This window comes from Drosophila yakuba, chromosome 3R (genome assembly GCF_016746365.2).
Source record: "Drosophila yakuba strain Tai18E2 chromosome 3R, Prin_Dyak_Tai18E2_2.1, whole genome shotgun sequence".
In the NCBI taxonomy this organism is placed as follows: Eukaryota; Metazoa; Arthropoda; class Insecta; order Diptera; family Drosophilidae; genus Drosophila; species Drosophila yakuba.
Genome location: NC_052530.2, coordinates 1036188 through 1609503, shown reverse-complemented (window position 1 = coordinate 1609503; position 573316 = coordinate 1036188). Strand labels below are relative to the sequence as shown.

General features: G+C 40.6%; 4 protein-coding genes, 5 long non-coding RNA genes and 1 pseudogene across 28 annotated transcripts; 1 reads left to right on the top strand and 9 right to left on the bottom strand.

The window, feature by feature from the left end:
* Positions 1–105688: 105688 nt before the first annotated feature.
* On the bottom strand, positions 105689–107021 carry LOC120321820 (phenoloxidase-activating factor 2-like). Its single transcript, XM_039375773.2, has one exon. The coding sequence runs from the start codon at positions 107004–107006 to the stop codon at positions 105741–105743; it is 1266 nt and encodes a 421-aa protein (XP_039231707.1). The 5' UTR covers positions 107007–107021; the 3' UTR covers positions 105689–105740.
* A 2160-nt stretch (positions 107022–109181) lies between these two features.
* Positions 109182–110514, bottom strand: LOC120321818 (annotated as a pseudogene).
* A 3636-nt stretch (positions 110515–114150) lies between these two features.
* LOC26535504 (phenoloxidase-activating factor 2) lies at positions 114151–159096 on the bottom strand. Of its 10 annotated transcripts, none has more exons than XM_039375224.2 (3): positions 138468–138614; positions 138192–138403; positions 114151–115500 (listed from the first exon to the last, which is right to left on the bottom strand). In XM_039375224.2, the coding sequence occupies exons 2-3, from the start codon at positions 138240–138242 to the stop codon at positions 114235–114237; spliced, it is 1317 nt and encodes a 438-aa protein (XP_039231158.1). In that variant the 5' UTR covers positions 138243–138403; positions 138468–138614; the 3' UTR covers positions 114151–114234. The 10 variants fall into 10 exon arrangements, with proteins under 10 accessions (XP_039231158.1, XP_039231167.1, XP_039231165.1 ...); XM_039375233.2 differs by lacking the exons at positions 138192–138403; positions 138468–138614 and adding exons at positions 157680–157748; positions 159034–159096 and having other exon boundaries at positions 114183–115500; XM_039375226.2 differs by lacking the exons at positions 114151–115500; positions 138192–138403; positions 138468–138614 and adding exons at positions 144999–149106; positions 149559–152090; positions 157680–157745.
* A 1887-nt stretch (positions 159097–160983) lies between these two features.
* On the top strand, positions 160984–547790 carry LOC26535787 (dnaJ homolog subfamily C member 16). 10 transcript variants are annotated; one of them, XM_039375899.2, is made up of 11 exons: positions 160985–161147; positions 217617–217800; positions 240168–240562; positions 240612–240758; positions 265622–265802; positions 307400–307614; positions 383974–384134; positions 409856–410098; positions 410155–410380; positions 477950–478332; positions 546397–546705. In XM_039375899.2, exons 2-11 carry the CDS (start codon positions 217631–217633, stop codon positions 546613–546615), a joined length of 2340 nt encoding a protein of 779 aa, XP_039231833.1. In that variant the 5' UTR covers positions 160985–161147; positions 217617–217630; the 3' UTR covers positions 546616–546705. The 10 variants fall into 10 exon arrangements, with proteins under 10 accessions (XP_039231838.1, XP_039231839.1, XP_039231833.1 ...); XM_039375900.2 differs by lacking the exon at positions 546397–546705 and adding an exon at positions 490062–490130; XM_039375901.1 differs by lacking the exon at positions 546397–546705 and adding an exon at positions 547531–547790 and having other exon boundaries at positions 160986–161147.
* On the bottom strand, positions 249661–250777 carry LOC120321869. 2 transcript variants are annotated; one of them, XR_005561596.2, is made up of 3 exons: positions 250491–250777; positions 250232–250421; positions 249661–250164 (listed from the first exon to the last, which is right to left on the bottom strand). It is a non-coding gene; the product is annotated as an uncharacterized LOC120321869 (long non-coding RNA). The 2 variants fall into 2 exon arrangements; XR_005561595.1 differs by having other exon boundaries at positions 250622–250776.
* LOC120321870 lies at positions 282245–283025 on the bottom strand. The gene is made up of 2 exons (XR_005561597.2): positions 282645–283025; positions 282245–282579 (listed from the first exon to the last, which is right to left on the bottom strand). It is a non-coding gene; the product is annotated as an uncharacterized LOC120321870 (long non-coding RNA).
* Positions 324195–326748, bottom strand: LOC120321866. Its single transcript, XM_039375908.2, has 2 exons — positions 326533–326748; positions 324195–326477 (listed from the first exon to the last, which is right to left on the bottom strand). The coding sequence occupies exon 2, from the start codon at positions 326316–326318 to the stop codon at positions 324291–324293; it is 2028 nt and encodes a 675-aa protein (XP_039231842.1). The 5' UTR covers positions 326319–326477; positions 326533–326748; the 3' UTR covers positions 324195–324290.
* LOC120321872 lies at positions 460667–461615 on the bottom strand. Its single transcript, XR_005561599.2, has 2 exons — positions 460909–461615; positions 460667–460845 (listed from the first exon to the last, which is right to left on the bottom strand). It is a non-coding gene; the product is annotated as an uncharacterized LOC120321872 (long non-coding RNA).
* Positions 542740–543061, bottom strand: LOC120321871. The gene is made up of 2 exons (XR_005561598.2): positions 542912–543061; positions 542740–542832 (listed from the first exon to the last, which is right to left on the bottom strand). It is a non-coding gene; the product is annotated as an uncharacterized LOC120321871 (long non-coding RNA).
* LOC120321873 lies at positions 547326–549265 on the bottom strand. The gene is made up of 2 exons (XR_005561600.1): positions 547829–549265; positions 547326–547764 (listed from the first exon to the last, which is right to left on the bottom strand). It is a non-coding gene; the product is annotated as an uncharacterized LOC120321873 (long non-coding RNA).
* Positions 549266–573316: the final 24051 nt, after the last annotated feature.

Sequence of the window (573316 nt, the reverse complement as noted above, 5' to 3'; positions counted from 1 at the left end):
TTTTAATAAACAACGTAGATTGCCATTTGAGCTCAAGAATGCCCCAAGCATTTTTCAAAATGCTATGGACTATGTTTTTCGAGATTGAATTTTGAAGATATGCTACGTTTATGTCGATGACTTAATAATGTTCTCCAAAACATATGAACATACGATAAGGACGTGGATTGGTTTTAAAAAAAACTCTTAGAGAGAAGAAAAATCTAAGTTCTTAATAAAGAGCGTTGAGTATTTGGGGTTCATAGTGTCACAACGTCATCTAAAAAGATGAATTTCCTCCACCTTAAACTCTTTTCGAACACAGAGCCTTTCTGAGGTTAGCAAGTTACTATAGGTGCTAGGGATCTTTAACGAGCATCCTAAAGAGAGTAAATGGAAAATGAAAAAAAAACATAACCAAGAAACAGAGAGAAACATTCTTCTTGGCATCAGAAGACGTTTGGTTTTCATACCCATACTTTCAGAGACCATTTGATTTGACAACGGACTCGTTATGATTTAGTCTAGGAGTGGTACAATCTTAAGATGATCACATTAATATCACGCGACCTGCGGGAGTACAAAATCTCTGATACTACAATACGGAGTAAGAGGCTTGCAGATCTTTACTGTCCTAACAAGAAACTGAAGCGCTAAAAGGAATTAATCAATGATCACGACGCAGAATTGGTCTGCAAGCCAGGGAAAGAAAATCTTGTTGCAGATGCATTGTTTCCCCAAAATTTAAACGTTTTAGAAGATTTAAGGAAAGATAGCTAAATTCCGAAACCATTATAACAATTCCGCTAAATCATTTCAATGTGACTATTTCCGACGCCCTGCCCCTACCTCAACTGGTCAAGTAAAAAGGTTTCATAGCATCCTGTCAGAAATAGCCTGAAACAAAAACGACACCATATATATAATATTCGCAAGTTGGTAGCCACCTTAAAATTCGACCATAGGACTGCTAGGAGTATTAACTTAATCGGGAAAGCACTAAGAGTTATTGCCGGTACTCCCGACTTTTACGCAAGGGAGCATATAAAATTCGATCAGGAACAGTATTGGGTCATGCAGCCGCCAAAACTGTGCAGTAGACTAATTTATACTCTTAATATTGTAAGCCGAAATAGTAATTAATAGCAGTTGTGATGCCCATAGTGCATCACACTCTCTCTCTCTCTCTCTTTGGTTATCTTTAATTATGCTCGGGCGCTGCATTTCGGCTGTCTTTCCCGCCAATTGTCACTTCTTCGTTTTTCGGCAAAGACTCAACTTGTGATTTCGATAGAGCTCTTGGTCGACCCTAGCTGCCAGTATAATAAACGAAATTAACAGCATCGGAAAATAATCGGCTATTTGTTATTCGCAACAGCTATTGAAAATGCTCAATGAGAACAGAAGACGGACAAACAGAACTAAATATCAAAATCCAGAAACGCCTAATCGAACTTGCAGCTGCGACGAATTAAATCCGAAAATTCGAAACAGACAAGGAAACCCACCTTTTAGAAATCATTCTGGCAAAGGAAAGAATTTTAGTCACGAGCCTAGAAAACATTTTAATGGACTTGACCCTATTGTAAATCCAGCGATTCTGGACAACTCGTATATTGGCGAATTCAGGGACTACTCGCAGTTTGATAGAATTATTAAAGGTATATAAGTTAAATAAAATATAATTAAATTATTTCAAATGAATGTTACTCGGACCAGAGTGTCGGACTTACTTGCTCATAAATTGGAACTAAATCTGAATTACAAGTTTTGATGATATCTATGATATCATCCTTGCGTCGGAGCTATTTCAACGTTGAAAAAAAGTCATTGTCATATTCGTCATAAGGCCAGAGCCGTTTCAGCGGTTGATCTTATATGATGTGCAACGGGCCTTGCATTTCGTCCAGGCCGGGTATTATTCAGATTTTTATTTTATTTATTTATTTATTTTTATTTTTCATTTATGCAACAAATTTACATAAAACATAATTGAAAAAAGTCTGTCGTCGATATGCCTAAAATTGCGTGCGCCACGGTTCTAGGAGGGCCGCATTGTTAATTGAGAGATTGCTACCTAAAAATTTAATTTTCTCGAAAAGTCCCAAATAAAACTGTTGAAAATACAAAAGTCTCACTTATGCAAATCTGTGTGTATGCGATAGTGATGGGAGATCTTGGAGAGAACGCGCTCTATTATCGCTCTCTTTGTTCTCTCTCGTTGTTGCCTCTTACATGCTCATTATAAAGTTATCGTTCTATTCGCTTGCAGACTACTAATGAGTGCGGTTCGGTGGCTTAATAAAGGAAGTATCAAACAAGAATAAATTAATTGTGTTTTCACTGATTGGCTGAAGGGCTGGATTATAGTAAACATAAACGTGAACTATAATCATAACTTTAATAGGTTATGGGCCCAGTCACACTTTCGGCCTAACAGTGAAATTAATTAATTGTGAAAATAAAAACGAACAACGAATAAAATCGAAAACCAATGCATACGAATTCTACGAAATACATACATGTGTATGTATGACAATACGAAGAAACGGTGAACAATTCTGGTTAAGTATTAAAAGCGGTGCAGCATCGAAAAAGTGATTCTAAGAAGCGCAAAGCAATCAGAAAATAAAAAAAAAAAAAAAAGGAGGAGGAACAGTTAGTTTTAGTCAAGAAAAGGAAAGGAAAGACATGGATAAAGGAAAAAGGAACATAAAACCGTTCAATGGTGAAAAATATTCTATATGGAAGTTCCGAATAAGGGCACTGTTAGAGGAAAACGATTTGCTAGATGTAATAGATAAAGAACAAACAGAAATAAGCGAGGAAGTAAAATGGGCAGAAAGAAACGCAAAGGGGATCATAATAGAATATCTGAGTGACTCTTTTTTAAAATTTGCCAACAATGACAATACGGCAAAGCAGATTTTTGAAAAATTGGATTCTATTTATGAGCGTAAAAGCTTGGCATCTCAACTGTCACTACGCAAGCAATTATTCTCTTTAAAATTAAAGGGTGATACTCAGTTAGTGAACCATTTTCATTTATTTGATGATTTAATAACGGAGTTAGTTGCGGCCGGAGCAAAGTTGGACGAAATGGACAAAGTTGCTCATCTGCTTAATACCCTTTCGACCAACTATGAAGGGGTAATAACAGCTATAGAAACTCTTACTGAGAGCAATTTAACATTAGACTTCGTAAAGACACGCCTGCTCGATCATGAAATAAAATTAAGAGGAATTAACAAAGACACAAGTGCTAAAGTGCTGCAAGCTATAAGCAATCGAGAGCATAGGGAAAATACATTCAAAAATAAAGCTATGAAATTTATGAAGAAACCTTTTAAGAATAAGCCGAAACTAAAATGTTTTCATTGCAAGAAATTGGGACACATAAAAAAAAGATTGTTTTCTATTGAAAAGGCAGGCAGGAAACCAGAATATTCCCGATGGAAATAGTGTTAGAGAGAGACAGGCTCAGATGGCGGCAGAAACACGCACACAGCCAGAACGTGCGTTTGCTTTTCTGATGAATTCAGAACAGCGAAAATGCGCAGTTGCATTTATGGTGAAATTAGCAAATTACATGGAAAAGCCATATGAAGTCAATTTTATATTAGATTCGGGGGCATCAGACCACCTAGTGAATGATATTAATTTATTTTCGGAGTATGAGAATTTAAATGTAAACGTGGCTATTGAGATTGCAAAGCGTGGAGAATTTGTATATGCTACTGCGAAAGGACAAGTTAAACTTAACAATTCTGGAAGCAACATTACATTACACAACGTGCTGTATTGTAAGGAAATCCCGCACAATTTGCTATCCGTAAAAAAGATGATAGATGCTGGAATGTCCGTTGAGTTTAATACGGATGGTATTAAAGTAATCAAAAACGGTAACTTGGTATTCAAAGGAATATGTGAGTATAATATACCGACTGTTAAATTTAATTTAAATAGTAAATTATACACATCTGTAATATCAAATGATGTAGAGTATCGCTTGTGGCATGAAAGATTGGGACATATAAGTGTAGGAAAATTCTTAGAAATTAAGCGAGATGGCTTGTTTGAAGATAGTGAACTTATAAAAAACGTAATAGTAAATAGTAGTAAATTATGTGAGGCGTGTATTAACGGAAAGCAATCAAGACTAAAATTTGAAAAATGCAAAAATAAAGAAAATATTCAACGCCCACTATTTGTAATTCATTCGGATGTATGTGGCCCGATTACGCCCTCAACTATTGACAATAAAAATTACTATGTAGTATTTATTGATCAATATACACATTATACTGTGACGTATTTAATAACTTATAAATCGGACGTGTTTTTTGTATTTAAAGATTTCGTAGCGAAGAGTGAGGCTCATTTCAATCTAAAAATGGTTAACCTATATATTGATAATGGAAGGGAATATCTCTCTAATGAAATGCGTGAATTTTGTGTAGAAAAAGGTATCAGCTATCATTTGACGGTTCCTCATACCCCACAACTAAATGGTGTTGCAGAGCGGATGATTAGAACAATCACTGAAAAAGCTCGTTCTATGATTAACTGTACTAAACTAAATAAAAGTTTTTGGGGTGAAGCTGTTTTGACAGCAACATATTTAATTAACAGGTCCCCAAGTAGAGCTTTAGAAAATATGAGAAAAACACCATTTGAGATGTGGCATAAAAAGAAGCCGGTTTTAAAATATTTAAAGATATTTGGCTCGACAGTGTATGCACTAAATAAAGTGCGAAAGCGAAAATTTGACGAGAAATCGATCAAAACTATACTTGTCGGATATGAGCCAAATGGCTATAAGTTGTGGAATGAGAACTCGAGAAAATTTATGACAGCTAGAGATGTAGTGGTGGATGAAATGAACATGAAATATGTGACTTCAAATGAAAATGACTCTGTGAAAGAACATGATTGTGATTCTCCAATTGAGGAGAATGAAGAGTTGAATTTTCCATTGCAGGAAAATTGTGAATCTAGGGATTCGAAGTCAAATGAAAATGACTCTGTGAAAGAACATGATTGTGATTCTCCAATTGAGGAGAATGAAGAGTTGAATTTTCCATTGCAGGAAAATTGTGAATCTAGGGATTCGAAGTCAAATGAAAATGACTCTGTGAAAGAACATGATTGTGATTCTCCAATTGAGGAGAATGAAGAGTTAAATTTTCCATTGCAGGAAAATTGTGAATCTACGGATTCGAAGTCTGTTGAAAATCTAAACGAAAATTCCACTTGTCTCGAGAATACCGATCCAGTGGCTGAAACTGGTGATGAAATAAAAGAAAATATAAATCAAGAAGAAATTAGACGCAGTGAGAGAATTAAAGGCAAACCAAAGTTATCATATAGATTTTTAGAAAAGTGTCTGATGAATACTCAAATGTGTTCAAATGATATTCCAAATACATATGAAGAGATTAAAACTCGTGATGACAGAATCTTGTGGGAGGATGCCATTAAAGATGAATTGAATTCTCATTTTGCAAATAATACATGGAGCTTAGTGCAAATGCCTAAGGAGAAAAATATAGTAGATTGCAAATGGGTATTTAGTATAAAACAAGATGAAAATGGTAATTTACTTAAATATAAGGCAAGATTGGTAGCCAGGGGATTCACTCAAGAATATATGATGGATTATGATGAAACTTTTGCACCAGTTGCACGAATTTCTAGTTTTAGATATCTTTTAGCTTTTTCAAATCAATATAATTTACTGATCCATCAGATGGATGTCAAAACAGCTTTTTTAAATGGAACACTGAAAGATGAAATTTATATGAAGATTCCAAAAGGTTTAAACCAGTATGATGGAAATAAAGTATGTAAACTTAATAAAGCCATTTATGGTCTAAAACAAGCTGCCAGATGCTGGTTTGAGATATTTGAAAGTGCATTAAAAAGTTTTGGATTTCGGAGCCTAGAAGTAGACAGATGTATATATATTTTAGATGAAGGAGATATACATAAAAATATATATGTACTCTTATATGTTGACGATATAATAATTTCTACTAGTGATTCTGAAAGAATGTCTAAATTTAAAACATATCTTTTAAATAAGTTTCAAATGACTGATCTAAATGAAATACGATATTTTATTGGCATAAAAATTGAAAGAGAGAGTGATCAAATTTGTCTTAGTCAATCTGCATATATTTAAAATGTTTTAAAGAAATTCAATATGGAAGATTGTAATCCAGTTGGAACTCCTCTTCCAAGCAAAATAAATTATGAGGCTTTGCAAGTGGAGGAGTCTTATGATGCACCATGTAGGAATCTGATTGGTTGTTTAATGTACATAATGTTATGTACACGACCGGATTTAAGTACATCGATAAGCATCTTAAGTCGATATACGAACTACAATAATAGAGAATTATGGCAATGCCTTAAAAGAATTTTAAGATACCTAAAGGGAACTGTAAATTTAAAGATATCATTTAAAAGGAATTTAAATGTAAATAAAATTCTTATTGGGTATGTTGATTCTGATTGGGCCGGGGATGAGACTGATAGAAGAAGTACTACAGGGTATATATTTAAAATGTTTGAAAATTGTTCAATTTGCTGGAGTACTATGAAACAAAAATCTGTTGCTGCGTCATCTACCGAAGCTGAATATATGGCCTTATTCGAAGGAGTAAGGGAAGCATTATGGTTAAAATCATTAACAAATGAAATGAAATTAGAATTAAATAGTCCAATAGTTATTTTCGAGGATAACCAAGGTTGTATAAGCATAGCCAATAATCCTACTTGCCACAAGAGAACTAAGCACATAGATATCAAATACCATTTTATTCGAGAACAAATTGAAAACAAACTAATTTTCGTTGAGTATCTTTCCACAGATTCCCAATTGGCTGATATTCTGACAAAGCCACTACCAACTGCCAGATTCACTGCACTGCGAGACCAACTGGGGTTAACTGAATGATGAAATTAATCAGAATGAGAAAAATTAATTTTTATATGAAGTTTGAATATATTATTTATTTTATATATGTATATATATATATTTTATAACCATAATCAAATCAAAACAATTACTAGTCTAATCATTACTTTGTTTATCTAACTGAATCTTGAATGATGAAATTAATCAGAATGAGAAAAATGAATTTTTATATGAAGTTTGAATATATTATTTATTTTATATATGTATATATATATATTTTATAACCATAATCAAATCAAAACAATTACTAGTCTAATCATTACTTCTTGAATGATGAAAATAATCTGAAGGAGCAAAATTATTTTTTTTATGAAGTTTAAATCTTTTATATATATGTATATATTCATAACCAAACCAAAACTATTGTTAGACTAACTATTACTATGTTTATTTAATTGAAACTTGTAAGATTTTAAAAGTGTAAATTATTTGATTGAACTGATTGGGTTTTACTGGGTTTCCCCAATTCTTTGCAGCAAATGCTGGTTCAATAAAAGTAGCCCCAGAGAAAAAAGAAAAGAATAAGAATACAGCCATTAGAAACGCACTCGTCTGAAAGTAATTTTTTTATTTCATTTAATTTTAAATCAGTTTGTATCAGTGTGATTTTTGAGGTGGCGTGTTGAAAATACAAAAGTCACACTTATGCAAATCTGTGTGTATGCGATAGTGATGGGAGATCTTGGAGAGAACGCGCTCTATTATCGCTCTCTTTGTTCTCTCTCGTTGTTGCCTCTTACATGCTCATTATAAAGTTATCGTTCTATTCGCTTGCAGACTACTAATGAGTGCGGTTCGGTGGCTTAATAAAGGAAGTATCAAACAAGAATAAATTAATTGTGTTTTCACTGATTGGCTGAAGGGCTGGATTATAGTAAACATAAACGTGAACTATAATCATAACTTTAATAAAAACCTATATGTTCTAAATAGGGAATTAATCACTATACAAAATAAACTAACACACTTACTGAACAAATTTCAACAATTTTTTAAAACTGTGTTCAACGTTGAAATTTTATTTTTAAAGTTTGAAAGGACGAAAACATCAAATTGTTAAGTTTACACGCACAAAATAAGCAACATATTAGTAGAAACACATGGTACACACCTTAAAATTTATTATTAATTTCAAATTTTATGGGTTTGAATTTTAGTAAGCTCTTAGAAAAAGTATCTCTCCGATGGCACGAGCTCTATGTTAGTAACATCTGATTTTACAGCTGCTAATATTAACATTGGACGTTTATTTTAAATTTGCGTTACATAATATAAATCATTAACCAATTCTTACCATATTTGTATATGCTACTGCGAAAGGACAAGTTAAACTTAACAATTCTGGAAGCAACATTACATTACACAACGTGCTGTATTGTAAGGAAATCCCGCACAATTTGCTATCCGTAAAAAAGATGATAGATGCTGGAATGTCCGTTGAGTTTAATACGGATGGTATTAAAGTAATCAAAAACGGTAACTTGGTATTCAAAGGAATATGTGAGTATAATATACCGACTGTTAAATTTAATTTAAATAGTAAATTATACACATCTGTAATATCAAATGATGTAGAGTATCGCTTGTGGCATGAAAGATTGGGACATATAAGTGTAGGAAAATTCTTAGAAATTAAGCGAGATGGCTTGTTTGAAGATAGTGAACTTATAAAAAACGTAATAGTAAATAGTAGTAAATTATGTGAGGCGTGTATTAACGGAAAGCAATCAAGACTAAAATTTGAAAAATGCAAAAATAAAGAAAATATTCAACGCCCACTATTTGTAATTCATTCGGATGTATGTGGCCCGATTACGCCCTCAACTATTGACAATAAAAATTACTATGTAGTATTTATTGATCAATATACACATTATACTGTGACGTATTTAATAACTTATAAATCGGACGTGTTTTTTGTATTTAAAGATTTCGTAGCGAAGAGTGAGGCTCATTTCAATCTAAAAATGGTTAACCTATATATTGATAATGGAAGGGAATATCTCTCTAATGAAATGCGTGAATTTTGTGTAGAAAAAGGTATCAGCTATCATTTGACGGTTCCTCATACCCCACAACTAAATGGTGTTGCAGAGCGGATGATTAGAACAATCACTGAAAAAGCTCGTTCTATGATTAACTGTACTAAACTAAATAAAAGTTTTTGGGGTGAAGCTGTTTTGACAGCAACATATTTAATTAACAGGTCCCCAAGTAGAGCTTTAGAAAATATGAGAAAAACACCATTTGAGATGTGGCATAAAAAGAAGCCGGTTTTAAAATATTTAAAGATATTTGGCTCGACAGTGTATGCACTAAATAAAGTGCGAAAGCGAAAATTTGACGAGAAATCGATCAAAACTATACTTGTCGGATATGAGCCAAATGGCTATAAGTTGTGGAATGAGAACTCGAGAAAATTTATGACAGCTAGAGATGTAGTGGTGGATGAAATGAACATGAAATATGTGACTTCAAATGAAAATGACTCTGTGAAAGAACATGATTGTGATTCTCCAATTGAGGAGAATGAAGAGTTGAATTTTCCATTGCAGGAAAATTGTGAATCTAGGGATTCGAAGTCAAATGAAAATGACTCTGTGAAAGAACATGATTGTGATTCTCCAATTGAGGAGAATGAAGAGTTGAATTTTCCATTGCAGGAAAATTGTGAATCTAGGGATTCGAAGTCAAATGAAAATGACTCTGTGAAAGAACATGATTGTGATTCTCCAATTGAGGAGAATGAAGAGTTAAATTTTCCATTGCAGGAAAATTGTGAATCTACGGATTCGAAGTCTGTTGAAAATCTAAACGAAAATTCCACTTGTCTCGAGAATACCGATCCAGTGGCTGAAACTGGTGATGAAATAAAAGAAAATATAAATCAAGAAGAAATTAGACGCAGTGAGAGAATTAAAGGCAAACCAAAGTTATCATATAGATTTTTAGAAAAGTGTCTGATGAATACTCAAATGTGTTCAAATGATATTCCAAATACATATGAAGAGATTAAAACTCGTGATGACAGAATCTTGTGGGAGGATGCCATTAAAGATGAATTGAATTCTCATTTTGCAAATAATACATGGAGCTTAGTGCAAATGCCTAAGGAGAAAAATATAGTAGATTGCAAATGGGTATTTAGTATAAAACAAGATGAAAATGGTAATTTACTTAAATATAAGGCAAGATTGGTAGCCAGGGGATTCACTCAAGAATATATGATGGATTATGATGAAACTTTTGCACCAGTTGCACGAATTTCTAGTTTTAGATATCTTTTAGCTTTTTCAAATCAATATAATTTACTGATCCATCAGATGGATGTCAAAACAGCTTTTTTAAATGGAACACTGAAAGATGAAATTTATATGAAGATTCCAAAAGGTTTAAACCAGTATGATGGAAATAAAGTATGTAAACTTAATAAAGCCATTTATGGTCTAAAACAAGCTGCCAGATGCTGGTTTGAGATATTTGAAAGTGCATTAAAAAGTTTTGGATTTCGGAGCCTAGAAGTAGACAGATGTATATATATTTTAGATGAAGGAGATATACATAAAAATATATATGTACTCTTATATGTTGACGATATAATAATTTCTACTAGTGATTCTGAAAGAATGTCTAAATTTAAAACATATCTTTTAAATAAGTTTCAAATGACTGATCTAAATGAAATACGATATTTTATTGGCATAAAAATTGAAAGAGAGAGTGATCAAATTTGTCTTAGTCAATCTGCATATATTTAAAATGTTTTAAAGAAATTCAATATGGAAGATTGTAATCCAGTTGGAACTCCTCTTCCAAGCAAAATAAATTATGAGGCTTTGCAAGTGGAGGAGTCTTATGATGCACCATGTAGGAATCTGATTGGTTGTTTAATGTACATAATGTTATGTACACGACCGGATTTAAGTACATCGATAAGCATCTTAAGTCGATATACGAACTACAATAATAGAGAATTATGGCAATGCCTTAAAAGAATTTTAAGATACCTAAAGGGAACTGTAAATTTAAAGATATCATTTAAAAGGAATTTAAATGTAAATAAAATTCTTATTGGGTATGTTGATTCTGATTGGGCCGGGGATGAGACTGATAGAAGAAGTACTACAGGGTATATATTTAAAATGTTTGAAAATTGTTCAATTTGCTGGAGTACTATGAAACAAAAATCTGTTGCTGCGTCATCTACCGAAGCTGAATATATGGCCTTATTCGAAGGAGTAAGGGAAGCATTATGGTTAAAATCATTAACAAATGAAATGAAATTAGAATTAAATAGTCCAATAGTTATTTTCGAGGATAACCAAGGTTGTATAAGCATAGCCAATAATCCTACTTGCCACAAGAGAACTAAGCACATAGATATCAAATACCATTTTATTCGAGAACAAATTGAAAACAAACTAATTTTCGTTGAGTATCTTTCCACAGATTCCCAATTGGCTGATATTCTGACAAAGCCACTACCAACTGCCAGATTCACTGCACTGCGAGACCAACTGGGGTTAACTGAATGATGAAATTAATCAGAATGAGAAAAATTAATTTTTATATGAAGTTTGAATATATTATTTATTTTATATATGTATATATATATATTTTATAACCATAATCAAATCAAAACAATTACTAGTCTAATCATTACTTTGTTTATCTAACTGAATCTTGAATGATGAAATTAATCAGAATGAGAAAAATGAATTTTTATATGAAGTTTGAATATATTATTTATTTTATATATGTATATATATATATTTTATAACCATAATCAAATCAAAACAATTACTAGTCTAATCATTACTTCTTGAATGATGAAAATAATCTGAAGGAGCAAAATTATTTTTTTTATGAAGTTTAAATCTTTTATATATATGTATATATTCATAACCAAACCAAAACTATTGTTAGACTAACTATTACTATGTTTATTTAATTGAAACTTGTAAGATTTGAAAAGTGTAAATTATTTGATTGAACTGATTGGGTTTTACTGGGTTTCCCCAATTCTTTGCAGCAAATGCTGGTTCAATAAAAGTAGCCCCAGAGAAAAAAGAAAAGAATAAGAATACAGCCATTAGAAACGCACTCGTCTGAAAGTAATTTTTTTATTTCATTTAATTTTAAATCAGTTTGTATCAGTGTGATTTTTGAGGTGGCGTGTTGAAAATACAAAAGTCACACTTATGCAAATCTGTGTGTATGCGATAGTGATGGGAGATCTTGGAGAGAACGCGCTCTATTATCGCTCTCTTTGTTCTCTCTCGTTGTTGCCTCTTACATGCTCATTATAAAGTTATCGTTCTATTCGCTTGCAGACTACTAATGAGTGCGGTTCGGTGGCTTAATAAAGGAAGTATCAAACAAGAATAAATTAATTGTGTTTTCACTGATTGGCTGAAGGGCTGGATTATAGTAAACATAAACGTGAACTATAATCATAACTTTAATAAAAACCTATATGTTCTAAATAGGGAATTAATCACTATACAAAATAAACTAACACACTTACTGAACAAATTTCAACAATTTTTTAAAACTGTGTTCAACGTTGAAATTTTATTTTTAAAGTTTGAAAGGACGAAAACATCAAATTGTTAAGTTTACACGCACAAAATAAGCAACATATTAGTAGAAACACATGGTACACACCTTAAAATTTATTATTAATTTCAAATTTTATGGGTTTGAATTTTAGTAAGCTCTTAGAAAAAGTATCTCTCCGATGGCACGAGCTCTATGTTAGTAACATCTGATTTTACAGCTGCTAATATTAACATTGGACGTTTATTTTAAATTTGCGTTACATAATATAAATCATTAACCAATTCTTACCATATTTGTATATGCTACTGCGAAAGGACAAGTTAAACTTAACAATTCTGGAAGCAACATTACATTACACAACGTGCTGTATTGTAAGGAAATCCCGCACAATTTGCTATCCGTAAAAAAGATGATAGATGCTGGAATGTCCGTTGAGTTTAATACGGATGGTATTAAAGTAATCAAAAACGGTAACTTGGTATTCAAAGGAATATGTGAGTATAATATACCGACTGTTAAATTTAATTTAAATAGTAAATTATACACATCTGTAATATCAAATGATGTAGAGTATCGCTTGTGGCATGAAAGATTGGGACATATAAGTGTAGGAAAATTCTTAGAAATTAAGCGAGATGGCTTGTTTGAAGATAGTGAACTTATAAAAAACGTAATAGTAAATAGTAGTAAATTATGTGAGGCGTGTATTAACGGAAAGCAATCAAGACTAAAATTTGAAAAATGCAAAAATAAAGAAAATATTCAACGCCCACTATTTGTAATTCATTCGGATGTATGTGGCCCGATTACGCCCTCAACTATTGACAATAAAAATTACTATGTAGTATTTATTGATCAATATACACATTATACTGTGACGTATTTAATAACTTATAAATCGGACGTGTTTTTTGTATTTAAAGATTTCGTAGCGAAGAGTGAGGCTCATTTCAATCTAAAAATGGTTAACCTATATATTGATAATGGAAGGGAATATCTCTCTAATGAAATGCGTGAATTTTGTGTAGAAAAAGGTATCAGCTATCATTTGACGGTTCCTCATACCCCACAACTAAATGGTGTTGCAGAGCGGATGATTAGAACAATCACTGAAAAAGCTCGTTCTATGATTAACTGTACTAAACTAAATAAAAGTTTTTGGGGTGAAGCTGTTTTGACAGCAACATATTTAATTAACAGGTCCCCAAGTAGAGCTTTAGAAAATATGAGAAAAACACCATTTGAGATGTGGCATAAAAAGAAGCTGGTTTTAAAATATTTAAAGATATTTGGCTCGACAGTGTATGCACTAAATAAAGTGCGAAAGCGAAAATTTGACGAGAAATCGATCAAAACTATACTTGTCGGATATGAGCCAAATGGCTATAAGTTGTGGAATGAGAACTCGAGAAAATTTATGACAGCTAGAGATGTAGTGGTGGATGAAATGAACATGAAATATGTGACTTCAAATGAAAATGACTCTGTGAAAGAACATGATTGTGATTCTCCAATTGAGGAGAATGAAGAGTTGAATTTTCCATTGCAGGAAAATTGTGAATCTAGGGATTCGAAGTCAAATGAAAATGACTCTGTGAAAGAACATGATTGTGATTCTCCAATTGAGGAGAATGAAGAGTTGAATTTTCCATTGCAGGAAAATTGTGAATCTAGGGATTCGAAGTCAAATGAAAATGACTCTGTGAAAGAACATGATTGTGATTCTCCAATTGAGGAGAATGAAGAGTTAAATTTTCCATTGCAGGAAAATTGTGAATCTACGGATTCGAAGTCTGTTGAAAATCTAAACGAAAATTCCACTTGTCTCGAGAATACCGATCCAGTGGCTGAAACTGGTGATGAAATAAAAGAAAATATAAATCAAGAAGAAATTAGACGCAGTGAGAGAATTAAAGGCAAACCAAAGTTATCATATAGATTTTTAGAAAAGTGTCTGATGAATACTCAAATGTGTTCAAATGATATTCCAAATACATATGAAGAGATTAAAACTCGTGATGACAGAATCTTGTGGGAGGATGCCATTAAAGATGAATTGAATTCTCATTTTGCAAATAATACATGGAGCTTAGTGCAAATGCCTAAGGAGAAAAATATAGTAGATTGCAAATGGGTATTTAGTATAAAACAAGATGAAAATGGTAATTTACTTAAATATAAGGCAAGATTGGTAGCCAGGGGATTCACTCAAGAATATATGATGGATTATGATGAAACTTTTGCACCAGTTGCACGAATTTCTAGTTTTAGATATCTTTTAGCTTTTTCAAATCAATATAATTTACTGATCCATCAGATGGATGTCAAAACAGCTTTTTTAAATGGAACACTGAAAGATGAAATTTATATGAAGATTCCAAAAGGTTTAAACCAGTATGATGGAAATAAAGTATGTAAACTTAATAAAGCCATTTATGGTCTAAAACAAGCTGCCAGATGCTGGTTTGAGATATTTGAAAGTGCATTAAAAAGTTTTGGATTTCGGAGCCTAGAAGTAGACAGATGTATATATATTTTAGATGAAGGAGATATACATAAAAATATATATGTACTCTTATATGTTGACGATATAATAATTTCTACTAGTGATTCTGAAAGAATGTCTAAATTTAAAACATATCTTTTAAATAAGTTTCAAATGACTGATCTAAATGAAATACGATATTTTATTGGCATAAAAATTGAAAGAGAGAGTGATCAAATTTGTCTTAGTCAATCTGCATATATTTAAAATGTTTTAAAGAAATTCAATATGGAAGATTGTAATCCAGTTGGAACTCCTCTTCCAAGCAAAATAAATTATGAGGCTTTGCAAGTGGAGGAGTCTTATGATGCACCATGTAGGAATCTGATTGGTTGTTTAATGTACATAATGTTATGTACACGACCGGATTTAAGTACATCGATAAGCATCTTAAGTCGATATACGAACTACAATAATAGAGAATTATGGCAATGCCTTAAAAGAATTTTAAGATACCTAAAGGGAACTGTAAATTTAAAGATATCATTTAAAAGGAATTTAAATGTAAATAAAATTCTTATTGGGTATGTTGATTCTGATTGGGCCGGGGATGAGACTGATAGAAGAAGTACTACAGGGTATATATTTAAAATGTTTGAAAATTGTTCAATTTGCTGGAGTACTATGAAACAAAAATCTGTTGCTGCGTCATCTACCGAAGCTGAATATATGGCCTTATTCGAAGGAGTAAGGGAAGCATTATGGTTAAAATCATTAACAAATGAAATGAAATTAGAATTAAATAGTCCAATAGTTATTTTCGAGGATAACCAAGGTTGTATAAGCATAGCCAATAATCCTACTTGCCACAAGAGAACTAAGCACATAGATATCAAATACCATTTTATTCGAGAACAAATTGAAAACAAACTAATTTTCGTTGAGTATCTTTCCACAGATTCCCAATTGGCTGATATTCTGACAAAGCCACTACCAACTGCCAGATTCACTGCACTGCGAGACCAACTGGGGTTAACTGAATGATGAAATTAATCAGAATGAGAAAAATTAATTTTTATATGAAGTTTGAATATATTATTTATTTTATATATGTATATATATATATTTTATAACCATAATCAAATCAAAACAATTACTAGTCTAATCATTACTTTGTTTATCTAACTGAATCTTGAATGATGAAATTAATCAGAATGAGAAAAATGAATTTTTATATGAAGTTTGAATATATTATTTATTTTATATATGTATATATATATATTTTATAACCATAATCAAATCAAAACAATTACTAGTCTAATCATTACTTCTTGAATGATGAAAATAATCTGAAGGAGCAAAATTATTTTTTTTATGAAGTTTAAATCTTTTATATATATGTATATATTCATAACCAAACCAAAACTATTGTTAGACTAACTATTACTATGTTTATTTAATTGAAACTTGTAAGATTTGAAAAGTGTAAATTATTTGATTGAACTGATTGGGTTTTACTGGGTTTCCCCAATTCTTTGCAGCAAATGCTGGTTCAATAAAAGTAGCCCCAGAGAAAAAAGAAAAGAATAAGAATACAGCCATTAGAAACGCACTCGTCTGAAAGTAATTTTTTTATTTCATTTAATTTTAAATCAGTTTGTATCAGTGTGATTTTTGAGGTGGCGTGTTGAAAATACAAAAGTCACACTTATGCAAATCTGTGTGTATGCGATAGTGATGGGAGATCTTGGAGAGAACGCGCTCTATTATCGCTCTCTTTGTTCTCTCTCGTTGTTGCCTCTTACATGCTCATTATAAAGTTATCGTTCTATTCGCTTGCAGACTACTAATGAGTGCGGTTCGGTGGCTTAATAAAGGAAGTATCAAACAAGAATAAATTAATTGTGTTTTCACTGATTGGCTGAAGGGCTGGATTATAGTAAACATAAACGTGAACTATAATCATAACTTTAATAAAAACCTATATGTTCTAAATAGGGAATTAATCACTATACAAAATAAACTAACACACTTACTGAACAAATTTCAACAATTTTTTAAAACTGTGTTCAACGTTGAAATTTTATTTTTAAAGTTTGAAAGGACGAAAACATCAAATTGTTAAGTTTACACGCACAAAATAAGCAACATATTAGTAGAAACACATGGTACACACCTTAAAATTTATTATTAATTTCAAATTTTATGGGTTTGAATTTTAGTAAGCTCTTAGAAAAAGTATCTCTCCGATGGCACGAGCTCTATGTTAGTAACATCTGATTTTACAGCTGCTAATATTAACATTGGACGTTTATTTTAAATTTGCGTTACATAATATAAATCATTAACCAATTCTTACCATATTCAAAGAAAAATTGTTTAATTTGCAAAACTTTTAAAAATACATTTATGCCAAAAAACAGGTCAAATTCCTCATAGTGCACTGGAAGCGCTCCAGACGCTGATCTTGCATTTTTCGGTTATTGCAGCTGCACGGCCGGATGCGCGTGCAACTCCTCCGCCTTTAAAATCTAGTGTTCCCTTTCGTTGCGGTCGTGGAATTTTTTAACCTTCCTAACCAAGATGCGGATCGTTATTACGACGATTCCGGTGATTATGACGCAGCCCATCAGAATATCGGCTGGGTGGGAGGTTGTCTTGAACATCTCCAAGGTTTTAACATTATTGGCATTAAGTTCCTTGACCCATTTTAGTGATAGTTTCTCTTCTCAATTGTTAATTGATGGTTAAATAAAAATTTCTTCGCATAGCATGATATCGGTTACAGGGATGTTTACAATGTTGATTAACATTGGTCCGTTATTTGCTATGTTTAGTTCTGCTACGTGCATGGCTTCCTCAAAATTTGTGTCAGGTATTTGATTCTGATTTAATACTCGTATTAACTTCATTGATCTCCTGGTCTTCTAGTATTTAGGGGTTGCTCATGTCTGCTTTTGCCAATTGTTTGGCCTGATTAAGATTAAGAATATCCTCCTTTAAATCCCTGACATTTTAGGCTGTATATTAAATTTCTATTGGCCTGAGTGACCCGTTACTCGTAGAGTAAAAGGGTATACTAGATTCGTTGAAAAGTATGTAACAGGCAGAAGGAAGCGTTTCCGACCATATAAAGTATATAAATTCTTGATCAGGATCAATAGCCGAGTCGATTTGGCCATGTCCGTCTGTCTGTCCGTATGAGCGTCGAGATCTCAGGAACTACAAAAGCTAGAAAGTTTAGACTAAGCATACAGACATAGACGCAGCGCAAGTTTGTCGAATCATGCTGCCACGCCCACAAACCGCCCAAAACTGCCACGCCCACACTTTTGAAAAATGTTTTAATATTTTTTCATTTTTGTATTCGTGTTGTAAATTTGTATGGATTTGTCAAAAAACTTTTTGCCACGCCCACTCTAACGCCCACAAACAGCCAAAAACTGTCAGTGTTGAAGACCTCCTTCGCACTTCCACTAGCTGAGTAACGGGTATCAGATAGTCGGGGAACTCGACTATAGCGTTCTCTCTTGGTTTACTTTGTCTATGATAAGCCTATTAAAAATAACGTGCTAATTGTTGTTATTTTTTCTTGACTTATTTCAAAATCTTTGCTAACTGGGGATCCACCCAGCCATTTCCAACACTACCTATTATACCCTATCGTAAGTTTTTAATTTCATTAGGGCTGTGTGGTTAATTTTATCAATGGTATTTTCATATTCCTTTATATCATTAATATGGATCAATCTAAAGATCCCTGTTTGAACCTTGGCTAGTTTTTTAGTCAGTGTCACAATGTCCGAATTAGTGTACTCCGTTTTTTGTACGTCCGCAGCTCAGACATTGAGAAGGGCTCTGTAAATGGGGATGATTAATTTCAAATGGGTTTTTTAAAAAAATTCTCCCGCTTTCTGCTAGTACTATAGTATATTTCTGTTTTCCTTGAGAATTTCTTTTTGTAGCTGGCTTAATCTTTTATTGTTATCTCTAGTCAAGGATACTATTTTTTTATCTTCTTTTATTATGGTGAGCTAAATCTTTTTTAAGCGTGAGCTTTCCTGTCTTACTGTCTTAGGCAGTTAATGGTCAAGCAGATAAGCAGTTCTGCCAAAGAATAAATAGAACAGTTTCCTGTTTGTGGTTGAGTGTATTAAATAATTACATATGTCGGACATAGATTTTCATTAGCGTCGTTCATGTTTGATAATTTGTTTCACTGTCGCAATGGTTACTTCTGTTCTTTTCGGACGCCAATTCGAACTGACTTTTCTCTTCTTGTTTCTTCTTCCTCCTCACCTCGCATTGCGCCACGCTCAGCAGGGATTTTCATTCTCCATCCCCACAGCGCTCTTATACAGAAACTCTCATACACGCGCTCTCTCTCTTTCAATCTTTTTTATACTTATTTATTTCCATAGCGAATACACAGAGAGACTTATAATTAACATTAAATCTTATAAACCAAGTATACTAGCGACACATATATTTGACAACTAATCTCTCTTTAAGGTCGTTAAATGAACTGTGTAACAACTGAGCTGTTGTAGGGTGGTGTTTTATTGATTATATATATTTTTATATTGAACTGGTCTTGCAGCATTCGCAATATGGGACCTGATCCAAGGGATTTTTCGTTATCTATTATAACTATTTCTGGAATTCCGAAGTTTATTTACGTTTCTTTCAGGGGTCTTGTGTTGCTCGTGAAGGAACTATTTTAGCCTGTGCGAATTAAAAAAATTTATCCATTGCTGTGAGGACTACTTTATGATTTTAGACCTCATTTGTGAAAAATATACTTTTTCTAACAGCTTCTGTCTGGTTTCGTCGCTACTGCGGTGTGCTCTCCTCTGTTCCGATATAATTGCGATTTCTTGGTAATTTTCGTCTGTCAGGTCCGTACCTATTTTGTCAGAGAATCTCGGTTTTTAATAATTTAAAAGTGGATTGATTTCTTGAAGTTTTCTTTGGTATAGATTCCATTTATGACGGATGGATTTAACCTTTCTTTTAAAATTTTTATCAAATTTTCTGAATTGAATATTGGTTCTGTAATAATATGTCTGTGAAATGTTGGAAAAACTATTTCAAATTTGTAGGAATTTTCTCCCACAGATAGCAGTATTTGAATTTTGAAAACATTTATTGGATCTTCTGCTATAGGTATAAGTTTTTCGGCGGAGCTGAAACTATTGTGCACAGTTTCTCTCATAGCATTTAGTTCTCCATGCGTTTGCAAGGGAATTCTACTCAATGTTTGATTTAGCTTATTGAATGCTCCCCTAGCGTTTTCGTCGATGTAAATTACCGTTCTGCCTGAGACATTTTTTGAAAAAAGGCGTCGGCCCTCTTAAAGGGTGTAAGGCGCTTTGCGAGTTTCGCATAATCTTTGATGAAGCGACGGTAAAATCCTGTCCGTCTTAAAAGGGAACGAAGATCCATGAGGGTTTTTGGCTCTACGATGGCCCTGACTTTTTGGAGATTCTTTTTTATTCCAGTATCGGCCACTAAAAACCCTAAGAATTTAACTTAATTTTTGATGAATTCGCATTTGTCAAGCTGAATTTGCATATTTGCTTCTTCCAGAATATTAAATATTAACTTGATGTCTTTTAAATGATTTCCCTCATTTTTGCCAAAGATGATGATGTCATTGACGTATACAAAATCGAAAGTCTTTAAGAAGGGTAGTAGATAAAATTTGATAAGAGTATCTTTTAGGTCGAAAAGATTGGCGATTGTATGGTGCATTATAAGAGCTTGCCCGCCCACAGAGTTAACGAAACGTGGTTGGTTGTTTTTAAATGGTTTCTTAGCAAATATTGGTTGGATATCATGTTTGCTGGATCAGGTGTCTATCAGAATTATCTGTCTATTACCTGCATTACATTGGAAGTAGGGTAACGAAAAGGGTTCTACTCTAATGGTGATGGTCTCTTTTTCTGCTGTCCAAATTTGTGTTTTTTCATATAGTCAATCTGTTTTGTCTGCATACTTCATCTATGTCCATAGAGTCTGGCCTAGGTTTTGGCTTTGGGGATGATGATCTTGGTGGCTGTGTGGGCAGGTTAACAGCCTCTAATGAAGGTGTCAAGTGTCTCGTCTCTGTAGGATTTGGTAACGAGATCTACTGATTCTTTTCCCATTTCCATGCAAGTAATTTTGTTCAGAATAAGGAATATGTGGTAGAATTGTTTGTAGAAATCTGCTGTGGTTTGATTTTCTTGCACCAGCGAGATCATTTGGTATTCTAGTGTTGTCACATCGCGCTTATCCGCGTAGTGTGCTGTCAAAAAAATGCCTTAAACACTTTACTATATCTGGGATTCGGTCTAATTCAATCATATTACCTTTGTTGATATTGACTGCCTGATTAAGTAGTGGTACAGCGTCTGAGTTTAATATTTGGCTCAGAATTCTCTCTACTATTTCCTGAATTTGTCCCTGCCAATGGGCCCTGCATAAGGGGCTGGTTTACTTCGGAGTCTGTGTTAGTATTAATTAGGGCAGTCCCAATTGGGTTGTTTGCGTTTTATAAAATATTTTTTTCTTGGTATTTTTTTGTTGAGGGGAAAAAAATTTTAATTTTCTCAAAGTATGTTGTATGTATAGTACAGTGTTTTCAGAGTAGTAGTGTTTTCCGAATAACATTTTTTATACCCGTTACTCGTAGAGTAAGAGGGTATACTAGATTCGTTGAAAAGTATGTAACAGGCAGAAGGAAGCGTGTCCGACCATATAAAGTATATATATTCTTGATCAGGATCAATAGCCGAGTCGATCTGGCCATGTCCGTCTGTCCGTCCGTCTGTCCGTCCGTATGAACGCTGAGATTTCAGGAACTACAAAAGCTAGAAGGTTGAGATTAAACACACAGACTCTAGAGACATTGACGCAGCTCAAGTTTGTCGATTCATGTTGCCACGCCAACAAACCGCCCAAAACTGCCACGCCCACACTTTTGAAAAATGTTTTGATATATTTTTATTTTCGTATTGGTCTTGTAGATTTCTATCGATTTGCCAAAAAACTTTTTGCCACGCCCACAAACCGCCGAAAACTGTCAGTGTTGAAGACTCTCCTTCGCACTTCCACTAGCTGAGTAACGGGTATCAGATAGTCGGGGAATTCGATTATAGCGTTCTCTCTTGTTTGGTTTAATTTCATATAAGCTCATAATTTTCATATAATGAATTCATATAATTTGTTATACCCGTTACTCGCAGAATAAAAGGGTATACTAGATTCGTTGAAAAGTATGTAACAGGCAGAAGGAAGCGATTCCGACCATATAAAGTATATATATTCTTGATCAGGATCAATAGCCGAGTCGATCTGGCCATGTCCGTCTGTCCGTCCGTCTGTCTGTCCGTCCGTATGAACGCTGAGATCTCAGGAACTACAGAAGATAGAAGGTTGAGATTAAACACACAGACTCCAGAGACATTGACGCAGCTCAAGTTTGTCGATTCATGTTGCCCCGCCCACAAACCGCCCAAAACTGCCACGCCCACACTTTTGAAAAATGTTTTGATATTTTTTCATTTTTGTATTAGTCTTGTAAATTTCTATCGATTTGCCAAAAAACTTTCTGCCACGCCCACTATAACGCCTACAAACCGCCAAGAGAGAACGCTATAATCCAGTTCCCGACTATCTGATACCCCTTACTAAGCTATTAGATGTGCGAAGGAGAGTCTTCAACACTGACAGTTTTTTGCGGCTTGGAGTGGGCGTGACAAAAAGTTTTTTGGAAAATTGATAGAAATTTACAAGACTAATACATAAATGAAAAAATATAAAAGCATTTTTCAAAGAAGTATTGTCAATTTCGTCGGTAAACTGATTGGCTATTTTTCCTTTTTAAGAAATGTTAGCCATTTTTGCTTTGACTACGTCTGATGATTCAGAGACAAGTCGTCTGCAGTTCATTAATAATAACGTCGATTGACGTATCATATTGGACTTTATGTAGTTTGGATCCAATGATTTTTGATTTATTTACCTCCACAGCAATATTTTCATATGGTCCTTTTGTTAAGTTGACCAATCTGAGTCCTTTTAGAAATCGTTGAATCTTAAAACTCTGGGATCGATGCGGAGATTTCTTTCATATATGCGCTAAGGCAATTGATGGATATGCCATATCTTCCTTTTTTTCTGATATTTCCTGCAGATATCCGTGAGAAAAATCGTTTTCTTCTTGGTCAAATTTCTCAGCCAATTCTATGACATCAGGAATAGTTAAATTCAGAATATTCGATCCTTCTATTTTTGTCTCGAATTCGTTTTCCGAGTCGAGATCCTCTATTTTCGAGGGGGTATTTAGGATACTTGGGATGGTTAAATTCAAACCATGCCTTTCTTTGACTGTTTGTAAGTTTTGTAGTAACTTACGAAAGACTTTAGATAATTGTAAACAATTTTTATCCGTCAACTTTTTTCTATTGTCGAAACCAATCAGTCGTGCTTTATTGAATTGTTTCGACCAGAATTGTTACGTGCTTATCTATTGTGATCTGTTGAACCGTTCGATTTTGCGTAAGACATTTTTAAGATGTGTCAAAGTTAGATCTTATATTTTTTTCTACTTTACAACCTGTTGCCACTTCACCTAGATCGTCTGCTGCGTGCTCTAGAGAGTTTTATAAGGGGTTGAGTTTAAGTTAGCTTTTTTAAGCTCACTCTCCCTATTTATTTTTTGGCAGGTGAACTCGCAATCTGGCTCATACAGTGGACCTTTACAGTCCTTTCTGCACACGGGGTTAATATAATTATAATCATTATTTTTATAGGGCCGCAGTTTTTTATGCGTCTCTTCTCTTTGCTGTTTTAACTTAACATTCTCTTCCCATGGAAAAACGTGTTATTCTTATACACTTCTTTATTTAACTTTTATTAAGGAAATTTTTCTGACCACCTCTTTTTCTCAGGCATTGCTTACTAGATGAATGTTACTATCCATTTTAATGCCTTAACCTCAACATAAGTATAATATTATAGCAGTTGTTTTAATTTTATATATATGTAGATATATGCTTATAGTTTATTGATAATGAATAGGTATTTGTGTAGGTATACAAGGAATAGTTGAAGTTCTTAGCTCAACTTTAGGTTACTGCTTCTACTACGGCTCTCTACAACTCTCGACTACGGCTTGTCTCCTTTAGTTCAGCTCGGCTTCTTTGTAGCAACCTCTTTACATGTTCTTATTCTCCGCTGGCTCTCGATTGACTCTTGACTTTTAGTGCTGCCAACTCTTGTCTCTCCAACCAATGCTGCCAACTGCTCGATATATGCTGCTTACATATATGTATCTATATATATAAAATGCTTTGTCCTCACTGACTGCCTGATATATCACAGCCAAGTCTTAGAGACTTGAAGTTTTTTTTTAAAAAATCAAACAAAAATTCCAGATTCGTATGGGTATTTTAATTTTCTAATTCCACCTGCAACCTATACTAAAAAATAAAAAACATAAATTTAAATTGCATTAAATGCAAGCTCGCTTAGCAAGCATTGAAAACGTTCAATGCGTGTGTACGCATACATGCACAATTTTAGCGTGGGCAACTGAAAGAGAGCCAGAAAAAACAGTTCGACTCGACTGCAAAGAGAGCCATGGCATTTATATTTGTGTTTGCTCCCGTGCGAGCAAAGTCGCGAATGTTGTTGTTGTTTTGTTCCCGTGAACGAAGCAACTCCGTCAACTCATATTTGTGTTGATACTGAATTGAATGTGTCGGCAACGCGCACATCTGTGCATAAGAGATCTGAATAGAAACCCTTTTGTAAATTTTCATCTGCAATTTATTTTTGAAAATAATAAATATTAATTTAAAAAATTTAGTGTTGTAAACTGTATATAAATGTAAATACTAAATAACACCAATATCGATAGAATTAATAGTATAGCCGTAAAACAACCGATAGTGCTATCGATATATCGAATGTACATATATGATCGAAGAATAATAAAAGAGGACTTTGGATCGAGAGCTGAGAGAAAAAACATCGTCAATAGAAAAACTAAAGATATTGTTACAGTGTAAACTTTATTATTGTTTTTCCAATTTAAAATTAATAAAATAAACGAAAACAACTTTTGATCGTCTTATAAAATAAATATATTCTTGAGGGGCCGTCCATAAATCTCGTGACGCTAATTTTGGGCCATTTTGACCCCCTCCCCCCACTATATGACATACCGTGACTCTCACCGCAACCACTACTGTGACATTACGTGACTCTTCGGCGCACCCCCTCCCCACCCTCGGAGCGTCACGAGGTTTATGGACGGCCCCTGATCGGTATCAAGAGCCGAGTCGATCTGGCCATGTCCGTCCGTCTGTCCGTATGAACGTCGATATCTCAGGAACTATAAAAGCTAGAAAGTGAGATTAAACATACAGACTCCAGGGACATAGACGCAGCGCACGTTTGTTGACCCATGTTTCCACGCCCACAAACCGCCCAAAACTACCACTACCACACTTTTGAAAACGCCCACAAACAGCAGTCAAACCGTCATTGTTTAAGTCTCTCCTTCGCACTTCCAATAGCTAAGTAGCGGGTATCAGATGGGGAACTCGACTATAGCGTTCTCTCTTGTATACTATATTTTTTCAAATACCCTATCGCAGACCCAGATCTTGTCAAGATCGTTGGCTCTGCTAAGTTACCTTTTTTCTTATTATGTTTACATAACAACAGCGATCTCTAGCTATAGGATCCACAACGGTCTTACAGTCAATTATTTTTACATTATTAATCACATTTGCAGTGTTTTCTTTTGCTTGGGAATCTTCGCTGCTGAACCAGCCATCCATTTTTATTAAAATTCTGGAATCCTTTCTATTGAATTCCTTTTTTTTTTTTGTTTTTTGAAATTTAATCCCACAAGAAGATTTTGAAGCAATTAAGCTTTCTGGCCATTAATTGGAATTTATTACGCCGAAGGGCGGATAGACGTGTTTTTTATATATATATTCATATTCATATTTTTCTGGTCATAAATTGAAATTGAAATATTAACGCCAAAGGGCGGATATGAATATTGGCGTTCTATAAAACGCCGTCGTTCATCTATGGTCTGGTCCTCTGAATTACTGATGAGGGGGGCCGGTGCAGGGCCACAGACTTGAATTACTGATGGTAGGCCGGTGCAGGGTCACAGGCATCTGAATTCCTATTGTGGGTCTGCATCGGCTTACAGCCATCTGAATAGCGCTATGCCGCGCAACTGCGCTGTCAGCGAGACCGGCAGTGGAGCGGCTTTGTTATATATTTATCCTATGTACTTGATCGCTGAGAGTAGTTTTTAAGCGGGAGAATCGGAGTCCATACAGAGTATCCCTTTAATAAAGCTAACGTAAATCTAAAACCTGTCATCTTTTTGGTCGGGAAATCCCGCAAATCATAAATTTAGTGCAACGAATACACAAACTCTCTGATCTAGCCGCTGCAACGTAGCGAGCAAAACGTGAAGACAAACAGTTCGTTACATTGTTTTAAACTATTGGTTTAATACCGATCTCTTGGTATTATTATACCCGATACTCGTAGAGTAAAAGGGTATACTAGATTCGCTGAAAAGTATGTGTTTAGCTATTGAGCTTTTTCAATAGCTGTTGCTAATAATAATAAATCGAAGAAAGTTTGTTTATTTTCCGATACTGTTTATTTTGCGATGTGTTTACGGCAGCTAGGGCCGACAAAGAGCTATATCGAATGCACAAGTTGAGTCTTTGCCGAAAAACGAAGAAGTGTCAATTGGCGGGACAGACAGCCGAAATGCAGCGCCCAAGCTTAACGTAGGTAGATAACAAAGAGAACAAGGAATGAGCGCCGTACAGATAAATGCGTGCGAGAACAGCGGTTTGCACTATGGGCATCGCAACTGCTACCATTGACTACTTCGGTTTACAATATTAAAGAGTAGGAGATTAGTCTACTGCACAGTTTTGGCGGCTGCGTGACCCAACATCCTCCCCCCTCTTACTCTACAAGTAACGGGTATAAAAATATAAAAACATTTATTAAGCTTTGTTCCTATTTCGTTTTTTTTCATCTGTTTGCTCTATATGGCATGAATTTGAATATTTATAAGATGATCACGAGGTAGATGAGACTTTTGCATCGTAACATCTAATATTGTGCAGGCAGTTCGAAATGGTATCCGTTGTCAGACATGAAATGGTAGATACACGCAATATGGTAAAGAGTTCATACCAAGATCAGATAGGCAAGTTTTGACAGGACTTAATAAAAAAGTTTAAGATAAAGAGCAGGACCGAAGCTCATGCATGGAGTTTTTTAATGGATATCAGAGTTTGTGCATGGTATCTACAGAGCAAACAACAAGCAAGCTTGACGTAGAGTTGTCGCATTGGCCATATTCGCAACGAGAGGTTGTAGAACGTATAATAGGAGAGTACAAACCGAAAAGAATCGTTCATGATTCGAGATGTAGATTTTGCTTACAGACGAAACATCAGAGTTTCAGCATCGTCGAGCATGCTTATTGCTTATACAGAGAATAAGGTAGTTGACGAGCAGCTTCAGGAGTGGCTTGACCAAAAGATAACTAAGCCCAGTACTTCAGAGTACGCTTCACCTATTGTTCATGTATCGAAAAAGAATGCACAAAAACTGGGACTTGTTCTGGGACTACTACAAGTGGAACGAGAAAATTTTAAAGGACAACTTTCCAATGGTACAGATGGACAGCGTGATTGGGAAATTACGAGAAGGAAGGATAGTTTTTTGGTCCTTACGAAGTATTAAAAGCTCACAAGCATGGCAGGTATGCTGTTGAGGAAATGGGAGATTGCAAGCGTCCTTCGATAACATCTGCTGTATATCAGTTGGTTGAATTAGAAAATGATGAATCACAAGAGCTGGTGGAAGCGGAAGCGTTTGCCAAACAGATTTCTTTTGTTCGGCTTGACAGCTCGGCGCGTAAATTACGCCGAGGTTTATTATGTACATTTTTTCTCGATTTGCCAAAAATCTTTTTGCCACGCCCACAAACCGGCAAAAACGGTCAGTGTTGAAATTTCTCTTCGTACTTCCACTAGCTGATTAACAGTTATCAGTAGTCGGGAAACTATAGCGATCTCTCGTTTTAATTTTTAAACCTGCCGCCGACCGAACTAAAACAAATCTGGACCGGACTAACAACAATCTGGCCACAAATCATGAGCCACCTTCAATTGAATAGGCTAGTGGTTGGGCAAGTAAATAACGCGACCCACCTTTTTACCAATCGATGTCCGCTCGCCATTTGCAACAGTGAAAGTAGTCAATGCCGGCGTACTTAACATTCCGAAAGAACCTTCCCAAATTTGATTTTTAATAATTCGTGTTCAGTTCGCTGCTTGTCCCAATAGACGGGAGAGCGGTCATCAGCTCATCGCTCGCTCGTTTCTGGGCAGTGCATACGACGGGGAGAAGAAGAACGGAGGAGAGCCCAAATATCAGTCTGACTTTGCACACGACGCTGAACGCCCGCCGCCGGTCTAACTATATATTTTACGTATACACACACACATACGCCTGCACATATTCATAGCTTAAACTAAATCAGTGAATAATTGTTTACTCTTGTCGGGGAACCCCTTTTACAATGACCCCTTGTTAGCCAAATACAAGGGGACACAACTTTACATGGTGGCCCATGAGGGTAAAAATTTAAATTCGAAAAGTTTTGTGTGTAAATAGATCACGTCAGATCGCGGCCGCGGTATGATTGCCTGAAAATAAAACTGCGATTCATAGACGCAGCAACGGCTGTTTTGGAATTCAGCTTCTTCTTCTACGCCTATTCCCGGCTTGGCGAAGGACGGGAGAGGAAGTAGGCCCCGCAGGTCGCACAGGTCGTGGAACTTTGTGACGCTGGCTTCTATTGTTTTGGAGGACACAACCGGAGTAAGTGGACAAGTTGTGTGCGGGACAAGAATTTATCGAATTTTCTCATTACATGATTATTTGGTGTGGTGAGTTGCGCTAAGTTTGGTTTTTTACACTCGTCATCATGAAATCGGATTCTGAGGCTCCGACATTGGAGCAATTAGTAAATTTGCAGGCAAATCGGTACCAGTTCCTTAAATCGACGTTGAAAAAGTTTAAGAAGGATCGCAGTCGAGGAAAACGAGGATTTATTTAAAGAAGCGTCTAGAGCAAGTGGGAGAGCTGCGGAACGCGTTTCGGGACACGGATTACGTGATCGTGAACATAGAAGGGTTCGCGGGATCGAGCTATGCCGCGAAGAATTTCGAGTCGGAATTCGGTGAGCGTTATATGAACGCCTATTGCGCAGTCCCAGAGAAATTGGATAAACTTCCATCTGAGACTCCTCCGCCGACTCAGTTCCCTAATTTTCCGGTGAATGTGTGGACTGGCCAGGCTACTATGACGCCTTTACAAGCCTCATACACAACAAAAAGTCTGAGTAATGTGCAATGGTTGCACTTTCTCAAAGAGTGGTTCCCAGTAGGGCGCGATAATGACATCCGACAAATTCCGCTCACGGAGACAAAGTACGTTGTGGCTTGGGGACTGATGATTAAAATGTACAATAATCCTCGTCTCTTTTTTTCGCTTCACATGAACGCTATCTATCCGGTTGGCACATTACGTAGCATCGAGGTTGCCCAAGGAGACTCACCATGTTATAAGGATTTAGAATCATTTTTCAATGATCGGCTGGTCATAGTGGATACGATTGAAAACCGACTCTAATTATGGCTCAGGATCTACCGACCCGAGCAAACGAGCGTGAGTGTATAATGCACAGAAGCGGTCATGACGCCCGGAGAGCGCCTGTTAGCACTGCGGCGGCGACCACATACTGCGTCGTTGCGCAAACTTTCTAGCCTTGGATTGTAACATGAGGAAGGACAAAATGATGCATTATTTGTTGAGCAAATCACATGCACTTTAGGGGTTGATTCAGCATACGTTCTCAATTCAGTTACTTCCTGCCTGCCAAGTCTGAGCTTCACGCCACAAAATTGCGGTCATATTCGAGTGGACATGTTGGCGCAAATCATGTTGCCCGACACCAGGATCGGTTTGCCAGGCGAGCACATAGCTCAGAATACGCACTTTGGGTGGATCCTCTGTAGACGTGATGAAGGAGTCAGGCAATCAACCTAGTTCTACGGTCATCGAGTGCCTTTGGACACCGAGGCATTGCTGAAGCGTTTCTGTGAGGTCAAGTCGGTTCCAGACCGCCCTACAACAACAGACGAGAACCTGTGGTCCGAGTCCTTTTTCCAGAAGACTCTTGTACATCAATCGTATGGCCGCTACGTAGTGCGGTTGCCCTTTAAAACCTATCGAGATCCATCCATGGGTCTGGGAAGATCTCATCCAATGGCACTTAATCTGTTCCTGCAGTTGGAAAGTCGTCTGTCTAGCAGCCCAGAACGGTGGAGCAAATATGTGGAGGAGATCGAGGAATACTTCGCGCTAGTTACCAACCGTGGTTTAGAGGGTAACAATATTTTAATTAGAGAGATATCTTGTCTGCGAAACTATTAAGTGAAAACACGTCTACTCTCGATGAACATCACAATAAGAATAAGAATTTATTCGCATATGTATATGCTTCATTATATGTATGTAAGCTGTTCGCAGACATCTCTGACTTCCAGTCAAGGTATTACTTCGGTGAGCAGGATGTGGTGCCAGATCGCAACCCCTCTCTTGTTGCGTTGCTGCGAAACGCTCCTTTGCTAACTCTTTAGTCGCCTTTTACGACAAGCCGAGCCCGTGACACTCCTCCAGATGGGGGCAGCGTATAGAAGCGAAGATTTCGCGACCGCCATGAGCAGCCTTCTGGCTGGCATCCTGGGTCCACCTATATTTGGCATGAGTCTTGCCAATGCTGCTGCTGTCATCGCTGCCTTCCTGCTGGCGTATCTCGCATGCTCCTTGAATGACAGTCTGTGGTCTATAAGAACTCCCAGGTACTTAAGGAATCCAGCTGACTCTATTTGGGCGTCTTTGACCGAGACCCATATACTCTCGACGGCCTTAACAGCCAGCTAATAGGCTAATCGCTGCATTGCTCCTGTCTTGTAACTCCGGTATTGTTTTGGCAACTGCTGCTACTGCCACGACGTCTGCAAAGCAGAGTAGAGTAGACAAAATCCCGTTGTACATTATGTTCCACAGGATTAGTCCAAAAACCGACCCTTGTGGTACACCTGCGGAGACGTGGTGATTTCTTGGCCCGGCGTCAGTATCGTACCAAAGTATACGGTCCCTAAAGTAGCTGCCAATAATGATCCTGAGGTAACGAGGTATACCCATGTTGCGCATGGCCCCGAGGATTTTTAAACGCATTTTTTAAGTCAAGCGTGATGATGGCGCAATACTCCTTGGAGCCACCTAGCCAATGGTCTCCATCAAGAGCGGTCTTGGCCAGATCTCTTATGGCAGTGAGAGCGTCGAGAGTGCTTTTACCTTTCCGGAAACCATACTGGTGCCTTTGTACGCCATCGGTGCTCTCAGTGATCACTTCAATACGTGCGTATATGATGCGTTCGAAAAGCTTTCCCACGATGTCTAGCAGACAAAGTGGGCGGAAACTGCCTGCATCGTTGGTTGGACACTTTCCCTTCGGCAGCAGTACCAGCTTCATCTTCTTCCAGCGGTATGGGAAGACACCATCTATCAGGCACTGTTGGAAGGTGTTCCTGAAGATTTCTGGCTTAGCATTTGCGGCAGCCATAACTACGGCACCTGGGATGTCATCGAGACCAGGGGCTTTGTAGGGCTTTATTCTTTTTGCCGCTGCGATGACCTCACTTGCAGTGACACACGGGAAATCTGAAGCAGGGACTTCTTGCGCGGGTTGCCATAGAGTATCCTGATTTGAGAATAGCTCTTTCACGATGGTTGACAGTAGGACTGGGTCCTGTGGAGTACCACCTTCAGCGGCTTTAAGTTTGTTGCTAACCATTTTATAGGCGATACCCCAGGGGTCTTCGTCGACACTTGCAGGAATTCTTTAAAAGCACCTGCTTTCGCAGCAGCTATGCCGTTTATAAGATCTGCACGTTTCGATCTATAAGCCTTGTGAAGTTCTGCGTGCTGAGGAAGTGCTCTGGCTCGTTGCGCCTGTCTCCTTGCCCTGAAGCATTTCGAGCGTAGCTGGTTGAGGAAGCCGTTCCACCAGTAGACCGGAGGTTTGCAATTTTTCTTCTTTCACGGCATTGCTGCATCGCATGCAGCTTCCAGCATCTTCGTGAGCGCCGCCACCATGGATTCTGCCTGCCCGTTTGTTGACTCTATTTGCTCGATGCTAAAGGCCAGCATGTCCTTGTCCAGCTTTCTGATGTCCCATGCTTGCCCAAGGGTACTCCTTGCCTGTCGTTGTGTGATGCACGACGAGCAGGCGCTGAATGTGATTAGGGCATGATCGCTCAGAGTTACGTCCTCCTAAACCATCCAATTTGCAGTGGAGGCTAGACTTCGGTTAACAAAGGTGACGTCAATGAATGATGTACCTCTTTCGTTGTTAAAAGTGGGCTTGCCACCATCGCTCAGCAGCACCAGATCCAGCTGGTTCATGGCATCGATAACGGCCCTTCCTCGGAGGTTAGATGTCCGGCTTCCCCATTCTATTGCCCAGGCGTTGAAGTCACCTGCAATAACTACCGGCTTGCGCCCTCTAGCGTGGTGTATTAGGTTGTCTAAAAAGTCCTCGAAAAGGTCCGGACTGTCACTAGGCGGGGCATAGCAGCTAATTAGGTGGACACCCTTCACTTTAGCGTACGCAATGCCGCGCATTGGCACACTTTCCTGGTCCCCTATGTAGAGGTTTCTGCAGCATATGACTGCCGCCTGCATTTTTCACACCAGGGGCGTACGGTTCCGAGCGATCAGGCTCCTTGTAGTTGAGTGCCCTGTGACCGTAGCCCAGGCACTTATAGCATCTTATGGGGCGTGTGTCCTGGATGATGCTACAGCGAGACCAGCCAACATTTACTGACCCATTGTTCAGGACGCCAATTGCGTCGTTAACGCTGAGCGCAACCCACGCACATCTTCTGGTTTCAGCTGGATCCCTACGAATTGAGAGGCCATGCAGCTATAAAGCTGCAGGTTAGCGCCATTCTCCGCGCATCCATTTCTCGAAAGGATTCTTCGATAGCTCCCCTGTATTCGGGCATGCTTCCAGCAGCTTTCCCCTCCACTTCGAGCAACAACTCTCCCTGTTGGATCCTCCTGATTTTTTTGACGTGGCTGCCTAGTTCTGACAGACTCGGGTCTGATTTGAGTTTACGGAGCATGTCCGTGTACGAGGCTTCTCAAGTCTTCTTAATTATGATGGCCTCCTGTTTTTTTCGTAATCGCTTAGATGCCACCTTAGTCCACTCCGAATTTTTGTTACCCTCTTTGGCAACGAACGCAAAGCTGGGCGGAACAGGCTCGTTCACCTTATGCGTCTGCAAAGTCACGTCCTTGATAACCGGAAGCTTCTTCTGGGGAGGCTTCGCAGGGGCGCTCCTTTTGCTGGCTGCCGGGGCGCTCGCTGGTTTGGGTTGCGCTTCCCTGGGTTGCCGTACTCTTTGCGGGGGCCTCCTTGACTTTGGCCTCCTGCAGCTGCATAGCTCTGGCATTTAGAGCTGCCAACTCCGAGATCATACCCTTGGTTTTCGGGTAACGTGGCGCTGCGTCTCAAAAGCTATTTTCGAGCTCATAATGCCCAGGATGCTGCTCAAATCCTCGTTTTTGTAGGCCGACAGATCTAGTGACCTAGTTGGCGAAACAGGCAGGGTTTTTGCTGGTGCATATTGGGACGGCACGCTGATAAGGTCGGAAATCTTCTTCCTATTCATCAGGGATGTTGAGGGGGCCAAGTTCACTGCTGCAGTAGCTCCACCGATGCTGGGTATTGACGTCTAAGCGTCTGAGAGACGGCTTGCGCTACGCTCACAGCCGCTGGAACTGCCATTACAGCTCGCTCCGTTATCTCCTTGATTCCCACTCCTTTGGTGGGGGACCTGGACATTCTGGTGCTTCGTTTGAAATGGGTCCACCACGTCGTCGGGGGCAGTGCCCCCCGCTGGACCGTCCATTAATTGACAGGTATCGACCCTAGTTTCACTATGCGAACGTGGAGCACCAAATTTAGCAGGGGTCCCACATATGCCACGGATTTCTTCTAGGCGCTGGCTGATGGAGGTTATTCCGCCTCTCCTCGGACACCAGAGCCTGTACTTGGGCACCGAGATGGTGAGAAGTTGATGATTGGTCTGACCGCGACCTTTATGCCGACTCCCTTGCTAAATATTGGTCAACTTCACACAAATTTATATATAAATATATATTTTGTTGGTTTTTCGCAATATTTAGCAATTGTCCACTTCAAAAATAAATTCAAATTAATTATTGTTTGAATATTATTATTTAGGTACACGATTCAGCTGTTGGAGTAGCCCTGGCAGTGCCGTTGGTCTGGCAACGCCACTAAGCTCCGATAACTTGCCGACGTGAGTTGGCAGCGCTGTCAGCTGTTGTTCTCAGCTGCACCGAATTGCAAAGTCATAAAAATTAGGCAATTTATCAATCGCTTGCGTTTATTCACTTTTAATCGCGCCAAAATGATGGACATTAGCACTGAGTGGCTTTGGGCAGTTATTCCGCCAAACTCGCCAAGCCGTCTTCGTGATAAAGGATTTTTCCGCGCAGCGTATCAAAAACACGTCCGATTTTAGCAAAGTGCAAAACTTCGACGTTATATATATATGTAAGGTAACTAAAGTTAACCGGGCGACGGCTACGACCGATCGTCCGAAGACTCGCTCCGGCCAAACTGCTGACACAGCGTCTGCAAGTTAACTAAAGTTAACCGGGCGACGGCTACGACCGATCGTCCGAAGACTCGCTCCGGCCAAACTGCTGACACAGCGTCTGGCCGGAAGCCCGTGCATAGCCGGCAAACACTACCCGTTGGAGTGGCCGCTATGAGTTTCATATTTTGTTAGCCTTAAGTTCAGTTCGTTTTGGACATTCATAAAATAACGAGCCATCGCTCGTGAACCAACAACTCCGGCATTCTGTCGTTAATTTTATATATTGATCATAGCAATCTGAGTCCCTAGGCCAGTTGCATTAAGGAAGACAGTCATCTTCCCAACGTAATCGTCATAATTCTCCAAGTGGATTTATCACCCTCTTCCCCTGTGCGAGGGACACCATCAGCCAATCGGCACATCATCGGAGACTGCAGCGAGGGATCCCCCTGTGGGCACCCGAATATTAATTAATTGGCGCTCAACTAGCGGGAAACACGCACCCGCCCATATCATAATTACAAAACATGTAAGTGGGCCCGCTGGTCAAACCCTTTACGTCTTCGATACATATTCCATAGTTCAGACCAGTATTAAAATATTAAAATAAACCAGTCTGAAGAGTGTTTTTCAAAAATCTCAATATTGAATGTGACTACTAATAGGTGTTTGGTGTTTAATTCCAATTTTTTATCCGGTGGAGGAGATTTACCCGAAACCCCATTGTTTAATAAATAAATATTATAATATTATCACATATTTTCACTGCGAAAAAAATTTAATTATCATCATAATCCGTTGCAAATACGGCGTATAAAAAATTAATTTAATTTAATTCGCTCACAGTTTGTGTTACGGCGCATTGCTATTTCACCGAGCAGTTAAATTTTTTTCGCATTGTGCACCCAACAGACATTATATGCTGTTACACTGCAAATATTTTTGGTGAGACAATTAAAATATTGCGGGGGCTATCAGAGCCAAGGCTCTCACAATTTAATATACCAGATTTGAATTTTTATTGGACATTTAATTCGGTTTTGTATATCACATCGCTCGAGTAGAAATTCTTGGTATTAGCTTCGCAGTCCACTTTGTATCTTTTATTGTCCCCACTCCACCGCCGCGCATGCATTTGTATTTCAATTCTTCGCTTCTTTGTTTATAGTGGCGGAAGCTCAGCTCCCGCATACCCCCTTACCTTGCCGCTGCTCCGCGAGGCGACGGCTTGGTTCGAACAGCTTCATACATAGTTGTTAAGGCGGCGGCCCCGTCCCCGCGTACTTCTTGCATTGCCAGCTGCCTTCATGGGCAAAATAGCTGAGCGGGCATTGCATACCAGTGCAGTTTAACTTAAGCACATATGAGCTCCCCGTTTACACAATATAGAGAAAATAAACGGTACGCTAGCGGCTCAGATTCCGACAGTGAAGGGCCCCCGCGCACTTCCACCCCAATACGGGCACCCGCTGACCCCCCTTCAGTTAGAACCATGGACCCAGATCAGCTTAAGGCTGTGATTCAGGCCGCCGTTAATCATGCCTTGGCAGAAGCGGCCGGTGAAGCCATGCGCAGAGAAGAAGAAATGCGCCAAACTATACGACAGTTGGCTACCCAAATTGCTGCGGTGCAAATCGCACCCACACAAGCGGCAGCCCCTATAATCAAGGTATACCAACCCATTGATATCACGGGCAACGTCGAGTGCAACGAGCCTCTGGATGCCGTAAAATGCTTGCCCGAATTTACGGGAGCACAAGAGACATATGTCTCTTGGCGACAGGCGGCGGTAGCCGCATATTACATATTTAGAAATTATGTAAATAGCTCACGCCACTACCAGGCGGTTGTTATAATCAGAAGTAAAATAAGAGGCCCTGCCGATGCGGTGCTATCTTCGTTCGGCACTGTATTGAATTTCGATGCGGTCATAGATCGCCTAGATTTCACATATAGTGACAAACGCGCCATTCACGTCATCGAGCAGGAGATGGGCACCCTCAGACAGGGGAGCCTGACTATATTACAATACTACGACGAGGTCGAGAAAAAGCTCACCTTGCTTACCAATAAAGCCACCATGTCGTATGAAACGGCGGCGGCAAAAATCTTATGCGACAAGTTTCGGGATGATGCGCTCCGTATATTTATTTCGGGACTCAAGCGCAGTCTTTCCGATGTCCTCTTCTCGGCGAAGCCGAAGGACATGCCAACTGCGTTGGCATTAGCTCAGGAAGTGGAATCAAACCACGAAAGGTACACCTTCGCAACATCGTTTGCAAAAAGCCTGGAGGGTAGGGATAGGAAGCAATACCCAATGGCGCAAGAACGCCAACAAACGCCCTACCAAGCGCACTCCCAAGTAAGCGGGGGAAAAAACCCACACTTTACTAAACAGGTTAAGGCTCAGGTACACTCGGCTCCGCATAACGACAGGCGTCGTGAAAACACACCAGAACCCATGGAGGTTGACCCATCTATGTCCAAGTTGAGACAACCTACTCAGACACAGGCCTACCAAAACGGGAAGCCCGCCCACTCCGGTCCCTCACAAGAAACAGAGGGTTAATCACATCGCTGAGAGCGTAGATCAGGCCGAGGGCACGTACGCAACCACAGCCTCCAGCGCGGCGGACAAAGTCGACGACGACACCATTTCTGAATATGATTTAGAAGTGATTAATTTTTTAGGGGAAAATCCCTGCTGCCCGTCATCAGACGAAGAGTAGCGGGGAAAGAGATGAAGTTCCTCATCGACACGGGTGCGTCAAAAAATTTTATCCGGCCTCACAAAGGCTTAAAAGGCGTTCGCCCCGTCGATTCCCCATTCACCATCCATTCACTCCATGGCGTTACCAAGATCACGAAAAAATGCTTCGTGTCACTTTTTGATTTGAAGGCCACGTTCTTCATTTTACCTGATTTGTCTTCCTTCGACGCGATCATTGGCCTCGACTTACTTAAACAGGCAGGGGCATCGCTTTGTCTGGCCTCCGGCCACCTCAGATGGCGCAATGGAGAAGAGAAAATTGAATTCCACCCATGCCCCGACGTCAATTTTACCGAAGTGGACTGCTCAGATGCGCCACCCTTAGTCAGAAACGCGTTCTTAGAAATGCTGAAGACTAGGAAGAAGGCTTTTGCAAACCCTAACGAGGCTATGCCCTATAACACATCGGTGGTAGCTACCATCCGAACAGTTAGTGAGGAGCCCATATACGCTAAATTATACCCGTACCCAATGGGGGCGGCGGACTTCGTCAACAAAGGGATTGAAGATCTGCTTAAAAACGGGATAATTCAGAAGTCGGTATCCCCTTACAACAACCCGATATGGGTTGTAGATAAAAAAGGGACCGATGACCATGGCAACCGGAAAATGAGACTAGTTATCGACTTCCGCAAGCTAAACGAAAGAACAGTGCCCGATAAATACCCCATGCCAAATATTAACATGATATTGAGCAACCTAGGCAATGCGAAGTATTTCTCCACGCTGGACCTCAAGTCTGGCTACCACCAAATCATTCTTGCAGAACGCGACAGGGAAAAAACCTCTTTCTCTGTGAATGGGGGAAAATACGAATTTCGCAGACTACCGTTTGGCCTCAAAAATGCAGGCAGCATTTTTCAGAGGACAATCGACGACATCCTACGGGAACAAATCGGCAAGTTCTGCTATGTTTACGTTGACGACGTAATTATCTACTCCGAAGACGAAAACTCTCACATCAAGCACGTAGATTGGGTTCTAAAGAGCCTGCACGATGCGAGCATGAGGGTATCGGTAGAAAAGTCCAGCTTTTTTAAGAAAAGTGTGAGCTTCTTTGGGTTTATAGTCACTTGTAACGGTGCTACAACAGACCCAGAAAAGGTTAAGGCTATAAAAGAATTTCCGGAACCCAAAAGTGTTTTTGAGGTACGGTCATTTCTAGGCCTAGCCAGCTACTACAGATGTTTTATTAAGGACTTCGCGGCAATAGCAAGGCCTGTATCAGACATCCTAAAAGGGGAAAACGGAACAGTTAGTAGACACAGGTCACGAAACATTCCGGTTCAGTTCTAGGAGACGCAGCAACAAGCGTTCCAGAAACTACGAAACATCTTGGCATCCGACGACGTGATGCTAAGGTACCCCGACTACAAAAAGGCATTTGATCTAACGACAGATGCCTCGGCCCATGGCATTGGCGCAGTATTGTCCCAAGAGGGACGCCCAATAACAATGATCTCAAGGACATTGAAAGACAGGGAGGTTAACTACGCCACCAACGAGAGGGAACTCTTAGCCATAGTCTGGGCTTTGGCCAAGCTACGGCATTACCTGTATGCGGTTAAAGATATCAACATCTTTACCGACCACCAGCCGCTAACCTTTGCAGTATCGGAATCCAATCCGAATGCAAAGATTAAAAGATGGAAAGCGCGCATTGATGAATCAGGGGCGCGTATTTTCTACAAACCCGGCAAAGAAAACTTGGTCGCCGATGCATTGTCATGGCAACAAATTAACGTCATTAAGGAGCAAGAAGCTCAATCGTGCGTGGCCACTATTCACAGCGAGCTCTCCTTGACGCACACTATCGAATCGACGGATAAGCCCCTGAACTGCTTTCAGAACCAGATAACTCTGGAGGAGGCACGCTTTCCGTTAAAGCGCAGCTTCGTCCTCTTTGGAAACAAGAGACGGCATGCGATTAACTTCCCCTGCAAAGAGTCATTGATTGATGAACTCGCAGATGTAATCGTAATAAAGGGCGTAAACGCCATTTATTGTGACCTGCACACGCTGGCACTAATACAGGACGAATTGGTTCGGAGATTTCCAGCCACCAAACTTTGGCACTGCAAAAACCGTGTAACGGATATTTTTGCAGTCCCTGAGAGACGGGAAATTCTTACCGTAGAACACAATAGGGCCCACAGGTCGGCCCAAGAAAACGTTAAGCAGGTACTCTCCGAGTACTACTTTCCGAAGATGACCAAGTTGGCTACCGAAATCGTAGCAAACTGCAAAACATGCGCGAAAGCCAAATACAATAGGCACCCAAAAAAAACATGAGCTAGGCGAGACTCCGATCCCCTCTCATGTGGGAGAACTACTGCACATCGACATTTTTTCTACGGATAAAAAATATTTTCTCACTTGCATTGACAAGTTTTCGAAGTTCGCAATTGTGCAACATGTCCACTCTAGGACAATCGAAGACCTTAAACCGGCCATACTACAGATTATGATTTTTTTCCCTAGGGCTAGAGTAGTTTACTGCGATAATGAACCTTCATTAAATTCGCATACTATCTCAACCATGCTTGACAATCACTTTGGCGTTAGCATTGCCAATGCACCGCCACTCCATAGCGTGTCAAATGGGCAAGTGGAGCGCTTTCATAGCACCCTTTTGGAGCTTGCTCGTTGCCTAAAAATCGACAAGGGCATAACCGATACTGTGGAAGTTATTTTGTTGGCAACCGCCAAATATAATAAGTCAATTCACTCTGTCGTTGACAAACGACCAGTTGACATCGTGCAGGAGCACCCAGATGACCCACAGACGGAAGTTCGGAACAAAATCATTAAGGCACAAAACACGCTCAGGACCAGGGAAAACGCCTCCCGACAACACAGAGTATTCGAAGTCGGCGAGAAGGTATTGGTTAAATCCAATAGAAGGCTGGGAAATAAACTCACACCCTTGTGCGAGGAGAGAGCCGTAGAAGCGGACCTGGGGACCACGGTCCTCATTAAGGGGAGGGTGGTCCACAAGGACAATCTTAAATGATATAACCGACAATGTCCTTTATGGTTTTTTTTATTATTCATTTTTTATATTCATTTTTTATATTATATTTTTTATCACACCTTCAAGCCGTCTGGCGCACTTTATTTTCTATATTCATTAGTTATTACACCTTCAAGCCGCTTGGCGCACTTTGTTTTTTACTATAGGTTCATAGCCACTGGCATAGTTGTTTTAGGTTCATTTTATCGGTGGTGGGAAAACCCTCTATAAGCATAAAAATAGCTAAAGTTTAATTTCACAGGATCGGATCAACATTTTGCATACTCCTGTCCTTGGCGTCGGCCCACGTTACCGATTATTCACAGGCCAGGTACATCCCCGTTGTAGATGGCGAAATCCTAGTATGGGAGGAGTTTGCTTACGTCACGCACACAGCAAACCTCTCAGAATATGGGCGCGTAATAGAGGAGACAACCAACATGATAGACAGGTTTCCGCTATCCCATATGAAGAAGCTTCTGAGCGTGGATACCGCCCACCTCCAGGACTTGTTAGAGTCGTTGGGCGTTCATCACAAAGTAGCTAGGAGCTTGGATTTCTTAGGATCTATGCTAAAGGTTGTAGCAGGGACACCAGATGCCAGCGACTTAGAAAAAATCAGGTTTTCCGAAATGAAATTAGTCGAGTCTAGCAATAGACAGATCCAAATTAACACCAAAACCCAAAATCAAATTAATCAATTTACCTCTACCGTCAATTCAATTTTGAGATCAGCCAAAACCTCACAAATAGACACTGGACACCTATATGAAACACTGCTTGCTAGAAACCGCATGTTGATGGCGGAATTACAAAATTTAATGCTTGCAATAACCCTAGCCAGGATTAACATTGTTAGTCCGAACATTTTAGATCACGAAGACTTAAAAACAGTTTGGCTTGAGGAACCCACCGATACACCTATAGGAGATCTTTTGTCCGTCTCGTCTGTAAAGATTTTACAGTCCCGTAACATTTTACACTTTATCATTAAATTCCCCAAAATTAAATTAGCCTGCAAGAAGATCACTATTTTCCCAGTTGCCCATGGTGGAACGATGTTGCAGATCATAGACAACGTCTTAGCCGAATGCAGCGGAGAAGTTTACGCCATCAAAAACTGCTCCGAATCAACGAGAGCCACATTCTGCCGCCTAGCTTCAGAGAGTTCGTGCGCCAAAGAACTGCACGCCGGTGGGGTAGCACACTGCCGAGTACAAGAAAGTAACCTGCATCCGGTAACCTACGTAGATGAAGGAATCATTATCATCAACGATAGGTCTGCCAAAGTGCGAGTGGACAACGGCACAGAAATCTGGACTCATGGCACACACCTCATAACCTTTGACAAACAGGCCACTATAAATGACACACTCTTTATCAACCACAATAACACCCAGAAGAGAGCTCCAGGGACAGCAAGTCTTCCCTTATTGAACATCACCGCCACCCAAGATGTCCTCAGCCTCCCGTATCTTCACCGTCTGAGTGAACGAAACTTGGAGTTCATCAAGGAGTTCAGGGAAGAGATTGACAACCATCGAACACGTCTCGTAGCAACTATTGCAGGAGCAATATGCTGCGCACTCATCTGCATCGGGCTCATTTTTAGGCGTTTCACCGAGGCAAGAAAATCTTCAGGCCAAATTAGGCAGATTATCGCTGAACTACAGACGGCCGAGGGCGGCCTTAATTCCGAGGGGGGAGTAGTTAACTAAAGTTAACCGGGCGACGGCTACGACCGATCGTCCGAAGACTCGCTCCGGCCAAACTGCTGACACAGCGTCTGGCCGGAAGCCCGTGCAAGTTAACTAAAGTTAACCGGGCGACGGCTACGACCGATCGTCCGAAGACTCGCTCCGGCCAAACTGCTGACACAGCGTCTGGCCGGAAGCCCGTGCATAGCCGGCAAACACTACCCGTTGGAGTGGCCGCTATGAGTTTCATATTTTGTTAGCCTTAAGTTCAGTTCGTTTTGGACATTCATAAAATAAAGAGCCATCGCTCGTGAACCAACAACTCCGGCATTCTGTCGTTAATTTTATATATTGATCATAGCAATCTGAGTCCCTAGGCCAGTTGCATTAAGGAAGACAGTCATCTTCCCAACGTAATCGTCATAATTCTCCAAGTGGATTTATCACCCTCTTCCCCTGTGCGAGGGACACCATCAGCCAATCGGCACATCATCGGAGACTGCAGCGAGGGATCCCCCTGTGGCCACCCGAATATTAATTAATTTGTATATGTTTGTGTGTTTTTTTTTATATTATTTTTTTATTAAATATACGGCAGGAAAATGAAATCTTCTAAAGATACCGTCTACCGACCGTAGATGGCATGCACGATTCATAACCCTCCAAGTAGAGTTATGCCTACGTACTAAACAAAAACCTCCGCTCTATCTCCTGTCCTTGACATGCTCACCGGGACTGCCAGTCAAAGTATTTCATCGGTGAGCAGGATGTGATGCTGAATCGGTCTCCCTCTACTTGTGCGCTGAGCTGTTGCATGGCGCTCCTTCTTTGACTCTTTAGTCGCCTCTTACGACAAGCTGAGCGAACTGTGGTAGAATTCTTACCCCGCCACCACACGGGAGTACTCCTTGCGGACACGCTTCATCATGCGGACTATGATTTCGTGAGCGACTCCAGTTTGACCTTCTCCAAAGCAAACCAGGAGCAGTGCGGGAGGATGTGCTCTGCTGTTTCCACCGCGTTTATGCAAAAGAAGCATTGCGCTGTATCCACATGGTGGAACCTAAACAGGTACCCTCGGAAACAACCATGGTCCGTTACGAACTGGGTCATGTGGTAGTCCACCACTTTGTGCTCACACTCTGCCCATTCCTTTAGGTCAGGGATAAGCTGGTACGTCCATCGTCCACGTTGCGACCCTTGCCACCTAGTCTGCCAGACAACACGAATCCACTCGCGGATCTCCGTTTGGTCAACACCTTCACGCACTAGATATTGGCGCTTTATCTGCATGCGCTGCGTCATCCGAAACGGGTGAAAAGCCCCTGATTAGTCTTAGTGCCATTGTCCGAGATACTGCCCGCGCACTAGCCAAGTAGGTTACTTTGCTTGTAACACAGCTCCAGATAGGGGCAGCGTAAAGCAGAGTTGCATTAGTAACCGCCGCAAGCAGAGTCCTTGCCGGCAATCTGGGTCCTCCCACGTTGGGCATAATTCTTGCCAGTGCTGCAGCTGTCATTGCCGCTTTTTTGCTGGCATACGCTGCGGGGGCCTCAAAGGAGAACCTACGGTCTATTAGGACTCCCAAGTACTTCAACGTACCTGCTGAAGTGATTATTTATCCCTTCACTTCGACCTGCATGCTTTCGATTCTCTTTCTGCTGCTCAACAGGACTAATTCCGTCTTATGTGTCGCAATTCCTAGGCCGACTTTCTCAAGCCAATCGGTAATCGCCCATTACTGTTGTCCTGGAGCTCCGGTATTGTCTTTGCCACCGTTGTTACCGCAACGTCGTCGGAGAAGCAGTGTAGCTCCACGCCTCTCGGCTTGCTAATCTTCAGGATCCCATCATACATGATGTTCCATAAGATCGGTCCCAGTACCGACCCCTGTGGAACCCCTGCAGAGACTTGGTGGCATCTTCGACCAGCTTCAGTTACATACCACAGCGTGCGTTCCCTGAAGTAGTTTCCAACTAAGCTTCGTAGATAGCCGGGTATGCCCATGTTATGCATTGCGCCGAGGATAATGGGCCATCTCGCTGAATTAAACGCGTTCTTCACGTCGAGTGTGATAATGGCACAGTACTGTTTACTGCCGCCTAACCATCGGTCGCCATCAAGTGCGTTCTTCGCCACTTCAGTTACGGCTGTGAGAGCATCGATCGTGCTCTTCCCTTAACGGAAGCCATACTGTTGGCAATGAAGGCCTGTGGGGCTCTCGGTGATGGCTTCTATGCGAGTGTATAGAATGCGCTCAAACAGTTTGCCCACAATGTCCAGCAGGCATAGGGGGCGATAGCTGCCTGCTGCGTTTTCAGGCCCCTTGCCTTTTGGCAGAAGGACAAGTTTCATTGTCTTCCACCGCTTGGGGAAGACTCCTTCCAGAAGACATTGTTGGAAGGCCTCCCTGAAGACCTCGGGTCTTGCGGTGGCAGCGGCCTTGACGATTAACCCAGGAATACCATCAATGCCGGGTGCTTTGTTCGGCTTGATCCCCTTCGCTGCTTCGACGACTTCGCATGCTGTGATACACGGAAAATCGGAGGCGGGGGGTTTTAGAGCGGGTTGCCATAACGTGTCTTGGCTTGGGAATAGCTCCGACACGATGCTGGCCAGTGCGGCTGGGTCCTGAGGGGTTCCTCCACCAGTGACGTTAAGTTTTTTCCTGACTTTTTTGTAGGCAATACCCCAGGGGTCGTCGTCAACGCTTGCAAGCAAGTCCTTAAATGCATTTGCCTTTGCTGCAGATATGCTGTTTTTGAGCTCGGCTCGCTTCGCTTTGTATGCCGCCGTGCATTGGGCGTGGTGCGATTGTCCTCTGGATCGCTGTGCTTGTCTTCTCGCCCTTAGGCATTCCGTGCGGACCTGGTGTAAGGAGGCGCTCCACCAGTGAACAGGGGGCTTGCGTTTCGCATTTGTTTTCCTGGGCATCACTGCGTCGCATGTTGCTTTGAGCATGTTCATAAGCGATGTCACCTTGGTCTCCGCATGTCCATTTGTTGTCTCCATGGATTCAAACTGGTAGGCCAGCATATCCTCATCCAGCTTTTTGATGTCCCATACTGGCCCTAGTGCACATCTCTGCCGTCTGGGCATCGGCCTCCTTGTACGTACCCGGAACGAGATCAGCTTATGGTCGCTCAGGGTTATGTCTTCTTGCACCATCCAGTTTGCGTTGGCCGCTAAGACACTGCTGACGAAGGTGACATCGATGTGAGACGAACCTCTGTCGTTATTAAAGGTCGGCTTGAGGCCGTCGTTTAGCAAAACGAGGTCTATCAGGCCTCAATCACTGCACGTCCTCTTGTGTTGGAAGTCCGGCTGCCCCATTCTGTGGGGCATTGAGATCACCTCCTATGACTGTTGGTCTGCGCCCTCTTGCATGGTCAAAAAGCTTTCTAAGCATGTCCTCGAATTGCTCCGGGCTGTCGCTAGGTGGAGCGTAGCAGCTGTAGAAGTGCACTCCTTGTATCTTGGCGTATGGGATGCCGCGCATTGGTATGTTTTCGCACTCTTCCACAGGTAGGCTGGTGTGACACTTCATAGCCGCCTTGCCTAGTTCATCGAGCACCACGGAGTTACCCACACCCGGAAGGTATGGTTCACTCAGGAGCAGTACGTCCGCATTGCGCTCCCTCGCTGTCTGCGCCAAAAGGTTCTGCGCAGCTGCGCAATGGTTGACGCTGAGCTGGATGATGTTAATAGTGATTAACATCATTTTGGCGGCTATTGGCTTCTTTTTTGGTGCTGGCTTTGAAACCACCTGTCGCATGGTTCTTATCCACGTCGTTGCTGCAGATAAGGCATCTTGGTGGCGCTGCGCAGCCCTTTGCCTTATGACCATGCTCGCCGCATCGAAGGCAGCAGTCCGAGCGATCGGCTGAGTTGCAGGTGTAAGACCGATGGCCAAATTCTAGGCACCTGAAGCATCTTAATGGGCGAGCGTCCTGGGCGATGCGACACCGTGACCATTCTACGGTTACAGATCCCCGATTGAGAACCGTTATTGCATCGTTCGTGCATAACGTCACCGTTGCTGACTGGGTTCCATCCCTCATTTTGCGCCACCCGCTAACATCCTCTGGCGTTAAATGTATGCCTTGGAATTGGAAGGCGAGACTACTTTGGAGTTCCACCGCTGTTGTTGCCTCATCCATCATTGTTGCTGGTAAGGAGGCCTCCTCCTTACCAGCACCCTCCTGAATCTGGATCGCTCTAGTGTTTATTGCAGCCAGCTCTGCGATTACACCTTTGGACTCTTTCGTTACGTGACGATGCGTTTCAAATGCAGTCAGTAGCGTGTTTATCCTAACGTTCATCAAGCCCAGTAAGCTCCGCAGATCTTCGTTTTTAAAATCCGATTGGTCTGCAGGACGGATTGGCGAACCAGTCGGGGATTTTACCGCTATTTTTTACGTCGGTACGCTGATTAGGTCAGCAATTTTCTTTTGGCATGGTTTTGGAGAGGCCAAAGTGTCCTCCACAACAGCTCCGCCTACTTGCCCTCCTAACGCCGTCGCCTGCTCGGTTTCAACTTCTTGCACCGCTATGCCTATTTTAGTTGGAGACCTCGACATTCGAGAGCTCCTCCTGAATGGGTCATCACCGTTGGGGGCGGTGTCCCCTGTTGGATTGTCCATTTGGGTCCAACAGCACCCGTTTTTCAGATAGCAACACGCGGATCAGCTTTTTGAAAAGTGAGCTCCCACGTAGGCCACAGATTTCCCCTAGGGGTTGACTGCTGGAGGTTATTCCGCCTCTTCTCGGACACCAGAGCCTCTACTTAGGCACCGCAAGGGTGAGAGGTTGATTTTCGGTCTGTCCGCGACCTTTGTGCCGACTCCCTTTTCAGAAAGCTCCGCTCTAAAAAACAGATTCGAATTTGAATTTGAATTTACCTGATTGCGCGCCCTAACCGATCTCCAGTGCAGGTCTGGTAGCGTCGTTTGTCTGGCAACGCCGCTCGGACCAGATCGCCAACTGCGATAGATTGGCATGTGTGTATGTGTGTTCGTATGTGTAACGTTGCTGTTCTGCACCGAGTTTCCGCGAAAGAACCCTTTTTTGTGGCGTTGAATGTCGATCCCATTGTAATCAGTGTTGCTGCTGTCCAGAGTGCAATGGGGTACACCCGAAGTGGTATCTCCTCCCCTCCTAGAATGAAATGACAGCCAGAGAGATGAAACGCATGGCGGAACGAATTGCGGTGTAGCTAGTGTACTTATAATAAGGTAATCGTACTAAAAATAATTATTATTATTAACATTAGTATAGTAGTCCTTATATACTAGTCCTTATATACATAAATGTATTATACTCGTGTTCTGTGTTCTGTTTTCGTGTAATTTATGGAAATTTAGTACAATAAGGGTGTGACTTATAGCTATTTGTTCATGTTCATTTGTTTGTACTTATTATTATCTTTTTGTTTCTACTTACTAATCTGTTTGCCTATCTCTAATTTTTCTTTTTATTTTTTCTTTATGTAATTTTTGTCTTTTCTTTGATTCAAAAGTTATTCCGTGATCTGCTCTAACTACGTGTTTTGAAAATCTTGGTGTTATCTTATTTCTTCGGTTATCTTTTCTAAATACTATGTCTTCTGCTGTTAACGGTATTGGGTCTGTTCTTGTTCCATTCCGTTTCTGTATTCTTTCTTTCCTTTGCTGTCACTTCTGTCTGTACTTGGGTGTATAATTTTGTTTTAAATTCGTTAAGTTTTTGTAAATAATCATGTTGGTCTGAATATTCGATCGTTCTATTAAAATGTGTGTCTTTCCTCTGAATAATGTCGCGGAATGTATGGCATTTTCGTCATGTTCGCATTCTAACTTCTGGTCTTTCCTGACTTTGTAAATAATCCTATAGGTTTCTGTAAGCGTTGAGTGAGTGTAACCGTTCTACTGTTGAATTGCTACTCAATTGTTGGAATGATGTGAAATGTAAGTCGATGCTAAATCGCTTACAGAGTCCTTAAGGAGAATAGAGTTAAACTCCGCACCTTGGTCGCAGATAATTTTCCGAAATTACAAATAAAAGTTTTGATCGGTTTTGTGATATTGATCGAATCTCTACTTAAAATAGTAAATGCGGCAACAAATTTGGAAAATTTTTATATTATCGTTAGCATGGATTTATTATTGATGAAATACTGGGATTTCTGGTAACTGAAATTTCAATTTTTTGGGTTGCGATCATATTTCATTGTGTGACATATGTCGCAATCATTTATTATTCTGGATATAGTTTGTTTCATGCATGGGAAGTACCTTCAATACCACTTGAGTTTTAAAATCATTCATAGGTTTCTCCGTGGTTTGTATGTTGCTTGCGTCCTTTGCACTTTGTGCTGTTTCTCCATTTGTTTCTCTTGTCGTTTCTGTACCTGCCATAAATTTTCCGGTTGCATTCTACTTAATGCGTCAGCATTCGTGTTAAGCTTTCCTTCGTCGTACTCATACTCGGCTAAGTGTAATCGTCATCTTATTAATTTTGGGTTATCTGTGCTGTTGTTAATGTAGATGAGTGGCTGATGATCTGAGTATACCGTAAACCTTGTCCCGTATAAAAATTGCCTAAAGTGTTTACCTGCCCATACTATTGCTGGCATTTCCTTTTCTGACGCTGAATAGTTAGTTTCCGAATCGTTCAATGTTCTACTAGCGTAAGCTACTGGTCTGTCCTTTCCCACTTGCCCTTGTGATAATACTGCACCAAGTGTATAATTGCTTGCATCTGTAGTTAGAATGAATGGTTGTTCATAATTCGGATAAGTTAAGATTGGGTCGTTGCAAAGTAATGTTTTTGCATGTTCGAATGCATTTTTATAGTCTTCAGATATCTCGACGGTTTTCTTTCCTTTAGGTGCTTTGTCAGTAGTTTTGTTATTTTAGCTAAATCCCTAATAAATTTTCTATAGTAGCTTAGGAGTCCGATAAAAGATTTTATGTGTGTTCTTGTCGTGGGTAATGGGGATTTCTTTACGGCTTCGATATTTTTGGGGTTCGGTTTTATGCCTTCTGGCGTAACGATATGTCCCAAAAAGTCTATCCCTTTTCTTAAAAACTCTGTACTTGTCTTGCTTTAAATTAGACATTTTGAGTTTTTTGAATACAACCTTTAGATCTTGAATGTGTTGTTGGAGCGACCCCGAGTATATTATGATGTCGTCCATATACACAAACAATATTTTCCTACTATATCTCCTAACAAGTTGTTAATGAACTTTTGGAATGTTGCGAGGGCATTTGTCAACCCAAATGGCATTCTCAAGAATTCAAAATGCCCTCCTACTGCCGTGAAAGCTGTTTTCTCTATGTCTTTTGGGTTCATTTCGATTTGATGGTACCCGCTTTTTAAGTCCAACGTAGAGAAATATTTTGCTTTTCCTAGCGAATCCAGTACTTCGTTAATTAATGGTATGGGTATTTGTCCTTAATTGTTTTTTCATTCAATTTTCTGAAATCTACGACTAACCTCCATTTTCTTTGTCCAGAGGCGTCGCTTTTCTTGGGTACCAACCAAACGGGCGCACTCCATGGTGAGCGACTATTTCTGATTATACCTTGATCTAATAATTCGGAAACTTGTTCTTGATCTCTGCGTTTTCCTTTATAGAGTACCTAAAGGGTCTTACGAATATGGGTTGTTCGTCTGATAGTCTAATATCATGCTTTGCTCCTTTTCTTACTGACAATTTGTCCCCGTCGTTATAAAATAAGGTTCTATATTGTTTACAAAGTTCTAAAATTGTATTTTTTTTCTTTGTTAAGGTGTTCTATTCTTATGTTGAGTCTAACTATATTGTTGTTCTTCTCACTATTTGTATGTTTTGCCGTGTATATTTCTGTAAAACTCTCTGTATTATATAGTTCTACCTGTATCGGATAATTAGCATTTATCTTTCTGTCTTGATCGGTTTCGTTAATTATTTCTACTTTGGCTGTGTAATTATTTGTTCTGTAAATGCCCTCGTTAATATATATTCCCTCTTGTATTACTATTTCGTTTATATATATTTCTCCTTTCCCTTCTTTGTTGTAGTTTCCGTTGTTGGTTCGTTCTCCCCGGTTACTGTTCCCTTGTTCTTATCGGTTCGTGTTGTGGTTGTTATTGTAATTTGTGTTAGTTGGTTGTTGTGTGTTTGTGTTATAATTGTTGTCGTTTTGCTGTCTTGCATCGTAAGTTGGTCCATTACTGTTATGGTTATAGATGTAACTTACCCGTTTTTGGTTTTGTCTCTCATAGTCTTGCCTAGCTCTATTTCTCATATATTCATCTCTGAACTCTTTTGCTATTTCATTTGCCTGTCATAATGTTTTTGGATTTTAACGTCCATTTTAACGGGTTTTTCAGTCCGGCTATGAACTTCTGTACGCAAGTCTTTCAATATGAATTTTCTTTTATTTTGCGTATTTCATCGTCTAGTTATTCTCTTTCTAAAATATCTAGTATCGCTGCTCTTATGCGTGACATTTCTTGGTATAGCAATTTGAAAGATAACCCTTTATATGGGATTTCACGAAGGTCGTCCAATAAATATTCTTCGCTTCTCGACTCCCCGAAATTATCAAATAATGCTTGCTTAATATTAACCCACTCTCCCTAACTATTTACTCTCTCCCTATTTAATGTCCTGTCTGCTTGGCCAACTATTTTGTCTCTAATTACTCCTAATAGTAATTCTTCGTATTCTGTCTTTTCTACGTTGGTGACCAACTTCATTACTCGCTCTACGCTTGTTTGTTAGTAATTCTTTGTTTCCATCATACGTGGGTAATAGTTTAATTGCATCGGGTATTACGTCTCTATTGGTTCTTTGCGTCATGGTGGTCTGTTCAGCTCGTATAAGAATGTTTTCTTCTACTTCTATTTCTAGAGGCTGCAAAACTCTAATCGCCCTTGAACTTTCCGCTGCTTGTAAGGTAGCTTGTCGTTGATCTCGGCCTAAAAGTAGGCACTTAATTAGGTCGTTCTTAAGGTCGGGAAAAATGTTAATTAGGCTGTCATGTAGAACATTTCTCCAACTGCATTTTTGAAGTTCAGACTCGGGGTCCCTACCCGAAGCGGTAGCCACTGGGCATTAATTGAGTTTAACCAGCGAGCAACCAGCGAGCAAGAAAGTGCGTCCGAGCTATCCAAAAATAAAATATAGTGATCTCTCAAAATTACAAAAAAAAAAAAAAGGAGAAATTTACAATTCAACCAAAACTCACAAATTTCGATCGAGAAGAAAACCCAGTGAATCGGAAAATATATATTTCGTTAACTTTAGTGCCAACCCCTAGAGGGTAAGTTTTGTGCGAGTGTTGTGGTTTAGAATTTTTTTGTTAAGTGCATAAAATTACAGGTGGCACCTAGAAGAATATTATATTTAAAAAAAAAAAAAAACCATTGAGGCCAGTGAGGGAAGCATAAATTGCCGACCAGGAGGTCGGGTAAGAGAAATAGTATTCATTTAGCGCAATTCCTTTCTTTTCTTCCTTCTCCCTTTATCCCATTTTCCTTCCTCTTCCCACATAAACTGGCGTGAGTACAAGAATGAAGTAAAAAGAAGAGAGAGAGTACCGCAGTAGGAGAGCAGCTCAAAAGAGCAGATCGAAAATAAATAGCTCTCTTAGGATTAAAAGGCGGTGTAAGCTGATTTCTCTTTCACAGGTAACCAATTGAAGCGCTTCATCGTGGGAAATCCCAAGTGAGTTTTTCATAAATGAGAAAGCAGCCGCCGCAAAAGAAAATCAAATAATTAGCTACTGCGGCGCTACTTGTTTCCAAGTCCATTGTTTACTAATAATAAATTTAAAAAAAAGAAATTTTAAATGGAAATGAAAATTGCTCATGTTTAAAATTTACCCTTGCCCCAATATTCGCTTTTTTAAAATCTTAAAAGAATAAAAACATGAAAAATTTACACATCCCTATATGCCCTACTTTCCCTATTCTTAATGCCCTGCCGAGGGTAAATATTCCTTTTTTTTAAGCAAACAAAAAACTTTACATTTTTACCCAGTTATTGGCAAGTGAGGAAGAGTTCTTGGGATACATTGTCTCGGCGGAGGGCATTAAAGCCGACAGTAAGAAATTAGAAGCCATTAACAAAGTGGAACCACCTACCAACGTTGGGGAATTAAAAAGATTCTTGGGTATGACTTCCTACTACAAGAAGTTTATTCAGGATTACGCCAAGGTGGCGAAACCCTTAACTAATCTTACTAGAGGGAAATATGCTAGAATCAAGGCATCTCAATCAACAAAGGTTCTAATTGAGTTGGATGAAGAAGCCTTACAAGCCTTTAAAAATTTGAAAACCATTCTGTCTTCATCAGACGTACTAGCTTTCCCCAATTTTAACATACCTTTTCACCTGACAACAGACGCGTCCAATTACGCTATTGGGGCGGTTTTGTCACAAAACGACCAAGGGAAAGACAGACCCATCGCTTATATATCACGCGCCTTAAATAAAACTGAAGAAAATTACGCTACAATAGAAAAGGAAATGCTCGCGATAGTCTGGGCATTAAACAATCTACGATCATATTTGTACGGCGCTACAACACTCAGAGTGTATACAGATCATCAACCTCTTACAACCTCGCTAAACTGAAGCGTTGGAAATCTCGCATAGAGGAATACAACTGTGAATTGATTTACAAACCAGGGAAGTCAAATGTAGTCGCCGACGCACTTTCTCGTATTGTTTCTCACGTTAATTATTTAGGATAATTCCGTACAAACCATTCATAGCGTTCTCCACGACGTTTCGCACTACGTGCCCCACGTAGAAGTGCCCATCAACGTTTTTAGAAACCAATTAATTTTTCAACTGGACTTACCCGAATACTCTTGCGAGCATCCTCATTCGGGATTTGTTCGTCATTTTATACCTATTAACGGTGGTATCCAATCCAGCCTAACCATTTTATTACGAAAATATTTAAAACCATCCGTTATTAATGGAGTTAAAATTCCAGATTCATATTTGCACCTCTTCCAGACACAAAACCTCAATAACTTCAAAATGTTTAAGATACGTATTACACAAAGATTAGTTACAGACTTATCTGATGAGGAAGAAATCTGTAGGGTAATTGACAAAGAACATCGGAGGGCTCATCGGGCACCCAAGGAGGTTCGTCTTCAATTTCTTGGAAAGTTTTATTTCCAAAAATGGCTAGTACGATCCGTGTTCAGCTGTCTTTATGCGAATGTTGTGAGTTGTCTAAATACGACAGGCACCCGAATAAGCCACTCTTGCACCCAACACCAATACCAGATTATCCCTGCGAAATCCTTCACATTGATATCTTTACTTTACAAAAGAAAATATATCTGAGCTGCATAGATAAGTCTACGAAATTCGCGAAACTGTTCCCGTTGGAGTCAAAATCTTCGGTTCATCTGCGGGAAAAGTTTATGGAAGTACTTCACTATTTTTCAGTCCCTAAAACTATTGTGTCAAACAATGAGAGGGGATTGCTATGTCCAACTGTACTCAATTATTTACAAACGCTGGGAATCAAGTTGTACAACACCCCAACCCAGAAGAGCGAAGTCAATGGTCAGGTAGAAAGATTCCACTCCACCTTTTTAGAAATCTATAGGTGTCTAAAAACGGAATATCCGACGTTTAAGGACACAGAATTGGTACCCATAACAGTGGACAGATACAACAACTCTGTTCACTCAGTCACTAATAGGAAACCAGTTGACATTTTTTTTCAACAGAACATCTCGTATAAATTACCAGTCACTAATAGGAAACCAGTTGACATTTTTTTCAACAGAACATCTCGTATAAATTACCAGGGGTTGGTTGATTTCAAACAACAAACCTTGGAAGATGTTAAAGGTCTAATCGCATTCAATCAGGAGTCAACTAATTTCTATAAAAATAAGATTAGAACAAAACCCCTTTCCTACAACCAGGGAGACAAGATTTTCGTAGCCAATAGGCAAATCAAAACAAAAGAAAAACAACGCTACAAGCCAGAGGTAGTAGAAGAAGATAGAAGAGTAACTGTCAAGACTAGATCCGGTAAAACTTTTCACAAATCAGATCTTAGGAATTAATAACAAAAAGAGAGAGAGCGTGTCACTTTTAATCATACACTTATAAATTCAGAATACTAGAATTCCACTTCTAACTGTCATAATGTCCACACACAAATTGTTAAGTTAAAATTTTAATTAAAAATACACCATTTATTCACCCTGCGACGGGAGGTTAACGTAAAATCTGAAGCTAAACGTAAAAAAAAAAGAAAAAAAACCTTCTTGTATCATACCACAATATCTTAATAATTCGAAAACTAAGTTTGCTCCACATCCACACGGTGGGAGCACTCCACATAATCAAGTACGATTCACCTGTCGTCCCACTACAAAGAGGCAACGTATGGAGAGTAACCGGACTCTTCAAGTTGGTGCATTTCATCGATTTGGAAGGGATGCGACGAATCGTCGGGGCCACTCAAGGAGAAGCGGCTATGATCAACGACCAACGAATAACCACCATAACGACTCACTATCTGCAGGAAGCAACAGAGGGTCTCGTCCGGCTGACCGGATCATCGCATCGGAACCGTCGGGCCATCAATTGGTTGGGCTCCGCCTGAATATGCAGCAAACTGGGACGCTATTTTGAACTCTCAGGACAATCTAGTCAGGAACAACGATCAGCAAATACGGATCAACACTAGTGAAAACTCGTCTTTCCCGCTTCTTGTTTCTTTGAAGACCTCGGGACCTGCGTGATCACTTGCACTTTCCAGATTAGGACGAGCCCCCAAATGTGAGCTGAGCTATTTGCTTAACTCGATTTATTATTATAAAGTATAAGTATTAATATATTGTTGGAAATGTAATAAGATTGTTCGGCTATTTCTGCTTTCTTCACTTTTTCTGCTTCGACGTCACTTCCCTGTCTCTGCTGATTTCTCCTTCTGGTGATATTATGGTTCCTCTTGCTTCCGCGTTGGCACCCCTTTTTTCCCCTAATGTCATAGCGCGTCATGTCCTCTTCAGCTGCTGCTGTAATGTTAATGTTAAACTGCTTAATCCTCTGCTGATATTCTGGTGATTTTTCTGCTGACTTTCTGCTGCTTTTCTGCTGACTTTCTGCTGCTTTTCTGCTGACTCCCCGCTGCTTCACCATCTTACATATATATACTTCATATGGCCCGAAACGCTTCCTTTGCCGGTTACATACTTTTCAACGAATCTAGTATACCCTTTTACTCTACGAGTAACGGGTATAACAAGACAGAACGCTATAGTCGAGTTCCCCGACTATCTGATACCCGTTACTCAGCTATGGGAAGTGCAAAGGAGAGACTTCAACATTGACAGTTTTTGCGGCTTGTGGGTGTTAGAGTGGGCGTGGCAAAAAGATTGTTGGCAAATCGATAAAAATTTACAAGACTAATACAAAAACAAGAAGGACGCTATAGTTGAGTTCCCGACTATCTGATACGCATTACTTAGCTAGTGGAAGTGCGAAGGAGAGTCTTTAACACTCACAGTTTTTGGCGTCTTGTGGGCGTTTTTTGGCAAATCGATGGTCTCAACTTTCTAGCTTTTATAGTTCTAAGATCTTCTAATCGGCAATTTTACTTCTCCGCGGCACTTTTATGTTAGATTCAAAATTAGTTTTAATTCGAACAACGAAATATAATAAAGTGAAGTGCATCAACAACTCGATGAATTCTTTTTTGGGATAATAACAACAGCGAATCGACGACGACCACAGGATGTATTGATTGAAATTATCCGCACCCTCTAACTCACTTTGAGTCGGTGAAAGGCTTCAGAACGCAAACGTGGACTACGATACGAGGCATCCGAAAGGCATACCAAACGATCTTCCAGTTACCAATACACTTATTGTTTATAATCATAAGAAATATTTGCATGCAGTACCGCAGACGTTGCTTGCCACATTACGGAAAAGCTTCTGGCTAATTTGTTGCTAGTGTCATCAATAAATGCGTCCGATGTCGAAAAGTGAAGCCAGTGATTTAAGAGCACCTAATGGGGAGCTTGCCAGCAAATCGACTGCAGCCTATTCTAGTATTTCATACTAAAGGAGTTGACTATTGTAGGCCATTCTATCATAAGGCAGAAATCAGCATGAGAGATAAAAAACGGAGCACCCCATAAGTACTATATCTCCGTATTTGGAAGTTGTCTAGGATCTCAGGACGAATTTTTTCAACGCAGTGCTAAGAAGAAAATTCTGAATCTCTTGAGGTGCTAACTCCGATGCTTTTTTTAAGGTTTCCAGCTTCACTGATCATTCATATCCGCGAAAGCCGCCTCAGCAGATGGCAATGAAAGACACAGGCGCAACGTCACTTCTGGAAAGATGGAACTGCGAGTATTTGTCCCTACTACAAGAATGGGCGCATTGATACGTCTAACATCAAGGTTGGAAATATAGTTTTCTGGTGGAGAAGAACAATGCACCTGAGATGGCAGCTTGGGTGCATGCGGAAAGTGATAATCGGCGAGAACAGAGTAGCTATGGTCCGTACAGCTACGGGTCTTATCAAGAGAGCCGTCGTGAAACTAGCAGTGCTGCTCATCGGTTCCAATATAGTTGGAACCGTACCTTTTCCAACAGGAACAAGCGCTCTTCAAGTCTCTCTTTTAGTCCTGCTTTCTTCTCTCGCTAAGCCTGTTCCGTTATCTATTCATCTAAACTATTTCATACATATATAACCCAGAATTATAAGGCTACGTCTAGAACACACCAGACTGACCCATTAACACCGATTCTTACACCTGAAAATATCCAACACTTACTTAAATTTCTAAAAAAAAAAAGCCAACAAAAAGCCAGAAAAGAAAATTCCAAATTCCCAGAAGAGACAATTTCCAATATAATTCCCGATAATTTTGTTGTATGCATTAGCCATCTCGTTCTCATTAGCATATCAGTTTGGCTTTCGCATATGTCGATATATCCATGTATAAAATTGTATACTTTATGTATATATGGATTGGTTAAATTTCAAATTTACAAAAGTTCTTATTTGATGAGTTTGTGCGTTCTGGGGCAAATAAAATTTTATGATCCAGCATCTTCTGCAATGGATTAGGGAAACCCAGTAAAACCTAATCAGATCTATACAGATTAGTAAGATTTAAAGGTAATGCTCACATAAAGTATTAAAGAACTTCAGTGTGTAATTGAAATATACTTCAGAAAAATTTGTTTCTTTTCAATTTGTTGTCTGGTAAAGTGATACTTAATGTCTATATGATTGGTTCGTTTGTGACAGGCTGGATTATTGGTTTTGCTAATACAACATTGGTTGTCTTCATAAATGTCTGCTGGTTTATTAAACTCTATCTTAATTCCATTCATTAATGATTTCAATCATATTGCTTAACGTACACTTTTAAACAATGACATATATTCTGCTTCTGTTGATGAAGTAACAACTAATTCCGAAAACAAAAAAAAATTTAAAACCTTTTCAAACAATTATTTATTAATTAACGCGAAATTTGTAAAAGTTGTTTAAGCTTTTTGGTTTTTTTCTGGTATTTTTGGCGGCTTTCTCTCCAAATTGGTGTTAAATATTTTGTCCGACTCCTAAAGATAAAATCTAACCAACATAAATAATTTCCTTTTAAAGCGATTTGTTTCAAATTCCGATTTATATTCGAATTTCGACGGGTCTTTTGTCCATCCAGAGCCGGGTTTTTTGGTCTTTCTTTTTCCCTGCACTTTTTTTTGCGGCGTAAAGGCGCATAGTCATACTTCATACTCAGTTTTAAAATGCCCATAGAGGGAGACAAAAAGAGACATTTGCGTCAAAGTCCACTAGTCCAAAAGGCAGAACCGCGATATCCACTCCGAAAGGTAGGACCATCGAACAGTTCGAATTCCTGCACCAGGAATTGTCATTTTCCGACCATTGACGAAAGCGTCAAGCGAGTCTTAACCAACAAGAAACCCCGAAAATCCCTCTGCAGTTGGGACTGAATTTCTAAGGGTAACTCGATCTAGCACCAAAATGATGAAATCCTCAGAACATCCATCGGCTGCAGTCGCAGCGTTGCACAAATTCATTGCGTAAGGAATCGCTCGATACTTTGCCTCTTATCCAGGTCAAATATGACTACTGCTACTCAGTTTACGAGTAATGCGCAGCACAAATTGGCGAAACTATTGACAGAGCAACGCTCCAAGTCGCGCAAGCACCCCCCCAGCCACTTATTTCGTCTAGTTTTCGCTTGCCCCCTTGCGATACGAAAGTCTTCGATGGCGACTACCTCCGATGGCTCACTTTCCGAAACCTATTTACGGCAGTTTATATTAACAACCCCAGGCTGACACTGGTCGAAAAGCTGTTTCAGCTCCTCACAAAAACAAGCGGCAAGGCAAAAGCAATCGTATCCAAATCCCCTCTTACGAATGAGTGATTCGCTTCGGAGTGGAAAGCGCTTCAAGATCGTTTCCAAAACAAACGACTTTTATTCAACAGCCAACGCAAGCTCCTTTTCAATATCCCAAGAATCTCTCTGCGCGACCAAAGCTGAACCCAAATCTGATATCCCAGCTTGGGATGAAATGAACACCTACCTGAGCGAAAGGTATCGGACATTGGAGGCCATTAAGAATATAAAACCAACTCAGGTCGTTATCGCCCTTCGAGATAAAGGTCAGTACGACTCAGAAAGGATATGACTAATTCTTTAAGGAGAACCATTCGGTAAGATTGTGCCCGCGTTTTCTTCAAATGTCAGTTGACGCGTGTTTCGGCTACATCAAAAAGAAGCAGCTCTGCCTAAATTGTTTCGAGAGAGGCCATCAGCTTCCAGACTGCACAACCACACACAATTTTTTTTAACTGTAACGAGACGTTGCTGAATCGCAGCCCCCCAAATGCGAGCCCCCTAACCTCCTCGCCCTCTGCACAGCAATCTCGTCCGTCGCGACCCTTTAGCAGAAATGCATCGGCAAGCTCTTTAGCGGTGCAGACCTATTTCGCTTTCGGCACTTCAGCCGTTCTACTGAGCACGGCAATCATTGACGTGTGTCATTTGGGGACGAACTACCGAGCACGAGCGTTAATTGACTCGGGTTACGAGTTCTTTCGCAAATGCCAGCCGCCAGCTCAGATATCCACTGCTGGAAAGATTCCAAAATTGTGTTAGCCTGCTTGCAACTGGACCACGTTTGTGGCCAACATCGCGCCGGCGACACCAGTCGACTGGTGGGCACACGTTCGATCTGAACAATACTCCGCCGATCTAGCCAGTCGAGGCATGAATTGGCAGGTAATCATCTTTTGGTGGCACGGACCAGATTGACTTCAAGGGCCACGAGAGCTATGGCCAGCGCAAAGCGACTCTCATCCAGTGACAGTTAGAGCAGCGCGCGGTCAAAGTGCTTTTTGTCGACATATTGACTTCCACGAACGGTTTTCCAAAACGGATAAGGCGTTTCGAGTTTTGGCATTTGTTCGACGTTTTCTTAAGCGTTGCCGAAAGGGCTCGATCCCGCCCAATTTACAGCCCACTAAACGGCCCTTCCAGTGTCCAGTCTGAATCTGTTTCCATTCATGGACCATGAACCAAACGGCTTTTAAGGTCATGCGAACGCCATCCGATAATTCTCCCCTACGACTGAAGGTTGTCTCGCCTTGATCGTACGCCTGATCCTATCAAAGTATTGGATTCCTAAGTTTTGGCAGTTGGTCGGTTTGTGGGCGTAAAGGTGGGCATGGCAATAGATTTTCTGCAGAGCGATAGAAATTTACAATACTAATAAGAACATGAAAAAATATCAAAACATTTTACATAAGAGAGAACGCTATAGTCGAGTTCCGCGACTATGTGATACCCGTTACTCAGCTGGTGGAAGTGCGAAGGAGAGTCTTTAATACTGACAGTTTTTGGCGGTTTGTGGGCGTGGCAAAAAGTTTTTTTGGCAAATCGATAGAAATTTACAAAACAAATACAAAAATGAAAAAATATTACATTTTTCAAAAGTGTGGGCGTGGCAGTTTTGGGCGGTTTGTGGGTGTTAGAGTGGGCGTGGCAACATGAATCGATAAACTTGAGCTGCGTCTATGTCTCTGGAGTCTGTATGCTTAGTCTCAACTATCTAGCTTTTATAGTTCTGAGATCTTCTAGCCAGCAATTTTACTTCTCCGCGGCACTTTTATGTTAGATTCAAAATTAGTTTTAATTCGAACAACGAAATATAATAAAGTGAAGTGCATCAACAACTCGATGAATTCTTTTTTGGGATAATAGCAACAGCGAATCGACGACGACCACAGGCTGTATTAATTGAAATTATCCGCACCCTCTAACTCATTTTGAGCCGGTGGAAGGCTTCAGAACGCAAACGTGGACTACGATACGAGGCATCCGAAAGGCATACCAAATGATCTTCCAGTCACCAATACACTTATTGTTTATAATCATAAGAAATATATTTATTTTAATTGGGGGCCGCAAGTTTGTTGCTAGTGTCATCAATAAATGCGTCCGATGCTGAAAAGTCAGTGATTTAAGAGCACCTAATGGGGAGCTTGCCAAATCGACTGCAGCCTTTTCTAGTATTTCATACTAAAGGAGTTGACTATTGTAGGCCATTCTATCATAAGGCAGAGATCAGAATGAGATATAAAAAACGGAGCACCCCATAAGTACTATATCTCCGTATTTGGAAGTTGTCTAGGATCTCAGGACGGATTTTTTCAACGCAGTGCTAAGAAGAAAATGCTGAATCTCTTGAGGTGCTAACTCCGATGCTTTTTTTAAGGTTTCCAGCTTCAGTGATTATTCATATCCGCGAAAGCCGCCTCAGCAGATGGCAATGAAAGACACAGGTGCAACGTCACTTCTGGAAAGATGGAACTGCGAGTATTTGTCCCTACTACAAGAATGGGCGCATCGATACGTCTAACATCATGGTTGGAAATATACTCGTAGTTTTCTGATGGAGAAGAACAATGCACCTGAGATGGCAGCTTGGGTGCATGCGGAAAGTGATACTCGGCGAGAACAGAGTAGCTTTGGTCCGTACAGCTACGGGTCTTATCAAGAGAGCAGTTCTGCTCATCGGTTCCAATATAGTTGGAACCGTACCTTTTCCAACAGGAACAAGCGCTCTTCGAGTCTCTCTTTTAGTCCTGCTTTCTTCTCTCGCTAAGCCTGTTCCGTTATCTATTCATCTAAACTACTTCATACATATATAACCCAGAATTATAAGGCTACGTCTAGGACACACCAGACTGACCCATTAACACCGATTCTTACACCTGAAAATATCCAACACTTACTTAAATTATTAAAAAAAAAAAGCCAACATAATCCATCTGCTGTAAACAGGCAGAAAAGAAAATTCCCAATTCCCAGAAGAGACAATTTCCAATATAATTCCCGATAATTTTGTTGTATACATTAGCCATCTCTCATTAGCATATCAGTGTGGCATTTGCATATGTCGATATAACCATGTATAAAATTATATGCATAAACATATGGATTGGTTAAATTTCAAATTTACAAAAGTTCTTATTTGATGAGTTTGTGCGTTCTGGGGCAAATAAAATTTTATGATCCAGCATCTTCTGCAATGGATTAGGGAAACCCAGTAAAACCTAATCAGATCTATACAGATTAGTAAGATTTAAAGGTAATGCTCTCAAAAAGTATTAAAGAACTTCAATGTGTAATTGAAATATACTACAGAAAAAATTTGTTTCTTTTCAATTTGTTCTCTGGTAAAGTGATACTTAATGTCTATATGATTGGTTCGTTTGTGACAGGGTGGATTATTGGTTTTGCTAATACAACTTTGGTTGTCTTCATAAATGTCTGTTGGTTTATTAAACTCTATCTTAATTCCATTCATTAATGATTTCAATCATATTGCTTAACGTACACTTTTAAACAATGACATATATTCTGCTTCTGTTGATGAAGTAGCAACTAATTTCTGTTTCAAGGTACTCCAACATATCAAGCAATATTCGAATACTGAAGAATTTAATTAGTTTATTAAAAATATTGAACTTTGGTGGCAAGAAGAATTAGGTTTAATTTCGGAACTACGACAACGAAAAAATGCGTGTGCTCGTGTTGAATTCAATTTTTCGACTCCATCTCTATTTAACATATGTGTTCTTAGGCCTAGCTTAACAGAGGTTGGCGAAGACGAGGCGAATTCGCAAAGAGCGAGAGAGAACTTTATTATGCTGCCGCCTTCGCCCTAAACTAACTTACACTAGACTTCAAATTTTTTCTACTTCACATGCCAACAATAAACAACAAACAATAAACAATGACCGACAATATGAGTTCCGCCAACACCGGCCCCGTTGAACGCCTCCACGGCTTCTACAAATCGGCAGCGGCGCCAGCTTGTGGATCGCCCTCCGGAAGATGGCTCCATCACTCCTCCTAAGGTCGACGACCCTGACCTTGCCGTCCTCTCCTGCGCGCGTCGCGACGATCCTTCCCAGGAGCCACTGTTGAGGCAGCAGGTTGTCCTCTGCCACGACGACGAGTTGGCCCTACTCGACGTTGGCCTTCTCCTCGTGCCACTTGCCCCGAACCTGAAGGCCCAGGACATATTCCCGGGACCATCGCCGACAAAACGTTTGCCTGACTGACGACACAAGCCGCCATCGCCGCAAGCAACTGAGACCCGCCTGGTCCGGGGTACGGAGTGCTGGTGCTGCGATGAGCGGCCCAACTGTCAGCAGGTGCCCAGGAGTTAGCGCCTCTCTGTCGCTTGGGTCCTGGCTGAGCGCTCCGAGGGGCCGCGAGTTCATCGACTGTTGCCAGCTCTTCGGCGTTGAGAAGTGCGCTGCCCACCGCTCGTAGGAGTAGGTGCTTCGCAGTTTTCACACCTGCCTCCCATAGTCCGCCCATGTGCGGGGCCCGAGGGGGTGTGAACGCAAATCTTTGAAAAGCCAATAGAAAAGAATCAGTACTTAGATCTGAGACAATCTCTAAGTGAACCGCCTTGGACGCAAAACAAACAAATAAAGCAACGTAGGACTTATACGGGGGCCTTCCTCGAATTTTTAATGTCGTATAGACAGGGCCACAAAAATCAAAGCCATATATCGCAAATGGGCGGAGAGCACGGAGTCTATCTGCGGGTAGATTTCCCATAATTTGTGTCATCAGTCGAGGCTTGCATTTGAAGCAGCGCACACATGATTGAACTGTCTGACTGCAGAGTTCCTGAGCGTTTACGGTCGTATAATGCTCACAAGTGCTCGAGGGCCGACATGAAAATTGTAATGGTGCAAATGCCGGACGTAGCTCTGCACAAACTACGAGCGTTTCGTCAGCAGCAAGGGAAACTTGGCATCATATGATATAGGAGCGTTAGCTAGTCGCCCCCCAACTCGCAACAACGAAAAATTGCACCAAGTGCCTGTATCCTCATGGATGAATGGGTTCAATCGCTGAAGACTTGGGCCGTCCTTGGAGCCTTTACGAACCTTTTCAATTTCTACTTGATACTCGTGCTTTTGTACTATTTCGATAATCTTATGAAACGCTTCATTATATTCAGTCGGTGACAGAGTTTCTTCGAAAACTATACTCTTGTCTTTGCATTTTCTTATAAAGCGGAACATATAAGCGAACACTCTAAGCAGTTTGAGGTGTGACGAAAACCCTTCGATGACATCCAGCAAATCGGAAGTTTGCACAGCAGCGGTCAGCCCGACCACCTAGCTTCTTCCTAGCTTCCTGACGCAAGATTTCCTTATCCGGCTCGAACTGCGCATTTTTGGGCCAGTTTTCTTTTCCGTCCTTTAGAAATGGTGGGCCAGTGAATCAGATCGACTGTCCTATCTCGTCGACGTCACAACCTCTCGAAACGATATCTGCTGGGTTTTGCTTTGCGGGAACATGCCAACATGTAGCTTCTCCTGACTATTCTTGAATCTCCGCTACCCTGTTCGTAACGAATGTCGACAACGAAGATGGATGAGATCGAATCCAGTGAAGAGTAACTTCAGAGTCCGACCAGTATACAATTCGTTCGATAGGGACTTTTAATAAGGGTTTGATTCTATAGCAGAGATCTGCGAGAAGGTGAGCGGCACATAACTCAAGCCTTGGGAGCGTTTTGGTCTTGAGCGGCGCAACTTTTGACTTTGAAGTCAACAACGATAGTTTAAAACCTTCGGCAGTTTTGCTACGAATATAGACCCAAGCTCCATAAGCTCTCATGGAGGCGTCGGCAAAGGCATGTAGCTGTACCGGTTACAATGCGTCGGTATGCACGAACCGAGGAATCGATATCTCATCCAGTTGAGACAGAGTGCTTATTAGCATATCCCAAGCTGATTCCAAATGCATCGGAATTGACTCATCACAATCTAACTTATTAAGCCAGAGTTCCTGAAATAGGATCTTTCCTTTAATCACAATGGGACTTAACAAGCCGAGGGGGTCAAACAGCTTCGATGTCACCGATAGTATGTTCCGTTTTGTCGCTCGGAGACCCATGACAGAAGTGTCAATTTCGAACTTGAAGGCATCTTCGCTAGGCAACCACGGTATTCCTAACGCCTTAGTTGACTCTGAATCCGAGATCGGTATCGACTTAACTGTGCTCTCAGATGCAGTGACCTAAGGTGAGTTTGAAAACCACTTTGTCAATTGAAAACCTGCTGTTTGAAGAACCTGAGACACTTCAGACTTAATTGTCTTTAGCTCCTCTACGCATGCAGCACCAGTTAACATGTCATCGATGTAAAAATCGGATCCAATCACGTCGGCACCTCTAGGGAATGAACATTAGCAGATTCACTCAACCTCTTTAAACACCGAATAGTCAGAAATGGCGCTGGTCCAGTACTATATGTTGCGGTGTTGAGCTTGTATAATCTCAAGGATTCAGAGGGGTCTCTCCTCCACACAATGAGTTGAAACTTCCTATCCGCTTCATGAACCATCTCCTGACATCTTTACATATTTTTTACATCGGCAGTCAGAGCATATCTGTGCAGCCGGAAGCGGAGTAGAGTGGAGTACAACTCTTCTTGAATTGTCGGCCCCACCATCAGGATGTCGTTTAAGGCCACCTGAGAGGATGTTTTGCAGGACGCATCGAACACGACGCGCAACTTTGTTGACGTACTCTGTGGCCTTAACACGCATTGATGGGGAATGACATAATGTGGAGTGGAAGGAATTTTGTTGTCTGTAGGCGTCATATGACCTAGGGCGAGATATTCTTTCATGATTTCCAGGTACATGGTCTTCAAGTTTGGATCTCGAGACAACCCTCGCTCAAGCGACAAAAACCGCCGTTTTGCAACCTCGAAGTGTTGCCTAATCCATTTGGATCAGATTTAAACGGCAGCCTAACTTTAAACCGACCTGATGGCCATACCTGAGTGGTCTTACTATAATGGTCTTCACATAACTTGTGCTCAGGCGACAGAATTTTTTTTAGATTTGGCATTTCCTCCAGCGACCAAAATTTCTGTAGTGTGCTGTCAATCGATACTAAAGGTTCTTCACTACATCTGAAACTATTCACAACTTGTTTCGGGACTGCAGACTTGTATCTGCCCGAAACAACCCAACCAAGAAGGGTCTTTTGTAGAGTTGTATAGTTAGGACCTTGTCTAATTTGACCAACAGCTAGCAATTCGAAAAATGATTCTGCTTCTATCAACATATCAATTTTTGTGACTTGTAGAAATATGGGTCTGCTAATGGTAGGTTCTTCGGGATCTTCCAATCGCTGACGTTCACCGACTGATTAGGATGCTAACCGGAGATCGACTTTAAGATCCAGAAATCGAACGAGAACTCACTACCATTTATTCGCGACTTCACCACTGTGTGTACCTTTTTTTTGACTCGCCAATACCAAGTAAGTTGATACACGACTCCTCTCTACGAATTTGTAAGCGGTTCGCCAGTTCTTCTGTTATAAAATTCGTTTGAGACCCAGAGTCCAGCAGAGCTCGTGCCAAAACGTATTCTCGGTTTTTCGTACGAACGCTTACGATTGACGTATCCAAAATCACCCTGTCCAAGGACGTGGCATGCATAACATGTGACGTGGAAGGCTGATCTTGGTTAAAAGTAGGAGACATGGTCTCTGGCGGGGGTGGCAACGCTAAACTGTTCTCAGGCACTGTATATCTGTGAAGCAGAATATGGTGTGAGCGGTCACAAACTCGACACTTTTTGCCTTTGCATTTCGAAACAGTACGGCCTTTTCGCAGACAATTAATACATAAGGAGGCAGACTTAACAAACTCGAACCTTTGCATTATAGAGAGACGCCCAAGCGGGCTACAATTCTGTAGCAAATGATCTGCTGCATTGCAATAGCTACAAGTTTGCTGAGGCTTGCTGTTGGAGAAGGAACACGAGAATGAGCTACGATTATGTGGCTTGCTCGACACACTTTTATCTTGCTTCGGCTTTGTCGATTCTTCAGCTGATAAATTCTGATATCGGCGATTTAACATTATTTCAAAGCGGCAAAGTCTCATAATCGAGCTGTTCCTCCCATTTTTGTTTGGTCACTGGGTCGACTCTATTCAATACCAAATATATCAACATTGCATTCGAAATTTTTGTATCATCTCCTATCGATAACAGAGAACCATAAATCGAAGAAACAGTATCGATAAGGTTTCTCAAGGAGGAAGCGGACTCATGCGATATTTTAGGCAGAATAAACAATGTTGATATATTACTCATAAAGATGAGGCATTCGTTATCGTAAACCTCTTTATACCCGTTACTCGTAAAGTAAAAGAGTATACTAGATTCGTTGAAAAGTATGTAAAAGGCAGAAGGAAGCGTTTCCGACCATATAAAGTATATATATTCTTGATCAGGATCAATAACCGAGTCGATCTGGCCATGTCCGTCCGTCTGTCTGTCCGTATGAACGTCGAGATCTCAGGAACTATAAAAGCTAGAAAGTTGAGAATAGGCATACACACTCCAGAGACATAGACGCAGTGCAAGTTTGTCGTTGCCACGCCCACTCTAACGCCCAAAAACCCCCCAAATCTGCCACGCCTACACTTTTGAAAAATAATTTAATATTTTTCCATTTCTGAATTGGTCTTGTAAATTTCTATCGATTTGCCAAAAAACTTTTTGCTACGCCCACTCTAACGCCCACAAACCGCCCAAATCTGCCACGCCCACACTTTTGAAAAATCTTTTAATATTTTTTCATTTTTGTATTAGTCTTGTAAATTTCTATCGATTAGCAAAAAAAACTTTTTGCCACGCCCACTCTAACGCCCACAAACAGCCAAAAACTGCCAGTGTTGAAGACACTGAGTAACGGGTATCAGATAGTCGGGAAACTCTACTATAGCGTTCTTTCTTGTTTAAACTGGCTAGTGCCTTTTCGTAATTGGTTTCGGTGACTTGGTAAGCTTTAACTGTTCCTAAAGCTTCACCAGAGAGACATGATATTAAATGGTTAAATTTTTCGATAACTGGAATGCTGGCGTCTTTATGAACCAATGTTTCGAAAAGGCTGATGAAATTTTTGAACTCTGAATAATCTCCACTGAATTTTGGCAATGCCAAATTCGGAAGTCGCGCACGAGTTGGAGCTACAGCAGCTGATCCAGGAGCTTCGCTGACGCTTGCTACCTTCAAGGCAGACAACAGGGACATTATTTTTGCCTTGGTCACTATACAAAGCTCTTTCAACTCGTCGCCAAATTCATCGCTACAATCTATGTCTTCTATCTGTTCTTGTAATTTATTTGCCTTATTAATTGAAGCATTTAAATTTTCTAGTCGACATTTCAATTCTTTCTCTAATAGCGGAATCGATTCCGTTTCTAGTCGCTCATTTAATCGGCGAATTGTTCTGACCCGACTGTGGAGCTTGATTTTCAGCTCTTCCAGAATCGATTTATTTTTGGTTTCTAGGCTCATTTTAAATTTAATATTTATGTTCACGCCAGAAGGGCGCAAACAACTGAGCGGCAGTGTAAGCAGTGTAAAGCTCCTCCACGGCTCGCAAGCACCGCTGCTCGCGCTCTCCTTCTCTCCTCGCGCTCTCCTTCTCTCCTCGCGCTCTCCCTCTCTCCTCTCGATCTATTCACCACTCCGCGGTCCCGCGGTACTCAAAATGTTAGTTTTAAGTTAGTTTTAAGTTAGTCTTAATTTACAAGTGCGATAATAAAGTGCAAAACTGAAGTCGAGCCCGTGACTTTTTCATTTCTGGAGGGACTGATCAGCAGCAGCCACCACAACAACAACAACCATTCAGAAGTCAACTTATCTTGGACGTCAAATCCGCCCACTCCTTTTCATGGTCCTTCGAGTCCGCGACACATCGTGATCCTGCCAGCGCTCCTTGCGAAAAAAAAAATCAAGATAAGTACGGCTTTATATCCTATTCCGTCCGTGGTCGCCATTTTCGTTTTTTCCAACGGCGTTATTCTTTCCGTTCATCCGAATCAAGTGAAAAGTGAAAATTAAGTGAAAATATATAAGTACATGCGCCCAGCCACCGTGATTACTTCTTTTTTAAGTGCATAAAAAAGCACTTTGCCAATACCGGCCCCCTACTTCGTCTCACGGTGATCCGCTGGTATCCAAGCGCATATACATATACATATATATATACATTTTTTTAAAACACTGTCCAAAATTCACTATTATCGTCCGCTGCTAAACTGCTGTTTTTTTTGCCTCAATATAAAATACAAACCACAAATTCAAATAAATTAAATCAAATATACATATACGTATTAAGCAAAATTTTACATACACATAAAATTATACATACCCATAAATACATATCCATACATATATATCCATCCACATATAAATATACATATCCATATAAATATACATATACATATTCCAATAAAATTTACATCTACATACATATATAAAATCACTCCATATATTTAACCAGTTTAATACACAAATAAAACATATTTCCAAAAAATAATAAATAATATCGAATCCGAACTGAGAACAAATTTTATTTCTTGGCTCAAAATAAAACACAAATTTCGACATACAGAATAAAATAAAATCTGACTTTTTCTTCCGTTATTACATTGCATATATATGTTTAAACTCCAAATAATACATACATACATACACACAGTCGCGACTTACATAGGCTTGCCAAGTGCAAGTTCTTTCGTCTCCTCTTTGTTCTTTATTGCCCTGACAAAAACCGGCGCATAGCGACGAAAGAATACCCTATAATCGAAACATAAAATAAAATAAATAAGTCCGACGACAAAATTTAAGAAAAAACTGACCCGATTATTTAATAATTATTTAAGCCAAATAATAATTTTTTACAAGCTATTTCTGGCTCCTATTTCTGGTTCCTAAATTAAAATAATTATTTATCAGTTCCACCCAAATTTATCAGCCTCCCTACTTGGCTTTTTGGCGTGTTTGTTGGTTTTTTTGGTGTTTATGTTTCGCATCCGTTTGTCGCGATTTTTTCGTTGTGGTCCTAAATCCGGTAGCTATTTTTATAAATTATTAGCTATCATCCGAACTCTATTCGGTAGCTATTATTTAGCTATTTTTCCACAAATTCGAATTTATAGCTATTTTCTATATATTAGCTATTTTCTTTCGGGATTTCAAGTCGGTAGCGATTTTTAATAAATTATTGGCTATTACCCAGACTCCATCTGTTAGCTATTTTTTAGCTATTTTTTTTCCATAAATTCAAATTTATAGCTATTTTCTATATATTAGCTATTTTTTTCGGGATCTCAAGTCAGTAGCGATTTTTTATAAATTATTGGCTATTACCCAGACTGCATCTGGTAGCTATTATTTAGCTATTTTTTCCATAAATTCCAATTTATAGCTATTTTCTATATATTAGCTATTTTGTTTTTTTTCGGGATTTCCAGTCGGTAGCGATTTTTTATAAATCATTGGCTATTATCCAGACTCCAGCTGGTAGCTTTTTAGCTATTTTTTCTAGAAATTGCAATTCATAGTTTTTTTTATAAATTTGAGCTATTGTTTCCAGATCCCAATTGCTACTTTCTCCCGAATTCCGACGGGATTCTTTGTCCATCCAGATTTGGGTGCTCTCTGTGTCTGGTTCTTTTTCGATTCCACATTTTTTGCGGCGGGCAGGCCTTCTTGACTTTCTTCTCCTAGGGCACAGCTGAGCATGCCCCTAGAGGGAGACAAGAAAAAGACACCCGCACCTGGAAAAGAACAAAAGTTCAACCCGCAATCTCCGCTATCCACTCGCGGTAAGCAAGCACCCAAGTCCGTTAGTCCCAGGGTCAAAACCGCGACTCCCACTCCGAAAGCAAAGGTTTTGCCATCGACTAGTTCGAAGACAACTCCTAGGATTGTCATATTCCGACCAGTGCCGCGAACGTCTAGTGAGTCTTCTCTATCGAGAAAATCCGAGAGTCCCTCCGCTGTCGGGACTGATTTCCTCCGCGTCACACGCTCTACCACAAAGAAAATGGCATCCTCTGAGCAGCCAACGCCCGCAACCGCAGCGTTGCATAAATTCATCGCCTTCAGCGATCGCGTAAGCCTTTTCGAAGCGAAGATCAACACTCCTGATCAAGCCTCTCTGTCCCTACACACGTTACAAGTCCGTCTGCAACAGGTGCGAGCCTTATGGGACAAAGTGGAAAGAGAGTACGAAACATGCTCTGACCTAATGGCCGAAGAAGGATCCCTCGACACAGTGTCTATTCTCCAGGCCAAATATGACTACTGCTACTCAGTATACGAGTCATGTGCAGCACAAATTGGCGAAACAATCGACAGAGCAACGCCTCAAGTCGCGCAAGCACCCTCTCAGCCGCTAATTTCGTCCGGCTGCCGCTTACCTCCATGCGACACGGAAGTCTTCGATGGCGACTACCTCCGATGGCCCACTTTCCGGGACCTATTCACGGCAATTTACGTAAACAACCCCAGGCTGACTCCGGTCGAGAAGCTATTCCATCTCCTAACGAAAACAAGTGGCGAAGCAAAAGCCATCGTGGCGAAATCTCCTCTCACGAATGATGGTTTTGCTTCAGCGTGGGAGGCGCTTCGAGATCGGTTCCAAAACAAGCGACTTTTAGTCAACAGCCAGCTCAAGCTCCTTTTTAACTTGAGTTCAATTTCGCAAGAATCTGGTCATGCTCTGAAAGAGCTACAATCCACGATTCAGGGGTGTTTAACAGCACTAGCGCATTCCCAGGTATCCACAGAAAACTGGGATTGTCTCTTGGTTTTCCTTTGCGCGAGCAAACTGCCCAAGCAGACCCTGTCCTTATGGGAACAGTCGCTAACTGCCAAATCCGAGATCCCAGCTTGGGAAGAATTGAAAGGTATCGGACATTGGAAGCCATCGAAGATATGAAACCGACTCAGGCAGTTCCAAAGGGGCTTCAATCCTTCGAGACAAAGGTCAGCACGAAACAGAAAGGGTGTGACTTATGTTCTAAGGAGAACCATCCGGTCAGATTGTGCCCGCGTTTTCTTCAAATGTCTGTTGACTCACGCTCCGGCTATATAAAAAAGAAGCAGCTATGTCTGAATTGTTTTGCCAGAGGTCACCAGCTACGCGACTGCACAAGCACACACAGCTGCTTTACATGTAAGGGCAGGCACCATACGCTGCTGCATCGCAGCCCCCCAAATTCCGAAAATGCGAGTTCCTCAACCTCGCCCCCTACACAGCAACCTCCGAGACCCTCCAGCAAAAAATGCATCGGCAAGCACCTCAGCGGTGCAAACTTTTTTCGCGTCCGGCACTTCAGCCGTCCTACTGAGCACAGCGATCATTGACGTGTGCCATTTGGGGACGAACTACCGAGCCCGAGCCTTAATCGACTCGGGATCCGAGGCGACGTTCATTTCAGAGCGCCTGTTCAACCTCATCAAGTTGCCATTCCGCAACACCCAGACCCAAGTCTCCGGGTTAAATCATTCGGTCTCCGCGAAATCCTCGAAGCTGTGTCACTTCGGGATTCGCTCTCCTACTAAGCCAGGTCTACAGTTAGACACTGAAGCGTACGTCCTTCTGGAGCTCTCAGGCAAACCGCCCTCCTATCCGATCCCTCGGAATTCTTTGAAGGACCTGCCCGCACTCCGCTGGGCAGATCCTACCTTTTTTGAGAGCTCTAAAATTGATGTACTGATCGGGGCTGACATTCTACCATCCATAATGATGGATGGCACCCGACAAAATATTTGCGGTTCGCTCCTGGGCCAAGAAACTATTTTCGGGTGGGTGCTAACGGGGCCGATTTCCAAGGGTAAGCCGAAACGGGTCGCATCCTTCACGACCCAGGTGCACCAAATAGGCGACCCTGATTCGCTCGACACGCTTCTCAGCAAGTTCTGGGAGGTGGAGGATCTACCAGTAAAGATGGTAAAAGAGTCGGACTCCTATTGTGAAAGGAACTTCCTCCAAACAACAACAAAAGACGCAAGCGGGAGGTACGTGGTGACGCTCCCGTTCCGGGACCCCGAGAATACCGGTTCCGATTTAGGATATTCAAGGTCCATTGCGTTAGCTCAGTTTCTTAGAAACGAAAATCGTTAAAAAAGAGACTTTCCCTTAAAAGAGCAATATGACAGCGTGATCCAGGAGTACCTGGATCTGGGTCATATGAAAGAAGTTCCGCCGACCCACAATTCTCCCTCGTATCATCTTCCTCATCACGCGGTAGTTTAGCCCGAAAGCACCACTACAAAGCTTCGCGTTGTATTCAACGCTTCAAGTCCGTCGGCAAATGGGACCAGCTTAAATGATATCCTTCATGCTGGTCCAGTCTTACAATCCGATCTAACGATCCAGGTCCTGAAATGGCGTTATTTTCAATACGTCTTCAGTGCAGACATTACGAACTATCTGACTATCGTCAGATCTGGGTCGATCCAAAACATACCCCGTTTCAAAGAATTCTGTTCCGAAACAAGGAAGGAGATATCCGAGACTTTGAACTAAAAACAGTTACCTTCGGGGTCAACTGCGCCCCCTTCCTCGCCATTCGAGTCTTGCAACAGCTGGCAGAGGATATCCAAGCGCCATTTCCAAATGCCAGCCGCATCATCCAGCAGCACATGTACGTCGACGACGTTCTGGCAGGGGCGAATTCCGTAAACGAAGCCCAAAGTTCGATTCGAGAGTTGCAAGCAGCCCTAAGTGCCTCCGGGTTTCCGCTAAGAAAGTGGACCTCGAACAACAAAAGCGTCCTTAAAGACGTCCCGGCCGAACACCTCCTTCATAGCGAGTTCCTCGACATCGATGCCGAAAGCACGGCCAAGACGCTCGGTATTCGGTGGAGGGCAAAGTCCGACGAATTCTATTTCGTTCCCCCCGAAATAGTTGTGGAACCCTCCTATACAAAGCGAGAAGTTTTGTCCCAAATCGCTAGGTTGTTCGATCCTGCCGGGTGGCTCGCGCCGTTCATAATCCGTTCAAAAATGTTCATGCAGGAGATTTGGTTGCAGAACTTAGGCTGGGACGATAAGCTTCCCCTTGAAATGAGTCAGCGGTGGCAATCGTTTTTAGACGAGTATTCCGACCTCAACCAGATCCGCGTTTCGAGATGGATCTGGTACCAGCCTGAGGTAATCATAGAGCACCACGGTTTCTGTGACGCGTCTCAGAGAGCCTATGGAGCGGCTATATACATCCGCGTCGAGATGGGGCAAAAGATCCTGACTCGCCTGCTTACAGCCAAAACACGAGTGGCCCCGGTAAAAACCGTCTCCCTTCCTCGGCTAGAGCTCTGTGGTGCCGTGCTGTTAACCGAAATGGTGACAGCAATCCTTCCGCACATGCCCTCCGCCAGTTCAGATATCCGCTGCTGGACAGATTCCACAATCGTCTTAGCCTGCCTACGAAAGCCTGCGTGCAACTGGACCACATTTTTGGCCAACAGAGTTGCCAAGATCACGCAGGCGACGCCAGTCGACTGTTGGGCACACGTTCGCTCAGAACAAAACTCCGCCGATCTAGCCAGTCGAGGCGTATCCCTACATGAATTGGCAGAAAACCATCTCTGGTGGCACGGACCAGAGTGGCTGCAAGGGCCACGAGAGCTATGGCCAGCACAAAGCGACACTCTTCCAGTGACAGAGCTAGAACAGCGCGCGGTCAAAGTGCATTTTGTCAAGGCCCCGTTTATCGACTTTCTCGAACGTTTCTCCAAATTGGACAAGGCCCTGCTAGTTCTGGTCTATGTTCAACGCTTCCTTAAACGCTGCCGCAAAGGTTCGTTCTTGCCCAATTCACGCCCTACAAGTGAAGAGATCCGGGAGGCAGAACGAACCATTGCGCAGCGCAGAGCATATGGCCAAGAGCTTCAGCATTTGATCGAGAAAAGGCCTCTTCCAGTGTCAAGTCCTTTGGTGAATTTGTTCCCGTTCATTGACCAACACGGCCTTTTAAGGGCGTGCGGCCGTCTCACTGCCTCCAAAACCCTGCAATATGATGAACGTCATCCGATTATTCTCCCCTATGACTGTAGACTGTCGCGCCTCATCGTCCAATTTACCCACCAGATTACTCTCCATGGCGGTAGTCAATTGATCGTACGCCTGATCCGATCGAAGTATTGGATTCCTAAAATCAAGAATCTGGTGAAGGCTGTGGTCAATCCGTGTAAGATTTGCACGATTTACAAGAAGAGACTCCAAACACAGCTGATGGGCGATTTCCCGACAAATAGAGTCTCCTTCTCGAGGGCGTTCACCTACACGGGGGTCGACTATGCCGGCCCTTTCGAAATAAAAAATTATACAGGGAGAGCGTGTCTCATAACGAAGGGATATGTTTGTGTGTTTGTGTGCTTTTCCACGAAGGCTATCCATTTGGAACCCACTTCCGATCTAACAACCGAGAAATTTCTAGCGGCCTTTGCTCGTTTCGTAGCAAGGCGCGGTTGTCCTCAGCGGGTCCATTCGGATAATGGTAAGACCTTTGTGGGGGCGGCAACTTTGATTTCCAGGGACTTTCTCCAAGCAACCAAAGAGTCCGTGACTGATGCATATAGCCATCAGGGACTCGTATGGCGGTTCATCCCACCAGGGGCTCCACATATGGGGGGTTTGTGGGAAGCAGGGGTGAAAAGCTTCAAAACCCTGTTCCTTAAATCGACGTCAGCCCGCAAATAGACATTTGAGGAGCTGGCGACGCTTCTCGCTAAGATTGAGGCTTGCCTCAACTCTAGACCCCTCTCCCCTATGTCCGAAGATCCCTCAGATTTGCTGACCCTCACACCAGGCCATTTCCTCATTGGAGGGCCGTTGCTTTCCACGGCGGAACCCGAGATAAAGGGCGAAGCCAAGTCGATAATAAATCGATGGCAACACCTCAAGGCACAACATCAGCAGTTTAGTGCACGGTGGAAAGAGGAGTATCTTAAAGAACTCCATAAACGAAACAAATGGCAATTTCCGACCAGGAACCTCCAAGCCGACGATATGATAGTTGTCAAGGAGGACAATCTACCACCGAACGAATGGCGGCTCGGCAGAATCGTTTCTGCCTTTCCAGGAGCCGACGACCGCATTCGAGTCGTTGAGATCCGTACGTCTCGCGGCACCATAAAACGCCCTATCCACAAGGTTATTCTTCTACCGATGGAGGACAAAGAGTCCTCCGTTCCTAGGGACTAGGGCACTTCCCCCATTCCGGGGCCCAAATAGTAGTCGGCTCATACTAAGCTTTTTATTTCTTTTATTGGCAGACTTACTATTCACTTCCTACAATAATGGCTCCTCGTCCTCGTGCCACCCAGTCGTTGGAGAGCAGAAGTACTCGAGGTATTAAATCCTACCGCTGCCGAGTCTGCTCTGGAATCCATCCTCTTCGGAAGTGCAAGAGGTTCCACAAACTGAGCACCACACACTACTCCACATGCACGAGGTCCTCCCCGCTCCGACCCCGGCTACCAGCTCCGACGCGCAGAGAGCGCCATCCCGCTGCACCTCGTCCGGTCCGGATTTCCCGCACTCCGCCACCAGCCCCAGTCGCCAACAATCGCCCACGTCCGAAGGTCTCCGTCGCGTCTCCGTCGGTGGCAACGGGGCAGCAGAAGGCTGTCCCCATCCTGCCTACAGCCGTCGTCGTGCTGGACACGGGCTCGAAGACTTTCGAGACCGGCGCCATGATCGACCCATGCATGCCGGTGAGCAGCATCGACCGGTCGTTGGCGGCTGCGTTCCGGCTGCCCATCACCCGGCTGGGAGACGACGAGGTCTGCTCGGTGACACTCCGGTCCCGAACAAGCACCTTCCGACTCAACGTCGTCCTGAAGATCGAACCCAGTCTAAGGATCCGGACACCCATCCGAGCTTTGAGCGACGCCGCAAGGGCTCGCGGACGAGCGCTTCCACCGGCCGGCCACCATCTCCCTCGTATTGGGATCAGATGTATATGCCAATCTGATCCAACCGGGGTTCCTAAAGATTGAGAATGGGTTGCCCGTCGCGCAGAACACGGTGTTCGGATGGACCGTTTCTGGAGCGTGCACGGAATGAAGAGGCCGATCCTGCTGTCTAGCCGGCCAGGGATACCTTTGCCTACGCAAGGGGGGGGGGGGGGGAGAATGTTCACGCCAGAAGGGCGCAAACAACTGAGCGGCAGTGTAAGCAGTGTAAAGCTCCTCCACGGCTCGCAAGCACCGCTGCTCGCGCTCTCCTTCTCTCCTCGCGCTCTCCTTCTCTCCTCGCGCTCTCCCTCTCTCCTCTCGATCTATTCACCACTCCGCGGTCCCGCGGTACTCAAAATGTTAGTTTTAAGTTAGTCTTAATTTACAAGTGCGATAATAAAGTGCAAAACTGAAGTCGAGCCCGTGACTTTTTCATTTCTGGAGGGACTGATCAGCAGCAGCCACCACAACAACAACAACCATTCAGAAGTCAACTTATCTTGGACGTCATATCCGCCCACTCCTTTTCAATTTAAATTAATTAAATATTATTTCAGAATTAAATAAATAAATGGCCGAAACAAATTATCTCAATCAGGCCGACAATATAATTTAATAACCTTCGAATCAATAATAAGAAATTTATTAAACCAAAAAAATTGGTTATTATACCCGTTACTCGTAGAGTAAAAGGGTATACTAGATTCGTTGAAAAGTATGTAACAGGCAGAAGGAAGCGTTTCCGACCATATAAAGTATATATATTCTTGATCAGGATCAATAGCCGAGTCGATCTGGCCATGTCCGTCTGTCCGTCCGTCTGTCCGTCCGTCTGTCCGTCCGTCTGTCCGTCCGTCTGTCCGTCCGTATGAACGTCGAGATCTCAGGAACTACTAAAGCTAGAAAGTTGAGATTAAGCATACAAACTCCAGGGACATAGAAGCAGCGCAAGTTTGTCGATTCATGTTGCCACGCCCACAAACCGCCCAAAACTGCCACGCCCACACTTTTGAAAAATGTTTTGAAATTTTTTCACTTTTGTATGTCTTGTAATTTTCTATCGATTTACCAAAAAACTTTTTGCCACGCCCACTCTAACGCCCTCAAACCGCCCAAAGCTGATACGCCCACACTTTTGAAAAATGTTTTGATATTTTTTCATTTTTATATTGGTCTTGTGAATTTCTATCGATTTGCCAAGAAACGTTCTGCCACGCCCACTATAACGCCTACAAACCGCCAAAAACTGTGTTTAAGACTCTCCTTTTCCCTTCCACTAGCTGAGTAACGGGTATCAGATAGTCGGGGAACTCGACTATAGCGTTCTCTCTTGTTTTTAATTTCATAAATTATTAATTCGAAATGTATATTAAATTTATTTTTCTGATGAGAACAACGAAAACAAATTATTTAAATTGAAATTCAAGTCACGCAGTATCAATTAATAGTGGGAGCGAAATGACACCGAAAAGGGTATACCCTCAGAATACATGGTAGAGCGTCACTTGACGGCGCGCTAATCTAAGCGCGCCAACGAAAAAGGTCCAAGCAACAACAACGCAGGTAGCTGTGCAAGACCGAAGCGAAAACGAAAAGTTCACCGCTGCAGCTGCTTGTATATAGGGCTGTCTGTGTATTAGTGCGCAAGCTTGGATTAACTTCCAAACAATTAATGCGAGTTTTAACGAACGAGCGGGCGAAGGGGGGGGGCGACAGTAATTGCAATAATACATTAGAAAATAATAAATAAATTTTGCGTCCAAAGCGGTTCAATATATGTATGTGTATTTATTTTATCAACCAATAAATTGAATAATTTGAATGCAATCTAGCTCTACTATATTGATACGTACATATGTGCCAAGAACTGAAAGCGAGGTGCAATATTCCACCACAAGACAATAAACATTAAATTTGTCTATAACTCTAGCTTTCAATTTTTTGCACAAATACCTGTGATTTCCGAATGCTAATTTTAGCGGCCACTTTCCTTAAAAGTTCCCTCGGTGGTGGCGGCAATTCCGGAAGCAGGGTATTTCGCGACCGACACGGAATATGTTTCAGAAATATTTATTGTTTACACAATAGCGCGTCGCGGGCAACAATATATTTATTTATTTGCACTCACAAAAAAGAACAATTTTTTATGTTGCACTTTTATATATTATATTATATATTATATATGTGTCACTGTCACTTTAATTATATGTTGCCTTTTGTTTAACTAATTATCTTGGCCACCCGGGGGCAAGAAGAATTAGTTTTAATTTCGGAACTGCGACAACGAAAAAATGCGTGTGCTCGTGTTGAATTCAATTTTTCGACTCCATCTCTATTTAACATATGTGTTCTTAGGCCTAGCTTAACAGAGGTTGGCGAAGACGGGGCGAATTCGCAAAGAGCGAGAGGGAACTTTATTATGCTCCCGCCTTCGCCCTAAACTAACTTACACTAGACTTCAAATTTTTTCTACTTCACATGCCAACAATAAACCACAAACAATAAACAATGACAGACAATATGAGTTCCGCCAACAAATACTATAAAAAGAAAACCGGTAGTACTTCGTCTGTCTGTCTCACATTCAGCCCAATCATTCTACAGAACTAATAACAATATTTTCATAATTCATATTGACAAAAGTCAACTGTAAATTACCAGTACCTTTTAAATATCTCAGACCTAACCTAACCTAAGGCATTGCAAAAGTTCTTTATTATTATTATTAGTGTACTGACTTAATATGCTTATTGATACACTTAAGTCTGGCCGTCTACACAATATTATATACATCTGGCAGTCCATTAAACATGGTGCGTCGTATATTTCCTTTGACTGTAATGTTGTATAATCGAGTTTACTTGAAAGAGGCGTACTGACCGGCTTACAATCGTCCATATTAAACTTTATTTAAACATTATTTATATATGCTTATTGATTCAGATTAATTTTTCTTCACATCTGTCTATTTAAATTTTAATAAAATATCGGAAATTCTTTAAATCCGTCATTTTCATCACCCCAAAAGATTTTATTAAATTTTGCTTCCGTATGCATTGCACGAGCTTTCTCAGTTATCGTACGAGCGTTCTCAGTAATCATACGCTTTGAAACACCACATAATTGTGGAGTATAAGAAATTGTTAAGTGATAGTTGATGTCTGAAATTCTCGCATTTCCTTTCATAATTATTCTCTATCTTTATCTATGTAAAGATTTTGAACTTTTACTTTGATGTAAGCTTCGCCTTTGGCAAAAAAATCTTTAAACACTGAAGAGACATCTGACTTTTGGGATATTCATTACGTTACACAGTAATGTGTATATTGGTCAATGAAAACCACAGAGTAGTTACACCCGTTACACGTAAAGTAAAAGGGTATACTGGATTTCTTGAAAAGTACGAAAAGTACAGGCAGAACGAAGCGTTTCCGACCATATAGCGCAAGTTTGTCGCAAGTTTGTCGATTCATGGTGCCACTCTAACGCCCACAAACCGCCCAAATCTGCCACGCCCACTTTTGAAAAATGTTTTTGATATTTTTTCATTTTTGTATTAGTCTTGTAAATTTCTATCGATTTGCCAAAAAACTGTTTGCCACGCCCACTCTAACAGTGGGTCAGTGTTAAAGACTCCCCTTCGCACTTCCACTAGCTGAGTAACGGGTATCAGATAGTCGGGGAACTCGACTTTGACGTTCTCTCTTGTTTTATTGTCAATTGTTGATAGTATAATTGGACCACAGATCTCAATGAACTACAAATAACGTTCTTTTAATATAGTCTTTAATTTTAGATTTTTCAAATTTAAGGTTGGATTGCTTGCCATTTACACACGTTTCACATATTTCTGCTCTATATTACTTAACAGATTAATATCATCAAACTTTTGGTTTAAATAAATAATTTATATACAAAACAGAAACAATACATGTATGTATATATTCAGCACCAATTAAACACAACATTTTTATACCCGTTACTCGTAGAGTAAAAGGGTATACTAGATTCGTTGAAAAGTATGTAACAGGCAGAAGGAAGCGTTTCCGACCATATAAAGTATATATATTCTTGATCAGGATCAGTAGCCGAGTCGATCTGGCCATGTCCGTCTGTCCGTCCGTCTGTCTGTCCGTCTGTCCGTATGAACGTCGAGATCTCAGGAACTACAAAAGCTAGAAAGTTGAGATTAAGTATACAGACTCCAGGGACATAGACGCAGCGCAAGTTTGTCGATTCAGGTTGCCACGCCCACTCTAACGCCCACAAACCGCCCAAAACTGCCACGCCCACATTTTTGAAAAATGTTTTAATATTTTTTCAATTTTGTATTGGTCTTGTAAATTTCTATCGATTTGCAAAAAAACTTTTTGCCACGCCCACTCTAACGCCCACAAACCGCCCAAAGCTGCCACGCCCACACTTTTGAAAAATGTTTCGATATTTTTTCATATTTGTATTAGTCTTGTAAATTTCTATCTATTAGCAAAAACACTTTTGGCCACGCCCACTCTAACGCCCACAAACCGCCCAAAGCTGCCACGCCCACACTTTTGAAAAATGTTTCGATATTTTTTCATATTTGTATTAGTCTTGTAAATTTCTATCTATTTGCTAAAAAACTTTTGGCCACGCCCACTCTAACGCCCACAAACCGCCCAAAGCTGCCACGCCCACACTTTTGAAAAATGTTTTGATATTTTTTCATTTTTGTATTAGTCTTGTAAATTTCTATCTATTTGACAAAAAACTTTTGGCCACGCCCACTCTAACGCCCACAAACCGCCCAAAGCTGCCACGCCCACACTTTTGAAAAATGTTTTGATATTTTTTCATTTTTGTATTAGTCTTGTAAATTTCTATCTATTTGACAAAAAACTTTTTGCCACGCCCACTCTAACGCCCACAAACCGCCCAAAGCTGCCACGCCCACACTTTTGAAAAATGTTTCGATATTTTTTCATATTTGTATTAGTCTTGTAAATTTCTATCTATTTGCTAAAAAACTTTTGGCCACGCCCACTCTAACGCCCACAAACCGCCCAAAGCTGCCACGCCCACACTTTTGAAAAATGTTTTGAAATTTTTTCATATTTGTATTAGTCTTGTAAATTTCTATCTATTTGCTAAAAAACTTTTGGCCACGCCCACTCTAACGCCCACAAACCGCCAAAAGCTGCCACGCCCACACTTTTGAAAAATGTTTCGATATTTTTTCATATTTGTATTAGTCTTGTAAATTTCTATCTATTTGCTAAAAAACTTTTGGCCACGCCCACTCTAACGCCCACAAACCGCCCAAAGCTGCCACGCCCACACTTTTGAAAAATGTTTTGATATTTTTTCATTTTTGTATTAGTCTTGTAAATTTCTATCTATTTGACAAAAAACTTTTGGCCACGCCCACTCTAACGCCCACAAACCGCCAAAAACTGTCCTTCGCACTTACACTAGCTGAGTAACGGGTATCAGATAGTCGGGGAACTCGACTATATCGTTCTCTCTTGTTTGAATATTATGTTTGTTTTTAATGTGCACACATTCGTCGTCTAATTTCGACTGGCGAACGCAGGCAGAAAAGACATTTCCCAAATCCCATAAGAGGCAATTCCCAATCTAATTCCCGCTAACCTTGTTGTATGCATTAGCCATCTCGTTATATCATCAATGTGGCTTTTGCATATGTCATATATCCATTATTATGTATACAATTATACATATAAATATATGGACATTCACAACAGTAAGCTTATGCCTACAAGATTATATTTTGAAGCCGAGCTTTCGCTTATTCAGTCCGAATAAACCAGAGCACAAATAAACAAGGCATATTTAATTTAACCTATTATTTATTCCTTCCCAATAAACAGTCCAAACATACTACTCTGTAGTGGTCTTGCAACTCATAGTTAGATCTACAATGATTTACAATGAGGGGTACGTAATTTCTGGTAAATCTGCTTGGAATAGAGAAGCTTAGCCGACTAACCAAGTTGAGACTTACTTTACCACGAATAAGATAACAAATTAAGCCCTGTTATTTTGGCCAAAGAGCACCCACGTACAGTGTAAGTCGCGTGTCTTGGTTTGACACGACAAAAGGTCATTACTCTACACTTGGAGCCATTTAAGCTTCGAGGATATCACCGCACCTTTTTTGAAAGCTATTTAGATCAAATTGTAATGTCCTTACACTACAGGCATTTAACATTGTCTGCGTACATAAGTATTTAAGTTTACAAGACAAAGAATAAAGAGGACCCTATGCGCCCTGCTATTTAAATGACTTAAACTCAATTTTTATACATCAGATGATGTTTGATCAGGGGAAAGCCGAGAAACAGAAATTTGTTTCTTTAGTGGAACCACCGAGAGGAGTTTTGGCACTGCAGGTTGTATTTCTGAAGTTCCCACTTGTGCCGGTAGTCCGGACTCAATATTCCTTTGTAGTGGTTGATCACTCGCCGAAGGTTGCGGGGCATTCCCCTTAGGCAGCCTACCACCAGCGGCTTTCTTGCGCTTTGGAGATTCTTCTTATAGTTTGAGGCTATTAAATTGTGAATCAAGCGCAGAAAGAAGATCATCAGCTCGACGAAAACTATCTCTAGCCAACCCCAAACTGCTGATCAGTCCTTTCAAGCCACCTTTAGTTTGGCGCATAAAGAGTTGCATTTCATTCGCAACTCCTAGGAAAGTATCACAACAGTATTTAAGATTAGGGCCTTTAGCTAGGTCATCACTTGTTCGGCCGTTAAAACCAACGCACTTAGTGTGCACCATTCTATCACATAGCCAACAGGTCATTTTTGACTGATCAGGCTTTTTTACCTGACGGCATTTGTTATGGAAGCAGACAACATTGGTTTCCATGTTTAATTGGGTTTTGACCACTGTACCAAAAGAAAAAATCAGAAAATGTACCGCAAGAGCGCAGTGTGCACTTTAAGATTTTGTGTGGGAGAGCGAGAGAGCGGGTGCACCGTGCAGTTAAGTACAAAAACAACACCAAACAGCACTACGGACAACGAACGAAAAAGAGAGTTAAACAAAACGCAAAGACAGAAAGAGAACAGATTGAATTAATTGATTAAAATAATGCACATATCACAAAAGGTTCACTCGCGAAACGAACGGCACTTTAACTAGTACAGATTATGAAATTGAATTATTAAATAATTTGTTAAATTCCACCGCTGGATTTAGCAAAAAAAAATAAATTCGGAGCGCAGAAAAAAAACACGACCGTTCGCTTTGAAGCTCTCCTTGGACAACCAATATAAAAATCAACAATCAGCTCCGAATTCGAGTTCCCATATGACCAATAAAGCATTTAAAAGAGCGTTGCCTACCAGCAATATATTCCCTATAACCGTTTATACTTTCCAATTTACGACCATTCGGCCCATTTTTATAACCGTTACTCGTAGAGTAACAGGGTATACTAGATTCTTTGAAAAGTATGTAACAGGCAGAAGGAAGCGTTTCCGACCATATAAAGTATATATATTCTTGATCAGGATCAATAGCCGAGTCGATCTGGCCATGTAGGTCTGTCCGTCCGCCTGTCCGTCCGTCTGTCCGTCCGTCTGTCAGTCTGTCCGTCCGTATGAACGTCGAGATCTCAGGAACTACAAAAGCTAGAAAGTTGAGATTAAGCATACAGACTCCAGAGACATAAAAGCAGCGCAAGTTTGTAGATTTATGTTGCCACGCCAACTCTAACCCCCACAAACCGCACAAAACTGCCACGCCCACACTTTTAAAAAATGTTTTGATTTTTTTCACATTTTTGTATTGATCTTGTAAATTTCTATCTATTTGCCAAAAAAACTTTTTGCCACGCCCACTCTAACGACCACAAACCGCCCAAAGCTGCTATGCCCACACTTTTAAAAAATGTTTTGATATTTTTTCATTTTTGTATTGGCCTTGTAAATTTCTATCGATTTGCGGAAAAACTTTTTGCCACGCCCACAAACCGCCCAAAGCTGCCACGCCCACACTTTTAAAAAATGTTTTGTTATTATACCCGTAACTCGTAGAGTAAAAGGGTATACTAGATTCGTTGAAAAGTATGTAACAGGCAGAAGGAAGCGTTTCCGACCATATAAAGTATATATATTCTTGATCAGGATCAATAGCCGAATCGATCTGGCCATGTCCGTCTGTCCGTCCGTCTGTCCGTCCGTATGAACGTCGAGATCTCAGGAACTACTAAAGCTAAAAAGTTGAGATTAAGCATACAAACTCCAGGGACATAGAAGCAGCGCAAGTTTGTCGATTCATGTTGCCACGCCCACTCTAACGCCCACAAACCGCCCAAAACTGCAACGCCCACTTTTTTGAAAAATGTTTTGAAATTTTTTCATTTTTGTATTAGTCTTGTAATTTTCTATCTATTTACCAAAAAACTTTTTGCCACGCCCACTCTAACGCCCACAAACCGCCCAAAACTGCCACGCCCACACTTTTGAAAAATGTTTTGAAATTTTTTCATTTTTGTATTAGTCTTGTAATTTTCTATCGATTTACCAAAAAACTCTTTGCCACGCCCACTCTAACGCCCTCAAACCGCCTAAAGCTGATACGCCCACACTTTTGAAAAATGTTTTGATATTTTTTCATTTTTATATTGGTCTTGTGAATTTCTATCGATTTGCCAAGAAACGTTCTGCCACGCCCACTATAACGCCTACAAACCGCCAAAAACTGTGTTTAAGACTCTCCTTTTCCCTTCCACTAGCTGAGTAACGGGTATCAGATAGTCGGGGAACTCGACTATAGCGTTCCCTCTTGTTTTTGTATTAGTCTTGTAAATTTCTATCAATTTGGCAAAAAACTTTTTGCCACGCCCACTCTTACGCCCACAAACCGCCCAAAGCTGCCACGCCCACACTTTTAAGAAATGTTTTGATATTATTTCATTTTTGTATTGGCCTTGTAAATTTCTATCGATTTGCGGAAAAACCTTTTTGCCACTCCCACTCTAACGCCCACAAACCGCCCAAAGCTGCCACGCCCACACTTTTGAAAAATGTTTTGATATATTTTAATTTTTGTATTAGTCTTGTAAATTTCTATTAATTTGCCAAAAAACTTTTAGCCATGCCCACTCTAACGCCCACAAACCGCCAAAAACTGTCAGTGTTGAAGACTCTCCTTCGCACTTCCTCTAGCTGAGTAACGGGTATCAGATAGTCGGGGAACTCGACTATAGCGTTCTCTGTTGTTTTGATTAGCCCCGGTCTTTTTTTTTTTGCATTTAGACAAAGATCTTTTATTTCTGGTTTGGTTGTCTTCAAGTAAAATCCCAAAGCTTAAAGACGCAGCCTTTGAACCAATTCCCTTCTGTATTAAAATACTTTTGTTTAAGAGGTGAAAAACCCCTTAAAGTATATATAAGTTAACACGAGCAAGTCGGAGGGGTGCAACGACCCGCCGAAATGACATCCAAGACCGGATGCGCCAACAATAACATCGACAACGCTGAGCCAGCCCAGTAACGCATTTACTTTACTTTAGCGAAAGCGATGTGCAAGATGTGCGCGCTGCACAACAACTGTGAAAGGCAACACACAAACAACAAGAGAAAACGCTATAGTCGAGTTCCTCGACTATCTAATACCCGTTACTCAGCTAGTGGCAGTGCAAAGGAGTGAAGACTCTCTGACCCGCACTGACAGTTTTTGGCGCACTGATAGAAATTTTCAGGACTAATACAAAAATATCAAAACATTTTTCAAAAGTGTGGGCGTTAGAGTGGGCGTGGCCACATGAATCGACAAACTTGCGCTGCGCCTATTACTCTGGAGTCTGTATGCTTATCTCAACTTTCTAGATTTTGTAGTTCTTGAGATCTCAGCGTTCATACGGACGGACAGACAGACGGACAGACAGACGGACAGATAGACGGACGGACAGACGGACATGGCCAGATTGACTTGGCTATTGATCCTGATCAAGAATATATATACTTTATATGGTCGGAAACGCTTCCTTCTGCCTGTTACATACTTTTAACGAATCTAGTATACCCATTTTCTATACGAGTACCGGGTATAATTACTCTACGAATAACGGGTATAAAAATATCTTATACAAAAGCAAAACAACGCTGCCCAAGGAACAGTGAAAACCGCTGCAAATCAACTGTAAACAGCTAAACCAACCACAGCCAGAGGATAAACGGATCAACCAGCTACCGTCTTCGCTGCATTTTAAAAACCAATATACCAATATCACATGTAAGTGAGATCTTTATTTTCAATCTACCTCTTTTAACGTCCAGCAGGCATGTGTGCCATTTTTTGAAAAAAAAAATTCACATAACAAATAACGAAACAAGAGAGAACGCTATAGTCGAGTTCCCCAACTATCTGATACCCGTTACTCAGCCAGTGTAAGTGCGAAGGACAGTTTTTGGCGGTTTGTGGGCGTTAGAATGGGCGTGGCCAAAAGTTTTTTGGCAAATAGATAGAAATTTACAAGACTAATACAAAAATGAAAAAATATCAAAACATTTTTCAAAAGTGTGGGCGTGGCAGCTTTGGTCGGTTTGTGGACGTTAGAGTGGGCGTGGCAAAAAGTTTTTTTGCAAATCGTTAGAAATTTTCAAGACCAATACAAAAATGAAAAAATATTAAAACCTTTTTCAAAAGTGTGGGCGGTGCAGTTTTGGGCGGTTTGTGGGCGTTAGAGTGGGCGTGGCAAAAAGTTTTTTTGCAAATCGATAGAAATTTACAAGACCAATACAAAAATGAAAATATATTAAAACATTTTTCAAAAGTGTGGGCGTCGCAGTTTTGGGCGGTTTGTGGGCGTTAGAGTGGGCGTGGCAGCATGATTCGACAAACTTGCGCTGCGTCTATGTCCCTGGAGTCTGTATACTTTCTCAACTTTCTAGCTTTTGTAGTTCCTGAGATCTCGACGTTCATACGGACAGACAGACGGACAGACGGACGGACAGACGGACATGGCCAAATCGACTCGGCTATTGATCCTGATCAAGAATATATATACTTTATATGGTCGGAAACGCTTCCTTCTGCCTGTTACATACTTTTCAACGAATCTAGTATACCCTTTTACTCTACGAGTAACGGGTATAAAAAAGAGTGATTACAAATTAAAGTTCAGGTATAGTGATTTTCATTTACAAATTGCTTAAAAAAATTAAGAAGGAAAATAAAGTCTTTCCTAAAAGTTAATTCTTTCTCATACAAATTATAAAATAAACAAGAGAGAACGCTATAGTCGAGTTCCCCGACTATCTGATACCCGTTACTCAGCTAGTGGAAGGGAAAAGGAGAGTCTTAAACACAGTTTTTGGCGGTTTGTAGGCGTTATAGTGGGCGTGGCAGAACGTTTCTTGGCATATCGATAGAAATTCACAAGACCAATATAAAAATGAAAAAATATCAAAACATTTTTCAAAAGTGTGGGCGTATCAGCTTTGGGCGGTTTGAAGGCGTTAGAGTGGGCGTGGCAAAGAGTTTTTTGGTAAATCGATAGAAAATTATAAGACTAATACAAAAGTGAAAAAATTTCAAAACATTTTTCAAAAGTGTGGGCGTGGCAGTTTTGGGCGGTTTGTGGGCGTTAAAGTGGGCGTGGCAAAAAGTTTTTTGGTAAATAGATAGAAAATTACAAGACTAATACAAAAATGAAAAAATTTCAAAACATTTTTCAAAAATGTGGGCGTGGCAGTTTTGGGCGGTTTGTGGGCGTTAGAGTGGGCGTGGCAACATGAATCAAAGAACTTGCGCTGCTTCTATGTCCCTGGAGTTTGTATGCCTAATCTCAACTTTCTAGCTTTAGTAGTTCCTGAGATCTCGACGTTCATACGGACGGACAGACGGACGGACAGACGGACAGACGGACGGAAAGACGGACATGGCCAGATCGACTCGGCTATTGATCCTGATCAAGAATATATATAATTTATATGGTCGAAGCCGCTTCCTTCTGCCTGTTACATACTTTTCAACGAATCTAGTATACCCTTTTACTCTACGAGTAACGGGTATGAAAATCACAAACGTATCATTGTCCGATGTATAGAAACAGTGACGAAAACAACGACATAACAAAGACATAACAAATAACAACCAGCAAGGGGGTTACATTGACGGTACTGAGACCGAAGAAGATATAGAATTAAAAAACTTAATGGACGGCCTTACATACAAAGTAAAAATGGTTAACGATCAAGAATTTCAAAATCGACATCACGAACAGGCGAAAACCTTAGGTACCATTAGTAATAAAGATGTAATTAGACTCATGGAAGCGGCCGCGGCAAAAACTATTCTCAGACAAGCTTAAAGAGGTTGAGAATAGGCAGAGAATAAATGATGGTGGACTCTTAGTGGTATACGAGCAAATACCACATAACGCAGATATTCGTTTTAATGAACCACTAGACTTGGTAAAGTCTGTACCAAGTTTTAACGGAAAGCAAGATGAGTATGTGGCATGGCGAACCGCAACAGTTAACGCCTACGAAATCTACAAACCGTATTCGGGTAGCTCTAGAACCTACCAGGCCGTAGGAATCATTCGTAACAAGGTAATAGGCCCCGCGGGAGTAATGCTTACGTCACATAATACAGTACTAAATTTCGATGCTATAATAGCTAGAATGGACGCATATGCAGAACAAAATCCAATTGAGGTAACGCAGCAACAAATGGTTACTATGCGAACTATGAGAACTTCCCTAATGAGTTTTTATAATGAGATTGAGAGAAAGCTAACTCGTATTATTAGTAAGACTTTGTTGTCTTATGACCCAAAAACTGCCGCTATTTTAAATAATAGATAGAATAGAACGGCAGGACGCTTTGACCGCTTTTGTGACCTGGTTAAAAAAATCAGTCCGACATGTAGTTCTCTCAGCTGCGCCCAAAGATTTGCCATCAGCATTGGCCGAGGCTCAACGGGCAGAGTCTTGCAATGAACGAGCCTGGTTCGTTGCAAGCTTTAATAAAAATGTAGAAGAAAAATCTTACAATTCGGAAAACCGTCGCCAGGGTAACCGTTTTCATAACACCCCACAAGGTAATAACCACAATAACTCCCAGGAAGCTTTCCAGAGAAACCAAAACAATAATGCACCGGGCACTAGTAATCAAGTTAAAGGCTCTCAATTTTTTTAAAAACCAGGGACATAAAAGCCAAATGTAACAGAACTGTCCACTCTTTAAAAAATAAAAAGCCTCATGAAATAGTTAACGATATTCCACCAGATCTTGTGGGCACAATAAGAGACAAGATCAATGAGGCTCAAGAGAAAACACTTAGGTATTCAAATGCACACAAAGGCAATAAGCAGTACCAAGTAGGTGAAAAAGTCTGTTTAAAAACCAACAGACGCCTGGGTACCAAATTAACGCCACTCTGCTCAGAAGAGGCTGATCTGGGCACGACAGTGCTTATTAAAGGGAGGGTGGTCCAAAAGGACAACCTTCGGTAGGAGAGTTCCCAATATTATATTTTGTATAACATTTTTTATAATTTCATCTTTAGTGTTTGTTACTCTCTATATTTTATATTCTTCGCACTTAGGGTAGGAAACTTTAAAAATCGAGACCTATTGTACTTTTTAATAAAATTTCCGAAGCCTTTGTAAACTTGTAGAAAAATAAGAGTATTCCCGGTACAGCATAAAAATAGAATCTTAGATTTCGAAGACGGTAGCACGGTCGCCGTCAAAGACTGCAATGTATCAACGATAAATATCACCGACGAAAAGGGAATAAGCCGGATAATATCTGGAACTTACCTGGTAACATATACCGAAAAAATTAAAATAAACGTAAATAAATAAATTTACGTCAACAATATAGGAACATTAAAGAAGAAAGCCGCAGTTTCAGCCATGGCTAAGTAAACGTTCTGACACATCTAGAGCGCTTTAGTCTGTCATCAACTCACGGAATGAGCGTTAAAAGTCTGCACCACATCAACCACCTTCAATCCCGACTGCCATCAGGCAACACCTGGTGAACTGGAGTGGGCGGAGTTGTTGTCCAAGATAATTTGGTTTCTGACGTCGTTGTTGTTGCTGTTGCGGCTGCTGCTGATGAGTTCCTCCAGAAATGAAATGTCACGGGATCGACTTCAATTTCGCACTTTATTACAACACTTGTAAATTAAGACTAACTTAAAACTAACATTGGGAATGCCGCGGGACCGCGGAGTGGTGAATACCTTGCGGGAAGGAGGGAGAGCGAGAGGAGAGAAGGAGAGCGCGAGGAGAGAAGGAGAGCGCGAGCAGCGGTGCTTGCGAGCCGTGGAGGAGCTTGGAGTACAAGCATTGGCCGCTTACACTGCCGCTCAACTGTTTGCGCCCTTCTGGCGTGAACATTCTCCCCCCCCCTTGCGTAGGCAAAGGTATCCCTGGCCGGCTAGACAGCAGGATCGGCCTCTTCATTCCGTGCACGCTCCAGAAACGGTCCATCCGAACACCGTGTTCTGCGCGACGGGCAACCCATCCTCAATCTTTAGGAACCCCGGTTGGATCAGATTGGCATATACATCTGATCCCAACACGAGGGAGATGGTGGCCTGCCGGTGGAAGCGCTCGTCCGCGAGACGAACACCGTCAAACTTGGCCCTTGCGGCGTCGCTCAGAGCTCGGATGGGTGTCCGGATCCTTAGGCTGGGTTCGATCTTCAGGACGACGTTGAGTCGGAAGGTGCTTGTTCGGGACCGGAGTGTCACCGAGCAGACCTCGTCGTCTCCAAGCCGTGTGATGGGCAGCCGCCAACGACCGGTCGATGCTGCTCCCCGGCATGCATGGGTCGATCATGGCCCCGGTCTCGAAAGTCTTCGAGCCCGTGTCCAGCACGACGACGGCTGTAGGCAGGATGGGGACAGCCTTCTGCTGCCCTGTTGCCACCGACGGAGACGCGACGGAGACCTTCGGACGCGGGCGATTGTTGGCGACTGGGGCTGGTGGCGGAGTGCGGGAAATCCGGACCGGACGAGGTGCAGCGGGATGGCGCTCTCTGCGCGTCGGAGCTGGTAGCCGGGGTCGGAGCGGGGAGGACCTCGTGCATGTGGAGTAGTGTGTGGTGGTCTCCTCCACACTTCTTGCATCCGTCTTGGCTGCGGCAGTCTCCTCCTGAGTGCTGATGGGCGAGGCAGTTCGAGCATTACTTATTAATAAGTACTGCCCGAAGGCGCTTTTCAGCGCTCAGTTTGTGGAACCTCTTGCACTTCCGAAGAGGATGGATTCCAGAGCAGACTCGGCAGCGGTAGGATTTAATACCTCGAGTACTTCTGCTCTCCAACGACTGGGTGGCACGAGGACGAGGAGCCATTATTGTAGGAAGTGAATAGTAAGTCTGCCAATAAAAGAAATAAAAAGCTTAGTATGAGCCGACTACTATTTGGGCCCCGGAATGGGGGAAGTGCCCTAATCCCTAGGAACGGAGGACTCTTTGTCCTCCATCGGTAGAAGAATAACCTTGTGGATAGGGCGTTTTATGGTGCCGCGAGACGTACGGATCTCAACGACTCGAATGCGGTCGTCGGCTCCTGGAAAGGCAGAAACGATTCTGCCGAGCCGCCATTCGTTCGGTGGTAGATTGTCCTCCTTGACAACTACCATATCGTCGGCTTGGAGGTTCCTGGTCGGAAATTGCCATTTGTTTCGTTTATGGAGTTCTTTAAGATACTCCTCTTTCCACCGTGCACTAAACTGCTGATGTTGTGCCTTGAGGTGTTGCCATCGATTTATTATCGACTTGGCTTCGCCCTTTATCTCGGGTTCCGCCGTGGAAAGCAACGGCCCTCCAATGAGGAAATGGCCTGGTGTGAGGGCCAGCAAATCTGAGGGATCTTCGGACATAGGGGAGAGGGGTCTAGAGTTGAGGCAAGCCTCAATCTTAGCGAGAAGCGTCGCCAGCTCCTCAAATGTGTATTTGCGGGCTGACGTCGATTTAAGGAACAGGGTTTTGAAGCTTTTCACCCCTACTTCCCACAAACCCCCCATATGTGGAGCCCCTGGTGGGATGAACCGCCATACGAGTCCCTGATGGCTATATGCATCAGTCACGGACTCTTTGGTAGCTTGGAGAAAGTCCCTGGAAATCAAAGTTGCCGCCCCCACAAAGGTCTTACCATTATCCGAATGGACCCGCTGAGGACAACCGCGCCTTGCTACGAAACGAGCAAAGGCCGCTAGAAATTTCTCGGTTGTTAGATCGGAAGTAAGTTCCAAATGGATAGCCTTCGTGGAAAAGCACACAAACACACAAACATATCCCTTCGTTATGAGACACGCTCTCCCTGTATAATTTTTTATTTCGAAAGGGCCGGCATAGTCGACCCCCGTGTAGGTGAACGCCCTCGAGAAGGAGACTCTATTTGTCGGGAAATCGCCCATCAGCTGTGTTTGGAGTCTCTTCTTGTAAATCGTGCAAATCTTACACGGATTGACCACAGCCTTTACCAGATTCTTGATTTTAGGAATCCAATACTTCGATCGGATCAGGCGTACGATCAATTGACTACCGCCATGGAGAGTAATCTGGTGGGTAAATTGGACGATGAGGCGCGACAGTCTACAGTCATAGGGGAGAATAATCGGATGACGTTCAACATATTGCAGGGTTTTAAAGGCAGTGAGACGGCCGCACGCCCTTAAAAGGCCGTGTTGGTCAATGAACGGGAACAAATTCACCAAAGGACTTGACACTGGAAGAGGCCTTTTCTCGATCAAATGCTGAAGCTCTTGGCCATATGCTCTGCGCTGCGCAATGGAGGTCAGAGTTCGTTCCGCCTCCCGGATCTCTTCACTTGTAGGGCGTGAATTGGGCAAGAACGAACCTTTGCGGCAGCGTTTAAGGAAGCGTTGAACATAGACCAGAACTAGCAGGGCCTTGTCCAATTTGGAGAAACGTTCGAGAAAGTCGATAAACGGGGCCTTGACAAAATGCACTTTGACCGCGCGCTGTTCTAGCTCTGTCACTGGAAGAGTGTCGCTTTGTGCTAGCCATAGCTCTCGTGGCCCTTGCAGCCACTCTGGTCCGTGCCACCAGAGATGGTTTTCTGCCAATTCATGTAGGGATACGCCTCGACTGGCTAGATCGGCGGAGTTTTGTTCTGAGCGAACGTGTGCCCAACAGTCGACTGGCGTCGCCTGCGTGATCTTGGCAACTCTGTTGGCCACAAATGTGGTCCAGTTGCACGCAGGCTTTCGTAGCCAGGCTAAGACGATTGTGGAATCTGTCCAGCAGCGGATATCTGAACTGGCGCTGGGCATGTGCGGAAGGATTGCTGTCACGATTTCGGTTAACAGCACGGCACCACAGAGCTCTAGCCGAGGAAGGGAGACGGTTTTTACCGGGGCCACTCGTGTTTTGGCTGTAAGCAGGCGAGTCAGGATCTTTTGCCCCATCTCGACGCGGATGTATATAGCCGCTCCATAGGCTCTCTGAGACGCGTCACAGAAACCGTGGTGCTCTATGATTACCTCAGGCTGGTACCAGATCCATCTCGAAACGCGGATCTGGTTGAGGTCGGAATACTCGTCTAAAAACGATTGCCACCGCTGACTCATTTCAAGGGGAAGCTTATCGTCCCAGCCTAAGTTCTGCAACCAAATCTCCTGCATGAACATTTTTGAACGGATTATGAACGGCGCGAGCCACCCGGCAGGATCGAACAACCTAGCGATTTGGGACAAAACTTCTCGCTTTGTATAGGAGGGTTCCACAACTATTTCGGGGGGAACGAAATAGAATTCGTCGGACTGTGCCCTCCACCGAATACCGAGCGTCTTGGCCGTGCTTTCGGCATCGATGTCAAGGAACTCGCTATGAAGGAGGTGTTCGGCCGGGACGTCTTTAAGGACGCTTTTGTTGTTTGAGGTCCACTTTCTTAGCGGAAACCCGGAGGCACTTAGGGCTGCTTGCAACTCTCGAATCGAACTTTGGGCTTCGTTTACGGAATTCGCCCCTGCCAGAACGTCGTCGACGTACATGTGCTGCTGGATGATGCGGCTGGCATTTGGAAATGGCGCTTGGATATCCTCTGCCAGCTGTTGCAAGACTCGAATGGCGAGGAAGGGGGCGCAGTTGACCCCGAAGGTAACTGTTTTTAGTTCAAAGTCTCGGATATCTCCTTCCTTGTTTCGGAACAGAATTCTTTGAAACGGGGTATGTTTTGGATCGACCCAGATCTGACGATACATTTTCGTAATGTCTGCACTGAAGACGTATTGAAAATAACGCCATTTCAGGACCTGGATCGTTAGATCGGATTGTAAGACTGGACCAGCATGAAGGATATCATTTAAGCTGGTCCCATTTGCCGACGGACTTGAAGCGTTGAATACAACGCGAAGCTTTGTAGTGGTGCTTTCGGGCTTAACTACCGCGTGATGAGGAAGATGATACGAGGGAGAATTGTGAGTCGGCGGAACTTCTTTCATATGACCCAGATCCAGGTACTCCTGGATCACGCTGTCATATTGCTCTTTTAAGGGAAAGTCTCTTTTTAAACGATTTTCGTTTCTAAGAAACTGAGCTAACGCAATGGACCTTGAATATCCTAAATCGGAACCGGTATTCTCGGGGTCCCGGAACGGGAGCGTCACCACGTACCTCCCGCTTGCGTCTTTTGTTGTTGTTTGGAGGAAGTTCCTTTCACAATAGGAGTCCGACTCTTTTACCATCTTTACTGGTAGATCCTCCACCTCCCAGAACTTGCTGAGAAGCGTGTCGAGCGAATCAGGGTCGCCTATTTGGTGCACCTGGGTCGTGAAGGATGCGACCCGTTTCGGCTTACCCTTGGAAATCGGCCCCGTTAGCACCCACCCGAAAATAGTTTCTTGGCCCAGGAGCGAACCGCAAATATTTTGTCGGGTGCCATCCATCATTATGGATGGTAGAATGTCAGCCCCGATCAGTACATCAATTTTAGAGCTCTCAAAAAAGGTAGGATCTGCCCAGCGGAGTGCGGGCAGGTCCTTCAAAGAATTCCGAGGGATCGGATAGGAGGGCGGTTTGCCTGAGAGCTCCAGAAGGACGTACGCTTCAGTGTCTAACTGTAGACCTGGCTTAGTAGGAGAGCGAATCCCGAAGTGACACAGCTTCGAGGATTTCGCGGAGACCGAATGATTTAACCCGGAGACTTGGGTCTGGGTGTTGCGGAATGGCAACTTGATGAGGTTGAACAGGCGCTCTGAAATGAACGTCGCCTCGGATCCCGAGTCGATTAAGGCTCGGGCTCGGTAGTTCGTCCCCAAATGGCACACGTCAATGATCGCTGTGCTCAGTAGGACGGCTGAAGTGCCGGACGCGAAAAAAGTTTGCACCGCTGAGGTGCTTGCCGATGCATTTTTTGCTGGAGGGTCTCGGAGGTTGCTGTGTAGGGGGCGAGGTTGAGGAACTCGCATTTTCGGAATTTGGGGGGCTGCGATGCAGCAGCGTATGGTGCCTGCCCTTACATGTAAAGCAGCTGTGTGTGCTTGTGCAGTCGCGTAGCTGGTGACCTCTGGCAAAACAATTCAGACATAGCTGCTTCTTTTTTATTTAGCCGGAGCGTGAGTCAACAGACATTTGAAGAAAACGCGGGCACAATCTGACCGGATGGTTCTCCTTAGAACATAAGTCACACCCTTTCTGTTTCGTGCTGACCTTTGTCTCGAAGGATTGAAGCCTTTTTGGAACTGCCTGAGTCGGTTTCATATCTTCGATGGCTTCCAATGTCCGATACCTTTCAATTCTTCCCAAGCTGGGATCTCGGATTTGGCAGTTAGCGACTGTTCCCATAAGGACAGGGTCTGCTTGGGCAGTTTGCTCGCGCAAAGGAAAACCAAGAGACAATCCCAGTTTTCTGTGGATACCTGGGAATGCGCTAGTGCTGTTAAACACCCCTGAATCGTGGATTGTAGCTCTTTCAAAGCATGACCAGATTCTTGCGAAATTGAACTCAAGTTAAAAAGGAGCTTGAGCTGGCTGTTGACTAAAAGTCGCTTGTTTTGGAACCGATCTCGAAGCGCCTCCCACGCTGAAGCAAAACCATCATTCGTGAGAGGAGATTTCGCCACGATGGCTTTTGCTTCGCCACTTGTTTTCGTTAGGAGATGGAATAGCTTCTCGACCGGAGTTAGCCTGGGGTTGTTTACGTAAATTGCCGTGAATAGGTCCCGGAAAGTGGGCCATCGAAGACTTCCGTGTCGCATGGGGGTAAGCGGCAGCCGGACGAAATTAGCGGCTGAGAGGGTGCTTGCGCGACTTGAGGCGTTGCTCTGTCGATTGTTTCGCCAATTTGTGCTGCACATGACTCGTATACTGAATAGCAGTAGTCATATTTGGCCTGGAGAATAGACACTGTGTCGAGGGATCCTTCTTGGGCCATTAGGTCAGAGCATGTTTCGTACTCTCTTTCCACTTTGTCCCATAAGGCTCGCACCTGTTGCAGACGGACTTGTAACGTGTGTAGGGACGGAGAGGCTTGATCAGGAGTGTTGATCTTCGCTTCGAAAAGGCTTACGCGATCGCTGACGGCGATTGCTCAAATTTATAAAAAAAAACTATGAATTGCAATTTCTAGAGAAATAGCTAAAAAAAAGCTACCAGCTGGAGTCTGGATAATAGCCAATGATTTATAAAAAATCGCTACCGATTGGAAATCCCGAAAAAAATAGCTAATATATAGAAAATAGCTATAAATTGGAATTTATGGAAAAATAGCTAAATAATAGCTTCCAGATGCAGTCTGGGTAATAGCCAATAATTTATAAAAAATCGCTACCGACTTGAGATCCCGAAAAAAACAATAGCTAATATATAGAAAATAGCTATAAATTTGAATTTATGGAAAAAAATAGCTAAAAAATAGCTAACGAATAGAGTTCGGATGATAGCTAATAATTTATAAAAATACCGGATTTAGGACCACAACGAAAAATCGCGACAAACGGATGCGAAACATAAACACCAACAAAAAAACCAACAAACACGCCAAAAAGCCAAGTTGGGAGGCTGATAACTTTGGGTGGAACTGATAAATAATTATTTTAATTTAGGAACCAGAAATAGCTTGTAAAAAATTATTATTTGGCTTAAATAATTATTAAATAATCGGGTCCGTTTTTTTTTTTAAATTTTGTCGTCGGACTTATTTATTTTATTTTATGTTTCGATTATAGGGTATTCTTTTGTCGCTATGCGCCGGTTTTTGTCAGGGCAATAAAGAACAAAGAGGAGACGAAAGAACTTGCACTTGGCAAGCCTATGTAAGTCGCGACTGTGTATATGTATGTATGTATTATTTGGAGTTTAAACATATATATGCAATGTAATAACGGAAGAAACAAGTCAGGTTTTATTTTATTCTGTATGTCGAGATTTGTGTTTTATTTTGAGCCAAGAGATAAAAATTGTTCTCAGTTCGCATTCGATGTTATTTATTATTTTTGGTAATATATTTATTTTGTGTATTAAACTGGCTAAATCTATGGAGTGATTTTTATATATGTAAGTTATCCAACCCGTAAACATAGCACTCTATCCCAGTTTATAAACAAATTTTAAATCTCAATCTAGGCGGCATTTCCTTTGTCTTTGTTTTTGTCATTGCCTTTGCCAGCGCTTAGCTCCCCGCTAAGATAAACAATCAAACTCCAAAAAAACACAGCTTCCGCTTGGAGACCAAACCATGGTCAACTTATTGCGCTTCAATCAAACTGCATCGGTCAGCATAATTGAATTTCACAATGCAGAGAAATAATTTCAGCATCAAGCTTTTATTCTAAACATAATTGAAAGTTCAAGAAGTTTCCAAAGAAAAGCTTCTGGCCGAGGTTGAATGGATCAGGATTTAGAATCTAACAGTCAGTCTGTTTCGGGATCGGATCGAGAACGATCTAAGATAAAATCAGATAATAGTGTCTTGTAATATTGTTTATGTGGAAAAGTTTATCACCAATAAATTTATTAAAATATAAAAATAAAATATTTTTTTAAATAATTTTTTAACATCAATTTTAATTGGCGCCCAACGTGGGGCCGTGTCATTTAAAAGTTCTAAATAAATATTAACGATAATAAGTTAAATATAAAACGGAACTCGCGCCGCCAACAACCCATATTTTTAGAGGAAAAATTAAAACATCCTCATTAATCCAACGACATTTAACTACTGTGACAGTGATCGTGGAAAAACTTAATTGGAAATTAATTAATGCAATAATCCAATTAAGAAGTTAAAACAAGAGAGACCCGTTACTCAGCTAGTGGAAGGGAGAAGGAGAGTCTTAAACACAGTTTTTGGCGGTTTGTAGGCGTTATAGTGGGCGTGGCAGAAAGTTTTTTGGCAAATCGATAGAAATTTACAAGACTAATACAAAAATGAAAAAATTTCAAAACATTTTTCAAAAGTGTGGGCGTAGCAGCTTTGGGCGGTTTGTGGGCGTTAGAGTGGGCGTGGCAAAAAGTTTTTTTTTCAAATCCATAGAAATTTACAAGACCAATACAAAAATGAAAAAATTTCAAAACATTTTTCAAAAGTGTGGGCGTGGCAGTTTTGGGCGGTTTGTGGGCGTTAGAGTGGGCGTGGCAGCATGATTCGACAAACTTGCGCTGCGTCTATGTCCCTGGAGTCTGTATACTTAATCTCAACTTTCTAGCTTTTGTAGTTCCTGAGATCTCGACGTTCATACGGACAGACGGACAGACAGACGGACGGACAGACGGACATGGCCAGATCGACTCGGCTACTGATCCTGATCAAGAATATATATACTTTATATGGTCGGAAACGCTTCCTTCTGCCTGTTACATACTTTTCAACGAATCTAGTATACCCTTTTACTCTACGAGTAACGGGTATAAAAAAAAAGGTGGACTGAATACTTAATACGAATTACAAGAACACGATACTAAACAGAACTCAACAAAAACCGAACTCTACCAAACCAGAACTCAACAAGAAAAAGAAATGAAACCAAACCAAAAACTATAACCAAAATATTCAAAAAAATATATAATAAACAAGAGAGAACGCTGTAGTCGAGTTCCCCGACTATCTGATACCCGTTACTCAGCTAGTGTAAGTGCGAAGGACAGTTTTTGGCGGTTTGTGGGCGTTAGAGTGGGCGTGGCAAAAAGTTCTTTTGCAAATCGTTAGAAATTTTCAAGACCAATACAAAAATGAAAAAATATTAAAACATTTTTCAAAAGTGTGGGCGTCGCAGTTTTGGGCGGTTTGTGGGCGTTAGAGTGGGCGTGGCAGCATGATTCGACAAACTTGCGCTGCGTCTATGTCCCTGGAGTCTGTATACTTAATCTCAACTTTCTAGCTTTTGTAGTTCCTGAGATCTCGACGTTCATACGGACAGACGGACAGACAGACGGACGGACAGACGGACATGGCCAGATCGACTCGGCTACTGATCCTGATCAAGAATATATATACTTTATATGGTCGGATACGCTTCCTTCTGCCTGTTACATACTTTTCAACGAATCTAGTATACCCTTTTACTCTACGAGTAACGGGTATAAAAATCAACACCAAGAAGGAAGGAAGAGCAAAGGGCCATCCCCCGCCACAGCTGAATACAAAAAATTTTTTTGAAGGAAGACCCCAACAGATCTGAAGGAAGAATACAACGGAAAGTATCGTGAGCAGAATAAAATAATTTTAAGTCTTTAAACAATTTAATAAAACAAGATCAGGATATACAAAATACTATAAAGTATAAAAAAGAAAAAAATTTAAAATCTATTTAAACCATTAATATAAGAAAACAATCTGCAAAATTTAATAAAAAGTTTTGAAGATTTAAATTTAACAATGGCAACCGGAGGTTCAGCACCAATACTCTCTGCGGGCGGGATATCCAACGCCAGCAATCTGACGATGGAGTTAATTAACCGATTAATAAGTGTACAATTGAGTGAAGTAACCAGAAAAATTGAAGGGATAGAAGGGCATATAATCGCTAGCAAAAATGTAGTGGAAGATTATAAAATCCAAACAGTCGACCCAACTATAAATTGTGAAACTACCCTAGAGGTTGTTAAATCTTTACCAAAATTCACAGGAGAAATAACCCAATATGTAGGCTGGAGAGAAGCGGCAGAAACTGCCATGAGTCTATACAAAATTCAAAGCGAACAATATTTTATCGCTTTAACAATTCTACGTAATAAAATCATGGGAGCAGCACATGATGCTCTAACTAACCATGGTACAGTTTTAAACTTTCAAGCAATTCTTTCCAGATTGGATTTTATTTATAACGATAAAAGACCAATCCATATTCTCGAATCAGAATTAAGCATCCTTAGGCAGGGACGTATGACCATTACAGAATTCTACAACGAGGTAAACAAGAAAATGACATTACTGATAAATAAAACCATAATGACATATGGAAAAGACAGCGAAATAACCAAAGAAACAAATAAAACAATTAGGAGCAACGCTCTTAGAATTTTTATTTCTGGATTGAACGGTTCAATCTCAGAAACACTATTTTCTCTAAACCCACCAGACTTGCCAAATGCTTTGGCAAAGTGTCAAGAATTAGAGTCTAACATCTTTCGAGCCCAATTTGCAAATAGGTATTATGGATTTAGGAATGAAAATAAAGGTCAGGGAAACAACTTAAGATTTAATACAGTTAATTCCAGACAGAATAATAATAATAACAACAATAATAATATTAATTATAATAATAATAATAACAGAATGAATAATAACTGGAATAACAACCTGAATAATAATTGGCCGCAAAACGGGAACTTTGGGCAAAATAATAATTGGAATTCAAATAACAATTCTAAGGTACAACCCCCACCAGAACCAATGGAAGTCGAAAGTTTCATAAAGTATCAAAATCGTCCGAATAATAATTACTATCGTCCGAGTAATAATTACAATAGGGGGTATAATAATAACAGACAGAATTATAATAATTTTGCACAAAGATATAATTATAATCATAACCAAGCTCAAAAAATTGAACCACAAATCCCATTAAAAAGGGAAGCAACTGGGACAGTAAGTCAACCAGCCCAGAAAGGTATGAGAATAAATAACATTGATGAGGATCATTTTTTAAATCAAGGTCCTACAGAGGAATGCCTCATATAACAAGAATAGACAGAAATACAAAAAAACAACTAAAAATATTAATTGACACAGGAGCCTCTTCTTGCTATATCAAAAAAGGAATTTATAAAAATAAAAAAGAATTACCAATTTACAAGAGAGTATCAACAGTTCATGGATACTCAATTATAAAATATTACCATATACTAACAATATTTGAAGCGAAACATATATTTTATGAAATAGAAGGTTTGGAATCCGACTTATTAATTGGGTACAATCTATTAAGGAAAATTGGAGCTAAAATAGATGTAGAAAAAGGTATTCTTGAATATAATGGAAAAAAGGAAAAACTAGAATGTTATGACAATGAAGAGAAAAACGATTTGTGTTTAATTGGAGAAAATAATACTCTTCCATTAAAAGAATATATTATAAAGAAATACTTTTGCAATCAAATAGAATATAAAACTGAATCAGTTATTGCAGAAAGAAGTAGTTATAGCTGGAGATCTTATAATCTCGAGCACGCAGACGATGTTAATTCTGTCAAATTACAATTGAAAAGTTTTGGATTAAAAAATCCTGAACACGCCGACGATGTTATTTCCGTCAAATTACAAAGCTTAGGATCAAAAAATCCTGATCACTCCGACGTTGAATTATCCGTCAACAATAAAACTAATAGTTTGGGATCCACAAATCCTGAACACGCCGTCGTTGAATTTTCCGACAAAGAAAAAATTCATAATCTAATAATAAATTGAAATCAACTGAAAAATTTCGAAAATAAAATTATGAATAAAATTGAAAAGGAGCACTCTAAAATAAATATGCAAATCCCTTTTCGAACCGATATTCGAGGAGAAATAAATACTGTCAATGACAGGCCAATTTATAGCAAACAATATCCTTATGCTATGTCAGTCTCAGATTTCGTTAATAATGAAATCGATAGAATGTTAAAAGAACAAATAATAAGACCTAGTAGAAGCCCCTATAATTCACCAGTCTTAGTAGTACCCAAAAAAGGTCAAAACGAAGATGGAACTCTAAAACACCGACTAGTTATCGACTATAAAAAATTAAACGAAAGCACAATACCGGACAGATACCCGATGCAAGACCCGTCTGTAATACTATCTAACTTAGGAAAGTCAAAATATTTCTCAACAATTGATTTGGAATCAGGATTCCACCAAATTTTAATGAAAGAGTCAGATATTGAAAAAACAGCCTTTTCTATTAATAACGGGAAATTTGAATTCTTACGTATGCCATTTGGGTTAACAAACGCCCCCAGAATATTTCAAAGAGCAATGGAACAAGTCGGAAAAACTTGTCATGTTTATATGGATGACATAATAATCTTTTCAAATACAATTGAACAACATTATACTGATCTAATTCAAATAATTAATATTTTACAACAAGCTAATATGAAAATTTCTCTTGAAAAATCGAAATTCTTTAAATTAGAAACAGCATTTCTTGGTTATATCGTTTTCCACAATGTAATTAAAACGGATCCTGAAAAAATTTCTACAATTATGAAGTATCCGATTCCAAAAAACATTAGAGAACTTCGAAGTTTCCTGGGACTCACTGGATATTACCGAAAATTTGTCCGAAACTATGCAAAAATTGCCAAACCCCTAACCAAATACTTAGGAGGAGATAATGGTAAAATTTCTAGAAGAATGTCTACAAAAATTACAATACAGTTAGATGATCCAGCTGTAAAAGCTTTTAACGAACTAAAAGATAATTTAATAGCACAAGTGGAATTAGTCCAACCAGATTACAACAAAAAATTCACTTTGACAACAGACGCATCAGATGTAGCTATCGGAGCGGTATTATCACAGGATAGTAAACCAATTACTTTCATATCCAAAACTTTAAATAAACCGAACAACTTTACGCCACTAATAAAAAAGAATTGTTAGCCATAGTTTGGGCTCTTAAAAATCTCAGAAATTATTTATATGGAGTAATCGGTATAGAAATACAAACAGACCATCAATCTTTATCTTTTACAATCTCGGATAAAAACCCGAACATAGAAATGAAAAGATGGTATTCTTTTATAGAAAGTTTCACCCCAAAAATAATATATAAGCCCGGAACAACAAATGTCGTCGCTGACGCATTATCTCGAATAAAATTAAATAACCTTACAGACAGCGATATAGATCAATCAAGCTCAGATCAAAATACACAGCATTCTGCCGAAAGTAGTTTTGAAAATGTAATACAAGAAACCCGTAAACCGTTAAATCAGTTTCAACAACAACTGTTATTAACAACGGGAAGGTATACAATACATGAGTCATTGAAAGTTTTTGACAAGACACGACATATAATCGAATATGATACGCCAGAAAATTTAATAACAATATTAAGGGAATATCTACCACCAAACATAACGGTAGGAATTCATTGCACCTTAGAAGATCTTTATCATATTCAATTACCTTTAAAAAATAACTTTACTAACAAATTTCTTTTTACTAAAATATTTCTACAAGACGTGGAAAAAAATGAAGATAGGGCGATTATAATAGAAGAAACACATTGTCGAGCTCATAGAGGACTAGACGAAAACTACAAACAAATCAATAGATTATATTATTGGCCAAATTTACTTACCAAATTAAGGGAATACATAAAAAATTGTACAATTTGCAACGAAAATAAATATAACAGGCATCCAATTAAAATTCCTATTGGGGAAGCTCCTATCCCAACTAAAGAGGGAGAAAATTTACACATCGATATTTATTACGCGCAGAATCTTATTTTCTTAACTTGTATTGACGCATATTCAAAATTCCTAGTAGTAAATGAAATTCAAAATAAACTAAACATCGAGAATAAAGTAATGGAATTACTTCAACAATTTCCACACGCCAAAGTAATTATGACCGATAATGAACCGAGCTTTACCTCTGCTCAATTTAAATCCTTTGCACAAAGATGTGGTTTAACTCTACATTTCTCAGACCCCAGACATAGTACCTCGAACGGACAAATTGAAAGGGCACATTCAACATTAACAGAATTAGCTCGTTGCATAAAAGAAGAATTTAATCTCATTGACTGTTCTGAAATAATTATTAGAGCCGCAAAAGAATTCAATCAGAGTATTCATTCTACAACAAACCAAAAACCTTTTGATATTCTCTATAATAAAATTGAACACAAAAACATTCCAAACATTCTGAAGAACACTCAGGAAAAAATGTTAGAAACACATAATGAAGGCCGTAAAGAAAAAGAATATCATGTAGGACAGGTTATTTATGAAAAGAAACATGGGGAAAGAAATAAGCTTAAAACAAGATATAAAAAACAGATTGTTAAGGAAAACCTACCTAATAAAATAGTAATCAATAGTAGAAACAGAACTATTCACAAAGACAATATTAAGTTTTAACAAATATTATATTTCTTTTAAATTTACAGACAATGCATATGTTGTTACTTCTAATACCATTCGTAATGATAGCCACTTCAGAAATAATTGATTACTCCAATCACGAATTTTTTCCCGTTCAAAGACAAAAAAGATATTCTTACTTACGAATCCTATAGCGATTTATTCCACGTAACCAATTTAAGTTTAAAGAAATAATCAATGTTGAAACAGAAAACATAAAGAGAGACACAAAAAAACTCGGCCTTTTTTAAACGTACAAAATGCAACCGATAATGACACAGTAAGTATTCAATAAAGTCCATGGCGAGTAGTTCTGGCAAAACAAGTTAATAAACTATTTTGTCTTAGTGCCCCTATACCTATTCTTTCCTTCTTCTGCATTAACATAAACAGTAATGATTATTGAACTCTTATTAAAATGCAAGTGGGCAATAATTAAATTTAAACTTTTATTATAAAATATTGCATTTAAATGAAATACATTTTGAGTTTTATTGTTCTGTAACTGTTAGATGCGTGTCAAGCTGTGTACACTGCCGTTCCGAAGCCATTGGCTAACATTTGCTGGTCAATCCAACTTCGGGCCAAGGCTACGTTGGCATAAGCTGCTGGAACTTCCTCATTACATCCTATTCCCCAAGCAACTATACCAGCCTGCTGATATCGGGATTCACTTGTACTTCCAATAGGACAAGCTAGTGGAGCTCCGCCATCCCCTTGACAAGTATCAATGCCACGCTGTCCACCTGCGCATATGAATGACCTATCCAATGCAAACTTTGGTCCAAGTCTAGTGCCTCTAAGTCGTGTTTGACAATTGTTAAACTCGACAATGGGCAATGGAACACGTTTCATTATGGCGCTATATTTGCCCATAGAACCAAAATCATCTTTTCCCCAGCCGGTAGAAAAACATGTGTTACCGGGTTCCGGAATATCATCTTGTTGTGGTAAACATATAACATTAATGTGATCATCCAAAGCAACTGGTTGACTTAGAATTACAAGTGCGAAATCATAAGCTATGTTTCTGCTTTTATATTCTGGATGCCATATAACAGTTTGAACCGATCTTTCTTGATACGGTAGGCGCTCTTTCGTTGTTTGTGTGTCCCACTCTCCAGCTCGGACAATAAATGATCCTGTTTTAACCGTCTCAACACAGTGCACAGCGGTCAAAACCACCTGTTTATGTATAAGTGATCCAGCACAGAAATAGCTTGAATTTTCTGAATGCAATAATGCTACCGTCCATGGAAACTCGCCAAAGCCCGCTTCATTTTGGGATACCCCGGAAAGAGTAAAATCTAATCCACCTGTGTTGCGAACACCGCAGCCCCTTGGTTGGTTTGGTCTTTGATCCAAGGGCGTCGGATTCAACGTCCTATTGAGCGTCCTATTATCATCACAACATACGTCTACAGATGCCGGGCATATTGGATCATCGGCGTTAAAACGAATGTCTATAACACCAAATCCGTCAAAAGAGCCATCTTCAGTGACACTATTCGTTGATGGATCACATTTATAATAAGGTACGCAATTACAAGTGGCAGTTTTGCCACTAGTTGAACTGAAATTTGAATGTTGTCTTATGGTTTCTATGGGATCGGGTGTAACCACTAATCCGATTCCGCTATGCAGTTGCGCTGGACGATTACTATTAGTATTAAATATTTCATCAATGTTCTTTTGTGCGTTTATATTCTGCTGAGGAGCAGGTGACGATAGGCCTAATAATGTAATTGCACATATTGATATAAAAGTACTTTTACAGCCAGTCATCTGTAATGTAAAATAAGAAATTATTTCAACATTAAGCTTGGACCAAATAAATGTTCAATGTTATTTAACTAAAAGTTTAATTCACTTTGACAACAGACGCATCAGATGTAGCTATCGGAGCGGTATTATCACAGGATAGTAAACCAATTACTTTCATATCCAAAACTTTAAATAAACCGAACAACTTTACGCCACTAATAAAAAAGAATTGTTAGCCATAGTTTGGGCTCTTAAAAATCTCAGAAATTATTTATATGGAGTAATCGGTATAGAAATACAAACAGACCATCAATCTTTATCTTTTACAATCTCGGATAAAAACCCGAACATAGAAATGAAAAGATGGTATTCTTTTATAGAAAGTTTCACCCCAAAAATAATATATAAGCCCGGAACAACAAATGTCGTCGCTGACGCATTATCTCGAATAAAATTAAATAACCTTACAGACAGCGATATAGATCAATCAAGCTCAGATCAAAATACACAGCATTCTGCCGAAAGTAGTTTTGAAAATGTAATACAAGAAACCCGTAAACCGTTAAATCAGTTTCAACAACAACTGTTATTAACAACGGGAAGGTATACAATACATGAGTCATTGAAAGTTTTTGACAAGACACGACATATAATCGAATATGATACGCCAGAAAATTTAATAACAATATTAAGGGAATATCTACCACCAAACATAACGGTAGGAATTCATTGCACCTTAGAAGATCTTTATCATATTCAATTACCTTTAAAAAATAACTTTACTAACAAATTTCTTTTTACTAAAATATTTCTACAAGACGTGGAAAAAAATGAAGATAGGGCGATTATAATAGAAGAAACACATTGTCGAGCTCATAGAGGACTAGACGAAAACTACAAACAAATCAATAGATTATATTATTGGCCAAATTTACTTACCAAATTAAGGGAATACATAAAAAATTGTACAATTTGCAACGAAAATAAATATAACAGGCATCCAATTAAAATTCCTATTGGGGAAGCTCCTATCCCAACTAAAGAGGGAGAAAATTTACACATCGATATTTATTACGCGCAGAATCTTATTTTCTTAACTTGTATTGACGCATATTCAAAATTCCTAGTAGTAAATGAAATTCAAAATAAACTAAACATCGAGAATAAAGTAATGGAATTACTTCAACAATTTCCACACGCCAAAGTAATTATGACCGATAATGAACCGAGCTTTACCTCTGCTCAATTTAAATCCTTTGCACAAAGATGTGGTTTAACTCTACATTTCTCAGACCCCAGACATAGTACCTCGAACGGACAAATTGAAAGGGCACATTCAACATTAACAGAATTAGCTCGTTGCATAAAAGAAGAATTTAATCTCATTGACTGTTCTGAAATAATTATTAGAGCCGCAAAAGAATTCAATCAGAGTATTCATTCTACAACAAACCAAAAACCTTTTGATATTCTCTATAATAAAATTGAACACAAAAACATTCCAAACATTCTGAAGAACACTCAGGAAAAAATGTTAGAAACACATAATGAAGGCCGTAAAGAAAAAGAATATCATGTAGGACAGGTTATTTATGAAAAGAAACATGGGGAAAGAAATAAGCTTAAAACAAGATATAAAAAACAGATTGTTAAGGAAAACCTACCTAATAAAATAGTAATCAATAGTAGAAACAGAACTATTCACAAAGACAATATTAAGTTTTAACAAATATTATATTTCTTTTAAATTTACAGACAATGCATATCTTGTTACTTCTAATACCATTCGTAATGATAGCCACTTCAGAAATAATTGATTACTCCAATCACGAATTTTTTCCCGTTCAAAGACAAAAAAGATGTTCTTACTTACGAATCCTATAGCGATTTATTCCACGTAACCAATTTAAGTTTAAAGAAATAATCAATGTTGAAACAGAAAACATAAAGAGAGACACAAAAAAACTCGGCCTTTTTTAAACGTACAAAATGCAACCGATAATGACACAGTAAGTATTCAATAAAGTCCATGGCGAGTAGTTCTGGCAAAACAAGTTAATAAACTATTTTGTCTTAGTGCCCCTATACCTATTCTTTCCTTCTTCTGCATTAACATAAACAGTAATGATTATTGAACTCTTATTAAAATGCAAGTGGGCAATAATTAAATTTAAACTTTTATTATAAAATATTGCATTTAAATGAAATACATTTTGAGTTTTATTGTTCTGTAACTGTTAGATGCGTGTCAAGCTGTGTACACTGCCGTTCCGAAGCCATTGGCTAACATTTGCTGGTCAATCCAACTTCGGGCCAAGGCTACGTTGGCATAAGCTGCTGGAACTTCCTCATTACATCCTATTCCCCAAGCAACTATACCAGCCTGCTGATATCGGGATTCACTTGTACTTCCAATAGGACAAGCTAGTGGAGCTCCGCCATCCCCTTGACAAGTATCAATGCCACGCTGTCCACCTGCGCATATGAATGACCTATCCAATGCAAACTTTGGTCCAAGTCTAGTGCCTCTAAGTCGTGTTTGACAATTGTTAAACTCGACAATGGGCAATGGAACACGTTTCATTATGGCGCTATATTTGCCCATAGAACCAAAATCATCTTTTCCCCAGCCGGTAGAAAAACATGTGTTACCGGGTTCCGGAATATCATCTTGTTGTGGTAAACATATAACATTAATGTGATCATCCAAAGCAACTGGTTGACTTAGAATTACAAGTGCGAAATCATAAGCTATGTTTCTGCTTTTATATTCTGGATGCCATATAACAGTTTGAACCGATCTTTCTTGATACGGTAGGCGCTCTTTCGTTGTTTGTGTGTCCCACTCTCCAGCTCGGACAATAAATGATCCTGTTTTAACCGTCTCAACACAGTGCACAGCGGTCAAAACCACCTGTTTATGTATAAGTGATCCAGCACAGAAATAGCTTGAATTTTCTGAATGCAATAATGCTACCGTCCATGGAAACTCGCCAAAGCCCGCTTCATTTTGGGATACCCCGGAAAGAGTAAAATCTAATCCACCTGTGTTGCGAACACCGCAGCCCCTTGGTTGGTTTGGTCTTTGATCCAAGGGCGTCGGATTCAACGTCCTATTGAGCGTCCTATTATCATCACAACATACGTCTACAGATGCCGGGCATATTGGATCATCGGCGTTAAAACGAATGTCTATAACACCAAATCCGTCAAAAGAGCCATCTTCAGTGACACTATTCGTTGATGGATCACATTTATAATAAGGTACGCAATTACAAGTGGCAGTTTTGCCACTAGTTGAACTGAAATTTTAATGTTGTCTTATGGTTTCTATGGGATCGGGTGTAACCACTAATCCGATTCCGCTATGCAGTTGCGCTGGACGATTACTATTAGTATTAAATATTTCATCAATGTTCTTTTGTGCGTTTATATTCTGCTGAGGAGCAGGTGACGATAGGCCTAATAATGTAATTGCACATATTGATATAAAAGTACTTTTACAGCCAGTCATCTGTAATGTAAAATAAGAAATTATTTCAACATTAAGCTTGGACCAAATAAATGTTCAATGTTATTTAACTAAAAGTTTAATAGTCTCAAGGTCTACAAGCGCTAAAATGGAAAAAACAATTACAATACATAATATAACATGGTTTTAAGAACAATTTCTTCGTTTAAAATTATATATACATTTTTAAAACTTTACTCAAACTACATACATATATGATATAAACCATATCAGGCAAAGTCTAAAACCAGCATAATAAAAACAAAAAGAGAACGGTATAGTCGATTATATATATATATTTTATATGGTTAGAAAAGCTTCCTCCTGCCTATTACATCACATCCCATAGGCATGGATGGAAACAAAAAATTATTACTCTCACCAACTTAAAAGTAGCAACAAAGGCTTAGAAGCTGCTCATAAATGCTCATAGTGTATAACCTGCTGTAATTCCCTCTGAAATCACAGACGCTTTAAAGAAAAACCAGAAACCAAAACTTTCTGTCTAGAAGCTTAAAAGTCGAATCCAACTTGTGGGGCGTGTCCAGAACTCACAGAAAAGCAGCCAGGTAATCATTAGGACTTTCATTGGTCCCCAACGGCTTATCCCTGCAGAGCCAAGAGCGGATAGCAGTCAGCAGCCAGTGGGAAAGCCACATAGAGAAATGGAAGTATACAGATGCTGGCTTTACAGCACCTCAAAAAATAATGTTCTCTTCAAGAACGAATCATTCTATTGACAGAAAACATTAAACACGACTTTTAGCAAACGTTTGCAACTAATTATCTGCAAGCAACATCTATATCTGATTTTATTTTATCTGATCGTATCTAATTGTAATCAGATACCATTGCATCTGTGTACTGCCATTCCGCATTACAATCTGCGAAGATCGTAACCATTTGGCCGTGGCCAAACATGAATCGACAAACTTGCGCTGCGTCAATGTCACTGGAGTCTGGATGCTGAATCTGAACTATATAGCTGTTATATCGACGTCGACGTTCATACGGACGGACAGAGAGACGGACATGGCCAGATCGACTCGGCTATTGATCCTAATGAAGAATATATATATTTTATATGGACGGAAACGCTTCCTTCTACCTGTTACTACTTTGCAACCAATCTAGAATACCCTTTTACTCTACGAGTAACGGGTATAAAAAAATGTCCTATCGATGGTCAGCTGGATAACAGAACCATAAAACACCTTTCCTCCAGGGCAGTGGTTTTTATAGTTCTCATTATCAATGAGCTGTGGAAATCGGCCCGTATAAGTATGATTCCCAAGCCAGACAAGCAGCGCACTTAATTTAAAAACTTTAGGTCAATCAGTTTACTTTCGGCATTAGGGAAAATGGTCGAAAGAGTCATCTTAAGCCCGAATATCGGTTTGCACAACGTGGCATGGTCGATTCCTAAGTGGCAGTTTGGATTTCCAAAAAGACACGGGACAACTACATCGTGTAGTAAATTTTACACTGGAGGCCAAGGAAGAAAGGCAATACTTTGTGGCAGTTTTCATGGAAATTCAGCAAGCCTTTGACAGGTGGTACATACATATGTTAACAATGTAAGCTTGCGCCTTTGCTTACCCCGCAACTACATCGGCTAGTAACCACCTTTCTAGGGGATAATTCGTTCTGTGAAACTGTAAATAGAATCAAATCATCGAAAAGACCGAGTTCCCCAAGACAGCGTCCTCGGCCTTACATTTTATTGTCTGTACACTGCTGAAATGCCAACTACAAGATCAGTCCAAACTATGGACACTGATGACGTTCTTATTCCAACATATGCTGATGATACCGCAGATGTAGTTAGAAACCGCCTAGTCATTGCTGCAGAAGCCTTAAAGGAGTAGTTTTGTTCCATTGAAAAATGGGCCAGGATTGGAACATAGGAATAGACTGTAGTAAATGCGCAAATGTCACATATTCGACATGACCGGTTAGCTACAGTAATATAACGCTTCTTGGGTCCGTGCTGGAGCATAGGTCTCAATATAAATACCTTGGTATGCTTCATTGGTAAAGCATACATAAATTCCATAAACTGGAAGGCCATACCTCTAAAGGGGACATTAGCCACGACATTCATGGCTTAATTGGTGAAGCATACTATGTTTTCAAAAGTTGCGAAAATGTCGTAACTCATATCCGCTTTGGAGGTATGGCCTTCCAGATTATGGAATTTATGCTAAATCGCACATAAACGAAATCCGTAAAGCTCAGAGGAAAATCCTCAGAACAATGTGCATGCGTACATGCGTACTAGGGACATAGATCCAGCAATGGAGAAGGTTGGTGACGTTATCCAAACACTAGCTCAGAAGTACGAAGACAGGCTGAACTGGCATACCATTGTTCTCGTTAGACGCCTGTATCGGCAGAATGTATGGAGAAGACTCAACCCATAGTAACTATCCTTTAGAACCCGTGGAGTTTTGGGCGGTTTGTGGGCGTTAGAGTGGGCGTGGCAACATGAATCGACAAACTTTCGCTGCGTCTATGTCTCTGGACTCTGTATGCTTAATCTCAACCTTCTAGCTTTAGTTGTTCCTGAGATCTCAGCGTTCATACGGACGGACAGACAGACATGGCCATATCGACTCGACTATTGATCCTGATCAAGAATAAATATACTTTATATGGTCGAAAACGCTTCCTTCTGCCTGTTACATACTTTGCAACGAATCTAGTATACCCTTTTACTCTACGAGTAACGGGAATAAAAATTGGTATCTGTCAAAACCCTATTTCCCAGACTCATTGTCTCAACAGCAACATGCTTATTTGTTTACATCCGTATTGAATTATAAAAAGTCCTGGGGCTGATATGTTATCATACCCTATGCTTCAAAACGTGGAGATTCTAAAAGTGGAGATTCTGGAACATACCCACAGACATGGATATCATGACTTATCCCAACACCAAATGCCCACATCTGAAATGATTAGTCATATTCATGGAAATGGGAAAAATAAGAATTAAATGAAATAAAACAAAAGAATATGCTATAGACGAGTTCCCCGACTATATTATTTGAAATCAAACTTGCACAGCCATGGAACACTAAAATTCCATTGCTAAATCCCAAATTGCTACCGATTAGAATTCCCGAGATATCGATGTTCTTTCGGACAGGGAATTGAAAGGCCTCAGAAAACAATAGGTTACCTGGATATGAATTGCACACGATTCTTTGGGTGTTTGTGTTGAACTTAGTATCAACCATATAGCTTTCGAGTTATCTACGTTAATCTGGTCGGACAACAGACGTCTGCATGAATACAGTCAAAGCAGCATATGGTACTCTCACTCAAAGTTCTGACTGAATGAGTGAGACATTGAGTAAAACGGATTTGGCAAATGTGGTAAAGGCATGAGTAATAAATTTACTATAACCGAACGGCGAGGCAATGCACGAATGAGTACTCGCGACCGAGTACTCGGAATAACCGAAACGGTTAACTGTGCGCCGCATTGGCGACACAAGACAGAAAAATAGAAAGACATGTATTAATCAATTACTGAATGCAGAATCATAATTTTGTTTATAGTATCAAAATTGTTAAATTAATTAATAGTAATTTAGTAATAGTAATTTATAGTATCATTTATAGTATTAAAATGCAAGTGGGCAATAATTAAATTTAAACTTTTATTATAAAATATTGCATTTAAATGAAATACATTTTGAGTTTTATTGTTCTGTAACTGTTAGATGCGTGTCAAGCTGTGTACACTGCCGTTCCGAAGCCATTGGCTAACATTTGCTGGTCAATCCAACTTCGGGCCAAGGCTACGTTGGCATAAGCTGCTGGAACTTCCTCATTACATCCTATTCCCCAAGCAACTATACCAGCCTGCTGATATCGGGATTCACTTGTACTTCCAATAGGACAAGCTAGTGGAGCTCCGCCATCCCCTTGACAAGTATCAATGCCACGCTGTCCACCTGCGCATATGAATGACCTATCCAATGCAAACTTTGGTCCAAGTCTAGTGCCTCTAAGTCGTGTTTGACAATTGTTAAACTCGACAATGGGCAATGGAACACGTTTCATTATGGCGCTATATTTGCCCATAGAACCAAAATCATCTTTTCCCCAGCCGGTAGAAAAACATGTGTTACCGGGTTCCGGAATATCATCTTGTTGTGGTAAACATATAACATTAATGTGATCATCCAAAGCAACTGGTTGACTTAGAATTACAAGTGCGAAATCATAAGCTATGTTTCTGCTTTTATATTCTGGATGCCATATAACAGTTTGAACCGATCTTTCTTGATACGGTAGGCGCTCTTTCGTTGTTTGTGTGTCCCACTCTCCAGCTCGGACAATAAATGATCCTGTTTTAACCGTCTCAACACAGTGCACAGCGGTCAAAACCACCTGTTTATGTATAAGTGATCCAGCACAGAAATAGCTTGAATTTTCTGAATGCAATAATGCTACCGTCCATGGAAACTCGCCAAAGCCCGCTTCATTTTGGGATACCCCGGAAAGAGTAAAATCTAATCCACCTGTGTTGCGAACACCGCAGCCCCTTGGTTGGTTTGGTCTTTGATCCAAGGGCGTCGGATTCAACGTCCTATTGAGCGTCCTATTATCATCACAACATACGTCTACAGATGCCGGGCATATTGGATCATCGGCGTTAAAACGAATGTCTATAACACCAAATCCGTCAAAAGAGCCATCTTCAGTGACACTATTCGTTGATGGATCACATTTATAATAAGGTACGCAATTACAAGTGGCAGTTTTGCCACTAGTTGAACTGAAATTTGAATGTTGTCTTATGGTTTCTATGGGATCGGGTGTAACCACTAATCCGATTCCGCTATGCAGTTGCGCTGGACGATTACTATTAGTATTAAATATTTCATCAATGTTCTTTTGTGCGTTTATATTCTGCTGAGGAGCAGGTGACGATAGGCCTAATAATGTAATTGCACATATTGATATAAAAGTACTTTTACAGCCAGTCATCTGTAATGTAAAATAAGAAATTATTTCAACATTAAGCTTGGACCAAATAAATGTTCAATGTTATTTAACTAAAAGTTTAATAGTCTCAAGGTCTACAAGCGCTAAAATGGAAAAAACAATTACAATACATAATATAACATGGTTTTAAGAACAATTTCTTCGTTTAAAATTATATATACATTTTTAAAACTTTACTCAAACTACATACATATATGATATAAACCATATCAGGCAAAGTCTAAAACCAGCATAATAAAAACAAAAAGAGAACGGTATAGTCGATTATATATATATATTTTATATGGTTAGAAAAGCTTCCTCCTGCCTATTACATCACATCCCATAGGCATGGATGGAAACAAAAAATTATTACTCTCACCAACTTAAAAGTAGCAACAAAGGCTTAGAAGCTGCTCATAAATGCTCATAGTGTATAACCTGCTGTAATTCCCTCTGAAATCACAGACGCTTTAAAGAAAAACCAGAAACCAAAACTTTCAGTCTAGAAGCTTAAAAGTCGAATCCAACTTGTGGCGCGTGTCCAGAACTCACAGAAAAGCAGCCAGGTAATCATTAGGACTTTCATTGGTCCCCAACGGCTTATCCCTGCAGAGCCAAGAGCGGATAGCAATCAGCAGCCAGTGGGAAAGCCACATAGAGAAATGGAAGTATACAGATGCTGGCTTTACAGCACCTCAAAAAATAATGTTCTCTTCAAGAACGAATCATTCTATTGACAGAAAACATTAAACACGACTTTTAGCAAACGTTTGCAACTAATTATCTGCAAGCAACATCTATATCTGATTTTATTTTATCTGATCGTATCTAATTGTAATCAGATACCATTGCATCTGTGTACTGCCATTCCGCATTACAATCTGCGAAGATCGTAACCATTTGGCCGTGGCCAAACATGAATCGACAAACTTGCGCTGCGTCAATGTCACTGGAGTCTGGATGCTGAATCTGAACTATATAGCTGTTATATCGACGTCGACGTTCATACGGACGGACAGAGAGACGGACATGGCCAGATCGACTCGGCTATTGATCCTAATGAAGAATATATATATTTTATATGGACGGAAACGCTTCCTTCTACCTGTTACTACTTTGCAACCAATCTAGAATACCCTTTTACTCTACGAGTAACGGGTATAAAAAAATGTCCCATCGATGGTCAGCTGGATAACAGAACCATAAAACACCTTTCCTCCAGGGCAGTGGTTTTTATAGTTCTCATTATCAATGAGCTGTGGAAATCGGCCCGTATAAGTATGATTCCCAAGCCAGACAAGCAGCGCACTTAATTTAAAAACTTTAGGTCAATCAGTTTACTTCCGGCATTAGGGAAAATGGTCGAAAGAGTCATCTTAAGCCCGAATATCGGTTTGCACAACGTGGCATGGTCGATTCCTAAGTGGCAGTTTGGATTTCCAAAAAGACACGGGACAACTACATCGTGTAGTAAATTTTACACTGGAGGCCAAGGAAGAAAGGCAATACTTTGTGGCAGTTTTCATGGAAATTCAGCAAGCCTTTGACAGGTGGTACATACATATGTTAACAATGTAAGCTTGCGCCTTTGCTTACCCCGCAACTACATCGGCTAGTAACCACCTTTCTAGGGGATAATTCGTTCTGTGAAACTGTAAATAGAATCAAATCATCGAAAAGACCGAGTTCCCCAAGACAGCGTCCTCGGCCTTACATTTTATTGTCTGTACACTGCTGAAATGCCAACTACAAGATCAGTCCAAACTATGGACACTGATGACGTTCTTATTCCAACATATGCTGATGATACCGCAGATGTAGTTAGAAACCGCCTAGTCATTGCTGCAGAAGCCTTAAAGGAGTAGTTTTGTTCCATTGAAAAATGGGCCAGGATTGGAACATAGGAATAGACTGTAGTAAATGCGCAAATGTCACATATTCGACATGACCGGTTAGCTACAGTAATATAACGCTTCTTGGGTCCGTGCTGGAGCATAGGTCTCAATATAAATACCTTGGTATGCTTCATTGGTAAAGCATACATAAATTCCATAAACTGGAAGGCCATACCTCTAAAGGGGACATTAGCCACGACATTCATGGCTTAATTGGTGAAGCATACTATGTTTTCAAAAGTTGCGAAAATGTCGTAACTCATATCCGCTTTGGAGGTATGGCCTTCCAGATTATGGAATTTATGCTAAATCGCACATAAACGAAATCCGTAAAGCTCAGAGGAAAATCCTCAGAACAATGTGCATGCGTACATGCGTACTAGGGACATAGATCCAGCAATGGAGAAGGTTGGTGACGTTATCCAAACACTAGCTCAGAAGTACGAAGACAGGCTGAACTGGCATACCATTGTTCTCGTTAGACGCCTGTATCGGCAGAATGTATGGAGAAGACTCAACCCATAGTAACTATCCTTTAGAACCCGTGGAGTTTTGGGCGGTTTGTGGGCGTTAGAGTGGGCGTGGCAACATGAATCGACAAACTTTCGCTGCGTCTATGTCTCTGGACTCTGTATGCTTAATCTCAACCTTCTAGCTTTAGTTGTTCCTGAGATCTCAGCGTTCATACGGACGGACAGACAGACATGGCCATATCGACTCGACTATTGATCCTGATCAAGAATAAATATACTTTATATGGTCGAAAACGCTTCCTTCTGCCTGTTACATACTTTGCAACGAATCTAGTATACCCTTTTACTCTACGAGTAACGGGAATAAAAATTGGTATCTGTCAAAACCCTATTTCCCAGACTCATTGTCTCAACAGCAACATGCTTATTTGTTTACATCCGTATTGAATTATAAAAAGTCCTGGGGCTGATATGTTATCATACCCTATGCTTCAAAACGTGGAGATTCTAAAAGTGGAGATTCTGGAACATACCCACAGACATGGATATCATGACTTATCCCAACACCAAATGCCCACATCTGAAATGATTAGTCATATTCATGGAAATGGGAAAAATAAGAATTAAATGAAATAAAACAAAAGAATATGCTATAGACGAGTTCCCCGACTATATTATTTGAAATCAAACTTGCACAGCCATGGAACACTAAAATTCCATTGCTAAATCCCAAATTGCTACCGATTAGAATTCCCGAGATATCGATGTTCTTTCGGACAGGGAATTGAAAGGCCTCAGAAAACAATAGGTTACCTGGATATGAATTGCACACGATTCTTTGGGTGTTTGTGTTGAACTTAGTATCAACCATATAGCTTTCGAGTTATCTACGTTAATCTGGTCGGACAACAGACGTCTGCATGAATACAGTCAAAGCAGCATATGGTACTCTCACTCAAAGTTCTGACTGAATGAGTGAGACATTGAGTAAAACGGATTTGGCAAATGTGGTAAAGGCATGAGTAATAAATTTACTATAACCGAACGGCGAGGCAATGCACGAATGAGTACTCGCGACCGAGTACTCGGAATAACCGAAACGGTTAACTGTGCGCCGCATTGGCGACACAAGACAGAAAAATAGAAAGACATGTATTAATCAATTACTGAATGCAGAATCATAATTTTGTTTATAGTATCAAAATTGTTAAATTAATTAATAGTAATTTAGTAATAGTAATTTATAGTATCAGAATTGTTAAATTAATTAAATTTCTAGCATCTGAATATGTGTTATTCTATTTACACATATATTAGGTATCTACATATATTATGTTGTACATATGTACGCAATTTACTAAGAACTTAGGCTTTCGTTCCAGCTCTGCATTCTCATGCAAGCCATTTCCAAAAATTTTATCCGAGTACTCTAAACATTTACTCTGCATAAACTCATTCTATCCATTCTGCTTTGGATTGAATTTCACTCATTTCGCATACAACGAAAACAACGCTATACAATGCGCAATTTACTCATTTGAAACCGTTTCAGCACACCGAGTTGCGAGTTAGGCTTGTGAGTACTCAAATAATCGAAAATTTTGAGAGCATTCGTGCAGACGTCTGTCGGACAATCGCACATGACGACTGAGCTAGTAATTTAGGACTACAATCGAAATTATACATATATATAAATATAAATACAAAAAAATTATATACATAAATTGTATACATATGCATTTTATGGTGTCGAGAACGTGTTTAACGGGCTTAACAATACTGGCTTTGTTGTTTTTCATACAACTCGTGCAAATATATAGCTTGTTATTACACTTTGCAATCAATCTTTTTATATAACATTAATTTTGTTCTTTGGAAAAACTGTATGTAATTTTCTTAATTTGTATTTTTAAATTGTTATTGGTTCTTCTTTTCACACTGTGACTTCTATACTTAATTTGTATCATTTATTTGTTGTCAAAATAGTTAAGTTATTAAAATAATATTAATAATTTTATAGCTACTATTATTTTATAGCTCAATAAAAACACACAAATAACAAGAAAAGAATATAATGGAAAGCAAAAATTAAAATTACTCTGATGTATCCAACATATTTATGATTTAAGAGTTATAAAATTATTGCAAATATAGTTAAAACTACATTTATCATAAATCAGATAAATAATCAAAAAATCACATAAAAAGCGAAATATTTATTATAGAATGATTATATGAAAACATTTTTAACTGCACATGTATGTTTTAATCTTTTAAATTATACTTCCTTTATGGTAAATACTTATTCTAATATTTTAAGTTACCACAACAAGTAATATTAAAACTGTGCTATGAAATACACAAAAATAATTTTATCACCGCGTTTCACCTAAATTTTAAGAAGTCAACTCACACAAATTTCAGTCAAGTTTTAATTGTTGTTGGTTAGTTTATACATTTGTTAACTTAAACATTATAACTATAATTTCTTATATTTTTTAAATATTATTATTAAGTATATTATTAAGTATAAACCATATTTATATGTGGTATAAATATGTGTATTACTTTATAAATGTGGATCGCTTTGTTTTGTTGCTCTGATCGCGGGACAAACGTCTTGACTACTGGTGTCGAGAGCCTAACCGGATGAAATATGTAAGTTTTCTGAAAGTATATATTTATGTATATATGTACATATGTGTAAGCGTATATATAGATTACCTTAAAGCAACACAAACGTCACTAGGTTAAAAAGTAAATATAAGTGATAAGAACTGAAAACTATACTCAGTGCAAAATTAATTTTAAATTTGTATTAAAACAATATTTGTATAAAGCGAACCGAATAATGAAAATTAAGATATTGTGATTTCTTTGTTGAAAATAGGATCCTATAAACTCTACAAAAGGGGCGAAATTCTTTTGGCGTATTATTTCGACAAGTAATACAATTTAAAAAAAAAACCTGTGTTATGTGTGTGGGAGTGGCAGTGTTGGGGGGGTTGCGGGGGTTTTGGGCTTCACAGTGTGCAGTGCTAGAGTGGCAGAGTGGACGTGGGTAAAATATAGATTGAAATTGGCAAGGCAAATGATATAAAAAATAGTTTCTTATATCGAGCTGTTTTACAGACAAAAAAGGATTTTGAGATTTTAAAATAATGTTCACCATAATCCATTTTTAATATTTTTATTTTTATACTTTAGCTCGTTATGATCGTGCTTTTCGAAATTACGTGAAATGTCGTACATAGTGTTGAATCAATTGACAAACAGGTTTTATATTAGAGGTGCAAAAACCCTGCTTACGGCAAAGCAAATAAACAACACACATCAATAAATACACAAATACATAGACGCGAATTTTCTGCATTAAAACAAATGAAATTAATGTAGATAGAAATTGAAACTAAGAAATATTAATATGCGTTAAAAACCTTATATGTGAGCAAATAATTCTTTGGGATATTCAAAAGAATGAGCAAGACATTTATGGTAACGTTCCATGCGTTTACGTCTCTAGAATCTGCTTGATTAATCTAAACATTATTAATCGCTCTTTAAAAAATTATCGACTTCTTGCCAAATCAAAATTTCTTGTTGCCGACGGCAAAATTTTGTTTGTCAAATTTGTGGTGGGGGGGGTCAGATATACATTTTTTATAAAAAAACTAAGGGGTAGAATGAACTTGTGGTTGTGTGAAATAAACATCAATGGACCACTTAGGAAACTATTTTTTCCCTTAGTAATAAGATCTTATTTTATATAAAACAAGAGAGAACGCGATAGTCGAGTTCCCCGCCTATCTGATACCCGTTACTCAGCTAGTGGAAGTGCGAAGGGGAGTCTTCAACACTGACAGTTTTTGGCCGTTTGTGGGCGTTAGATTGGGCGTGGCAAAAAGTTTTTTGGCAAATCGATAGAAATTTACAAAACCAATACAAAAATGAAAAAATGTCAAAACATTTTTCAAAAGTATGGGCGTGGCAGCTTTGGGCGGCTTGTGAGCTCTAGAGTGGGCGTGGCAACATGAATCGACAAACTTGCGCTGCGTCTATGTCTCTGGAGTCTGTATGCTTAGTCTGAACTTTCAAGTTTTTGTAGTTCCTGAGATCCCGACGTTCATACGGACGGACAGACGGACATGGCCAGATCGACTCGGCTATTAATCCTGATTAAGAATATATATACTTTATATGGTCGGAAATGCTTCCTTCTGCCTGTTACATACCTTTCAGCGAATCTAATATACCCTTTTACTCTACGAGTAACGGGTATAATAAGGCATTTACTTCTCATTTCGGCCAGACAAAGGTGCCAGTTTTAAAATCGCAAAAAGTTTACGAATTCGAAAACCGCAGCACCAGTTTTGCGATTTCAAAATCCAAATCGTAAAATTTTTACGAATTCGATTACCGGCACATGCCTGAATAACTCTTTGAGGCACGCTTTATTACATTACTTGTGTGCCCTCTTTTATAGTTTCTATTGAAGAATACCTATTTACCTATTATGATCAGACCACTACAGCAGAGTTTCATATAGTAGTCTTCTTTCGCATACTATCCTGGTGCGCAACGTCACTGCGGTTTCTGCCGCCCACAGTAATAAACGGGTTTCGTGGTATCGCGTTTTTCTCTTCTAATTCAATCGTTAATTGATTCAGCCTCAAAAACCGGACAAAACACTTCAATATTTTCTGATTTGTTTCATATAGCTTCAAAAACCAGCAATCTTGTTTGAATTTAATATTCGACAGTCAACGATTATTCCTCTTCGAGTGCGTGCGTATGTGCCTATCCATTTTTCAGTTATTTGTTTATCGTCTTGTTTATCCCTTCTGCCAATAGCCAATTTTTTTTCAAAAAATCACCCCCTATTAAAAATGGACCTGAAAGAGAGTGGCAGAAGGCAAAAAGTTGTGGATGCTGAGTTGTTGCTTACCCATTAACCCCACAATGATCGCTTGCTACACCCAAGGCTGGCGATCCCTTATAAAGTTACCTTATGTTTCGGACATCCTTTAGGAATTGTATGGCTTCCAATAAAAAACAAGAGAGAACGCTATAGTCGAGTTCCCCGACTATCTGATACCCGTTACTCAGCTAGTGTAAGTGCGAAGGACAGTTTTTGGCGGTTTGTGGGCGTTAGAGTGGGCGTGGCCAAAAGTTTTTTGGCAAATAGATAGAAATTTACAAGACCAATGCAAAAATGGAAAAATATTAAAACATTTTTCAAAAATGTGGGCGTGGCAGTTTTGGGCGGTTTGTGGGCGTTAGAGTGGGCGTGGCAACCTGAATCGACAAACTTGCGCTGCGTCTATGTCCCTGGAGTCTGTATACTTAATCTCAACTTTCTAGCTTTTGTAGTTCCTGAGATCTCGACGTTCATACGGACGGACAGACGGACAGACGGACGGACAGACGGACAGACGGACGGACAGACGGACATGGCCAGATCGACTCGGCTACTGATCCTGATCAAGAATATATATACTTTTTATGGTCGGAAACGCTTCCTTCTGCCTGTTACATACTTTTCAACGAATCTAGTATACCCTTTTACTCTACGAGTAACGGGTATAACAAGAGAGAACGCTATAGTCGAGTTCCCCGACTATCTGATACCCGTTACTCAGCTAGTGTAAGTGCGAAGGAGAGTCTTTAACACTGTCAGTTTTTGGCGGTTTGTGGGCGTTAGAGTGGGCGTGGCCAAAAGTATTTTAACAAATAGATAGAAATTTACAAGACTAATAAAAAAAAGAGAAAAATTCACAACATTTTTCAAAAGTGTGGGCGTGGCAGCTTTGATCGGCTTGTGGGCGTTAGAGTGGGCGTGGCCACTCGTCGGAAATCGATAGAAATTTACAAGACTAATACATAAATGAAAAAATATCAAAACATTTTACAAACATCAATATCAACATTTTTGGACTCGCGTCGGGGTAAGACGTATTTTCATCGAGCTCTGTATGAAATCAATTTACTTAAGTGAAGTGAATAAATAAAACAGCGAAAAGACGCTATTAGCAATGTTAAATTGCAAATCTATAATATTTGTTGTGTGTGGAAACATTAAATTAAAACAAAAGCTAATTTAAATAGACAACAAACAAATCCAAAATGAGCCAACGCGATTTGCGCGCTCAGCGGCAAAAAGAGCAAGACGAGCGCCGGCTCTCTCTCTAACGAAACAATGCATACTTCACCGTCGTGTCTGACGCCCGCGAGTGCCAAACAATCCATCGGGCCAATGACCTAGCACCTGCAGAAAGCAAACGAACGCGGTCTTGCTCACCAATGCTTATGACTGCACGATGTGAACCCGAACGCATTGAGAGCGTCTCTCCCGCGCTCTCCTCATTGCAAACGGTGTCAAGCTCTGTAGCTACCAGCACAGTAACTGCGATATCTACTGCAACTGCACCTATAGCAACAAGAACAACAACAACAACAACACTATGCTCAGTACCAAAAGCTGTGTACATTTCTGCTGAATCAACAACAACTAAAGCAAGTGCACTCTCTCCGACTCTGGAAAACAAAAGCGGACAAGAACCAAAACAAAACACAAAACTGTTTCAAGCAGGGCTGGATCGCTTAATTCAAATAAAGCGAAAGCTAAGCCCACAACACAAACAGGCTGGCAATCAGCCGAAAATAAATCGCACCAACGTTGACAACTCAACTTCAAATAGGTTTGCACTACTGGATGACTGCGAAGTGCATCCAATCAAAGAACAGGAGCAGAAGAAGATTAAGCCGCCACCAATATTTATACGAGAGAAAACCTCAAGTGCATTGGTTAACAAACTAGCTACGATCATCGGAGAAAACAAGTTCCACGTTATACCTCTTGCCAAGGGAAACATACATGAAACGAAAGTGCAGACTCCGGATGAGTCTAGCCATCGATCAGTGACCAAGTACCTGGATGAAGCTGGAAAGAGTTACTATACCTACCAGCTTAAAAGTGCCAAAGGATTGCAGATTGTCATTAAAGGAATTGAATCATCAGTGACCCCATCCGAAATTATCGAGGCACTAAAGGAGAAAAACTTTAAGGCAAAAACGGTGATCAACATTCTTAACAGGAAGAAAGAGCCGCAGCCACTCTTCAAAGTCGAACTGGATCCATCGAGTCAAAGAATCAGCAAAAATGAAGTACATCCTATTTATAAACTACAGTTTCTACTGCACCGGAAAATAACCGTCGAAGAGCCACACAAGCGCAAGCAGCCTGTGCACTGCACTAACTGCCAAGAATATGGCCACACCAAAGCGTACTGCACCCTAAAATCTATCTGCGTCGTTTGCAGCGATGCTCACAGTACCGCAAACTGTCCTAAGAACAAGGACGACAGCTCAATTAAATTATGCAGAAACTGTGGCGAAAACCACACAGCCAACTGGCGAGGATGCATTGTTTACAAGGAACTTAAGAGTCGCCTAAACAAACGAGTGCCTTAAGTTCGTGATCGTACCACACCAACAATTCACAAAGCAATGGAACCGAGTACAACTAACATCCCTTTGTCTACCAGCTACCCAACAGCGCCAAATATTTCCTTTGCAAGTGCACTAAAATCAGGGATCCAAACACCAGCAGCGGACACCTCCATTCATCAAACAAACACTCACGATAACATGCAACAGCAGCCAATTGGCGTTGAAGCGATTATGCTTTCGATGCAGCAAAGCATGAAAGACTTCATGGCCTTCATGCAAACAACTACGCAAGCGCTTATGAGGAACCAAAACATCCTTATTCAAATGCTCATTTCTTCTAAAACAGTTTAATGACTCCCCTAATAATAGCAACCTGGAACGCTAATGGCGTTTCGCGGCACAAGCTAGAACTTGCTCAGTTCTTAGCCGACAGAAACATTGTTAATATGCTACTCTCAGAGACTCACCTTACTGAAAAGTACAATTTTCAAATACCAGGATACAAATTTTACTTTACGATTCATGGCAAGGCCCATGGAGGCACTGGCATACTAGTACGATCGCGAATCAAACACCACTTTGTTAGTAATTGGCAAGAAGACGGTCTACAATCTACCTCTATAAGCCTCCAATGCTATAACGGTGCTCTCACTCTGGCTGCTGTCTATTGCCCACCCCGCTTCACAATATCAGAGGACAAATTCACAACACTCTTCGACTCGCTCGGTGAAAGGTTTGTTGCAGCTGGTGATTGGAATGCCAAGCACATGTACTGGGGATCTCGGATATCGACCCCTAAAGGAAAACAGCTATACAACGCAATTATTAAACCGCAAAACAAGCTTAATTATGTTTCTCCGGGTACGCCTACATACTGGCCAGCAGATCCTAAAAAGCTTCCAGACTTGATTGACTTTTCCATCACCAAAAGGATATCCCAATAAATGATTACAGCTGAGGCACTTTCAGAACTTTCATCTGATCACTGCCCGGTGCTCTTTAACCTTTTGTATCAACTGCAACACATCGAGCGGCCGTATAGACTCACAAGCAACAGGACCAACTGGGAGAGGTACAAAAAATATGTTTGTTCACATACCGACTTCTCTAGCTCATTGAAAACCGAGCAAGACATCGATCAGTTTGCTGGTAGCCTAAAATCAACACTAGTTGCAGCAGCAAAAGCGTCAACTCCACAAGATACCCACGGATGCAGAAAAAAGTTCAACATCACAAGTCGAGATACCGAACTTCTTGTGCTTGAAAAACGACGACTTCGAAGGGAGTGGCAGGAGCACAGATCACCTGGCGCAAAGAGTAGACTAAAAGCAGCCTCTCGCAGACTTACTAAAACGCTTAAGAAAAAAGAAGCGGACCCACAACTGCGTTACATCGAGAATCTCATGCCCACCAGCACAAAAAACTCATTGTGGAAAGCCCACAGGAATCTGCAGGCACCAGCAGAAACTGTCGTACCCCTCCGTAACTCTACCGGAAACTGGTCTCGTAGTGACATGGACAGAGCACGAGTCTTCGCTGATCATCTCAAAAAGGTATTCCAACCAAATCCAGCCACTAACTCATTTACTCTACCACCCTTAACTGCATCTGACTTAGCAGAAGAATTCCGGCCAAGCGAAATAACGAAAGTCATTAGAGAGCAACTGAAGACTGGAAAATCGCCTGGCTTCGATTTAATAACACCGAAAATGATCATCGAGCTTCCAATGTGTGCAGTTCTACAAATCTGCCTACTCTTCAACGCTATCACCAAAATTGGATACTTTCCTCAAAAGTGCAAGAAATCAGTTATAGTTATGATCCCTAAGCCTGGGAAAGACAAAGCACAGCCATCATCATACAGGCCAATAAGCCTACTTACTTGTCTCTCCAAGTTATTTGAAAAAGTACTGCTGCTACGAATCAGTCCCCACCTTAAAACACAGGACACACTCCCATCGCACCAATTTGGTTTTCGGGCCAAACAGGGAACTATTGAGCAGGCTAACCGCATCACAACGGAAATTCGCACTGCTTTTGAGCATCGGGAATATTGTACAGCTTTATTCTTAGACGTTGCACAAGCTTTCGATAGAGTATGGTTGGATGGACTTATGTTTAAAATAACCAAACTGCTGCCTCAAAACATACATAAGCTTCTAAAGTCTTACTTATACAAAAGAGTGTTCGCGGTTAGATGTAGTTCAAGCACTTCAAACGATTGTACTATTGAAGCTGGAGTGCCCCAAGGAAGTGTATTAGGTCCAATTCTATACACCCTATACACGGCGGACATCCCAACAGACTACCAGTTAACAATATCCACATTAGAGGGCTGCATAACACCATTCAAACCGGCAAATGAGACATTCGTGTTGAAACGAACGAAGTGAATTCGGCGCGTTTGCAAATGAACGAAGTGAAGTCGGAAACGCGCGCCGACTTCAATTCATTCAATTCAAACGGCACATTCTGAAACGAATGAAGTGAAGACCGAGTAAAGTGAATGGGTGATTCGAATGTCTTGTCTGCGTATGTGTGTGTGTGTGTGTGAGTTTCAATACAAGATGCTAAATTCATGTTTTAATATTATTGTTTATTATTACTTAACTGATAATACATTATATTCTTATCTTATAAATATATATATATTTTTTCTTTAATTTTCAATGTTATTGTGTAAAAACATAATTTTATTAATATTTTCCGAGTTAAGCGAAATGGCAGAACGTTTATCTGTTATTTATATATTCGTATTAGACAAATGCTACAATATTATTAAATAAGACGCACACGCACATAATAATACACAAACACAGAAAACTTAGACTTACCTCCGCGCTGTCCGAACTCATTTTACACAATGACAACATAAAGTATTCAGAGTACTCTGAATTTCTATTGAAAATTCATTGGCATCATTTAGTTTTCACGCGCATTCATTGACTTCATTTCGCTCGGGTGCCAAAAACTCCGAACGCATACGAAGTGAACGCAAAGAGATCGCGACAACTGAATGGTATGTATTCTAAATACATACTAAAACGAATGAGTACTCTAAATGCAAACAAATAGAATGGTGTTATGCAGCCCTCTAATCCACATTCGCTGATGACACTGCAATACTGAGTCGATCCAGATGCCCAGTAAAAGCTACGATGCAACTAGGACGCTATTTAACATGTGTAGAGAATTGGCTTGCAAATTGGCGCATACGAGTAAACGAACAAAAATGCAAACAAGTTACGTTTACCCTTAACAAACAAAGCTGCCCGCCCTTGGTTATGAAACACACGCGCATCCCACAAGCCGATGACGTAACATACTTAGGTGTTCATCCTTTTGTATAACTCCGTTCTTAAACCCATATGGACCTATGGCTCCGAGCTATGGGGCAATGCATCGAGAAGCAACATCGACATCATACAGCGAGCACAGTCTAGGACTCTGAGAATCATAACTGGAGCTCCATGGTATCTTCGGAACGAGAATATACACAAAGACCTAGAAATAAAACTTGTCATTGAGACAATAACAGAGAGAAAAGTAAAATACAAGGAAAAACAAGGCTCACATCCAAATCCCCTTGCAAGAAAACTTCTTCGAGTATGCAGCCAAAGTCGACTGCACCGCAACGATCAACCAGCCCAGCGTTAAATTTGTTAGGCCACATAGCTTAAATCATCTCATAAAATTATAATTAGCTAGCTTAGAATAAGATTTGAAAACTTATTGTTAATCTCTTAAGTAAAAGGGAAGTTTCAATAAATAAGAAGATTTACAAAAAAAAAAAAATTCAAAAGTGTGGGCGTAGCAGCTTTGGGCGGTTTGTGGGCGTTAGAGTGGGCGTGGCAAAAAGGTTTTTGGCAAATCGATAGAAATTTACAAGCCCAATACAAAAATGAAAAAATATCAAAACATTTTTTTTTAAAGTGTGGGCGTGGCAGTTTTGGACGGTTTGTGGGCGTGGCAATATGAATCGACAAACTTGCGCTGCGTCTATGTCTCTGGAGTCTGTATGCTTAATCTCAACTTTCTGGCTTTTGTAGTTCCTGAGATCTAGACGTTTATACGGACGGACAGACAGACATGGCCATATCGACTCGACTATTGATCCTGATCAAGAATATATATTTATATGGTCGAAAAAGCTTCCTTCTGCCTGTTACATACTTTTCAACGAATCTAGTATACCCTTTTACTCTACGAGTAACGGGTATAATTAGGGTTTTCTTCACTGGGCGCAACGTAAGCCTCTCTAGGCAATTATTTAAGCTCTCGGACGAGAATAAATGTTATATTAATTCTTGTTGGAACCACACTTGCACTTGCTGGGGTTATGGCCGACTCTGAGACCGTGAAATAAAAACTAAAATTTAACGATGCGATACTGCTCCTGCTGCTACTGCTGCTGATGTTGCTGTGCCGTAAAAATCGCCCTGACTCGAAGAGCCCGATACTTTGGGTATGGCGGCGCCCCAAGCACGTGTCTCGGTTTCTTTAGGCCAAAAAAAATTACAAAATAGACCGTCGAGTTGTTTTTGGAAAAGTAAATTATAAAACTTGGTGCCAATCCTAAAAGAAGGATTTTTACTTGTTTACGGCCAGGGTGCCGAAGCCCAAAATAAATAATTACCTTGGCACTTACATTTTTTGGCTCTCCAGAGCACGTCCGTTTCAGTTGCTGGTCGGATCGAAAAGACTGGACCAAGCTTTGGACGGATATAGCTCAAGTCGGTGCGGTAAGCGAGTTTAAGAACGGCATATCTGAAGGAAATGCGAATGCATTTAGGGAACTGCTTGCAAGCGTAGGCGATGACCCCTATTGTCTCGCTAGCAGTAAGAAAAATACCTTATGCCGCTAGTGCAGGAAGTCCACAGGATCCAGCCGCCCCGGCTAGCATCGTGTCGGAGCTATTACCAAGACACCATACGTTATGGCAACTCGCGCTAAAACCCGCTGCCTCCGACTTTCCGCGTATTACAGCATGCGAAGTCGTTCAATCAACAAAGAGGATCAAGCCAAACAAAGCTCCTGGCATTGACCGTATCCCGGGTGTAATCGCTGCCAACGCAAGGCAGAGTCCTCCCCAAGCGTTGGAAATCAATAAGCTTGTCTTACTGCCGAAAGGCAAGGGGCCAGCAAATATAGCAGGCATACCCGCCCCTTATGTCTGCTGGACGTTGTGGGCACACACTTTAAGCGGCTACTGTATGTGCGTATAAAGCGAGAGTCCCACAGACCTTCAAAGCCAACAGTATGGCGTCCGGAAGGGGAAAATAACACTCGACGCTCTCACAACCGTAGCAGACGGAGCCGAGAATACACTCGACGGTGACCGAGGCCTAGATGGCAGTAAGAAGTTCTGTGCCATCATCTCGCTTGTCGCCAAGAACGCATTAAACAAAGCAAGATGGCCCAACATCCTCTGCGCAATGCGCCAGGTCTCTTGAGGTGTTCCTCAAGGGTTGGTACATGGACCGATCTCGTGGAACATGTTGAATGCTGGTATATTAGGCATCAGCAATACCAGGGGCGTAGAGCTGGCCTTCAACTTAACTTCTACAATTCAAACATTTTGCATATACCAGGATATTTTTTTTACAATGATGACCAAATGAATAATTAATTATATTTCGAAAACACAAAAACATTTTACGATATACTCCATTGTTTTTGTAAAAATCAATAATAATTATTTACACACATACAAGGGGCATTTCCACGCTGATAAATCACTAATATATGTATGAGTGACTTGAACATATTCCCTCTACACTACTTTTCAAATATAAGCCGCTGCTATACCACCCAAAATCATAAACTTCATTGAACGACAATTACTTGACCGGACTACGACCATTTCTGCTGCGGAACTAATAATACAACAAATCTTTAAAAATATGAAAAAAATCACATGACATATTTCGACCTTTCGAACAAGATCTCATACAACGTACTAACATCGCATAGCAGAATACAACAGTGACTGAAACAAGTTATCAGATTCTGAGATTACCTAGAAAATAAAAAAACCCCTAAGTAAGTAGAGTAACCCCTAAACAAAAAGCAAGGAAGCAAAGAAATATATTATAATAATAATAAGGCACCGTGACTGATATTTTTGAGTGCACCTCCATCACGCTGCAGCTTAACGCATAATAAGAGGGAGAGCGTTTTGGCTCACATCCAGCTAACAAATGAAATACCTTGACTAGCAGTCCTGGTGAGCTTCACAAGGACTGGAGTGAGAGCGAAAACTTTGTTACATCTGGAGCCCAAAACGTGATTATCCTGACAGTATACGAAAAAAATGGGGTGTGGGTTGGGTCTACCGCATATATCGCAAAAAGGCTGCACATAGTGTTCGATAAACACATATATTTGCTAAACTTGCAGACAAGGCAAATCCAATATCAAAACCATTTAAGGACTACATGTTTGAGATGCAGACCCTAATAAGGCCTCTGGGATACGGAAAAAAGGAAACGCTAGAGATGTTTAAGGAGAACTGCACACCAGACCTAGGATTAGCGTTGAGATGCTACCACCTGGACAACCCGGAGGCGCTCATGTGGATGAAATAAAAGAGCAGCAGTTATCCGCAGCGGTGACGATTGGTGGGGACGCATACAGGACAACGACCGAGACCCGGGAAAGAGCAAGATTCGTTAGCGAAGAACTGGCGGACGAACGATTACAAGGGCACGACGGCAAGTTAGGTTGGTGTCGAGGAAAAGTTGTCGGTCGCAATGATACAAGAAGACTGCGAAGAAGACGACGTGGATGAAGATTCACGGTTCCAGGAAAGGGATATTTCAATGGCGAGTGATGCCTTCGGAATACACTCCACATTAGCCACACTTTAACGGGCACTGAACCGGGTGTTTCCACCGGAATTGTCGCCACATACCTTTGCGTACCAAGCTGATATCATCGTAATTGGGCACCCTCGATGAACATAAAAGAAACCTCAGAGAGGTTCCACCGCTTAAAGAATACATTCCTAAGGGGAAAACCAAAGCATTACGTTTGTTACCTAGATCATCGCGTCAAATGCCAAGGAATAGGTACGGACCCAGACAAGGTAGCAGCCAAAGCCCAGTTAAAACCACCTCGTCAGTCCGTGAGCTAAGACCATTTAAATTGGAGTTGCATCATAGTACTGGCCATGACCAAATGGACGTCGTCACAGGACCACCAGCAAGCCTTCTAGGAGATGGAAGCAGGACTGATTGCAGACCCAGTCCTGGCGTTCCCCGACTTCGTAAAGATGTTTATCCTTTAAACGGACGCCGGCGACTACGGGATAGGCGCGATTCCCACACAGGATGTCGAGGAGGGCAAAAGCTGTCTTATACTGGAGACGGACTCTAAACGGTGCCCAAAAAACCTACCCAACAACAAAGGAGTGGTTGGCAATTACTGCCATACCTTGAGGGCACCATTTGAAGGTGGTGATACTGAAGTGATTTAACACCCTTCGGGAACCAGCCCTATGGGAAGAATTTCCAAGTAACCACAAAAGCTAGAGTAATATAACTTTGCGATTGCGTACAGGAATGGCCTGTTGATCTTAATCCACTACCCGAATTCACCAGCCACAATACCAGAGACAATACGCAGAGCGCTGCAGATTAAGGCCAAAGCAGAATGCAGCTGTGTCACAGAAATTCGTGGGAAAATTAAGGACCATCCTCAAAAGTTCCCAGACTACGCATACAGCAGGGAACGAACGTGACCTGGAAGCTGTGCGTTCCGTGGCAACTAAGGGAAATCGTCCTTCGAGAGAGTTATGACTCCCCATCAACAGACGTCTTGCTACAGGGACTACGACGTAAGCCGGGCAATTGCACGAAGCGTTATTAAAAACTGAATAGCCGTCTGGCGGGACCGGCCGAGAAAGAGCAAGGGACAGGAGGCTAGCGCGGCGTTCTCCTAGAGCTCAGCACCTCCACCCCACGAAAATAAAATTAAATAGTAGAACAAAGCAAATAAATATTAAGGAAACAAGAACGCTATGTGTTGTTACTGGCAACCTGGTTATACGTTTAATATGTACTTGGTGGGACGAACACACGAAATCTTCTGAGCTAGCCGCACGTATCTCATTGTGAACAGACCAATAAAAATAAGTTCGTTACTCTGTAATCTATTGCAACTACAATACATTGACAAAGAAATAATTTATGCAATAAATTAATTCATAAAAAATTAGAAAGTCACAAAAATGATGATGAAGCTTTACAATAACACCGATCCCGCAGGCAAACACAGCATCTGGGACGAGACCGACTAATTATTACGAATCTCTTTGCGTGCGTGATTAATTTTACTTCGATGCAAAAGCTCAAAGACTTCTACGAATTTTTCAGAACAGCTACACATAATCAAAGGAAGCCATGCAAAAAATAAATTAATTGCTTAAACTGACTCCCAAAACAGACCAACGGTAATGTCCATCAAATGGGAGCCACATACGCCAACGTAATGTCCATCAAATGGGAGCCACATACGCCAACGTTGCAGCTCAGACGACAAAAAATATTTAACCATCAAATAAAAAATACAATTACATACAAAAATCAAAACTCTCACATCGCATCTACATCCCGATGTAAAGCCTTCAACATGAAAATCATCAACCAAGTTATCACGACAAAATAGAGTATGGACACACTGCACACTGTACTCATCAAAATGTACTAAAGAAAATAACAATCGTTCTTATAGATAGTCTGTTGCACAAGGCGCCTATTTTCAACTCTCGAAGTGAATACCATAATATACTTTAAAAAAATCTTCTACTATATAGAATCAAAATACAAGCCTCTAACACCAACGTAAAACCTAAATACAAAGGAGCGAACCGCCCAAAGTGGACGTCTACTTGATCTACGTCTGTGCTACAGTGACCGCAAAACGCCTCCGCAAAAGACAAAGACCGATAGGCAGCTCCTGTGCGCTGATAAGATGGCGGAAGTCGGTCTGGTCCTGGACCACCTATATTCCACCTAGATGCCAGCATAGAAAAGAGAAAGCTGTAGATAAGACACAGCAAGCCACCGCCATCCCAAAGAGAGACAGCTACGCGCAAAAGGTCGCTGCTTACCCCGATAGTGATCGGAAGCTGGACACAAACAACTTAGGCGCATGACAAGCAACGCAGAGAAAGAAGTCGTGAGAGAAGACAGCAAGCTCTTTGAAACGACGAAGTGGTCCTGGCCAAGGGCAAGCTAAGGGTGCGCGTCAAAGAGGCTGCTGTTTAAAAAGGAGCAACCCGGACATACTTACGATAGCAAGGTGCTTACAAGGTCCCAAATCCTTCCTATAAATTAGCGCCAAAAGATCCAAAGCTAAACACATTGCGGGCAGTAGAATATATCGTATGCGTACACGGCTTCCTGCCGGAGGAAATTCTCAAGGTCGCCAGGGATATGCCGTCGGTTGGTATCAGTGACACCGCAGTTAATCTAGCAATAAGCGAGCATTTAATGCATTTAATCATGGAAGGCGTCCATGGCATTGGAAATTCAGAAGCTAGTACTGCTTCCCAAGCCGAACAAGCCACCCTAGAATCCATCAATATATAGACAGATATGCCTTAATACCCACGTATGCTTACACTGGGGATCGGAGATGCCTTTAAGTCGACAAAATGGGACTTCTTTATAGGAACATTACAGCCCGTACTGGTGGGCATAGTCAAGTCCTACTTCAGCTACTGTATGACACAGATACAGCGACACTTAAGCACAGAGTAACCTTCGTAGTACCCCAAGGCTAAGTCACTGCTGTGAAACGCCATGTACGACGAGGTGCCGATGCTGGCGAAAACAAACATGAGGGCTGCGTGCGAAGGTAGTGCATTATCGCGAATACAGGGGCGCAGTCATTTCCTCTATGCCGTCTGCAGGGCGATAGTACTATACGTAGCCCAGATCCGGGCCTGGAATCGACGCTCAGATTATGTGCTCTTAGCGTTTGTTCTGGGTTTCGAACAATATCGGACGACGCAGCAAGTCTTTTCGCTTGCAGTGCTGGACAGTGGCATAGTAGATTCTCTATTGTTTCTTCCATTTCTTCGTCCCTACAGCTACGGCAGAAATCATTATACGGGGCATTTAGTCTTCTGGCATGGGTGCCTATCAACCAATTCCCTGTGATGACTCTCATTGCAGTGCTGAAGTTTGCTCTGGTCAATCTTAAAAGTTTTGACGTTCTCTTTGAGCTTATTTTTGGCCATATTTGGCGTGTTAGGCGACAGTGTGTGGTGTTTTATTGTCTGTTTGTTACGGTTTAGGTTTTCCCTAAGTAGTAGTTTACAAGTGGCTAAAGGCATACTCATGCCCTCTATCTCTTGTATGAGTGGCGCGGTAGTGCTCTCTCGAGCTAGTTCATCTGCGATGCAGTTGCCTTCTAAGTCCCTGAGTCCGGGTACCCATATAATGCTGATTACGAATTGTTGTGTCATCTCGTGTAAAGATCGGTAATTCGATACTGTTTTCGAGTGACTAGAGATTGAGCCAATCGATTTGATAGCTGCTTGGCTGTCACTGAAAATATTTACATGTGAGCCTTTCGGCTTTAGTGATTTTAAGTGTTTTAGGGCCTCCCTTATTGCTGCCACTTCAGCCTGGAAGACGCTGCAATGATCGGGGAGTCGGTGTGTAAAGCACTGCTGATGCACAAGGCCGCAACTCTTTGCATTTTTGCTAGCATTTTTATGCTGGATTTCTTTTTCAAAGCCGGCCACCATACCACGACGCCGTACAGTAGTATTGGTCTGACAATGGCCATATATATCCAGTTTACTATATAGGGTGTCATGCCCTATTTGAGCCCTATTGCTTTCTTGCACGTGAAAAGTGCTATTGAAGCTTTTTATACCCGTTACTCGTAGAGTAAAAGGGTATACTAGATTCGTTGAAAAGTATGTAACAGGCAGAAGGAAGCGTATCCGACCATATAAAGTATATATATTCTTGATCAGGATCAGTAGCCGAGTCGATCTGGCCATGTCCGTCTGTCCGTCCGTCTGTCTGTCCGTCTGTCCGTATGAACGTCGAGATCTCAGGAACTACAAAAGCTAGAAAGTTGAGATTAAGTATACAGACTCCAGGGACATAGACGCAGCGCAAGTTTGTCGATTCATGTTGCCACGCCCACTCTAACGCCCACAAACCGCCCAAAACTGCCACGCCCACATTTTTGAAAAATGTTTTGATATTTTTTCATTTTTGTATTGGTCTTGTAAATTTCTATCGATTTGCAAAAAAACTTTTTGCCACGCCCACTCTAACGCCCACAAACCGCCCAAAGCTGCTACGCCCACACTTTTGAAAAATGTTTTGAAATTTTTTCATTTTTGTATTGGTTTTGTAAATTTCTATCGATTTGCCAAAAAACTTTTTGCCACGCCCACTCTAACGCCCACAAACCGCCCAAAGCTGCTACTCCCACACTTTTGAAAAATGTTTTGATATTTTTTCATTATACCCGTTACTCGTAGAGTAAAAGGGTATACTAGATTCGTTGAAAAGTATGTAACAGGCAGAAGGAAGCGTTTCCGACATATAAAGTATATATATTCTTGATCAGGATCAATAGCCGAGTCGATTTGGCCATGTCCGTCTGTCCGTCTGTCCGTCTGTCCGTCCGTCCGTCTGTCCGTCTGTCCGTCTGTCTGTCCGTATGAACGTCGAGATCTCAGGAACTACAAAAGCTAGAAAGTTGAGATTAAGTATACAGACTCCAGGGACATAGACGCAGCGCAAGTTTGTCGAATCATGCTGCCACGCCCACTCTAACGCCCACAAACCGCCCAAAACTGCGACGCCCACACTTTTGAAAAATGTTTTAATATTTTTTCATTTTTGTATTGGTCTTGAAAATTTCTAACGATTTGCAAAAAAACTTTTTGCCACGCCCACTCTAACGTCCACAAACCGCCCAAAGCTGCCACGCCCACACTTTTGAAAAATGTTTTGATATTTTTTCATTTTTGTATTAGTCTTGTAAATTTCTATCTATTTGCCAAAAAACTTTTGGCCACGCCCACTCTAACGCCCACAAACCGCCAAAAACTGTCCTTCGCACTTACACTAGCTGAGTAACGGGTATCAGATAGTCGGGGAACTCGACTATAGCGTTCTCTCTTGTTTATATTTGTCTTTGAGGTTCAAATTCCAGTTTAGTTTCCTGTCAAGTATTACGCCCAGGTATCTTGCGCTGTTACTGAAGGAAAGTCTTTGATTGTTGAGGATGGGTGGGAATAGGTCTGGTATGTTAAGAGAAGAGAACCAGGGTTGAGGTTGACTAGGGTTGAGAGTTGATCTTAGATGCATGCCGATGATTCTTTCAAGGGTCTTTAGTAGGAAGGATGACAGACTGATTGGTCTGAAGTCCTTGGGGGTCGTGTGTGATGGTTTCCCAGCTTTGGGGATGAAGACTATACGGGACTCTATCCACGATTGTGGTAGGTGTCCAAGAAGTAGGGACCGTTTAAAAATGTCAAGAAGCCAGTTTATGGCTATATTTCCCGCCTTTTTAGTTCATAGTTGCAGGTTTCTGTGAAGATTGAAACTAGTTCGTTTAGACTAGAGATTGTTTGGGGGTATGGAGGGGGATCCGTTGGGATTTTTTCCCTTAAAATATTTTAGTATTTTTGCCAGTCTGTTTTCCTTGGCTTTTTGAAAACTGCTGGTTTTGAGGGATTGATTGTAAGGGTCGTTTCTATGTACCTGTGGTCCGAGAAAGAGTGCTTATCTATCACCCTCCAGTGAGTTACTGTCTTTAATAGTGGTTTAGAGACGAGAGTTAGGTCTATTACTTCTTTTTGGTTCTAGATGATAAAGTTAAAAAGAGACTCACCGCGGTCGTTTGTGTCTGTACTTTCCCATTGTGTATGGTGGGCGTTAGCATCACAGCCTATTAGTAGGCCTATGTTTTGCTTTTCGCTGCCTTCTACCAGTCTCCTAACCAGTTCATCTGGCGGTTCTTGCCTTTCGTAGGCCATGTATGATGACAGCACTCGGAACGGAGATGGCTGACTCTCCACGGTGGCTGCCGCGTTGTCTGCATCGCTGTAATTATGGAGCAGAAAAATGCTAAGGTGCTTTTTGGCTACAATGCAGGCTCTTAATTTACCTTCGCTGGGAGCTGTTAGAAGCTTATATTCCTTAGTCCCTAATCCTGAAACCTTTCCTCCCACTATCCCTGGTTCCTGGATTAGGACTATGTCGACTCCATCTTCAGCCTGATGGAGTTGAAGAGCAGCGGAAGCTGCCTTACTGTGGTGGAGGTTTATCTGCAGAAGCCTCACGGACATCTGCTGTGGGCCTCTCCACCACGGTTTTATCGGCTCCCTCCTCGTCCGATGTGTCCAGGTCTTTCAATTGACCCATGTTCGCAAGGCTGCGGAGGATTAAGGCATCGGTCGAGTAGCCGTCCTCGGTTTCCGATGCCTCGATCTCGGAGGCGATCTCCTCGATCACTTATCCAGATCCTTGCCCGGGGTCGGCAAGGAACGTCCGACCAGCTCAGCGCAACAACTCCAGCGCCCTCATACACCTCCCCCAACTCTTCTACTGCGGCTTTGTATAGCTCCGCAGAGCGTTCATCGTCACAGGCGATTACCTTGACGCCGCCTTGGAACCATCCCACGTCTTTGCAGACTGGAGGGGGGCCAGGTTCCTTGGCCAGAATCTCAAAGCATTTTATGGCTAGGGCTGCCTCTACCCACTTCCACTTATTACGTGGAATTCTGCCACTCGGGTCGTTTCTGTCGCTTTGCCGAGGGGTCGGAGGTTTAGTGGCTTCCTTGCCGAACTTGGGCAAAACGGATTTAGCCCATTCCACCTTCTTCATCCACTCAGCCGAAGGAGCCGTTTTTGATCTCTCCTGGCTGCGTAGGATTTGAGCTGCAGATCGTTTCTCTGCGTAGGTATGTTTGTCTTTACCGGTTGCCACTGGGTGCTTGCCGTCCATGGCTGCGCCTGAAGGGGGCATCATGGCACTAGGGCCTGGAGATGTTCCATTGGCGACGGCTTTGGAGGGCTTGCACTCAGTAGCCTCAGATTTGAGGCGGGGTTCACCCGAACCCGATCCTGCGGTGTTGGCCAGACAGGTGGGCTCACTCGCCAACTTTGCTACCTTGAAGTTTATACGGCCAGACTCAGTCGTCACTGCCGTTTGGGTAGGTTTTTTGGGAGATCCTGACTCCTGACTATTTATTTTAAACTTAACTTCTGCTTAAATTTAGTAGTAGGGTGAACAGGTTATGGGCCTGTCCTACGGATGGTCACCGCTCCGACTGCAGACTGGAATGTACCGCTACAAAAACAATAAAGAGAAAACTTAACTCGTATAATTCTAATTTAGAAAATAAGTCGAGAACTACACGAGAGGACTCGCCACTGAGACCTGTTGTAAATGAAATAAAAAATATTAGGCCTCCAATATACATCCGTATGAAAAGCCCAACCGGTCTGGTAAATACACTGATTGGCCTCATTGAAAAGAAAAGCCTTACTAAAATTAAAAACGGAAGATAACTCCAGAAAGGTTACAAAGAACCTTGCCGAAAACAAAATATTTCGTCTATACCTACCAACTTCAAAGCAGCAAGGGTTTACAAGTATAAAGGAAGAGTATTAAGCCCGACAAGATATCGTTATAAAACTAAAACCAAAACCAGGCGACCGAAGCAAAAAATAAACCTCTCAAAACAGACTATATGCACCCAATTAATAATCTCCAGCTTCTTCCCCATCATAGGATTACAGCAGAAGAGTCGCAAAAACGTAAAGCTCCTGTATAATTTATGAACTTCTAAGACTATGGCCACACGTAGTCGTATTGTACACTTCTTTCCTATCCTATCACTCAGCAAACTACACAGTCTGCCCAATTTACAAGGCCCACAGCATGGTCTATACCCAGCAATAACAAAGTAAGATTTGTAAGCGCCCTTAAATCAGAAATGATGTTTCCTGAACAAAATAGGGCTTCAAAAACAATCTTCAAACAAATGTCATCTGGGCTTACTTTAGAAAAGCATTTGACTCTGTTAATCATTCTCTTCTAGTAAGGAAAGTTGATATATTAGGTTTCCCTGTTGATCTTCTAAATTGGATTTTAAGATATCTGAATGGCAGAACGCAACGGGACTTTTAAAAAATTCTCTTTCTTGTATTCTCCGAGTAACATCCGGGTCCCTCAGGGGGCCACCTTGCTCCGTTTACTTTATTTATTAACGACCTTCCCTTAGTATTAAATCATTCGCGTGTACTCATGTTCGCAGACGATGTAGTGTTATGTCTCCAGCTTAAGCACATTTCATGTCATTTGGACTTACAATCCGATTTAGATAGCTTTCAAATATGGTGCCGTACTAGACTTAAATGGCTCGAGGTGTAAATTTATGACCTTTTGTCGTATTAACCCAAGACATGCGACTTACACTCTAAATGGGTGCTCTTAGTACAGAATAACACGGGTTTATGATCTTGGTGTTCTTCTGGACCCTAAACTAAAATTTTCAGACCGTATTGCGTCTATAGTCAATATGGCCAAGTGTGCTAGGTTTTATAAAAAGGTAGTCAATGTAATTTTATGATCCTTACATGACCAAAACCTTATTCAATTCTCTCGTCCGTCCGATTCTTGAGCATGGATAACCTGTTTGGAATCAAAAATACATAGTTATAACTTACATTACCTGCATATTCCAGTAGACTGTAGATGTTAATTAATTAACCCTCCCTAGATAACCGTAGAATAATGCTTGGTGAAGTTGATAGTCCCGACTTGGCCAATATTCTCTGTTCCAAGCAGATACACTAGAAACTACGTACCCCTTATCCTGAATCATTGTAGATCTAACTATGAGTAATGTGTTTTGACGATAATAGACTTTAAAAAGTTTGTGCGCACGTCTTTGCTTCGAAAACGGGATTGACTGCTGAGATGCGTCTGACTTTTTGCTAGGTTGGGGTGCGATGTAGTATTTCCTCTTGGTTTCGGCTATTGCATTTTTGACTGGCATTTCAAGTCTTTTTGAATGTTTTCGTTTCGGACACACCACGCTGCTGCCCCCGGTGATAGTTCTTAGGATCTTTGATTGAGTTCGTTGGACGATGTCCATACTGCTATTGCAGGCTGTAGAGACGTCGGGAGGCGGAAAAGCTGGTGTCGCAAATATTCCCAGAGTTTAATGAAACAAAAGGTGTTGGAGTTCGTCCTTCTCGTTTGGGGTTTTATTTTCAAGTAATTTCCACTTCCGAAACATTCCGCCAACAGCGATGCTCTGCTGGCGGGATACCGGACTCAGCTGTTCGGCATGAACATTCTCCCCCCCTTGCAAGAGGAATACTTGCAAATTTAGGACAGAGAACAGCGTCCCGAAAGAATCCATCCCAGCTTGGAATTTTGTGCCATGGGCAGGCCGTCCTGGCTCGCGATGATACCCGGCAGCATCAGGTCGGCGTAAACGTCTGCTCCAAGGACAGCCGAGACAAGCGCTGGGTGGATCCACCGGTCATCCGCTAGCGTCATGTTGTGGAACATGTCCTGCACCTTCGGATCCAGGGGCTGTGCCGGCGTCCGGCTCTGCATCTGCTCGTCCACCAGCATCAGCAGCTGTTTGCTCATCCGGGACGTTTTTGAGCGAATCTCGGTGGTGCACAGCCGTTCGTTGCCCACGCCCGTGACGGCCAAGTTGAGGGCCTTCACCAGCCAGACGTGGATGCGACTCACGGGGCAGCACGGATCCACCAAGACTCGCACATCGAATCTCTTCTGCTCGGACCCAATGAGCACGGCAGCGGTCGGAAGGATGCTGACGCTCGTCCGCACCAAGCTAGGCGCGCCCGTCGGCGTTGACAATGAGCTGCGGGGCGGGGAACTATCCATCGGCGAGGCTGAGCGTCGTGACCCGGTCGAACCCACCTCCTGACGCCGTTGAGGCTGAGGCGCTGCTTGTGGCTCACGCTTCCGTTGAGGCCTCGAAGAGCCTGGCTGTTCACCGTGGATGTGCAGCAGAGTGTGGTGGGCCTCTCGGCAGATGCGGCACCTCGCTTTGCTGCGACACGACCGGCCCGAATGCTCGTGGGCCAGACAGTTAGCGCAGTACTTGTTAATCAAGACTGCCCGGAGCCGCTTCACAGCCGGCAGTTGCAGGAATCTCTGGCAGCTCCTCAATGGATGAACCCCCCTGCACACTCGACAGCGGTATACATCGTGGCGGATCGCTGGAGCCATTGTATATGCGGCTACATAAGAAATGGGCAAAATAAAAAATTAGATGAGATAGATGCGGATGATCATGACACATGGACGACGTAGGACGACACAACTTAGGACTCGTCAGTAGCAGGTTTTCAAATACTTAAAGTATGGAGGAGTCTTTCGACTCATTCGGGCTGTCCATTGGAAGGCGGATCATTTTTGCCACTGGTCTTCGGACGACCCCCCGTGCTGTGAGAGCGTTTGCCACTCTGACCTTGCCGTCCACGCCGGGACAGACCACTTGGGGGCCTCTTTAACCTCAGGTTCTGCTACCGCAAGTAATGGTCCACCGATTAGAAAATGCCCAGGGCTCAGAGCGATAAGGTCCGTGGGATCATCGGACATTGGCGAGATGGGCCTGGAGTTCAAACAGGCCTCAATCTTCGCCAGGAGGGTAGTCAGTTCCTCTGCCACTCTGACCTTGCCGTCCACGCCGGGACAGACCACTTGGATACGCCCAAGTCGCCACTCGTTGGATGGCAAGTTCTCCTCTTTGATCACCACCATGTCTCCAGTCTGGAGATCTCGCGTTGGGACATTGGCGTGATGGGCCTGGAGTTCAAACAGGCCTCAATCTTCGCCAGGAGGGTAGTCAGTTCCTCGAACGTGTATTTCCCAGCGGCTGTGTACTTGTAAAAATGCGACTTGAAGCTCTTCACACCTGCCTCCCAAAGCCCTCCCATATGAGGTGCGCCAGGAGGGTTGAAATGCCAGGACACATTCTGAAGACTGTGCTGCGATAAAACCGATGTTCTGGTAGCTTCAATGAAATCCTTTGATAAGGACGGAGCGAAAAAACGGGAGAATGCGGCCAGGAACTTCTCTGTAGTCAAGTCCGAGGTCGCTTCGAGGTGGATAGCCCGGGTAGTAAAACACACAAAAACGTACACGTACCCCTTTGTGATTTTGCAGGCTCGACCGACATAACTCTTGACGTCAAATGGTCCTGCGAAGTCCACTCCCGTATGGGTGAACGGTCTGGAAAACGTGGACCTCGCACGGGGCAAATTCCCCATCAACTGCGTCTGCAGTCTCTTCTTGTGAATAACACACACTCGGCACGAATGTATTGTTCGTTTCACCAACATTTTAAGCTTGGGAATCCAGAATTTGGAACGGATCAGTCGGATCATTAATTGATTCCCCCCATGCAAGGATATGCGATGGACAAACAAGACTTGAAGTTCGGCGAACCTACACCGTGCAGGAAGGATGATCGGATGTTTTTCATCATAACTATGCATTTCAGATGCTTGTAACCTGCCGCTTGCTCTCAAAACCCCATTCCCGTCAAGAAAGGCGTTTAGGTTCGAAATTGCGCTTGCGGGTGGAACTGGTTGCTTGTTGCTCAAAACCTTATATTCGGCGGGAAACTCATTCTTCTGAGTGAGCACAATTAGCCGCTCCTGCACCTCCGACAACTCCGCCGCAGTGAGTTCTGCCGATGAGGCTACACCTTCCCTCCGGCAACTTTTCACAAAACGAAACACATAAGCAAGAACTCGCAGAGCTCGGTCAAAAGCTGAGAACCTCTCTAGGATTTCAACTGCTGAGGGCACTGCGACCGTGTGACATTTGACGGGGCGCTGCTCAAGCTCAGTCTCCGGATGGACCAACAACTCACTCGGCCACTGCTCCTGTTTGAGGTGCAACCAGCTGGCCCACGCCACCACAGTGCGCTGTCCTTCAGCTCTTGGGGTGAGACGCCCCGGCTTGCCAGATCAGCTGGATTGTCTTCGGATCGTACATGTTCCCACTTGCTTCCGTCGGTACACTGTTCGATTTTTGCGACCCTGTTGGCAACGAATGTTGTCCAGGTGCACTCTGGCTTACTCAGCCATGCAAGAACGATCGTGGAGTCGGTCCAGTAAAAAGTCTCATAAACGTGAGGAGGCATTTCAGAAATTACTAGAGCTGCCAGCTCCGTGAGCAGCACTGCTCCGCACAATTCCAAGCGTGGTATGGAGATGGATCTGACAGGAGCGACTCGGGTTTTGGATGTAAGTAGATGGGTACAACAGCCTTCCTTCGTTTCGATTCGGACGAAAATAGCAGCCCCATAGGCGTCCTGTGACGCGTCGCAAAACGCATGGAACTGAAGTTTCGCAGCTGGATGGAAACGTACCCTTCTAGGAACTCCCGCCACTGGGTCGCGAGATCCCTGGGGAGTGGCTGATCCCAGCCCAGCTCCCGTAGCCAAATTTTCTGCATAAAAATCTTGGCTCGGACTACGAAAGGTGATAGCCATCCTGCTGGGTCGAACAGTTAGGCTATCTGAGATAAAACCTTTCGTTTTGTGTAAGCAGTTTGGAGGTGGATCACCATTGGAATAAAAAAGAAACTATCGGATGTAGCTTGCCAACGGATCCCAAGAGTTTTTGCCGTACTAGCCTCTTCAAGCTCCAGAAAGTCTGCACTAATCAAGTGCTCCTTTGGAACCTCTTGTAGGAGTTTTCTTTCGTTCGAGGTCCACTTCCGTAATGGAAAACCAGCACTCTCAAGAGCCAGCCGAAGCTCCTCGATGGCTAAAACTGCCGACTGCTTAGTGTGAGTGCCTGCGAGCACATCGTCAACGTACATGAAGTTCGAGATGATGTCACTTGCCAAAGGATATTGGCCTCGGATATCCTGAGCCAACTGTTGTAGTACGCGGATGGCTAGGAAAGGCGCACAGTTTACGCCGAAGGTGACTGTATCGAGTTCATAGTCACAGAGCTCTCCATCCTTATTGCGAAAGAGGATTCTCTGAAAGCGCGTATGGGTTGAATTTACCCGAATTTGCCTGTACAATTTTGTGATGTCCGCATTGAACACATACTTGAAGAAACGCCATTTTAGAATCTGGATAGTAAGATCGGACTGCAGTACGGGCAGTTATATCATTGAGGCTGTTCCCGTTTGATGAAGGATTGGAAGCATTAAACACAACGCGAACCTTCGTTGTGGTGCTGTCTGGTTTAAAGACAGCATGATGGGGCAAATAAAAATTATTAGAGTCGTCCGGAGAGACTTGGTGCATATGACCTAAATTTAAATACTCTTGAATGACTGAGTCGTACTGCTTTTTTGACGCAACGTCTTTATTCAGTCGAATCTCGTTTCAGAGGAACTGAGCCAGTGCGATCGACCTGGAGTGCCCAAGGTTGATATTGTTAGGCTCTTTAAAGGGCAACGAAACCACATACCTCCCATCCTCGTTCCTTTTGGTAGATTGGACAAAGTTTTCCTCGCAAATCGAGGTGGATTCCCTAACCCGCTTCACTGGAACATCCTCCACCTCCCAAAATTTTGTGAGAATGTTGTCCAGTCTGGACTCGGTGACAGCTAGTCGGGACGAAAATGAGCATATTCTGCTTGTGGGATTCGTTGCGATCGGACCGCAAAGGATCCATCCGAATATGGTCTCCTGGCCAAGAAGCGTGCCACAGATATTGGGATGGGAGCCGCTGAGAATGATCGATGGCAGGATATCGGCACCGATCAGAACGTCGATCTGCGAACTCCGGTAGAAATTTGGGTCTGCTAGTTGCAAAGGCGGCAGATGCTTTAAAGAGTCCTCAGGTAAAGTAAAGGATGGGAGACTCCCGGCCAGTTGTGGTAGTACATATGCAGAAGACTTAATTTGGATGTGGGGCTTGACCGGAGAACCTATGCTGAGTTGACAGCGCTTAGGGGGCTGAGCCGCAACAGTGAGGTTGAGCCCTGAAACTTGAGCATGGATGGATTCATAAGGCAACTTAATCAAGTTGAACAAGCGTTCTGAAATAAAGGTTACCTCAGAACCCGAGTCAATAAGTGCCCGTGCTGAGTATTTGATGCCTAAATGGCAAATCTCTATTAAAGCTGTACTCAGGAGGACCCCTTGAGTGTTTACAGCCAGAAACGTTTGCACATTCGGTTGATTCGTTAATGGAGTGGACTGTATATCTTGCTGGTGGTTAAATGTGGATACGTGGGCCTGGTGGTCAGGATTGACCGCTGACTGGACTGGTGGAGTGCCGCTTCGGTGCAGGAGAGTGTTGTGGCGCCCTTTACAAGTATTGCAATTATGCGTGCTAGTGCAATCCCTAAGCAGATGCGTTCTAGCAAAACAGTTTAAGCACAACTTCTGCTGTTTTATATATTTCTCCCGCTCTCCGACTGGCATTCGTAAGAATAACGGACATACTCGGATAGGATGGTTCTCTTGCGAACAAAGTTTACAGGATTGTGGAGTTACCGTCACTCTATTCTCAAAGGTCTGGATCGCCCGCGGGCTATTGTCAGTCCGCAGTGCTCTGGATTGAGCGTTTGGCTTAAAATCTTCGATCGCCTCGAGCGTTCGATGACGATCTTGTAAGAAAGCCTGGAATTCAGCCCACAGTGGAATATCTGTCTTACTCATAAGGGATTGTTCCCATAGAGACAGCGTTAGCTTTGGCAACTTGGCAGAACACAGAAAAACGAGCAGGCAATCCCAGTTAGAGGTGTCGATTTTTGCTATTTTCAAAGCTGTTAAACAACCTTGAATTGTGCTCTCTAACTGTTTCAAGGAATTGCCGCATTCAAGGCCAACAGAAGGTAAATTAAACAAAATCTTAAGCTGACTGTTGACCAGTAGCCTCTTGTGTTAGAAACGATTCTGCAAGTTTCTCCAGGCTGATTCGAATCCATCATTGGTTAAGGGTGATAAGGCCACAATGGATTTAGCCTCACCACTAGTTTTAGCATTGAGATGGAACAACTTTTCAACTTCTGAAAGCCGAGGGTTGTGTATGTAGATGGCTGAGAAAAGATCCCGAAACGTGGGCCAGTGAACATAGTCCCCACTGAAACTGTCGCACTCGACTGGGGGTAAGCGACACCCTCCCTGAGGAGGCGCCGGAATGGAGGCCTGAACGGCCTGTTGCGAGCGTGAACCTTCTTCAATGATCTCGTTGAGGCTCGCTGCGCACCGCTCGTAAACGGCATAACAGTAGTCATACTTGGACTGCATGACTGTTATTGTGTCTGTGGATCCCAGACCGGACAGAGCTTCGGAGCACGCCTCGTATTCCTTCTCCACCTTGTCCCATAGGGCCCTGATCTGCTCGAGTCGCACCGTACTTGTGTGGATCGACGGACTTGTGACTGCTGGGGTGTTGACTCTGGCCTCGAACTGACATACTCTATCGGTTATGGTCACGAATTTCATCAAGGCCCTGTCTGCCTCAGCTTGCGCCATTTTTGCGGTTGCTCTAGTAATTTGGGGTGAGAAGTCTGAATTCGGTTTCGTGTTCGGTGATGACCGTGGAACTTGGAGCGACGTGCTCGTGGATTTTCGTGGAGTTGTCGATGGGCCTCGCTCTTGGCTCTAACTCGTTGAGACGTTTTGGAAACAGTCAAACGGGTTTTTACCTCCTCACCGTGGCCAATTGGCATATTAAGCTCTCGGAGGAGCCGAAAACCGTGTGGGGGCGAAACAGTCTGTCCACTTGGACAAATACGGGGACGCTGGATAAAGCGTGCAACCAAGCTCGAAACAACTTATATATTGGGACGCTGGATAAAGCGTGCAACCAAGATCGAAATAACTTATATATTGGGACGCTGGATTAAGCGTGCGACCAGTTGGATCGATCGGAATGTTCCGTATTTGGAAACAAATAACTGGAGTCGCTAGATAAAGCGGACACCCAAAATAATCGAAAGCTAAGGATTGTTGATTTGGAGTTATACTGGGTCGCTCGATAAAGCGCACAAAAGTAATTTAAGAACCAAATAATCGCATCAATTTAGACAGGGTGTGGGGGCGCAGGACAACGCGTGAAAAAAGATGTGACAATCGGAACAAAAAAAAACACCGGGGTCGCTGTATTGAGCGAGAGACAAAATCAAAAGAAAAATGAATAATCGGAATTAATCGATTTAGACAAAGGTAAGGGGGCGCCGGATTGCGCTTGAAAAACAAATGGTTATCGTTACAAATTATGTTATCGTTTTATATAAAACCTGGGGTCGCTGGATTAAGCGCGGAATACACAATAATCGGAATAGATGTTGCTATCGATTGAGAAAAAAAACAGATATGAGGGCGCTGGATCACGCTGGACTATAATTGTTGATGTGGGACGGCGTGGATGTTCGGCCAATTTTTCGAGACGATATATGCGAATCGGATATGCGAATAAATCAAGAACGGAGTTAAAAAAAAGTATTAAAGAAACAAAAATAAACACACATTGACACTTTCTATGGGAAACTAGAAAAAAGTAGTGTCAGTGTGAACGGTCCCTTATTGGAATAGGCCCTAGAGTGGCTACCTTGACACATACGTACATATGCTGGTACACACATATATATATGCAATATGTAAATGTTAGCGCCGATGGTTGTTTTTAAAATTTGTTTTTTTGTTATTCTTTTTTTTCTCACTGCGCTGGAGGTTGTGTTCGTGGATGTGTTCGTCGCTAGTGTTGGCTGCAGCCGGTTCTTATCTGCCGGTCCAACAAATCGTCTGTGCTTGTCGTGTGTGTGGAAGCTTTCGTGTATGTGAAAATAAACAATAACATTAATATATGTATGTACATATGTTGGATGATATTAATGTCTGTTTGAATGGCTTGAATGTTTTGGCAATTAATGAAACACCCTATGACCATGCAGATGTACGACATTGCGTATGTGCCATGTACGCAATGTATGCAGATGCAATGGACATATGTATGTACATCGATCGGCCAACATACATGGAATGTCTGTATGTTTTTGTGTATGTGAAAGTTTGGGTGGCGAATTTTATTTTTTATTTGGTGTTTTTATTGGAAAGTTGATGATTGGTTGATAACATAAAAGGGAAAGGATGCATACAGAATATACACACGAACATATATTATTGCGCAGGTGGCCACTAGTTGATAGTGAGCGGATTTTGATCGCAGCAATATATATGCGTATGTATATACATATATGGTGGGGATTTTGGCACCGTACTTATCTCGGCAAAGCGCTGGATGATCCGGATCGAAGGACCAAAATGTAGAGACGTCGGGGGCCGGAAAAGCAGGTGTCGCAAATATTCCCAGAGTTTAATGAAACAAAAGGTGTTGGAGTTCGTCCTTCTCGTTTGGGGTTTTATTTTCAAGTAATTTCTTCACATAAAATAACGGCTTCGTGTCCCACTTCCGAAACATTCCGCCAACAGCGATGCTCTGCTGGCGGGATAACGGACTCAGCTGTTCGGCATGAACACAGGCATTTCCCCATAGCTGAGAGCCATAGGTCCAAAATGGTTTCAGTACAGAGTTGTAAAAGGAAACTTTGCGGTCCAGGCTTAGCGGGGAGTGTGGGTTGATCAGCCTGGGCAGGGTGTTGGCTTTGAGTTTTATGTTGTGTTTTTGGCTTCAATGTGCGTGCGCCAAGTAAGACGTCTGTAGAGGTGTACTCCCAGGTCTGTTACCTCTTATGCTTTCGGTATCCGAAAGTGATGGGCAATCCTTCTTGTCAGAAGTAAAGGTGACGTGCTTGCTATTTTGGTCATTTACTTTTATCACACTTCCGCTTGTTGGTATGACTTGAGTAGATTGTGCGTGTATTTGGGTAGTTTTCGCTTGATCTTGTGCATAATTTTGTCTAGTTAAACTCTGTCGAATGCTTTGGATACGTCCACAAAAAATGCTGTGCAGTATTGTTGGTTCTTGAATGCGGTTCTTATTTCTGTTGTTAAGTCTGTTAGCCAGTATGTTAGACTTCTAGGAGAAACATGGTCAAGTTAGTTGGCGGCTTTTATTTTAGTGTTGTATAGGTGCTTTCCTTATGAGTTTACGAGGGGCGATCCCCAGATAGGAAATGGTCCTGACTTGAACGACTTCGCAGTTACGAAAAATATTCCTCGTTGTTTGATGAGAGTTGAGTGTCTGTTATTACTGTTATCTAATCATTCTCTTGTTCTATGTAATAGTCTCTTATATAAAAATTGTATTTGTTAGTAAGACCGCATTTCGTCGATGTGCTTCTCGTATAGGAATTGAGCCAGCTCAAGTTTACGATGAGAAACGCCATCGGCGTACCACGTATCTATGAGTAAGGATGCCATAATTTATTTGGATCGGTGAGATACAAGCATTTGTATCAAAAGAATTTGATCATGCATCACGGGCTGCAATACGGTCCATCATGCTCTGCTGCAAATTTTGCATCTAAGCTTAAGTTTTTGTTTCGGCAGTCTCTGTACTTTGCTGTGTGATTACACCCGGTATGCAGCAAACGTAGACTTAAACGTCAAAAAATTATCATTAGGCTGTTACTTTGTATAGTTCACTACATCTCCCAACTATTCAAGGCCATCACCAAATTTGTTTACTTTTTACGACGATGAAAAAAATCAAGCAATATATTGATTCCAAATCCCGCTAGGTGTTCCATCTTTATACAGACCAATAAGTCTTCTCTCCTTTATTTAAAACTCTGCGAAAAATGCCTTTCTATTCGACTCTTACTCTCCGGCTGGCATCTTTGTCGAGTCTTTTAGAACGGATGAACCTTCCCAGAATTCCATAGACGTTTCCATCTTCTTTCTGAGTTCCACAGTGTACTTTCTTTAATTTCTCTCTTATTGTTTCGTTTACATTTATTTTTAAACTTCGCGCCTCCCGTTTTATCTCTGCGAATACATTTCTCCTTTCACCGCCGATCTTTTCTTTTCTTTAAAATCAATCTACTATCGTTCAATCAACCGCCTTGCAATAGAGGCGCCCCTTTCCTTAAGAAATGGCAGGTACGTTTTTCCTTTAAATGTTCTCCATTTCCCCTTTTTTAACACATTCTCTAGGCAGCTTGCCGCCCCTGTCTCGCCCTTGAAGGGATGCCCGGGACCATTGGAGAGATGCCTCTTTACGTCGCTCTTGGTACTCGAGCCCCGCTTAACGGTCAACCAGGCGTCCTAATACTCCTTGTGGCCTACCAACTAGTCTGACTGTATGGCCTTGATCGTTTCCAGGCGATCGTCTCCCCGCCCTCTTTAGATTTCATTCTGCCTTCCCGAAATTTCCTCTGCTCTGGGTCAACGCCTCGAAGCTCGGATGGTCCATCGAATAGGCAACCGCCTAACCTCCGTCCCAGACCCAGTCTCAGCTTCCTTTACTGGAGCCCCGTGACGCGTATACGTCGCATGTGCAGTTTTATTAAGTGTACTCCGGCTTCCCGGCGGACCCAAGTGCCAAGCGAGGCTTTCATTGGCGAAGCAATTTTCTGTTTCCTCGTTCTTGGCCTGATTAATAATGTCCCGTTGTCTGAGTAAAGAACCGTGGGTTTCGATCGGCGAGCAAAAAATCGATGAAAAGCTGCGATGAAGGCTTTGGTAGTTAGGTCGCTAACTACCTCAATGTAAATTGCGAGCCAGGCCATTTCGATCCATGGGCTTCTTCCCGTGTCCTGGATAAGGACTTGGACGACAAAGAGCCATTCGATGTTCAGGCACCAGCTTGCCAGCGTATTCCGATAGGGAGATCTGGGTAAGCCTTTCACCTTTTTTAACATATCGAAAAATAAGTCAGAAAAAATAAGACAATTGGTTTAGCGGAGAGTATTAAATTCACCACCGGGAAACGGTGTACACGTTAACAAAAGTGGTTGGCTATTTACGACTACAAACGTCGCTCTTTGTGGATCGAAAAGAAGGCTGATATTCGCCGCTGAATAATTATATTTATTTATACAAATATTTAACGTTAAACATTTAATTTTTTTCAATGAAGTGCATTGCCTGGAGAAGGTTTACAATAAAATATCTTTTTTACTAATACTAATTCAAAAACAAGAGAGAGCGGACAATTTACAATACTAATAAAAAAATGAAAAATTATTAAAACATTATTCAAAAGTGTGGGGGTGACAGTTTTGGGCGGTTTGTGGGCGTTAGAGTGGAAAGATAAATCGACAAACTTGCCCTGCGTCTAAGTCTCTGGAGTGGGCATGCTTAATCTCTTTCTAGCTTTTATAGTTCCTGAGAACTCGGCGTTCATACGGACAAACGGACAAGGCCAGATCGACTCGGCTATTGATCCTGAATATATAAGTTAGCACAGGCGGTTCTCACGGAGAAAAACTGCCGAATTGCTGGCTACCATATCCGGTGGCTTGTACGCGCAGTGAAAGAACTGCCGATCGCGTACTTCTCACACCAGAAAAAAGCAGCAGCTACTTGTGAGTAGGCCTTTTGTCTAAAGTCTTTCGCCAATAGAAAATAGCTAATAAATAAATTCTGCCGATATTTAAAATCAAATTTAAAAAAAATAGATGTGAATATTTTTATTCACTAAGACCCACTGAAAAGAAATATACCCAACGATCTTTTTTCATGTATAGAGGGAATGACAACGCCTCGTCAGACGAGGAAATGTTAGAAGAGTATAAGAAACTTTTAGAAACAAAAGTACAAAAACAAGCCAATAGGGCTGCACACATTCGGGACAGCATTCCCGACGATAAGAATTCAGGAAGGCAGCAAGTGTTAGGAATGCAAGCAGAGCAGATTGCAAATATGGAGGCCGCCATAGCAGGTGCGCTCCAAAGGCAGGGAGAGATATTCGAAGAAAAATTAGCCGCAATTGCGAGGGAGTTAAATTTGCTTAAAGGCAAAACTCCAAAAGTCCAGATATATCGCGAAATTGAAATTAGACCAGGAAGCGAGTGCAACGAACCTCTCGACATGATAAAATCCGTCCAGGAATTCGACGGGAAACGAAAAAATTACGTCTCCTGGAGACAAGCCGCAACTGCGGCATACAAAATATTTGAACCTTACGAAGGCAGCAGCCGACACTACCAAGCTGTCGGAATTCTAAAAAAATAAAGTTAGAGGCCCAGCGGCAGCCGTGATAGCCTCATTTAACACTGTGTTCAATTTCCGTGCGATAATAATCTTCTAACAAATAAAAAAGTTATGACACATGACGCGGCCACAGCAGCCGTCCTCAACAACACAGAATTGACGCTTTACATGCGTTCGTATCTGGCCTAAAGAAATCAATGAGAATAGCCGTTTTTCCGACACAACCACAGGACTTGTATTCGGCATTGGCATTAGCTCAAGAAGCCGAATCGAGTAACGATAGAAGTGTTTTCGCGGCAAACTTTTCCCAGCATAATGAGGAAAAAAATTATAAACCGCACAATCAGCGGAATCAATCAGCGGAAACAGCAAAATTCATATAACTATATTGAACAGGCTCAGAATCTAGGGGCAATTAGGAAAAATCCCTATTTCATAAAAACCAAAAGGGGAGGAAATCATCAAACAAGCTCGTTTAGACAGCAGTCTCGTCCGTATTTGGGAAACACCAGCAGCCAGCCAGCTGCCCCCAGCCGAACCAATGGAGGTCGATAACTCATCTCGGTCCAGACAGCCTGCTACTTGGCAAAGGGGCCAATCTACATGGACTCAACAAAGAATTAACTATATGCCAGAACAGGGGTCAGGAGAGGAAGATTATAATCAGGTGGCACATGAGAGGGTTGAACAAATAGAAGACGACCTCGACACAAACTACGTCTGCAATTTTTTAGGGTAAAATCCTGCTCTCGTATATCATTCGTACGTTAGCAGGGAGGGAAATCAAATTACTTATTGATACTGGCATTCAAAAAATTACATAGCACCATGCACAGGGCTTAAAGGCATTGCGGCAGTAGAAAAACCATTTAGCGTGAGGTCAATTCATGACCATACAAGAAGAGAACAAAAGTGCCTATTTCTCTGTTTAATGTACGGTCACATTTTTTTATACTTAAAGTTCTTAAAGACTTTGATGGAATCATCCGGCTTGACTTACTTAAACAAGTGAATGCAAAACTCGACCTTACCAAAAATATACTAAAAACTAGTAACGGGGTAGAAATTCAATTCTCCAAAACCGAAAACGTTAACTTCATCCAAATAGACGACAAAGACGTCCCACCGGCAATAAAAGCCGCTTTTGATAATATGATAGTAAAAAATTGTAGTGCCTTCGCCGACACAGATGAAGCCCTACCATACAACATAAATAGGTTGGCAACCATAAACCAAACCTCACCTGAAAAGGTGAAAGTCATAAAGAAGTTCCCCGTGCCAAAAACTTTTTTTGATCTCAGATCTTTTCTGGGCTTAGCAATTTACTACAGGTATTTTATCAAAAACTTCGCGTCAATCGCAGGACCCCTAATGGGAATCCTTAAAGGCGAAAACGGGAAAAGAAGCCAGTATATGTCAAAAAAAAAATTATATAAAGACTCCTACGAGTCATGCCAAAGCAAAAGGGTGTGTAAAGACACGTAAAGTCAGTCTCTTTAAAAACAAAATTAGGCACGTAACAAGATTTTCCGACCGGGAAAACCTTATAAACACAATTAAAGATGTGGTGAATGCGGGAGTCACGGTACAGTTCACGGTACACTTGCGGAAATAACCCGGTGCCTGAAAATAGAAAAAATGGGATAAACGACATGACAGAGCTAATTCTATTAGCAACTGCCTGGTATAATAGAACCATACATTCGGTAACGGACAAAAAACCAATAGAAATAATACACTCAGCACCAGTGAAATTCGAGAAAAAAAAATCAGCGAGATAATTCAACAAGCACAGCATAAGAGCTTGGAAATAAGAGAGGACAGATAAAAATTCCCAAGTAGGCGATAAAGTTTTCCTAAAGTCAAAAAAGCGCTTGGGGAACAAACTTTCGCCGCTTTGCTCTGAACAAACCATCAAAGCAGACCTTGGGAGCACCGTTCTTATTAAGGGGAGGGTGGTCCATAAGAACAATCTACGCTAAACACTCCAGCGAAATTATTGACCTTTTTCCATATTCTTTTTAGGCTACGAAATTATCTTTTAGTCCTCGTACTTACGACCGCTGGAACGAACGCGACAAGAACAATCCATGACTACACGAACGCGGACAACATCCCAATAGTTATCTTAACTAAAAAAAGGATTATAATTACAGATCTTGAGAATATTTTAATGGGCCTAACCCTAGCTAAACTTAACGTTGCAAGTACAGCAATACTGGACGACTCCGATATTGGCGAATTGAAAGACTACTGACATTGGCGTAATAGTATTATTAGAAGTATCTAGCATTAATGTTTTCCAAAATTCTGAAATTTTACATTTCTTCTCTAGTCCTAACCTTAGGTGTAAAAAGATAACTGTCTTCCCAGTTCAGCGCCATAAAAAGATCCTAGACTTCGAAAAAGGAAACCTGGTAGCTGAATGCTCGAAACGAAACATCAACATCGGCCAATGCAGGACGACAGTCGTTGCGATCTTCTGCAGGGAGCTCCAAAACGCCACCTACTCTTAGCAAATAATTTCCGGAGCTATTGCGCACTGCTGCACGCTTCCGGGTCACATGGATCCAATTACCATAGTTGACCACGGCACCCTGATCATAAACGACGCCAATATGACCGGACATTTGAGTACTCACAAGCCTTAATTGCAACTCGGCGTGCCGAAACGGTTTCAACGGAGTGAATTACGCATTGGCTAGCGTTGTTTTCGATGTATGTGAAATGAGTGAAATTCCAACCAAGGCGGAGTACTCGGGTAAAATTTTGGCCTTCTCGTCGTTCATGGCATGCATAGGCAGCAGAGCAGCAAATTTAATGATGAATATGGAGAGCTCGGACGAAAGCGTAAGCTTTAGTAAATTGAGTACATATGTACCATACAACATAATATATGTATATACACAATAAAAACACATTAATTAAAAAGCATATTCAGATGCTAGAAATTTAATTTCAGAAGAACGATATATTATTACTAACAATTCTGATACTATAAACAAAATCAAGTTTCTACATTCAGTAATTGAATGCGTCGAAGTTCACTGGAATTCATGCCCGAAACTACTCGAAGCACGGCGCCAGACTTCTTACAGGCATGTCGCACCTAAGCTACGCAAGACAGCAACAACTTTTAGCTCAGGCATCGAAAGGACACAAGACAAATTCTAGAGAATTTGGAAAATTCTGCGAATTGCTTCACATTTCATCATTTATTTAAATTAACATTAACAGCGACTTTTAATATAAAGCGGCGATAAATGTGTTATAATAATCCATGTCTTTCAATTTTTCTATTTTCTTTGTCTTGTACTAAAAAGCACAACAAAAACGAAAAAACAAACACGCAATAAATTTAAAGTCGCCAATTCGGCGCACAGTTAACCGTCTTGGTTATTTCAAGTACTCGGTCGCGAGTACTCATTCAGTCGTGAGTACTCATTGACGTTCGAGTATAGTAAATTTATTACTCATGCCTTTACCACATTTGCCAAATCCGTTTTACCCAATGTCTCAGTCAGTCAGAACTTTGAGTGAGAGTACGAAATGGTGCTTTGACTGTATTCATGCAGACCTCTAGTCAGCAACGCTAAGGCAACGTTTCAAGCTCGTGAGTACAAAAAAAAGAGCGCGAGAGAGGCGAGTTTAAATGCTCTCGCAGCTTCTCTGCATAAATAACCAAACATTTTTGCACAGCTGAGGTGCCGAAAAGCTTAATTGTATCTCCAAATTTGGCAATAAATATATTTAGGTGGCCGTTAGATCTGACAACGATATTAAATTTGGCTTTTTCAATCTAATCTTACATATACAGTCGGCGTTGCCGACTTCACTTCGTTCATTTGCAAACGCGCCGAATTCACTTCGTTAGTTTCAACACGAATGTCTCATTTGCCGGTTTGAATGGTGTTATGCAGCCCTCTACTTTGAAGCCAAGAAAAGGCAGAAATTGGAGGGCTTTAGAATATCTAGGGCTGCCACCTTTTTCACTGTTTTTATTCCGATGTTCGCAATTACTTTTTTACTGCACTTTGACCATTTAAGTAATTAAATCATCAACGTCTGTTGATGAGTAAACTATTTTTTTGCCTTAGTAAATAAGATCTGATTTAATATAAAAAAGGCATACTTTTCATTTCGGGAAGATAATAGTGCCCGTTTTACAAACCGAAAAATTCTTACGATTTCGAGAACTAAAGCAGCAATTTTCGATTGCGAATCGAAATGGTTACTGGAGCATTCCTGATTAGTACTTGTTCATAAGGTAATTTCTTACTCACAAATTCGATTACCAAAGCATGCCTGATTATTACTTGTTCATCAGGTAATTTCTTACTGCGCACAATTACGAGGGTCGTTTGATAAGTCCGTGACTTTTTGTATTTGCCGCGCACCTGCTCTAAATACAACACTGCTCCTGTCAGCAGTTATCGATTAACAGCTGACTGTAAAATTTTGAGAAAGCTGCGTTTTTTGGTTTGCGTTTTATAGGCATTGAAAGCAGACGATCTCGTGAATTTTAACGAAAATGGAAAAAAGTGAATTTCGTGTGCTAATTAAGCATTATTTTTTGCGTAAAAAATCCATCACCGAAACCAAGGAAAGACTTGATAAATATTATGGGGACTCTGCACCATCAATTTCAATGGTTAAGAAATGGTTTACTGAGTTCCGTTGTGGTCGTACCAGTACAAGTGATGCCGAACGTTCAGGTCGCCCAAAAGAGGTCGTCATGCCAGAAATCGTCGACAAAATCCATGGAATGATATTGGATGATCGGAGAATGAAAGTGCGTGAGGTAGCTGAGGCTGTAGGCAACTGAACGGGTACATCACATTTTACATGAATATTTGGACATGAAAAAGCTTTCCGCGCGATGGGTGCCGCGATTGCTCACACACGACCATAAGCGCAACCGTGTGACCATTTCAAAGGAGTGTTTGGCGATGTTCAACCGCAATCCAAACGAATTTTTGCGCCGTTTCGTTACCGTAGACGAAACATGGATCCACCACACCACACCAGAGACCAAAGAACAATCAAGACAGTGGGTTTCTCCGGGTGAACGTGCACCAAAGAAGGTCAAGGTGGGTCTGTCGGCCAACAAGGTCATGGCCACAGTTTTTTGGGATGCACAAGGTATCATTCACATCGATTACCTTGAAAAGGGTAAAACGATCACCGGCGAATATTATTCAGAGCTTTTGGACAGATTCGATATTGATTTGAAGCAGAAACGACCGCATTTGGCGAAAAAAAAGTGCTGTTCCATCAGGACAATGCACGGGTGCACACGTGTGTAGTCAGCATGGCAAAATTTCATAAATTGGGCTACGAACTGCTACCCCATCCAGCATATTCTCCAGATTTAGCCCCCTGTGACTATTTTTTGTTTCCAAACATGAAGAAATGGCTCGGCGGTAAGAGATTCGGGTCAAATGAAGAGGTCATCACAGAAACAAACGACTATTTTGAGGGCCTTGAGAAAACCTATTATTTGGAAGGAATAAAAAAATTGGAAAAACGCTGGACTAAATGTATAGAGCTAAAAGGAGTTTATGTTGAGAAATAAAACGCTTCTTTGACGAAAAAAATATATTTTATTCAAAAAGTCACGGACTTATCAAACGACCCTCGTATGAGTATGCAGAATGCTTTGCTGGTGATAACGACTTTATTATCGTTGATGTAAGTGTATCGTCAGTCGGTGCAGTCTATAAGAGTCTGTATACACTGCCCCAGCCTTTGTCCCGATTCAAAATTTGGGCTTGATGTGTTGTTTACACTTTAGTTGCGTAGTATTTTCACTTTTTTTTTTAGCATTTGACACTGGACACCGTAGACTTCAAACAAATAAATTTAATTAATTAATTAAATGAAAAAAAATTGCATACATATGTTGGTAAAACTAATGTTTCTCAAAAAACCTGAAATTTAAGGAACTAGAATTTTTTTGTAATAAATATATTTATGTTTCACACCAATTGTTTATCGTCATCCTCGAATTAAAGCTTTAAAATATTGAAAAATAGGATCCTTTTTACATTACTCGTCGTCTCTGTTTTCCATTTCTCGAACAATTCGCTTTTTTCACTTTGCGGTTAGACCCTTTAAAGTTAAATTTTGGAGAAAGTGTGCTTTTATACCAATAGCATATACCATGAACTGATAACTCTTCAACATATAATAGGTTTTAGAGAAATGGACTGCATGTTATAAGTTACACTTTTAATAATTGTTTATACACTTTTTGTCACTTTAAACTTGCAAGATTTTTCAGCGATTTACAAAAAATCGGTTATCGCTGTGGTAGCGCAAACGAAACAGCTGACTAAACAGCTGCAACTAAACAGTGGCGCCCTCTGTTAAAATTTCAAATCCGTATCATGATAGATTGATGTTTTTTGAATACATTCCTAATAAAAAAAATTTGTTTAACGAGTTTTAAAAAATGTGGTTTGGCCACAAATGGTGGTTGTTGGCCCCATAGTGCATTCCTTAAGCACAATCCGTTTGAAAATATTGATCACAGCACCTCAAAGGCATAATAATCGCGCCTTATTATACCCGTTACTCGTAGAGTAAAAGGATATACTAGATTCGTTGAAAAGTATGTAACAGGCAGAAGGAAGCGTTTCCGACCATATAAAGTGTATATATTCTTGATCAGGATCAATAGCCGAGTCGATCTGGCCAAGTCCGTCCGTCCATCCGTCCGTCCGTCTGTATGTCCGTATGAACGTCGATATCTCAGGAACAAAAGCTAGGAAGTTGAGATTAGGCATAAAGACTCCAGAGACATTGAAGCAGAGCAAGTTTGTCGATTTATGTTGCCACGCCCACTCTAACGCCCACAAACCGCCCAAAACGGGCACGCCCACACTTTTGAAAAATAATTTGGTATTTTTTTGTTTGTTGTGGTCTTGTAAATTTCTACCGATTTGCCAAAAAAATTTTTGCAACGCCCACTCTAAAGCCCACAAGCCGCCAAAAACTGTCAGTGTTGAAGACACTCCTTCGCACTTTTTCTAGCTGAGTAACGGGTATCGGATAGTCGAGGAACTCGACTTTAGCGTTCTCTCTTGTTCTTAATTAATGGAAGCAATCGCTAAACGCAACGCAACTCCAGTGTAAGCATTCTCGAAGGTACACTGAATTTTTATTTTTTGTATATGTAATGTGTAATGTAATATGTAATATGTATGTACGTAAATATTTATTAATATTATGATTTTACGATTACGGTATTTCCTAAAAATTTGTTACTAGGAACGCACTGTGCAATAAAGCACTAACTCAAGTTATGTAAAGCTTAGCGCCTTTTTTAATTTTACCATTTTTTGTATATGAAATAAAAGTTATTTGACATCAGTTGCGAAAGCAATATTCTGTTTCAGAACAAGAAAACTATATTACATCAGAGTTTTTGGATTAACAAATGATGTTGTTGCGGACTTTGCTCCTTGATTCAGATGCGATTAATCAGCACAGTCTAAATAAAGTATTACTGAATATTTCTAGTATATTTATTTGATTATGAAGTTAAGAATTTATTCAAATCGACTCTGGTATTACCAGGTAGGTATTGCTTGTAAAAGGTAGGGTTTTATCTAAAGTTAATTGTGTTTCTTGACATATTTAGAACACACACAAGATAATTTGTAGTTAGTTTAGCATATTATGTTCGACAATAAAAAAGATCTAATAATTGCGGAGTAAAATTTGGTTCATCGTTTGTGTGGAAGAACGTAAGTAGATTTATAAACACATTTAAAATTGGAAAGTATATATTTTACAATTACTCTCAAAATAATTACTTTAAAATAAATTTTCGTTTACCAATTCTATTTTTAAAAAAAAGTCGAAAACTACAGAACCACGCAAATGACTTTTAATTTATTACTTATTCTAACGAAATGCTATGCAGTGACAAACTAATTTGTTGGTAAAGAGAGACTATTTCATATTACTAAAATTAACTTGTAACATACAGTTGCGAAAAAAATAATAGCACCACCATACCTTTTGTTATTATATACCTTTTTTGTTATTGATCAAATAAATTAAGGTTGAGGTACCGATGGAACCAATACTGATTTTTCGCATAATGCTAGATATTTTTCCCATCCAAAAATGAAAAAAAAATATTTGAATTGTTTATACCTTAATTTTTTATAATCTTTTTTTGGGCGGCAAGGTCTAAAATGAGGCGAAAAAAAAAATAGCACCACTATCGATTTTTTCAAATAATCAATAATTATCGAAGGATTGCTTTGGTAAAAAGCATGTGGTTATTAAACTTGACACTTAATCTATTATTTCGAAAATGATTTTTAAAAAATTTCCTTTAAAAAATCATTAAAATGGGACGTGGAAAGCATTGCACTGAAGAAAAACGTGACTTGATCAAAAAACTCATTCCTGAAGGAAAATCTTTTAGAAATATTGGCCAAATCCTTCAATGCTCAAACAAAATTTTAGGAAATGTAATCACCTACAACGAGAATCCCGAAAAACGTGGGAAAAAACAATCATTGGGCACCCATCTCTTCAAAAGGCTAGTGCCCGAGAACAAGAAGGATCCATTTAAAGATCCTACCGAACTGAAAAAGGATCTCAACATATCCGCGACAGTGCAAACAGTTCACACATGTCTAAGGGAACATAGTTTAAAAGGCTGTAGTCCAAGGAAAGGTCCTTTTTTTAAATGGGAGACACATACCCAAGCGCATTAAGTTCGTCAAGGAACATTTAAATTGGCCATGCGAAAGATGGACGAACTTATTATTGTCAGTTGAGAGCAAGGTGGTTTTTTTTGGTGGCAATGGATCTTGATCGAATGTAAGGCGCCCTAGGAACACCGAATATAAGCCAAACGACACAGTAGAAGCAATTAAACACGGCGGATCCAGTGTAATGGTATGGGCATGTTTTTCTTACTATGGAGTTGGACCAATACATTGGATAAAACCATAATGGATCAGCATGTGTATGTGGATATTTTGGAAACGGTTATGCTACCCTTTGCTAAATATGATATGCCGCTAAAATAGGTCTTCCAACCAGCAGGAAAGCCAAGGAATGGTTCCAAAATAGATCAGTTCATGTTCTGGAGTGGCCTGCGCAGTCGCCAGACCTCAATCCCATCGAAAACCTTTGGTCGAATATTAAAAAGGCAGTTGCAGCTTTTAAGCCAACTAATAACGAAAGCCTATGGACCGTGATTAAGGAGTCCTGGAGCAATATAACCCCAAAACAGTGCCAGGACCTGGTTGACTCCATGCCAAAGCGTTGCGCAGCTGTTATTGCTAATAAAGGATACACTACCAAATACTAAATTAATAAGATCGGAGTAGTTTTAATATACAATCACTTGTTATTAATGAATTTGTTACTGTTAAGTTTATATTTTATGTTTAAAGCATTTTTTATGAAGTGGTGCTATTATTTTTTTCGCCTTAATAAGTTAAGAATTCATAGAACAATTGTGATTTTTTTTTATTTCCTAAAAAGTGAATTGTTTAACCTTTCTAAAAAGGTATTTCAGATCCTTTTAAACCCAAAATTGTAGGTAGGAGACTTATTCAAAGTTTTACTGAGCAAGTGGTGCTATTTTTTTTTTCGCAGCTGTATATAAATTTAAATACCTTTTTCTTTGCTAAGCTCTTTTGTCTATTGACAAATTACTACTAAAAATATGAAAAGAATATATATTCTTGATAAAAAACACTAGCCGAGTCGATCTGGTCATGTCCGCCTGTCCGTATGACCGTCTCGACCATATTACCATTTTTGTATTAGTCTTGTAAATTTCTATCAATTTGCCAAAAAACTTTTTGCCACGCCCACTCTAACGCCCACAAAGCGCCAAAAACTGTCAGTGTTAAAGACTCCTTCGCACTTTCACTAGCTGAGTAACGGGTATCAGATAGTCGAGGAACTCGACTATAGCGTTCTCTCTTGTTTTTCATACAATAGTATGAGTCCCAAACATATCATTAATGGTGTTATGGACCAAAACGTATATGTATATCTGTTTTTCTGTCTTATACTAAATTGAATATGTCCTTAAACATAATGATCCTAAACACACGAGCAAAGCGGTTAAGAATTGGTTCACCCAAAATAAAATAGACGTAATGCCATGCACAGCACAATCTCCCTATCGAAAACTTGTGGGGCGACATGATGTCGCTGACATTATTGATGTTATAAAGAAATGTTGTCCAGTAAAAGTGTAAATCATAGGATTTTCTATCTTAAACCCTCAGGTCATAAGCACTGATATTTCAATAAACACAACCGTACAGAACACAGAATTTAGTATACCCTTTTACGGGTATAAAAACCATTTCATGTTGAATTGGCCTGCAATACCCATATTCCATTTTGCCGGGCGCTAAATTATTAATTTTTGGAAAACTTCTATTGAATGCTTCTTAATGTATTATAACTCAGCAAGTAAAAAGGTCTGTTTAATAAACAATACATTTTTTTATTTTATTAAACTACAGGAAATCTGTATAAATTTCTATATCAGTATATTTTGGTATATTTTGTTTATTTATTCAGGGCTAGAGCGGCGAACATCAAATAGGAATAATACTTTTAAACTAAAATATTGGATACAAAAAAATAAGAAACGTATAATTAAATTCAAATGAAGTAAAATTAAATAGTTTGAGTTCCCCGACTAGCTGATACCCGTTTCTCAGCTTTTTTGGTGGTTTGTGGGCGGGGTAACAAGTTGTAGTGAAAATCTCGAATTATTTTTCGGGTTAATTTTCGATTTCCGCAAACATTTGGTTTGATCATAAAAAAAATTATATATTACAATTTTTACTTTTAAAAAACCATTTTTTTTATTACCCAGGCATCAATCTAAATAATTATTATATGGATTTAAAGAAAAAGACTGTCTTAATTTCCCTGCAAGTCGACTTCAAATAATTCGATTTTTGTTTGCCTTTAAAGATAGTTTCCCCCTAAAACTAAGCTAAAGCCTTTACAAAAATAGGGAGATGAATATTCTTTTTTATGATCATTATATTTTTTATTGATTATAATTATAAAGAAAGTAGTTGGTACTTGGAACGACTATCTTGAACATTGTTGGAAATACGGATGGCGTTAGCCTATAATATCGAAGCCACCGACCTGATGATTTTTGGAGTGCCCAAATGCTTGGCACCGGTGGCATTGTATTATATTATTTTTGTAAAGAAGTTCAACTTAAACCCGTTGCCGACAAACTGTTTTATTATCATGGACTTCTTTGTTATTATCTGGCGGTTTCAATACAACAAAGACTAGGTAGACGAACTTAGTTTTGCCTATGCAGCTTCTAGGCCTATTGATAAATAGAACCGTGAGGCCTGTGAAGGTAAGTCTTTCCCTTATGCCTTCATCCGGAATGGAATGATGGACACCACGGATAACAACGCGGTAGGATCGTTCTTATTCTACTTGCCAGGAATGGAATAGCATCTTTATTGCTCTGTATGCATCTGAATTAGCAACCCGTATGGAAACAGAGTTTTTCGAATGACATTCCAGTGAGTATCTTGACTGGTAAACAATATTTTCTGTTGTGGTTTGAGGGAGGATAATTGTTCCTGGCTTCAAAGGGTTTGCGGAAACTTGTACTTTTGCTGGCGGGATTGTTGCTGGAGCTAACATGTCTTCAGCTGATCGAGCTAATAGCTTCTTTGGAACCTCGTTATGCTCAATGTGTTTCCATGTCTGACAATTCCTACAAACGCTTGGCGGAAACAAGGGCCCTAATGCTTCAAAGTAAAAACAAGGGAAAACGCTATAGTCGAGTTCCCCGACTATCTGATACCCGTTACTCACCTAGTGGAAGTGCAAAGGAGAGTCTTCAACACTGACAGTTTTTGGCGGTTTGTGGGCGTGGCAAAAAGTTTTTTGGCAAATCGATAGAAATTTACAAGACAAATAAAAAAATATCAAAAGATTTTTTAAAAGTTTGGGGCGTGTCAGCTTTGGGTGGTTTGTGGGCGTTAGAGTGGGCGTGGCAACATGAATCGACAAACTTTCGCTGCCTCTATGTCTTGGGAGTCTGTTTGCTTAATCTCAACTTTATAGCTTTTGTAGTCTCTGAGATCTCGACGTTCAAAGGGACAGACAGACGGACATGGCCAGATAGACTCGGCTATTGATCCTGATCAAGAATATATATACTTTATATGGTCGGAAACGCTTCCTTCTGCCTGTTACATACTTTTCAACGAATCTAGTATACCCTTTTACTCTACGAGTAACGGGTATAAAAACAACAAGTTTCGAACTCAAACGGATTTCCAAGCCCACACTAGCACGAAACTTCCTCCATGCTATACTGTTGGTCTTACATTTATTAAGTCTTGGTTTCCCTAGATTTTTAACACTATTTTCTTTCTCCATCGGATCCGAATACTTTTTACCTTCTTCCAGCACCAAATATGAGGTTTTCCCAGTACTCAAAATTCCTTCCATTTATTAGGTTTGGACACGCAGGTCATGCTGAAGCATCAATAAGCCATTTATTTATGGGAATGGGATCAAAAACGTTTAGCTTCCTTGGCCTGTTGCTGGTTTGATAATATTTTTGTATTTAAATGAAATTTATTTATATGCAATAATAAGTGAGAATCGAGGTGCGTGAATGCGAGTTACTGGGTTAAGTTTTACCTCTTTAATTATTTATATCAGATCTACTCCCATTTTTATTTAGAGAAATAAACTATTTGTTCTTCCTGAGATCTCAGCGTTCATATGGACGGACAGACAGACAAACAGACAGAGAGACAGACGGACGGACAGACTGACATGGCCAAATCCACTCGGCTATTGATCCTGATCAATAATATATATACTTTATAAGGTCGGAAACGCTTCCTTCTGCCTGTTACATACTTTTCAACGAATCTAGAATACCCCTTTACTCTACGAGTAACGGGTATAAAAATATAAGTTATGTAGTGTCATAATTGAGACTTCGTATAAATACGTACATTTAATAAGTCGATTTGGTTTCAGAAACATTAAATGTTGAGCTCAGAAATTTTTAGGCTAAGACGGAAAACAAAGACAGATTTAGAGCGAACAAAGCCGATTTTCTGTTTCGAACGCGTTAGGATGTCCAGGGTTTTATTTTAGACGACTGATAATAGTGATTGGTTAGTGATTAATAATATATATACTTTAAATGGACGTCAACGCTCCCTTTTTTTTATGTTACTCACTTTTCAACGAATCTAGTATACAATTTTACTCTACGAGTAACTGGTATAAAAATATGATTACTTAATTTATTTTATTTTATTTATTAAACAATCTTAATCTGTTTTATCTTTCTAGTCTTTTCCTTTAATAGAATTATTATTTTAAACTTTGATGCGAAAAGGATCCCAATACATAAATTCCCGGATGGTTAGCTAAACGTGGAAAACAAGAGAGCTTGGACACGCTGCCAATTATAATCGTATAATATATTAATAGTTTTTTGATATATAATACATTTTAATAATTTACTTTTATTTTTGAGGTGATTACTAATAATGGGGTCTATTTACGCGTCGAATTAATAGAAATTGTTTAAATCATGCCTTGATGGGTATAGTAGGAGTAATGAACCATCTACCATTACGATTTGTTGTGGTGTGTTATAAATTGGATTCTTGCCTTATTTTAATGTTGCATATAGTTCGGATGTCGTGATATTAAAAAAATTTCGTATCGATGATAATGTTTTTTATCAAAACGAAATGATAATAATATTTAAAATATCACTAAAAACTATCGATATATTTGATATTTTATTTTTCAAAAACAATTTTTTCCCCCACAATAAAAATATAAAAGTTTCTTATTAACTTAATTTTTTTATTTGAGTTCATGGATATTCTATTTCTAATACAGATAATAATACGTTGTGTTTATATAAATTTCATATATTAATGCTACCAGTACTACGAGCCCCAACCACTATTAATTCGAACAGCATGTGATTTTTGCAGTGTGCAATGTTCAACACACGATAGTTTCAATACTATTACAGATAACGTATGTCAATAATAATAACACAATGCAGAATGCAAAAAAATTCAATTTCTGACCTTAAAATAAAATTGCAAGAGATGTGGGACTCGATTTCTCGAGAACATTGCCAAAATTTGTTGAAATCAATGCCAAAACGTATTAAATGTGTAATACAGGCCAAAGGTGACGTTACACAATTTTAATTTATATTAATTTGTTATATTAAGCAGCGTTCGAATTAATAGTGGTCAATTTTTTCTTATCTCTTAAGTCTACGTTTTGAATAAAGTACTCATATTTTTGTTGTTGTTGTAAATACAAGAAATATTTTTTTATCATCGTAAAGAGAACAAAATTCTCTTTAAGAAAAAATACATTGACATACGCTATCTGTAATAGTATCGAAACTATCGTGTGTTGAACATTGCACACTGCAAAAATCACATGCTGTTCGAATTAATAGTGGTTGGGGCTCGTAATTAGTAATTAAATTATTTTACGAAGACTCATTGTGTTATATGTGTGTCTGTCATTCGGCTTCTTGCGTCACGGATTACACATTTTGTTTTTTTCTTAGGTGCGAAGTTTTAAATGTTTCCAATTGTTTTAACAATTCGGTCGCAGAGTTTTCACTTTGCAATACCGTTTTTATATCAGTGTAATTGGATTTTATGTTCATTTTAACACGTTCACTTTTATTCGGTATCGCTTTGGAAATCAAAGTGAACGAAGGGAAAATATCAAAAATAATCGCAATATCGATATTTGGGCAACAAAAATATCACGATATTAATATATCATTTTCAGAAAAAATATCGATATATTGATATTTTGATATATTATCAACAACACTAGAATATAGCTTCATGAATAAGTTAAATAATACGCATCTTAAAGATAAGTATAATGATAAGAATGGTCACAAGTAAGTAAAGTGTAATGTTGTTTTTTTAAATCATTCGATAATGACGTTGTGTATTACGATTTTAATTTTTATTATAGTAAGTGGTATGTATGTATGGTGGTGTCAAATCTATTTTTGGTTTAAAAGATTTTTACTTAAAATTCATATTTCGATTGATTTCTATTTTAATTATTCTTATCATTTTATTTCCTTCAATTTTTATATTATAAAGGGGCCAACAATTTTGTTTTGTTTATTGGTGACACATACATATTTTATTTCTTTATTTTTATTTTTATTGTAAACTTTATTTCCTTTTTCAAAATATGATTGTGTGTCTGTGTAATCTAGCCATTTGTAGGCTGGGTAAGGTATTATTTTTGAAAAGTTAATGGGTATGTGAGATATGATAAATAATTGGTTATAACTGTAATTAATACAAGTGGTAGTTTTAATGCTTAAAATATTTTGGCTGCTCATGCTCGAAAGTTTATCTTAGTTAAACAGTCCGATTCTGGATTGCTGCATTGCCATATCCAAATCAATGTATTCTGAAATCCGCATGAGGTCGGATAAAAGAGTGTTAATAATGCTGTTGTCATTTTCATAATTCTGTATCATTTGCATTCCGTCATTTATCAATCGTATAGCGTCGTTGAGTTCATGTAATTTTACTGTGTTAAGGGCGTTTGTGTTAAGTTTCTTTTATATTTCTACTGAATCATTTTCAAGTGTGCCAAAAAATTTACAAGAATAATACAAAATGAAAACATCGAAAAATGTTTCATAAGTGTGGTCGTGGTAGCTTTGGGCGGTTTGTGGTCGTTAGAGTGGCACCATGAATCGATAAACTTGCGCTGCGTCTATGTCTCTGGAGTCTGTATGCTTAATCTCAACTTTCTGGCTTTTGTAGTTCCTGAGATTTAGACGTTTATACGGACAGACTAGCAGTCGGACGGACATGGCCAAATCGACTCGACTATTGATGCTGATCAAGAATATATATACTTTATATGGTCGGAAACGCTTTCTTCTGCCTGGTTCATACTTTTCAACGAATCTAGTATACCTAGTCTTTTGCTTTTATTTCTTTTAATGTGGCTAATTTTAAATATATCAATATCAAGTTTTTAAATTCTGCATAATTGGTTATGTTCATCAACAAAATCGTGCTGCGTATAATTTGTGTCTATTTGGTGCTTAGCGTTAGTTTGTGTGCAGCCTGATTGATTTCGAAATCTGCGTCACTCTCAATATACAACGAACTTATCTTACCGCAGAAATTGTGTATCAAATAGCATTCAGCTAATGTAACTAAGCGGGTGTCCCTCTTATGAGAGTACTGAACCCAATGCGACATCACTTGCATTTGTGTAAATTTATTTGTAAAGTCGGATATTTTAAGAATTGGGTGATATGATATTAGATATTTTAATTTTTTGTATTCCTAGTCATATTCTGGGTTATCAATTTTTGTGTTCTTTTTTAAACATTTTTCATGGGTTTGGCTATGTCTGCAAAGCTTACGGTAGTATCCTGTCAGTCCAAGGAAAGCTTTTATTTCTTTCGGTTTAGTGGGAATTGCATATATTTGAAGAGCTTTAATTTTATCAGGGTTTGGTTTTATGCCGTCTGGTGTTACGACGTGTCCCAAAAATGAAGTTTCCTGCTTTAACAACAGACACTTGTCAAGGTGTAAATTAAGGTTGGTTTTTGTCAGTTTTTCAAAAACTAGTCCGAGCGATTGTAGGTCGTCTTCCAGGGATGTCGAAAATACAGTTGTGTCCTCCAAGTACTCGAGACATTGCTTATTTAAGAGTGGTCTCAAAATATCATTCATGAACCGTTAAAAGGAGGATGTTGCATTTTTTAATCTGAATGGCATACGCAAGTATTCACAATGATTGTGCTTGGTGGAAAAGTCGGTCTTTCAAATTGGATCTTGGTCCATTTCGATCTGGTGAAATCTCCTTGCTAGTCGTGAAGTAGTTCCATCCGCCGAGTTTTCCTAAAATTTCGACCATGTTTGGAATCGGGTGTCTGTCTCCCACTGTGATTTTGTTTTATTTTCGGTAGTCTATTACAATTCTGAATTTCTATTTGCTTGATGCATATTTTTTCTTGTAACTGTGTATTTTGAAATAATTCGGTAGATTGTGCTTGGTTGTCTAAACATGGTGTCAGGTGCGATGCTTACATTTCGAAAGTAACTCTGTTCTTGTGGTGCATTGCCTTTTATAAGTTCGTATATGTTATTGTAAAGAGTCACCACTTGATCGCGGTAGCATATGTTTCTTTTCCCTTTTCTAAAATTTTCCTTCCTAACAAGAGGTTGTAGTTTTCAGAGATAAGGTGCAATAAAAATTCCGTTGGTGTTGGGAACAAAATCTTTGATGGTATGGTTATGCTTTTACTGACAATTGCTGGTATGAATAAGAAAATTGGTATCCTGGATTGGTTAATGAAAAATGTTTTGGGATATCATGTTAAATTGTTTTCTTTGTATTTAATTTTTACATATTGGTGTTTTCCAAGGCTACTCGCTGAAAATTTTCAGCACGTTAGCCATTGGTTGTCATTGTATGTCTCGTCTGTGTTGTTTGTGAACTTTGGTTGTTTTTGTAAGTTTGATAAGGATACTGTGGGTACTATTCCGTATGGGCGTAAGTTGAATAGTAAAAACGGTCATAAGGAATTTGTAAGCAGCACTCTCTTTATATAACGATTCACCCATACTTATCCTAGTCTAAGCTCGAATTAGGTACTGATTGATTGATATTGATTGCTTTTGATATTGAAGCTGTTGTCCAAAATTTATTCTCGTCTGTCCGTCGGTATGAACGTCTAGATCTCAGGAACTACAAAAGCCAGAAATTTCATATTAAGCATACAGACCCCAGAGACATAGACGCAGCGCAAGTTTCATGTTGCCACGCCCACTCTAACGCCCACAAACCGCCCAAAACTGCCCACACTTTTGAAAAATGTTATGATATTTTTTTTTATTTTTGTATTGGCCTTGTAAATTTCTATCAATTTGCCAAAAAACTTTTTGCCACGCCCACAAACCGCCCAAAGCTGCCACGCCCACACTTTTGCAAAATGTTTTGATATTTTTTCATTTTTGTATTGGTCTTGTAAATTTCTATCGTTTTGCCAAAAAACTTTTGTCACGCCCAATTTAACGCCCACAAACCGCTCAAAAGTGGCAGTCCACACTTTTAATAAAATGTATTGATATTTTTTCATTTTTGTATTAGTCTTGTAAATTTCTATCAATTTGCCAAAAAACTTTTTGCCACGCCCACTCTAACGCCCACAAAGCGCCAAAAACTGTCAGTGTTAAAGACTCTCCTTCGCACTTCCACTAGCTATTGTTTATAGCCCTTGCTTTTTATTCTATTAAGAATGCAAATTTTTATCGATCTGTAAAAAAACTTTTGCAACGCCCAAACTGATTTGATAGATTTTCACATTTTCGTTAGTCTTGTACATTTCTCTCGATTTGGCAAAAATCTTTTTGCCATGCCCACTCTAACGCACACAAACCGTTAACAACTGTCAGTGTTGAAGACTCTCCTTTGCACTTCTAATAGCTGAGTATTGGGTATCAGCGTTCTCTCTTGTTTTTACTGACTCCGCTGCCATCAGCAATATTTATCGACATGAAAATTTAAGACAATTATTCCTGTGAACAACTTTCCAAGAAACTTTTTAAATGCAATGCAATACAATGTAAGCTTAGAAGTCGTCTCCATTTGGAATTTTATTCGTAGAATAAAAGGCTTAATGAATTCTTTCCAAGAGCTTTTTTTTTATAAAAGTTCAAAAGTTTCACAGTTCATTTCCCGCCTAAACCGGACGTGTTTTTTAAACGCTGCGCGAAATTTAACTACTTGTAACGACGTTGCTGTCAGAAATAGTCGAAGACTGTGCAAAGTTGCACAGAAGTTGCACCCCTTGTTTGCTGCACGTTCACATGTGGAACAACGAGGATTCACCACTTCTTATTTCGATCAATTGTAAACTATATAACAGCTGATAGCGCTGCCAACCTATCGCGAAGAATGCGGGTGTGGCCCAGCTAATAGTGCTACCATCCGATCGCGAAAAACGCAAGGGTGGCCCAGTTGATAGAGCTGCCAACCGATCAAACAAACCGAGTGGCGTTGCCAGACCAACTGGGCTGCCACACCTTGTCCATTTGGCGAGAATCGTTAAAATTCAAATTTGAATAAGTGAATTAATTAAACAACATATAATATAAATATCAGAGATAGTTCAAAAATGAGTTAACGCGAATTGCGCGCTCAGCGTCCACTCTCTCCAACGGAACAATGCAAACATTTGTGTTTAACGCTCACGAGTGCCAAGCAATCCACCTGGTTAATGACCTAGCACCTGAAGAAAGCAAACGATCGCGGTCTTGCTCATTAATGCTTACGGCTGCAAAATTACATCCCGAAGGCTTCAACCTCTGTAGCTACCAGTACATTAATCCCGATATCTACAGCAACTGCACCTTTAGCAACAACAAAAACAACATCAACATCAATTATATGCTCAATACCAACAGCGGTGTACATTTCTGCTGAACCATCATAGCCCAAAGCATGTGAACTCACAGCGACTCTTAAAAGCAATAGCGGACGAGAACCAAAACAAAACAAAAAACTTTGTCAAATAGGGCTGGATAAATTTCTATCAATTTGCCAAAAAACTTTTTGCCACGCCCACAAACCGCCCAAAGCTGCCACGCCCACACTTTTGCAAAATGTTTTGATATTTTTTCATTTTTGTATTGGTCTTGTAAATTTCTATCGTTTTGCCAAAAAACTTTTGTCACGCCCAATTTAACTCCCACAAACCGACCAAAACTGCCACGCCCACACTTTTAATAAAATGTTTTGATATTTTTTCATTTTTGTATTAGTCTTGTAAATTTCTATCAATTTGCCAAAAAACTTTTTGCCACGCCCACTCTAACGCCCACAAAGCGTTAAAAACTGTCAGTGTTAAAGACTCTCCTTCGCACTTCCACTAGCTATTGTTTATAGCCCTTGCTTTTTATTCTATTAAGAATGCAAATTTTTATCGATCTGTAGAAAAACTTTTTGCAACGCCCAAACTGATTTGATAGATTTTCACATTTTCGTTAGTCTTGTACATTTCTCTCGATTTGGCAAAAATCTTTTTGCCATGCCCACTGTAACGCACACAAACCGTTAACAACTGTCAGTGTTGAGGACTCTCCTTTACACTTCTAATAGCTGAGTATTGGGTATCAGCGTTCTCTCTTGTTTTTACTGGCTCCGCTGCCATCAGCAATATTTATCGACATGAAAATTTAAGACAATTATTCCTGTGAACAACTTTCCAAGAAACTTTTTAAATGCAATGCAATACAATGTAAGCTTAGAAGTCGTCTCCATTTGGAATTTTATTCGTAGAATAAAAGGCTTAATGAATTCTTTCCAAGAGCTTTTTTTTTATAAAAGTTCAAAAGTTTCACAGTTCAGTTCCCGCCTAAACCGGACGTGTTTTTTAAACGCTGCGCGAAATTTAACTACTTGTAACGACGTTGCTGTCAGAAATAGTCGAAGACTGTGCAAAGTTGCACAGAAGTTGCACCCCTTGTTTGCTGCACGTTCACATGTGGAACAACGAGGATTCACCACTTCTTATTTCGATCAATTGTAAACTATATAACAGCTGATAGCGCTGCCAACCTATCGCGAAGAATGCGGGTGTGGCCCAGCTAATAGTGCTACCATCCGATCGCGAAAAACGCAAGGGTGGCCCAGTTGATAGAGCTGCCAACCGATCAAACAAACCGAGTGGCGTTGCCAGACCAACTGGGCTGCCACACCTTGTCCATTTGGCGAGAATCGTTAAAATTCAAATTTGAATAAGTGAATTAATTAAACAACATATAATATAAATATCAGAGATAGTTCAAAAATGAGTTAACGCGAATTGCGCGCTCAGCGTCCACTCTCTCCAACGGAACAATGCAAACATTTGTGTTTAACGCTCACGAGTGCCAAGCAATCCACCTGGTTAATGACCTAGCACCTGAAGAAAGCAAACGATCGCGGTCTTGCTCATTAATGCTTACGGCTGCAAAATTACATCCCGAAGGCTTCAACCTCTGTAGCTACCAGTACATTAATCCCGATATCTACAGCAACTGCACCTTTAGCAACAACAAAAACAACATCAACATCAATTATATGCTCAATACCAACAGCGGTGTACATTTCTGCTGAACCATCATAGCCCAAAGTATGTGAACTCACAGCGACTCTTAAAAGCAATAGCGGACAAGAACCAAAACAAAACAAAAAACTTGGTCAAATAGGGCTGGATCGCTACATCCAAATAAAGCTAAGCCCACAACACAAACAGGTTGGTAATCAGCAAAAAATAAATCGCGCTGACAACAACTTAGCTTCAAATAGGTTTGCACTATTGGATGACTGCACAGTGCATCCAAACAGAGAACGGGAGCAGAAGAAGATTAAGCCGCCACCAATATTTATACGTGAGAAAACCTCAAGTGCGCTGGTTAACAAACTATCTGTAATCATCGTAGAAAACAAGTTCCATGTTATACCTCATACTAAGGGAAACATATTCGAAACGATGACCAAAATTATTGAAGTACTAAAGGAGAAAAACTTTAACGCAAAACAGTCACTTTTCAAAGTCGAACTGGAGACATCGAGTCAAAAAATCAGCAAAAATTTAATACATTCTAAATTAATTACATTCAGTAAATACTGCATCGGAGAATAACCGTCGAAGATGAATATGACCACACCACAGCGTACTGCACTCTAAAATCCACCTGCGCCGTTTGCAGCGATGCTCATAGTACAGTTAACTGTCCTAAAAACAAGAACGACAGTTTAGTTAATTTATGCAGCAACTGTGGCGAAATACATACAGCCAACTGGCGATGATGCATTTACAAAGAACTTAAGAGTTGTCTAAACAAACGAGTGGCGTCAGCTCGTGTTCGTACCACACCAGAAATTCACAAAGTAAAGGAACCAACTACAACTAACATCCCTTCGTCTGTCAGCCACCGTACAGTGTCAAATTTTTCCTTTGCGTGTTTACTTAAATCAGGGATCCAAGCACCACCAGACACACACTTCTGAGAACGTGCAACAGCAGCCAATTGACGTTGAAGTGATTTTGCTTTCGATGCAGCAAAGCATGAAAGACTTCATCTCAGACAAGTATGTCAACCAAATCCAGCCACTAATTCATTTACTCTCCCACTTTTAACCGCTTCTGACTTAACACCATAAGATCCCATGGAAATCCGGGCAAGAGAAATAACGAAAGTCATTAAAGAGCAACTGAAGATTGGAAAATCGTCTGGCTTCGACTTTTAACACCAAAAATAATTTATTTTTGGACGTTGCACAAGCATTCAATAGAGTTTGGTTGGATGGACTTATGTATAAAATAATCAAGCTTCTGCCTCAAAAGTTACATAAGCTTCTAAAGTCTTACCTATACCAAAGAGTGTTCGCGGTTAGATGCAGCTCAAGCACTTCAAGCGATTGTCCTATAGAAGCTGGAGTGCCACAAGGAAGTTTTCTGGGACCAATTCTATACACCCTATACGGACATCCCAACAGGCTACCAGCTAACATTACCCATATTCGCTGACGGCACCACAATACTGAGTCGATTCAGATTCCCAGTAAAAGCTAAAATGCAACTAGCACGCCATTTAACATGTGTAGAGCATTAGAGCAACTAGGTTCACATCCAGATCCCCTTGCAAGAAAACTTCTTCAAGAAAGCAGCCAAAGCCGATTGCACCGCGACTATCGACCAACCCAGTGTTAATTTTGTTAGGCCATAGAGCACGAATCTTTTCATAAAATTAAAATTAGCTATCTTAAAATAAAATTTGAAAACCTGTGTTAGTCTCTTAAGTAAAAAGGAAGATTCAATAAATAAGCAAAACTTAAAAACAAAAAAAGTTTCAAGTGTGTGGTGAACGTAAGATTTTGTATTCTACGCCATCACTGTTATAGCATTACAAACTACCCAACAAATCGATTCTTATCGTAGGTTCGTTTTGGTAGAGATAACATGGTTATGAAACCTGACATTTGTTTTGTTATTTTGTACATAATTTTTGACAACTTACCGTGAAAAAATCATTTAAATGCGACGAAGGAAGCACTTTAATGAAAAAAACGGACCTGATCAAATAATTAATTTTATGCAGAAAATCATATAGAAATATTGGTCGAATGCTTTTATACTCGAACAAAATGATAGGCAATGCAATAACTTGCAATGAGACGCCCGAAACACGTGGAGAATATCGATCAATAAGCACACATCAAGTCAACAGGATAGGTAGTGGGAGCAAGTTCCAACATGTTTCCCAGGAAACATGGCTTAAAAGCTTGCTACGAGTTGCAACAGCGTTTGGTTAATCCCACCAAAATTATGATTTCTCGACAACGGAATTCATGCTAGCTCTAATAAAACGTAGGATATTACAATGGCGGTGTGCGTCCATTAAATCAATCAGGGTTCTTCTCAAAAAAGAAAGTCGTTCCCAAACACCAAGAACGGCTGTAATGAACGCTCCTGTCACAATACACAAACCAAGGATTTTCTAACCACCACGACCTTGTTGTCTTCTCCTACAGTATACTTACCGTGTGAATCTCAAATTTCTAACTCAAATCTTTTCCACCAAATTCCCACAAAATCCAGTTTTTCGAGCTCAACGAGAATTTTTCTAAATGTTTGCTGAAGCTCATTGATCAGCTCCAATCTCACGGTCCTGAAGAATGGACTCGTCAAACGAAATAACTGCAGAACTTGATAAGGAGTCCGCTAATCGTTCCACTCTATTATAAATACCAGTCGCCAAGCGCCTTAAAAATGTCACCATCATTGCAGCAGCGTTAAAGTTTCCAGAATTTTCAGAAACCATGGTAACAACAATAAAAACCAGTGGCAGGATCCCTCATTTGGTTATACACAAGTATAACTTTTTATGTACTCTTGCGTAGCCAACGGAATTTTTTTTTTTTTCGCGCGACTCACACAAAATATAGACTGTTCCAAGCATCGACCTACGGTGAGCTAAGGAGGGTAAGTTAATTAAAATAAGTCTACTGAAATAAGGAGGTAATCTAAGGTTTGCATCCCAATTAAGGCGCCGTAAGGCAAAAAGTAAGAAGTTCTTTTGAACCGATTCAATGCGTTGCGAGCAAACAGGTGATCCATACTCGAGGATTGGATTAGAGAAATGAATAAGGTTTTGGTCATGGAACGATTATCAAATTCCTTTAACCACCGTTTTATAAAACCAGGCACACCCCTTGCCTTATTAACAATAGACGAAACATTTAAGCTTAGGGTCCAGAAGAACACCAAGATCATCAACATGTGGTATTCTGTGCAAAGAGCACCCACTTAGAGTGTAAGTCGCGTGCATCGAGTTAGCACGACGAAATGCCATAACTTTACACTTAGAGCCATTTAAGTTTAATACGTTATCACGGCACCAGGTTTGAAAGCTATCTTGATCGCATTGGAAGTCCAAATGGCCAAAAATGTCCTTATACTGCAGGCATAATTTTACATCATCAGCGTACATAAGTACACGCGAATGCTTTATTATTAAAGGAAGGTCGTTAATAAGGTAAAAAGGAGCTGACCTAGGTGGCTCCCTTGTGGGACAAGAAAGAGAATTTTTAAGGAGGACCGGTTGCGACCTGCTATTCAGATAACTTAGAATTCAATTTAGGAGATCAACAGGGATACCTAATAAATCAAATTTTTTTTAATAAAAGTGAATGATTAACAAAGTCGAATGCTTTACCAAAATCCGTATAGATGACATATGTTTGAAGATTATTTTTGAAGCCCTGTACTACAAAGGAGGTTAGCTCCAGAAGGTTAGTAGTTATTGATCTGCGTTTCATGAACCCATGCTGACATGGAGATATAATTGACCTACAAAGGTGCTGCAAATGAGGGCTGATAACGTTTTCAAAAAGCTTAGGGATAGCTGACAATTTTGAGATTCCTCCGTAATTGCTTGCATCCGATTTATACTACTTCCATATATGGGTGAACTCTGAAGATTCCAGAGATAAGTTAAACAGTATCAGTAGAGGCTTGCACAATTCTTCCGCACAGAATCTAAGCACACAGCCCGGAATTCCGTTGGGACCTGGCCAATAGACAGGCTTAAATCGCTGAAGATCGTAAAGCAGACATATATTAAATTCAACTTTGATACCTCGTAAGAGTAAGCCTTTTTGCAATGAGCTTACGTAGAATATGTGGGTTGAAGGCCTGATCCGATGTTACCGTAGTATTTCTAAAAATAGCGGGGAAGGGTTGCTGGTTGTTTTGCGCTTAGTGTTAACGAAATTATAAAACTGTTTGGGATCCTGTGCGAACTGAAACTTACAACGGTTAAAATCATTGTTATAACACAGAGCATTGAGCACGGTAAAATTTAGCCGAGCACTTACATATTTAGAAAATATAGATTGAAAACCGGTATTTGTAAATTTATATAAAGTCTGGACTTAACATTTGTTAGATGTGTTAACACTTTATTAAACCAATGAGGTTTGTTAGATTGACGGCTAGTACATCGGAACACAAGAGTTAAAAAATGATTGCAGTATAAGAAATATTTATGGCATCGGCCATTATGTTGCAAGAATAAAGATCGGACCAATTAAAGCCAGATATAAAATGATTTAGCCTCCAAAAGTTTGCCTTACGAAACAATGAATTCGTTTGGTAGACCTATCTGGCCTTTTTTTATTACGGTACCTGTGTCGATTGTCACCTTGAAAGTAGGATGATATGGATTTTCTGGTCAGAAACACACTTTTGGGGCTTGTAACATAGCATAGATCCAATAATCGACCAAGAGAGTTTCGAATATAATTAACTTGCGACAACGATATGTCGAGCAAGCCGTCAATAAAGCCATGCTGTGCTATAGGTAGACGAATAATCGACTGTGTAGAACAACCAGTTGGTCTCTATCGGACAGTCAATTTGAAACGGACTGGATAGCGGACAAATGGTTTATATATTCAGGAAATTCAGAAGACGGCGGAATGTAAGAGAACGTAATATAAACATAGCTATCAGAAAATGACAGCTTTACGCATAAGAATTCTAGGTTACGGAACTCGTCAAAAAGTACCTCCTCTGGTAGACCTAACAGCAATTAGGACTCCACCTCCCAGCCTGGAGGGACGACCATGCCTGTATACTGTGTACATACCTGGAAAAACTTCAGACTTAAGTATCTCCGGTTTTAAACAAGGTCTGTAAACACAAATATTACTTTTGATGTTCACTACATTTAATGTTTTCTGATTGCTGCAGACAGAAATGGCTGTTCAACTACGCAGCGACAGTGATTTAATTAAAGTTAAGGCATTAAACAGCTTTGTAAGATTTGCACACTGTATTGTTTATGCACAAACCAGGTATTTTAGCGTTTTCGACCATATAAAAAAACATATTCTTAATCAGAATCAGTAGCCAAGTCGATCTGGCCCTGTGCGTCCGTTTGATCGTCGAGATCTGTGAAAGCTAGAAGATTGACATAAGGCATACAGATTTTAGAGACAGACGCAGCGTAATTTTGTCAACCCATTTTGCTACGCCCACTCTAACGCCCACAAGACTCCCGAAACTGCAACGTCCACATTTTAAAAAATGTTTTGAGATTTTTTCATTTTTGAATTTTTAAACATGTCAGAAAAATTTGTTGTTTCCACTTCCACAAGCTTCTCTTGTTCCTTTTCTCTTTTCTCTTCTTTTTTTTTACGAAATGAAAAGACGATTTATGAAAATCAAAGTAAGAAATACTGATAGATTTTATTTTGTTTGTTGGAGCAAAATTTGGCATCGATGCGCTAATCCTTTTTTTTTTTAACTTTGCTTTTATTTATTTAAATTTTTATTTTCGAGACTAACAATAAGTGTAACAAATCTACTATAACCTAACTAGCAGTAATGTAGATGTAATGTAGTAATGTCGCTTTTTGCTTGTCTATTTCATCCTTTACTGCGAGAATGCCGCGGTCCCTGTGGATGTTTTGATGTCGAATATACCATGGTGATCCAGTGATAGTTCGCAGGATCTTGAATTGAGCGCGCTGTATGTTGTCTATGTTGATGTCTATCCCAAAGCACTCTCTTTATATAACGATTCACCAATATTTATCCTAGTCTAAGCTCGAATTAGGTACTGATTGTTGCTTTTGATATTAAGGCTGTTATCCAAAATTTATGCTCGTCTGTCCGTCGGTATGAACGTCTAGATCTCAGGAACTACAAAAGCCAGTAAGTTGATATTAAGCATAGCATAGCATAGTTGATATTAGCATAGACGCAGCGCAAGTTTGTCGATTCATGTTACCACGCCACCTCTAACGCAATGCCCACTCTAATGCCAACAAACCGCCCAAAGCAGCCACGTCCACACTGATTTGATATATTTTCACATTTTCGTTAGTCTTGTACATTTCTCTCGATTTGGCAAAAATCTTTTTGCCATGCCCACTCTAACGCACACAAACCGTTATCAACTGTCAGTGTTGAAGACTCTCCTTTGCACTTCTAATAGCTGAGTATTGGGTATCAGCGTTCTCTCTTGTTTTTACTGGCTCCGCTGCCATCAGCAATATTTATCGACATGAAAATTGAAGACAATTATTCCTGTGAACAACTTTCCAAGAAACTTTTTAAATGCAATGCAATACAATGTAAGCTTAGAAGTCGTCTCCATTTGGAATTTTATTCGTAGAATAAAATTCTTAATGAATTCTTTCCAAGAGCTTTTTTTTTATAAAAGTTCAAAAGCTTCACAGTTCAGTTCCCGCCTAAACCGGACGTGTTTTTTAAACGCTGCGCGAAATTTAACTACTTGTAACGACGTTGCTGTCAGAAATAGTCGAAGACTGTGCAAAGTTGCACAGAAGTTGCACCCCTTGTTTGCTGCACGTTCACATGTGGAACAACGAGGATTCACCACTTCTTATTTCGATCAATTGTAAACTATATAACAGCTGATAGCGCTGCCAACCTATCGCGAAGAATGCGGGTGTGGCCCAGCTAATAGTGCTACCATCCGATCGCGAAAAACGCAAAGGTGGCCCAGCTGATAGAGCTGCCAACCGATCAAACAAACCGAGTGGCGTTGCCAGACCAACTGGGCTGCCACACCTTGTCCATTTGGCGAGAATCGTTAAAATTCAAATTTGAATAAGTGAATTAATTAAACAACATATAATATAAATATCAGAGATAGTTCAAAAATGAGTTAACGCGAATTGCGCGCTCAGCGTCCACTCTCTTCAACGGAACAATGCAAACATTTGTGTTTAACGCTCACGAGTGCCAAGCAATCCACCTGGTTAATGACCTAGCACCTGAAGAAAGCAAACGATCGCGGTCTTGCTCATTAAGGCTTACGGCTGCAAAATTACATCCCGAAGGCTTCAACCTCTGTAGCTACCAGTACATTAATCCCGATATCTACAGCAACTGCACCTTTAGCAACAACAAAAACAACATCAACATCAATTATATGCTCAATACCAACAGCGGTGTACATTTCTGCTGAACCATCATAGCCCAAAGCATGTGAACTCACAGCGACTCTTAAAAGCAATAGCGGACAAGAACCAAAACAAAACAAAAAACTTTGTCAAATAGGGCTGGATCGCTACATCCAAATAAAGCTAAGCCCACAACACAAACAGGTTGGTAATCAGCAAAAAATAAATCGCGCTGACAACAACTTAGCTTCAAATAGGTTTGCACTATTGGATGACTGCACAGTGCATCCAAACAGAGAACGGGAGCAGATTAAGCCGCCACCAATATTTATACGTGAGAAAACCTCAAGTGCGCTGGTTAACAAACTATCTGTAATCATCGTAGAAAACAAGTTCCATGTTATACCTCATACTAAGGGAAACATATTCGAAACGATGACCAAAATTATTGAAGCACTAAAGGAGAAAAACTTTAACGCAAAACAGTCACTCTTCAAAGTCGAACTGGAGACATCGAGTCAAAAAATCAGCAAAAATTTAATACATTTTAAATTAATTACATTCAGTAAATACTGCATCGGAGAATAACCGTCGAAGATGAATATGACCACACCACAGCGTACTGCACCCTAAAATCCACCTGCGCCGTTTGCAGCGATGCTCATAGTACAGTTAACTGTCCTAAAAACAAGAACGACAGTTTAGTTAATTTAAGCAGCAACTGTGGCGAAATACATACAGCCAACTGGCGATGATGCATTTACAAAGAACTTAAGAGTTGTCTAAACAAACGAGTGGCGTCAGCTCGTGTTCGTACCACACCAGAAATTCACAAAGTAAAGGAACCAACTACAACTAACATCCCTTCGTCTGTCAGCCACCGAACAGTGTCAAATTTTTCCTTTGCGTGTTTACTTAAATCAGGGATCCAAGCACCACCAGACACACACTTCTGAGAACGTGCAACAGCAGCCAATTGACGTTGAAGTGATTTTGCTTTCGATGCAGCAAAGCATGAAAGACTTCATCTCAGACAAGTAAGTCAACCAAATCCAGCCACTAATTCATTTACTCTCTCACTTTTAACCGCTTCTGACTTAACACCATAAGATCCCATGGAAATCCGGGCAAGAGAAATAACGAAAGTCATTAAAGAGAAACTGAAGATTGGAAAATCGTCTGGCTTCGACTTTTAACCCCAAAAATAATTTATTTTTGGACGTTGCACAAGCATTCAATAGAGTTTGGTTGGATGGACTTATGTATAAAATAATCAAGCTGCTGCCTCAAAGCTTACATAAGCTTCTAAAGTCTTACCTATACCAAAGAGTGTTCGCGGTTAGATGCAGCTTAAGCACTTCAAGCGATTGTCCTAATAAGCTGGAGTGCCACAAGGATGTTTTCTGGGACCAATTCTATACACCCTATACGGACATCCCAACGGGCTACCAGCTAACATTACCCATATTCGCTGACGGCACCACAATACTGAGTCGATCCAGATTCCCAGTAAAAGCTATAATGCAACTAGCACGCCATTTAACATGTGTAGAGCATTAGAGCAACTAGGTTCACATCCAAATCCCCTTGCAAGAAAACTTCTTCAAGAAAGCAGCCAAAGCCGATTGCACCGCGACTATCGACCAACCCAGTGTTAATTTTGTTAGGCCATAGAGCACGAGTCTTTTCATAAAATGAAAATTAGCTATCTTAAAATAAAATTTGAAAACCTGTGTTAGTCTCTTAAGTAAAAAGGAAGATTCAATAAATAAGCAAAACTTAAAAACAAAAAAAGTTTCAAGTGTGTGGTGAACGTAAGATTTTGTATTCTACGCCATCACTGTTATAGCATTACAAACTACCCAACAAATCGATTCTTATCGTAGGTTCGTTTTGGTAGAGATAACATGGTTATGAAACCTGACATTTGTTTTGTTATTTTGTACATAATTTTTGACAACTTACGGTGAAAAAATCATTTAAATGCGACGTAAGAAGCACTTTAATGAAGAAAACGGACCTGATCAAATAGTTAATTTTAGGCAGAAAATCATATAGAAATATTGGTCGAATGCTTTTATACTCGAACAAAATGATAGGCAATGCGATAACTTGCAATGAGACGCCCGAAACACGTGGGAATATCGATCAATGAGCACACATCAAGTCAACAGGCTAGTTCGTGGGAGCAAGTTCCAACATGTTTCCCAGGAAACATGGCTTAAAAGCTTGCTACGAGTTGCAACAGCTTTTGGTTAATCCCACCAAAATTAGGATTTCTCGACAACGGAATTCATGCTAGCTCTAATAAAACGTAGGATATTACAATGGCGGTGTGCGTCCATTAAATCAATCAGGGTTCTTCTCAAAAAAGAAAGTCGTTTCCAAACACCAAGAACGGCTGTAATGAACGCTCCTGTCACAATACACAAACCAAGGATTTTCTAACCACCAGGACCTTTTTGTCTTCTCCCACAGTATACTTACCGTGTGAATCTCAAATTTCTAACTTAAATCTTTTCCACCAAATTCCCACAAAATCCAGGTTTTTGGAGCTCAACGAGAATTTTTCTATATGTTTGCTGAAGCTCATTGATCAGCTCCAATCTCACGGTCCTGAAGAATGGACTCGTCAAACGAAATAACTGCAGAACTTGATAAGGAGTCCGCTAATCGTTCCACTCTATTATAAATACCAGTCGCCAAGCGCCTTAAAAATGTCACCATCATTGCAGCAGCGTTAAAGTTTCCAGAATTTTCAGAAACCATGGTAACAACAATAAAAACCAGTGGCAGGATCCCTCATTTGGTTATACACAAGTATAACTTTTTATGTACTCTTGCGTAGCCAACGGAATTTTTTTTTTTTTTCGCGCGACTCACACAAAATATAGACTGTTCCAAGCATCGACCTACGGTTAGCTAAGGAGGGTAAGTTAATTAAAATAAGTCTACTGAAATAAGGAGGTAATCTAAGGTTTGCATCCCAATTAAGGCGCCGTAAGGCAAAAAGTAAAAAGTTCTTTTGAACCGATTCAATGCGTTGCGAGCAAACAGGTGAGCCATACTCGAGGATTGGATTAGAGATATGAATAAGGTTTTGGTCATGGAACGATCATCAAAAAGTAATAAGTTCTTTTGAACCGATTTAATGCGTTCCGAGCAAACAGGTGATCCATACTCGAGGATTGGATTAGAGATATGAATAAGGTTTTGGTCATGGAACGATCATCAAATTCCTTTAACCACCGTTTTATAAAACCAAGCACACCCCTTGCCTTATTAACAATAGACGAAACATTGAAGTTTAGGGTCCAGAAGAACACCAAGATCATCAACATGTGTTATTCTGTCCAAAGAGCTCCCACTTAGAGTGTAAGTCGCGTGCATCGAGTTAGCACGACGAAATGCCATAACTTTACACTTAGAGCCATTTAAGTTTAATACGTTATCACGGCAAAGCTTTCTAGATCGGATCGCAAGTCCAAATGGCCAAAAATGTCCTTATACTGCAGGCATAATTTTACATCATCAGCGTACATAAGTACACGCGAATGCTTTATTATTAAAGGAAGGTCGTTAATAAGGTAAAAAGGAGCTGACCTAGGTGGCTCCCTTGTGGGACAAGAAAGAGAATTTTTAAGGAGGACCGGTTGCGTCCTGCTATTCAGATAACTTAGAATCCAATTTAGGAGATCAACAGGGATACCTAATAAATCAAATTTTTTTTAATAAAAGTGAATGTTTAACAAAGTCGAATGCTTTACCAAAATCCGTATAGATGACATATGTTTGAAGATTATTTTTGAAGCCCTGTACTACAAAGGAGGTTAGCTCCAGAAGGTTAGTAGTTATTGATCTGCGTTTCATGAACCCATGCTGACATGGTGATATAATTGACCTACAAAGGTGCGGCAAATGAGGACTGAAACCGATTTCAAAAAGCTTAGGGATAGCAGACAATTTTGAGATTCCTCCGTAATTGCTTGCATCCGATTTATACTACTTCCATATATGGGTGAACTCTGAAGATTCCAGAGATAAGTTAAACAGTATCAGTAGAGGCTTGCACAATTCTTCCGCACAGAATCTAAGCACACAGCCCGGAATTCCGTTGGGACCTGGGCAATAGACAGGCTTAAATCGCTGAAGATCGTAAAGCAGACATATATTAAATTCAACTTTGATACCTCGTAAGAGTAAGCTTTTTTGCAATGAGCTTACGTAGAATATGTGGGTTGAAGGCCTGATCCGATGTTACCGTAGTATTTCTAAAAATAGCGGGGAAGGGTTGCTGGTTGTTTTGCGCTTAGTGTTAACGAAATTATAAAACTGTTTGGGATCCTGTGCGAACTGAAACTTACAACGGTTAAAGTCATTGTTATAACACAGAGCATTGAGCACGGTAAAATTTAACCGAGCACTTACATATTTAGAAAATATAGATTGAAAACCGGTATTTGTAAATTTATATAAAGTCTGGACTTAACATTTGTTAGATGTGTCAACACTTTATTAAACCAATGAGGTTTGTTAGATTGACGGCTAGTACATCGGAACACAAGAGTTAAAAAATGATTGCAGTATAAGAAATATTTATGGCATCGGCCATTATGTTGCAAGAATAAAGATCGGACCAATTAAAGCCAGATATAAAATGATTTAGCCTCCAAAAGTTTGCCTTACGAAACAATGAATTCGTTTGGTAGACTTATCTGGCCTTTTTTTATTACGGTACCTGTGTCGATTGTCACCTTGAAAGTAGGATGATATGGATTTTCTGATCAGAAACACACTTTTAGGGCTTGTAACATAGCATAGATCCAATAATCGACCAAGAGAGTTTCGAATATAATTAACTTGCGACAACGATATGTCGAGCAAGCCGTCAATAAAGCCATGCTGTGCTATAGGTAGACGAATAATCGACTGTGTAGAACAACCAGTTGGTCTCTATCGGACAGTCAATTTGAAACGGACTGGATAGCGGACAAATGGTTTATATATTCAGGAAATTCAGAAGACGGCGGAATGTAAGAGAACGTAATATAAACATAGCTATCAGAAAATGACAGCTTTACGCATAAGAATTCTAGGTTACGGAACTCGTCAAAAAGTACCTCCTCTGGTAGACCTAACAGCAATTAGGACTCCACCTCCCAGCCTGGAGGGACGACCATGCCTGTATACTGTGTACATACCTGGAAAAACTTCAGACTTAAGTATCTCCGGTTTTAAACAAGGTCTGTAAACACAAATATTACTTTTGATGTTCACTACATTTAATGTTTTCTGATTGCTGCAGACAGAAATGGCTGTTCAACTACGCAGCGACAGTGATTTAATTAAAGTTAAGGCATTAAACAGCTTTGTAAGATTTGCACACTGTATTGTTTATGCACAAACCAGGTATTTTAGCGTTTTCGACCATATAAAAAAACATATTCTTAATCAGAATCAGTAGCCAAGTCGATCTGGCCCTGTGCGTCCGTTTGATCGTCGAGATCTGTGAAAGCTAGAAGATTGACATAAGGCATACAGATTTTAGAGACAGACGCAGCGTAATTTTGTCAACCCATTTTGCTACGCCCACTCTAACGCCCACAAGACTCCCGAAACTGCAACGTCCACATTTTAAAAAATGTTTTGAGATTTTTTCATTTTTGAATTTTTAAACATGTCAGAAAAATTTGTTGTTTCCACTTCCACAAGCTTCTCTTGTTCCTTTTCTCTTTTCTCTTCTTTTTTTTTACGAAATGAAAAGACGATTTATGAAAATCAAAGTAAGAAATACTGATAGATTTTATTTTGTTTGTTGGAGCAAAATTTGGCATCGATGCGCTAATCCTTTTTTTTTTTAACTTTGCTTTTATTTATTTAAATTCTAATTTTCGAGACTAACAATAAGTGTAACAAATCTACTATAACCTAACTAGCAGTCATGTAGACTGTAACACTAAAAAGTGGCCTGACAAATTATTACTGGGTTGGAAGGTCGGTACGTTAAAGGCGGGTTCGGTTGGAAACCCAAATCAAGACCCTTACCAGGGGATTTGGGTGGGCAGTGAGTTTTTTTTATTGTACGTCGCTTTTTGCTTGTCTATTTCATTTTTTACTGCCGAGGTCCCTGTGGATGTTTTGATGTCGAATATACCATGGTGATCTAGTGATAGTTCGCAGGATCTTGAATTGAGCGCGCTGTATGTTGTTTATGCTGATGTCTATCCCAAAGCTGGGAGCCATACGTCCATATTGGCTTAAAAGTGAAGGTGTAGAGCAGGACCTTGTAGTCCAAACATAAAGGCGATTGGGCATTTATGATCCAGTGGAGGCTGCTGGCTTACAGTTTTAAGTGTACTTTCTTGGATTCGATAAGCATACGCCATGTTAGGCGTCTGTCGAGGTGAATGCCGAGATACGTTACTTCTTTGACTTGGGGGATCTGCATGCTATTCAGGCAGAGCGGAGTGCAAGTGTGTCTTTTTAGAGTATACGTTATGTGCTTGCCTTTTTGTTCGTTAATTTTAATACGCCAGTCAGATAGCCACTTCTCGACTACCATGAGGTGGTTGGCGAGTTGGGTTGTTGCACCGACTGGGCATCTGGAGCGGCAGTCGTCAGCAAAGGTGGATGTTGTTTCGTGGGATATTCGTGGGAATATCCGCTGTGTAGAGGACGAATAGAATTGGCCCAAGGGTAGTTGTCGGATATTGTTGTATTGCACCTCAGATTTAAGGAGTTTATGAATGTACCCAGGCAAGTGTGTTTTAATTTTATGCATAAATCCTTCCAACCAGACGCAGTCGAATGCTTGAGATACATCGAGGAATATCGCGCTGCAATATGCTCTACGCTCGAAAACTGTGCGAATCTCTGATCTTATTCTGTTAACTTTATCGATAGTTTCGTGTTTTCCTCTGAAGCCAAATTGATGGTCTGGGATAATGTTGTTTGCCCATATATATGGTATTATGCGCGTTAGAAGGAATTTTTCGAATAATTTGAACAGGCATGATAATAATCTTCTTGGTCTGTAGGATGACGGAATCGTGTGATCTTTTCCGGGCTTAGGTATCGTTATAATGATTGATTTTTTCCATTTACTGAAAGAAGCCCCTGAGATGTAAGGCAAATGTTTCGGCTCTGTCTTTGTCGTTAAGGGCCCAGTGACCTTAAGAATTTCTTATCGGGGTGACGGTTTAAATTGGAAAGCTTAGATTTGGGTGGCCCTCCACAAGGGATGCTTTATACTAGTTGGCAAGAGTCTTTCTATATATTTTAGTTGGATGATAAGACATCTTGCTTTAAAGCCCTGCTTAGTTTGCAGGTGGCTGTATTAAAACGTGTCTTTGAGAATGGCGATATCCTGGTTTGCCACGCTCGTCGCAGACGTTTTTTTTTCCAGAACCAGCTGTTCAATTCGCGGGCTGGTTTTGACTATCTTAATTTCCACATTCTTCCGTTGTGGTGTTGAGATCCTGGCTACTGTAACGATTACTTCTTACAGAGCGGCGGTAAAGCAGTCGATTATCACTTCTATATTAAGTTGGGGAGCTCATGTGAGAACTCATATACCTTCTGTATTTCATCCAGTTAGTATTGTGCGACGTCAGCCTATTTCTGTAATTTCTGGGCTTTGAAGTAGGGTTATCAACAAAGGCAAAATCAATTTGATCTGATATCTTTCTGGGGTCTGCAGGACAGGAGAAAAGTATTCGATTGTATTGCTCTCTTGTATAAGTGCATTATACAGTTGTCTCCCTGACGCGCACAGCGTCTGCAGCTTATCGTATGGTTTTTTCCACAGCTGCAACATTTTTCCTTCAAAGGTTCTTCTTTGTTTGCGAGACAGTTTACGGAGTTGTGGAAGTCTCCGCAGACTGCCCTAAGTGTGCAGTATGTCTTTAGGCGTCCATACTCCTGGCAGCTTGTGCATTGAACAGGGCCGTTACGTTTGTGTGGTTCTTTCACAATGATCCTTTGATGCAGTAGGAGCTGCAGTTTGTATATCTGGTGCACTTTGTTTTTCTTTAAGGCTTTGCTATCTGGTCGAGCTCGACCTTGAAGGGTGGTTGCGGCTTTTTGTTTCTGTTTATAATGTTACTAACAGGTTTTTTTTTTCTTTTTGGCACAGAAGCCCTTGGCTTTAAGGGCTTATTGAATCTCAGGGTTCGATTTCTTCCAATACAACTTGCAGTCCCTTGCAGCTTTTTTGTTGGTACGTGTAGAAGTTCTTTTTTGTTTCCTCCAGGTACTTAGAAACGGCTCGAAAGTGTTCTTCGGACTTCGTTTGAACTCTGGTTTCGTGGATGTTCTTTTTAATAAGCGGAACAACATGGAAATTATCGTCCCCAGAGTTTTTTTCCCTTATACATATAAATATGTTGGGGCTTGGGTTTCTTTTGGGTACCTCGCCCCAACTCTGCTTGGTTGTTCTCCGCCTCTGCTAAGATGGAAAAACGGTTATCATTCTGACTCCTAGTTTGTTCGTTGCTGTTGGTACGGTTGATCTTTGGTTTATTACCACCCGTGTTTAGTGGACTAAGTTTACGTTTAATCTGGATGTAGCGATCCATACCGCTCTGTATTACCGAGACCGCATGTTGCTTATCGAAGCTTACGGCTTTTGTTGCCATTGAATTTTGCTATTCAGCTGTTGGCACCGAATTCGCCATATGTTAGTTGGTTTAGTAGTTGGTGGTGCTTTTGCTGCGACTGCATTAATTGTAGCACTGCTAGTTGTTGGGGCTTCTTGCATCGAAGCCGGAGGTGGTGGGGTTTGACTTTGGTAGCTCCATGATGAAGGAGTTGGGGAATTCATGGCTTATGAAAGCTTAGCCAAAGGTGCAAGCGACTAAGTATACAATTTTCATATAGATTCAGTGGTGTGGCACCATCTGGAACTTTTCTGAAAATTAGCGATTCCTTTTCTTTCATTGCATTTGGTATCTACAAATGCACTTTTTGATTCAGTTGGATTGCAATTTAACAACTTGCTTTTTAAAAATTCTACTTCGTTGTTTTTCAGGGTGACTTTGATATTTGGGTACCATTTTCAGTTTTTATTTACTGTTTTACTCGATGACGGACGACGCCGCTTATATACTTCAACATAACAAATACATGGTATTTGTCGACGTGCAATAGTATAGAATATCATCGATGGGACCTCTCTCCAAGATCGATCCGTAAATGAACTAGTCGCTAAAAATCCTCTAGCATGAATCCTTTCGTGGTCCTTCGGTCATACCCCTTCGTCCAGATTCCTTCTTACAGGCCTATCCGGTCCGCCTGCTTACAGGGGTTTCCACGCATTATTTTCATGTTATATCCGTTACTCGTAAATTAAAAGGGTATACTTTTAGAGATAGACTAGATTCGGCAGAAGATAGACAGGCAGAAGGAAGCGTTTTCGACCTTATAAAGTAAGGATCAATAGCCGAGTCGATCTGGCCGTGTCCAGCCGTGGCACCGCCAAAGACTGTCAGTGTTAAAATTTCTCCTTCGCACTTCGAGTAGCTAAATAACGGGTAGATAGTCGGGTAACTCGACTAAAGCGTTCTCACTTGTTAAAATCATAAATTTATTAAAAATTGGTTGATTGGTGGCAAATAAATATTTTATATATCATTCATACATACAAAGTCAGAACTTTGAGTGAGAGTACCAAATGCTGGTTCGACTGTATTCATGCAGATCCTCTAATACATATCGATCTGGATTACGATTATTTAAATATATTTATCGCTCGTGCATTCACTTAAAATAATTATTTTATTAGAAACTGAAAACTGAGCTAATTAGCTTATTTATTAGCTTTTTTCGAGCAATGAAGAGACGATTTTTATGTAGTGAATTCGAACGATTTTGGTTTCTTTATTTTAACAAAGTTTGACGTCGTTGCGCGTATGCATAGGTAACGAAAGTGAGACTTTAATTAATTGTTAGATTTTTAAAACTCTGCAATAATGAATAGAGTGCCCAGAAGCAAAGCTTGCAATGGCAAACTTGATTTTTTCGAGCGTTCTGAATCGCTGCTCCAGAAACGATCGCATGGTTTCCCACGATGATACTGAATTTTTGAAGACTGGGTCCTCTACGTGCTCCTCCCATTTCGCCTGACTAGCCGGATGCAGCTTTTGGACAAGAACTAGGACGATAATGCATCCAGCCATTTGTTTCGTTGTACCAAATCCCTTTATAGGGCGGATATGACCGTTAAACTAATCTGTATGTTAACGAAGCATTAAAACGGAACCACTCTGTACTGGCCTTAACCTCAGAATCTCCGCGATGTGTGCCTGAACTACCAAACGACGTTAGCAAATCTGGTTTGGAATAAATACAATTCCATGTTTTCCATCGCTGTGTCTCTTAGACATGATTGTAGATGGTGTGGCTTTTCTATGTGTTTGAGATCAGGATGGCAATCTATTAACGCTGCTGATAGCCACAATCACACGGAGAAATGCTGTCAGCAAAGATAGAGTGCAAATGCATTTGCGAGGCGCGTTTCGAAATCTCCCCCAGAACCGAGGATTTAAGAGTCAAGAGAATGTCATCAAACATTAAATTCAGTTTTTCGAGGTTGTTGAGAATTTTTCTACATGTTTCCTGAGGCTCATTGATCATCTCCAACTTTACATGAAAAACGGACTCGTCAAACGAAATTAAGGCGCGTTTCGAAATCTCCCCCAGAACCGAGGATTTAAGAGTCAAGAGAATGTCATCAAACTTCTCTATTAAATCATTTTCAATTTCCTTAAAATTCAGTTTTTCGAGGTTGTTGAGAATTTTTCTACATGTTTCCTGAAGCTCATTGATCATCTGCAACTTTACAACGAAACGAAATTAATGCAAAGCTTGAGCTAATCGTTCCACTTTACTGTACGTAGCTCCTTGACTTTTATAAATAGTATATTTCTTCTGCAGGAACCACTGGAAACTGCTTTCGGTCAATTGTAGTTGCCTGATTAGAATTAATTTGAAAACTTTTTATAATTTTCAAAATCTGCGTCCATGAAGCCTTCTCACAATGTCTGCGATTTGAACTCGCATTTACTCCTATGCTTTCATCTAAAAATTGTATCCAAAGAAGATCTGGAGTGTTGGACGTACTGAAGCCTATCTCCCTAAGGACACCAGTGGCTCCGTTTACGAGACCATCTGATGCATCTACATTGACTGTCATCATATATATGGCAGTGATTTTGAAAGTCAGAGAGGTATACAATCCTTATGTCTTAGATGTTTATAAAATTCCCCGCAATTTCTTTGAATCAAATCTACCTGTTTGTTTCTCCACGGAGAAAAGAGAATTACTAATGATCTAAAATAAACCCTAAAATAAACCCTATCTGTATTAATATTAAAGGGCCTAGCCTTATTTCTTTCTCTTATAATACCGCTTCCATCTCGGAGCGGAAAATAAACATCTCCTAAAACGTCATTGCCTTCTTCAGTGTCATCGTCACTATTTGCCCTCTGACGAGTAATTCTACGGCTTTTAGAAAACTCATATTTTTTGCTGAAAAATAAGATAAACACAGGCCTTCATGGAATTCTGGTCTTTGTTCGTATCTATCCATCAATCCCTTCAGAAATATGTCATTTGAATTCTGAGGCGTATTTTGAAGGTCGTGTGTCTATGCATACGAACTCGTTGTTCTGGAGGGAAGGTGTTTATATGAACGCACTTATTACTTGCTTCTGACAACGCCATTCCCAGACAACAATATACGGCTTCATGAGCAGATATCTCAGTGCATGAAATAAACTTGTGACCAAGATACTGTAGCTTTTGACGAATGCTTAAATTGCCTCTTCTAATGTCATTAGCTGCTTCTCGCATTAACTTCGAAATACCCCGTTGGGATTTGTTAATATAATTAATAATGTAGCTACAACAAGAAAAAGGGTCCAAAATTAACTGGATATCCATATTTGCCATATCTTTGCATAGAGAGAATGTGTTTATTATAAGCATTAACTTGAATTTCTGCAAATGTTCTCTTCAGAAAAATCTGAGGTTTTTTCAAACTTGACCTGATAGCATAAATATAGTCCTCGTAACTGAGGTTCACATGCTTGTGAGAATGAAAATTTTCAAATATCCAGAAATGGCTAATCATGTCATTTCCATGACTGCAAAGTAGAAAATCTAGAATTTTTTTTTAAGTTTTCGGGATGAAGCGAATTTTGAGTTGCTTCGCGTAGTGGATTTAATATTTCCGTCCGGGGAATTGGAGGGATTGGAATACCGAAACGACAAATAGATTGTCCCCGCACTTTTTTAAGACACGAATGCCCGTGCTTGTGTTTTTGGTATTCAATATACGGAGCCAAATCTGGATTTGTAACATCCACAGTTACAAACAAGAGAGAACGCTATAGTCGAGTTCCCATTTAATACCCGTTACTCAGCTAGTGGAAGTGCGAAGGAAAGTCTTCAACACTGACAGTTTTTGGCGGTTTGTAGGCGTTAGTTTTTCTTGCAAGTCGATAGAAATTAACAAGACTGATACAAAAATCAAAAAATATCAAAACATTTTTCAAAAGTGTGGGCGTGGCAGTTTTATGCGGTTTGTGCGCGTCCCTGGAGTCTGTATGCTTAATCTCAACTTTCTAGCTTTTGTAGTTCCTGAGATCTCGACGTTCATACGGACAGACAGAATAAAGGAGATCGTGTGCATGTGTACGTGCTTATGCTAGAAGACGATTTTAGGGCCGAAATCAATTTTGATTTAAGAAACAAATTTGATTAACGTTTTGGTCAATATCTATTCGTAACTCTTATGGTTTGAAAGAAGTTTTTTAAACCCGTTGCTCGTAGAGTATTTCTTACCACCCATAATTTCGCGCTTTTTTAAAAATATCAAAATAAAATGTAAAAAAAAAATTTAAGTAAATCTTATTTGCATTTTAAATACTGAAAATTGGTCATTTTTATACTAGTAATTTGACTAAATAACTATAGTAAATAATAAAAACGTATACAAAGTAAATTATTAAAACTATTGTAATTTAAAACAAAGAATTTTCAAAAAAAAGAAATTACATTTAAAAAATAAATATTTCATAAAAATAATTCATAATCTAAAATATTATTTATAAAATAAATAAAAATATGGAAACTTTTTATTGCAAAATTGATTTTATTGATGCACGAAGTGCGGACATAAGCACCGAAGAATCATTGTCGTCTTATATTTTTCACACGTCGCATGCTGAATACTCTAATGAAAACTATTCTAATATAAAATCATATTTCAAAATTATTATGCATATTATTATGTACATAGATTGTAGGGTTGTTGATAATATATCAATATATCGATATTTTTTTCTAAAAATAATATATTTATATCGTTATATTTTTTTTGCCCAAATATCGGTATTGCGATATTTTTGGATATTTTTTTGATATTTTCCCTTCGCTCACTTTGATTTCGACGCGATACCAACTACACGAGCACGTGATAAAATAGATATCAAATCAAATTACATAGAAATAAAAAATGGGACTGCAAATTGTTCGAAAGAATAATAAAAACCTGTAGAAACACTTCAAACATGTCCTCGCACCTTAAAAATAAACATAAAGATGTTTTCGTAAAATGTGCGAATAAGAAGGTATGTCATAAGGTGTATGTATGTGTGCGTATGTTCAAATTTCAGCTCAAAATTTTACTGAGAATTTATTATTATCAGTATTATATCCGTATTATTATTATTATGATCTGTATTAGAAATCCATTAATTTAAGTTATGATATATTAAGATTAAATGAAACAAGAGAGAACGCTATAGTCGAGTTCCCCGACTATCTGAAACCCGTTACTCAGCTAGTGGAATGGAAAAGGAGAGTCTTAAATACAGTTTTTGGCGGTTTGTAGGCGTTATAGTGGGCGTGGCAGAACGTTTCTTGGCAAATCGATAGAAATTTACAAGACCAATATAAAAATGAAAAAATATCAAAACATTTTTCAAAAGTGTGGGCGTATTAGTTTTGGGCGGTTTGAGAGCGTTAGAGTGGGCGTGGCAAAAAGTTTTTTGGTTAATCGATAGAAAATTACAAGACTAATACAAAAGTGAAAAAATTTCAAAACATTTTTCAAAACTGTGGGCGTGGCAGTTTTGGGCGGTTTGTGGGCGTTAGAGTGGGCGTGGCAACATGAATCGACAAACTTGCGCTGCTTCTATGTCCCTGGAGTTTGTATGCTTAATCTCAATTTTCTAGCTTTAGTAGTTCCTGAGATCTCGACGTTCATACGGACGGACAGACGGACATGACCAGATCGACTCGGCTATTGATCCTGATCAAGAATATATATACTTTATATGGTCGGAAACGCTTCCTTCTGCCTGTTACATACTTTTCAACGAATCTAGTATACCCCCCTTTTACTCTACGAGTAACGGGTATAAATATTAAAATAAATATAAAAATTAAGTTAAAAAGAAAATTTTATGTTTTCATTGTGGGGAAATAAAATTTTATTTGAAAAAAAAAAATATCAAAAATATCATATACATCATCATATCGATATTTTTTTGTGATATTTTAAATATTATCATCATTTTGTTTTGATAAAAAAAATATCATCGATACGATATTTTTTTAATATCACGACATCCCTAATAGATTGTGCTATAATTATTTCTATGTTAAATTTAAATAATTGTTATGTTAAGGCAATGCAAAACTAGAGTTTTTAAGTGGTGGCAATTTATAAAAAATAATATAGATTTAAAGTCTAAAAACTTCTAAAATGAAGGGCATATTTTGTCATTTTTACAATGCATGTGCATACGTGTGCACCAATACAGTGGTCAGCTGTCGCTGTATGCGTACAAGAAAGCTGCTGGCTCTAGAGCTCTCTGGCTTTTGAACAAAATTTCGAGAGAGCCTGGAGCCAGTTAAAAGCCACCACGAAAAAATCGTTTGCAAAAAAATCGTATGGCGTTACGCATGTTGTTATTCTAATGTCTTTGCTTTTACCCTACGAGTAACGGGTATAACAATGAAGTCTTTTACACTACACATTCATCTTCATTGTTTAAATCCACTTTTGGAGCATCTTTCAGCCAAAAAATTTGCCGAGAATATGAGGCGAACCTCTCTATTGAAACTCAACACGCAAGTAATAGGTAGTAACGAAATTACTTCCAAAGACACCCCCAGGCTTTTTCATAAGTTTTAAAACTTCTCTATATCTGTAATCAAAAAATCTAGCGCACGTCACTGGGTCTCTTCTTATAAGGCGCGCCTTTTCCCTGAACTGCAAATTTCAAGCTTCTTCTTCATTTATTTTAACCCTATCTACACTGCGCTTGAGCAGTACTAACAGCTCTGGCCACCTAGTTTCAGCCGCCGATAAATTTATGAAAAAAGTTGACAGCCCAAATTGGCGAATAATGCCATGACCTTTTTCTTCTCATCTTCCCAGTAAGCAGAAAGTTGAAATATTATTTCGAATTTTTAATAATTCCAACTTCTTATAACTGAAGAATAACTTATCAGTTCGACAACCTCGTCTATCTACATTCCTAAGTTCATATCTAACTATGGTTGTGTAGCTTTCCGAAGATGGTCTTTTTATGCCAGCATATATGCTAGGGAATGACAGTTCAGCATCGAGAATTACGTCGGGAGGTCTTTGGCCCTCACCTGGAGCTATTGTAATTCTCGTCATTCCAACATTATGTGTCTGGTTATTCTCAAGCAAAGTTTCTTGTCCTCCAGGATTTAGTTCTTCGGCTTCTGTATTCTGATCAGAATTACGCGCCTCCGAATTTTCATCCTCCTGCTGGATGTCTAGTTGTCCCTCTACAAAGGCTACATTAGTTTGAAATGCTACGAATGGAACAGTATGTGAAGTCAGAGATCCACATTGTGCTTTCTATAGAGCTCAGTATTAACTAAATACCTAATAGCGTCACCAATTTCGGCAGGCCGAATGGGTTATGCCATTATATCATGTCCATATTCCATTCTTTGTTTGAGGTGGAGCTGAATAACCTCAGCCTTATTGAAAGCTCGTGGAAGAGACGTCACGATACGGCTTAGTGGAATAGGGACATTGACAAGTGCTCCTTTAATAGCACTTTGATGCTCGTGGCCTATTGAAGGCGAGGTGAAATCAGTCGTTCTTCCAAGAAAGTAAAACCCCTCAAAGAGTTATGAATTTCTGGGAAATCTAAGCCATTTGAAATGGCCCCTTTGGGCTTTTGGCCGGCTTTAATGTTGCTGTGACAGCAAGATGTCTTGCACTTTGGTATATCCCTTTCCTGAACTCGCAATGTTCTTCCAAATAAGACCTAGAAAGCTTACTTATTTGCTTGGGGAACCACAATCCTTTGCAATAAAAGCAAATCTGATCTGGGCTTAACATTCCTTTTTTTTTTTTTTTTTTAAATTAATTAACATCTTTATTTAATATTATTCAGGAACAGGTCAATTAAAGCCTTTAACCTAAATGTTGTCTTAAGTAAATAATCTCTTAATTATAAAATATAATTTGTTTTCATCTTAATATATAGGAATAGGTCAAATTTCGAGTAGTGAGGTTTCAGGTAAATAATATATTCATACTATCATCTTAGAAGCAGTCCAAAATGTCTTCTTTTGAGCCTGCGAATTGGGATAGCCCCCTGTAATCTCCGGGCGAGACGATTACGGTGGGCAGTTAGTCGGTCGTTGTATCTGCTTGAGAAGAACGAGATTTGGTCTTCAACAAGGCTCAGGTTTAAATCATTGTGAAGCGTTTGGCCGCTAACGAACCAGTCACAGCCAGTGATTTGTCTTAATGTTTTGTTCTGGACGGTTTGGAATCTTTTTCGGTGGGACGCAGCCGCCACTCCCCAAATTTGGATGCCGTATCTCCAAGTAGGTGCGATAATTTGCTGATAAATCTGACGCTTGCATCTTAAAGGTAGTTTGCTTTTCTTATTTAGCATCCAGAATAGTTGGTTACGCTTTAGGTTGCACATTTTGACGACTCTGGCAATATGATCTCGGAAGGTTAGGCGTTTGTCCAGTGTGAGGCCTAGGTATTTCGCCTTAGTTGCTTGCTCTATGTCCACATTATTAATGTGTACCGCAGGAGTTGTTTTACGGCGTAACGTAAAGCAAACGTTTACGCATTTGCTTTCGTTAATTTTGATGTTGTTCGCCATGGCCCATTTCTCGAATTCGTTGAGATAAGTTTGCAGCATTTGTGACGACTCGGTCTCACTGTTCGAGGAGCTGAGAAAGCAGACGTCGTCAGCGAAGCTGGCCAGCAGCATTTTGCTGTTGTCATAGGTCATTTCATAATAGCTTGGCTTGGGGATGTCTGCTGTATAGATGGAGTAAAGTATCGGTCCTAAGACGCTTCCTTGAGGTACGCCAGCTGCAATGGCAACATTTACAGAGGTTGCGTCTCTGGACTGGACGCAAAACTCTCTGTTTGTGAGAAACGATCTGATGAGCTCAAACAGGTTGGCTGGCAGCGCTGTTTTGACTTTGGCTAGTAGTCCCGGGATCCAAACTCTATCAAATGCCTGTTGAATGTCGAGGAAGATTCCGTTGCAGTATTCTTTATGGTCATAGGCCTTCAGGATATGATTGACTACACGGTGCAGTTGCTCAATCGTACTGTGGCCAGCTCTGAATCCGAATTGGTGCATTGGGATAGTATCATTGTCTTCTAGATGTATTATAAGTCGGGAAGCTATCAGCCTTTCCATTACCTTCGATAAGGAGGGCAGGAGACTGATAGGCCGGTAGGAGCTTGGATCCTGTTCCGGCTTCCCTGGCTTTAGAATCATACTGATTCTAGCACTCTTCCATTTTTTGGGAAAGTATTGCACTCTAAGTATCGCATTGAATATCAATGTGATAAGTAATAGTGCTCTCTTGGGAAGGATTTTAAGTACTGCGTTGCTTATTAGGTCGTGACCTGGCGCCTTTCGTCTTTTGAGGGTACGTATCATGTTTGAGACTTCTTCCACTGCTCGTTAACTGACACATTGTGCTTTCTATAAAGCTCTGTATTAACTAAATACCTAATAGCGTCAGCAATTTTGGCAGGCCGTATGGTTTCTGCCATGAAATCATGTCCATATTCCATTCTTCATTTGAGGTTGAGCTGAATTACCTCAGCCTCATTAAAAGCTCGTGGAGGAGACGTCACGATATTGCTTACTGGAATAGGGACATTGACATTTGCTCCTTTTATAGCACTATGACGCTCGTGACCTATTGACTTAATTATCATAAATGGAAGGCGTGGTGAAATGAGTCGTTCTTCCAAGGGAGTTAGGCCCCTCAAAGAGTTATGAATTGCTGGGAAATCTAAGCAATTTAAAATGTCCCCTTTGGGCTTTCGGTTTTAATATTGCTGTGACAAGCTTTGCAAAACTTGAAAAGATTGCCAGTGAAATCAGGATGTCTTGCATTTTGGTATATCTCTTCCCTGTTCTTGCAATGTTCTTCCAAATAAGACCTAGAAAGCTTACTTATTTGCTTGGGGAACCACAAACCTTTGCAACAAAAGCAAATCTGATCTGGGCCAAGCTTAACATTCCTATTGAATGTACCTATGTGAGCTTCTATTTCAATAGGTCTGATTCTTATAGTCCTATTTACCTGAGCTATATCAACTCTAATCTCCTGACTTCGAAGTGCATTCCAAAGATTTTCTGCATCCCTATTAGCACTAAGGCTTCTATACTGACTAACTCTTTGACTTATATTTATCCAAGCGCCTTCTTCTATGGTTGGCAGTGTTTTGTTCCTGCTCCATAGTGCTAATCTCTATGGCGCCTTTCAGAACGGCGTCGAGTATCGGCTGCTTGCTCAATAGCGCGAAGAGCAGGATCCAAGCGCCTTTCCCTATGGCCAGCAGTATTTTCAATTTGCTCCACAGCTCGATTCTCGCTATTTTGTAGCTTTCAGAACGACGTCGAGTATCGGCTGTTTGTTCAACCCCACGAATCGCGGGGTCTATAGGCATTTGAAAGCGTCGCAGAGTATCGGCTGCTTGTTCAGATGCGCGAATTGCAGGATCTAACCGCCTTTGAGAACGAAACTGAGAGTTAGATTCTTGCTCAATCGCAGGAACAGGATGATTCAAGCGTCTCGACCTTCGCGACACTGTATTGACGCTGTATCAATAAAAAAAAATCAATCAATATTAAAAAACAAGAGAGAACGCTATAGTCAAGTTCCCCGACTATCTGATACCCGTTACTCAGCTAGTAGAAGTGCGAAGGAGAGTCTACAACACTGACAGTTTTTGGCGTTTTGTGGGCGTTAGAGTGGGCATGGCAAAAAACATTTTTTAAAAGTGTGGGCGTGGCAGCTTTGGGCGGTTTGTGGGCGTTAGAGTGGGCGTGGCAAAAAGTTTTTTGACAAATCGATAGACAGACGGACGGACAGACGGACATGGCCAAATCGACTCGACTTGATCCTGATCAAGAATATATATACTTTATATGGTCGGAAACGTTTCCTTCTGCCTGTTACATACTTCTCAACGAATCTAGTATATCCTTTTACTCTACGAGTAACGGGTATAATAAATAGTATTAAACGATCTTTACAAAGGCACGCTAGTAGCTCCATTAAGAATACATGCAAATATGTATATTAATAAAAATATAAAAATTATTTGTTAAAAAAGTATAATTCTAATATTTATATTAATAGAACAATTTTTAGAATAAGTTTATATTAAATGTTAAAAAAGGAAATAATAATAAGTTAAGAAAAAGTCTTTAAAAAGGCATAGGACTTATATTATTATTATTTGAATATAGTATAATTATACAGTATAGTCAGGCCCGGCGACAGCGAATACCGGGCCCGGGGGAAAACACCCCGTCCCCACCCCCCTGTCGACGGGCCTGCATATAAGTTATGTTTCCGTCAATAATCCGGGCCCCCCACAGAAATCCGGGCCCGGGGGGAAACACACCACAATTAATAGAAAAGATTAATATAAAATGTGAAAAAAATAAATAATAATAAGTTAAGAAAAAGTCTTTAAGGACATACAACTTATATTATTATTATTTGAATATAGTATAATTATATAGTATACTAATATAGTATAGTATCAATAGTATTATAGGTGCAAGTCTTTAAGGAGCCCTAAACTTGTAGTACTATTAAGTCTATATACGCTGAATACGTATATTATTATAGTTATATTAATGGAAAAATTAATAGAATAGATTAATATAAAATGTGAAAAAAATAAATAATAATAAGTTAAGAAAAAGTCTTTAAAGACTTAAAACTTATATTATTATTATTTTTTGAATAAAGTATAATTATATAGTATACTAATATAGTATAGTATCAATAGTATTATAGGTGCAAGTCTTTAAGAAGACCTAAACTTTTAGTACTATTAAGTTTACATACGCTGAATACGTATTTTATTATAGTTATATTAATGGAAAAATTAATAGAATAGATTAATATAAAATGTGAAAAACAATAATAATGTATTAAGAAAAAGTCTTAAAAAGATTTAAGACTTAAATTATTATTTGAACATAATATAGTATAATTATATAGAATATGTATATAGTATAGTAGTATCAATAGTATTGTAAGTGCAAGTCTTTATAAAGACTTAAACTTTTAGTACTATTAAGTTTATATACGCAAAATACGTATATGGATGAAAATATAGGAGTAAGCCTTTAAAAAGGCTCAGTTCTTATATTAATATAGGTAGAAAAGCGTGGGCGATATTAGGATTAAGAAAAATCAACTACAAATTTGATACTTAGCAATGAGCGCAGCGACGAGACAGCACCGGGCCAAACGGCAGCGACGTCAATCGAAGCAGCAACAGCACTCACGACCGCGTTGTAATTTAAAAATCTAATTTTAAGTTCATGTATGCCACTTTTTACTACAAAATCTAGTATATACGTTAAAAATTGAGTTTAACACTTATTGGTTGGCAAAAAAACGTTAAGATCTGGAAAAATCAATTAAAAATCGCACGCGGCTCTAAAAAGATGTTGTAATACCAAAATTTAGTCTTTGACTGACTGACTTCTTTTTTCTTTTCTTTTAATATTTACTTTTTCAAGAGTTCTGTTCTGTAAGAGCGAGTTTACCCATTTACATTTAACATTTTCTAAGAGCAATACTCTTATTAAAATAATATTTTATTCAACCCTAGATCAATATATATTCAATTATTGAAGAGAACGTGAGAAAAGCCAAATAACCATACCAAGTGATTAAAGGCTTAATGATTGTAGCGCCTGCCAGCTCATAAGAAAAACAACCTTCAAGCTTCTAGAATTTTACTTTTATTCTACCAAAAGAAAATAGTTCAAGCATATATTTTACTATAATAAAGGAAGATATATAAAAGGTCAGGAAGAAAAATGTCACATATTGATTATTATGAAAATATTATGTTTTTGAACAAACCGAGCATCTTTCTTTATAATGAGTGCTCATCGATTTCTATATTCAAAGTTTCAACAGAGTCGTCCCTCTTTCTCTTACATTCACCTGCCACGCACTTGTAAGAACTGTGAAAAAGCGCCCTAAGAGAGAGAAGTTAAGATCGAGATTTAACACTAAAATTCTTTTTTACACTAGATCCAAAATATATTGAATTATTGAAGAGTACGTGAGAAAATCCAAATAACCATAACAAATGATTAATAGCTTAATGATTGTAGCCAGATCATATAAAAAAAAAACTACAAACTTCTAGAATGTTACTTTTACCCCACCAAAAGAAAATATTTTAGACATATATTTTACTATAATAAAGGAAGATAAATAAAAGGAAAAATGGCACATATTGATATATATTATCTCTATCACTCTCTTGATAAAGAGTGCGCATCGATTTCTATTTTCAAAGTGTCAACAGAGACATCCTTCTCTCTCTAACATTTACCTGCCACGCACTTGTGGAAAAGCGCCCTAAAAGAGAGATAAGCTAAGAGCGAGACTTAACACTAAAATTCTTTTCAACACTAGATCACTATATATTGAATTATTGAGAAGTGGGAAAGAAAAGCAAAACAACATATGATTTTATTTATTTACCATCATATATCAGCTACTCAGATAAAGAATTGCTCCGATCAAAATTATATAAGATAATACTTAAACAGATATTGATATTGGGCTTATTTCGTTGAGGCAAAACAATAATATTTTAAAGGGTGTATTTAATAATACGAATATTGTATTTGGGCACAAAATAACGCTTGAAGTATTTTTGCAGTTTTAAATATTGTTAGCGTCTGCCAAAAAGTCGCTGAACTTTTCTATTACGTCATCGGCTGGCTGTCTCTGACGTCATAGAACATGCTACTCCTTGAAATCTTACATTCTTAAAAACTTGTAATGTAATGGAGTGTTGGGCAGTCTGTGGGCGTTAGAGTGGGCGTGGCAAAAAGTTTTTTGGCAAATCGCAAGAAACTTGCAAGACTAATAAATCTATGACAAAATATCAAAACATTTTTCAGAAGTGTGACCTTGGCAGTTTTGGGCGGTTTGTGGGCGTTAGAGTGGGCGTGGAAAAAAGTTTTTGGCAAATCGATAGAAATTTACACGAAAAATCAAAACATTTTTCAAAAGTGTGGGCGTGGCAGATTGGGCGGTTTGTGGGCGTTAGAGTGGGCGTGGCAACATGAATCAACAAACTTGCGCTGCGTCTGTGTCTCTGGAGCTAGCTTTAGTAGCTCCTGAGATCTCAGCGTTCATACGGACGGACAGACAGACGGACGGACGGACAGACGGCCATGGCCAGATCGACTCGGCCATTGATCCTGATGAAGAATATATATACTTTATATGGTCGGAAACGCTTCCTTCTGCCTGTTACATACTTTTAAACGAATCTAGTATACCCTTTTACTCTACGAGTAACGGGTATAATTACCAATTCTGTGTGGTAGCTTACTCCTTTTTCATTTATTTCCTTGTATTTTATTGATTAATAAATTGTTGGCTAGTGCCATGTGAAATGTGTAATACAAAAATTAAAAGCTAGCATACAAAGATTATAAGAAGTTGACCATAATTTGTTTTTAGCGGGGAGTATCGAATTCATACACTTTAAAATAAAGACTGCTCCAAGTATCTTTCTACGGTTAGCTAAGAAAGGTAATTAATTTCTATAATTGTACTGGAATAAGGTTTGCAGTTTAGGGTCCAGAAGAACACCAAGATTAATAACCAGTGTTATTCTGTCCAAAGAGCACTTACTTAGAGTGTAAGTCGCGTGTCTTGGTTTTAAACTGACACAGAGGGTCATAACATTACATTTCGAGCCATTTAAGTTTAGTACGTTATCACGGCAGCATATTTGAAAGCTATCTAGATCGGATTGTAAGTCCAACTGACAAGAAATGTCCTTATACTGGACAAAACTACCAATTGGTCCCTATCGGACAGTCTATTTGAAACGTATTGAATAGCGGAAAAATGCTTTATAAATTCTGAAAATTCAGAAGACGGCGGAATGTACGAACATGAAATTAAGTTGGCTTGCTACGCAAGCCTCTGGCATTTAGATAAGAGATAGCAAGAGATAGAGTGGTCTGGCCACGTGAGGAATGTTTAATTTCCACGGTCCCCAATTACTTATTATACCCGTTACTCGTAGAGTAAAAGGGTATACTAGATTCGTTGAAAAGTATGTAACAGGCAGAAGGAAGGGTTTCCGACCATATAAAGTATATATATTCTTGATCAGGACCAATAGCCGAGTCGATATGACCATGTCCGTCTGTCTGTCCGTCCGTATGAACGCTGTGATCTCAGGAACTACAAAAGCTAGAAAGTTGAGATTAAGCATACAGACTCCAGAGACATAGACGCAGCGCAAGTTTGTCGATTCATGTTGCCAAGCCCACTCTAACGCCCACAAACCGCCCAAAACTACCACGCCCACACTTTTGAAAAATGTTTTGAAATTTTTTCATTTTTGTATTGGTCTTGTAAATTTCTATCGATTTGTAAAAAAACTTTTTGCCACATCCACTCTAACGCCCACAAACCGCCCAAAGCTGCTACGCCCACACTTTTGAAAAATGTTTTGAAATTTTTTCATTTTTGTATTGTTCCTGTAAATTTCTATCGATTTGCCAAAAAACTTTTTGCCACGCCCACAAACCGCCAAAAACTGTGTTTAAGACTCTCCTTCTCCCTTCCACTAGCTGAGTAACGGGTATCAGATAGTCGGGGAACTCGACTATAGCGTTCTCTCTTGTTTTTAATCTTAGCTTCGAACTTCTTTACCACTATACTATCCGGCCAAAAATCACAAGAACATATGGTCACCAGAACATTTATCTTGAAAGAAGAAATGTCCCTAGCGTTAGAAAAGTTAAATTTTTTGTTATGTTATCGGCATTCGTTTTGTCTTGTATATAAGATGATGTTTGATTAGAGGAAAGTCGAACATTTGTTTCTTTAGTGAATCTACCGTCAGGAGTTTTGGTACTGCAGATTGCATTAATACTTTTATGCAGAACGCTGGATACAAAAAAAGTTTGATGTTTGGGTGCCGCATAATTTGACGCAAAAAAAGCTTCTGGACCGAATCAACGCCTGCGATATGCTGCTGAAACGGAACGAACTCGTCCCATTCTTGAAGCGGATGGTGACGAAAAATGGATCACATACGACAATATAAAGCCAAAACGGTCGTGGTCGAAGGCCGGTGAATCGTCTCCAACAGTGGCCAAGCCGGGATTGACGGCCAGGAAGGTTTTGCTGTGTGTTTGGTGGGATTGGAAGGGAATCATCCACTATGAGCTGCTCCCATATGGCCAGACGCTTAATTCTACCATTTACTGCGAACAACTGGACCGCTTGAAGCAGGCGATCGACCACAAGCGTCCAGAATTGGCCAACAGGAAGGGTGTAGTGTTCCACCAGGACAACGCCAAACCAAAGACATTAGAATAACAAGATGCGTAACGCCATACGATTTTTTTGCACACGATTTTTTCGTGGTGGCTTTTCATGTGGCTCCAGGCTCTCTCGAAATTTTGTTCAAAAGCCAGAGAGTGGAGAGCTCTAGAGCCAGCAGCTCTCTTGTACGCATACAGCGACAGCTGACAACTGTATTGGTGCACACGTATGCATTGTAAAAATGACAAAATATGCCCTTCATTTTAGAAGTTTTCAGACTTTAAATCTATATAATTTTTTTTATAAATAGCCACCACTTAAAAACTCTAGGTTTGCATTGCCTTAACATAACAATTATTTAAATTCAACATAGAAATAATAATAGCGCAATCTATGTTCCAAATAATGTATAATAATTTTCAAATATGATTTTATATTAGAATAGTTTTCATTAGCGTATTCAGCGTACGACGTGTGAAAAATATAAGACGTCAATTCAATGAATTTTGCAATAAAGAGTTTCAATATTTTTATTTATTTTATAAATAATATTTTAGTTTATGAATTATTTTTATGAAATATTTTAAATGTAATTTCTTTTTTTTGAAAATTCTTTGTTTTAAATTAGATCAGTTTTAATAATTTACTTTGTATTTGTTTTAATTATTTACTATAGTTATTTAGTCAAATTACTAGTATAAAAATTACCAATTTTCAGTATTTAAAATGCAAATAAGATTCACTTAAATTTTTTTTTAATATTTTAATTGATATATATTTTAATATTGATATTTTTAAAAAAGCGCGAAATTATGGGTGGTAAGAAATGCTCTACGAGTAACGGGTATAAAAAACTTCTTTCAAACCATAAGAGTTACGAATCGAAATTGACCAAAACATTAATCAAATTTGTTTCTCAGATCAAAATTGATTTCGGCCCTAAAATCGTCTTCTAGCATAAGAACGCGTACATGCACACGATCTCCTTTATTGTTTTTACTCATACAAGCAAGACAATTCTATTTTTAGATTTTAACGCTCTCGATTTTAGGCGAGCGAAAAGAGAGCAATTTTGGTCGTCACCAAAAAAGTGCAAAACCAATGTATGGCCGTTACGCATCTTGTTATTATAATGTCTTTGGCCAAACCACACACTTTGTTGATAACTCGTCAGAAGCTACGGGAGCTCGGATGGGAGGTTTTATCGCAACCACCATATAGCCCGGACGTAGCGCCAAGTGATTACCCCCTGTTCCTGTCCATGGCGAATGCCCTTGGTGGTGTAAAGTTGAACTCAAAAGAGGCTTGTGAAAAGTGGCTGTCCGAATTCTTCACAAATAAGGAGAGTGCTTCTACGAGGAAGGTATTATGAAGTTGCCGTCTAAATGGAAACAGATCATCAAACAAAACGGGGCATATTTTAACTAAATCCGATCACTGTAACAATTTTTATAAAGCATTGAATGAAGAGCAAAAAAGCGGAAGGGAGATATTTGACAACCTTATATTATCGGCTTTTGTTTTGTCTTGTATATAAGATAATGTTTTTTTGGTGGATCCACCGTGAGGGGTTATGGTACTTGTAGATTGTATTTCTGAATGGCCAGCTTGCGGCGGTAATCTGGACTCAATTTTTGTGTTGGTGAACTAATCAGGACAGGTGGAATCACTGGTGGAGAAACCAGTGCGCTCAAATCGAAATCTCTAGCAATCCAGAGGTGGACTCTCTCTACAACGGATTTATCGGATTGCTCCGAATCTTTTTTAGCTGCTGATCTTAGCACCATTTAAGGTTTTTCTGCGATTGATAGCTGTTCAGTCGTGGAGTCCTGTGGCTGTGGGCTCGTCCCCCATATGCATCCTACCACCAGCGGCTTTTTTGCGATTTGGAAGATTATTCTAAAAGCCTAAGCCTATTAAACTGTGACTGCGGACAACTCAGGAAAGCGAGAATAATGAAGACATAAAGACATTAAAGCTAAGCTTGTTTAAACTAGTGCACAAATCAAAAGAGATTCACTCGCAAAGCGAACAAAGTTGAAATAATTATGTTTACAAAATATAATTTTAAAGAAGTTATTAAAAACCGACGCTGGTTTTGGCAAATGCAAAAATGAATTCGGATCGCAGAAAAATAAATCGACCGATCGCCTTGAAGCTAGGAATTGGAATATATGTATGTATGTATATATATTGTTTTTACGATATAGCTGCAAGTATAATGCTAATGATTTTAGTCAACACTTGACCTTTCCGCTATTCTGCCAACTGATCGAAACAATTCTTTCCCCACTTCTGTCCGAAGTTGTGCTCTTTTATACAGGAATTCGTTTCTTACTAGCCCACTGCACAATTTGTCAGCGAATTTCTTAACTGTTCAGTTTTGTTGCAGCTAATTGCATTTTGCAATTTCGGTGCATTCACCACCTTATAAACCGTATCTTTTACCATTTTCTGGCGTTCGCCAATTTTTCCATACCGGCACCCTTAACAGTGTAGTTGAGTAAGAAAGCTCTGATTTTCGGAGTCAGCAGTAAGAGGACACAAAGAGAGTGATCCGATGTCACTAACTGAGATGGATATGTTGTAATTTTTGCAGGTTGCCTTGCTTGCCAATCGCTCCCCTTAAATCAATATCTCTTGTGTAGCCCATGCCGGTGCCCAGAAGTGACAACATGGCTGGCTTAAACGATTACTTGATCTCCCAATTAAAAATATTGTACGCATCCCTAAATTATCTTCCTGACCGCTACGATTTTATTTACAGTCCAAATGCGTAAACGTATTTGTGCCGATGTAAGCTGAACTCCTTCATGAGGCGTTGCATGATGGTCATCCCTAATAACAAGCTTGTGTCATGACCGGAAAGATTTTGACTGGTGTCCACGTGCCTCCATTGCTACGGTTGCCCATATATACCCTGTTCGCCGCAAACGGGTTCTTTCGGTTTGTGTCCTTAATAAATCGATGCAAAACTGTCGTTGCATCGCTGTAGTAGAATACAAAATAGGCTTCTTGGTTTAGTGCAGTTCGGTGGTTGTGTAAGGAGTCTTAAAACTCCCCACAAATCCGGAAGCAGGAGGTCGGCATAGCAATAGCGAAGACAGCTGGAATGCGAGAGGAGTCAAGGGCGGTCAGGTCAAACTGTAAATAATGGACCTTGGACCCCGGCAAAGGGGAGAGACCGTACACTAACGGTACCGCGCTGGACCTTGGACTCAAGCCAGCCAGTCAGTAACTTGCGGCGATCCATACGGTCAGTCGGTGAAAGTACGCGGAGGTCGACAGCGAGATAGAAAAATTGTTAAAGTACGCGGAACGATACCCGGAACAAGGGAACGACAAGTGAGTGTCGAAGCGGGCATCCAAGGAGGATCTCTACAAGCGAAGGACAAGCAATCACAAGGACCTAGCGAGGTCAGAAAGGGGCGGTGGAGTCCGTGGTCGGCCAATGTGGTTCTGGGAGGAGAGCTAGCTTATTTTACGGACGATACACCCTGCCCCACAACATCATAAGCCCCAGTCGAGGGGAAACTCCGGTGAGGCAGTGCTGGCTGAACGGGGGACGGTGTGCTGCGCTGCGTGTAAAGGCATGTTGTCGGAATTCTTTTAACGGTGGGGACACTTCCCAAACAATTTTGAGGCAGCGAAAACAAAGTCAAAAACGACTTTCTCTGTCTGACGATAGTAAAGCGGAGCGGATGGTGGTTGTGAAAACCCGATCTTGCGCATTATGACTTTAGACACCTCTAGCTGAATCCTACTGCGCAAACGAAACGTTTCGGTTTTCAATCGATCGTTGAAAAACTGCTCAAGTTAAAAAAAGATGGCCCATCGACCATTTCAGGATTTTGTAGCTATATAGTGATCTAGCCCATAAGTGTGTGTTCCTTGGGGAATCCAGTGATGCGGTGCAGCACTGCCTTGCAAACAAGATTTTAGACCTTTGCAAATTTATTATTGCAAAGCAAATTTATTATTTTATTTTTATATTTAAGGCAAGTTAATGCGTACTATCATGTGTGTAAGATGCTCTGCCTGGAATGCTACGGATGGTGGTTCCGCTGAATAAATCCGTTTTTTGTCAATATATCCCTTTTAGTAGAACCAGTTATGGTCGATTTTGAAAGTTTTTTCACGTTGTTTCGTTGTGCAAATTAACAAGACCGTTTATTTTAAGTAAAGAATCTTTATTTCTTCCATTACATCTCGGCAAAGCAACTTTATTTGTTTTTATCAATTGGAGAACAAAATTAAAACTGGAACTTAGGGCCAACTCCGTCGGACCACGAAGCCGCCGCTGCCGCTGGAAAGTCGGCTGAATGTTGAGTCAGCGTCTGCAACGGGCGGTCCGGCAGCTTACGCGTGCGAGTCTCTGGTTTCGGCTGCAACTTTGTCACGACGGCATCCGGCGTAACAGCGTTGTCAGCAAACTTAAACTTGCGCGTGTTAACTCCTCCCCTACTAGTTCTTCTTTCTCATTCTGCGCTGGTACAATTTCCAGGTGCCCAGGAGGAGTAGGAATAGGGCGATGAGTGCCAAGCCGCCATATGATCGTGAAGATAATCCTGTTCTAAGATCCCCGATATGGCGGAGATTCTTCATGGTGAGGTCATGTAGGAATGGGAGGCTCAGATGTTCTCTGAAAAGGGTGACGTTGACCACGGTTGACGTGGATACAGCAGGTTTCTTCTTCAGGATGCCTCGGTGGTTCACGTAACGGGTGTCATTTAGTGAAACGTAATCGTCGTAAGTCGCGAGAAAGGTTCCCGCGATTATCTGTTTGTGTCCAGTGCTGTCCACTGTCCAATGGTCGCGTTGTTTATTACTGCAATGCCCTCTCCGATTACTATAACGGGCGCCAGGTGACCGGGGCGTGTGGCACAGTGTGCGACGGTTCTAGATACCAGTTGTTGCGCGCATAAAGTATTTTGTAGTCTTCTGCAGAAAGTGGTGCTCACAGTAGCAGCGCAGTCACGTACAGCGAAGGTCCTTGTTCCGCAGTCGGCCACCGTATTACCCTCTTCTAGATCTAATATTACGTTATTATGCTGGACAGGAAGAATATCTACATCTTTTACAGCTTAACAGAGGTTTTGGATATTTGATCAGAAAGTACAATAATTCAGAATTTTCTAAAAGCTTTTATATGAGAGACCTCTAAAAGGTCGGTTATACTAATATTGGTGAGTTGTTCATTTAATAATTCTTTAATGTCGATGCTGTCTAGTATAAGGGGGCTGATAAAATTTATTTTTGCGAGTGTAACAGTCCTCAAGGTTAGTAATTACCATTCTAGTCTTTGCCAAAATAGTTGCATAAAAATGTTCGACCTCTGCATCTGGTTTCAAAATGTTATTGATGGCCCTTGATACGTCATTGAGTCTTGTTTGGAATTTAGTGTTGATCTCTATCTGCCTGCTTTCGGATTCTATTAACTGATTTTGTTTGAATTTTATTTGTTCCCAGTCATCAAAATCTGGGGTTCCTGCAATTGCCTTAAGGGCACTACCTATCATGTTAATGCTACGTGCTTGTCGGTGATGAACGGTCAATGAGATATTAAGGTGGCTATGTACTGTACGTCCGTTTTCAATACTTGTCTCATATGATCTTTGTGTCGTTTGTCTATTAGTTTCCATGTCTCGTCGATGTAAGCTTCGAAAGATGTCAGGTTCGTCGTGTGTCCCAAGTAAGTGTACGAGTCCCAGATTGTTACGTCTCCGTCAACTATAGGTATGTAGTCCGCGTGGGAGTAGTCGTTGACTATCAATGCCGCTTCGGTCAAGGTCATGGTTGCTATTATTAAACTGAAAAGATATAACCTAAAAAATGTAATTAGTTAAAAATGATTTTCCAAATGTCAAAAGCCTATTTAAGATTGTCCTTATGGACCACCCTCCCTTTAATGAGAACCGTCGTACCTAGGTCTGCTTCCACTATACCCTCTGTGAATAGGGGTGATAGTTTATTTCCTAATCGTTTATTGTTTTTTATCCAAACCCGATTGCCTACCAGATACGACTTATAGACCCTTTTTATATTCATTTGGTCAAGTGTCTCTTGCTGAGCTGACGCAATTTTTTCTTTGATCTGGACTGTACTATCTTTGGAGGCTGCGTGAATTATGTCTATGGGTCTCTCGTTTGTCACCGAATGGATTGACCTGTTGTACTTTATGGTTGCAAGGATAATGTTTTCGACAGTGTCCTCTACCTGTGTTTCCAACTTATAAGAGCGTGCTATATCCCCAAGAGTGCCGTGGAACCCTATTTCCTGTTTTCTTGGGTGCCGATCATGTTTACTCATAGTACAGATTCTACAGTTTGAAGCTATTTCTGAGGTTAAGTGACCCATTTTTGGAAAAAAGTAGTCCCTAAGTATTTGTTTCGCATTTTCTTGCGCTGCTCTGTGCGCGCTATTATGTTCGGCTGTCGCAATTTCCCTCTGTTCCGTTGGGTTTACAATATCTGTTACCAAGTTCCTGCAATATCTAAAGGTGGTGGAAGGGAATGCCGCAACTAATCCGTGTTGGATGAAAGCCAGTATGGGTAGCTCGCAATAAATTGCGTTGACTACGTCAGCATTTACTGCATCTTTAATGCTTTGCAAAAATGTGCTGCGGTCAGAGAAATGTAGTATGTGACGAGTTTTTGTCTTAAACAAAATAAGCGACTTCTGATGTGGAATTGTTTCTTCTTCCAAAATAATTTGGTTCCGGAAACAGTTCACCGGATTTTCTGTGGCTTCAATGGTATACGTGAGGGATTCTTCGCTGTGGATGGTGGCGGCATCCGAGTCCACTGAGTCCTCAAGTGCATTGACATTTTGCGAGACAGAGCGTCTGCTACCAAATTCTCCTTTCCGGGTTTATAAATTATGTTCGCGTTGTGCTCATCAATAAAGGCTTTCCAACGCTTTATTTTTGCATTGGGGTTTTTGTCCGATACCGAAAAGGTTAATGGCTGGTGGTCTGTATAAATGTTAAGATTCTTAACACCAACACAAGTAATTTCTGAGGTTCTTAAGTGCCCATACGATGGCGAGAAGCTCACGCTCATTTGTGGCAAAATTTACCTCATTACCCCGCAGTGTTCGCGATATTATTGTTATCGGGCGGCCGTCTTGAGACAGTACCGCTCCCAGTCCGTAGCCAGACGCATCTGTTGTGAGGTCAAAAGGCTTTTTGTAATTTGGGTAGGACAACATTACGTCTTCGGAGGCCAGTATGTTTTTTAGCCTATCGAAGGCTTCATATTGCTCTGGTGAAAACTCGATTATCACCTTTCTTGAGTAGTTGGCACTTACTTTGCCATTTTCGCCTTTCAAGATATCTGTTAGGGGCCTTGCGATGTTGGCAAAGCCCGCTATGAAGCAGCTATAGTAGCGTGCTAGACCTAAAAATGACCTAAGAGCGAATAGTGTTTTGGTGGGGGAAAGTCCTTAATAGCCTTAATTTTATCGGGCGAGGACTCAATCCCGCCTCTGCACACTGTAAATCCCAAATATTCCACGCTTTTCTTGAAAAACTTGGATTTTTCTTGAGACACCCGCATGCCTGCGTTCCTAAGGTCTTCTCTGACGTGGTCTTCTTTGGACTTGGAGAAAATTATTACGTCGTCGACGTAAACATAACATATCCTACTAATTTGTTCGCGAAGCACATCATCAATGGCTCGTTGAAAAATACTTGGGGAGTCTACAAAACTCGTACTTCCCGTTGTTGACAGAGAACGCTGTCTTTTTCCTGTCTCTTTCAACCAATTCGATCTGGTGAAACCGTGACTTGAGGTCCAGCGTAGTAAAATACTGAGCCTCGCCCAAACTTGACAATATAGTCGAAATGGATGGGATAGGGTATTTGTCGTCGGTTGTCTTATGATTTAGTTTCCTAAAATCAATAACCAGGCGCTTTTGTTTGTGACCCGCTTCGTCGATGCTTTTTTTCGACGACCCATATCGGGTTATTGTAAGGATACTTTGACGGTCGTATTATGCCGTTCGCTAGAAGTTGTTTAACTTCTGTATTGACAAAGTCAGACACGCCCTTTGGATACGGATACAGTTTTGAGTAAACTGGTTCGTCATCCGTTGGTATGGTGGCAACCGTATTTATGTTGTACGGTAGGGACTCATTAACTTCCGCAAACGGAAGCAGGGAGCTTCCGCTAAAAAATTACAGCTTTCGACTCCGGAAAAATCGTCCTCAACCTGTGTCGTTTCATGCTGTGACCGTGACTCGTAGTCACCGCTACTATCTTCTTGGGGTAGATGATTCAGGTTTTGTTGGGTCCTCATGGACTGGGCGACGTAAATTTGATTGTTCCTGTAGCCCTGTGCGGGTTGCCTTTAGCGCGAGGAGGGATCCACCTCCATTGGCTCGAGGTCTCGCCCCTGGAACTTTTGGTTGTTAAAGCGCTGTTTTGTGCTATTTGGGTTTTGCTGGTCATTTCTATCTTTTTGGTTCTTTTGGAAGTAGGGATTCCTGTTTTGAGGATGTTCTTTCTTTGCCTGTTGGGCGTTCTGACGCCAGTTCTGAGACTTTTGCGAATTTTGTTTTTGGGGTTTTTCCTCAAGGTGTTTTGCTAAATTTACTGCGAAAATGCCTCTTTCGTTGCTTGATTCGGCCTCTTGAGCTAGAGCTAAGGCTGAGGGGAGGTCTATGGGTTGCGCCGGGAAGACCGCCCACTTCAAAGATTTTTTTAATCCTGAGACGAAAACGTGAAGCGCGTTCTAAATTTTTCGTTTAATATAGCTCCTGCGACGGGGTCGTGCGTCATTAGTGTTTTATTTGTCAATAGTGTGAGTTTTTTTTCGACTTCGTCGAAATATTGTATTAGTGGCAAGTTGCCCTGCTGAAGCGTGCTTAGTTGCTGTTGGATTACGTGGACCGGTGTCTTGTCCGCGTATGTGAAATCTAACCTAGCAATAATGGCTTTAAAATTCAACACTGTGTTGAATGAGGCCAGCACAGCATCTGCTGGTCCCCTTACTTTGTTTCTGATTATAGCTACTGCCTGGTAGTGTCTTGAGGTGCCGTTGTATGGCTCGAAGACTTTATAGGCTGCGGAAGCGGCTTGCCTCCACGAAACGTAGTTTTCTATCTTTCCTACATCTACATCTAAGGGCTCGTCGCAGCGGGTCCCTGGCACTATTTCAATTTCTTGGAAAATTTCTATTTGTGGTGCAGAAACTCTAGCTTTACTAAGCTGGTTTGTCAGTGAGGCTATCCTCTCTTCAAATAAGCGGCCTTGTTCCTCAAGGGCTGCCTGCACCTTTGCCTCAATCCGGGCAACCTGTTCAGTATTCATTTTTTTTGATTGCTCTAAAGTCCGCACTAAGTATGAGGGTATTAGTTCGTCGCCACTACTGTCGTCCGCCCTTTCTTGCTATTGCCCCGGACACAACATAAAAGATTCAAATCGTTTCGGAATTAATTTTTGTTTAGGCTTATAGAGGTTCTTCTGCACCCTATTGCACCAGGCAGAAATTTACTTAAGTTTGTTTTAATAAACACTGAAATCTCACACTAGACAGCTCTGAGTATTTTATTTACTTTATTTTAAATAAAAAATGAACATCTCATTTACACCCCACCATCAAGAGGTGGGGTGGCCGCTGCGATATGCTGTTTCCCGTCGGCCGCTCGTATTGTTGATTTGTTTTATTAATTCCTTCAGCTCTTTTGGCTGGGGGTCTTAATTTTTTGTATTCGTTGTGAGTGCGTATTTTTTGCACTATTTTTGCACTATTTTTTTTGCTCACTTGTTTTTTGTTCACTTTGAATCGTACCGCAACTCTTTGCGTTAGCTCGAAGAGTTATTTCGGTTAGATAATAGAGTAACTGTTCACTTGTTGATTTGGTTGTTCACTTTATTGAACCGTACCGCGTCTCTTTGCGTTAGCTCGAAGAGTTATTTCGGTTAGATAATAGAGTAACTGTTCACTTGTTGATTTGGTTGTTCACTTTATTGAACCGTACCGCGTCTCTTTGCGTTAGCTCGAAGAGTTATTTCGGTTAGATAATAGAGTAACTGGGTTATTTTCCGTTTGGGCGCCAATTAACAAGACCGTTTATTTTAAGTAAAGAATCTTTATTTCATCCATTACATCTCGGCAAAGCAACTTTATTTGTTTGTATCAATTGGAGAACAAAATTAAAACTGGAACTTAGGGCCAACTCCGTCGGACCACGGAGCCGCCGCTGCCGCTGGAAAGTCGGCTGAATGTTGAGTCAGCGTCTGCAACGGGCGGTCCGGCAGCTTACGCGTGCGAGTCTCTGGTTGATCGGATTGCTCCGAATCTTTTTTAGCAGCTGATCTTAGCACTATTTATGGATTTTCTGCGATTGATAGCTGTTCAGCTGTGGAGTCCTGTTGATCACTGGTTGTGGGCTGGACTCCCATCCTACCACCAGCTTTTTTTTTGCGTTTCGGAGATTTTCTTTTAAAACTTAAGCCTATTAAATTGTGAATGTAAAGGTACATGGTATTTAAAATCAAATTAACTTTGAACGCGTGCGTTTATATAGTTAAGTTTTCATTTCGGATCGTCCTTGAGGATATGGGCTCAGTACGGGACTTTAAAACAGATATTGTTACGAGTACACAATGAACATTTCAAAAATATTTCCTGCATGTAAAACTAATGGGTAATTATAAAATCATTTTTTTTTTTAATAATTTACCATAAATCAATTTAAACGGTAGACCATACCGACTTTCATAAAATTTTAAAATTAAAATAAACTCCTAATCATTTTTAATGTTTATACTTACAGTAAATGTTTAAAAGATGATTTCATTTTTTAAAAGTAATTATATTATCTCAATTCTGGTCCTGTGTACAACATCCAATATACGTGTTTGTTCTTCGTCAAATGACCCATACGCCATATTAGGAATAAACAAATTTGCAACTACATACGAAATAAGAGAAGCCTACAAACAATTAGCTAAAAAATGGTAAGTCTGCATATTGATTGTGCTACAAAAGTTTCTAACTTTTCAAATCAAATGTTTTGGAATATTATAAATAGTAAAACTTAGCTATTAAAATTCCGAAAAAATTTTAATATATTCTTGAATATCAGTAGAAGTTGGGGAAAAAATAATAAAATAAAAAAAGGGCGTTTCAAAAAAATTTCAATGGCAGTTTTGGGCGTTAGAGTGTGCGGGGCAACATCAATTAACAAGGGCGCTGCGTCTGTGACTCTGAAATCTGGATGCCTTGTCTCAATTTTATGGATTTTATAGTTCCTGAGATCGAGGCGTTCATACGGAAGGACAGACGGCCATGGCCAGTTCGACTCGGCTATTGGATATCAGCTGTTCTTGGGGACAAAGTAATCGCGAAATTGAAAGAAGCTGTCGATTTTGATATTATTGAGCCAGTTATAGGTTAATCTTTCTGGATATAGCCCATGGTCATCGTATTCAATAGCTTGCTAAAAAGGCAAAACGGATTGGGCACAGTTGCGCAGCGAAGCAAGCTTGGGACTATAATCTTCTCGTAATACTCCTGGTGCTTGCCGTAGAACGCCTTCATCAAATTTTCAGCGCCTACAAAATTGGTTCCATGGTCACTGTAAGGATCATGTACCATTTCTCGCCGACCGGTGAATCTGTCCAGAGCAAGGAGGAAATGCTCCGTGCTGAGGCCTGTCACAGCTTTTAAGTGCACTGCCTTTGTTGCAGGACAAATGAAAACGGCGATGTTTTCGTTGTAGAAACTTGTCCTTCACAAACGTGCTGCTTTCAGCTCTATAGCACCCGTGTAGTCAACTCCAATCGTCAAGAACGGTATGATAGAGGTTCGCTCAATAAAAAGGCAGATCTCCCATGAGCTGTATCGAAGTGATTGGCCTGGTTCGAAAGTACCTTACAAATTTTCGAAAAGCTCGTCTTTCTGTCAGTATCCAAAACCGTTGCCAAATGTGCGCCAAAGTCAGCTGCACACCTCCGTGCAGGGTCAAAACGTGCGAGTACAGTATCACTAGGTGTGTAAAGTGATAAAAAAGTTAAGGATTATTGGATGACGACGCTAGTGTGACAGCCCAGATGGCGCAATCGCCGCCTTACTCCCAAAATGCCTTCTATTATGATAGGGGATAAACTGAAGAGCTTGCTTCAGGAAGGCAGTCTTTTAGCATTCCTTACCGCGGTCCACTCGGACGAGAAAGACTCCCTTTGAAAGATGCGCACGATAGCAAATAGAGCATAGTGTAGCTCCTGAATGCTCAGAGGACCGGTGCACCTCACTACTTTCTCGATTGCATTGGTTTAGAACAGAATTTTATATGCTATGACTCGTACCACCTGGCTGAATCTAAAAATTAATCCAGATGCGAGGCATTGAGGCTGTTTGTGAACGCGTACTTTGTCTTTGCCTCGGCATTATTCATCTCCGTTGAAGGCCAGTCACTTTGACTGCGTGTAAGCCACTCGAGGCCTCGCCAAAAAGTCGAAGTCCTTCAGCTTACTCGGAGGCAACCCTTGTGTCGCATAGTCCGCTAGATTCTCTCTAGTACCAACATGTCTTCATGGATATGGTGAAGAGTGTTTCAAAATTAAGGCGACCCTGTTGGCGACGATCCTGTAAGGCGACGTCCCCGTGCAGCGAAAAGAAGAATTGTACCATCCGTTCAATAGAAAGTATGTATGGAAAAGACCTCTCTCCACTTAGCCGGGGTTAGCAATTTCAGCAACTTAATGGCCAGTACTTAACCATTCAGCTCCGTTCTAGCTGATGTCAAGGGTTTCGTAGAAGTAACTCTTGATTTTACAGCCAAAAGGTGTATCACGTTCCGCCCTCATGCACGAGCCTTAGATATAGATCCAGGAGAATCCCCCGCTGAATACTTATTTTGGGTATCCTAAGCCAGATTCAGAGCGGATTCATCCGAAGTGCGAATTCTGGGCTATGGGCTCGCAGGGCAATCCGATCCTGGAGTGGGGCAATAAGATTTGCGCCAGCATGTCTGCTCCTAAAATAAGATCTTCCGATTTGAGCCCTCGAATATGATTCCAATACTGTGGAGTTAAGCTATGACTTGGCAAGCAGGAAGTAACCGAATTGAGAAAAATGCTGAATCAACCCGTAAAGAGAAATTAGGGTTAATAATACTACAGATTTCAAAATTTACTGAGGACTGGCAACGACGACCGCCCCGGGACCCACCCCAAAAATAGATGCTCAGGTGGAAGATCGGTGCAGGGACTGAACGATGTATTCCGATATTATGGTTTCCTTAGATCCTTGATCGATGAGAGCGTTAATGACTGCTTGTAGGCCCTTGACCGGATTTCGTATTACGACACGAGTAGTTACGAGAAGCACATTCCTTGAAGGAACATTTGACGAAGTTCTGGTCCTCCGTTCCTTGTTGAGATACGTTTTCCATGGCTGCGGGTGCACCAAGACGCGGTGCTGAAGACCGGATCAGATGCGGCTGTACGCGGCTGGAGGATTGGTTATGAACCAATACTGGGAAATGCAACAGCGTATGATGGCGCTGCTCACAAACTTGGCAGCTCTTGTTGCTGGTGCACGAGTGTCTAACCAAACTTAGCGTAACTTTCCACCCCAAATAAGCATATAATAAGAAAAATTGTAACGTAATCTATTTACACAGAAAACCTTTCGAATTTTACGCTTGTAGGTTCCTTTCATGGGCCACCATGAACAGTTGTGTTCCCTTGTAAATCGCTAACAGGCAATAGCAAACACAGGTCGAATATATTAAGACGCTATAATTATCCACTGATTTAAATGATGGCTATATACATGTAATGTGTGAGTGTAAAATAGATATCGAGTTCAGCGGCGTCGGCAAATTCAGACTGACTTCTGTCCTCTCCGTTCTTCATCTTGCCTGGGGCTGTGCATGCGAACGAGCGAGCGATCAGCTGACCGCCGCGCTCCGCAAATAGGCACAAACAGCAAACTGAACAACTATTTCTATGCTGAATATGAATAATTATCATAATAAGGCAATGCAAAATAAGCGTTTTTTAGGTTAGCAATCGATGATAAATAATAAAGACTTAAAAAGATTTAAAGTGTGCACACATACTGTGGTCGACAGTCGCAGTATTTAATATGTCTTCAAACCAATTACCTTAAATGATTACTTTTGTGAGTTGTATTTGTTGTTTCTTATAAAATGAATACATTACTTGTAATAATTAATTCGAATAAAAGGGCGTGGCAGCTTTGAGCGGCTTGTTTGCGTAAGAGTGGAAAGGAAACTTGGCGTCTTGGTGCAAATGCCGGACGTAGATCTCGTGCTTTTGAACTATTTCGATTATTTTATTAAAAGGTTCATGTCGGTGACAGAGTTTCTTTGAAAACTATACTCTTGTTTGTGCATTTTCTTATAAAGCGGAACGTAAATCAGTTTGAAGTGTGACCAGAATCTCTCAATGACATCAAACAAATCGGAAGTTTGCACAGCAGCAGTCAATCCCACTGCAGTCTTCCTTCCTTCCGTACGCGAGACTTTATCGTCCAGATCGAAATGGTCATTTTTGATCCCCAGAAATAGTGGTCCAGTGAACCAGGCTGACTGCCCAATTTCGTCGACGTCACAAACTCTAGAAACGATATCTGCTGGGTTCTGCTTTGTGTGCCGCCATATAGCTTCTCCTAACCTTTCTTGAATCTCCGCTACCCTGTTTATAACAAATGTCGACAACGAAGATGGATGAGATTGAATCCAGGGAAAAGTAACCTTAGAAGCCGACCAGTATACAATTAGTTCGATAGGGACTTTTAATAAGGGTTTGATTCTATGACAAAGATTTTCGAGAAAGTGAGCGACACATAACTCAAGCCCTTGGTCTTGAGCGGCTCTACTTTCGACTTTGAGGTCAACAATGATCATTTATAACCTTCGGCAGCTTTGCTACGATATAAACGCATGGATGAGTCGGCAAAGGCCAAGGAATCGAGATTTCATCCAGTTGAGACAGAGTGCATTTTCCAAGCTGTTTCTAAATGCATTGGAATCAACTCGTCCCAATCTAACTTAATAAATCAATGTTCCAGCAATAGTATTTTTCCTATTATGACAATATGACATAATAAGCTTCGATGTCACTGACAGTAAGTTCCGTTTTGTCGCTCGGTGACCCATAACAAAAGTGTCAATTTTAAACTTAAAGGCATCTTCGCTTGGCAACCACGATATACCTAGCGCTTTAATTGACTCTGAATCCGAGATACGGTTCGACTTAAATGTGCTCTCAGATGCAGTGCCCTCAGGTGAGTTTGAAAACCACTTTGTTAATTCAAAACCTGCTGCTTGAAGAACCTGAACTCGTTAGACTAAAATTAGTCTCCAGATATCTTCGTTTCATTCGCTCTATTTTGCCAACCGCTCCTTTTTGAGAATACATGAACTTACGTACACGTCAGTTGTCGCTGTATGCAGCAGGCGTTGCGCATCTGATTTTTAAAATCATAAGACTTTGAAGTTTCACATATAAAACCAGCCTGAATCTAAAGCCCGGGAAGGGGTACAACCATCTCGTTGAGTCAGAAACAAAGAAAATGGAGTTCGACAATAAACGAGTCTACGAAGACCAGTCCAGCGGCCGGCGGGTATTAACGCCCAAAACAGGGGAAATATGAAAATATAACTTCTTGGCCTATGAGTCCGATGACCGGAGTAGTCTATAGAAAGCTCTAAAACTGTGTTCACACATGAACACGAGATTTAAAATATATATATTTTACGTAAAGCGATTTAACCGCTGCAGCAATTGTATTTGTCTGCCTATATTTAAAAATAAACAAAGCTTGGGCGTTAGATATATTTATACCACGAAAACCTGCGTGGGTTCATCCCTTAAATAAGATGCAAGCGGAAGGAATTCCCCCATGTCTGGGGAACAAATGGTCACAGCGTTGGTTTAGTTAGAGATAAGATTAGAACATGTAAATTTCATATTAGCTACTTAAGCATTTAAAGAAATTAATGTAGACATCTTTTATTTAGATCGTTCAAACATTTTGGTCCTTGAGCAAACTTAGCAGTTTCCCCCACCAGTAGTAACAGACTCAGAGCCAGAACACCAGCACCTTAGATTGTTGCGAGCGCACGATCAGCCACAGAAACTCTCTGCAGTTTTCTCCCACCGGTGGTAAGAAACTCAGAGATTTTAATCTAGTACCTTAGAGCGTTAGTTTATACCAAGGCCAGAAACTTTGGTAAATATTATTTTATAATAGTGTTCGGTGCGGCGGTAACCGTGTTCAATAAATTAAAATTCTAAAAGTGGTCAAAAAAAAACTCTTCCAAACCTCGATCATGACTATTTCAACAAAAAAATGGTTGAAGAAATTTGTAAGGTATTAAAACACTAAAAAGTAAAATTGCGTGCCTTGAAGCTATTTCTGGAACTGAAATAGAACCTAAGGAAATAGAAAGTCCCACACATGTTGGCAGAGATTTTTGACAAAAATGTCAAACAATACTTTATTGTAAACATCCCAAACAAAAGGATGACTTCTTCCGAATTGAAAGCCAGAACTAATGATGGGGTATTGGTAAAGGAAAGTATTACCAACAAGAGAGAACGCTATAGTCGAGTTCCCCGACTATCTGATACCCGTTACTCAGCTAGTGGAAGGGAGAAGGAGAGTCTTAAACACAGTTTTTGGCGGTTTGTAGGCGTTATAGTGGGCGTGGCAGAAAGTTTTTTGGCAAATCGATAGAAATTTAAAAAACTAATACAAAAATGAAAAAATATCAAAACATTTTTCAAAAGTGTGGGAGTAGCAGCTTTGGGCGGTTTGTGGGCGTTAGAGTGGGCGTGGCAAAAAGGTTTTTGTTAAATCGATAGAAATTTAGAAGACCAATACAAAAATGAAAAAATATCAAAACATTTTTCAAAAGTGTGGGCGTGGCAGTTTTGGGCGGTTTGTGGGCGTTAGAGTGGGCGTGGCAACATGAATTGACAAACTTGCGCTGCGTCTATGTCTCTGGAATCTGCATGCTGAATCTCAACTTTCTAGCTTTTATAGTTTCTGAGATCTCGACGTTCATACGGACGGACAGACGGACGGACAGACGGACATGGCCAGATCGACTCGGCTATTGATCCTGATCAAGAATATATATACTTTATATGGTCGGAAACACTTCCTTCTGCCTGTTACATACTTTTCAACGAATCTAGTATACCCTTTTACTCTACGAGTAACGGGTATAAAATACAAGTTCCCACCTTTACTGGAGAAGAAAAAGAGTGGGACTTATTCTCTGAATTATTTAAAGAAATAATTCAGGAAAGAAATGATCTAAGTACATCTCTATTTAAAAACCGTTTTTCAAGAAGAATCGTTTGATTGATTTACCCATTTTGGAAAATGATTCGGCAAAAAAAATCCAAGGCTTTATTGACTCAATACCTGAATCAATACATTTACTAAAATCTAAAGCAAATTCAGGTTTTGGGAAATGGAAAAGGAAAATAATACCATTGAGGAAGAAATTTGTGAAAAACACTTCTTAGAGACCACTAAAAAAGGTACAAGAATGAACAAGAATTAGGAGACTATAAGGCGCAAGCAAAAGGGCAATTTAAATATCTCGGAAGAAAATTAAATAAAAATATAACATATAAAGAAAATTATATAAAATTCATGCGTGAATATATTAACTTGGGACATGTGGTACAATTTATTATTTACCACATCCAGCCTTACAGCTAAATTAAAAGAAGTTGCCTCCGCGAGAAGCCAGCAAACACGTTGAACAAATAACAAATGCTTTCAAAGAAAACATAATTCACTAGAAAGTATTAAAGTGGGAGGGTTAAATCCCAAGATATAATGCCGGTACAAATTTATGGATTATCTGATGCGTCCGAAAAAGCATACGCAGCCGTTGTATATGCTAAGGTGGGATCCTCTTCGATGATTATAGCTAGCAAACGCAAGGTAAATCCAAAGAAAAATCGAAAAACTATCCCCAAATTAAAACTTTGTGCTGCACATCTTGTCTCAAAATGAATAGATAGAGTTAAGACAGTAATTGGAGGTCAAACGAAGGCAGATGGCTGGAGTAAATCAACGATCACACTTCCATGGATTAAAAATGATAAAGACAAATTTAATCGACGGCAAACTGATAAGATAAGAAAAGTTAAGAAGATCGAGAGGGGGCATTTTACGTCAGAAGACAACCCGGTAGACATAGCATCAAGGGGTGTAACACCGGATAAATTACTGGAATGTAGAATTGGTGGATGGGACCTGACTTATTGGCCAAGCCAAATACTGTCCAAAAAAGATGAATAAATAGTATTATTGTAAGTAATACATTAACAGAAACCCAAAACAAATGAATACTATCACTATTAGGAAAATACTCCTGATTCGAAAATTGTAAAAAATGTCTGCACATATGTATCTTATTGAAATAGAATTAAAAAATAAGCTGGAGTAAAATCTGTAAGGCGATCTGTAGGCGATCATAGTCTTACTTATGAAGAGATGCCAACTCTATTATGCCAAATCAAAGCAGTATTAATTTCAAGACCTTTGTATATACGGCCAATTCTGACTTCGAAGGCTTAGAAGTATAAAAATTAGGTCATTTTCTGATAGGCAGGGGCTCTATAGGACCTATTGAAACAACTTCGACGAAAAACATGGAAGTTTGGATAGATGGAAACTAATTTAGAAAATGAAACGGAAGTTTTGGATTTGATGGAAAATGATTATTTAAAAACTCTTTAACAAACAAATAAATGGAAAATAGGAATGCAAAATATTAATAAAGATTAACTTATATTATTAAAAGATGAAAATTGCCACCCCGCAAGATGGGAAAAGTGTACTCCTTCTACGACCGAGTCAGGGTAGTGAAAGTAAAATTGTGGATTTATATTAAGACCCATTACAAAAGTTGGCCCCCAAACTGGAATTAAGACTGAAGATATCGAATCACCTATTCCTTTTAAACAGGCAAATGTTACTCGAAATAGCCCTAAAATCCATAAGCTTGGTGTAATGGTTATAATTATACCCGTTAATCGTTACTCATGAGGAAAAGGGTATACTAGATTCGTTGAAAAGTATGTAACAGGCAGAAGGAAGCGTTTCCGACCATATAAAGTATATATATCCTTGATCAGGATCAATAACCAAATCGATCTGGCCATGTTCGTCTGTCCGTCCGTTTGTCCGTCTGTCTGTCCGTCCGTATAAACGTCGAGATCTCAGGAACTACAAAAGCTAGAATGTTGAGATTAAGCATACAGACTCCAGAGACATAGAAGCAGCACAAGTTTGTCGATTCATGTTGCCACGCCCACTCTAACGCCAACGAACCGCCTAAAATGTTTTGATATTCAGATAGTCGGGGAACTCGACTATAGCGTTCTCTCTTGTTTTATTAATAATATTGATTTGCCAAGTATCGAATGAAGGAAAATATTGGAGCAGTAGTTTAATTTAGAAAAACTTGTTGAAATTGGTTATCTTAGATAAATGTAAACATAGCATAACAAATTACATACGATTTTAATTTGTTGTTGCGCTCATTGGATTACTCTTCTACTGAAAAGGTTTATGCTCAGAGAAAAATTTGGTATGAGTCGTGTGAAGCTGCGCCAGAGTAGTAAATTTAAAGACCATTTGCAACCGCTGACTTGTATATTAAAAAATCCCCAGCTAGGCCGCTAGATCGGATTCGCATTTTAATAGTTTTTTATTTAGGAAAACTCTCCCAAGATTTTTATGGCGTCAGGGACTACTGCTTTTAGCATTTTTCGTGGAAATTCGCGTCAACAATTTGATATATTTAAAAGTTTGAAAAAAAAAAAAACATGCCAAATAATAAGGTAAACCCAAAGCGTATGTATGTAGCAAAATGTCTAGTTCGTTCAAAGCTCCATAACACTTTTTCACAGATACGGGGTAGAACACCAACAAACTGTTTTGGGCGTAGAGTCTTAACTGCAATCACAAGAACAAGCAATAGCGCTTGATCATCATAGTCAAGCACAGTCATACCATATTACTGGTAGTGATCAAGTTATTCTTGCTAATGCAGTAGTAAAGGTAGGAGATCGCTTTGGACAGTTGCAATTAGCACGAGCTCTCCTAGATTCTGGGTCGCAAATAAAGTTCATGGTTGAGGATTTAGCACACCGTTTACGGCTACACAACTGTTGGGAAGAATGACTCTGTAGTACGGCACAAAGTCCATACGTCGATTCACTCTCGCGTCGATTCTCATAACTTTGCCACCGATTTTTGGGTCTTAGGATCGATTTCAACATATTAACTCTATCATGAAGATGCGGACTCACGGTAGCTAACGGCTGCGATCCCCGAGGCAAACGCCTGGTGGAACAGCAATCAACGTCACGTCGCCTCTGACTGGTGGTGCCGGTACCACGCCTGTTCGGATCGCACGGACACTCCAGGCAAACGCCAGGTTCACGTACGTAGTCTCCGACACAGTCGACCGGGTCTTCACCACAATTCCAGCCGCCTCTTCGGGACCCTCTTCGGTTTGACCCTGCCTGTTGAATGCTTACGGACTAACCGTGTTTCGTCGTATTGGACCTCAGTTACCTAAGTCTCAGTTTGGAGACTTTCCTTGTCCCGAATGTCTCGACGTAGTGATCTTGTTCCTTGCTGACTATCAGGGATGCAGCTCCCTTGCTAACTTCGTTTCTTCACGTTGTTGACTCGAATACTCGTTCTCTTTGACTGTCGAGTTTCCAGCGTTCGGCTTGCTCGATATAGGCCTCCTTCAACGGTTAATCCCTCTTGTCTTCAGATCCAAAGTCCAACTTGGTCTGGTCCAAAGTCCAGCTGATTACGTTATTCTCCTTACCCTGGCACGTCGATGCTACTGTTGACTTGCCGTCCTGCTTAAGATTGTGCCGTATCCTTCTCGCTCTCCATGTCCTCTCCTTCAAACCTTCTGTTTCTCCAAGCTCTCTTTTGAGCGGTTCGGTTTCTTCAAACTCTCTTTCTCCTCAGTTGAGCACTGCCTAAAGCCCAGGTGTGTAACGTTTCTATCAATAAAAATATCGGCTATCTCGACTCTATTGTAGAACTTTTTTGGGAATTGGAACAAGTTTCAAAGAGAACAGAGAAGGCTGTTTATACAGCTAAACAAGTTGCTTGTGAGCACCACTTCAAGCAAACCATACACAGGCTTTCGTCTGGTTGTTTTTAGGAGAAGCTGCCATTTAAGATAAATCCAAATGTTTTAGGCCTATCATTTAAAACAGCAAAGCGCAGATTTCTCGCTTTTGAAAGCCGACTTGCAAATATTCTCGAGTTACACGACACGTATTAGGAGTTTATAAAACAGTACCTTAACCTCGGTCGTATGTCGATCCTTTTTACCCATCCTTCGGGATATTACTACTATGTTCCTCATCAGTGTGTCCTGAGACCTGATAGTAGCACCACAAAGTTGCGAGTAGTGATCCACACGTCAAGTAAGACATGACGTCTTTGATCTCATTAAATGAGACTTTAATGGTGGGTGCAACCACTCAGAGGGAGCTTTACTCTATTATGGTATGATTTCGATTGCACCAATATGCATTGACGGCTGCTATCTCGAAGATGTATAGGCAAGTTATTGTTGCCGCAGAATATCGGAACTTCCAACTTATTGGGTGGAGGGAAAAATCATTCCAAGCTGTCACTTACGAAACAGCCTTAGCGCCGTTTCTGACAATCCGTAGCCTCTTCGAGCTCTTAAAGACCTGTGCTAAGTAATAATCCATAGCATCAGAGGAGATTTCAAGCGTTTTTATGCCAAATGCACCACAAAGGTCCAGAGATGTCGCATATATTTTATTTTTCCGCTTCTATAAAAACGTTAGGATTCATATGGAATCCTTAAAATAATGTGATTATAGATTGGAGGATTCATTTAATTCATTGCCACCTTCTAAACGCAACATTTTGTCCGTCGTATAACGTTTGTTTGATCCTTTGGAGTTGTTGTGCCCGTTGATAACAACAGCAAAAATCTTGCTTCAGATTCACGAATTCGCTAATGCAATAAGTGATGCCTATGAATGCTGCATTTATGTCCGCACTACTATTGGGACAAATAATTTGTCGAGATTGCTCACCGCCAAGTCACAACAATGTGACCCTAAAAACAATTATATTGGTTTAAAAGAGTTGCAAATAGAGTGTCTGAAATCCAAGAGCTCTCAGTGAATGTTGTCTGGCGGCAAGTGCAAACAAAAGAGAATCCAGCTGATTTGGTTTCACGGGAACTGACATAGAATGTTAAAGGTCCACTCTGTGGGAAAATGGTCCAGACTACTTGCTCCGAAGCCGCGACGAGTGGCTGAGTCTTCATCGGATTGAATTATCTCCCGATTTAAAGTTGTCCGAGAACAAGAAAAGTGTGGCAGTATGTTCCGTATCAAAATTCCATCATAACGTTGGAAACAAGCTGTTCCTCGTTTAATTAACTACTTAGGATCGTGGCATAAGTAAATCGGTTTATTTGGGGGAAGAAGCGTCTGCGTGAGGTGGTTATTCCAGCAAAGGAACTAAAGGTATCTTTTCTTAGGCTGGCCCAAGTAATTCAAAGATTGATGTTTGGTTCAGAATACATCTAGATAAAGAAAGGTAAACGGTTAGCCCCATATCTTCAACATTTAAGTCCTTTCGTGCACACCAGCGATCTGTTCTGTTGGAGGCAAATTGTTTAATGCGGTTTCATGCAGGTGCCAAACTGATGGTGTCGCTTTTAAGGCAGCAGATCTGTCTAATCAATGCTCGAGAAGCATGCAGGAACGAGTCGAGTGGATTTCTGCGGACATTTTATGTCTCGTTGAGCTTCGCGAAAAGACCCCTTTTAAAACATATGTGGCTGTCTTCGTGTGTTTTTCGTTAAAGGCGGTCGATCTATCTGTTTTTAAAAGGTTCGTCGGAAGGAGAGTTCCGCCGGAGAGCGACAACGCCACCAGCTTCGTCGGAGAAAGTAAGGTCCTCGAAGTCCTCATGTTCATTTTAATTGTATATATTATACGGCAAATTAAAGTGTCAAGGCGGATTCAAGCCATAATTCTTCCTGGCCTATAAGATTATATATATATTGTACGTATAACGATTGAACCGCTGCAGCAATTGATTGCCAAACATTTGTCTGCCTATATATTGAGATATTATAAGAAAGCGGGCGTTGTGCAGTGAAAAATTCCCGCACTAAAGATCTTTTTCAATGTCTGGGAAACAAATGGCCACTTTGTTGGTCTAATTAGAGATAAGATTAGAGCATGTAAATTTAATATTAGCTACCTAAGCTAGGACATAAAGAAATAAAATTCAGTTTTAAATTATAACTCAGCTTATATTTAAATCGTTCTAACAACCGGTATAAAAATTCGTTTTCGGGAGAAGACCGTCTTTAGAACCAATGTGTCGAGAGGATCGTCGGTCCAATTCTGCGAAAAATCTCAGGATTTCAGAATCCTGTAGTAGAAGTATCAAGGGGCGGAAAAAGGTTTCCTCTGAAGGAAGACCTTCAATCCAAAAAAATATAAAAGAATTCGAGAAATAATCGACCACAAAAACGAGATCTTAGGCGTACAGCATAACCTTGATTTCATCGCAGTGTTCTTGGTGTTTCTGGCGATATTGGAATAAGTAAACCCCTGGAAAGAATTGTGCCCAGCAAACCGCAGCTTCAAAGTCGAGCATAAAATAAAAGCCGGCAAAACATACAAACAAAAAAAATAGTGAACCGGTGCATCCCATCAGCATGTATAGCACACCCAGGATAGATAGAGGTCTCATATATTCATATATACATATTTTTGTAATTATGGTTACCAAAGTGTATTGTTGGGTGTGATGGGGGTTGCTGTCCTGGAATTTTCCAAATCGGCTGAAATAGAAAACACTCGAAAGGGCGAACACTTGACTTTTCTTAATTGCGCGGGCGCGACCGGTAATAGTTTTTACACTGAAGCTTATTCTAATTAGCTAGGCTCTCCCAAGCGCAGCGGAGACTCCTTGGAGACTCTGTGGTGAAGAGCGAGAGAGCGTAAGAGGAAGCGGAGAGCGGGTGACAGTCCAAACCCCGTAACTTGAACATTCCGCCCCCCTTGCAATCACTGGGGTTGCAACAACAAAAACCCAAAAACAGTTTTCTGGGTGACCGGCATTCCCTCTTCGAAGGTCAGGAATCCGGATTGGATGACCTTTGGATAAACATCTGCTCCCAAGACCATGGAGACGGTAGCAGGCCAATGGAACCGGTCATCAGCCAGAATGATGTCCCAGAACTTGGACACCACTGTGTGTGGATCCGCACACTGGGCTCGATCTTGAGCACGACCTCCAGCTTCGTGTTCGCGTCGACCCTGGAGCGAATCGTCGTCGTGCAGACCTTCTCGTCGCCAACATTGGTCATCGGAAACGTAAAGGCTGACGCCAACGGAGCGTCGATGCAGCTCATGGGGGTGCACGGATCGATGAGCGCTGCGTTCTTGAAGGTCTTCGTCCCGCTCTCCAAAATGACCAGCGCTGTCGAAAGGATGTTTACGCTATGGCGTTGCAGCAGCGACGAGAGCGATGGGCCTGGCGTGGTCGATTCCGGGCGTCATGGCGGTGAACTCCTACGCTGAGTTGGCGGATTTTGCCGGCGGGAACGTTGGGACGAAGCCGAAGCTGCTTGCCGGGTTGGCACCGGTTGGAGACGCGAGCGCGCTCGCGACCGCGACGACGAGCTAACCTGCTCGTGCATGTGGAGCAGCGTGTGGTGAAGATCGGTCGCACTTCTTGCAACGATCACCGCTTCGGCAGTCTTCCGTGGAATGCTCGTGAGCGAGGCAATTGGCGCAGTATTTGTTAATGAGGACTGCTCGCAGACGCTTTTAAGCGCTGAGCTTTAGGAACCTCGCTCACTTCCGAAGAGGATGGATATCGCGGCAGACTTGGCATCGGTAGGATTGAGTACCTCGGGTACGTCTGCTCTCCAAGGCACGAGCACTGCGTGCGTTTTGTTGACGAGGGGCCATGCAGCGGGTAGTTGAATGTCGAAAGGAGATCGAAAACGAAATTAAAAATAATGGATGAATAGTGCTAGTGAACTACAACTAAGGACGAAAGGAGAGCCTATTATTGTGAAGATTCGGAAGACTCCGTCGGCAAAAGCACCACTTTTGCCACAACTCCACGTGCAGTACGGATATTTACTACACGGACGTTGCCGTCGGCTCCTGGGGAAACAGACTCAATTCTGCCGAGCCGCCACTCCTTAGAGGGTAAGTTGTCGTCCTTGATGACGACCATGTCATCGATGCGGAGATTTTTGAACGGGGTTTGCCATTTAGTGCGCTTGTGGAGTTCTTTGAGGTACTCTTCTTTCCATCGCACACGGAACTGCTGATGGAGAGCTTTCAAATGCTGCCACCGATTAAGAAATGATTTCGTTTCTCCCTTTACTTTGGGTTCCACCGTGGACATAAGGGGTCCCCCGACATGGAAATGACCTGGCGTCAGAGCCAGCAAATCTGTCGGATTCTTAGACATAGGAGAGAGCGGCCTGGAGTCAAGGCACGCTTCAATTTTTGCTAAGAGCGTGGAGAGTTCTTCGAACGTGTATTTTCGTGTGGCAGTGCATTTGTAAAATATCGTCTTAAAACTTTTTACGCCTGCTTCCCAAAGGCCTCACATAAGGGATAAGGAATAAATTGCCATTGCATCTTTTGATGACTATAGGCATTCGTCACCGACTCTTTTTCGGCTTGAACGATATCGCGGGAAAGCAGGGTGGCAGCGCCAACAAAGGTTTTGCTATTGTCTGACTGGACTTGACGTGGGTGTTTCCAGCGAAAGCGGCAAGAAACTTTTCGGTTGTTAAGTCAGATGTAGGCTCTAAATGGATGGCCTTGGTGGAGAAATAAACAAAAACTAGCACATACCCCTTTGTAATAAGACATGCTCTTCCCGTATAGTTCTTTATATCGAACGGACCGGCGTAATCCATGCCAGTATAAGTGAATGGACGGGAGAACGATGCTCTTTCTTTGGGCAGGACACCCATCAGTTGGCTTTCCAACCGCTTTTTGTGGATCACACATACTTTGCACGAATAGTAAGCAGTAGTAATACTGCTTTCATCAGGTTCTTAATTCTCGGAATCCAGTATTTTGACCGGATGAGGCGCACCATTAACTGGTTACCACCATGGAGAGTTATGCGATGAGTGAAATTCGCAAGGAGGCGAGAAAGCAGGCAGTTATACGGAAGAATCACTGGATGACGTTCATTGTATTGAAGGCTTTCGGAAGCCGCCACACGGCCGCACGCCCTGATCAGTCCTTGCGGATCTAGAACCGGGTTCATGCTTAGGATGGCACTTGAACTTGGCACTGAACGCTTTTCACTTAGGCAGTGATATTCCACAGGGAATTCTCTGCGCTGAGTGTTCAAAATTAGGAACCGCTTGGCGGCGGCGATTTCAGTGGCCAGCAAATGCTGCACCGCTGAATGAAGTGATGAACATAAGCAAGGACCCGCAGACCTTTCATAAGCTTGGAGAAACGTGCCAACAACTCTTCAGAAGGAGCTTTTGCGAGATGGACTTTTAGAGCACGCTTCTCCAGGTCGGTCACCGGAGCGTTCTCGAACTAAGTTGGCCATTGGCCATTTGGAATGTTTTCGTCCCACCCAAGTGAATGGACGGGAGAACGATGCTCTTTCTTTGGGCACGAAACCCATCAACACAACAAATAAAAGATGAAAATTGCCACCCCGCAAGATGGGAAAAGTGTACTCCTTCTACGACCGAGTCAGGGTAGTGAAAGTAAAATTATGGTTTATATTAAGACCCATTATAAAAGTTTACCCCTAAACTGGAATTAAGGCTGAAGATATCGAATCACCTATTCCTTTTAAACAGGCAAATGTTACTCGAAATAGCCCTAAAATCCATAAGCTTGGTGTAATGGTTATAATTATACCCGTTAATCGTTACTCATAGAGGAAAAGGGTATACTAGATTCGTTGAATAGTATGTAACAGACAGAAGGAAGCGTTTCCGACCATATAAAGTATATATATTCTTGATCAGGAGCAATAACCAAATCGATCTGGCCATGTTCGTCTGTCCGTCCGTTTGTCCGTCCGCCTGTCCGTCCGTATAAACGTCGAGATCTCAGGAACTACAAAAGCTAGAAAGTTGAGATTAAGCATAGCTCTAGCTGAGTAACGGGTATCAGATAGTCGGGGAACTCGACTATAGCGTTCCCTCTTGTTTTATTAATAATATTGATTTGCCAAGTATCAAATGCAAGTTTATCCACACAAGGAAAATATTGGAGCAGTAGTTTAAGTTAGAAAAACTTGTTGAAATTGGTTATCTAAGATAAATTTAAACATAGCATAACAAATTACATACGATCTTAATTTGTTGTTGCGTTTATTGGATTACTCTTCTACTGAAAAGGTTTATGCTCAGAGAAAAATTTCGTGTGAAAAGTGAAGTTGCGCCAGAGTAATAAATTTAAAGACCATTTGCAACCGCTGACTTGTAAATTAGAAAATCCCCAGCTAGGCTGCTAGATCGGATTCGCATTTTAATAGTTTTTTATTTAGGAAAACTCTCCCAGGATTTTCATGGCGTCAGGGACTACTGCTTTTAGGATTTTTCGTGGAAATTCGCGTAAAAAATTTAATATATTTAAAAGTATGGAAAAACATGCCAAATAATAAGGAAAACCCGTATGTATGTAGCAAAATGTCTAGTTTGTTCAAAGCCCCATAACACACTTTTTCACAGATACGGGGTAGAACACCAACAAACTGTTTTGGGCGTAGAGTCTTAACTGCAATCACAAGAACAAGCAATAGCGCTTGATCATCATAGTCAAGCACAGTCATACCATATTACTGGTAGTGATCAAGTTATTCTTGCTAATGCAGTAGTAAAGGTAGGAGATCGCTTTGGACAGTTGCAATTAGCACGAGCTCTCCTAGATTCTGGGTCGCAAATAAAGTTCATGGTTGAGGATTTAGCACACCGTTTACGGCTACACAACTGTTGGGAAGAATGACTCTGTAGTACGGCACAAAGTCCATACGTCGATTCACTCTCGCGTCGATTCTCATAACTTTGCCACCGATTTTTGGGTCTTAGGATCGATTTCAACATATTAACTCTATCATAAAGATGCGGACTCACGGCAGCTAACGGCTGCGATCGGACTCACGGCAGCTAACGGCTGCGATCCCCGAGGCAAATGCCTGGTAGAACAGCAATCAACGTCACGTCGCCTCTGACTGGTGGTGCCGGTACCACGCCTGTACGGATCGCACGGACACTCCAGGCAAACGCCAGGTTCACGTACGTAGTCTCCGACACAGTCGACCGGGTCTTCACCACAATTCCAGCCGCCTCTTCGGGACCCTCTTCGGTTTGACCCTGCCTGTTGAATGCTTACGGACTAACCGTGTTTCGTCGTATTGGACCTCAGTTACCTAAGTCTCAGTTTGGAGACTTTCCTTGTCCCGAATGTCTCGACGTAGTGATCTTGTTCCTTGCTGACTATCAGGGATGCAGCTCCCTTGCTAACTTCGTTTCTTCACGTTGTTGACTCGTATACTCGTTCTCCTTGACTGTCCAGCTTCCAGCATTCGGCTTGCTTATATAGGCCTTCTTCAACGGTTAATCCCTCTTGTCTCCAGTCTCCAGATCCAAAGTCCAACTTGGTCTGGTCCAAAGTCCAGCTGATTACGTTATTCTCCTTACCCTGGCACGTCGATGCTACTGTTGACTTGCCGTCATGCTTAAGATCGTGCCGTATCCCTTTCGCTCTCCATGTCCTCTCCTTCAAACCTTATGTTTCTCCAAGCACTCTTTCGAGCGGTTCGGTTTCTCCACTCTCTTATTACAGGTTAAGTTTTTTCAAACTCTCTTTCTACAACTTCAGTTTCTCCAAACTCTCTTTCTCATCAATTTCGCACTGCCGTTACTATGCGTTGCCTTGTTGCGTAACTGGCAACGGCAGGGCCTCCTCATGCAATCTTCATTTGTGCGAAGTTTTATCTCCTCACACTTGATTGGTGCAGAATCCTCCTCTCGACTCTCTTGTGAAACTTTTTTGGGAAGTGGAACAAGTTTCAGAGAGAACAGAGAAGGCTGTTTATACAGCTAAACAAGTTGTTTGTGAGCACCACTTCAAGCAAACCATACACAGGCTTTCGTCTGGTCGTTTTTAGGAGAAGCTGCCATTTAAGATAAATCCAAATGTTTTAGGCCCATTATTTAAAAGCCGACTTGCAAATATTCTCGAGTAACACGACACGTATTAGGAGTTTATAAAACAGTACCTTAACCTCGGTCGTATGTCGATCCTTTTTACCCATCCTTCGGGAAATTACTACTATGTTCCTCATCAGTGTGTCCTGAGACCTGATAGTAGCACCACAAAGTTGCAAGTAGTGATCCACACGTCAAGTAAGACGTCATCTTTGATCTCATTAAATGAGACTTTAATGGTGGGTGCAACCACTCAGAGGGAGCTGCAGCAGGGTGGCAGAGCCAACAAAGGTTTTGCTATTGTCTGACTGGACTTGACGTGGACACCCTCTTCTGGATACAAAACGAGCGAAAGCGGCAAGAAACTTTTCGGTTGTTAAGTCAGATGTAGGCTCTAAACGGATGGCCTTGGTAGAGAAATAAACAAAAACTTACACATACCCCTTTGAAATAAGACATGCTCTTCCCGTATAGTTCTTTATATCGAACGGACCGGCGTAATCCATGCCAGTATAAGTGAATGGACGGGAGAACGATGCTCTTTCTTTGGGCAGGACACCCATCAGTTGGCTTTCCAACCGCTTTTTGTGGATCACACATACTTTGCACGAATAGTAAGCAGTAGTAATACTGCTTTCATCAGGTTCTTAATTCTCGGAATCCAGTATTTTGACCGGATGAGGCGCACCATTAACTGGTTACCAGTTAGGCATGTTGCCTACTGCCGCTTCGCCTTCTGACACAAGGCACTCTGAGCAGATGTCGAATTCCTTTTCAACCTTGTCCCATAGGGTTCGGACTTGTTCGCGACGGACGCTAAGCATCGTGACGGTTGGAGCTGCGGATTCCGGAGTGTTAATGTGAGCCTCAAATTCGCTTAAGCGGTCAGAAACCGAAATGAATTTGGCTAGCGCTAGATTGGAAACAGCCATATTTTTAGCTGTGCGCTGTACTGTGGCTTTGGATGGAGTAGCACAGTCTTCGGAAATCTGCGCAGGCGTTTTCACCGAAACGCTTGGGATTCTTGGACTCTTGGGCCCTTGTGGTGAAAAATAGACCTGTGTTTGTCAGCGGAAAATTTCTTCTTATCGTTACCTATGGGCATAATCGAAGAAATGCGAAATGGAAGGGAGGCGGTTTTGGAGCACGGTCACACATTTGAAAATGTGGACAGATTCCTTAGACTGCACTTAATAAATTTAAGCTTGCCGCCGTGAACGGTATAAAGCAGCGGAAACAGACCGTATAGGATGTAATGGGTGAGAAAGTGGTGTAAAATTTACGAAGTGGAAACGCCGTACTCTCGACTAATTGGACAGGTGACTCGGAGTTAACAGCGAATTGTATAAATGACCTGTGATTTATGGTAATTAGGTCCACCTGATTTACGGTTGGAACACTTGGAATGTGGAACACGGTGAAAAAAAATGTTTAGTAGAACGTAGAAAATTTTATTTTTTTGTTTACAACTGGAAGCGGAGAAAATGGAATGGTGGAATTGGAATCTTTTCTCCGCGTTGTAAGTACTTCCAAAACAAACACAAATTAATATCCAAGCAATACAGGAAAAAATATTTGTCGGGTGAACGACTTATATTTGGCGGTCGTATTATTTATTTATGGATGAAAAAATTATTGTCTTGTAGTTTTTTAAAATTTTTTGAAAATTTAAAAATTAATTTAATAAATATTGAAAATTTTATTTGTTAAAAAAAAGAAAAAAACCGCTTTTAATTTATTGCTCGGAAATTGATTTGGAAATTTATAGAAAAAATTGATGGAAAACAAAACGCCTTTTCCGCGTCGGCCCTTGGAATAAATTTTATTTGTGGTTTGGATTTGCCGACGGGAAACAATGGTATATGTTTAAAAGGAATGCAGATAATATGCGCAATGCATGTCGATTATATATGTGGATGTAATATATGTAATGTATATGTGATATATGTGGATGTAATATATGTAATGTATATGTGATATATGTAGATGTAATATATGCAATGTATATGGATGTAGTATATGTTGATGTAATATATGTTGATGTAATATATGTAATATATGGAACTGGCGTGTAAATGTTTAATTAATATTTTATTTGGAATGGCCAGTGGGTATGTGTTGTTTGTTTCGTTATAGTATTCTTAGATAGTACTGCGGAATTAAAGCAAAAATGTGTTGCGGAAAGAATTTGGCTTGCGTTGGACACAGTGAAACGAGAACAGAATTTTTGCCACTTTTGGCAGAGCTTTGGACTTATAGGCTTAATTTTGTTAGGTCACATAGCATGAATCATTTTATAAAATGACAATTAGTTAGCTTAGAATAAGATTTTAAAAGTTATTGTTAGTCTACCAAGTAAAAGGAAAGATTAAAATAATCAAAACTTGAAAAAAATTATATTTTAAATAACGATTTTTATTCTAGCAAATTACTATACATCAGAATTTTATTGATAAAGTTCTTTTTATTTAGATTACCTATATAAACTGATTTTACAAAAAGGTTATATGGTTGGTATGTCGACGAGAGCATTAAAAATCAAAAGCGTGTGTTTACAGACTGCATTTTTTGATTAATAATATAATATTGGTCAAAGCTTTTATGCCAACGAATGATTTCACGGGCTGGACTATTTCTTGAAAAGTTTCAAAATTAAGTATGACTGAAGACGAGTAAAATGAGTATGGTGCCTAAGAAAGATTTCTGTTTAGGTCGAATTTATTTGAATAACTCAAATATTAGGGCTTACCCATTGTAAGGCAATTTTAAGACGAAGGATTTGATATTATGCTATAGAGAAATCCATTTTGATTTTGATTTATTTAATTGATAATTACACTGACGAGCAAAACTGTAACACGAGTTGTATATTCTAACTTCAACGGTCAGTATCTTCTCTCCTATTTTATGTACGATAATAATCTTAGTCTTGTTTTGTTGCTACTATATTTGACTACCGCTTGTGAAAATATGAAGCGATTTGATAATCTGAAATAAATATTCCGAAGCAAAATGTAAAAGAAGTCAAATGTTACAGTTTTGCACTGGGGTGATGTATTAAACGAAAATTTTTTTAAAAATTATTTTAATAATGAGTCCACAGCCCTTTTGATTTTTTTAGCTCCGTTATGCGATTTGGCATACTTTGGGTATACCATAGCACCATTTCAGGAGGAATAGCGTACCAGACGTCCTTTGTTCTTTCCCACAGCTCCATCATTCCACTTGGAGGGGCTGGATATTTTGCCAGTTGGGATTTTACATGGCTCCACAAATTTTCGATTGGATTCATATCCGGAGATTGCGGTGGCCACTTCAGCGACTGAAAATTTTGCTTTTCCATCCAATTTTTCACTAAATTCGAAGTGTGTTTGGGATCATTATCTTGCTGAAATATGCATTTTTTAGTAGCAATACCTATATTTTGAATCACTTCTGGAAGATTTTGTTGCAAAATGTTTAAGTACTGTTCCTTCCGCATTATACCTTCAATTAACACCAAGGGACCAACTCCGTTTTTGTGTATACAGCCCCAAACCATTATGGATCCGCCACCGTGCTTCACGGTTTGCTTCACGTTACTTGGTGACTGGACTGTGGGATCTCTAGTCCAATACCAAGAGCGTCCATCTGACTCGAAACGATTAATTTTGGTTTCATCTGACCATATAACCTGAAAAACCAAATTTCGAGTCACACGAGTTCACAAGCGATAGTCAAATATAGTAGCAACAAAACAAGACTAAGATTATTATCGTACATAAAATAGGAGAGAAGATACTGACCGTTGAAGTTAGAATATACAACTCGTGTTACAGTTTTGCTCGTCAGTGTAAGTACGCTTTATCAAAGTATTTCACTCACACCGGGATTTTCTTTAGTTTCGTAGGATGTTTTTAATAGTCTATTGTACGTAAAGTGTGCTTTAGATCGTATAGTGATTTAGTCGAATGATTTCAGAACTTTTCTACTATGTTAAGGGGGCACATAACATTATTGTACGAATATACACTTTTATATTTTTATATCTGTTTATTAATTAGTTTTTATATATTACAGGCATCCAGATAAAATTCGAAATGATTACGGCGCCGAAAAGTTTATACAAATTAAACTAGCTTATGAACTTCTATCCGACATGGATCGACGGCGAATTTTTGACCGGTATGGAGTATCGGATACTAACTCACAGTACCTTCAAACGAAACATGATTATAGTGAATATAATCGCTTTTCATTAAATAAAAATGAGGATTTTGGACAACGATTTAATATTAACCAAGATATTGCATTTTACCATAAGTTATCAATAACAGCTAATTACTTTGAAAAAATTATTTTATCAAAAAATGCCAAAAAAGTGCACGTTGTCATGTTCTACAATGACTGGTGTTTTAAGTGCACTCGAATTGTTGATGCCTTCAAAAAGATACTTGAACTACTTCAGCCAATAGGTATTTATTAGCTTTGAAAGTGCCAATTCACTGTCTTTGAATTTTTAAGGTATTAGCTTCGCAACAGTCAACGCAGTGCATGAAGAGTCAATTTTTCGAAAATGTGGCGCCCGAGAAGTACCCCAACTGGTTCTGATTTTGGACAATCAGTATTTCCTATATCGGGATCATAACTTTACCCCGCAAAAAGTTGTTGGTAAGTTCTCTTTAACTGATAACTAAACAAAAATGTTCTTACAAAAGTAAGCATGTATTGTAATTAAGATACAATTACACCTGATATGATGTTATGTTATCTGTTTATTATGATGAATAACAAACAAGAAAGAAAGCTTTGCCAATCCTGCGATTAATAAGATATTATCAAGATTGTTTAATAAATATAGAAAAAAGGATTACACCCAAATACTTAATTTTTAATAACGTCGTAGAGTAAAAGGGCATACTAGATTCGTTGAAAAGTATATACATATATTCTTGATCAGGATCAAGCGGAGTCGATCTGGCCATGTCCGGACAGTCCGTTTGAATGTTAAGATCTCAGGAACTACAAAGGCTAGAAAGCTAAATTAAACCTGCACATTCCTAAGACTCAGCGCCATTTTGTTGACCAATGCTGCCACGCCCACAGTTTTTGAAAATTTTTGATAGTTTTTCAGTTGTGTATTGGTCTTGTAAATTTCTATCGATTTGCTAAGAAACTGTTTGCCACGATCACAGTTTTAAAGAATGTTTTACAATTTTTTCATTTTCTATTTGTCTATCCATTTTCTATTAATATGCATCAAATTTATGCAACGCCCAAAGCTACCACGCAACGCCCATTCATATGCTCACAAACTGCCAAAAACTAACACGCGCGCAGTCGCCCACACTTTTGAAATTTTTTGAATTTATTTATTTTGGCTTGCCAGTTTCTAACGATATGTCAAAAGGTTTGTTACATTTGGACTCGATGATGATAGTGCCTTATCGATAGGCAGCACAATAGGGCGTTAGTTTTGGTTCGCACGTCCCGTCTTATCCTTTGGAGTTCCTCAGGATAACGTGATACTACATGTATGTAATTAGTTCCCAGAAGCAGTCAACGATCATGGGTGATCGCTAAGTCTGATGTGTAAGGGTGGTTTTAAACCATTTTTAAATAGTCAAGATTTCGAGCGTTTATTTATCAGCTAAAGCATTAACAGTGGTGTTCCAGGTAATTAATCTGGCAGCCCTACTACTTTTGCCTAGGATAAGTAATTAACATTTCCTAAAGCGAGATCACCAGAAATGCAACTATGTTGCTGTTAGAAGCTTACCGACTTTACTGTCGGCGTCAGTTCGGTCTCTTTTTATACTGATCTGAATAAGAAAAGACCTAAAACATAGTGTTTCCCAATTGCTGGGATTGGCAGATTTAAGTCAAACCAGACCGGTCATATTAATATAAATAATGAGGTTGTTAATATGTCAATCCGAAACAAGAAGAAGGAGTTCCTAGTATGGAATGATAGTATTGTATTATTACAACTCTATACCGACCAGAACTTCAGATTGACGACGTATATATGGATGGTGGAAATCAAGACTGTTTGATATTGGATAATTCAGATCATTCCTCTTTTAACCAGACAATTTTTTCAAAAACCCTAAGAGTAGAATCAGTTGAAGATGAGGATAACCCTAGCTAGCTGGAAATTGTTGTAAACCGTATACGAGGCAGACCAAACCCTTATCACGTTTTTTTTATATAGTTATTTCAAAAATATTTTGTTGTACTAATGGTACCTATTACAAGAAGTTGCGACAACATTGCTGTCAGCAATCCTGAATGCACCATTGGTAACGATGCAGTAGCTAGCGAAGTTCCGATCATTGAAACCACCTGTTGAATTAGATTTCATAGCGATTGTATATCGCAGTGGATGTTTAAGAATTACAATTGTCCCAACTGTCGTAGAGCTTGTAGCTTAGACGAGCTCAACATCTTAACCAATGCAAGATCAGGACCCCCAGCACGAAGTTTAAGGAGAAATCCGTCAAACGCAACTGAGCGCTCCCAGACAGTCTCTTGTCCGCCACGTGCGTCCACAGGAAGTGGACAACACCGCAACATTATCTGAACAACGAGTTCACAACCTTATTAGCGAATCTCTAACTCATTTTCAAGAGACAATCTCAGCGTCGATTACCAAACAAATTGCAGTTGCCCTAAAAAACTTTTACTTCCCGTCGCAAGCTCCGTCTGCTAGAGTGGAAGAGGAGTGGAGAAGTAAAACAGTTCTCAATGTTTAAATGGGGACTTTGACCTCTTGTACCAATTCGCCTTTCTGTTGTTCCCAGAACCAGCTCTATTATACTACTGGAGCTTTCGTTAACATTCGGCTGATAGAAATTAGATTACTCTGTTTACCCGACTCAGAGAAAGATACCAACATCATAGACATCAAAAATAAGATCAGCAGAAACCGAATGAAAATGTTGAAGATTTTTTGGACTCAATGCTGGCGATTGCAGATACCCTGCGTATCCGAATATCGTATTCCGACCTAGTAGATGCGGTTAAGAGAAATCTGAAGCCTGAGCTAAAATACAAACTATTACATGTGCCAATCGCAAATTTGTCTGCTTTATGTAGCGAATGCTTTAAGCATGAGGAATTCTATTGGCACGTGTGGTTACAGAAGTAATGCATGAAGATGACGCTAACGCTGATCAAGAGGACGATCACGAAGTTAAAATAAATACCCTTCGCTTAAGGAAATGCTGAAATTGTGCGCTGGTCATTGTTACCCCGATTGGTTAAAACGCCGTCGTGTATTTTGTTATGGATGTGGGAAACTGGACACGTACAAGCCTAGTTGTCCAGATTGTAAACCGACTTCGGAAAACTCCAACGTGGATGTCCGGAGCCGTCCGAGATCGGATGTCCGGCACTAAAACCTAATTCGGATGATTGGAATGTTAGTGTTTCCTTTTGTGGAAACTATTACTCAAGATGTAATTTGCAGAAATGATTTTTGGAAGACCTTCAACGAGATCGGAGAAGAGTCTTAGGACGTGACAGAACTTTAGCAACAGCTGCCCAACAACGTGAGTTACAAGCGGTAACGGACTTATTTCATTTGTTTGAGCGAGATGGACTACGTTAATGTTACGTTAGTGAATAGGTGAATGAGGTAACGAAAACGGATGCGTTCCCAATGCCGATTTTAGAAGGTTTGCTTAGTAGATTGCCTTCAGTACATGGTATCTCTAAAATCTATCTCAAGGATGCATTTTGGTATTTGTTTTGATGCTTCGTCCAAGTCAAAGACAGCATTTACGATGCCGAATAGGCCACTCTATCAATTCACACGCATGCCTTTTGGCCTTTGTAATTCTCCACACACTATGTGTCGCCTGATGGATCAAGTAATTCCCTATGCAATGAAGAATATCGTGTTCGTCTATTTAGATGACCTTCTGGTCATGTCATCTACCTTTGAGGATCCCTTAAGTCATTTAATTGCAGTCGCCAAGCTCCTGCGAGAAGCCGGATAAACAATCATTATACGAAAAAGCCAGTTTGGATTGAAAAATGTGGAGTACCTCGGTCATATCGTGGGCGAACGTACTCTCCAAGTCAACCCAGAGAAGGTACTAGTACAAGAGTTTTCGAGACCCCAAACAAAGCGTCAGTTACGTCGTTTCTTAGGAATGACTGGCTGGTACCAGAGATTTATTCCAAACTGCTCAGCAGGGACTGCGGCTCTCTCTGACCGGCTGAAAAGAACAGTCTTCGAATGGACTGAAGCTGCCCAAGAATCTTTTGAGGCGAAACTGTGTTTGGCAGTCTTTCTTCGACATCAAAGTTACCAACGACCATTCATCATCCAATGCGATGCGTCTTCCTATGGTATTGGTGCAGTATTAGCACAACTAGACGAGGAGAGAAATGAGCTATCGATAGCTTAAATGTAAAAAAACTAAACCAAACTCAGTGAAACTACTCGGTGACTGAGTTGAAATGTTTGGCGATAAAGAAATTTCGAATGTACATCGATGGACACCCGTTTAAAATAATCACCGACCACGCCAGTCTTAAGTGGTTAATGAACCTGTATCTGCCCAACGCGGGATTGCCAAAACTCTGGAACATATCCGAAGGTATTTATACTGGCCACGTATGGTTGTCAACGTACTTTTGTATGCAAGTGTGAACTGTGTCATACTTCAAAATATCCCACGCGATCGTTACGCATTGGCCATTTCAAAGGCTGTACGTTGATTTTAAAGGACCCTTCCCGCGATCTAAACGAGGAAATATAGGAATCTTCATAATTTTAGATCATTTTTCGAAAGTTACCTTTCTCAAGCCAGTAAAGAAATTCACATCGAAGGTCATAGTTCAGTACTAAGGGAGGATACTAAATTACTAGAGTCTATTTGCCGCAAATTCGTTCAAACATTCGTCGCCATATGGAGAAGGCTTATGCGCAGAATAAAAATGTTTATGACCTTCGCAGCCGACCGATGTTTTCAACTAGGACAGCTGGTAATTAACGGAAACTTTTTGATAAGCAAACTGTCAGATCATTTCTAAGCACCCATAGGGGATAAGGCAAGAGTAAAAAACGAATAGGGAATTCACTGTACTTATTGGAGGACCTAAACGGAGGAGATCTTGGCACCTTTCACGCCACGGACATCTGGAAATGCAAAGTTAACCACCCTTTTTCCAGTTTTAAGCTCGAATGAATAGACTGCCTTTAAATCTCAGTCCATCTAGTCAAGTTTTTTTTAGCATAAGTAATTAACATTTCCTAACGCGAGATCACCCGAATTGCAACTATGTTGCTGTTAGAAGCTTACCGCGTTTATGGTCGGCGTCAGTCGGACTCTTTTTATATTGATCTGAAAGTAGTGCTTGCGAATTTAAATAAAACCGCGTGTTAATCTAAGTCACGTGCAAATCGTGAACACCTTAGCTGGAGCACCAATTCAGACAGAATCTGGTGATACTTATTTTAAACTGAATTGTGTATGTGGATTCTGTGCATTTCTGGGCATCAGAGCTCTAATTGAGGTTGCCAATGGACACTGGCATTAAAATTACAAACTGGGCACGAGCGAAGTCCTCGTTTGTATCTAGCGCGTCACGCATCCACGGTCGGAGCACCTTTAGTAATCGTTACCCCTGGAAGGTTGATGAGAATCAATTGACGAACCGAGACGACATAACCTGCCGATGAACAACAAGCGAAACTAGGAAACACCCTGTGCGGATCGCCTTAAGAACTCTGCATTCCACGTGCGGATCATCGGCGGATGACGCATTCCACGTGCGGATCACCAAACGGAATTCGCATTTCACGTGCGGATCATCTATCGGACGCCGCATTCCACGTGCGGATCACCAAAACGGACTCCACCGTCCACGTGTGGATCATCATTACGGAACCCGCATTTCACGTGCGGATCATCTATCGGACGCCGCATTCCACGTGGGGATCACTAAACGGACTCCACCGTCCACGTGCGGATCATCATTACGAAATCCTTGTTTCAAGATGTATATATTCAATTAAATTCTATAGCTTTCGGCTTAAAGTAAGATGTAGTTTAAGCCGAAGATTTTATACATCAAATTAAAGGCTACAGCCTTTAAACTTAACGTGTACATATTGTTGGACTTCGAGTCTGTAGAGAGCATTGGCTTATAATCTCAAAAATTACGCATGAATCGACGTAATATCCGACGTCATCAGGCCTGATGACCGTGGTGAGATTAATTTTGTTAACATAGAACAGTATTTGACTGTCCAGTTGCCTCTGTGTAACTCTATAAATCAAATTTTAGTTTGGATTTATGGAATTTACTGCTAGAGCCTTATTGAACATTACATGACATATATTTTAATAAAAGTAACAGGATGGAGGCATTTTTGAAATTCTGAAGATTTTCTGCCTTGCCATCGTTATAAAACAGAAGGGGCGAGGATGTATTCCAGAAATCCAATATATACTAATATATTTTCTTTAAGCCTGTGCCAGTTGTTATAACGAAAATTATTAACTATTTTCTATTTTCTATCACGCAGTTTGTTGTACGTTTAAATTAGTAGTTTTATATTCTTTAACGTTGTATTTGTTGATATATGTAGGCCCAACCTATTTACAGATTCGTTGAAAAGTATATAACAGGCAGAAGTAAGCGTTTCCGTACATATAAAGTATATATATTCTTGATCAGGATCAATAGAGCCGATCTGGCTATGTCCGTCTGTCTGCTGAATAACGGGTATCAGATAGTCGGGGAACTCGACTATAGCTTTCTATCTTGTTTCCTATTTTGAAAACAAGATAGAACGCTATACTTCATAATATGCCATGAGTAACTTACAAGATTTATGAAATTCTTGGCGAATTATAAGCTGAACCTGAAACTCGAACATTTTTTTGTTGTTTGACATTTAATTTTAACAATACCTTTTTATAATGCATATTCTGTGTATCTTGTAAGTCTTTCATAAAATACGTTAAGTAATAATATTATTATTATAATTAAAGATATAATGATGTAATTAAACTTGTTTCTAAAACATCTACTTTATTAATAATTTTGGCAATTGAGTCCACAAGATGATTAAACTATTGACTTTTCCTGCCAAATGTATATATATTATAAAACTTTTTTTTATATAGAGCTTCTATCTAATTTTTCATTAGGCTTTACTGACTCATCGGTCAGGAGGGGTGCTGCTAAATGCTAGACTTTTACCGATTATGTCTTAAATTCATGTAGAATATTTGACGACGAAACTGTTTCCTCAACTCTTTGTAATGCTGTCGGATTCTGTGTCCTACGTAGCAATATCGACTACTTTGGACAGCTTAAAGAGCTTTGCGGTTTTTATGTATACGAAAAACCTCCGCTCTCACTCCTACCAGTCAAGGTCTTTCATTGGTGATATATTATCATATATTCATATGAAAATGTTTTAGTACTTTTATACCGTCTAACTTTTATAACAAAGGAAGTTGTATTTGGGCTTTCTTGAGTTATTTATAATTTTTTGACTCTAATTATTTAACTCTGCTTGCAGTTTTGTATCCGTTGATCATGCGGATGGAGGTTAACTCGAAAATATCAGCCCTATAATTTTTTTTTTACGTTTTTTTTCCTTTCCGCTTCTTGCTCACATTCTACTTACTTAGAGTTTTTTTATTTTCTAGGTAAATTCAGAATCGGACCACTTGTTTCAGTCACTGTCGTTTTCTGCTATGCGATGTTAGTACGTTGTCGGAGCTCAGGAGTTCAGGAACTATAAAAGCTATAAAGTTGAGATTTAACAGACTCCAAAAACATAGACCCAGCGCCCATGTTCCTACTCCCACTCTAACGCCCACAAACCGCCCAATACCTGCTACGCTCACACATTTCAAAAGGGTTTTGATATTTATACCCGTTACTCGTAGAGTAAAAGGGTATACTAGATTCGTTGAAAAGTATGTAACAGGCAGAAGGAATTGATTCCGACCATATAAAGTATATATATTCTTGATCAGGATCAATAGCCGAGTCGATATGACCATGTCCGTCTGTCCGTCTGTCCGTCTGTCCGTCCGTCCGTCTGTCCGTCTGTCTGTCCGTCCGTATGAACGCTGTGATCTCAGGAACTACAAAAGCTAGAAAGTTGAGACTAAGCATACAGACTCCAGAGACATAGACGCAGCGCAAGTTTGTCGATTCACGTTGCCACGCCCACAAACCGCCCAAAACTACCACGCGCACACTTTTGAAAAATGTTTTGATATTTTTTCATTTTTGTATTGGCCTTGTAAATTTCTATCGATTTGCCAAAAAACTTTTTGCCACGCCCACTCTAACGCCCACAAACCGCCCAAAGCTGCTACGCCCACACTTTTGAAAAATGTTTTGATATTTTTTCATTTTTGTAATGGTCTTGTAAATTTCTATCGATTTGCTAAAAAACTTTTTGACACGCCCACTCTAACGCCCACAAACCGCCCAAATCTGCTACGCCCACACTTTTGAAAAATGTTTTGATATTTTTTCATTTTTGAATTGGTGTTGTAAATTTCTATCGATTTGCCAAAAAACTTTCTGCCACGCCCACTGTTACGCCTACAAACCGCCAAAAACTGTGTTTAAGACCCTCCTTCTCCCTTCCACTAGCTGAGTAACGGGTATCAGATGGTCGGGGAACTCGACTATAGCGTTCTCTCTTGATTTTCATTATTTTTATTAAATTTATATCGATTTGCAAAAAAAATTATTTGCCACTCCCTAACTAACGCTCACAAACCGCCCAAAACTGCCCCGCCCCCACTTTTGAATTTTGTTATAATATTTTATATTTGTTAGTCTTGTTAATTGCTCTCGATTTGCTAAAATACTTTCTCCAACGCCCATCATATCGCCTACAAACCGCAAAATCCGTCAATACTGAAATTTATCCTTCGCACCTCTACTAGTATCAGGGTAGTACCGGGTATCAGATTGTCGGGGAACTCGACAATAGCGTTTTCTCAGGTTGTTGCTATATTTCATTAAATTGTTCTTTTTGTGTTCATCGCATACTTTTTTTTTTAGCTAGATTTTTATATTGAGAAATATTTATTACTTTAACTATGGATAGTTTGGTTTTGTATGTTCAAAAAATAAATTCATTTTGATTTTTAATAATTAATTTACTTTAGCTTTTAATCCCATGGATGACTTTTATTTAATTGAAAGGTTTGGCAAAATAATGACCAATCATATTATTTTTGTTATGTGCGTTACAACACTCACTAAAAATTTTCCAACTACGAAAGATCGATCTCCCTGGCGATGGCTGTAAGAGAATGCGACTCAAAATCGCCATGGGTTTCTCAAATAAATAGTGTTCACAACTTGTAGCCGGCTAAGAATTTTTTTAAATTCTTTAAACGTAAACCCGTATTAATTCATGACCGCTCAGATATTTATAAAATTTTTATTAAACTGCTGACGTATTTCTTTGTACAATTTATTATTTTTGAAGACTTTATAATTTAAAAATTAATAATTTTTGGTTTGTTTAAATTCCATTTCTTTCATTATTATTTTCCTTTTTAGTGAGTCAATAATTTAATTATAATTTACATTTATTTATAATGTGTAGCTTGCATTTAATAAATTTCCGTCTCTATTTCGAGGGAAACATGCAGGGTTAATCACGATATTCACTCTAACACCGTAATAAAATGCGCTCGGGCACGATCTTAAACCTTAAATCTGCCATGGTCGGCTGCACTGACAACACTGAAGGACTACACTCTCACTATTTTTTACTGGTACTCTCTGGCTAGAGACTGCTACAGATTTATAAAATTCGGTGCTCCGCTGGTCGTAGAGGATGCTCCGCTGGACAGAGGGGCTCGGCTGAACGGAGGTGCTCCGCTGTACAGAGGTGCTCCGCTGGACGGCGACTTCCTTAGCCGCCGGGCTGCTCCCCTAGACGCACAAGAAAAGAAATCGGCAACCGCCGAGCGATAACGGCTCTGCTGCTGCTGGAACGCGTAGTCCGTTGAGCGCAGAGAGGCCGTCTTGTCCGCTGCGTCTGAAGGGGTGCTACTCTGTACACTCCCTAATAGTCCCGATACAAAGATGCTGTCAAAATTACTACAAAAAAATATTGGCACTTTGTGGCTTACCTTGCCTTTCGCCAACTTAACTAAATCAAGAAAATGTTTCCTCGTGAGGAGAAGCACTATGTCACCGCTTTTTAATAACTTTCTAGACCACACTCGATTAGAACGCGTGGATTGCGACCCTGTTACAGCTGCTCACTGTCGATTACTACAATGCAGCTGGAGCCGGTTTATGGGCGTGGTAAAAAGTGTTCTGCAAATAGATAGAATTTCACTAAACCAATAATAAACTGAAAAAATATCTAAACATAACACAATATACAAGATGCTTCAAAACAAGGGGGAGACTACGCCGGCAGCGCAGAGGCGCTTATATGTATATTTTATATGTTGGAGTTGTCGCCAAACGGCGGCGCTGGAGGGGAAGAAGTGCTATATGCACACAACGCTTACCATGCAATTATGCATGGTGGCCTGCACTGGGGCTGAACTGTTTATTTCCACACGGCAACAGAGTGCTACAACGTGTTTGTATTTTAAAAGCTTGATATGTGGGTACAGTGGGTACTTGATATGTGTGCCTACCACATCTCCCTCCTTAAAAAAACCGTAATATTATGAAGTTATTTTCTAAAAAGTTTTTAATTATTGATGTTTTTTTTTTTTATTAATATACTATCATCTAACATGTAATATGCGAAATAATAATTATTATAATTATTGAAAATTAATTGGTGTAAATTGTTTCATAATTAAAAAATAAAGAAATTAAGAAAAGAATTTGTTTTCCTTATGAGTGACCAACTTTAAAATATATTTTAAGAATTAAACATTTTAAACCTATCTTTACGGACCTGTTTTTTGTTTTTATATCCTACGATTGTAATATTATTATTAGCTCCTATCCTAACTTTACTTCTTTATAGTAATTAACCATGTTATGTATGGGTTCTGTTTTGTCTATTTTGTTCAAATCTTTTTTGGTAATCTCCCAATCTCGTGAACTACTAAGGGTGTTGTGTTGAAGCAATATGTAAATAATGAATCCATATATCCCAATCAGTTTTTTTTACAGAAATGTAATGAAAACATACTCGTTAAATATTCTGTGACTGCGTTTAATTATACCCCTTACTGGTAGAGTAAAAGGGTATACTAGATTCGTTGAAAAGTATGTAACAGGCAGAAGGAAGCGTTTCCGACCATATGAAGTATATATTGATCGGGATTAATAGCCGAGTCGATCTGGCCATGGCCGTCCGTCTGTCGGTATGAACGTCAAGATCTCAGGAACTACAACAGCTAGAATGTTGAGATTAAGCATACAGACTCCAGAGACAGACGCAGCAGAAGTTTATCAATAAATTTTTAACTATTTGCCAAACAACTTTTTGACACACGTCCACAAACCGCCAGCAACTGTTAGTGTTGAAGAGTCTCCTTCGCACTTTCACTAGCTTAGTAAAGGGTATCAGATAGTCGGGAAACTCGACTATGGCGTTCTCTCTTGTTTTACCTAAATTCTGTTGGTGATGTGCAGTTGAAGTAATGTTTGAAATAGTTATATACTCGCATAAATCATTTATTATCTGATTCTTATACTCGGTTCCCTGTCCGTAATGATTGTTTTCATCGCACAGTGATGTGGCCTATATGGCCAAAAATACTTTTAGCAGACATATCGTTATGAAATTTTTACTGTAAGTTCTTTTTAAAAAAATAAGAATTGGAAAAAATCTAAAAAAGGGGCGTGGTAGTTAGTATTTACGCCCACCAAAAAGCAAAAACCAAAAAATACACCCAAAAGTATGCTTCAATTTTCTTAATATGAAAGATTATAAATGTAAATGTTTTAATTTTGTAAAGAAAAAATACAACAAAAGGATAATATATGTATTTACATGTTTATAGTTTATTGATAATTAATAGGTATTTCAGTAATACAACGATTAATAGCACGGCAAATGTTTATAATAAGTAAGAGACTTGACAACAGCACTCAATAACGGCTTCTGCTAAGGCTTTAGATTACGGCTTTCGATTACGGCTTCAGGTTACTGCTTTAGTTCGGCTTGGCTTCTTTTTAGCAACTCTTTACACGTTCTTCTTCTCCAATGGCTCTCGATCGACTCCTAACTTCTAGTGCTTCCATACATATGTATATCGCCTGCTTACATATATATATGAAAAAATACAAAAATTACTTAGAGATAAATCGATATCGCATTTAGATAAAAAGCAAAAGTTTTAATAAAGACGTATATAATAATGTTACAATAACAAATCGAAAACAGATTTTTTTTTAATTGATTTGTGTTTAGGAAGCAATTTTTGCTGTCCCGTTACTAAAGGATCTGAAGTTATTAATAGACGGTAAAATAAATCGGTGTTTGTTGTCGACATATTTTTGTATTCTTATTTCTGGATTCAGCAGCTTCCTCTGACAACTCGCCGTTCGATATGAGAGCATTTTCAATTATGGCAGGCCCGTGTATATTCTTTTGTGTAAGATAACTCAGCCATCTGCAAAGTTCTACAGCTGAAATTTTTTAAAACATTATCTATAAACATTGACCAATATTTTAAAATTAATTTCATCGTGCTCATCGCTTTTAAAACTCTAAGTGAAAAATGAGTTCACTTAACATTTAATACTTAAATTTAATACCTACGGAAAATGACGTTTACGTTTAATTACGTTTTAATACACAAAAAAGGTATAATCCATCAAAAATTCACCAAATATGATAAATCAATTCAATGAATTTCATAATTAGAATTTAATAAAGTAAATACCTGAAACTTTAAAATTCATTTAAATAATTAAAATTGGACCTATTAATAGCACGTTTGACCGCTTTGGAATTCACTTTTGTTGCGACGAAAAGCAATCAAAACTCCGCTGTGCTGCAAAAATGAACAGTTGTTCTCCCTTTACACTATATATTTAGAATATCCCGTTACACATATTTGGACATTTTAGAGACATTCTGGTTACTTTTTGTAAATATTTGGAAACCTTTTTTTTATTATATTTTTGGCCTATGGGCGCAACCACTGTGTATCGGACTGTACGTATTATTTCTGAAATTATAAGTTTTAGAAAATATCAGTATCAACTGATTTTGCACTCTTGTTTGGTATGGTTACCGTAACCAAATACTTAGTTAAATCGCAAATTATAGTCATAGCATATTCATTTCCATCTTCTGATCTAGAATGTGAACCAATGGTATCTATAAAAACTGTCAAATGCTGTTGCTGGAATTTCTGTAATAGTCATTGGCATTTTCGTATTCTTTAATGTCTTTGCTTGTTGGCATTTTATACATATCCTAACATATTTAGTTATTGTTTTGGTCATGTTTGGCATGTAATAAAATTTGTTTATTTTTCTCAGGGTTCTAGAAATTCCAGAGTGGCCTGCTTGTAACGGATCATCATATTTACACAGAATTGCATTAATTTGAACGTGGATCTTTATCTATGTTTGTCACCTTGTTAATAGCGTTATTTTCATGTTTTTTGCAATATTTTTTTTACCTTTTCTTTAACACTCATAATAGTGGCGAATTGGAAGATTTGTTCACTCGGTGACAGTTGCGTTTGATTGATTTTAGTTATTCTTGCTTCTTCATTAAGCCTTTGGAATAATTGATCTAAATTGATTTATTAGAATAGAACTCAGTCATATCAAAACGTGTTATAATATTTTGCCCCTTTTTGAGAAGAACACATTTCTTTGTATCAATGTCATTGACTACCTGATAGATATTGGACATATTTCCTTTTTCTATATTCAATTTGGGCTTTCCTTTTACCTGCAATTATTTTCTGTTTGCTGAAGCTCTTGTTTTGACCTTCAGTATTCGTATATTTATATCCTAAAGCTCTACGTTAGTTAATCGGGAAAGAGCATCTGCAATATAGTTATTTTTCCCCTTGAGGTACTCTACAGTAAAATCATATTCATCGAAATCAAGACGCATTCTTGTTAATTTGGAACTCGGATTTTTCATCGAGAAATTATATACCAGTGGTCTATGGTCAATGTACAACTGCTAATTTTTGCTCCGTTGTAGATTTATTACATTCGCCTTTTGTAAAAGTTCTTGAAACGTATGCCACTGGTAGCTGTTGACCGTTGTGGTCTTGAGATAGTACCGCTCCATATGTCTGTTTACTATCATCCGTGGTTATACCCGTACAAAATTGTTGGCTGAAATTCGGGTACTGAAGAAGTGTTTGTTTCACTAATTCCCTTTTTAGATATTCGTATGCATCATTGCAATCACTTGTCCATTCAAATGGAACATTCTTCTTAAAAAGCCTCGTTAAGTGGCGTGAGTAACTTGAGAAATTTTAAATAAATCTTCTTTAACAATTGCAAATTGCAACGAATCGTCTAGCTTCGTCCACATTTGCTGGCTGAGGGTAGGTTTTGATTCCCTCATATTTAGAATCGTCTGGTAATATACCTTTATCTGTACATGATGTAAATCAGTAACTTCCTTTAAAAAGAATGTACACTTTTCTGGATGTAGTTTCAATAATTTAAAACAACATAATTGTTGTCGACATAATTTGAAGACATCTGTTAAATTCTTAAGTACGAGTATATGCTTTTCAGAACAACCGGCTACATTGCAAGTGAGTACAAGTGATTCAGTCATTGTGTCTTGATTTTCTACTGTATTAGTATCTGGGCTTTTACGACTTATCGAAAGCAGTTTTTATTTCTTCAAGTTTGTTTAGTATCTCTTGACAGTGCATTTATATATTATATTATATATTTATATAGATTTGTCTATGTAGGAGAACTTTAAAAATCGTTGATTCTCCTACATAGGGATTATCTTCGATTACTTGTTTTACTTTTACGTATAGTAGACTGGCTTTCTCCAGTTCAATTCAAACGTGTCTATATACTCTCCGTCGAATTCATGTACGCTGATAAAAATGAAAATGGCTCCCTTCTTATTGTTTCCTCAAATATTTCTACCATACTCTTCATATTTATCTTTGGTATCCACCACTACCCGTTTTATACCCGGTACTCGTATAGTAAAAGGGTATAGCGAAAAGAAGCGTAGGTTGTTAACCCATGTTGCCACTCCCCTTCTTACGCCCACAAAACTGCCACGCCCACACTTTTGATAAATGTTTTGATATTTTTTCATTTTTATACCCGTTACTTGTAGAGTAAAAGGGTATACTAGAATCGTTGAAAAGTATGTAACAGGCAGAAGGAAGCGTTTCCGACCATATAAGATATATATATTCTTGATCAGGATCACTAGCCGAGTCGATATGGCCATGTCCGTCTGTCTGTCCGTCCGTATGAACGTCGAGATCTCAAGAACTACAACAGCTAGAAAGTTCAGATTAAGCATACAGACTCCAGAGATATAGAAGCAGGGGAAGTTTGTCGATTCATGTTGCCACGTCCACTCTAACGCCCACAAACCGCCCAAAGCTGCCACGCCCACACTTTTGAAAAATAATTTGATATGTTTTTCATATTTGTTTTGTAAATTTCTATCGATTTGCCAAAAAACTTTTTGCCACGCCCACTCTAACGCCCACAAACCACCCACAAACCGCCCAAAGCTGCCACGCCCACACTTTTGAAAAGTGTTTTGATATTTTTATTTTTGTATTAGTCTTGTAAACTTCTATCGAATTGCCAAAAAACTTTTTGCCACGCCCACTCTAACGCCCACAAACCGCCACAAACTGTCAGTGTTGAAGACTCTTCTTCGCACTTCCATTAGCTGAGTAACGAGTATCAGATTGTCGGGGAACACGACTATAGCGTTCTCTCTTGTTTTAATTAGTCTTATAAACTTCTATTGATTTGCCAAGTTCATTGATTTGACTTTTTGCCACGCACACCCTAGCGCCACAAGCCGCTTAAAACTACCACGCCCACAGTTTTGAAAAATACGTTGATTTTTTTAATATTTTTATTAGTCTTGTTATTTTCTATCGATTTGCCAAAATAAACTGTTTGCCCCGCCCACCCTAACGCCCACGAATCACTCAATACTGCCACGCCCACACTTTTGAAAAATGTTTTAATACTTTTGCACATTTTTGTTATATATTTAAAATATGATATTTTTATTTAGCCTTGTTAATTTCTTTCGCTTTGCCTAACAAATTTTTGTTACGACCACAAACCGCCAAAGACTGTCAGTGTTAAAATTTCTCCTTCGCACTTGCACTAGCTGAGTAATGGGTATCAGATAGTCGGGGAACTCGACTATAGGGTACTCTCTTGGTGTTTTTTGTGTTTTAAAAAGGAATCCATTTTGAACTTTTTTTCTCTTAATTTCTTTGTATTAACTTTATATTTTTATTTTGTTCTTTATTAATTAATTTTATATTTTGTAAAAAGCCACTGGAGCATGTACAGAAAGAGTTTTAATCTCAAAAGCTCGAGCGACTGTAAATAACAATGTACAGCAATATTTTTATCTCCAAAGCTTGCCCTATAACTACCCAAGACTATTGAGCTAGGCTTACGACTATATTTTATATTTCATAAATTTCTGCTGAGTGATTGTGTTATCTCCTTACCTTCTAAAACGAAGGCTGTCCACAGACTTTTAATAATTGACAAATCTATTTGAAAGCGGATCTTACGGGAAACATGGATCGTGCTTTTACCTGAGTATTTGGCAAGGGTGCCAATAATATTTTCCGATATTTTGCTAACTTTGTACTGCGTTGAACAATCGAAGGAATGCCAGTTTTGCACATCTGGATGCTCCGTGAATTTCGTTAACCCTGTTAATAGTCCTTGTCATAGGTTCGTATGAAGGTTCCGAAAATGATCGTCGCTAACTTAGAAAACATCTTTATTGTAGCTGTCGTCTTGTTCACGATAATGACGCTGATGTGGTTTTAACTGGTTGCCCATTTAAATGTATTTGTTGAACGCATGCTGGATGGAGTGTGATGGTAGATGTTATCAAGCGCAAAAAAAATGTTTCAATACAAAATGTTTCAATACAAATGTTCAATACAGTTTTAATACAAAAGTTTTGACAATAAGTAAGTTTAACACTTGTTGTTTGAGACCTAATTTTATAATAAATTTCTTTCAGTGATATTAGTAAAACGCTTATTGATTGCAAGCATTACATTCTCATGTGCTGCCCTATGCGCTCTGTTGTGCTCCAAAGATACTATTTCCCGTTGCTCGGTTTTATTAAAAATGTCCCTAACCATTTTCATAGCGTGTTGGAAAGTTGCTGCTGGAAACTCATCTACAAGACTATTTTGAATAAAACCTAGTACAATTAATTCGCAGTGTATCGCATTCACAGCATCCGACTTAAACATATCACGAATTCTTCCGAGTAAAGTCTCCTTGATTAGAAATGGTATTATATGCCTTGTCTCGCTCCCGAAAATAACAAAAGCTCGAGTTGAGTTTGCGGTGCCCTTATCTAATACTATTTGGCTTCTGAAACAATTAACCGGCTTGTCGATTGTTACGTACACCCGTTTTTTAAGATCTTAAGACTTTGAAGACAGAATCTAAAGCAGGGGAAGGGGTACTGTCATCGCGTTGAGTCAGACGGAAAGCCACAACGAAAACGCAAGTCGACAATAAACGAGTGTCCGATGACCAGTTCAGCGGCCGCAATAGGGCCCAGAAATAAAACCTGCCCGTGCACAGTTCACCGAGGGGGTATTGACTCCCAAAAGGAAAAAGGAAATTTAGAAATACGTCCCGTAGGTGGGAACACTTGGCATAGAAATCCGATACCCGGAGTAGCTCAGAAAAGCTCTAAGCCGGTATAAAAAGACCGTGGCCCACCTATAAAATAGTCAATACCAGGGTGAATACCCGTAAGTGATAATGGAAGACTCGAAGTAAATACTCGAAAGTGGATATCCGGGAAGACTCGAACTGAACATCCGAAAGCCAATACTCGAAAATCAGTGGTCGAGACTCAAATCCGTTGCCCGGTGATGAATTCGATACTCCCCGCTATGAACAATTATAGCCAACTTCTCATAATCTTTGTATGCCAGCCTTTAATTTTTGTATTGTAATCAATAAAATTATGCTATTATGTTAACAACAACAAAATGAGTAGGTAAACATTTCCAAAAGGGTTGCTGACGCCAGAAACGGAGTATGTCAAAAACGGTGACATAACGTTTGACGGACAACCTTGACAAAAGGGGATCCTATTGCGCGGACGATCCATCAGGCTTGCGGACACATGCTACAGCTTGTGGGGCGGTGAGGAGTGCTGACTGATGAACGGTACGAACTTTTACAGGCACTACTAATATTTATTCTCGTTATGTTGGAGAGGTAAGGGTCTCACCAAGATCCCACGACCCAAAATTGACAAGCTTACGCTGGCAACATGGTGCCTAAACATCGGATACCCCTTCCTCGTCCTTAGTCCTTACCCAGGACACGGGCACTAATACGCTGACGTAACAGAATTGGCGTCCAACGAAAGGATTTTTCATATTTATTAGGGAATGGTGTCACTAGGTTCAACGAACTAGATTTCTGTATTGAGAGATAAGGGTACCTTAATAGACATAACTTTAATAGTTAATTTGACAATGTATAGAATATTAGACTTAAGTAGAGTCAGCTCGCGCTTATTAATTATTACTATTAGTTATTACTATTTAGCATAACTTAAAGTCCCCAACTTCTGCAACCGAGAACACGCGTAAATGGTTCAGAATAGAGGCATGACTTTAAGATCATTTTTGTTCGTAAGTCCTTGCTTTGTAAATCCTTTGTTATGTCATTAAAAAATTTGATTTGTGGAAATTCCTTAAAGCAAAAATATGGGAGATTTCCTTGTTATAACATCAACCAACTAAGGGCCGATCGACGTTTTTTTTAAATAACGTATGTAAATATAATTTGTGGGTGGCTTACTTCCAACGTATTAGGCCAATTAGCTAGGTCGTTCGAGAAGGTTGAGTCTAAAGATAGAAGCGCAGATATAATGGTAACGGATTTAGCGGTGTGGTGCGGGTATACCGTTTATTTGACGATCCAGTACAGAGGGGGTGGGGGAACTGACCGGAAAACGCTGCCGACGTACTAGGCTAAGGAGTCAGGTCGTTTAAGAGGCGCGAGTCTTTCCGGCTTTCTTTGACTAATTTTGGGCGGGGGACGATTTTAGTTTCTTTGGTTCACGCTGCCGACGTACTATGCCAAGTAGCGAGGTCCTTTGTGAGGCTCGGGGCCAGGGAAATAGGAAAACTGTTGTGGATTCCGAACCTAAAGGTCGTATGATTTTCCGACGACGGGCGAAAGTCTGATTTTCCACTGTCTTAGGTGGACCAGTTCACATATGGAATTACATAAAAGCTCTCCAAGGAAAATGTGGGTCAGTTCACGTACGGAACCACGAAAAAGCTCCTTGGGAAAGGGTGGGCCAGTTCACGTTCGGAACCTAGTAAAAGTTCCCTAAGCAGTGGAAGACGGAGGCATGCTGGCCGGATGTAACCATGTCAGGGCAACGACCAACAGCTCCAGGTAATTATTTTTTTCTTTTTGGGGCTTAGATACCGGACGAGTTTTTGACTGAGGAGAGACTTGTTAATGACGTAACAGCCCCCCAACTTACCTATTTTATTATAGCTAGTTGTAGTTAGTATTGTTCACTGTATATCGTGTCATATATTTAGCTGCATACCAAGCAGAGCACCGAAAAAAATTCTTAAATATATAAACCCAAATACATAAATGAAGGGGGCAAAAACAGGAGAGTAACCCGATCGCGAACACAAGAAGAGACTCGTGCACCGCGAAGTGCAAGTGGGGGAGACACCCCCCGACTATATGAAACACTTAATTAAGAAAGTCTTGAAAACTTCGAAAACCAGCCGGAAGAAATAGGACACTTGACCGATCAGATTGGCAACACAATGGATGAAGCAGCCGCATGGATGGATTTACCACTGGGACCTCCTAGGGGTCGCTCCAGCATGCTTCCGCGGCACTGTGGTCCAGAATTCAATTTTATTGGCATAAAGTCCAATAATTAAGCTACTTTGTACAAAACTTTGTACATTTTGTTTTTAAATCACAAATAGTTTGCACACAATTTAGGTTAGCTCAGAGAGTTTGTTTTTTCGTCACACTAAATTTATGATTTCTGTGATAGCCCGACCAAGGAGAAAACAGGGCTCCAGATTTAAGTTAGCTTTATTATCAGACCACTCGATAATAGATTTCTACGGTCCTCGCAGTCTGCTGCGCGTCTTCGATCCCTCGTCGTCCTGCGTCGTTTTTGACAACGAAACCCGTGTCGGCTTAAACGAGCCGTCCGTTAGGTCGAACCAGAGCTCTTCCCAGAACCACCTTTGCAAACACCCGGAAGGGCTCGTCTGTTAGATCCGCTCCTGTCGCAGGTCACTAACCACTGACTTCACAATCCCTTCTGACTACGTCTGCACCTTGCCTTCTTCGGAATCCTCGCAGTGTGGATCTCCGTGTTGCACAGCTCAGTATATTGCAGCGATTTACCGCGTATTGCCGCTCCTGACGCCCGCTGTCTAATCTATCACTGTTCACACTGACGGGTTCCTTGTTCTGTTCCGTTTCTTATAGACTGGTCCTCTTTGCGCTTGTCCAAAGTCCGAACCGGCACCGTTCGATCTGTGTGCCCTTTGCCGACTTAAGTCGGCAACTTTGTACATTTTGATGCTAAATCACAAATAGTTTGCACACAAAACTTGGAATCCGTGCAACCACGCCCTCTCTTGCCTCCCATATTAATTACCGGGATGACTCGAAACGAAATTTTAATGTTTTTTTTAATATATAATATTAAATGTGTATACGTGTACATAATCTTGCTCCTGCATTTTGGGTAAGATAAGTTTCGGCGTCCCATTTGCTGTGGTGTCTTGGAGTTTTCAAAACACTAGCAAGAATTGTTATCTTAGACGCCATCCGCTTAGTATGCTTGGAAATAAATCGGTCTAGCTGCCTGTTACACTCGGGCAGTTTTCTTTTAATGAATAATTCAAAATTGAGTATTTTTTTGACAATCTCTTCTGTCTTTTTTTTTTGACTTCAGATTATTGTTGTTGATTGCGGAATAAACATAATCTGAAACATAACTTATTTGCCGATTGTTACGCCTCCAAATGTCCAGGAGGTCACTATGTCTGAAGTCGAACTCGCCTATATAAAATCAAATTCTTAGAAAACGAGTAAAAATGGGCAAAAGATATTACTTTACCGTCAAAGACAATAGTTAAAGGTACAAACTGACGTTTTTAAATTTTGTCAGAAATTGTCAGAAAATGAGTTATACTCCACGAAGCAGAATTTTCTATTAAATACACATAAAATGGATGTTAAGCAACACAAAAACAGTACAACTACACATGTATTAACTACATACGTTAAGAACTACATTTTTTGGCCTTTATTTTTCAAATTTTACTATAATTAATGGATGTGTATTAACAATCGTATCACGTGCAAAAGTAAGCAGATAATTTGGCGCGAATTGTCTTCTCGCAATCAGCTGTTCAACACTGCACTTTTAAAAGCTTATAGAAGGCTTTAGTGAAGGTTTTGGTCACTATTGTTTTTGTTTTTTATTTATATGATTGATTTTCTTTTAGAAAATAATTGATAAAAAACGATATATTGACAAAAAAATAAAGACTTAATGACAAACAAACGAAGTCTGGACCATAGTCTATAAACGCCTTCCATCTTAAAATTTTTGCATTTGCATTCCTATCTGACACGGCGTACGTTAACGGTCTGTAAAAATGTTTAAATTCTTGACACCTATAGATAGTTCCTAAGATACTTTAAAACCCAAATGATGGCTAAAAGTTCCCGTTAATTTGTTGCAAAATTAAGCTCTCTATCCTGTATAGTTCTCGAAACCATTGTAACAGGCTTGCCATCCTGTGATAAGACTGCACCCAGGCCAAGAGCCGAAGAGTCTTTAGTTAGTTGAAACGGTTTTTATAATCGGGATACAATAACATTACATTTTTAGAGACAAGTACATTTTTATGTGTCTCAAAAGCAGAATATTGTTTTTCATTGGAAGAAACTGATTTTTTTTTAACGCTGGCTTGCGGAAACTTCCGTTTTCTCCCTTCAGAATGTCAGTAAGTGGTCAGTGGTCTAGCAATAGAGACGAAGTTTTTAATAAAGCAGCGTTAATAACTTGATAGTCCCAAGAACGATCGAACGCTAAACAAATTAGTGGGTTGATTGTATTTCTGAACAGCCTCTACTTTGCTAGGACTGGTTGTGATACCTCCACTACTCTACGATTTTCTTGAAGAAAAAAGACTTTCCTTGCCTCATGTTTGTCTCAGACAGTCTGTTTAGTACCCAAGCAATGTCGTTCACGTGTTTCTTAGTCCCGTTAAAAATATAATTACGTCATCAACGTAAACATAGCAAGTCTTTCCTATACGGTACCAAAGAACCAACATTTTCTTTGTATTTCCCTTTTCATCTGTACCTTTTTTATCGACTACCGGAACCGGATTATTGTAAGGTGACAACGAGGACCTGATAATTCCGTCTATTAAAGCATTTGTCTCCTATTTCACAAAATCTGCTGCACGCATGAAGTACGGGTAGAGTTTTGAGTATGTGGGTTGGTCACTCATTGTGGCAATAATGTCGGAAAGACGACTAATCGGCCTCTAAGCGTTGTATGGGATATATTAGATATCAGGCTTGGTACCACGATATCCTTCATGTTTGTGAAATTTACGCTGTTACATCTCAAAAACTGGATTGATTCAACTTCATTGTTGATATTTAAGATTTTGTTCATAATAAGTCAAGTCCTATTATTTCGCCAAGGTTAGACAGATTCGGAACATAAAGAATTGAACATCAGTGTTAATCTGATTAAAGAAGCATTTAATGCTTGACGGTGCTCCGACCATGTAACGATGTTACTGTAAATTTTTTTTTGGACCGTCATTATGTTTTTCAGTATCAATGGCCGAGTCGATCTGGCCATGTTCGTCTGTCCGTCCGCGTGTCCGTCCGTATGAACGTCGAGATCTTAGGAACTACAGCAGCTAAACAGTTGAGACATAGCATGCAGACTCCAGAGACATAGTTTGGTAAGCACCATTGGGGCTTAGAATGTACTTTTTATACCCGTTACCTGTTGAGTAAAAGGATATACTAGATTCGTTGAAAAGTATGTAATAGGCACAAGGAAGCGTTTCCGAACATATAAAATATATATATTCTTGATTAGGATCAATAGTCGAGTCGAACTGACCATGCCCGTCTGTCCATATTAACGCATCGATCTCAGGAACTATAAAAGCTCGTGTTTTAATTAAACATGCAGCTTTCAGAGATATGACGCTCACAAATCGCCCAATACTACGAAATTTGAAATTTGTTTATGTCTTGTAAATGTCTTTCGAATTTTTCAAAACGATTTTTGCCACGGCCACTCCTCTTCTTATATCAGATTATAAGATATAATATATTGTTGGGTCATGCCAAAACTGTGCAGTAGACTTATCTTATACTCTTAATATTGTAAGCTGAAGTAGTCAGTAGTAGCAGTTGCGATGCCCATAATGCAAGCCGCTGTTCTCGCACGAATTTATCTGTACGGCGTTCATTCCTCCTTCTCTTTGTTATCTACCTACATTAAGCTTGGGCGCAGCGTTCGGCTGTCTGTCCCGCCAATTGTCACTTCTTCGTTTTTCGGCAAAGACTCAACTTGTGCATTCGATATAGTTCTTTGTCGGCCCTAGCTGCCGTAAACAATTCGCGAAATAAACAGTATCGGAAAATAAACAAACTTTCTTCGGCTATTTATTATTTGCAACAGCTATTGAAAAAGCTCAATAGCTAAACATTGGTGACCCCGACGTGATAGTGTTAATTTGCGTGCATTAATTAATGCACTTATCCCGTTTATAAATAAATATAAATACATTAAATCGCAATCGGTTGGACAAGTGAGTGGTAATTTCGAATGATAGTGGCTGTGTTTACGCGAGCTAGCATTACATATATACATACATACATTGCTACATATGTATATCGTCACGTGCATTGACTCCGCTTGGATTTTCAGCATTTATTTTGTGTTTAATGAGACGCTAAGCGGATACGACGAACCCACTTCTACGGTGAGGCTGGAGCAGATTGATGAGCTGCAAAGTGCCTTCAATGTTCTGCATACAGAACTGGAGGAATTGGATTTCGACGAAATTGGCAGTAAAATGAGATAGGGTTCGATGAAATCATCGTTGAATTCAAGGCTAGTGTGCGCGCGGAAATAGCCAAACGCAATGTGCATTTCGCGGCGCACTCAGCGCTTGCGGAAGGTGTTGTGCCCCACCAGTGTAGTGGTCATAAAACGCAGCCGCGGCCGAGGCCGATGCTGTTGCCGCCTGTGCAGCTGCCAACGTTTGGCGGATTTTTACTCCGAGTTCACGAGCATAGTCGACAGCCATCCGGACCTCTCCAACATTGAGAAATTTCAACATCTGCGGTCATGTTTGAGGGACTCCGATCATTGGAGATCTCAAATAGCAATTACGAAGCGGCTTTAGAGTTGCTTCAAAAAAGGTTTGATAATCGGCGTCTCGTTTTTTAGGCGCACATCACCGAGATTCTGGGTGTAAATGTAGTACGGAATGGTTCAGTGGTATCGCTTCGGGAATTGTCGGACAAGTTTAACGCTCACATTCGTGCGTTGAAGGGTTTGGGCACCACTGAGCAAATCGATGGCTGCATCATAGTGCAAGTGCTGCTGCAAAAGCTGGATGCGGCGAGCCAAGCTAAGTGGGAGGAGCGCTTGGAGGATCCGGTCTCTGTCAACCTTATTCCGTCGTGGGAATCGATGGCTGCATTCCTGTGTCTGCTTCCCCTTGAGGGCTCTGTTGGAAACCAAGCTTCCAACGGGGGGAGGATGTTGGGTCATGCAGTCGCTAAAACAGTGCAGTAGACTAATCTTATACTCTTAATATTGTAAGCCGAAGTAGTCAGTAGTAGCAGCTGCGATGCTTATAGTGCAAGCCGCTGTTCTCGCACGAATCTATCTGTACGGCGTTCATTCCTTCTTTTCTTTGTTATCTACCTACATTAGGCTTGGGCGCAGCATTCGGCTCTCTGTCCCGCCAATTGTAACTTCTTCGTTTTTTGGCAAAGACTTAACTTGTGAATTTGTTATAGCTCTTGGTCGGACCTAGCTGCCAGTATAATTAACAAAATAAGCAGCATCGAAAAAAAGACAAAACTTTCTTCGGCTGTTTATTTCTCGCAAAAGCTATTGAAAAAGCTCAATAGCTAAACATATATAAAATTAAGTCTTATATTTAGTTTCAATTCTTTATCCAAAGTTTATTGATTTCACGTTTCGTAAATTCTATTTACAATATCTGAATAACCACAGTTGTTGGCTTACCTTTTTATTTCAGAATTTATACGCAAAAAAATACCCTCTAAAATTTTCAAACGCATCGAACCTGACAATTTAAATGGTTTTCTGGATGGATGGATGGATAATAGAGCAAGAGCCCTAATTTTTGAGCCTCGAAGTATGACTAGGCTACGATATCTATTAACCGCCTTCGAATTTTACGACCGAGTTGCATTTGGGTAAGATATTTTAACACTTAACTTAATATTACAGAAGAACTATTTATACCCCTAGCTAGGTGTTTGTTAAATTATTGTTAATAAAAAAATATTGCTCTATTGTCTCTGTAGCTTTTTTACATATAAACATCTAGAATCCTCTGAAAGCTCTACTTTTATATTGTAACCATCGTTGAACAACAAAAAGTAAAATCAAATTTGCATTGTAGAGAAGCGACCTGATAATTTGTGTAGATAGAGATAATATGTTTGCTCTGTGGTGCCTAAGAGAGCGGAAATATATTTGATATATTTTTGTAAAATTTAGCAAAGTTTTATTTTTATCTTTATGTGTTCATTCGATTTTAATATACACGTAATTCAAAGAATACAAGTTTATAGAAGATGGGTTAAAAAGTACATGCTGGGTTTCCTATTGAACTACGTGTCCGTAGTCCGGACTACTACGTGTCCGTTCCTTTAGTTCCTTTTGAAAGCATGGCATTTAGGTTTGATTTATTTAACTCTTCAGCGTCTAACCTATCTAACCTGTCGTCTAGGTATGAGAATGTAAACGGTTTAAATTGTTACCTGTTCCAAACGTAGCCTGCATTGCTAGTTCAAATGCACTTTCCACTGGGAAAGATTCTTTTGTCATTACCGTATGAATTATTTTTTTGACAAGAATTTGGAACCATACCAGCTGCTCCCCTGTCGCTAGATTCGTCTAACCTCAGCAGACAGCTTTATCTGCTCAGTACTCCTTTATACATATGTATATTTCCGGACTTGACTGTTTCGGCTGCACTAATTTTGCATGGCTCTCCATTACCTCTATGACCGCCACCTCTTGCGTAATTTACATAACTTCATCAGGGTTGCAAACCCAGATACTCCATTAAATATTTTTATTTTGATTCAGCAATTTCCCTATATCCGATCGAGTTTTTCCTATTACGTGTACTTTTTAATACTCATCAGCTTCCTTACCACCAAGGCAAACACTTTCACTGGGTTTGATTCTATTTGCCTTAGCTCTGTTATCTGATCTTAAAGTTTTTCTGGGCGCCCAAATATTCTCCAGTAAATGCGTGGCTAGCTGTGCGCAACTGCTGATTTCTGTTCCAACAGTCATTCCTTCCAAGATTAATGACATGGTTTGGTCAACTAGGATTAGTAGTTCTTTTATATTATATGCACCAACCTCTGATTTGGTCCTTGATTCTTTTTTTTTTAATTTTCTTGTTTGTCTTCATCTCCGCATCCGCTTTGACCATTTATTACAATTCCCTGAACTTACTTGGCAGTGTCTGGTGTTGAACTCCTATACCTCTTTTGTGCTACCAATGACTCCCTCAATTTCTTGCATTGTGCTTCCACATGGTTTTTCATTCGTTGGTTGTCCGAAGCATATTGTCCTACTGAGTGCGTCGTCGGGTACAGACCACAGGTCTATTAATTTTAATGGGCAGCACCATTTTCGTTGGAATCTGGGGTCGTTTAGATCTACAGTCGCAGCTCTGCGGTCATTTGCCGAGTATCCCGCTGTTTCAACTAAAGTTCTTCTGATCGATTGGTTTTCCTGTAGCTCGGGGTAGGCTCATGACATCACGGAATATAGGTTACGACACAGTAGTATATTAACCATTATATTAAAAAACTGATGGCTAACCTGTTTCAGGATTTTTAAGTCGTATGGGAAGCTCCACTTAAGGACCTGTTTTCTAGATCCCCCTTAGGTTCCAACTTAACTTTGCTGAAACCATAATTGCCACAAGTTGCCACAACTCGTCTCCGAACGTCGGCGAGTGCAGACCAGAGAGCTGCAACGAGTCAAACATATTTGTTCATACTCGAGTACTGATTTTGACTCTCAATGATTCTTACGGTTTGATTCATGTATATGAATCGAACCATTTGCCTTCGACCAGCAACAGTCAACACACTTTAAGTATTTAACATCACCTCATACTTGATTTGCTTTTGCACGTTCACTATTGTAGGATACAACAGAAAATGATTCGCACTAATACTTGTATGATTGAAGCGTTTGAAAGAGTTCGGGTAGAACATCATACTAACTGAAAGCATTTATTCGAGTCATTTTGCACAGTCATTGCGTCATTGCCTTCCATAAATACACTAAAACAAAATGTATGCCCAAATCCGGAGGATATTCCCGCAATAACTATATTAAAGCGACACATTTTAGAAAACGTTGAAACCATTTGGGTGGCTAACTTAGCGATTAATATGCAAGCAGCTGAGCTGGATGAGACGTGTTTCTTTTTTAGCTACGAATAGCAAGTTCTAAAACTAAAACTGTATAGTGAAAGTTAAACACAAAGTTCAAAAAGCAGTTCGCACAACTAACAATTATTGACTTTAGTAATTATTTACTATCTTTATCAAAGAGCAACTGAAGCCAAGAAAATCGCATGGCTTTGACTTAACAACTTCAAAATATTCTCATTGAACTCCCGAAGTGTTCTATGCTGGACATCTGCTTGTTGTTCAACGCAATCGCCAAGCATGGATACTTCCCTCAAAAATGGAAGATAAATCGCAGCCATCATCATATAGCCGATAAGCTTACCAACTTGTCTTTCGAAGTTTGAAAAAATGCTACTTCTGCGAATTATCCCTCATCTTAAAATAAACTACACGCTTCCAACACATCAATTGGCTTCAGAGAAAAACATGACACCATCCGAACAGGTCAATTCAGTCACGTCAGAAATTCGTACTCCTTTTGAACACCGAGAATATTGCACAGCCATTTTTCTAGACGTCGCGCAGGCATTTGAGAGAGTGTAGCTGGATGGACTTTCTTTTAAATAACCAAGCTTTTGTCCCTATATACACATAAGCTACTGAAGTCGTACTTATACAACCTAGTGCAAAAAGATGCAATACAAGCACCTCACGCAATTCCGCAATCGAAGCTTGAGTGCCACAAGGCACGGTTCTGGGTCCAGTCCTATACACCCTGTATACGGCGGACTTCCCCACAGACTACCATCTAACAACCTCCACGTTCGCTGATGATACGGCGATACTCAGTCATAACATAAAATATGCATTCCACAAACCGACGAGATAACATATCTGGGTGTCCATCTGGACAGGCGGCTCACTTGGCGCAAACATTTAGAATCGAAGACGATACAACTTAGATTTAAAGCAAAGAACCTCTACTGGCTCATAAATGCTCGCTCTCCACTTAGTCTGGAGTTTAACGCTCTTCTATACAACTGTTTCTTGAAACCTATCTGGACTCATGGCTCCGAATTGTGGGGCAACGCATCCAGAAGTAACATAGACATTTTTTAGCGAGCACAGTCAAAAATTCTGAGAACTATCACCGAAGCGCCGTGGTACCTTCGGAACAAGGACATATACAGAGACCTAAAAATCAAATTAGTAATCGAAGTAATAACTGAGAAGAAAATCAAGTACCAACAAAAGCTGACTACCCATCCGTTTGCAGTCAAAGCCGGTTGCACCGCAACGACCTCCCAGCCGAGCAATAAACTTATTAGAGCATTAATCACAAACACAAACACTAAGTTAAAGGTAACTAAGCTATATTAGTATTTGAATACTTATTATTAGTATATTAAAACAAAGGAAAGATTCGATAGTTAATAGAAAACAAACACAAAAAAAAAACAAGAGAGAACGCTATAGTCGAGTTCCCCGACTATCTGATACCCGTTACTCAGCTAGTGTAAGTGCGAAGGACAGTTTTTGGCAGTTTGTGGGCGTTTGAGTGGGCGTGGCCAAAAGTTTTTTGGCAAATAGATAGAAATTTACAAGACTAATACAAAAATGAAAAAATATCAAAACATTTTTCAAAAGTGTGGGCGTGGCAGCTTTGGGCGGTTTGTGGGCGTTAGAGTGGGCGTGGCAAAAAGTTTTTTTGCAAATCGATAGGAATTTTCAAGACCAATACAAAAATGAAGAAATATTAAAACATTTTTCAAAAGTGTGGGCGTGACAGTTTTGGGCGGTTTGTGGGCGTTAGAGTGGGCGTGACAAAAAGTTTTTTTGCAAATCGATAGAAATTTACAAGACCAATACAAAAATGAAAAAATATTAAAACATTTTTCAAAAGTGTGGGCGTCGCAGTTTTGGGCGGTTTGTGGGCGTTAGAGTGGGCGTGGCAGCATTATTCGACAAACGTGCGCTGCGTCTACGTCCCTGGAGTCTGTATACTTAATCTCAACTTTCTAGCTTTTGTAGTTCCTGAGATCTCGACGTTCATACGGACAGACAGACGGACAGACGGACGGACGGACAGACGGACAGACGGACAGACGGACGGACAGACGGACATGGCCAAATCGACTCGGCTATTGATCCTGATCAAGAATATATATACTTTATATGGTCGGAAACGCTTCCTTCTGCCTGTTACATACTTTTCAACGAATCTAGTATACCCTTTTACTCTACGAGTAACGGGTATAACAAGAGAAACCGCTATAGTCAAGTTCCCCGACTATCTGATACCCGTTACTCAGCTAGTGGAAGGAAGAAGGAGAGTCTTAAACACAGTTTTTGGACGGACAGACGGACGGACAGACGGACATGGCCAAATCGACTCGGCTATTGATCCTGATCAAGAATATATATATGTCGGGAAGTTAACTGTTTCGGGGTCCTCTGTTGCCGCGTTCCGCCCGCGAGTCGTACACTTCCTCGGTTGCGACATATTCACGCGTCTGCTTTCTCAGAGTTTTCAAACATAAGTGCCTCGTGTACATTTCAACATCGCTCCATCTCGCTTGATACATGCTGGTCCGAACTCACCACAGGACAAGCATTTGTCTCACTCTAACGCATCGTCGAACCGAGGCTATGTAGAACAGAGCAAAATCCGTTAAACTCGCATAACGGAACTCAGCGAACCGCGATCAAAAAGAAACGAAGACAAGAACAGCTCGATACGAATTTTATTTATTAGAGGTGACATGTTTATTAGAGATGGAACATAGAAAATAAAAATAAGACTAATAATGATGCGACACGGCCTTCCTGACCAGCACACGTCCTCGTGTGTAATATAAGTTTCAAAATTAAACAAGCTTAATCTAGAAAGATAACATTAAACGTAATTCAGAGTATTAGTAAAGGTTCTCTTTTTTTTTTTTTTTTTTAAATTTTATTTTTCATGTTATCGACCAACTCGAGTGACAGAAGTACCAAGAAGATCGTTTGTTATTATTAGCAACACACTAGGACAATTCAACCTGCCACGCCGCCAGTCACCAGACATCAAATAAGTCAACACAGTAACACGTGTACCTACTAGCACTGGCAACTTGGCGACGTTGCATGTGTCCCCAATCTCGCATTGAAATCCATCAATGCCTCTCATTCACTTGAGTCTTCAAACAACTCAGTAACTTTCCGCTCACATTGGCATCCACCAACGGATTTCTAACGTCTCTTTCAACGTTTTCATCCACATTGGAATCCACCAAGGGATTTCTAACGTCTCTTTCAACGTTTTCATCCACATTGGCATCCACCAACGGATTTCTAACGTCTCTTTCAACGTTTTCATGATCGTCACATAGATCTAACTCTTTGGGGATCTCCTCTGTTGGCATACTGCGCAAAGCTTCATGTGGGTACTTATAAGTCCGCTTATTAGTTAAAGATTTTAAAATATAACGATCTCCCTCAAGTACCTCTGTCACAAGGAAAGGTCCTTTATACTTTTGGTCTAATTTTGTTTGGTGCCTTTCTTCGTTCTTAAGTAAAACATAATCGCCAACACTAAAGTTATCAAATTTGGCTTTGTGCTTATCGAATCTAGTTTTTTCATACAAGGCGTTCTTTTTAATATTTTCTCTCGCGATATTTCTTATAATATTTACATCGACTTTATTAACTTGTTCACATATTGGTAACATATTAAATGGTCTACATTCTTTTCCGATTAGTAATTCAAGAGGACTGGCTTTCGTTATGCGATTTGTAGTACAATTTATAGCTAGTTGTATCTCTCCTAAGGCATCTTGCCAAGAACGATGGCTGCTCTCTACCGCCGTAAGCATGCGTTTAAGCACACTCATAACGCGTTCTACCTGTCCATTGGCACGACTAGCCCCTGTTGCAATTAAGTGTAGTTGAATTTTTTGCATGGAACAAAATTCACTGAAACAAGAGCCTGTAAAGCATTTACCCTGATCTGCAATGATTCGTGTTGGTACACCGAATACGGAAATTGAAGCCTTCAAGGCGTCTATACAACTTTCACTATTAATGGTTACCGTGTGGTGCAAAGAAACAAACTTTGTAAACGCGTCAATCAGAACGATAATATATTCCTTTTGATCCCTCTTGCCGCTTAATTTTCCCGTAATATCTATATGGATCGTGTGCCATGGAATTTCTACTTTTGGTATGGGGTGGAGTTCGATTGGCAATTTTCCTGACGGAGGCTTAGTTAACTTACACGTAATGCAATTATCAACGAACTTACGAACATATTTGGCCATGTTCTCAAACCAGTAAAATTCGTACATTTTGTCTAAAGTCTTTTCCCACCCAAGATGTACAACTGCTTCATGGACATGGTTCACTACTGACCATCTGAATGATCTGGGGACAACTGGCAGGCAACGAGTTTTACCGTTCCTTTGAATTTTGCGAAAAAGCATTTTCGAGCGTATTTCATAACTTTTTGCCAAGCTCTCACCCAATTCATTGTTCTGTATTTTAACAACAATCGTGGAAATCTCTGAATCCTTTTGTTGTTCTGCAAGTAACCAGTTGTCCGTTATTTTGGCCAATAGAACATGTTTTTCTTCCTCACCAGTAATAACCCGAGCAGTTGGCAGTGGATTGCGTGACAAGAAATCAACATGTGCCATTTTGGCACCAGGTCTATATTCTATGTCAAAGTCGAAGGACTGCATATATGCCCACCAACGGTGTACTCTCGGCGTTAGTTCAGTCTTGTTGCGAGTAGCTTTTAGGGAATTACAGTCTGTAAAAACAACAAATCGTCGCCCATGTAAATAGTGACGAAAGTGTCTCATGGAGTTATACACAGCTAAAGTTTCAAGCTCGTACGAATGATATCGAGATTCCGTCAAGGATGTTTGTTTGCTGTAATACTCAACTACACGACGTTTATTATCTATTTTGTGGAGTAGAATTGCTCCGTAGCCATCCATACTGGCATCTGTATGCAGTTCAATGGGGTGCCGAGGATCGAAGATAACAAGGACGGGCTCATTTGTAAGCAATTTAGTGACTTTTTGACGAATTTGTTCGTGTTCAAGTTTCCATTCAAATATTTTGTTTTTGCAGGTCAGTCTATATAAGGGTTTCATGATTTCTGAAAACTTTGGCACAAACTGCCTAAAATAAGAGGCTAGGCCAATAAATTGTCTTACTTGGGTAACAGACTGCGGAGGCGGTAAAGCGACTAATGCTTTTATCTTAGATGGATTTGGTCTTATTTCGCCCTCTTTTACCACAAACCCCAGATATTCAACGCAAGATTTCAGGAATGAACATTTTCCGATATTAAAAGAAAACCCAGCCTGCGATAATATTTTCAAAACTGTCCTTAACCTTACAAAAGCTTCTTCTTTTGTTTCTGCGATAATCATTATATCGTCCATATAAACGATAACGTAAGAATGGGCAAGCTCACCCAAAGCTTTCATAACTGCACGCTGGAACACGGATGGGGGATTCTTTAACCCGAAGGGCATAGTTAGAAATTCGAATTGGCCGTCAGGTGTCACAAAAGCCGTGCGTTCAATTGAATTTGCGTGAATAGGTATCTGATGAAACCCGCTGGCCATATCCAAGCAACTAAAGAAACTTGCTCCACGCAACCTAGATATTTGGTCACTAATTAGTGGTAAGGGATATTTTTCTGCAACTGTGTTTGTATTTAGTTCGCGGTAATCCACGCAAAGACGATCAGAACCATTTTTCTTTTTAACGAGTAAAACTGGACTGGCGAACGGTGAGCTGCTAGGACGGATGATGTTAGCTAACAGCAGCTCATTAACCTTGTTTCGGACAATTTGTTTTTCCTCTATACTAAGTCGGTACGGTCGTCTGTGTACAGTTTTTATTGGATCAATTAAGCGTACTTCTAATTCGCCAGTTGTAACACGATTTTTGGGAAAACCGTCTATAAATGAGTCACAGAATTCATTCAAAAGATTTACCAAGATTTTCCTATCCTCGCCACATAATTCGGTATTAACATTTTCAAGATTAAAACTACTACTCAAAGCAGATAGGGTTTGCACAGACCTTGTTTTACATAACTCTATTTTATCTATTGTTATAGTAGCACTAAATCCCTGACTTAAAATTTCGCGTCCAATTATAATATTATAATTAATGCAATCATTAAGAATTACGTGAAAAAGCACTTCGAGACAGTAACCACTTATTGTTACGTTTGACAAAATTTGTAATGTACTAGTAACAGTATTATTTCCGATACCCTTTAAAACTACAATGTTGTTAATTCGTGTGCCCGAGAGTTGGGTGGACACAGATTCTCTTACAAGTGAGCATTCGGCTCCAGAGTCGAAATAAAATGGATACGACTCACCCGATGATATCAATGTCCCAATTGGCTCGACTACGTGACACACGTTGACACGCTTCTCGTCGGCTTTAGTTTGGTTTGACAACGATTGTCTTGCAGGGCAAGCTGACGCTATATGCCCCTGGTTTCCACATCTATAGCAAGTAATTGACCCAGGTTTAGAGTCAGATAAGCGCCCAATACTCGAACTAGATCCTTGTTGATTCTTTAAGTTGTTTTTCACGGAGCGGCAGTCAGCTATCTTGTGGCCAATTTTTCCACAAAAGTGGCACTTAACATTTGGGTGTAGGCGAGCTCTTTTGCTGGTAGAATTTTCTGGAACGGGATGGTCCTTCCTCTTGCCATACGAAAACGCTCTTAGCTCGTTCTGCAACTCGTTGCGTGTTTTGACAGTAGTTGTGAACACAGTGCGTTGCAGCCTACCATCTATATTTGCAGCATGTGCCAGGGCAACAGACACTGCAATTTCTTCTGCGGTCATAGACTTCCATTTTGCCATAAGTGTTGTTATTAATCGGCTACCATACAGCGCAAGACATTCGCCGTCGTTTGGCCGCCCGTTTAATACATTAAAGACTGTTGCTGCTGGCGTCTCATTGCCTTCATACTGCTGAAGGAACATTTCTTGGAATTGGCTCCAAGTCATTCCGGCGAAACAAATTTGTGACAGCCAATTAGAAGCACTGCCCTCCAATGATTTGGTTAAGGCCATGAGCAAAGCACTGCCATCCAGAGGATTTTCTCCTACAATAAGGTCCACTGTAGAGCACCAAGTGGCTGCACTTGAACCGGCGGACTCAGGGTTGAACTTGGGTAGTACAACTACTTGTGTAGTCTGCGAGCCCCTCACGGCATTCACAATTTCCAATAGATTACGATGCTGCATTTCCAAAATTGTGGACAGGCGATCATCAGTGATGGCTTGGGGCTGAGGCGATCCCACTTCTGATGTCGGGAAGTTAACTGTTTCGGGGTCCTCTGTTGCCGCGTTCCGCCCGCGAGTCGTACACTTCCTCGGTTGCGACATATTCACGCGTCTGCTTTCTCAGAGTTTTCAAACATAAGTGCCTCGTGTACATTTCAACATCGCTCCATCTCGCTTGATACATGCTGGTCCGAACTCACCACAGGACAAGCATTTGTCTCACTCTAACGCATCGTCGAACCGAGGCTATGTAGAACAGAGCAAAATCCGTTAAACTCGCATAACGGAACTCAGCGAACCGCGATCAAAAAGAAACGAAGACAAGAACAGCTCGATACGAATTTTATTTATTAGAGGTGACATGTTTATTAGAGATGGAACATAGAAAATAAAAATAAGACTAATAATGATGCGACATATACTTTATATGGTCGGAAACGCTTCCTTCTGCCTGTTACATACTTTTCAACGAATCTAGTATACCCTTTTACTCTACGAGTAACGGGTATAACAAGAGAAACCGCTATAGTCAAGTTCCCCGACTATCTGATACCCGTTACTCAGCTAGTGGAAGGAAGAAGGAGAGTCTTAAACACAGTTTTTGGACGGACAGACGGACGGACAGACGGACATGGCCAAATCGACTCGGCTATTGATCCTGATCAAGAATATATATACTTTATATGGTCGGAAACGCTTCCTTCTGCCTGTTACATACTTTTCAACGAATCTAGTATACCCTTTTACTCTACGAGTAACGGGTATAACAAGAGAAACCGCTATAGTCAAGTTCCCCGACTATCTGATACCCGTTACTCAGCTAGTGGAAGGAAGAAGGAGAGTCTTAAACACAGTTTTTGGCGGTTTGTAGGCGTTAGAGTGGGCGTGGCAAAAAGTTTTTTTGCAAATCGATAGAAATTTTCAAGACCAATACAAAAATGAAGAAATGTTAAAACATTTTTCAAAAGTGTGGGCGTGACAGTTTTGGGCGGTTTGTGGGCGTTAGAGTGGGCGTGGCAAAAAGTTTTTTTGCAAATCGATAGAAATTTACAAGACCAATACAAAAATGAAAAAATATTAAAACATTTTTCAAAAGTGTGGGCGTCGCAGACGGACAGACGGACGGACAGACGGACATGGCCAAATCGACTCGGCTATTGATCCTGATCAAGAATATATATACTTTATATGGTCGGAAACGCTTCCTTCTGCCTGTTACATACTTTTCAACGAATCTAGTATACCCTTTTACTCTACGAGTAACGGGTATAACAAGAGAAACCGCTATAGTCAAGTTCCCCGACTATCTGATACCCGTTACTCAGCTAGTGGAAGGAAGAAGGAGAGTCTTAAACACAGTTTTTGGCGGTTTGTAGGCGTTATAGTGGGCGTGGCAGAAAGTTTTTTGGCAAATCGATAGAATTTTACAAGACTAATAAAAAAATGAAAACATATCAAAACATTTTTCAAAAGTGTGGGAGTAGCAGCTTTGGGTGGTTTGTGGGCGTTAAAGTGGGCGTGGCAAAAAGTTTTTTGGCAAATCGATAGAAATTTACAAGACCAATACAAAAATGAAAAAATTTCAAAACATTTTTCAAAAGTGTGGGCGTAGCAGCTTTGGGCGGTTTGTGGGCGTTAGAGTGAGCGTGGCAAAAAGTTTTTTGACAAATCGATAGAAATTTACAAGACCAATACAAAAATGAAAAAATATCAAAACATTTTTCAAAAGTGTGGGCGTGGCAGTTTTGGGCGGTTTGTGGGCGTTAGAGTGGGCGTGGCAACATGAATCGACAAACTTGCGCTGCGTCTATGTCTCTGGAGTCTGTATGCTTAATCTCAACTTTCTAGCTTTTGTAGTTCCTGAGATCACAGCGTTCATACGGACGGACAGACAGACGGACAGACGGACATGGTCATATCGACTCGGCTATTGGTCCTGATCAAGAATATATATACTTTATATGGTCGGAAACCCTTCCTTCTGCCTGTTACATACTTTTCAACGAATCTAGTATACCCTTTTACTCTACGAGTAACGGGTATAATAAAAATCGATTGAGGAGGCCAATTCAGTGAGTTTGCGTATTTCTCTCACCAAAATTATGAAAATTTAAAAATATTAGCAATCGAAGAGCTCTATGTGGTGTAACGAACTAATTTCTTAGTTTCTGCTCGCTACGAATGGCAACAGTCAGCTCAGAGAGTTTGTTTGTTCGTCCCGCCAAATTTATGATTTGTATGATTGCCCGACCAAAGAGAAGACAGAGTTTCTGATTAGAATAGCTAGACCAAGGGACTTCTACGGTCCTAGCCTTCGAATGCGCGTCGTTGCTCCTTCGTCGTCCTTCTTCCGCTTTTCCCGCGTCGCTCTCGACGGCGTACCCGCGCCGGCTCGACTGGGACTTAGGATGTTATGGGGGCAGGGTGTATCGTCCGCGAGTCAAGCTAGCGCTTTTCCCCGAACTACCTGTCCCGACAACTAACTCCACCGTCCCTTAGGTGTATGCCAAGCACTCTACGCCTCTGCAAACGGACCACCTGCTGGCTAGTACGGGGCTTACGATGTTATGGGGGCAGGATGTATTGTCCGTGAGATAAGCTAGCGTTCCCCGAACCACCTTTGCCGACCATGACTCTAAATGGCTCTCCGCGTACTTTCACTGTCTTACTGTCGATATCCGCGTACTTTCACTGGTTGCCTGTCGATCTCCGCGATCTCTCTCTCTCCCTCTTGCATTCCAGCCGTCGCTGTCTTCGCTGTTGCTAGGCCGCTGTCCTGTACCCGGATTTGTGAGGAGTCTTAAGAGTCCTCACAGTGGTAGTTACAAGTAGTAACAAAATACTATTTTTACTAATTATAATATATAAAATACATATTTTTAAAATAAATTCAAAAGTATGCAACCAGTGAAATTGCTTAACTAACTTTTATTGGGGCACGACGATGGTGCATAAACACCTAGAATCGTTCGGCTATAGATTGAAAGTTTAAGAACTTGTAAGAACTTGAAAGGCATAGTTTGACAAATTTATAATGCATTAGAATACATGTGCGCAGATACAGTGGTTGGCTGTTCCCGTATGCGCACAAAAGTTGTGCTGACTCTAGAGCTTTCTCTTTGAACAAAATACCAGAGAGCCTGGAGCCAGCTCTAGAGCGAGTACAAAAAAATCGTGTAGCGTTACGCATCTCGGAATGCGTTCCCTCTTTGCTCGCGTAATCCGCGAAAGCTAACATAAATTCGTAGAACATGAACATAGAAAATCCGTCAAGATGTGATGAAGCCGGACTTTTATTATGAGTGTGCATTGTATATTTGGTAGCAATCTGTATATAGGCAATCTGATCCGTTCTACCACAAATAAAAGTCTTTGGCTCTGAGGGAGACAGGCTTCTTGTGACGCTGTTAGCTGGGTTTTGGGTGGTGCACACATGTCTCCATTGAGTGTGCATATTTTTCACCTATTGCCGTCGCCGTGTGGCCAGTTTAAAGCAAGAGTCCTTGACTATCAAATATGACTATGTTAGATTGAAAATGTGAGTAAAAGGTAGAGTAAAAGTAAAAGGTATAGTAGAATGGTAAAAGGTAGAATGAAAAGTAAAGTAAAAGGTAGTGTAAAAGGTAGGATTGTCGTCGTACCAGTCCGAAGTCATTATCATGATTACCTCCTTAAGTATACATTTTTGGAAGATTGTTACAGGTGTGATAAGACCCAGCGAACCAAAAAATCTCACTATACATACAATACATGCATACGATCAACCTGTAAGTGTCACAAAGTTAATTTGGTATTTTAAGCAGCCTATGCATTCCAAATCTTTACCCGCTTCCGCAATGTTTTTTTGACTACTTATACCGCTTTCCTCTTCTTCTTCCATAGTATGTGGGAACGAAAGAAACCCGCGAGGTTATGAGTGAGTGTTCATTTTACAATAATGTAGTCTCTATCAGCCGCTCGACATAAACTTCGCTGATAAAAGAATTATCAGTGTGAACTTTTAACTATCTGCATTCAAAACGTAGCGATTTTTTCTACAATTTTGTACAGTCGAAAGTATTAGATTTTGAAGGGAAGGACCCGCACAGAGACTAACGTTTTATTTTCGTCCGTTACTGGTCCGTGCAGATGCATTGAAGACCATGCACTCAATTGATCTCTTTAGAAATACATGGTGGGGCAATACGCACAACGCTGTATTACAACTAATCTGGCTGCCTCGTGGTGAGAACTATTGCACTGCTACCTGCCAGCTTTACATCTGTAATCATCCATGGACTGTTGTCATAATCACGGCTTAATGACAAAAATGTCTTCAGGAAATGTTGTCAAACAGGCTTATAAAAACATAGTAGTAGACTAATCTCATACTCTTAATATTGTAAGCCGAAGTAGTCAGTGGTAGCAGTTGCGATGCCCATAGTGCAAACCGCTGTTCTCGCACGCATTTATCTGTACGGCGCTCATTCCTTGTTCTCTTTGTTATCTACCTACGTTAAGCTTGGGCGCTGCATTTCGGCTGTCTGTCCTGCCAATTGTCACTTCTTCGTTTTTCGGCAAAGACTCAACATGTGCATTCGATATAGCTCTTTGTCGGCCCTAGCTGCCATAAACAATTCGCGAAATAAACAGTATCGGAAAATAAAAAAACTTTCTTCGGCTATTTATGGAAAGGGCATTGAATTTAATTATTAACGACATCAGGAATGTATGCATATGTACAAACAAAAATTTCGTGAAGACTCTTCTTCACATCTTTTGTGTTATTTCCATGGTCTCATTTGGGAGCCCACTTATCTGATCCCATTGCCTCTCTTTTCTCTGAACAGTGGCACACGCAGCAAAATTAATAAGAATGTTACGAATAATTTATTTACATTACATATACAAAAGACAAAGTACCAGCACGACAGGCCTGAAAATTTCTGCAGCTAATTTCAAAAAATATATTACCTTAAGATCAGACAAACACAGAAACATACACACAAATTGTTGAATGATGTAGGATCACAAGTAAAACTCCAACTAAACAGATTATAAATACACCTTTTGAACTGGCTTGATTATAACCTAACGAGAAACCAGTACTAGAAATGGTGGCGGAGAAGCGATGCCTGGGCATAGCATTTATCCCCGACCAGATTACCAACAAAGTGCTAACGATTTTTAACCGAGATGGCCATTTAGTTTATTTATCTATCATCTACAGTTAGTCATTTTTGCGTAAAAAATACCTCGCCAAGGCAAACAAGTTTTATATTGGAAAACCGTAGATCGGCTGTCTGTTTTTCCTTTTATTCTTGTAAATTTCGATCGATTTGCTAATCAATTGTTATATTTCCCAATATAACGCCTAGAAATGGCCCAATACTGTTACGTCCACACTCCGTTACTCGAAGAGTACGAGGGTATACTAGATTCGTTGATAAGTATAAAACAATTAGAAAGAAGGAAGTGTTACCGATCATATAGAGTATATATATTCTTAATTAGGATCAATAGCCGAGTCGATCTGGCCATGTTCGTGAGTCTGTTTGTCCGAATGTCTGTAAGCATGAACGTCGAGATCTCAGAAACTATAAAGCTCGAAAGTTGAGATTAAGCATGCACACTCCAGAGACAGGCGCAGCGCAAGTTTGTCGATTCATGTTGCCACGCCCACTCTAACGCCCACAAACTGCCGATATTTTTTTTATTTTTTTATTAGTATTATAAATTTTTATCGATCTGCAGAACTTTTTGCCACGCCCACCCTAGCTGAGTTACGGGTATCAGATAGTTGAGGAACTCGACTATAGCGTTTTCTCTTGTTTTTCATTCAATTCTTTTTTTTCCCTATTTCTATCAACATGACAGAAAGATATTTTGTTAGCACTTCCATCAGCTGGGCAAAGGGTATATAATAGTCGGAGAACTCGACTATATCGTTCTTTTTGAAAAATCGTTTTTTTCGTTTTATTTTTTGTTTTGCACATTTTGTGTTTTTTATTTCAAGTTATGTGCCTCACCTACGAACAAATTTTCATCTGTTTTAATTTTTTTTTATTAAATTTTTACTTGTCATTGATAAACCATCAAAAATTTAGTAACGGGTATTTGAATTGATTAACGGGTAGTTGAAAACTTTCATAGTAGATTGAGTGGTGAGATCTTCGCTAAATTATTGGCCGTTGGGACCCTGGTTCGAGCTAGCTTACAGTCGGCATTGTGGGGGATCGTTGGCCAAATAACAAAGCCCTCACTCGATCAGAAAGCCACATTGAATTTAATTTATAGTCCCGTGCCTATTACGTAGATGAGTAAGATTTATAATTAATGCAACAAAATTAATAGAAAGAACGAAATTCTGAGAGCTTATGTGTGTATGCTGCAGCTATGCCTGTATATCTAATGGGTATGAGGTTACACTGATGGTATAGAAACCCTTACCTTTACCTTTGGCATGATTTACCCTTTCATCATACTTTTCGCCTTTTCACATAAGGAAAACTATATTTATTTATCCAAAAATTATAGCAATTCTATTTATTTAATAATAAGATAAAATATAGTATATAAGGCCATGTTTTATAGTTGATAAAAGCAAAAAAATGTAGAATTTAATTTTAGTCAACCTAATTTTATTTTATTCTTTCTATCGTTAAGTAATTATTTTTTTGTTTCTTTAATTTTTAAAATATTCAATATTTTATTTCTATTTCCGGTTACGGTTGCTAAATTTAATTGAATTTCTTTAATACTTTATTTAATTTGTTTTCTTTCCAAATTCATGGCCTTTTTTTCTTATTTCTTTCTTAAATTTCGGTATTTTTGTTTAATTTTATCTTTTAATTCTGTCCCACTAATTTAATTTCACTAAACTTTTGTTTAATGTAACATTCATATTCTTGTCTTTCACTTTTAATTTTCTCCTATCAATTCTTTAATTTCCTTTATGTATGGATTGTGCAATTTATAGGGTATTAAGTATGTTTGTATTTGTTGATATACGTTCACATAAGCAAGTGTAAATAAAAAGAAAATAATAAATTCAAATTTAATTTATAATATAGAACTGTGTGAATGTATGTGTATTGTAATATGTAAATTGGGCAATACTATTTATGGATGTTGCATTTTTGATAAGTTCTTTAATTATAGTTGCTCTGCAGTTGCACTGGTATATGTAGAGTATCGATGTATAGAACCCCGATCTAAGTCACTGTGGATCGCTATCCGCAGAGACGTGCCCTGTAAGAGCTGCCCGTGGCAATGTGGGACGCTAGATTTGCCTCCTATATTTAAAAAATGTTACACATCACTTTTCGAACTTTAAATTAAATTTTTTTTACAAACCCACGTTTTTCTTGAAAATAAAAGAAGATCATTTTTTCGCAGACTCCACTGCTGATCATTGCGACGGCCAAAAGAGAAAAGAACTCCATCAGGGAGTAAGTGCAGTGCTAAAGCTACCATGCACTTAAAGCTCTAATTGTAGCTTTGCCGTGATCAGAGTTGCATTAGATCCGCTGATAATGACTTCGAATTACCGAGAAATTCAAATTTAAATTCAAATTCATCGTTTATTGTGGAGTTAAACGTCTTTCAACAAAATCGTTTTTTTTTTTTTTGCAAATTGACTAAACCTCCATCCGGAAAATTGCTAATTGAATTTCACCCCATAACCAAAGTAGATATTCCTTGGCATATGTATCGTATTTATATTACGGGCAAGTTGAGCGGAAAGAGGGATCAAAAAGAGTATATTATTGTCCAGACAGACGCGTTGACTAAGTTTGTTTATTTGTACTACACAGTAAATATGAACAGCGAAAGTTGTACATATAGACTCTTTATAATCGTCAATATCCATATTTGGTGTACCATCGCGAATCATTGCAGATCAGAGTAGATCTTTTATTGGATCAAGTTTTAATGAATTCAAAGCAAAAACAAGAGAGAACGCTATAGTCGAGTTCCCCGACTAACTGATACCCTTTACTTAGCTAGTAGAAGTGCGAAGGAGAGTCTTCAACACTGAAAGTTTTTGGCGGTTTGTGGGCATTAGAGTAGGCGTGGCAAAAAGTTTTTTAGCAAATCGATAGAAATTTACAAGACCAATACAAAAATGAAAAAATGTCAAAACATTTTTCAAAAGTGTGGGCGTGGCAGTTTTGGGCGGTTTGTGGGCGTTAGAGTGGGCGTGGCAACATGAGTCGACAAACTTGCGCTGCGTTTATGTCTATGGAATTTGTATGCCTAATCTCAACTTTCTAGCTTTTGTAGTTCCTGAGATCTCAGCGTTTATACGGACGGACAGACGGACATGGCCAGATCGACTCGACTATTGATCCTGGTCAAGAATATATATGCTTTATATGGTCGGAAGCGCTTCCTTCTGCCTGTTACATACTTTTCAACGAATCTAGTATACCCTTTTACTCTACGAGTAACGGGTATAAAAAGAAAATTTTCAAACTGGAGCTGTGTTCAGCTCATTTGCTTAGTAAATTCATCCAAAGACTAAAAGGATCATTGGGCAATGTGATGGAGATTTATGCTTGGAGTGATTCCCCGATTACTTTAGCATGAATTAACAGTGGGCAAAGTAATATAAAATTTATTAGAAGAGCGGATGACATTCGAAAATTAAAAAATACCTAACGGAATCATGTAAAGTCAGATGATAATCCAGCAGATTTAGCATCTAGTTCAGTGGATTCTAACCACGTGACCAACTGTGATCTTTGATGGAAAGGTCCTCAATGGCTAGCTGACCCAAAAGAACTTTGGCCTCGGCAGCAGTCTGTAGAAGAATCTGTCTTAATAAATAGGTTATTAAATCAAATAAATGATCCGTTTTACTAATTAATAAAAAGATATTCCAGTGTAGAAAAGTTTATAGCTTGCATAAAAAAAGATTCGTGCTAATAAAATCCAAAAATAAAGCCCATCCATGTATTCTTTCAGTAAAGGAGCTAAAAATAGCTCGGCTATTGTTATTAAGAAGAAGTAGAATATCAATTCAGATAAGAAATTAAGACAAATAATACCATATTGTATATTTTGGACAAAGATGGTATTCTGAGAGTAGGTTGAAGACTGCAAAACTCAAATGCAGAATTGGAAGTTAAGCATCAGATTATTTTAGAAAAATGTTACATACCAAAATTATTAATTTAAAAAACTCATAGTGAAACATTGCATATAGGAATAAACCTAATGCAAAATAACATCCAAAGAACAAATATTTAAGAGAATGTGTGAAGTGTACAACGTACAGGCAAAATACAGCTCAGCAAATGACAAATTTACTAAAATATAAGGGTTGGAAAAATATTAGACAAAAAACATTAAAGGGATACGTTGCCGTATTTGTTTAAATGGCCACCAAAGCCATACATTTAGAAATGGAAAGAGATCTAACTTCTGACGGATTTTTAGTTGCCTTCAAAAGATTTATTGCTAGACGAGGGAAATGTGTCCATATATAATATATTCAAATAATTGTGTAGGAGCTTCCAGGAAATTAGATCAGGACTAATATTACGCCATTAATGAAAATCGATTGCTGCGCAGCGATGATAAATTGATTGGCATTTTATTACCCCGGCTGAACCTCACTTCGCATGTACTTGTGAAGCTGGGGTTAAGTCAATGAAATACCATTTTATGTGTATAATTGGAGACAATATTTTGACATATAAAGAAATGTCAACTCTTTTATGTCAAAGGCATTTTTAAACTCAAGACCAAGTTATACTATAGTTAATCAGATGGAGTAACAAAAAGTTTTAAGGCCAATTTTAGGACTATGCAAATTAAAAACAAGAGAGAACGCTATAGTCGAGTTCCCCGACTGTCTGATACCCGATACTCAGCTGGTCAAAGTGCGAAAGAGACTGTTCAGCACTGTCAGTTTTTGGGGTTTTGTGGGCGTTAGAGTGGGCGTGGCAGAAAGTTTTTCTGCTGATAGATAGAAATTTACATTACTACCAAAAAAATGAGAAAAAAACTAAAAAATTTTACTAAAGTGTGGGCGTGGCAGTTTTGGGCGGTTTGTGGGCGTTAGAGTGGGCGTGGCAACATGAATCGACCAACTTGCGCTGCGTCTATGTCCCTGGAGTGTACATGCCTAATCTTAACTAGCTTTTCTAGCTTTTATAGTTCCTGAGATCTCGACGTTTCTACGGACAGACAGACGGACATGGCCATGTATTTTGACCTCTGTACGTGTCTTTAACACTTGCAAGACGCTGCTGCGCAATAAGTTTATAAATTGTGAATTCATTCTTAGAATTTGGCTTAAACGTAGAATATGACTGTCGTCTAAATACCGTTATGAGTGAGGCGACGGCGTTGTCGCCGAGTAAGGTCCAGCTAGCGGGTGTAAAGCAAAGATCGATGCGTGAGTAGAAAATGCGAGCAGTTGTATGCAGACGATCGCACACGCTGGAATTCGCTTCACTCGAAAAGTTTATGTGTCAATATGGCAGACCAGCCACAAGAAAATAACAACAAATAACAACTGCTTTGCCTACAAATATGCATGCTTGGCAGCTTTACAAGTGCTAAACAAGAACCTATTGGAGATTATACAAAATATGCAAACACATATAACTCTGCCAAAATTTTATTCTGAGGAAGCTGGTGCAGATGCCTCAGATGATCTTATTTTTGCTGATAAAATGCCCGAAGGAGCATGGTGATAACTCTAAGTAAGGCGCAATAGGGAAGTGCATTACAATGGCTGTCACAAATATGCTTTCACATGGTCACAATTTAAAGAACTGTTCGTTCAACGCTTTGTTGGCATCGAAACGTCTGCTGTCAAACTGATGAAAATTTTAGGCAGGCCACCAAAGTCTGGGGAAATTACACCGAATATTACACCAAATATTCTGTTTCAATAGCTCTGGCCCATATGGCACAAATTGATGGCAAAGTGTCTCGTTGGGTTTTAACAAACAATATTAAAACTCGAAATGGCATGCAACAACAACTAGAACTGCACCTACGACATGGAGCGTAAAAAGTCTAAGTATCTCTCTCAGGTGAAACATGAAATGCAGTTATTGTGGAAAGTCTGGCCATAAATATGCCGAATGTCGTGCTCGGCAGAGGACACTTATTCACGAAAAAAGCCACAACGGAAGTTCAACTCAAGGATCAAGAGACCGGTAAACAGTCAAATTTTTCAAATGTGACAAGCCTGGGCACTTCGCAATCGCTTGTCCAAAAGGACGATCACGAGGAAACGACCGAGTAATTGAGAAACGTGTTGACATTTGTACTGTAGCTCCACTATCAGGATCAATAAGAAGTTCAACCAGAGAGTTCGTTCAATTTCCTTCGTCTCTGGCGCTTAATGTTCCTATTCCTAATCCTATTAGCTGCATCATGTTCCTAGAATATAAATACCGTGGCATACGATTCATAATCACATCACAGGCACATTGAGTGGTAAAAATGATTTGAGGAAATACGTCATCGTCCTTATAGGTGCCTTCACCAAATTTTTTTACTTTTATCACACACTAAACATAGATTCTGAAAGCTGCATTAAGGCTGTAAAATCAGCCGGGTCCGTATTTCGTTGACCCACTTGAATTATAGCAGAGATCAAGGACGAAGTTTCGCAAGTAAAAGTTTGTGCGAATTTTGCTCCTCTCAAAATATTAATCCACATTGCAAGTATTTGCGGTCATGAGTACCCTGAATGGTATGTCAGAAATCATGCATTTAGCAATGATTAATCGTGTAATTTGCCTGGACGAGGCTAACAAAAAAATATTTTCTTCTATACCGGACATCTTTGGTTATCATTATTCGTTCACCAACAATTTGTAAACTGAACAGTACCGTAAAATACACAAGCAAAAAAAAAGAATATACACTAAGTAAAAGTCGTCTATCTAGATATATATATATGTATGTATAAAAAAAAAAAAAAAAAAAAAAAAAAAAAAAAAAAAAATATAATATAATATATATATATGTATATATATGTATATATATGTATATATATGTATATATATGTATATATATGTTTATATATATGTATATATATGTATATATATGTATATATATGTATATATATGTATATATATGTATATATATGTATATATATGTATATATATGTATATATATGTATATATATGTATATATATGTATATATTTTTTTTTTTATATGTATATATATGTATATATATGTATATATTGTTTATATGTATATATATGTATATATATGTATATATATTTTTTTTTTTTTTTTTATATGTATATATATGTATATATATGTATATATATGTATATATATGTATATATATATGAGCGTGGGAATGCTGAGCATGCACTTTGCAGCTCAAGTGGTCAGACCATACATGACATATGCATGCCTTCTGCATACATGTATATGTATATGGACCTATATGTATATAATAATAAGTACTATATATACGGGTCAGCTCAGCCCAAGTAATTCGAATAAAGTAACTCTAACTGAGCTGACGCTCTGACTCTAAAATACTGAACTTTCCTTGGAAGCCTTGCGAACATCATAATTCATTTTTCATTTTAATACTTTTTTTTTAATCTTTAAATACTTTCTTAACTATTTTGTTTATCTTCATTCAACTTAAGTCACTCCTTAAATAATTCTCTTAACTTTTCATATTTCAAATCAAACTATTCATTAAATTGTCTCTAATTACTTTTCTTTGATCATTTTTCTTATTTCTACATCTTAAGCAAATTCTTTTCAAGTCCAAACTTCTTAATTTTTCTTCTTTTATCTCGAATTAACTCATTCACTTTTCCCATTTTCTTCTCATTTGCTTTTCATTTTTTTTTCATTTTCTTTTCATTTTCTTCTATTCTTTCTATTTCAACAGCTTCCATTCCATCTCTCTCAACAACTTCACTACTGTCTCTTTTAACAGCTTCACTACTGTCTCTTTCAAGAGCTTCTCTCTTCAATACTGTTTCTTTCAACAGTTTACATATAATCTCTTTCAACAACTCCACTACTGTCTCTTTCAACAGCTTCACTACTGTCTCTTTCAACAGCTTCTCTCTTCAATACTGTGTCTTTCAACAGTTTACATATCATCTCTTTCATCATCACTACTGTCTCTTTTAACAGATTCAATACCGTCTTTTTCAACGGCTTCACCTGGCGGGCTAACGTCGATCTCCAGCACGCTTGGCACCTGCCCATCTGGCAATCTTCTTAATCTCTCATGAGCATACTTATATCGTCTATAACTTTTCAAACTCTTTAAAGTATATCTGTCGTTATAATCTCAAATGGTCCTCTATATTTAGCATCTAACTTAGTCTGGTTTCTCTCACTATTATTAAGCAACACAAAATCTCCCACGCTAAATTTTACTATCTTAGCTCTGCCTTTATCAAATCTTTCTTTCTCGTACTTTCCTGATCTTTCTATATTCTCTAAAGCTTGGGTTCTCAAAATCTATTTCAGTTTCTGAATCATGAATGGGAACAAGGCCTAAAGGTCGCGCAACCTTTCCCATTAATAATTCTCATGGACTCGCTTTGGTTATCTTATTAGCAGTACAATTAATAGCTAATTGCACTTCCTCCATTGCCTCTTGCCACGATCGAGAACTCATTTCAACAGCTTTTAATAAATTTTTTAAGGTTCTCATAACCCTCTCAACCTGGCCATTACCTTGGCTTGCTCCTATTGCTATTACATGCAATTTTATCTTTTGTGAAGAGCAGAATATAACGAACTTAGCACCTGTGAAACTTCTTCTCTGATCAGCCACAATATGAATAGGGACTCCGAACAACGAAATTGATGATTTCAAAGCCATTACACAACTTTCTGCACTTAATGTGAACGTGTGGTAAAGATAAACATACTTGGTAATTGCATCTATCTGTACGTAACATATTCTTTACGATCGCTTTTACCACTAAGCTTGCCTGATATCTCTATGTGAACAGTATGCAACGGAATGTTTACTTTGGGAATAGGATGTAATTCCATTTGTACTTTTCCAGAAGATGATTTGGAAACTCGGCATGTTATACAATTTTCAACAAATCTTCGAACGTATTTGGTCATGCCCTCAAACCAATAGCAATCGTAAACCTTGTCAAGCGTTTTTTCGCAGCCCAGATGCATTTTGGATTCATGTACTTGGTTAATAACTGACCATCTAAATCCTCAAGGCACCACTGGCAAACATAGGGACTTGCCATTTCTTTGTATAATTCTATACAAAACTCCAGCTCTCGAAATCATATATCTTAGCCAAATCGAATGGACATTCATTATTATTCAACTTGGAAACGATATCTACAATATCTTTATCTTTCTGTAGCTCTGCACATATCCAAACCTCAGATACTTCGACTAAATCGATTTGCTTTTCAACAACTTTCGCATAACATATTTCGCATATTCCAAAGGAAGTGGATTTCTGGAAAAAAAATCAACATGGCCATACGCCTGCCTTCTCTATATTGTATATCAAACTCGAATGTCTGTAAGTAAGTCCACCAGCGGTAGACTGTAGGCAACAACAAAATCTTATTTCGTGATGATTTTAACGAATTACAATCAGTAAATATTACAAACTTCCTACCATGTAAGTAATGCCGGAAATGTCTAACAGCATTTACCACAGCAAGAGTTTCTAACTCATACCACGTATACTTAGATTCGCATACACTTGTTGCCTTATTGTAATAATTCTATGCAAGAGTATAGCACCATATCCGATTGCACTTGCATCGGTGTGTAACTCTATCGGATACTGTGGGTCGAAAATAATTAAAACTGGTTTGTGAATAATTTTTCTACGAATTTCCTCATGTTCTACACTCCACTCAAACATTTTTTCTCTGAGGTGAGAAAGTAAAAGGCTTCATTAGCTGTGAAAATCCTGGAACAAACTGTCGAAAGTACGATGCTAGCCCAATGAGCTGTCTCAATGTCGTTACTGACCTAGGAGGTGGCAAGGCATTTAAAGATTCTACTTTGCGAGTGTTTGGACTTATCTCACCTCGTACTTCAAATCCTAAATATTGGATAGAAGTTCTTAGAAAGAAGCATTTTTCAACATTGAATGAAAATCTTGTCTTTGATAAAATATCCAAAACAATCTTTAATCTCTCGAGTGCTGCTTCCTTGGTTGGAGCTACAATAATTTTGCCGTCCATATACACAATGACATACGAATAAGCGATCTCGCCTAATGCCTTTATAATTGCTTTTAGAAAAACTGATGGCGCATTCGTAAGTCCAAATGGCATCGACAGGAACTCATATTGTCTGTCAGGGGTGACGAATGCCGTATACTCGACCGAGTTCGGATGCATAGGAACCTGATAAAAGGTACTTGCATTGTCCAGGCAGATAAAGAACTTTGCACCACGCAACCTGCCTATCTGATCAGATATTAAAGGCAACGGAAACTTGTCAGCTACTGTAAATACGGCCATTCTTCTTCTTCACCAATAGAACAGGGCTCGCAAAAGGGGAGCTACTCGGTCTGATAACTTTGCAATCTAACAATTCTTGAACTTTGTTATAAACCACATCTCTCTCACTGGGACTCAATATATATGGTCTTCTTTGTATTGTTTTTGGCTCATCAATCAATCAAATTTTCCTTTCACCGGAATTTACGCGACTCTGAGGCGTTCCCTGTATAAAAGAATCTGAGTAAGATTTCAACGATGGTGTTATTACGTTTTTGTTTTCACCGCATACATTGCTTTCTATTATTGCGAAAGAGTTTTCTATAAACTTAGAGCATAACTTCTTTGCAAAACTTTCTTTAATCAAAGAGCACTCTGCTCCAGAGTCGAAGATAATTGAAAAGTTCTTACCTCCTAACAGCATACTTGTTTTTGGTTCATCCACCACGCACAGCTCAGCTCTCTTCTCGCTCCGAAATGCAGCTCCACCACTTGCAATATTTTTGGGGCATTGTGAAGCAATATGACCTTGCTTCTGGCAGCGATAGCAAGTTATACTGCCTTTAGAATGTTGCTGGAATGATTGGCTTCCTTATTCCCCATTTTACCGCAAAGATGGCACTTCAATGTCGCAAACTTAGCTCGCTTTGCTCCAGATTCCTCATTCCCAGAATGATGTGTAGGCCTGTCAAAAGCGAAAACCTGCAACTCAGCTGTAGATCGCGTCTGTTCTTGATCTCGGCAGTGTACGCAATTCTTTGTAATCGGCGATCAAAGTTGGCCAGATGTCCCAAAACCACAGACACAGCAATCCTCTCGGTATCCAAGCCCTTTTACTTGCAAACGAGTGACGTCACCAAGCGACTAGCATGTTGTTGCCGGGGCGACTGTTCAGTAACTGTAAAAAAATGGCGGCTGGCGTCTCTGCATTTGCGTTGCGTTATTGAAATTACTGTTTAAATTCCGGCCACGTCACACAGGCATAGAACACTTCTTAAAGCCATTGGGACGCACTTGTTTCCAGCGATTTAGTTAGTGCCAATATTAAAGCACTGCGTTCTAGTGGTTTTTCAACCAAAATAATGTCAACTGTAGAACACCATTGAGTAGCGTCGGCGCCTGGAATGTCGGCGTTAAATTTTGGCAATGTGACGACGCCATATTGTGCCGGTTCTTGTACAGACGCTTGCAGTGTTTTCGCCAATTCCAGGAAACTTTGGTTTTGGTGCTCCATCAAGATGCGCAGTTGGTCTTCCATGGTTTGTAGACGAAAGCACTATCCCACTTCTGATGACGGAGCGTAGTTATTTCTTTAGTTATTGATTGTGTAGCGAGTCCTTGTTGTTTCTCCTTTTTTAATTACTGCCGCTCCGTGTGTGCTTTTCTTATTCTTCTTCTCGATATAACACGCACGGGCACTCTACCCGCAGGGCCACACTCGATCTTAGTGTTACCAAGTTCTCACATTCTACTACAAGCCGTACTATCGATAATTCTCGTAAGCAGTTGAGTACCCATAGGGCGCCCATTTCAAAATAACATTCCCTTCTCCGACATATCGTGCGCCGACAAATTGTAGATTAAGCAAAAGCGTAACACAGAAAAAAGTACACAAAGTAAAGATAGTCCATCTAAATATATATATATTTATTTATATCTGTATGGTGGTTGTATGCTTCCCTGCGACTCGCTTTACTTGAATCGCGCCCTGGTTTTGAAAGTTGTTATTGTTATTTTGTTTTCTTCTGTAATTTGTAAGAACTGCATACATAGGTCAACTGTATTTTTTCTTTACTAATCTTAATAACACCAAACACCAACCGCACCACGATGAAGTTAAGGGTATGTTGCACTCCTAGGATCTCGACTTTGTGGTCGATTACTTCCCCGGTGTTGATCACATTGGCTGCATTGTCAGAGGCCTTGGACTCCTTGCCGCCCATCTTGAGACTTCTTGTATATTGCTTTGAAATGCCGTTCTTCCTTTACAAGGTGCCCTCTAGACATCCTGCTTTTTGGTTTCAGTTTTTTACAGGATTGTAGCGAAGATGTATGTATGTCCTCTTTGGGTTCTCTGGACTTTTTGACTATGAAATTGCAAATTTTTACTTTGTCTTTTCCCAGTGAATGACTCCTTTAGGATGTCGATAGCATCGCTTACCTAAAAGGTCTCCTCCTGAGACTGTCCCCTCCTAAGACTGCCCTCTCTCTAGACTGCCCTCTCCCGAGACTGACTTTACTTCAAATAAATCGCTATTTCTCTTATTTTGGGAGTCAATGCCTTTTTTTTTTTTTGCGCGAGTTACCGACCCATCGGTACTATACACCACCCCGCCCCCTAAACCACCTCGCCTACACAAATAGAAGACATCGAACCGGGAAGCTTTGCGATACAAAGTTGCAACATAAACATCAACGGCGAGTCAGCCTCCGTCATCCGCCCAGAAAGCTGACACCACATTCTTTTCGCTCAGACAGGGCAACGCATACGATTCCATATACATACTTATAAACATACTTATACTTTCTGCTGTGTCAGATACTCTATTTCTAAGAACTTTAACATTGTAACACATACATACATATTCACTATTAGCTTATTTAAGACTAAGAAAAAATGCGACAGGCAGTCGATGTTGAGCACCAAGCACTTGTGGACATATCTATATTAAATCTCGCAAATAAATCACTGATTGAACTCCTCTCGCAACAAATTACTGATTGAATCCCTCGGAGATAGCCGTGACTTCGTTCTGGACATCACAACCTCTCTTCCGCATTACAATACCTCACGAAGCTCCCCGGAGGTAACTCGCGCGAGTCCCACGGCCACACCTCCCGCCCAACCGAGCGAGGGACGCTGCCGTGTATCGTACGGCTCGAATCGCGGGAAAATAGACGCGATATAGAAGACAGTAAATCTGTAAATATTTAATATTAAATACGAGGAAATATATGTATAAGTAATTAATGTTGTGGTGGCAGGGGGGATCCCTCGCTGCAGTCACAGATTTTATGTTGAGAGGAACTTTCCTCTTTTAACTGCCAGCCTTGTGGTCTGGCAGAGTAATTAATACAAATATATTTTACGACGTTCAGTCGGAGTAATAAGGTTGACGAGCAGCCGCTCTTTATTAATGTCAAAAATAAACTGAACTTAAAACTGAATCTTACAGCCAACAAAAGACTCGCAGCGGCCACGCAAATATGCTGTGTTTGCCGGCTGCGCACGGGTTTCCGGCCCGATGCTAGGTCAGCACTTTAACGTTATGATATTATGTTTCGTGCACTGAGCCAACTGGTCTAGCTCGTTGGCTCGTGTTAACTACTCCCTCTTCAAGATTGCGGCCGTCCTCGGTTGGTCCTAATTCGGCGATCATCTCGTTTAACTGGATTGCAGATCTCCGCGCTCCGATGTACCGTAGACAGGTGATGCCGATACAAACCAATGCACAACAAATCGCTGCTGCGACAAATATTATGCGATGAGAATGATCAGAATCAATTTCTCTCCCGAACTCTTTGATGAACTCCAAGTTACGATCATTTAGCTGGTGAAGGAAGGGGAGGCTCAGAATATCTCTGTTGGCGGTAATATTCAATGATGGGGAATTCGCTACCCCTGGAGCTCTTGTTTGGGCCTTGTCATGATTTACAAAGGTGGTGTCGTTTATCACGACGCGATCGTTGAAGGTGATGAGATGTGTGCCGCGTAGGTAGACTTCTGTTTCGTTGTCTACCGTGACCTTGGCTGGCCGGTCATTGATGATGATGATACCCTCATCCACGCGGATGAGCGGGTGTAGGTCGCTTGGTTGCGACTCGCAATGCGCTAGGACGCCTGCGTGTAGTTCCCTGGCGCATGAGCTTTCCGTTGATAGGGCGCGTCTTGGGCACTCTTAATTTTGTCAGCAATCCGTTTTTGTGTGTCGTCCGTGCATTCTTGTATTGCGTCGACTGGCCTCTTATCGATGACCGAATGGATTGTTTTGTTATATTTGGTCGTGGCTAACAAGATTATCTCCACGGTATCGCTCATGCCCTTGTCAATTTTTAGGCACCTGGCAGGCTCTAGTAGGGTGCTGTGAAAACGTTCCACTTGCCCGTTTGAGACACTGTGAAGGGGCGGCGCATTCGTGATGCTGACGCCAAAATGGTTGTCTAGCATGGCCGTGATCGTGTGCGATTTTAACGATGGCTCGTTATCGCAGTAAATCACTTTGGCCTTTGGGAAGAAATTCATGACCTGTAACAAGGCCGGTTTCAAGTCCTCAATTGTTCTTGACGGTACATGCTGTACGACGGCGAATTTCGAAAACTTGTCGATGCAAGTGAGAAAATATTTTTTGTCTGTTGAGAAAATGTCTATGTGTAGCATTTCTCCTACATGAGAGAGAAACGGAGACTCGCCAATCTCTTGCTTCCTAGGATGCCTATCATATTTAGCTTTAGCGCATGTTTTGCAGTTTTGGACAATTTGATTGGCCAGTTTGGCCATTTTTGGGAAGTAGTATTCTGTGAGAACCTGCTTCACATTTTCTTGGCCCGATTGGTGGGCCCTATTGTATTCTGCCAATATGATTTCCCTATGGTGTGAGTGAGGGAAATCTCACTGTGAATGGTCGCACCACATGATTCTGCGTCCTGTTCTTCAATGGCATTTATTTGCTGCCTAGACAGGGCATCAGCAACCAAATTCTCTTTTCCCGGTTTATAGACTACCTTCGCACCCGTTTCCTCGATGCGACCCTTCCACCTTTTAATTTTCGCGTTAGGGTTAGAGTCTGATACCGAGAATGACAATGGTTGATGGTCGGTGAAGATAGTTATATCTTTCACCGCATATAAATAGTGTCTCAGTTTGGCCAAAGCCCAAACGATGGCTAATAATTCCCTTTCATTTGTGGCGTAGTTCATTTCCCTGTCCTTTAATGTCCTAGAGATCATTATAATAGGACGGTTCTCCTGTGAAAGCACTGCTCCAATACCGTAGGCTAAAGCATCCGTCGTTAGATGGAATGGCTTCTTGTAATCCGGGTATCGGAGCATAACATCTTCGGATGCTAAAATGTTGCGCAGTTTTTTCGAAAGAATTTTTTTGCTCCTCATTGAATTGTACTTGGATGTGTCGCGATCTGTGTCTGCTTACACTTCCGTTTTCGCCCTTTAAGATGTCCGAAATAGGCCTTGCTATGGCTGCAAAGTCCTTAATGAGGCATCTGTAATAGCTCGCGAGACCTAGAAATGATCTAACCTCAAATACTGTTTTTGGTTCAGGGAACTGCTTTATGGCCCTGACCTTTTCTGGGTCGGTGGTAGTGCCATCACTGGTGACTATAAAGCCAAGAAAGTTTACGCTTTTTTTAAAAAAACTTGACTTTTTCACTGAGACTCTCATATTTGCATCGCTTATGGTTTTTAAAACCCAATCCACGTGCTTGACATGAGCATTCTCGTTTTCTGAGAAGATTATTACATCGTCCACGTAGACATAGCAAGTCTTGCCGAGATGCTCTCTGAGAATGTCATCAATGGCTCTCTGGAAGATGCTGGCAGCATTTCTCAAGCCAAAGGGAAGCCTCTTGAATTCGTACTTCCCTCCGCTTACGGAGAAGGAAGTTTTTTCGCGGTCATTTTCCGCTAAGATGATCTGGTGATACCCGGACTTGAGGTCCAGTGTCGTGAAGAATTTGGCCTTGCCCAAGTTGCCCAGTATCGTGGAGATATCTGGCATAGGGTATTTGTCTGAGATAGTTCTTTCGTTTAGCTTACGAAAGTCTATGACTAATCGTCTATTTTGATTGCCGGCCTCGTCGGTTCCTTTTTTATCAACCACCCATATTGGGTTGTTATAAGGAGACACCGACTTTTGAATTATACCATTTTTAAGCAGGTCTTGGATTTCGTTGTTGACGAAATCTGCTGCCCCCATGGGGTATGGATATAATTTAGCGTAAATGGGCTCTTCGCTAGTAGTCCTAATCGTGGCCACTACCGATGTGTTATATGGCAGGGCCTCGTTGGGATCTGCGAAGGCGTTTTTTTGGCTCCTTATCATCCCTAGAAATGCCTTCTTCACCAAAGGTGGTGCATCTGCGCACTCCACGTTAGTGAAGTTGACGTCAGTGCATTTATGGAATGAAATCTTCTCAACTTCCTGACCCCATTTGAGTTGGGCGGAAGCGAGGCAAAGTGATGCACCGGCCTGTGTTAACAGATCGGCCCCCATTATACCGTCGAATATTGTAAAATCTGGTAGAATGAAAAAAGTCGCTTTCAAATTAAAAATCGAGACGAAGCACTTTTTTTGTAACGATGGTGGTGCCGTGAATCGAATGAATTTCGAAAGGAGAGTCCACCGGGCGGACACCCTTTAGCTCTTTGCGAGGCAGGATGAAATTTTTTGACGCGCCGGTGTCTAAAAGGAATTTCATTGGTACCCCTGCTACTCTTCGTCTGATGACGGGTAACAGGGATTTTCCCCTAAAAAAATTTAGGTAGTCAGAATCATACCCGGTAATGGCATCGTCGTCTATTTTCGATTCCGCTTTGGAGGCGGCGGCGGCATACGCTCCTGTCTTTTCTTCCGCATTCTGCGTAATGAAGTTAACTTTTTGTTGTTTCCTCACGGCGCCTGTGCGTTCGGAGGTGGCTAGTCTTCTGTTCCGGTAGGCATTTGCCTGGGTCGGCTGCATCAATTTAGAAACTGAGGGATCGACCTCCATAGGCTCTGGTGGGCCGTCGTCTTTGTAATTTTTGGTACTTTGCGGGTCGGCGTGAACCTGTGTCTTATGCTGCCTATTAAAATACGGGGTTTTGGTATTACTAGGCTGTGGGTCATGGCGGTCGTACTTGTCAAGTTGACGACCCTGCGCTTTTGCAGTAGGTTTGCGACAAAGGTCTTCTTGACTTCTTGCAAAACTAGCCGATTTATAATGGCATCGAAATTCAGTACAGTGCCAAACGAGGATAAGACGTTATTGGCCGCGCCCCTAATTTTGTTCCTAATAATTGTCACCGCCTCGTAATGGCGAGAGGTGCCGTTGTAATCTTTAAATATGCGATACGCAGCAACCGCCGCTTGTCGCCACGGAACATATGATTCCTGTGACCCCGAGAATTCAGACAAATATTTAACGGCGTCTTAAGTCATGTTACATGGTACACCACTAGTTATGTCTATGGGTTCGTAAGCTCTAATTGCGGGGGCCACTGCTGAGGTGGGCGCGACCTGTGTTGCTGCCAACTGGCTGGCCAGCTCCTGAATTTTCTGACGCATTTCATTTTGTGCGAGTTCGTTTTTGGCAGCCTCGTCCGCCAAAGTATTGGCCACCACTGCCTGTATTACAGCTCTGAGTTGTTCTGGGTCTATCGCCATTGCAGGGGAATTCGCGGTTGTACGTCTTAGAGGGGAAGGTTGATTTTCACAATCGGACTCTGAGTCCGTGGAGTATGGTGTACTATTCCTATACTGTGAGAAACTGGGCTGCATGAGCAGTCCAATTCGCTTAGGTATGAAAAAGCTGTCCGTGTGGGCAGCAGTTGACCAAAGCCAAACAAACAACAACTAAAGACAAAGGCTGCAGCGTCGAATGTCGCGCTTGAATCGAATGGAAACACAAAACAACAACAATAAGTGAAAAGCGAACGTATGCGCTGTTATGAAAAACAATTATATGATTTCTGTTTTCATTTACATTGATGCGAGACCATGTTTTAGCGTATCTGCCGGATTAATAATTCTTTTATTATTATATATTTTTTTTTAAATATTCACAGACTTAAAATGCGTTTAACATCGGTTTCCACTCACATAATTTGTTGTTTTTGGTGTGTGTGTTATTTTGTCACTAATTCCCTTCACTTTTCCTGCGCCGCTGTCTTTTGCTTTGCCGCAAAATTTAGTAGCTGTGTGGGCGGTGTTGGTGATGGTGGTGGTTTTTACCACTGGCTGGGCGCCAGTAATTAATGTTGGGGGTGGCAGGGGGGATCCCTCGCTGCAGTCACAGATTTTATGTTGAGAGGAACTTTCCTCTTTTAACTGCCAGCCTTGTGATCTGGCAGAGTAATTAATACAAATATATTTTACGACGTTCAGTCGGAGTAATAAGGTTGACGAGCAGCCGCTCTTTATTAATGTCAAAAATAAACTGAACTTAAAATTGAATCTTACAGCTAACAAAAGACTCGCAGCGACCACGCAAATATGCTGTGTTTGCCGGCTGCGCACGGGTTTCTGGCCCGATGCTGGGTCAGCACTTTAACGTTCTGATATTATGTTTCGTGCACTGAGCCAACTGGTCTAGCTCGTTGGCTCGTGTTAACTTATATAGTAGTAAGATCTAAGAATTCGTTATGTATGTTAGTATTGATCGCTTTAAAAAAGGCAGAAAGTCAGAATTAGAGATAATAGGATACAATCTATTATAGTCAGAACATAATACTCTGTAGGGATCATGCATCTCATGATTAGATCTACAATGATTTAAAATTAGAGGTACGTAATTTCTAGTAAATCTGCTCGGAACAGTGAAGTTTAGCTGACTTCTACGGTTAGCTAAGGAGGGTAAGTTAATTACCATTAATCTACTTGAATAGGGAGGTAATCTAAGGTTTGCATCCCAATTAAGGCGCCGTAAGGCAAAAAGTAAGAAGTTCTTTTGAACCGATTCGATGCGGTCCGAGTAAACTTCATATTGTGGACTCCAAACAGGTGATCCATACTCGAGGATCGGACGGACTAGAGAAATAAATAAGGTTTTGGTCCGTTTTATAAAACCAAGCACACCTCTGGCCTTATTGACAATAGACGAAATATGGTCTGAAAATTTAAGTTTAGGGTCCAGAAGAACACCAAGATCATCAACATGTGTTATTCTGCAAATGAGGAGTGATAACGTTTTCAAAAGGCTTAGGGATAGCAGACAATTTGGAAATTCCTCTGTAATTGCTTGCATCCGATTTGCTATCTTTTTTATGTAGAGGGATCACAAAGGACTCCTTCGATATTTGGGGGAACTGTGTAGATTCCAGAGATAAGATAAACAGTTATAGTAGAGGCTTGCACAAGGCTTCCGCACAGAATCTAAGGACACAGTTAGGAATTCCGTCGGGACGTGGCGAATAGACAGGCTTAACTCGCTGAAGATCATAAAGCAGTGAGCTTTCGTTTAAAGTGGGACAGAATATTAAATTTGACTTTGATATCGCGTAAGAGTAAGGCCGTAGAATATGTGGTTTGAAAAAACTTGGCAAATAGATCGGCTATTGCCTGATCCGATGTTACCGAAGTATTTTCAAAAAATAGCGAGGAAGGGTAACTGGTTGTTTTGCGCTTAGTGTTAACGAAATTATAAAACTGTTTGGGATCCTGTGCGAACTGGAACTTACAACGGTTTAAATAATTCTTATAACACTGAGCGTTAAGCACGGTAAAATTTAACCGAGCACTTACATATTTAGAAAATATAGATTGAGAACCGGTATTTTTAAATTTTATATAAAGTCTGGACTTAACATTTGTTAGATGTGTCAACTCTTTATTAAACCAAGGAGGTTTGTTAGAGGTAGACGGATAGTACATCGGAACACAAGAGTTGAAAAATGATATGGCATCGGCCATTATGCTGCAAGAATATAGATCGGACCAATTAAAGCCAGATATAAAAAGATTTAGCCTCCGAAAGTTTGCCTTACGAAAACAATGAATTCGTTTGGTTGACTTATCTGGCCTCTCTTTTATTACGGTACCTGTGTCGATTGTCACCTCGAAAGTTGGATGGTATGGATCTTCTGGTTGACTAAGAGGTGCTACTCTAGTCAGAAACACACTTTCAGGACTTGTAACAAAACATAGATCCAATAAACGACCAAGAGAATTTCGAATATAATTAACTTGCGACAACAATATGTCAAGCAAGCCGTCAATAAAGTCATGCTGTGCTATAGGCAGTTGGCAACTAGTTGGTCCCTATCGGCCAGTCTGTTTGAAACGGATTGGATAGCGGACAAATGGTAAATATATTCAGGAAATTCAGAAGACGGCGGAATGTACGAGCACGTAATATAAACATAGCTATCAGAAAATGACAGCTTTACGCATAAGAATTCTAAGTTACGGAACTCATCAAAAAGTACCTCCTCTGACGTGGGGGTAGACCTAGCAGCAATTAGGACTCCCCCTCCCCGCCTGGAGGGACGATCATGCCTATATACTGTGTACATACCTGGGAAAACTTCGGAGTTATGTATCTCCGGTTTTAACCAAGTCTCTGTAAACACAATAATATGGGATGCAAAGGAAAGGCTATTAGAATACAAATTAGTTAGCACCGAATCTTTTTTAGCTGCCGATCTAAGCAACATTTGAGGGTTTGCTGCGATCGTCAACTGATCAGCTGTGGAGTCCTGTTGATCACTTGCCGAAGGTTGCGGGGCATTCCCCTTAGGCAGCCTCCCACCAGCGGCTTTCTTGCGCTTTGGAGATTCTTCTAATAATTTGAGGATATTAAATTGTGAATCAAGCGCAAAAAGAAGATCATCAGCTCGACGAAAACTATCTCTAGCCACGCCAAAACTGCTGATCAGTCCTTTCAAGCCACCTTTAGTTTGGCGCATAAAAAGCTGCATTTCATTCGCAACTCCTAGGCGAGTATCACAACAGTATTTTAGATTAGGGCCTTTAGCTAGGTCATCACTTGTTCGGCCGTTAAAACCAGCGCACTTAGTGTGCACCATTCTATCACATAGCCAACAGGTCATTTTCGACTGCTCAGGCTTTATTACCTGACGGCATTTGTTATGGAAGCAGACAACATTGGTTTCCATGTTTAATTGGGTTTTGACCACTGTACCAAAAGACAAAATCAGAAAATGTACCGCAAGAGCGCAGTCTGCACTTTAGGATTTTGTGTGGGAGAGCGAAAGACCGGGTGCACCGTGCAGTTAAGTACAAAAACAACACCAGACAGCACAACGGACAACGCACGAAAGAGAGAGTAAACAAAACGCAAAGACAGAAAGAGAACTGATTGAATTCATTTATTAAAATAATGCACTTATCACAAAAGATTCACTCGCGAGGCGAACGGAACTTTAACTAGTACGGATTACGAAATTGAATTATTAAAGAATTTGTTAAATTCCACCGCTGGATTTAGCAAAACAAAAATAAATTCGGAGCGCAGAAAAAAAAAACACGACCCTTCGCTTTGAAGCTTGAAGAGATCTTACTAATGACCTTTGCAATTATTGGAGTAAAATTTCCATGTGAACGATTGCGGCCGCTGGGCATAGTTCTATGATCTTACAACAAGGGTTTACGTAACAATATTTATCTGCCTGTATCTCAGTAGCTGTTCAACTTTTAGATTTCCTAAATTCTTGGCTTATGCCTTGAATGGCTAGTCATTTTGAAAGCTTTTGAAGTAATCAATATAGATTGTTTTTTCTTATCTTTATAATAAAAGTTGTTGCTATTGCTTTTATCTTGATTATTATTGTCTTTGCCTCTGTTTAAGTAGTAGTCCTTGAAACGGCTATTATTTTCATTGTTGGAAGTACATTTTTCTTGGAAAATGATTTAATTGATATATGTATATGTATGTGATCCACCATAATGTTGCATGAGTAAAGACTAGACTTATTAAAATATTTTGGATCTGGACAGACACATACTTTCAGAACTTGTTACAAAGCAAAGGTCCAGTAATCGACCAAGAGAATTACAAATATCATTAATTTGCGACAACGATATGCAAGTCGTCGATAAAGTCAATATGACTAATGTTAAAACAATGTTAAAACAAATGAATAAAAAACGATCAATTTTATGAATTATCGGTATGATTCGAAAATAAAAGAAAGAATATGATGTGATTATATGTGGTGGGCGTGAACGTCCTGAAACCATTTTCAAAAGTATAGGCAGGAAAGTTTTGGGCAGTATAACAACGCAGCTTCGATTCTGTCATAAAAAAGGACATGTAAGCCAATATCTATTACATATGCTAACACCCATATCGATAAGTTCGACACAAGGCATTCCCATATTTGATAAAAAGTAAAAAAAAAAAAAAAAATATATACTATACATCGACTCTACTATAGAAGCTAGCAAGTTGAGATTAAGCTGCAAGCTTCTATCGGTATACCACCCGAAACTGTCACGTCCACATTTTTGAAACATTTTTTAATCTATTTTCATTTTATTATTGTTTTTCTCAATTTCTTTCGAAATGCCAGAAATATGTTAAAAATTCTCGTTCGCAATTTCATTAGCCGATTAACTGGTATCTGTTAGTCGTGGATCTCGATTACAGCGTTCTTTCTTGGTGAAGTGTGGGCGTGGCACAGCTTTGGGGGATTTGTATGCGTAGGAGTTACTAGAATCTGCATGATTGATTACTAGCATTTAATGTTCTCGGGATATCGGGAATCGGACAGATCCCGATCAGCCAATAGCGCTTTCTCCGACCAGTTAGATAGTTTCTAACAATTCTAAAATACGGTAAATTTATTGACACATGGCAAAGCAGCCCACCTTTTTTGTTTTTTTTTTTCATTTATGGTGCGTTTAAACTAGTAATTTCTTTAAGATGCCATAGATTTATGTTTTGATTTAAAAATGTTCAGGTACTTGTTATTTCAAAAAAATAAGAGAGAACGTTGTAGTCGAATTCCCCGACTATTTGATACCCGTTACTCAGCTAGTGCAAGTGCGACAGCACTGTCAGCACTAACAGTTTTTGGCGGTTGGTGGGCGTTAGTGGGCGTGGCAAAAAGTTTTTCTGAAGATCGATAGAAAGTTACATTACTACCAAAAAAATGAAAATATATTAAAATACTTTTCAAAAGTGTGGGCGTGGCAAACATTTTTTTTGCAAATCGAAAGAAATTTACAAGACTTATACAAAAATGGAAAAATATCAAAACATTTTTCAAAAGCGAAGGCGTTGCAGTTTTTGGGCGGTCTGTGGGCGTTAGAATTGGCGTGGCAACATGAATCGACAAACTTGCGCTGCTTCTATGTCTCTGGAGTTTTTTTAGTTTTTTGTAGTTCCTGAGATCTCGACGTTCATACGGACGGACATGGCCAGATCGACTCGGCTATTGATCCTGATCAAGAATATATATAGTAACATATCAATTCTACACCCACAACTCCCCAACCACACACACTATTGTAAACAATCACACATACACGTTAATGACTAAGTACGAAATGTAATGTAAAGTACACTCACACACACACATTAATGTCTAAGTACAATCACACACACACATTAATGTCTAAGTACGAAATGTAATCATAGATCGAGAGCCCTTCGATTAAGCGTATCTGTTATTTACGCACAGCGTCATATTCCAAAGTCTAGACTCTGTGGCAAGCCACCGTCCCCTAAACATTCGATCACTTGGCGAGCAAACTGAAATAACAAAAACTTCCGCCCACGCAATCGTCTCAGGATTCTCCAATTACTCCTATTTTTCGGGAGCTTCTCTCTTCACGAGAGAATAAACATTTATAACATAATTCTCTTAAACTTCACTCGTAAACTATCCCAATCTGCCTATATAAACGCAAACATGTCTCCGTGCAATAGTTAGCACCGAATCTTTTTTAGCTGCCGATCTAAGCAACATTTGAGGGTTTGTTGCGATCGTCAACTGATCAGCTGTGGAGTCCTGTTGATCACTTGCCGAAGGTTGCGGGGCATTCCCCTTAGGCAGCCTACCACCAGCGGCTTTCTTGCGCTTTGGAGATTCTTCTAATAATTTGAGGATATTAAATTGTGAATCAAGCGCAGAAAGAAGATCATCAGCTCGACGAAAACTATCTCTAGCCACGCCAAAACTGCTGATCAGTCCTTTCAAGCCACCTTTAGTTTGGCGCATAAAAAGCTGCATTTCATTCGCAACTCCTAGGCGAGTATCACAACAGTATTTTAGATTAGGGCCTTTAGCTAGGTCATCACTTGTTCGGCCGTTAAAACCAGCGCACTTAGTGTGCACCATTCTATCACATAGCCAACAGGTCATTTTCGACTGCTCAGGCTTTATTACCTGACGGCATTTGTTATGGAAGCAGACAACATTGGTTTCCATGTTTAATTGGGTTTTGACCACTGTACCAAAAGACAAAATCAGAAAATGTACCGCAAGAGCGCAGTCTGCACTTTAGGATTTTGTGTGGGAGAGCGAGAGAGCGGGTGCACCGTGCAGTTAAGTACAAAAACAACACCAGACAGCACAACGGACAACGCACGAAAGAGAGAGTAAACAAAACGTAAAGACAGAAAGAGAACTGATTGAATTCATTTATTAAAATAATGCACTTATCACAAAAGATTCACTCGCGAGGCGAACGGAACTTTAACTAGTACGGATTACGAAATTGAATTATTAAAGAATTTGTTAAATTCCACCGCTGGATTTAGCAAAACAAAAATTAATTCGGAGCGCAGAAAAAAAAACACGACCCTTCGCTTTGAAGCTTGAAGAGATCTTACTAATGACCTTTGCCAATTATTGGAGTAAAATTTCCAGGCGAACGATTGCGGCCGCTGGGCATAGTTCTATGATCTTACAACAAGGGTTTTGGGCAGTACAACAACGCAGCTTCGCTTCTGTCATAAAAAAGGACATGTTAGCCAATATCTATTACATATGCTAACACCCATATCGAATAAACATTTATAACATAATTCTCTTAAACTTCGCTGTTAAACTATCCCAATCTGCCTATATAAACGCAAACATGTCTCCATGCAATAGTTCAGTACTGAGTACACTATCAATTGCGATAGCTTTGCTAAGCCCACTTAATCTAAAGGTTCTAGTTCTTCCTTTATTAGAATTAATAAAAACGTTTAATAATACATAAAAAACCAACCGTGTTCTTTTTTTATTAAACTCTCGGTCTGAATTCGTAAATATATTTTGTATATGGTCGGAAACGCATCATTCTGCCTGTTACATACTTTGCAACGAATTTAGAAGGGAATACTAAATTTACTCTACGAATAACGGTTATAATTATATAATGGTTATAATGTCGGGTGTCGCCTAAATATTTGAAATCACCTCAGCTTTCGTTAACTATGCAGAGAGCATCTTGGCTCTACACTCTGGAATTAAGTGCAGTGCGCTCTGGAATTAAGTTAACACTAGCATTCGTAACCTTTGCATGCGCGCATCAATGCCTACTTTCGCTAAATCAGAAAAAACAAAATCGTTTGAAATGAATACAAAGAAATCGTATTTTCGTTTCTCAAAAATAGCTTATTAGCTCAACATTTGGTGACCGCGACTTGATAGGTTCATAAACATTAATACAAAACTGTTTAGAGCTCAAAATTTCATTATATCGCTGTTGTTGTTGAGTGCGTTGTCGAACAACAATTCGTCTGCAATATTTATAAAAGATTATAGGCAGTGATCATTTATTATTATTATTATATTATTTATTATCTACCGCTTTTTTTATTGTTGTTGCCATGGCTGCTGAAAACTCTGGAAACGTTACCGCCGCCGCAAAGCGTACGACGGCTGGAACTTTTATAAAGTGGATCGCTTAGCGGACTCCTTGTCAAGCTCTACGCTAACTTTATTTGACGATTTTTTACTGCATGTGAGGATGAAGCCTAACTCCTCGATCGAAATCACTGCTGTCATTGCCTCCAATATCATTGAAAGTGAGCCGTGCCTAAACATTGACATTTATAGCTGGAACATACCCCAAAACCTTAAGCTCGCGAACCCAGATATTAATCGTTCTCAACGCATAGATTTGCTGATTGGCGCCAGTCTCTTCTATGAACTGCTTCAAGGCTTGTCTAGCTTCTGCCAGGACTGCCGCTAACGTAACAGACTCGGTTAGGCTGGGTTGTTTCTGAAGATTCCAATCGCTCGGATGACACGGACTCCATAACTGATTGGCCATCTATTAACCATTCGTTAACCAGGATGGCTTTCGTCGAGTATATGGTCAGTTGGCGAAGTCTTTGTTGGAGTCAGTGACCGAAATCCAATCAGCGTACCGAAGGATCATTCAGCAGCCGAATCGACGAAGCGAGCAGTGAATGAGCTGTCTAAAATCACTCTTGGATTCCGTAACCGAAACCCAGTCATCGTATAGAAGGATCATAACAAAAGAATAGACGAAGCGGGCAGTGAATAAACTGCGTCTGCTGCCCCCGGATGCTGTTGAAAGCCATGCTTCCAACGGGGGAAGTTTGTCGAGTCTCGCACCCTCTTGCATTTCCTAACTTTATTATTTCTTATTATAGCAATATTGGTACAATAAGTCTCTACGGCCCCTCAGCTTTTGTGCGCGAGAGCATCTAAGCTCGTCCCTCTCACACGCTCTCTTATGTACTCTCGCACTTACACCTTTGGCTAAGCATTCTGCTGTGCGCGCTCCATTTAAGGCGCTCATTTCATAACTTCTACATGCACGGAGCGATGCCAAATTGCGCTGAATCAAATAAAATATTATCGTTTAAATGATACAAAGAAAATGTCTTTTCAATTCTTAAAAATAGCTAATAAAAAAGCTTAATAGCTCAACAAAAACCATTTAAAATCATAAAAGTTAGAAACCAAGTAAACAAACTATTTACTTAAATAAACCACAATATTTTTTGATTATTACAGGTTTGTGAATACGATAAATAGGAAATCGAGTAATATAATAGCTCGGTTTAAAGTCAATACAAGCCTGGATACACTAATATTATTTAATGAGGATACGACGAGCTATACAGCAAGTATTAGTATGCAAGAAATTCCAACTCAAGCATTGGTAAATTTAGTATCTACTAATCAATTCTTGGTATTACCACGAATATCATCACAGAACATGATGGAAAGTAAGTAATATTGCAACTTCAATATTAAATGATTGCCGTTCTAATTAAAAACAAGAATGAACTCTATAGTCGAGTTCCCCGACTAGCAGAAGCCCGTTCCTCATTTTCGTTATTATTTTTAATTTCTGGACTATCGGTTAGAAATTGGTGAAAAAATATTAAAATAAAAATTTACAAGACTAACAAAAATGTGAGAAAATATCAAAACATTTATTAAAAATGTGGGCGTGGCAGTTTGGTTCGATTTTTCAAAAGTTTGGGCGAGGTAGTTTTGGGGCGGTTTGTGGGCGTTAGAGTGGGCGTGGCAACATGAATCGACCAACTTTCGCTGCGTCTATGTCTCTGGAGTCTACAGACTTAATCTGAACTTTCTAGTTTTTATAGTTCCTGAGATCTCGACGTTCAAATGGACGGACAGACGGACGGACAGCCGGACATAACCACTTTATATGGTCGGAAAAGATTCCTCCTGCCTTCTTTTCAACGAATATAGTTGTAGTGTACGTAGTTCGAAAGATTTTAACTAATTGGTCTTTTAATAGTGGGTGGTAATTGCTACTAAAGAGGACCTTGTACTTCCTTTGCTAGGGATGCGCACTCTTGCTATGCTCGAGTCTAGCTGGCCGTAGGTCGGGTTTTTTTATACCCGTTACTCGTAGAGTAAAAGGGTATACTAGATTCGTTGAAAAGTATGTAACAGGCAGAAGGAAGCGTTTCCGACCATATAAAGTATATATATTCTTGATCAGGATCAATAGCCGAGTCGATTTGGCCATGTCCGTCTGTCCGTCCGTCTGTCCGTCTGTCCGTCTGTCCGTCTGTCTGTCCGTATGAACGTCGAGATCTCAGGAACTACAAAAGCTAGAAAGTTGAGACTACGCACACAGACTCCAGAGACATAGACGCAGCGCAAGTTTGTCGATGCATGTTGCCACGCCCACTCTAACGCCCACAAACCGCCCAAAACTGCGACGCCCACACTTTTGAAAAATGTTTTAATATTTTTTCATTTTTGTTTTGGTATGGTAAATTTCTATCGATTTGCCAAAAAACTTTTTGCCACGCCCACTCTAACGCCCACAAACCGCCCAAAACTGCCACGCCCATACTTTTGAAAAATGTTTTAATATTTTTTCATTTTTGTATTGGTCTTGAAAATTTCTATCGACTTGCAAAAAATCTTTTTGCCACGCCCACTCTTACGCCCACAAACCGCCCAAAGCTGCCACGCCCACACTTTTGAAAAATGTTTTGATATTTTTTCATTTTTGTATTAGTCTTGTAAATTTCTATCTATTCGCCAAAAAACTTTTTGCCATGCCCACTCTAACGCCCACAAACCGCCAAAAACTGTCCTTCGCACTTACACTAGCTGAGTAACGGGTATCAGATAGTCGGGGAACTCGACTATAGCGTTCTCTCTTGTTTTAGTTTAGGATAGTACGAAACGATACTACAATTAATAAGTGCGTCTTATTCAAAAACAATATTAAACGCTCGATTAATTAATGAAATTGATTTATATTGAAACTACGGATACACGGCGACAAGTGTGGAGATAATCTACAGATTCTGATAATTATTGGGAATTTTGGATGTTAATAATTCCTTTAGTCTTTACCCTCCCTACCATGACAATGCTATTTAAAATATCCACATTGTTCCTTGGCGATAGTATAGAATAACTCTACGACAACCATTAAATCTATTTTTTCACAATTCATTATTTTTCCATTTATCTTCAATTATAATTCCATTTATATAAATTTAGTTTAATTAGCTGTTCTATTAAATTCTCTTTTGCAAACTAACAATCCTAACCTAACGTATAATCATTCTAGTCATTCTCTAACTCTTCATTTTCATTTATATTTAGTAAAGTAATTAAAAAGTTTAAAAGTCAAGTATAAAGTATATAACAAATAAAATAAAGAATACAGTTAAGTAAGTAGATATAAGTAATTGAATATTAAAATAGTAAATATAGTTATATGTATAATCTTCAGACAAATGAAGAACCTAATTTAATTTAGACGACCGAACGGCATTTTATAGAATTTTAATATAGGTATTATGATGTATTTATCGTTGTTGTTTTGTAGTACTCACGACCTTAAATATCCACTCCATGATGCGCTTAAAGTTGGGCCCACGTTTACGTTGGCATTGTCGAGCTGTAGGTCCAATTTTAAGAGATCCTAATTAAAATTCCTTTTCAATGCCAAAAGTTCATTAATAATTGCCATACAAAAGAAAATCCATAATCAAAACAAAACAACAAAACACAACTGCAGCACTGGAGCGATAAGGCCTTAGGAGGTCGCTGGCAGCTATGCTGCACTGCGATAAGACGGAATCACTATCCGCTGGTCATATGAGGTGATCCTTACTGATTAACGTTGAGGATGTCCAAATATAATTAAGTCCGATCCGCCTCGTCTAAACTTCTGCACAACTGAATAATTCAGATGCGCTCTAGCCTTCCAATATACTTGGCCAGTCAGCATTCGGCGTGTGGCAGGTTGCGAAACTTGCGAAAATAATGCTGTTCGAATTAATAATGGTTTGGGCTATAATATTTTGTATTCTTTATGGTAAATGTTTTTATGCAGCAAATAATGTGTTCAACATAGCATATTATTTTTATGCATATTTATCGGTCATTTGTTGCTCTTGGGTCGCACGGTACATACGTTTGCAGGGTGTCGCTCAGGTGTTTATGTATCTCGGCATTCGCTTCGAAAGGTGCTCAAAGTACCTAAATTGCCTCAGCCAACAGGTCGCCAGCAGAATTACGGCGCGTTCCCGCCACGAAACGCTGATGCTGCCGGCAGGCTTCGACGAAATCTCCTTTCTTGCTTAAAATATATGTAGGGGGCCATACATTTTGGGTCGTCACTAATCATTCAGCACTTTATCAGACGAATCTCAGCGGCAGATATGCCTCTTGAGCCATCAAGTTACAATGGTTTATTTGCTAAATCGAACATTCCAAAGGTAGTCAAAACTTTATACCCGATGCGCTATCACGTTCGTTTGAAGATAGCCGTGTATCTGGGCTGTAGAGAAAGACGTCAGAAATTGATTTTGATTTCGATGCATTTTAATCGGCTTAGTATGCTTGGAACGACTAGAGAAAAATGGTATTGGTCTATAAAGCTCGTAATGAAGTATAAAAATATCGAAAAACCGATGAGAAACCATTTCAACGGCTTTATATAACTCCGGAGGTACTGGCTAAGGCTAATGACACTACGTTGTTGTTTTCCTATATAAGAAGGATTTAATAAGCTTTGAGAAATTATATTCTTTAACCGATCGTCCAGTCTTTGGTCAGCATATGCTCAGGAAAAGAATTATAGGTGATATCCGACTAAGCAAACGCAAAAGTTTACGTTTAGCAACGAAGTTGGGACTGCGGCGATAGTATAGCGTGGCCGGCATTAACTTGAAGACAACACCCGAAAGGAACAATTCATTTTTAAAGCGAAGGCTATTTGGCACCCTTTTCAGCTTTTTTGAACTTACATGGTTTCGTCCGTAAAACATGTTGTTTGAGGGTAGTTATAGGTTTCAGTTACAAGAAATTAAAAAAAAATTTGTTTACATTTGCCACGCACATTAAATAATCATAACACACAATTCTTCAGGCCAGTGATTACTTCAATTTTATGTACATATAGAAAAAATATGAATATATCAATCCCTCTGAATAGTTGAATTAACTGTTAACGATTTATGTTTAAAGTCTGTTAGCGTAAAGTAATTTAAAAATATTTTTATGCTGTTACATCGGACGGTTGAAACCTGCATAGAATATTGATTTGGGAAATTGTATTTTAAGTTTAAATTTAAACTTAATAAAAAACTTCTTGTAAAAAAAATTTTCTTAAGGCCCTTTTAAAAAAATTTGATGTGCTAGTTTCTGGCCAGAATACAAAATAGTGCCTGTTATATACATATGTTCATTTGTATATTAAAATAAAGGATTGGCGTAGAGAAGATTAAAAATATTTTGTTGCTGTTGCAAAGAAGATATAATGATTTTCGAGATTCTTTAATCTTGAGTTCTTTTGAGTTTAACGTCCGATAAGATGTTTATCCTGAGCATGCTAACATGCATCCTAACATGCTCACTGTAATGGTAATGAATATATATTGTTTTTACAGACTGGGAGGGCCACGTTAAAGAGAATCAACGCCATATTTCTTCACGAAAGAGAATGGCGATTAGCGATTTCAAACGAATAGATTTAATTTGTTTGTTGCACAGAAATTTGACATCGATGTGCGTATGCATGGGTAACGAAATAATTGCGACATAATTGCAGAGCGCTAAGACAAAAGTGCAGGCGCGTAAGTAAAAGAGAGAAAGAGAGAGCGCGAGAGGTACAAGCTTAGATGCTCACGTAGTCTCTCTGCATAGATTTCGAAAGACTCTCACAGCTGAGGTGACGTATGGACTAATTGTTTTTCCAATTCTGACAATGAATAAAAATCCAAAATAAAGGAACTGCTGCGATACTCAACATACTCTCCCCGTTGCCAGCGTAGCATTCAATAACATCCTTAATCCATTCGTCAATCCTCTTGCTGTCCTCAGTAGAGCAATTCGGGCGACTACATCCCTTCCGTTTACCAGCTCAACGAATCGTCATGGCCATTTCATGGGTGGCAAGTTTTTATCCTTAACCAGGACCATGTCATCCATCTGCTACGCCTAGGCGATGCGATACTAGCTATCAAAGCAGTGATATTTAAGTTTGTCACATCTGTCTCGAAAAACGATGAAGGCGGGTCACCATTCAATGACTTCAAACGAACATCCATCAATTAAGAGAGGTTTCGTTCGAGAATACCTGTCGCACTTGTTTACTGCCTTTAATATTACCAATATTGGGATCGGATTATGCTTAGAAGAGGGCGAGGACCAGTATGAAGGTTCATAAGCGAACTGGGCCATAATATCTGGGGAATCCTAGGATAGTATGATTGGGTTGCGGCCATTGAAATCCAATAAAGATGTCTAATTTGGTTAATGAAAGGTGAAAGAGAGGCAAGTGATCTAGACGGCTATTCCTTTGGTCTGCAAAGCTTTCCTGTCCTTCTATTAATGAGCCCGCTGAAGCAGACGCAGCAACAGAGAAGTCCCAGTTTGAATGTCAGTGACAATAAGCCCACAATCTCGAGAGCCTGTTACAACTGTTGGTGGAGCTATTCGGAAAGTATGGTCAGTGGGGCCCACAGAGGGGGCTTGTTAATGAAAAAGACTATTACACACTCTTGCTTTGATATAACTTTATTTCATCTGTTCCCTTCGAGAGCTCGCCATCGAATCCTTTTCCTAGTTCGATCAGTTTAGCTATCATAGGCCCAAGACATCTATTATTTCTTTCAACTTGGCCGTTTGCATGAGCTGATCCAGATGCAATTTTAATATGCCTAACGTTAGACGGAAAAAAGCTATAACATTTCTCTGTAACAGTGCTCTACAGTAATCTTTTAAAGCGTCCACAACTTTCCGTGTATTTGTGGTTTTTGTTGTATATAAACTTACGAATTTTGTAAACTGTCACTACCACAAAAATATGATTCTACAATCTACCCGAATCGACCAATGTGGGGAAAATGCAACGCATTTTAAAAAAATTTCTTTATGTCCTAAGCATTTGTCTTTGGGAAGTCAATAGCTTTTCGAAATAACATCTATCATCATTTTCAAAATAACATCTATCATCATGTCTCTGCCTATATGGCCAATCTCATTGTGGTATTTATAAAGAATCTCATCTAAAACAATTTATGTTCATTTACATCTGCTAAGAGCAGATGTCTAGGTGTTGATCTTGTTATTTTCTCTGTGTACCTCTTTTTTATCATTTCTATTCCGTTGTCGTCTTCTCTGATGCCCAATTCGTTTATAATAAATCCTAAATATTTTATATTTGTTTGGAGGAATTTGCATGTATCCATTCGGAGTTCTAGCTTGTTTGAGCTAATCTAAACAGCACATCTTTTAAAATTCGCTGGCGATCATGATATCGTCCACGTACACAATTACTTTGTTGTCTCTATAAGATCATTAAAAATTTCGTTTACAAATCTCTAAAGCATTCTAAGAAACTTGAATTGACCCAACGGGGTTACAAAAGAAGTGTACTTAACTGATTCCATGTTAACACAAATTTGGAAGTCTTAAGACTTTTACAGACTTTTTTCTTAACCAATCTATCTAACAGGTCATCAATGAGTGGAATGGGGTAGTTGTCCTTAATTATAATCTTGTTATGTCTCCTGTTTATTTCCTAACTAATACTATTGGTGAAGCATATTCAGATTTACTAGGTTGCATAATTCCATTTCTTAAGTAATCATCTCAGCAGATTTTCCTTTTTGCGAATAAGCAAGCCGCCTAGGGGCACAAATAAACTGTTTCACGTTTCGAAACCTAACTCAACTTTGCATTTAATAGCTGGTTTTAACGCTATTATATAATTGTATTCTATGATTGCCTTGGCCGACGATTTAAATTTTCACTAACTTGTGTACCTCATGTATAATGAGTTTGCTTGTCGTCTACATAGTTGATGTTATACATCTCCCTGAAAGTCAATTCAGTTTCATCTTATCCCTGGTCCACTGTTTCTTGCGAAAATTGCGTTTACTGGCTGGATTGCCTTAAGTTTACTGACTCTTTTACCAATTTGACTAACTGTTTTGCAATCTTTCCTAACTGTTTTACAATCTTTGTCGGCTGAACCCATATTGTCGGTCATTGTTTATTGTTTGTTGGTATTGTTGGCATGTGAAGAAGAAAAAAAAAATTTGAAGTCTAGTGTAAGTTAGTTTAGGGCGAAGGCGGGAGCATAATAAAGCTCTCTCTCGCTCTTTACAAGTTCGCCACGTCTTCGCCAACCTATGTTAAGCTAGGCCTAAGAACATATATGTTAAATAGAAGATGAAGTCGAAAATTTAATTCAACCCGTCAACACGCATTTCTTTTCGTTGTCATCGTTGCGAAATTAAAACCTAATTATTATTGCCACGAAAGTTTGATCAATCTTTTTAATAAACGAATTAAAAACTTCATGGCGCCCCCGGGTGGACAAGATAATTAGTTAAACAAAAGGCAACATTTAATTACAGTGATAGTGACACATATATAATATAGTATATATATATAATATATAAAAGTGCAACATAAAAAATTGTTCTTTTTTTTTTTTTTTTGTGAGTGCAAATAAATAAATTGTTGCCCGCGACGCGCTATTGTGTTAATAATAAATATATCCTAAACATATTCCGTGTCGGTCGCGAAGTACCCTGCTTCCGGAATTGCCGCCATCACCGAGGGAACTTTTAAGGAAAGTGGCCGCTAGAATTTGCATTCGGAAATCAGAGATATTTGTGCAAAAAATTGAAAGCTACAGTTATAGACAAATTTAATGTTTATTGTCTTGTGCTGGAATATTGCACCTCGCTTTCAGTTCTTGGCACATATGTACGTATCAATATAGTAGAGCTAGAGGCAAATTATTCAATTTATTGGTTGATAAAATAAATACACATACATATATTGAACCGCTTTGGACTCAACATTTATTTATTATTTTGTACTGTATTATTGCAATCACTGTCGCCCCCCCTTCCCCCTCTCGTTCGTTAAAACTCGCATTAACAGTTGGGAAGTTAATCCAAGCTTGCGCACTAATACACAGACAGCCCTATATACTAGCAGCTGCAGCGGTGAACTTTTCGCTTTCGCTTCGCTTTTGCACCGCTACCTGCGTTGTTGTTGTTTGGCCCTTTTTCGTTAGATTAGCGCGCGCTTAGATTAGCGGACCGTCAAGTGACGCTCTACCCTGTATTCTAACCCCCCTTTTCGGCGTCATTTCGCTCCCACTATTAATTGATACTGCGTGACTTGAATTTCAAATTAAATAATTTGTTATCGTTGTTTTCAACAGAAAAATAAATTTAATATACATTTCGAACAATAAATTAATAATTTATGAAATTAAAATTAACCTATTTTTTTGGCTTAATAAATTTCTAATTTTGATTCAAAGGTTATTAAATTATATTGTCGGTCTGATTGAGATAATTTGTTTCGGCCATTTATTTATTTAATTCGGAAATAATATTTAATTAATTTAATTAAATTAATTAAATATAAAATTAAAATGAGCCTAAAAAAAAAAAATCGATTCTGGAAGAGCTGAAAAGCAAGCTCCAAAGTCGGGTCAGAACAATTCGCCGATTAAATGAGCGATTAGAAACGGGATCGATTCCGCTATTAGAGGAAGAATTGAAATGTCGACTAGAAAACTTAAATGCTTCAATTAATAAGGCAAAACAATTACAAGAACAGATAGAAGACATAGATTGTAGCGATGAATTTGGCGACGAGTTGGAAGAACTTTGTATAGTGACCAAGGCAAAAATAATGTCCCTGTTGTCTGCCTTGAAGGTAGCAAGCGTCAGCGAAGCTCCGAGACCAGCTGGCAATTTGGCATTGCCAAATTCAGTGGAGATTATTCGGAGTTCAAAAATTTTATCAGCCTTTTCGAAACTTTGGTTCATAAAGACGCCAGCATTCCAGTTATCAAAAAAATTTAACCATTTAATTTCATGTCTCTCTTGTGAAGCTTTAGGAACAGTTAAAGCTTACCAAGTCACCGAGAGCAAATACGAAAAGGCACTAGCCAGTTTAAAAAAGGTTTACGATAACGAATGCCTCATCTTTATGAAAAATATATCAACATTGTTTAGTCTGCCTAAAATATCGCATCAGTCCGCTTCCTCCTTGAGAAACCTTATCGATACTGTTTCGTCGATTTATGGTTCTCTGTTATCGATAGGAGATTATACAAAAATTTCGAATGCAATGTTGATCTATTTGGTATTGAATAGAGTCGACCCAGTGACCAAACGAAAATGGGAGAAACAGCTCGATTATGAGGCTTTGCCGCTTTGGGCCGATTTTGAAAAAATGTTAAATCGCCGATATCAGCATTTATCAGCTGAAGAATCGACAAAGCCGAAGCAAGATAAAATTGTGTCGAGCAAGCCACATAATCGTAGCTCATTCTCGTGTTCCATCTCCAACAGCATGCCTTAGCAAACTTGTAGCTATTGCAATGCAGCAGATCATTTGCTACAGAATTGTAGCCCGCTTGGGCGTCTCTCTATAATGCAAAGGTTCGAGTTTGTTAAGTCTGCCTCCTTATGTATTAATTGTCTGCGAAAAGGCCATACTGTTTCGAAATGCAAAGGCAAAAAGTGTCGAGTTTGTGACCGCTCACACCATATTCTACTTCACAGATATACAGTGCCAGAGAACAGTTTAGCGTTGCCACCCCCGCCAGAGACCATGTCTCCTACTTTTAACCAAGATCAGCCTTCCACGTCACATGTTATGCATGCCACGTCCTTGGACAGGGTGATTTTGGCTACGTCAATCGTAAGCGTCCGTACGAAAAACGGAGAATACGTTTTGGCACGAGCTTTGCTGGACTCTGGGTCTCAAACGATTTTTATAACAGAAGAACTGGCGAACCGCTTACAAATTCGCAGAGAGGAGTCGTGTATCAACTTACTTGGTATTGGCGAGTCCAATTCTCAAGTCAAGAAAAACGTACTCACAGTGGTCAAGTCGCGAATAAATGGTAGTGAGTTCTCGTTCGATTTATGGATCTTAAAATCGATCTCCGGTTACCATACTGATCAGTCGGTGAACGTCAGTGATTGGAAGATCCCGAAGAACATACCATTAGCAGGCCCATATTTCTACAAGTCACAAAAAATTGATATGTTGATAGGAGCAGAATCATTTTTCGAATTGCTAGCTGTTGGTCCAGTTAGACAAGGTCCTGACTATCCAACTCTACAAAAGACCCTTCTTGGTTGGGTTGTTTCGGGCAGATACAAGTCTGCAGTCCCGAAACAAGTTCTGAATAGTTTCAGTTGTAGGAAAGAACCTTTAGTATCGATAGCCGTGTATCTGGGCTGTAGAGAAAGACGTCAGAAATTGATTTTGATTTCGATGCATTTAAATCGGCTTAGTATGCTTGGAACGACTAGAGAAAAATGGTATTGGTCTATAAAGCTCGTAATGAAGTATAAAAATATCGAAAAACCGATGAGAAACCATTTCAACGGCTTTATATAACTCCGGAGGTACTGGCTAAGGCTAATGACACTACGTTGTTGTTTTCCTATATAAGAAGGATTTAATACGCTTTGAGAAATTATATTCTTTAACCGATCGTCCAGTCTTTGGTCAGCATATGCTAACTCAGGAAAAGAATTATAGGTGATATCCGACTAAGCAAACGCAAAAGTTTACGTTTAGCAACGAAGTTGGGACTGCGGCGATAGTATAGCGTGGCCGGCATTAACTTGAAGACAACACCCGAAAGGAACAATTCATTTTTAAAGCGAAGGCTATTTGGCACCCTTTTCAGCTTTTTTGAACTTACATGGTTTCGTCCGTAAAACATGTTGTTTGAGGGTAGTTATAGGTTTCAGTTACAAGAAATTAAAAAAAAATTTCTTTACATTTGCCACGCACATTAAATAATCATAACACACAATTCTTCAGGCCAGTGATTACTTCAATTTTATGTACATATAGAAAAATTATGAATATATCAATCCCTCTGAATAGTTGAATTAAGTGTTAACGATTTATGTTTAAAGTCTGTTAGCGTAAAGTAATTTAAAAATATTTTTATGCTGTTACATCGGACGGTTGAAACCTGCATAGAATATTGATTTGGGAAATTGTATTTTAAGTTTAAATTTAAACTTAATAAAAAACTTCTTGTAAAAAAAATTTTCTTAAGGCCCTTTTAAAAAAATCTGATGTGCTAGTTTCTGGCCAGAATACAAAATAGTGCCTGTTATATACATATGTTCATTTGTATATTAAAATAAAGGATTGGCGTAGAGAAGATTAAAAATATTTTGTTGCTGTTGCAAAGAAGATATAATGATTTTTGAGATTCTTTAATCTTGAGTTCTTTTGAGTTTAACGTCCGATAAGATGTTTATCCTGAGCATGCTAACATGCATCCTAACATGCTCACTGTAATGGTAATGAATATATATTGTTTTTACAGACTGGGAGGGCCACGTTAAAGAGAATCAACGCCATATTTCTTCACGAAAGAGAATGGCGATTAGCGATTTCAAACGAATAGATTTAATTTGTTTGTTGCACAGAAATTTGACATCGATGTGCGTATGCATGGGTAACGAAATAATTGCGACATAATTGCAGAGCGCTAAGACAAAAGTGCAGGCGCGTAAGTAAAAGAGAGAAAGAGAGAGCGCGAGAGGTACAAGCTTAGATGCTCACGTAGTCTCTCTGCATAGATTTCGAAAGACTCTCACAGCTGAGGTGACGTATGGACTAATTGTTTTTCCAATTTTGACAATGAATAAAAATCCAAAATAAAGGAACTGCTGCGATACTCAACATACTCTCCCCGTTGCCAGCGTGGCATTCAATAACATCCTTAATCCATTCGTCAATCCTCTTGCTGTCCTCAGTAGAGCAATTCGGGCGACTACATCCCTTCCGTTTACCAGCTCAACGAATCGTCATGGCCATTTCATGGGTGGCAAGTTTTTATCCTTAACCAGGACCATGTCATCCATCTGCTACGCCTAGGCGATGCGATACTAGCTATCAAAGCAGTGATGTTTAAGTTTGTCACATCTGTCTCGAAAAACGATGAAGGCGGGTCACCATTCAATGACTTCAAACGAACATCCATCAAGACGCTCCTTTGGTAGATTCGTCATTTCGTGCTCAATTAAGAGAGGTTTCGTTCGAGAATACCTGTCGCACTTGTTTACTGCCTTTAATATTACCAATATTGGGATCGGATTATGCTTAGAAGAGGGCGAGGACCAGTATGAAGGTTCATAAGCGAACTGGGCCATAATATCTGGGGAATCCAAGGATAGTATGATTGGGTTGCGGCCATTGAAATCCAATAAAGATGTCTAATTTGGTTAATGAAAGGTGAAAGAGAGGCAAGTGATCTAGACGGCTATTCCTTTGGTCTGCAAAGCTTTCCTGTCCTTCTATTAATGAGCCCGCTGAAGCAGACGCAGCAACAGAGAAGTCCCAGTTTGAATGTCAGTGACAATAAGCCCACAATCTCGAGAGCCTGTTACAACTGTTGGTGGAGCTATTCGGAAAGTATGGTCAGTGGGGCCCACAGAGGGGGCTCGTTAATGAAAAAGACTATTACACACTCTTGCTTTGATATAACTTTATTTCATCTGTTCCCTTCGAGAGCTCGCCATCGAATCCTTTTCCTAGTTCGATCAGTTTAGCTATCATAGGCCCAAGACATCTATTATTTCTTTCAACTTGGCCGTTTGCATGAGCTGATCCAGATGCAATTTTAATATGCCTAACGTTAGACGGAAAAAAAGCTATAACATTTCTCTGTAACAGTGCTCTACAGTAATCTTTTAAAGCGTCCACAACTTTCCGTGTATTTGTGGTTTTTGTTGTATATAAACTTACGAATTTTGTAAACTGTCGACTACCACAAAAATATGATTCTACAATCTACCCGAATCGACCAATGAGGGGAAAATGCAACGCATTTTAAAAAAATTTCTATATGTCCTAAGCATTTGTCTTTGGGAAGTCAATAGCTTTTCAAAATAACATCTATCATCATGTCTCTGCCTATATGGCCAATCTCATTGTGGTATTTATAAAGAATCTCATCTAAAACAATTTATGTTCATTTACATCTGCTAAGACCGTCTAGGTGTTGATCTTGTTATTTTCTCTGTGTACCTCTTTTTTATCATTTCTATTCCGTTGTCGTCTTCTCTGATGCCCAATTCGTTTATAATAAATCCTAAATATTTTATATTTGTTTGGAGGAATTTGCATTTATCCATTCGGAGTTCTAGCTTGTTTTGAGCTAATCTAAACAGCACATCTTTTAAAATTCGCTGGCGATCATGATATCGTCCACGTACACAATTACTTTGTTGTCTCTATAAGATCATTAAAAATTTCGTTTACAAATCTCTAAAGCATTCTAAGAAACTTGAATTGACCCAACGGGGTTACAAAAGAAGTGTACTTAACTGATTCCATGTTAACACAAATTTGGAAGTCTTAAGACTTTTACAGACTTTTTTCTTAACCAATCTGACGACGCTCGAACTATCACGGGGTGCATTGCAACTTAACGCCCAAGAAAACACCTCCATCCGTTGGACTCCTGTCCATTATCCTTGGGAAGATCCGGAACATCGGGTACTCCTTTCAGCAGATCGTTGGGTGTCAGTGGAGCCTCCTGGTCCACCGTCACTGGTAGATGAGTGAGCGGACGAGAGTTCACTATACTCTCCGCCTCAATCAACAGGTTCTCCAGTACGTGCTCCTTGGGCGCGAGCTCCTTCATTGTGTGCGCCAGCACCTTCTTCACGCACTGCACCATCCTTTCCCAGGCGCCTCCCTCAGCTGGGTTCGCCGGGCAATTGAAGATCCATTCGATTCCTTTGGACGACAGCTCGCCCTGGATCTTTGCAGGCTCAAACACTTCGCTGAACTTCCTGGCCTCTCTGTCGGCTCCAACGAAGTTCTTCCCGTTGTCGCTCCTTATCCTGACCACCGGTCCACGGCGGCTCATGAAGTTCCTCATGGCGATTATACAGGAATCTGTAGACAAATCGTGGGCCATCTCCAAGTGGATAGCCCTTGTGGTTAGACACGTAAACAATGCCACCCACCTTTTCTCTGTGTGACGTCCAACAGTCACAAATAGCGGTCCAAAATAGTCCAGGCCGGTATACTTAAATGGCCATCCGTTGGCTTCCAGCCGGTCCTCTGGCAGGGGACCCATCTCTGGCTGCGTAGGCCGCGCCTTCCGCAGCTTGCATACATTGCAGTTGCTCATCACCTTCCGTAGCAGCCTCCTTAAGTTCGTAATCCAGAACTTCTGCCGGATCGCTCCAATAGTTGCCTCCACGTTTTGGTGGCACATCTTCTCGTGGTGATGCTGCACGATCATCTCCGCCAGTGCCTCTTCGTGAGACAGTATGATCGGCCGTCGCGCGCTGTATGGCACACACGCCGCGTCGTCGATCCTTCCGCTGGCTCTCATCACTCCGTCCTTGTCGAAGTACGGTGACAACCCATACAGTCGGCTGCCCTTGGCGGCCTTTCCATGGCTGTCCACGGCAAACGCTTCTCGCTGTGATTGCCTTATCAGTGTGCGCTCTGCCTCAGCGCACTCCATCGACGTCAGTCCGTGGTCCTCTCGAACGCTACGTAGTCCACGACATCGTCGAATAAATCTGAGCACCCATGCGGTGCTCCTCACCAATCGGTTGTAACTTGAAAATCTCTGTAACGATATAAAGTTCGCCATGACTAGGGCAAACTCACATTTCATCTCCTCTTCATCTGGCGTCGGGGGATTCCAGTCCTCGCGCGATCTCGGCCAGCTTTCTTCTGATCCTCGTAAGAATGGTGGACCACTCAGCCACCGCGATCCAATGGACAGGTCCACGCACTCGCGCGGCCTTGTCGCGTCATCTGCCACGTTTTCGGCAGACGGAATCCATCTCCATTGGGACGCCTCCGTGGATTCTAAGATCTCTGCCACCCGGTTTCCGACGAATTGCTTGTATCTCCGGTGGGTGCTGCTTATCCAGTGCAGCACAGTCTTAGAATCCGTCCATAGTACGCAGCTGCTGATCGCCACACCGTGCTCTTGCTTGACGGTGTCCATCAGTCTCGTTCCTAATACTGCTGCTTGAAGTTCCAGTCGCGGGATTGACATAGTCCTCATCGGAGCGCACTTCGTCTTCGAACATATGAAATGCGCCTGCACATCTCCGCTTGCGTATGTGGCCCGCCAATAGGCCGCTGCTGCGAACGCCGACTGGCTTGAATCCACGAAGATATGCAGCTGTAGTGTCCGCACTCGTCCATCGCCGAAATAGTAGCGTGGACATCGGAATTCTTCGATCTTCTTCATCCCTTGCCGCCAGCTCTCAAAGGCTGCGGCCAACGTGTCTGGTAGCGGCTCGTCCCAGCCGACTCCTCTCCGCCAAATCTCTCGCATTAGTACTTTAGCGGTCACCATGTAGCAGCTCAAAAACCCAATCGGGTCGAACGTGGACATGACCAGGCTCAGGAACTCCCTCTTCGTGGGGACGCGTTCTCCTGTCGTCACACTTCTTGGGACTCGATGGTATTTGACGCCGAACTTGAAGTCATCTGTAGCTGGCTGCCAGTACATTCCTAGTACCTTCTCCTCAGCTTCGGTCCATCTAACGCTAGCGATGGATTCAAGTGGGTTCAACGCTCTGACCACACTTGCCGAACTGGAAGTAAATCGACACAAATTAAAACCAGCTTCTGCATGTATATCTCTCACCCGTGACGAGACGGCGATAGCTTCTTCTTCACTGGGGAAACTGTCGACGTAGTCATCCACGTAGTGATACTCGTTGATCGCCAGGACTGCTCGCGGATCCGTGCTGCTATACTGCGAAGCATTCACGGTCTTCACATAATCCGCCGAGCATGGTGAGCAGGCCGCTCCAAACGTCATCACCTGCATCTCGTATATGTCGGGCTCCCGACGATCTTCTCCGTTCCTCCATAGGAACCTCTGGGCACATCTGTCCTTTGGCTGCATCAATACCTGATGAAACATCTCCTTGATGTCGGCACAAACCCCAACTGCTCCTTCCCGGAAATGGAAGAGCACCGCTGGGAGGGGTTTGTAGCGCTGTGGGCCTTTCATCAGCGCTGAGTTCAGGGACACTCCGTTCACCTTGGCAGCCGCGTCGAAGACCAGCCGGATTTTTCCAGGCTTGTTCGGGTTCTCTACTCCGAAGTGCGGCAGGTACCATACCTTGCCTTCCTGGGACCTCTGGACTTCCTGGGGCTCCAGTCGTCGTGCGTAACCCTTCTTGACGTAATCGTCCATAATTCCTTTGTAGGCCCGCGCGAAGTCCACATCGCGCTTCATTTTCCGCTCAATGTTGACAAGTCTGTTGAGTGCCATACTGTAGCTCTCTGGCAGTCTCACCTCGTCGTCTCTCCATAGCAGCCCAGTCTCGTACCGTCGGCCTACTCGCTTAGTCGTCTCCTCCAGGATACTCAGGGCCCGTGCGTTGCCGTCATCTGCGACTGACGGCGCCAGCTCCACTCCGCCAGCTGCGACTGGCTGTGCCGGCTTCACTCCGAAACTCTCGATCTCGAAGTAATCGCTGACCATCTTCTCCAGAAGATTATCCTGTGGCACGGCTAGGAGGCACGATCTCTGAAGCGGTGAACTTGCCTTTCCTTTCACCGGTCCATATACCACCCACCCAAGTGGCGTGGCTGCTGCGTATGGCCCTCCAGATCCATAGCTCCTGGTTCTGAAGGGTATTCCTAGGTGCGCATGATCCAATCCAATTAGGATCCTTGGCGCCGCATTGTTGTACGGCTTTACAGGCAGACGCACACTCGCGCCCGCTGCCTTCACATCCTCTCGACGCAAGCTCTGCATCGGGAGACTCAGGTTTGCTACTCCGTACACATTCTTCAGCGCATGGCGCTTCGGCTTGCCCGCTGCGCTGATCTGCAGGCTAACCATCCTTGTGTGCTCTTTGACGGATTTTCCGCCGAATCATTGCACATTTAGTTGTCGACTCTCGCCTCTCAGGTTCAGGCTGCGGATGAGCTCGTCGTCAATGAGCGTGACGGACGAACCTTCATCCAGCAGTGCGTAGGTGTCGACCTGCGTATTCTCCCCGTACAACGTCACGGGCAAAATCCGGAACAGCAGGTGACCTCCATCCGAATCGACACAACTCAAGTTCCGGTGCGATAATTCCTGCCGGTCGCATGTCGATCGCCTCTCATCCTCCTTACGTCCCGCGTCTATAACTGCAGCTGACGTAGGCAGGCTCTTCTCGTTGGAATCCACTGACTGTGGCATTCGTATCCGTCGGCCGCTGTCTCTGTACAGCTGCCGGTCTTGACTGCTCCGCTGATCCCTCCTGCGGCCTCCATCTGCGACTGGCGGTCGTCTGGGATGTCCAGCTGGGTCATGGAGTAGGTAATGATGCCTCATCCGGCATCCGTAGACGTTGCATCCTCGATCCTTCGTGCAGAACCGGGCCATATGTCCATACTCCAGACACGAAAAACATAACCTCAACCTCTTCGCGGACTCGATTCGCCTCGTTGTAGAAGCTCGGTTGAATTCCTTGCAGTCCTTGATGCTGTGTTGTCCCTCACACAAGGGGCAACATCTGGGGCGGTCTGCATACCGCTCCTCCTCGCGAACACTATTCGCGTGCAATACCCTTCGTCTCGGGTGCTCCTTGATTCCGACGTCCGTGACAGTGCACACCAATTTAGCGAATTCATGAAGCCACTCGCTTAGATGCACCACTGTCGGATATGGCTGTATCGTAGCCGCGTGCTTCGCCCAGTCCAACCTCTTGCTCACAGGCAACTTGGCGATCAGCTCCTCCATTAGGGTTGGATTCCCTAAGTGCTGGCTGCCGGTCGTGGTTGACTGCAGGAACGCTGCCAGGTTGCTCACCCTTGTGGCGAACGGCACGATCCTTGCGATGTTGGCCTCCTGTATTGGCTGCACATCGCGCACGCTCTCCAGTTGGCTACGGATCAAAAGCTCCGGACGTCCATACCGGAATCGTAGCTGCTCCATAACAGCTTGCACATTGCTGGGGTGGATGAGCAGCGACTTCACAGCTGCTCGGGCTTCACCCTTCAGGGCTTTCACTAGCCTCTGGTTATTCTCCAAATCTGTACACTGGTAAGCTGCCGTTGTCTCCGTGAACGCGCACAAGAATATTGGCCATTCCTCTGGCTGACCCTCAAACTCGGGAAGATCAGGCAGTCTGCGTGGCGTCCATCCAGGTATGCTCGTCGCCGCCATTCCATATGATAGGGGCGATGGCGTTGATACCTCCAAATTGTGTGTTGGCTCCCGTGGCGGGTGAACATAACCTCGTTCAGGCTGCGCCGTGGCGGTAACACAAAATGGCGGAGAATAGCTCACTGTTGTTGTTGTACAACTCCGTGTGACAGGTTGCCCGTTTGCCCAATGGCCGCCAAGCGTCGGCGCCAAATTTCCACTCAATTGTGGCGGCAAACTTGCACTCAATTGTGCCGGCAACTGCGCATCCAAAGATGGCGTCACTCCAAGCTCCGGTTGCAGATTGTCACTCATAATCTGCCTGGGCAGGCTCTCACTCGAGCCCTGCCGTGGTGCTGCTCTCAGACATGGCACCGTTTCACTCAAACATGGCGGTGTATTCGCCGTACCGCTCACTCCAACGCCGCGTGCCCCGACTCCAACGGGATCCCTGGCGGCCTCTGCATGCCCTTCATTTGCCCTTGCCTTCACCAGCTCCGACTCTAGATGTGCGATCCTTTCCATGAGGGCCGCCACTTGTACAGTCGTGGAGTCCGTAAGCTGCCCCGTAGCTGCGGGCTGCAGGTTACTTGCCGCTTCACTGGCGGCTACTCCACTTTCCTTCGGAGTCTGTGGCCGCTGCCGATCACCAGCCACACTCGCAGAGCTGGCCGGCTTGCCAGTTGCTGTGGCCGTGGTGGTCGCAGTTGCGGGAGCACCCCCGACATCCAGTCTGGGGCTCCGCCGGGGCGAATGCTTCATTGGCATCTTCTCGCAGAGTGCAAATCCAATGCACCTTGCGAATGCAGAGTGCGAATAAAAGAAAATGACGACGCTCGAACTATCACGGGGTGCATTGCAACTTAACGCCCAAGAAAACACCTCGTGTTCGATAACAAACAGAGTATTTGGGTCTTATGTTTTATTCTGTGGGATATACAATGGTTAACTTAACCTGCAATACAGTCTTTATCTTACATACCGCAGTTTCCCTTCCCACTCAGTGTGATGCTCAAATCGTAGTAATACTATCCGCCAAAATTAAGCATAACTTTACATGATTTAGTGTGCCCGAATTACACATTCACGAGATTCCTGACACAAATATCTCTAAGTTCTGGCGGCTCTAAAATGCAACTTGACTAACTATCGATAGCCCTAAACCGTTCCGCGACACAATCTATCTAACAGGTCATCAATGAGTGGAATGGGGTAGTTGTCCTTAATTATAATCTTGTTATGTCTCCTGTTTATTTCCTAACTAATACTATTGGTGAAGCATATTCAGATTTACTAGGTTGCATAATTCCATTTCTTAAGTAATCATCTCAGCAGATTTTCCTTTTTGCGAATAAGCAAGCCGCCTAGGGGCACAAATAAACTGTTTCACGTTTCGAAACCTAACTCAACTTTGCCTTGGCCGACGATTTAAATTTTCACTAACTTGTGTACCTCATGTATAATGAGTTTGCTTGTCGTCTACATAGTTGATGTTATACATCTCCCTGAAAGTCAATTCAGTTTCATCTTATCCCTGGTCCACTGTTTCTTGCGAAAATTGCGTTTACTGGCTGGATTGCCTTAAGTTTACTGACTCTTTTACCAATTTGACTAACTGTTTTGCAATCTTTCCTAACTGTTTTAAAATCTTTACTAACTGTAACACCAATCGTACTAACTGTTTTAAAATCTTTGTCGGCTGAACCCAAATTGTCGGTCATTGTTTATTGTTTGTTGGTATTGTTGGCATGTGAAAAAGAAAAAAAAAATTTGAAGTCTAGTGTAAGTTAGTTTAGGGCGAAGGCGGGAGCATAATAAAGCTCTCTCTCGCTCTTTATAAATTCGCCACGTCTTCGCCAACCTCTGTTAAGCTAGGCCTAAGAACATATATGTTAAATAGAAGATGAAGTCGAAAATTTAATTCAACCCGCCAACACGCATTTCTTTTCGTTGTCGTCGTTGCGAAATTAAAACCTAATTATTATTGCCACGAAAGTTAGATCAATCTTTTTAATAAACGAATTAAAAACTTCATGGCGCCCCCGGGTGGACAAGATAATTAGTTAAACAAAAGGCAACATTTAATTACAGTGACAGTGACACATATATAATATAGTATATATATATAATATATAAAAGTGCAACATAAAAAATTGTTCTTTTTTTTTTTTTTGTGAGTGCAAATAAATAAATTGTTGCCCGCGACGCGCTATTGTGTTAATAATAAATATATCCTAAACATATTCCGTGTCGGTCGCGAAATACCCTGCTTCCGGAATTGCCGCCACCACCGAGGGAACTTTTAAGGAAAGTGGCCGCTAGAATTTGCATTCGGAAATCAGAGATATTTGTGCAAAAAATTGAAAGCTACAGTTATAGACAAATTTAATGTTTATTGTCTTGTGCTGGAATATTGCACCTCGCTTTCAGTTCTTGGCACATATGTACGTATCAATATAGTAGAGCTAGAGGCAAATTATTCAATTTATTGGTTGATAAAATAAATACACATACATATATTGAACCGCTTTGGACTCAACATTTATTTATTATTTTGTACTGTATTATTGCAATCACTGTCGCCCCCCTTCCCCCTCTCGTTCGTTAAAACTCGCATTAACAGTTGGGAAGTTAATCCAAGCTTGCGCACTAATACACAGACAGCCCTATATACTAGCAGCTGCAGCGGTGAACTTTTCGCTTTCGCTTCGCTTTTGCACCGCTACCTGCGTTGTTGTTGTTTGGCCCTTTTTCGGTAGATTAGCGCGCGCTTAGATTAGCGGACCGTCAAGTGACGCTCTACCCTGTATTCTAACCCCCCTTTTCGGCGTCATTTCGCTCCCACTATTAATTGATACTGCGTGACTTGAATTTCAATTTAAATAATTTGTTATCGTTGTTTTCAACAGAAAAATAAATTTAATATACATTTTGAACAATAAATTAATAATTTATGAAATTAAAAATAACCTATTTTTTTGGCTTAATAAATTTCTAATTTTGATTCGAAGGTTATTAAATTATATTGTCGGTCTGATTGAGATAATTTGTTTCGGCCATTTATTTATTTAATTCGGAAATAATATTTAATTAATTTAATTAAATTAATTTAAATATAAAATTTAAAATGAGCCTAAAAACCAAAAATAAATCGATTCTGGAAGAGCTGAAAAGCAAGCTCCAAAGTCGGGTCAGAACAATTCGCCGATTAAATGAGCGATTAGAAACGGGATCGATTCCGCTATTAGAGGAAGAATTGAAATGTCGACTAGAAAACTTAAATGCTTCAATTAATAAGGCAAAACAATTACAAGAACAGATAGAAGACATAGATTGTAGCGATGAATTTGGCGACGAGTTGGAAGAACTTTGTATAGTGACCAAGGCAAAAATAATGTCCCTGTTGTCTGCCTTGAAGGTAGCAAGCGTCAGCGAAGCTCCGAGACCAGCTGGCAATTTGGCATTGCCAAATTCAGTGGAGATTATTCGGAGTTCAAAAATTTTATCAGCCTTTTCGAAACTTTGGTTCATAAAGACGCCAGCATTCCAGTTATCAAAAAAATTTAACCATTTAATTTCATGTCTCTCTTGTGAAGCTTTAGGAACAGTTAAAGCTTACCAAGTCACCGAGAGCAAATACGAAAAGGCACTAGCCAGTTTAAAAAAGGTTTACGATAACGAATGCCTCATCTTTATGAAAAATATATCAACATTGTTTAGTCTGCCTAAAATATCGCATCAGTCCGCTTCCTCCTTGAGAAACCTTATCGATACTGTTTCGTCGATTTATGGTTCTCTGTTATCGATAGGAGATGATACAAAAATTTCGAATGCAATGTTGATATATTTGGTATTGAATAGAGTCGACCCAGTGACCAAACGAAAATGGGAGAAACAGCTCGATTATGAGGCTTTGCCGCTTTGGGCCGATTTTGAAAAAATGTTAAATCGCCGATATCAGCATTTATCAGCTGAAGAATCGACAAAGCCGAAGCAAGATAAAATTGTGTCGAGCAAGCCACATAATCGTAGCTCATTCTCGTGTTCCATCTCCAACAGCATGCCTCAGCAAACTTGTAGCTATTGCAATGCAGCAGATCATTTGCTACAGAATTGTAGCCCGTTTGGGCGTCTCTCTATAATGCAAAGGTTCGAGTTTGTTAAGTCTGCCTCCTTATGTATTAATTGTCTGCGAAAAGGCCATACTGTTTCGAAATGCAAAGGCAAAAAGTGTCGAGTTTGTCACCGCTCACACCATATTCTGCTTCACAGATATACAGTGCCTGAGAACAGTTTAGCGTTGCCACCCACGCCAGAGACCATGTCTCCTACTTTTAACCAAGATCAGCCTTCCACGTCACATGTTATGCATGCCACGTCCTTGGACAGGGTGATTTTGGCTACGTCAATCGTAAGCGTCCGTACGAAAAACGGAGAATACGTTTTGGCACGAGCTTTGCTGGACTCTGGGTCTCAAACGATTTTTATAACACAAGAACTGGCGAGCCGCTTACAGATTCGCAGAGAGGAGTCGTGTATCAACTTACTTGGTATTGGCGAGTCCAATTCTCAAGTCAAGAAAAACGTACACACAGTGGTCAAGTCGCGAATAAATGGTAGTGAGTTCTCGTTCGATTTATGGATCTTAAAATCGATCTCCGGTTACCATACTGATCAGTCGGTGAACGTCAGTGATTGGAAGATCCCGAAGAACATACCATTAGCAGGCCCATATTTCTACAAGTCACAAAAAATTGATATGTTGATAGGAGCAAAATCATTTTTCGAATTGCTAGCTGTTGGTCCAGTTAGACAAGGTCCTGACTATCCAACTCTACAAAAGACCCTTCTTGGTTGGGTTGTTTCGGGCAGATACAAGTCTGCAGTCCCGAAACAAGTTCTGAATAGTTTCAGTTGTAGGGAAGAACCTTTAGTATCGATTGACAGCACACTACAGAAATTTTGGTCGCTGGAGGAAATGCCAAATCCAAAGAAAATTCGGTCGCCTGAGCACACGTTATGTGAAGACCATTACACTATGGGAAATTTGACCATTTTTTCTGGCCTAAATTAATAACTCCAGAACGGGGAGAGATATTCATTTGGAGTTTTTTGTATGGGGTTACACTAGTCCATATCTTAAATGGTACCAAAAATTGTAGGGTTAAGTCTAAAATCTATAAATTCTCCCAAAATCGGTAAAAGTGGTTTTTAAAATTACAATAATCTGAACAAGAATTAAATAAGCTACAACATGAGGTATATTTCATTGATGCAATCTGCTGCCATCACTTTAAAGCTCTATTCAAAGTTAGGCATTATAAAAAAAAATACTTTTGTAAAGCAACTAAGATTTTTACTAAATTACTGGGACAACACTAGTTTTTTTTTCTATTGATTGTTGCAAACGCTTAATAGAAGGCCCACTGATTAAAATACTTTTTACAGAATGGAAATTAACGCTTTGTTTCCAAAGATATTAGAACTTATGTAACGAAAGAAAAACTTAATGTTGCAGAATGTTGTTTTGTGTACGCGCAACAGCTGTTCTTAACAGCTGATTTCTTTGTTGTGGCGCCATCTATTAAAATTTCTGGTATGCAGCACTAAATATTGGTCAATTATGAATGTGTACACTAAATATTATTGTAATATTCTGACTTTCAGAAAATGGGTTTCGGCCAGAAAAAGGGGTCAAATTTCCCATAGTGCATTATAGGAAGACTACTCAGGTATTGCCATCAGGTCGGTTTGATGTTAGGCTGCCATTTAAATCTGATCCAAATGGATTAGGCAACTCCTTCGAGGTTGCAAAACGGCGGTTTTTGTCGCTTGAGCGAAGGCTGTCTCGAGATCCTAAGATGAAGACCATGTACTTGGAATTCATGGAAGAATATCTCGCCTTAGGTCATATGTCGCCTACAGACAACAAAATCCCTTCCACTCCACATTATGTCATTCCTCACCAATGCGTGTTAAGGCCCCAGAGTACATCAACAAAGTTGCGCGTCGTGTTCGATGCGTCCTGCAAAACATCGTCTCAGGTGGCCTTAAACGACATCCAGATGGTGGGGCCGACAATTCAAGAAGAGTTGTACTCCACTCTACTCCGCTTCCGGCTGCAGAGGTATGCCCTGACTGCCGATGTAAAAAAGATGTATCGCCAAGTAATGGTTAATGAAGCGGATAGGAAGTTTCAACTCATAGTGTGGAGGAGAGACCCCTCTGAATCCTTGAGATTATACAAGCTCAACACCGTCACATATGGTACTGGACCAGCCCCATTTCTGGCTATTCGGTGTTCGGAGGTTGAGTGAACCTGCTAAATTTTCATTCCCTAGAGCTGCCGACGTATTTGGATGATGACATGTTAACTGGTGCTGCATGCGTAGAGGAGCTAAAGACAATTAAGTCTGAAGTGTCTCAGGTTCTTCAAACAGCAGGTTTTGAATTGACAAAGTGGTTTTCAAACTCACCTGAGGTCACTGCATCTGAGATCACAGTTAAGTCGATACCTATCTCGGATTCAGAGTCAACTAAGGCGTTAGGAATATCGTGGTTGCCTAGCGAAGATGCCTTCAAGTTCAAAATTGACACTTTTGTCATGGGTCGCCGAGCGACAAAACGGAACATACTATCGGTGACATCGAAGCTATTTGACCCCCTCGGCTTGTTAAGTCCCATTGTGATTAAAGGAAAGATCCTATTGCATGAACTCTGGCTTAATAAGTTAGATTGGGATGAGTCAATTCCGATGCATTTGGAAACAGCTTGGGATATGCTAAAAAGCAGTCTGTCTCAACTGGATGAGATATCGATTCCTCGGTTCGGGCATACCGACCCATTGTCACCGGTACTCCATGAGAGCTTATGGAGCTTGTCTGTATTCGTAGCAAAACTGCCGAAGGGTTTAAACTATCGTTGTTGACTTCAAAGTCAAAAGTAGCGCCGCTCAAGACCAAAACTCTCCCAAGGCTTGAGTTATGTGCCGCTCACCTTCTCGCAGATCTCTGCCATAGAATCAAACCCTTATTAAAAGTCCCTATCGAACGAATTGTATACTGGTCGGACTCTGAAGTTACTCTTCACTGGATTCGATCTCATCCATCTTCGTTGTCGACATTCGTTTCGAACAGGGTAGCGGAGATTCAAGAATGGTCAGGAGCAGCTACATGTTGGCATGTTCCCGCAAAGCAAAACCCAGCAGATATCGTTTCGAGAGGTTGTGACGTCGACGAGATAGGACAGTCGATCTGATTCACTGGCCCACCATTTCTAAAGGACGGAAAAGAAAACTGGCCCAAAAATGCGCAGTTCGAGCCGGATAAGGAAATCTTGCGTCAGGAAGCTAGGAAGAAGCTAGGTGGTCGGGCTGACCGCTGCTGTGCAAACTTCCGATTTGCTGGATGTCATCGAAGGGTTTTCGTCACACCTCAAACTGCTTAGAGTGTTCGCTTATATGTTCCGCTTTATAAGAAAATGCAAAGACAAGAGTATAGTTTTCGAAGAAACTCTGTCACCGACTGAATATACTGAAGAGTTTTATAAGATTATCGAAATAGTACAAAAGCACGAGTATCAAGTAGAAATTGAAAAGGTTCGTAAAGGCTCCAAGGTCGGCCCAAGTCTTCAGCGATTGAACACATTCATCCATGAGGATACAGGCACTTGGTGCAACTTTTCGTTGTTGCGAGTTGGGGGGCGACTAGCTAACGCTCCTATATCATATGATGCCAAGTTTCCCTTGCTGCTGACGAAACGCTCGCAGTTTGTGCAGAGCTACGTCCGGCATTTCCACCATTCCAATTTCCATGTCGGCCCTCGAGCACTTGTGAGCATCCTACGACAGCGTATTTGGACCGTAACCGCTCAGGAACTTTGCAGTCAGACAGTTCGATCATGTGTGCGCTGCTTCAAATGCAAGCCTCGACTGATGACACAAATTATGGGAAATCTACCCGCAGATAGACTCCGTGCTCTCCGCCCACTTGTGATATGTGGCTTTGATTTTTGTGGCCCTGTCTATACGACATTAAAAATTCGAGGAAGGCCCCCGTATAAGTCCTACGTTGCCTTATTTGTTTGTTTTGCGTGCAAGGCGGTTCACTTAGAGATTGTCTGAGTTCTAAGTACTGAATCTTTTCTATTGGCTTGCGACAATGCGACGAACTTCGTCGGAGCGAGTCGCCACTTCCTGGCTCTTCGCGATCGGATCGAGGAGCAGGCGGACGCAATTCGCGCAATTCACACCCCCTCGGGCTAAGCACATGGGCGGACTATGGGAGGCAGGTGCAAAGCACCTACTCCTACGAGCGGTGGGCAGCGCACTCCTCAACGCCGAAGAGCTGGCAACAGTCCTCGTCGGGATCGAGGCCACGATGAACTCGCGGCCCCTCGGAGCGCTCAGCCAGGACCCAAGCGACGGAGAGGCGCTAACGCCCGGGCACCTGCTGACAGGCGGGCCGCTCATCGCAGCACCAGCACTCCGGACCCCGGACCAGGCGGGTCTCAGTTGCTTGCGGCGATGGCGGCTTGTCTCATCAGTCGGGCAAACGTTCTGGCGGCTATGGTCCCGGGAATATATCCTGGGCCTTCAGGTTCGGGGCAAGTGACACGAGGAGAAGGCCAACGTCGAGGAGGGCCAACTCGTCGTCGGGGCAGAGGACAACCTGCTGCCTCAACAGTGGCTCGTGGGAAGGATCGTCGCGACGCACGCAGGAGAGGACGGCAAGTGATGGACCCATCTTCCGGAGGGCGATCCACAAGCTGGCGCCGCTGCCGATTTGTTCAAGCCGTGGAGGCCGGTGTTGGCTGAACCCATATTGTCGGTTTATTGGTATTGTTGGCATGTGAAAAAGAAAAACAAAATTTGAAGTCTAGTGTAAGTTAGTTTAGGGCGAAGGCGGGAGCATAATAAAGCTCTCTCTCGCTCTTTGCGAATTCTCCCCGTCTTCGCCAACCTCTGTTAAGCTAGGCCTAAGAACATATATGTTAAATATAAGATGAAGTCGAAAATTGAATTCAACCCGCCAACAAGCATTTCTTTTCGTTGTCGTCGTTGCGAAATTAAAACCTAATTATTCTTGCCACCAAAGTTAGATCAATCTTTTTAATAAACTAATTAAAAACTTCAATCTTTACTACTTGTATTAGATGCGAGCTTTTTCCGGTTTATCATCATTATCTTTTCGAAAGTGTTTTTAAATTTTTAAGAACCGCTGGCTACTGCGAGATCCGACCGCGTATTTTATTCGTCTTATTATTAAACTATTACATAAGACTGACTGTAATCTGTCCCAAGCCTTCCTTACTCTGTTTACAAATGCGGTGATGCTGATTAGCGGGTAACCGACATCTTAGACGACATCCCTGAGTTAGTCGGATCCGCTTCACCGTGTTCCCCTAAATGGTGTTGGTAATAGCTCAATAAATTAAGTTGTGGAAAAGCGACACCGCCTGTGTGGAACGCCCCGCATCCCCTGGCAGGTGATCAACAGGACTCCACAGCTAATCAGTTGTCGATCACAGCAAATCCCTAAATGTTACTTAGATTGGCAACTAAAATGGATTCAGAGGCCTATGTAGTACCTTCTTCTAAATCTAATATTAATATTATGTTATTATGCTAAAAAGGAAGAATATCTGTTTTTACAATTTACTAAAGGCTTGGGATATTTGAGCAGAAAGTACAATAATTAAAAATTTTAAAAAACTTTTATATAAGACACGGTTTTCAAGGCTGAATGATAAAGTCCTCAAAGTTTGTATTTATCATTTATTTCTTTGTCTTAATTTTTGTTTAAAAATGTTCGACTTCAGTATTTGGTTTCAAAATTTTGTTGACAACTCCTGCAACGCCAATAAGTCTTGCTTAAAATTTACTGTTGATCTCTAACATATAATTGTTTAGTTCAGTGCTGCCTGAAGGTATCCAAAATTTTTAATTAAAAAAAAAAAAATTTTGATCTCTACCTGCTTGCTCTCGGAATCTATTAGCTCAATTTGTTAGAGTTTTATTTTTACGTGCTTGTCGGTGGTGAACAGTCAAAGATCACATTAGGGTGGCTATCTGTTGTACGTTAGTTTTTAGCCCTTGGGGTCCTTTATCAATTTCCATGTTTCGTCTATGTAAGTTTCAAAAGATGTCAAGTTCGACGGGTCCCCTGTAAGAGCACTAGTCCCAGATTGTAGCACCTCCGTCGACTCTAGGTATGTAGTCCGCGTGACAGTAGTCGTTGTGTCTAAATGTCGCTTGACATGGTCATGGTTGCTATTGCTAAACTAAATGGAAATCTAAACATTAAAACAATTTTATTAGTTAACAAATAATTGTCTTGATTTTTCTAATGCGAAAAGCCTACTTAAGATTGTCATTGGGGAGCATCCTGCCTTTAATAAGATATAGCTTTTTTTCATAATCTCTTATTGGTTTTGATCCAAACGCAATCGCCTATTAAATATGACTTATGGAGTAAATTAATTGTTGGGTCATGCAGCCGCCAAAACTGTGCAGTAGACTAATCTCATACTCTTAATATTGTTAGCCGAAGTAGTCAGTGGTAGCAGTTGCGATGCCCATAGTGCAAACCGCTGTTCTCGCACACATTTATCTGTACGGCGCTCATTCCTTGTTCTCTTTGTTATCTACCTACGTTAAGCTTGGGCGCTGCATTTCGGCTGTCTGTCCCGCCAATTATCTATTCTTCGTTTTTCGGCAAAGACTCAACTCGTGCATTCGATATAGCTCTTTGTCGGCCCTAGCTGCCGTAAACAATTCGCAAAATAAGCAGTATCGGTAAATAAACAAACTTTCCTCGGCTATTTATTATTCGCAACAGCTATTGAAAAAGCTTAATAGCTAAACATTGGTGACCACGACGTGATCGTGTTAATTTGCATGCATTAATTAATGCACTTATCCCGTTTATAAATAAATATTAATACATTAAATCGCAATCGGTTGGGCAAGTGAGTGGTGATTTCGGTGATAGTGGCTGTGTTTAAGCGAGCTAGCATTACATATATACATACATTCATTGCATTTTCGACATTTATTTTGTGCTCATCTTCCCGCTGAACCGAATTGAAAGCGATTTGTTGCTATGCCCGCTGAAAAAGACAAAAACAGGGTGACCTTTTTAAAGCGCAAAGCCAATGCGCTGTTCAGCAGGTTGCAGAGGCTACAAACGTCGCTGTCTAATGAGACGCTAAGCAGATACGACGAACCCACTCTTACGGTGAGGCTGGGTCAGATTGATGAGCTGCAAAGTGCCTTCAATGTTCTGCATACAGAACTGGAGGAATTGGATTTCGACGAAATTGGCAGTGAAATGAGTTTCGATGAATTCATCGTTGAATTCAAGGCTAGTGTGCGCGCGGAAATAGCCAAACGCAATGTGCATTTCGCGCCGCACTCAACGCTTGCGGAAGGTGTTGTGCCCCACCAGTGTAGTGGTCATCAAACGCAGCCGCGGCCGAGGCCGATGCAGTTGCCGCCTGTGCAGCTGCCAACGTTTGGCGGAGGCTACGCAAACTGGGCGGATTTTTACTCCGTGTTCACGAGCATAATCGACAGCCATCCGGACCTCTCCAACATTGAGAAATTTTAACATCTGCGGTCATGTTTGAGGGACTCCGATCATTGGAGATCTCAAACAGCAATTACGAAGCGGCTTTAGAGTTGCTTCAAAAAAGGTTTGATAATCGGTGTCTCGTTTTTCAGGCGCACATCACCGAGATTCTGGGTTTAAAGGTAGTACGGAATGGTTCAGTGGTATCGCTTCGGGAATTGTCGGACAAGTTTAACGCTCACATTCGTGCGTTGCAGGGTTTGGGCACCACTGAGCAAATCGCTGGCTGCATCATAGTGCAAGTGCTGCTGCAAAAGCTGGATGCGGCGAGCCAAGCTAAGTGGGAGGAGCGCTTGGAGGATCCGGTCTTTGTCAACCTTATTCCGTCGTGGGAATCGATGGCTGCATTCCTGGAGCAGCGATGTAGGACTTTGGAGGCCGTGGATTGCGCCATGGCAACCTATGCGCCAGGCGTTCAGGTGGGCAGAAATCGTTCGACGCTAGTTGCTACCACACAAAATTCTCTTGGTTGCGTGCTTTGCCATAGTGCAGAGCATGCCATATATTATTGCCCGCAATTTAGAGACTTAGTGCCAGTAGATCGTCTGCGCGAGGCAAAGAGGCTAGCACTTTGCCTAAATTGCCTAAAGGCAGGTCATTAGCTACGGCAATGCAGCTCGAGCCGCTGCCGCACCTGTGGAATCTGGCATCATACGCTGCTTCATCTAGATGGTCTGCCTTCCTCGCAGCCACATGTTCCGGTGTCTTCAAGCTCCCACACTGAGCCTTTTGCCCCGCTTTCGACTTCTTCTACTCTAATTGCCCAGGATCTCGGTAGTGACCTTGTGCTGCTAGCCACTGCAACCGTTCTACTGCAGAATCGGTCGGGACTGTTCGTTCCCTGCAGGGCCTTGTTAGATTCTGGCTCTCAACTGCACTTGGTCACCTCTCGGTTTGCAAATCAACTGCAACTTAAGAGGTCGAGGTCGTCCGGCTCCGTCACTGGAATCGGGGATTCCAATTTCGCTACTGATGGATTCTCGGTAGGAATTGCGATGCGGTCTGCCACTTCGGATTTCTCAACGAGCATAACAGCAGTTATCGCTCCTAATATCACGGATCGTCAGCCAAGTTTTAATGTGGACATTGGGAACAGGAAGATTCCAGAAAACCTGCAGCTCGCCGACCCGGAATTTCATAAAGCTCAGTGTGTTGACCTGTTAATAGGAGCTAGCCTGTTTTATGAGCTGCTGTGCGTAGGTCAGATAAAGTTGTTGCCAGGACTGCCACTGCTTCAAAAAACTCGTCTGGGCTGGGTTGTGTCTGGAGGCTGCGCGCGCCCTTGCGGTAGCGCCTTAATAGCTTTACGCGTTCCTTCTTCAGCCAGCAAGGAAAACGGCATTGACGTTGAACTTGATTCACTTCTGCAGCGCTTTTGGGAGGTAGAAAATTGTCCCGGCCCAATAGTTCAAGCCACTAAGGAGGAGCTAGATTGCGAGGCCCACTTTGTAAAAAATTACACCCGATTGCCAGCTGGCGATTACTCGGTAGGGTTGCCGCTAAAACTCCATTTGGACTCTTTAGGAGATTCCTATCCTCAGGCTTTGCGGAGATTCTTGTCGCTGGAAAGGAAGCTTACAAAGCACCCTGGAATCCGTCATCCTGGGCTCACCGTCGCACACATTCAAGAGGGTACTCAGATGATGCTGCGGTTGGTGCAGCGCGCGCAGTTATGGGAGGACATGCAGTCCCTAAAAACGCCGGGAAGAGTTTCCTCGCCTAGTCCCATATCCTCGCTATCGCCGTTCCTGGATCAATGTGGACTTCTTAGAGTAGGCGGTCGCCTCCGGAATTCGTCATTGGACTTTGATGGCCGCCACCCGAAAATCCTTCCAAGGTCCCATCCGGAAACTCCGGCAATTATTTCGCATTACCATGAAAGCAATCTTCATGCCGGACCTCGAGCTCTTCTGGGTGCAATTCGATCCGAATATTGGCCTATTGGGAGGAGGAAGACGGTTACCAAGGCCGTAAACAAATGCATCAGATGTTTTCGGATTAAGCCGCGGCTGATAGAGCACATAATGGCGGACCTTCCCAAGGAGCGCGTGGAAGGATCTCACGCTTTTGAGGTTGCTGGTATAGACTTCTGTGGACCCTTCTTTCACAAGTCGGATACTCGCAACAAGCCCGCGGTTAAATTTATATGCTTTGCAACCAAGGCAGTGCACCTGGAGCTGATCAAGGATCTCTCGACAGTTGCGTTTCTGTGCGGACTCAAGAGGTTCATATGCAACCGGCGGAAGCCGAAGCAAATTTGGTCAGACAACGCCACCAACTTTGTCGGCGCCAAAAATGAACTTCTGGAACTTCGAAGGTTATTTCTCAGCAGCGAGCATCAAGGCTCCGATCAGAATTTTGGCCTTTCGGAGACGATTGACTGGCGGTTCATCCCTCCACGGTCGCCCCATTTCGGTGGACTTTGGGAAGCAGCGGTGAAAACGGCCAAACATCATATCTTCCGCGCTGTGGGTACGGCGGTTCTGACCTTCGACGAGCTGAGGACGCTGGTGTGCCACATCTCGGCAGTTATTAACTCCAGACCTTTAGTTCCCATTTCAGAGAGCCCTGCCGATCTGGACGTCCTCACTCCGGCGCATTTTCTCAATGCTCGTCGTTTGACGAGCCAGATATAACGGGCCTAAGCTATAATCGGCTTGACTCTTGGCAGCGCATCTCCTTTCTTCAGCAAATATTTTGGTCGCGATGGAAGGAAGAGTTCTTGACGTTGCTCCAGCAGCGCTCCAAGTCGCGCACCCCAAAGCCTGGCGTAGCCGTGGACAACGTCGTTCTTGTTAAGGATGAGAATGTACCCCCAATGAGATGGCCTTTGGCGAGAGTCATGCAGTTGATTCCTGGCAGAGACGGCGCCGCTCGAGTTGCAGAATTGAGGACCGCGTCTGGAGTAATAAGGCGGGCAGTGAACAAGCTGTGTCTGCTTCCCCTTGAGGACTCTGTTGGAAGCCAAGCTTCCAACGGGGGGAGAATGTTGGGTCATGCAGCCGCCAAAACTGTGCAGTAGACTAATCTCATACTCTTTAATATTGTAAGCCGAAGTAGTCAGTGGTAGCAGTTGCGATGCCCATAGTGCAAACCGCTGTTCTCGCACGCATTTATCTGTACGGCGCTCATTCCTTGTTCTCTTTGTTATCTACCTACGTTAAGCTTGGGCGCTGCATTTCGGCTGTCTGTCCCGCCAATTGTCACTTCTTCGTTTTTCGGCAAAGACTCAACTCGTGCATTCGATATAGCTCTTTGTCGGCCCTAGCTGCCGTAAACGATTCGCAAAATAAACAGTATCGGAAAATAAACAAACTTTTTCGGCTATTTATTATTCGCAACAGCTATTGAAAAAGCTCAATACTTTTATTTTGTGCTGATGCGATTTTTTCCTTAATCCGCACTGCACTGTCTTTGAAGGTTGTGTGAATAACGTCTATGGATCTCTGGTTTGTCAACCAATGGATTGATCGTTGTACCTTATGGTTGCATGTAGAATGTCAGTAGCGTCTACCTTTGCTTCTTACTTATAATAGCATGCTAAAGGATTTTTCATTGTGGGCGCTTAATCTTTAAAAAAAAAAACAACAAAAGAGAATGCTATAGTCGAGATTCCCGGCTATCTGATACCCCTTACTGAGCTATTGGAAGTGCGAAGAAGAATGGGTTACGTTACGGAATAAAACTGAAAAAGAGAGAACGCTGTAACCGAGTTCCCCGACTATCTGATACCCGTTACTCAGCTAGTGGAAGTGCGAGTAAAAAGTTTTTGGACAAATCGATAGAAATTTACAAGACTAATTAAAAAAATAAAAAAATATTAAAACATTTTTCAAAAGTTTGGGCATGGCTGTTTTGTGCGAATTGTGGGCGTTAAACTGGGTGTGGCAAAAAACTTGAAAAAGGTCTATGACTCTGGAGTACGCATGCTCAATCTCTTTTATAGTTTCTGAGAACTCAACGTTCATACGGACAGACAGGCGGAAGGGCGGGCTATCGTTCCGATCAAGAATATATATACTTTATATGATCGGAAGCGCTTCCTTTTGCCTGTTACATACTTTTCAACGAATCTAGTATACCCTTTTACTTCGAGTAACGGGTATAAATTCATGTAGGAGAGATATTTTTATTTATTTGAAAGGTCCATTGATCGAATTATGTATAGAATATGATATTATTCAAATGACCGCCTTCGGTTGGAGGCGCTCACACGAAAGGTCCAATTTTCGATAACTCTGGCGATGACTCGAGCTGTTTTTAATTGAACGGCTAGTTGGCAGAGACCTGCGACTTAAGAAAAACTTAGCGGGGTCGATTCACGTCGCCTCCGCGCGAAATTACCATGTCCGGAAAGTGTTTGAGAAGATACCATCGTAGCGTGTTTTGTGTGGCACGTAGCGCCGTCCTGTTGCTACCACATGTTGAGATCTCGATTTCAGGGAAAAAGAAGCTGGTTATCATCGACTGGTATCGCTAACCATTGGCGGTTTTTTACCGTTATCGTTTTCGAAAAAATACGGACCAGTCACTTTCTGCGAATGTATTGCCACTTGGTAAACCTCGTGTGGATTGGTCTTGTCGCCGTAGGCATTCATCCAAAAATGCGTCTCGTCGCTGAAGATGATTTTTGAAGAAGATTTTCGCCAAAATCGGCGTCAACTTCCAACTGCTGTTATGCTGTTCCCGACGCAAAATTCGCCAAACTGTCGTCTGCGAAAGGCTAAGTTGCGTGACTAGGAATTGACTTCCGCGGGTTTTCGAGGACACTGTCGCGTACAGCGGCGATATTCTCGGCAAATCTCGCGTTACTGATTTGGTTGACTCAAATTAGGGTTCCGTTGGGTTCACAATATCTGTAGCCAAGATTTAGCATCATCTAAATAATGGTGGTAGAAGGGAATGCGTCAACTAGTTCAGTGTGGGTAGCTGCCACTGAATTGCGATGGCTACGTTAGCGTTTACTGCATCTTTGTGACTAGATTTTGTCTCAGAACAAAAATATATTCATTTGTTGGAAAATAGTCTCTTATTCCAGATTAATCCGGTTCCGAAAGCAATTTACCGGTTTGTCAGTGGCTTAAATAATATATGTGAGGTATTCTTCACTGTGGATAGTGGCAGCATCCAAGTCTGCAGAGTCCCCTAACATTTTGACATTTTGGCGAGGCAGAGCGTCTTCTACTAAACTCTCTTTTCCGGATGTATAAATTATGTTTACGTTTTGCTCACCAACGAATAATTTACAAAGCATTGTTTTTTGTCCATTACGAAAAAGTTTAATGACTTGTGGTCTGTATAAATGCTAAGATTCTTAACCCCATACAATTCTCTGAGATTTTTGAGAGCCCATTCCATGGCGAGAAGCTCACGCCTATTTGTGGCATAATTTACCTCGCAATGTGAACTCACTGTTATCGGTCGGCCACCTTAAGACAGTACCGCTTCCAGTCTGTAGCCAGGATGATGCGTCATCTGTAAGGTCAAAAGGCTTTTTGTAATTTTGATAGGACAACATAAGATCTTCGAAGACCATTTTTTTTAAGGCCTATTCGATTATCACCTTTCTTCTCAACTTAAACCTGACATATACCACCAATTTGTTCAAGGAGAATATCATCAATGGTCCGTTGAAAAATACTTGGGGTATTTTCTGTCAATTTAATTTGGTGAAACCCCGACGACCCATAGGGTTACTATATGGGGACTCTGATGGTCGATTATGTCAGAAGGTGATCAACCTCTGCATTGACAAAGTCAGACACGCCCCTTGAGATACGGATTCAGTTTTGAGTAAACTGGTTCGCTATCCGTTGGTAAAGTGCCAACCGTATTTATATTGTACGGTAGGGACTCGTTAACGCAAATGCTTTCACTATTTAGTTGATAATATAATACCATCAAATGTGAATTTGATAGCAGGGGACGTCTGTGTCATTACACCTTTTGACATTTAGTGAACTCAATTTTCTTTATGCCATAGTCATATTTAATGAATTTGTTTTTCAATTCTATTTGGGCATTGATTGTTTTAACAGTTTTATATTCCAGTTGAAATTCCGTCAAACTCCGCCGCCCGCTCCAATTTGTAGCTTGTTGTTCAAAAAGGAGGTAACAGGCAGAAGGAAGCGCTTTCGACCATATAAAGTATATATATTCTTGATCAGGATCAATAGCCGAGTCGATCTGGCCACGTCGATCTAGCCACGTCCGTCTGGCCGTCTGTCTGTCCGTATGATCTTCGAAATCTCGGGAACTATAAAAGAAAGTAGAGATTCAGCATGCAGAATCCCGTCGGTTTTTTTACCCATGTTGCCACGCCGACTCTAGCGCCCACAAACCGCCCAAAGCTGCCACGCCCAAACTTTTGAAAAATGCTTTGATGTTTTTTCCATTTTTTTTATTAGTACTGTAAATTTCTATCGATTTGCCATTAAACTTTTTGCCACGCCCACCCTCAGGTGCGGATAGACCGAAAATGGAGGAGGGCTCCGGAATGTCAAGGTCTCCACCAAAAAAAAAAATTACGGTGCAAGGAGTTGAAACTGTGCAGTCAGTGAAGCCACATTCCGTGATCCATCCATCCCACCCTACCAAAACGACTAATGCCAAGGCCTATCAGCTAGGGTACGTGGGAGGTGTGGAATAAGATGGACCCAAAGAGCCTGCGAAAGAAGCCGGAGGCTGCTTTCCTTAAAAATATCTTGAAAACCGATTCCAGCCAAAGCGACTTTGGAAAACATGTCAAAAAGATCTGGAGGACCCAAGAGGCGGAATTACTGCTCGAGGTAGAAGGCAAAGGTTCTCGTAGAGGAGCGAAGTGGTAGAGGAGACCTCAAATAAATGGCTCAGAGGATGTTCGTGGCGCAAAATTCGGGACGAAACTCAATTCGCGACAGTAAACGAACGATGCTATCACGGTACTAAAACGGGTTTCGGTAACCGAAGGCTGGTCACGGGGCCGCAACGTCAAGGACATACGTGCAATAAGATTCTTCCGGTGCTGAAATACTGCCACCGAGCTTTTAACTGCAAGTCAGTCGATCGCCCGGACTGCTGCCTACGGTGCGGCGAGCATGGACATAAGGCAAAGGGCTTATAGCGCCGCCAAAATGCCTGATCTGCAGAAGCGACGGACGAGAACCATGCTACAAGTGGTTTCGCATGCCCCACCTATAAAGTCAGTACTATAAAGAGAGCTGATTGACATCATCCAGCTCTACGTACTCAGCGAACCTTTTGGCTTAGACAACAAAGAAGCGCAATGCGGACGTAGTGCTTCTGAGTGAACCATACCTTTCTGGTGTGCGAAACTCAGGGGTGCAGGGTAAGGCGGCTATCGAATGTCACACTAGCCTATCTATGGATGAGTGGGAAACCGTACCAATGCTCGGCATCTCTTACGCTAAAATAAAAAGGAGTTCATTTTTACAGCTTCTATGCTCCACCTGAGCAATTCGAGGACATGCTTGAATGCAGACCATGCGCAGACCAGCAGTCATAGGAGGTGACCTCAATGCCTGGGCTACAGAATGGGGCAGTCGGACTTCTAACCCAAGAGCACAAGCAGTGATCGATGCCATTAACTGGTTAACCCTCGTACTGCTAAGCCACGGTCTCAAGCCGACGTTTAATAATGACAGAGGTTCGTTTTTCATCGATGTCAAGTTTGTTAGCAGAGCCTTAGCGGCTAAAGCGAACTAGATGCTGCAAGAGGACATAACCCGGAGCGATCATAAGCTGATCTGTCCGAACGATGAGGCCGATGCCCAGACAGCGGAGAAGTGCAATAGGCCAGTATAGGACATCAGGAAACTGGATGAAGATATGTTGGCATACCAGATCGAGCTTATGGAGACCACCACACGGAAACCATGGTAACAGCGCTCATGGATATGCTTAAAGCAACGTGCGATGCAGTAATGCCGAGGAACCACCTCCACTCCACTTGTTCATTGGTCGAGTGCCTCTTTACACCAGTATCGGACGGAATGCCAAAGGTCAAGGAGGCAAGCGCAGCGATCCAGAGGGCAACCGCACCACGCCCCAAAGCATTGTGACATACAAAGCTAAGGGAGCCGAGTTTAAGAACGTCATATCGGCAGCAAAAGCAAATGAATTCAAAGTCCTGCATACATGCGTAGACAACGACTTCTGAGGTCACGCCTACAAAGCAGTAAGGAAAATACTTAATGCCGCTGTTGCAGGAACTCTGGAGAATCCAACTGCCCATGCTAGCATCGTGTCGGAACTATTCCTAAGACAAGACACGTTATGGCAACCCGCGTTGGAATCACCTGCCTCCGACTTTCCGTGTATCAAAGCATGCGAAGTCGTTGAAGCAGCAAAGAGGATCAAGCCGAACAAAGCTCATCGCATTAACTGTATACCGGGTGCCACCGCAAGACCTGGGGACTTCATGGACACATTCCAACAGTGTCTGACCGAGTCATCCCCAAGCGTTAGAAAACGATAAAGCTAGTCCTACTGCCGTTCCAGATTATGTGCACAAACTAATCACCGATAGTATGGTTTCCGGAAGGCGAAAAGCACGATATGCGCAACTAATGGCAACTAATTCAGAGACCGCGTGTTATGGTTTGTGTGGGAACCTGTACCAAACAGCGACGCTACTGGAACAAGCAGCGACGTCACAGACGCGGGAGCGGGATGAGTGGGCAGCGAGAGAGGGAGAGTCAGTCAATTGTGAACTACCGGATTGATAAGTCGTATTACCGAAGAACGAATAAAACAGATCAATAACAGAAGCTCAGCGTGTATCAATTGTGTATTTTCGGGGTCTTTACATTGGCGACGAGGTAAATTATAACTATTATAAACGTCGTGTGCTTAAGAAATAACAGGCAAATAAATGAAAATAGCAAACAGTGTAAACAGCAAGCGCATACGACTCCTGTAAAAATACTCTTGTTTGTGGTTAAAATCCAACTATATACACATACATATATGGAAAACAGAAATTATATATATATGTGTTCACAAAAGTGTACAGTCGGAGGAAGAATACATTGAAATCTAAAGTCCAATATAAAATAAGTGCATGCAAAAGAAAAAGGAAAAGAAACGAAGGATCAAAATAACGGGGGAATAGAAGCTAATTCAAGAGAGAGTGAGATCTCTCGACAAGCTGCGGTTACGAAAGGCTGAGTCAAGAGAAAGAGATCTCTTGACAAGCTTTAATGACAAAAGGCTGCGTAAAGAGAGTTCACTTTACAAGCTGTATTGATGAAAAAAAAAGAGGCCGCGTAAGAGAGAATTCTCTTTTACAAGCTGTTAGAAAAGAGGCTGTGCAGAAGAGTGTTATTACTGCAAGCTGGAAGGCTGCGTAAAGTTATCTTTACAAGCTGAACTAATAAAAAGCCGGGCAAGAGAGAATTTCTCCTTGCAAGCTGTTGAAAATAAAAAGCTGTGCGCGTGAAGAGAATTCTCTTGGCAAGCGGTGATATATTCAGAAACTATAAATGGCTGAGTAACTTATATTATATATGTACATGTACATATAAGTTATACAAGCCAAAGCTAGAAAAATAATGTTGGTCTTAGAAGGGAAAAATGTAATATATATATATATATATATATATATATATATATAAATCTGATGTCGACGCAATTAGGAAGAGTTCTACTCGAAAGACAAAACCACAAGGGGAATGTTCAAGATGCGGACGTTTTGGTCACGCTAGTTATGACTCATCATGCCCAGCAAGGCAAGCAAAATGCTACAAATGTTCAAAAATTGGTCATTTTTCCCGAAAGTGTAGAACCACCCTGAAGAGACGGAATTCTCAGTGTAATTTTGAAAATGTTAAGAAACGTAAGACGAATGTTCGTTGTGTGGAGGGCGAGAACACAGAGCTCAAATTGGAAAAGGAGAACACAAACTGTTTCAAAATAGCAAGTGATGAGGAAGAAGAGTTTATATACTACCGTGTGGAAGGCCAGAAAATTCCTCTAGTTATTGACTCAGGATCAAGGTTCAATCTCATCAGCAGCTCGGATTGGCAACTGCTACAAAAGAAAGGCGCTATAATATTCAATGACAGATCACATTCTGAAAAACAGTTTCGAGGCTATGCTTCTTAACAATTGCTTGAGGTAATTCGTATTTTTGAGGCACCCATTTCGGCTGAAAGAGATATTGAAGTGATTGCGACATTTTACGTTATCAAAAATGGTCGACAATCATTGTTGGGGCGACCCACAGCTATACAACTCAATGTCCTTCGCCTAGGTTTGAATGTCAACCGCGATGAAGAACCTACACCGTTCCCAAAGTGGAAAGGCGTCAAAGTAAAACTATGCATAGATCCCGAGATTAGGCCGGTGCAACAGCCGGTAAGAAGAATTCCGGTAGCTTTAGAGGAGAAAGTTCATGCTAAGCTGGAGGAAGCCCTTGGACATGACATAATCGAACCAGTTTTAGGTCCAAGTTCTTGGATCTCTCCCATCGTACTGGCATTTAAAGAGAATGGAGACATTCGGTTATGCGTGGATATGCGATTGGCAAATAAGGCAATTCAGCGAGAGAACTACCCTTTACCTATTTTTGAATCATTTATGACAAAGTTAAAAGACGCAAAGTTCTTCTCCCGCCTTGATCTTAAGGATGCCTATCACCAATAAGAATTGGAAGAGTCTAGTAGGGAGATTACAACGTTTATAACGTCAAAGGAGCTCTTCCGATATAAGAGATTGATGTTTGGGGTGAATTCGGCTCCTGAGATTTTTCAGCGCCGGCTGGAAACACTGTTAGCTGCATTCCCGAATGCCATGAATTACATCGATGACGTGATCACTTTTGGTGCCAACGAACTCGAACATGACGAAACAGTAAAAGCAGTTTGCAAAGTCTTTAACGACAATAATGTTTTATTAAACAAACAAAAGTGCATTTGGAAAACAAACAGGCTAAAATTCTTGGAGCACATTTTGTCCGACTCGGGAATCGAAGTTGACCCCGAGAAGATAGAGGTTATTAAGTCTTTTAGAGTCCCCAAGAATAAGGAAGAAACCCGCAGTTTTCTCGGCCTCATTACATATGTGGGAAAATTTTATTCCTGATTTGGCCGATAACAAGGAGCCCCTACGCCTATTATTACGAAAAGACAGCATATTTCAATGGGGCAACACCGAGGAAAAGGCTTTTCAAAAGTTGAAGTGTCATTTAGCACATGTTCCTAATCTTGCTTATTTTAATCCAAAGAACCGCACCCGTTTAATAGCGGACGCAAGTCCTGTAGCTCTTGGATCGGTCCTTCTGCAGTTTGATGGTAAAGGCGATCCGTTGATTATATCATTTGCCAGCAAAGCCCTGTCTGAGGTTGAAAGGCGCTACTCTCAAACGGAGAAAGAGAGTTTAGCACTTGTCTGGGCAGTAGAGAAATTCTACTATTACCTAGCTGGTCTACACTTCGAGCTGGTAACAGATCATAAGCCCTTAGAGGCTATCTTCAAACCGACATCGAAGCCCCCGGCTCGTATTGAGAGATGGTTACTACGCCTTCAATCATACCGTTTTAAAGTAATCTATAAAACCGAAAAAGAAAATATATCTGATATATTGTCTCGACTTTGCCAATCATCATCAAGTCCAACTACCAACAGAATGGAGTACAGCATCCTGCGGGTAGTGGAAAGCGCTATTCCCAAGTCAATGACCATCTCCGAGATCGCTGAATCGTCATTGCGAGACGAAGAAGTTGTCGATGCAATACACAGTCTAGAGAATAACTCTTGGGAACGAGAAAAATCAACAAAATTACATCCATTTCGATTTGAACTGTCGACCATAGGACCTCTCCTGCTAAGAGGAAACCGCATTGTGATCCCAACAAACCTTCGCAAACGGGTACTTGAATTGGCAAATGAAGGACACCCAGGAGAATCAGCTATGAAACGCCGCCTAAGATCCAAGGTATGGTGGCCGCTGATCGACAGAGATGCAGAAGAATTTGTAAAAACATGCAGAGACTGCCTTATGGTATCCCAGTCAATAAGACCAGCCCCGATGAACAGAAATCCATTTCCAACGGGTCCGTGGATATGGGTGGCGTCAGATCTCTTGGGACCCCTGCCTAACAATGAATTCATCTTAGTTTTTATAGACTATTTTTCTCGCTATATGGAGTTTAAGTTTTTGCGGTCCATCTCATCGAGCAGTTTGATTGGAGTCATGAAAGAAATATTTTGTAGATTGGGCTATCCAAAATACTTACGTACCGACAATGGACGGCAATATATTAGCGATGAATTCTCAGAATATTGTAAGACATGCGGCATAGAACAAGTAAGAACCCCACCATACTGGCCTCAGGCTAATGGGGAGGTAGAAAACATGAATAAATCCTTAGTCAAACGACTAAAAATTGCCTACTCAAATTCAAAAAACTATAAGGAGGAGATACAAAAGTTTGTTGTAATGCATAATGTGACTCCCCATGGAACCACAGGGATAGCCCCAAACCAATTAATGTTTAATAGGATAATACGCGACAAATTACCAGGGATAGAAGAATTAAATGAACAGTTCACAGATTCTGCGGAAAGAGATAGAGATATCATCCAAAAAGAAAAAGGGAAGGAAGCAGCAGATAAAAAGAGAGGAGCTAAGAATATCGATATTAAGATTGGCGATAAAGTGTTGGTACGAAACGTAGTTTTTCCAAATAAACTAACGCCGACTTTTGACCCAACTGAGTTCGAGGTATTAGAGAGACATAAAAACATCGTGAAGATAGCAGGTGGCGGCAAAACATTAATGAGGAACGTTGCGCACGTAAAGAAGATACCAGGCGACGTATATGTCCCACCAGCGCCCGAGTCGGGTACTCTCCAAACTATTCCAGCACCGTTTCAGGAGGCCCTAGAAGACCAGCCGTCGGAAGTACCTGCTCAACACTCTCCTCCGAAGGTGAAACCCCTGAAACTCCGTCTCATAAATAAAGGAGGGATGTGGGAACCTGTACCAAACAGCGACGCTACTGGAACAAGCAGCGACGTCACAGACGCGGGAGCGGGATGAGTGGGCAGCGAGAGAGGGAGAGTCAGTCAATTGTGAACCACCGGATTGATAAGTCGTATTACCGAAGAACGAATAAAACAGATCAATAACAGAAGCTCAGCGTGTATCAATTGTGTATTTTCGGGGTCTTTACAGTTTGTAACAAAAGCCGGACCAAGAAGACACCAAGTCTCTGCAGGTGTTGGGGAGATCAAACAAAGACGCTTAATATTCCGTTAGAATCTTTATTATTACTTTTCGTTTTTTTTTCAAGTCCGCTAAGACCATAGAAGAAGAACTTCAAAACTAATCTCTAGGCCATGCTTCATCGATCCATAAAGCCGCCGCTGCCGGCTGGAATGCCGGCTTAATGCTGAGTCGGCGTCTTCAACGGATGATCAAGCGGTTGCGCGTGTCAGTATCGTATTTCGCGTGTTATATTATGGCAGTTTTGGACGGTTAATGGGCGTTAGGGTGGGCGTGGCAAAAAGTTTTTTGGCAAATCGATAAAAATTTATAATACTAATAAAAAATGAAAAAATATCAAAACATTTTTCAACAATGTGGGCGTGGCAGTTTTGGGTGGTTAGTGGGTGTGGCAACATGAGTCAACAAACTTTCACTGCGTCTATTTCTCTGGAAACTGTATGTTTAATCTCAACTCTCTAGCTTCTATAGGTTCCCGAGATCTCTGCCTTTTCTTGCCTGTTACATATGTACATTTCAACGAATCTAGTATACCCTTTTACTTTACGATGAACGGGTACGAAAAAGCCGACGACATATACCAAATCGTAAACTTTGATTTTATTTTAGCATGAGACATAGACGCAGCGCATGTTTGTTTGTTTGCTGCCACGCCCACTCTAACGCCCACAAACCACCAAAAACGGCGGTGTTAGCTTAGGTAGCTAACATGAAATTTACATATTCTAGTCTTATCTCAAACTAGACCAACGCAGTGGCCATCTGTTCCCCAGATGTGGAAAACTGTCTTAAGTGCAGGAATTTTCTACTGCACGATATTCCTTATCGTCAAGGAAATGCTACGTGAACGCTTGCATCTTTATTTAAGGGATGAAACCCACGCAGGAGTTCATTGTTTATCCCAGATATCTATATCCTAACGATAAAGCTTTGTTTATTTTTAAATAAGGAACTTGCTGCAGCGTTTCACTAGCTGTTCTTTCTTATGAAAATCCTTTTATATATATTCATGTTCGTCTGAACACCATGTATATTATTAGCTAAATTTCGTATATCTTTTGAGTTCATTCTAAAACGCGCGTCCTCTAATATGTTCTATTATAAAGTTATATTCTTCTGGATATAATTTAATTCTAAATAGTTTTCATGAAAGATTTTTTTAAGGAGATTGGTACACTAGTGGCTTGTGATCTGTTCCAATTAAAATTTTTGTACCATATACTATATACAGTGGCTCACAGATTATTTCGACCAGCGTCTATGTAAAAATTCAAGGGTCTGTAAAAGCAGAACTAAAAATTTTATCAACAAAATTTAAACGCAACATATTTCTTGTATGTTTCAAGATATTATAAACTAACTTATTTTATTTTTAATTATTTTTATAGTATTTTTTAAAGAATTAATAATGAAAATGCACCTCAAAACAATGCCACAGCTTATTTCAACCAGCTGCTTTAAAGCGTAACAATTTTTCGTTACTTCGCAAAGTAGCGATTTTTTTTTTGGTCCATGCCCTTGCCCTATTATTTTCTATGCAGTCAATATTGATTTTGGACAGTTCTCTGCCAAAGATCGTGCAAAAAAATCGTTTGGCAATATGGGTCCACGTACAACTTTAGAACAGCGGGAGCATTTTAAAAATTTACATTCGCGCAGGAAAATTGCAGCAATGGTTTCTACAGTCCAAAGTTTCTACAGTCATTTATCGTTTTGTCCGAGAAAATAGAACGCACGACAAGGGAATGAATGCTCCCAACAACATTTTTAATCAGACGGACGAGCGCCATATCGTCCGGAAAATACGGGAAAACCCAGATTATCGGCTCCAAAAATTGCCAACGAAATAGAAGCCGAGTAAGGAAAGTCTTGCCACCGGGAAATAACTCGGCGTGTGCTCCGTGAGCATGATTTAAATGGTAAAATTGCACGGAAGAAACCATTTATAAGTGCTCAAAGCATTAAGGCACGTTAAAAGTTTGCTAGAAAGCATTAAAAAATGGATTCAGCTTTTTGGAACACAGTTGTATTCGCTGATGAGTCCAAGTTCGATATTTTTGGCTCAGATGGAGCATCATGTGTGTGGAGAAAGCTAAATACAGAGCTGCAAGCCAACAATTTAAAAGCTAAAGTCAAGCACGGCGTTAGCAGCATACGGGAGAATTTTCGATTTAATCAAGACAATGACCCAAAACATAAGTCGGGCATTGTGCAAACCTGGCTAGTGTGGAGTTGTCCCCATGTAGTGCAACTCCCAGCACAGTCGCCAGACATGAACGTCATAAAGAATTTGTGGGCAATTTTGGATACAAACGTTCGGAAACGCCAAATTTCCAATAAATCTGACCTAAAAGTAGTATTAGTAGAGGAATGGGCTAAAATCACCCCAGAATTCACCCAATAATTAGTGAATTCGATGCCGAAAAGGCATAAAATGGTTGTTGACAACACAGGTCACACAAAATATTAAAAAAAATTTAATAGTTTTAACCATAAGAAAATATATCATTAGTAACAAACTGGTTGAAATAAGCTGTTGCATTGTTTTGGGTTGCATTTTCATTATTAATTCTTTAAAAAATATTACCAAAATAATTAAAACTGAATTAAGTTAATGAATAATATCTTGAAACATACAAGAAATATGTTGCGTTTAAATTTTGTTGATACAATTTTTAGTTCTGCTTTTACAGACCCTTGAAGTTTAGCAATAAATTGCTGTAATAGTTCGATTGTTGACTTTTTGCTGTAAAACTCTTTGGGACGTACGAAATCGGGAATTGCTTTCAGTCATGTTCTAGACTAAGTACTGTAACTTAACTTGCATCTGTGATTATGCAAATCGTTTTTCAAAATTGGCATTTTGAAGAATTGCCAGGCTGGAAAGGTGTTCTTTTAAATACTCAGAAATTGCCAACTGTGTCAATTTGTATCTCAGTCAAATTTAAAGTTTCTCCTATATAATCGAGTAATCCCTTGTGCTCATGCTAAATTTGGGATAATTCTACGATTGTAATTCGGTTCTTGAAAGCACGTCGGCAGTATAGTTTTCGAGTCCTCTAATATGTTCTGGATATGTTATGGATTTAATCTTAGTCTAAATAGTTTCTGTGAAGGATATTTTTTCAGGAGATTAGGTTTACTAGTGGCTTGTTGACTGTTCACATTTAAATATTTTTACCATATATGAGAAAGAAGAAGAAGAATTTTAACTTTTGATGAGACAATTCTTTCCGCTAGTGATCGTACATATACAAATACTTCCTAGCGATGGTACGTATAAAAATACTTAAAAATAAATCGATAACAAAATGGATTAATCCGGAAATGTGGAATAATGGACTTGAACATTCCGCCCCCTTGCAATACAATTGCAATAGTGTAGAGACGGAAGGGGGCGACTGGTCGATCAGCTACTGCAGGAGTCGGAAAGAACCCAGCCGAAGATGGTGTTCTGCGCTAATGGGGCCTAATGGCGTACGGAGTTGAATCTGGGTTTCCGTCTTGAGGATCACGTCGAGCTTGGTGACTTCCGTCATCGGAAAGCGTATAACCGTTAGGTCGAACGACGTTGCCATTGAGGCGTTGATGCGGCTGAGAGGTGAGCATGGGCTAATGTGTTGAAGCTCTTGGTCCCGCTGTCCACTAAGACGGTCGCCGTCGGCAGGACGCTGACTCTTCTCATTTGGATGAGAGATGCGAGGGTGATCCCAGGAGCGGCAGAAGTGGCGGTACTTAGTTGTCTAGCTGTTATCCGTTGCCGTGGGGTCCTCTCAACTCTAGTACCTTTTGGTCGGCGAGGTCCATCGGCGGCATCCAAGTGGAGGAGCGTGTAGTGGTCCCCCTGGCAAACACGACAAGTATCCGTTGACCGGCAGGATCTTCCGGAACGCTGATGGACCGGACAATTTGGACAATAGTGGAGTCGCTTCTCTGCGCTTAAGTTGAGAAAGCGATTGCACTTCCGTGGTGCATGCACTCCTCGGCAGATGCGGCACCGGAAGACTCTCGACTTCAGGATGGGAGTTGTTGTTGTTTCGTGGTTGTGTAGTAATCTTTGTAAATTGCTTGTATGGATTATAGAGAATTTTGAAAATTATTCTATGGAACACTGGAACACGCAACACGACAAACACTTTGTGCAGTTCCTGAAGATATTCATGCTTCCATCGCAAACAGAACTGCTAGCTTTGAGCCTTAAGCCGTTGCCATCGATTTATGATGGACGCAGCATCAAACTGGATTTCGGGCTCAGTTGCTGCGAGGAGGGGCCCACCAATAAGAAAATGGCCTGGAGTAAGGGCCAACAGATCAATCAGATCTTCGGAAAAAGGAGAGAGTGGTCTGGAGTTCAGAAAGGCTTCTATTTTACAAAGGAGGGCTGAAAGCTCCTCAAAGGTGTATTTGTAGGAGGAAGTTGCCTTATAGGAAAGAGTTTTTAACCTCTTGTCCCCTGCTTCAAAGAGACCTCCATATGTGGAGCTCCGGGGGGTTGAACCACGTTATCTTTTGGTGCCCATAATGGGTGACCACCGTAGATCTTGTTGCCTCCAATGAATCAGCCATTGGGGCCTTGACACCACAGCTTACTATTCCGTAAGTCCTGAGATGAAACCGCGGCTTGCCAGATCGGCAGAGTTTTGTTCGGACTTGACATGGTGCCACGCTTCTTTAACTGGGCTCTGGGCAATTGTCGCAATCCGATTTTCCACGACAGTCGTTTAGAAACATAGTCTTTTGTGGCCATGCCAAAACAATCATAGAATCAGTCCAAAATGAAAAATGGGAGCCTTCTGTAAGGGAAGGAAAGAGCGCTTCGCATAGTTCTACAAGCAGCACGGCACCGCACAGTTCGAAACAAGGTAAAGATGTTGTCTTGGTGGTTGCAACTCGCGTCTTTGCAGCAAGAAGATGAGTGGATACCATATCATTGCATTCTATATGCGCTCTGGGAGGTATCACAAAAGCCGTGATACTGAATAAGCGCCTTAGGATGGAAATGTACCCATCTACAGATACGAATGTCGCGAAGAAGATCACGATCTTCATGGAAATCGCGTTATTGTCACAGATCCTTTCTTCTTTGTTGCGAAAAAAAGGCGAGCGTGTTGCGGATGAACAAGGATCTGCCGATACATCTTGGTTGAATACATAGCGGAAAAAACGCCATTTAATAATCTGAATTGTGAGGTCAGATTGGAGGACTGGTCCTGGATGAAGGAAGTCGTTGAGACTTTGTCCATTGGATGATGGACTGGAGGCGTTAAATACAACGCGTATCTTCCTGGTTGCACTACCAGGCTTAAACACTTCGTGATATGGCAAATAAAAGTTGTCTCTATCATTACTAGGAAGAACCTCTTGCATGTGGCCTAGGTCCTTTTTTTTTTGAACCTATTCTCGTTTCAAAAAAATTAAGACAGAGCTATGGATCTTAAATGTCCCAAGCTTCTGCTGTCAGGAGTCTAGAATGGGAGTGTCACAACATACCTTCCCTCATTATTCCTGGTAGTGGTGCGAACAAAGTTGCACTCGCAGTCGGAATCTGGCTTGTTTACCATCTTCGATGGTATATATTTCATTTTCCAAAAAGTTGTTAAAAGGTTTTCGAGTTTTTGGGTTTGGCTGGTCGAGATGCGTCTGGTAAACGCCGAAATCACCTTGCAATTGGCTGGATCTTTCACAGGACCTGAAATGGTCTTACCCGAAAATAGTCTTTGGACAGAGAAGTGACCCATAAATATTGGATCTGAAGCCGCCTAGGAGAATAGCAAGGAGGATGTCTGCGCCAATAAGCACATCGACCTGCGAACTCCAGTAAAAGGAAAAATCAGCCAGTGGTAAATCAGAAATTTGATATACGAAGTTGGAAGGCATCGGATACGATGGAAGATTGCCAGCCCGCTGAGGCAAGACGAAGGCTGAAGCTTCGATCTTGATGTGAGGTTTGGATGAAGAGCAAATATCGAAGTGACATAACTTCTCAGGCCTTGCAGCTACCGCTTTATTTAGGCCTGCTACTTGAGCATGGACATTTTGGAAAATGGGTTTCACAATGTTGAACATGCGTTCTGAAATAAAGGTCGCCTCAGATCCGAAGTCAAACAAAGCACGAGCCTTAAAGCATGTTTCACAATGACAGATATTACTCGCTGCAGGATGGAGACGAAATAGTTCTAAACATTTGAGGAATTAGTAGACTGTATTGGATTATGCGAGTCTTTTGGAATGGCAGGGGGTGCCGAACTGGAAGGAGCCGCAGGAGTTTGCGGATCGACGGCACGGTGAAGCAGGGTGTTATGGTGTCCTTTGCATGTGAAACTATTATGGAGGCTTGTACAATGAACAACTTGATGTTGGCGTGCAAAACAGTTTACACACAGCTTTGTCTCTTTGATGTCTGTGCAGCGATCTTGGACGGATATTTGTAGGAACTGCGGGCATAAACACCTCTCTTGAAGAAAGGAGTTTAAGTCAACCCAAGAAACGATGTCTGTTTTCCGGTGAAGCTATTGCTCCCATAGGGACAAACTAAGTTTGGAAGAGCACAGAAACACCAAAAGACAATCCCAATTCTCAGTTGTTACCTTAGAGATTTTCAGTGCGGTTGAGCAACCCTGGACAGTGCGCTAAAGATGTTTGATCGCTGCACCCAACTCATGCGAGATGTTTGGAAGGTCGAAAAGGACTTTCAGTTGGCTATTGACTAACAAACGTTCGGACCAGTCCGAAATGAAGCCATCATTTGTGAGTGGGGATTTGGAGACGATGTCATGAGTTGGAGTTGAGATGGAACAGTTTCTCATCAGTCAGCCATGGATTGTTTATATAAATGGCTGTGTCTCGGAAGGAGGGCCAGCGCAAATAGTCGCCACTGAAAATCTCAGTGTCGCAAGGGGGCAGTGGACACCCACTGGAAGTTACAGTAGTAGCTGCCTGCTGTGCTCTGGAAGTTGTAGCATCGATTTGCTCACTAAGATGAGCTGCACACCTTTAATAGACAGAATAACAATAGTCGCATTTGGATTGCATGGCTGTCATTGCCTCGTCTGTCACTTTTTCAGTAAGGACGGAGGAACAGGACTCGTATTCCTGCTCAACCTTTTTCGAAAGAGCCCGAAATTGATCAAGACGAATCTTGCTAGTCTGACGCGAAGGGGGAACAGCGCCAGCGCTTCCGCTCGGCGTGTTAAATCACGCCTCAAATTGGCTGACACGATCGCTGACATCAATAAATTTTGAGAGGGCTGCATTGGCTCTGTGTTGGGCCATTTTGGTGGCTGATCTGGTGGTAACTGGAGTATTGACGGACGAGACAACGGACTTATCAGAGAGTAGTGAGAACGTGAATTCTTTGCGCCTTAGATGGACGACTAATGAAGACTAGGTCGCTAAATTAATATGCTCGGTGAAGATGCAGATGATTCGCTATTCGGTCTTCGAAAGTCTTCGCTGAGGGTACGGACAACCTTGGCTTGCTTTTGTCTGTTTTTTTACTAGGCACCCTTAGGAGCGACCAATGATGAGGACGAAAAAAAACAGTACAAAAATAATATATATACATATGTATATGTCTTTATGTATGGATGAGTGTTAATATATGTATGTGTGTATATATATAATGGTCTATACGGTGTGTACGAATATTTAGATATGTGGGTGTATTTATATATGTTGCATGGGTGTGGATATGTATATAAATGTGTGTGTATGTATGGATGTGATATCCCAGCAGCCTACGATCGTTCCTTTTCACATCCATACATACATATGAATACATATGTATGTCATACAGTGTTGGAGTGTATGTATATACTATGTATTTAAAATGATGTTTGCCGGGTTGTACTGATGAATTGGAGCCCTTTTTCAAACTTCAACTTTAATCCCACACCGAATTCCCCATTATCGAATCAACTACAAAGCAGTATTAAAACTATAATGCATACTCTGCATAGAGTACTACCATAGTGCGACTGCAAACAACTACTTGCAGGCCACACTTACTTGTATAAACGTAAAGTGGTCCCTTGAAACTTCATTAATGCCGAATCACTAACGTTTCTGTTATTTGATCACTAGTCTGGATCGAAATGCCCTGTACAAGCAAAAACTCAACTCTTTTGTCTCTAAAGGGTTTTGGAGAACAGGCTGACTGGGAAATCAAAAAAAACGAACAAAAATTACGTGACCAATAATAAAATGTGTTACAGTTTTGGACGGTTGGTGGGCGTTTGAATATGCAATTTTAATCTAAGCGTTCTAGCTATTATAATTCCCAAGATCTCGACTCTCATACGGACGGACATGATCAGATTACTGATCCTGATCAAGAATATAAGTTTAACTTATTGATGTCATAGTTGTATATCTATACTTCCCCAGCAACAGTCATAGAGTGGATAGCGTCAATCCTTGCTTTCCGCGCGGAATAAATACAAGAGTATTCTGTGAAGGGTACCTCACCTTCTGATGCTAGTCTCGGTCAACAATGAGAAAAAACAATAAAACGTACGTATTTAATACGTGTTTAAAACGTACGTATTTAATACGTGTTTAAAACGTACGTATTTAATACGTGTTTAAAACGTACGTATTTAATATATTTATACATACGACTTATGCTTGGTGCGCATCATACAAGACTAAATCTAAAGCCACAGACAAGCGGCAAACTGCACAGAATTTAAAGCTAGAATAATTTGGGCGGAATGCCGACTTGGCATAAGTGATAATGTTGCTCTTGCGGCATATGTAAAGTATCAGATTAATTCATTTAAGACTCTAAACTCGGCTTTTCTTTGCGCCAGAACAAAGTATGCAATTCTCGGCCAAAGTTTACTGAATCTTAGGTATATTAGTTCCAGGGGCACTTTAAATATTTTTTTTTGTATACGCTTCGTTCTGCATGCTCTACACTTCCCGAACAACCGACCGAGATGCGCTGGCTTGTATCGTACGGCTCGATTCGCGAGAATATAGAATATAGTGTGAGGAGTTAAAACTCCGCACAAATGCGAATAGTGATCGCATAAGGAGGGCCTGCCGTTGCCAGTTACGCAACAAGGCAAAGCGTAATAACGGCAGTGCGAAGCCCAGAGAGAGAGAGAGTTTTAGACTCTGGGCTGGAGAAAGAGAGTTTGGAGACTCTAGAGGAAGAGAGTTTGGAGACTCGGGAAATGGAGAGAGAGAGGATGGAGACTCCGGACTTGCTGAAAAGAGAGTTTGGAGAGTCTTAAAGGCAATTAACGGGACAAATCGAACTTTGGACCGGGCCAACGGTAAAATCATGGACTTTGGATCCGGAGACTGGAAACCAAAGAGATAAACCGTTAGAGGAGGCCTATATAAACAGGCCGAGCGCTGGAAGCGGGACCGACAGTCAAGGAAAGCAAGTGTACGAGTCAGCAACGTAGAACGAAGTCAGCAGAGGAGCTACGACCGTGATAGTCACCAAGGAGCAAGATCGCTACGTCAAGACGTTCGGGACGAGAAGGTCTCCGAACTGAGACGCAGGTAGCTGAGGTCCAAACGACGAAGCACGAGTAGCCAGGAGGCAAACGACAGGAGAGGCCAGATCTAAGCGGGCACCAGAGGAAGCGGCAGGGATTGTGGTGTAGACCCGGTGGACTGTGTAGGAGATCGCGTGCTTGAACCAGGCGATAGCCTGGTGTGTCCGTGCAATCCAAGCAGGCGTGGTACCGGCGCCGCCAGTCCGAACCAGACGTGGGGTTGACGCGTTGCTGTTCCACAGGCGTATGCCTTAGGGATCACAGCCGTGAGCTTCCGTGAGTCTGCGTACGACAACAATTCTCAGCCCACGCGACAAGCGCCCATAACGAAGATCCGCGCCACCCAGGACGACGAAAGCAGCAAGACAGGGGAACCAGGCCGCCGAGCAGGACATCCAGGTCCGACCGCGCCGACAGGAGAGAAAGGTAGGGTGGAACGTTCGTCTTTCACTGGGCGTCTTGCTACAGGAACTGCGGCGTATCCGGGCGATAGCGCGGTGCGTCGGAAGGAACTGAACAAGCGTCTGGCGGGACCGGCCGGGACAGAGCAAGGGACAAGAGGTTGTGGCTAGCGAGGCGTATGCCTTTGAGAGCCCGCCAATTGTTCACCCTAGTCTGAGAACGGTGACGCTTCCCTAAGCCCTCGACCTTCCTTCTCGCGCGTCAGCGGCAATACCAGGCGAAGGTCCGACGCTACGACGAGAGAGCAGAGGCGTCCGGACAATTAAACTGCATTGTAAACTGAGCTCAAATAAAGACCCGAGAACGAAACTGCGAGTGCTATTACTGGTAACCGGGTGATCACGTTATTATATAAATTTGGTGGGACGAACGCACAAACTCTACTGAGCTAGCCGCACGTATTCCGTAGCGAGCAGATAAATAAAATCAGTTCGTTACATCTGGCGCCCATATAACGTGATTATCCCGGCAGTAAACACAAATAAAGCAGTATGGGTAGAAGTTGGATCTACCGTCTCAAAAAGGAAGATTTCGCGTATGTCGCACAGAGGTTGCGCATATCGCTGTCCGGAAGGACAGAGGACATGCGGAAAGCCCTAGCGGAGTACTACGCAGAGACAGAGAACGACCCAAAACTCGCAGCAATCTGGACAGAATTGGAGGCAACATATCCGGACAGACCAGGTCCAAGCATAAAGCTTACGAACCCCGAGGGTGAAGACTTAATCGCAAGTCTGAACATGGAGGAGATGTTTCAAGAAGGGCAACGGAGAGAGACAAGCAGGGAAAGGAGGCCAAGTCCAGAATGACCCAGGCCCAGCCCGCCAGACTACGCGAAAGTAGCGAAGCAAGTAAGAGAGTGGTCTTTTCGCTTCGACGGAGAAGAAAAACCACTCGAATTCCTGGAGCAGGTGGAATGGTCCGCAAACACATACGGGTTGGACCTGAACATGATTCCCCGAGCCATGCCGGAATTAATGCAGGGAAAGGCTCTGAAGTGGTACATAGCCAACAACAAGCACTGGAGGACTTGGGCCGAGTTCATAGACAGTTTCCAGACGTATTTCCTGCCCAGGGGATACTTCACGAAGCTCGCGGACAAGGTGAGACAAAGGAAGCAAGGGTACAGGGAGCCATTCAAGGACTACATGGTCGAGATGCAGACCCTAATAAGACCCCTTGGGTATGGGAAGAAAGGAACGCTGGAGCTCATCAAGGAGAACTGCACGCCAGACCTCCGAATAGCGTTGAGATCCTACCACGTGGACGACCTAGAGGCTCTCATGATTCTGACAGATGAATACGAGGAACTGCACAGGGAACGGGAGGCATTTGCGGAAGAGCACAAATACAGCCGCAACAAAGCCCCGGCCGTAACACACGTCACGTGCAGAAGGTGTGAGGATTCAGGAGATCCAGGCACGCATACCCGGGAACAGTGGGCACAATATACCCCGGTCCAGGCCAGGCGACAAAACACGACCCTATGGAGGCCGCCAGTCACTGCACAGAGACACACTGGAACAACGTCTGGGGGCAACCCGGGTCAGAACCCAACCCATATTGCCAATCCACAGGAAGCGTGTCGCAGGTGCGGCGGACACGGCCATTGGGCAAGAGGCTGCCGAGAACAGAGGCTGCTGTTCTGCTGGATGTGCGGGAAAGTAGGAGTCCGAAGCACAGAATGCTGCCAGAGAGCGGGAAATGGCCAGCGATCCCAGCCGCAGAGAGACGGGCCGGGGTCGCAAGATGCCGCCTCTCCAAACTAACCGGAAAACTAATCGAGGAGGAGCAGCAGTTGTCCGCAGCGGTAAAGATCGGTGGGGACACGTACAAGGCCACGATCGACACCGGGGCAACAGCAAGCTTCATAAGTGAAGAGCTGGCGGACAAGCTGGCTGCCCAGGGAGCGATTACAAGGACACGACGGCAGGTTAGGTTGGCAGATGGAAGGTGTGGCGAAATCAACGCAAAGCTCGAAATAGGAGTGGAGTTCGGCAACAGGCGACTCGTCATGAGCCTGCTAGTATTACCAGGGATAGTGGATGCGTTGGTGCTGGGGTGGAATTTCCTCACGCAAGTCGGGGCCGAGATCAAGTGCGCCGGTCATGAAATCCGAATACCGGCCAGAGGCAGACACAACGGGTGGCTCGAGGAGAAGTTGTCGGTCGCATTAGTCCAAAAGGACGGCGAAGAGGACCACGTGAACAAATTCCTGGAAACAGAGCTCGCGGAGTTTCAAGCCATGACCGGAACGTCGAGTGTAGCCGAGCACACGATAACCATGAAGGACGATAAGCCAATCAAGCAGAGATACTACCCCAAGAATCCAAAGATTCAAGGGGAGATCAACGCGAAGGTGGACGAACTGCTGAAGATGGGGATGATAGAGCATTCAAGGAGCCCGTACAGCTCACCCATAGTCATGGTGAAGAAGAAAACGGGAAAATGGAGATTATGCGTGGACTTCAGGCAGATAAACGCGAACTCCATAAAGGATGCCTACCCGATGCCACGGATAAACTACATCCTCGATCAACTAAGGGAGGCGCGATTTATAAGCAGCCTGGACCTAAAGGATGGGTATTGGCAAATACCACTGGAAGAGTCAAGCCGGGGCTTCACGGCCTCCACGGTCCCAGGGAAAGGGCTGTTCCAATGGAAGGTGATGCCATTTGGGTTACACTCCGCGTCGGCCACATTTCAACGGGCCCTGGATCAGGTGATTGGACCGGAAATGTCGCCGCATGCATTTGCGTATCAGGACGACATCGTCGTGATTGGCCGCACCCTAGAGGAACACAAGAGAAACCTCAGGGAGGTATTCAGTCGCCTGAAGAAAGCGAACCTGAAAATAAACCCGGAAAAATGCCAGTTCTTCAAACAAGAACTTCTGTACCTAGGACACCGCGTCACAAGCCAAGGGATAGGCACGGACCCAGAGAAGGTAGCAGCGATAGCCCAGCTAGAACCACCGTCATCGGTCCGAGAACTGAGGCAATACCTTGGAGTCGCATCGTGGTACCGACGTTTCGTGCCTGACTTCGCGCGCACCACTCAACGACCTCCTCCGCAAGGGTACCAAGTGGACATGGTCACAGGACCACCAGCAAGCCTTCGAGGAGGTAAAAGCCAGATTGGTTACCGACCCAGTCTTGGCGTGCCCCGACTTCGGGAGAACGTTCATCCTGCAAACGGACGCCAGTGACTACGGGATTGGGGCAATTCTCACGCAGGATACAGAAGATGGCGAAAGGGTCATTTCATACTCTAGCCGGACCCTAAACGGAGCCGAGAAGAACTACTCGACAACGGAGAAGGAATGCTTGGCAATTGTGTGGGCTATTCGGAAGCTAAGGCCGTACCTTGAGGGATACCACTTTAAGGTAGTGACGGATCATATGGCGCTGAAGTGGCTGAACAGCATAGAAAGCCCTTCGGGAAGAATTGCCAGATGGGTGTTGGAGCTGCAGCAGTATGACTTCGAGGTAGCATACAGGAAAGGCCGGTTGAACGTAAGCAGACACATTGTCGAGGCAGCCACTGCCAGAGTCGGTCTCAGCAGAACCCGACATGCTGAGAAGAACACAGGACAAGGAGGCCGAAGCGGAGTGCAGCTGGATCAAGGAAATGCGAGAAAAACTAAAAGCACAGCCTCAAAAGTTCCCAGACTACGTGTGGGAGGGTAGCACCCTTTACAGGCAGATTCCGCATAGAGCAGGGAACGAAGATGTAATGACCTGGAAGCTATGTGTTTCGCTGCAGCTGAGAGAAACGGTCTTGCGTGAAAACCACGACGCCCCAGCAGCCGGTCATGTAGGCAGTCGGAAGACGATTGCACGGCTTGCAGCCCGGTACTACTGGCCAGGAATGCAGAGAGACGCTAGGGCCTACGTTCGGAAGTGCGAGGACTGCGCCAGGTTCAAACCAAATCAGCGACAGGCGGCGGGAAAGATGCTGACACAGATTCCGGAGGAGCCCTGGGCGACAGTGTGCGCCGATTTCGTCGGACCACTACCGAGGTCGAAACACGCAAACAGTATGTTGTTGGTACTGATCGACAGGTTTTCGAAGTGGACGGAGTTGGTGCCTTTGAGAACAGCCACGGCGGAAACGTTGCAGAAAGCGTTCAGGGAACGCATAGTTTCACGATTTGGAGTACCGAAGGTGGTGATCACGGACAGCGGCGTGCAGTTCACGAGCCGGGTTTTTAAGAAGTTCCTCAGCGACATGGTGATAAAGCAGCAGTTTACGGCACCGTATACCCCACAGGAGAATCCGACAGAGAGAGCAAACCGCACGGTGAAGACAATGATAGCGCAGTTTGCCGGACAGAACCAGAGGAATTGGGATGAAAGGTGGCCCGAAATCATGCTGGCCGTGAACTCCAGTGTTTCGGATTCCACAGGATACTCACCGGCATTTTTGACACAGGGCCGCGAGCCAAGACTACCGAACGCACTCTATGACAGACAAACGCTAGGTACGGGAAGGCAACCAGAGTCACCGGAAGGAAACGCTGAGAAGATGATAGAGGTCTTCGAGATTGTGCGCAGGAACCTAGAGAGGGTGTCCCAGGACCAAGCAAGGCATTACAACCTGCGGAGAAGGCAGTGGAAGCCAAGCGTCGGTGAAGTGGTGTGGGCCAAGGAGCACCATTTGTCTAAAGCGGCTGAAGGGTTTGCGGCCAAACTAGCTCCGAGGTTCGATGGACCGTACCAAATTGTGGATTTCATATCGCCGGTGATATGTAAGATTCGCCACCGGACGAACAAAAAGGAACGCACGGTACATGTCAGCGACCTAAAACAGCAGGATCAGGAGGAGAAGGGTGGCCAGAACGTGGAGTCGGATCCATCGGAAGGCATGCAGGAGAACGACAACACCTGAGAACGGTCTGGGTTCGGCAGCTGTTCTAGCGTCAGGCCGAGACGAGAGTCAACGGAGGCAGACTGCGAGTCTGACAACCATTACAGCGTCAGGCCAAGGCGAGAGTCAACGGCTGCGGACCGCGAGCGAACCAGAGTGTTGCCGCGACAACCACCACCAGGGAAGAGTAGGGCTCCGATTCCAGAAAAGTTGAAGATGACAGTACCTGAGAGCGGACGAGGCTCGACAACCGTTCTAGCGTCAGGCAAAGGCGAGAGTCAACGGAACAGACGGCGAGTCCGACAACCGTTTTAGCGTCAGGCCAAGGCGAGAGTCAACGGAGGCGGACCACGAGCGGACCAGAATATTGCCTCAACAACCAAACCAGGGGATAATAAGGCCACTAACGGCGGGAAGCGGAGGAACAACGGAACCTGAGAACGGACGAGGGTCCCCAACCGTTCTAGCGTCAGGCCAGGGCGAGAGTCAACGGGTGAAGACTGTAAGGCCAACAACCGTTCTAGCGTCAGGCCAAGGCGAGAGTCAACGAAGGCAGGCCACGAGCGAACCAGAGCACCAGTGAACATTCCCGACGGAAGCGGGACAGAAGGAGACCCGATCCGACTCCAAAAAAAAACCCACGTAGGAAGTAGCAGACTACGGGGCCAGGACTTAGAGACAAAGAGGCCATGCAACCGGGCAATAAGCTCGTTGAATATCCCGAAGAAAGAAGAGAGACGGTACGAGAGTCAAGGAAACAGTACCGTAAGAACGAGCGTGTGGAGTCGGAGACCGACAAAGTCAGACTAAAGGCCGGGCCAGAAACGCCAGTACCAGAGAGCAGATTTCTATCTGCTGGTGGGAAGAGATCGACGCCGACGTAGGCCACCGTGGGACATAACGGTAAAGGTCTAAAAGGGAGAAGCGAAACCGAGGTGTAATGGGAGGCCGAGCGAAGGGCCCAAGTCACAAGAAGTTCGACAACCAAAATGAGCGCAACTACCGTGATGCACCACACGACGAGGCTGGCCGCTAGGGGTCAGAAGGTCAAAGGACCCGTCGAGGGGCAAGGACGGTCGGGGGGTAGGCGTATGCCTAATCCTCGGCCCACCCGAACTCCAAGGCGCGGTGCCGAGGACGAGCGGGGAGAGGACCCATGCGTCCGCATGCAGCAACGGGCGGCCATGGCGGCCAGGCACGAAATCCAGCAGAGAGCGAGGACCAAGGAGGAGGAGGAGAAGAAGTGGCTCAAGGAGCTCGAAAGGGCAGAGAAGGAGGAGTGCGCGGCGTGGGAGCTGGTTCCCTGGCACGAGGGGGAAGAAGCCGGTGGCAAAGGGGGAGAGGTACACGCCACTCCGCGGTACATTCATTCGGAGGAGATGGTAAAGGAAGGAACCCCGGAGCCGTCCCCACCCCCGTCACCCATAGCGTCAACAAGGATCCCACCTACGCCCCGGCCACGGCACTGGCCACCCAGCCCCCCACCCAACCCGGTGCCGACCGTCCGTCCACCCACGGCTCCGCCAACCCACCCGGAACCCCAGGACCCCGTGGGAGACCAGGACCCTCCGATCCCGCATGCCAGGGTGTCGCACCAAGTGAAGGAGTATACTGAAGGAGGCAGACGATGGCGGCAACAAGTCGTCACTTGGACCTGGCCGGTTACCCCCGAAGGACTTAAGGAAGAAGAGGCCCCGGTCCATGGCGGTGGGGCTCCGCCAACCCCGGACACGACGGCCGAGCTGGAGAAGGGGCCATGGGTGTGGCCATCACCCAAGGGCACCCCAAGGCCCGGACTCCAGCGGCAGTCATCCGCTCCAGCGGTTGGTGTACCCGCATCCCGGCCGTCCTGGGTGCGGATGGCATCTGCGTCGGAGGTCCAGCGGTGGGCTCCGATTCCGGAGGCGGAATGGCCCGCGGGAGTCATGGAGGAGCCGGTAATCCGGGACGCCAAGCGCCGAGGTAGCCGCCGGTGCGTGGTCCTGCACCGCGGAAATAAGAGGTTCCGAGTAAGGGTAGCGGCGACGGGGATCCGTTTGTTCGGGCTGGTGAACGAGTGTCCGGGTAGCTGATCCCGCCCGGAGTTGATAATAAAACAAAAAGGAATCCAAAAAAAGCAAACACAAGAAAACACGTAGCACATTATTTAAAGGGACGGATCACACGAACGCGCACAACACATAGGGTATATTTTGGCATAGGATTTATAGCAGAAAAGAATTTCATATGGGCGAAATCTGGAAGAGAAGAGGAGTAAAAGTTAGTGAGCACTTGAAAGAGGTGAAAAGCACCGGCAGGAACTCACGTGTGGGTCGAAGGGCGGCCAGAAAAGGAGTCCTTCCGCGAGTGCCGGTCCTCCTCCAGGAAAAGGGGGTCCATGTCGAGGCCATCTGCAGCAAGGAAGAGCAGGAGGTCAGCAGGCGCAAACACAAGAGAAGGAAAACCTATATAGAGCACTCACGTGTATGCCGAAGGCGAAATCCCGAAGAGAAAGCAGTCATCCGCGGCATCGGGGTCCGTCGAGGGGGGGGGGGGGGGGGTCCGAAGAGAGTCCTAAGCTGCCAAGAGAAAGTGGAATGAAGGAAGGGAAAAGGGAAATTTCGAAGAGAAAAACTTACCTAAAATTCCTTCTGTCGTCAACATTTGCGGAGTCACCATGTGCTTAGGGAAGGGGGCGCCTCGATCACAAGGCGGTCGATCGGCACTCGATAGTGTCAATCGATGGGCAAAAACATCGGAAAAAGCAGCACATGACGGGTCACACTACGGAAATACCAGGGTCACCAAGTGGCAACGCCGCCCCAACGGGAGTTATCGGGATCTATCGGTAACAATCGATCAACGGCGAATGGTGTGACCAGATGACGAGAAGACAAAAAATGTGGAACGCGGGAAGAAGAGCGTAGAACGAAGAAGCATCACGGAAGTACGTATGAGCGGCAAGTTTGAAACTAAGAACGAGGAATACACTCAAAGGAGATCGGCGCTGTGGAGCTGTGAGCGTTGACGGAATCCCAAGAGTGTTCCGCGGTAACCGCAGGACCGGATTTTAAATTTTCCCGAAGAAAGGGGGAGATGTGAGGAGTTAAAACTCCGCACAAATGCGAATAGTGATCGCATAAGGAGGGCCTGCCGTTGCCAGTTACGCAACAAGGCAAAGCGTAGTAACGGCAGTGCGAAGCCCAGAGAGAGAGAGAGAGTTTGGAGACTCTGGGCTGGAGAAAGAGAGTTTGGAGACTCTAGAGGAAGAGAGTTTGGAGACTCGGGAAATGGAGAGAGAGAGGATGGAGACTCCGGACTTGCTGAAAAGAGAGTTTGGAGAGTCAGCAGGCTTAAAGGCAATTAACGGGACAAATCGAACTTTGGACAGGGCCAACGGTAAAATCATGGACTTTGGATCCGGAGACTGGAAACCAAAGGGATAAACCGTTAGAGGAGGCCTATATAAACAGGCCGAGCGCTGGAAGCGGGACCGACAGTCAAGGAAAGCAAGTGTACGAGTCAGCAACGTAGAACGAAGTCAGCAGAGGAGCTACGACCGTGATAGTCACCAAGGAGCAAGATCGCTACGTCAAGACGTTCGCGACGAGAAGGTCTCCGAACTGAGACGCAGGTAGCTGAGGTCCAAACGACGAAGCACGAGTAGCCAGGAGGCAAACGACAGGAGAGGCCAGATCTAAGCGGCCACCAGAGGAAGCGGCAGGGATTGTGGTGTAGACCCGGTGGACTGTGTAGGAGATCGCGTGCTTGAACCAGGCGATAGCCTGGTGTGTCCGTGCAATCCAAGCAGGCGTGGTACCGGCGCCGCCAGTCCGAACCAGACGTGGGGTTGACGCGTTGCTGTTCTACAGGCGTATGCCTTAGGGATCACAGCCGTGAGCTTCCGTGAGTCTGCGTACGACAACAATTCTCAGCCCACGCGACAAGCGCCCATAACGAAGATCCGCGCCACCCAGGACGACGAAAGCAGCAAGACAGGGGAACCAGGCCGCCGAGCAGGACATCCAGGTCCGACCGCGCCGACAGGAGAGAAAGGTAGGGTGGAACGTTCGTCTTTCACTGGGCGTCTTGCTACAGGGACTGCGGCGTATCCGGGCGATAGCGCGGTGCGTCGAAGGAACTGAACAAGCGACTGGCGGGACCGGCCGGGACAGAGCAAGGGACAAGAGGTTGTGGCTAGCGAGGCGTATGCCTTTGAGAGCCCGCCAATTGTTCACCCTAGTCTGAGAACGGTGACGCTTCCCTAAGCCCTCGACCTTCCTTCTCGCGCGTCAGCGGCAATACCAGGCGAAGGTCCGACGCTACGACGAGAGAGCAGAGGCGTCCGGACAATTAAACTGCATTGTAAACTGAGCTCAAATAAAGATAAACTGCGAGTGTTATTACTGGTAACCGGGTGATCACGTTATTATATAAATTTGGTGGGACGAACGCACAAACTCTACTGAGCTAGCCGCACGTATTCCGTAGCGAGCAGATAAATAAAGTCAGTTCGTTACAATAGTATAGGTTAGGTTAGGTTTTACCGGCCGTCGGTTATCCGACTTCGTATGAAGTTAGCAGTATTCCCAGTCAGAGGTAAAATTTTTGTATCCGATGTGGATCGGTGTCGGACAGGTCGGACGTGTCTATCAGGAATCTGCTTCCTAATTGAGCAATTCTTTTCGCTTGCTGTGCTGGACAGTGGCAGATGCTTTACCGTTTCTTCCATTTCTTTGTCCCTACAGCTACGGCAGAAATCATTATACGGGGCATTTACTCTTCTGGCATGGGTGCCTATCAACCAATGCCCTGTGATGACTCTCATAGCAGTGCTGAGGTTTGCTCTGGTCAATCTTAAAAGTTTTGACGTTCTTATTGAGCTTATTTTTGGCCATATTTGGCGTGTTAGGTGACAGTGTGTGGTGTTTTCCCATATTGTCTGCTTAGGTTTTCCCTAAGTAGTAGTTTACAAGTGGCTAAAGGCATACTTATGCCCTCCATCTCTTGTATGAGTGGTGCGGTAGTGCCTTCTCGAGCTAGTTCATCTGCGATGCAGTTGCCTTCTATGTCCCTGTGTCCGGGTACCCATATAAGGCTGATTACGAATTGTTTTGCCATCTCGTGTAAAGATGATCGGCAATTCGATACTGTTTTCGAGTGACTTGAGATTGAGCCAATCGATTTCCTAGCAGCTTGGATGTCACTGACAATGTTTAAATGTGAGCTTTCCGGTTTTAGTGATTTTAAGTGTTTTAGGGCCTCCTTTATTGCTGCTACTTCAGCTTGGAAGACGCTGCAATGATCGGGGAGTCTGAACAAGATGCGTAGGCCTAGCTGTTCGGAATAAACTCCTCCTCCTACTTTGTTCTGTAGTTTTAACCCGTCCGTATAGAAGCATATAGCTTTCTGGGGGCCAGGTGTTCGTGAGTTCCAATCGTCCCTCTCTGGGATGATTGTGTTGAAAGGTGTTTGTATGTACTCCGTTGGAGTGCAGTATTCTGTCCTGGAGGGGACTATTTGAATGTTTTTTAGGATTCATGAGTGACCCGCTTCTTGTGGGCTCCACCATTTGGTATCTCTAAGCCTGATTGCCGTTACTGTAGCCTGTTCCATGCCAGCTAGTTTTGGGCTTAGGAGGTTGAGTATGGCATTTAGGGCTTCGTCTGGGGTGGTGCGTAAAGCACTGCTGATGCAGAGTGCCGCAGCTCTTTGCATTTTTGCTAGCATTATTATGCTGGATTTATTTTTCAGAGCCGGCTACCATACCACGACCACGTACAGTAGCATTGGTCTGACGATAGCCGTATATATCCAGTTAACTATATAGGGTTCTTGCACGTGAATAGTGCTATTGAAGATTTTTTGTATCTGTCTGTGAGATTCAAGTTCCAGTTTAGTTTCCTGTCAAGTATTACGCCCAGGTACCTTGCGCTGCTACTGAAGGAAAGTCTTTGATTTTTGAGGATAGGTGGGACTAAGACTGGTATATTATACTTCCTAGTGAAGAGAACCAGATCGGTCTTTGAGGGGTTAAATTCTAATCCGTTATTTTTGGTCCAGCTGGAAAAAACACTGAATTTTTCGCTCATGAGATCGCATAGCGTTTGGGGGTATTTGCCTGTGAAGATGATAGCAATGTCATCCGCATAGGCTATTATCCTGCAGTCCCCCCCTTCCATGTCGCGTAGTATCGAGTTGACTGCTATGTGCCATAGAAGTGGGGAGAGGACGCCTCCTTGCGGAGTGCCTCTGCTGACGTGCCTAGTGAGGGTTGACGCGCCTAGTGAAGACATAACCTTCCCGCAGGTGAGCAGTTGGTTTATGAGACCCACCAAGTGGCGGTCCACCCCAAGGTCTGTCAGGGCTCCGGTAATCGCCGTTGGGATGACGTTGTTAAAAGCTCCTTCTATGTTCTAGTCTATAAGACTAGGGTTGAGAGTTGATCTCAGATGCAGGCCGATGATTTTTTTAAAGGTATTTAGTAGGAAGGATGACAGACTGATTGGTCTGAAGTGCTTGGGGTTCCCATTGTCCAGCTTTGGGATTGAAGACAAAACGGGACTCTAGACACGATTGTGGTAGGTGTTAGAATAGTATAAACATATAAATATTAGTGATTTTATTGGTAAGATCTAATTATGTGTTTAAAAGAATAGATAAAAAGAATAGACAGATAAAGATTGCTTTAAGAATGGCAGAGAATCAAGACTAGAGATAATAGGGGTCATGGAACTCATAATTAGATCTACAATGATTTAGGATTAGGGATACGTAGTTTTTGGTGTATCTGCTTCGAACGGAGAAGTTTAGCCATTCGCGCTTCTTGGGTTGACACAAGAGCAGGTCATAGCTACACTTCGAGCCACTTATGTCTAGTACCTTATCAAGGCTACGCATTTGAAAGCTATCTAGATCGAATTATAAGTCCAAATGACAAGAAATGTCCACATACTGGAGACATAACTTCATATCGATTTTGTACATGAGTATACCCAAATGTTTTATTACTAAGGGAAGGTCGTTAATAATAAGGTAAAAAGGAGCCGACTTAGGTGCCTCCCCTGTGCCGTTGGGTCCTGCCATTCAGATAACTTAAAATCTATTTAAGAAGAACAACAGGAAAACCTAAAAAACCTAAAAGCCAAATAGAAACTTATTGAGCCTCAGAATGTTTGCCTTGCGAAAAGGTTGTCTTCTCTAATTTTTCTTTTATTACGGTACTGATGTCGATTGTCACCTCAAAAGTAGGATGCTTAGATCTTCAGGCTAAGTAGGAGGTGCTACTCTGGTCAGAAACACACTTTCAGGACTTAATAATACAATTACCTTGCGACAACGATAAGTCAAGCAAGCCGTCAATTAAGTCGTGTTGTGCTATAGGAAGAAGGATATTATATTTTTCTTCTGGGGACCACAAAGTGAATGCTATGTATATTACAATCACCTAGAACTACGAGGTCCTATCGCACAGTCTATTTGAAACGGATTGACTATTCTACTAATTCAGAAGACGTTGGAATGTAGGAACACGTAATATAAACAGAGCTATCAGAAAATGACTGCTTTTCGCGAATGAATTTTACGTTACGGGTGTCGGCAAAAAGTACCTTCTCTGTCATGAGGGTAGACCTAACCGTAATAAGGACTCCACCTCCCTATCTGGAGGGACGATCATGCCTGTATATTGTGTACTTTTGTATATTGTGGGACTTTAACTTTGAAGTTAAGTATCTTCGGCTTTAATTAATTTTCTGTAAACGCAATGATTTGTATCAGAATACAATTTCTTCTTGCAGTTCTGAATGAGGTAACGTAGAATATGTGGTTTGAAAAAACTTTGCTATTTCCTGATCCGATGTTACCGTAGTATTTTCAAACAAGAGAGAACGCTATAGTCGAGTTCCCCGACTATTTGATAACCGTAACTCAGCTAGTGGAAGTGCGAAGGAGAGTCTTCTAAACTGGCAGTTTTTGGCGCTATGTTGAGGTTGGAGTGGGCGTGGCAAAAAGTTTTTTCGCAAATCGATAGAAATTTACAAGACTAATACAAAAATGAAAAAATATCAAAACATTTTTCAAAAGTGTGGGCGTGGCAGTTTTGGGCGGTTTGTGGGCGTGGCAACATAAATCGACAAATTTGCGCTGCGTCTATGTCTCTGAGGTCTGTATGCTTAATCTCAACTTTCTAGGTGCGCAATTAGGAATCCACCTCCCCGCCTGGAAGGATGATCATGCCTGTATACTGTGTACACACCTGGTAAAACTTCATAGTTAAGTATCTCTGGTTTTAACCAAGTCTCTGTAAACACAATAATATGGGATGCAAAGGAAAGGCTTTCTGAATATAAATTAGGAAGCTTACTTCACAAGCCTATTACATTTTGATAACAGAGACTAGATTTTTTAAGATAAAGAGGTAGAAGTAGAAGTAGTAGAGGGGGATGGCCACGTGAGGGAAGTTTAATTCCCACGGGCCCTTGTTTTTTATTTGTAATTTTCGCTTCGAACTCTTTCACAACCATACTATCCGGCCAAAAATCTCCAAAATATAAGCCGAGAAACGAAAATTTGTTTCTTTAGTGGAACCACCGAGAGGGGGTTTGCCACTGCAGGTTGTATTTCTGAAGAGCCAACTTGTGCCGGTAGTCCGGACTCAATATTCCTTTGTAGTGGTAAACTATTCGGGACGGGTGGAATCACCGGTTGAGAAACCAGAGCGGACAAAATGAAATCTGTAGCAATCCCAGGTTGGACTCCCTCCACAACGGATTGATCGGATTGCTTCGAATCTATATTAGCTGCCGATCTAAGCAGTTCTTCGCCGTTCGTTGACGTGTAAAGACGTGTTTATAATCGAGCTCCGTATCGGTTAATCTAAGTGAATGGTTATTAATATAAAACAAATAAATAAATCAAAAGCGAAAGAGACGCTCTGTGCGATGCACCATCGCTCGAATACATATTCTGTGTTTGAAACAAACAAGTAGTTTTTTTTTTTTTTACATCTTCAAACAAAAGACCAAAAACAAAAAAAAAAAGCAAATAAAAACAAGAACTATGAGTTAGAACGACGTTCGCACTCAGCGTCAACGCGAGCAAGACGACCGCCGGCTCTCATTGCAACGAAACAACGCGTACTTCTCATACGTCTCCGCGACTTCTGCAGACAGCGAGCGGTCAATCACCCCTAACCCGACGAATTTACTTTTGCCAACAACTCAAGAAAGAGCGCGTTCTTTCTCTCCCTCATAACTAGCTTCGTCACAAAACCCGCAAGCACCAAACACTTGCGAAATTTCTTTACGCTTGCCTATGATGACTAGTACTGTGACAACAACAGCCACTGCAACTGCAATCACAACAACAACTGGAACGGTATCATCGGCTCGCTCAATTTCGTCGCAAGTACTTGCTCGCCCTGAGCCAGCGATCAAAACAAAAACGCAACTTAACGGTTCCGCTGTGCTAGCAGAAAACCAAAACATAAACAAGAACGCCGGGTCGACCATACAGACTGGAATGGATCGCTACATAACAATTAAAAGTCAAGAGAGAACGCTATAGTCGAGTTCCCCGACTATCTGATACCCGTTACTCAGCTAGTGGAAGGGAGAAGGAGAGTCTTAAACACAGTTTTTGGCGGTTTGTAGGCGTTATAGTGGGCGTGGCAGAAAGTTTTTTGGCAAATCGATTGAATTTTACAAGACTAATAAAAAAATGAAAACATATCAAAACATTTTTCAAAAGTGTGGGAGTAGCAGGGAGTAGCGTGGCAAAAAGTTTTTTGGCAAATCGATAGAAATTTACAAGACCAATACAAAAATGAAAAAATTTCAAAACATTTTTCAAAAGTGTGGGCGTAGCAGCTTTGGGCGGTTTGTGGGCGTTAGAGTGGGCGTGGCAAAAAGTTTTTTGACAAATCGATAGAAATATACAAGACCAATACAAAAATGAAAAAATATCAAAACATTTTTCAAAAGTGTGGGCGTGGCAGTTTTGGGCGGTTTGTGGGCGTTAGAGTGGGCGTGGCAACATGAATCGACAAACTTGCGCTGCGTCTATGTCTCTGGAGTCTGTATGCTTAATCTCAACTTTCTAGCTTTTGTAGTTCCTGAGATCTCGACGTTCATACGGACAGACGGACAGACGGACAGACAGACGGACAGACAGACGGACGGACAGACGGACATGGCCAGATCGACTCGGCTACTGATCCTGATCAAGAATATATATACCTTATATGGTCGGAAACGCTTTCTTCTGCCTGTTACATACTTTTCAACGAATCTAGTATACCCTTTTACTCTACGAGTAACGGGTATAAAAATAAGAAACCACAACCAATGTTCAAAATCGAGTTGGAGCCAGAAAGCCAGATACTAAAAAAAAATTAAGTTCACCCAATCTACAAGTTACAGCTCCTATTGCATCGGCGTATCATAGTAGAAGAGCCACACAAGCGCAACCGCCCAGTGCAGTGCACTAACTTCCAAGAATATGGCCACATAAGGCTTACTGTACACTGAACTCTATCTGCGTAGTCTGTAGTGAAGCCCACAGCACAGCGAACTATAAGAACAAGGAAGACAGCTCTGTTAAAATGTGCAGCAACTGCGGTGGAAGTCCCACAGCGAATTGGCGTGGCTGTGTAGTATATAAGGAACTAAAGAACCGTCTTAACGAACACGGAGATTCAACACGAGCTCAGGCCACACACATCAGTCACACTCCGCCACAATCGGGCCCCTCTTACACGGCACCCCTTCCTACACATCGTACCAATCCTAGCGTTTCCTTCGCTACTGCCTTAAGATCGGGAATTAAAAGCGTGAATCCAATAACACAAAAGTCAACTACTACGCGGGAAGAACAGGAAATAACTACTTGGAACGAATCAAACGCAGCATATATCAACTGGCGTTGAAACGATGATGATCTCACTCCAGCAAACCCTAAAAGAATTTATGATATTCATGCAAACCACAATGCATGAGCTTATGCGAAACCAAAATATGCTGATACAGCTTTTCGTGTCATCAAAATCAACATAATGTATCCACTTCGAATATCTATATATATATATAAATATATATATAAATATTGACGACATGCTCCTTTCCGAGACACATCTAACAGACAAGCACAACTTCCATGTTCCAGGATACCTATTCTACGCCACTAACCATCCGGACGGAAAAGCCCATGGCGGCACTGGCATACTTATCAGACACCACCTTCATAATAGAACTGAGACGGACTACCTGCAATCCACTTCCATAAGCATGCAATCTAGCATCGGCCCCGTCACTCTGGCCGCAGTCTACTGCCCACCTCGTTTTGCAGTTTCTGAGGACCAATTCTTGGAATTTTTCAACTCACTCGGTAAGCGATTTATAGCGGCTGGTGACTACAATGCCAAGCACACGCACTGGGGTTCACGCCTTTTAAACCCAAAGGGTAAACAACTTTACAACGCGCTCATTAAGCCTCGAAATAAGCTCGATTATGTCACTCCGGGTAGGCCTACATACTGGCCAGCAGATCCAAATAAGCTCCCGGATCTCATTGACTTCGCAATAATAAGAAAGATCCCTAGAAATAATATTACGGCTGAGTCACTTGCAGAACTATCATCAGATCACTCACCAGTTTTACTTGCTCTCAGGCATCGATCACATACAACTGAGCACACCTACAGGCGGACAGGCAACAGGACCAACTGGGCAAGGTACACGAAATATGTTTGCACTCACATGGTACCAACTCAAACAGTGTCTACCCATGAGGATATTGACCGCCTGACCGAATCGATGGAGGAAAATCTTGTTGCTGCAGCCAAGGCCTCTACCCCTCCAGACACACACAAAATGACAAATCATACCAAGACAACTCGCGAAATCGAACAGCTAGTACTTGAAAAACAAGACTAAGAAGAGAATGGCAGAATCACAGATCCCCAATGGCTAAGGAACAGCTAAAAATAGCAACACCAGGGCACTTAAGCTTGAGGAAGCAAACGCCCAGCATCTATATATCGAACAACTATCGCCCAGCAGCAAGAAGAACCCTTTGTGGATAGCACACAAAAATATTCAGCCACCAGCAGAAACAGTCGTTCCACTGCGAGGCCCCTCAGGAAGCTGGATACGCAGCGAACAAGATAGAGCAAGTGCATTCGCCGATCACCTTCAAGGCGTATTCCAACCAAATACTGCTAGCAACTCATTTGTCCTACCTGTAGCAATTAAAATCCAGCCACCAACAAATCCAATAACATTTAGTCAACGTGAGATAGCATCTATAATAAAAGATCTTGAGCACAAAAAATCACCTGGACACGATTTGGTGACACCAAAAATGATCATAGAACTCCCACCGTGTGCGGTTCTGACCTTATGCAATCTCTTTAACGCTATTACGAAACTTGGATACTATCCCCAAAGGTGGAAAAAGGCGGTCATAGTGATGATTCCCAAACCAGGCCAAAACAAAACGCAACCCTCATCCTACAGACCAATCAGTCTCCTATCGCGTCTCCCGAAACTGTTTGAAAAGGCATTTTTAAAACACCTAGCTCCCTACTTAAGAATGCGAAACACAATACCATCCCATCAATTTGGTTTTCGCAAAAATCATGGAACGATCGAACAGGTCAATCGCATCACAAACGAAATTCGTACTGCTTTTGAGCACCGGGAATACTGCTCAGCAATATTCTTAGATGTCGCACAAGCAGTTGACCGAGTCTGGCTGGAAGGACTAATCTACAAGATAACAAAACTGCTTCCCCAGAATACCCACAAAGTGTTCGAATCTTATCTCTTCAAAAGAGTGTTCTCAATCAGGTGTAACAGTTCGAATTCACACGACCGCGTCATCAATGCTGGAGTTCCCCAAGGAAGTGTGCTGGGCCCCGTTCTTTACACTTACATACACTTACACTTTGCGGACTGGCGCATTAAGATAAACGAGACCAAAAGCAGACATGTAACATTCACACTGAATAGACAAACCTGCCCACCATGTACCCTAAACAATACACTCATCCCACAATCAGACGCAGTAACATATCTCGGGGTTCACCTAGATAGATGCCTCACCTGGCAGCGACATATAGAATCTAAAAGGACTCATATGAAGCTTAAAGCAGGCAATCTCCACTGGCTTATTAATTGCAACTCTCCGCTTAGTCTGGAATACAAAGTACTTCTCTACAATACCGTGCTGAAACCCATTTGGACATCCAACGCGTCCAAAACCAACATTGAAATTATACAGCGAACTCAGTCAGCGATTCTGCGAACTATCACTGGGGCACCATGGTACCTACGCAGCGAAAGCATCCATAGAGACCTCAACATAAACCTCGTCAACGAGGAAATCCAGATGAGAAGAGTAAACATCAAGCAAAGCTCGCCGAAGTCGCTCACGCGTGTATGTAGTCACAGCAGACTAAAGCGCAAAGATTCTCCAGCCCAGCTAAGAAATCCTAGGGCCGTCTCTAACTAATACAACTATTTAATATTGTACTTAAACTAATTTATATAATAAGATTTGAATAATTATTGTTAGTCTCATAATAAGAGAAGATCCAATAAATAACGCAATTAGTTAAAAAAAAAAAAAAAAATCTAAGCAACACTTGAGGGTTTTCTGCGATCGTCAACTGATCAGCTGTGGAGTCCTGTTAATCGCTTGCCGAAGGTTGCGGGGCATTCCCCTTAGGCAGCCTACCACCAGCGGCTTTCTTGCGCTTTGGAGATTCTTCTAATAGCTTGAGGGTATTAAATTGTGAATCTAGCGCGGAAGGTAGATCAGTCCTTTTAAGCCACCTTTAGTTTGGCGCATAAAGAGTTTCATTTCAATCGCAACTCCTAGGCAAGTATCACAACAGTATTTTAGATTGGGGCCTTTTGTTAGGTTATCACTTGTTCGGCAGTTGAAGCCAGCGCACTTTGTGTGCACCATTCTATCACATAGCCAACAGGTCATTTTTGACTGCTCAGGCTTTATTACCTGACGGCGTTTGTTATGGAAGCAGACAACATTGGTTTCCATATTTAATTGGGTTCGCTCTTGTATGTTCAGCAAGAGCGCAATCTGCACTTTAGGTTTTTGTGTGGGAGACTGAGAGAGCGGGGGAGCGGGTACACCTTGCAGTTAAGTACAAAAAGAGCACCAAACAGCACTACGGAGAACGCACGAAAGAAAGAATAAACAAAACGCAAAGATAGAAAGAGAACAGATTATATGTATTTATTAAAATAATGCATAAATCACAAAAGATTCACTCGCGAAGCGAATAAAATAAAATAAATTCAAGAATTTATTAAAATCCACCGCAAAACAAAAATAAATTCGGAGCGCAAAAAAAAAAACTCGACCGTTCGCTTTGAAGCTAGAAGACGAATGATAAAGCTAATACCAAAACCATTAACCAAATGATCTGCCATTAACCGAAATACCCGTTCCTAAAATATACAATTACATCTCAGAGATGTGTAATTGCCTACGTGTGTTATGTTGTCAAAAGAAAAAACTCCTTTACTGTAATTATAATTTTAGTTTCTGGTTTTAAGAGTGGGAGCGGTTAAAATGTGCTTCCTTATCGCTAAAAAAATAATAGGACGAATTAAAACGAAAATATTAACTGATTTTAAACGTCTATACAGACGTGAGCTGTTTGCAAACATAAAAGAGGAGTTGCAGTATTTTGCAGTTGCAAGAGCGAGAGATAGATATCTTGGGGACTGTTAGGTTAGCCACAAGAGAGAGACGGATCGGTGGTCCGAATCCTATGTATTACCAGATCTACTGATCATGCGTTATCAAAGAAGCTGACTACTGCATGCGTGCTACTAGGTAAGCTTACCTCATCCGATTGCTGTCGACTGCTAAGTGAGTCATACCCTGCCGCCCGCTTTATATAGGCGCCGGCTAAGCCTAGTGTGCCGGTCGCCTGCGTGGCATTTGCCAGTGTGTCAGTGTGGCCATTCTGCTCGATCCAGTGTAAACTCTTCGAGTTTAAATTACTGCATATACGTTTATTTAATGTTTATTTATTTTATTGTCTATATTGCTTTTCCGTTTATTGTATTTAATGTGCGCGGTACGCGTCACAAACTTGCTTTTATTTATTAGATCTGATGATCAGATAAAAACTAGTTTGGTGTATAAGATCGCTTTTTGTTTCCATATTTTATCTTTCAGGGAAAAGAGTCCAAGGATTTTCCTTGGCTTAGGGATAACTCAGAGATTTTTTTGTCCTTTTAGTGTGAGCGGTATATGTCTATAATTTTGCTCTTATATTTTTATGCAATAGTATTTAATACAAGAAGATGGCATCTGAATCAACTTGGGATCGCCGTATCGTCTGCAAGTTTAATTTGCTCAAAGGGGTATCCTTTGGGTTGTATACGTATCACTGCGAGGACGATAAGGGTTCAATTCAAGTAACTTGTGAGTGCCGGCTGAATCAGTCTGATTTTAGGCATCGCACTATCTGTTGGCTTACTCTATAGTTCTATGATTTTCTTAAAATCCAAATTAATGTGCCCTTATAACATTCTGCTCAGATTTAGACAAGCATGAGAGTAAGATTATTGGTCTGTGCAAACGAATTGTACAATCTTTCCCTGGCTTCGGTAACATTAGTATTATCGATGTTTCCGACTTCTTGGGAAATAATAAAGTCGGTTTATCCCGTTAAAGAGCTAAGTGATGATATTACTTGAACTTGTTAGCTCAATTTGAATTTTTAGACTTATTTAGACTGTGACGCAGTCATTTGACTTTTAATTGCTTTTTTATTATTTTTTCACTACGTCTCGGATTCGGTTAGAACTGGCGGCCTTGGTACCCAGAATGAATTAGCTGTACAGTTTGGAAGGAATACATTTTTAAGATATATTGTACTGGCGTTGTGCTTTTTTCCTTCATAACTGTGACGATAAATCTACCTTATGTTGTAGGGAACTTACATACTTTTTGCATATAAGCCAGTTTGTTTGGGACGTTAGCTTTTGAGTGTGCTCGATTATCTCCGAGATTTGCAGATGAGTTAAGAGCTCTGAAGAGTGATATGATAACAAGTCCAATAGTGTTAATTCAGATATTAGATTACGACACACAAAATCGTTTAACTTTCCATTTTCGTTTGCAGTCAGAGATCCCTTTTGATTACCTATGCTAACCAATGCGTTTGGGATATTTTTCCGAATGGACATGGAGCTCGTGGTTTTTCGATTGTAGTTTAAATATTTTGTTTTATTGTCAGGCACTTTTCCGCAATTAGCGGTCTAAACTAGTCTGCATGACTCTTTTTATCATCTACCATTGATTTGCTTTCAATGTTTTCAGTGCTTGTATTGAAAATTTCTGTTGGTGTTTTTGATGTTTTATTCTATAGCAGTCATTAGAGTATTGTTTTTGACGAAGATGGACGTCGTTGTTGCAATTTTACATGCAGCTGGATAAGTTATGATTCTGTCCTTGTTGCTATCGCGTTATGTGTCAAAATAGGTGATTTTAAACTACCCACTTCATAAGCAGGCCGGAGAAGATATAGAACATAGATTATACGTGGCTAGCAAAGAATCAATTTAATTCAGGATACTTTAAAATATACGATGACTTTGATCGATGAGAGCCCGCGCTCATCTTGCTCCCTTTACAGTTGATCGCGTATATAGCCTATTGTTTTTGTTGTTGAAGCGGTGTTCCACTTTCATGTTGCATAACGTTAACCCTTAACCCATTTAAAAACAAAGACCTCGAGTTTTGATTGGCATAAAACCTTTCGTTGGGCTTTTTTAAATCGACCACAACCTCCAGAAATAATTCAAACGAAACGAGTTTTTTGAATTAGGGGCAATCCCGGGAGAAGCTTGACTTGGCCGACGCACAGCAGTTCGTAGAAAAGGCTTGCGCCAATCAAAAAATTTATGCGTTGAGAACGATTAAAATCTGGATCCGCGAACCTAAGATTTTGGGGTGTGTCCCAGCTGCATATATTAGTGTTTAAGCAGGGCTGACTTTTGGTAACACTGGAGGCCATAACAGCAGTGATGTCGGTCGAGTATGTAGACCTTGTCTTCTTAAGTTGAAGCTAAATTGCGAATCAGGATTTTATAGAACATCTTTAATAAGATCCTGTCCCGGAAGAGCAGCAAACGTTACAGGCAATGCAGATGGTTCTACGGAATGGTATAAGTCAGAGGCAATTGTCCTGACTCGCCGGACAACGATGATGCGTCCAGCGATTTGCTCTGTTGTACCCAACCTATTTACAGCGCGAATATGATCGTTGAATTCAAGAAGAGTTCAGTTGTCTCGCTGACATGATGCTATGCGAGCTAGACGGTTAAGATTACACATGTAGATTAGAAACTTAGACGAAACTCAAGATTGTCACAGAATTTAATACTTGGCGTAGGCAAAATGCTTTTGGCATATGAAGAGAAAGCTGTAGGACTAATACAAACGTGAAAAAAAAAAGTTTTGGAATTGAATGATTTATATGGACTTGTTAGCTTTTCTAATTACTGAGATCTCCGACGTTCATACGGATCGACAAATCGGAATCCTCTTCTTTGTGCGGTTTGTGAGAGGGCGTTTTAGAGTGGGTGGGGCTTTAGAGTGGGCGTTGCAAAAAGTTTTTTTATCAGATCTATAGAAATTTTCGATACTAAAATATCAAAACATTTTTCAAAATTGTGGGCGTGGCAGTATTAGGCGGCTTGTGGGCATTAAACTGAGCATGGCAACATGAATCAAAAACTTGCGCTGCGTCTTGTCTCTGGAATCTGTATGCTTAATCTCAACTTTCTGGCCTTTGCAGTTCCTGGGATCTCGACGTTTATACAGATAGACGGACATGGCCAGATCGACTCGGCTATTGATCCTGATGAGTAAGGGGTCTAACAAGAGACAACGCTATAGTCGAATTTCCCGACTATCTGATTCCCGTTTTTCAGCTAGTAAAAGTGCGAAGGAGAAAATTCAACACTGACCGTTTTTGGTTTTGGTTTTTGGTTTGTGGGCGTAGCAATACGATTTTTGGCAAATCGAGAGAAATTTACAAGACTAACAAAACTTTGAAAAAATATCAAAGCATTTTTCCAAGTTGTGGCGTGTCAATTTTTGGCGTTAGGGTGGACCTGACAAAACAAATATATTTCAAGTTACAAGACTAACTTTGGGTAGTTTTGGGCGTTAGAGTGGGCAACATGGCTCAACAATTCAACTTTCTAGCTTTTATAGTTCCTGAGATCTCGACGTACATACGGACAGACAGACGGACATGGCCAGATCGACTCGGCTATTGATCCTGATCAAGAATATATATACCTTATATGGTCGGAATCAATTCCTTCTGCCTGTTACATACTTTTCAACGAATCTAGTATACCCTTTTACTCTACGAGTAACGGGTATAAAAAGAAAATTTTCAAACTGGAGCTGTGTTCAGCTATGTCCCAGAGACATAGATGCAGCGCAAGTTTGTTGACCCATGTCGCCACGCTCACAAGCTGAATATGATTGCCATGCCCACACTAACGCCCATAAACCCCACGTCCACACATTTGAAATTTTATTTGATTTTATCATCTGATAGTCGAGGAACACGACTATAGCATTCTATCTAGTTTTATCAAAGATACATACAGATACAGTTGGATCAAGTCTTTAAAATTATTAAATTTTGTTTTTAAGTAAATTGTTTTTACATTGTTTTATAGGTGTTTGCCCGACTGAATGGAACCGACAAAGAAAACGGTTGTGCGTAATTCTTGTTACAGAGAATAAAGAAAAAGACGACATTGAAAAAGTCGCTTTAAGGAATATTGCCTTGAATATGGGGTACCATTCAAAGAGAGTTCGATTTGCTTATATATTCAGGGTAAGTTTAATTGTTAAGGCAGTATACTATTTTAACTCAAAATTAGAGCTACATTGGGCAATTGGAAGTGGATGCAATAAAATTCCTTTTCGAGCTGAATCTTTTTATTCCTGTTTATTTTATACATTTAGTTTCGTTGTTTTTGGACGGCACTATTGCACTACTCGAAAAAATATTATTTATGATTTAGTTGACAATAAGACACGCCTAATATCCTGAATTGTTTTAAAATTTAATTTCGTTTTCCTTAAGTATAATATATATCTACGGCTCATTAACCATCATTAAGGATGCTTGTGTGAATAATCAGTTCACCTATTTTGGGTGAAATAGAATTTAACAAGGACTAAATGTAGTAACTTTGACAATCTGTAAAGAAAAAACAAAAGAGAACGCTATAGTCCGTTCCCCGACTATCTGATACCCGTTACTCACCTATTGGAAGTGCGAAGGAGAGACTTCCACACTGACAGTTTTTGGCAGTGTGTGGGCGTTAGAGTGGGCGTGGCAAAAAGTTTTTTTGCAAATAGAAATTTACAAGACTTATAAACAATTGAAAAATATCAATACATTATTCCAAAGTGGCCGTTTGTGACGGCTTGTGGGCGTGGCAACATGGGGTAACAACCTTGGACTACGTCTATGCCTCTAGAGGCTGTATGTATTCCTCGACGTTCATACGGACGGACAGACGAACATGGCCAGATGGACTTGGCTATTGATCATGATCAAGAATATATATACTTTATATGGTCGAAATTGCTTCCTTCTGCCTGTAAAAAACGAATTCAACGAATCTAGTTTTCATATTTACTCTACGAGTAACGGGTATAATCGCTATGGTCGAGTGCCCCGACTCTCAGATACCCGTTACTCAGCTGGTAGATACCCAAGCAAGAAATTTTTACATTTATCTGGCACATTGATAAAAATAAAAGTATTAAATGGAGAGAGATTTTTCAAAACTGTGAGCATGACAGCTTTGGGCGTTAGAGTGGAATTTACAAGACAAATATATAACTGAAAAAATATCAAAACATTTTCCAAGAGTGTGGTTGTGCTTAATGGGAAACTTACGATAAGTTTGTGAGACTGAAGAGTCTCCATTACTTCTAAGCGACGTGTGAGACCCGAAAGTCTCCAATACTACAAGAAGTTTAAGAGGCGCGAAAGACTCTAATTAAAAAAAAGTTTTAGAGGCTTACAAGTTTTCTTGTTAATGAGAAGTAGTACTATACTACTTCTTATAGTTACTTATAGTTACCTCAAGTCAAAACGGACTCGGTGCACTAAAACGATACTGCAAGCGACTCCCAGGTCCCTCTTTGCAAGATTCCCTCTTTCTTATGTTAAGTGGGACAATTTCTTTTTAATTAAAACTTTCAATTTAGCTTTCAATTTGCTTTTCTTATTTCCAATATTTTCTTTATATCCATTAATTCTACATGGTATGTTATGTTCGTATATATATATATATACTCTCCTGCCTGGAGTGCGACGTTCTTCTACGCCCCGTTGTATCATGGCGCTGGCTCTGCGTTTAAGTATTCCACTGTTTTTGACAAATAATGAGTGTTGCAGCATACTAACCAAGAACCCAGACATCAGTTTCCGCTCCCCTTTTCTTCATCTTCGCTGCACTTTAGTTCTTTTGAACTATCCCATCTTCCTCTTATCGCTTCCAATACTTTCCTTTCTTCGTTCAACAATGTTTTGGGTATTTCTATCTCTCTTGGTCTGCCCATTTCGAAAACATAAACACAAACACCATTAACACAATGTTTCGTTCTGGACACGACGAAGTCCACGCACCTTGTTTCCCATGAGGTCACTGCGATCCTTGTTAGAATTTTTGTCTTTCACAATTTCTTGATGTCCTTCCTCCTCCTGTGGTACAAATAATTTCAATCGCTGCTTATTTTTCACTGCTTGTTCACTACTTGTTTCACTGAGGAAAGTTCAGTTTTTTTGTGTTCAGTCTTTGCCATATGGTCTGTTACTACAATAGTTCGGTATGCTTCTGGTGCATATCAATAATTATTTATATAGTTAATATAGTTAAGCATTTTTATGCTGTCACTGCCTCCATGCTCACTCCATGTCACCATCACTTTAACTTTGGTCCCGTGCTACCAGCGGTCTTGACCTGTCGTTTGTCACTTATTCTAGCTAATGTAACGTGATCGTGGTGAATTGTTTCGTTGTTCCCTGGTATCGCAATAGTTGCAGTACCTAGATCTCCCCTTTTTCGGTACCGTTTTTGTTTGCCATTTTAAAGTCGTTCACCATAATTAATGGTATGACTTTTATCCCTTCTATATTCACCTAATCTTTTCTTGATTGCTTGCGTGCGGTCGTTACCCCTCTTAAATTTCTACAGTATTTATTTTGATTCTTCAGTTTTATCAGTTGATTCCAGTCCGCAGTCTTTTGCCTTCTCTATTAGTTCTGTCTTTGCAGTGTGGTACAACCAATTAGACACCCGAAACGATTTTTTTGCAAACAACATACAGCTGGTTGGGCCCCATGCAACAATCCTGCTTCTGAGGCTAGTGGTGTCCAGTGACGTTGTATCATTGCGCTGGCTCTGCGTTTACGTTTTCCACTGTTTTATTTTCCTAAAGATCAGAGTTTCGCTATGTGAATTTTGAGGAAAGCCCGGGCTGCCAACGTATAGTGGGGTTCTTCAAGCGTCGTAGAACGGTAGATAGGGCCAACGTGCCGGTTTTGGAAGCTCTGGTGACGATTGAAAATGATCCATGGATACTTGCGGAAGAAACGAGAAAGAGAAAAGAGAAACTGCATCCAGTAAAGCTTTTTATTTTGATGCGGGCGAGAGGCCCGACAAATAATTGAAGTTCCCATAATGACACGCACGCGTCACCTCTACGAATAAGCTGTTTTCTTCTAGCCATTTCTTGGCAGGCCGTTGTATTGCCAATAGTTAAATAATTTTCAATTTCACAGCTGGGACTATATTTTGGTAGGGAAAGCTACCAGTTGTCAGGCGTTGATTTGTTGATGGTATGAACGCTATGTAGATCTTGCAGAAAAGAATTTAATGTACATGAAATTGTAAATGCTTAAAAATATATGGTTCAATATTCTTAATCTAGATGTTGTCCTTTGTGTATTTATACCCGTTACACGTAGAGTAAAAAGGTACACTGGTTTCGTTGAAAAGTATGAAAGTGGTAGAAGGAAGCGTTTCCAACCATATAAAGTATATATATTCTTGATCAAGATCAATGGATCCGATCTGGCACTGGAAATAAGCCTTTCGTGAGGCACTGGTTGAAGACGGTAGCGAATGCTTCCGGGTGCTCGTTCATTCCTAGCTTGTCGGCGATGTCTGAAATTCCATTCGGCCCTGGCGCTTTTCCCGACGGCATGTCCTTTGCGACCTTACGAATTTCATCCGGTCGGAACGCTATCTGCGACAAGTCTCCTGGAGCCGCGTGCGCAGGTTGCGGATCCGAGGGCACTATTGGAAACAGATTTTCCACAATCGCTGCCATCGTGACAGTGGTTTCGCCTGGCTTAACATTTTTACCACTATTTTATAAGCTGATCCTCAAGGGTCCTGCTCGGCTGAATCTCATAATGAGTCTCTTTAAGGCCCTTCGATTGCCAGCGTATTCTTGCCTCAGAATCTCGTTATTGGGGTGGACGTGCTCCCTTTGCTGCCGCCGTCTGGCCCAAAGAAAAGTTATGCGAGCCTTCGCGATTTCGTCGGTCCACCAATTGACTGGTTTCCGGTGGCGGTGGTGGCTTCTCGACAACCTCATGCTAGCTCTACATGCCTTCTCAAGGCATGTCGGGGCTCCCAAGCGTTCCCTCAGGAACGTCTGGAGCGTCTTTGGGTTGAAGTGCCTTCTCGCTGGTGGGGCTGTGGAAGATCCTCTGCTGGTGATGTCGCAGATAATCGCCTTGTGGTCGCTTGACGTGTATACGTCGCTGACGGACCATTGTGCGCGCTGGAAAAGCGAGCAACTGCAGAAGGTGAGGTCTACTGCCGACCCTGCTCCAGCTCGACTGAAGTTGTGTCCGTCCCCGTATTCAGGAGAGCGACGTCCATAGACCCGAAGGATTCCTGAAGGGTTTTCTGCCTAGGCGTTGAAATCCCCAGCGATGACCACCTCGCCTCTTGCGTCGTTTGCCAGCACGTCTATGACTTCCAAAAATTCCTGAAGGGAAAGGCGTGGTGGTAGATAGCAGCTGTACAGGCACGCCAACCAGCCCCCTTACAAAGAATGAGCCGATGCGCAGGTTTCTTGGTCGGCCTTTCTTGTACGGCTCGCTAATGAGCGCTATGTCAGCTTGGACTTCGAGCATGGTTTGGCTCAACAGGTGGTGCGCCGCTTCGCAGTGATTTAGATTTATATGAATGACATTCATTGCCAGCCACCGAGGTGCTCATAGAAAATCTCCTGTTGCCCGCAATGTGCTTAGCGTCGGCTCTCCTGGCACATCCGCACTCGCTTTCAGTAGCTCTCACATAAACATATATATTTGTATGGATGTATACGAATATATGTAGGCTGCTGGGATAGGAGCTGGAGTATATTTATATACTATGTATTTAAACGATGGTTGCCGGGTTGTGCTGATGATTTCGAGCCCTTTTGGCGAGAAAACGAAACGGAGCCGGCAAACACGCAAATTAAATGCACACTGTAAGGAGTTGAAACTCCGCACAAATGCGGATGGTGATCGCATGAGGAGGGCCTGCCGTTGCCACTTACGCAACAAGTCAAGGAGAAGTAGCGTCAGTGCGAAAACTGGAGAAAGAGAGTTTGGAGACTCTGAGCTGAAGAAAGAGAGTTTGAAGACTTTGAGAGAAGGGAATTTGGAGACTCTGGAAGCTGAGCCAGACGCTGGAGGCGGGACAGTCAACGAGAACAAGTATATCAGTCAACAACGTAAGAACGAAGTCAGCAGAGCAGCTACAGCCTTGGTAGTCAATAAGGAGCAAGATCGCTACGTCAAGACGTTCGGGACGAGACGCAGGTAGCTGAGGTCCAGTACGACGAAGCACGAGTAGCCCAGAGGCATCCAACAGGCGAAGCAAAACCAAGGAGGGCGCAGGAAAAGCGGCAGGGATTGTGGTGTAGACCCGGTGGACTCTGTAGGAGAACGCGTACTTGAACAAGGCGATAGTCTAGGTGTGTCCGTTCGATCAAAGCAGGCGTGGTATCGGCGCCACCAGTCCGAAGGTGTGCTGGTGTGCTGCTGTCCCACAGGCGTTTGCCTTGGGGATCACAGCCGTTAGCTGCCGCGAGTCTGCGTAGGACAGCAATTCTCAGCCCGAGTAACGAGCGCCCAACAACGAAGGTCCGCGCCACTCAGGACTATGAGAGCGGCGAGACAGTGGAACGAGGCCGTTGGACAATTCATCCAGCACTACGGCTAGATTATCAGATTCCATTGTAAGTTTAAGCACGAATAAAGACACCAGAACGAAAACTGCAAGTGTTATTTCTGGCTTGCCGCACGTATTCCGTAGCGAGCAGACCAAGCAAATCAGTTCGTTACAACACACGTATATATGTACACACAGTCGACTTGGAACTTATCTGGTATAGCGCCGATGCAAACTATATTGTGGAAATCCAGCTCGAAGGACCAAATTTTGGGGCAGGGCTTTTCCAGTAAAGAAGAAGACAAATTTTCAACTTTTCATTTATTCACTTCACGGGTAACAAGAAGAATGACTAGCCAATTCTCAGGCTAGAGATCGCATATATCAACTTCCTAGAGATGATACTTATAATAATACTTAAAAATAAATCGATAGCAAAAGCGATAAAATAAAATAGACTTATTCCAATGGAATAATGAGGAAAGTATGCAGACTTACCGGCATCGGTATGCAGTCTTACTCGTTCTTCTGTCTTCACATAAAGATTAGATGATACTTTGAACTTAATTGTTGACGGTGTTTAATCGTAGATCGGTTTAGCCAGCTATGACGGAACGTTCCACAAAAATGAATGCTTCACAAACGTGGAAAGATAAAGCTCTCAACTGGCGCAATCTACAGGATCAGCTTCCAGCAGCAATGCGAAAAGTCATTCATATTTCAGCTGTTCTGGTGCAGTCGTAGGTGTTCCAGGTGTAGAACAATCTCTAAAACCGTTTTGCAAATGATTGTGGTGTAGTCAATAAGGAGCAAGATCGCTACGTCAAGACGTTCGGGACGAGATGCAGGTAGCTGAGGTCCAGTACGACGAAGCACGAGTAGCCCAGAGGCATCCAACAGGCGAAGCAAAACCAAGGAGGGCGCAGGAAAAGCGGCAGGGATTGTGGTGTAGACCCGGTGGACTCTGTAGGAGAACGCGTACTTGAACAAGGCGATAGCCTAGGTGTGTCCGTTCGATCAAAGCAGGCGTGGTACCGGCGCCACCAGTCCGAAGGTGTGCTGGTGTGCTGCTGTCCCACAGGCGTTTGCCTTGGGGATCACAGCCGTTAGCTGCCGCGAGTCTGCGTAGGACAGCAATTCTCAGCCCGAGTAACGAGCGCCCAACAACGAAGGTCCGCGCCACTCAGGACTATGAGAGCGGCGAGACAGTGGAACGAGGCCGTTGGACAATTCATCCAGCACTACGGCTAGATTATCAGATTCCATTGTAAGTTTAAGCACGAATAAAGACATCAGAACGAAAACTGCAAGTGTTATTTCTGGCTTGCCGCACGTATTCCGTAGCGAGCAGACCAAGCAAATCAGTTCGTTACAACACACGTATATATGTACACACAGTCGACTTGGAACTTATCTGGTATAGCGCCGATGCAAACTATATTGTGGAAATCCAGCTCGAAGGACCAAATTTTGGGGCAGGGCTTTTCCAGTAAAGAAGAAGACAAATTTTCAACTTTTCATTTATTCACTTCACGGGTAACAAGAAGAATGATTAGCCAATTCTCAGGCTAGAGATCGCATATATCAACTTCCTAGAGATGATACTTATAATAATACTTAAAAATAAATCGATAGCAAAAGCGATAAAATAAAATAGACTTATTCCATTGGAATAATGAGGAAAGTATGCAGACTTACCGGCATCGGTATGCAGTCTTACTCGTTCTTCTGTCTTCACATAAAGATTAGATGATACTTTGAACCTAATTGTTGACGGTGTTTAATCGTAGATCGGTTTAGCCAGCTATGACGGAACGTTCCACAAAAATGAATGCTTCACAAACGTGGAAAGATAAAGCTCTCAACTGGCGCAATCTACAGGATCAGCTTCCAGCAGCAATGCGAAAAGTCATTCATATTTCAGCTGTTCTGGTGCAGTCGTAGGTGTTCCAGGTGTAGAACAATCTCTAAAACCGTTTTGCAAATGATGCTTAATTGTTATTGAATACGATATTTGGCGGCGAGAGACATTTGAAAACTGTCTCCAATTGCAACCCTAGTGTAGACAACCACAAGATGCATGGATGCGACCGCAAACCCGTACGGTTTATCTTTTTGGCAATATATTGAGGTACTTGACATTATTTAAACAATGGGAGATTCTCGACTATCGGTCTCAAGTGCGTTTTCAATGTTTAAGGAATTGGGTCATTGCAGTGCTGTTGCTTGCGACCACGGGTTCTATTAAGTTCCAAGTATTTTTACTGAGGAATTCGTGGTTGAGTTGTTGAGGAGCTGTACAGGTACGTGGAGTACGAGGAGTCTTAAAACTCCCCACAAATCCGGGTGCAGGAGATCGGCCTAGCAACAGCTAAGACGGCTGGAATGCAAGAGGAGTCAAGGGCGGTCAGGTCAAACGGTAAATAATGGACCTTGGACCACGGCAAAGCGGAGAGACCGTGAACTAACGGTACCGCGCTAGACCTTGGACTCGAACCGGCCAAGGGTACAGAGGTCGCAAAATGGCGGCGGAGGTGCAGCTCGGGGCAATCAGTCAATTGAACACGCGTAGGTCATACGAGCAAGCGCAGAGTGCGGGCGCGAACTGCGCAGTCAGGACACGTGAGTGCGGGCGGAGCAGTCGGAGCAGTTTCAGAAGGTGCGGACACAGTCGACCAGTGCAAATACGTGGAGATTGACAGATCGCGGAGAACCAAACAGTCAATCAAGAAAGTGGGCGGAGAATAATACAGTCGTTCAAGAAAAGGACAGAATCAGGAAAAGTGCGTGGATAACTATACAGTCAAGCGGAATAGTGAACAGTTAAAGTACCCAGAACGAGACAAGTGAGGGTCGAAGCGGGCATCCGAAGAGGATACCTACAAGCGAAGGACAAGCAATCACAAGGACCTAGCGTGGTCAGCAAGGGACGGTGGAGTCATTGGTCGGCAACGGTGGTTCGGGGAGGAGTGCTAGCTTATCTCACGGACGATACACCCTGACCCATAACATCCTAAGCCCCAGTCCAGCCAGGACCACGGGACGACGAAGGGGCGACGACGCGCATCCGAAGGCGAGGATCGCAGGAACTCGAAGTGGTACTAAATAAAGGCTATTCTTACCAGAAACTCGGTTCTCTTTGGTCGGGCAATCACTTAAATCATAAATTTGGTGGGACGAACAAACAAACTCTCTGAGCTAGCCGTTGCAATCCGTAGCGAGCAGAAACCAAGAAATCAGTTCGTTATAATACTAAAAGGCGAGCATTTTAACTTCGGTCTTTTCAAGAGTCCAATGAGCTCGGTTTAGTAGCAAAAGTCAAGCACCGTGGTGTGGGTAACGAGTACCTCAGGTCTGAGGTTTTCATATGAGCATGTTGTTGGTAGTCACACAAAATAATCTCATACTGCTGCTTGACATCCGGAGATTTACGAAGTTTCCGTTATAATGAGACCAATCGGGTTATGGCCTGCGGTAAAGTTGTCTCAATCAAGACGCCCCATTCTTGCATTCTGAGCGCCTATTTGTGTCCGTGAAATGTTGCTCTGCGCACTGGCGGGCTACGCTGAGTTGTGTCCATTTCCATAAATGATACAAGATCCGCATAAACTGGGTGAAAATCACAAGCAATGCAAGAGCATGCAATCACTGAACCAAAATACGTTTGTGTAAAAATACCAGATTTGTTCCGATCCAACGATGAGATCTATTGACCCCGGCGTGATCCCGGGATCTCCAAAAGGAAGAAGAAGTGTCAATTGATTGGGTGAGCGAGCTCACAATAAAGGAAGCAAATTCATAAGCTTGGTGAGAATTAAGAGCTCAGTGCTGTTGGCTGCAAGACCAAGAAAGAAGATTCGTACGCGCGATTGAATATCTCCTGGACAAGTTATTTTGAAGTCAGTGTAGTTGGAGATTGTATTCAGGAGCATCCTGTATGCCGTTATGTTTCAACAGGGCTACGCGTGTTTAAATATCTGTGTTCTGAAGTTGGAAGGTGATCGACGTTGTCCGCGCTAGATACATAAATATAATTATAACTGCAAGATCTAGGACAATGTGCATTCCAGCTCATTTCGCCTTAGCGGAGCACCAGCGTGCGTTTAAGTAGACAAGTTACTAAGAAATATTAGGAATTGGCCGATAGTCACACCCTTTTTCTCGGAGTGCAGCACACTAAGCCCAGACTTGGTGAGAATCTATCTGGTAAACGGTATTAAAGTTAATCTGGGATCTAATTATTCGCTGTCATGCGCCCGAAACCTTAATAATAAACCTTAATAACTTAATCAGTGACGTCCAACTTGCAAAGGTTCTGATGTCAGGCTATATAGTAGCAATAAGTAGCACGAAGCGTCATAAAATCGCTGCTATTGTCGCGCTGACATTTGCCTGTTTAAAAACACCCGCTGTTAAATCACACTTTGTATAGCGACGGAGAATAAGGAATCATTCTATACGATACAGGAGTATATAGAACAACATTTACAAACCCACAATTAAATTCAAGTGTCCAAAATCAAATGAATTAGTTAGTTTCCAACCTCAAAGGCTCAACAAATATATATGTATATAATAAATACCACTTTAGAACATACTGCAAAACGGGTTACGAAAGTTCACAGCAATAAGACGCTGCTCCTGTATATTTAGCTACTGGTGTAGTACAACGAGTATACTTCGAGTAAAAGTTCTTTCTTTAAAAAGTATGTAACAGGCAGAAGGAAAAAGCGTTTCCGACCATATAAAGTACATATATATATTCTTGATCAGGATTAATTGCCGAGTCGATCTGGCCATGTCCGTCTGTCCGTCCGTCATTCTGTTTCAGCTGGAAAGTTGAGATTCAGCATACAGACTCCAAGTACGTAGACGTAGGGCAAGTTTGTTATTTTTGCCTCGCCCTTTCTAACGCCCACAAGCCGCCAAAAACGGTCAGTGTTAAACTTTCACTACTTCCACCGAACGGGTATCAGATAGTCGGGGAACTCGACTAAAGCGTTCTCTCTTGTTTAATTTTTATTCATTTAATGCGAGGGAGACGAAGATATTCAGATGCGACGGACTAGTGTTTACTGATGACAATGACTAATCTTAATTTTTTAAAAACATGAAATTATCTCCGATTCGCTTGATGTTAATACATCTAAATATAAATAATAATAACTTAAAAATAAAAACAAGAGAGAACGCTATAGTCGAGTTCCCCGACTATCTGATACCCGTTACTCAGCTAGTGGAAGGGAAAAGGAGGTCCTAAACACAGTTTTTGGCGGTTTGTAGGCGTTATAGTGGGCGTGGCAGAACGTTTCTTGGCAAATCCATAGAAATTCACAAGACCAATATAAAAATGAAAAAATATCAAAACATTTTTCAAAAGTGTGTGCGTATCAACTTTGGGCGGTTTGAGGGCGTTAGAGTGGGCGTGGCAAAAAGTTTTTTGGTAAATCGATAGAAAATTACAAGACTAATACAAAAGTGAAAAAATTTCAAAACATTTTTCAAAAGTGTGGGCGTGGCAGTTTTGGGCGGTTTGTGGGCGTGGCAAAAAGATTTTTGGTAAATAGATAGAAAATTACAAGACTAATACAAAAATGAAAAAATTTCAAAACATTTTTCAAAAGTGTGGGCGTCGCAGTTTTGGGCGGTTTGTGGGCGTTAGAGTGGGCGTGGCAACATGAATCGACAAACTTGCGCTGCTTCTATGTCCCTGGAGTTTGTATGCTTAATCTTAACTTTCTAGCTTTAGTAGTTCCTGAGATCTCGACGTTCATACGGACGGACAGACGGACGGACAGACGGACATGGCCAGATCGACTCGGCTATTGATCCTGATCAAGAATATATATACTTTATATGGTCGGAAACGCTTCCTTCTGCCTGTTACATACTTTTCAACGAATCTAGTATACCCTTTTACTCTACGAGTAACGGGTATAAATAGTGATATATCTTTGCGAAAATGACCTTGTGTTACAAATGCAATGAAATGACGTCCTAAAATAAGGAATTCATATTTTTATTAAATCTTATTTATTAAATCTTCTTCTATAAAAAAAGAAAATAGATTTTAAAATTTTAACGATGTCAAATTTTTATGAACACTTGTTTTATTTTTCCAACTGTCCTGCGTCGTCCTAAAAATTTCTATGCTGTTCGTCGAATACGGAAACGACTGATAAGCTGTGTTAGACCGGGAGCTGTGTAGTTAGGGTGCAAGAAAAGCTTGCTATGATCTTTTTCCTTAAGTTCGGTAATTGCATTGATGACTGGTGAAATATTTAAGTCTCTTTGGATGTTTTCATACCGTTTTCATATCAGTTTGCGATCTGGAAGTACTGATTATCGCGGTATCATCGGCAAACGTCGGCGTTGTTAGCTGAGAGCTAGTGGGTATATCCGATGTATACATGATGTAGGGGATAGGGCCCAACACGTTGCCTTGGGTGACACCAACGTTGATTTTGCAGACCTGAGACACACTGTTGTTGCATCTTACAACGAAGGAGCGTTTGTAGAGGTACGTTTCCAGCAGCTTGTGAATATTTTGGGGCAGCAGTTGTTTCATTTTATTGAGAAGGTCGTGTCTTCAGAATTTAATCTCTCTGTCATAAGCCTGGCGGCGACTCAGTTGTTATGAGATGACTTGGAATACTTTTGGTTATCGCAAAGTCGATGAGGTCGGAGAGTTTCTTAAGGTCAACTGGCCTGTATGTAGGTCTACCCGGGTGTCCAAGTTACGGGGTCTGGACTGTTACCCGCTCTCCGCTCCCTCTTACGCTCTCCGCTCCCTCTTACGCTCTCCCGCTCTTCACCACAGAGTCTCCAAGGAGTCTCCGCTGCGCTTGGGAGAGACTAACTAATTAGAATAAGCACCAGTGTCAAAACTAATTTCTTTGAATAAACATACGCCCGGTCGCGCCCGCGCAATTACAAAAAGTCTAGTGTTCGCTTTTCTTCGAGTGTTTTTTTTTTAACATATTTGGAAAATTCCAGGACAGCACCCCCCCTACAACCCATAATTTTTTTATCCATTCGAGCCAGATCACCTGGATTATCAAGTTTGTCCACCAGCGAACAGATTATAAGATAAGTACGAAATTTCCATTCCTTTTAATTGCCAGTCTCCTGCAAAGGTTCGAAAATCCAATTTCGTTCAATTTGCTGTAAGCTTTATTCTCAAATCTAACGGATTTCTCCGACAAAAGGCAATTGAAGAAAAGTACTTATTCATTCCTACTGGCGCCGCCATATTACCCATCGTTCTTCTTTCACCCTCATTCGTGAAAATTTCTAAGTCCAAATTTCCGATTATATTTAAATATTCATCCAGTCCAAAAAGTGCAAAATTCCAAATGTGAAAATAAATTGTGCCAAGTTCAGTGAAAATTTCTAAGTCCTTCTCGTTTCACTGTGTCCAACGCAAGCCAAATTATTTTCGCAACACATTTTTTCTTTAACTCCGCAGTCCTCTTAATACAATTTGCTTTGCTATCGAAGAATACAACATCGAAACAAACAACACATACCCTCTGGCCATTCCAAATAAAATATTAATTAAACATTTACCCGCCAGTTCTATGGTAATATACATATACATCAACATATACTACATCCATATATATTACTATATTACATTACATATATTACATCAACATATATTACATCAACATATACTACATCCATATACATTGCATATATTACATCTACATATACTACATCCATATATATTACATATATTACATCAACATATATTATATCCACATATATTACCGACATACATTGCGCATATTATCTGCATTCCATTAAAACATATACCAAAGTTTAAATTGTTTCCCGTCGGCAAATCCAAACCACATATAAAATTTATTCCAAGTGCCGACGCGGAAATGGCGTTTTGTTTTACATCAATTTTTTCCGTAAATTTCCAAATTAATTTCCGAGCAATAAATTAAAAGCGGTTTTTTTATTTCTCTTTTTTTTAAACAAATAACTTTTTCAATATTTATTAAACTATTTTTTAAATTTTTTTGAAAATTTAAAAAAAATAAATAATACGACCGCCAAATACAAGTAGTTCACCCGACAAATATTTTTTCCTGTATTGCTTGGATATTAATTTGTGTTTGTTTTGGAAGTACTTACAACGCGGAGAAGAGACTCCAACTCCACCATTCCATTTTCTCCGTTTCCAGCTGTAAACAAAAAAATAAAATTTTCTACCTTCTAATAAACAATATATTTCACCGTGTTCCACATTCCAAGTGTTCCAACCGTAAATCATGTGGACCTAATTACTATAAATCACAGGTGATTTATACAATTCGCTGTTCACTCCGAGTTACCTGTCCACTTAGTCGAAACTACGGCGTTTCCACTTCGTAAATTTTACACCACTTTCTCACCCATTACAACCTATACGGTCTTTTTCTGCTACTTTATCCCGTCACGGCGGCAAGCTTAAATTTATTAAGTGCAGTCTGAGGAATCTGTCTACATTTTTAAAAGTGTGACCGAGCTCCAAAACCGCTTCCCTTCCTTTTCGTATATCTTCGATTATGCCCATCGGGGACGATAAGAAGAAATTGTCCGCTGACAACCCCAGATCTATTTTTTTACCACAAGGGCCCAAGAGTCCAAGAATCCCAAGCATTTCGGTGAAAACGCCTGCGCAGATTTCCGACGACTGTGCTCCATCCAAAGCCACAGTACAGCGCACAGCTAAAAATATGGCTGCTTCCGATCTAGCGCTATCCAAATTCATTTCGTTTTCTGACCGCTTAAGCGAATTTAAGGCTTAGATCAACACTCCGGAATCCGCAGCTCCAACCGTCACGATGCTTAGCGTCCGTCGCGACCAAGTCCGAACCCTATGGGACAAGGTTGAAATGGAATTCGACCTCTGCTCAGATTGCCTTGTGTCAGCAGGCGAAGCGGCAGCAGGCAACATGCCTATTCTCAGGGCTAATACGATACAGAAGTTTTCGCAGGCGACTATCTTCGCTGGCCGACTTTCCGGGATCTTTTCACAGCCATTTATATCAATAATCCACGGCTGACTCCGGTTGAAAAGTTATTCCATTTAAATGCCAAAACAAGTGGCGACGCGCATGCCATCGTTTCGATTTCGCCTCTCACCAACTAGGGTTTCCGCTCTGCGTGGGAAAACCTAATAGAGCGTTGAAGGTACTGCAAAGTAATGTTCAAGGTTGCTTGACTGCCTTACAACTGACAGGCATCAACACTGAGAACTGGGACTGCCTGCTGATATATCTGTGTTCATCTAAGCTCCCGAAGATAACTCTCTCCTTATGGGAGCAGTCGCTACATAAGAAAGCCGACCTCCCGACATGGGCAGAGCTGAACACCTTCCTCACAGAACGTCATCGAACCCTAGAGGCCATCGATGATGTGAGACCGTCCGTACCAAGTCAGTCGCACTCCAAAGCGATGAACTCAAGTGAGCGCTCTAGAAAACTAAATTCCTATGAGACGAAAGTGGCTCCCAAATCGAAAAGTTGCGACTTGTGCAACAAGGAAAACCATCCTGTCCGTGTATGTCCGCGTTTTCTCCAAATGTCGGTTGACGACCGGTCAGCCTACATTAAACGGAAGCAGTTATGCTTAAACTGCTTTGCAAAGGGACATCAGCTTCGTGAGTGCAAAAGCACGCACAATTGTTTTACTTGCCGTGGCCGGCATCACACGTTGTTGCCCCGATACAACCTCTTTTCCAGCAATTCAAGCCCTTCAAATTTTGCAAGGCCAATTTCCGCTAATCAGGCCAATTTCGTTCCAAATGAGCAAGCCGGTGTTCAAAATTATTTCGCCACGGGTTCAAGAGCTATTCTTCTTGGCACTGCCATAATCAATATTTGCCATCTTGGCACTAACTTTAAGGCACGCGCCCTGATCGACTCCGGATCAGAGGCGACATTCATAACCGAGCGACTGTTCAATCTAATTAGATTGCCATTCCAGGTGGTTCAAGCCCAAGTCTCGGACTTAAACCAAACAGTAGCTGCTCAGTCCAAGAAGCTCTGCAGTTTCACCATCCGATCTCCGACTAGGCCCGCGTTGCAGTTGGAGACGACAGCCTATGTCCTCCCTCAACTAGCCGGAAATCCGCCATTTTCGGCTGGGTACTAACTGGGCCAGTGTCAGCCTCAGCCCAAGGCAAAATTTCCTCTTATTCGACACAGATCTCCCACGCGTACGATAACTCACTGGACATACTACTCACAAAATTTTTGGAGGTGGAGAATATACCGACAAAGTTGGTAAAAGAATCCGATTCCATGTGCGAGAAGAATTTCCTTCAAACGACCACGAGAAACGAGTGCGGCAAATATGTCGTTAGTCTGCCTTTTCGCGACCCAGAACATATCGGTTCCGGGCTAGGGCATTCTAGGTCTTTCGCGTTGGCTCAGTTCTTAAGAAATGAGCAGCGTCTAAAAAGAAATGAGGCCTTGAAAGCGAGATATGATTCGATGATCCAGGAATATCTCGATTTAAAGCACATGCGACAAGTTCCTCCTACCCATGATTGCAACGCCTATTGTATGCCACATCACGCCGTCTTAAAACCGGAATGCGTAACTACTAAACTCCGTGTAGTATTCAATGCCTCCAGCCCTTCATCGAATGGTACCAGTTTAAATGATATCCTTCATGCTGGCCCTGTCTTACAGTCCGACTTGACCATTCAAATTCTGAAGTGGCGCTATTTCCGATACGTGTTCAGCGCCGATATCGAAAAAATGTATCGGCAGATCTGGGTAGATCCAAAACACACTCCATTCCATTGAGGAAATGGACCTCCAACCAAAAGGAAGTTTTAGCGGCCATTCAGAGCAACCATCTTTTAAATACTGATTTTCTCGAGATCGATGCAGAAAGTACTGCCAAATCCCTCGGTATTCGCTGGAAGGCAACCTCCGACAAATTCTTCTTCGTCCCGCCAGAGTTGGCTATCGAAACGTCCGCGTAGAAGTGGGCAGCACCATTATGGTGCAACTCCTAACCGCGAAAACCCGGGTAGCACCAGTCAAAACGGTTTCGCTCCCAAGACTGGAGCTGTGCGGAGCGTTATTGCTTTCCGAAATGACTGCAGCCATCATTCCGCAGATGCCTACGATTAACTCCGAACTTTACTGTTGGACGGACTCCACGATAGTGCTTGCATGGTTAAGCAAGCCAGCGTGCCAGTGAACCACATTTGTAGCCAATAGGGTGACGAAGATCGCCCAGGCCACAAAAACAGAGAATTGGTCTCATGTTCAATCTGAGAATAATCCAGCAGACCTGGCAAGTAGAGGAGTTTCCCTCCAAGATCTAGCCGATAGCCAGTTATGGTGGCACGAACCGACTTGGTTGCAAAATCCACGCAACCAATGGCCAACTCAGGTCGACAACGCTCCGGTGACCGACCTCGAGAAGCGTGCTTTAAAATTCCATCTCACAAAAGCTCCTTCTAAAGAGTTGTTGGCACGTTTCTCCAAGCTAGAGAAAGCTCTACGGGTCCTTGCTTATGTTCATCGCTTCATTCAGCGGTGCAGGTAGCAGACATATCCATCTGATGTGCATTTGCTGGCCACTGAAATCGCCGCCGCCGAGCGGTTCCTAATTTCGAACACTCAGCGCAGAGAATTCCCTGTGGAATATCACTGCGTCCAGTGCCAAGTTCAAGTCCCATCCTAAGCATGAACCCGTTTCTAGATCCGCAAGGACTGATCAGGGCGTGCGGCCGTGTGGCGGCTTCCGAAAGCCTTCAATACAATGAACGGCATCCAGTGATTCTTCCGTATAACTGCCTGCTTTCTCGCCTCCTTGCGAATTTCATTCATCGCATAACTCTCCATGGTGGTAACCAGTTAATGGTGCGCCTCATCTGGTCGAAATACTGGATTCCGAGAATTAAGAACCTGATGAAAGCAGTAGTAAATTCGTGCAAAGTATGTGTGATCCACAAAAAGCGGTTGCTTTTCAATATAAAGAACTATACGGGAAGAGCATGTCTTATTACAAAGGGGTATGTGTTAGTTTTTGTTTGTTTCTCCGCCAAGGCCATCCATTTAGAGCCTACATCTGACTTAACGACCGAAAAGTTTCTTGCCGCTTTCGCTCGTTTTGTATCCAGAAGAGGGTGTCCACGTCGAGTCCAGTCAGACAATGGCAAAACCTTTGTTGGCGCTGCCACACTGCTTTCCCGCGATTTCCTTCAAGCCGTAAAAGAGTCGGTGACGATTGCCTATGATGCCCGGACTCGACCACGCCAGGCCCATCGCTCTTGTCGCTGCTGCAACGCCACAGCGTGAACATCCTTCCGACAGCGCTGGTCAAGTTGGAGACCGGGTGGATGACCTTCGAGACCGCAGCCCTTATCGATCCGTGCACCCCCATGAGCTGCATCGACGCTTCGTTGGCGTCAGCCTTTACGCTTCCGATGACCAATGTTGGCGACGAGAAGGTCTTCACGACGACGATTCGCTCCAGGATCGACGCGAACACTAAGCTGGAGGTCGTGCTCATGATCGAGCCCAGTGTGCGGATCCGCACACCTGTCCGGGCATTGAGCGACACAGTGGTGTCCAAGTTCCGGGACATTATGCTGGCTGATGACCAGTTCCATCGGCCTGCTACCGTCTCCATGGTCTTAGGAGCAGATGTTTATCCAAAGGTTATCCAATCCGGATTCCTGACCTTCGACGAGGGAATGCCGGTCGCTCAGAAAACTGTCTTTGGGTGGATCGTGTCCGGTGCCTGCAACCTGCCGTAGGATGGCAATGTTGCAACCCCAGTGATTGCAAGGGGGGCGGAATGTCCAAGTTACGGGGTTTGGACTGTCACCCGCTCTCCGCTCCCTCTTACGCTCTCCCGCTCTTCACCACAGAGTCTCCAAGGAGTCTCCGCTGCGCTTGGGAGAGCCTAACTAATTAGAATAAGCACCAGTGTCAAAACTAATTTCGTTGAATAAACATACGCCTGGTCGCGCCCGCGCAATTACGAAAAGTCTAGTGTTCGCTTTTCTTCGAGTGTTTCTTTTTAGCATATTTGGAAAATTCCAGGACAGCACCCCCCCTACAACCCATCACCGGGGATACGTAGTTGAGATTTCTCTTTGCCTTAGTTATTGTATTATAAAGTTTCCTACCTTCAGAGGTTGACGCTTTATGCGTGCTCTTATTAGTATTCCAGCGCTACAGCGGGCTTTGCCGTCTGGTTGGTTTGTAAAATAGAATTGGTATCCAGGAATATATAACAGTTCCTTATCGCTAACAACATCGACATTATGTTGATATCTGAAACGCATCCAATAAATAAAAACAACTTCTACATTCCTGGATACCAATTCTATTTTACAAACCAACCAGACGGCAAAGCCCGCTGTAGCACTGGAATACTAATAAGAGCACGCATCAGTTACAGTTTTTGCTGTAGGACGCCATTGGCTCTTTGAAGACAATACAACCACGCCCGTTCGCTGAATGGCTTTAGCCGCAATTGCTGCACGACTTGACTGAGCTATCTTCCTTGTTTTTTGTACAGTTCGCAGAAATTTGTGGTTCGATTCCGTATTTTTGGCAGTAAGTACACTGCACCGGTTGGTTGCGTTTATGAGGCTCTTCTACAGTGATTCTACGATGTAGTTAGAGCTGCAGCTCTATTTAATACTCTCTACTTTAAAAAGTTGTTGTGGTTGTTTATTTTTGTTCATGATATTAATCATTGATTAAGTATTAAAATTTAAGTTCTATGGCACATCCACGTGTTGACTTATGCTTTAAATGCCAGCGTATTGTCCTCTTGTTTTATAGCGTTGGCCAGTTTGCGTGTGGCTATTTATACCCGTTACTCGTAGAGTAAAAGGGTATACTAGATTCGTTGAAAAGTATGTAACAGGCAGAAGGAAGCGTTTCCGACCATATAAAGTATATATATTCTTGATCAGGATCAATAGTCGAGTCGATTTGGGCATGTCCGTCTGTCCGTAAGAACGTCGAGATCTCAGAAACTACAAAAGCTAGAAAGTTGAGATTAAGCATACAGACTCTCGGGACATAGACGCAGCGCAGGTTTGTGGAATCATGCTGCCACGCCCACTTTTGTATCAGTCTTGTAAATTTCTATCGATTTGCAAAAAAACTTTTTGCAACGCCCACTGTAACGCCCACAAACCGCCAAAAACTGTCAGTGTTGAAGACTCTCCTTCGAACTTTCACTTAGTAACGGGTATCAGATATTCGGGGAACTCGCCTATAGCGGTTTCTCTTGTTTTAGCTTTTATTTTGCGGATGGAGATTTGTGTGTCATTCCCTACGTAAGCATCGTTTTTGGTCGACGAGTTGTTCGATTTGTACGTTAGTCTTATTCGGATTAATTAAAACGTTTGTGATTTTAGGTGTTGCTGTACGAGCTGCTGTACAGTGTACCTATGCAGCTCTCTATATCAGATTCAGAGTTTAGCCTCTATCTGCGAACTTAAACAGTTTTAAATACCTTTTTATTCCATTACGTCGCTAAGCTTCTCGTGCTATCTTTTTGTGCCAGCTACAGTGTGCGCCGTAAAACTAAAGGTTTAAAGGTTTTTTTGCACTCATAAATGTCATAAACTCCATCATGCTCTGTTGTAAGGTTTGCATCATAGCTTCAGTGTTTTTTTTTAACTGCTCAGATAGCCTGATTTTAAAACGTTTGCAATTGTTATCTTGCTAGTGCTGGGTATAGTCCAGGGAGCCAAACTTGTTGCTTTAAAAAAAAGTACTTGTTTCTGATGGTGTCAGCGAAAGACGGCTATTCAGCTCTTTGTAGATTGGACAGCTTTTGCAGTTTGCTGCTCTTTGCAACGCCCACTCTTGCGGCAACAAGCCGCGCTTTACCACGCCCACACTTTTGAAAAATATTGTGAGATTTTTTCATTTTATATCAGTTTTGAAAATTTCTATCGATTTGCGGCAAATGTTTTGCCACATCTTCTGGCGGATGTAAATTAAGGGGATCCTTTTTTTTTTTGTTCAGTGCCATGTTCTCAGCGGTAGCGAATATATTGGTGTTTGTGGCGATACATATTATTGATCGGCAATACTAGCGTATATTTTTCGGCTTGTTTTCGCATCGGGAAAAAAATATTTAGATAAAACGAGATACGAGAGAGATCGGGCTGCTTTTTGCACATCTTAAAGATAACGTACAACGTAGATGACTTGGGGTTTCATATATTTCGCAATTTAATGAATAAACGGCTCTCTCACACAGCCAAATCGAATCGTCCGACGACGAAGTGTAAGTGGTAGAAGCACTCGAAACGAGGAATTTGGAGGGGCAAGTTTAGGAGGGCAGAATGCAAAACACTCAACATTTTGGGAAAAAGCAAGAAAAGACACGACCACAAAACTATGCTCTGAAGGAGCAACCCTTCGCAAACCCTTTTTGACGCCACTAACGTTAATCATAACCATCAAATCCCTGAAGGGAACAACTAAACCTTTTGTCAGGAGTGGATTTTTACCAAGAAAGTTAAGAAAAAGGTAACGTGTTATAACTGTGATGAAAAAGGACACATGGCCTATGCTTGCATAAACCAGGAACGAGTCACAAAAAGTTTAACCAGCTTGGACCAATAAAATGGTCATTTAGCGAGAATAAAAATAAAACTACAAGATTTTTGCCAGACGACGACGTCTGACGTTTGCTGGGACTTGCTTGGTTGAAAAGAAAATAGACTCAAGCTGCAATTATAGCAGAGGGTTCTTGTAATGCTAAAAAAAAGCGCGACGGCTTTAAAGGACTGTGTGATGTAAGCGCTACCATTAATTTTCCCTTGGCTCTTATTGACGACAAGCTGGATAGACTATGCCAATATTTTCCACACGTCCGGCTTAAAAAACGATTTTTAAATTTTCCTGTTTGTTGTCACCCAGCGTGCAAAATACCAGTTTATATAGCTACTTTCTTGCCTTTCAAACTCTCCTGGAGTTTTCCAGTTATATGCTATACTTTGTTAGCTATGATGGTTACTCATGCGCATTGATTGTTCTGGGGTATTATGCACTCAAACTCCGTTCTTATAAACTGTTGGACGTGTACAAGATATTTAGTCGTACGGCGAGATACGGTTCTTAATTGCCTACCTTATGACCAGTCAATCGTTTAAGAAAGTACAGAATTGCTACCTCGATGGTGGTCAAAAGCGTTGTGGATCTCCTTGGGCAGCTTCAATGCGACACACAGTGCCAAAGGTGACTCTTCTCATCCAAGGCGAGGCAACCAAGCAAACATTGACTGTGCTGAACATCAAATGTATTGGCTCGGCAGAATACTTTCGCAGCCAGGGTAGAGATGGTATTTATATAGAAGGAAAGTACCAAAACTAAACTTTTGAATTTGAAACGTATACTGAGCTATCATTTAAGGTAAAATGGACGTTTATTAAACTTATGAGTTCGGTACACCGTATGGGTCAATTCAGATAGAAGGACTGAACAACGTGCTCGGATCAATGAGTGCATTATTAGTAGCAAGTAGAAGTAGGTAACAGGTGAAAGGAGGTATTGCCGACCATATATATAAGTGTAGATATTTGTAATCAGGATCACTTGCTGAGTTGATTTGGCAATGTCCGTCCATTCGGCCGTAGTACGTCTGTCAGTTTGTCTGTCCATCCGTACGTGTGAATGTTGAAATAAGGCATGCATCTCTAGTGACATTTGGAACTTTCACTCTTACGCCTACAATCCAAAACAAAAACTGCCTCGCCCAGAATTCTGAAAATTGTTTCAATATTTTTTCAATTTATTTTAAAACTTGCCAATTTCTATTGTTATATCAATGGTTTTTTATTTTGATTACTTTTATAACAGTTACTCGAGTAAAAGTGTATACTACGAGCATAAAGTATATATAATATATTCTTAATCAGAATAAATAGCCCAGTTATTAAAAGATATAAGAAAGAGTATTACGGATATGGGTGAACCTTGGGGGATTCCATTGGATAGGGGTAACGGGCTTGATGTATGCGGACCGACACGGACAATAATTTTCCTGTTAATCATAAAGTTTTTATGTAATTTATAATTTTTGGACCTGCTTGCCATTCCTGCAGCTTGTGGATCATGGAGTGCACACCTACTCAATCGAAGGCTCTTGAAAAGTCAAGAGTGACGAAGGAGGTGTGTCTTTTAGCTATAATTTTATCTAGTGTTTTTGCTATACAACAGTTGAGAGAAATGGGTCGGTAAGACGTAGTTTTAGTTTTGTCGGTGTTAGGTTTGAGGATTGGGTTGATTAGGCTTGTTTTGTAGGCTTGTGGTATGTGGCTATTAAATATTCCATTAAACAGTTTTGTTATTCTGTGTTTTGTTGTGGGGGAGCTATTTTTTATCATTTGATATGAGATTCTATTGAGTTCTGGAGCTGATCCTTTTAATGTTTGTAGCGCTGAGATGAGTTCGAGATATGTTATGTTTTTTTCAATGGTTTGGGCTATTGGAGAGGAGGTATAGGTGTGTAGGTTGTTTCTGTATTTATTGTTTCGGAACTCCTCTGAAAAGTTCCAGTCGCCGGAGAGTTCAGAAAAGTGTTGTGCGAATATGTTAGCAATTTCGTTGCTTGCTAGTGTCGTTTCGTTGCTTTCTGGGCTGGATATGGCATGAATTTGTTTTATTGGGTTAAGTCCGCAGAAACGTCTTTTATTGGTCCATATTTTGGATGAGGAGGTAGTGGGCTGGATGGTTGAGGTGAAAGAGCTGGAAGCTTCTTTTTTTTAATTCGTACTTAAATTTTGCGTTTTTGCGTCTATAGTCAATAATGTTTTCTAGGGTAATTGTAAGGTTTTATTTATTCCAAGCAAGTTGTTTTTGCTTTCGTAGTTGGTAGAGGTGCTTGTTTCACCATGGGACCCTGTATGGATGAGCGTTTGGTGAGGTTTGTGGGATTGAGAGGTTTGCGCTATATAAAATAGTTCTATTGATTTGGGCGGCTTCTTTGTTTACGTTTTGGGAGGTAGGGTATTTCTCGTTTATTTGTTGTATATGTGCGCTGTACTGGTCCCAGTTGGCTTTTTTCAGTTTAAAAAAGGGTTTGTTGAATTTTTGTGTAATAGTAGTTGGGAATAGGGTCGTGATTATAGGAAAATGGTCGCTGCCATGAAGATCGTTTAGTATTTTCCAATTTGCGTGAGGGGCTAGGATTGGAGAGCAGAGTGTTAGGTCGATATGTGAGTAAGTATTGTGTGTTGAAAAGTGTGTGGGAGATTTGTCGTTTAGTAGAATAAGATGTGTTTTGTCGATGAATCTTTGGGTGGTTTTCCCTCGTGTATTTGTTGTTGGGGAGCCCCAAGACGGGTGCCATCCATTTAAATCTCCCGTAATTAGAGATGGTGTTTGCTAAATGTTAAATGTGTTTTGGATTGTCTGGTCAGAAATGTTTTTGGTCGGGGAGATGTATGTGGAAAATATGTTTAATTTTATTAGATTGTATGTTTATGGCTATTGCTTCTAGATCGTTTGTGATATTGAGGATAGTGTATTGGATTGACTTATGAACTAGTAGTGCCACGCCCCCAAATCTATTGGTGACTATATTGGTTAATAGCTTATAGTATGGCGTAGATGTGCGGTGGTCAGTATCCATGTCTTCTAGTTTGTCGTAGCAGTGATAATGATGGTGTTGAAGCGGTTGGTTTGATAGTGGAGTTGTTTTGGTTGGTCCAGTAGTTGTTGTCTTCGATGAAGTAGTATGTGATGTTGATGTGGGTGTGGTGTACGAATTTTGATTTTGCGATTGGGTTGTGTGTGTACTTGCGTCGATATTAGATGCTTGAGTGTTTGTTTTCATCTGTGTTGTGCTGTTTGTGAGTGTTTTGGCATAGGAGTCTCGCAATTGGAACCCGTGTCGTTCAAAATAAATACGTTGAGCAGTTTTATGGTATAATTTTTGTGTGGTTTTAATGGCTGTTAATTCCTGGTTTTTTATAAAAGTGGGGCATTTGCGGTCAAGTGGGCTGTGCTGATGATTGATTTCTGGGTTGTTTCTGCATTTTAAGCAGTTTTTTTCGTTTGTGCATGTTTCTCCGTCGTTTGTGTGCTTTATTTCTGAGCAATTGGTGCAGGTTTCTAGGCTTTTGCATATTGGAGCTGGGTGGCCGAAGCGAAGGCATTTTTTGTATCGAAGTGGAAGTGGGATATAGTCTCGTACTCGGACTGTTTCGTAGCCGATTCTTAATATTTCGGGGAGTTTGTGTGATTCAAATGTTATGATGATCAAGCCGGTTTCAATTAAGGTGGTGTTGTTGCTATCAGGGTTAGAGTTGGGGTTTTGTCGTTTCATTATTTTTTTTACTTCAGTTACTTTTTGTGGTTTTAACTCTTGTAGAATTGTGTCTTCGTCGATATATCTAAGGTCGTTGCAGTAAATAGCTCCCTTAAAGAAGTTTAATGTTTTATGTTCAGTTGGTGTTACTTCCACATCTCCGATTGTTGTTAGTTTAAGGAGTTTTCTGGCTTGTAGTTCATTTTTAGTTTTTAATAATAGGCTGCCGTCTCTTGTTCGTTTGCATCCCTCAACTTCTCCTCCACAGCCAAAGTCCACAGATTTTTTAATGATGAATGGTGAAATTCTTTCAAACGAGTTGTTATCTTTCCTTTTAATAACAATAAATTATGGGTTGCCTAATTGGGATTGGTAAGATTTTGAGGTGAATTTATGAATGTCTGGTGGGTCTGTCATGATTGTTAGTTAAGGGCTTCAGCCCGAGTTATAGGTCTTGGTGTTTTTGTTGTTGTGTTTTTTTGTTTTTTTTTGTGGTTGATATTTGTTTGTGCAAAATTTTTCTGATAAGAGTTTTGGGCTTGCGCGAAGCGAGGCTTTAAACTATAGTGGCACGACTTATCTCTTCGGAGGTTGAAGTGGTACTGAATCAGTGCATATAAAAGTAACGCCCACAAAAAAATGTTTTGTTTTTTTTTTTCATTTTTGTTATAGTATTGTCAATTTCTATAGATAGAAGAATCCGACCAAAATTGCCACGCCCACACTTTTAAATGGTTTGATATTTTGCCACATTTTTGTTAGTCTTGAAAATTGCTCTTGATTTTCAAAAAATTCTAAACAAGGTTTGATATTGTTTCACATTTTTGTTAGTCTTGTAAATTGCTCTCGATTTTCCACGACTACTCCAAAGCCTACGAACTGTCAGTGCTAAAATTTCTCCTTCGCACTTCCCTTAGCTGAGTAACGGGTATCAGATAGTCGGGGAACTCAACTAAAGCGTTTCTCTTGTTCATTAAATGAAGTCTATACTATCAATTTCCCATTACAACATGAAAAAGATACTGAAAGAATGTATATTTCGTTTCAGGAAAGTCAACCGGATTTTATTAAAGCAATTTCGAAAGGATCGTATAAGGACAGTCTTATACACATTGTCATTATTTGGCGGCGAGATAAAAATCGCATAAAGTACGACTGGGTTAACGTCGGCAAACAGAATGGCAACAGTTCACCTGAACACTTCATAAATTCAACTAAGAACGAAATTTCCAATGCAATTAAGAAGTTATTAAAAAATTCAGAAGCTTTATGTTACGAAGCATTTGTAGAGGTACATAATATCATATACTAAAATTATCCAAATCCACAATGAATTATATCTTTCAGAACTTAATTAACGAACATTCACAAGGAATTTTAACTAAATGGATTTCTCAGTTCTTATATGTTGTCGATTACCTATCAGATAATATTGAAGAGGAGCACCTTTTTGCATTTATTTCACTTTTAGGAACTTTTGGATTTATGTTTGCTGTTGGATATGTATTAATTTACTTTGTTAAAGTTGAGGAGGAAAATCTTAAGGCGCAAGGCCAACTTTTCGATATACAAGGTAAGTATTGTAAGTATTCTTAGTCATCATGTTATAGCCTTTTAGTTACTCAGCGCAAGCTATTGGGAAAATCAAATTCCCTATCTTCTGGGCATCATATGCGTTATTTCATTATGACCTAAGAATTTTGTAGTTTTTCGACTTGCCCGTTCACGTATGGAAGTATTGTGGTCGTGTTGATCGACTTAATATTTTCCCTATCGAAATATTTTAAGAATAGATGTAGAAGTAGATGTAGACCCTCGATCGGAAATAACGTGGGCGTGGTTGCCAATTACTGTACCCTTGTTTTCGCAGTTTTTTTATTGCATCAACTTTGTCCCGGGCTGCAGCCGTCGTTCCTGTTTGCTATTATTTTTCGAATTGTTTTCCGAGATCATAGTAGATTGAATGTAGTCCTTTTTGCATATCAGACCCCAGACCTTTTTTTGCTATAAAAAGATTTCGTAATGACATGCCCTTGATTCTTCAAAAATTTTGTGAAGGCGCTGCCATGCATAGAAGATACAATTTAAAATTAGTGAGTGCTTCGATGACTGCAAGAATCTCAGTTTCGTACTGGTGTTTTTCCGTTGAGCATTAGTTGTATTATTATTCATAAAATAAACTGTATGCATCTGACCATCAGTTGAGGATTGTTTTAATAGAATTGTACCGAATCTGTCAATGACGCGTCTGTGTGCGCTTCAGATTCTTTTCTTGCCTTTTTCGCAAAATTTCCAGTGCTTTGCATTCTGCTTCTACCACTTACAAATTCATTATCCCCTTCTTCGTCGTCAGACTATTCGATTTGGCTGTATGCGAGAGCCCTATTTTTTATTAAATTAAGAAATATATGAATCGCCAAATATTCCACGTTGTTCGCTTTGTTTAAGTGCAAATTGAAGCCAGTTATCGTTCGTAAATGTTTTTATCTATATAATTTTCTGAGTCATCATCGAAGTCAAATCCCGGAAAATTACGTAGTCTTTGGCGGTTACCTATATCGCCTTTGATCCCGAAAATAGATATGCAAGTTGCAGCTCTATTCTCGTTATGCGTAAATTTTGATCATATAGTAATCGGCTCATGATGGTAAAAAAAAGTTATTAATTAATTTTAGGACGTCGAAATATGGCTTTAATTTGTAACAGGTAATTTTCACAAACTTGTCTTTACTTTTCTTTTCGTCTCCGTTCACTTTTTCCCGGTTGTGCCACCAAATGTTAAATTTTAAGAGTATTACTTTAAATTTATTTAAAATTTGGCTGGAAGTTCGACAACCGTTTAGGACCGCACTCGTAAAGGTTTCCAACTTAACTTCTCTCACGTTGATTGTCCTTTTTAAGTCTTCTTTATGAAACCCACTATAGCTTCTTCCTCAGTCTTCTCGTTCTCTTTTCGTCTTTGTCGATCTCGTCTTGTCTTCGTAGTTACTCGTTATACCCGTTACTCGTAAAGTAAAAGGGTATACTAGATTCTTTGAAAAGTATGTAATAGCCAGAAGGTCGCGTTTCAGACCATATAAACAATATATATTCTTGATCAGCATCAATAGCCGAGTCGACCTGCCCATGTCCGTCTGTCCGTCCGTCTGTCCGTATGAACGTCGAGATCTCAGGAACTACAAAAGCTAGAAAGTTGAGATTAAGCATACAGACTCCAGGGACATAGAAGCAGCGCAAGTTTGACGATTCATGGTACCACGCCCACTCCAACGCCCACAAACCGCCGAAAACTGCCACGCCCACACTTTTGAACAATAATTTGATATTTTTTCATTTTTCTATTGGTCTTGTAAATTTCTATCGATCTGCGAAAAAACTTTTTGCCACGCCCACAAACCGCCAAAGCTGCCACGCCCACACTTTTGAAAAATGTTTTGATATTTTTTTATTTTTGTATTAGTCTTGTAAATTTCTATCGATTTGCCAAAAAACTTTTTGCCACGCCCACTCTAACACCCACAAACCTACAACAACTGTCAGTTTTGAAGTGCACTTCCACTAGCTGAGTAACGGGTATCAGATAGTCGTGGAACTCGACTATAGCGTTTTCTCTTGTTTATCTGTGTAAATGCGGCCATCAGCAGCGTCCACTCCGTCCACTAATTGGCTATATTTGAAGTCTCGTTTTTCAAATATTTAGAGTGGTTTCTTTTCAACGCATCGTGAAGACTGTCGGATAAATGTAACACGCATATTCTTCTGTATTGCTTTTAGGCACTTAATTTGTTATTGTCAGAGGACTAAAAATCTGTCCCCAAAAAGATTTCAAGAAATAAAAGACTGACATGTTACGTGCGCCCTTAATATAAGATCGTAAGACTTTTGATTCAGACAACCAAGGAAATGCAGTTCGACAATTAACAAGTCAAATAACCAAGCCAATCGTTCATATGGAAATTCTACTCCAGTTATTTGTAAAGTTTTTCAGGCGAGCATTAACTCCCAACACTAAGCCCATACAAACAATTACCTCTTATCCTGTATAACAAACCTCAGCCCACTGAAAATCGGAGGCACAGAAGAGTTCAGGTCTAGTAGAGAGGACTACGAATTTCGTGTCTAAAGGGAAAACAGATTACAAGTGTAGAAGGGATACAAGTTTAGTCACTCACAGAAATAAAAGATTTCGAGTCCTGAGAGGACAGTTTCTCGGATACAGAAGAATATTTTGGGACTCCAGAAGGTGCGAGTCGTCAGGACTAGAAGAAATCCTCGACCCGGGGGGATAAGAAAATCCGAGACTGGGATGACCGCAAAAGTACACATCCTCTTTCAAGATGGACGGCAAGCAAGCCAAGGCCTACGGCAACACCGCCAGTGTGGTGAAAATAATAGACCACAAGGAGAAGATCTTAGGCGTGAGTTATGATTCAGGATGCTTGTCCTGAACAATGTTGGTGGTTCTGCGAGTATGTTGAAGGTTGGTCCGAAGTTCCGATTTTGGTCTTTTGATAAGAAGGCGTGTTCCTTTTTCGAATGTAAAAATCAATCTGATCTTTATTTGCAGCGGCGGTCACAATGAGACCTCCGCTGAGAAAAGTACATAGGAAATACATAGGGTCTTAAATACTACATGTGTAAGTGTTATAGTTAAATGCTGCGTCGCACACTCGTAAGTGGGTGAGTCGGGTTGCCGAAAATGTGGAGTGCTGTGTGGTCCATTCTTGAGTGGGTCAATTCTTGCTGATGCTGTGCTCCTATTACCCAGTCCGGAGAAGTGGGGGTTTCCTGTGTAAATGTCAAGTAAACATTTCCCCGCTGTTGACAACGGCCGTTCGCTGAAGGGTCAGTGACGGCCACGGCGAAGGAGTTGTCGTCACGAAACTTGGCTCTGGTATTGTAGTAAACTCCACCCTCCTTCCTGCGTAGATAAGGCATGTTGTCGTCGTTGCTCCAACTATTAATAATATATATAATGCTCCCAGATTTGTTGTTGTAAAGTTCTTCCAATAAATAATTGAGTTAGAAGCGTGGATAGATCTTAAATTTAACTTCACTCTCGGTGAAATTTATATTCTTTATAATTGGGATATGGACGTCTAACTTCTCCTCATATAATGATAGTTCCTTGTCATAAGAAATCTGGTTTATTAAAACCTTGCAGTTTTCGAACGTTACTAGAGCGGAACCTTTTATGGAAATTCTTGTGGTACAATTAGATTCAATAACTGTGTTTTGTGTATTTAATATTAAAATGTGTGCTGGTTCTATTACTTATATCTTTTGTTTTACAATTTGCCGTCTCCATAGTGAGTATGCCACTGAGGCATTCGGCTTTGACATCATCTTTGATAGACATTGAGTTTTCGCAAATATAATATTTATATATTTTGTTACATACTTCGGAAAAATAATAGACCTCCTTAGCATTAAGATAAGCCATATAATTGGGTACAACCAAAAACTTGGACTCATTGATGGGTAGTGGAATAATGTGTGTGAACTTATAAAAGTGTGGCTTAAAAGTAGGTATTCTTATCCTAAAGTGAATCTTAATTCCAATCATGAAAGTGTCTAATTCTAACATTTGAAATATATATTCATCAAATAACTCCCGTAAATCCGGGTCGTTTAATTCTTTTCGGATTATTTCTACTTCCTCCGCAGATACAATAAAATCTCCAAATTCGTATTTATTCTAGAGGCATATTGCATTGTATGTAAAAGATGGTGTTCAGCGTTAAGCGTTTTAAACATGCTATCTTTATAGGTATTCAAAAAACTATTAATTATCTGCTGCTCCCTATTGATGTGTTTCGTTATGTTGTCGAATCTATTTAGAATGTCGTTGTTACCTCCTGTTTGTTTACGTTTACTGTGAGGTCTTTCTGATTCTCCGAGATTGTCTTTAAACTATCTTGAATTCTGCTTCCATCTGAGTCATCTAGATTCCCTGTTACGATCTTAATCACATTTCCCAAACCATTGAATAATCCCCTCTTCTGTCTCCGATTCGGCATCAATTTTTCCACCCTAGCCTGCAACTGTCCCACCTTTGTTGACAAACTTTCAATTGCATACTCTGATTGTATGTTCCTCTCCAGCTTGTTAATAGCCCGCTGGAAGTTGACCGTACCATCGATAAATTCCTGGAGATTAATTCTATGGATAAGGAATTTATGGGCCTGAACGACTCTTGCTTGTCCCAGGTTAATTTTTAGTAGGGGTGTATCATTCCCTAAATTCTGGACTTTTAAGTCCTGTGCTGCGATGAAAGTGAACCTGCAAGTTCAATAGGGATTTGTTTCTTAATAATTTTGTCTCTGATTTTTGCTTTGTGTAATTTTTGTTTTTTTGCTGAAACTAGTGAGATCCTGTTATCCTTTAGTACTTTATGCTTTAAAAAACGAGGTGTGTGTTTATTTCTTCTATTTTCTTTTCTGAAAACTGTATCGTCTGAATCTACTGCGATTGGCTGGGACCTATTCATGTTTAATTTGTCAATTCTAGCCTCCATCTTCTGCTGTACCAAAGCTTTGACTCTAGGGTACAATGTGTTTTGAAATGCATTTAGTTTTAGTAAGTAATCGTGTTCCGTATCGAACGTAACTTCTTTATTGAACACGTGCGTTCTTCCTGAAAGTAATTCAAACGGCGTAAATTTCGTGGCTGAATGTATGGCGTTATTATATGTAATTAACGTTTCGCATAAAATTTCTTCGTGGTCGCAGTCCAGCTTTTCATCCTTCCTGTTTTCGAAGATAATTCTGTAAATTTCAGTGAGCGATGAATGTAGTCTTTCCACCGGAGAATTGCTAGAAGATTGCTGGAACGATGTCATGTGTGTCTCGATATTATATTGTTTACAAAAATCCGTAAAAATCTTCCCAGAGAATTCCGTGCCCTGATCAATTACCAGCTTTGTTGGTATACCTACGACACAAAAATAGTGTCTTAAGGATTTGACCACATTTATACAACTCCTAGCTGGGATTGTATAAGCGCTGGCAACCTTGAAAATTTGTCAATCAATGTCAGGATGGTCCGTCCATTTATGGTATAGATATCCATATGAACAATCTGCAACGGCACCCCCGGAGTATCGGTCTTTTGAAACTCGGGTTTAGGTGGTCTTCTGTCATACTTGAGAGTTTGACACGTATCGCACCTATTAACTAACTGGGTGATTTTCTGTTTCATATTTGGAAAATACAGGGTTCTCTTCAGGTGATTCAAGGTCTCCTCAATTCCCCTATGATTATTCTTTACATGGAACTCTTTAATAGCCTGTTCTTGTTCTTCCCTACCAGTAACATCCATTAGAAGAGATTTACATCTGATTAGTTTGTACTCTTTAAAATGTTGGGCGTGTGATTCCTTTATTAGGTCAAAGATTGGGTCGGATGCGAAAATAGCGTGTAATCTTTTAGGTGTAAGAATTTCTTTCAAAATTTCGGTTATTATAGATAAATCGAACTTGACTTTAATTATCGAACGTCTAAATTTGTTTTTGAATAAAATGCAATTTCTTGTCCTGTCCTCATTCCCAAGCTCGAAAGTGTATTGTGATTTAAATTCATTTAATGGTCTATCGGCTGTCCTAATTATTTCATCGTGTGAGCCTGAATTGGAAATGCAGTTTGTCTCTATTCTTACGCGACTCAGCGCATCAGCTACTACATTCTGTGGTCCCTTCTTGTACTCTACCTCGTAGTCGTATTCCATCAACTGAAGTCTCCATCGAACCAACTTTGAATTTGGTTCTTTGAAATTCATTAACCAGGTCAATGGTCTATGGTCCGTAATGATCTTAAATTTTTGACCAAATAAATACAGACGGAAATATTTGGTGGCCCAAATGATTGCTAACATTTCTTTCTCCACGGTGGAATTATTTTCTTCCCGCGGATTTAGTGTTCTACTCGCAGAGGAAACTAGCCTGTCTGAGCCTACCGTACCTTGTGACAGTACCGCCCCTATTGCCACATTACTAGCATCTGTTGTCAATATAAAGGGTTTCTTGAAGTCGGGGTATTTTAACAAAGGGTCGTTACACAGCAGGGTCTTACATGTTTCAAACGATTTATTGAAGTCCTCCGATACTAATACCGGTGCCTTGCCCTTTAACTGTTGTGTCATTGGCTTGGTGATCTTGGAAAAATCCCGAATGAATTTCCTATAATATCCCAGATGGCCTAGGAAGGATTTGATCTCCTTTCTGGTAGTCGGAATTGGGAACGCCTTCACTGCCGCAATCTTCTTAGAATTTGGCTTAATTCCATCCTCCGTGACAATATGCCCCAAATACTCGATCTCCTTCCTTAAAAATTCCGATTTATCTGGTTGAATTTTTAAATTAGCCTGACTTAATCTGCGAAACACTGCGTCCAAATAGGTGATGTGATCTTGCAAGGATGGCGAAAAAATTATGATGTCATCTAGGTAAACTAAACAGCATACTCCAATGAGGTCGGCTAACACGCTATCCATCACTCTTTGAAATGTTGCTGGGGCGTTCGAATGGCATACGAATAAACTCGTAATGCCCCCCTAATGCCGTGAAGGCCGTTTTAGGCGTGTCATTGGGATCCATTTCAATTTGGTGGTAACCGCTGGCCAAATCCAACGCCGTGAAATATTTCGCCCTACCGATTCTGTCGAGTACATCGTTAATGTTGGGCATGGGGTACCTATCCTTAATCGTCTTTTCGTTCAGTTTCCTGAAATCCACTACCATTCTCCATTTCTTTGTATTTGAAGCGTCCATCTTCTTAGAAACAAGAAACACTGGGGCGCTCCACGGTGAATGACTGTGTTTAATAATGTTTTGCTGCAACAGTTTATCTATCTGATTGTGGATCTCCGTGGATTCCGTTGGACTGAACCTAAATGGTCTACAAAATATGGGTCTTTCATCCGTCGTCCTTATTTCGTGCTTCACCTGATTGGTAAATGAGAATTTATCCCCCTCCCGAACTACTAAGTTTGTAAATCTTCTACATAGTCGATAAAGTTGTTGTTTTTCTTCCTCATTGAGATGCTCCGCACGAATGGCGTCTAGCATGGAAGAATGGTCCTCATTCCTGTACTCGATGTTATTGGTCATCACATTAATGCAGGCGAAATCGTCTTCGTTAAATTCCTTTACCTCTAAGCTCGAATCCAAAACAAACTTCTTCTGTTCCACAGAAAAATTATTAACTTCGATCAGTCCAGTGTTGTTGTGCGCCCTGTAAATTCCCCCAGTGATGAAAAAATCGTCCCCGAGACGAATGTGTTCACACAAAAATGGCCCTTCCTTGACACTAACTGGAACCTTGATCAATGATTTAGATTCCTCCTTAATTTCATAAACCTCCGTAGAACGATTAGGCTCTACCCTCAAAGGCAGAATTGTATTGGGCAACGTGAAAGTCAATTGTGCGAAGTCGATTATAGCTGGCAACTGGGCTAGAATATTCATGCCTATTAATCCATCGAAAAATGGGTGAAAGTCAAACATTAGAAAAGGGAATTCTCTTTGATCATTAACTTGCTCGAAAATGGGTAATATTGCCATCTGTGAAATTGGGTGTTCTTGTAAAACTGTACTAATAGAAATGGGTTTTTCCAAAGCAATTCTTGGATTATCTGGTACAAATTTAGGGGTGATAAAAGAGCCTTGAGCTCCCGTATCTACCTGGAATTTTAAGTTGTTATTGTTTTGAAATGATAAAATTATATACGGCAAGTTAGCGTCCATCTGAAATTTACTCAAGAATCCTGTTTGTTTTTCGAGGCTTCTGTCCGAAAATTTCCATCCTCTTCAAAGTTATGTGACGATTCAGTATCGTTTGTCTTGGTATTTGTCTCAATATTAAACAGTCTTTGTCCGTTTGTACTTGGCCTGTTCATATTAGCGTTCTTCTTCGCCGCAGCGTTTGATGTACTATAGGCTGGATATCTAGAGTTCCTGTTATTGTTCTCGTATGTATTACGATTGTAGCGATTATTGTCCCTGTTCTGGTATTGGTAACGATCCCTACCTTGGTACTGGTTATAGGCCCTGTTTTGGAACTGATCCCGGTCCCTATTCTGGTACTGATTGTAATTTGGGCGAAAACGATCGTTCTGCCGCATTGGTTGCCTTTGTTGATTGTACGCCGAACCTTCAGAAAAATATAAATTCCTCTCTTTGATGGCTACGTCATAAGCTTCTTCGAGGTCTTGCGGCTATACCACCGAGGTTTCCCCGCAGTCCCCCAAGAAATGTCGTGAGGACTGTTTGCGAAACGACCTTCTGCCTAACTTTAATTGTTAGTGCTTCGGTCTCTTCTGCCTCAATTAGTCTGAAGAGCGCTAGCTTTATCTTCGTAATTTGTTTGTACAAACTTTGTAGTGGCAACTGTCTTTGCTTTAAATTAAATAGCTCCGACATTAGAGTCTCCTCGTCCCTTCTGTCCCTACAGTGTCTAATTAAGGCCTCTTTAATCTCGTCCCAAATTAGACTTACTCCCGCTGCGATCACTGCCTCATTAGCCTTCCCTTCGATCTTTTGTCTAATTGCTCTTAGTAACATTTGGCCATAAGGGGTTTGATCGGTACCTCTAATCATCAAGATTACCACCTCCTCATTGTTGAAGAATTCATTCAATGTCAACGGATCCCCAGAATAATCGGTAAGAACCGAATTATATCCGGAATCTTCATTGATGCCACCAATTCAACAGGATTTATGGCCATATTGGCGGTCAGAGGCGGCGATGAGGTAGTACTCGAATCCATATTTGAACTAGCGGACGGAACTCTAGGTCTTAAGGTCAATGAATCAGCCTGTACTTCCTTCTCGCTAACAACCTTCTTTTTACTGACTGCTCTAGTGGTAATTTGGGTGGGCTTAATTAGATCTTTAACTTTACTTATGTTAGGCATTAAGTCCACTTTTATTATATCTTTAAAGAAGGTCACGCTCAATTGTGAATAATTCTGAATAACTCTCTCAATTGTGAATTATTCTTAACAAGTGTACTTATTATATTTATGTACTATGATGTGTAGAATTTATATATTTAGTAATGTTAGGTCGTGGTTGAGGCTCTCAAGTGTTGTGTTCTTGATTTTTACCTGTGAAGGTATAAAATTCGTAATCGTAAATATTTAAGGCCAAGACAGCGTAAATTTGTATTTTCTTAGGCTCTTCTCTCTTTCTTTTTGTATTTAAAAGCAAACATAATGAGAAAATAATCAGTCTAATTCTATACTGTTGGAAGTTCCTTCCTTTTAAGCTACGACATGGGAGAGTACCGCTCTCTTTACAAGTACCCCTCACACTTTGAGCAGCCCTCTGCAGAACACGCGATGGGACTTGCAGGGGCTGACTCTATGTATTTATCTTGATCTTTCTTATATTCCTTTATTTTCCTTCTTTTTATTCGTCAATTACATGAAAAGAAAATATTGTAATAATCTACAGAACACACGATGGGACTGCAGAGTTATTTTACTAACACAAATTTTTTTTTTTTAACTTTTCTTTCTATATTTTATTTTTCTCCTCTTTTTATTTGTTTTTTTTTTATTCCTCAATTGCCACTAAAGGAAAAATATTGCAACAATCTGCAGAACACACGATGGGACTGCAGAGTTGTTTCAGCAATATCTTTAAATTTCTCTTTGTATTCCTTTGTCTTTTTTCTTTCTTATTACTTCATCAAAAAAAAAAAGTACATTTACAGCGCTCTGCAGAACAACACGATGGGACTGCAGAAGCTATTTCTGACCTATCTCTATTTTCTTTTGTGACACAACAAAAACAAATTGGCCGCATTCTGCAGAACCGCGATGGGACTGAAGAAGCACTTCCAACTAATTTTCCCGGTCAGCGCAAATAAAAAAAACCAAAACAAAATTGTTTTCTGACTCAGGCTAAGTGTCACATCTACTGTGGATATCAAAAATCATTTGGCCAGTTTGTGTGAGTGTAAGCTTACACATCATTATGAAGCGACCCATCCCGGTTCGTAGTCGTCGTCTGCGCCAGTTGTGATTCAGGATGCTTGTCCTGAACAATGTTGGTGGTTCTGCGAGTATGTTGAAGGTTGGTCCGAAGTTCCGAGTTTGGTCTTTTGATAAGAAGGCGTGTTACTTGTTCGAATGTAAAAATTAATCTGATCTTTATTTGCAGCGGCGGTCACAATGAGACCTCCGCTGAGAAAAGTACATAGGAAATACATAGGGTCTTAAATACTACATGTGTAAGTGTTATAGTTAAATGCTGCGTCGCACACTCGTAAGTGGGTGAGTCGGGTTGCCGAAAATGTGGAGTGCTGTGTGGTCTATTCTTGAGTGGGTCAATTCTTGCTGATGTTGTGCTCCTATTACCCAGTCCGGAGAAGTGGGGGTTTCCTGTGTAAATGTCATGTAAACATTTCCCCGCTGTTGACAACGGCCGTTCGCTGAACGGTCGTTGGGTGGCCTAATTTAAACCATTGCTTATACTCTGGTTACTCTGTACCAATTCCAGGGTAAGCCGGGGTGGCTTCGCTGGAGGGTTTTTGTGGCGGTTGGAACCGGTAACTCGTGCAGTAATCGCCATGGTTTTAGTGTTTCCAGCGTACCGCACTTAAAATACACACAACCATACATATATATACACAATTTTCCCTTAATTTTATATATTTTTTGTATGTATATCGTTTTATAATATGTTGAACCGCGCATAGATATATGTACAATTTTAAATTAATATCTATTAGGATCCGGAACGTCGTTTTCCAATGGCAAATTGGATACCCTGCACTATCAAAATTATTGTCAACTAATGTTGCTCCCTATTATAGAACTTATTATACCCGTTACTCGTAGAGTAAAAGGGTATACTAGATTCGTTTAAAAGTTTCTAACAGGCATAAGGAAGCGTTTCCGACCACATAAAGTATATATAGTGACATATTCATTTCTTCATACGACATATTCACTCTTCATATAAAAAAGCTAAAGCCGATCTTTTGGAAAGCTTCACTCTCCAAAAGCCTCATAAATAACATTCCCCCAAGATACGAACCGCTTAACGGTAACGAGCTTGATGATCTGTTAAGCTTGACATATAAAGCTAAGTAGAACTTAAAAGGCTTATGTTAATCCTCTGTAAAAGGTTTGCTGGGCCGAAAGAATACCTTTGTAAATTAGTTCTTAACTGACCTCTGGTGAAACTTATTCAAATAAAGATCATAAAAAGGAAAATATATTTTTTTTCATTAAATCTATCACCAAAAAAGTTTATTGGCGCAGTCGGTAGGATACTGAAAAAAGTCCTAGTAAACTCGTTATCCTTTGACAATCTAGTGATAAGAGGAAACTTGTACGACCAAGTAACCTTTTCTGATTGTACCCGCGAATTGGCCGCAACAAAGTGATTTCGGTTCGTTTAAAGTGACTAAAATCGGTATCCGCACAAGAACCTGTGCGATCGGAGTTAATTTAAAGACCTAATTTTGTGGACCGCTTCGTGAAGTGAGACCTCCACTAAGGTGTAATACAATTAAAAGGCGCACAGTGCAGTTCACTAAGACATAAGTCTCGACATACTGTAGCAGTCAGTGAACAAAAACAGTAGCCCACTAAAATCAAAAGTGCGACCGCTACTATTGTATAAAACAATAAAAAGTTAAAACAGTGGAGTTCACTTAAGGCATAAGTGTCGACATACTGCAGCAGTCTGTGAACAAGAACAGAAACTAACTTATAAATAAAACTAAAATGGAATTACCAGCGGAAAATTTGACTCAATTACTTCGGCAAATACGCCAAGTACCGAAATTCTCTGGAGACCCATCGAATCTCAGCTCGTTCATTAGACGTATCGAATACCTGTTGAACTTATACCCTTCAAACGACGCTCGACAGAAGGCGGTTATATTTGGAGCCATCGAACTTCAAGTTGTCGGAGATGCGGAAAAGGTTACCCAATTTGGAATGCACAACGAATGGACATCTTTAAGAGACGCCCTAATCACGGAATTCAAGACTCAGACGCCCCTGGAGGATCTACTAGGAAGACTGTATCGGACACCTTTCAAGGGTAACTTACGTCTATTCTGTGAACAATTAGAAAATAAGTCCAGTGTAATTATAAATAAGTTAGCATTAGAGAATGACCGAAATAATATGGTGGTTTATACACAAGCAATGGCAACCACAATAAAAAATACAATTCAACGCTCACTCCCCGATAGGTTGTTCATGACCTTACCGAGGTATGACATTTCAACCGTTCAAAAATTAAGGCAAACCGCCCAACAAGAAGGTCTATACGAAGACCCAATTTCAAAAACATTCGATAGTCAGCCAAAACTTAACTCAAATTCACCTAACACCTATAAACATACAAACATTAACCACATCAAAAACACTCACCCCAACCAACGATTCATTCGCCCCTTTATTCCATTAAATCCCACACAGACCCAAAACACTAACGTAAACAATCAAACCCCTTTTAGACAAATTCCTCCGACCAGACAACAGCAACTTAATCAGTACAGAAATTTATACAACGGATTCAGAACAGACTTACTTCAGGACCGTCAAAACGACACCCGAAACTACTATCAGCCTCCCCAACAACCAAGAGTGCCAAATAAGCGTTTTAGAGAAAGCAGCGAACAATCGCGAATGCAGACAAATGAAAATTATCACCAGCACGAATTAGATTACGATAACGAAACTGAACACTACATTAATAACGACGAACAGTTCCACGAAGATCAATTATAGAATACTCAGACAGAATTGTTTACAGATCAGCAATATCAACAAGCTGAAAATTTTCCAATACCAGCCTGGGATCCCACCAATACATAGAGATCATGTTTAATAACCACAGATATAGATGCATAGTTGATACTGGCTCTTCGATAAACTTGATGAGCTCAAACTTTTTCAATCTTCAAGTTAAAGATAAGCAAATAACTGTCCGAAGTATGACAGGCTATTCTAAATTAAATAAATATGTAGACCTTCCAGCCAACGGTCTTTTTCAACAATCGCAAAAATTCTATATTCATTCATTTTCACCTTATTATGATATTCTGTTAGGAAGAAAAATACTAATGGAGAATAACGGTTTAATAGACTACTCTCGGAAAGAAACAATAATTAACGAAAGAACATTCATTCACAAAGAATTAGATCCATGTGATGAGAACTCTTCGGAAAACTTTAATGCACTCTTACAAGACAACAACTTTACATCAGAAATAAACTATGCCATGGACAACAACATAGACTCAGAACAAACATACAGACTAGAACATTTAAATAGTGAGGAAAAATACAGACTTACAAACTTATTAAAAGAGTTCAATGACATTCAATTATCCAAAAATGAAAACCTTACATTCACAAGTATAATACGTCACGATATAAAAACCACTCATGAAAACCCAGTTTACAAAAGACCATACTCGTACCCGTTTTCCTACGAAGCAGAAGTAAATAAGCAAATTGAGGAAATGTTAAAACAAGGCATTATACGCGAAAGCGACTCCCCTTATTGCAGTCCATTATGGATTGTCCCCAAAAAGATGGATGCCTCTGGCAAACCGAAATTCAGGTTGGTCGTGGACTATCGAAATCTAAATGAAATAACAATAAATGATAAATTTCCGATTCCTAACATGGACGAAATACTAGGGAAATTAGGAAAATGCCAGTATTTTACTACAATTGACTTAGCAAAAGGCTTTCATCAAGTCGAAATGGACCCTAAGTCTATACCAAAAACGGCGTTTTCGACCAAACACGGTCACTATGAGTACACTCGCATGCCATTTGGCTTAAAAAATGCTCCTGCAACCTTCCAACGGTGCATGAATTACGTCCTAAAAGACCTCATAAATAAGCATTGCCTTGTTTATTTAGATGATGTGATCATCTATTCAACATCTCTGAACGAACACCTAGACTCACTGAGGAAGGTTTTTGAAAAACTTAAAGAAGCCAATCTTAAACTCCAATTGGACAAATGCGAATTTTTAAAAAACAAACAAATTTCTTAGGTCATATTATAAGTCCAGAAGGCATACGACCTAATATAGAGAAAGTTAAGGCAATCGAAAAATTTCCTCTCCCAAAGACACCAAAAGAAATCAAATCTTTCTTAGGCTTATGCGGATACTATCGTAAGTTCATTCCAGACTTTGCAAAGATTGCAAAACCTCTGACAATATTTCTAAAAAAAGGAGCTAAAATAGACACAAGAAACGAAGAATACAATAAATCATTAATCATGTAGCAGACGCTTTATCTCGCGTCAAAATTGAAGAAAACATGGTAGGCGAAGAACAAAATATTTCAACAGCAGCAACAATACACAGTTCATCAGAAAGCAACGAAACCTACATTGAAATTACAGAAAAACCCATAAACTATTTTGCAAGACAAATTGAATTTATAAAAGATAGCGTAGACCAAGTAGAGACAACGAAATACTTTTCCAAAATAAAACTGACCATCAAATACACTGACATGACCCTGACAAAGGCAAAAGATATCCTTATTAAATACTTCTTAAATAATAGCAGTGTTATTTACCTGGAAAACGATAAAGACTTTTTAGTTTTTCAAAAAGCATATCGAGAAGCCATTAACCCACATAGTAACATGAAAATTCTGAAAAGTATCATAATGTTAAAAGACATAAAATCTTATCCTGAATTTAAAGAATTCATTATTACTCAACATTCTAAATTGTTACACCCTGGTATTGAAAAAATGATACGATTATTTAAAGAAACTCACTATTTTCCCGATTATAATAAACTAATTCAAAACATTATCAATGATTGTGAAGTCTGTAACCTTGCAAAGACAGAACATAGACCAACAAAACTAGTTTTCGAAATAACTCCAGAGACAAATAACCCACGCGAAATGTATGTTATTGACTTTTATGCTATTGACAACGAACAGTATTTATCTTGTATAGACGTTTATTCAAAATTTGCTTCACTTATTAAAACAAACAGTAGAGATTGGTTAGAGGCAAAACGAGCCCTTACTAGAATTTTTAACGACATGGGAAAACCACAGAAAATTAAAGCAGACAAGGACTCCGCGTTTATAAGCACTTCTTTAAAAACTTGGTTAAACAACGAAGACATACAAATAGATATTACCACAAGTAAAACAGTAATAGCAGACATAGAACGCCTTCATAAAACCATAAATGAAAAAATCAGAATTATCAGTACTGAAAACAATAGAGAAAATAAAGCAACACGAATGGAAACAATTTTATACATATACAACCACAAGACTAAACATAACACAACCGGACAGATACCGGCTAACATCCTTCTTTACGCAGACACACCTACTTATGATACACAGATGATTAAAGAAATGAAAATCAAAAATCTTAACAAAGAACGACAGGATTTCGAAATCGACACAAAATTTAGACAAGCACCCTTAACACGCGCAAAATCAAAGAATCCCTTTAGAAAAACAGGCAGAATAGAACAATTAGACGAAAAACATTATAACGAAAATAATAGAGGTCAAAACGTTATTCATTACAAAAGCAAATTTAAAAAGAAAAAGAAAGTTAATGACAGCAAATACTTGCAGCAAACCGACACCTCCCAATCATCGGACTCATAATCACCATAATAACTTGTATTGCGACACAAACTACAGCAGGAACAATCGAAATCAACCCAATAGAAAACAATCAAGGATTTATCTTGTTTGAATCTGGAACAATACAAATCCCCATCACCTTTATGCATCACTGTCTCACCATAAATATTACAGAAGTTGAAGAAACATTTAATAGTATAATTAAACAATGTCAAGAATTTAAAAATGTCACACAAATTAAATATTTAACCGAGAAAATGGAAAGAGAAATAAATGGCATACGCATCTCAAAACGAAACAAACGAGGACTGGCTAACCTTGTAGGTTCCACATTAATATATCTTTTTGGCACACTAGACGAAGACGACAGACAACATATTGAACAACAAATTTCGACTCTATCACAAGACACAGTACAGGTCAGCACTCTAAACCACGTTATTGACAGTCTCAATAATGGCATAGAAATAATTAATAACCAGTCCAATTCTTTGAAAAAGGAACAAAAATTGAATCTATTAATATTTAATATTGAACATTTTACCGATTGAAGACATTGAAATGGGTTCACAACTAACACGACTAGGAATATTTAATCCTAAACTACTAAAACATGAAAATATTGGCAACATTAATTACAAAAATCTGATAAACATAAAAACTTCCGCTTGGTATAACGCACCTACTAATGAAATATTCCTAATGTCCCACATTCCTATGAATTCAATTGAACGACCAACTTTCATCATTGCACCTTACCCCGACAATAATGGCCAAATTATTAAGGAAAATATTGAAGGCAAATTCTACTCACATAACAACTACGTTCTAAATACACTAACAAAGAATATTGTCAAAGACCATTGCATAGCTAACATAATAAAACACGAAACACCAACTTGTACTTTTCAAAAATATCGTAAACAATCCTATATTCAATACATTAAACCAAATATACTTATAACCTGGAATATGACCAGAGAAAAACTTTATCACAATTGTAACGGTCAAGAGATTTATATTGAAAATAATAAAATTATAAAAATATCCAACTGCACAGCAGAATTAAAAGAAATTACAATATCTAATAGTATTCAATAATACACAAATGTAATATTTACTGAACACAATGTAACAAAAATCGAACCAATGTCACACATAGAAATTAAGGAAATGATTTTGTTAAACAATAAGAGTAACACAATTTACAGAAACATACTAATAATCTTCATATCTGTTTTAGTTTTAATTTACATATTTTACTTTTATATGAAATGTAAAACAGCGCCACACAAAGTTATTATCTCTTACCTAAAACCAAGCTAAGCCACTAACAAAAATATCGAAAAAGAAACAGAGACAAAACAGAAAAACAGAAATAGCTGAAATTGCAAATCCAGTACCACACTTATATCCAGAAATAATCGCTTGAGGACAAGCTAATATCTGAAAGGCGGGGGAGTGACATATTCATTTCTTCATACGATATATTCACTCTTCATATAAAAAAGCTAAAGCCGATCTTTTGGAAAGCTTCACTCTCCAAAAGCCTCATCAATAACATTCCCCCAAGATACGAACCGCTTAACGGTAACGAGCTTAATGATCTGTTAAGCTTGACATATAAAGCTAAGTAGAACTTAAAAGGCTTATGTTAATCCTCTGTAAAAGGTTTGCTGGGCCGAAAGAATACCTTTGTAAATTAGTTCTTAACTGACCTCTGGTGAAACTTATTCAAATAAAGATCATAAAAAGGAAAATATATTTTTTTTTATTAAATCTATCACCAAAAAAGTTTATTATATATTCTTAATCATTCCGTGTCGATCTGGCCATGTCTGTCCGTAGGAACGTCCCACAAACTGCCCAAAACTGCCATGGCCCGATCATCTTACGATCAAGAGAGAACTATTTTGTTGGACTGTGAGAACTGATGCCTAACGAACGGTTCAAACATAATTATTTTTCAGGTGAGAGGCTTACCAAGATCCCATTACCTAAATACGGCGAACTTGTAGTGACAGTCTAGTGTTAGAATATAGGATGCCTCTCCCTCGGGCCAAGGGCACTAACATGCCGACGTAACAGATTTAACGTCCAACAAAAGGGCTTTTCGTATTTATTAAGGAATATTTATATAGGAATATTGGGTTCAACCATCTATATTCCTGCAGTGTCAGATTTGTGTTGCTCAACTTTCAACTTTAATTGCTAAAATTAATTTGACATTTTATATAACATTGAACATAAGTAGTATCGGTGCACGCTTGCTAATTCTTCTATTATATTCCCAAACATTCTCATATAAAGTCCCAAACTTCTGCGAAAGAGAACATGCGTTAATGTGTCAGAATAGCGCTTTTCTTAGTTATTGAAATAATTATTTTTAAAATTTCGGAAATCAAAAATACGTACTAGGCCAAGTAGCCAGGTCGTTTTGAGATTCGATTCCAGGGAAATAGGAATGCTGTTGTGGAGCCCGAGCGTATTGGGCAAACAGCCTGTTTTTACCAAAGACTAGCGAGAAGGGGTATTAGTCATTCAATTTTTAAAGACGTGCCAGTTCCATGTACCTAGTGAAATCTCCCTAAAAAGGGGATCACTGTTTTATGCGTCATGTTGGTCATGACCAACATATCGATTAATTGCTTGATTTTATTTTTGGGCCTAACGACATTTGTGTCATAAGGGAGACTTTTTGATTGCACTTTCAACCTTTTTATCTTATTATTACGAGTAGTTCTCAGCTACATTCCTTGTTGAAAAAATTCTAAGGAAAACATACCCCAATTCCTTAATACTTAAAGGTGGCAGCCGATCACGGACACAGAGAGCGGTGCATCACAAAGTGCGACCGCGGGAGAAACACAGACTGTATGATACTCATGATAGGGAGAGTTTGGAAAACTTAAGGACAGATTATGCCCGAAAACTCTGCCGATAGCTCTTTGAGACATCAAGACACCAGATGCCTTAATTAAGTGAGCACAGAGGAACAGAAACCATGCATCATATGCCTTTGAAGCTGTGACCAGTTCCCAATTTCACTCCGAACTATATTGGAATCAAACATTTCGAATTCTAGTTGCAAAGGTAATTTACCAGGAATTCAAAATCTATGGAACCGGCAGAGGGGAAAAAGGGACTGATAAAGGTCAAGAATTAATGGAACAAAAGCAATGATTACGTGCAATAAATTAGGGAGTTCCATAGTCTTCTTGTAAGAGCAGCCAGCCTGTATAATTTTTGGAGGATGGGGCAGAGGATTATGATTATGACTACTGTTCGCTTACTAGAGCAATGAAAGAGACTTGATGAGGATCAAAGAATTGATGGAATCCTTTAGTGACATAGTGACATCTCTGACATGTATAACTTAGACTTTAAGTTGAACCTCGAAAAAAGGAAGTACGTACAGTACACCGATGTTTGAAAAACCGTGGGAAACCATGGCGAAGCACATCCGTTAAATTCATTTCTCAGAACGTAAGAGTTATCTACGTATCCGTATGACCAACCAAACTGAACCAGGATGCCAGAACTGCTTACACGGTTACATGCTTGGCTTTGTGTGTGACTAATAAGTCACTCATGCATGTCCCGATTCTAGTGACGACGCTAACCCCACGGTATTTTTTTCCACGGTGCTCGCCAGGCAAGACCAGGAAACCCGACGGACTGGGACCTCGTCATTTCCGTAGATGTATTTAAGCCCAAGCAAATATAGCTTCACAAGAATCTAAATATGCATTAGTCCGGGACCACATTATCAACAATTCAAAAGAAGGAGATGACATACAGGACACCCGAAAGATACAAAAGTTTTATGATGACAGAGCAGAACATTGACAGCTCAAAGAGAAAATGCTGGACAGAGTGGAAAGCGTACGCAGCGTACTAGTAGATACAGGTGCTAGCGCTAATTCTATTGGCAAAGGAGCAAAATAATTATTAAAACGAACCCAGTCTATATGACAGTACTCACATACTTAACTCGCAATTCAACGTGCCGAAACGGTTTCAAAAGAGTAAATTGCGCAATGTTTAGCGTTGTTTATGTTGTATGCGAAATGAGTGAAATTCAATCCAAAGCGGAATGGATAGAATGAGTAAATGCAGAGTAAATGTTTAAAGAACTCGGATAAAATTTTGGAAAATTAGTCGTTCATGGCTTGCATAGGCGATGATGAGAATACAGAGCTCGAACGAAAGCGCAAGCTCTTAGTAAATTGCGTACATATGTACAACATAATATATGTAAATACATAATATATCTGTAAATAGAATAACTCATTAATAATATAGCATTTTCAGATGCTAGAAATTTATTTAATTTAACAATCTAAACTATAAATAAATTATGTTTCTGCATTCAGTAATTTATTAATCCATGCCTTTTATTTTTCTATGTCTTGTATTAAAAAGCAAGACAAAAAAGAAAAAACAAATACGCAATAAATTTGACGTAGCCAATGCGGTGCACAGTTAACCGTCTCGGTTATTCGGTTATTATTTGTGCATTGCTTCGCCGTTCGAATATAGTAAATTTTTTACTCATGCCTTTACCACATTTGTCAAATTCGTTTTACTCTATGTCTCACTCAGTCAGTCAGAACTTTGAGTACGAGTACCAAATGTTGCTTTGACTGTATTTATGCAGACCTCTGATGGCCATATCGACTCGGCTATTGATCCTGATCAAGAATATATATACTTTATATGGTCGGAAACGCTTCCTTCTGCCTGTTACATACTTTTCAACGAAACTAGTATATCCTTTTCTATCCATCCACACTCTTGAAAAATGTTTTGATATTTTTTCATTGATATATTTGCCAAAAAACTTTTTGCCACGCCCACTCTAACGCCCACAACCCGCCAAAAACTGTCAGTGTTGACGACTCTCCTTCGCACTTCCACTAGCTGAGTAACGGATATCAGATAGTCGGGGTACTCGACTATAGCGTTCTCTCTTGTTTTAGTCATTAAATCAGAGGTGGCCAAATAAGTGATATCCATAAGGTGACGGAATCTTTTTATTTAATTGAATCTAGTGCGCGTCATATTTTTGACGATGCCAAAGAGGAAAGTTTGCCCAACAATTAAATTTACCACTGATTGTAGGGGGCGTCGTCCTCCAAGATATGTTAAGGTGATTGTCGAAGTTGGGACAAATTCCCAGTCGAAAAGGGGCCACCGAAGAAGAACAGCAAGCGGGGGCGACGTGGGCATATGTGCGTTTTATTTAAGTGCATACATGAGACTAATTATAGCTTAAAATTAGAGCGGCGCTCTTACCCGCTTTACATCGCTGAAGCGGGATGGTGCGAGCGCGAGCTCGGATGAGAGCGAGAGCGTAAGTGCGTAAGAGGGGCGAGCGCGGACGAGAGCGCCCCTCCTTGCAATAACCTGGGTTGCAACATGGTCCATGCTATGGCTGGTGGCAGGCTCCGGACACGACCCATCCGAAAACGGTGCTCTGGGCCACCGGCAGTCCATCCTAGATCTTCAGGAAGCATTGCTTCATCACTCGCGGATACAGGTGTCCTCCCAGGACCACGGAGATCGTAGCGGGTAGGTAAAAACGCTCATCGACCAAGGAAATGTCCCGGGAGTGGGCCCGCACTGTCTCCCTCAGCTCCCGGATTGGAGTGGGAATGCGCACGTGTGGCTCGACCTTCAAAACCAGTTCGAACCGGACGCTGTTGTCCCATTTGGAGCTCACGGTGGCCGGTGCTCATTCCCAACTCTGGTCGTTAGCAGCCTTAACGCTGTCGCCAGCGACGCGTCGATGCAGCTCGTAGGCGTGCACGGGTCGATAAGCGCCGCCGTGTCGAAGACCTGAGTCCCGGTACTTATTCCCCACCGTAGCATTCGGTAGCAGGTTGACGCTGTGTCGCTGTAACAGGGACGACAGCGATGGAGGATGCGCTCGGCGGGCTACTCGGACGGTCGGCGGCAAACTGCCTAGGCGCAACGGACGCACCCTCTTGAGAGGACGAGGAACGCCTTGGTGAGGCAGACGAGGGCCGCGGATTGCCGACGTGCGGCTGAAGAACGCTGTGGAGCGGCGGACGGGAGCCGAGGAGCGGCTGGAGAACGCCATGAAGCGGCGGACGGGAGCCGAGGAGCGGCTGGAGGCCGTGGAGCGGCTAACGAGTTCCGCGGGCTGTGGCTTTGTGGCCTGCGCGCCTCCTGGCGCGACTGGCGCTCGAAGAGGTGCAGCAGCGTGTGATGATCCCGCCCGCACGTTTTGCAGCAGTCCCCTCGCCGACACGTGCTTCCATCGGAAAAAGGACGACCTTTGCTACGGGACGTTTGATGATCCCCCGCGATGTGCTGATGTCGACCACACGGACATGGTCGTCAAATCCTGGAAACACAGCGTCAATTCGGCCTAATCGCCATCCATTGGACGGAAGGTTGTCCTCCTTGACAACCACCATATCCCCGACACAGAGGTTTCTAGGGACTCACCACTGGTTTCGCTTATGGAGCTATTTAAGGTACTCTTCCTTCCATCGCAAACAAAATTGCTGAAGGAGAGCCTTCAGGTTTACGTTGTAACCCCCTTTATTTCGGGTTTAACCGGAGCCCTCCAACAAGAAAGTGCCCAGGCGTAAGTGCCAATAGGTCCGCAGGGTCTGCGGGAGAGTTGGGCCGCCGCTCCCACAAATGTCTTTCAATTATCCGACTGAACTTGACGGGGACATCCTCTTCGGGATACAAAACGGGCGAGAGCAGCAAGAACTTATTCAGTCGTGAGGTCGGACGTCGGCTCTAAATGGATGGGCTTGGTGGAGAAGCATACAAATACCAACACATACCCTCTTGTAATGAGGCAGGCTCGTCCGGTATAGTTTTTGACGTCGAAGGGTCCGACAGAGTCCATACCGGTATGGGTGAAGGGCCGCGAGAAGGACGCCCGTTCCTTGGGTAACCTTCCCATGAGTTGAGTTTGCAACATCTTTTTGTGAATGACGCATACCTTGCAGGCATAGATAACAAACTTGACCAAATTCCTCACCTTCGGAATCCAAAATTTGGAACGGAGCAGACGGATCATCAATTGATTACCGCCGTGCAGCGATGAGTAAAAAGGACGAGGAGTCGAGACAGATGGCAGCTGTACGGAAGGATTACCGGATGCCGTTCGTCATATTGGAGAAGTTCGGAGGCTGTAACCCGGCCGCAAGCTCTCATGAGCCCTTGAAAATCGAGAAACGGGTTCAAGTTTTGAACAGGACTGGATGCAGGCACCGGCCGCTTTTGGCTTAAACAGCCAATCTCAAGGGTAAAATGCCTGCGTTGCGTGACGGAAATTAGGAGACGCTCGGCCGACGAAATCTCAGTAGAGTGGTTCTCTAACGAAGCCTTGACCTTCGCGCGCGCTGGATAAAGCGACTAACGTAAGCGAGGACTCGCAACGCCTTGTTGGAAAAACGCTCAAGAATATCTTCCGGGGGGGCCTTCGCAACATGGACCTTGACTTCGAGTTCCATCTCGGGGGGTCATTGCCTTGAGTGGGCTACTTGCAACGCGTCCCTTACAACCAGGCCGGACCATGCCACCACAGCCGACTGTCCGCGAGGTCTTGAAGCCCTACACCCCGGCTAGCGAGATCAGCCGGATTATGCTCGGAACGGACATGTGCCCATTTCTCGACCCACGTGAACTGCGTGATCCTTGAGACCCGATTAGCCACGAATGTTGTCCAGTGACATGCCATCCTGTGCAACCAGGCGAGAACAATAGTTAAATAATAGAGGGCGGACGCAGGCCCGGACATCTTTGGAGAATGGCGTTGGTCATCTCGGACAATAGATCGTCTCCGCACAACTCCAGCCGCGGGAGCGACACCGTCTTTACTGGGGCCACCCGTGTCTTTGCCGTTAGCAAATTCACTGCTACCGTGGACCCGAGCTTCACTCTCCAAAAGCCTCATCAATAACATTCCCCCAAGATACGAACCGCTTAACGGTAACGAGCTTAATGATCTGTTAAGCTTGACATATAAAGCTAAGTAGAACTTAAAAGGCTTATGTTAATCCTCTGTAAAAGGTTTGCTGGGCCGAAAGAATACCTTTGTAAATTAGTTCTTAACTGACCTCTGGTGAAACTTATTCAAATAAAGATCATAAAAAGGAAAATATATTTTTTTTTATTAAATCTATCACCAAAAAAGTTTATTATATATTCTTAATCATTCCGTGTCGATCTGGCCATGTCTGTCCGTAGGAACGTCCCACAAACTGCCCAAAACTGCCATGGCCCGATCATCTTACGATCAAGAGAGAACTATTTTGTTGGACTGTGAGAACTGATGCCTAACGAACGGTTCAAACATAATTATTTTTCAGGTGAGAGGCTTACCAAGATCCCATTACCTAAATACGGCGAACTTGTAGTGACTGTCTAGTGTTAGAATATAGGATGCCTCTCCCTCGGGCCAAGGGCACTAACATGCCGACGTAACAGATTTAACGTCCAACAAAAGGGCTTTTCGTATTTATTAAGGAATATTTATATAGGAATATTGGGTTCAACCATCTATATTCCTGCAGTGTCAGATTTGTGTACCTAAACATGCTCAACTTTCAACTTTAATTGCTAAAATTAATTTGACATTTTATATAACATTGAACATAAGTAGTATCGGTGCACGCTTGCTAATTCTTCTATTATATTCCCAAACATTCTCATATAAAGTCCCAAACTTCTGCGAAAGAGAACATGCGTTAATGTGTCAGAATAGCGCTTTTCTTAGTTATTGAAATAATTATTTTTAAAATTTCGGAAATCAAAAATACGTACTAGGCCAAGTAGCCAGGTCGTTTTGAGATTCGATTCCAGGGAAATAGGAATGCTGTTGTGGAGCCCGAGCGTATTGGGCAAACAGCCTGTTTTTACCAAAGACTAGCGAGAAGGGGTATTAGTCATTCAATTTTTAAAGACGTGCCAGTTCCATGTACCTAGTGAAATCTCCCTAAAAAGGGGATCACTGTTTTATGCGTCATGTTGGTCATGACCAACATATCGATTAATTGCTTGATTTTATTTTTGGGCCTAACGACATTTGTGTCATAAGGGAGACTTTTTGATTGCACTTTCAACCTTTTTATCTTATTATTCCTTGTTGAAAAAATTCTAAGGAAAACATACCCCAATTCCTTAATACTTAAAGGTGGCAGCCGATCACGGACACAGAGAGCGGTGCATCACAAAGTGCGACCGCGGGAGAAACACAGACTGTATGATACTCATGATAGGGAGAGTTTGGAAAACTTAAGGACAGATTATGCCCGAAAACTCTGCCGATAGCTCTTTGAGACATCAAGACACCAGATGCCTTAATTAAGTGAGCACAGAGGAACAGAAACCATGCATCATATGCCTTTGAAGCTGTGACCAGTTCCCAATTTCACTCCGAACTATATTGGAATCAAACATTTCGAATTCTAGTTGCAAAGGTAATTTACCAGGAATTCAAAATCTATGGAACCGGCAGAGGGGAAAAAGGGACTGATAAAGGTCAAGAATTAATGGAACAAAAGCAATGATTACGTGTGTAAACATCCCATTTTGAACCGCGCGCCTTAGTGTAACCAAATTGTATAATGTTACGATATCGATATAAAGTGTTATCGATCTAAATAGAATTAAGGTAGATTATAAGAATAAAGAAATAAGGTCACTTTTTGATTTCTGGAGAAAAACGACCGACGCGCAAATAAAATAACAAAAGAAAAATCAAATAAAATAAAAGCAATCCGGCGTTAAATTATTATAAAATAAAACCTGGAGTATTACAAATCAGGTGTGGGGTTCGCCCAAAGTAATATTTCGGCTTGAGAATGAAGTATTCAGTCATTCTTAATCTGACAATGGAGGAGCTTGCAAAATGGCTTTCCGAGAAGCGAGTGCCGTTGACCGGCGAGGAGACCATTCACCAGCTGCGGGGAATGGTAAAGGCTATGGTGGTAGACCAGGATAATGCCATAAAAGAAGGCGGAGAGCCGATCGGAGCGGATGGCGTGGCGGAGAGCGTCGCGGGAAGCGCCGCTGTGAGCGTGGCGGAGAGCGTCGCGGGAAGCGCCGCTGTGAGCGTGGCAGAGAGCGTCGCGGGAAGAGAGAGTGAGCAGGAGGAGCGGGTGTCGGACGAGTTGACCGAAATTACGAAGCAGATGACGTTGTATACAGCACGAAAGGATCTCGCGGAGTTGAAAGCGAAGGTTGCCGCCTTGGAAGGCAATTCGCTGGACCGCAAGCCCGTGGTTGAGATCAGAGACCTTGAGGCAAATTTACGAAAATTTTCGGGAGACGACAACATGTCTGTGCACGCATGGATTCGTGACTTCGAGCTGGCTGCAGTTATGTACGGACTGGACAGCTCTCAACGTTGGACACTGGGAAGTCGAATGCTGGAGGGATCGGCTCGCTCATACATTATGCTCGAAAAACCGGCTACTTGGAATGAGCTAAGTGAGAGTCTGCGAAAAACTTTTGGATGCCAAATGACGAATCACCAGGTGGCAAAGCAGTTGCAGAGCCGTTCTATTCGTGTGAATGAATCGCTGCTGCAATATTTCATTGCAATGCGTCATATTGCCGAGCAAGGGACCTTTGAGGACGTGGACATCGTAAAATACATCGTAGATGGTCTGCAGGACCATACCGGATGTGCAGCTCCATTATATTACTGTGCTTCCCTCGAAGAGCTGCGTGAGAAGATGATACGATACCAGATGGTACAGACGGAGAACAGGCGAAGGACACCAGTTACACCATTGAGGCAGGTGACTGTAGCGAAACCTGCGCATGCTGGAGGAGATGTCGGGAGCATAAGGTGCTTCAATTGCCGAGCGATGGGACACTTCAGCAGCCAGTGTAAGAAACCGAAGCGCCCGGAAGGCGCTTGCTTCCACTGTTTCGAGACTGGGCATCATTATCGACGGTGCCCGAAGCGTTTGCAAGCGGCTGCCCCTTGTAATGACGACATGCTAGACGAGAAGGAAGACGACGACGATTCAACTGGCAGAAATCCTTATATTCAATTAGTAAGCATACAATTACTTAGTAAAGAGGGGTGCATTGATATTGATAACATTTTTGCGTTACTAGATACCGGAAGCCCAGTGAGCTTTATCAACAGGGAACTTATTCCGCAAGAATTGAAGGATGATCAGTTGAAAAAAAGTAGATTTCGCGGCCTGAGCGGCCAAAACGTTTTGACATTTGGAAAAATTAAGATTGTTCTTTTGTTTCAAGAAGAGTATTACAGCATTGAAGCCTATGTAATTCCTAATAATATATTACCAACGCCTATATTACTGGGCAGAGATGTACTTAGAAAGTTATCACTTAAGTTAGTCAAACGCAAAAATGTTATTAAAAAGAATCTCAATCAATTATCATTAAACAAAACCAAAGCATTATCCTCAAACCCAATCTGTGCATCCCTATTTACTAGTACATATTACCCAAACAATAATATAACCGAAAGTAAAGATAGGAATCCATATGTAAACGCAGTTGCAACTCCGGTGAAGCCTCAGATCTTTCAAGAATGGATGCAACAGTACGAGAATTGTAGAATATCAACTGGGGATGACGTAGTTCAAGTAGGCAGTGAGTTTGGTCGCGCCTCATTGCAAGAGTGTCGTGAAATAATACAAAACCAATATATTAATAAGTTTTCCAAAAGTTTTAGTGAGCCAAAGTATAGAATGGGCATTCGTCTCACTGATTCTACACCATTTTATTGTGCCCCTAGAAGGTTGTCATATCGTGAGAGAGAAATAGTTTCCGAGACCGTTAATGATCTGTTAGCCAACAGAATTATCCGACCTAGTAATTCGCCGTATGCCTCAGCTGTGGTTTTAGTTAAGAAAAAAGATGGAAACGTAAGGATGTGTATTGATTACCGCGGGTTAAATAAAAAGACCGCTAGAGATAATTTCCCGTTACCCCTTATCGAAGATTGCTTGGAATACCTTGAGGGTAAATCCGTGTTTTCAGTCATAGATCTTAAAAGTGGCTTTCATCACATAGGTGTTGAAGCTGAATCCGTGAAATATACCGCATTCGTAACTCCGGATGGTCAGTTCGAATACTTGAGAATGCCTTTTGGGCTTAAGAATGGTCCTGCCGTTTTCCAAAGATTTATTTCCGATGCCCTGAGAGACTTTGTAAAAAACCGTCAGATCGTTGTTTATATGGACGATATTATTTTAGCATCATATTCCGTAGAAGAGCATAAAAGCATATTAGCCAGATTATTAGACAGGCTCGTTGAGTTTAACCTTGAAATAAATTTGAAAAAAAATAGTTTTCTGCAGAAACGAATAGATTACCTAGGTTATGATGTTAGTGTTCAAGGAATTTTGCCTAACGATACACATTTAACTGCTATAAAACAATACCCGGAACCGATTAATAGCAAGACCTTGCATTCCTGTTTAGGTTTATTCTCTTATTTTAGAAAGTTTGTTCCAAATTTTTCGCGTGTAGCAAGGCCTTTAACTGACCTACTTAGAAAAGGGGGGCCATTCCCCATGTCGTGTTCCGAAAAGGATGCATTCCTGCAGTTAAGGACAGCGTTATCGAGTCCTCCCGTCCTGTCAATCTTTAATCCTCTTTATGAAACCGAATTGCATACGGATGCGAGTTCCCATGGATTTGGGGCTGTTTTATTGCAGCGACAGCCGGATAATAAACTTCACCCTGTTTTCTTTTATTCAAGAAAGGCCACTGCAGCCGAATCTCGTTATCATAGTTTTGAACTTGAGACCTTGGCAATCATATATGCCCTGCGCCGTTTTCGAATATATCTGGAACATAAACCCTTTTTGATAGTAACCGACTGTAGTTCCTTAGTTCAAACCTTGAGTAAAAAGGCTATAAATCCCCGTATCGCCCGTTGGTCCCTTGAGTTGGAAAGTTTTAATTATTCTATAGCCCATAGGCCGGGGTCAAACATGGCCCATGTAGATGCGCTTAGTAGGCAAACAGAGTTGCTAAGAGAGGTGGAGGGAATTTCCGATCCGTGTCCGATTCCGTCAAGAGATATTGAACCTTGTAAACCGTATGGATCTTCTGAACCTAGTGAACCTTGTAAACCGTGTGGATATTCCGAAGCTTGTAGACCGTGTGAACCTAGTGAACCTTGTAAACCGTGTGAACTTTCTGAATCCCGTGGAACTAAGAGATCTTTTCAACCTACGACATGTGATGTACCTTGTAATCGTAAGAAATGTGTTAAATCCGTTAGGTTTGCCCCGGAAACTGAGAATATTATTGGAATTGTAGGTGCGTCCCCTTATGATATTGATTTACTGTTGCAGACCGAACAGATAAGGGATTCCGAAATACGTCGAGTGCGAGAGAAGTTAGAGAATGGTGAAGTTGAAAATTTTGTGTTGATAGATGGAATAGTGTATAGATCGAAGGATAATGAGAAAATGTGCATGTATGTTCCGAGCCGAATGCAGGAAGATTTAATTAGGAAATTTCATGAAAAATTGGGACATTTTGCGACAGATAAGTGTGTTAATAAAATGAGAGAAAAATATTGGTTTCCCGGTATGAGAAGTAAGGTCGATTTGTTTATAAAGAATTGTCTACCGTGTATTCTACATTCAGTCCCGAAGAGCATTCATAATAGAACGCTTCATAGTATACCTAAAGTTCCGGTCCCGTTTGATACGATACATATTGACCACCTAGGTCCCCTTCCGTCTATTAACTCGAAGAGAAAGCATTTGTTGGTGATTATTGATGCGTTCACGAAGTTTGTTAAATTATATCCTGTCAACTCCACCAGTACTAAGGAGGTAAATTGTTCATTAGAAAAATATTTCGAATACTATAGTCGGCCCCGTAGAATCATTTCCGATAGAGGCACGTGTTTCACTTCCTTTGAGTTTCAAGAGTTCCTCGAGTCCAGAAATATTGACCATATTAAGGTAGCTACGGCGGCCCCTCAGGCAAATGGGCAAGTTGAGCGTGTGAACCGTGTTCTAACACCAATGTTGGGAAAACTATCAGAGCCCCTAAATCAAGCCGATTGGTATAAGCTGCTTAACCGTGTTGAATTCGCTATAAACAATTCCGTGCAGTGTAGTACCGGAAAGACCCCTAGTATGTTGTTATTTGGATGTGAGAAACGTGGTCCAGTAGTAGATGAGCTTACCGAGTATTTGGAAGAGAAATTTAGTCAAGAGAAACCGCAATGTCTAGACACCGTAAGGGCCGAAGCAAGTGAGAATATTCGTCAATCACAGATCCGAAATGAAACAGCATACGGCTTAAAGCATAGGGCACCGGCGTTGTACAAGGTAGATGATTTTGTTGCTATTCGTAATGTTGATGCGAGTGCAGGACATTGTAAGAAGTTTGCACCCAAGTATCGTGGCCCATATAGAGTAAACCGCGTTTTTCCTAATGACCGTTATGAAATAACTGATATAGACAATTGTCAGCTGACGCAACTCCCATATAAGGGGATCCTTGAGGCTGCTAGGCTTAAACCATGGTTGCAAGTGTGTAATAAAACTATAGGATTATGTTTATGATCGAGGTCGATCAAATGTCAGGTTGCCCGAATGTAAACATCCCATTTTGAACCGCGCGCCTTAGTGTAACCAAATTGTATAATGTTACGATATCGATATAAAGTGTTATCGATCTAAATAGAATTAAGGTAGATTATAAGAATAAAGAAATAATGTCACGCGCAAATAAAATAACAAAAGAAAAATCAAATAAAATAAAACCAATCCGGCGTTAAATTATTATAAAATAAAACCTGGAGTATTACACGTGCAATAAATTAGGGAGTTCCATAGTCTTCTTGTAAGAGCAGCCAGCCTGTATAATTTTTGGAGGATGGGGCAGAGGATTATGATTATGACTACTGTTGGCTTACTAGAGCAATGAAAGAGACTTGATGAGGATCAAAGAATTGATGGAATCCTTTAGTGACATAGTGACATCTCTGACATGTATAACTTAGACTTTAAGTTGAACCTCGAAAAAAGGAAGTACGTACAGTACACCGATGTTTGAAAAACCGTGGGAAACCATGGCGAAGCACATCCGTTAAATTCATTTCTCAGAACGTAAGAGTTATCTACGTATCCGTATGACCAACCAAACTGAACCAGGATGCCAGAACTGCTTACACGGTTACATGTTTGGCTTTGTGTGTGACTAATAAGTCACTCATGCATGTCCCGATTCTAGTGACGACGCTAACCCCACGGTATTTTTTTCCACGGTGTTCGCCAGGCAAGACCAGGAAACCCGACGGACTGGGACCTCGTCATTTCCGTAGATGTATTTAAGCCCAAGCAAATATAGCTTCACAAGAATCTAAATATGCATTAGTCCGGGACCACATTATCAACAATTCAAAAGAAGGAGATGACATACAGGACACCCGAAAGATACAAAAGTTTTATGATAACAGAGCAGAACATTGACAGCTCAAAGAGAAAATGCTGGACAGAGTGGAAAGCGTACGCAGCGTACTAGTAGATACAGGTGCTAGCGCTATTTCTATTGGCAAAGGAGCAAAATAATTATTAAAACGAACCCAGTCAATAACACAGTACTCACATACCTAACTCGCAATTCAACGTGCCGAAACGGTTTCAAAAGAGTAAATTGCGCAATGTTTAGCGTTGTTTATGTTGTATGCGAAATGAGTGAAATTCAATCCAAAGCGGAATGGATAGAATGAGTAAATGCAGAGTAAATGTTTAGAGAACTCGGATAAAATTTTGGAAAATTAGTCGTTCATGGCTTGCATAGGCGATGATGAGAATACAGAGCTCGAACGAAAGCGCAAGCTCTTAGTAAATTGCGTACATATGTACAACATAATATATGTAAATACATAATATATCTGTAAATAGAATAACTCATTAATAATATAGCATTTTCAGATGCTAGAAATTTATTTAATTTAACAATCTAAACTATAAATAAATTATGTTTCTGCATTCAGTAATTTATTAATCCATGCCTTTTATTTTTCTATGTCTTGTATTAAAAAGCAAGACAAAAAAGAAAAAACAAATACGCAATAAATTTGACGTAGCCAATGCGGTGCACAGTTAACCGTCTCGGTTATTCTGTTATTATTTGTGCATTGCTTCGCCGTTCGAATATAGTAAATTTTTTACTCATGCCTTTACCACATTTGTCAAATTCGTTTTACTCTATGTCTCACTCAGTCAGTCAGAACTTTGAGTACGAGTACCAAATGTTGCTTTGACTGTATTTATGCAGACCTCTGATGGCCATATCGACTCGGCTATTGATCCTGATCAAGAATATATATACTTTATATGGTCGGAAACGCTTCCTTCTGCCTGTTACATACTTTTCAACGAAACTAGTATATCCTTTTCTATCCATCCACACTCTTGAAAAATGTTTTGATATTTTTTCATTGATATATTTGCCAAAAAACTTTTTGCCACGCCCACTCTAACGCCCACAACCCGCCAAAAACTGTCAGTGTTGACGACTCTCCTTCGCACTTCCACTAGCTGAGTAACGGATATCAGATAGTCGGGGTACTCGACTATAGCGTTCTCTCTTGTTTTAGTCATTAAATCAGAGGTGGCCAAATAAGTGATATCCATAAGGTGACGGAATCTTTTTATTTAATTGAATCTAGTGCGCGTCATATTTTTGACGATGCCAAAGAGGAAAGTTTGCCCAACAATTAAATTTACCACTGATTGTAGGGGGCGTCGTCCTCCAAGATATGTTAAGCTGATTGTCGAAGTTGGGACAAATTCCCAGTCGAAAAGGGGCCACCGAAGAAGAACAGCAAGCGGGGGTGACGTGGGCATATGTGCGTTTTATTTAAGTGCATACATGAGACTAATTATAGCTTAAAATTAGAGCGGCGCTCTTACCCGCTTTACATCGCTGAAGCGGGATGGTGCGAGCGCGAGCTCGGATGAGAGCGAGAGCGTAAGTGCGTAAGAGGGGCGAGCGCGGACGAGAGCGCCCCTCCTTGCAATAACCTGGGTTGCAACATGGTCCATGCTATGGCTGGTGGCAGGCTCCGGACACGACCCATCCGATAACGGTGCTCTGGGCCACCGGCAGTCCATCCTAGATCTTCAGGAAGCATTGATTCATCACTCGCGGATACAGGTGTGCTCCCAGGACCACGGAGATCGTAGCGGGTAGGTAAAAACGCTCATCGACCAAGGAAATGTCCCGGGAGTGGGCCCGCACTGTCTCCCTCAGCTCCCGGATTGGAGTGGGAATGCGCACGTGTGGCTCGACCTTCAAAACCAGTTCGAACCGGACGCTGTTGTCCCATTTGGAGCTCACGGTGGCCGGTGCTCATTCCCAACTCTGGTCGTTAGCAGCCTTAACGCTGTCGCCAGCGACGCGTCGATGCAGCTCGTAGGCGTGCACGGGTCGATAAGCGCCGCCGTGTCGAAGACCTGAGTCCCGGTACTTATTCCCCACCGTAGCATTCGGTAACAGGTTGACGCTGTGTCGCTGTAACAGGGACGACAGCGATGGAGCGGAGGATGCGCTCGGCGGGCTACTCGGACGGGCGGCGGCAAACTGCCTAGGCGCAACGGACGCACCCTCTTGAGAGGACGAGGAACGCCTTGGTGAGGCAGACGAGGGCCGCGGATTGCCGACGTGCGGCTGAAGAACGCTGTGGAGCGGCGGACGGGAGCCGAGGAGCGGCTGGAGAACGCCATGAAGCGGCGGACGGGAGCCGAGGAGCGGCTGGAGGCCGTGGAGCGGCTAACGAGTTCCGCGGGCTGTGGCTTTGTGGCCTGCGCGCCTCCTGGCGCGACTGGCGCTCGAAGAGGTGCAGCAGCGTGTGATGATCCCGCCCGCACGTTTTGCAGCAGTCCCCTCGCCGACACGTGCTTCCATCGGAAAAAGGACGACCTTTGCTACGGGACGTTTGATGATCCCCCGCGATGTGCTGTTGTCGACCACACGGACATGGTCGTCAAATCCTGGAAACACAGCGTCAATTCGGCCTAATCGCCATCCATTGGACGGAAGGTTGTCCTCCTTGACAACCACCATATCCCCGACACAGAGGTTTCTGGGGACTCACCACTGGTTTCGCTTATGGAGCTATTTAAGGTACTCTTCCTTCCATCGCAAACAAAATTGCTGAAGGAGAGCCTTCAGGTTTACGTTGTATCCCCCTTTATTTCGGGTTCAACCGGAGCCCTCCAACAAGAAAGTGCCCAGGCGTAAGTGCCAATAGGTCCGCAGGGTCTGCGGGAGAGTTGGGCCGCCGCTCCCACAAATGTCTTTCAATTATCCGACTGAACTTGACGGGGACATCCTCTTCGGGATACAAAACGGGCGAGAGCAGCAAGAACTTTTTCAGTCTTGAGGTCGGACGTCGGCTCTAAATGGATGGGCTTGGTGGAGAAGCATACAAATACCAACACATACCCTCTTGTAATGAGGCAGGCTCGTCCGGTATAGTTTTTGACGTCGAAGGGTCCGACAGAGTCCATACCGGTATGGGTGAAGGGCCGCGAGAAGGACGCCCGTTCCTTGGGTAACCTTCCCATGAGTTGAGTTTGCAACATCTTTTTGTGAATGACGCATACCTTGCAGGCATAGATAACAAACTTGACCAAATTCCTCACCTTCGGAATCCAAAATTTGGAACGGAGCAGACGGATCATCAATTGATTACCGCCGTGCAGCGATGAGTAAAAAGGACGAGGAGTCGAGACAGATGGCAGCTGTACGGAAGGATTACCGGATGCCGTTCGTCATATTGGAGAAGTTCGGAGGCTGTAACCCGGCCGCAAGCTCTCATGAGCCCTTGAAAATCGAGAAACGGGTTCAAGTTTTGAACAGGACTGGATGCAGGCACCGGCCGCTTTTGGCTTAAACAGCCAATCTCAAGGGTAAAATGCCTGCGTTGCGTGACGGAAATTAGGAGACGCTCGGCCGACGAAATCTCAGTAGAGTGGTTCTCTAACGAAGCCTTGACCTTCGCGCGCGCTGGATAAAGCGACTAACGTAAGCGAGGACTCGCAACGCCTTGTTGGAAAAACGCTCAAGAATATCTTCCGGGGGGCCTTCGCAACATGGACCTTGACTTCGAGTTCCATCTCGGGGGGTCATTGCCTTGAGTGGGCTACTTGCAACGCGTCCCTTACAACCAGGCCGGATCATGCCACCACAGCCGACTGTCCGCGAGGTCTTGAAGCCCTACACCCCGGCTAGCGAGATCAGCCGGATTATGCTCGGAACGGACATGTGCCCATTTCTCGACCCACGTGAACTGCGTGATCCTTGAGACCCGATTAGCCACGAATGTTGTCCAGTGACATGCCATCCTGTGCAACCAGGCGAGAACAATAGTTAAATAATAGAGGGCGGACGCAGGCCCGGACATCTTTGGAGAATGGCGTTGGTCATCTCGGACAATAGATCGTCTCCGCACAACTCCAGCCGCGGGAGCGACACCGTCTTTACTGGGGCCACCCGTGTCTTTGCCGGGAAAGTGGATCTGATCGAGCGCCGAGTAATTTTCCCGGAAGTCAATTCATCTCTTGCAGAATTCTTGAGGGAGGACATCGCCCAGCCTAGATCCTTAAGCCAAATGTCCTGCATAAACATCTTTGTCCGGACAATGAAGGGGGCTAGACAGCCGGCTGGATCGAATAGCTTGGCAATTTGGGAAAGGACTTGACGCTTTGAGAACGACGACCCCGAGGTCAATTCTGCAGGAGTGAAGAAAAACTCATCAGACGTCGCCTTCCACCCCACGCCGAGAGTCTTGGCCGTGCTCTCTGCGTCGATTTCGAGAAAATCAGCCCGAAGGAGATGGTCAGTCTGGATGTCTGCCAAAATCGCCTTGCTGTTGGACGTCCACAACCCAGGGCCCCCTGGAGCTCACGGAAGGCTGCTTGGGCCTCCGTTTTTGAGTCTGCCCCAGCGAGCACGTCGTCGACATACATGAAATGTCGGATAATCTGAGTCGCCTGCGGATACCTCGACTCTTCGTCGGTTTGTGTTAAGATGAACAAGAGTGTCTCAGCTACAATACTGTAGACAGAGATACGATAGATACAAAACGATAAACAAACGGTTAAGAACCAGACAAGAACGTGTACCTATTGAAGATGAGGCCCAGATGTTATTGGCCTCATTCTATACCCACCCTACCTGTGAAATCCATTCGGACTCCACCCTTTTACAACCGCTGCTTTACATACCCTTTGGTGCCCAACAAGACATCAGATTAGTTCATTTTCGACCCCATATAATTGAAGATAAAGATAATATTTCGATACATTCTCCTAAACCTAATCCTTAAACTAAAAATTACGTTAAGGAAATCTCTTATTGAGTAATTTTGCTTATTCAGGACAAAAGAAAGGAAAAATAATTAAGATAGGAATGCAAATATTGGTATTTAAGTTTACATTACTACTTTTGTTTGTTTGGCTTACTTTACATTAGAATTATGTATGATTAATTGATATTTAAACTTTAAACTTCTTTAAATTAAGAGATCTAGATATACGATTAATTAAGGCAAGGTATTTTTAGCACTCTATTTAGGAATATCTGGCTTTATATATGCATGTGTGTTTTTATTATTTTTGTTTGTTCACGGCTATGCCGTACTTACGCACTTTCCATCGATGTCAGCAGGCCTGATGACTGTTGATGATTTGCTGTATGTATTAATATAAGTTGGAAAAATCACATATATATATTTGTCAGATCTCCCACAAGTTGAGCTAAATTAGAATCGTAGAGGTTTATAAGTAAATATTTTTAGGCAAAATTAACACATATATGAAAAACAATTCTAAAGATACTCAAGAATGGACACGATCATTCGTGTTGTGGCTGCTTCAGGTTCGCAAAACCAGCAGCCTGGGCCTCGTGTTGTGCACAAATATTCTTGAAATGCGCACGGATGAAGAAGAAGTGACGCTGATCCGATGTGTGCGACATCAATCTGGGAGCTCTCAAAGAACTTGGGGTCCGCTAGGCGGATGTCCTTAAGAAGATCTTGTGGAATCGGATACGAGGGCAGATTTCCGGCCAGGTGCGGAAAACCAGAGGCTGTGGTCCCAGGCTTGGAAGGCGATCGAATTAAAAAATTACACACCTTAGTGAGTTGACCGATCACGGTTTGGTTTAGGCCAGATACTTGTGCCTGGATAGCCTTAAAGGGAAGTCTGATTAAATTAAACAGCCGTTCCGTGATGAAGGTTGTGTGGAAGCCAGGGTTAATCAAGGCTCGCGCCTGAAAGTTGCACCCCAGATGGGTCTCGTATGAGTTGAGCCTGCGCTGTGGGGCGCTTGCAATTTTCGATCTCGGTGGAAATTGCCCCGAAACGATAAGCCGGACGTCGTCGACAGCCTCCAAAGTACGGTGGCGCTCAGTCAGGAATTATATTTATATTATTATATTTCTTTTGTAATTTATTAAATATATTAATTCGTAGATTAATAATTATTGGAGGTTAGTTCCTGGAAAATAGGCAGATAATATACGTATACGGAATATGGGCATGCATGGAAATGTATGGGCACAGTAAAGCATCGAGAAGTGGACTGTATTTAATGTACGTAAAAGGACAGAATAATTATGAGGCAAAAAAATGGCACACACCAAGATGAGAAAAAAACAAGAGAGAACGCTATAGTCGAGTTCCCCAACTATCTAATACCCGTTACTCAGCTAGGGGAAGTGCGAAGGGGAGTCTTCAACACTGAAAGTTTTTGGCGGTTTGTCGCCGTGGTAAAAAATTTTTTTTGCAAATCGATAGAAATTTACAAGACCAATACAAAACTGAAAAAAAAACAAATTTTTTTTCAAAAGTGTGGGCGTGGCAGCTTTGGGCAGTTTGTGGACGTTAGAGTGGGCGTGCCAAAAACTTTTTTGGCAAATCGATAGAAATTAACAAGACCAATAATGAAAAAATATAAAATTATTTTTCAAAAGTGTGGGCGTGGCAGTTTTGGGCGGATAGTAGGCGTTAGAGTGAGCGTGGCAAAAACTTTTTTGGCAAATTGATAGAAATTTACAAGACCAATACAAAAATGAAAAAATATTAGAACATTTTTATAAAGTGTGGGCGTGGCAGATTTGGGAGGTTTGTGGGCGTTAGAGTGGGCGTGGCAACATGAATCGACAAGCTTGCGCTGCTTCTATGTCTCTGGAGTCTGGAGACGGACAGGCGGACGGACGGACGGACATGGCCTGATCGACTCGACTATTGATCCTGATCAAGAAGTCTGTCTGTTACATAATTTTCAACGAATCTAGTATACTCTTTTACGCTACGAGTAACGGGTATAAATATCGCAAACGCGGCGGACTGTCCGGCGAACAAGGAAATTCCTGAAGACAGTCCACACAAGTTGGCCGATATTAATTATGCCTTTTTGTTCTCACCACACCATTTCACTTTTTACTTTGACATATAATTGTGTACATATGTATGTACATACGGATTGTATGGGATGACTATGTATGTAACTATGTATAATGTATGATCATATGAACATATGTGGATATGAAAACTGAGTTTCTCACCTGCCGTTGTGTCGGAAAATTCACGGATGTGGAATTGACACGAAAAGTAGTCTTACAGCAGTGCGACCGAAGTTGAATGTTCGTAGCTCTGCTGAAAACCGGCAGTGAAAAAATTTAAGAAATCTTGTACCTATCTTGGCGGAACAAATAGCCGGAAACTGCTGGCAGAAGAATATCCTGGTTTGAAGGACCATTGATTCTAGGGGGGCGTCGTCCTCCAAGATATGTTGAGGTGATTGTCGAAGTTGGGACAAATTCCCACGGCGCAAACTAATAAGTCGAAAAGGGACCACTGAAGAAGGAGAACAGCAAGCGGGGGCGTCGTGGGCATATGTAGCTTAAAACTAGAGCGGAGCTCTTACCCGCATTACATTGCTAAAGCAGGCTCGGGTGATCGGGTGCGCTTGGAGAGCGCGAGCTCGGATAAGAGCGAGCGCGTAAGAGGAACGAGCGCGGACGAGAGCGAAAGCTCTGTGCGCAAGGCCATACAGTGGCCCCTCACATAAACAACCACATCTAAATCAAATAATGTTTCAAAGACTTCAATGGGTAATTCAGCATCTAAGTCTGTAATTATTTCCATTTACCAAATCAAAGCTAGTGTACAACATCTGAATATCGCATAAACTCTTTCTTCATTTTGGTGTATGGTTATACCCGTCTGTCCGTATGAACGTCGAGATCCCAGGAACTTCAAAAGCTAGAAAGTTGAGATTAAACATACAGCCTCCAGGGACATAGACGCAGTGCAAATTTGTCGAATCATGCTGCCACACCCTCTCTAACGCCCACAAACCGCCCAAAACTGCCACGCCCACACTTTTGAAAAATGTTTTAATATTTTTTCATTTTTGTATTGGTGTTGTAAATTTCTATCGATTTGCCAAAAAACTTTTTGCCACGCCCACTCTAACGCCCACAAACCGCCCAAAGCTGCCACGCCCACACTTTTGAAAAATGTTTTGATATTTTTTAATTTTTGTATTGGTGTTGTTAATTTCTATCGATTTGCCAAAAAACCTTTTGCCACGCCCACTCTAACGCCCACAAACCGCCCAAAGCTGCCACGCCCACACTTTTGAAAAATGTTTTGATAGTTTTTCAATTTTGTATTAGTCTTGTAAATTTCTATCGATTTGCCAAAAAACTTTTTGCCACGCCCACTCTAACGCCCACAAACCGCCAAAAACTGTCAGTGTAGAAGACCTCCATCGCACTATCACTAGCTGAGTAACGGGTATCAGATAGTCGGGGAACTCGACTACAGCGTTCTCTCTTTTTTTTTTGTTTTGTTTTTATAGTACAGATTCTTTATACCCGTTACTCGGAGAGTAAAAGGGTATACTAGATTCGTTGAAAAGTATGTAACAGGCAGAAGGAAGCGTTTCCGACCATATAAAGTATATATAGTGACATATTCATTTCTTCATACGACATATTCACTCTTCATATAAAAAAGCTAAAGCCGATCTTTTGGAAAGCTTCACTCTCCAAAAGCCTCATAAATAACATTCCCCCAAGATACGAACCGCTTAACGGTAACGAGCTTAATGATCTGTTAAGCTTGACATATAAAGCTAAGTAGAACTTAAAAGGCTTATATTAATCCTCTGTAAAAGGTTTGCTGGGCCGAAAGAATACCTTTGTAAATTAGTTCTTAACTGACCTCTGGTGAAACTTATTCAAATAAAGATCATAAAAAGGAAAATATATTTTTTTTCATTAAATCTATCACCAAAAAAGTTTATTGGCGCAGTCGGTAGGATACTGAAAAAAGTCCTAGTAAACTCGTTATCCTTTGACCATCTAGTGATAAGAGGAAACTTGTACGACCAAGTAACCTTTTCTGATTGTACCCGCGAATTGGCCGCAACAAAGTGATTTCGGTTCGTTTAAAGTGACTAAAATCGGTATCCGCACAAGAACCTGTGCGATCGGAGTTAATTTAAAGACCTAATTTTGTGGACCGCTTCGTGAAGTGAGACCTCCACTAAGGTGTAATACAATTAAAAGGCGCACAGTGCAGTTCACTAAGACATAAGTCTCGACATACTGTAGCAGTCAGTGGACAAAAACAGTAGCCCACTAAAATCAAAAGTGCGACCGCTACTATTGTATAAAACAATAAAAAGTTAAAACATTGGAGTTCACTTAAGGCATAAGTCTCGACATACTGCAGCAGTCTGTGAACAAGAACAGAAACTAACTCATAAATAAAACTAAAATGGAATTACCAGCGGAAAATATGATTCAATTACTTCGGCAAATACGCCAAGTACCGAAATTCTCTGGAGACCCATCGAATCTCAGCTCGTTCATCAGACGTATCGAATACCTGTTGAACTTATACCCTTCAAACGACGCTCGACAGAAGGCGGCTATATTTGGAGCCATCGAACTTCAAATTGTCGGAGATGCGGAAAAGGTTACCCAATTTGGAATGCACAACGAATGGACAACTTTAAGAGACGTCCTTATCACGGAATTCAAGACTCAGACGCCCCTGGAGGATCTACTAGGAAGACTGTATCGCACACCTGTTAAGGGTAACTTACGTCTATTCTGTGAACAATTAGTAGATAAGTCCAGTGTAATTATAAATAAGTTAGCATTAGAGAATGACCGAAATAATATGGTGGTTTATACACAAGCAATGGCAACCACAATAAAAAATACAATTCAACGCTCACTCCCTGATAGGTTGTTCATGACCTTAGCGAGGTATGACATTTCAACCGTTCAAAAACTAAAGCAAACCGCCCAACAAGAAGGTCTATACGAAGACCCAATTTCAAAAACATTCGATAGTCAGCCAAAACTTAACTCAAATCCACCTAACACCTATAAACATACAAACATTAACCAAATCAAAAACACTCACCCCAACCAACGATTCATTCGCCCCTTTATTCCATTAAATCCCACACAGACCCAAAACACTAACGTAAACAATCAAACCCCTTTTAGACAAATTCCTCCGACCAGACAACAGCAACTTAATCAGTACAGAAATTTATACAACGGATTCAGAACAGACTTACTTCAGGACCGTCAAAACGATACCCGAAACTATTATCAGCCCCCCCAACAACCAAGAGTGCCAAATAAGCGTTTTAGAGTAAGCAGCGAACAATCGTGTATGCAGACAAATGAAAATTTTCACCAGCACGAATTAGATTACGATAACGAAACTGAACACTACATTAATAACGACGAACAGTTCCACGAAGATCAATTACAGAATACTCAGACAGAATTGTTTACAAATCCGCAATATCAACAAGCTGAAAATTTTCCAATACCAGCCTGGGATCCCACCAATACATAGAGATCATGTTTAATAACCACAGATATAGATGCATAGTTGATACTGGCTCTTCGATAAACTTGATGAGCTCAAACTTTTTCAATCTTCAAGTTAAAGATAAGCAAATAACTGTCCGAAGTATGACAGGCTATTCTAAATTAAATAAATATGTAGACCTTCCAGCCAACGGTCTTTTTCAACAATCGCAAAAATTCTATATTCATTCATTTTCACCTTATTATGATATTCTGTTAGGAAGAAAAATACTAATGGAGAATAACGGTTTAATAGACTACTCTCGCAAAGAAACAATAATTAACGAAAGAACATTCATTCACAAAGAATTAGATCCATGTGATGAGAACTCTTCGGAAAACTTTAATGCACTCTTACAAGAAAACAACTTTACATCAGAAACAAACTATGCCATGGACAACAACATAGACTCAGAACACACATACAGACTAAAACATTTAAATAGTGAGGAAAAATACAGACTTACAAATTTATTAAAAGAGTTCAATGACATTCAATTATCCAAAAATGAAAACCTTACATTCACAAGTATAATACGTCACGAAAAACCACTCATGAAAACCCAGTTTACAAAAGACCGTACTCGTACCCGTTTTCCTACGAAGCAGAAGTAAATAAGCAAATTGAGGAAATGTTAAAACAAGGCATTATACGCGAAAGCGACTCCCCTTATTGCAGTCCATTATGGATTGTCCCCAAAAAGATGGATGCCTCTGGCAAACCGAAATTCAGGTTGGTCGTGGACTATCGAAATCTAAATGAAATAACAATAAATGATAAATTTCCGATTCCTAACATGGACGAAATACTAGGGAAATTAGGAAAATGCCAGTATTTTACTACAATTGACTTAGCAAAAGGCTTCCATCAAGTCGAAATGGACCCTAAGTCTATACCAAAAACGGCGTTTTCGACCAAACACGGTCACTATGAGTACACTCGCATGCCATTTGGCTTAAAAAATGCTCCTGCAACCTTCCAACGGTGCATGAATTACGTCCTAAAAGACCTCATAAATAAGCATTGCCTTGTTTATTTAGATGATGTGATCATCTATTCAACATCTCTGAACGAACACCTAGACTCACTGAGGAAGGTTTTTGAAAAACTTAAAGAAGCCAATCTTAAACTCCAATTGGACAAATGCGAATTTTTAAAAAAGCAAACAAATTTCTTAGGTCATATTATAAGTCCAGAAGGCATACGACCTAATAAAGAGAAAGTTAAGGTAATCGAAAAATTTCCTCTCCCAAAGACACCAAAAGAAATCAAATCTTTCTTAGGCTTATGCGGATACTATCGTAAGTTCATTCCAGACTTTGCAAAGATTGCAAAACCTCTGACAATATTTCTAAAAAAAGGAGCTAAAATAGACACAAGAAACGAAGAATACAATAAATCATTTGAAAAATTTAAAACACTCATAATGAACGACCCAATTTTGATTTGCCCTGATTTCACAAAAACATTTCAAGTCACTACTGACGCTAGCAATTTCGCCATAGGAGCCGTGTTATCACAAGACAATAAGCCAGTAAGCTTTGCAAGTAGAACATTAAATGATCATGAACAAAATTATAGCACTATTGAAAAAGAACTACTAGCAATCGTTTGGGCAACCAAATATTTCCGCCCATATTTATATGGAGTCCCCTTTGAGATTTTGAGCGATCACAAACCCCTTGTTTGGCTAAATAATATTAAAGAGCCTAACATAAAACTACAACGTTGGCGAATTAGACTTAGCAAATATAATTTCAAAATCAAATATTTAGAAGGTAAACTTAATCATGTAGCAGACGCTTTATCTCGCGTCAAAATTGAAGAAAACATGGTAGGCGAAGAAGAAAATATTTCAACAGCAGCAACAATACACAGTTCATCAGAAAGCAACGAAACCTACATTGAAATTACAGAAAAACCCATAAACTATTTTGCAAGACAAATTGAATTTATAAAAGATAGCGTAGACCAAGTAGAGACAACGAATTACTTTTCCAAAACAAAACTGACCATTAAATACACTGACATGACCCTGACAAAGGCAAAAGATATCCTTATTAAATACTTCTTAAATAATAGCAGTGTTATTTACCTGGAAAACGATAAAGACTTTTTAGTTTTTCAAAAAGCATATCGAGAAACCATTAACCCACATAGTAACGTGAAAATTCTGAAAAGTATCATAATGTTAAAAGACATAAAATCTTATCCTGAATTTAAAGAATTCATTATTACTCAACATTCTAAATTGTTACACCCTGGTATTGAAAAAATGATACGATTATTTAAAGAAACTCACTATTTTTCCAATTATAATAAACTAATTCAAAACATTATCAATGATTGTGAAGTCTGTAACCTTGCAAAGACAGAACATAGACCAACAAAACTAGTTTTCGAAATAACTCCAGAGACAAATAACCCACGCGAAATTTATGTTATTGACTTTTATGCTATTGACAACGAACAGTATTTATCTTGTATAGACGTTTATTGAAAATTTGCGTCACTTATTAAAACAAACAGTAGAGATTGGTTAGAGGCAAAAGGAGCCCTTACTAGAATTTTTAGCGACATGGGAAAAACACAGAAAATTAAAGCAGACAAGGACTCCGCGTTTATAAGCACTTCTTTAAAAACTTGGCTAAACAACGAAGACATACAAATAGATATTACCACAAGTAAAACAGGAATAGCAGACATAGAACGCCTTCATAAAACCATAAATGAAAAAATCAAAATTATCAATACTGAAAACAATAGAGAAAATAAAGAAACACGAATGGAAACAATTTTATACATATACAACCACAAGACTAAACATAACACAACCGGACAGATACCGGCTAACATCCTTCTTTACGCAGACACACCTACTTATGATACCCAGATGATTAAAGAAATGAAAATCAAAAATCTTAACAAAAAACGACAGGATTTCGAAATCGACACAAAATTTAGACAAGCACCCTTAACACGCGCAAAATCAAAGAATCCCTTTAGAAAAACAGGCAGAATAGAACAATTAGACGAAAAACATTATAACGAAAATAATAGAGGTCAAAACGTTATTCATTATAAAAGCAAATTTAAAAAGAAAAAGAAAGTTAATGACAGCAAATACTTGCAGCAAACCGACACCTCCCAATCATCGGACTCATAATCACCATAATAACTTGTATTGCGACACAAACTACAGCAGGAACAATCGAAATCAACCCAATAGAAAACAATCAAGGATTTATCTTGTTTGAATCTGGAACAATACAAATCCCCATCACCTTTATGCATCACTGTCTCACCATAAATATTACAGAAGTTGAAGAAACATTTAATAGTATAATTAAACAATGTCAAGAATTTAAAAATGTCACACAAATTAAATATTTAACCGAGAAAATGGAAAGAGAAATAAATGGCATACGCATCTCAAAACGAAACAAACGAGGACTGGCTAACCTTGTAGGTTCCACATTAATATATCTTTTTGGCACACTAGACGAAGACGACAGACAACATATTGAACAACAAATTTCGACTCTATCACAAGACACAGTACAGTACTCTAAACCACGTTATTGACAGTCTCAATAATGGCATAGAAATAATTAATAACCAGTCCAATTCTTTGAAAAAGGAACAAAAATTGAATCTATTAATATTTAATATTGAACATTTTACCGATTGAAGACATTGAAATGGGTTCACAACTAACACGACTAGGAATATTTAATCCTAAACTACTAAAACATGAATATATTGGCAACATTAATTACAAAAATCTGATAAACATAAAAACTTCCGCTTGGTATAACGTACCTACCAATGAAATATTTCTAATGTCCCACATTCCTTTGAATTCAATTGAACGACCAACTTTCATCATTGCACCTTACCCCGACAATAATGGCCAAATTATTAAGGAAAATATTGAAGGCAAATTCTACTCACATAACAACTATGTTCTAAATACACTTACAAAGAATATTGTCAAAGACCATTGCATAGCTAACATAATGACCACGGTTACACATAATGTAACGGTCAAGAGATTTATATTGAAAATAATAAAATTATAAAAATATCCAACTGCACAGCAGAATTAAAACAACTTACAATATCTAATAGTATTCAACAATACACAAATATAATATTTACTGAACACAATGTAACAAAGATCGAACCAATGTCACACATAGAAATTAAAGAAATGATTTTGTTAAACAATAAGAGTAACACAATTTACAGAAACATACTAATAATCTTCATATCTGTTTTAGTTTTAATTTACATATTTTACTTTTATATGAAATGTAAAACAGCGCCACATTATTATCTCTTACCTAAAACCAAGTAAAACCACTAACAAAAATATCGAAACAGAAACAGAGACAAAAACAGAAATAGCTGAAATTGCAAATCCAGTACCACACTTATATCCAGAAATAATCGCTTGAGGACCAGCTAATATCTAAAAGGTGGGGGAGTGACATATTCATTTCTTCATACGACATATTCACTCTTCATATAAAAAAGCTAAAGCCGATCTTTTGGAAAGCTTCACTCTCCAAAAGCCTCATCAATAACATTCCCCCAAGATACGAACCGCTTAACGGTAACGAGCTTAATGATCTGTTAAGCTTGACATATAAAAGTTTGCTGGGCCGAAAGAATACCTTTGTAAATTAGTTCTTAACTGACCTCTGGTGAAACTTATTCAAATAAAGATCATAAAAAGGAAAATATATTTTTTTTTATTAAATCTATCACCAAAAAAGTTTATTATATATTCTTGATCAGGGTCAATAGCCGAGTCGATTTGGCCATGTGCGTCTGTCCGTTCATATGAACGTCAAGATCTCAGGAACTACAAAAGCCAAAAAAGTTCAGATTAAGCATACGACTCCAGAGACAAAGAAGCAGCGCAAATTTGTCGATTTATGTTGCCACGCCCACTCTAACGCCCACAAACCGCCCAAAGCTGCCACGCCAACACTATTGAAAAATGTTTTGATATTTTTTCAATTTTGTATAAGTTTTGTAAATTTCTATCGATTTGCAAAAAAACTTTCTGCCACGCCCACAAACCCCCAAAAACTGTGTGTTGAAGACTCTTCTTCGCACTTCCACTAGCTGAGTAACGGGTATCAGATAGTCGGTGAACTCGACTATAGCGTTACCTCTTGTTTTTTATAGTATTCGTTTTCTGCCGAGTCCATTACATCAGGAGTAATACGTCTTATTGACGAACTCTGGTTTTAATTCGATCTCACCAGGAACATATCCATGAGATATGATCGGCAGGGCTTTCTGGAAATGATACTAAAGATCGAGAATTAGCTACTGCATATATGTGGAAAAGAAGGGTTCTCAGCTCTTCAAAAGTCAGAGGGAGAGCCTGGAGCACGGGAAAAGTGATGCTTTGCCGTCTTTACTGCAGCCTCCCAAAGGCCACTAAAGTGAGGGGATGATGAGGGATGAAATGACACTTGATTTCTCTGCTGGGCAGAAATCCAACACTGCATTAGTAATAGAGGGCTGCATAACACCATTCTCTTTGATTGCATTTAGAGTACTCATTCGTTTTAGTATGTATTCAGAATACATACCATTCAGTTGTCGCGATCTCTTTGCGTTCACTTCGTATGCGTTCGGAGTTTTGGGTACCCGAGCGAAATGAACTCAAAGAATGCGCGCGAAACCTAAATGAAGCCAATGAATTTTCAATAGAAATTCAGAGTACTCTGAATACTTTATGTTGTCATTGTGTAAAATGAGTTCGGACAGCGCGAAAGTAAGTCTAAGTTTTCTGTGTTTGTGTATTATTATGTGCGTGTGCGTCTTATTTAATAATATTGTAGCATTTGTCTAATACGAATATATAAATTGTGTTGTCAAATATAAATATTTAAAAAAGAATAGTAAAAAAAAATAATAAAATCGTTTATATAGCTAACGTCAGGCGACGCATCGTTTATCGAGGAGTCGGCGACTGAAATAAAACAGAAATTGGAGAACGGTGTATATTCGTTAAAGGGGAAAAGAGGTCGTAGCAAAGTCTGGGAATATTTTTTTCAAGTAAATGATGAAGATGGAAATCAGATAAAAGATTTTGTGGCCTCCAAGATCTGTAAAAGTGTTTATAAATTTTCCGGCAACACCTCGAATTTAGTTAAACATAAGTGCTTTATTATAAGCTGTCGAAATAACCATGTCCTAACCAATTTCAATTCTGAAACAAAAAAGGAATCCACCGCAATTGCTACGAAGTGGATAGTAAGGAATTGTCGGCCATTTAAAATGATTGGCGATACTGGCCTCAAAGAATTTGCCACGTTCTTGATCGGCGTGGGAGCAACGTACGGTGCTAACGTAGATGTCGACAATCTTTTGCCCCATTAGACAACAATTTCAAGGAACGTGGCATCTTTATATGAAGAGCGCTTTGGTCCAGTTAAAGCTGAAATTGGAAAGTTCAAGCGGTTTGGCTATGCAGTCACCAGTCACGTATGGACAGACAATCATTTAAGATTGTCGTATCTGTCCTGTACCATTCATTATATAAAAGAGGGCGTTTTGGTAAACCGACTTTTATCAGTAAAGTGTATGAAAGGAGAATCCTGCACAGGTAATTGAATTTAACTATAAATTGAATGACAAAATGATTAATGCTAGTTATTTAATTATTTTTTATGTGTAAATATTCGTACCAAACTCATGGATATATTACAAAATTTTGGGTGCAACCTTGATGAGGACCAGCCTGTGATTGTTACGCATAGAGGTTCTAACATGATTGCGGCTTTCCAAAATTACGATCATATTCACTGCGTCAATCATTTATTGCACAACATTGTAGAGGCAACGGTTAAACATAAAAACATGTTCCCAAACTTGTATAAAGCCAGCTGCAAAATTTTTTGTATACCAGCAACTAGCGCTGCCTCTGAAAGAGCATTCTCAGATGCTCGCAATTTAATAACAGATAAACGTTCTGCCATTTCGCTTAACTCAAAAAATATTAATAAAATTATGTTTTTACACAATAACATTGAAAATTAAAGAAAAAATATATATATATTTATAAGATAAGAATATAATGTATTATCAGTTAAGTAATAATAAACAATAATATTAAAACACGAATTTAGAATCTTTTATTGAAACACACACACACACCACACATACGCAGACGAGACATTCGAATCACCCATTCACTTTACTCGGTCTTCACTTCATTCGTTTCAGAATGTGCCGTTTGAATTGAATGAATTGAAGTCAGCGCGCGTTGCCGACTTTACTTCGTTCAACGCGCCGAATTCACTTCGTTCGTTTCAACACGAATGTCTCATTTGCCGGTTTGAATGGTGTTATGCAGCCCTCTAATTTAGTAAATAGGTCTTCGCAGAGCAATAGGTGTATCAGTTCACGCAACTCGTTTTTGCGGCAACAAAGTTAGTTAGCTGCATTGTCGGTTTTGTGCATATTGACCGCTTTAGGGCCTGCAGAAAAGCAACAGTAGAGATATCTTTGATGAGCTTCAAATGTATCGCCTTGGTTGGATAAAAACACAGGAGCATAATTGCGCGCCTAAGGCTTAATTAAAAAAATAGTTCACAGCAACTTTAAAAGACTTTAATCAACCGGTTTTTTAATAGTGGGTGGTAAGAGCACCTTGTACTTTCTTCGCTAGGGATGCGCACTCTTGCTCGGGTCTAGCTCGCCGTAGGTAGAGGTTATTTGAGCTTAGGATAGTACGAAACGTTATTTATTAAATGCGACTTATTCAAAAACAATGTTCAAGTTTGGACTATTATTAATTAAAAAAATGGATTTATATTGAAACTACGGATGCACGCCGACACGTGTGGAGATAAGCTACAACTTAACACTTCTCTAAGTCTTTACCCTCCCTATCATGACAATGCTACTTAAAATATCTACATTGTCCCTTGAATAAACTCTACCGCATATTTAAGAAAGTGGTCGACAAAGTACTCGACAAACCATTAACTACTAAAACTACGAGTATTTATTCAGAATTTATTTTGTTCCATTTATATTCAATCATAATTCCAAATATATAAATTTAGTTTCAGCAGCTCCGTTAAATTCTCATTTACAAACAAACAAATCTTAACCTTCTAGCCATTCTCTATCCCTTAATTTTCATGTATATTTAGTAAAAATCAAGTAAATATATGTATTTGAATATTAATTAGCAAATATAGAAGATCACATTCTAACAAATGCAGACCTTATTTTTAGACGATCGAGCGGCATCTTATAGACATTTAATATAGGTATCTTATCATAAGTATTTATTGTTGTGGGTTGTTGACCTCAAACGACCTCAAAATATCTACTCCATGACATGCGTAAAGTTGGGGCCAAGTTCACGTTGACATTGTCGAGCTGTAGGTAAAATTTTAAAAGATCCTAATTTAAACTTATATTGAAATGCCAAACTCCAGTCAATCTGCGAATATGTAACTCAATAATAATTACAGTACTAAAGAAAATCAATAGTCACAACAAATACCACAAACACCATTGCAGCACTACTGCGATAAAGCCTTTGGAGGCCGCTGGTAGCTACGCTTGCGCTGGGATAAGATGGAATCACTAAGTCAGGCCTCCGCTGGTCATATGAGGTGATCCTTACTGCTTAACGATGTTGATGTCCAATTATGATAAAGCCTGATCCGCCCGTTCGATACTCCCGCACAGCTGAAGAGTTAGGAATAACTCAAGCCTTTCACAGTAAGCTGTGATCTTTCGTGTGACGAAAACGAGGTTTCCCAGGTAACGCAGTGTGTGGGGCTTATGTGGGGTTTTAAGATTTGTGGCGAGAAAGGATTGCCTACGCATATTACGATTACGATTATTTCCAACCTGGTTGCCTAATATATAGCGTGCCAAGTCGAAATCCATAGCCTTCAGAGTCCAGAGTCTCCTGCATCCTGCATGGAATCCCACGTTGACTCTAAATTTCTAAAGACTTGGTCCTTCAAATGGTACTCCCATTTGGCCTGACTCGCCGGATCCAGCTTTTGGGCAACGATGATGCATCCAGCAATTTAATCTGTGGTACTCAATCCATTTGGAGCGAATATGAGCGTTCAATTTACCCGACAGTTTACGAAGCAATGCATTGGAACCACTCTGCACTGCCCTTAGCCCCAGAATCCCAGTAGCACGAGCCTAAAGAATCCATACGACGATTAGGAAATCTGTTTTGTAACAACTCCAAAACTAAACCATCTGGCTTATTTCAATAGATATACGAGAAAAAATTTTAAATGAAAAAAACCTAAAAATGTTTCAAAAGTGTAGGCGTGACATTTTTGGTGGGCGTGTGGGCGTTAGATTGGGCATGGCAAAAAAATGTTTGGCAAATTTATTGAAAGTTACAAGACTAATATTAAAAGGGAACAAGAGCTAACGCTATAGTCGAGTTCCCCGACTATCTGATACCCGTTACTAAGCTAGTGGAAGGGAGAAGGAGAGTCTTAAACACAGTTTTTGGTGGTTTGTAGGCGTTATAGTGGGCGTGGCAGAAAGTTTTTTGGCAAATCGATAGAAATTTACAAGACTAATACAAAAATGAAAAAGTATCAAATCATTTTTCAAAAGTGTGGGCGTGGCAGCTTTGGGCGGCTTGTGGGCGTTAGAGTGGGCGTGGCAAAAAGTTTTTGGCAAATCGATAGAAATTTACAACACCAATACAAAAATGAAAAAATATTAAAACATTGTTCAAAAGTGTGGGCGTGGCAGTTTTGGGCGGTTTGTGGGCGTTAGAGTGGGCTTGGCAAAAAGTTTTTTTGCAAATCGATAGAAATTTACAAGACCAATAGAAAAATGAAAAAATATTAAAATATTTTTCAAAGGTGTGGGCGTAGTAGTTTTGGGCTATTTGCGGGCGTTAGAGGTGGCGCGGCAAAAAGTTTTTTTGCAAATCGATAGAAATTTACAAGACCAATACAAAAATGAAAAAATATTAAAACATTTTTCAAAAGTGTGGGCGTGGCAGTTTTGGGCGGTTTGTGGGCGTTAGAGTGGGCGTGGCAGCATGATTCGACAAACTTGCGCTGCGTCTATGTCCCTGGAGTCTGTATGCCTAATCTCAACTTTCTAGCTTTTGTAGTCCTGAGATCTCGACGTTCATACGGACAGACAGACGGACAGACGGACGGACAGACGGACATGGCCAAATCGACTCGGCTATTGATCCTCATTAAGAATATATATACTTTTTAAGAATATATATACTTACTTTTCAACGAATCTAGTATACCGTTTTACTCTACGAGTAACGGGTATAAAAATAACGATTACCGGAGCATGCCTGTAAATGTCAAATTTTTGCTGATAAAGTTCTAGTGTAATGCTGGTTATTTCAGCATATGAGACATTATTTTTTGGAACTGCTAATGCCTTTGGATAACCAACTGCCATAAAAGGTGTTTTGCCGGAGTATTGGTGCCCGTGTCCTGGCTAAGAAAGGGGCATCCGATGTTTAGGCACCAGGTACACTAGTCGTATTTGAGTCCCTGTAAAAATAATAACAATGTTTCGGCAACAATTCCTCCTCTTTATGCGTCCGCATGCCGATGGATCGTCGTGGGCCGCGCAATATGATCCCCATTTGTCAAGGCTGTTTGTCAAACGTTCATTTCTGACCTACTCCACTTCTCGTGTCCCCCTTTAAAAATGTTTACCTACTCATTTTGTTGCATTTAAATTAATAGTATATCTGTATTGACGACTAGCCAACAATATATTGGCTAGTGCCATGTGTAATACAAAAACTAAAGGATGGTATAGAAAAGCTATAAGAAGTTGACAACAATTGGTTTAGCGGAGAGTATCGAATTAACCACCGGACAACGACGACAAGTGGAACGATGGCACCAACAAAGGGAACGGGGCTCGCTGCTCGAGGTGCTAAGAATACTGAAGTAACTGACGCTTCGACATCAGAAGTGGGATTCGACTCTCCTAACTCTGAGTTGTTCCAAATTTTGGAGCAACAAAATACAAATTTTATGGAGTTGCTCCGAACAATGCAGGCTAGCGCAACGCCTCGTGTTTTACCAAAATACCGACATGATTTTTACAGAAAACCCACTTAAGGGTAGTGCCCTTGTGATTTATCTTAGCAAAGCTTTGGAGGGCAGTGCATCGCAATGGCTTTCATAGATCTGTTTTCCTGGCATGACGGGTTGAATTCAAGCAAATATTTGCGCAAAGATTTGTCGGCGTAGAATCAGCTGCAGCAACACTTCTCAAGCTGCTAGAAGGACGCCCTGGGATTGGAGAGTGCATGTCGTCGTATGCAAGCCGACTCGCTAATGAAGAAAATGAGAAATAGGGAGCGCGAGGAATTGTTGATGTCAGTTGTACTTGCGCATACTGCGCAACTGGACAGCAGACTGAAAAAGCCTGTGTGCACCAAGTCGCGTAGCGAATTGCAGCAACAGTTGCAGGTATACGAAATCTGGCAGCGTCAAGAAAGTTTGAGGGCAGACACAACTTTGCGGCCAGAAAGGAATAAGCACAAATTTTCAAACATCATTTGCTATTATTGTGGAAAGTCAGGCCACAAATCGCAGACTGCCGCCAGAAGAAAAATCGGGAATCACAATCATCGGGAAGCGGGCATGCTGGAGGCTTTGGTATGAAGCCAAACGAGCAAAAGTCAAACGTAATATGCTATAAGTGTGGACAGGCTGGACACATTTCTACTGAATGCCCTTCGATTGGACAAAGCACTAAAAAGAGAGTTAACATATGTTCGGTAACGGAACCAAAAGGTGTCCTCGTTCATTTTGGTGAATCCGTTGATTTTTGCTTTGATTCTGGAGCCGAGTGTTCACTCATTAAGGAATGCGCTGCTGGAAAATTCTTTGGAATTGGAAACGATTCTGTATGTAGCTCTTCGCAAATAAGTCAAGGTTTCGAAGTGACGTTTAGTCAGACAGATTCTGCATTTATAAAGTAAAAACAAGAGAGAACGCTATAGTCGAGTCCCCGTTACTCAGCTAGAGGAAGTTCGAAGGAGAGTTTTCCACACTGACAGTTTTTGGCGGTTTGTCGATAGAAATTTACAAGACTAATACAAAAATGAAAAAATATTAAAACATTTTTCAAAAGTGTGGGCGTGGCAGTTTTGGGCGGTTTGTGGGCATGGCAAAAAGTTTTTTGGCAGATCGATAGAAATTTATAAGACTAATACAAAAATGAAAAAATATCAAAACATTTTTCAAAATTGTGGGTATGGCAGTTTTGGGCGATTTGTGGGCTTTAGAGTGGGCGTGGCAATATGAATCCACAAACTTGCGCTGCGTCTATGTCCCTGGAGTCTGTATGCCTAATCTCAACTTTCTAGCTTTGTAGTTCCTGAGATCTCGACGTTCATACGGACAGACAGACGGACAGACGGACGGACAGACGGACATGGCCAAATCAACTCGGCTATTGATCCTCATCAAGAATATATATACTTTATATGGTCGGAAACGCTTCCTTCTGCCTGTTACACACTTTTCATCGTATCTAGTATACCCTTTTACTCTACGAGTAACGGGTATAAATATTGCAAAAGAGCACTGAAAAACGAAATCGTAAGTTTTAGCCCAAATCGAACTTGAAAAAAATAACGATTACCGGAGCATGCCTGTAAATGTCAAATTTTTGCTGATAAAGTTCTAGTGTAATGCTGGTTATTTCAGCAAATGAGACATTATTTTTTGGAACTGCTAATACTTTTGGATAACCAACTGCCATAAAAGGTGTTTTGCCGGAGTATTGGTGCCCGTGTCCTGGCTAAGAAAGGGGCATCCGATGTTTAGGCACCAGGTACACTAGTCGTATTTGAATATAAGCATCTTCAACTAAACGACAATAAATATTAGAAGTCCCTGTAAAAATAATAACAATGTTTCAGCAACAATTCCTCCTCTTTATGCGTCCGCATGCCGATGGATCGTCGTGGGCCGCGCAATATGATCCCCATTTGTCAAGGCTGTTTGTCAAACGTTCATTTCTGACCTACTCCACTTCTCGTGTCCCCCTTTAAAAATGTTTACCTACTCATTTTGTTGCATTTAAATTAATAGTATATCTGTATTGACGACTAGCCAACAATATATTGGCTAGTGGCATGTGTAATACAAAAACTAAAGGATGGTATACAAAAGCTATAAGAAGTTGACAACAATTGGTTTAGCGGAGAGTATCGAATTAACCACCGGACAACGACGACAAGTGGAACGATGGCACCAACAAAGGGAACGGGGCTCGCTGCTCGAGGTGCTAAGAATACTGAAGTAACTGACGCTTCGACATCAGAAGTGGGATTCGACTCTCCTAACTCTGAGTTGTTCCAAAATTTGGAGCAACAAAATAAAAATTTTATGGAGTTGCTCCGAACAATGCAGGCTAGCGCAACGCCTCGTGTTTTACCGAAATACCGACATGATTTTTACAGAAAACCCACTTAAGGGTAGTGCACTTGTGATTTATCATAGCAAAGCTTTGGAGGGCAGTGCATCGCAATGGCTTTCACAGATCTGTTTTCCTGGCATTACGGGTTGAATTCAAGCAAATATTTGCGCAAAGATTTGTCGGCGTAGAATCAGCTGCAGCAACACTTCTCAAGCTGCTAGAAGGACGCCCTGGGATTGGAGAGTGCATGTCGTCGTATGCAAGCCGACTCGCTAATGAAGAAAATGAGAAATAGGGAGCGCGAGGAATTGTTGATGTCAGTTGTACTTGCGCATACTGCGCAACTGGACAGCAGACTGAAAAAGCCTGTGTGCACCAAGTCGCGTAGCGAATTGCAGCAACAGTTGCAGGTATACGAAATCGGGCAGCGTCAAGAAACTTTGAGGGCAGACACAACTTTGCGGCCAGAAAGGAAGAAGCACAAATTTTCAAACATCATTTGCCATTATTGTGGAAAGTCAGGGCACAAATCGCAGACTGCCGCCAGAAGAAAAATCGGGAATCACAATCATCGGGAAGCGGGCATGCTGGAGGCTTTGGTATGAAGCCAAACGAGCAAAAGTCAAACGTAATATGCTATAAGTGTGGACAGGCTGGACACATTTCTACTGAATGCCCTTCGATTGGACAAAGCACTAAAAAGAGAGTTAACATATGTTCGGTAACGGAACCAAAAGGTGTGCTCGTTCATTTTGGTGAATCCGTTGATTTTTGCTTTGATTCTGGAGCCGAGTGTTCACTCATTAAGGAATGCGCTGCTGGAAAATTCTTTGGAATTGGAAACGATTCTGTATGTAGCTCTTCGCAAATAAGTCAAGGTTTCGAAGTGACGTTTAGTCAGACAGATTCTGCATTTATAAAGTAAAAACAAGAGAGAACGCTATAGTCGAGTCCCCGTTACTCAGCTAGAGGAAGTTCGAAGGAGAGTTTTCCACACTGACAGTTTTTGGCGGTTTGTCGATAGAAATTTACAAGACTAATACAAAAATGAAAAAATATCAAAACATTTTTCAAAAGTGTGGGCGTGGCAGCTTTGGGCGGTTTGTGGGCATGGCAAAAAGTTTTTTGGCAGATCGATAGAAATTTATAAGACTAATACAAAAATGAAAAAATATCAAAATATTTTTCAAAATTGTGGGTATGGCAGTTTTGGGCGATTTGTGGGCGTTAGAGTGGGCGTGGCAACATGAATCCACAGACTTGCGCTGCGTCTATGTCTCTGGAGTCTGTATGCTTAAGCTCAACTTTCTAGCTTTTGTAGTTCCTGAGATCTCGACGTTCATACGGACAAACGGACGGACAGACGGACATGACCATATCGACTTGGCTATTTATCCTGATCAAGAATATATATACTTTATATGGTCGGAAACGCTTCCTTCTGCCTGTTACATATTTTTCAACGAATCTAGTATACCCTATTACTCTACGAGTAACGGGTATAATGATTAATGTTGTAACTGAACCCTAAACATATGAAGATGGTATTAACGAAAATGTAGAGTTGAATGAAGCTGACAAGGGCCGTTTAATAAACGTTTTGAAGCTGTTCCCCATTTGCGAGTCCAATTTTATTGGTAAAAAAGAAAAAACAGAACTGATCGCTTATGCGTGGACTATAGAGAGCTAAATGCTAATACAGTGTCGGGTAAATTCCCGTTGCCTCTTATCTCGGATCAAATTGCAAGGTTGCGTGGAGGAAAGTATTTTTATTGTCTAGACATGGCCAGCGGATTCTACCAAATATCTATTCACCCAGATTCAGTAGAGCGTACGGCATTTGTTACACCGGAAGGGCAGTTAGAGTTTGTTGCAATGCCGTTTGGTTTGAAGAATGCTCTGTCAGTGTTTCAGCGGTCAATAATAAAAGCGTTGGGGCCACTTTCGTATTCGTATGCTGTGGTTTACATAGATGACATATTGGTCGTGGCCGAAACTTAAATATAGGCAATTTCAAGATTACAGACAGTTATAGAAACTCTCATTAAAGCTGGATTCTCATTTAATTTCGAAAAATTTACATTTTTTAAATCAAAAATTGAGTATCTCGGTTAGGAAGTAGAGGCAGGTGAGCTTAGACCTAATCCTCGAAAGTTGCAGGCATTGGTTGAATTGCCACCTCCGCAAACGGTCACGCAGCTATGACAGTTTATTGGATTAGCATCATACTTTCGACAATTCGTGCCGAAATTCTCTGAAACGTTAAAGCCTGTATTTTGTCTTACTTCTAAAGACAATAATAGTTTTGATTGGAAGGAAAATCATGAAGCAGTTAGAATGGAGATAATCTTTGCATTGACCCGTATCCCGGTGTTAACAATTTTCTATCCACAATATCCGGTTGAGCTTACAGTATAAGTATTCAATAAGAAATGCATACGATTCCTAAAGTCGAAATATCCTTTCATATGGTACATATAGACATCACGGGTAAACTAAGTGGCAAGAACGACCAAAAAGAGTATATCATACTCATTATAGATGCGTTTACAAAATACGATGCTTTGTGGGATCTGAGTTTAAGGAGTTTGCTCTGTGCATAATATCGAATTGCATTTAATTGGCACAGGAGCTAGTCGAGCGAATGGACAGGTCGAGCGTGTAATGAGTACTGCTTAAAGTTTACTAACGGCGGTGGAGACAGGTCAACGTTCGTGACAAGCGCTAGTCCCACGGCCACACCTCCCGCTGTATGGTAAAATTCAGAGAAATGGTAGAACCCGTTGGATACCTGTAGTTCTAAGGTCTTATAGGTGGGCTGTCATTCACCACATTCACGAGGCTATAATGCACCTTCGTTGGGAAAAGACTCTTGACAAAGTCTATAGCTGTTACTGGTTCATAGGAATGACGAAATACGTACGAAAGTTCGTTGACAATTGCCAACTATCGAAACCACAATCTGGAAAAATTCAATAAGAAATGCATACGATTCCTAAAGTCGAAATATCCTTTCAAATGGTACATATAGACATCACGGGTAAACTAAGTGGCAAGAACGACCAAAAAGAGTATATCATACTCCTTATAGATGCGTTTACAAAATACGATGCTTTGTGGGATCTGAGTTTAAGGAGTTTGCTCTGTGCATAATATCGAATTGCATTTAATTGGCACAGGAGCTAGTCGAGCGAATGGACAGTTCGAGCGTGTAATGAGTACTGCTTAAAGTTTACTAACGGCGGTGGAGACAGGTCAACGTTCGTGACAAGCGCTAGTCCCACGGCCACACCTCCCGCAAAACCGACCGAGGGGCGCTGCCGTGTATCGTACGGCTCGAGTCGCGGGAAGAGAAACGCGATATAGAAGACAGTAAAGGACGAGGAAATATATGTATATAGTAGTAAGATCTAAGAATTCGTTAAGTAAGTTAGATCAATACTAACTCTTTAAAAACGGCAGAGAGTCAGAATTAGAGATAATAGGATACAATCTATTATAGTCAGAACATAATACTCTATAAAGATCATGCAACTCATAATTAGATCCACAATGATATAAAATTAGAGGTACGTAATTTCTAGTAAATCTGCTCGGAACAGTGAAGCCGACTAACCAAGTCGGTACTATCCACTTCACCACGAATAAGGTTAAAAATAAAGACTGTTCCAAGCATCGTTCTACGGTTAGCTAAGGAGGGTAAGTTAATTAACATTAATCTACTTGAATAAAAAGGTAATCTAAGGTTTGCATCCCAATTAAGGCGCCGTAAGGCAAAAAGTAAGAAGTTCTTTTGAACCGATTCGATGCGGTCCGAGTAAACTTCACATTGTGGACTCCAAACAGGTGATCCATACTCGAGGATCGGACGGACTAGAGATGTAAATAAGGTTTTGGTCATGTAAGGATCATCAAATTCCTTTGACCACCGTTTTATAAAACCAAGCACACCTCTGGTCTTATTGACAATAGACGAAATATGGTCTGAAAATTTAATTTTAGGGTCCAAAAGAACACCAAGATCATCAACATGTGTTATTATGTCCAAAGAGCACCCACTTAAAGTGTAAGTTGCGTGCATTGAGTTGGCACGATAAAAGGTTATAACTTTACACTTAGAGCCATTTAAGTTTAATACGTTATCACGGCACCAGGTATGAAAGCAATCTAGATCGGATTGTAAGTCCAAATGGCGAGAAATGTCCTTATATTGCAAGCATAATTTTAGAATACAAGAAAGAGAATTTTTAAAGAGGACCCGTTGCGTCCTGCCATTCGGATAACTTAGAATCCAATTTAGGAGATCAACAGGGAAACCTAATAAATCAAGTTTTTTTATTAAAAGTGAATGATTAACAGAGTCGAATGCTTTACTAAAATCCGTATAAATGACATCTGTTTGAAGATTATTTTTGAAGCCTTGTACTACGAAGGAGGTTAGCTCCAGAAGGTTAGTAGTTGTTGATCTGCGTTTCATGAACCCATGCTGACATGGTGATATAATTGACCTACAAGGGTGCTGCAAATGAGGATTGATAACGTTTTCAAAAAGCTTAGGGATAGCAGATAGTTTAGAGATTCCTCTGTAATTGCTTGCATCCGATTTGCTACCTTTTTTATGGAGAGGGATCACAAAGGACTCCTTCTATATTTGGGGGAACTGTGTAGATTCCAGAGATAAGTTAAACAGTTTTAGTAGAGGTTTGCACAAGGCTTCCGCACAGAATCTAAGGACACAGCCATGAATTCCGTCGGGACCTGGCGAATAGACAGGATTAACTCGCTGAAGATCATAAAGCAGTGAGCTTTCGCTTAAAGTGGGACAGAATATTAAATTTGACTTTGATACCGCGTAAGAGTACGGCCGTTCAGAATGAGGTAAGGTAGAATATGTGGTTGAAAAAACTTGGCAAATAGATCGGCTATTGCCTGATCCGATGTTACCGAAGTATTTTCAAAAAATAGCGAGGAAGGGTAACTGGTTGTTTTGCGCTTAGTGTTAACGAAATTATAAAACTGTTTGGGATCCTGTGCGAACTGGAACTTACAACGGTTTAAATAATTCTTATAACACTGAGCGTTAAGCACGGTAAAATTTAACCGAGCACCTACATATTTAGAAAATATAGATTGAGAACCGGTATTTTTAAATTTTATATAAAGTCTGGACTTAACATTTGTTAGATGTGTCAACTCTTTATTAAACCAAGGAGGTTTGTTAGAGGTAGACGGATAGTACATCGGAACACAAGAGTTGAAAAATGATTTAATTGCAGTATAAAAAATATCTATGGCATCAGCCATTGTGCTGCAAGAATATAGATCGGACCAATTAAAGCCAGATATATAAAAAAGAATTAGCCTCCGAAAGTTTGCCTTACGAAAACAATGAATTCGTTTGGTTGACTTATCTGGCCTCTCTTTTATTACGGTACCCGTGTCGATTGTCACCTCGAAAGTTTGATGGTATGGATCTTCTGGTTGACTAAGAGGTGCTACTCTAGTCAGAAACACACTTTCAGGACTTGTAACAAAACATAGATCCAATAAACGACCAAGAGAATTTCGAATATAATTAACTTGCGGCAACGATATGTCAAGCAAGCCCTCAATAAAGTCATGCTGTGCTATAGGCAGGAGAATATTCGACTGTTCTTCTGTGGACCACTTAGTGCCTGGTATATTAAAGTCACCTAGAACAACTAGTTGGTATGTTTGAAACGGATTGGATAGCGGACAAATGGTTAATATATTCAGGAAATTAAGAAGACTATCTCTCGCCACGCCAAAACTGCTGATCAGTCCTTTCAAGCCTCCTTTAGTTTGGCGCATAAAGAGCTGCATTTCATTCGCAACTCTTAGGCAAGTATCACAACAGTATTTTAGATTAGGGCCTTTAGCTAGGTCATCATTTGTTCGGCCGTTAAAACCAGCGCACTTAGTGTGCACCATTCTATCACATAGCCAACAGGTCATTTCTGACTGCTCAGGCTTTATTACCTGACGGCATTTGTTATGGAAGCAGACAACATTGGTTTCCATGTTTAATTGGGTTTTGACCACTGTACCAAAAGACAAAATCAGAAAATATACCGCAAGAGCACAGTCTGCACTTTAGAATTTTGTGTGGGAGAGCGAGAGAGCGGGTGCACCGTGCAGTTAAGTACAAAAACAACACCAAACAGCACTACGGACAACGCACGAAAGAGAGAGTAAACAAAACTCAAAGACAGAAAGAGAACAGATTGAATTAATTTATTAAAATAATGTACTTATCACAAAAGATTCACTCGCGAAGCTAACGGAACTTTAACTAGTACGGATTACGAAATTGAATTATTAAAGAATTTGTTAAATTCCACCGCTGGATTTAGCAAAACAAAAATAAATTCGGAGCGCAGAAAAAAAAACACGACCCTTCGCTTTGAAGCTTGATGAGATCTTACTAATGACCTTTGCAATTATTGGAGTAAAATTTCCATGTGAACGATTGCGGCCGCTGGGCATAGTTCTATGATCTTACAACAAGGGTTTACGTAACAATATTTATCTGCCTGTATCTCAGTAGCTGTTCAACTTTTAGATTTCCTAAATTCTTGGCTTATGCCTTGAATGGCTAGTCATTTTGAAAGCTTTTGAAGTAATCAATATAGATTGTTTTTTCTTATCTTTATAATAAAAGTTGTTGCTATTGCTTTTATCTTGATTATTATTGTCTTTGCCTCTGTTTAAGTAGTAGTCCTTGAAACGGCTATTATTTTCATTGTTGGAAGTACATTTTTCTTGGAAAATGATTTAATTGATATATGTATATGTATGTGATCCACCATAATGTTGCATGAGTAAAGACTAGACTTATTAAAATATTTTGGATCTGGACAGACACATACTTTCAGAACTTGTTACAAAGCAAAGGTCCAGTAATCGACCAAGAGAATTACAAATATCATTAATTTGCGACAACGATATGCAAGTCGTCGATAAAGTCAATATGACTAATGTTAAAACAATGTTAAAACAAATGAATAAAAAACGATCAATTTTATGAATTATCGGTATGATTCGAAAATAAAAGAAAGAATATGAAAAAAAAAAGTTATATGTGGTGGGCGTGAACGTCCTGAAACCATTTTCAAAAGTATAGGCAGGAAAGTTTTGGGCAGTATAACAACGCAGCTTCGATTCTGTCATAAAAAAGGACATGTAAGCCAATATCTATTACATATGCTAACACCCATATCGATAAGTTCGACACAAGGCATTCCCATATTTGATAAAAAGTAAAAAAAAAAAAAAAAATATATACTATACATCGACTCTACTATAGAAGCTAGCAAGTTGAGATTAAGCTGCAAGCTTCTATCGGTATACCACCCGAAACTGTCACGTCCACATTTTTGAAACATTTTTTAATCTATTTTCATTTTATTATTGTTTTTCTCAATTTCTTTCGAAATGCCAGAAATATGTTAAAAATTCTCGTTCGCAATTTCATTAGCCGATTAACTGGTATCTGTTAGTCGTGGATCTCGATTACAACGTTCTTTCTTGGTGAAGTGTGGGCGTGGCACAGCTTTGGGGGATTTGTATGCGTAGGAGTTACTAGAATCTGCATGATTGATTACTAGCATTTAATGTTCTCGGGATATCGGGAATCGGACAGATCCTGATCAGCCAATAGCACTTTCTCCGACCAGTTAGATAGTTTCTAACAATTCTAAAATACGGTAAATTTATTGACACATGGCAAAGCAGCCCGCCTTTTTTGTTTTTTTTTTCATTTATGGTGCGTTCAAACTAGTAATTTCTTTAAGATGCCATAGATTTATGTTTTGATTTAAAAATGTTCAGGTACTTGTTATTTCAAAAAAATAAGAGAGAACGTTGTAGTCGAATTCCCCGACTATTTGATACCCGTTACTCAGCTAGTGCAAGTGCGACAGCACTGTCAGCACTAACAGTTTTTGGCGGTTGGTGGGCGTTAGTGGGCGTGGCAAAAAGTTTTTCTGAAGATCGATAGAAAGTTACATTACTACCAAAAAAATGAAAATATATTAAAATACTTTTCAAAAGTGTGGGCGTGGCAAACATTTTTTTTGCAAATCGAAAGAAATTTACAAGACTTATACAAAAATGGAAAAATATCAAAACATTTTTCAAAAGCGAAGGCGTTGCAGTTTTTGGGCGGTCTGTGGGCGTTAGAATTGGCGTGGCAACATGAATCGACAAACTTGCGCTGCTTCTATGTCTCTGGAGTTTTTTTAGTTTTTTGTAGTTCCTGAGATCTCGACGTTCATACGGACGGACATGGCCAGATCGACTCGGCTATTGATCCTGATCAAGAATATATATAGTAACATATCAATTCTACACCCACAACTCCCCAACCACACACACTATTGTAAACAATCACACATACACGTTAATGACTAAGTACGAAATGTAATGTAAAGTACACTCACACACACACATTAATGTCTAAGTACAATCACACACACACATTAATGTCTAAGTACGAAATGTAATCATAGATCGAGAGCCCTTTGATTAAGCGTATCTGTTATTTACGCACAGCGTCATATTCCAAAGTCTAGACTCTGTGGCAAGCCACCGTCCCCTAAACATTCGATCACTTGGCGAGCAAACTGAAATAACAAAAACTTCCGCCCACGCAATCGTCTCAGGATTCTCCAATTACTCCTATTTTTCGGGAGCTTCTCTCTTCACGAGAGAATAAACATTTATAACATAATTCTCTTAAACTTCACTCGTAAACTATCCCAATCTGCCTATATAAACGCAAACATGTCTCCGTGCAATAGTTAGCACCGAATCTTTTTTAGCTGCCGATCTAAGCAACATTTGAGGGTTTGTTGCGATCGTCAACTGATCAGCTGTGGAGTCCTGTTGATCACTTGCCGAAGGTTGCGGGGCATTCCCCTTAGGCAGCCTACCACCAGCGGCTTTCTTGCGCTTTGGAGATTCTTCTAATAATTTGAGGATATTAAATTGTGAATCAAGCGCAGAAAGAAGATCATCAGCTCGACGAAAACTATCTCTAGCCACGCCAAAACTGCTGATCAGTCCTTTCAAGCCACCTTTAGTTTGGCGCATAAAAAGCTGCATTTCATTCGCAACTCCTAGGCGAGTATCACAACAGTATTTTAGATTAGGGCCTTTAGCTAGGTCATCACTTGTTCGGCCGTTAAAACCAGCGCACTTAGTGTGCACCATTCTATCACATAGCCAACAGGTCATTTTCGACTGCTCAGGCTTTATTACCTGACGGCATTTGTTATGGAAGCAGACAACATTGGTTTCCATGTTTAATTGGGTTTTGACCACTGTACCAAAAGACAAAATCAGAAAATATACCGCAAGAGCACAGTCTGCACCTTAGAATTTTGTGTGGGAGAGCGAGAGAGCGGGTGCACCGTGCAGTTAAGTACAAAAACAACACCAAACAGCACTACGGACAACGCACGAAAGAGAGAGTAAACAAAACTCAAAGACAGAAAGAGAACAGATTGAATTAATTTATTAAAATAATGTACTTATCACAAAAGATTCACTCGCGAAGCTAACGGAACTTTAACTAGTACGGATTATGAAATTGAATTATTAAAGAATTTGTTAAATTCCACCGCTGGATTTATCAAATCAAGAATAAATTCGGAGCGCAGAAAAAAAACACGGCTGTTTGCTTTGAAGTTTCCATGATATATAACCGAGTTACTTGAAGGAGACCGATATTGTTTGAAGTCATTAACAAGCAAGCGATCTTACAAGTATACTCATGAGTGTTTGAGGGCGTTATCGGTCGAGACAGTTTCTGCGGAGATGGATGAGGATATGATGAGTGGTGGCGTTGAAACAGACGCAATTGGTACCAGTGAGGGTACAAGTGGCGTTGAAACATACGCAAGAGACAGTGCCAGAGAGGGTACTGGCGTTGAAACAGACGCATAAAGGTGTAACGTCATGATCCAAAATTCCTCTTCGAGAAACATAGGTAGACTTGGTGTGCTATCTGGACATTCATCTGTATGATTTGAATATCAAGTTAGTTGTAAAAATTATGTTTTAAAATTGATTTTAAGAAAGAAGAAGAAATACTTGAGCAGGGCATATGAACATGAATTGCTAAATTTATACACGAGGACGTGTAAAAGTCAGTATTGGCCATGTCGGAGCATTGGTAGCATTATTTGAATTTAGTACAACATGAATATTGTATGTGACAACATTGTAATAAAGAAGGATAGAGAAAACAGAACAACCGTTATTGCTCGTGTTCTTTATATTACCGAGAGTCGGTGAGAGGACTAATTGTAAATTCTCTCACTGAGTGTGACCCGTGCCACGTGTTTGGTGTGTGAGCGAGACTGGACTGGTTATTTGCTGTGAGTGCGAAAGCGCAGTATGGCAAGTGTGACATGAGCAAGCTGCGCAATAGATTTTGGGGACGAGCGAACGTGCATAAAAAGAGAGAGGTCAGTCTTGGCAGAATACTGCTAGTACACAGACGATATTAATTATGAAACGACGACAAGTGGAACGATGGCACCAACAAAGGAAACGGGGCTCACTGGTCGAGGTGCTAGGAATACTGAAGCAACTGACGCTTCGACATATATATAATTAAAAATTCGCAATACTCATATGTAAAAAAAATATAATTTTATTTTACTGAATAATTACAATATTTTTAGTTGAGAAGAACACCGACCGATTATAATTAGGCCTCAAGCTGAACTCTAATAATTACTCTGATTTGATTGACGTTCGAGCTTTGGACATTAGGGTTCTGATCAAATGAAGAGAGAAAGCTTTAGAGTTGCTGACTTTAATTGCCTTTGCATTTCTCTTAGATGCATTCGCTCTTAGATACAAGTGCTCTTAGGTTCTTATAATTTTGTTTATTGAAATCTAATATTCTGTTTTTCGGGATTGCGAGTCCAAGCTTTGAACGTGACGATGATACGAGGGCTTAAGCATGGACTGTTTAAACTAGGATGTTTAGTCTACCAGTGGGTGACTTATCCTGTATCTGGTATCTATTGGGTACATCCAGAGTAGTGGAGGGTGTGTTTGGGTGTACATGTTGTATGTGTATTACTGTATAGGCATATGCTTAAGTCTTAGGGACTTATGGATATGTTACTGTATATATGTCGCAGAGTTGTTATTTTCTTGTGCCTAGTCTTGTGCCTTGTTGACGCAGAAACTTTTCGAGTGAAGCGAAACCCCACCAGCATGTGCAACTGCTCGCATTTTCTCTTCACGCATCGATCTATGCTTTACACGCGCTAGCTGGACTACACTCGGCGACAACGCCGTCGCCACACTCGTAATGGTATTTTGGCGCCAGTAATTTTATACGTTGTATCCAAATTCTAAGAATGATTTCACAGTATACTAAACTAATTGCGCAGCAGCGTCTTGCGCTGTTTTGGTAGGATCTCGTTTTTAAAACTTCTTTTATATCTCTTTGGTTTGAAGATATTCAGGAGGATTACTTTACCGGCTTTTGATCCCTTCAATCCTTCCAATCCAAGAATCTGGAATACTGGATTTTGCGCAGGATTGGATCTTCGCTACTCTCGACACTTTATTTGAACCGAAGTCCTTGGCTCTTAAGACCGTCTTCTCTCGTAGCACACCTCCCGAGAATAGACCTTCTGAGTATGGCTTCCCGATAATTGAACCTTTTTTCGGGGTGCTGAGGTCTTTGTATACTTTAAGCTGGTATACTCTATACTCTCTGGACTACTCCGGCCATCGGTTTATAGGACAAGTGTTCCCACCTAGGGGTTATATTTCCATATTTCCCCTATTTTGGGAGTCAACCCGTTGATGAACTGTGCTCGTTACTGGAGGAGAATTTCCATATGAACGAATGCACCATTGGACTGGTCATCGGACACTATTTTATTGTCGAACTGCATTTTCTATGTTGCATTCCGTCTGGCTCAACAAGATGTTTGTAGCCCTTCCCCTGCTTTAGATTCAGGGTGGTGTTATCTGTGAATCTTCAAGGTCTTATGATCTTACAAATAGGGTGTACGTAACAAGGGTCATAAAAATATACATGTTTTCCTTTCCTTTCACAAAACTCAATTTCTCAATTTCAGGTCAGCGCCACAACAATTTGGTTCCGGAACTTAAATTATATGAGCTGAGAGCTGAAAAATATAATGGGATGGTGCGCCTACTAAAGCCCGGATGCCGAACCTTACTTCTTATCAGCGATTGTCAAAGTCGGCATAAGCTTATTCCGTACTTTCACAAGGCTGTTTGGCCGTACAGGAAATCCAAAACATTACTATTTGGGCATATGGTTATTGAAAAAGGTTTGCCTTGGTTTGCTGAAATTCTTCGTTTATCATTAAGTAAAAATCGACATTTACAAGTCAATCCCCGAAATTGCGTTGGTACTGTTCTGGCATTAAATGGTCACCGAAAATATTTTTGTATGTACCATGCTAAACATCCAGAGTCCGTTCAGGAAACAAAGGTAAGTTTTTAAAAATTATCGTTTCAATAATCTGTTTTGCGGGACCATAGGCGGTGAAACTAAGCGGGGTTAACAGTATTTAGAAAACGGTATTTGGGAATTCTAATATACTTACATACGTTACTCTGTTTAAAAGCAATTCAATATACAAAGTCTTAGGTTCATTTTATATTTTAATGCCGAATATCGGATTGCTTGTATATTTAGTTTTGGTTAGTATGTAATAATATTATAGATTAAAACGCGAATTACTCTTTTATAAGAAATATGAAGCTTTTTAAATGGGCGAAGCCGGCGTTCCTTTGTGCATGTTTTATTTTGTCCCACCAGTGCCGGTCAACCTTATCAAGAAATAGGACTTTACTTAGTTCACACACTAAGCCTCTGTAAGAAGTAGTTAATGCGTACAAGCAGGACACGAGCCTGAATCAGTCGGCACACTGGTAGCTAAGCAAATGGACAGGAGGATTAAAAGGGAAATTATCTCAGTGCACACTCCAGGATGATTTTCTTGTTTATTATTAATTTTCTTTCTAAACGTCTTGTTTAACTTCTATACCTAACTTTCATATACGTTTCTATTCTTATAATAATTGCGCACTTGTGCAATTTTTTTTTTTATTAATTAATTTTTATTTACTAAATTAGATTCGTGAAAATATTTTCAAACTGGGAATTTTATGGCTTAATTGGATTTGATTTTTTATATAAATCAAGTAAATATCGGTAGTTAATATATAGCTCGCAGGGCTATGTACAACCAATTGTCCTTACAGTATTAAATAACTATCAGTGATGTCGTCAGGTTGCTGGTGCAAGGGGAAGATGCCGTAGTTCTGTCGATGATTGAATTTTAGGGTGAGAACCTTGTGGTTCAGCGGTTTAACGACAGCCGTTAGAGCAAAGTTTAAGAGCCTTGGCTCATTTCATTTAAAAACAAGAGAGAACGCTATAATCGAGTTCATCGACTATCCGATACCCGTTACTCAGCTGGTGGAAGTGCTAAAGAGAAAGTTTTTTTGCGGCTTGTAGACCTAAGCGTGGGCGTGTCAAAAAAAATTTTAGAAAAACGAAAGAAATTTAAAAAACTAAAATAATATCAAAACATTTTTCAAAAGCGCGGCCGTGGCAGTGTTTGGCGATTTGTTGGCGAGGAATAACATTTTTGGCAAATCGACAGAAATTTAAAAAACTAATAACAAAATAAAACAAGAGAGAACGCTCTAGTCGAGTTCCCCGAGTATTTGATACCCGTTACCCAGCTAGTAGAAGTGGGAAGGAGAGTCTTTAACACTGACAGTTTTTGGGCGTTAGAGTGGGCGTGGAAAAAAGTTTATTGGCAAATCGATAGAAATTTACAAGACTAATACAAAAATAAAAAAATATCTAAACATTTTTCAAAAGTGTGGGCGTGGCAGCTTCGGGCGGTTTGTGAGCGTTAGAGTGGGCGTGGCAACATGAATCGACAAACTTGCGCTGCGTCTATTACCCTGGAGTCTGTATGCTTAATCTCAACATTCTAGCTTTTGTAGTTCCTGAGATCTCAGCGTTCATACGGACGGACAGACGGACAGACAGACGGACGGACAGACGGACATGGCCAGATCGACTCGACTATCCTGATCCTGATCAAGAATATATATACTTTATATGGTCGGAAACGCTTCCTTCTGCCTGTTACATACTACGAATCTAGTATACCCTTTTACTCTACGAGTAACGGGTAAAAAAATATCAAAACATTTTTCAAAAGTGGACGCCCACAAACCGCCCAAAACTGCCACGCCCATACTTTTTAAAAATGTTTTGATATTTTTTCACATTTTTGTTAGTCTTGTAAATTTCTCTCAATTTTCTAAAAATCTTTTTCCCACGCCCACTATATCGCCTACAAACCACCAAAAACTGTCAGTGGGGAAATTTTTCCTTTGTACTTCCACTAGCTACTCAGTCGGGTATCAGATAGTCGGGGAACTCGACTATAGCGTTCTCTCTTGTTTGGACTATAAATATTCCGATTCTACCACTACCATTTACTACTAACATCTACTAAATGCACTGGAGCCCAAAGCTTCCGAGCGTATACATCATGAAGTGGATCACCAGGTACATACTCTGAGCGCCGGTAAACCTAATTGGCCACAACCTTTGTCTGAAAATGTAGAATATTTTCTTAAAACGTGCCAACTCCTCACTTTGTTTGTTTTTGTTGTGTTTTTGAGGCACCCATTTCGGCTGGAAGAGATAATGAAGTGATTGCGACATTTAACGTTATAAAAAAAATTGTCCACAATCATTATTGGGGCGAGACACAGTTATAAAACTCAATGTCCTTCGCGTGGGTTTGAGTGTCAACCGCATTGAAGAGCGTTCACCGTTCCCGAAGTGGAAAGGCGTCAAAGTAAAGCTGTGCATAGATCCCAAGATTAGATCGGTGCAACAGCCAGTAAGAAGAATTCCGGTACTTTAGAGGAGAAAGTTCATGCTAAGCTGGAGGAAGCCCTTAAACGTGACATAATTAAACCAGTTATGGGTCCAAGTTCATGGATCTCTCCCATCGTACTGGCGTTTAAAGAGAATGGAGACATTCGGCTATGCGTGGATATGCGATTTGCAAATAGGGCAATTCAGCGAGAGAACTACCCTTTACCCATTTTTGAATCCTTTATGACAAAATTAAAAGACGCGAAGTTCTTCTCCCGCCTTGATCTTAAGGATGCATATCACCAATTGGAATTTGAAGAGTCTAGTAAGGAGATTACAACGTTTATAACGTCAAAGGGGCTCTTCCGATATAAAAGATTAATGTTTGGGGTGAATTCGGCTCCTGAGATTTTTCAGCCCCGCTGGAACAAATGCTGGCTGCATTCCCGAATCCCAAGAATTACATCGATCACGTGATAATTTTTGGGGCCAATGAACCCGAACATGTCGAAACAGTAAAATCAGTTTGCAAAGTGTTTAACGACAATAATGTTTTGTTAAACAAACAAAAGTGCACTTGGAAAACAAAAAGGCTAAAACTCATCGCAAACGGGTACTTGAACTGGCACATGAAGGACACCCAGAAGAATCAGCTATAAAACGAAGCTAAAGATCCAAGGTATGGTGGCCGTTGATCGACAGAGATGCGGAAGAATTCGTTAAAACGTGCAGAGACTGCCTCCTGGTATCCCAGTCAATAAGACCAGCCCCGATGGACAGGAATACATTTCCTACGGGACCGTGGATATGGGTTGCGTCAGATCTGTTGGGACCCCTGCCTAACAATGAATTCATCTTAGTTTTAATAGACTATTTTTCTCGCTATATGGAGTTTAAGATTTGGCGGTCGATCTCATCGAGCAGTTTGATTGGAATCATGAAAGAAATATTCTGTAGATTGGGCTATCCAAAATACGTACGTACCGACAATGGACGGCAATATATAAGAGATGAATTCTCAGAATATTGCAAGACATGCGGCATAGACCAAGTTAAAATCTCACCATACTGGCCTCAGGGTTATGGGGAGGTGGAAAACATGAATAAATCCTTAGTCAAATGGCTGAAAATTGCCTACTCAAATTCAAAAAACTATAAGGAGGAGATACTAAAGTTTGTGCTGATGCATAATTTAACTCCCCATGGAACGACAGGGATAGCCCCAGCCCAATTAATGTTTAATAGAATAATACGTGACAAAATACCAGGGATTGAAGAATTAAATGAACAGTTCACAGACTGTGCGGAAAGAGATAGAGTGATCATGCAAATAGAAAAAGGAAAGGAAGTGGTGGATAAAAGAAGATCGATATTAAGATTGGCGATAAAGTGTTGTTACAAAACGTATTTTTTCCAAATATACTAACACTGACTTTTGACCAAACTGAGTTTGAGGTATTAGAGAGACAACGTTGCGCATCTAAAGAAGATTCCAGGCGACGTATCTGTCGCACCAGCGCCCGAGTTGGGTATTCTCCAAACCATTCCAGCATCTTTTCAGGAGGCCCTAGAAGACCACCCGTCGGAAGCACCTGCTCAACACTCTCCTTCGAAGTTGAAAACCCTGAAGCTTCATCTCATAAATAAAGGAGGGATGTACAACCTACCTGTAGCAAACAGCGACGCTACTGGAACAAGCAGCGACAGACGCGGGAGCGGGAGAGACGCGGTGATGAGTGGGCAGCGAGAGAGGAGATTCAGTCAATTGTGAACCACCGGATTGATAGTGTATTTTCGGGGTCTTTACATAGCGCAAACCTCTCAATCCCACAAACCTCACCAAACGCACATCCATACAGGGTTCCATGGTGGAACAAGCACCTCGACCAACTACGAAAACAAAAACAAATTGCTTGGAAAAAATTAAACCGTACAATTACCCTAGAAAACATTATTGACTATAGACGCAAAAACGCAAAATTTAGGCACGAATTAAAAAAAAGAAAAAAAGAAGCTTCCAGCTCTTTCACCTCAACCATCCAGCCCACTACCCCCTCATCCAAAATATGGACCAATAAAAGACGTTTCTGCGGACTTAACCCAATACAATTCATGCCATATCCAGCCCAAAAAACAACGAAACGACACTAGCTAGCAACGAAATTGCTAACATATTCGCACAACACTTTTCTGAACTCTCCGGCGACTGGAACTTTTCAGAGGAGTTCCGAAACAATAAATACAGGAACAACCTACACAACTATACCCCCTCTCCAATAGCCCAAACCATTGAAAAAAACATAACATATCTCGAACTCATCTCAGCGCTACAAACATTAAAAGGATCAGCTCCAGGACTCAATAGAATCTCATATCAAATGATAAAAAATAGCTCCCCCACAACAAAACACAGAATAACAAAACTGTTTAATGCAATATTTAATAGCCACATACCACAAGCCTACAGAACAAGCCTAACCATCCCAATCCTCAAGCCTAACACCGACAAAACTAAAACTACGTCTTACCGACCCATTTCTCTCAACTGTAAGCAAAAACACTAGATAAAATTATAGCTAAAAGACTCTGGTAGTCTGGTACACCTTTCGGGAAGCCGTGCAGTCCTGGTGTAGACGTCGGGGTCCGGAAAAGTCGGTTTTTCAAGTATTCCCAGAAGTTATGTGAGTGAAACAAAAAAGGTGTTGGATTTCGTCCTTCTCTGGTGGGGGTTTATTTTTGAGTGATTTTCCAACATGAATATGGCGGCTTCGTGCCCCACTTCCGAAACGGGTCAAAACGAACATTCCACCAACAGCGATGCTCTGCTGGCGGGGTACCGGACTCAGCAGTTCGGCATGAACACGTGGTATCTCTGACCTTCTTTATTGCAGTCACCGGATATTAAGGATATGTATATCAATTTCAACAAACTCTGATTTACTCTCCTTATGCTGTAGCATTTACTCTCTTTATGAGTAGCAATTCTGAAACATGGATCTTAAACAGCGGACCCTTCTTATAGATTTGGTCCCGCCTAACTCCTTAAAGGAAACATTCACGCCTTCGGAAAATTTCGCTCAGCTTTGAATTTTATTCGTAGGAATATTAAAAATTGCCTGTCTTATTTCAGTTTAAAGAATAGTTAGTTTCAGTTAACAGTTTGGACTGATTTATGATATCACCAGTATTAATCATCGGTTTTTCCCTTGCCACACAATACATACAAGTTTCCACTAAGCGGCTTGTGAGTCAAAGCCTGCACCCTTTATATAAAATTATCATCGATTATTCCTCCCGTGTCACCACTTAACCAAATTTTCTACCCGTCCATTATATATGCTACCCTTCTTTTGGCCGGCCTACACCGGCATCGTTCGTTTCGCATAGTTTTCGGAACTTCTCTTCGGCCCTTGGAAACAAAGCTTATGGTGCTTTGGATTCTATATTGGCCTGGACCAACGTAGAAATATTGCCGGTTAACTGCGTTAATAAATCATACTGCTCCTCACACTGCATCTAGCACCATGCTTTGTATGATCTTGTCTTGTGCTTCTTATTACCCCATTACCATTATAGCGTTGATCCCCGTCTTCGGATTGCACACTCGCAAGTCTTACGTGTAGTCTAATGTTCTGAGCAATAACTCCTTCTGGCGTCTTAAACAGTTCCCCTGGACAGGCACTATTGCAGAATTGTTCTACATAGGGCACACCATTGTGATGACATTTCTTGCCATTCGGACTTACAATCCGATCTAGATAGGTTTCAAATTTGGTGATAAAATAGCTCCAGGCCTAAAGTTATAGCCTTTTGTCGTGTCGATCCAAGACACACAACTTACACTCTAAGTAGGTGCTCTTTGGACAGAATATCACATGGTCCTCTAACCTCACATGGAGAACGGACTCGTCAAATTAAATTAATGTTTAACAAAATGACGATTTTTTTGAGTAGCGATTTCAAATGATTATCTTTTATTTGTTGGTTACGAACAGGTTACAAGTGTCATGGCCGACTAAAATGCAAAGCGAACAGCAGACCGCTAAGCCAAATGTGCAAGCGCGATAGTACAAGATATAGACCGTGCGGGAGACGAGCTTAAATAAGAAAAACAAGAGGTAACGCTATAGTCGAGTTCACCGACTATCTGATACCCGTTACTCAGCTAGTGGAAGTGCGAAGAAGAGTCTTCAACACACAGTTTTTGGCGGTTTGTGGGCGTGGCAAATTTACAAAACTTATACAAAAATGAAAAAATATCAAAACATTTTTCAATAGTGTGGGCGTGGCAGCTTTGGGCGGTTTGTGGGCGTTAGAGTGGGCGTGGCAACATGAATCGACCAACTTGGGCTGCTTCTATGTCTCTGGAGTCGTATGCTTAATCTGAACTTTTTTGGCTTTTGTAGTTTCTGAGATCTCGACGTTCATACGGACGGACAGACGGACATGGCCAGATCGACTCGGCTATTGATCCTGATCAAGAATATATATACTTTATATGGTTGGAAGCGCTTCCTTCTGCCTGTTACATACTTCTAAACGAATCTAGTATACCCTTTTACTCTACGAGTAACGGGTATAAAGAATCTGTGCTATAAAAAAAAAAAAACAAACAAAAAAAAGAGAGAACGCTATAGTCGAGTTCCCCGACTATCTGATACCCGTTACTCAGCTAGTGATAGTGCGAAGGAGGTCTTCTACACTGACAGCTTTTGGCGGTTTGGGGGCGTTAGAGTGGGCGTTGCAAAAAGTTTTTTGGTAAATCGATAGATATTTACAACACCAATACAAAAATGAAAAAATATTAAAACATTTTTCAAAAGTGTGGGCGTGGCAGCTTTGGGCGGTTTGTGGGCGTTAGAGTGGGCGTGGCAACATGAATCGACCAACTTGGGCTGCTTCTATGTCTCTGGAGTCGTATGCTTAATCTGAACTTTTTTGGCTTTTGTAGTTTCTGAGATCTCGACGTTCATACGGACGGACATGGCCAGATCGACTCGGCTATTGATCCTGATCAAGAATATATATACTTTATATGGTTGGAAGCGCTTCCTTCTGCCTGTTACATACTTCTAAACGAATCTAGTATACCCTTTTACTCTACGAGTAACGGGTATAAAGAATCTGTGCTATAAAAAAAAAAAAACAAACAAAAAAAAGAGAGAACGCTATAGTCGAGTTCCCCGACTATCTGATACCCGTTACTCAGCTAGTGATAGTGCGAAGGAGGTCTTCTACACTGACAGCTTTTGGCGGTTTGGGGGCGTTAGAGTGGGCGTTGCAAAAAGTTTTTTGGTAAATCGATAGATATTTACAACACCAATACAAAAATGAAAAAATATTAAAACATTTTTCAAAAGTGTGGGCGTGGCCGTTTTGGGCGGTTTGTGGGCGATAGAGTGCGCGTGGCAGCATGATTCGACAAACTTGCGCTGCGTCTATGTCCCTGGAGTCTGTATGCTTAATCTCAACTTTCTAGCTTTTGTAGTTCCTGAGATCTCGACGTTCATACGGACAGACAGACGGACGGACAGAAGGACATGGCCAAATCGACTCGGCTATTGATCCTGATCAAGAATATATATACTTTATATGGTCGGAAACGCTTCCTTCTACCTGTTGCATACTTTTCAACGAATATAGTATACCCTTTTACTCTACGAGTAACGGGTATAAACAGCAGAGTATCAGCAGAGGATTAAGCAGTTTAACATTAACATTACAGCAGCAGCTGAAGAGTACATGACGCGCTATGACATTGGGGAAAAGAAGGGGTGGCAAAGCGGAAGCAAGACGAAGCGACATATCAGAAGAAGGAGGAATCAGCAGAGACAGGGAAGTGACGCCCAAGCAAAAATAGCCGAACAATCTTGTTACATTTCCAACGATATATTAATACTTATACTTTATAATAATTAATCGAGTTGAGCATAATAACTCAGTTCACATTTGGGGCTCGTCCTAGTCTGTGATCACGCTGTCCCGAGGTCTTAAAAGTTGAAACAATAAGCGGGAAAGAATAACGGATGAGTGAGAAGACAATAGAACTCCATAGACAATAGAAATCCACTGGCAAAAGGAAGTCAGCCGTACTATACAAGGTCAGTGGCTGCAGGATAAGGACTATAACCAGTCAAGCATTGGTTTAACAATTTTGAGCTTACTGCTGAAGCTTATGGTAAAATTTACAAGACTAATACAAAAATGAAAAAAAAAACAAAACATTTTTCAAAAGTGTGGGCGTAGCAGTTTTGGGCGGTTTGTGGGCGTTAGAGTGGGCGTGACAAAAAGTTTTTTGGTAAATCCATAGAAAGTTACAAGACCAATACAAAAATGAAAAAATATCAAAACATTTTTCAAAAGCGTGGGCGTGGCAGTTTTGGGCGGTTTGTGGGCGTTAGAGTGAGCGTGGCAGCATGAATCGACAAACTTGCGCTGCGTGTATGTCTCTGGAGTCTGTATGGTTAATCTCAACTTTCTAGCTTTTGTAGTTCCTGAGATCACAGCGTTCATACGGACGGACAGACAGACGGACAGACGGACATGGTCATATCGACTCGGCTATTGGTCCTGATCAGGAATATATATACTTTATATGGTCGGAAACGCTTCCTTCTGCCTGTTACATACTTTTCAACTAATCTAGTATACCCTTTTACTCTACGAGTAACGGGCATAATTATGTTAATCCTATGATCCCGTATTCCTCCTTTACGGATGGTCCCGGTAGATAGGTTTCACGAAGATGATCCCCTGGTCCCGTGTTCGGATCCACGAAGATGGTTGATCCCCTGGTCCTGGTGATACCCAGGCGGAATGTCTTCTTACGTAGATTACGGTGGAGGGCGTGACTTTGCCCCCACTGGCCTTCCGACTCAGCGTGGATGAATCATATTAAATAAAATGTATTTTACGGCAAGCCGCCGGAGTAGCTGTGTCTTTATTTCTAAAGTGCTCGCTTAGAACTGAATACAAAGAATATGGAAAATATGAATTTACCCCAGCTCCAATGCATCACGCGATAAGCTTATGGTCGGCAAGCCATTTGCGTCATTTGCGTAAGGATTGCAAGGCTGCCACGAAACGCTTTAGTTGCAACAAAAAGGGACACATGTCTAAGAATTGTCCTGGATCAGCTGCTGGTATTCAAGTTCTGCGAAGTTCGAATCGCATAAAGAAGGTCACTCTTAACGACGTAGAAGTTAAATACGTGTTGGATACTGGAGCCGATGTATCTATATTGAGAAAGTTCATCTTCAGCAAAATCCCGAATGTCGTCCTGGAGAAAAGTGATTTGAACTTGCGTGGGTTAGGAAAGAAAACCACGAGCCCAGTTGGATGCTTTTTGCTGATGCTGCGGTAGACGAAGTGAAAGTTCCGCAAAAGTTTGTTGTTGTAGAGGATGAAGACATCGAGTATGACGCTCTGCTTCGATTCGATTTCGTTTCAAAGTTAAATTTTTCATTGTCGGCAGAAGGGTATAAGTTTTCTTTTCCGCTGGGAATCAAATCAGATGAGTATTTATAATATTAATACAAATGATGAAATCGATGTTCCTCCCCAGTACGCAAAAGAAATGTCAATGCTCATCAAAAACTATAAGGCAGCGAATACGGTTGCATAGGTCACAGTTAAGCTGTGAATTTTTCCAGATGATCATCCCATTTCGTCAGCCCCCGAGTCGATTCGCAATTGCCGAAGAAAAAGATGTTGAAAAGCAGATTGGCGAATGGTAAGCTGCTCGAATTATACGACCGTCTATATCAAACTTTGCTAGTCGCCTGGTTCTTGTAAACAAAAAGGATGGTACCCGTCGCATATGATTTGATTTTTGAAGCTGAACTCGATGGTGTTCGACTGTTTTCCCGTCCCGGTAATCAACGACGTTCTAGAAAAACTGCAAAAAGCGAAGTATTTCACCGTGATGGATTTGGAGAATGGCTTCTTTCACGTTGCTATAGAAGAAGAGAGCAAGAAATACACTGCATTTCTGTTGGATTTCGAAACTCGCCGGCTGTTTTTATTCGCTATGTGAACCACATATTTCAGGAGCTGATGAACAAGGATGCTCTGGACTTATATATGGATGATATAATAATTCACGCCGAGACTGCAGAGCACAGTTTGGAAAAGATGGCACTAGTTTTCAAAACCGCAGGAGCGTTTGGTTTGAAGATCAAGTGGCGAAAATGTCACTTCTTGCAGACAAAGATTTCCTCTTGGGCCATAATATCGAAACGGAAATTTGTGGGCTGGGCAAGAGAAGATGGCAGCAGTTAAAAAATTTTCTGTGGCAAAGAAGTTCAGAACAGTACAAGCTTTTTTGGGATTGACCGGATTTTTCAGGAAATGTTGTGTTCAACTATTTACAGATTGCACGCCCATTAACGGATCTGCTGCGAAAAGATGTTCGATTTGAACATATACCAGATTTGAATTGTATACCATAGGAGCCAAAACCGAGTTACACACGGACGCATCGAAAGACGTATTTGCAGCAGTATTAATGCAATGGTCGGATTGCAGACTTCAAACAACCTAGTATTGGAGCAAGAAGGCAACCGAAGTGGAGTCTCGCCAATACAGTTACATTCTCGAAGCCGTGTATCTAGCGGCTTAGAAATTCAGACACTATTTGCTGGGAACACCGTTCAAATTAATAACAGATTGCGCTGCATTCAAGCAAACCCTACAGAAGACGGATGTTCCAAGAGCAGTAACGCAGTGGATTATTTATCTGCAGTAATTCGAGTTTGTAGTTGAACATCGCCCAGATGAACGACTAAAGCACGTTGACTGCCTTAGTCGATATCCCAACCGTGTTATGCTCGCGTCCATGGAAATCACAGCGCGTTTTAAAAATGCGCAAGGAAAATATGAAATGATAAAAGCAATTCTCGCCAGAGTTTCTTATGAGGTATATAGGATAAAAGGTGGACATGTATATAAGTAGGTGAAAGGCAGTGATCTTCTTGTAATTGCGATGGAAAAAGAGGTTATTTTTCACGCCCACAACGCAGGTCACTTTGCTCTTCAAAAAACGGTCCATGGTGTTCAGCAATCCTATTGGATTCCTCATCTAGAGCAAAAGGTTCAGCAGGTTATAAGCAACTGCGTAAGATGCATAATTCATTTCTCCAGTCCGTCCGATTCTTGAGTATGAAGCACCTGTTTCGACTTCACAATTCTTATTAAATCGGTTCAAAAAAATCGTCTTACTGTTTGCCTTACGGCGCCTACTTTGGGATGCAAGCCATATATTACCCCCTTATTCTAGCACGCTATTGTTAATTTACCCTCCCTAGCTAACAAAAGAACGATGCTTGGAGCAGTCTTTATTGGAAGCTTATTCGTGCTAGAGTTGTCAGTTCCGACTTGGTTATTTGGCTGATTCACTAGATGATAAAAATGAGGTATTTACAAGAAATTTAATTTTTTATATAGTCACTTAATATACTTAATATTTTTCACATACGAGTATTTATTTATTGTTCGCTGTATGCTTAATTTGTAAAAACAAAAAAAAACTAAGTGACAGGATGGATATTTTTAATTTTTTTTACTTTGTTCCCAATTTCTACCGATATTCCAGAAAATTTTGAAATTTGTCGTTTGCAATTCCATCAGCTGAGTAACGGGTATTTGATAGTCGGGGAACTCGACTATAGCATTGCCTCTTGTTTCTCAGTCAAAACAATTATATATTCCAGCTGCACTCTTAGGCGATGTCTCCTCAATCAAAATTTATCTTTCATTCAATATTTATAAATTAATCGGCATAGTTAGGTAGCATATCTGCAAACAGTTTTAAACTATGGCATTACTCGCCTCGGAAAGGCAGTTGACCTCACAAGGTTATTTCCCGTCCGGCCGATTCGGCCTGTGGTAGAGAAATATAAATATGCCGAAATCAGAATAAATGTCTTATGCAACGAGACGTTAGATATGAAGTCTCTGCCAGACTTCGAGGGCAAATACGAAACATACGTATTCTAAGCAATATTAGGCCCTTGGCATAGTAATATTTAATATTACGACGAACTAGAAAAAAGACAAGAGAGAACGCTATAGTCGAGTTTCCCGACTATCTGATACCCATTACTCAGCTAGTAGAAGTGCGGGAAAGTGTTGTCAACACTGACAGTTTTTGGCGGTTTGTGGGTGTTAGAGTGGGCGTGGCAAAAAGTTTTTTTGCAAATCGTTAGAAATTTACAAGACTAATACAAAAATGAAAAAATATAAAAACATTTTTCAAAAGTGTGGGCGTGGCAGCTTTGGGCGGTTTGTGGGCGTTAGAGTGGGCGTGGCAACATGAATCTACAAACTTGCGCTGCTTCTAAGTCTTGGGAGTCTGTATGCTTAATCTCAACATTCTAGCTTTTGTAGTTCCTGAGATCTCGACGTTCATACCGACAGACAGACGGACAGACGGACGGACAGACGGACAGACGGTCAGGCGGGCAGACGGACGGACAGACGGACATGGGCAGATCGACTCGGCTATTGATCCTGATCAAAAATATATATACCTTATATGGTCGGAAACGCTTCCTTCTGCCTGTTACATACTTTTCATCGAATCTAGTATACCCTTTTACTCTACGAGTAACGGGTATAATAACGCTACTTATAAACGAGACCTACGACAACAATGTAGCGGCATAACTGAACGAAAGGTATAGAGCATATGCGGAAACCAGAAAGACGTTAAGCGATGTATTTTTATCCAATATATTCTCCGATCGTCCAGTCTTCCTTCTGCATTAGCATAAGCCCAAGAATTCGAGGCGGACCACGAGCGGTCGCTAATAACTTTGTCCAAAGCATTTAACAAAAAATTCAAAAATTAGAAAAAATACAGCAAGGAGCGGAAAGGACACTAGATTTAATCAGAAAAAACCGACAGATTTTCACGTATTAGACAACCCACTCAAAACCAACAATGTTAACCTTTTGGGCAAATTCAGAGCAGTCAGTGGCAAACGCATGCACAATATGCTCTGCCCAACGCAGTCAGGGACACTCAAAGAAAAGACAAAACAATATCTGTGCGAGATTTCAGGATTGAAACAACAAGGAATAACCCATATAGCCTTAGGTTATCAGCCTCCTGACAATCAAGATAACGAATAGCAGTCGCTGGCGAAAAAGTATAATATTCTGATAATGACCTTTTGAAATAGGACTTAATTATAAAAATGTATGTTGCAGGGAGAAAAATTATACTTTAAATATACTCCGGGGACTCCAAAAAATAAAATTAAACAATTAAAAGGATTAAAAAAAATCATTTTGTACTTCCACTTACTGAATAACGGGTATCTAATACTCGGGGAACTCGATCCTATTCTTATTACCAAACCTTACAACATTTAATGGAATAGTTGGATTTGACTACGAATACAATCTGACGTTGTTCTTGATATTATATAAAAAACCAAAATCTCATAACTATGAACAGCTGTGAAATAATAAAATTCCTAAAATGTTCGGACATAAGTTTTACAAATGTTCAGGATATATACGTACGCCAAGATATTAAGAAAAATGTTTAATTAATGCTAGAAAACCGAACTGGCGTATCTACAGAACCAAATGAGTTTCTACCATATTAACATATCCGTACAGAGATCGAGGACCCCATACACTCAAAATTATACCCTGCCTAATGGGTGTCTCCGATTTTGTAAAATCAGAAACACAAGCACTGTTAAGAGACGGATTATACTACCACATCGTTCACCATATTACATCACCATTTTTATTGTAGGTTAAATAGGATCTGACAAAAACCGTTTGATAACACTCAATATCCAGCGTTGCTTTAATTTTACGCAAGGCACAATACTTTAACAGTGTGGGTGTCGCAGTTTTGAGCGTTTTTTACTCTACGAGTAACGGGTATAAAACTAGCTGTTTATTTTTATGTATATCATGAGGAAATGAAATGTGGAGTTGCTATACCCAGATTACAGAAATCCTTTTGATTTGGCAACAGATGCTTTTTCCTTAGGGTTAGGTTCTGTCCTATTTCAGGAAAGAAAAACAATATTCATCATATCAAGATAATACTAAGCGTTGGAAAGCTTTAATCGACGGGTGAAATTCCCATATTTGGTACAAATCAGGAAAAGAGAACTATGTCGCAGATGCACTGCCCAGGCATCACTTCCACATGTGAGAAGAGCATGCACAATCTGAAATTGCCATATGGCGTGGCAACTTGGGTCAACAAACTTGCCCTGCATGTATGACTCTGGAGTCTGCATGCTAAGTTATTTATCTTTTATAGTTCGTTAGATCTCGACTTTCATACGGAAAGACGGACGGACAGATCAAGAATATTATATTTATTATATTTATATTATCGAAAACGCTTCCTTCTGCCTGTTATATATTTTTTAACGAATGTAGTATACCATTTTACTATACGAGTAACGGTAAATTAAACAAGACAAGGCAGATTAGATATTTCAGTATGGGAAAATGCTCCTTGTAAAATTTAGAAAGATATTAGGAAATATACCAACTGAAGAAACGGGGGAACCTAACTAGGGAACCACAGTCAGAGAAGTGGGTTCACAAAGCCAATTTAAGGTAATCTATATTTCTTCGTTTTTTCTTTTGTTGAATTATTTTATATCGAACTGATTTTTGTGGTCCGCTCGCTACGAGATACGTTCGGCTAGTTTAGAAGATTCCGTGCATTTATATTAAAAGTGATCATCCGGTTACAAGTACCAACACTCAGCAGTTCTCGTTTCCTTGATCTTTATTTTGACTTCATTTCACACTGTGATTCGATTCTCCCGTGATGGGTCTGCTCCCCCGTCGTGGAGGTAGTCGCTAGCCAGGTACTGCCTTGGCCACAAGGGGATTGGTGGCGAGGAGGTGGGCTGTGGGCCTAAGGAAACGTCACCGTTCCCAGACTAGGGTGAACAGGTGCTGGGCTCTCAAGGCGAACGCCTTGCTTACCGCAACCTCCTGCCCCTTGATCTGTCCTTCCTACAGTCGCTCCACTCAATTGGTAACGCCGGTACCACGTCTGCTCGGTTCGCAGGGACGCCTGGTAATCTCCGTACGTAATCTCCGACACAGTCGACTAGGTCTTCACAATTTCCGCCGCTTACTTTGGTCTTTGTTAAGTTTGGCCCCGCCTATTTAACGCATTCGGACTCGGCAGGCTAACGCCAGGGTCTGGTTTCGATTTACAGTTTATGGTCCCGAACGTCTCGATGTAGCGTTCTTGCTCCATCCTGACTATCACGGCTGTAGCTCCCTTGCTTGACTTCGTTACTTGAAACCTCATTCTCCTTGACTGAGTAGGGTTCTGCCTGCAACCTGTCTCCACTCTCCAGATCCATGGCTTTATCGTTGGCCTGGTACCGTTGCTTTCAATGACCTGACACGTCGACGCTTACTGTTGTCTTGCTGTCCTGCTTCAGTTCGCGCAGTCTCACTCTCGGTCTCCATATTCTTTTTCTTCGAACCGTCTTTCTCCAAACTCTCTGTCTACCGGTTTCGTTTCTCTAAACTCTCTACGGATTCCGTTTCTCCAAACTCTCTACGCTTCACTGTCGTAACTGTGCGTTGATTTGTTGCGTAACTGGCAACAAGAAGGCCCTCTTATAGCAATTTATATTTACATTTGCAAGAAGTTTAAACTCCTCACAATCACTTTACTGGCGGATTTTATATTAAGGACTTTTCGGATATTTTTGTTTCGGATATATCAGGGTCATTCAGTAATAGTTCTTAGTATCTTTGATTAAACACCTTGAATAATGTCAATATTACTGTTGCTGGCCCTCCCCCTTATAGTTGGGAGCCGTACGTCTAGATTTGTTCTTTTGGCTTCGATGTGCCTTACCCAAGTGAGCCTTTGGCCAAGGTGCACTCTAATTTTGTTTTCAAAATTACTTTTTTAATAAATTTGGCTGAATAAGTGTGAATGTGGTTACAATTTGGTTCGCTTTTTTTGATTCGCCAGTCAGATTGTCCACGGCCACTTAGTGAAAAAAGAGTTGGGTTACTTGTATAGGGCATTTGAACCGACTGTGTCGTCGGGGAAAGCATTTTTTTTTTTTTTTTTTGAACATTAAACCGTCTAGCCAGACCATGTCAAAAGACAGTGACACATCCAAAAATATTGCCGTGTAATATTTCCGTTTTTTTAAAGCTGTTTGTATTTCTGATTATATTTGATTGACTTGTTCAAGGGTTTCATGTTTTTTTTTGGAAACCCCAACTTAAGCTCTAAAATAAGGTTAATATCCTCAAGGGTGATCCGGGTCAGAAGACGTATAGTTTTAAAAGAGACAAGACAATAGGCACATAGTGCGATGAAGAAACTGAATGTTTCTTTTCTGCCTTTGGTATCATTACAATTATCACCTTTTTTCATCTCCCTGAAAAAACCCTAGTTTTGTAATAAGTTGATTCTATAGAATTTTGCTTTGTCAATCGCTGAAAATTTGATTGGCTTATGTGGTGCTTGATCGTCGTATGTCACCGTTGGTAATACAAAGAAACTGTAGCATGTATGAACACTATTAAAGGTGCATTGCAAATGAGGTAGCGCTGTCTTTGTCTCTTCGGATCTATTAACCTGTGATATTTATTAAGGGTGGGATGGAGTCACCGAGTCGCCGTTATCTGTAACAACACCACTTGTGCACAAATAAAGCAAAAAAAAAAAAAAAATACAAACTAAAGTTACACCAAACTAACCAACCATGGCCCCCGGGCCACCTAATCTAGAGGATAACCGCTTTGTAAGCCTCAGCGCTAGCCCCAAAGCAAAAAAAAAGAGACAACATTCAATGAATTTTATTGACGAATTCCCTGATTTCCCAGTTTCAACTCAACAAAACCCTAAGTTCCTAAAAATTAACTCCACACATAAAGACAAACAAATCACCGAATTCTCATGTTTTGCTGATGACCGCGCATCATCAGCAAAGACATAATAAAAATAAACCCGTTACACGACGGTAGTCTACATTTGCCGCCGTTCGTTGACGTGTGAAGACGTGTTTTTAATCGAGCTCCGTATCGGTTAATTTGAGTGAAGTGAATGGTGATTAATATAAAACAAATAAATAAATCGAAAGCGAAAGATACGCTCTGTGCGATGCACCATCGCTCGAATACATATTCTGTGTTTGAAACAAACAAGTAGTTTTTTTACATCTTCAAACAAAAGACCAAAAACAAAAAAAAGGCAAATAAAAACAACAACTATGAGTCAGAACGACGTTCGCGATCAGCGCCAACGCGAGAACGAAAACAACGCGTACTTCTCATACCTCTCCGCGACTTCTGCAGGCAGCGAGCGGTCAATCACCCCTAACCCGACGAATTTCCTTTTGCCAACAACTCAAGAAAGAGCGCGTTCTTGCTCTTCCTCATTACTAGCTTCGTCACAAAACCCGCAAGCACCAAACACTTGCGAAATTTCTTTACGCTTGCCTACGGTGACTAGTACTGTGACAACAACAACCACTGCAACTGCAATCACAACAACAACTGGAACGGGATCATCGGCTCGTTCAATTTCGTCGACGCAAGTACTTGCTCGCCCTAAGCCAGCGATCAAAACAAAAACGCAACTTCACGGTTCCGCTGTGCTAGCAGAAAACCAAAACATAAACAAGAACGCCGGGTCGACCATACAGACTGGAATGGATCGCTACATAAGAATTAAAAGAAAACTCACCCCTTAAAATAATAAAAATCAACAATCCGAAAATAAGGCAAAAATTACACGAGACGATGTCACTAATAAAACGCCAGCAAACACCAACAGATTTGAGCTTCTGGCAAATTCTACTGATGAAAGTGTACAAACGGCAAAGTCATCCAAATAGGAACCTAAGAAGGTTAAGCCTTCTCCTATATACATTCGCGAAAAAAGCTCAAGTGCCTTAGTGAACAAAAAAACGACATTAATAGGAGAAAACTCGTTCTACATAATCCCCCTAAGAAAAGGGAACATTAATGAAACAAAAGTTCAAACTCAAACCGAGGCTGGCCATCGTCTCCTAACCAAATTCCTGGACGATGCAGGAAAAAACTTTTATACATACCAACTAAAAAGCGCAAGGGGCCTACAGGTTGTTCTCAAAGGGATTGAGGCAACTGTTTCGACCACTGAAATCGTAGAAGCGCTCAAGGAAAAGAACTTTAATGCAAAAATGGTCATGAACATACTTCACAAAAATAAGAAACCACAACCAATGTTCAAAATCGACTTGGAGCCAGAGAGCCAGATACTAAAAAAAAAATGAAGTTCACCCAATCTACAAGTTACAGCTCCTATTGCATCGGCGTATCACAGTAGAAGAGCCACACAAGCGCAACCGCCCAGTGCAGTGCACTAACTGCCAAGAATATGGCCACACTAAGGCTTACTGTACACTGAACTCTATCTGCGTAGTCTGTAGTGAAGCACACAGCACAGCGAACTGTCATAAGAACAAGGAAGACAGCTCTGTTAAAATGTGCAGCAACTGCGGTGGAAGTTCCACAGCGAATTGGCGTGGCTGTGTAGTATATAAGGAACTAAAGAACCTTAAGAGAAGTCTTAACAAACACGGAGATTCAACACGAGCTCAGGCCACACACATCAGTCACACTCCGCCACAATCGGGCCCCTCTTACACGGCACCCCTTCCTACACATCGTACCAATCCTAGCGTTTCCTTCGCTACTGCCTTAAGATCGGGAATTAAAAGCGTGAATCCAATAACACAAAAGTCAAAAGTCATTGGAACGAATCAAACGCAGCATATATCAACTGGCATTGAAACGATGAAGATCTCACTCCAGCAAACCCTAAAAGAATTTATGACATTCATGCAAACCACAGCTTATGCGAAACCAAAATATGCTGATACAGCTCTCTCCGAGACACATCTAACAGACAAGCACAACTTCCATGTTCCAGGATACCTATTCAACGCCACAAACCATCCGGACGGAAAAGCCCATGGCGGCACTGGCATACTTATCAGAGGTCGCATCCAACACCACCTTCTAGCATCGGCCCCGTCACCCTGGCCGCAGTCTACTGCCCACCTCGTTTTACAGTTTCTGAGGACCAATTCTTGGAATTTTTCAACTCACTCGCGCTCATTAAGCCACGAAATAAGCTCGATTATGTCACTTCGGGTAGGCCTACATACTGGCCAGCTGATCCAAATAAGCTCCCGGATCTCATTGACTTCGCAATAATAAGAAAGATCCCTAGAAATATTATTACGGCTGAGTTACTTTCAGAAGTATAATCAGATCACTCACCAGTTTTACTTGCTCTCGATCACATACAACTGAGCACACCTACAGGCTGACAGGCAACAGGACCAAATGGGCAAGGTACACGAAATATGTTTGCACTCACATGGTACCAACTCAAACAGTGTCTACCCATCAGGATATTGACCTCCTGACCGAATCGATGGAGGAAAATCTTGTTGCAGCAGCCAAGGCCTCTACCCCTCCAGACACACACAAAATGACAAATCATACCAAGACAACTCGCGAAATCGAACAGCTAGTACTTGAAAAACGAAGACTAAGAAGAGAATGGCAGAATCACAGATCCCCAAAGGCTAAGGAACAGCTAAAAATAGCAACACCAGGGCACTTAAGCTTGAGGAAGCAAACGCCCAGCATCTATATATCGAACACCTATCGCCCACCAGCAAGAAGAACCCTTTGTGGAAAGCACACAAAAATATTCAGCCACCAGCAGAAACAGTCGTTCCACTGCGAGGCCCCTCAGGAAGCTGGATACGCAGCGAACAAGATAGAGCAAGTGTATTCGCCGATCACCTTCAAGGCGTATTTCAACCAAATACTGCTAGCAACTCATTTGTCCTACCTGTAGCAATTAAAATCCAGCCACCAATAAATCCAATAACATTTAGTCAACGTGAGATAGCATCAATAATAAAAGATTTTGAGCCCAAAAAATCATCTGGACACGACTTGGTGACACCAAAAATGATCATAGAACTCCCACCGTGTGCGGTTCTGACCTTATGCAATCCCTTTAACGCTATTACGAAACTTGGATACTATCCCCAAAGGTGGAAAAAGGCGGTCATAGTGATGATTCCCAAACCAGGCCAAAACAAAACGCAACCCTCATCCTACAGACCAATCAGTCTCCTATCGCGTCCCCCGAAACTGTTTGAAAAGGCATTTTTAAAACACCTAGCTCCCTACTTAAGAATGCGAAACACAATACCATCCCATCAATTTGGTTTTCGCAAAAATCATGGAACGATCGAACAGGTCAATCCCATCACAAACGAAATTCGTACTGCTTTTGAGCACCGGGAATACTGCTCAGCAATATTCTTAGATGTCGCACAAGCATTTGACCGAGTCTGGCTGGAAGGACTACTGTACAAGATAACAAAACTGCTTCCGCAGAATACCCACAAAGTGTTCGAATCTTATCTCTTCAAAAGAGTGTTCTCAATCAGGTGTAACAGTTCAAGTTCCACGACCGCGTCATCAATGCTGGAGTTCCCCAAGAAAGTGTGCTGGGCCCCGTTCTTTCCACTTTATATACAGCAGACATGCCTACAAACTATCAGCTCATAACACCTACGTTTGCTGATGATACCGCAATACTCAGCTGATCCAAATGCCCATCAAACCCAACAGAAAAACTTGACTGTCATCTTAAAACAGTGGAAAGATGGTTTGCGGACTGGCGCATTAAGATAAACGAGACCAAAAGCAGACATGTAACAGTCACACTGAATAGACAAACCTGCCCACCATGTACCCTTAACAATACACTCATCCCACAATCAGACGTAGTAACATATCTCGGGGTTCACCTAGATAGACGCCTCACCTGGCGGCGACATATAGAATCTAAAAGGACTCATATGAAGCTTAAAGCAGGCAATCTCCACTGGCTTATTAATTGCAACTCTCCGCTTAGTCTGGAATACAAAATACTTCTCTACAATACCGTGCTGAAACCCATTTGGACATACGGCTGTGAATTATGGGGAAACGCGTCCAAAACCAACATTGAAATTATACAGCGAGCTCAGTCAGCGATTCTGCGAACTATCACTGGGGCACCATGGTACCTACGCAGCGAAAGCATCCATAGAGACCTCAACATAAACACCGCCAACGAGGAAATCCAGATTAGAAAGAGTAAACATCAAGCAAAGCTCGCCGCACACGAAAATCCTCTCGCGAAGTCGCTCACGCGTGTATGTAGTCACAGCAGACTAAAGCTCAAAGATTCTCCAGCCCAGCAAAGAAATCCTAGGGCCGTCTCTAACTAATACAACTATTTAATAATGTACTTAAACTAATTTATATAATAAGATTTGAATAACTATTGTTAGTCTCATAATAAGAGAAGATCCAATACATAACGCAATAAGTTCGAAAAAAAAAAAACGTGGAAAAAACTAGAGCGGGTCATCAACACCCAAAATTGTATTGTCCTAAACGATGGCTCTCCCACCCACCTGTCCACCCACAATTCCTTCACCAACGTTGATATCTTCCTGATCTCTCCAACAATCGCCCATAAATGCCAGTGGTCGATCTTCAAATATCTGCACGGCAGCGCCCATTACCCAATTAAGATCAAAGTTACCTACAACTTCAACATGGACCCCACGTTTCCCTCACCCAAGTTTAAGACTGATTTAGCTAACTCCGATCTCCAATACCCTAGAGACACGAAGCAATGCCTTTTTGAAACCTTCAAACGACAAATGACTCTTAACAACCTGAAAGAATATAAAAAACAGTTCTGTTAGCCAAGCGCGTTAGCCTAGTAAACTTCACTTGAAAGATCTCTCGATCTATGTTCCCAAAAAAAGTCTGGGAGAACGTGGAACGCCTAGCAGGAGTTCCACCGACCCCTATCAAATTTATCAAGTCCGCTTCTGGCACATTATCTCACCCCCACGATATTGCGGAGGTTTTTGGCCACACGTGGTCCAACTACTCGGCAAACACCAATTTTTCCGATGTATACATACAAAATAAACTCCTCTCTCTCTACCCCTTACCATCCCAATGCCATCTCTTGCTCCGCAAAAAAACTCGAGCAGAACTTCACGCTCTGCGAACTCGAAGTTGCCATATGGGACACAAAAGGCAGGTGCCCAGGCGCAGACAGGCTTTCTTACCCAATGATCAAAAATATACCTCTAACACTGAAAATAAAGCTACTTGACATATACAAAATTATGCTTGAAACGGGATTGTACCCGCATACATGGAACTCTGCCATTGTTGTCCCCATCTCCAAGCCCAATAAACCTTCAGACGAAATTACCAGCTACCGCTATTTCTATCATGACTTGGTAAAACTGTAGAGAAGATAATAAGCCAAGGTCTACATATCTGCAAGAACAAATCTATAAAAAATGTTCCACATTTAAAAATATTAGGTATAGAATTCTACTCGAAGATGACATTTAAGAATCACTGCCTTTACTTAAGATAACAACTTGAAGCCCGTCTGCCGCTCCAAATACTCAAATTTTCATACAGATACCCTCATCTTCTCAAAGATTAACGCTTAATTAACGCCTCTCCCACATCACCCATCCCCTGCATACTAGCCAAATCTGACCTACCTAATATATCGGAAAGAGTCAACAAAACACAATGGATCTCATCCCTAAACTGTTCACCACAACAAATAAATCCCTCACCAAAGAATTCATTGCAACCTTTAAGCACAAAAAAAATATACGAATACCCGTCCACCCTCCGTCGCTGTGCTGAACTCTGCACAAAACTCGACTGGGTGGCTCCGACCACCAAGACCATAAAATTGGACCCGCCATGGTCGCGATTTGTCCCCAACATAAACACCAAGCTTCATGACACATTGAAAAGCACTACCTCAAGTCTGGAATATCAAACTTACTTCCTAGAAAAGAAACACCGCCTAGGAACAAAATTATGGCTATACACAGATGGCTCAAAAACTGTCAACTCTACATTCTTTGCCGTAGTGGACAGCGAAAATACACTGATCGCAGGAGGCCTGCTACCCAAAATTCAACTCTATCTTCACCGCTGTGTTGAGGTGGGAATCCCAGGTAAAGAAAAAGCCGATAAGGCTGCAAGCCAAATACATAGCACACATACACACCTGTTTAGGCCAACCAACTCAAAGGACATCAAAAATCTCATCACTACATGGACCAAGAAAGACAAACTCGCACGATGGGCACTTTTTGATCATAGATACGCTACACTAAATACAACTTGCAGCAAACTATCACTCCCCACATTGACCAAAAGGCGCACACAACAAACTCACGAGCACCTTCTAAGGGGGACCCCACGTCCTCAATGCACCTGTGGTGAAAGCTTAAGCACCGATCATCTGTTCGACGCATGTCCAGACCTAAAAGCCACAAGGGAACATATCTTAGGCTCCCAGATTTCTTCTTCCATCCTCAAAGAACCCTCTGCCACCAACAGTTCTACAATTCAAAAATTATTTGTAAATAAAGCAAAACTTAAAATATAGACAGCAACATTAATTATACTACATCTCGAGTCGAAGGCCTAAGCATCTAGCACTCGTTAAGTTTATATTAGTTTTAGAATTTAGTTCTAAATTTAATTTGTTAAAATAAAATAAATAAATATTAAAGGTGGGATAGTTTCTGCTGCTCAACGGTATATGTTGCGAATTCTGTATTGGCATCAGAAAATAGACTTGGATTCAGGTCAGTATGGGAACTGATTTTCTGTATTTGACCCAGTTTATTCCCTTTGATGTTAATCTGCATGTCTGCAGTGTAGTCTCACGGCGTTAGAGAACATTTAGATCTAGCATGACTTGCGAGTGGTGACCCTAGTTTTATGCGCGAATGTTTTATTACTTTGGGAAGGTCAGATGCTGAAGATCGTAAAGCAGTAAGCTTTCGTTTAGAGTGGGACAAAATATTAAACTCGACTTTGATACCGCGTACGATTAAGACTGTTCGGAATGAGGTAACGTCGAATATGTTGGTTGAAAAAACTTGGCAAATAGATCGACTATTTCCTGATCCGATGTTACCTTAGTAATTTCAAATAATAGCCAGGAAGGGTAAGAAATTCTTTTGCGCTTAGTGTTAACCAAATTATAAAACTGGAACTTATAACTGTTTAAATAGTTCTTGTAACACAGAGCATTAAGCCCGGTAAAATTTAACCGAGCACTTAAATACTTAGAATGGATAGATTGAGAACCGTGAGGTACACGAAATATGTTTGTACTCACATGGTACCAACTCAAACAGTGTCTACCCATCAGGATATTGACCTCCTGACCGAATCGATGGAGGAAAATCTTGTTGCAGCAGCCAAGGCCTCTACCCCTCCAGACACACACAAAATGACAAATCATACCAAGACAACTCGCAAAATCGAAGAGCTAGTACTTGAAAAACGAAGACTAAGAAGAGAATGGCAGAATCACAGATCCCCAAAGGCTAAGGAACAACTAAAAATAGCAACACGTAGACTAACCAGGGCACTTAAGCTTCAGGAAGCAAACGCCCAGCATCTATATATCGAACACCTATCGCCCACCAGCAAGAAGAACCCTTTGTATAAGCACACAAAAATATTCAGCCACCAGCAGAAACAGTCGTTCCACTGCGAGGCCCCTCAGGAAGCTGGATACGCAGCGAACAAGATAGAGCAAGTGCATTCGCCGATCACCTTCAAGGCGTATTTCAACCAAATACTGCTAGCAACTCATTTGTCCTACCTGTAGCAATTAAAATCCAGCCACCAATAAATCCAATAACATTTAGTCAACGTGAGATAGCATCTATAATAAAAGATTTTGAGCCCAAAAAATCATCTGGACACGACTTGGTGACACCAAAAATGATCATAGAACTCCCACCGTGTGCGGTTCTGACCTTATGCAATCCCTTTAACGCTATTACGAAGCTTGGATACTATCCCCAAAGGTGGAAAAAGGCGGTCAAAGTGATGATTCCCAAACCAGGCCAAAACAAAACGCAACCCTTATCCTACAGACCAATCAGTCTCCTATCGCGTCTCCCGAAACTGTTTGAAAAGGCATTTTTAAAACACCTAGCTCCCTACTTAAGAATGCGAAACACAATCATCACAATAAGAACGCCCAAAAAATCATCTGGACACGAGTGACCAAAATGATCATAGCTCCACGTGTGCGGTGGATACTATCCCCAAAGGTGGAAAAAGGCGTCATAGTGATGATTCCCAAACCAGGCCAAAACAAAACGCAACCCTCATCCTACAGACCAATCAGTCTCCTATCGCGTCCCCCGAAACTGTTTGAAAAGGCATTTTTAAAACACCTAGCTCCCTACTTAAGAATGCGAAACACAATACCATCCCATCAATTTGGTTTTCGCAAAAATCATGGAACGATCGAACAGGTCAATCCCATCACAAACGAAATTCGTACTGCTTTTGAGCACCGGGAATACTGCTCAGCAATATTCTTAGATGTCGCACAAGCATTTGACCGAGTCTGGCTGGAAGGACTACTGTACAAGATAACAAAACTGCTTCCGCAGAATACCCACAAAGTGTTCGAATCTTATCTCTTCAAAAGAGTGTTCTCAATCAGGTGTAACAGTTCAAGTTCCACGACCGCGTCATCAATGCTGGAGTTCCCCAAGAAAGTGTGCTGGGCCCCGTTCTTTCCACTTTATATACAGCAGACATGCCTACAAACTATCAGCTCATAACACCTACGTTTGCTGATGATACCGCAATACTCAGCTGATCCAAATGCCCATCAAACCCAACAGAAAAACTTGACTGTCATCTTAAAACAGTGGAAAGATGGTTTGCGGACTGGCGCATTAAGATAAACGAGACCAAAAGCAGACATGTAACAGTCACACTGAATAGACAAACCTGCCCACCATGTACCCTTAACAATACACTCATCCCACAATCAGACGTAGTAACATATCTCGGGGTTCACCTAGATAGACGCCTCACCTGGCGGCGACATATAGAATCTAAAAGGACTCATATGAAGCTTAAAGCAGGCAATCTCCACTGGCTTATTAATTGCAACTCTCCGCTTAGTCTGGAATACAAAATACTTCTCTACAATACCGTGCTGAAACCCATTTGGACATACGGCTGTGAATTATGGGGAAACGCGTCCAAAACCAACATTGAAATTATACAGCGAGCTCAGTCAGCGATTCTGCGAACTATCACTGGGGCACCATGGTACCTACGCAGCGAAAGCATCCATAGAGACCTCAACATAAACATCGTCAACGAGGAAATCCAGATTAGAAAGAGTAAACATCAAGCAAAGCTCGCCGCACACGAAAATCCTCTCGCGAAGTCGCTCACGCGTGTATGTAGTCACAGCAGACTAAAGCTCAAAGATTCTCCAGCCCAGCAAAGAAATCCTAGGGCCGTCTCTAACTAATACAACTATTTAATAATGTACTTAAACTAATTTATATAATAAGATTTGAATAACTATTGTTAGTCTCATAATAAGAGAAGATCCAATACATAACGCAATAAGTTCGAAAAAAAAAAACGTGGAAAAAACTAGAGCGGGTCATCAACACCCAAAATTGTATTGTCCTAAACGATGGCTCTCCCACCCACCTGTCCACCCACAATTCCTTCACCAACGTTGATATCTTCCTGATCTCTCCAACAATCGCCCACAAATGCCAGTGGTCGATCTTCAAATATCTGCACGGCAGCGCCCATTACCCAATTAAGATCAAAGTTACCTACAACTTCAACATGGACCCCACGTTTCCCTCACCCAAGTTTAAGACTGATTTAGCTAACTCCGATCTCCAATACCCTAGAGACACGAAGCAATGCCTTTTTGAAACCTTCAAACGACAAATGACTCTTAACAACCTGAAAGAATATAAAAAAGCTAATGCTTTTTTCCAAAAAACAGTTCTGTTAGCCAAGCGCGTTAGCCTAGTAAACTTCACTTGAAAGATCTCTCGATCTATGTTCCCAAAAAAAGTCTGGGAGAACGTGGAACGCCTAGCAGGAGTTCCACCGACCCCTATCAAATTTATCAAGTCCGCTTCTGGCACATTATCTCACCCCCACGATATTGCGGAGGTTTTTGGCCACACGTGGTCCAACTACTCGGCAAACACCAATTTTTCCGATGTATACATACAAAATAAACTCCTCTCTCTCTCTACCCCTTTCCATCCCAATGCCATCTCTTGCTCCGCAAAAAAACTCGAGCAGAACTTCACGCTCTGCGAACTCGAAGTTGCCATATGGGACACAAAAGGCAGGTGCCCAGGCGCAGACAGGCTTTCTTACCCAATGATCAAAAATATACCTCTAACACTGAAAATAAAGCTACTTGACATATACAAAATTATGCTTGAAACGGGATTGTACCCGCATACATGGAACTCTGCCATTGTTGTCCCCATCTCCAAGCCCAATAAACCTTCAGACGAAATTACCAGCTACCGCTATTTCTATCATGACTTGGTAAAACTGTAGAGAAGATAATAAGCCAAGGTCTACATATCTGCAAGAACAAATCTATAAAAAATGTTCCACATTTAAAAATATTAGGTATAGAATTCTACTCGAAGATGACATTTAAGAATCACTGCCTTTACTTAAGATAACAACTTGAAGCCCGTCTGCCGCTCCAAATACTCAAATTTTCATACAGATACCCTCATCTTCTCAAAGATTAACGCTTAATTAACGCCTCTCCCACATCACCCATCCCCTGCATACTAGCCAAATCTGACCTACCTAATATATCGGAAAGAGTCAACAAAACACAATGGATCTCATCCCTAAACTGTTCACCACAAACAACTAAATCCCTCACCAAAGAATTCATTGCAACCTTTAAGCACAAAAAAAATATACGAATACCCGTCCACCCTCCGTCGCTGTGCTGAACTCTGCACAAAACTCGACTGGGTGGCTCCGACCACCAAGACCATAAAATTGGACCCGCCATGGTCGCGATTTGTCCCCAACATAAACACCAAGCTTCATGACACATTGAAAAGCACTACCTCAAGTCTGGAATATCAAACTTACTTCCTAGAAAAGAAACACCGCCTAGGAATAAAATTATGGCTATACACAGATGGCTCAAAAACTGTCAACTCTACATTCTTTGCCGTAGTGGACAGCGAAAATACACTGATCGCAGGAGGCCTGCTACCCAAAATTCAACTCAATCTTCACCGCTGTGTTGAGGTGGGAATCCCACGTCCTCAATGCACCTGTGGTGAAAGCTTAAGCACCGACAAGGGAACATATCTTAGGCTCCCAGATTCCTTCTTCCCTCCTCGAAGAACCCTCTGCCACCAACATTTCTACAATTCAAAAATTATTTGTAAATAAAGCAAAACTTAAAATATAGACAGCAACATTAATTATACTACATCTCGAGTCGAAGGCCTAAGCATCTAGCACTCGTTAAGGTTATATTAGTTTTAGAATTTAGTTCTAAATTTAATTTGTTAAAATAAAATAAATAAATATTAAAGGTGGGATAGTTTCTGCTGCTCAACGGTATATGTTGCAAATTCTGTATTGGCATCAGAAATTAGACTTGGATTCAGGTCAGTATGGAAACTGATTTTCTGTATTTGACCCAGTTTATTCCCTTTGATGTTAATCTGCATGTCTGCAGTGTAGTCTCACGGCGTTAGAGAACATTTAGATCTAGCATGACTTGCGAGTGGTGACCCTAGTTTTATGCGCGAATGTTTTATTACTTTGGGAAGGTCGATAGTAAATATTGTAAAAAGAAGCAGGCCCAAGCTGACTCCCTTGTGGGACACAAGATGTAACTTGATAGTAACTTGAGATAACATTTTCCAAATGCTTTGGGATATCCGACAATTTGGAGATTTTCCTGTAATTACATGCATTGAATTTGTTACCTTTTTTATCGAGAGGGACCACAAAGGACTCCTTCCATATATGGGAGAACTGCAAAGATTCCAGAGATAAAGCAAATATTTTCAGTGGAGGCTTGCACGCTGTTTCCGCACAGAATCTAAGCACACAGCCGGGGATTTCGTCAGGTCCTGGCGAATAGACAGGCTTAACATGCTGAAGATCGTAAAGCAGTAAGCTTTCGTTTAGAGTGGGACAAAATATTAAATTCGACTTTGATACCGCGTACGATTAAGACTGTTCGGAATGAGGTAACGTCGAATATGTTGGTTGAAAAAACTTGGCAAATAGATCGACTATTTCCTGATCCGATGTTACCTTAGTAATTTCAAATAATAGCCAGGAAGGGTAAGAAATTCTTTTGCGCTTAGTGTTAACCAAATTATAAAACTGGAACTTATAACTGTTTAAATAGTTCTTGTAACACAGAGCATTAAGCCCGGTAAAATTTAACCGAGCACTTAAATACTTAGAATGGATAGATTGAGAACCGTTATTTTTAGTGTTTGTAAAAAGTCGGAACTTTACATTTTAAGGTGTGTAAATTCTTTGTTAAACTAAGAATGATTGTTAGAGATTGATGGACAGTACGTCGGTATAAAAAATCTGTAAGACATCCGCCATTATCGCATATTGGCATATCCGCCATTATTGTATATTGTGTACATAATACCAAGCAAAACTTATCTGCGAACTCGTTTACCACCATACTATCCGGCCAAAATTCACTAGAACATATGGTCGAAAATAGTTCCTTAGGGACATTTATTTTGAAAGATTCTTCTAGATTTTAAATTGGCATCTCAGTTTGGAGGATTGCCGGCATAGGTTAATGGTGTGCGGTATACTTGCTCGTGAAGACTTGTTCATCAATTTTTATTGTGGTTTTGCTGATGTTAATGACAAATGACCCTTTGCTTAATGACGTTGTTTCGTTGACTGAGATCTTGCCGCTAAATTTGTTAATAACTCCGGGTGCGAATTCATATATCAATATAGATTAACATTGGTCCGTTACTTGCTATGCTTACTTCTGCTATGTGCTTGGCTTCCTCAACATTTGCGTATGGTAATTAATTGTGATCTAATATTCCTTTAACTTTATTGATCTACTGAGATCCTTGTATTTAAGGGTTGCTAATGTCTGCTTTTGCCCACTGTATGCGCGGATAAAGATTAAGAATTTCTTCTTTAAGCATTTGAATTTGAAACATTAATATAGTGCTAGTATCCCTTTAAGCGTCTCCTTCATATTTTAGGCTGTTTATAAATTTCTTTTGGTTAGAATGATTTTATTTCTATTAAGAATAACCTGGTTATTGTTGTTAGTTAAAGATGAATTTATTTGTTCTTGAATTATTTCTAAATCTCTGCTATCTGGGATCCAGCCAGCCATTTCCGAGCACTACCTATTAGATCCATATGTCTTTTTCTTATACTCCTGACTTTCAAGCTATTGATTAGGTTTTAAGCAAATCTGATTTCCTCTGTTATGAAGGGTAGAATTGGGTCGTAGGTTTTTAATTTATTATGGCTGTGTAATTAATTATATTATTGGTATTTTTGTATTCCTATGCCAATAATATGGATCAATCTAAAGATCCCTTTTTGAGCCTTGGCTAGTCCTGTAGTTAGTGTCACAATGTCTGGATTAGTGTAGTCCTTTTTTTGAACGTCCGCAGCGCCCATAGTGAAAGGGCGCTCTGAATGAGGGTGATTCATTTCGAATGATTTTTTTACATTTTTTAATTATTCCACTTTCTGCTAACACTGTAGTATTTCTGTTTTCCTTGACATTTTTATACCCGTTACTCGTAGAGTAAAAGGGTATACTAGATTCGTTGAAAAGTATGTAACAGGGAGAAGGAAGCGTTTCCGACCATATAAAGTATATATATTCTTGATCAGGATCAATAGCCGAGTCGATTTGGCCATGTCCGTCTGTCCGTCCGTCTGTCCGTCTGTCTGTCCGTATGAACGTCGAGATCTCAGAAACTACAAAAGCTAGAAAGTTGAGATTAGGCATACAGACTCCAGGGACATAGACGCAGCGCAAGTTTGTCGAATCATGCTGCCACGCCCACTCTAACGCCCACAAACCGCCCAAAACTGCAACGCCCACACTTTTAAAAAATGTTTTAATATTTTTTCATTTTTGTATTGGTCTTGTAATTTTCTACCGATTTGAAAAAAAAAATTTTTGCCACGCCCACTCTAACGCCCACAAACCGCCCAAAACTGCCACGCCCATACTTTTGAAAAATGTTTTAATATTTTTTCATTTTTGTATTGGTCTTGAAAAGTTCTATCGATTTGCAGAAAAAACTTTTTGCCACGCCCACTCTAACGCCCACAAACCACCAAAAGCTGCCATGCCCACACTTTTGAAAAATGTTTTGATATTTTTTCATTTTTGTATTAGTCTTGTAAATTTCTATCTATTCGCCAAAAAACTTTTGGCCACGCCCACTCTAACGCCCACAAACCGCCAAAAACTGTCCTTCGCACTTACACTAGCTGAGTAACGGGTATCAGATAGTCGGGGAACTCGACTATAGCGTTCTCTCTTGTTTTTTTTTGGATCTGGCTGACACTTGTTGCCTAATCTTTTATTGTTTTAAACGAATATATCTTGTCCAGGATAATATTTTTATACCCGTATTACGTATGTAACGGGCAGAAGGAAGCGTTTCCGAACATTTAAAGTATATATATTCTTGATCAGGTTCAATAGTCGAGTCTATCTGGCCATGTCCGTCTGTCTGTCCGTCCGTCTGTCTGTCCGTCTGTCTGTCTGTCCGTCCGTATGAACGCTGAGATCTCAGGAACTACAAAAGCTAGAAAGTTGAGACTAAGCATACAGACTCCAGAGACACAGACGCAGCGCAAGTTTGTCGATTCATGTTGCCACGCCCACTCTAACGCCCACAAACCGCCCAAAACTGCCACGCCCACACTTTTGAAAAATGTTTTGATATTTTTTCATTTTTGTATTGGTCTTGTAAATTTCTATCGATTTGCCAAAAATCGTTTTGCCATGCCCACTCTAACGCCCACAAACCGCCCAAAACTGCCACGCCCACACTTTTGAAAAATGTTTTGATATTTTTTCATTTTTGTATTGGACTTGTAAATTTCTATCGATTTGCGGAAAAACTTTTTGCCACGCCCACTCTTACGCCCACAAACTGCCAACAACTGTCAGTGTTGAAGACTCTCCTTCGCACTTCCACCAGCTGAGTAACGGGTATCATATAGTCGGGGAACTCGACTATAGCGTTCTCTCTTGTTTTTTGTCTATATTTTAAGTTTTGCTTTATCTACAAATTTGTTAATTGTAGAAGTGTTGGTGGCAGAGGGTTCTTTGAGGAGGGATCTAACTGATCTCTCTATAAGGTCGGTTGTAGGTTGGTGCTGTATAGACCTTTATATTGAACTGGTCTTGCAGCATTCGCATTATGGGACCTGATCCAAGGGATTTTTCGGTATCTATTATAACTATTTCTGGAATACCGAAATTTATTAACGTTTGTTTCAGGGGTCTTGGGTTACTCGTGAAGGAACTATTTTAGCCTGTGCGAATTTAGGAAATTTATCTATTGCTGTGAGGACTACTTGTTTACATGTAAGGTAAAAGTCTACGTGAATAATTTGCCCTGGGTATTGTGGTATTGGTCTGCTTTGTAGCCTATTTGGGTGTCTTTCGTATGACCCTCCTTCGTTTTTTTTTAATGATTTTAGCCCTCATTTGTGGAAAATATACTTTTTAAACAGCTTCTGTCTGTTTTCGCTGCTACTGCGGTGTGCTCTCCTATGTTCCGATATAATTGCGTTTTCTTGGTCATTTTTGTCTCTCAGTTCTTTAACTATTTTCCTAGAGATTCTGGTTTTGTAATTGTTAAAAAGTGGTTTTCTCGTCGGTATAGAATCCGGAATAGAATGACGGTCGAATTTAGCCTATCTTTTAGAATTTTTAACAAATTTATTGAATATAGGTTCTGTAATAGTATGTCTGTGATATGTTGGAAAAACAATTTCGAATTTTTAGGATTTTTCTCCCTCAGATAGCAGTATTTGATTTTTGAAAACATTTATTTGTTCTTCTGTCATAGGTATTAATTTTTTGGGAGAGCTGAAACTACTTTGCACGGTTTCTGTCATTTAGTTATCCATGCGTTTGAAGGGAGAGTTACTCAATGCATTGGCAATCACGTTTGCCTTGCCATTTTTGTGTAAAAGTTTGTAGGTGTATTCGTCTAAAATGGCTCGAGATCTGCGAATATCTTTTTTTTTTGGTTGTACCATACAGAAACTTTCAAGGTGTTTGTATAAATCAAATTATGGCCAATATTTCTTTCTTGTTTGGTGCACAACTTTCTTCTGCCTTACTTAAGGTTCTAGAAATAAACATTGTTGGTTTGTCCTCCTGGAATCCAATTGGAATTCTTTACTATAGTCTGCATAAGCCAGCATGACTTTTTCGGAAGCGAGAGTTTCTTTTAGCTTATTAAATGCTTCCCTAGCGTTTTCGTCGAGGTAGATTCCGTTCTGCTAGAGGAATTTTTTGAAATACGGCCTTGGTCCTTTTCCCCTCTTAAAAGGGCTAAAAGGGACTTGGCGATTTCGCATAATCTTTGATGAAGCGACGGTAAAGCCCTGACAGTCCTAAAAATAAACAAAGATCCTTGGGGGTTTTGGCTTGGGAAGTTCTACGATGGCCCTGACTTTTTCGGGATTCTTTTTTATTCCAGTATCGGCTACTAAAAACCTTAAGAATTCAACTTCTTATTTGAAAAATCGGCATTTGTCAAGCTGAATTCGCATATTTGCTTCTTCCAGAATAATAAAAATTAACTTGATATCGTTTAGTTGGTTTTCCACATTTTTGCTAAAGATGATGATGTCATCGATGTATACGAAACACCTAATCCCTAGGTGTCCTAGTTGTGTAAGTACGTTGCTGTCTGAAATGGTTACCATGTTCAATTTTCTATAATCGATTACCATTCTGTGCTTTCTCTGTCCTGATGCATCCATTTTTTTTTTGGGATAATCCATATTGGGGAGTTATATGGAGACCGTGAGGGTCTAATGTGGTCGTTTGCGAATAGCTCTTGTGTTTGTTTTTCTACCTCTAGTCTGAGAGCCTCTGGGTACGAATAATGTCTTGAGTATATTGGACTCTCGTTTGTACTTCTTATAGTGGCTTCTACTCTTGTCGTGTATGTAAGTTTTTTGTCCGGGTCTGCAAAAAGATTGTTAATGTTTGAACAAAAAGTTTTTTAGTGTCTCTTTTGAGTTTCTGTACCGTGTTCTACTTGAATATCTAATTTGTTGACTTCGCGTGAGGATTCCTGTTATTCTGTGTTACACACTCAAATAGTCCCCTCCAGGACAGACTACTGCACTCCAACGGAGTACATACAAACACCGTTCAACACAATTATCCCAGAGAGGGACGACTGGAACTCACAGACACCTGGCCACCAGAATGCTATATGCTTCTATACGGACGGGTCAAAACTACAGAACAGAGTAGGAGGAGGAGTTTACTCCGAACAACTAGGCCTAGTTGCAGCGTCTTCCAAGCTGAAGTAGCAGCAATAAGGGAGGCCCTAAAGCATTTGAAAGCACTAAAACCGGCAAGTGATAGCCAAGCAGCTATCAAATCGATTGGCTCAATCTCAAGCCACTCAAAAACAGTATCGATTTGCCGCTCATCTTTACACGAGATGACACAACATTTTGTAATCAGCCTTATATGGGTACCCGGACACAGGGACATATAAGGAAACTCCATCGCAGATGAACTAGCTCGAGAAGGCACTACCGCGCCACTCATACAAGAGATGGAGGGCATGAGTATGCCTTTAGCCACATGTAAACTACTACTTAGGGAAAACCTAAACCGAAACAAACAGACAGTATGGGAAAATACCACACCAAATATGGCCAAAAACAAACTCAATAAGAACGTCAAAACTCTTAAGGTTGACCAGACCAAACCCCAGCACTGCTATGAGAGTCATGACAGGGCATTGGTTGATAGGCACCCATGCCAGAAGACTAAATGCCCCGTATAATGATTTCTGCGGTAGCTGTAGAGACGAAGAAATGGTTGAAATGGTAGAGCATCTACTATGCCACTGCCCAGCACTGCAAGCGAAAAGACTTGCTCAATTAGGAAGCAGATTCCTGATAGACACGTCCGACCTATCCGACACCGATCCACATCGGATACAAAAATTCACCAACGCCTCTGGCTGGGAAAACTGCTAACCTCACACGAACCTCGACGGGTAAAAGGGGAAAACACACACGGTATCATAATGGACCTCTAATGGTCTAAGTGCTACGAATAACCGACGGCCGGTTAAACCTAACCTAATTCTGTGTTAAAATATACCCCCTTTGCATTATAATTTGGGCTTCTACTTCGCGCAGTGTATCGTTTCCGATAATGGCGTCGAAGGTCCTTAAGGAGGGTAGTAGATCAAATTTGATAAAAGTATCTTTTAGGTCTAAAAAAAAGATTTGCGATTGTGTGGTTTATAATAAGAACTAGCGCGCCCACCAAGTTAACGAAAAAGGGTTGGTTGTTTTTGAATGGTTTCTTAGCTACTATTGGTTGGATATCATGTTTGTTGGATCAGGTGTCAGAATTATCTCTCTATTACCTGTTTTGGATTGGAAGTAGGGTAACGAAGAGGGCTCTACTCTAAAAAATGTAATCCAGTATATTCTGCCTTATCTGCTTCCTGCTCGAAATTTTGGGTTTCTGAATAGTACGAGGGTCGTTTGATAAGTCCGTGACTTTTTGAATAAAATATATTTTTTTCGTCAAAGAAGCGTTTTATTTCTCAACATAATCTCCTTTTAGCTCTATACATTTAGTCCAGCGTTTTTCCAATTTTTTTATTCCTTCCAAATAATAGGTTTTCTCAAGGCCCTCAAAATAGTCGTTTGTTTCTGTGATGACCTCTTCATTTGACCCGAATCTCTTACCGCCGAGCCATTTCTTCATGTTTGGAAACAAAAAATAGTCACAGGGGGCTAAATCTGGAGAATATGCTGGATGGGGTAGCAGTTCGTAGCCCAATTTATGAAATTTTGCCATGCTGACTACACACGTGTGCACCCGTGCATTGTCCTGATGGAACAGCACTTTTTTTTCGCCAAATGCGGTCGTTTCTGCTTCAAATCAATATCGAATCTGTCCAAAAGCTCTGAATAATATTCGCCGGTGATCGTTTTACCCTTTTCAAGGTAATCGATGTGAATGATACCTTGTGCATCCCAAAAAACTGTGGCCATGACCTTGTTGGCCGACAGACCCACCTTGGCCTTCTTTGGTGCACGTTCACCCGGAGAAACCCACTGTCTTGATTGTTCTTTGGTCTCTGGTGTGGTGTGGTGGATCCATGTTTCGTCTACGGTAACGAAACGGCGCAAAAATTCGTTTGGATTGCGGTTGAACATCGCCAAACACTCCTTTGAAATGGTCACACGGTTGCGCTTATGGTCGTGTGTGAGCAATCGCGGCACCCATCGCGCGGAAAGCTTTTTCATGTCCAAATATTCATGTAAAATGTGGTGTACCCGTTCAGTTGAGATGCCTACAGCCTCAGCTACCTCACGCACTTTCATTCTCCGATCATCCAATATCATTCCATGGATTTTGTCGACGATTTCTGGCATGACGACCTCTTTTGGGCGACCTGAACGTTCGGCATCACTTGTACTGGTACGACCACAACGGAACTCAGTAAACCATTTCTTAACCATTGAAATTGATGGTGCAGAGTCCCCATAATATTTATCAAGTCTTTCCTTGGTTTCGGTGATGGATTTTTTACGCAAAAAATAATGCTTAATTAGCACACGAAATTCACTTTTTTCCATTTTCGTTAAAATTCACGAGATCGTCTGCTTTCAATGCCTATAAAACGCAAACCAAAAAACGCAGCTTTCTCAAAATTTTACAGTCAGCTGTTAATCGATAACTGCTGACAGGAGCAGTGTTGTATTTAGAGCAGGTGCGCGGCAAATACAAAAAGTCTCGGACTTATCAAACGACCCTCGTATTTATTGAGTGTTGCTTTGTCAGTTTCTGGTTGTTCTTCGTTGCACTCTTTAATTTGTTGTTGGAAATTTCTCTGTTTTTCATCGGGCTGTCCAAATTTGGGGTTGTTCATATAGATTATCTGTTTTGTCTGCATACTTTATCTATGTCCATAGTCTCTGGCCTTGGTTGTGGCTTTGGGGATAGTGGTCTTGGTGTCTGTTTTGGCAGGTTAACAGAGTAATGTAGGTAGTGCTTACCATATTGTTGCTGTGGTACATAATAAGTAATTCTAGGGGTCTGTGGAACATACAAAAGTGTGGAATGAATGGTTGTCGACCTGTGTTTAAAAATTGTTGTGCGGATTTTCTCAGTAGGGGTGGTCCTCTACCAAGGACAATAAAACACTTTTAGTTGAGCTGAACAACAATAATATAATTACAAAATAAAAAGCAAGAGAGAACGCTATAGTCGAGTTCCCCGACTATCTGATACCCGTTACTCTGCTAATGGAAGTGCGAAGAAGAGTCTTCAACACTGACAGTTTTGGAAAATGAAAAAAAAAATATCAAAACGTTTTTCAAAAGTGTGAGCGTCGCAGCTTTGGGCGGTATTTGGGCGTTAGAGTGGGCGTGGCAAAAAGTTTTTTGGCAAATCGATAGAAATTTACAAGACTAATACAAAAATGATTTTATCAAAACAATTGTAAAACAATCAAAAGTGTAGGCGTGGCAGTTTTGAGCGTAGCAACATGAACCAACAAACATGCGCTGCTTCTATGTCTCTAAAGTCCGTATGCTTAATCTCAACTTTCTAGCTTTTGTAGTTCCTGAGATCTCGACGTTCATACGGACGGACTGACGGACAAGCGGACGGACAGACGGACGAACTGACGGACATGGCCAGATCGACTCGGCTATTGATAAAGAATATATATACTTTATATGTTCGGATACGCTTCCTTCTGCCTGTTAAATACTTTTCAACGAATCTAGTATACCCTTTTACTCTACGAGTAACGGGTATAAAAAGTTATATATTTTCAAAGTATTTTTCATATAAATATTTTATGTTTTCAGAATACACAAATTGTTATATTTTCAAGCGTTTTCTCTGTTTTTTCTGTAGTTTTTGTTTAAAAAGAATTTTATATTTTTGAGGTATTTCTCGTATATTTTTCAGTCGTCTGCGACAATAGCCTCCAGGCCAATGTCAGTAAGACAATCTTTGCAGCCAATTGGGGACTCTTACAGGTTTTTTTCTTTTGTGATTTCGAGTACCACTTACAGGTTTTTTGTTACGATGAAGGACTTTTCCGCGGCAGGACCCTTTTAACGTTTGGAGCCATTTTATTTATTTTAATTAAAAGAATGTTTATCCGCATTTATTTGCACAAAAATTGGAACTAAATCTAAATTACATGTTTTGGTGGTATTTATACCCCTAGCTCCGTCGCCACCTTGGCTGCCATCAGCGCTCCAGAAGCTGATCTTGCATTGCGGTTGCTGCAACTGCAAGGCCGGATGCGCGTACAAGCTTTCACTATTTGTGGTTCCAAATTCTTTAGGTGTTAACTTATATAAGACAATACATCAGACGATGTGTTGTGTATGATACGTTTCTTTAGTGGAACCACCGCCTCCTTTGTGGTGGTAAACTATTTGGGACAGGTGGAATCATTGGTTTAAAGACCTGTGCGAACAAATGGAAATCTCGAACAATCCCAAGGTGGAGTCTCTTCACAACGGATTGATCGGATTGCTCCGAATCTTTTTTAGCTGCCGATCTAAGCAGCTGCCGATCGAGGATTTTCTTCCCCTTAGGTATCCTACCACCAGCGGCTTTCTTGCGCTTTGGAGATTCTTCTAATCGCTTAAGGTTATTAAACTGCCAATCTAGCGAGTATGTGAGATCATCAGCTCGACGAAAACCATCTCTACCTACGCCAAAACTGCTGATCAGTCCTTTGAAGCCACCTTTAGTTTGGAGCATATTTGATTTCAACTCGTTTGCAACCCCTAGGCAAGCCTCACAAAAGTATCTTAGATTTGGGCCCTTAGCTAGGTCATTACATGTTCGGCCGCTACAACTAGCGCACTTAGTGTGTACCATTTTATCCCACTGGTGGCATTATTTTTAAAAGCAAACAACATTAGTTTCCATTTTTATTAATTCGGGCCACTGTACAAAAAAAAAACTAATCTTGGAATAAATAAAAACTTTGAAGCTTGCAGCAAAATGTGCGAGCAGTCTGCAAGCTTAAAATTTTAGATTTTGTGTGGGACAGCGACAGAGTGAAAGAGCGGAATGCAAAGCGCTGTTTATGTACATACAAAAACAACACCAAACAGGACTGTGGACCACGCACGACAGAGAGAATAAAGAATACACAAAAACAGAATAGCTAAAGACTTAGGTAATTTGTTTAAGCTAGTGCACAAATCAAAAGAAATTCACTCGCGAAGCGAATGGAGTTGTAATAACTATGTTTCCAAAATATAATTATAAAGAATTAATTCAAAACCACCGCTGATTATGACAAATGCAAAAATAAATTCGGAGCGTGAAAAAAAAACCCGCCTGTTCGCTTTGAAGTTAGGAATAGTATGCCCTACATCACATTGTTTACATAACGATTGGGTTGAAACATCCAAAAATATGTGTCGTCATCGTCTGATAAATATAGAGCTACTTTAGTTACATACGGTGTCCTTTTAAGCTTACAGAGAGCGAACATTAATTTCAATACATAAATTTTCAGTTTCAAATTTACATTCAGTTGCTACAGAATCTCTAAAATATACTACAGAGTGTACACCAAATTAGCTTAGGAACTATATATTAATGTCTTACGTGCATACCAATCTGACCGTGAAATAGTACCCAACCGTTTAATATAAATTCTTTTACTGACAGTTACGTGATGTCTTTTGTTTCAGGACATTGTTTCATGCACAAAGTATATAATGTCTGGGCGCTGTAACTTAACTTAACTTAAATATTTCCCAAATAACGAGGTTAATATCATGGTATTCACTTTGACATTCCTGCCCCCATAAAAGTAACCACTTTCAACAAGAGATAGTCAGCTTTACGACCATATGTTTGTATATAGTACTTATATAAATTCTATATCAGGATCAAAAGCCCAGTCGATCTGGCCATGTCCGTCCGTATAAACGACGAGCTCTGAAAAATCTCGTCGGTATAAGCGCTTTGTCGCTAAAAGCGGAGACGTACTAACCGGAAGTCCTTTCATACAACTTTGTATGGGGACCAATCAAGCCGTCGAGTTTCCGTCACAATAACCGGACTAACGTTATAAGCCGAGTCGTTATAACCGGATTCTACTGTATATATGTATATTCTTGATCAATAGCCGAGTCGATCTGGCCATGTCCGTCTGTCCGTCCGTATGAACGTCGAGATCTCAGGAACTACAAAAGCTAGAAAGTTCGTATTAAACATACAGACTCCAAAGACATAGACGCAGCGCAAGATTGTTAACCCATGATGGCACGCCTACTCTACCGCAAACTGTCACCCCACAAACCTCCAAAAACTGCATTGCCTACACTTTTAAAAAATGGTTTGATATTATTCATTTATTTTTTTGTCTTGTAAATTTCTATCAAGTTGCCAAAAAACTTTTTGCCACGCCGACTCTAACACCCACAAGCCACAAAAAAATGTTAGTTTTGAAATTTCTCCTTTGCACTTCCTCCAGCTGAGTTACGGGTATCAGATAGTCGGGAAACTCTTCTTAAGCATTCCATCTTTATGACTGCTAAACCATTGCATAGTACTGTTACGTCGGTGTATTCGTGCCTGTGTCCTGGGAAAGAACTCAGGCCGAGAGAGGGGCATCCGATGTTCAGGCACCAAGATGCCGGCGTAAGCTCGTCGATTTTGGGTCGTGGAATCTTGGTAAGCCCCTCACCTCTCCAACATAAAGAAAATAAATGTTAGTAGTGCCTGAAAAAGTTCGTACCGTTCGTCAGTCAGCAGTCCTCACAAGCTGTAGCTTGATCGTAAAACGATCGGGCAATGTTTCGGCCACGTTCCCTCCCCTTCATGCATCCGCATGCCTGATGGATCGTCGCGGGCCGCGCAATACGATCCCCTTTTGTCAAGGTTGTCCGTCAAACGTTATGTCATTGTTTTTGACCTACTCGAATTTATCACCAAGCAAAGGTGCGCACGTCAACAAAAATTGTTGGCTATTCACGACTACAAACGTCGCTATGAGGGCTATTGTCTTTGCATAGCAAAAACAAGGCGGATACTCGTCGCTGAAAAGTAATTTTTATTTAAACCAATATGGAACACAAAATATTTAACTTCTATTAATGAAATAAATTGCCTGGAAAAGGCTAACAATAAGATATTTCTATAGATATAAGATATATGTATATATATGAATATCGAGAAAACTCGGGAACAGGGTTCCGTCAAACTTACCCCACTTTAATCCGGAGCGATGAGATTTCGACGCGTTGGATCCTGGGTGGTGCTATATATAAATATTTTTAAACCAATATTGAACAATACCCGTTACTCGTAGAGTAAAAGGGTATACTAGATTCGTTGAAAAGTATGTAACAGGCTGAAGGAAGCGTTTCCGACCATATAAAGTATATATATTCTTGATCAGGATCAATAGCCGAGTCGATCTGGCCCCATGTCCGACTGTCCGTCCGTCTGTCCGTCCGTATGAACGTCGAGATCTCGAAACTACAAAAGCTAGAAAGTTGAGATTAAACATACAGACTCCAGAGACATAGAAGCAGCGCAAGTTTGTCGATTCAGGTTGCCACGCCCACAAACCGCCCAATACTGCCACGCCCACACTTTTGAAAAATGTTTTGATATTTTTTCATTTTTTATTAGTCTTGTAAATTTCTATCAATTTGCCAAAAACCTTTTTGCCACGCCCACTCTAACGCCCGCAAACCGCTCAAAGCTGCCACGCCCACACTTTTCACAAATGTTTTGATATTTTTAATTTTTATATTAGTCTTGTAAATTTCTATCGATTTGCCAAAAAACTTTTTGCCACGCCCACAAACCACCAAAAACTGTCAGTGTGGAAGATTCGCACTTCCTCTAGCTGAGTATCGGGTATCAGATAGTCGGGGAACTCGACTAAAGCGTTCTCTCTTGTTTTTAATTGTTTTGCCGTTAGTATTTTTAATTAAGCACTTTGTGGGAAACCGGATGCAATCCTGTCCAGGGTATGGTGATGGTCCCTCCGCCGCTGCACGTATCTCTTGTACATTTTCACGATTTTCAATAGAGCCGGGAAGATCAGTAGAGCAGCGATGAATTCCAGGGTATGTTGCACTCCTTCTATTTCCTGCTTGTGGTCGACAACCTCCACGGTGTTTATCACATTTGCTGTGTTGTCGGAGGCCTTAGACTTCTTGCCGCCCATCCTGAGAGTTTCGTGCTCTTCCTTCAAAGTGTGTTCCTTGTTAGTCCTGATATTTCTTTTAAAGGATGATAGCGTTCTTGCTCCTTGACATTTTTTTTCGTGACTGGAGTTATTCTTGAGTCTGCCCGGCGATAGACTGAAGGATAATTGCCCGGGTATTTGATGTACGGATGATTACCTCTGGATATTGACTACGGGTGTTTTCCCGGGTACCGACGGACTACGGATGTTTACCCGGGTACTGACTGACTTTTCATCTGTGAGCCACGGTCTTTTTATATTGGCATAGAGCTTTTTCTGATCTATTGGTCTTCTATGCCAAGGGTTCCCACCTAGGAGTCATATTTCTCGCTTTCCCGTATTTTGGGGAGTCAATACCCCCTTCGGTGCCCGGAACTGGTGTTTCTTTTCTTTACTTTCTGCAATCTATTGCGGCCGCTGACCGGGTCATCGGAGACTCGTTTATTGTCGACTTGCATTTTCTGTGTCGCAATCCAACTGAGTCAACGCGGTGATGGTACCCCTTCCCCTGCTTTTAGATTCTGGTTTTGAATCTTCAAAGTCTTACGATCTCACGAACAGGGTGTACGCAAAAGTACATCCACTGAGTTGCATGGTGCTTGAATTTTGCTTCGCTACGAACGTATAATATGTTAAAGCTGCTGCATTTATCCAGGACATCACTACAGTCCAAAAATTTCCTATCCTTTCAAATTGGCAGGTTTAAATTCTTCCTCACTCTGCGTGTTAGTTGAACACCTAAGGCTGCGGTACTTAACACTAGGCGACTCAGTGCTGACAGTGCACTTCGTAATTTAAAACAATGCAATAAGATTTCATTGTTTTTGTGTGTGGTTCTTAAATAAACTGCTGCTCCGTACACTCGCTGAGATGCATCGGCTAGTATATGTATTTTTTTAAAAAGTGGAACGTTTCCATTAGATACTTGCCTATTCTAAAGCTTGGAGATCAGCGCAGTAGTTCATTCAGGCATTTTGAAGGTTTTGTAGAAGCTCGTCGTCCCAACGTCCCAAGTTCAGCGTCTGCATAAATATCTTTGATTTGGAGCTTACCACCCGTTTGGTCATGTCTTCACTATTCATGGACTGTCCACATAGCCTATCCTTTTGTGGCATCAGCAAACCCAATGACTTGACTATGTAGAGTTTCAGAGTTTCGACGACGGTGACGTGTGTTTGCCGTTTTGTATGATGCATCAAGCACTACAAAAAAATGTCTCACACAATCAGCATCTGTCTGAAAGAAGTGTTTCTTTTCAGTGTCTAGATTTTAAAAAGTCAAGTATCTTCCCCAAACTTTGTCGATTTCTTCGTCTGTGGATAAAGCTGCACAAATTGCTGCAAGATCCTGCTCTGAAGACACTCTTTTGGCGATAATCCATCGCAGTTTTGTGTTTTAAAGCATTGGGCCTCCTACGTTTAACTAAAGACATTAGAATAACAAGATGCGTAACGCCAGAGCTGGCTCCAGGCTCTCTTTTGTAGTTTTGTTCAAAAGCCAGAAAGCGAAGAGCTCTAGAGCCACCTTTCAGTACCAGTCCCAAAGGATTTCCTAGGGTGTCTCCAGGAATCCTAAAGGACTCACGATGAAATTTCCATACAAATCGGCGAGAAATTTTCATACAACAGGCGTTCGTGGCGAGGAATTCGAAGTACCCGAGGAATACATGAGGAATATCTGAGGAATGTCTGGGGAATTCATGGGTAATATCGAAAAGTAAGCAAGGTCTTTTCTCGAAAAATACTAGAGGAATTTCTAGGGATTCCTCGGCGTTCCGTTTAGTATTCATCGGTGATCTCTTTAGTATACCTCGGGAATCCCTTCAGTATTCCTCGGATTTTCCTCAAGTATTGTAGCAAGCAGCCACACTACCGTATACATACACACAGCTATTGTACATACAGTCCTAGATATACATACTCTTAGTTTAAGTACAATATTCGAGTCTCGCTTACTCGAATGTGCTAATCGTGCTTACGGACACTACTGTGTAATAGGCTAAGAAGGAACGGAACGAGAGAATAAAGAACACTTCGTTTTGTGACAAGAAAAGAGAACGGACGCCTTTTATTAGCCTCCTACAAATTCAGAAGTGGGATTACTGTGAAATTTTTTTTTCACAAGAACTCAACCTACAAAACGAATCAACGAAGTAAAAACAGTGGTTTTATATTATTAATATTATCAAATGGAAACAATCGGTGCGGACGATTATACGGCAGCAGAACTAAGCAATTGGTTGGAAAAGCTCAACATGCAAAAGAGCGGTAACAAGGCCACGCTTGCGGCGCGATTGAACGGCGTGCCCATAGAAGCCCGAGGAGTTTGCCCGTTGATTGGTGAATTGGAAGGTGAAGCTGCTCTGGAGCACGACAACATTGAAGAGTCAGCCCCAGACAACGACATGGTAAGCGCAAGTATCATGATCGAACACGACCCGCTGGATTTGAACCCAACACCAACGCTGCCAGCATGAATGTTCACGTCGAAGAAAATTCTCTCGAAATTTCTACGAAGTTCGACGCCATGCAGCGTCAACAAAAGCTGCTCCAATTGGAAAACGTCATGTTAAGATTAGAATCTGCTCGACGCCATAAAAGTGCTGCCACACCAAATCAATACAATGCTGCCACATCGGATCAAGACAGTGCTGCCACACCAAATCAACACAATGATGCCATTCAAGATCGAGATGTGGCTGGCGGAGATGCCAGATCGGAGGAAGCATTTGTAAATAAACAAAAATGGCTAGCAATGGCCAAGGAAATGGTTCCGATATTCGACGATGCTCCGAACAACAAACTAAATGTCAGCACATGGATCGCACAGCTCAACGCAGTCAAAGAAATGTTTAAGCTAAGCAATGATGTAATTCGCATTCTGGTGATGTCCAAATTAAAGGACCATGCTCAAATTTGGTTGCACTCTTCGAAACGTTTGCTAACTTTGCCGGTTCATGAACTTCTGTTTCAACTTGGAGAAGCTTTCCACGGCACGGAGAGCAAAATAATAACTCGACGAAAGTTTCAAGAGCGCAAATGGAAACCGTCAAAAGATTTTTCTACATACTTCAAAGAAAAAACGTTGTTGGTTACACAGATTCGGATAGACGATGAGGAACCAATCGATAACATCATTGAAGGGATTCACGACTCCCTTCTGCGACAACAGGCACACATGCACTATTTTAACTCGTCTGCGCAGATGTTGCAGGCATTTGCCAAGGTCTCGTTACGTAAACGGCTACTTTCTTCAGCTGGACGTGCCAAAATTTCGTTCGAGAAGGGACCTGGTTCAGCGCCTCCAAAAAGGTGCTTCAATTGCAATGCTATTGGGCATTTCGCTGCTGACTGCCGCAAGCCCAAGCGCGAGTATGGAACTGCACCGAAAGGAAGTTCGTATCCGACAATGAATATGTAAGACTGTTCAAGATTTATTTTAGTGCAGAGCCTAATGAATGCTTGTTTTTAGAGTGCCTAATTAATTCTGGGAGTCCAATTAGTTTCATAAAGAAGTCTTACGGTAAAAAATATTGAAAAAAGAAAAAAGATATTAAGTTAAATGAAAAGATTCTTAAAAATTATGTCGGCGTACACGGTAGCCCTTTAGATATAATTGGAAAAATATCTTGTTTTGTTATCATCAATAAAGAAATTCTTAATTTTGAATTATTAATTGTGACGAACAGATCGATGGCTTATGGAACAGTTTTGGGACGAGATTTTATGAACATTTGTAACTTTAAGATTGTGAGGGAAAATGATAGATCAAATGATAGATATTGTCAAAATGATAGTTCAAATGATAGATATTGTGAAAATGATTGTTTAAATGGCAGAAATTTGAAAAATTTTATTGCAAATTATAGGTATTGTCAAAATTATGCCTTAAATGATAGGTATGTTGAAAATTATTGTTTAGATGATAGGTATTGTCAAAATTATGGTTCAAATTATAGAAATTCTGAAAATTATTCTTTAAATGACAGAAATTTGGAAAATTTTGTTGCACATGATAAGACAACTACCCTACTCCGTTGATAGATGACCTTTGAAAAAAATTTTCCCGAAGAAAATTTGTTACGAAATTGGGACTTGTGGCTAGCAGCCTAGCTGGGAAACTTCCACCGAAAGAAAAAGCCGAGAGATTCGATCCAAAATGTTTATTGCGCGGGCGCAACCAGCAGCTTCGACTTTAGTTTTACGACTGGATTTATTAACATAGTAGAGCTTTCATGAGAATGATAACATAATTGATCAACCATAACATAACAGGGTAAAATCTGTAGGAATTTCATAATGGGTAACAATTCAGCAGCAGTTCTAAGATCTCTTATTGATTATTTAACAGTGCCAAATCAAACACACTTTTGTATTCTTGTTATTAAAACTTAAACTACTGCTCCAACAACCTTATTGATAAACTTTCTAAAAAAGTCCTTTTTACCAAACTAGATCTCAGAAACGGGTTCTTTCACGTGCATATGCACGAGGACTCAATCAAGTTCACCGTGTTCACTTCGCCAATGCGACAGTACGAATGGCTCAGAATGCCGTTCGGCTTACGAAACGCTCCTGCAGTTTTTTTAAAGATTTGTAAATAGAATTTTTGCAGACTTAGTAAAAGAGGACAAGGTCCTCATCATCCTCATGGATGATATTTTGATAGCAGCAAAGGATAGTAAAAGTCATATAGAAATATTAACGGAAGTATTCGGGAGATTAGTAAATAACAGGTTGGAATTAAGGATAGACAAATGTCAATTCCTTCAAAGTGAAGTAAAGTATTTATTTTAAAGTAAGTATGTAATATCAGGAAAGGGTATTAAACCAGACTCAAAAGTCATGCAAGCAGTAGAAGATTTTCCGGTACCGACAAAAACGCATGAAGTTCAGAGCTTTCTCGGATTATGCTCCAATTTTAGACGTTTTTTAAAAGATTTTTCTACAAAAGCAAAGCCTCTATACGATCATGTACGAAAATATAGAAAATTCGATTTTGGTGCGACAGAGTTAGAGTGTTTTGAAACATTAAAAAGAAATTTTCTAGAAGCCCCTATTGTAGCATTATACAGTCCTACAGACCCATCGGAATTACATTGCGACGCTAGCGCTTTAGGATTCGGTTCTATTCTTATGCAGTAAAAGAAAGACAATAAGTTTCATCCGGTATTTTACTTATCTAAACGAACGACTGATGTTGAAGCAAAATACCACAGTTTCGAATTAGAAACCCTCGCGGTGATTTTCTCTTTGCAACGTTTTAGGATTTATCCTTAATGAATAGAGTTCAAAATAGTCACAGATTGTAGTGCTTTTACCTTAGCATTAAATAAAAAAGAATTAAGTCCAAGAATAGCCAGGTGGGCGCTGTTTCTACAAGATTATGATTACATCTTAGAGCATAGGTCCGGTGGGCGCATGCAGCACGTAGATGCGCTCAGTATAAATACAAACATACTGAGAAAAATTTAATTATTTTTCAAAGCAGAGACGAGAAGATCAAAACTATAGCTAAGCAGCTGCAACAGTCAGAACTCAATGATTATGAAATGCACTTTGCACTTCCTCCAGCTGAGTTACGGGTATCAGATAGTCGGGAAACTCTTCTTAAGCATTCCATCTTTATGACTGCTAAACCATTGCATAGTACTGTTACGTCGGTGTATTCGTGCCTGTGTCCTGGGAAAGAACTCAGGCCGAGAGAGGGGCATCCGATGTTCAGGCACCAAGATGCCGGCGTAAGCTCGTCGATTTTGGGTCGTGGAATCTTGGTAAGCCCCTCACCTCTCCAACATAAAGAAAATAAATGTTAGTAGTGCCTGAAAAAGTTCGTACCGTTCGTCAGTCAGCAGTCCTCACAAGCTGTAGCTTGATCGTAAAACGATCGGGCAATGTTTCGGCCACGTTCCCTCCCCTTCATGCATCCGCATGCCTGATGGATCGTCGCGGGCCGCGCAATACGATCCCCTTTTGTCAAGGTTGTCCGTCAAACGTTATGTCATTGTTTTTGACCTACTCGAATTTATCACCAAGCAAAGGTGCGCACGTCAACAAAAATTGTTGGCTATTCACGACTACAAACGTCGCTATGAGGGCTCTTGTCTTTGCATAGCAAAAACAAGGCGGATACTCGTCGCTGAAAAGTAATTTTTATTTAAACCAATATGGAACACAAAATATTTAACTTCTATTAATGAAATAAATTGCCTGGAAAAGGCTAACAATAAGATATTTCTATAGATATAAGATATATGTATATATATGAATATCGAGAAAACTCGGGAACAGGGTTCCGTCAAACTTACCCCACTTTAATCCGGAGCGATGAGATTTCGACGCGTTGGATCCTGGGTGGTGCTATATATATATATTTTTAAACCAATATTGAACAATACCCGTTACTCGTAGAGTAAAAGGGTATACTAGATTCGTTGAAAAGTATGTAACAGGCTGAAGGAAGCGTTTCCGACCATATAAAGTATATATATTCTTGATCAGGATCAATAGCCGAGTCGATCTGGCCCCATGTCCGACTGTCCGTCCGTCTGTCCGTCCGTATGAACGTCGAGATCTCGAAACTACAAAAGCTAGAAAGTTGAGATTAAACATACAGACTCCAGAGACATAGAAGCAGCGCAAGTTTGTCGATTCAGGTTGCCACGCCCACAAACCGCCCAATACTGCCACGCCCACACTTTTGAAAAATGTTTTGATATTTTTTCATTTTTTATTAGTCTTGTAAATTTCTATCAATTTGCCAAAAACCTTTTTGCCACGCCCACTCTAACGCCCGCAAACCGCTCAAAGCTGCCACGCCCACACTTTTCACAAATGTTTTGATATTTTTAATTTTTATATTAGTCTTGTAAATTTCTATCGATTTGCCAAAAAACTTTTTGCCACGCCCACAAACCACCAAAAACTGTCAGTGTGGAAGATTCGCACTTCCTCTAGCTGAGTATCGGGTATCAGATAGTCGGGGAACTCGACTAAAGCGTTCTCTCTTGTTTTTAATTGTTTTGCCGTTAGTATTTTTAATTAAGCACTTTGTGGGAAACCGGATGCAATCCTGTCCAGGGTATGGTGATGGTCCCTCCGCCGCTGCACGTATCTCTTGTACATTTTCACGATTTTCAATAGAGCCGGGAAGATCAGTAGAGCAGCGATGAATTCCAGGGTATGTTGCACTCCTTCTATTTCCTGCTTGTGGTCGACAACCTCCACGGTGTTTATCACATTTGCTGTGTTGTCGGAGGCCTTAGACTTCTTGCCGCCCATCCTGAGAGTTTCGTGCTCTTCCTTCAAAGTGTGTTCCTTGTTAGTCCTGATATTTCTTTTAAAGGATGATAGCGTTCTTGCTCCTTGACATTTTTTTTCGTGACTGGAGTTATTCTTGAGTCTGCCCGGCGATAGACTGAAGGATAATTGCCCGGGTATTTGATGTACGGATGTTTACCTCTGGATATTGACTACGGGTGTTTTCCCGGGTACCGACGGACTACGGATGTTTACCCGGGTACTGACTGACTTTTCATCTGTGAGCCACGGTCTTTTTATATTGGCATAGAGCTTTTTCTGATCTATTGGTCTTCTATGCCAAGGGTTCCCACCTAGGAGTCATATTTCTCGCTTTCCCGTATTTTGGGGAGTCAATACCCCCTTCGGTGCCCGGAACTGGTGTTTCTTTTCTTTATTTTCTGCAATCTATTGCGGCCGCTGACCGGGTCATCGGAGACTCGTTTATTGTCGACTTGCATTTTCTGTGTCGCAATCCAACTGAGTCAACGCGGTGATGGTACCCCTTCCCCTGCTTTTAGATTCTGGTTTTGAATCTTCAAAGTCTTACGATCTCACGAACAGGGTGTACGCAAAAGTACATCCACTGAGTTGCATGGTGCTTGAATTTTGCTTCGCTACGAACGTATAATATGTTAAAGCTGCTGCATTTATCCAGGACATCACTACAGTCCAAAAATTTCCTATCCTTTCATATTGGCAGGCTTAAATTCTTCCTCACTCTGCGTGTTAGTTGAACACCTAAGGCTGCGGTACTTAACACTAGGCGACTCAGTGCTGACAGTGCACTTCGTAATTTAAAACAATGCAATAAGATTTCATTGTTTTTGTGTGTGGTTCTTAAATAAACTGCTGCTCCGTACACTCGCTGAGATGCATCGGCTAGTATATGTATTTTTTTAAAAAGTGGAACGTTTCCATTAGATACTTGCCTATTCTAAAGCTTGGAGATCAGCGCAGTAGTTCATTCAGGCATTTTGAAGGTTTTGTAGAAGCTCGTCGTCCCAACGTCCCAAGTTCAGCGTCTGCATAAATATCTTTGATTTGGAGCTTACCACCCGTTTGGTCATGTCTTCACTATTCATGGACTGTCCACATAGCCTATCCTTTTGTGGCATCAGCAAACCCAATGACTTGACTATGTAGAGTTTCAGAGTTTCGACGACGGTGACGTGTGTTTGCCGTTTTGTATGATGCATCAAGCACTACAAAAAAATGTCTCACACAATCAGCATCTGTCTGAAAGAAGTGTTTCTTTTCAGTGTCTAGATTTTAAAAAGTCAAGTATCTTCCCCAAACTTTGTCGATTTCTTCGTCTGTGGATAAAGCTGCACAAATTGCTGCAAGATCCTGCTCTGAAGACACTCTTTTGGCGATAATCCATCGCAGTTTTGTGTTTTAAAGCATTGGGCCTCCTACGTTTAACTAAAGACATTAGAATAACAAGATGCGTAACGCCAGAGCTGGCTCCAGGCTCTCTTTTGTAGTTTTGTTCAAAAGCCAGAAAGCGAAGAGCTCTAGAGCCACCTTTCAGTACCAGTCCCAAAGGATTTCCTAGGGTGTCTCCAGGAATCCTAAAGGACTCACGATGAAATTTCCATACAAATCGGCGAGAAATTTTCATACAACAGGCGTTCGTGGCGAGGAATTCGAAGTACCCGAGGAATACATGAGGAATATCTGAGGAATGTCTGGGGAATTCATGGGTAATATCGAAAAGTAAGCAAGGTCTTTTCTCGAAAAATACTAGAGGAATTTCTAGGGATTCCTCGGCGTTCCGTTTAGTATTCATCGGTGATCTCTTTAGTATACCTCGGGAATCCCTTCAGTATTCCTCGGATTTTCCTCAAGTATTGTAGCAAGCAAGCTATTGTACATACAGTCCTAGATATACATACTCTTAGTTTAAGTACAATATTCGAGTCTCGCTTACTCGAATGTGCTAATCGTGCTTACGGACACTACTGTGTAATAGGCTAAGAAGGAACGGAACGAGAGAATAAAGAACACTTCGTTTTGTGACAAGAAAAGAGAACGGACGCCTTTTATTAGCCTCCTACAAATTCAGAAGTGGGATTACTGTGAAATTTTTTTTTCACAAGAACTCAACCTACAAAACGAATCAACGAAGTAAAAACAGTGGTTTTATATTATTAATATTATCAAATGGAAACAATCGGTGCGGACGATTATACGGCAGCAGAACTAAGCAATTGGTTGGAAAAGCTCAACATGCAAAAGAGCGGTAACAAGGCCACGCTTGCGGCGCGATTGAACGGCGTGCCCATAGAAGCCCGAGGAGTTTGCCCGTTGATTGGTGAATTGGAAGGTGAAGCTGCTCTGGAGCACGACAACATTGAAGAGTCAGCCCCAGACAACGACATGGTAAGCGCAAGTATCATGATCGAACACGACCCGCTGGATTTGAACCCAACACCAACGCTGCCAGCATGAATGTTCACGTCGAAGAAAATTCTCTCGAAATTTCTACGAAGTTCGACGCCATGCAGCGTCTACGAGATGTGGCTGGCGGAGATGCCAGATCGGAGGAAGCATTTGTAAATAAACAAAAATGGCTAGCAATGGCCAAGGAAATGGTTCCGATATTCGACGATGCTCCGAACAACAAACTAAATGTCAGCACATGGATCGCACAGCTCAACGCAGTCAAAGAAATGTTTAAGCTAAGCAATGATGTAATTCGCATTCTGGTGATGTCCAAATTAAAGGACCATGCTCAAATTTGGTTGCACTCTTCGAAACGTTTGCTAACTTTGCCGGTTCATGAACTTCTGTTTCAACTTGGAGAAGCTTTCCACGGCACGGAGAGCAAAATAATAACTCGACGAAAGTTTCAAGAGCGCAAATGGAAACCGTCAAAAGATTTTTCTACATACTTCAAAGAAAAAACGTTGTTGGTTACACAGATTCGGATAGACGATGAGGAACCAATCGATAACATCATTGAAGGGATTCACGACTCCCTTCTGCGACAACAGGCACACATGCACTATTTTAACTCGTCTGCGCAGATGTTGCAGGCATTTGCCAAGGTCTCGTTACGTAAACGGCTACTTTCTTCAGCTGGACGTGCCAAAATTTCGTTCGAGAAGGGACCTGGTTCAGCGCCTCCAAAAAGGTGCTTCAATTGCAATGCTATTGGGCATTTCGCTGCTGACTGCCGCAAGCCCAAGCGCGAGTATGGAACTGCACCGAAAGGAAGTTCGTATCCGACAATGAATATGTAAGACTGTTCAAGATTTATTTTAGTGCAGAGCCTAATGAATGCTTGTTTTTAGAGTGCCTAATTGATTCTGGGAGTCCAATTAGTTTCATAAAGAAGTCTTACGGTAAAAAATATTGAAAAAAGAAAAAAGATATTAAGTTAAATGAAAAGATTCTTAAAAATTATGTCGGCGTACACGGTAGCCCTTTAGATATAATTGGAAAAATATCTTGTTTTGTTATCATCAATAAAGAAATTCTTAATTTTGAATTATTAATTGTGACGAACAGATCGATGGCTTATGGAACAGTTTTGGGACGAGATTTTATGAACATTTGTAACTTTAAGATTGTGAGGGAAAATGATAGATCAAATGATAGATATTGTCAAAATGATAGTTCAAATGATAGATATTGTGAAAATGATTGTTTAAATGGCAGAAATTTGAAAAATTTTATTGCAAATTATAGGTATTGTCAAAATTATGCCTTAAATGATAGGTATGTTGAAAATTATTGTTTAGATGATAGGTATTGTCAAAATTATGGTTCAAATTATAGAAATTCTGAAAATTATTCTTTAAATGACAGAAATTTGGAAAATTTTGTTGCACATGATAAGACAACTACCCTACTCCGTTGATAGATGACCTTTGAAAAAAATTTTCCCGAAGAAAATTTGTTACGAAATTGGGACTTGTGGCTAGCAGCCTAGCTGGGAAACTTCCACCGAAAGAAAAAGCCGAGAGATTCGATCCAAAATGTTTATTGCGCGGGCGCAACCAGCAGCTTCGACTTTAGTTTTACGACTGGATTTATTAACATAGTAGAGCTTTCATGAGAATGATAACATAATTGATCAACCATAACATAACAGGGTAAAATCTGTAGGAATTTCATAATGGGTAACAATTCAGCAGCAGTTCTAAGATCTCTTATTGATTATTTAACAGTGCCAAATCAAACAGACTTTTGTATTCTTGTTATTAAAACTTAAACTACTGCTCCAACAACCTTATTGATAAACTTTCTAAAAAAGTCCTTTTTACCAAACTAGATCTCAGAAACGGGTTCTTTCACGTGCATATGCACGAGGACTCAATCAAGTTCACCGTGTTCACTTCGCCAATGCGACAGTACGAATGGCTCAGAATGCCGTTCGGCTTACGAAACGCTCCTGCAGTTTTTTTAAAGATTTGTAAATAGAATTTTTGCAGACTTAGTAAAAGAGGACAAGGTCCTCATCATCCTCATGGATGATATTTTGATAGCAGCAAAGGATAGTAAAAGTCATATAGAAATATTAACGGAAGTATTCGGGAGATTAGTAAATAACAGGTTGGAATTAAGGATAGACAAATGTCAATTCCTTCAAAGTGAAGTAAAGTATTTATTTTAAAGTAAGTATGTAATATCAGGAAAGGGTATTAAACCAGACTCAAAAGTCATGCAAGCAGTAGAAGATTTTCCGGTACCGACAAAAACGCATGAAGTTCAGAGCTTTCTCGGATTATGCTCCAATTTTAGACGATTTTTAAAAGATTTTTCTACAAAAGCAAAGCCTCTATACGATCATGTACGAAAATATAGAAAATTCGATTTTGGTGCGACAGAGTTAGAGTGTTTTGAAACATTAAAAAGAAATTTTCTAGAAGCCCCTATTGTAGCATTATACAGTCCTACAGACCCATCGGAATTACATTGCGACGCTAGCGCTTTAGGATTCGGTTCTATTCTTATGCAGTAAAAGAAAGACAATAAGTTTCATCCGGTATTCTACTTATCTAAACGAACGACTGATGTTGAAGCAAAATACCACAGTTTCGAATTAGAAACCCTCGCGGTGATTTTCTCTTTGCAACGTTTTAGGATTTATCCTTAATGAATAGAGTTCAAAATAGTCACAGATTGTAGTGCTTTTACCTTAGCATTAAATAAAAAAGAATTAAGTCCAAGAATAGCCAGGTGGGCGCTGTTTCTACAAGATTATGATTACATCTTAGAGCATAGGTCCGGTAAGCGCATGCAGCACGTAGATGCGCTCAGTATAAATACAAACATACTGAGAAAAATTTAATTATTTTTCAAAGCAGAGACGAGAAGATCAAAACTATAGCTAAGCAGCTGCAACAGTCAGAACTCAATGATTATGAAATGCACTTTGCACTTCCTCCAGCTGAGTTACGGGTATCAGATAGTCGGGAAACTCTTCTTAAGCATTCCATCTTTATGACTGCTAAACCATTGCATAGTACTGTTACGTCGGTGTATTCGTGCCTGTGTCCTGGGAAAGAACTCAGGCCGAGAGAGGGGCATCCGATGTTCAGGCACCAAGATGCCGGCGTAAGCTCGTCGATTTTGGGTCGTGGAATCTTGGTAAGCCCCTCACCTCTCCAACATAAAGAAAATAAATGTTAGTAGTGCCTGAAAAAGTTCGTACCGTTCGTCAGTCAGCAGTCCTCACAAGCTGTAGCTTGATCGTAAAACGATCGGGCAATGTTTCGGCCACGTTCCCTCCCCTTCATGCATCCGCATGCCTGATGGATCGTCGCTGGCCGCGCAATACGATCCCCTTTTGTCAAGGTTGTCCGTCAAACGTTATGTCATTGTTTTTGACCTACTCGAATTTATCACCAAGCAAAGGTGCGCACGTCAACAAAAATTGTTGGCTATTCACGACTACAAACGTCGCTATGAGGGCTCTTGTCTTTGCATAGCAAAAACAAGGCGGATACTCGTCGCTGAAAAGTAATTTTTATTTAAACCAATATGGAACACAAAATATTTAACTTCTATTAATGAAATAAATTGCCTGGAAAAGGCTAACAATAAGATATTTCTATAGATATAAGATATATGTATATATATGAATATCGAGAAAACTCGGGAACAGGGTTCCGTCAAACTTACCCCACTTTAATCCGGAGCGATGAGATTTCGACGCGTTGGATCCTGGGTGGTGCTATATATATATATTTTTAAACCAATATTGAACAATACCCGTTACTCGTAGAGTAAAAGGGTATACTAGATTCGTTGAAAAGTATGTAACAGGCTGAAGGAAGCGTTTCCGACCATATAAAGTATATATATTCTTGATCAGGATCAATAGCCGAGTCGATCTGGCCCCATGTCCGACTGTCCGTCCGTCTGTCCGTCCGTATGAACGTCGAGATCTCGAAACTACAAAAGCTAGAAAGTTGAGATTAAACATACAGACTCCAGAGACATAGAAGCAGCGCAAGTTTGTCGATTCAGGTTGCCACGCCCACAAACCGCCCAATACTGCCACGCCCACACTTTTGAAAAATGTTTTGATATTTTTTCATTTTTTATTAGTCTTGTAAATTTCTATCAATTTGCCAAAAACCTTTTTGCCACGCCCACTCTAACGCCCGCAAACCGCTCAAAGCTGCCACGCCCACACTTTTCACAAATGTTTTGATATTTTTAATTTTTATATTAGTCTTGTAAATTTCTATCGATTTGCCAAAAAACTTTTTGCCACGCCCACAAACCACCAAAAACTGTCAGTGTGGAAGATTCGCACTTCCTCTAGCTGAGTATCGGGTATCAGATAGTCGGGGAACTCGACTAAAGCGTTCTCTCTTGTTTTTAATTGTTTTGCCGTTAGTATTTTTAATTAAGCACTTTGTGGGAAACCGGATGCAATCCTGTCCAGGGTATGGTGATGGTCCCTCCGCCGCTGCACGTATCTCTTGTACATTTTCACGATTTTCAATAGAGCCGGGAAGATCAGTAGAGCAGCGATGAATTCCAGGGTATGTTGCACTCCTTCTATTTCCTGCTTGTGGTCGACAACCTCCACGGTGTTTATCACATTTGCTGTGTTGTCGGAGGCCTTAGACTTCTTGCCGCCCATCCTGAGAGTTTCGTGCTCTTCCTTCAAAGTGTGTTCCTTGTTAGTCCTGATATTTCTTTTAAAGGATGATAGCGTTCTTGCTCCTTGACATTTTTTTTCGTGACTGGAGTTATTCTTGAGTCTGCCCGGCGATAGACTGAAGGATAATTGCCCGGGTATTTGATGTACGGATGATTACCTCTGGATATTGACTACGGGTGTTTTCCCGGGTACCGACGGACTACGGATGTTTACCCGGGTACTGACTGACTTTTCATCTGTGAGCCACGGTCTTTTTATATTGGCATAGAGCTTTTTCTGCTCTATTGGTCTTCTATGCCAAGGGTTCCCACCTAGGAGTCATATTTCTCGCTTTCCCGTATTTTGGGGAGTCAATACCCCCTTCGGTGCCCGGAACTGGTGTTTCTTTTCTTTATTTTCTGCAATCTATTGCGGCCGCTGACCGGGTCATCGGAGACTCGTTTATTGTCGACTTGCATTTTCTGTGTCGCAATCCAACTGAGTCAACGCGGTGATGGTACCCCTTCCCCTGCTTTTAGATTCTGGTTTTGAATCTTCAAAGTCTTACGATCTCACGAACAGGGTGTACGCAAAAGTACATCCACTGAGTTGCATGGTGCTTGAATTTTGCTTCGCTACGAACGTATAATATGTTAAAGCTGCTGCATTTATCCAGGACATCACTACAGTCCAAAAATTTCCTATCCTTTCATATTGGCAGGCTTAAATTCTTCCTCACTCTGCGTGTTAGTTGAACACCTAAGGCTGCGGTACTTAACACTAGGCGACTCAGTGCTGACAGTGCACTTCGTAATTTAAAACAATGCAATAAGATTTCATTGTTTTTGTGTGTGGTTCTTAAATAAACTGCTGCTCCGTACACTCGCTGAGATGCATCGGCTAGTATATGTATTTTTTTAAAAAGTGGAACGTTTCCATTAGATACTTGCCTATTCTAAAGCTTGGAGATCAGCGCAGTAGTTCATTCAGGCATTTTGAAGGTTTTGTAGAAGCTCGTCGTCCCAACGTCCCAAGTTCAGCGTCTGCATAAATATCTTTGATTTGGAGCTTACCACCCGTTTGGTCATGTCTTCACTATTCATGGACTGTCCACATAGCCTATCCTTTTGTGGCATCAGCAAACCCAATGACTTGACTATGTAGAGTTTCAGAGTTTCGACGACGGTGACGTGTGTTTGCCGTTTTGTATGATGCATCAAGCACTACAAAAAAATGTCTCACACAATCAGCATCTGTCTGAAAGAAGTGTTTCTTTTCAGTGTCTAGATTTTAAAAAGTCAAGTATCTTCCCCAAACTTTGTCGATTTCTTCGTCTGTGGATAAAGCTGCACAAATTGCTGCAAGATCCTGCTCTGAAGACACTCTTTTGGCGATAATCCATCGCAGTTTTGTGTTTTAAAGCATTGGGCCTCCTACGTTTAACTAAAGACATTAGAATAACAAGATGCGTAACGCCAGAGCTGGCTCCAGGCTCTCTTTTGTAGTTTTGTTCAAAAGCCAGAAAGCGAAGAGCTCTAGAGCCACCTTTCAGTACCAGTCCCAAAGGATTTCCTAGGGTGTCTCCAGGAATCCTAAAGGACTCACGATGAAATTTCCATACAAATCGGCGAGAAATTTTCATACAACAGGCGTTCGTGGCGAGGAATTCGAAGTACCCGAGGAATACATGAGGAATATCTGAGGAATGTCTGGGGAATTCATGGGTAATATCGAAAAGTAAGCAAGGTCTTTTCTCGAAAAATACTAGAGGAATTTCTAGGGATTCCTCGGCGTTCCGTTTAGTATTCATCGGTGATCTCTTTAGTATACCTCGGGAATCCCTTCAGTATTCCTCGGATTTTCCTCAAGTATTGTAGCAAGCAGCCACACTACCGTATACATACACACAGCTATTGTACATACAGTCCTAGATATACATACTCTTAGTTTAAGTACAATATTCGAGTCTCGCTTACTCGAATGTGCTAATCGTGCTTACGGACACTACTGTGTAATAGGCTAAGAAGGAACGGAACGAGAGAATAAAGAACACTTCGTTTTGTGACAAGAAAAGAGAACGGACGCCTTTTATTAGCCTCCTACAAATTCAGAAGTGGGATTACTGTGAAATTTTTTTTTCACAAGAACTCAACCTACAAAACGAATCAACGAAGTAAAAACAGTGGTTTTATATTATTAATATTATCAAATGGAAACAATCGGTGCGGACGATTATACGGCAGCAGAACTAAGCAATTGGTTGGAAAAGCTCAACATGCAAAAGAGCGGTAACAAGGCCACGCTTGCGGCGCGATTGAACGGCGTGCCCATAGAAGCCCGAGGAGTTTGCCCGTTGATTGGTGAATTGGAAGGTGAAGCTGCTCTGGAGCACGACAACATTGAAGAGTCAGCCCCAGACAACGACATGGTAAGCGCAAGTATCATGATCGAACACGACCCGCTGGATTTGAACCCAACACCAACGCTGCCAGCATGAATGTTCACGTCGAAGAAAATTCTCTCGAAATTTCTACGAAGTTCGACGCCATGCAGCGTCAACAAAAGCTGCTCCAATTGGAAAACGTCATGTTAAGATTAGAATCTGCTCGACGCCATAAAAGTGCTGCCACACCAAATCAATACAATGCTGCCACATCGGATCAAGACAGTGCTGCCACACCAAATCAACACAATGATGCCATTCAAGATCGAGATGTGGCTGGCGGAGATGCCAGATCGGAGGAAGCATTTGTAAATAAACAAAAATGGCTAGCAATGGCCAAGGAAATGGTTCCGATATTCGACGATGCTCCGAACAACAAACTAAATGTCAGCACATGGATCGCACAGCTCAACGCAGTCAAAGAAATGTTTAAGCTAAGCAATGATGTAATTCGCATTCTGGTGATGTCCAAATTAAAGGACCATGCTCAAATTTGGTTGCACTCTTCGAAACGTTTGCTAACTTTGCCGGTTCATGAACTTCTGTTTCAACTTGGAGAAGCTTTCCACGGCACGGAGAGCAAAATAATAACTCGACGAAAGTTTCAAGAGCGCAAATGGAAACCGTCAAAAGATTTTTCTACATACTTCAAAGAAAAAACGTTGTTGGTTACACAGATTCGGATAGACGATGAGGAACCAATCGATAACATCATTGAAGGGATTCACGACTCCCTTCTGCGACAACAGGCACACATGCACTATTTTAACTCGTCTGCGCAGATGTTGCAGGCATTTGCCAAGGTCTCGTTACGTAAACGGCTACTTTCTTCAGCTGGACGTGCCAAAATTTCGTTCGAGAAGGGACCTGGTTCAGCGCCTCCAAAAAGGTGCTTCAATTGCAATGCTATTGGGCATTTCGCTGCTGACTGCCGCAAGCCCAAGCGCGAGTATGGAACTGCACCGAAAGGAAGTTCGTATCCGACAATGAATATGTAAGACTGTTCAAGATTTATTTTAGTGCAGAGCCTAATGAATGCTTGTTTTTAGAGTGCCTAATTGATTCTGGGAGTCCAATTAGTTTCATAAAGAAGTCTTACGGTAAAAAATATTGAAAAATGAAAAAAGATATTAAGTTAAATGAAAAGATTCTTAAAAATTATGTCGGCGTACACGGTAGCCCTTTAGATATAATTGGAAAAATATCTTGTTTTGTTATCATCAATAAAGAAATTCTTAATTTTGAATTATTAATTGTGACGAACAGATCGGTGGCTTATGGAACAGTTTTGGGACGAGATTTTATGAACATTTGTAACTTTAAGATTGTGAGGGAAAATGATAGATCAAATGATAGATATTGTGAAAATGATTGTTTAAATGGCAGAAATTTGAAAAATTTTATTGCAAATTATAGGTATTGTCAAAATTATGCCTTAAATGATAGGTATGTTGAAAATTATTGTTTAGATGATAGGTATTGTCAAAATTATGGTTCAAATTATAGAAATTCTGAAAATTATTCTTTAAATGACAGAAATTTGGAAAATTTTGTTGCACATGATAAGACAACTACCCTACTCCGTTGATAGATGACCTTTGGAAAAAAATTTTCCCGAAGAAAATTTGTTACGAAATTGGGACTTGTGGCTAGCAGCCTAGCTGGGAAACTTCCACCGAAAGAAAAAGCCGAGAGATTCGATCCAAAATGTTTATTGCGCGGGCGCAACCAGCAGCTTCGACTTTAGTTTTACGACTGGATTTATTAACATAGTAGAGCTTTCATGAGAATGATAACATAATTGATCAACCATAACATAACAGGGTAAAATCTGTAGGAATTTCATAATGGGTAACAATTCAGCAGCAGTTCTAAGATCTCTTATTGATTATTTAACAGTGCCAAATCAAACAGACTTTTGTATTCTTGTTATTAAAACTTAAACTACTGCTCCAACAACCTTATTGATAAACTTTCTAAAAAAGTCCTTTTTACCAAACTAGATCTCAGAAACGGGTTCTTTCACGTGCATATGCACGAGGACTCAATCAAGTTCACCGTGTTCACTTCGCCAATGCGACAGTACGAATGGCTCAGAATGCCGTTCGGCTTACGAAACGCTCCTGCAGTTTTTTTAAAGATTTGTAAATAGAATTTTTGCAGACTTAGTAAAAGAGGACAAGGTCCTCATCATCCTCATGGATGATATTTTGATAGCAGCAAAGGATAGTAAAAGTCATATAGAAATATTAACGGAAGTATTCGGGAGATTAGTAAATAACAGGTTGGAATTAAGGATAGACAAATGTCAATTCCTTCAAAGTGAACTAAAGTATTTATTTTAAAGTAAGTATGTAATATCAGGAAAGGGTATTAAACCAGACTCAAAAGTCATGCAAGCAGTAGAAGATTTTCCGGTACCGACAAAAACGCATGAAGTTCAGAGCTTTCTTGGATTATGCTCCAATTTTAGACGATTTTTAAAAGATTTTTCTACAAAAGCAAAGCCTCTATACGATCATGTACGAAAATATAGAAAATTCGATTTTGGTGCGACAGAGTTAGAGTGTTTTGAAACATTAAAAAGAAATTTTCTAGAAGCCCCTATTGTAGCATTATACAGTCCTACAGACCCATCGGAATTACATTGCGACGCTAGCGCTTTAGGATTCGGTTCTATTCTTATGCAGTAAAAGAAAGACAATAAGTTTCATCCGGTATTCTACTTATCTAAACGAACGACTGATGTTGAAGCAAAATACCACAGTTTCGAATTAGAAACCCTCGCGGTGATTTTCTCTTTGCAACGTTTTAGGATTTATCCTTAATGAATAGAGTTCAAAATAGTCACAGATTGTAGTGCTTTTACCTTAGCATTAAATAAAAAAGAATTAAGTCCAAGAATAGCCAGGTGGGCGCTGTTTCTACAAGATTATGATTACATCTTAGAGCATAGGTCCGGTGGGCGCATGCAGCACGTAGATGCGCTCAGTATAAATACAAACATACTGAGAAAAATTTAATTATTTTTCAAAGCAGAGACGAGAAGATCAAAACTATAGCTAAGCAGCTGCAACAGTCAGAACTCAATGATTATGAAATGCGTAATGGTATAGTTTATCGAAGGATAAGGAAGTTATTTTGTTTTATGTACCAAATGAAATGGAAATAAACGTTTTGTTTAATTATCATGATCAATTAGGACACGTTGGCATAGACAAAATGGTAGAAGTGATTTCAAAAAGCTATTGGTTTCCCAAAGTTAGAGAGAAATGCAAGATACATATTAGCAATTGTCTGAAGTGCATAGCTTATTCTGAAAAGTCTGGAAAAGAAGAGGGATTTCTTCACAACATTCTCAAAGTAAATATTCCATTTGACGTAGTACTCATAGACCATTATGGTCCTGTTGATAAAAATAGGTCGAACAAACACATATTAGTGATTATAGACGCATTTACAAAGTTTCTAAGACTATATCCTGCAAAAACAATAAAATCAAAGGAAGCAATAGTAGCATTAAAGGACTATTTTAGGGCTTACAGTAGGCCAAAATGTATTATTTCGGACCGAAGGACATGTTTTACCTCTGGGGAATTTCAAGATTTCTTAAAAGAAAATGAAATAAAACACATAAAGATAGCGACTGGTTCCCCACAGGCCAATGGTCAGATCGAAAGGGTAAAGAGAAGCATAGGTCCTGTTATAGCTAAATTGACTGAACAAATGACAAATGACAGCATTAGGACACTGTTCTAGAAACGGTCGAGTATGCGCTAAATAATACAATGCAAAGATCAATTAACCAACATCCAAGTCAAGTTCTATTTGGAGTATCTCAAAAAGGCAAATATATAGATAGTTTAAAAGAAAGGTTAGAAGAAATAAACAAAAAAAGTGATGTAAATTTGGAGAAAATTATAGAAAATGCTGGCAAAAACATCAATAAATTGCAAGAATACAACAAGCTACGAACAGACTCTAAAAGAAAAGATCCTCATAAGTATGAACAAGATTTGGTGATGATCAAGAATTTCGAATCGCACGTAGGCGTATCCAAAAAATTAATCCCTAAATTCAAAGGGGCATATAGAATAACAAATGTTTTGCGTAATGATAGATATGTCGTGGAGGACGTGGAAGGTTTTCAGCAGTCTAGACTTCCATACAAAGGAGTTTGGGCAGTGGCAAATATGCGCCCGTGGATAAACAAAAGTCTAAGCTAATAAATAGAGATCAGGAGCTCTCCGGTCAGGATGGCCGATTGTAGCAAGCATACACACATTCATTGTACATACAGTCCTAGATATACATACTCTTAGTTTAAGTACAATACGCGCGTCTCGCTTACTCAAATGTGCTAATCGTGCTTACGGACACTACTGTATGTGTCCCGTTCGCACGATCAGCAACCGACACACTAATACATACATGTAATAGGCTAAGAAGGAGCGGAACGAGAGAATAAAGAACACTTCGTTTTGTGACAAGAAAAGAGAACGGACGCCTTTTATTAGCCTCCTACAGTATTCTCCCTATAAATTCCTCGGGAATATACCTGTAAATCCAGAAAAATCTCCTAGCAAACGTAAACAATTTATTTAAATGGTAAATTCAATTTTTATTTCTTATTTCATTAAGTTTTTCCCATTTTTGTTTGCGTTATTTTTGACACATGCCAGTGCGTGGACCAAGGCCTTCTCCGCTGGCTGCTGGTATGGCCTTCTAATATGCCTTTGCTATCTGTAAAGAAAAATATTTAAATAATATATATTAATATTATAGGTCGGTATTTATATTTTATTTTCGCAATCCACTTAACTATATCGCGCCAACCAGAAAAAGAGATCGCCGATCTTACTTCCCGATATATATCTTTTCTCAAGCATTCGTTTCGATGCTTATATTCTAATACAATGTTCACACTATATACAATAAGGTTATTCTACTATGCTTATATTCTATATTTTATTCTATTCTATATTCTAATACAATGTTCACACTATATACAATAAGGTTATTCTACTATGTTCCTACAATATCATGTAGTTTGGAATGCAATTAGCTATGCTAATCTACCAATGCGAAACACTTCCTACCGGTTTTATATATTTCACGTTGAAAATATTCCAAACACCACGTGTCACGTTCTACAACTAAATGCAAATGCAAAAGAAAAGGTGTGACCGGAAACGAAACCGAAAATTCTAACAGGCACGCAGGGTATATTCGACCGTAATGATCTCGTGTAACTAGAATTACTTAGGCAAATAAATAAACACGGACGCATTTGCGTTGCCTATAGCGTCATTTTAATTTCTATCAAAATTTTAAATCTTTAAATTAAGTATAAATCAAATATTAAATATAAAAATTATCCCACCAATTATTATAACGGTATTAAGAAGTCTCTACTCTGATTTTGTGTCCTCTCATCTCTCACTCTCATTTTCGGTCACTGCTCTGAACTACTTCGAATAAAAAACAACAATATTAACTTCGGCATAGGCAGCAGCAAAGCCACGCCACGAAGTTTGGTTTGACTTCGGTGTTTGAACCTTTTCTAAAAAAGGCCTATTTGGATTTTAAATACTGAAAATGGGTCATTTTCATACTAGTAATTTGACTAATTAACTATAGTAAATATTTCAAATACAAAGTAAATTATTATAACTACCGTAATTTAAAACAAAGAATTTCGAAAAAAAATTACATTTGAAAAATAAATATTTCATAAAAATAATTTATAAACAAAAATATGATTTATAAAATAAATAACAAGAGAGAACGCTATGGTCGAGTTCCCCGACTATCTGATACCCGTTACTTAGCTGGTGGAAGTGCAAAGGAGAAATTTCCATAGTGACAGTTTCTGGCGGTTTGTGGGCGTGGCAAAAAGTTTTTCTGCAGGTCGATAGAAATTTACATTACTAACAAAAAAACAAAAAAAAATCAAAACATTTTATAAAAGTGTGGGCGTGTCAGCTTTGGGTGATTTGTGGGCCAACTCCTTCAATAAGATTTCCTTGAAAACTTTTTGACTCCGCTCTGCTTGAGATTCGTCCCCTGCGCTGCTCTTCTACTATCTTGCTCCTGGCCAGTTCCGCTTGCCTCTGCCGGTCGTTGCCTTTACAAGTTTCCAGTTGCAGCAGAGCAAGCTGTTAAAAATTGCCACCACTTAAAAACTAGTTTTGCATTGCCTTAACATAACAATAATTCAAATTCAACATAGAAATAATAATCTATGTACATAATAATGTATAATAATTTTCAAATATGAGTTTGTATTAGAATACTTGTAATTAGAGTATTCAGCGTGCGACGTGTGAAAAATATAAGAAGACAATGATTCTTCGGTGCTGATGTCCACACTTCGTGCTTCAAAAAATCAATTTTGCAATAAACAGTTTCCATATTTTTATACCCGTTACTCGTAGAGTAAAAGGGTATACTAGATTCGTTGAAAAGTATGTAACAGGCAGAAGGAAGCGTTTCCGACCATATAAAATGTATGTCGCAGATCATTTGAATTTAACGACATTTTTAGCAATTGCGTCTTTCTGCTTGGCACGCGCCATGCAGGCGCCTTTTCTATTCTTTTAATGCGCGGCAGACAACCGTTAGAGATTCTGCCGAACGTAGTCTGGTCGCGGGTATGAGCGGGGGGGAAGTAGAAGTCTGCACGAAAACGAGAAGCATTCAGAAATATGCAGTGTGCATTAGTATTGGTGTATGCGGACTGGAATAAGTCTCCAAAATGTTTTGGTATTGCATGTAGAGTTAAGAACTACGCAAAATTCTGATTTTGTAAAAAGAGAATTGGGTCTGTCAGTCTTCGATCAATACGCCTAACAGACATGCCTCGCTCACGCGCCAGAAAACGTTGCGCAGACAACGAGGGTAGTGAAGGAGAGGAAGGGCTTTCTGATAACTCTTCGACATATATATATTCTTGATCAGGATCAATAGCCGAGTCGATCTGGCCCCATGTCCGTCCGTCTGTCCGTCCGTCTGTCTGTCCGGATGAACGTCAAGATCTCAGGAACTACAAAAGTTAGTAAGTTGAGATTAAGCATGCAGACTCCAGGGACATAGACGCACCGCAAGTTTGTCGATTCATGTTGCCCAAACTGCCACGCCCACACTTTTGAAAAATGTATTGATATATTTACATTTTTGGATTACTCTTGTAAATTTCTATCGTTAAAAAAAAAATTTTTTGACACGCCCACAAACCGCCCAAAGCTGACACGCCCACACTTTTGAAAAATGTATTGATATTTTTTCATTTTTGTATTAGTCTTGTAAATTTCTATCGTTTTGAAAAAAAAAACTTTTTGCCACGCCCACTGTAACGCCTACAAGCCGCCAAAAACTGTCAGTGCTTAAGACTCTCCTTCGCCCTTCCACTAGCTGAGTAACGGGTATCAGATAGTCGGGGAACTCGACTATATCGTTCTCTCTTGCTTTTAAATATTTATACCCGTTACTCGTAGTGTAAAAGGGTATACCAGATTCGTTAAAAAGTATGTAACAGGCAGAAGGAAAGCATTTCCGACCATATAAGGTATATATATTCTTGATCAGGATCAATACTCGAGTCGATCTGGCCATGTCCGTCTGTCCGTCCGTATGAACTCTAAGATCTCAGGAACTACAAAAGCTAGAAAGTTGAGATTAAGCATACAGACTCCAGAGTACTAGACGCAACGCAAGTTTGTCGATTAATGCTGCCTCGCCCACAAACCGCCCAAAACTGCCACGCCCACACTTTTGAAAAATGTTTTGATATTTTTTAATTTTTGTATTGGTCTTGTAAATTTCTATCGATTTGCCAAAAAACGTTTTGCCACGCCCACTCTAACGCCCACAAACCGCCAAAAACTGTCACTGTTGAAGACTCTCCGTTGCACTTCTACTAGCTGAGTAACGGGTATCAGATAGTCGGGGAACTCGACTATAGCGTTCTCTCTTGTAAATTTTTTCTCGCCCACAAACGCCCAAAACTGTCAGTGTTAAAATTTTTCCTTCGTCTACTGTCTCCGTCTGATTGTCGGGGAACCCGACTTTGTGTCTTTAATTTCCACCGAAACCCATAACCCCTACGCCTAACTTTTTAATGTGTGTCGTATTTTGAATTTTGTTGTTTTTATATTTAAAATATAAAATAGTACATATGTATAAAGGATTGTTAAACTCTGATAGTCGAGGAACTCGACTCAAGTTTTTATATTATTATTGAATTTATTGTTTGGATAAAGTTTTATTAATATTAAATTAAAATTTTTAATATGTTTTTAATTGCAGAGTGTATTAAAGATTACACAAAAACTTTTGGATGCAAAGGAGGATCCTGAGGTCGGAACGTTTCTAAAAAGAGAATTATCTGAGGAATCTGAGGCAGAATCAAATATTCTTTTGGAGGATAATTTACTTAATGGTCTTGACAATTGGCTTGAACGATTGTTTGACGGAAGGACACAAAAATACTACATAAATTATTGGCCAGACTTTATTTCCAAGTGATTTACTTATCAGATCCTTTGTAAAACCAAATTACCCAAACTTTATTATATTTAATCTCAAATAAAGAAACCGTTAAAAAAAATGTAGATATAATTTAACTTATTTAATTGATTTAAAATAACTCAAAGGAAAGTTATTGTTATACCCGTTACTCGTAGAGTAAAAGGGTATACTAGATTCGTTGAAAAGTATGTAACAGGCAGAAGGAAGTAGTAAAGTATATATATTCTTGATCAGGATCAATAGTCGAGTCGATCTGGCCATGTCCGTCTGTCCGTCCGTCTGTCTGTCCGTCCGTATGAACGCTGAGATCTCAGGAACTACAAAAGCTAGAAAGTTGAGATTAAGCATACAGACTCCAGGGACATAGACGCAGCGCAAGTTTGTCGAATCATGCTGCCACGCGCACTCTATCGCCCACAAACCGCCCAAAACGGCCACGCCCACACTTTTGAAAAATGTTTTAATATTTTTTCATTTTTGTATTGGTCTTGTAAATTTTTATCGATTTGCAAAAAAACGTTTTGCCACGCCCACTCTAACGCCCACAAACCGCCAAAAACTGTCAGTGTTGAAGACTCTCCGTTGCACTTCTACTAGCTGAGTAACGGGTATCAGATAGTCGGGGAACTCGACTATAGCGTTCTCTCTTGTTTTTTATTTTGTAATTATATTATTGTTGTTCAGCTCAACTAAAAGGGTTTTATTAGTTAATATTATGTTAAGTATGCGAATGCAATTGATTTTATTTAGGGATTTCAATAAGATATTGTGTGACATGCTGAATGCAAGCGAACAAAAATAAAGCGATAATCACTCTCTGCTGTTTGGATAACACCTCGAATAAAGATAAATTCTTTAGCTGCTGCTTCTGATTTAACAGACTACATCTATAAGTTGTTTCTCCTCTTTCAGCTGCGGCTTAGAGGATAGCAGTCACAGCCCTTGTCACTTCTGACGCGGTCTTCAGAACGGCATCACAAGTAGCATCACCTCTGTGGGAACCAGCACCACGATGCTGAGCGAAAACCGACGGCCAGCTCTCTCTCTCGCGCTCTCGCTCTCGGCATTTACTTTAATTGACTCTGTTGTTATATATACTTTGTAGTTTTAGTCTGGCGTTGAATTTGGAAGCAACCACATTGGAATCTAATAAAATAAGTTGACAATCTGAATTGTGGGTGTGGTCCCTTAAAGTACGGGTTGTTACAACCTCCAAGTTCGAATACATGACCATCCTTAAACAGTACTGCACCACCGACACCTTATGCAAGTATATTTACAGTTGTAAAAGTTCCATACTATATTTATATAGACATAAAATTTTTCGGAAATTTTCTTTAAATTACTTGATTTAAATTACATTGAGCCGTCATCCGAATTTTCAGGTAAGTCTATGTATGTACGTATGTATACTGAAGGTGTTCATCTGCCTGGCGTTGCGCCAATAAAATATTCACATTATACACCCCTTCTAGTTCACTACGCTGCACATTGGGCAAAATTTAAAAAAAAAGTGGCATAAAGTCGAAACATTTGTCGTCTTAAATCTTAAATTTAAATTAATATATTAAAAATAGATTATTTATATAATAAGAATCAATAAATATTTTTGCTAAAAAATTCAGCTCTGTCATTTTAATCGATTGTCAAAATAAGGTGATTCATCTAACTTCTGCGATGGGGTTTGGAATTTTACAAACTTAAACACTTTAATATATGGAATTAGATAGCCAATGTATGTAAAATTCATAAAAAAATAACATTTTGTAATCAAATTAGTAGTTTGTTATTTATGTGTATTGTTTTTTGTACTGTCTAAAAATAGATAAAACCGAACAAAATTGCTTGTGTTTTGTGGAGTAGAACTAACTTTGTATGCCAAAATGACTAGGCATTGTATATTTAAAGTATTTTATAATTTGGCTTGCGACTTGATGGGCTTGAATTCTGTTATGCAACTCTGCTGAATGCTTGGATCGACAACGTTCGCATCTATTCCGCCCTTACTCACTGGATATTTGGCCAAATTAGTGAAATTATGCTGAGCGAAGGAAAAAACAAAACAAAAAACAAAATTTCCAAGCGCAGCAGACGCATACGCGCTAGACACAATTCCCGGGCAAACAATATGTTAGATGTATTCCAAATAAAAAAATTTAATAAAAATATGTATTTGTATAGAACACACCATAATAATGAATTAAATTAACCTTGTTATTAAGAATGAATTCAATTATAATAAACAGTTTTATTTTTAAGTTATCTATACATTTTTGTGTATTATTGTGTTTTGTCATTAACTTCAGTATATACTATTTTCAGCAAAATATATAAATTTATTTCACGCACTTGACTTGAACTTATTTGGTCTGCTGCTGTTCTTAGAGAAAGCTGTACTCAGACTAGGCCTAGGCATATATCAAAGCCGATCATGCGACAACGGCAAGTGCAGCCGAAGTCAACAAATATGCGTGGGTGTCGGCACGCACAAACGATGCGCTAGCTTATCCAAGGTGACCGAATTAAAGATAAGCCACGCTTAAGCTTATTGCTTACGGAACTAGCAAAAGGGGAAAGAGAAAAGAAACAAATGACCCTGTAGGAAATTAGACACTACAAAACCGCCAAAAACTGTCAGTGTTGAAGACTCTTCTTCGTACTTTCACTAACTGAGTAACGGGTATCAGATAGTCGGGGAACTCGACTATAGCGTTTTCTCTTGTTTTTTATTAACTTAAATTTTATAAAATGAAATAAGGAGTGATCAAGAGCTAATTAATTAATAATTGATAATTTTTTTTGTGCTTAAATTTAAACTCATGGTTGAAACAAAATGATCCTCTATTTTATTAAGATTTTCAGCGGTCATTGAGGGTGAGTGAGTTTTATTTGATTTTCCCCTATTTTGCTTTATTATTTTTATTTAATGGTCGATCATAATTTGTTTTTTTTTTTTTTTAACCTAAACCATGCATATTATATTTTTCATTAATTAAAATACTATGATTTACTTATATTTTTTTTTTTAATTTCATAATTTCATTATGATTATTATTTAAGAAGCTCAGTTCAGCTTAAACTTAATTTTTTTAATCTTATAATTACAATTATAATAATTATTATATAAATGAAATGAAGGTTTAATTTTTTTTCTTGTGGGTCTGTTGCCGAACACCATGCCGATCCTAGAACATAAATAGTATCTACCTTAACGTTAACTCAAGGGACAACCCATATATATTTTTTTTTCGGTGTTGTCAAGGTAGGGAGGGTGTAGAATAGGGTAAAATTAACATCTCATACCCTAGAGTCAATCGGAACCGAATGTTTCTGTCAATAATCCGGTATCTATCTTTTTATTGGGACTTACAATATTTATTTCATTTTTTTTATACATATCCTGTTGATTTTTGTTTATTTGAAACTGTAAACGCTTGAACCAACTCCGGTGCGACGCTTTGCTTAATAAAGTTTTTCTTTATTATCGACTTTACTCTCCAAGAACCAGCGACCGAATGCCGCGCTTTGCATCTTCGTTTTACTTATCCTCTCTCATGCGTGTCTGTATGCGTGAGGATATTTATACTTTAGATATTTATACATAAAACATCTGTGTGAATGTGTTAGTTAGCTTCGTGGCCAATTGCTCGCATAACCCACCCATTTAATATCAATTTATTTTGTGTTTCAAACAAGGTTTCCTTTGTAACAAACGTTTTTTAAGACACTCGGAAAATGGTCTTGTGGAATATTGGTTTTATTTTAAATTTATGAAATAAACAACCCAAGCGAACCTGAGATATGAATTTTATCTTTTAGTAGTTTTGTACTCGAGGAGTACGGATTTAATATTGTTGAATTGCGATTGCAATTCGAAATTTTCTGGATTGGTCGACCAAATTAAACCGTCTCTAGAAACATCTACATGTTTAAAAGTTAATCTTTAGTAACTTTGAATTTGATTTTGAGAGTCAAGAAAGAAAGATTAGAAAGATTTTGATAATCTGACCGGATTGATATTCACCTTTTAATAAAAATCGGACAATAAAACAATATATTAGAATTCACTTAGGATAAAATTTATTGATTATACATTTGGCGTTACATTGGCTCAACTTATGTTTTAGGTTTCGGCGTTTTGTAAAGCGACAGACCCCTTTTTATGAATTTGTTGGATATACTTTTATATTATTAAAATGACAGTTTATCGCAGTAATGAAAATGTGGCTTTTTAAATCCCCATTGAAGATTCGTTCTGTGGACTTTGCCACGAGGTAATGAAACATATTGATTTAATTGCAGTTTTGCCCTGCAATCATAAATTCCACAACAAATGCGTTGTAGACAGCTTTAAAGCTTCCCCGCAATGTCCTGAGTGCATGAGTACTTGTACTCCAACCCAGGTAACTTATCTGAACAATACACTGGGTATTGAGATCCAAGATGCTACGGTTGTCAGCGAGGCTGTTCCACCTTCTCTTAATTCGATTAGGGATTCTTGGGCTAATCCCAGAGGCACCAATAAAAGAGGTAGAGGAGCATCTCCTATGAGTGGTATGAATACTCGAGCAGTGATTCGAAATAATGACGAACTTCCTATCGAAACCCGTCCAACTGTTGTATCCAAAAACAAAGAAGATACTCGCTCTTCTGTTTTGAATAGAGATGACGTCACTCATCTCGTTAGAGAGGCTATTGATGATAGTCAAGACCGACTTCTTCAATCCATAAATGGCTTACTCGCCTCGAACCTCGAAAAGGCGGTCCAAGCTCAACTAGCTGCCCTAAATATAAACCTTGCAGAACATGTTGAACCACATCAAAGTTTGAGACCCAATAATAGACCTTTCATCGTGTCTCTAGCTGCATCATCTTTACTTAATGGTTTAAGCAATCCACAAGATATATCCAGAAACACTTCTAAAATCTCTTTGGATAAAGCTGCAGGCGTTATTCAATTCTTGAAAACAGGGTGATCAGGAATCTTTTGAGGACTTCCAATTCGCTGTAGAGAGATTGGTAGGCCGACTTAGCAAGGAAATTTCTAAACGTTCACTCGAACGAATTCTTTTTTACATAATTCAAAATCTTCCCTTCGTTATGAGCTTATGCACTTGGGCATAACAAACTTCGTGAGGAAATCCGTACTCACGAGGAATTCCATAAAAATTTGCGAACACAGTCAATCAAGTCCAAATTCGAAGCGCGTCCGCGTACAGCAGAACTTGCAACTGAGGTTGAGGTTCTCGAGAATGTTTCCGCCATTCAACACAAGCGATTGATTTGCTGGACTTGCAAAAGGCCGGGATATCGTTTCGATGATTGTTTAGAACAGAGAACCATCTTTTGTTACGGTTGTGGGGCTAAGAATACCTTCAAGCCCAAATGTCTGACCTGTAACCCTCAGGAAAACTACCAGAGGGATGCGGCAAACAGAACCCACTTGTCGCATCCAAAGTAATTACCGTAGATAGTGGTGCTCAAACAGACTTCAGTCAAGTCGCAGAACAGAGCCAAACAAATTTAATTAAAACCGGAATAGACCCCCACTTGCATTTTCATTTACGTTTAGCTAATTACAAAGCCGCTAAGAAACGTATATTTGCTGAAGTTGACAGCATTAATTTAAATTTGAGACCAAAACGATCTACCTTGCGTTTGAGAACGTTTTGGAAAAAGATTATATCAACCCGCAAAAGATTAGTCTCGGCAATAATCTCTAAGTCCAATAAGCAACCATACACCGATCTTAAGCCAGGAGGAAATCAATATAAAGCTTTGTTGTACTCAGGCGCCACGATCAGCTGTGTGGGAAATGAAGCTGCTGCTGCTCTTAGAAACAGCCCTCAATTTCGAAAATGTTTTGGAGTGATCGGCAAGTTCGTTGCCGATATTATATATCGAGATATGACCAAGCCGATGGAATTTTTTATTATCCCTGATCTGAGTCAGGATGTTTATTTGGGCGTTGATTTTTGGCGTTCGTTTGGACTATTAGATCAGTTGCTAGATCCCATAGGAGAAGTATCTGAATTTGATACTGGAGACGAGGCTCAAACCGAAATTCCAAATATGCACATTTTGAATGCAGGACAGCGCCTTCGTCTTAATTCCGTCATCGCCAAGTTCCCCTCATTCGATCAGAAAAGTTAAGGCCGAACTCACTTGTGTGAGCACAGCATCGATGTATGTAACGCAATCCCTGTCAAGCAAAGGGATTGGCCAGTCTCACCAACTGTCGAGAAAGACATGTTTAAGGAAATAGACAAGATCCTTGAAATGGACATAATAGAAGAATCCAACAGTCCGTGAAGCAGCAACTGTCTTTTAGTTAGACGTGGCGAAAAGTTGCGTTTGTGCTTAGATTCGAGAGTCGTAAATAAATATACTCGGAAAGATGCTTACCCTCTGCCACATATCGACGGCATCTTAAGCCGGCTACCTCCTGCTCGATACATAACTGGTCCAGACATGAAGCATGTTTTTGGCAAGTTCCGCTTGAAGAAAAATCTAGGCAATACACCGCATTCATAATCCCAAACAGGCCCTTGTACCAGTATAAGGTAATGCCGTTTGGTCTGTGCAATGCACCCCAGACCTTATGTAGGCTTATGGAAAAAGTAATACCACCATATTTGCGAACAAAGGTGTTCGTTTATTTAGACGATCTCCTTATTTTGTCAGGCGACTTTGATTCCCACATGTGCCTTTTAAATCGCCTTATATCTCCAGAAATCCAATAACTATTAATATACAAAAGTCTAAGTTTTGCATGCGGGAGATTAAATATCTCGGTTTCATAATTGGCGATGGCCAATTGAAAACCGATATCGGGAAAATACACGCTATCTTAGATTTGCCGATTTCCAAATCAGTAAAACCACTGAGAAGATTTTTAGGACTCTCAGGTTGGTATAGAAGATTCGTTGAAAACTATGCCGCAATCAGCTTTCCACTAACTGAGCTTCTCAAGAAAAACAAATGCTTAGAGTGGAATGAAGCCGCAGAAGAAGTCTAACTACAGCTCTAGTGCTAAGGTCTCCCGATTTCTCTAAACCATTCATCCTTATTTGCGACGCTGGCACCCATGGTGCCAAGACTGCGTATTAGCTCAAAAGAATTAAGAGGGCAAAGAGCTACCTATCGCGTTTATATCGGAGAAGTTGTCAAAGGCCCAAAGAAACCGAAAGTAACTACTGACACTGAGCTTGAGTGCTTAGCCGTAATCCGGGGCATTAGGAAATTTTGCGCTTATGTCGAGGGTCCGGCTTTCCAGGTAATTACCGATCACGCCTAGCTCAAATGGTTAATGGCGCAAAAAGATCTAACAGGAAGATTAGCTCGATGGGCAAACTATCTGCAGGGTTATTTGTTGAAGATTAGTCACCGAAAAGGACCTGAGAATATAGTAGCCGACACTCTATCTAGACGCGATGAACCGTACGTAAATGAACTTAATGATATCGGTCCGATAGTAGACTTAACATCGAAAGAGTTTAACTCATTCGAGTACCAAGATCTCAAGAAATCAGCTTAAGTTGCCTGATTTATGAGTTAGCGATAATTTTGTATATAAGCGCACGCAACACGCAACTGGTGATGCACCGCAAGAAGCAGAGTCATGGAACTTATGAATTCTTACAGCTCTCACTGAAGATATTCTCTATCGTGCACATAATTCACCCGATGCAGCTCACTGTGGCACAGGTAAATTAATAGAAAAGCTGAAGAGATATCTGTTTTGGCCTGGAATGGTGACTCAAATACGTACTTACGTATCGGCTTGTTCTGTTTGTAGGTCTACAAAAAGCCCAAATACTGTTTTGCTACCACCTATGGGTAAGCCAATCACCTCAGATAGAGCGTTTCAGAAACTATATATTGATCTGCTGGGACCCTACCCCAAATCAAAGAAAGGTAACATAGGACTTTTTATCATCGTTGACAATCATACTAAATTTCATTTCTTACATCCTTTAAAGAAGTTTACTTCAAACCGGATTTGTAACTATTTAGAGAATTACTTGTTTTACGTTTTACGTACTCGAGGTAGTACTAACCGATAACGGTTCCCAATTAAAATCTGGCTTTTTTGAATCGTTCTTAACACGATTTGGCATTAATCATATGTGTACAGCTGTCTATTCGCCACAGGCCAACGCCAGTGAAAGGCTAAACAGATACGTTCTTGCGGCAAATCGAGCATATATTGGTAATGACCATTCGAATTGGGATAGCCATCTCAACGACATTAGTGGTTCATTAGGAGCCTGAGTTCACCGCAGCACTGGATTCTCACCCTATTTCTTGGCGTTTGGCAAAAACATGATATGAAATGGTCAAGATTACGAGCTTCTTCGAAAACTTAATCTGCTGTCTGACGTGTCCAATTTCCTACAGGGGCATTTGTTTCTTTTCTCTTTCCCCTTTTGCTAGTTCCGAAAGCAATTAGCTTAGGCGTGGCTTATCTTTAATTCGGTCACCTTGGATAAGCTAGCGCAACATTTGTGCCTGCCGACAGCTTACTCTAAGAACAGCAGCGGACCAAATAAGTTCAAATCAAGTGCGTGAAATAAATTTATATATTTTTCTGAAAATATTATATACTGAAGGTAATGTATAAAAATACATTTTAAATATAAAAATATAAATATAAAACCCGCATACATACGCATAAAATTAATTTCTGTGAATTTCAAGTGCATTTATAAAAAATGGCCAGGTATGAAATTGCTCATTTTCGTATGAACAATTTATAACCAAATTTTATTTCAGTGCCTTTTAAGTGTCAGTGCCCTCTCATATTATATATATTGTTTGGAGCAAATTCCTGCATACTTATAGGAGAAAATCCCATCCCAAATTGGCACACGAGGTGTTGGCAACTTTGTGACGTCATGGCAAACCTCGTTTTAGTTATTTGCAACTGCGCTGTTCGCAGTGCTGCGGCCGTTTTGGTTATGTGGAGCTGCGCTGCCGCTGCTCTACGTAATTCTTTGCTTTGGTTATTTAAGCGCTGCTTTGGTTAATTTGCTCTGCCTTGGATATTTGGTGCAGCGCTGCCGCAGATTTTCGCTATGTCTTGGAAGTATTTCGACCAACAAGCTGGAATAAAAATATGACGTCTGCCAATTAAATTTATATTGAAAATTTCTGAACCGTCTCCAAGGAAGATAGCGATGCCAACTCTTTATTGACCAATTTTCCGAAAAATGTGCTAGGTCTTCACAAAGTTTCGTTCTGCGAACCAAACTGGATCAAACGTATAAATATTAAAAGTGGCTAAGAAGAATTGATATAAAAATTTCCATTGTTTTAACAATTCGGACGCTGTGTCGTATTATGCCATTAATTTAAATTTTTTCTCTTAAATTTCCCTTTTTGAATTGAAATACTTAAAACTTAAAGTAAATTTTGTTTATTAACTTACATTTTTTAAAATGAAATAAGGAATGATCAAGAGCTAATTAATTATTAATTGATAATTTTTTTGTGCTTAAATCTAAACTCATGGTCGAAACAAAATGATCCTCTATTTTATAAAGATTTTCAGCGGTGATTGAGCTTAACGACGACCTCGCAGGGTGGGTGAGTTTATTTGATTTTCCCCTATTTTTCTTTATTATTTTTATTTAATGGTCGATCATAATTTATTTAATTTTTTTTTAAACTTAAACCATGCATTATTTCTTATATTTTTCATTATTTAAAATACTATGATTTACTTATATTTTTTTTCTTTAATTTTGATTATCCTTCATTATGATTATTATTTAAGAAGCTCTTATACTCCTTGGACTGAAATAAATTTGATATTAATCTACTTTTGCCGACACCTGCTCCGCCACCTACGAACTCACAAAAGGTTCGATGTGTCCTTGCGTTATGCAAGACATGAGTAAGGAAAGTTTTTTGCTCCAAATTTAGAGATCTAACTAAATTGGCTATGTTTAAAGGGGATATAAGGGGCGAAAGCTTTATTACCCGGATATTGCTATCCGGATCAACATCTAACAAATTGTTCTTTAAGTTTAAAACATTAATTTGAGAAGATATTTCAGGAATAGATAATGCCGTAAACTCCTCATTATGTTCGGCCTCCTCTTCTTCATTTTCTTTCATGGCCCTTCTAAGCGCGTCTTCTAAACTATCTATTGCATTATACTTTTCAAAGTTGGCTTTAATAGCCTCCCCATTCTTCTTATAAAATTTCTCGCAATTTCTTTAAATCAAATCTACCGTTTCTCCACGGAGAAAAGAGCATTACTAATGATTTAGAATAGAGAATTACGTCGAGAGGATTTTGGCCCTCACCTGGAGCTATTGTAATTCTCGTCATTCCTACAGTACATGTGTGGTTATACTAAAGCAAAGTTTCTTGTCCTCCAGAATTTAGTTCTTGGCTTCTGTATTCTGATCAGAATTACGCGCCTCCGAGTTTTCATCCTCCTGCTGGATGGCTAGTTGTCCCTCTACAAAGGCTACATCAGCTTGAGATGCTATGAATGGAACAGTTTCGGATGTGAAGTCAGAGATCCACTGCTCGTTAACTGACACATTGTGCTTTCTATACGTTCTGTATTAACTAAATACCTAATAGGGCAGCAATTTTGGCAGGCCGTATGGTTTCTGCCATGATTCCATTCTTCATTTGAGGTGGAGCTGAATTACTTCAGCCTCATTAAAAGCTCGTGGAAGAGAAGTCACGATATTGCTTACTGGGACATTGACAACTGCTCCTTTTATAGCACTTTGACGCTTGTGACCTATTGACTTAATTATCATAAACGGAAGGCGAGGTGAAATCAGTCGTTCTTCCAAGGGAGTTAGGCCCCTCAAAGAGTTATGAATTTCTGGGAAATCTAAGCAATTTAAAATGGCCCCTTTGGGCTTTCGGTTTTAATATTGCTGTGACAAGCTTTGCAAAACTTGAAAAGATTGCTAGTGAAAGCATGATGTCTTGCATTTTGGTATATCTCTTCCCTGTTCTTGCAATGTTCTTCCAAATAAGAACTAGAAAGCTTACTTATTTGCTTGGGGAACCACAAACCTTTGCAACAAAAGCAAATCTGATCTGGGCCAAGCCCAAGATTCCTATTGAATGTAGCTATTTGAGCTTCTATTTCAATAGGTCTGATTCTAATAGTCCTATTTTCTTGAGCTATATCAAGTCTAATCTCCTAACTTTGAAGTGCATTCCGAAGATGTTCTGCTTCCCTATTTGCTCAGCTGCGCGAAGAGCAGTGTTAAGATTCGACAAAGACATTAAATTATTTCTGTTATTTTCCATTTATTTTACGCGTTTCAATTTATTATCTGACATTATTGAATTCAAATTTGACGTTATACTGTTTCAAATTCTTACACCCTCCCCAACCGTGAATCGTCCTCGGATTCACCATACAGCTGGAGGCTTATTAACTTCGATGCTGGTCGATGTAGAATAGTATCCACAGTTTTCAACTCAGCTGAACGTACTTGTTGATCCTTTCCAGTGAAGACTTTGATTATTCGTCCTCTCCTCCATGCTCTTCTTGGTAAGGTGGCGTTCATTATAAGTACCAGGTCGTCAATTTTAAGCGGGGTACTGATTTGGTGCCATTTAGAACCATGAACCAGTTGTGGAAGGTATTCCACTATCCATCTTTTCCAGATACGGTCTTTAAGAGATTGGGCAATTTCCCACTGCTTTCTCAGACATATGTTTTGTGCAGTCGACTGTGGCGTCTGGGCCGAATTTGTGCAACCCATTAAAAAATGATTTGGTGTTAAGGGTTCTTCGTCTTCATGAGTGATTTGCAATTCAGTAAGAGGGCGTGAGTTTATAATGTTTCCCGCCTTAATTAGTACAGATTGAAGTGTCTCAACTCGTGGGTTGATATTATACAACGTTTTACTTAATAATCTCTTTATTATTCCTATTAGCCTTTCCCAACATCCTCCGGCATTGGACTGTAAAGGGCAGAAAATCCATTTAATTCCCTTCTGGACAGTTTCATTTTCGTTGGTGTCTCGATTTAATAATTCCTCGTTCTTCTTGAGCTCCTTTGTTGTTCCGATGAAGTTGGTACCATTATCGCTTCGAATCATTACAGGTGTGCCTCTACGATTAATAAAATTTCGTAAGGATAGGATAAAGGCGTCCATGGAAAGGTCGGCTGCTAATTCTATATGAGCAGCTCTGACAGTCATGCAGGTAAATATTACTCCCCAGCGCTTCTCGTGGTGACGTCCCACAGTTACGGTAAGTGGGCCTAACAAATCCAGTATAAGTGAATGGTCTCACATACGGTGTTATTCGGTCTGGCGGTAGTTGACCCATACGTGGAGTCTTAGGTGCGCTTTTATCTAAGATGCATCTATTACATTCATGCATTACTTTACATAGGAGTTTCTTAGTATGCGGGATCCAAAATTTTTGACGGCTCTCATTTATGATGACTGCTTGGTTCTGGTGGTGGTATTTTACGTGAAAATGCCGCATAATCAAATAAGAGACTTGGTGATCTTTCGGAAGGACAATTGGACGACGTCTTGACAGTGGTAAATATGAGGCCTCATCTATTCGACCCGATAGATGTAGGAGGCCCTCTGATTCGATATATGGAGACAGTTCATAAATTCGGCTCTGCTTGGTGATCATCTGCTGATTTCGTAGGGTCTTGATTTCCTCGGGGAAGGCTTCTTGTTACACCATCCGACAGATCTCGATTTCGGCATCAGCTAACTCTTTGATAGTTAAAGATCGTTTCCTGTTCGAACACTTAAGCCAGGATTCTTTGGTCGGCATAACCCAAGCTACTACCCGCTTGAGGTTGCTGTAGGAAGAGAATCGGTTAAACCAAAGACATTAGAATAACAAGATGCATAACGGCCATATATTGGTTTTGCACTATGCAGCCACTTTTTTGGTGACGGCCGAAATTGCTCTCTTTTTGCTCGCCAAAAATTGAGAGCGTAAAAATCTAAAAATAGAATTGACTTGCTTGTGTGAGTAAAAACAATAAAGGAGATAGTGTGTATGTGTGCGTGCTTGTGCTAGAAGACGATTTTCGGTCCGAAATCAATTTTGATCTAAGAAACAAATTTGATTAATGTTTTGGTCAATTTCGATTCGTAACTATTATGGTTTGAAAGACTTTTTTTTAATATTCGTTTGATAAAAGCGCCGCTCGAATTAGCTACCGTTTACATATTTATATTTATATTGATAATTAATAATATGTAATATATTATAATCGGTACCCAGGGAACACCACGGGGAGGCCATTACAATTGTAATGGGGTCTTATATTTATATGACCTTCGAGTCGACTTGAAATGTTTAAATGTTTAACATTAAAACATTTCCATGTTCCCCAACTAAGCTAGTTTTCTAACTATTGCTTTTTATTATATATCGCCTCTTTTTTTAATTATATAATTTAATTTTTAAAGTCGTCAATTATTTGAATGTTTATATTTTTTTCACTTATGAGATAAAATGCTGAGTTTAGCTTGACTTTTTTGTCTATTAGCAATAACAGTCCACTTGCAATGCTTAAAAAGCAAAACTTTTATAAGTTTTTTTAAAAGATCTATTTTATGCTCATAACATTCATTTTCTACATGAAACCATAATGAGAAATCACTACTCTCATTTGTGCACTTAATGCATTGGTCTACAATAAATTTTTGTATACACATTTGTTTTTTATTATTTTTAAAAATATTTTCAAAAACTTTAATGTGTATTTTACAAATATTAAAAAATAGATCAGATGGTGCCTTTAGTTTTCCAAAATCCGATTCTGTCGAGTAGTTTTTCTCATGTATAAAAAGCTCTGATGGAGCTGTTAAATGCTCGGTTTCTTTTAAAATTACCGATCTGCATTTATCGCAACTGGATCCCTTTGCAATATATCCAACAAAATATCTACTCGAAGTTAATTCAATGGGTATATCATTGCACAAAAAATTATCTATATTTTGGTCAAAGTACCTCTCATTGCCTTCTACAATTTCAGAAAATGATACAGAGTATTCTTGCTGCTGTATTTCTTTTTTTTCAATGCAAGGCTGATATATAATCGAATCGAACTCTATTGGCAACATTACATCATCATCTGATTCGCAATTAGAGTTTTGGGAAAATTTAAAAATGTGTAGGGAAATAAGCTTGGCAATTATTACATTAAATTCATTAACTGAAGGATTTCTGCAGTTACCACCTTTTGCTCGAACGCACGCAAATATATTTTCAAGGGGATCCTGGTTAACTCTACTTGTTAAAAAGAAAAAGTGGTCCGTGTGGTCCTTAAATATATCTTTGACGAGTCCAAATATAGCTTCAGTAGTTTGGATCAAGCCATCAAGACAATATATATTATTACCGTGATATTTTACGCTCCTTAGGTATTCCTGCATTTCCTTCAGTTTATGCCAAACAGTATTGTCTACTTGAAGTGCGCATTTCATGGGGTTTTTGTCAGTTAATACTCTGCTATTCAGGCAATCAAAGTAATCATTAACTTTTTGGACAAATGCAGCAGTAGAAGCTGCAACTTTGGGACTATTTCGATTAAATTGCTTGTTTTGGTTACAAGCTTTAATTGCCGCTGCAACTGTGTGACTAAGTGTCTAAGTTGCCAAACATACCCGCATTAGCTCAAATTTAGTTGGATTAACGTGACTCCTTGTTAATTTAGTCATTCTCGTTACTGATCCCTGATCTAATTCATAAACCTCTCGGATGACATCAAAGTCAACTCGTCCGTCAGGGGTTTCAAAATTAGCTTTTAGAAAATTATTTCTAATAGATTTGAAAAGATGCGGAATGTCATAAAACATATAATATTTCTTACTATTTAAGGTAAAGTATTTGTATATTAAAAACAAGAGAGAACGCTATAGTCGAGTTCCCCGACTATCTGATACCCGTTACTCAGCTAGTGTAAGTGCGAAGGACAGTTTTTGGCGGTTTGTGGGCGTTAGAGTGGGCGTGGCCAAAAGTTTTTTGGCGAATAGATAGAAATTTACAAGACTAATACAAAAATGAAAAAATATCAAAACATTTTTCAAAAGTGTGGGCGTGGCAGCTTTGGGCGGTTTGTAGGCGTTCGAGTGGGCGTGGCAAAAAGTTTTTTTGCAAATCGATAGAAATTTACAAGACTAATACAAAAATGAAAAAATATCAAAACATTTTTCAAAAGTGTGGGCGCTGCGTCTATGTCCCTGGAGTCTGTATGCTTAATCTCAACTTTCTAGCTTTTGTAGTTCCTGATCTCGACGTTCATACGGACAGACGGACAGACAGACGGACGGACAGACGGACATGGCCAGATCGACTCGGCTACTGATCCTGATCAAGAATATATATACTTTATATGGTCGGAAACGCTTCCTTCTGCCTGTTACATACTTTTCAACGAATCTAGTATACCCTTTTACTCTACGAGTAACGGGTATAATAATAAATTTTAGCTCTAACCTTTTTCAAAAAGCAGCAGTAGCAGCAGCACGTAGTATTAGCGCGTAAAATTACGAAATTAAGTTTAATTCAGTTAACTGAAATTTTCTCTTATTTATCACTACCAATCGCAATTTATAATTCGCACATATATTTCCATACTTTAGCAATGCAACCAAACAACTTTAATTGATTGTAAACACAATTTTAAAGCGAAATTTAAAAAAAATCGAGGAGCTCTACGTATAGTCAGCTTTAAGCAAACGTATTAAGAGAAAAAGAAAACGTATTAAAAGGAAAAAAATTGGCGCGCTTTTCTTCCCACCCATAATTGCGCGCTTTTTTAAAAACATCAAAACAAAATAAAAAAAAATAATTTATCTGAATCTTATTTTCATTTTAAATATTGAAAATTGGTAATTTTTATACTAGTAATTTGACTAAATAACTATAATAAATAATAAAAACATATACAAAGTAAATTTTAAAAACTACTGTAATTTAAAACAAAGAATTTAGAAAAAAAAAAAAGAAATTACAAATTAAAATATTATTTATAAAATAAATAAAAATATGGAATCTGTTTATTGCAAAATTGATTTCTTGAAGCACGAAGTGCGGACATAAGCACCGAAGAATCATTGTCTTCTTATATTTTTCACACGTCGCACGCTGAATACTCTAATGACAATTATTCTAATATAAAGTCATCTTTTAAAATTATTATGAATTTTTTTGTACATAGATTGTGCTATTATTATTTCTGTGTTAAATTTGAATAATTGTTATGTTAAGGCAATGCAAGACTAGAGTTTTTAAGTGGTGTCAATTTATAAAAAATAATATAGATTTAAAGTCTAAGAACTTCTAAGATGAAGGGCATATTTTGTCATTTTTACAATGCATGTGCATACGTGTGCACCAATACAGTGGTCAGCTGTCGCTGTATGCGTACAAGAGAGCTGGTGGCTCTAGAGCTCTCCGCTCTCTGGCTTTTGAATAAAATTTCGAGAGAGCGAAAAGCCACTTGAAAAGCCACCACGAAAAAATCGTGTGCAAAAAAATCGTATGGCGTTACGCATCTTGTTATTCTAATGTCTTTGGTTAAACTCTATTATCGGTATAGCTAACTGGCATCTTAGCACTGGGCGAACTTCTTCTTCCAAAACATTTGGTAACATGATGTCAGTAGTTTGCGGCCAGTCATAGCGCGGAAGCTTTAAAAAACTCGGGCCGAGTATCCATGAGCTCCGGCCAGCGATTTTCGGGGAGTTGGATGGACGAGTGGCGGCATCGGCAGTGTTGCAGGACGATGGTACCCAATTCCATTGAGACTCTAATTAATTTGAAAGTATTTCGGTTATCCGGTGGCTTACAAACGGTTTGAACTTTCTTGTCTTGGAATGAATCCACTGTAGGACGGTTTTGGAATCGCTCCAAAAAAATGTCTCCTTAATTGGGAGTTTATGATTTGCTTGTAGTAAGCGATTGCAGCTTGAAGCTCCAGTCTAGGAATAGACACGCTCGGCGTGTTTTGCCCATGATAAAGGCTATGTCGACGGCGGTAGGGAAGACTATGCGCAAATAAACAGCCGCTGCAAATGCTGCATGACTCGCGTCGACAAATATATGCATCTCCAATCGGTCGCAGCAGTGTAAGTTATGAGAGTAAACTCGGGGAACCTTAAAGTTGTGCATATTATGTATTTCAGCCAACTAACGTTTCCACTTTGTATGCAGCTCTGGCGGTATAGTTTCATCCCAATTTGTTTCAAGACTCCAAGTACTCTGAACTATGATCAATGCCGAAATATGATAGTCAGCAATCAACCCGAACAGGTCAAAAATCGCCATAACCATTCCTAATAGCTCTCTCTTTGTTGCGACTCGACTTCCATTTAAGACGTTCTGTGGAATGCGATGGAACTTGGTCTCAAATTTAAAAACATCAAGCTGTGTATTCCAAAACATGCCTAATACCTTCTCGCTTGCGATCTGACTTTGCAGATGGTTGTGAGTTTTTTGTACCTCCTGATTGTTCATGATATTCTGCAGTTTCTTCGAGTTCGAGGAGAAATTACGCAGCTTAAATCCTCCTTTTGAATGTACCGTTATGATCTCTTGACAAATCTCGATTACCTTTTCTTCAGATGTAAAACTCGACAATGTCGTCTACATAATGGTGTTCAACAATTGCTTGCGTTGCCCTTGGAAATCGATCTTTAAAGTCTTCTGCGTTTAGATTCTTGACATAATTTGCACAGAATGGCGAACATATTGCTCCGAAAATTAAGGACGTCATGGCGTAGTGTCTAATCGGTTGACTTATGTCTCCATTTCGCCACAAAAAACGCTGGGCGCTCTGTTCGTTCTCGTTTATCTGTATCTGCGAAAAAATTTCTCGAATATCTGCAGTTACACCTATTTTATTTTGCCTAAATTGCATAAGAATTGATAAGAGTGGCTTTAAATTGTCAGGGCCTTTAAGTAGCGCTTTGTTAAGCAAAATACCTTCGACTTCAGCAGCTGCGTCGAACACGATGCGCATTTTATCTGGTTTGTGAACCGACTGTACTGCAAAGTGCGGAATGTTCCATACGGGTTTGGATGTGTCAATAATTTTCGGGTAACTTAGTTTGCGAGCATAAGCTTTCTCGACATATTTAGTCATCTCTGCTCTGTATTTTTTAGCAAATTCTTGATCAGCGTGCATCTTCTTTTCAATTCCGTACAATCTTTTCTCGGCCATCACGTAACTATCCGGCATTCTTACATTTTCCTTCAATGGCAATCCGATTACAAACTGTTTTCCAATTCGAATGGTTTTTTCATCAGTTTCTTGGCTCTTACATCATCTATTGATTCTATGGGTGGTAAATTACTCATACCAAAATTCTCGGATTCTACAAACTCAGTCACTAGATCTTACCATTTATTTTCATCCATTAAAAAACACACACGGGATTTTAATGAAGATCTGATTCTTTCAAACTTTGAATTTGGACAATGGCTACTGGTTGTGAGCTTCCTGTTTCCACTATCCTTTTCGGAAGACCTAAATGTAGGTTGTCAAGTCCAATGAACAGAACTGGTTTAGCGTCAGTGTAATCCAATATTGCTACATTACCGAAATGATTATGCTGATCCTTTGCAAGCGACTGGGTTGGCAAATCGAGACTCCTTACAGTTTGTACATTCTTTAAGTTGTAGTGACCAACTCAAACTTTAAACTGCAACAACTCTTCAAGGCACCCTCGCCCTAAATTATAGCAGCTTTTGATAACCGAAAAAGTGAGAGAATTGTCTTAGACCAATCAGAACAGAATATGATCGTACGATTGTACAGCTAGGGAATGGAAAGCCTATAGCAGTGGCCACCGACATGCAGCTTCCCAGAGCTTAATTCATTATCAGATAAAACCTCTTGGCGAACGCTCATAATTTTTGTCGCTGCCCAATAAAATATTATATACACGTGGAGATATAAATTAATTATATATATCCAATATAATAAAAACAAGAGTGGGATATTCAAATAAATTTCCGTGTATGATTTGTGTGAAAGTGGAAAAGGTAAAAAGTGCGATATAGTGAGTTCCCATTTCTAACCCAGTTTTTATAGGGATTCGACCCCAAGGCGTAAGGAAGGCCAAGGCCTATATAAGGGCATTTGGTTGCTCTACAGCCGACTTCCCCCCCCCGTCTCGTCGACTCCCGCATCAGCTCATTATTTAAACCCAGCTCGCTTCAAGAAGAGGCCAAAGGTCGACATAACCTTCATCCCAAAAAGTTACGCAACCGGCCACCTGCCGAATGGTAACTGGCAAATATATTGGAAGGCTAGAGCTCATCCAGATTATTCAGCTGTGTAGAAGTTTAGACGGGCGGATCGGATTTAATTACATTTGGACATCATCAACGTTACGCAGTGAGGATCACCCCATATGACCAGCGGAGGTCTAGCTTAGTGATTCCGTCTTATCGCAGCGCAGCGTACTTGCCAGCCGTCTTATCGCTGCAGCGCTGCAGTTGCATTTCGGTGTTTTGTTTTGATTCTTGATTTTCTTTTGTATTGCAATTAATAATGAATTAAATACTCGCAGATTGACGGAACTTTTGGCATTTAAATAGGAATTTAAATTAGCACCTTTAAAATTTGACCTACAGCTCGACAATGTCAACGTGAACTTGGGCCCAACTTTACGCACATCATGGAGTGGATATTTAAGGTCGTGAGTACTAAAAAACAACAACGATAAAAACCAATTTTATGAAATACCTATATTAAAATTCTACAAAATGCCACTCGAACGTCTAATTAAAATAAAAACTGCATTTGGCTAAAGATTGTATAATATATTTGCTAATTTTATAATCCATTTCTTATATCTGTTTACTTATACTTTACTTTATATACTTATTTTTACTCACTAAGTATAAACGGAAATGAAGAGTTAGAGAATGACTAGGATAATTATACGTAGGTTAAAATTTGTTAGTTTGTAAAAGAGATTTAATGGAACAGCCTACTGAAATGAATTTATATAAATGGAATTATAATTGAAAATATATTGGAAAAGAATGAATTGTGAATAAATAGATTTAATGGTTTGTCGAGTACTTATGTTGAACACTTTCTTAAATATGTGGTAGAGTTGATTTGAACTTGGCCAAGGGACAATGTAAATATTTTAAGTAGCATTGTCATGGTAGGGAGGGTAAAGACTTAGGGAATTATTAACATCCAAATTCCCAATACTTATCAGAATCTGTAGCTTATCTTCACACGTGTCGGCGTGTATCCGTAATATCAATATAAAGCCATTTCTTTTATTAATCAATTGTCCAGTTTTGAATATTGTTTTGAATAAGACGCACTTATTAAACGTAGTAGCGTTTCGTGCTATCCTAAGCTAAAAGAACCCCGACCTACGGCGAGCTAGACCCGAGCATAGCAAGAGTGCGCATCCCTAGCGAAGGAAGTACAAGGTCCTCTTTATTAGTAATTGCCACCCACTATTAAAAGACCAGCTAGTTAAAATCTGTCGAACTACGTACACTACACATTTTGGCGCCCAGACGTGAAGCCCGACAAGTCCTTAACTTGTTATAGCACACTAAGCTCTAAAGTAATCCATCCACAGTTAAAACACAATATAACTAATTTCAATAAATTAACATATTGGATTGAGTGCATCGATTTGGAAGGGATAGTAAAATTTAGGAACATGCGATTTAATTTGAAAGAGAATTGATCGACCAAATGCAACTGTTTCGAATCCACAGAAGCTCATCACCATACGTTTCTTCACTCAACTTTATTTACAATTTGATTTTTTGGAATACATTATACTTACACTTCAATAAGTCCGTATATTGTCCGATTTTCAAGTAAACAAAAGCATGAGGCAATAGACCAGCTACAATCCACTAACAATAGAGATACAACTAAGATTCTGATAGAAGTGATCGACATAAAGAAAGACAAACCAAATAATTACAACATATCTTAATAACAAGGATATGGCAGCCAAGCATAGTGCAGGTATTGCATCTGAAGTTTCACAAGGCGTTGAAAATAGCTGTGCCGTATGCAAAGAAATCTTAGCACCAACCGTTTTGTCAGCAACAACATCATGCAGACATACATTTCATAAAAAGTGCATTATAAATCACTTAAAAAGTACACAAACATGTCCAGTTTGCAATGCAGATTGCAACGAATCGAATTTATCTCACTCTAATAACACTCTGTTCGCTGAATTAGATGCTGCCACAGCTGGTACATCTGGCGTAAGCGAATGTCAGGATAATAATGATATTTTCCCATTAAGGAGAAATACCAGATCAGGCAGGATCCGAGGTACACCTCCTAGACGAGGAGTGTCTACAAGAAATACTCACAGAGGGAATTTGGATAGGATCTTAACAGAACCTCCAACGAATTCTAGTATGGCTCTTAGTACTCACCCAGAGTTGATGAACTTTATCCAGTTTACTGTTAGCCAACAACAGGCTCAACTTATGGATAACCTTACCTCTTATTTAGGGAAGACTATAGAGACATCTATTAAAAGTCATTTGGACAACTTTCAATTACCTCAGCCCACACATACAAATTCCACACCTGACAATATCCAACCAAATACAGATTTGAGCAGGAACGTTTCCAATCAAAATCAATATTCTCATAATTTAGACAATAATGTAGAAACAAGAGGCGTAAACAGGAGCAATGCAAGCTCATATGTTAGCCCAGAAAAAGTATCAGGAATTATTCAAAAATGGGGATTAAAATTCGATGGTAGCAAAACAAGCATTAGGATAGATGAATTCATTTACAGGATATGCTCACTTACCAAACAAAATCTAGGTAATGATTTTGGACTTTTATGTGACCATTTGTACCTTCTGTTTGCAGGAAAAGCAAGCGATTGGTATTGGAAGTTTCATCGAAACAGTCCAAATTTCGATTGGAACACATTTTGTGGCGAATTTAGGAAGAGATTCGAAGATATAGAGACAGATTATGATATTTGGGAGGGAATCCGAAAACGCAAGCAAGGAGAAAATGAAACATTTGAAGACTTCCAGGAAACCATGGAACGGTTGATTGACAGACTGCAAAATGGAGTTTCCGAAGCACAATTAGTTGAGTTATTGGTTAGAAATTCGAAGCCTAGCTTACATCATGAGTTGCTGCATCTTAAAATCCCAAACAGAGCACAACTCCGATACGAAGTGCGCAGGCATGAACAGTTCTATAACAATCTCAGGACGTTTAAGCCAAAACCCTATCGCTCCTGCGTGGCAGAATTAACCACCGAAGAAGAGGAGACAGGTTTAGTAAGAGTAGATGAAGAAGTAAACCAAATTCAACGTCGTAATACCCCAACTTGTTGGAATTGTGACAAACAAGGCCACAGATTTGATGATTGTATGGCTAAAAGAATTATATTTTGTTACGGTTGCGGACTTAAAGAAAAATACAAGCCGACTTGTCCAAACTGTAATCCGGGAAACCGACAAAAGGATGTTTCTCTGAGCAACAAGATGCATCCGTAAATTCAGAAGTTGCTAAGTCAAAGTCAATCACTGAAACCCGTGAATTTCAGGAGATAGAACCTTTAGGTCAGCCTGATATTCATTATTTCTTTATACCCTTACACATAAGAATTCAAAATTACAATAATAAGCGTAGAGAAATATTTGGTAAAGTAGATAGTATAGGGACTCATTTAAAACCCAGACGATCTACTAGCCGATTGAGAGAATTTTGGAAGAAGGTTCGTCGTGACCGACAGAAACTTATTTCCGCTATAGTACTTAGCTCTGACCAAAGACTCTATACGGATATTAATATAGAGGGTCAAGATTACAAGGCTTTATTAGATTCTGGAGCAACAATAAGTTGTGTAGGCGGATTAGCTGCTCAGAACTTCCTTAAACACAACAACGTAAAAAAATGTTCTGGCGAAATTCGCGCTGCGAACGGAACAAAAAGCAAAGTAGTGTCAAAACTTACAACTTCCATTAAGTATGGAGATACGATAGACAATCTCGAATTATTTATAATACCAGAACTTCAACAGGATGTATATTTAGGCATTGATTTTTGGCAAAAGTTTGGATTATTAAATAAAGTTACGAGCAATCCGAACATTGCTGAGTTAGACATTGGTACTTTGGATGATGATGAAGATTCTCCAAAATATCATGAGCTGAACGAAGGAGAAAGACTTCGGCTGGAGACAGTAATAAAAACATTCCCATCCTTTGCTTCCGAAGGTTTAGGTCGTACTACCTTGTCCACACATAGCATTGATATAGGAAATGCGAGTCCTGTTAAACAACGGCATTGGCCAGTTTCACCTGCCGTTGAAAAGCTGATGTTCGCTGAAGTGGATAACATGCTAGCCTTAGATGTTATCGAAGAGTCAACTAGCGCTTGGAGCAGTAATTGCGTGTTAGTAAAGAAAGGAGACAAGAACCGTCTATGTCTTGATTCTAGAGAGGTAAACAAGGTTACTCAGCGGGACGCATATCCTCTACCACATATAGACAGCATCTTAAGCCGGTTACCACCAGCTAAATTTATAAGTGGTATCGACATGAAGCATGCATACTGGCAGATACCGCTCGACGAAAAGTCTAAGCAATACACTGCGTTTACAATACCGAATAGACCGCTATATCAGTATAAAATGATGCCCTTTGGTCTCTGTAACGCAGCCCAAACTCTTTGTCGTCTTATGGATCGAGTCATTCCAGCTCATCTTAGGAATAGAGTATTTGTTTATCTGGACGACTTATTAGTTTTGTCCGAGGATTTTGAATCACATATGCTTTTATTACAGGAGATAGCTTTATGCTTACGTAAAGCAAATCTCACTATCAATGTCAGCAAATCTAAATTTTGTATGAAGGAGATCATATATCTCGGTTTTATAATTGGGAATGGACAAATAAGAACCAACCCAGATAAGGTTAAAGCGATAGTAGAATTTCCGCAACCAACTTCGATTAAGCAGTTGCGAAGATTTCTAGGATTAGCGGGATGGTACCGACGGTTTGTAGAAAACTTTGCCACTATTAGTTTTCCTTTGACGGAACTTCTTAAAAAGAAGAATACGCTTGAATGGAACGGAGAGGCTCAAACCGCTTTTGAAAACTTGAAATCATGTCTTACTGCCTCGCCAATTCTCATAACACCAGATTTTTCCAAGCAATTCATTTTGTTGTGTGACGCCAGCTCTTTTGGTGTTGGTTGCGTACTGGCTCAGGAGCGAGATGGAGTAGAACTTCCGATTTCGTATATGTCCGAAAAATTGTCCAAAGCGCAACGTAATTATTCAGTTTCCGAATTAGAATGTCTTGCCGTTATAAAAGGAATTAAAAAATTCCGCGCGTATATTGAGGGCCAGGATTTCTTAGTCATAACAGACCATGCAGCCCTTCAATGGCTGATGCGGCAGAAGGATTTATCAGGAAGGTTAGCTCGATGGTCAATGAAGTTGAGAGCGTTTACGTTCACTATAAAACATCGTAGCGGTCAGAACGTCGTTGCAGATACCTTATCCAGACAGAACGACCCAGCCATCGATGAATTTTGTCAAAATGGACCCATAGTTGACGTAGATTCTCCACATTTCAAATCCACGGAATACTTGGACTTAATAAAGACAATATCTAACAATCAATCAAGATTTCCCGATCTACAAATCAGGGATGGATATATTTACAAAAGAACTACTTTTGTATCAGACGATATAAAGCAAGAAAATCCATGGAAACTATGGATACCTTCGGCTTTAGTACCCGATATATTGTTTCAGGCTCATGATGCACCAAGTTCATCTCATTGTGGCATGAGTAAAACTGTAGAAAAACTAAAAAGATATTTGTTTTGGCCTGGTATGGTTACGCAAGTACGCAACTATATATCCAATTGTGTAATTTGTCGTACCACGAAAAGTCCAAACACGGTTCTAAAACCGCCAATGGGTAAACCGTTAACCTCAGAAAGGCCATTCCAAAAATTATATATTGACCTCTTAGGCCCATACCCTCGCACAAAAAAAGGTCACATAGGTTTGCTGATTGTCGTTGACCATAACACCCGTTTCCACTTTTTGTTACCTCTTAAGAAGTTCACCGCTCCTAAAATCTGTGATTACTTAAAGGGGGCTATATTCTATACGTTTGGCGTTCCAGAAGTAATACTTTCTGATAATGGCAGTCAGTTTAAGTCAAGCTATTTCCAAGCTTTTCTTACTAGTTTTGGCGTACAGCAAAAACTTACAGCCATATATTCTCCACAGGCTAACGCGAGTGAAAGACTTAACAGATCGGTGCTAGCCGCTGTAAGAGCTTATATAGGGAAAGATCACACAAATTGGGATGATAACTTAGACGCTATTAGCGGATCTTTAAGAGCGTCGTTACATAGAAGCACAGGTTCGTCACCTTACTTCCTGACATTTGGACAAAATATGATCCTTAACGGCAAGGACTATAGTCTCCTGCGTACTCTAAATCTGTTAGCGGACGACACTCGGTTATCTAAGCCGGAGGTTTTAGAACTGCAGAGACGGCAAGCTAAACTGAACCTAAACCGAGCCCATGAAGAAAACGCAAATAGATACAATCTACGCACTCGGCAGATAGAATTTAAAAACGGCGATTTCGTTTACGCTAGAAACTTTACACAAAGTAATGCCGTAAAGAAATTCAGTAGTAAATTGGCACCCGTATTTATCCCAGCTAAAGTTTATAAGAAACGTAGCTCCTACTACTACGAACTAGAGGATGAGAGAGGAAAGAAATTAGGAGTATTCCATTTGAAGGATATACAAGCTAGAAAACAAGGAGTTTCTTCAGATAAGGCTTCCTTGAAATAGTCTCGTTACCCTTATCTGTGGGTGTAGTGACCAACTCAAACTTTAAACTGCAACAACTCTTCAAGGCACCCTCGCCCTAAATTATAGCAGCTTTTGATAACCGAAAAAGTGAGAGAATTGTCTTAGACCAATCAGAACAGAATATGATCGTACGATTGTACAGCTAGGGAATGGAAAGCCTATAGCAGTGGCCACCGACATGCAGCTTCCCAGAGCTTAATTCATTATCAGATAAAACCTCTTGGCGAACGCTCATAATTTTTGTCGCTGCCCAATAAAATATTATATACACGTGGAGATATAAATTAATTATATATATCCAATATAATAAAAACAAGAGTGGGATATTCAAATAAATTTCCGTGTATGATTTGTGTGAAAGTGGAAAAGGTAAAAAGTGCGATATAGTGAGTTCCCATTTCTAACCCAGTTTTTATAGGGATTCGACCCCAAGGCGTAAGGAAGGCCAAGGCCTATATAAGGGCATTTGGTTGCTCTACAGCCGACTTCCCCCCCCCCCGTCTCGTCGACTCCCGCATCAGCTCATTATTTAAACCCAGTTCGCTTCAAGAAGAGGCCAAAGGTCGACATAACCTTCATCCCAAAAAGTTACGCAACCGGCCACCTGCCGAATGGTAACTGGCAAATATATTGGAAGACTAGAGCTCATCCAGATTATTCAGCTGTGTAGAAGTTTAGACGGGCGGATCGGATTTAATTACATTTGGACATCATCAACGTTACGCAGTGAGGATCACCCCATATGACCAGCGGAGGTCTAGCTTAGTGATTCCGTCTTATCGCAGCGCAGCGTACTTGCCAGCCGTCTTATCGCTGCAGCGCTGCAGTT

What these genes read in the sequence shown, in the direction of transcription:
- LOC26535504 (XM_039375224.2), bottom strand. Translation starts at nt 138,242, where the DNA reads ATGCTAACGCCCACCATACACAATGGGAAAGTACAGACACAAACGACC. An exon ending in TACAGACACAAACGACCGCG is followed by an intron (nt 115,501 to 138,191) that starts GTGAGTCTCTTT and finishes TTTACATTACAG; the next exon opens with ATGACTGGCTGTAAAAGTAC.
- LOC120321866 (XM_039375908.2), bottom strand. Translation starts at nt 326,318, where the DNA reads ATGCCAATGAAGCATTCGCCCCGGCGGAGCCCCAGACTGGATGTCGGG.
- LOC120321820 (XM_039375773.2), bottom strand. Translation starts at nt 107,006, where the DNA reads ATGACTGGCTGTAAAAGTACTTTTATATCAATATGTGCAATTACATTA.
- LOC26535787 (XM_043207098.1), top strand. Translation starts at nt 217,631, where the DNA reads ATGATTTCATTTTTTAAAAGTAATTATATTATCTCAATTCTGGTCCTG. An exon ending in TACGACCGAGTTGCATTTGG is followed by an intron (nt 265,803 to 307,399) that starts GTAAGATATTTT and finishes TGATTATTACAG; the next exon opens with GTTTGTGAATACGATAAATA. An exon ending in GATTTGCTTATATATTCAGG is followed by an intron (nt 384,135 to 409,855) that starts GTAAGTTTAATT and finishes ATTTCGTTTCAG; the next exon opens with GAAAGTCAACCGGATTTTAT.